At 40.2% G+C, this 487587-nt stretch overlaps 4 protein-coding genes across 10 annotated transcripts; all 4 read right to left on the bottom strand.

Annotated features, from left to right (window-relative positions):
- Positions 1–478: 478 nt before the first annotated feature.
- MTHFD1L (methylenetetrahydrofolate dehydrogenase (NADP+ dependent) 1 like) lies at positions 479–154890 on the bottom strand. Of its 6 annotated transcripts, none has more exons than XM_061471579.1 (28): positions 154622–154890; positions 153394–153478; positions 150447–150497; positions 150316–150369; positions 147767–147891; positions 146555–146655; positions 145500–145624; positions 139088–139199; positions 134199–134278; positions 133399–133496; positions 128887–129060; positions 119875–120011; positions 118559–118605; positions 116930–117037; positions 115932–116006; positions 114151–114253; positions 110765–110841; positions 107108–107248; positions 99095–99163; positions 93580–93691; positions 68449–68588; positions 66777–66818; positions 64528–64628; positions 63956–64133; positions 52146–52253; positions 50314–50466; positions 7438–7546; positions 479–3518 (listed from the first exon to the last, which is right to left on the bottom strand). In XM_061471579.1, exons 1-27 carry the CDS (start codon positions 154888–154890, stop codon positions 7457–7459), a joined length of 2955 nt encoding a protein of 984 aa, XP_061327563.1. In that variant the 3' UTR covers positions 479–3518; positions 7438–7456. The 6 variants fall into 6 exon arrangements, with proteins under 6 accessions (XP_061327563.1, XP_061327558.1, XP_061327559.1 ...); XM_061471574.1 differs by lacking the exon at positions 154622–154890 and adding an exon at positions 78661–78696 and having other exon boundaries at positions 153394–153494; XM_061471575.1 differs by lacking the exons at positions 119875–120011; positions 133399–133496; positions 134199–134278; ... (6 more) ...; positions 153394–153478; positions 154622–154890 and adding an exon at positions 78661–78696 and having other exon boundaries at positions 128887–128978.
- A 25-nt stretch (positions 154891–154915) lies between these two features.
- On the bottom strand, positions 154916–275946 carry PLEKHG1 (pleckstrin homology and RhoGEF domain containing G1). Of its 2 annotated transcripts, none has more exons than XM_061471573.1 (18): positions 275879–275946; positions 204857–205386; positions 186230–186330; positions 180245–180314; positions 173179–173225; positions 172761–172911; positions 171623–171754; positions 169149–169331; positions 168965–169060; positions 168764–168850; positions 167143–167176; positions 166023–166118; positions 164756–164794; positions 164256–164278; positions 163183–163401; positions 161575–161691; positions 159062–160736; positions 154916–158102 (listed from the first exon to the last, which is right to left on the bottom strand). In XM_061471573.1, exons 1-18 carry the CDS (start codon positions 275892–275894, stop codon positions 157000–157002), a joined length of 4719 nt encoding a protein of 1572 aa, XP_061327557.1. In that variant the 5' UTR covers positions 275895–275946; the 3' UTR covers positions 154916–156999. The 2 variants fall into 2 exon arrangements, with proteins under 2 accessions (XP_061327557.1, XP_061327556.1); XM_061471572.1 differs by lacking the exon at positions 275879–275946 and adding an exon at positions 252627–252732.
- Positions 275947–350809: 74863 nt separating this feature from the next.
- On the bottom strand, positions 350810–367024 carry IYD (iodotyrosine deiodinase). Its single transcript, XM_061471529.1, has 5 exons — positions 366762–367024; positions 357165–357359; positions 354451–354610; positions 353180–353336; positions 350810–351386 (listed from the first exon to the last, which is right to left on the bottom strand). The coding sequence occupies exons 1-5, from the start codon at positions 366940–366942 to the stop codon at positions 351204–351206; spliced, it is 876 nt and encodes a 291-aa protein (XP_061327513.1). The 5' UTR covers positions 366943–367024; the 3' UTR covers positions 350810–351203.
- A 51921-nt stretch (positions 367025–418945) lies between these two features.
- PPP1R14C (protein phosphatase 1 regulatory inhibitor subunit 14C) lies at positions 418946–473069 on the bottom strand. Its single transcript, XM_061471528.1, has 4 exons — positions 472703–473069; positions 431522–431605; positions 430287–430319; positions 418946–420254 (listed from the first exon to the last, which is right to left on the bottom strand). The coding sequence occupies exons 1-4, from the start codon at positions 472979–472981 to the stop codon at positions 420180–420182; spliced, it is 471 nt and encodes a 156-aa protein (XP_061327512.1). The 5' UTR covers positions 472982–473069; the 3' UTR covers positions 418946–420179.
- Between the last annotated feature and the right edge of the window lie 14518 nt (positions 473070–487587).

Below are 487587 nucleotides of genomic sequence, written 5' to 3'. Positions count from 1 at the left end.
CTCACAGATCTGTATTCCTGTACCTGATACGGCTTCATACAAATCCAGCTGCCAGTTGACAGGTGGAAAGTGTCCAACTGACCCTTGCATCTGATCCAGCCTTTTACACCAAGGGGCAAAGGCAACGGCAAGATACTTTGGGACCAGGACAGGATGTTAGCCTGGTGTGTCCTTCCCCAAACACAAACCAACTTCAAAAGGACTGTACTGATGAAGAGGATACTGTGGACAACCCTCTGGTGCATGGCCCTTTGTGGCAACAGCCAGGAACCAAAAGCATTCCTGGCTTCCTGGGAACTGGGAAAGAGCCCCAGGCCATGCTTGCATCTGGTACTCAACCAGGATGTGGCTGAGGTCTCCTCCTTTGTTGGCATAGTTGTGTTTAGCTGCAGACAGGGACATGACATGACTAAGTGGCTTATGAGGAATTAAAAAAAGTCACTATTTAAATAGACAAGATGGCAGATAGAGAACAATATTAAATAATGGACGTGCTTTATTAATGAATTCAGACTTGAGACAGGCACCGCTTGTGCAAATGGAACAACAGTACACACGTACCCTTTATTTTCATGTTCACGGCAACTGAAGGTCTGGGAGTTTGGATTTTAAAATACAAATGAAGAAACCCGTCCTCTGAAGTATTTCAATGTCATTACAGAAGTAGTTCAGCAGGAGCAATAACAAAGTATTCAGTCACTACAAAAAGCAGATCTTCTGACAATAAACAACCATACTGCACTTAACGTGCTTTAGCAAATGCAGGGATAAGCACAGCAAGCTGCCTTATAAAGCTGTGTGGTTCTGCCCTGTCACAAAATTGCTCAGAGTAGATGCAAAGGCAGGAGTTCCTCACTGCAATTGCATCCATGTAACAACAAATGACACAAATCGCACTAACACCTTAAAAAGTTTTAATTTCAAACCCTTCTTGATGGTGGCCTCAGAACTAGGGCAGGCCCACATACAGAGGCAGTTTCTGCAGCTCAGCTGATGGCCAAGAGCTTAATCCCTTTGGATCATGAGACAGAACCTGCACACCAGTGTGTATTATTTTTAACAACTATTCCATTAAAATGTAAAATTAAAGACCAAAAAACGCAGGAGCTCAAGAGACTTTGCAGATAGTTGGGGTAGGGGAAAAGCTAGGACAAAAGGAGAGAGGGTGATTCCAGCTTTCCTTGAATTATCGAAGCTATCAAAACACTGTAACAAATCCTGCGCAAATGACAGGAGAAAAATTACAGGATGTTTGTCAACTCTCAACTAATGGAGCTGGAACGGTCCATCACAGGGAGAGGCTGATGGGCCAGACAGATAAACAGCCCCACTGTGTGTGCGGCCTGAAGGGAAAATATGGAGACTATGCTATAGAAGGTGTGCGGGTATCAAGCAGCGGTTTGAAATTACTTATAAAACTTGTTGCTCAGACATCTGTATGCATATGGAAGCTTCAAAGGGGGACAGCAAGTGCCATGTTTTGTATCCCACACTGCATGGAGATGGGTTCAGCACACCTGCAGGGGAACCAGAATGACTACTTACTAAGGCACGGTTATGGTTTTCTGAATCTCTCTAGACAAAAAGGAGGGAAAACCTTACTTATTTTTCTTTTAAGGAAAAATAAGTACTAGGAAAAGTGTGGCTGGAAACCACACTTATTTTCTTCCAAAAGTCTTTGGCTATTTGTAGGCTAGATAGCTCAGTGTGTGCAAGACTAAATTACAACACCGCCATGTGTATGATATCATGGTGGTTTTCTGGGGCACAATATACTAGAAAGCATCAGAAATCTCTCTTCCCTGTAGCTGCACGAGCCATGCTTGAATCTTACTTTCCACTGATCTTGTTTTTCCTGCCCCAATGTAATTAACGCATCCACAGTGTAGGTCATTATAAGCTCTATTGTCTAATCATGCTAAAATATCAAATAGCTCTATTTTTTTATGTTTAAATTTATCATCACAGCAATCCCCATGGTGCTGGGGGACCACACTATGAATAGAACAGTTCTGAAATGCAGTCAACAGACATTTCCGTGCTACTGCAGGGAAGGCACAGATAATTAAGTGTCCCGTTTGCTCTTCTGTCCATAATTATGAGTTTATAAATAACAAAGCATAGTTTTAAAAACCAAAACAAACCCCTCAATTACAACACAGCTCCTGAGATAATTAAGTCTCCAAATGTGGCTGTGTAGAAGGGAACCAAAACTGCACTGCAGAAGCTCATAACATACAAATGTACGTAAGCAGAGCAAAGCGACAGGATGGAAAACGTCACCAGGAAAATAAACTCTCTCATCATTATTTCGCTGCTTTTTACCTAAAACAACAATGGCCTATTGTCTCAATTCACCCTATTGTTCTGTTGCATTTTTTGTTGTTGAAGGAACCGACAGTCAGGGTGCGTTTCCTGAGGAGCAGCAGCTTGAAAAGCTAAATGCAGTATCCTGTGCCTAATGCTTGTTTTACTGCAGTTTTAGTTAAAACCAGACAAGGTAAGTTGCTGAGATAACTCTTAAACCGTGTGCTCCAATTTAACTTGTTTGAATACCCCCTTCAAATAGAAACACTCCAGTTTTACAAGTATGGTGGTTAAATGCAGCAAAATGAAGCAGAACAAAGCTCTGCCCTGTTGCATCCTTGCTTGATGGACATTCCTCTCTTGTTACTGGGTGTTGTGTACTGCCAGGGACATGAGAAGAAAAACTCTAGGTCGGGAGCCAGCACAGCAGGAGGCTTCATTAGCCATGAACAGGAGCAAAACAGGGATTCAGGAGGAGCAGTGCCCTCTCTGAACAACCAGCTTCACCACAACAAGCACATAATCAGCTGGACAGCCTGTAATATAGGCTTTGGATAAAGACAGACCTATGGACGTGAGACAGCTATGGCTTAAGTGTTTCAAAAGATCTGTGCCTAGCAAGGAAACAAATTATATATTTAAAATCTTTTACAAAATACATGCTCTGTTCTTTCTCTGCTTAATATCTTCCTTGCTTGAAGGTTGGCTGTTGCCCAAATGAATCCAGAGCAACACTTAATGATAGCTCAGAAATGTGCAGTTAATCCGTGTGTAGTTTCAGCTCCTGAATGCCAGGAGCAAAAGTGTATTTTTCAGAGAGAAATAGGCTTGATCAGACAGTATAATCATGTTTACGCAAGTTTGTAGATGGCCAAGATAAGGGAATACTTCCATAAACTCCTCTGAGAAAAGGCGAAAACTCTAAGGTGAAAAATTTCTCTTTTTCAATGTCATTTTTATCTACAAACAAGCATAAGCCCCAGTAGAGAGCTTCCTGTGCTACAGCAAGAAAAACTAGCTTGCCTCTTTTTTATTTTTTTTAACCTTACAGCTATATTTCATCATAAAAACTAGTTTGAAGAAAGAGTAAACTTTTGCTCTTTGGTCTAGCTTGACATTCCTCCAGAGACACATAACAGGAATATTTCAGATTCATTTTTGTCTCCTACTTGCAGGAAGCAGGAAAGTTGCAGTTCTTAATTTCCAGGCCTCTGAAATGAGAAAGATAAAGAATTTATACATTGAAACAAGACATCTTTGCTTTCTTTAACGAGAAGAAACCCCAACTAAATAACATAGAACTATCACAACTTAAAAGCAATGTTTTACTGAAATTGCTTATTTCTGCCTTAACCATACTAAAAACATTTAGTTATGCCACATGCACCTCTCATTTATTATCTGTGTGACCCTACTAGGTGAGAAACAAAAAAGGGTACTCATATTCCAGTATGGTACAGACTTCGGACTGTACCTTGTTGTAGTAAACGTTCCTGATGAAATCCAATACTGTTGAATGCGACTTAAATAGGTCAGTTTATTGTTTAATAGGAACAGTTTTGTGGGTGCAAAGGAAAGGTCTTCAAACACCTTCTATCTGTATGTGAATGAATGAAGTTGAAAACATTTAGGGCATCAGTTTTGGCATCCTCCCCTCAGGAGCTTCTTTATGGCACTGAAGATGCTCACAGTCAGAGCCCTGGGGTTCCTCCCACATTCAGAAGAGCTCTGAGGGTGGTAAAACACCCGTGTTGTGTATTACAATCATTCTGGTGCTCTGCCAGTTCTGAAGAAGTGCAAGAATGAATCAGCAGCTGTGGGCAGCTATGGCCTTACTAAGCCACAACCAAGGGAGGAAAACTACTACCCCCCGCCATCAACCCAGACACCCAAAGCCAAACTGGCACAGCAGGAGCAGGCACCTGCTGCTGCTGTTTAAATCACAGGGATCCTTAAAGTTCACAAGGGTCCTTTACAGACTTGACTTTTGCAGAGTGGGTCAGGTTCATAAATTCACCTCACTGTGCAAATAGTACTTTTTAAAAACAAACAAATAAATACTTCTTCCTACTGGCAGACTTGTCTCCATGTAAATCTTTTTCTGATGGGTGATACATATATTTATATATAAAATATATACAGACAGCTGCTAAGGAAACAGTTTGAACCTTGTTAGTATATGAGCTGGACAGTACAATTTAAATAGGATAGTGGCCAGTGATGAAGAATTATCCAGATTCCTTCAGGTTCATTTCCAGGTATTAATGTTTCATTTTTAATAGAGCATGTTGCTCCTCCAGAGAGACTTTAACATTGTGTGTTCCGTGTATTAGCTATTTGTCAATAGAACCCCCCCCAAGTTGACTTTTCTGATTGATAGTTATTTTTGCTTTTATGACTTTTTAGAAGATATTCTAATGATCAGTATTTTCCAAATTTTGAGATAACTAGCATCTGCTTCATTAACACAGTGAAGTGGTAGAGAAAAATCAGAGGCTAATGACATCCGGTGTTTCAGCTCAGTAAGAGCCTCACAGAGTTACCCCTCGCAGCAGGAACTTTTGCCTGTATCTCTCTCACAAGCCTCACGAAGAGGACTGTATTGCAGGAGAGAATATAAACTGCACACTAAACCATTCTGAGCTTTGCATGCATGTTTATAATGAAACATCTGCAGCTCTTCCACAAATCTCTATTTTTCAATTACCATATCTGAAAGATTTGAATCAGTCCTAATGAGTTGCCACAATATCTATTACTAGAAATTTTACATTGTACACTGAAACCCTAAGAAAAGAATTCACATAAAGCAGAAAAAAAAAGTAATGCCTTGCTCTGTCATCACAGAAATAAACTCACAAATACGTCAAACCACAGTAACAGTGACAGTGTGGGTTCACTTCAGTGAATGGGTGAAAGCAAAGAGTAATATTAAACTTCTCTTCAGAAAGCTGGGAGTTAAGATTATATGGGAATATTGTTTATGAGAAATGTACAAATCTAGCCCATGAACTGGATGAATTTTAGGGCTGATGAACACTGACTACCTTGTGTGGTGTTCACTGGGTATTACAATACTCTCAAGGCATATATTTATATTGTTAAAGGTAGGAACACAGGTGAGTATGTGCCTACATTGATGAAAAAGACATATTATCAAGCTGTTTTGTCTTTAAAAGGCTTAATCTTAAGTGAAGTGAATCACTCATCTGTCTGATGCCAGCAATACCTCCATAATGAAATTAAAATAATTTATTAACAGTTGGATATATATTTCCTACCTATTATGTTTTTCTGACTTAGCGTTTCTTTTTACACCTGAGAAAACACCATCACTGACTAAAAGCCAAGTTTAACATTTTCATTTCCTGCACAACTTCAAATGAAAGGCTTTCACAGTTGGAATAGAGGATTTTATCTGCTTAATTACTGTTGTTCTTCAAAACTTGCCAGTCCATGGTTTGGACAGATTTGTATAAGACTAGGCAGTAAACACCCGATTAAGGAAACTATGTGAATCTGCATATAGATTTTACATCAGGATTCTACAGTCATTTCAAATGATTCAGAAGTAATTACATGACTGACACATGATGAATCGATATGTATGCAATGAAGCCATCAGACATAGAATGCGTATCAGTAACACGAATGGGATATATACCAAGAAGTGGCATGCTTAACACTATCTAGCAACAGAATAGTCGGTTGATGGTTTGCATATAAGGCAGCAATTACCTGTGCATGCAGGTCAACTTTCGGGCTAACTGCTTTTTACTTGTCTTGACTGGTACACACAAAATGGCAAAATCTGCTCTCACCAGATGTTATGTGAATGCTATGACGTTCAAGCGTGGACAAGTGAACAGTTAATTTGGTCTGAAGAGTAACCTCACTGGGTTGTGCAAACCTCCCCCCTCCTCCAAACAATCCATCAAAACACAGAAACAGAAAATGAAAGATGGTTCTCTCAAACCAGAGTAGCAAGGATTGCTAGAGCAAGGCTAAAGCACCTGGTTCCATCACAGTCCTATTAGCTCATGGTCATGTTGTTGTTCTGGTAAAAGTAACCGTTTTACTCTCCAGACTGATTTAGTGAGGGACGGGAGAGACTTAAGTGATAAGAATAAAGAGACTCATCGCAAACTGGTTTGTTTCAGTTAGGATGACATTGTCTCTTACTTCACTTATTATGTAACAAGGTTAAAATGGGGTAGCATGGAATATTTTCATAACTTGGATTTTAAAGTGAGGAATCATAGAATAGTTTGCATCGGAAGGGACATTAAAGCTCATCTGGTCCAATCCCCCAGTGCAAACACTACATCAGGTTGCTCAGAACCACATCCAGCCTGGCCAAGAATGTCTCCAGGGATGGGGCACCTACCACCTCTCTGGGCAACCTGTTCCCATGTTTCACCACCCACACTGTAAAAAATTTCTTCCTGACATCCAGCCATAATCTCCCCTCATGTGCTACACAAAATAAAAGCAAGACATCAAGAAGATTAAGTGTTCAGAGAAGGGGAGGAGGTAGCAGGCAGCTGCAACCTTTAAGGACAAGGGAGAGAACTCAACATGAAAAACAGGCTAAGAGGACAGATTTGTGTTTCTGAAATGCTTATTACCATTTGAGAGAGATGATGGCAATCAAAAAAGAAAAGAAAAAACAAAGCAAAGCTCGTAACAAAGCTGAAAAACATCTCCCCTGACATCTAGGTAATGACAGAAACACATCACCACATGAGTAATACCAAAGATGAGCTAGATTATTTCTTTTGAGGTAACAAGACATGATTTCTTCAGACTGACTTTTTCAATAGCCAAGAGCAGTACAATTGCAGACCCAGCTCTTCTTCATTCCAGACTGAGAGCGCTGGGAAATCCAAAAGGCCCCATCAATATGCAGCATCAGCGCACACCAGCAAAATGCCAGCCGCCATTCAGCAAATGGGAAACCCATACACTAAAGCACAAATTATGAAATATTCCCCTAAATCATCCCAAACTGTGTGGAGTCCTCAATGAAATCAGGACCTAGATAAACATCTGGCAACCTTTTTTGTATGCATACTAGAGACAAACATCCTCCTCCAAGCTGAAACAGGAAAACAAAGGCCATTGACTGACCTGAATTTGCATGTCACTCTCAAAACAACCCTTTCACTTGTTCTGTGATGGGATCAAGGTCAATGTCATAGAAGCATGGCCTCGTGGGCAGTCCTGGCATGGTGCTCATCTGTGGAAACAATAAAATGAAGTTACACTTCTGCACCTGTAAGCAGATAATCACTCCACCCATGTAAACCTTAGATTATGAGAAAGGCTGTATTGTTCATCGTGGTCTCAACTGCAGCTGTGATCTTCACCACATTTTTTTGTTTCTGTTAAAAATGTCAAGCTTGGTACTTTTTAGATTCAGTTTTAAGTATACATTTCTAAAAGACAGGAAAGAGAAAATAAAAGCCACAAAATGCAGGCTAGGAGAGCAACCTAAGAATAAATGCCTTAAGAAAATGAAGACACTCTAGGACTTGTTCCTCTGAATATTTATCCAGAACATGCATCCATTTATATCTACTGGAAAAAAATCACACAGGAAATGGCAAGGACATAACTGCCCAAATTCACCTGGTGACATGAATGTGTTGAACTGAGACCTCTCCCACAGAAAACCAGAACACAGGAGCAGAATTAATCATGACACTCATAATTGCTTATTTAAGATAAGGAACAAATTGAAATAGTTCAACTTAATATACATGGATAACAGTTGAATCCTAATTTAGTAGTTAGAATTAGCAGGTTGAGTTATGAAGCTAAAGCAACCCAATTATCTCAAACTATGCATAATTAAGATCCTGATCTAGCATAAGACTCTGGCATCTGCATACTTTAAAACATGTAAATAGTTTCATGAACTTAAATTACAGAGTTAACTACTTATACCAATATACCATTATTTACAATTGGCATTTTAGCAGCAGTTAAAGACGTGGGTCACATGGAAATCTTGAGGAGCTGGTCTGCAATAGCGTACGCCTCTTTAAATCAGAGTTACTGCAGCTTCTCACCTCCCCCACCTCAGTACTCCCTTCCTTCTCCCTTGCAAAGGAGATGTCTGGAGAGCAGGTTCAACGGAATAACGTTATTTTTCCATCTGCTTCACCTTTTGCTGTTTCAGCACCTCGAGCCAGGAAGGGCTTTCCCAGCACTGGAAAGGGTAAAGGCTGCTGCAACTGTGGGGCAGTTTTAAGGCAGGACCAGCTTGGACCAACCTGAACCACTCTGTATTCACAACCTAAGTCTTCCTAAGATGTCAGAGAGAAGCCCTGGAAATCTCACCAAGTTTCCACTAATTCACGGCACTCATTTGGGCTTAAAGACTCTGTAAACCCTTTTGATATCTTAACTTCAAGGGGTGGAGGATGGCCCTGCTATGTTAGGCCCTATATTAATACCTAAAGAGATGGAAGACTTTACAATCTCTGGAAATAAACCTGGAGTTCAGCTTAGCTCAGCTGTTTGTTGGCCAAGAGCCTTTATGCCTTAGAATTTATGTAATAGATGCCGGATTTTGAGGAACAAAATTTTAGCTGAGGCAAGTCAGCAAAACTCATTAAAGTTGGTGGTTGATCTGACACCAGGAGGTAACCTTCAAACATGGCTGTGTAGAAAAAAACATATTGACTTGAGTACCAGAACACTCCAAACACAATAAACTAAGGAAAGGGTCAGATTGGGGTATATTTTCACGATGTGAGCTGAAACCTGGTGCTGAAAGGAGACAGTTTCAACCTGTGAACCCCTGGGATGATCCTCCCTTGGAGTTGGCTAATAGCACTCATCTTACTGCAGCCAACCTCATTCAACACACTGAACTGATGAAAATACACATTTCTGTGGCCAGAGCTGGTTGGCTGATGAATTAAATCTGCATGACCAGATCAACACCTGGCCACTCGCTGCAGGGCAGAGGCCAGAGCATGCGGTAGCCAGCCATCACCTCCCAGTAGAGAGCATAGGGCTTGGCAGCATCCTCTCTCTGTCCTAATTCCTCAAGGGGAACTAGGGTACAACTCAGCTATGGTGTTTTCTCTGGCCAAAGGCAAGTTCTAAATTGCTAATTGGCCTCAAAAGAGGAAAAATAAATGACCACCAACCTAGCTCCTACAGAGAGCCAGACTTACAGCCCCCCTTTGGGCTGGAGCAGGTTGTATTTCTTTACGTTAGCCTGCTCTGCTGCATACAGAGTGATGGAGTTAGCATCTCTCATATGCTTTAGCTTCACTCCAAATGCTCATGTAATGTTTTTCCATTTTGGGAATACAAGGAAACTGTAAGATCTCTCCACCACAGTTTCATTTACTCCAGAGAGCTCTACTGCCATTTCAGAGGTTATTCCCAGGCTGGGAAGGGGAAAAGGAGCTCGGGGAGTACCAGTGCAGCCATCACCTCACTTGAGACCTAGGTCTGAAAAAAAAAATGCAACTAGTTTTTCTAGTGGACTTCTTAGTACATTTCCTCTGTTTTTAAATATAGTCTTTCCTGATCTTTTATTTCACACAGTAGGATTAAAAGACAAAACTGTCAGTTTGCATTGACCAAGCCCTGTCACTGATCGCATGACATCATTTTATTGGCTGACATTGCCTTGGCATCTTAGCTAAGTATTAAAACACCTTGTTAGTGTTCTGTATCTGCTGGCCATACTAGCTACATCATTAGGGTAATTGAATTATTTTCTGTCTCAGATTCATCCCACTTTCTGAGTTAGCGCTTGACAAGAAACTGCCTTAATGAACTAAATCTCACTGGGAGGGGAATGAGCAAATTGCCAAAGACAACTTTCTGGTTACTCTGTGCATGACAGTTCTACAGCCAAAAGCAAACTCCCAAATTCCAGGTCTCCTCCCCCCACCTTTTTTTCTAATATATCTACAAGCTTGGCCACTCTTCATTTTCCCTCTGTAATAAAAACTAGAATCACTTTATGGAAGAGTTGTTTTTTTTTTGTTGTTTTTTTTTTGTTTTTTTTTTTTTTTTTTTTTAAGAGAGCTTAAAAAAAGTCCTACATTTGTGTTTTGGATTTGGTTTTCTGTATTTTTTTTTTTTTTATAAGCCCAGTTCCACACCAGTGTAACTCCACTGTATTAAGTTATAGAAATCTATTACATCTATAAAATGTGAATATCAAACCAGTTTATTGCCAGTTCAGGGAATACAACTATTCTCATATTGAAAACCTAAGTCAACAAAAGGGAACAAGTTCATCTGAATTAAAATTACTGCTGTGTAAAATGAAGTACAAGGCAGAAAAACCTGCAGAGGAAACACTTTGGGACAAACACCTGTGTGAATTACAGAGTGAAAATAAAAAGCATCCTGCCCTTTTCCCCATGGCCAAGACTTCCAAACAGGCAAAGCCATGTAGATTTATGAACATTTCTCTCTGCTCTCATTATCTGGACACAGAGGTAACATGTAGAAGAATCTATCCCTTTTTCATTACATCAAGGTCAACAGGAGGAGATGGTTGGCTGATGGAGGAGATTACTACTGATTATTCCCTCTCCAGCCCTCCGTTTCTTTCCTGCAGCGAAGAAGGCAGGAGAGAAAAGAGGGCTCAGTCAGCTGAGAGGTTGAGGCTTCAGCTGACTGGCTTTCCACTTGGCTGCAGGCTCAGAATGATCCTCTTCCCTCTGTTTTCCATTATGCTGAAGGAAGGCATTAACAAAGGAGATCACAGACTGGCCTTAACCACAGCGGACACGACCCAGAAGCATTCCCTCTCCGTGCCCTAAGTAACTGGAGCTAGATTTCTGCACACAGAGCAGGGGAGATACTAACCTGCCCCCCCAGCTGCAGCACATGCCATACCTGCACAGTGGCTGGAAGACTACCTCCACCTCCCCAAGGGTTTCTGAGATAACTACTTACTAAAATGACTTGATTTCTAAAACTTCAATAAAGCAGAATGAACAGTGAAAGAGAAAATATGCCTGAAACATAAATCATGCTGGTAATTGACAGGTACGAACAGCATGGAAAAAAACCACAAATTTCCAGTCATAGAGCAACTTTGTAGGTATTTCCTACAATATACACCCCTTTTTATTGCATGGAGATTGCACAACTCTCCACTCTCTTATAACATCACACAGGGTGTCTGTGATAAAAGAGCAGGGCAAGAAGCAGTGAATAACAACACATTATCTACTTAAGACTGCAAACTTAACTTAGGTGTTCAAAATAATCAGCACTTAATTTGACCAGAACTGTTACTATCACACTACCCTGGGAGAAGGAATATATAACGCACAAACTTTGTATCCTAAGACTTAATGCAATTCATATGCATGCTTTATGTAGGGAAAAAAATAAAGAAGCTTTTTTTGAAGAACTCATGCAGCTGTTTCCCATAATATACCATATAGGAATTAATAGCAACTAGTTTAGTAGGAACTCACTGGAATCAACCATTTTCTCTGCAAACTGTGTAACTGTCTACAAGTCCATGAGAGCAAATCAAATATGGAAAGATTATGTGAAAAAATGCCTATTTATGTCTATGGCACTCTCTATGTTTAGGAGGCAAAAGCAGCAAGTCTTACAGTTATCCTGAGGATCATTTATGCTCCTGGAAATGCACAACTGGTGGAAAATAGAACACAGTTATGAAATCCTGAAGGCTACTGTTATTTATACTAGCCATTTATGATCTTCCAGAAGTTTACTTCCATGACTAAACAAACCCCCCCTCTTTCCCCAGAACATAAGGAGCTTCCTTATAAAAGCAGGATGACAATTATCTTTAAGTAAGCTATATGAATGTGCTGTTCCACACCCTCCCCAAGAACACATCCACTGTCACTGGAAGAGTGACTAAGTTGAGCTTCACTGGAGTTTCATTTAAAGCACAGATATGAGTTGACTTGTAATTTCAGTTAGCTGTAAGTTCTACATTAACAGTTGCACAGTCAAGGATTAAGACTCTGCTAGCCAGTTTTGCTATGGTCCCAAGAGGATCTATGCTGCTAAGCTTCCTTTGTTATCATACAAATACCTATCGGTGGTTGACATATCCTGCCTTTTACTGCAAGTGTATATCCATACATACTTCTCCCCCACTCCTCGCTTCATTTACCTGTATGAAAAATTCTAATAGGACATTTTAACTGGGTTAGCACAATGGCATGATTTGCAAAACAGATGGTCCTGAGGACTACATCCAACTCATGTTTAGTGTCTTTTTCATCTATAAGACAAGATGTGTCTGTTTTACAGGCATAGCATGGTTTCTAACTAGAGAAAGGAAACCAGAGGAATCTGTACTCACACAACATAGGAAAACCAGAAGATTAGAAGGTAACAATAAAACCCAGCAAACAGTTTATTGAGGAAACCTAACAATTCTGGGGTTTATGGAGTTAAATGTTGCATTTGGCAAGAAGTGCAAACAATTCACATTATCTAATTCTATCCTTTTGTTAATTAAACAAGTTAAGGCAACCCACAATCATCTCAAACGTTAAATACTGCAGAAAACAGATGTTGTTTCTCAAGAGAATCCAGCATACTCATGACTGCGGATAAGTCCTCAATAAAATCTGATGGGGTGAACTGCACATCCCACATTCCCTCAGCAAGAAACAATACAAGAGGAAACTCAAGAGATTTATAAATAGCGCTATAAACCTGCATGCATTATGTTCAATGTGCCAGAATTTGTTGGAATCCTGAGGTGCGGCACGGAGCTATGCTTCAGGGTTTCAATAACGTTTCCTAGTCTGACTTAGAGCTCTGAAAGACAGATCCATGATCAGAAATTTGCTCCCCTGCAGTGTATCTGTCATGTGAAGCTGAAAGGAAGAGCTTTCTGCCCTTCTGAAGAAACCCCTCCAGGTCTCCAACCTTGCCTGCCTTCAGGCACTCTATCAGTACCTTTATCAAAATCTTTGTCAGATTACAGCCACTGGTGCTGGAAACTGGCACCAGGAAAACTGTAATCCATGAAGTGGGAGAGGGAGATTAACAGACACCCCACTGCACTGCATGACTGGAGGAATGGGTGCAGATCTTTTTACTGGATGCCTTAAGGTCCCTGCAGTCTTCATTTTAGACCTGTACTAGGAAATTTTTCATGAGACTACCCATGCAATGATGGTAGCAGGTAGGACTATGGCACCCTGAAACATGAGACTGTGCAAACACTTCTAGTGAGTTGTCACTTAGTTCGTCTTCAAACTGGGCTGTCCTCCGCTGCACACAGGCACTCAGGGTGCACTTAAGAGGGAACTAGGGAAGCTAGGCAGCATATCCTAAGTATCTCCAGGATCAGGTTGCAGTTTATTCCACAGAACTGGAAAATTCCCCCACTCTGTAGAGCACTTCAGGGGTAGATCATGTTTTGAATGACAGAAGGAAAAAAAAATTACATGACAATGACAGAAAAGAATAATTAAGAGAACAGTCCTATTTGTCTTAATTAAAAGAAATTCAACAGAATGAATTGGCCAAAACAAAAGATGCACAATATAGCCTACAACCCTACACCCCGGCATTAGAGAGGGGAACACCACCATACTGAACTGACACTAAAGCGACCTTTCACCACCTCTTAAAATCACAGAAATCTCAAACTCTAAGAAAAGCAAATGCACAAAGGAGGCAAGTTGGGGCTTCCTGGAAAAAGTATCAACCTTTAAAAACTAATAAATTCAGCCTTGGAAATGGCAATAATTTCTAAAAACTCTCCTTTAATAGCTACATAATGCTTAAGAAAATATTATCTCGTTACTTTTCATTGCCTGAAAATAACAAGGATTTCTAAAAGCAGCTAAGCAACGATCTTTAGTCAGTGTTTAAATAACAGTTTACTTACAAGTTTTAATGAAAATTTGCCAAACCTGATGATAGCCAGAGGAGACAAGGAGAGTGAAGCTCATATTTCCTTCTCATGAAATCTTTAACAGAAAAGGATCTTGTTGCAATGCATAAGAACAATCACAGTAAAAAACTCAACATATTATCAGGCTTCAAAATGATCAAAATAATGTTTGAAAAGATGCTGATGTTACCCCAATGTATGCTATAGTATTCCTTGCTCTAAATGGCTCTGTTTCATGGGCATGCTGACTGATATCAGGTGCAGAAGTCCATCTGGCATCAATTATTCTATTCTAATTGTCTCTAACTTTAATGTTTCCACATTCTTGGCAACTCTTCGATTTTGTGAAAGGATTTACAGCAACAAAATGCATGGACATTGCTTTTCTGCTATCAGCATCTGGATGAAGTTATAAAAGCACAGAGTATTGATTATACAATCCTAACTGACCTTGCTGCCAGGTGCTCAAGTGAGGCAGAAGTAGCTTGTGCCCTGTTACATTCTTTGTGGGATTACCAGGACAATTTATTCATGTTGAATGGAAATAGTTCAAAAGTGATCTCCTGGGCATCCTAAGGAAAAATCCCAAACCCACACAACTGTCCACATCTGTTCAGGACAGGTTTTGGAGAGGCCTGTGGGTGCATATCCCAAAGGAAGCAGAAATGAGAAGAATCAGTGCTTGGCTGGCCAAGTTCTTAGTGAATAGGTCAGTGAAATACCACTGGAACTCAAATGTTGCTGGCAGTGATGTGCTGAAGCACTGAAGACCCAGAACTGGCATTTTGCTACTTACTACATAAAATATCTAGGCATAGATACAATCTGTAAAAGAATGAGCAATTTCCTGGATGAAGTAAAAACATTTAGGACACACATACATGACTTCAGTTTCTCTCAGCAGAGTTGTCTCAACTCATTTTCATCTTGGAATTTTTAAAACCATACTCGAAACAGGAGAAAATGTTCCCCATATTAACAGCACAATGGGATCAGTATTTTAAATTTACTTAAAAAAATACATCTCTCTCTCTGAGGGAGTACGATAGATGGTGTTCAGTGGGCTATTTTTTCATATCATCCACAATACAGCATGTTTTACAGGGTATTCAGAGCAGTTTTCTGCCTTAGATAGGTTAACTGATAAACAAAATACTACAAAAATGAGAGATACAAAATCCAAACAAACCCCCAAAATGAAACACCCCTCCCAAACAACTAACCACAGAGGAAATAAAGGGGGGGTGGGGGGGGTGGTGAGAAAAAACAGGTCTACAAATTCCAGGTGACTTGTTCCAAAACACTTCCCTCCATCCCAGCCCACTCAAATCCATTTCCAGGAGTAATTGCTCCCTTGGCCAAGACCTACATCCTGATTTTCCTTTCCCCCTTGGGTTTTCAACAGAATCCCTGGCAGAGGATTCTCGCTTGCTGCCTCTTGTACAAAATCACCTCCTCAGCCAGAAGAAATCCCTCCCTCTAGCTCACCCGATGTCAGACGCTTCCAGGGCTGTTCCCATTCTTGGTGATTGTCCAATATATCAGACAGTGCTGGAAACTTCTGAGGGAATAAATCCAGAGGATAAAGACATTCCTCTTATGCTGTTTCAGCAGCCAGAATATCTGAAGTATCTGATGTTCATGGGTACAAAATACTCCTGCTTGTCCAGTGCTTGGGTCTCCTGGTTAGGAAGAGGTGTCCAAGCTGTGCGAGCAGGTCAGGTTCTGCTGAAAGCAGAGCAGGTTTTGTGGTATTAGAAAAGGAGAGTCTCAGGTGGACCCGTCTCAACTGCCTTGCATTTGTTCAGGGACCGGGCACACATCATTTCCTCTGAAAACTGTTTATTTTGTACCGTTTCCCTAGAAGGGTCATTCCTCAAACACCAGGAGTATGTCCCCCTTTCTACTCTTGATCTTCACTATGCCATTTTGTTTCAAAAGCTTCATATCTTTCATATGAGACTTGCCTTGATGGTTAGACAGCCTGACATGTCATCACAGGAAAGCACAGAGCCTCAACTGCAGCCCAGAAACTGGAGATGGTGGCAGCAGCAGGCTATGTAAAACAAATACGTGTGCTCAGCGTGCAACAAACTTTACCCTTCCCAGTAAACTACAGTAGGAAGAGCATCGGGAGCATCATGCAGTCATTTCAATGACAAATTACAACATGGAGAAATCCCAAAAGATTGCATAACTATGGTGAGTAAAAACATATTTAACTGCTGCCACACTAGCTCTCTTGATTACAATTAACTAGATCCATTGATACCTGAGGTAAGTAAAGTTCCCTAAGAAGCATCATATCAGGCAAAGATGATTTGTGTGTGTGATATATGGGAAGAACAGCTTCTAAAGAACATAGAGGGATTATGGCAAAGGATGCCTTAAAATTAGTTCTTTTTAACTGTTAAATCTCCAAACTAGTCTTATCCAAACTTGGTCTTATCACTGTATTTAAACTATTTAAGTGCCAGTGGTGACCTTTATAACACCGAAGTGTACGAGAATTTTGGAAAACACCTGAAGCAACGGGACCTGAGAAAGGTGGAAAAGGAGGTGTTTATACTTTGCTAATCCCACCTGAGTTGACACAATCTAGTTTTCTGTACTGGGAAACAATAATGCCTAGGATATACACTTTACAGGCGCAGTCCAACTTTCTGGTCTGTAGTTATCACGGGAGATGTCAGAAAGAAGAGCCTTGGGGCTTGTCTCCAAAGAATGATCAAAACATGGTGTGCATCACCATGTTCAGTCACTATCACTGTACCATCATAACGCATCAACCTGTGATTATCTCTAATCTCATTAGTTCAAGCTTCTATATCTACTTTCTCCAGTCATTTGTTGCTTGAATAAATAGTTTAAATGATTTGCTCTTTGTAGTCCTTAGCACACATTATTTTGTGACAGACTGAAGCAAACAGGAAATAGACAATTACAAAAAAGCACCTTACATTCTAATTCTGGATGCAGCTGCTTTTTAACCATATGCAGTTTCGTACCATCTTTCTTCAGGCAAATTACTATTCTGACATGCTAAGTCAATGCTATCTTAGCTGCACTGAGGAATTAAAAAACTTTTCCTTTCTATTTGTTCCTAACCCATAAGATTCAGAATAGATCCACTGTGGCTGGATACGAGGATGTCAAATTGTTAAACTGTGTGCAAATCAGATATTCGCAGTCAGAAGTCCATCACATATCTCTGCCTCTAGCAGTATATCTCTTTCTATATATACATATCTAGTATTCAATGCAGTGTGTCCTCTAAAATCATATCAGAACGTACTGCAGGTCCCTTTGACAAGGAAGCAAATAAAAAATGAAGGATATTTCTTAGATCAGCAATTTTCATCTTATTGTGTATCAAACCACGATTTTAAGATGTCTCAAAAAGGCTGCTGGAGCTTTCATTTCTCCTAGAAAATGGAGAAGCATAGAAATGCTTTAAAAAGGCTGAGAGCCACTGACTTCTGATGAACTAGTGCCTTCAGAAGAGGCACCTTTTTGTTTTTGCAAGTTGCCTGAACTGCACTAATAACTGTAAGAAGAAAGGAAAAAAAACTACCTGTGAGTGCATGACTTAATTCTGTTACGGCAATATTGATTTTCAAAGTTTCTCTACTTAGGAGCATATTAACACCCTAATTTCTGGTCACTGAGAGAGAACCATGACTTAACAAACTGTCAGATAAACTTAACTGTCAAATGAAACCAGGCACAACGTTGTTAACTGACAGAGAGCACAATCTTTACCCTCCAAACAAGTATTCTTACATAACAAAGATTTATATTTTTATATTTATAAATAAAATTCTTCCCAAAGCACTTACAAATAGGAATTAAATATACGAAGTACATCTGGGAAATAAATGAAATAAGATCTTCATTTTAAAAGGTGAATGAGAAGAAGGCAGAAAAGGTTAAATGATTTGCCAAAAGGAGCTGATGTACTGCCAGGAGAATGGAACTTGAAATTGGTAACTCTGATTTTCATCTTAATCTCACATAACCAAACCTCAAGAATAACTATGCTAGTTATATTGCATGAAACATCCTTTTACATTACATATTGAAGCCTCTGTATCAGTGTTTTTAGATTAAATGCAACTTTCTCCATTTCTCACACTTTGATCAGTATGAACTTGCAGTAAGTCACTTCTCTAACCACAGTTTCTGTAATACAACAAAGGATAACAATATATTAATATAAGCAATAAAAATGATGTTAAACTCTTCAACTAAAATAAACCATGTTTGGAAACACACCTTTTTTTTCAGTCTGAAAAACAAACCAACCCCAAGCAGGTGTTTTGTGGGTGGCATTCAGTACTTTTCCCAGATGAAGCATATGAAAGGAAAAAAAGAAAAAAATATGGAAGGTAATAATAAATTTCTGCTTCCCAACAAAAAAAAAATGTTCATAGAACTCTGTGTTTTGACAAACATCTAGTACAGGAGTAATCTAAGGGAACTTCTTCTCAGGCATTAAAAATGTGTAAAAGTGCCATGTCATAGGAAGTTTATTTGTACACAGAGGAAATCATAAAAAGATTAAAGTAAAATGATAATATAGAAATTAAAAACCATTTAGAATATAAACTCCCTAATGCCAAAGTGAAGAAACTAGCAGACAATGTCAAAAGTTTCATTTACACTTATGGTATCATCCCCCGCCAGCTCCTCCTAATCAAAACAAGGCCAGTCTGTAATGAACTTTCATTTTTTGGCAAACCAACCATTTACAACTCTGCTGCTCAGCCGAAGGCATAAAAGATACAACCCACAACATTCAGCCTGCCTCTTTCCCTCTTAGTGACCCCACAAGTGAAGGCCCCCTGTGATGGCACATTGGCCTCTTCTGAAGAGCTCCAGGGCCCCAGCAGTGTGTTGCTACCCATGGGCCTGGGCATCCTCCTTGAAGAGAGGCTGCTGGTAAGCACAACTGCTCTCCCCTGGATACAGCCATGGATTGTGCTGCCATCTCATCATCAGCATCCCTGCCAGCAGTTGGAATTCCTTTAGTCAATTCCCATTTGAATATTACTTCTTGTTTATTTATGAGAAAGCTCTGCTTTATCTTTGCTTCCACATTACATTTCTCCTTTGTCATTGCTTAAATACTGTGAAGCTATTTTTAAATTGATTTTTGGTGAATGTTATTAAAAAATCCAGTTTTCAATTTTTCCCAGAGAAAAGTAAAGAGACAAAGAGCTTCACAAACTCAGAGGGAGCTTATTTGTGCTGTCACAAACATTCCTTGATCCCATTCTGGACAGATTACCTGCAGAGCACTTGGTTTCCTTGTCTACTCACTGCATCACATCTTTACTACAGATGCCAAATACCATGGCATTGAGTTCTTTACTACAGTCTGGATCAGAGTTTTACAGTCAGCATGGCTCATTCAGGGTCTCAGGCAAAAAAGCAAACCTGACATATGCAGTGCCAGCAGCACAAGGTTTCTCTCTGGGGCACAAAACAAAAGGCTTTCCACCCTGCGTGTTCTATCTCCCTTATGCTCCTGGTGCTTTGCTGCAACTGTGTGTGAGCCTGTAGGACAGTGCGGAGCAAGTGCCTGGACACAACATAGAAATACAGCAATGGGAAAAAGTCGTCAAAGGCAGATGAAGATGGGAAGTATTTGTATTTACTTTGCTGTATTTATTTGTGAAACATTGTATTTTACCTTCATTTCATGCAGTTTAGTAACAAAAGCTCCTATTGCCTTGCCTTCTACATGTACAGAGCAGCAGGGCATTGTGTACGCATGCATGGCACAGCATGATCAATTAATACAGAGTTACATGCTTTAAATCAGCTAGAAGGCAGACAGGGAGCGTGCTTTATCATGTCAGAGCAAATATGCGCGTCCCAGGGTTTTGTCTGTGACAGCGGCTGGTATCGGATGCTCTACAGAGAAAAGCTAAAACTATGGAGGCTGACAAAGGAATCTCTGTCCAACACTGGGAGCCGATAGCTGTAGACTGACCAAATCCTTGAACACTATGCTTAGCGCTTTTTCCAAATTACTTATATTAATTACAACACTGTGTATTGTTAATGGCTATAACCCTTTAGAAGCCTTGTTAAGTTCTTGGCCTCAGTGGCTTTCCTGTGTTAATGACTTCCACATTCTAACCACACGTGAGAAAGTATTTCCTTCTTTTATAGTGGTATTAATATAGATGCCTGGCAACGTCTCTTCACAGAGCAAAGACATATTCCAAAGAAAAACTGCCAAGATGATTCAGAGATAACAGCAGAGCTCAGATAACAGCAATTAGTTTTAAGTATACATTTTAAGTCGGCAAGCTTATACAAAATAGTACACATCATACTGTGTGCCAGCTGAGGCGTAAAACCAAATTCAGTATCATGTTTCAGAAGGGAAACATATTAATACGTGTGTATTCAGAAGGGATACGTATTAATGTGTGCCTGTATTACAGTCTTCTCCTTTTTGAGATTACTGTCTAGTCACTTGCCTGCTAATTAAATTTTAGCTGAAAAATATATTTTACATAAACGTTCCTTTTTGTGAAATCCAGGTTATAATGCAGAAGTAATCTGGATTATGTAGGTGTAACCAATGGAATAACCTTCCCAACTGAAAAAAAAATCTCTTCCTTGTGAATAGCATGGTTTTGTTCCTTCAGTTACAACTTTTTAGTTTCAAGAAGCCAGCTGAACTGGCTGCAATGGCACACGAATAAGCATCTTTACTTTTTTGCAGATCTGCTGGGATTACTGGGGAGGGCAATGAGAAGCCTGGCAGACACAGGAAAAACCAGCACAGGTCAGGAAGTCATTTCTGGGAGCAGATGTTTGTTCTAATTGCATTTACAGATGGATGCATACAAGGGGAAGCTGGCATTTAACAGGTACTGTACTCAGATCCATTTCACTGTCATTAAGGTTACTATTAAAAAAAAACCAAAACAAACCCTGAGAGAGAAGGGAAAATGATGACATACCCAGGGCATAACTCCATATAACCTAGGAGATGCTCTGTGACATAGAATCATAGAATAGTTAGGGTTGGAAAGGACCTTAAGATCACCAAGTTCCAATCCCCTGCCATGGGCAGGGACACCTCACACTAAACCGTATCACCCAAGGCCTCGTCCAACCTGGCCTTGAACACTGCCAGGGTTGGAGCATTCACAACCTCCCTGGGTAACCTATTTCAGTGCCTCACCACCCTAACAGGAAAGAATTTCCTCCTTATATCCAATCTAAATTTCCCCTGTTTAAGTTTTAACCCATTACCCCTTGTCCTATCACTACATCCTTACTACTCATTTCCTCTCCTTAGATTGTGACCCTTGCCTAGCTCATTCTGATATTTATTTAAGGCTTGCAGTGTCTTTGGTAGTGAAGACCCCTTAAAAAAACCACAGGAAGCAAAAGGCAGCCCTTCACACTACTCTCCCCTCAGAGAAGGCTGTGGCAGGCAGGGTGCAGGAGCCCAGGCTCCTCCCCAAGTCAGCAGAGATTTATAGCTTCCAGAGCACAGGCATCTGTATCCAAATTGCTGCAAAGAGGGGCATGGCTGCAACCCTGCCTGTCTGGCCATGGTCCAGTTCACCGAGGGCTGCATGAGATTTAGGACTCTGATTAACCAGCAAGAACAGCTGGGCTTAGAGCAAGATACAAGACAGACAGTCCTAACATCCCTCTCCCTCAGCTATTACTGCCCAAATATTTCAGTCACTACTCAGCCAGTTTCTGGACAATACTTTTTTTCTGAAGTAATACAAGGCAGAACAAAAATAATATGCTTTTCTACAAAACACTTAAACATAGTAAACTATAACTGCTGTGGAGCCGATACACAAGCAGAACACACGTCCCCGCACTTGGGGCACCACCATCCCTCAGAAAGGCAGGGACCGATACAACATCAGAAATATGATTTTCATTTGCAGACACATGTCCTTCAGAACCCTAAATCTCACATATTACCTTTGTGACTGATATTAAACATGTGTCTGGAAAAAATCAAAGGGCAGTCAGTTATCTTGAACCTAGGAAAATTTAAGAATATTTCTTATGCAAGTGTCAAAAAATATTAATGTAACTTTGTACTTTATAAAGTGGAAAGACTCCAATCCAGGCAGTGTTCCATGTATCCACAGTGATAAGTAGAAGAATGGTTAGCTATAATATAGACCTATTAAAAAAAACCAGCTCCCCTGTAGATTTCATTCCATCTGGGAGAATACTGCAATTCTTCATGAAGAATGCTGGCAGCAAACTGTCATGCAGCATTTTCCTTCCTCTATAGTATGTATCTGAGTTAGTCTCAGAGAACATCAGAACATCAGAACAGAAGCTTTTATTTGCCCCATAAAAAGAAGATGGCTTTATCCCCTTAAAGCTGACCTTTTATGAATATATCCCTGGAAAACAGTACGCCATGAAACCACTAGGCATTACACTGCAATTATCTGGGATCCATCTTGTATACTACTTTTTAAAAAAATGTTTTACATTTTTAAATTGTACTAGAAATCATGCCGAAAGGCCTGCAAGAACACAGTTTTGGATTATCATAGCCTTTGTATCTGGGAAACAGAATTCAGAACACATCTTTAATGAAATGGACCATTTGGCCTAAACAACCGAAAGAAAGAAAAAGTTGCTATTCATTAAAAAAATGCCATTTTAAAGTGTATCAAATGCTTTTCAGTTGCAAGCTATACATAGGCTTGGCTAACATTTCAGAGCAGATTCAGTTTAACCAGAAAAAAAGAAAAAGCACTTTTTTTCCTGGAATAAGAATGCTCACAGCCAGATGTGCTAGAACAGCCCTTCTGCTTAAATTTCAATGGTACCTCGTTCCAGCATGATATGTGTGCATGTGTGAATTGGGCATGTGGGCATTTGTGAATATATTCACCCATTCTCCCACCCTGGGTTTCTCTCTTTGGCTAGGGAGTAAAGCAAGTCCCCCGGTTGTGCCTATTTTATAAAGCACAAGTAAAGCACTAGGAAAAGACATTTAAAATATTTGAAATGACTGCTGACATTTCCTTTAGCAAAGGTGAAAGAATCCATTCTTACTATAGACTTCTGCAGCAGCATATTTATCAGGAATATAAAGAAATGTGGTCACTGACTGTCACAGCTTGCTCAGCTACTAGGGATTCATGTGTAGATGGCTTTCTACATTCAAATTAGGACACCCTGCTGGTGAAATACACTGAAATAATACCCTTAAAGCATACCTTTTAGTGAATATGGCCTGCCTTCAAGAGCTTCCATCCCTTGGCTTATTAGCTTGTTCATTCAAACTGGCAACTGGGGAATGGAAACAAAGCTCCAGCTTAGAAGAAACACGGTTATGGGACTTGATGATCCTTATGCAACATGGGCATTTTGCATTACTGACCAACCTAAGCTATTAGGAAGCCTTATTTGCTTGTGCAGACTTGTGGTCCCCACTTTTTTATGCCTTACCATGTAGAAAAGACAAGTAGGCATTTCAAAATGAGCTTCCTAGGGCTTTTAATTCCAGCTTGTCATACTGCTCCTGAGAGACTTCAGCTGGTAAAATACTGAGCTGCTTGCACAGTGCTTGTGCTTCTATTCAACCTGTTGTGGAATGCAAAACTTCACCACCTCTTAGGGATGCTGCTTGCAGGCTGAAACACCACTGTGGCTCTTTCCTTTACAACAATGGCCAAAGCACAGGCATTAGAATACTTGCGATTTCCTTTTTGATTGTCTCAGAGAGGGAAGACTAGCCACTGCACCTTGGGGGCACTCATGTGATTTGATGTCTTTGGGACTTTTTTATTCTTTTTTTCTTATACTGGCTTTGACCACTTCAATGAGCTTCAGTATAGCTTTCAGTATCTTTCGCCCTCTTACATATATAATCCTTTCCAGATTACGTGTCCTGTTCACCAGCAGGGGAATATTTGAAGTAATACATCTATTTGTATAGCTGTGCCAGACATTCTTCCTATGCTCTTCCTGTGCTGTGTTTGTAATTATATCTGTCTTTCAAAAATTCATTTAAGGGACAGTTAATGAAAATTAACTAAATTAGTCCTCTGACAACACAGAGCAGCACCACACAGATGATGCATTACAAGCTCATGATGGAGCAATGAGAAAGAAGCAGAAAAATATCTGTAAGTCTCTTCAGCTTATTGCTTGTTAGAAAGGATGGGATGTGATACACAATGTGAAACAGCTGCTGCCCTCTAAATGAGGCGAGAGGGAAGCTAAAAAAAGAGAAAGCAGAAAGGTAAAACAGATGAAAGTGTTGAATCCTGGATGTCTTCTCCCTTATTCCTAATGAAAAGAATATCTTGGCATTTTTTTGAGGAACAAGGGTGTAAAATATGTCATAATTATATAAATGATGGTAAAAAAGACTATGTTTTTGGATGAACACAGCCAAGAGAAGGTTCATATAAATAAGTCTGCAACATTTTATTAGAGAAATCATTCTCCTACTGTCCAAAATGTTTTGTTTTCCAGCAAAAATGTAAAAATCCTCAAACACATTATACTGTATATTGATGCAACTTTTGTATTTGAATCTATTCTGCATATCCAATATATTGTGGTGGGAGAAATGAGAAAAAAAGGAGAAGGAATGATGAAAAATACCCTAATGCTCAGGAAGGCAGCCACTATTAAGTATGACTCATTTACTAATAAAACTGAATGTGCAGATATGCACAGGAATTTTATCCCCATGAACTCTTACTAGTTGCTTCTCACTGTTGTCAAAGCATACATATTCTTGACAATGTAATCTAGTTGTAAATGTTTCTGAAATACGATTTAAATGTCTTAATTAATCCTGAAAATACAAATCCAGAACTGGTATCATCCTTACTTGTAATCTGCCACTAAGGGTGTGTAGGTGTGCAGGTAGGCAAGTATGTCCATATGTGTGGGTAGTTATTCCCACTATTTTGAGTGTCTAAGAAGGAAATGTTTTCTTGTCAAAACCAAACTATTTAAAAATAATTGTGTAGCGGTTTTTTATTTAAAATTTCCTCCAAAGTTTTCCCTGGGTGTGCACATAAGCTCTCAGTTCATGATTTGAAGTAATGAGACTTTTACTTTTTTCTTTCTTTAGGGTATCAGCAAAATGATGGGTGACAGGATGAGCTGACAAGGTCAACTATGTTGAAATGCTCCCACCACTTCTTAGTTTCTGGCTTGCTGTACCTGTGGTTCACAGTACATTAGTCACAGTGTGTGCTGCAGAACCTGTGTATGCCCCACCTCTAGGTTCCAGCATTATAAGTGGTATTTGTGGGTACAGCCCAACATCTTAAAACTTTCCCTCTAACATACAATGCAGCACTTTGTCTTGCTAGAACAGAAACGTTGGGCGAGCTTGCTCAGGCACTCTGCAGAGAGCTAGCTCTGAGAACAGAGCACGTGGGCTGAATTTGCCCTAGCTTGCCTTCTTGAGACAGAGTACAGCTATTTCAGCAGCCACATTTCCCTTTATGGCAGGGCCTTCCAGAGCATCCAACTGCAGTAACTGGACCTGCCTGCAAAGCAAGGCTGTGTCAAACACATCCTCCTCTCAAGAGAAGAAAATGACTTTATTTTACAGAATCAAAAGGAGAAAAATAAAATCACAATGGTTCCACACTTCTGTTTGTATGATCTATACAAACAAGAGGAAATTAATATGGAACATAAATGTGCCAAACCAGTTACAGTTGATCACACTTTTCACACAGGCACCATTCATAATTACCTACCATGTGAACCATCAGCCAAGACAGGCATGTTTCTTCTTCACTAGAGAATGGATTGTTCCAGCACAGCACCCATTCACACCAAGGGACATAAAGGTCTGGAAGCAACACTGCACTTTAAGCTAATGCTCTTCAGCGTCAGAGCAAGAGGAGATAACAAATATTGGGGGTGGGGAGTGAAAACCTCATAAATGAAGATTTCAAGAAAATTAGAATCAAATGATGCATTTAAACACAGTCCATCACAGGTTGTAAGCAACCAATTAACCTTCTCTCAAGTATCATAGGATCTAAGGACTCATTAAATCAAATAATAATATGATACTTTATGCTAGTTCATCAGGTGCAATTAGTAGCACACTGTTCTACCACAGTAACTCTTCCCACTTCACTATGAAACAATACTGAGTATCAACATTTTTGCTGTTTGGGTTAAAAACAGGAGTAAATGAAGTTGTAACTTCAGGTTACTAAAATCAACTAAAACTTAAAACTACAAAAAGACCTCAAACAAAACTGTTATAACCAAAGCAATTGTTACTAAAACTAACACTTCTTTTACAGCTGTTTTTACTCTGAACCACATTGGGTATAAACAGATAAGTTCATCTAACCTCCAATCACACAGCTGCAGCTTGTTGGTTTGCTGTGGGGGTAACCAGCAATAAATTTATATGATCAAACCCACTGAGGCACTACTGAGATCACTGGATTACGATATAGGAAAACAACTAACACAAATTTTATAGCTTTCAATAAGCCTGTGTGTTTCACAGGCCAGTCATATGAAATTAATAACTGATGATAAGACTGTTTATTAAGGAAGATTCTTGCCAAAGTGAAGGAAGATCTACTAACTCAGGAAACAATCATGGGGGAAAACCCCCCCACTAAACGCTTATTATGCCTGAGACAGGAAATAAATGAATTTAATAGCACAATGGGAAACCAGAAATATCCATTTAGCAGGTGGAGAGTATGAGCTGCCTTTTCAGCACCACAGCTAATATTCCCCAAAACCAGAGGGAAAACTTCTCCCTGCCTGCATGTGGGTCTAGGACTGCTGTCCTCCCTGCTCTTCAATTATGCCCTGTGTTGACATAGTACAGCTCAACATAATGTAAAGACAACAAAGCCCATTAGCAACACCATATCTTTGGAAGCAAAAGCTAGCTATACATTCAGATGGACATGCCACTGAACCAAAATTCATTCAGTCATAGCACCCTGCTAACTGCCAACACTGAAACTGTAGGTAGTCCTTGCCATGCCCACTGTGCCCTAATATATACCATCACAGATCTCCACACTACATGACACAGTGTGCAATGGGCTCCTCACACTCACACTTTACAGCCTAGGGAAGTGCTACCTTCAATGCTCCTCAAAAGCGCCAAAAAGTTAATTGTTGAAAAGAGTTAAGTAAGCATGAACACCGTTGGAGAAGTTTGTGTTTTAGCAGGAAGATTCTGGCTATCTCCTTTCAAAACATTAATGTCTCTCCCACTGAGGTATCATGATGCTAATTTGACATAATTTTTCTTTGATCCTGCATTTAAAAATCAAGTTACATCATAGTGGTGACTGTAATTCTCTTTTCCATTATCATATGTTTGCAGTCTTGTTTCATGGGCCTGGAAGACAAGAAACAAAACAGAAAACACTGTTTCATTGCCAGATTGGGAGGTCACTAGTAAACAAATTCCAGAAACCACCAACTTAAAAACAGATTTTCAAAACCTTGAAAGCTTTGGGTCAGTGACTAGGCTATAGATGCTAATCCAAAATTTCACTTGGCTTCTGAAGCAACAGAAATGTGTCCATCTCTATACAGACTTCCAGGACCACACTCTTTCCCTCATTCCCCCCAAAAAGGCACATATGCCTGCCCACTTTCATGTCAAATACCTTGGCCTCCTTCCCAGAGCAGTGTGTGATATCCTCCTTCCTCTCTTTAAAGACTTGATACAGAATCCAGCTGCAACTACACTGAGATTTGGCTACAAATACCATGTGCAGCCTATCAGTTCCTGGAAATTCCATTTTGACATTCAAAGCAGTATGTTATTATTGCTGAATAAATAAAAGATTACACGATAGCAAAACCAACCCACTTCCTTACAAAATATTGCAATTTTCAAATCAATGCTGCAAAGTACATTGTAAAGGAGAATGTAGGAGTCATAAGGAAAGAAAATGGACTGGGATTGTGATGATAGCACCATTTCCTTTGTCAAACCATCAATGGTTTTCAGAACTAAGAAAGAAGATCTGTTTTGGGAAGAAAAAGAAAAGTTCAATAATGAGAAGATTTTCAAGGCTTTGAAACATTCAGTTACCCATTTGCCCTTAAAAATAATATGACTTTTTTAGTCCATAATTCCAATATATCTTTGTAAAACCTCAATCTATGCAGCTCATTTACTAGAAACAGTTCACCTATGTTACTTCAGCAATTCCTGTTAACTTCATCAGACACTGAAGTTCCATGGAAAATATTTTAGCTGTTAAGAAGCCAAAGGAAATCTTCCTAAACTCTCAATGTCAGTAATATCACTAAACAAGATGCCAAAAGATTTGCTTCTTGACTGCACTAGCAATTCCTTCAACTGGCAGCTCTGTCCCCTTCACTCTCATTTCAGCCCATCCCAAGAGAAAAATTCATACTTTTCCTGAATCAATTGTCCCATGGCACTCACTGTCGGTTCAGCAGCAGCAGTATGTGCACAGCTGTAAAACATCTGGCATACAGGTGTACAAAACAGCATTTGCTTGCTGTCTGGCTAGTCACCACACATTTTTCGGAAGGATAACAAACAGTTATCATGTAGAAAGACAGATAGTACTATTATGCTTGCTGTTGTAAGTTACATTTATCTTCAGTGTTGTAATCTCCAGAGTAAGGTAGAAGAGTAAATGTTATGTTCATTTATTAAGAAAGAAAACATTTATGGAAGATAAGCATGGTCCTTCACTTTGGTACCAGTAACCTAGCTCAGATCCTGGTTTATTTCTGAGGAGTAAGAGGGTGGGGCTGCAAGGCACACTTTAAATAAATCCCTTTACATAATCTGAAATGGAAAGGAAGAAAATACTTTCATTCACCAGCTTGAACTTACAAGTTAATGCCAGCAACATTACAAACATTAATCTTAAATATAGCATCAAATTCAGACTAAACACAAAAATCTACAAAAGAAATAAGGCTTGTATAAAAGAAAAGTTGACATAGAAAAGGCAGCTTACATAAAGCACAGGAGAAAGCATGTTGTCTTCAGCACAAGACATTAGTTATTAGGAAAAAAAAGTAAGAAATTAAATCAGTGTCATACTTGCCAAAGGCTTTGATTAGACAAAATTGCTAATACCAAAGCTGTACTTAAAGTAGTAGAAGACAGACCTACATGGCAAAAATGAGGATGTAACTCACACCCAACCCCTACCACAATCATGGCAGGCATATGTGTGAGTTTTAACACAAGAGCTGCAACAGCAGCCATGAAGATTTCATCATGGACTAATAAGCCACATACACATTCAGAATCCTTCAACAGCTTGCATTGCAACTACTAGCTGGATCTTCATCACTACCATCACCTACATATTCATTTGCTTACTCACAGTTCAGACATCTTAGATTTCTGCATGTGTATCAGCAATGGACATAGTGTGGCTTGTGTTGTATGTGAATGAAAGCAGCATTTACTGTACGCCTGTCTCCAGTAACTCGTAAAAGAAACTTGATGAGACCGACAGCATTACGATTCTTGCTACCTGAAACAAGTTCTCCAGCAGCAGTTTAAGGAACAAATTTTCTGATTTACAGCCTATTAAATATATGACTTGGTCCATATGACAAGCCAATATGACAATCAGCTTGCAAACTCAATGTGCTTAGTGTTGCAAAACTCTGGATTTATTTTTTTTCCTGCCCTTTCCCTCTTCTTTCTGCTAAGAAAGAGCACACTCTACACCAATACAACACCAAATTCAAAATGTGGGCTATGTCCAGCAAAAACAACTGTGCAATCCAATCAAATTGTCCAAGCTATGCTGAAATCAGGAAACACTGACTGGTCTTTTGCATTCACTGATGACAAAATGCCTTACGTTAACTTTCGTCAGAAGTTTTCCTTCCTGAAAGAAAAGACTTGTCACTTTCCATCTCTCAAAAGCCTCTTGTTACTGAAATGAAACTGAACAAGAAGGAATGCTAAATGAATAGTCAGTGAACATAAGACAGTGAACATATGACAGTGATTTTGAAAGGAAGGGCAAGTCTTTACCATAAAGCAAACCTTTACAGATGTTTCCAGCACGACAATGGATTGACAGCATGAGGTGACAGGTGATTTGGCAGAGAGAAAACTGACAATATAAAATGAAATATGGGTAGGTTATTAAAACAGCAAGCTTTTCTGGCAACAGTGGTTTGCTGAAATTTTAATCGAGTTTCCAAACAGAATTCCTATTTGGAATTAAAAAGGAATGCCTCACCTATTGTCAGAAGCTTTGAGGCTCACTTAATTAGTCCTCAAAATAAATGGGTGCTAATATTTTCTTTATCCGATGTTATGCAAACACACACACATATTTCAGTTTACCTGTGTTTCTCCAAATTTCATACTTCTCTATCTCTGTTACAAAGGCAGCTGGATTCAGTTAGCAAATGTCTATCATTTTGATACTTACACAGCAATTCAACTGTATCTATAACTTTCATACAGGCTCTGTTTTCCATTGAGTCATCAGTACAGGACCAAGTCTTCTAAGCATGTTAGTGGCAGCTTTTTGATTCAAAAGTAAATGCAAGGAAGATTTACCAGGAGAAGTGAATCTACTTTACGTCCCCTAATACTCTATAGCTAGGATGGGAAAGGTGCCACTCCAAACACTTCCAAAACAGACAAAAAAACCCCAAAAAACCTTCCTTTTTGCTCAAGAAGGAAGAACAATATTCTGAGGTATTACATCCACTGCTGAATCAGCACCTACCTCTACCTTCTCCTCATCCATAAAGAACAATCTACAAAAGATGAAGACCTGAAAAGGAGCTAGTTTTTACGAAGTGGAAAGGAGTTGGGTGATGTTTCATTTAAAATAGTGAGTGAGCATCATTATGCCCTAATGCACCACCTACGATGTAGCAGTGTTTCATAAACTATTTCAAAACCAGGCTTTGCAGCTGCATGGCCTGGAGTTTACATCATGGGATGATTACTCAAAAGAAAAACCTCAGATGCTCTTAAAAATTTCTGATGGGACACACAAAGATTTTACTTTCAGTTTTGTTAAAAGATTAGCAGATCCCTCCAAGGGGTTGTAGAAAATAACTAAACTTCAAATTACAAACAATTTAAGGTGTGGTTTTTTTTTGTTTATTATTATGGGGTTGCTTGATTCTAGTTATCAGAAGTTATTATTTTATTAAAAAAAAAAAAAACAACAACTTACACCATTCCTAGTGCTTCAAAATTCAAGATGTGAACAGCAGGGAGCGGGGAGTGTTAACCTTGGTGTATTAACATAAGCAGGTTGGAAACCAGTACTAAAGAATAGATACTCAGTGCAAAAACCACAGCTCTGCATTCCTTGCTTTGCTCTCTTTCCTACCCTGTACTCAACTCTCCTCTCTGCCCAGACGCTGAAGACGGTCTCTGGAAGGAAAGTACTGCAGCTTGAAGAGGATGGGCTGCCTCATGACAAAGGCAGGTGTATTCACAGGAAGTCTGCAGCACCACCCTTGGGGAGAATTTCTCATTCGTGGCCAAGTGGCTGGTCCTGTAGACTGCAGGACCTCTGCTAGCTCTGTGTAAGCTAACTTGGCACAGGCAAATCTTTTGATAAGCTTGAATCTGCAGACACATCCAGGTCAGTAGCTTTCTAGTATCTTCACTTTTATGATGCCTCCCATATAATATGCGGGATCCTAAGCAGAAGAGATGTGCTAATCTGGCACTATGCTTAAGGAAATGTTTTTGAATAAACACAGCAAGCTTCAACATCTCAAAGGATTTCAAGACTCAGGTTGTACTATCACTCAAACAAGCAGAACCTACTATTGCTAATAGTACCAGCCTGATTTCCCTTGGTAATTTCCCAATTCTGTTGCTTTTGGTGGAAAATTTCCTTCTCATCTGAGTACAGGGATTGCACCTTATTTGCATTTCCTCTGCGACACTTCAGAAAGTTACAGATGAAAAACAGTATGTAAGACATGGTGTGTTACTGCAAATATATTATCTGATATCCCACCAAATGGGAAGGATAGCACTGTAAATTGATTTCAAATAGTACACTTGGGAGTTGCTAAGGATGCCCACAGTGCAGTAAACATCTACTGCCTGCCATCTTGTTTGTCTGCCCAATGCCAGCAGATTTGATATCAGTCAATGAATAGCTTTCACAATACACCTTTTGCACACTTTATCTAAAGGCATGTGAAGTACCTTGTGATATAAGCTAAATAAACTATTCAAAGTATGCACACACAAGCCTCACAGCCCCCCGATCCAGTCTCCTTATTGTAAGGTCATTTATGACCTTATTTATATTTCATGAATGCCTCAAGGCATAAAATAGGCACACTAAGAAATCTACAACCACTTTTACCATTAGGTAATTGAGTCTGCAAATTGCAGCAAATATCCACAGTTTCTGGCTATCGGCTAAAAGAATTATTCAGAGGAGACTCTTAATCCAAAGGGAATGCATGTGAAAGACTGAAAAAATAGCTAAATAGGAATGTGCCATGTGAATAAATACAAAATTTATTTCAGGACAGAATTAAGATATTGCTTGGAAAATGATTACTGATTTCAATTACTGGAGAGGTAAAGCAAAATTATTAAATAGAGGAATCAACGCATTTAAAGTCTATCAGGTGGAAGAAAAAAGAAGGAATTGAGAAGAACATGGCTTTGAAAAGAGGATATAAAATAATATGCCTCTATGAAATAGTACACAAAACAGGTTAGTAAGTCTCCCTTCACAGCAAGAGAAACAACTATAAGGCCTGAGAACACATATAGTTTCTAATGTGATACAAGCAACATCCATCCCAGTAGCCTTAACTTCAGGAACAATTCTGCCCTAATGCCTGTGAACTAGGTAGAATTCCCATTTTTTAGACCTCAGGCTTTAAATAGCTAAAGCAAACAAGGAAAAGGATATGAAGACATCGAGGGTTTCTGAGAAATACATGCTTAAAAAAAAGCAGTAAGGAACTCCTTATTAAGAATTTATCATATGCATCTTAAACCCCACTCTCCATGGAATTAGGAATCAATACGTCATTGCATCCAAAGCCAAATACTTTTAAATTTAATTAATCTTTTATTCCATGGAAATTTTATAGAGCTTTAAAACTCTGCAATGAAAATAACACTCTTTAGAGGCAGTGAAAAGGCAGAAACTTTTAGATCTAATGTCCTCCTTCTTTTTTTTTTTTTTTTTACTTTTTTGGAAACAGTTTTCTTCTATTATTTCTACAGATTTAAAAATTTCACCAGCTAGTTTCTTCTAGAAGTCCAGTCCCCCTACAGTTTCTTCTACAGCTGGGCTCAAGTACAGCATGAGATACATGAAACAGAAAAGGATAGGTCCAAAATGTTAGACAAGCATGTTCCTCCCCATTTCATCTTTAAACACCAAAAAAGCCAGTTGGATCTTGACTTGTTTTCCACAAAACTACAAAAATCCTTTGAGTTTTGTTGGTTTTCTGTTGGTTTATAATAGCTCCTGAAACTGTGTTAATTAAGAAAACTCCCCTTCTAGAGCACCTATTTTTAATAGTTTCTCAGTAGATTTATCTCCTTAAGTTCTCACTGCAGTAAACTGCATCAGACTTAATTTAATTCATGGAACAAAGCTAATATGAAGTACCTGGCAAAGCTTCCCCATGACTTGCATTAGTGATGAACACATTAGCTCATCTATTTAGAAAAGCAAACCTAATCACAACATAAAAAGGAGAACAGACTCAGATTGTCTTCCTCTGAATGCCTGGTGGTTTCTCCTGACTTTACAAATGAGCATTCCAATTTCAATGTAATATGATCCTGTAGGTAGTTTTACCTCATACAAAATGACACGTAACTCAACACAACCACCAGGTCAATCACAGCATTGGCCTATACTAGCTCTCTCTTTACAATTAAGTTAAAATGGTTTTAGGTGAAGGTTTTGATTAATTTTGCAATTAAAGCAAATGTATTTTATGCACTTATCAATCTTTTCTCCAAATTTACCCTTAATTTGTCACTTTTTTTCCCCTCTGAATTTACCTGTAATAAATTCTTTTGCCTTTTCACTTTCTGGGTTTTGTTTTGGTTTTGTTCTTGGTTTTCTGGTTTTCTGGTTGGTTTTGTGTTTTGTTTTGTTTTTTCCCTAGAAAACTACAGAATAAAGTTTACTGGAAGACAAAGTACCTTTTATCAAAACAATTTTAACACGCGGAAGCTCATTCTGTGGCAAGAGTTAAATTATATTTTCCAGGGTGGGTCTCATTTGGCAGGAGTCTAATACTACAGACTGCCATGATTGCTTGAGATTATGCCTGAAGTTAATAGAGAGTCAGTAACACCAGCCCATAAACCATAACACAAGACAGAAAAGAGAGCTAGGGCAGGAAGCTGAAGATCAGGAAGAGTTCAGTGCTTTTTGAGATCAGATTTAGGATGTAAGGGCTGCTTGCTGCTCAAGCAAGTAGCATGAAGAACACACCTTTCATTCAGTACATTCTCTGGCTCACTCCCCCTGGAAGATGCCAGAAGTTCCTCTAATTGAAATCCCTCCCCACCCTCTGTCCTTTTTGGCAAGCCTGAAGAACAAAATGTGGTGACAATAATGCAAAAGGATGTAACACTTCATAGTCAGGAAGTAAAGTGTGTATTTGAGTGACACAGAGATGGGGCCAGCAGACCTCCCCTTTACAACTGCAGAGGCACAAAAAAGGAGATAACTACACACATGCTTTGGGGGTATGCATACTTCTGCACAAGCACTGTAGGCACACGGAAACACCTACATACTTTGAATGAACTCAGGACAATTCAGTGGCATGCTCATTTTGAAATTTTGACCAAACAGAAAAAAAAAAGTGTTTGGATGCATATTTGTTTCAGTCCACAACTGAGTCCCCTAAGAGCATATATATGGTTATTGTTTTTTTTTTAATATACAACTTCCTCTTGGCTGTATCCCCAAAGTTGTAAGTTACACATTCTATTTTTAATATATGCTATAACCTGTTTTTCCATTTTGAGTCCATAAAATGTTAAGTTTTATGGTGCCAACAACATAGCTAAATTCTCTCCCTTTAAATAAAAAAAAGCCCTTAAATTGTAATTTTTTCTCATGTATATCCTGAGCTGGAACCAAAAGCTGTTTCTACTTGATGGACCAGAAAGCATACTCTTGATTTCGGTAATACAATGATAGAATTCTTTTTGCTCCACTAGCTTTTCTGCTTCCCAAACTGGACACATTCCATCCTTTATGTCAAATGTATCAAAATAAAAACTAACTCCAGCTGCCAAAACAGCTCAAAGGAGAAAAAAGGAGGAAAAAAAAAAAACACCACAAAAGGGAGGGAGGGAAAAAAAAAGGAGGGGAAAAAAAGGAGGGAAAAGGTTAGGTTCTTGACTGCTATCATGAACAACTGGTGGACATCTATGGAATTATATTTACTTGTAGCAAAACTGAACACAGCTAGGAGAAATAAAGCATGGTTTAATGCAATGGGTAAAAAAAATGCATGTTTCCAATGCAGTCCATAATCCAAACAAAACGGGGATAAACAACAGAATAATGACTCTTAACACTCAACAGTCAACAGAAATCTCTCTTGCTCAATTATTGAGAAATTTTCCATGAACACCTGATGACCCAACTAAATGCAACCTTCTATCAACAAATTCATTCTTGCAATTTACATTTCTCTGTACTTAGAAATAAATTCTTCTTACATCAAATGATGACTGCTCCACTAATAACATTATGAATCAAGTCAAACACGTATAAACTGATGGGCAGAAAACTGCCTTTTCAACATAAATACACAGAAATCTTTAAAACACTTTCAACAAGTGAGAGATATCACTCAAAATGCTGGTCAATGGCAAAGCAGAGTAGGAACTGAACTGTATAGCACACATACTTCCTCTGGATACTGATACGGTGCATAGAAGAGTCTGAATATTCAGTGCTAGGGCTGGATTTGGGTGGGCAATTAGAAAATTGTAAGAGAGAGGACACTAGAAACCCCATGAAGATGTTGCTTTCAAACACATCCTGCATAGTAGTAACAGCTGGAAAACTTTTGGCCCAGTTCCAACTTTTGGCATGAGGTGGATGGTGAGAAGAACCTGCAGGACAGCCTTCTGAACCACCCCTGGCTGAATGAAGCCTGGATATGCTTGCAAGCAAACTCCTCCGTGACCAGAGCAACGGGGTATTCATAATCTTGTAACGTAAACAGTACTGCCTGTAAGATACCAGCAATTTTTTCCAGCATAATAACCACAGACCTTTGTATTTTGGCTTATTTCATGGATCAAATAGAGGTAAAAGTCACAGCTTTTGTAGTACAGCTTTCTTGGCAAATTCCTGGATTAGCACTTCACTTATGAGTGCTGGCAGTTTCTGACAGTAGTGTAAATGCAGTAATTTCTGAGCAGCAAGAAGCAAGTGTTGCAAATGGAATTGGGGAAAAAGAACTCAGTGATACCACCTATGTGGTGTTATCACTTCTTTTTTTTTTTTGCACTACTGGGTGTGCATTTGCCACATTATGACATATATATTGCCTAAAACAAAAAAGCATAATATAAGATTTTCTTACACCATGTTATCAGCATTTATCAAAAAATCTGATAAATTAACACCACTGAGATTTAACACTGTAATTCTGTGAAGCACCTTTTAGGTCAGAATTTGAGTACAACAGCATCAGTGATGTCCCCAGGGACACTTCTCCAGCAGCACTCTTGCTCCTCACAGCAGACTGAAAATAAGGAGCCAAGCATGAACTTTAAGTGGTGTTGAATTTCATGCGGTTTTGTAGAGAAGAGAAATGAAGAGTAAAATGAGGTCAGGAGATTTATTTTCAGTTATCTAAGAGAAGCTTAAAAAAAAAGGCAGAAACAGTACAACAGGTTTCTATAGAAGACAAACTGTCACAATTCTTCTGGCCTCAGTATACTGATTGGTTTTATTAAGTAAGTAACAAAAAAAAAACAGATATCCTCAGCATAAGAGTTTACTGATGATTTACTAAAAGGTAAACACATTATCCACATTCCTCTGCTGCTTTCATTCACAGTATGTTTAGTTGATTGCAACACCGAAACTAGAAGGCTGCCTCAAAACACACCTAATATTCAGTATTGCAGGGTGTTAGCTTGCTAGGTGGCTTACTACATAAAAAAGGTTTGCCACCACTGTAAGAGGTATTGCTAGATACATTCATTCATTGGCAGTCCTTAGGTAATGGTTGGACTTGATGATCCTAAAGGTCTTTTCCAACCTAGTTGATTTTACAATTCCTTTAAATTGCATCAATGCAGCTTTCTCACTGACATATACTCAATGCTCCTTCATAGGCTGCTTTTGATTATTAAACCAGGACTTAAGAGAATTGGAAAAAGTTTTGTGAAGGTTGCAAGGGATATAAATGATATTTTTGTGATTATCACAAGCCTCCACAAATTTAATAAATGATGTGTTGGTTGGTTGAAGACAATTAAAGCACAGTATCTTTATGTTATTTTGTATATTTGTAGAAACAAGAATCCGTTGATTTGGACCCAACCATCTTTTTTATCTTGCTGCTAAAGACACGCAGTATCCACCTAGAAAAATCTAAGTAAAAGCCTGTAAAAGTGATATAAAAAAATTGCCCCTGATGAATTTAGGGCAGCTGCGCAGAAAAGGAAACCATGACCTGATTACCTAATTCTCACTCATTTTCCTGAAAGCACGTACTCTGAGGTTTAGACTTAAGAGCATTGTTATGCTTTAAGTGGGACAGCATGTGCAGATCCTTAACATTTTTAAAATACTTTTTTCCAATTGCAACATTCCTACACGACTGAATAGCTTATTCTTAAGTTCTTCATGACACTACCTTTTCTTAAGTCCAAAGCTCAGCTCCTTCTGTTGTCTAAAGAAACATGGTTATTAAAGAAAGATGCTCCAGGCAGGCACGCCAGCCTAAAATATCACTTAACTACAGGATTTTATCTTCAGAAAATCCTGACTCCCTGAAGAGAAACTGTTTAGCCCACAAATAGCTCCAAACTTTGACATGTTATTAAAAAAACATTATTAAAAATGTGAAACCAGTTAAATATGATGTTCTGTTTATATTAGGCATTTTTATATTAAACATTTTTATACTTCAAGCAAAAGCTGAATGTCCAGCTGCCAGGCACCAACCTGTACACAGTATCAAACACTGGCATAGCTAGTATGGGATTATCAGTCACCACACAGCCACAGAGGTAAGAGTTTAAAATGTTTTCAAAAAGCTAAATTTTCCCGTAAAAGAAAACACTTGCATCTTGTGCCCCATCCCACTCCTATTTCTTGCGGCTGTCCAGACTGCACCATTACTCAGTGCGTTTCATTGGGATCACCCAAATGAAAGAATGGGTCTTACATACAACCCTGCACATGACAAACCCACAAGCCAAGCCTGTCTTCACACAGCACCTTATACTGCACTTTGAGAACATCTAACTAACATACACCTTCCAAATACAGGAAAAACGTGCAGACCGTGGCTTGCGCTCTGCATCAGCCTAAGGCTTTTCATGCTGAGGTGGTTGTAACTGCTGTTGGGTTCTGGGGAAATTTTCATCTATGACAAAAATATACCATAATGCAGCTGCTGCATCACAGTCAGCAGTAAAGAATTTTCAATGGTGTTGGTAAGATACCTCATACTGATACACTTTCGTATGTAGCTGTCAAAAGTGGTAAGGACAGATACAGTTATTTTCTGGCTTACCTGTCCAGTTATTATTCCAGACTTGATCATATTTCTTCTTCACAGACCTATGAAAAGGCCCTTCTAAGAAGTCCAGCTCCAGGCCAAGAAATAATGTTCTTGGCTTTTACAATGTAAAAGAGAAGGAAGCACTAAACAGAATTTTCCCAAAAGCTGTGTGGAATAGGCATTAAACTGGAGAGGCCCAATCTTGATGTAAAACTGAATACATTGTTATCACCCAAAATATGAGGAGAAAATAGTAGGTATAAAAGATGAATAAAGCTGGCAGACTTATTCACCATGGAGAAATAGGTGTGAGAGAGTAAAGCACCATTCTGGACAAGTTGACAGGATGTCCAGAGTAGGATTGTAGTCTCAGACACAAATGCTGTCAACTACTGCAACATTATTTTTGCTCAGAAGCAGAATTTCCTCAAGCACACAAGGATAAACACCTTATTCTTCCTTTCCTTCTATTAAGGAAAATATAGAAGAAAATTATCTTTTGACACATGATGCTCGCCAGTGTACAGGAAAAGCTGACAAGGGAAGAGAGACAGAATCATAGAATCGTTTAGGTTGGAAAAAACCTTTAAGATCATCAAGTCCAACCATTAACCTAGCACTGCTAAGTCCACCCCTAAACCATGCCCCTAAGCACCACATCTACACATCTTTTCAGTAACTCCAGGGACAGTGACTCTGCCATGGCTCTGGGCAGCCTGTTCCAGTGCTTGACATTCCTTTTAGTGATTTTTTTTTTCCCTAATAGTCAGTCTAAACCTCCCCTGGCACAACTTGAGGCTGTTACCTCTTGTCCTATCACTTGTTACCTGGGAAAAAAGACCAACACCCACCTCACTACAACCTCTTTTTGGGTAGTTGTGTAGAGAGTGGTAAAGTCCCCCTTGAGCCTTCTCTTCTCCAAACCAAACACCAAACAACGCCAATTCCCTCAGCCCTTCCTCATCACACTTGTGCTCCAGACCCTTCACCAGCTGTGTTGCCCTTCTCTAAACCAGCTCTAACACCTCAATGTCTTTCTTGTAGTGAGGGGTCCAGAAGTGAACACAGGATTCAAAGTGCGGTCTCACCAATGCCGAGTACAGGGAGGCGATCACTTCCCTGGGTCTGCTGGACACATTATTTCTGATACAAGATGTCGCTGGCCTTCTTGGCTGCCTGGGCACAAACTGGCTCATGTACAGCCAGCTGTCAATCAACATCCCCAGGTCCTTTCCCCCTGGCAGCTTTTCCAGCCACTCCTCCCCGAGGCTATAGAGTTGCATGGGGTAAATGACAACAGTCACAGGGCAGCATCAAGCAGTCTCGCTGAGTACTAAAAATGCTGCATCTGTAGAAGCCTGTGGGCTACTTGTATCATGCTGAGAATACTGTTTTTAATGAACTTCCCCATCTGGGAGACGTTTCTTGAGTTATAGGCGTCTAACCCAATATCGAAGTGGTTTTATGCTATCCCCTTCTCAGTTATGGTCAAAAAGTAACACTCTATTCATGACATTTCAGAGTTTCAGAAGTGAAGAAAGACTGGTCTTTTCAAAGTAAACCCACTACCACTTATCAAAGGCAAAATACAGCAGGCCAGCATGTGTACCTTCTTTTTTTTTCTTTTTTTTTTAAATAAGGACACATGATGAATATCTCAGGAAATACTTCAGGATTTTTGGGTGGGTGGGTGGAGTAGAGGACTAGCAGCAGCATAACTATCTTTTAGCATTGTCCACAGAACGTAGGTCAGTCTACTACCATGGAAATACCCTAAGCTGACTCTTTACATTCATAGACATAAACATCTCATGATTTCGCAGTCCAGGAAAGAATGAATTTTATTCATTGTCAGGGGCACCTTACAGTTTGCATCGCTGGATTCCTTATTTTGGACGCTCACAGCCCAGAAAGCCAACCGTATCCTGGGCTGCATCAAGAGGAGCGTGACCAGCAGGTCGAAGGAGGGGATCCTGCCCCTCTACTCTGCTCTTGTGAGACCTCACCTGGAGTATATTGTGCAGTTCTGGTGCCCTCAGCATAAGAAGGACATGGAACTGTTGGAACAAGTCCAGAGGAGGGCCACGAGGATGATCAGGGGACTGGAGCACCTCCCGTATGAAGATAGGCTGAGAAAGTTGGGGCTGTTTAGCCTGGAGAAGAGAAGGCTGCGTGGAGACCTCATAGCAGCCTTCCAGTATCTGAAGGGGGCCTATAAGGATGCTGGGGAGGGACTCTTCATTAGGGACTGTAGTGACAGGACAAGAGGTAACAGGTTAAAACTTAAACAGGGTAAGTTTGATCGGATGTAAGGAGGAAATTCTTTCCTGTTAGGGTGGTGAGGCACTGGAATGGGTTGCCCACGGAGGCTGTGAATGCTCCATCCCTGGCAGCGTTCAAGACCAGGTTGGACGAAGCCTTGGGTGAGATGGTTTAGTGTGAGGTGTCCCTGCCCATGGCAGGGGGGTTGGAACTAGATGATCTAAAGGTCCTTTCCAACCCTAACCATTCTATGTTTCTATAATTCTATTCTAAAAACAGCATCAAAAATTTGCTTGTCTAGCAAACTACTAATACAAAGTGATATGCAGATGTTGAGTACTGGAATTTCTATAAAGCCCATGTCACAATGTAATAAATTAGAGGAGCTCAGTTTCCAATTTCTCAGTAATTGCTATTTGGTGAAGTATTTGCAGGATGCATGTGTTTCAATGTAAAACAGTCTGAAAAAGTCCCTTCCTTCCATATATAAGCTATTTGTTAACTAATATTAGATGTATATTTTACTATGTAAAAGTGTAACCTATTTTTAACCTCAATTTTTCATGCAAAGGTTATGGAGAAAATACTTGAAAACAGGAAATCAAAGTCTATTTCCTGTTTTAATAAGGATAATCCCTTGACCAGTAGGCATAAATATTCATTCTTCTTTCATGTCAATTAGCACACTGTTCATCCTATATTTCACAAATTAATGAAAGAAAGCAATTTGCTGGGAACATTATTAAGCTCAAAACACCTTTCACCTTATTTATCTGGAACTCAATAAAACTGTTCAGTCACAGACTTGCAGCCTCCAGCTAGGTTCCTGCTATTAGCCTTAAATCTCTTTTAGAGGCGCAATAACAGTTGCCAAACTCAAATACACAGTTATCTACATCTGCTAGATAGTTTGTCTTACTGGACAGTCTGGAAAAATATCAGTTATTTGACCCAAATGTTTTTTGCTGCCTACCAAGGAATCAATACTTTTTAAATCTGCAAATCATCATTTGAAAAATAGATGTGGAAGAATGTTGAAGGGACTTTTTTTTCTTTCAGTGAGCATGACACAGCCTCTCAGAAAACTACATATAGACAGGAGTTTAAAAAAGGTAACTATTGTTTCCTTAGTAGAATGGCTGAATCTCTGAATTTCCGATCTTGAGCCACAAGGTACTTTTTCAGAAGCTGAAGAAACTAAAGAAGTTTATCAGGCTGAACAAACAAAACCAGCATGAAACACAATTTCATTTCATCCCTATATGAAGGAACAGCAGAAAGCTGGAAGTGACAGAGCATGTCTACTGCTACCAAGATCCAACCTGAACCGACACAGGTAGCAGCGATACCCAGCCTGTCCCAAAACCACCAGACTCAGTGACCCCTGGGCCTGGCAGCACCAGCCTCTCCATGAAGCAAGTCATCCAAAGTATCATGAACGAGGAAAGTAAATATCTGTCTGCCCTCTCTAATGCTCAAGTCTGTATATCTTCTGTATAGATAGCATTATCCCTTAATGCTGCAGTTTCAAGATGTTCCACAGATCTATTGTAGACCTCTTCACATTTGATCAAAGTCCATATGAAGCTGATTAATTGAATGAGCTCTTAATCAAACCCATTTATTTGCTCTGAACCGGCACAAGTACACAGCAGTCAGAGCTATGGGTGAGGATCAGGGTGGGCAGGCAGCACTGCTGCGCCACGGAGTAGCTGCCATGAGCTGCATGATTCAGTCACCAGTCCCCCTCTTTGCCTTGGAGAACACCCAGCAAGGCTTTCACAAACTGCTCAAACCTACATTTCCACTGTAACGTCCATATTTCATGTCTGAAGTCACATGTAAAAACTAAGGGCAATGGTCCAAAATTGCTGCTGGCTTCTGTTCAAATTACACTTCCTACTTTCAGCTGATGTATCTTCGTTAATTGCAAGCCCCATGCAAATAGGTTAATGTACATAATTCAAAGAGTTCTTACCTCCATATGGAATATCAATCTCATGATTTTTTCCTTTCTTAACTGATGCAGTTATATCCATTCTTGCCTGGGATCACGTACTGCATATTAGAGGTAAGGGAATGAAACAGATAGAAAACATAACCATGCTCATGGTTAGGTCTTACTGGAACAGACAGCAAGGATCTTAATGACTCCCAGACTCTCTGAAGTTCTTGAGGAAACTATGGTTTCATAGAGGTGCCCCTTTGGCTGCATGCATGCTACAGGTGATTCTCATTTTATTTGCCTACACTAATAGCATTTGCAGCCTAAGACAGCTGCACTGAGGTCATTACACACAAATTCACAGGTCTGAAAAGGGCAAAACATTAACAACCATACTGAAGGAAACTGTTCCAGAGCATAACGAGTTATCTTTGTTCAGCATCACTTAAAATTGTCCACACTAGCCAGGCACTACTCTTGATCAATGAATCTATACCACCTAAACTGATGTGTCAAGTCAGCTAAATCTTAACTGAAAACATGTGCTAAAGCACTCGTGATCTAGGCATACCAGTTTCAAAAATTCCTCTGCAGCAGCCTCAACCTACCATACCTTCGATGATAGCATGATGGCTGATGATGTCCTGTGCTTCTTTGCATGCAAAGCAAAGGAGGTAAGGTAATATTTTCTCAAAGAATGGAAGGCTGCCAAAATGCATTTTCAGGGTATCACTTACTGACTAAAACGAAACATGAAAGTCACTTTTTGTACTTGTAAATAAACATCTGTTTTAAGGAACCTATTCAGATAAACTATTTTGAATTAACACCAACACATTTATTATTTAAGTCTAAGAGCTTGAACATAATGTTACGTTTCTATAGATGCATTTAATACAAATATCTTTGGAAAAGATGACCAAGTAAACCTGTCAGATAAAAGAAATAAACCAGGTTCTTTTTTGTAATTAAAAAGTTAATTTTCAAGTGGTTAGAGGCAAATTTAAACATTTGCACAAAAGAATTGTTCTCTGACAAGGCTTAAAATATGGTAAGATGGGAAAATAATATGGACACTCCAAACACAAAGAAATAATTTACAACAGTCATACTGAAATTGCTTATAATGGAGGTTGTATTGAGAAAAATCTCATCTAATCTAAACATTAAATAGCTTACCAAACCACAGAGTCTATTTTCTTCCGTGATATGCTGTCTAATGGTTTCATCCTGTCCCAAAGAAACTAGTCCTCCTCCAACTATTCAGTTTGCTGAAATAACACACATGCCTACATTTCTTTTTTCTTCTCAACAGAAAACAAAGCAAAACCATTCCTTTAGCTCTGCTGACTGCAAGTGCTAGCTCTTGAGGAATGTAAGGCTAGGTTGAAGGAAGCTGTAATAAGTTCCAAATTAATTCTGCTGATATGACCAGCAATTGGACCTGGTCTTTCATTCAGAAAAGGCAATACATTGTACTATATCGTAATGTAGGTTAAATGCTTATTTGCAGACAACTAGCAGTCAGGAGAGACATTATGAACAACACAGAAACTATATGCTTTGCCTCCATTATCTGTCAAGAGGAGGAAGAGAGGCGGTTTGGGTTTTTTTTGAGAGTGTAAGAGGATATCTTACTATATGTCTGTGTCACAGCTTATTGACTATGGCAGGGAGGTGCAATATTCTGAAGCAAAGTATATTTACTTAATTTCCAACAAGCACTGGCTTATCCACATCAGTTTAATATAATTGAAGTAAACAGCAAATGCTCAGAGCATATAAAAATTTCTGAACAATCATTTAAATTAGAATAATAGAATTATAGCATTCATCATTCTTTATGTACTTTCAAAAGTTACAGAAATGATAATACATTTTTTAAGTCAGCAAAACGCTTTTTTTCTCTTTGATTTAAAAAAATCCTTAGTCATCAGCAAGGCATGTTCTGTTCTCCTGTAACTATATCTGCCAATTACTCCCATGAGTTCTTCCTGGCCAGATCTTAGATCATGTCATTGTTTCAACTAATGCATTTGGAACATCTTCAAATCTCTTTTACCCTTGTCGCTTTTACTTCAGTGCCCCTTTCCAGTTCTCCATGTAGATCTTGGATGTGCCTTCAAATAATTTCACAAGTATCTCCTCCCACTGGTATAACTCAATTTAATTTCTTTTCCTTTCCAGTCAATCCTGTCTTTCCAATTCTTCTGTTCCCATCTCCTCATCACAAATGGCCACAGTAATCCTTGAATCTTAAATGCCTCTTAGTCCACATACCTGGGACATTTCCAAAGGCTGCCACATACCCCTTTCTCCTTAAAATCTACAACTTTATCATCATCCCTTCAGCTCAATCATTCACCTGGGTCTATTTTTGCTTCACCTACAGAGACCTTTTCTGGCCAACCCAATACTGCCACAACTGCATCATGAATCCACGAAGGAACACAGGTGGATTTGCTGTTGCTACACAAATCATCTCTTAGCATCTAGCTTTTAAACACAAAGAACTAAAGCTGACTGTCCTCACCTTCACTTCCAGCCATTGATCTTACTACTCACCCTCTGCCCTGTCAAGCCTACCCAGTCTTCCACCAAGTGTAACATCATTCAGCATCTCTGCATGTGCACCCTATGCCACTGTACAGGAACTATGTGCCCTGTGTAATTCAGAAAATATGTTTCCCTCCTTCCTGAGAGGAGTTACACCTACTGTAATAAATGCAAAGGCACATCATCTAACAGAGGAGAGCACAGGCTTTTCCTGTTAGCATTTTTCAATTAAGAACTGCACAATTGCTAGCCTACATTTCCCACGTGAGTTTAACTTCATCAATTTCCTCTTCTGCAATTTTTCCCACACTTACTGCAGTTATCTCAAAACCTGCCTGCGGAGTCTATGAGCACCCAGTATTTTTACAACCAGCTGTTTGGGAACTTCTGAGTACTGCTGCAACACAGCAATTAGAGAACACCAAAGGCAAGTGGCAAGTGCCGCATCATCAGGGCAATTTTTTTGACTGAAAGAGGTTGGAATACCTAGCAGAGCACTACTCCTTTGTAAACAATATAGAACTGCATTGTAAGCTAAATGTTTTATGAGGCAAATGTAAATGTCACCAACATTTAAGTTTTTGAAAAATTACGTTACATATGCTGTTAGGAAGAGTTGGGCAATCGACCAATAATTATTCAGCTATCCCATAAGAGAGCCTGAGGGAAGTGACAAAACGACAATGGGCCTCATGCATCACTGGGAAATGGCAATTTCACTTCATCTGGGCCTGGACTCCAGCTTGTGTTCAACAGATATCCTTAAAACTTGTTAAGCTCTTAACCACTATGAAGGAAGAAATTAATGCAACAGGGAACAATATTTTCCTTCTTAAAATATTCATAAAAATATTTACTTTCAAGGTCTTTTCCCCCTTACAATATTCAGGTAATATTTTACCAGGACAGTCCTGGCTCTCACCCACAAGTGAATTAGGGTTTTATTACTCCCATAAACTGATTTCAAACCACACTGGATTACCCCAAGAGTTCCTTCCCAGAGGATATAGTTTCAGAACTTCAGAACTTCCAGAGACTTGAACTGCTTTTTCTATCAGGAAAAAAAATAATATTTCTGTAACAGACCAACCCTTTCTCAGATATGTTGATATCTGAAGGATGTTTGCTGTGAGAATTTGGGAGATGATGTGGTTCCAAAGGCTTCCACATATTTTCAAAGGGACCTTGTCTGTATATTTAACCCACTGAAACAAAAGTGCATGGCTGGAAAATGGTAGTACGTATTTAAAAATCTCACTGTGATTCAAACACAGCTGTATTACCTGCACCAGTGATTTGGTACTGTCACTTCACAAAGACAAAAGACAACAGGCTTTACTTCTATGACCAGCCTGCATTCTTGCACACCACATGAAAGAGAACAATGGAAAAGTGGCTGAATGTGAGAAAGCACCAAACTGCATTGGCTTTTTGGGTGGGGGTGGACATACTACACATACTACAAAAATCTAATAATTCTCCACCCAAGCATTGCTAGTGAATGACCTCACTGGTTTCCTACATATACCCCAGCAGTCTTCCTGCCATCACTCTATTGAGCCAAGCAATGATGTCAACAGTCCACCTGTGAGAGTGATGTAGCCCTCTGGGTCATGGTCACAGAGAACTTGCATAAAAGCTCTGCCAGTGTTAATTAAATGCACCTCTTGTTTCACTGCTGATCTCCTCTGATAAGGTTCAGCTCATTTTTCCTGGAAAGACTTCCATGCTCTAAGGGAAGCAGAGCCAACCATAACACAAAACAAATATTGCTTAGAGAATATGAAGACAACATATTAAATACTTAGTTTAAAAAAAAAAAAAGAAAAAGAAAAAAAGAAAGGATCTCCTATGAGTGCTGGGGTAAATACAAATGTAATTAATTTACATGTCTTAATAACAAGGTTAAACTACAAATGCTAATTACTGCAGATGTTTTATTATCTTTCATCAGTACTTATCTCTTCCATTTGTATTGCTCTTCCCAATTAAACTGGAGTAGAATTCTAACAACCTGCTTTAACACTGATAAGTTCTGCCAGGTTAGAGTGTGAGGAACTTGTCCAATAAAAAATTTGCTCTGAGAATGGAGTTTGGTATTTAACTAACATCAGAAATATCATTACAACTTTAACAAAGATGTTGTCCAATAGCATTTTTCTGCCTTCAGAGGGGTCGTAGCTGTAAGAAGGCTCTAAACAGCTTAGATACGAAGAGTCCTTTTCCACGAATACAATTAGCCAGCGAGTAACAAAAAGAAAAAATACATACTGCTCCTTCTTTTCGTCCTATATAAAGAAATCTAATCCACTGTCATGACTGGATGCTTTCATCATACACTGTCACCAGGATTTCTGTAATTCTTTTCCTTGCAGCATCTGATCTCCAGCCACTGTAAACCTTCAGGACATGCCCTTTTATATTTGCTTTGACAAATTAGGCATTTTCAGATAGCTTTATTACTAAGAGAACTGTCAAAGGAAGACTTTCAGTTTTGGAACCTGACAACAAAAATATTCTTGCACAACTTAAAAAGTCCTAAGATTTAATTGCTAACAGCAACACACACAAAAAAACCTGAAGGTGGCAAAATAGAAAAGGGATCTCAAAAGCAGTGGTACAGCTCTTGCTTGTTTCCCAATGGTCACAACTGACAATTCTGAAAGGCAGCTAGCTGGATGTCTTGCCATAAATTTTATTACAGAGAAAGAATTGTATGGTAAGGATATTAGGAACACATTCATATTCATTCATTCATTTTGATTTGTGGCAATTGTGAAAGTTCCAAGGAGTGTTCTATCTTACATTCCTGAACATTAGCAATACTTTCCAAACAACCAATGATCGATGTCTATTTAGATTTTTAGTTCTTGGCAATCTTCTGTTTATATAGTACCTTGCCCTACAAACTCTCCTGGAATACACAACACTAAGAGTATACTGCCTACACTTCCTGATATGGGAAAAATTCCATGGCTATACTACCTCTCTTCAAAGTCAGTGTATAACTTGGGTGTATTTTTTACAATATCCCTCAGTAAGAAATCCCATAGAGAAAATGTCCTCCATAAGAACAGTGAGATTTTTTTCTGTTCTAGGCAGAAACTGAAAATGAGAGGTAATGCTTGAACTTGTTTGGTTTATACTGCTCCTATGGACAGTTCCTATGGATTTATGAGACTGAACTGCAGCTAGTTTGTATTGAAGCGTGCAATGTGTGACTCATTCAGAAGGCTCAACCCAAGAACATTTCGCTCTGACATCTTACAGAATATCTCCCTCATGGACTGGAATTAGTTGCTGCCCATCCTTCACGTTCATTCCTCACAACCTTATGACACACAACTTACAGTACAAACTTGAATCCAGGCCATGAAGGAGATACTAGAACTTCTGACAAATTTTATTCTGTCACCAGCAATTGGAATTTGGTCTTACGCAATTTAAACACACAGCTGTGCTTCACTTCTGGCGTATAATGTGGCCACGCAGAAAAGCATATCCTCAAGTCCAGTGAGTTAAGAGTGACACAGTTTCCTGAGCTCCAGGAACTCTCCGGGTCAGAAAGTACTTCCTTCCTTGTTTCAAACAGTTGATTGTTTCAGAGGGAATTCAAAACAAAAGATTAGAAACTTTCAACCTTTCCGAAGTGTACTGCTATGCAAGGAAATCAGGCCGTGCTCTGGAAAGATAAGATAACACTGGGAGAGTACTCTTTCCGGAAATGCAATGGCTTTTGCATCCCTTCTCTAGCATCATCCAATGATTCAGCTACATATAAGTAATACTTCATGCTATGAGAAGTCAGATGCAGTTCAACTACTGTTTGGAATAAGATGTGCATGACTGGCAAAAGGCATGAGCTAACTAGCTTCCCAGCAACTTTGATAAGGCATGTCAGGGAAGAAACTATCAGTAGCTTCCTAATCTATCTCTGTACTTTTATGAACAGGTAGGAAGAAAACATGACAATTACCTCTATTTACCACCTCATTGTTTAAATCTCTAAAAAAGGAGAAAGAATGTGCTACTACTTCTGCAGTTAGAAATCTATCCTTTTCCATCATCACTTACTTTTACAGAACCATGTTCACAAGGACTGGGAATAGATCAGGTTCATCAGCTAAAAAGCAATCATTTTAATTATACACTTCTTCCTAACAAAATTCCTTTCATCTAAATATGTTACAATGCTTTGTAATGACAGATGAAAAATCTGACATTTAGAATATGATCATATCACTACAGTTATTTACAGGCTGCAACTTGAATAAGGAAAGGCAACAGACATGTAAATTAATTTTTTCTGCAGCATTAGGGTGGCTAACTCTTCTAGACTAACTGAAAAACATCAGAAACAGAACCAATGGAAAGAGCCTTTGTCTCAGACCCTGTAATCAAAGATCTTATACAATATTACATTTTCCTAATTCTCTTTTCCTATCAATGTAGAGCTACAAAAAATGTGGGGATAAAATCTTTACAAAACCCCAAGAACTCACCTGATTCTACAAGTTATTTTTAGAGACAAACAGGAAATGCACTTCCCTGTCAAGCTGGGTCAAAGGAAGGGGAGTGATTGAGCTGAATACACTGCACTCACCGTTCCTACTAAAGGGTAGATGAATCCAGCTCCAATACTGGCTCGCACATCACTAATTGGCAAAATGAAACCAGTGGGAACGCCCTTCCTTTCAGGCTGATGGGAGAGGGATAGGTGAGTTTTTGCCATACAAATGGGAAGATTTCCAAATCCCTAACAGAAAAGGGAAAGAAAATAATCAACAAATGTTTTTAAGATTACAGTAAAGACATAATTTGTTTTCACTTTGTTATCAGTATTTTCCAGTAACCCAAAAATCCATATAGCAATAGTTAACCTCAGTTTCTTAACCGCTAATATTTCATAAAACAATAGAACACTATTTTGCATGCTATTCCCTCTCAGCTCAGGCCTCTATCTCCAGAGACTTGGCTGTACTGATATCCAGCTTCTAGAGTGGGTTCTCAATCTACAATTAGGTGCAAATTTGCCTATACAATGGCTAGTGTGCTATTGTCAGAAAGGGTGCACAACGGGCACCCGACTGAACAAGAAATGTACACCAACTCAATAAAACCCAGTACGGCACTTCCTTCTGGATTTTAATGACCTATTTGGATCTGAGAATAGGATTCATAGTCCAAAGCTCTCTAAGGGTACTAATGTCTTCTTGGAAGTAAATACAAAAGGCTAATAATACTTTGATTTGTTTTTAAACGAGACAAAAACTGTGTGAGGTGAGGGCACTCTCTCCACTAATGACTCAAAAAGTGGTAGAAAATCAGGAAAAGACCCTCAGCAGCTCCCCCAACACTATTTGTCCCCCAGGTTTTTGATTAACCTTGACTCAAGCATATTCTGCTCTTCTATTCAATTCCCTGACATACAGGGATGCAATTCACAAGGCCAGGAGGAGAGGCAGCACTACATGGAATTGCCTCTGCAGCCCACTGCTGACAACAACTCCTTAATGACAGTGTGAAATTCTTTCCTAAAATTACTAATGTTTAGACTAAAAAATGGATTAGAGAATCACAGAAGGAAAAGATAAAGAAAGATTATTTTGCTTCAAGTACACTAGGTAAGCTTCTTATCCATCTAGAAAATCAAATTAATTCTCAGGAGGCTTGTGTAAGAGAAGCCAGCTATATTTCTGTCTGTTTGACTAGGCTACTGAAGTATACTCAGGAATTTTTCCATGACACACCATCCATAGTTTCTATTTTCTGAAAGGAAGGCTCCAGCCACATTTACATGCAGAAGCTGTTCCATTACAGAAAATACATTCACCTCTCATCATGGTTTCAAAACTGTTTTCAAACTGTAACAAAGCCCATTCCCACATGCTTTAGGAATGGTGATCTATTTCACCTTTTAGCATCTATAACCCATTGAAAATAGTAGGAACGGAAGAAAACCCAAACATTTTACACATATTGGGAGCTTTGTTATCAACACACATAGCTGTGTGCAGATATTTTTATGTTTGCAAACTCATTTTTTGCTGGTACAAATGAACACTCATGCCCAAACTAGGCAAATTCACTAACTGCTATTTTTACAGATGTGCAGTTGTCACATTTAAGGCAGTAATCCAAAATTACCCCTCTGCATAGAAAGTATAGAGTGTCACCAATAACCTCTGAATGATTCCAAACACCATATATCTCTTGCAGAGGATGAGATAGCTTTCAAGTTTAAAACCATTTTATTCTATCTAATCTAATCTAAACCAATCCCCACTGACCTCCACAGTTCAGTACCATGGGTAAGCTCACGCCTGTTAGCAAAGCTTGACTAAACACCCCAATCGGAGAACCTTCTACACCCTGATGTTTCTTAAGACTCTCATCCAGCAGATACCTGACTGCGTAATTCACTCATGTTCTTACCTGCCGGGTGTAACGATCAATTTGTGACTGTGCAGCAGGAGCCAACTCTATATCCTGAGCTCCATACACCTTCTGAGCAATGATCCTTATTTTTTCAACAATAGGAAGCTGCAAAGACAAGGGCACAATACAAGGATGAACATAAACCAAGAGAAACTAGGATCTGATTTGCTAAGTGAGAAATCTGAATCTCTCATTTAAATTGATCTTTGTTAAACAGACTTGCTAAAGCATAAAAGCAAGTAAAGGGCACTGGTGATCAGTATGATATTCAGTGACAGGTACAGGAATTATGACCATCATTTAGGACCTGCACAATTCGTGCATTACAGAGTTGACAACATCAGCTTACATTCTGGCCTAAGTGAGGAAGAAAATTACTGCCATGTAGTTTTAAAGATCAAGAGTCAGCAAACACTGCAGACACAAGGAAGCAAGCTCCACTGGATTAACAGGGATCACTAGACAAATAAATTTCATTTCACAATAAAGATAATCTACACAGTGAGTGGACAAGGCAACGTAGTAGGCAGCCAGGGAAGGTTCTCCTGAGAAGCAAGAAACTGTAGCAGAATTTCTTGCTTCTCCTCACTGCCCCTTTGATCATAGTTTCTTTTTTTTTTTGATTCTCACCTCCTATCCTTCCTAAAATATGTATTTTGAATTGTAGCACTGATATTGTAAAACACTTTGGACACTTAAAAAAAATAAAAAGTAAAGCATTCTAGGTACACTTAAGACAAGACACTTAAATTCAACTCCTGCCTCTATGAGTATCCACATCCACATCATGTTACTCAGCTCAAACTGAACACGTGTTCTGCCTTTATGGCTTCTATTTGAAGGCAGATGTAGACTCCCACATTCAAGCCATTAGAAACTTTCCACAGATTTGCAGCAGACAGGGCATTTTTGTGGTCAGACCAGGCATTTATTTTTTTGTGCCTTCACTTCTGTTTATTTAGCATAAACAATGCTTTCCTCTTTCTCTCTTTTGGTTTTGAATGACCTTGGAGAGAGCAACTGTCACCCATATAGACTATTTTAAACAAGCAATCCTCTTTGACTTCTTTCAATAGCAACAGGAAGATGAAGGAAGGATCATTCCATCAGTCCAGCTACTTCAGTGCTGACCACAGTTGGCCAGAGATGCATGCAGTACTCTAAGGCACATCCTACCCCAATTGGTACTCTAGCATATTTAATTAACAATACATGTAGAAAAAGAGTTGAACAAAATCTAAAGAGATACCACTTGGGGAAGAAGACTTGATAATCTAAAGCAACACAAGATGCACAAGAACTCAAAATAGAAGCATTTCATTTTATTCCAACAAAAGCTAGGAACTGGTTTGTGAATAACAAACTCTATCTGGTGTATTTATAGGAAGTCCCACGGTTAATCACATTTTTGCAATGCCTGTCTAGAAGTAATGAGTTTTCTGCAAAGATGCATCAGTTGAAGGGCTTGTGTCAGATTGACCTTTTTTTGTATTTATGACTGAATTTTAGAAAAATTAAAGTTTAAAGTAGTCTGCCTTTACATTAATAAGGAAATCCAGTAACAGAGACATCACAAGAAAAGAAGCTTGCCAGACTTTCAAGTAACTTCAATATAAGACAGTTGAAAGCTACTAAGGCTCAAATAAAATCCCCCCTCAGACAGGAAACTTCGAAGTAAGGTTTAAAGATGTTCCACAAGACGCTTTGTGAACATACTGACTATATGTGTATTGCACCTCAATTGGGTGGAATGATGTCACATTCCTGACTTCAGGCTTTTTAAAGGAATCCAAGCAGTGCAAAAAAAATCTAATGAGGATTGGAGATAATGCATTGCAAATATCCTGGATATAATTCCTGGCAGCATTAAGTTGAATGGGTACGGATAGCTGTCACGAGATAAAACTTCTCTCAGGTTATTAAATATGTTCATAACCATGGCAGTTTTAAACACCACAGAAGATATGCAAAACGTCTGTTAACTTGCTTTTTGAGTGCTGTTTGCTTGATGTCCAGGACTAACAGCAAGAGCAAGGGCAAACTGAATACTGCTCTCTGTTGTCAGTAGGCTAACATCAAAACTAACAGCTTTCTGTTTAAACCTCAGTAAATTCATTGAGATGGAGATTTTCATTTAGATTCAACTTGCATTTGTGTCAAAATATTTCAAACTAATTTGACAGCAGCATAATAACTACACCCTCAGCTCTCTCACAGTGACCATAGCCGCAGTTTCCAAATGAAACCCAGCAGAGCTCTGGCTAACATCAGAGGAGACTGCTTTAATGACAGTGGTGGCATTCTGCTCCTCCTGGGCTTTGTGCAATACCTTTCAAGACTGAGTCAAGCTGGACAGTCAAACTGTCTCTCTACGGATATTTTTTTTTAACTAGCATTTCAGATACTTTTCAGACCAGTACCCACACCTCACAGTTTGCAAATGTAAACTCCAACGAATCACCAGCAGTTATGGGAGTGTGCATGGCAAACAAAAGTGGTTTTCTGAGATCATCACAAATTTTTGCAAGGCAGCCTCTTACAAACAGGTGAGGCTATGTGCACGGTGTTAGAGGAGAGTTTGAGCCTATTTAATCTCCCAACACAGGCAGATGAGTCCTCGCTAAGCCTAATTAGGAGAGAAATCAGCAGGGAGGCACAGATGCTCTATACATATTAAGACAGTCCATGCATGTGAGCACTCTCAGACACCCTTCCTTCCTGAAGTTTTGAGGATCAGGCTCAAGTAGGAGTTTGAGCACTACACCATGCTAATGATCCACCTGTTTCCTAGTATTTAGTGGGATTTTTAAGGGATTATCTATTTAGAATCACAGTGTAACAGCATTTCGAGCTAAAAAGTTTCCTGTATTTCAGTTATCTAGTAATACTGCTGGAAAACTTCATTTTAATTTAACTTAAAGAAGTATTTCTGAAAGAAAAGCCACCTCGTACTTTACATGAGAAATAAAAATTCATTTTGCTTGAAAATAACTTAATGGTATTTATCAGAAAAGAAGCCCTAGTAATTCAAGAGGCTTTTTACATATATGACATTCCAGAAGCCTGGATGTTTACAAGACGCTTGTAGGAACAATTCTTACTTTTTTTTATTTAGTCTTTAAAGGCAAGTTTAGCTTTAGGTTTTCAACAAAACTGTTGATTATTCAGCACTTCACTATGAAAAAAGTCCAACTAATGGGCACAGGCAGTCACCATATGTAGTAATGCTTCACAGTGCTAATTCATATCGAAAAGTGCTTAACTGAATTTGAAGGGGTTGAAAAATAGAGGCATATTGCACAAGTAACTAAATCATTAAGGGATTTTAAGTGGATTTTTTTCTCCAGCTGATACCAGACTCTTCTAAAAAAATCATGTGCACCACCTACTTGTACCTTAAACACCTTCATCAAATATTTGCCAGCAGAAACCATGTATCTTAGAGACTCAGAAAAAAGAAGTACTTTCACATCTGCCACTTTTTTTGTCTGAGAATTTTCTACAATGGCTTAGGGTATTCCTAAACCAACTGTTCATTCCCACTTGTGAACAACACAGCATCCTCAGTTGATGAACCTATCTGCAAGACATCAGTAAAACAGTCCTAATGAAAGAAGGATGAAAAGTCTCATTCGCATGGTGTCGATGCACCGGTATGAACAGCAGCTTCGTTTCACAGCACCTCTGCTATCTGAAAAGCTATGGTGATAGTGATATTTAAAAAATGTGCAGTATCAGAAGCATGAAAGATTTATGCTCAGCAATAAAAGCTCTTCCTCTTCTCATTTCCCTTATGTAAGGTTGTGAATGCTACACAACCAAGGACATTTAGGTGGAGAACAGGTGATAAGATACACAATAGGCAGTATGGATTTAGACAAAAACTGACTTCTGTGTGACTACGTATTAATACTAATGCTGAAGAAATTATGGCAGCTTCAGAGAATTCATTACAAATTCAATTTTAGCTTCTCAAAGAAATGATAGCATGAAATGCTGTACGTATATTTATACCAAATATGAGAAGGTGCTACAGGGCCATACAGTGTAAATATTTGCTGACGAGTAGCTTTGATGTTTCTCTCAGAAACAGCCAATCTCCCCAGCCCTGCCAGAGACAATGTGCATTTCTGAAATCTCACCCATTCAGAGCTACCAAAGCCATATGCTTCTTCTGAAGCAAACACAAACACACATGCTTGTTGAGGCTGCCAAGCACCCACACCATAAACAGGATTATCTCCTTGGCTAAAGCACAACAAGTGCTACACCATAACTGCACAAGCTGCTTTCACCAAATCAGTATCTGTGTAGCTATACATCTCATTACTTGATAGAGAACAATTAAGCTAAGAATCAGCACTGATAGCAAAGAGGCTGTCATTCCCAAGACTAAATTGATTATGCAGATGAAATCACACCAGTGCTGTCATCCAGCCACACTGCTACTTCCACCAGCCTTCTTGCTACTTCTTTCTTGCAATACTATCAAAGCAAGGTTGTAACCGAAACTTCATTTAATAACCGTTGAATTTCTGCTACCCTTTCCTCACATTTCCTTCACTCTTCATCTCTTCCTTCAACTATAATGTGAAGGACTGCAGATTATAATTTTTCCATGCAGTGCTTAGTGAGGGTTTCCATGGACAGCAGTCCAGCTTCAAGAAACTGTTCTTAATCCTCCCTTCCTCTGCTGCTCACACTCACCCATGTGTCAGTGCAATTGAGATGGCAGCACCGCTGTTTGTGTAGCTGCACATACCAGAAAAACTGGTAGTGGCTAAAATGTAATCCAGGTTAAAAAAAAACCTATTGTAACCCTGATTAGATCACATCCAGTTTACCATAAAGACAAAGCCAGTATAAATCAGAGACACAGAGATGGCTTAAATACTGTATCTACAGAAAGAATTACTCAAACTGTTCAAAAGTGATCACTGAAATGTACCAGCTGAAACAGTGAGCTGTGCAGGGACACACGGCTTGGGCTGGGATTCCTGAAATCAGTCTTGTTGCCTGAAGTCAGAATCATGTGAAATGAAACATGCAGATTACCCACGACCTGCCTTGAGACTGTTCTCAGGATTCCCATCTTTTGCATCCTAATCTCAATATCTGATTTTAAGCTGTTTGGCTACTGGAGAAAGGAGTTAATCTTTTTAACTCCCCATAGCCAATCCCTGAGACTGCTTAAAACAACCTGTTTCTTTCCTCCTCCCTTTCTTCTGCTTTTAAAAGTTTCAGCTGACTTCCTTACCAAAACAGAGGCCAACAGAAAACACCTCTGAAAAGCCAGAGTCGATAGCAGTTGCAGCTAAACCACACTATTATGAGAAGCACTGGTGTTAGCTAGCTTAAATTGAATACCTTAAGGGAATGCCTGTCAGTGCAGCACTGTCTGAAGGGATCTGTTTTGGATGTTATACAATTTAAATATTTAAAACTATTTATTCTCTGAGAAAACGTAAGATTCTGCTGATAAAACCTGCATTTAACCAGAAAATATACAAAAGCACCTATTAACTTGTAAAATTATTACATTTACTACTTCAAGATCTTTATACATTCACTTTAGTCTCAGTGCCTGTTTTTAACTATGAGATCACCATAGTTTAATTATGAGGTCACAACCCCTCAGTTTATTGCTATTGTTAAAATAAGCTGCTTGTTTGTAGTGAAATTCTTAAAATAGTTCAAAATCAAAGGCACTAGCTTTTTTTTTTTTTTTTTAAATTTTAACTTATGCATTCACTGAAAGCAATAAAAAAAAAAATTGCTGGTTGGCTAAGTGAAACAGTATGCAGACATCACTCATTCCTCTTCTTGGGAAGGTTGCCAAATGAAAACATATGATGAAAGTATGTCCGAAGGTGCTGGGGGGGTGACAGAGTGCAGTGCAAAAACAATAGCTGACTCTGCACATTCAAATTCCTACTTCTAGTTTTTACCCTGGATAAAATAAAACCATATTTATTGAAGTATCTGTGTATTCTGGTTACAGAAGATCTGTGGCTGACAGAAGGATTCCCAAGTCTTCAGCCCTCCCCTTCCTCTGTTGGCACAGGACAAGGTTTTGCTTTTTTAAAAAAGCATATTCAGTCAAGTTAAACAGTTTGTGAATCAACACCTAAGCCTGTGGCCTTAGAGATGTATTTTCCATTTCCCGAACTTTGAAACTCCAGCTGTGACCAAGAAAATTGCTTCACGCAAAGAACAGGAAAATAGTGAAAACAAACACAGAAGTGTAGTGCTGTCAAGAGCCTACAGCCTCAAAAAATAGGGATGGAGTGGAAGAAAGATAGCTTCCAACATGCAATTCAGAGGAAGAATTGTCCAGAATCCACCAAAATCTCTTTAATGGGAGTGGGAGGAGAGGCTGGTTCAGCCCTGTGGAATTCCTCTTTCACGTGTCTTCACTGCTAGGTAGCTTACTAGCAGTAGGGTGGGGGGAAATAGTTTAAAAACTAGCATACCCAGGAGGGCTGCACAGTCTGCATTTTGAGATGAGAAATGATCTCCATCATTTATTACGAAAAGTTTCAGTAAGGAGCATATATAATTTTATTTATTCTCACTCTGATAGTGCTGCAGGACCTTCCACTGGGTCCATACATTATTAAACTCAAGAAAGATGAAGAAGTTATTTGCCTCTTAGGCGAAAGAAAAGACCTTTGTTGGGCTGACGTGAGAGCAGACACACAATGGATAACTTTCATGGCTTAACAGACATGGTGTTAGTGTAGGAAAGAGAAAATACCCCTAGTACCTCTGACAGCACCCCCCATTCAATCACAGTGAGATTGAAAAGGTGACCAGTTCGATGACCAAACTGTGGATTTATTCTCCAGATTTGGAGAGGTTATAGCTAATTATATAAATATATATAATAGTATACATAAATAAAAAATATATTATTAATAAATATATAATAAATATTATAGCTGCCAAGGAGAGGTGCCATGCTTGACCTTGTGCTCACCACCAGGGATGGGCTGGTGGAGAATGTGATGCTCCAAGGCAGCCTTGGCTGCAGTGAACACAAGACGGTGGAGTTCAAGATCCTCAGGGCAATGAGAAGGGCATGCAGCACACTCATTGCCCTGGACTTCAAGAGAGCAGACTTTGGCCTCTTCAGGAACCTGCTCAGTAAGGTTCCATGGGATAAAGCACTGGAAAGCCCAAGACTGCTAGTTGATAATCAAGGATCACCTGATCCAAGCTCAGGAGCACTATATCCCAACAAGAAGGAAACGGGGCAAGAAGGCCAGGTGGCCTTCTATGATGGGGTTACAAAACTGAGAGATAGGGGCAAAGCAGCTGACGTCATCTACCTGGACTTGTGCAAAGTGTTCAACACTGTTCTGCACAACATCCTTGTCTCTAAACTGAAGAGACATCAATTTGATGGATGGACCACCCTATGGGTAAAGAATTGGCTGGATGGCCGCAAGCAAAGAGTTGTAGTCGACAGCTCAATGTCCAACGGGAGACGGGTAATGAGTGGTGTAACGAGGCCAGGTTGGACAGTCTTGGGTGACACGGTCTAGTGTGTGGTGTCCTTGCCCCTGGTAGGGGGGTTGGAATTAGATGATCTTAAGGTCTTTTCCAACCCTAACTATTCTATGATTATGCTCCTGGAAGGGGAAGAAAAACCCAGTGCTGAGGCTGCTAACTGCTTGAATGCCTCCCTGAGAAGTGCTGCTTCTCAACCTCATTCTCACTGGATGGCTCCAAGCTGAGAAAGCTCTCCTTTGTTCCTCAGTCTGGCCAGGCAATACACTACACTCAGCCAACGTAAGTGTGGACTCAACTTCCACAGTACAACCTGGAATTGTTTTCATTTGTCATGATGTTACCTAAAGGCAGAGCACTGGAAAAAAACAGATGTCATCTGACAAACTTGGAAGACTAGAACAATGCCTTCTCTCCTTTTTGTGACCTTTACATGCTTCAATTTCGTTTTCCAATGCTGTATAAATCATATCATTTGAAGCTTTTCTGTTGGGTTTTATCTGTCAGGTTACCATCTCAGTCTTTAAATGGGACAATACTAACTCACTGACTGGCCAGATATGCTAATCCTGCCTCATGCCATATGCCTGTCCTTCTGTCTCCTGGACTGTTAGTCCATTGTGCACCAGCTGTCTTGCAGGAAGGGGCAATGCACCTCTTAAAAACTTAATGCCTGCCTTTATTCAGACCTGTGTTTACTCCCCCAGGTTAAGGAGGGCTGCTGTAAGTCAAGGGAGAGTTCACCACAGGAAAAAAGAGGAGACCAGAATAGTGAAAGAAGGCAGATTACTCGACAGTCATGCATCAGTGAGCTTCCCCCCTGCCAAGAAGAGGCACTGAAGCCAGATAAATTTGGAAATGGGGTGTATACGTTTCCATTGTCTCCTATCCTCCCGCTAGCTATTTAAACTTACTTTTAATGGGTCAGTCAGCTTTATTTTGAGTAACAGCTTTCTGCTGCAACACTCATACTTCAATAAAAGTGAACCCAGAAGGGAAGTCAACAGTTATAAGACAGTTGATATTTTGATATTTTCCTTATGTAGCAAGAATATATACGATAATAAAAAACAAAAAAAACAAAACCCCAAAACCCAAAACCCAACACCACAGATTATTTCATAGAGTTCAGGAGGATTTTAAACCAAATCCATCCTCAAAACACTGAAGACAAATTCTTGGTAAGAAACAAATTCAACAGTAAAGTAAGAGGTTAGTGTGCAGTGGGGGCAAAAATCCATACTAAAACCACATGCTACCATAGTATTTGTTACAATTACTGCTAAGAACGAGGGATGGAACTACATCCTTTCACTTACATTGCCTCTAGGCACAATGACAGGGAGAAACCATCTGTCTGAATCCCATCTTACTACCTCTACTCTTTCTTAATTGTCTATTACCCCTAGCTATTACTCGAAATAAAGTTGACTGTTATCCTGTTAATCATAGTTACCCTTTTGAACAGAAGATATCAGTCCTCTAAACTGCTACATCAAAAAAATCCCATTAAAACCTTAATTAATATCTGGACAGGCTTATTTGGAAGAGGTGTCTTTCCTTCATGTCTCTCTGAGCCCAGTGACCAAATGACCTACCATACTGTACAAGCAATAGCATTGCTGTTTCACTCGGCTGCTTATAACTGCTTCAGTCCCTATCCTTTGCATAGCTAGAATGAAACAGAAGCCTGAACTTTACTGGTTTTCTTGGCCTAAATTTACTTCTTTTACAGAATTTTTAAATCCTTTCAACATATTTTTGAGGCTTATAATACTTAAGTTATGGGATATTAAGTTGATGTAAAGATGTGATTTATTCCCTTTGTGTTTAAGATCATGCTGCTTATGCAACACAGAACAGAATGCTGTGTCTGGGAAAGACATTAAAGTAGAAATCAATCTCATTTTCTTCCGTCATACTCCACCCTTACCAATCCTTTCTACTCATTCATACCACAAGACTGTAACCTACATGGAATACTGTAACACCAGAGCTTGGGACTCATCAAATGATAACGTACTATCTCTGTAACATAAGTGTCCTATAGGGAAAACTATTACAAGTATTTCTGAAAGATTATTTTTTGTTTCTATTTTATTATGCAAAACCCGAAAAATGATATCCTCTGTTTCCAAAGTATCTCATTAGAGACAAACTCAAAAAGGCAGATACATCATCCATTTTTTGGCTGTAAAAATGTTCTGTGGGAAAAATGGTTTGAATAGATGCTGCAGCACTCAAATTCTCAATTTCCCTCTATTCTGTGTAGGCAGTAGTTAATACCAATAGGAGTTGGCTGAATTACTGACATTTGGGAAAACAACGTGAGAGGTGGAAAGAAGAAATAAAATGGGTGCAACAGATATGGGGTACATATCAGGGAGGAGAGTGAAAGACAACACAGGGCATACCTACCTCAGGCTGAACTTTTTATTGGAGAGAAGAATCAAAACAGGAACTTTCAGCCATTTAAAAGAATGAAGCTGAGGTTCTGCTGTTAAAAAATACCATTCATGTATTTTGTAAAGAAAGTTAAGTAGCACTATCAACTGGGCAACAGGATCTGAAATTTGACAAGGGCTTCTTTGGTGCCAGAGAAGTCTGTTTTGCTGCCCAAATTTTAACCCACCCACATTTGGACAGTCAGAAATGTCCTGAGAAATCATTTGTATAACCTTCTCAGCAATAAAACCCTCCAAATGTTCTGCCTGCATGGAGGAACTCCAGCATAGTACTTTCAGGGGCCTGAGCAGCCCTTCCTTGCAAGCTGCTCCTCTTGGCAGTTCATGCTGCTGAGATGTTACTTTGCAGACAGACAACGGCAATAACATAGTCCCTGAGTCTTCAATCTCAGAACTGAAATTTGGACTACAATATCCTTTGTTAGGTTATCTGACTAACTGACTAAGCAAATTAAACACAAAACCCAAGCAAGGATCAGAGGAACAATGATAGGTGGAGGAACCCTAGTAACGTAATCAGTGGGAAAACCTAATCAGTGAAAATAAGAGCACATTGAATTGCTTGTTGCCTAAAACCATACAACGGGAAGGATGGGACCATTGTCCTTGGTGTGAAATGGAGAGTCAATGGAGAAACTCATCAGAAAACTTTGCAAATGAAAGGGTGTGACTGGCTACAGCAGCACAGGTTTGCTGTAGGAAGAAGAGCATTTTACATGAGTGTGAAACTCACGAGAGGATTTTTGAAGGGGACTATGGAAATGCATAAAGATTGTTAGGGCATGTTTAGTAGAAGGACCAAGGATGGGGAACAAACATAATCAAGATGGATTGAGGAGGAAGAAGTATGGGAAAAAAATACAGGGAAAAGGGGAAGATAGGGCCAGTTGAGTGTAAAGGTGTCTGGTTAGCAGCTTGTCTGACTGAAGTCTGAGCTTGAGGACTACAGTCTGTCCTCTGCTCTCATTAAATCTGATTTCTACCTTCTGTGTGGCTGTGCTTTCTACTCTAGATGAGTATGTATGAATGCTAAAGAGCAGGAGGAGAGGTATGATTACCAGCAGCTGGAGTGAGCTGTGAACCTCAGTGGATCCTGTTGCCAGCAACTGGAGCAGGACAGGGGTACTGCAGGCTGCTCCTGAAAAGACTGAGGATCTAAGGCTTACAGCAGCAGTGACCCATATATCACGTGTGTCATATTGTGCTAGAAGACTCCAATCTTTACTGGCAGGAGAGAAGGAGCAGGACTGGGCAACCTACGTTCCTCATGTTCATCTGACGGCTGTGGGTGTGTAAGTGGGTGCTGGTAAATGGAGTGCTTTCTCTCTGCATAGACCTGTCTTTCTGAGCAGATGTAGCATGAGTGTGTACTTGCTACCTTCTCATACAGAGACTGAATGCTTCAGAGAGCCACAACTTGGTGCAATGGCCATGACAGTGAAACAGTAACTATATTTCATTTTAGCTGATTGTCAGGACAAATATCACGTCTGTGAGGTCTTTGTGGAGAAGTCTCCCAGAATAATTTGTGAATGTTTCACCTACAGACATACTTTTATGTTAAACAAGAAAGTATCAGAATCATCATTCAATGCACTAAATAACCAGCATTACCAGCAAGTATCCTGCTCCTCTGATTAGATAAGCCACAGATTGTTTTGTTCTCTCCAGCTTTTGTGATTTTAAGCCGAGATAGCTTTGTTGCAATGTTCTTGTTTTAAATCCAACACTGATGCAGCATTCATTTATTAAAACAGAACAAAAAACAACCGTAAAAACCGCAAACAATGGACCAACCAGCCCTTCAGAAGACCAAATAAACCCTCCTACCTCCAAGCTGTAGAGATACTTGAAACTGGTTTTCTGCCTGGCTGCCTCTTCCACAGCTTGAGCTAATTTTACTGCTCCTCCACCACCAGCTGACCAGTGATTGCAGGGTACAGCATCAAATGCTCCAGACTGCTTTGCAATCTTACACACCAGATCAACCTCAGCAGCAGAGTCGGTTCTGCCAACCAAACAGTTCCATCTCATTATTTTTTGTTTAATTAGCTCTCTTTTATAACATTATATACTTAGCCTTATTCTACAATCAACAGTTGTAAAGCCAGTCTACACAGAAACGGTGCCATATACATAACGCAGTTATACACAGTATATGTATGTGTTATAGGCAATTTGCGTGTAAGATTAATAGTTCCATAACAGTATATACTTTTTTTAGTGGTTTTAAAACCTTAGAAACAAGTTAGGATTTAAAGGTCTTTATATTCATAATGGAAAAAGGAAATTCTTTAATAGCTTAACTGGTCCATGCCAAAATGGATTAATATAAAAATCAAGAACAGTGTGAAATTTTAACTGTGAATTTACTCACAAAAGTAATGAAAGACTAGACTTACTTGAAGATGTTTAGAGCAACCACAACAGGAACTCCAAAGAGCTGAGCAATCTGAATCTGTTTTTGTAGATTACAGCAGCCATCAGCTACCAGCTGGAGATTCTGTGCATTTAAAAAAAAATTAATGGAAATTGTAAGATACATGAAGTCTTCTCCAGCCAAAGAATTTTCCATAAATTAAACTGAACATAAACAGTGCTGATCATGACAGTTGCAGACAAGTAAAATGCTTCCAGACAAAAATATCTGACACTTATTAATTCACATTTCAGCTAATAAGCAACAGACATATTTAAGTAACTAAGCAGTCCCCAAAACTTGTACATGAATGTATTGCTGTATTCTAGGACAGAAGACGACAGTGCAGCTGATGACTTGTTGCCTGTCACAATTGTGAAAGGGCTGTTAGCCTCTAGAGGTGCTAGATGCATAGTCTAATCTATATATACATACATATCCCAGAAAAAAAACCATATTACTGGGTTTCCTTATTTATTCTGTTACCCCACACTTTGTAGGCCTTAATTGTAACAACACACATATCCCTTAGTCTGATAAAACCAAAAGACCATAATTTGTCTACAGTGAACAGACAGGAAAACAAACCTCTCAAACAAGAGAATACACTCTTGTTTGAAGAGTGACACCCAACACCAAATGTGAAGCACAAAGAGATTAAACCTGTTGTTTAATGAATAGGTTAAGCTATCATTAATTTCAGGGAGTGTTTTTGACCTCTGCACCACTCTGCTCTTGTGCTTCCTTAAACGACACTATGACGGACTGAAGAGCTGAGCAGCCTGACAATTCTGTGGGTCTGGAAAAACTACTGGTAAAAAGCTATTTTTCAGCCAGCTCAGTTTCTCAGTACAATCTACCATGCAGTCACACACAGCACACACAAGAGGGATAACACTAAGTGGCTGGGGGAAGATGACATGGCTTTACACAGTCTCCCACAGCATCCTCACGGCTAAAATGAGGAAGTGTGGACTGGATGATCAGGTAGTGAGGTGGACTGCGAACTGGCTGAAGGAGAGAAGCCAGAGAGTTGTAGTCTATGGGGCTGAGTCTAGTTGGAGGCCTGTGACTAGTGGAGTGCCTCAAGGGTCAGTACTGGGACCGGTATTATTTAATATATTCATCAATGATTTAGATGAGGGAATTGAGTGTACTATCAGCAAGTTTGCTGATGACACTAAGCTGGGAGGAGTGGCTGATACGCCAGAAGGCTGTGCTGCCATCCAGCGAGACCTGGATAGGCTGGAGAGTTGGGCAGGGAGTAACTTGATGAAATATAACAAGGGAAAGTGTAGAGTCCTGCATCTGGGCAGGAACAACCCCAGGTTCCAGTATAGGTTGGGGAACGACCTGTTAGAAAGCAGTGTAGGGGAGAGGGACCTGGGGGTCCTAGTGGACAACAGGATGACCATGAGCCAACACTGTGCCCTTGTGGCTAAGAAGGCCAATGGCATCCTGGGGTGTATTAGAAGGGCGGTGGTTAGTAGGTCGAGAGAGGTCCTCCTTCCCCTCTACTCTGCCCTGGTGAGACCGCATCTGGAGTATTGTGTCCAGTTCTGGGCCCCTCAGTTCAAGAAGGACAGGGAGCTGCTGGAGAGAGTCCAGCGCAGGGCAACAAAGATGATTAAGGGAGTGGAGCATCTCCCTTATGAGGAAAGACTGAGGGAGCTGGGTCTCTATAGTTTGGAGAAGAGGAGACTGAGGGGTGACCTTATCAGTGTCTATAAATATATAAAGGGGGAGTGTCACGAGGACGGAGCCAGGCTCTACTCAGTGGCAAACAATGATAGGACAAGGGGTAATGGGTACAAACTGGAACACAAGAGGTTCCACTTAAACTTGAGAAAAAACTTCTTCTCAGTGAGGGTGACGGAACACTGGAACAGGCTGCCCAGGGAGGTTGTGGAGTCTCCTTCCCTGGAGACATTCAAAACCCGCCTGGACGCATTCCTGTGTAACATTATCTAGGTGTTCCTGCTCTGGCAGGGGGATTGGACTAGATGATCTTTCGAGGTCCCTTCCAATCTCTAACATACTGTGATACTGTGATACTTGTTGGCAATGCCTGTTAAAGGTGTTCATTGAATGTCAGCGTTAGAGCATGCTATTGTCAAACATGAGGGTGCACACCATCCATCCAGAAGAACAAGTTCTGACTCTCCATACACCATGTTAGTATGTCCCTTTAAACAAAAACTTCTCCTGAAGTTTTATAATAGCTTCTCTTACCTCTTCTGTGTATTCTTTCTTCAAGGGGGCACCAGCAGTTACCTGGAATAATAAACAATCGAGATCATCACAGATTGACACTTGTCATAATCCTAATTGATCACAAGCGCGCTTTTGCTTACTTTTCATCCTGCCAGTCAGGCCATAACATTGCGTGCAACATCTCAGCTCAACTGTAGCTTCTGTTTTATTCCAATAAAACTAACACATGGAGAAAATCAACACTTCCTACTGTATTTGAATATCAAGATACAGGTAGTAATTCAGCAACTAGTTGTAAAAGACTTATTAGAGGGGAGGTAATTGGATCCCATGCTTAACAATGCACCAGCAGAGCAAAGACAATGAACAGCAACCTCCAACAGCTGGCTGAAGGAGTAACAGTTACACAGCTGTCTAGAAGAACATCATCTTTGGGTGTCCTGTAATTAGTGCCCATAACAAGGAGCTGAATGCAAATAATTTACCCTGCTGGAAAGCACAAAGGTACACAGATAAAGAGTACCATCAGAGTACTATTCTGAATCTACAAGGACCTCAATACATTGATCCCAGGTACTGGACTTAGTCACTTTGGTTTTGGTCCATTTCATAGCTAATCTCCCAGTGAAAATATCTGGTACTCTACATGCCCCTATGATACATTATGTAAAAAAATGAAAGCTTGATACTTCTAAAGATACAGATCAGACAGAAGTAGAAACAGTTATTAAGACATTTAAGTTCTATTTTTTGCTAGATTTAATGATACACACATGACAATACATCTGCATTGGTAGGTATGGAAGATTATCAGTAAAAATGAAGAAAACTTGCATTAAAACTGGACTAAAAATGTAAGAAGTTACATATCAAACTGAAACACTGAAAAAGGACAACTCAGCTTTAGCGCTAAGAAATGATTAGCTCTAAGGGAGACTATGCATTCCAAAATTTTGTGGCTGTGGAAACAGCTCTGGCATTTTCACCCAGTGAGACTGTTTCCCTGGTAGCATCACCTCTTGCATGCTGCTGGACAGATGAAAGTGTGTCTGTCTGCGTGACTGAGGAGTACTTCTACAATCAGTAATCTGTACAAGCCTCTTCATGGTTTAAATAGCAAAAACCAATATACTGGTGACTTTTGGTACACTGGGAAAACACTTGCAAAATTTTATCAGTTACCTCAGTATCCCTGAGGGAATTAAACTGAGCATATTGGAAGGACAGAAGGATTTCCATTATTGCAGTGAAACAAATCACAAAACCTTCCCTAAGAATGTTCACTACTTCTACGTGCATACTGCAACCCAAACCTTTCAAATTCCTCCTGAGCTGCCAACTTTTCCAGCCTTTGACTACTGGCTGGGAAAGTGCTGAGTTTGTAAGCTGAGTGTGCTTACAAACACTATTTCAAAAGGCAGGGAAAAGAATACATATACGTATTACAGCTTTTTATTTCATGCAAGCAAATTAGCAAGATTTAATACTTCTACAGAGTTCTTTCATCCCTCCTCTTTCACCTGTGTCTTCCCATTCCTGCATAGAGGTAACTTCTATATAATGAGGTAACTCAAGAAGGATATCTAAATACTGGCCCACAGGCTACCCCCAGTATTTCTTAAACCAAGATATTTCATTTATTTCAAACATCAGCAACAATTTTATTCTCTAAAAAGGTGCAAAAACTTACATTTGGCCCGCCTCCATGCATCTTCAAAGCCCTCACTGTAGCAACAAGTACAACCACACTGGGAACTAAGCCAGAAGCTCTGCATTTGATGTTGAAGAATTTCTCCATCCCAATGTCAGCACCAAAGCCAGCCTCAGTTACTGTTAAACATTACAAAAACAAAACAAAACCACACATAAAACATGCTTTCAGTTAAACACTGGGAGATATTTCTACTTCAGCATACAGTGCACTTAAATATACACTAGTACTCAGTTTTGAATGAACTTTCAAATAGAGGTCTATTTACATTACTGAGTCTGATTAAAAAACTATTCCCACCTCAGAAATAAATTACTTTATTCTTGATATACACAATATGTCATCAGAAGAAGTCACATGGGGGGAAAACCCCCAAGAAATCCAAAATAGTTTGAATCAAAGTATTTTAAAAACATCTAGTCCTCTACAATGGCTGTTTCTGTGTAATTACATTTATTTTAAATGTCTTACACAAGTAAGACTCCCTTATATTATTCCTCCTCTCTTGATTTCACTAATGATATGCTTCTATCACAACTAATGGGCCTAAATTCTCCTAGGTTTGCAGAACTTCTGATGATTTCTTGCTTTTGTGAAGAGGATGCTTAATTAAAACAGCAGCTACTGCCATGTCTCAGTGTTGAAGATACTATTAAATAGTGAATTTTATAGTGGAATTTTGCACCAAAGTCAGACATTAGTGTAATATGACCCAGGAGAAAAATGGGTACAGAATTAGGATACACCTGGCACAATATTTTTAGCGGATCTACAAATAAAAGAGAAGCTAATCTCTATTAAACCACATCAGTCTCTTCAATGACTTTTTTTAAATATCTATTATTTCAATTATCTCTTTCAAAATCCAAATTTCTTTTCATGAGACAAATTACAAGCACACAGTAATTTAAAAAAAGATAAAAAAATCACGGGATTAAGTCTTCTGTTGGTTGAAAATTTGCCAATGTAACTATTTCCCACCAGAACAAACTGAAAGAGGTGGGTTCAGCGTGTACTGCTGGAAGATTTGAAGGGATTTTCAGGCAGGGTGGGAAAACAGCTTGCTCCTGAGGCTTCTGGACCCGACTCTAAGCAGGGCTGGTAACATGCATTTATAATCCCAATCAGCTTGCAAAACTAGTAAATTTTCTTTTCTTTCTCGCACTCATGACAGCAGTTTTAACTCTCATGCTTAGGATCAGAGGGGACCACAAACAGCTGATTGAACATTTTGGGGCTGGAAATCTTCAGCAGGGTTGAGGAGGAGGAGGCACAGATCTGCTCTGCTGCTGTGGGAGGAAGTATCTTTCTGTTGGCAGCCAATGCGCTTTAGGAAGTTCCAGCCTTTGTACATTTGTCCTTGCCCCACTGGTCCCTTTCCACCTCTTCTTCGTTTTGCACACGCTGAAACAATTGCCTGTGTAGCTCTGCTCAGAAGGAGGAAACGGCTGGGGGGAGGAAGGAAGAAGTAGCAAACAAGGGGGTGGCTGCGCGAGAGCAGAGACCTCTTGAAATAGCAATATGGCGAGTGTCATGATTAACATTCTCCAAAATCATTGTAATAAGTATATTATCTTTTACTGAACAGCCCTGAGAAAGAGACATACCACACATGGAAACAAAAAAAAAGAGGTTAACACAAACACAATAATTCACAGGAACAAAGCTAATGCCAGGATAAGTCATATTAAAAGCAGAGCCAGGGATCACATGACTGCTTTCCAGTAACCCCCATTCTTCTCCTCTGGTCTCTTCTGTGGTACAGGGTGATTAATGAGACCTCTGAGTCACGAATATATAACCATGATCAATCTTTAATATAAACAATAGATAAACTACCAAGTACTTGAGAGGGTGGGAAAATAATTTGTCTCTTAGCAATTGCCAGCTTATACACATAGCAGTCTCCTAACATTTCCAAACAGAGTTTCCAGGGAGTTAATCTTTTTCATGCCAAGCCTTTTAGAATTATAGAATAGTTAGAGTTGGAAAGGACCTTAAGATCATCTAATTCCAACCCCCCTGCCATGGGCAGGGACACCTCACACTAAACCATGTCACCCAAGGCTCTGTCCAACCTTGAACACCACCAGGGATGAAGCATTCACAACTTCCCTGGGCAACACATTCCAGTGCCTCACCACCCTCACAGTAAACAACTTCTTCCTTACCTCCAGTCTAAACTTCCCCTGTTTAAGTTTGAACCCATTACCCCTTGTCCTATCACTACAGTCCCTAGTGAAGAGGCCCCCCCCAGCATCCCTATAGGCCCCCTTCAGATACTGGAAGGCTGCTATGAGGTCTCCACGCAGCCTTCTTTTCTCCAGGCTGAACAGCCCCAACTTTCTCAGCCTATCTTCATACAGGAGGTGCTCCAGTCCCCTGATCATCCTGGTGGCCCTCCTCTGGACTTGTTCCAACAGTTCCATGTCCTTTTTATGTTTAGGATACCAGAGCCGCACACAATACTCCAGGTGAGGTCTCACAAGAGCAGAGTAGAGGGGCAGGATCACCTCCTTTGACCTGCTGGTCACGCTCTTTTGATGCAGCCCAGGATATGGTTGGCCTTCTGGGCTGCGAGCGCACACTGAAGCTGGCTCATGCTCATTTTCTCATCGACCAACACCCCCAAGTCCTTCTCCACAGGGCTGCTCTGAATCTCTTCTCTGCCCAACCTGTAGCTGTGCCTAGGATTGCTCTGACCCAGGTGCAGGACCTTGCACTTGGCATGGTTAAACCTCATGAGGCTGGCATCAGCCCACCTCACAGGCGTGTCAAGGTCCCTCTGGATGGCATTCCTTCCCTCCAGCGTATCAACCGAACCACACAGATTGGTGTCATCGGCAAACTTGCTGAGGGCGCACTCAATCCCACTGTCCGTGTCAGCGACCAAGATGTTAAACAAGACCGGTCCCAACACAGATCCCTGAGGGACACCACTTGTTACTGGTCTCCAGCTGGACATTGAGCCATTGACCACAACTCTTTGCGTGCGGCCATCCAGCCAGTTCTTTATCCACCAAGTGGTCCATCCATCAAATTGATGTCTCTCCAATTTAGAGACAAGGATGTCATGCGGGACAGTGTGGAAGGCTTTGCACAAGTCCAGGCAGATGACGTCAACTGCTCTACCCCTGTCCATCAGTTCTGTAGCCCTACCATAGAAGGCCACCAAACTGGTCAGGCAGGATTTCCCCTTGGTGAAGCAAGGGGAAGTTGTTTGGGTTTTGAAGGGTCAGTTTTCCTCAGAGAAAGGTGGATTGCAAGTCTACCTTTTAGTGAGAGAAAAGTGAGATGCCAGCCTTCCAGGAAGCACAGCAACTGCTCACATAGCATTCACAGCTCTCACGAAGGTGTTAGCCACCCTTCAGACAGTCTAAACAGCCATGGAAAATGCTGAGAAAAATTGTGCAGTGCACTTACCTGAGTAGCTATGCGTATTTTTCTATTCTTTGCAATGATTTCCTTTGATGTAGAGGGAAAAATGCACATTTTCCAAAACAACCCAAATCACATCTCAATATCCAAAAAGCTAACAGAACACCGATGTTCACTGAGGAGAGTGCTGCAACATGGAGAATGGGATTTCTTCATTTGAAACAAAGGAAAGGGAGACCAACACCAGTGCTTTCTCCAGTGTGCGGAAGGAAACAGGATGTAGTAGAAAAGCTGCCTGGATGAAAGTTGCAACTACATTTTATCCCCTCCAAGGAATAGTGAGAAGATAGAGTAATATGCCAAGCTATTATACTTTAAAATCTTTGTGCTAAAACACTTAATACAATTACTTTCAGATTGTTTCCTGCTTTCAAATGGAAGAGTCAATGAAAAACAAATACAGACTACAAAAGGGAAGTTTCAAGCTAGTCAACATTTAGAGATTATGAGACAAAACAGCTAATAACTTTAAATGTAACAACAGAAATTTAAAGTGATACAAGCACTCACCTATTTCAGTTATTTCATTTACACAGTTTGCCAACAGAAGGTGATTAGAAATTACAGGTGAACTGATACAGATTTTTGGGAACAAATGTATACCTAGGCAGATGTGGTCTGTTGTACCTCAAGTGAAAGACAGTTTAACACAACCACTATTATCTGCCCACACAGTCTTTACCCAGCTTCAGTTCCCCTCCCCAAAAGCTCTTTATCCTGTCCCCTGCCAAGCAGCCATTTTGCAGCCCCATCAATCACTGCTACCTGGGCAGCTGCCCCACAAGCAGGTAAGAGGTTTGTAATAGATGTGATGATGTCAGCATGATGTTAACTGCTTTCTCTGATTTCCTGGCCACAAACCCAGCAGTTTTAAGGAAAGTAAAGACGTAATTTTTTTGCCTTCAGTAAGGTAACAGAAAACATACAGATATTTGCATTTCCAGCCTGAGAACACAATCCCATGACAACATATGCCAGCCCAGGATTTTTACAGTTCCAGGCCTTGCTTTGCATTCTGGATCCCATTCTTGCACTGACAAGGCTGGACAATGATCTGGACAAATATGAAAATATTATTTTCTGGATGTAATTTTCAGTGAGAAAAGCTCTCTTGACTCTCCTCCTGTGTAGTCATATAAAATGCAAACCCTAATTCTGCAAACGCTCTGTTGCTTGATTTTATGCTTCTATTTTACAACCTAAGTATCATAAGGAAGGTTAGAATGAGGATTAAAAATTAAAATTTCATGTATCAGCAGTGCACTACCATTACATTACTTTTAATAGCAGGCCATATGTCAAATCTTGCAATTAGTACATATATTACATTTTGCCGAGGTGAGTAGCTACAGAGAGGATACATTCAACACCAGAGCAAGGTGAAATACAGCATGCAGGAGCCTCAATTCTGAGGGCAAAGAGTTCACCAGAAAGGTCTGTGTCAGGCTGCCCAATCAGGAGGACTCTGTGGATGAAGCTCTCTATAAACAGACAGGAACAGCCTCACACTCGCAGGCCCTTGTTTTCATGGAGGACTTCAACCACCCCGATATCTGTTGGAGGGATGGTATGGCCCAGCACAAGCAATCCAGGAGGTTCCTCGATTGTGTGGAAGACAACTTCCTTCTGCAGGAAGGTGAGGTGCCGTGCTTGACCTTGTGCTCACCAACAGGGAAGGGCTCGTTGGAAATGTGACGCTCCAGGGCAGCCTTGGATGCAGCCATCATGAGATGGTCGAGTTTGAGATCCTCAGGACAGTGAGAACAGCGTGCAGCAAGCTCACTGCTCTGGACTTCAAAAGAGCAGACTTTGGCCTCTTCAGGAACCTGCTGCGCATGGTTCCGTGGGATACAGCCCTAGAGGGAAGGGGGGCCCAAGACTGTTGGTTGATATTCAAGGATCACCTGCTGCAAGCTCAGGAATGTTGCATCCCAACTAGAAGGAAGTGCAGCAGGAGGGCCAGGAGACCTCCACAGATGGATAAGGAGCTGCTGAGGAAACTTGGAGGGCAAAAAAGCAGCTTATAAAAGGTGGAAGCAAGGACAGGAGGCTTGGGAAGAATACAGGGATGTTGTCTGGGAAGCTAGGGACCAGGTCAGGAAAACTAAGGCCCAGTTAGAATTAAATCTGGCAAGGGATGTGAAAGATAACAGGAAGTGATTCTATAGGTATGTAGCAAACAAAAGACAGACTAGGGACAACATGGCCCTTCTCTGGACGCTATCGGGAGAACTGGCTACCCTGGGTTTGGAGAAGGCTGAGACTTCTTTGCCTCAGTCTTCACCAGCAAGGTCTCTGACCACACCACCCAAGTCTTGGAAGGCAGATGCGGGGACTGTGAGAATGAAGATCTTGGGCCCACTGTAGGAGAGGATCTGGTTCGAGGTTAATTTAGGAATCTGAATGTGCACAAGTCCATGGGCCCCGATGAAACCCATCCGTGGGTCCTGAAGGAGCTGGCAAATGAAGTTGCTAGGCCACTGTCCATCATATTTGAAAAATCATGGCAGTCAGGTGAAGTTCCTGATGACTGGAAAAAGGGGAAGATTCCCCATTTTCAAGAAGGGGAAAATGGATGACCCAGGGAATTACAGACCAGTCAGTCTCACCTCTGTGCCTGGCAAAATCTTGGAGCAGATTCTCAAGGCAAGCATGCTAAAAACAACCAGGTGCTTGTGGCAGCCAGCATGGCTTCACTAAAGGGAAATCCTGCTTGACCAATTTGGTGGCCTTCTATGATAGGGCTACAGAACTGATGGACAGGGGTAGAGCAGCTGATGTCATCTACCTGGACTTGTGCAAAGCGTTTGACACTGTCCCACATGACATCCTTGTCTCTAAATTGGAGAGACATCAATTTGATGGATGGACCACTTGGTGGATAAAGAACTGGCTGGATGGCTGCACACAAAGAGTTGTGGTCAATGGCTCAATGTCCAGCTGGAGACCAGTAACAGGTGGTTACTCCTCCTTCAGGGGTTGGTGTTGAGACAAATCTCATTCAACATCAGTCTCCAATTCCACTTTATTGTTCATGCAAATGAACAAATCACTGTGATGGTTTTGTTTCTTGTTTATAATTACCATAACCTCTTCATGGAATTACTGCCTTGCCAAGCACATCTGGGAATATTTTATCACCTACACATGACAATAGCTCAAATAGAGTGTCATGGTTTAAGCAGCTAATCAGATTTCATCATTATGTTTAATACGAAACATAATTTTTCTCCAACTAAAATTACATTTATCATGCTTTAGCTGCATAAAGTGGTTTCACATTAGCCTCATATTTACATATGTGTTAAAGCCTTAGAGAAAGTGATATTTAGGTTTTGGGTTTTTTTTAAAGATATTTCACCCACAAGTGATATAAACTGAGGGTAATTTCCAGTGAAAGTAGCTTCTCCCTAGTCAGCCCTTTTTATCAACAAATCAATGTCAAAATAAAACATTTGTACTATAAAGCGCCATGTCAGATGCATACACACGAGGCAAACCTTTAGGACACAAATTGTGAGCCTGGATTCCTGAACAATGTAAAAGGAAATGGAAACTCTGAGCTGCAAGCTGCCATTTACTCCCCACATGTAAACATATCTGCTCTGGTGCAGCTGTCTGCTGGTAAACTCAGGAAAAGAAGAGTTCAAAGTCACAGAAGCACATGAACTGTGAACCTGGAGCTGGAGGCATGCTAGCTGTAAAGTACTGATATGTTCATGTTTAAGTGAAAAATACCAAGGTGCACAACTGCCAAAATAAACTAGGATGATCAGTGATTTCTCTAACAGGATATCATATTTTTGTTAGTATAACTAAGGATGAATAAACCAGATGTTTGTTCATTCTGACTCTGGCAAATGTTTAATGTGAACTTCCATTATTATGACTGATTTTGGAATGTAACAGATACTTTTTTTCTCTTCTATTCCCCCCCCCCCCCCCCCCCAACAGAGGGAGTTTTCCTGTTCATTTTTCTTCCAGTGCATTCACAGATGGCACTCAATACAGGCACTCACTGCTACCACTGCTGGCCACAAAGTACAGCATCTTTCTGCTGAACATTTTTCATGGCATGAGGAAAACAATTTGCAGAGGCTAACAAAGTATTATGTTGTTATTGTTAGGCCTAGGAAAAAAGGTAATAGGAAAAATATTCGCCACTTAGTTAAGCAGAACAAAATCTCATTGGAGGTAACAGGCATTTTTCACTCTTTGCTAAAGAAAGATGCCAGGGCAGTATGTGTTCTGCAGAGGTACGGGCACTGCAGTTTTCTGAGTTTTGACCACCAATACACACTTTTGCCTGAACCAGAAGATACAGCAGTCCTGGATTCTTAAGCCAAAGGGATCACATTTTTAACAACTATTAATGGGATTTCTTCTGAAAGAGGTCATAAGCAAAATAAACTTTACTCTCAGAAAGCAGATTACATGAAGTTATGTTCAATAGTAAAAATACTATTCACTTCAGACTCTCTGTGTGGAATTCTCTCCAAACATAGACAGAAAAGCCCACCTGCATGAGCATACCCAGAGAGGCACGCTGTAAATGTCCAGTTTCTGGTTCTACTGGCGTACCTCCCAAGCTGCAGTACTCAAGTTCTAGCACTTGAGACCCCTCCTAATATAAATTTCTTTGGAGGGAAAAAAGTCTTGTTGAAATTTTCAACTTCTCCACATAAACAAAATGTCAACTGAAACAAAGATTTGCATTCAAGTACCCTGCCATCACACCCCATGACAGTAGCAGTTCCACTCATGCTGCCTTCCTTCAAAGGAGACCTGTTGCCGGTGGTTGACAGTCTCAGGACATCACTGCCTGCCTCCCGGCAGCCAGGGCTGCATGGCAAGCTCAGCTCCCAGGAATATACTTCATTTAAATGATGATTCCCCTTAACAAACTATTTCAACCTTTTGCTCAGAAACATTTATTTTTCCATAAGAGATGAACTTTACCATTTAAATGCAGAGCAGCTTTAAGTAAGAAACTAAAGGTTATAGCAAAACCTCTCACAGTTACTCACTTTAGATGCCAACCGCTGTTAACTCTCCAAAAGATTCCCGTACCTTAAACAAATGAATATGCACAATGACTCATACAGATTATTCCCAGACTACAGACAAGAAATGAAAAAAGAAAGTTCACTTTATTTGCTAGAAGGTGAAGATAGCCCTTCAATCTCAATTCTCTAACAATTAAGGATACAATTCCTCTTTGTGGTTTTAAATGCCTGCTTATATATATAGGCTGCACATGTTGGATTTGAAATTCAAGGGGGGAAATCAAACTGAAAAATCCAGGAGCTGACAGGAGCAAGACAGAAAGCATGCCCTGCACATCTCCACAGCTCTGCTTGCCTCCCCCTCTTGAAAATATGCAGAAGTGCAACTGCAGTGATTCCTTCCTGCAAAGCACCAATTTAGGGCATGGTTTTACACTGTGGCTTGATCAAATGAGCACCCTGCCTTGCTGAAAGGGGAATTCCTGTTCCCTCTTAAGTCTTCCAACATTTACCCCCTGCTCTCTCCCTTCCTCTATGCAGCCCAGACTTCCCACAGGTTTTGGCACTCATCTAATTGGAAGGCAAACTACTGGAATATGCTAACCAGAAAACAAACTGAAAAACACATATCAACTACAACAGAAAAATTTCCACTGAGTTAGATTTGAATCAACTCAAGTGAGACCAGACAAGGGTCTCAACATGGTCAAAAAAGCAGCAAAAGTAAAAAAGCAAAAGCAGAGGAAGGAAGGGAGATACTGATTTAAATGGTAGAAAACTCTTAATTCATCCCTAGCCACTTTGTCAAACCATACTCAGATATTTCAGATGTAAAACTTGACATGTTCCCACAACTCACTAATAATGAGCTTGTTATTTATATTTATTACTAGAGATTAAAAACCTGAAGACATCTTACAAACAATTCATTCTAATATAAATAAAATGAGCTGTATATGGCTTCATGGGCTACATGTTCCTCTGAATTCCTCTGCTAAGTCTGCTGGGTTTTAGTCACTTTCTCTTAACTCCTGTGTCCTATACTTACCTAAAGTCTCATAATTCTTAGGGTGTTGGCCCCTGACAGGAATTGTAATGCATAATGGAATACACAAAACAAATATACACAGTTTCCCCTTTTCTAACCTCCTTTTATTACTATATTAATTAGAAAAGTTCAAACAGAAGAATTGTGAATTTTAGGTTGCATCCTTTTACCATTCATAGCACGTTTCCTTTGAGGTAACAGAATATCATTTGCTCATAAGACAAATGACCATGTTTTTAAAGTGGAGCACAATTAATGACACAGGAATAAGGCAATTACGTCATCTCAAGTATCTCTGCTTAAGAGATCATCATGGCCTTTGGAAAAGAATTATTAGCCTTCTGGTAATTACAAAATGAAATCCTCACCACTTTTTTATTTGGAGCTGCATGGAAGGAATAAGTAACAGCAGCACAGATGGATCTTCATTTAATGCCATTCTTGTATAATTCCCCAACTGCAAAGAGTATATTAACTTATGGTACCCCCAGTATTGCCCTAAGTGTTTAAAATAAATTTCATCACATCTAAACCATGTCCATCTGCCTATCTCACTACCAGACTTTCATTTACTTTGACTTTTAAAAGATCCAGTTCTCTGAGGCTTCCACCACAAACTGAAGCTGAGACTGACAGCTCTATTGAGCTTTCAGGTTTTGGATCCTCCTACTCCCCTTGGAAGAGCTATAGAAAATGCACCTTGAACATGCTGTGAAGAAGTCATACTCCAAGCATCTGGAAAACACTGACTTCAAGAAGCAGACAGAGAGCCTGAAGATTTATTCCCTGGAAAAGATCTACCCATTTCACCAAATGGCCATGAAGTAACACCTGTGTTAGCACCAATATTGCCTTGAATCATGAAAAAGAAAAGACGGGATGCAAAGCACTTATTCTTGAGACAGAACACCACTTCAGCATACACTCTGGAAGATGACATAAGTTCTAAAGAGCAGCAGAAATACAATCAGGCAACAAGTGAGGATACGTGTTGCAAATGACAAGTATGTAATTATTTTGCAGCCATACAGGGTACCCTCAGAGCCTACCACAACTCAGAGACAAAATCCATTTAACCAGCCACCACCACTAGCTGCTGGTTTGTGGGTGCTCATGCACTCCTGCATGACTTCAGATAGGGATGGCCATGAGAGGTGGCAAGGCCAGGAAGTCACCTTGCCAGTCATACATGCTCCCCCTTGCTCTCATCACAAAACAAGAGTGCCTGCACACATGGATGGCAGGAGAGTGGTGCTGGCTGAGTCTGTGGTGGATGTCACACAACAAAGAGCCATCGCTGAATCAGGATGATCAATGCTCCTGTCACTTGGTGCAATCACCCGAGGCATACCAGGCATGGAGTCATCAATCACCGAAGTGTAAGCCTATCCCATAATGCATGCAACTATTCGCCTTGGGCTGCTGCCTTGTTAAAACTCCCCCAGCCGCTTCACCAAGGCACACATTTTGAGAAGTATCCACATTCTGCCCTTCTAAAAACCTGAGGAGTGCTTGCTTATTATGATAATAATTCCACCCATGACTTAGGAACTGTCTTTTCAGTATATGCATGTAGTGAATCCTACTCCTTTGTGACTGCCCTGAGAGGGGACACAACACCATTCTTGACAAAACTACTAAGCCATGTTTTAGAAATTCATGGCAAAGAGCATCTCCCGTTATGTATCCCCAAGAAGAAGAGTATTCCATGGCACTAGCAGTTTGTCTTGATAAAAAAAAAAAGCCCAGGGAAACATCTGATGCGAAGGCAAGTTACTATACAAGACTATCCCAAGAGCTTATCTTGGGGAGCTGAGCACTGGCAGAAATTCTACAGAGTGTAATGCATGTACCAAACACATACAGAATTTAAAATATCAATACACAGAAAGACTTTCCATGGAGAAAGCAAGCACCAGATACTGTTAGTAATATTTTAGGAAATGGGAAAAAATGCCTAGCAGCATACATGCGGCATAAGCCACAGAAGAGCAGATGAGGGTAAAAAAAATAAGCATGTAAAGCCCACTGTGCTGCACAGACTTTGTGAAATAGCCACATGCACGGAGAAAAGCAGCAAAGCAACTCTGGAAACCATGAAAGCTTTTGAGATGCAAGCCCTCCAATATGTTTTGAGGCAGGCATTAACTTGATTGTAATCATCTATGTACTTAAAATAAATTGTACAAACCCAGTATCTGAACCTCAACTCAAAGTGTAAGATTAATGGCTTCTGCCAAACTTATGAATATGTATTTACGGTTTTCTTTATAATTTTTGGATGAGGATAAAGGACTCAGATGGTTAAAACTGCTGTGGAAAATAACAATGTCTGTTGAACCATACGTGTGTGTATACATGTAATCTATCTTAGAGTAAGAATCACAAACTGAGGAGACTGAAGGTACTAAGGTCACACACCAGCAAATTCCACATGGAGAAGGAGTTTCCTACATGGATTTCTCAATTAAGAACATAACTGAAACTGAAATCAAACTATTATTCTGCTAGAGTACAAGACAAATCCATTCAACTGCTCATGGCTAAACCAATTCTATAATGCCTACTGTGAATTTATCCACTTAACCACAATTCAGGTAATTAAGGCAATAGAACTGCCATTGCAAACTACCCATTACCAGTTCTAAAATATCTGTACATTATTAGTGGATCTCCCTTTACTACAGATTTTAAATTATTATTCTTTTTTTAGTCTTCTTCATAATTGGCCATCATCTTGTCATCTCAGCTACTCTGTTGCCTTTAGCCCTCCCGCTCATTTTTGTGCTTTCTCACCCCTCATGCAGCAAAGGACCCCAAACGATATATTGAATTAATAATGGGTTGTAGAAAAAGCTGAACCTGCAATTCTTGATTTATGAAGCTGTTACTCAGCCTCCTGGGAGCTCTGTTTGAGATGCAGTAGATGGAGGCGGCAGATAGATGCAGCGTCCTCATGCATGTAAAACATCTGCTGTCCCTGAAGCTTCATTCCCACTCTGAGCTTTTAGTTAGGGCTAAGCTGAAGATACATTACAAGCATGTGCCTTATTACTGCAGGAAGCAAAGTTGAAGAGTTTGAGATTGTCAGCTTCAATAAAGCTGTCAGCATAGCAAATGAAGAATAAAGAGACCCACCATGTAAAAGACATATAGGCCACCCAAAATTTAAAAATAGTTGTAACCCACATTTTCTTACTGTATTTGAATCTAATCTGCTTTCTCAAGCAAATCAAATTAATTACACAGCGGTTTTATATAACTACAAAAATAAAATTACAAGGTCAGAGCAGCAAACTGACCCTGATATACCATTTAGGATATTAATCTTTTAATGTATTATTTTATAGAATCAAAGACCCTTCAAATATTGTCAACATCTGACCTTCAAAAGCACTCTGGCTTTCTGCCAAAGCAACACTCTTCCTATTAACAAATCATAGTGGCCATACATAACCTAGGATTATTTGCAATGTAATTAACATGTTTAGAAATGGAGAAATGGTTCTGAAACAAATTTATATCCCTAGTTATGGATTCTTGACATTTTTCTTTAAGGCTAATCGCACCAGGTTAAAAGATCAGATACGTAAGCAAACCTAATTTCTGTTTTCAAAGGGAAATACCTATTTTTCTGTTAAAACTATTTAGAAACTTCCAGCATGTAACAACACATCTGGTTTGTTGTTTGAAAACTCAAAAACTCCAACAATTTGAAGTCAGTGTACTTTCAGAGAAATCACATTTATTTTTCTTTATCATAGAGTACTTCATAAAGTTTATGAAGCAAAAAAAACACCTTCAAATAAAAATCTTAGGAACTGTCTTTATGTGCATTTTTCTTCCAAGAACATCTAAAGACATACCCTTAAACCTTTTCTGCAAACCATGACATTATTTCAATTGGGCTGGTGGGGAGGGTAGCACAGGCCAAGAAGTAAGTATTTTGGAGTCCTGATCCCAAAGAAAACAGCCTAGCTTTGAACAATTCTCCCTGAAATGCCTATTAACTGAGCTCAGTGTGCATGATGTTTATGGAATACCAGTGGAAAACAGCAAACCAGCTCTGCTAAATACAAACTTGTACTAGACTATATTAAAATTCTGCCAACTATAACCACCATAATAAAAAATGGAAATACACGCATTTATATTCTCATTACATTTCACATTTGTGCTGACTTCTCTGAGCACTGAAGATTTAAGACAACAGTTCACAAAGTAAACAAACATTGCACCATCCATACTTGCATATCATTAACAATTTTAATTATAAAAGCTTTCAGAAAACAAAGCACTCCTGTCTGCAAATTCAGAACACTGGCTCAGAAAATAAAAAGCAAAACCAGTTTCTCCAACATGACAGAAATGTCTGAACAAACTGAATACTTATGCAAGTACTCCATAAAAAGAACATTAGAATTCAATATCAAAAAGCAAGGAAAACAAAAAAATCTAATAAAGAGCTTTCATTTTCAAATGATATTAAAAATAAACCATCCACTAAAATTAAAATTCAGCCTTTGAAATGGAACTTGAACTCTTTATGCATACTCTGCCCTGCTGACCCTTGCTAAAGGGTGTAAGACAATATGAAATACAAATGGGGAGAGGATGATGGATTTTCTGCCAAATAACCCTAAGCAAAAGTAACACTGTTAGCTAGGGAGCCTGCTTTTATTTCCTTTGCCAAGTGATGAATTAAGTGAACTTCCTAGCATGTATGATGTTCTATTGTTTGCATTTTTTTAACCTCTAGTTCTTTTCTTTTCACAAATAAAAGCAATGCAACCAGTAGGTAACAAAAGAACAAAAGGAACTGTTTAGTTGCTTCTTATGAGTTGAGAGTTTTAAAACTAGGTAAGATTGCTAACTTGGGGAGGAAAGGGAACATAAACTGGACAGAAGTTGCAATGTCATCAGTTTCTACCCAGTAGAATGGTATTTTATTTATCAGGAACTGGGCAGTACCTCTACTTTCTGAATGACTGACAGATGCTTCCTATCTATTTTTACCTCTGGATAACTGTCCTGAGACTCCGAATAATGGATAGCCTTTAACAGTTGTACACTCCATACTTTTAATTTATGAATGTCATTGACAGAGGAACGAGTTGTGTTAAGCTCTAACATGTTGCAGAAGAGGTCAGCATACAGGGCATTAAAATACCATGTCAGCTTGTCAGTGAATTCCTGATGCATGTTTAAGTACCAGCAGCTGCCATGGCTTTACAAAAGACCCGTTGCCATAAAGTTCCTATTATTGTAGTGTTCACAACTCCCCATTTGCTATGGTGAGACAGTTCTTGCCTCCAAGAAAGTTTATAAACTGAATAGGCAAATTGGGAAGAATTGGATTACGTATGCAGGCATGGGGGCTGAAATTGCTTAAGGCCATGAAGCTAGTCAAGGATGAAGGTTGCCTCAGCCACGGAAAAGACCAGGAACTGTCAATCAGAGAATGTGTGCTGCTGGTGACAAGCTCTGGACTCAGCAGCATTGTCTTCTCACCTTTTACCAGGCAAGAAAGAAGAGAAAGAACAGGTCTCCTCAAGCCACCATCTCTTTCAGGAGCCAGCTAGCAGGAACATTCATGTTGCCCTTCCTGCCTCCCCAGCACCATCGTGGCAACCCCCCACCCCCCATACATTCCCAACCCAAACACTATCTCACTGCATCTCTCTTCTACTCTGAAAATCCATATGAGGAGAAGAAAGCATGGATTTCTCCAATAAGCTATGTATGTCCAGTTCTTTGCTTGCTTCTGACCCAGCCATCTCAGTTACAGTGTGCTTTTTCGTTCAGCACATGACAAACACACACATGTGCCACTTCGTAGCTCTTAGTCTGTGAAAAAAAACATTTAATTCCTTTGCCAGTGAGGCTCAGAGCAGCATCCATCCACCAGCACTGTTCCAAAAAAGCCCCCTGAAAACAACCATGCAAACCTATGCTCTTTCTTCATTATTTTCTATCATATCATCATTAGGTTTTAAATTGCTTTCCTCACACTAAAAATCACTTCACCTATGAAATCAAACTCCTCTAAATACACTAATTAAAATGCCTGGTCTTTCACATGACATCTGGCATGAGAACAGTAACTCCTGGTCACTAGAAAGAAACACAATCATATACAGAGCTTTGTTATTATGCAGGGTGGACTTTCTGAGCAGAAGACACTTAACTATTAATTCGTGAATAAGCTCTAAAAGAAAGGAAAAGACAGACGGAGTTACTACAATACAGAATGAGCGTCAGAGCCTGCAAAAGAAATTAAAACAAAGTGGTCTTCAACAGCACAAATTAAAAAGTAGAAGTTAATAAAATGAGAGCCTTATAAGATATTAAAGATGGAACTAAAAAACCAAAGTGCACAAAAGCTGAACGCACTACTCTTAACAAAGACTGAACCAGGAATTTAAAAATCCTGGAAGGAAAAAAACCCAACAAAACCAAACATAAATCTTTCATCAGCATTTTAAACAAGTTCCTTTTCTCTTGGTGCCTTGTACCTGAAAGTTTTAAAACCTGTATTTAAGTAATGTAAATGGAATGGGGGGAAATCTTAGCGACCACAGGCTTAATGGTTTCTAAACAGACTTTTAAGAGTAACTAAAAAAAAAAAAAAAAAAAAGAGAGAGGTAAGAAATACAACCTCTGTCTACAAAAGGCAGGCTATGTCAGATACAAACTTTCTCTGGTAATGAAAATGTGACAACATCTCATCAATATAGCCTTCAGGAAAAAACCTGCTTCGGCAATATGTACAAATGTGTTAGCAAGGCTAGAAGAAAATCATGATTACATGACTAAGAGAGAGGAGAATAGGCAGCCATGATAGGAGAACTGTGGGGCAGGAGAGAGATCCAGCCTGACCACTCTCATTTACTATTTGCTAAACAACCTCAGCAGAAAGCCTGAGGAAAACTGATGGAGTTCACTAGTGATGCCAAAAGTTTGAAAGCATCACCAGTGTGGAGAGGAACTAGGAACTAGGATATCACACAGGAAAAAGCGGAACTTCATACTTGCAAACCTCAGAGAAGAGTTTGGGAGTCTAGCAGTATTAAAGCAGTCACAGAATGAGTGATGTATGGAAAATGAGGGGGAAAAAAGGTGATCGATCTAAGGTTAAAGGCAAGAGTAATCTTGCAGAGCTCTGCGCATGCACCTATGCTGAAGAAAGTGAACATGGTAACAGATGTAGAAACTAATAAAGCAGATAAGGCTCTGTTACAGGAATGGCAAGCCTAGCATGAAGTATAAAAGATCCGAAAAGCTGTGCTTGTTTAGTTAGACAGACAGTATAAAAATTATCGACTAAGAAAGAGAAGAGTAAGCTGGAACACAGTATTACAGGACAAGAGCAAACTAGTCCAAATTGGCCATGGAAACCCAGCTAGCCCACCAGAAGAAGCAGCAGCAAGAGTTAAAGATCCTAGCAAGTTTCAAACTGGAGCTCAGTCAATTTATGAAGGAGATCATCTGATGTGCTTGTCAGATAAAGCAGAGAGCTTGGCTAAATGGCTTATGATTTATCATCAGATGTTCTTTTATGCCTGTAAATTGCCCCTCATCATTCTGGATATCAACAACAGATTTGGGAATGTACATTTACAAATACATTTTGTAGCAAGGAAATGCCAAGTCAATTTATAACACTTGCATTTTTTTTTAAAGGGAAGAAGGCAAAATCTCAATACAACATAGTCCATAATTTGGGAGCTTTTATTTTCAAAATAGCATCAACTCTCCTTATTGGGCAAAACAACGCTTTTTAATCTACTATTAGTTAGACATAATTCAGTAGTTCACCAGCAATATCAACTTCCAGTTTTGAGTCTAACTTTGCATAATTTACAAGCTCTTGAATTAATTCAATTTTGAAATAGTGACATATGATACCAAGATCAATGCCAGAATGTTTCCCAACACACAAGAACATCCAGGACACCTCTATTCTACCTAATCTTCCTTCTGAAAAGCTTTATTTTGCAACGTATGCTAAAGATCAGAACTGTCAGAAGAAAAAGCTACATGATACCTGCAGCGAAAATATGGAGTCACTCAGAACTTTCTCAAGGACACTGAATATACTCAGATGTAGGAAAAGTTTTGAGTCTCATTTGGCATAATAATTCATAAATTATTTAAAGACTGTTTTAAGCATTTCTGCAATACAAAGTAATTTAAATCATTGTTACCTGACTTTCAATGACAGTAATCTGTAAGCAAAGGAAGCATGATTTGCACCCAGATTATTTGTGACAGGGCAATAAGTTCAACTTTCAGGAACTCTGACTTCCGGTCAGTGAAGGAAAATGTGTTGCACTACATTCCTTGTCTCTGAAGAGTTTCCAGCTTACTGGTAAGAAAATTTGGTAAGATTTTAAAAGCAAAGTGGAACAGGAGATTTTTTTTTGTTTCCATTTTACAACATGTGAAAGAAATGGAACTACTTTTACTTCAGCAAATATGAAGAAAGTAATAAAAAGGGCACCTGAGGTATGAATGGCATCACCATTCACAAGGGAATGGCAAAGATTTGCAGATCTTCTAGCAGTAATGGTACCTTATTTTCAATGTGTGGTATGCTGCATCTTGCACTATTAGATCATGATTTTAAAGCCTTGCAACAATACTAGCACAGTATCACCTTCCTTCCCCCCACCCTACTGCCACAGTTGTGCTAAGTACAGCGGCTTGAACAGCTGCACCATGAATGGGATCACAGAAAATATTGTTAAAGCCTTGAACAACCCTTATCTAGTGTGTAGCACACGTTTCAGAGTAGGCCAGGAACACCTACGTAGATAATGCTGTCAACCACCTTGTACCATGAAACCTTAACCTTGCTTTAACTCCCTAAGCAAGAAAAAAAACACAAAAAATATCGGAACATAATCGCATTGCATTTTGTTTCTTGTGTGAATACAGAGTGAAGAAGTCAGAGATGAAATAACACAAGCTAGAAAGACAATGGACAGAATCTCAAGAACTAAAGCTCTCTGGAGGGGTTACCACATGGAACCCCTGTCTGGCGGTACCGAGCAACAAAAAAAAATAAAATTAAATCCTCAAAGTCAACATTTGAGTGTAGCAACGTTGTATGTACTACTGGTGCCAAAAGAATTTTAGCCAAAGTATTTGGGCTATATTTCCTTTTTAGAAAAAAGACTACTACTAAGAAAATAATGTCTTATGACAGAAAAAATTAAATCTGCTGCAGATTATTCACTTAGTGCATTAAACACATACAACTTTTATAAGGTGGTTTATAACCCTGTTATACAATATCTGCTCTGAGAGTATGTCAAATGGACACCTTTCAAAATACAACTTTGTGGGTACTAAACAGAGCAGCTAACACTATTAGTTTATTCTAACAAGAGCACCAGCACAATAAAAACAGTCAATTACTTAGCTTATAAAAATTTACTGATCTATTTAAGTTTATACCATTAAAAATGTGCAACAAATTCTTTCCAATTACACCAAGTCCACCAACTAAAGAAAGTAAATCTTTCTTAAGAAAGGCACCAACAGCTTGCAATAGGCCTCCTCTTGTCACCTGATACAATAACAGGAAATAAAAAGTCACACTCGACCTTGCCTAGCACACCCTGCTCTCAGCCTTGAACGGCACACAACTTATTAGGAATAGAAAAGAAAGCAATAGCCAAACTTATAGTCCAAGCCTGAAAAACAAACTTCAAAATTACTTTGGATTAGGATTCCAAAAACATATTCACGCTTTTCTTGTCTTCAGTTTACCACAATCCCTCTCCTCAGCTGAAACACCTTCAAGGGATTAAGGTGATAGATGGGGGAATCTGCTAAATTGTTTATTGCAATAATTTCTGACACACTGACAAATATGACTCAGGAAAACTTATTCCTCTTCCTTTTTCACCTTTTAAGCCTTCAAAACACCTCTTAGGCAGCCTGTATTCACTGAATACAAACCTGATAGTTTACCCTTTCTATTCACCTTAACAGGGTATTAAAGAAACAATCTGATGCAGGAAAAGAACTTGGAGTATTACAAGGCAAGTATTTTGCTGCATTAAGCCGAGGAGTAGGAATGAACACTGTCAGAGAAACAAATACAACAATTCTTTGTTCACTTAGGGTAATCACTCTAACCTGGACATCCAGAAACCTGGTTAATGTACTTGTTTGCAAAAACTGTCATGGCGCTTCTGAAACAATGAACATCTTCCTCAAAATAATGGTGGGAAGCTATGGAGGAAAGAAAGATGAGGTACAGGGACAATTTCAAAAGAAGACTTTCAGCAAATCAAAATGCACTCCCCTGAACGATGAAATCAGAATGCAAACACAAGGAGAAACGTGTTCAAAATAAAAGGTTTACAGAAGCAGCAACTTTATCTTCAGTGCTGCCAGTAAAAACTTCAGTTGTAATTTATACTAGGTGTGGCCTTCAGTATTAACCAGATTCTGCGGATACGCTACAAGAAGACAGCAATGAAGAACAAAATGGGAATGAAGCAGGTTAACACCACAAAACAAAACAAAACAACAAAAAACCCAGAAAGCAGAAATTGCCTAAATACAGAATAAGGTATGTTTCCCCACTCAGTCCTAGCATAGAACTCAGCTTAAATGTCAAGCTCATTTCCCTGCCACTGCTGAGATGTCAGCTGTCCTTGCTGCTTAAATATTACCGTGAACCAAAAGCAAGTGGTATAGAATTGAATAAGCAAGACATTTTAGGCAACCGTTATACAAAAGGAAAATTAAATGTCAGAAAAAGACTTAAAGCTGCTGCCAGAGGAGCTAAAGACGTGTGAGACCACAAAGCTCTGATAATAACTGTGAAGATCAGTATGTTCAGCATGACACACATGCCCCAGTGTATTACTTCCCAGACCATTGGCACAGCTGCCTGACACGGCCCAGCTGCTGTGCAGCACCCAAACCACGCACAGGGGCTGCCTGAGCTTCAAGGGGCCATGCTCGGTCACAGCAAGGATGGGGGGAATTTGCAGGGAAGCCAACAAGAAGCAGTAAAAGGCTGAGAAGATGAAGTGCAAGCCAGCCTATGCCTGCTGAGACAGACTGAGACCTCAAAATTAGAGCAAAAAGACTGAGTTGTGAGTACGTAGCAACATAGCTCAGGGAAAATGGAATTAACAAGCTGAGCCAAAAGGCTTAGGCTATCTCCACCTTAATGAGGGCCTGTGATTCACTTGGATACCTGAAACTGAAGCAGGGAATGCCTTCAATTAGGGAGAGTTCACAACAGGACTCAATGGTTAAACTTTGTTTAGAATTTTTTCTCAAACCAGACTGTCGACATGGTTGTAACTGACACTACTCAATAGGCGCAGCACACTGCAGTTCCAGCTGCAGAGCAGGCACAGAAACAGACAATGCAGGCCAGAGAGAGGAAGACAGCTTTACAAATGAAATGAAGAAGAAGAGGATCTTTTTTTTTTTTACCTTGGCCATGGCACACAGTCACACAAACAATGGGATCTACACAACAGATTGGTTTTTCACTACTCACCCTCCTTTGCACTAGCTGGGGTGTTTTTGTGACTCTGGGCTGAACTGCTTCTGTGTTAAGTCAGCAGAAAACTAAGCCAACAAAAAGGGCAATAGGTTTCTGCCGGGATGTCATGCAAAAACAGTTGAGCACAGGCTGAGAAAGGAGACAGGCTTAGCTGCTCTGTCAATGCAGGCTCAGATAAACTAGTGCATCCACAGTAGCTTTACTGGCACTTTAAAGCTCCAAATATTATAGCCAAATGAGGCTATCATATTATAAATATTTATTTCAGCAAACCCACCATCTTCTGTGGCATTATCTCACCTTCTCCCTGTCACACATATAACTGTTTGCCCAGGCACTGTCTGTGAGGGGAAGGAAAGGGATTTTTTTGTTGTTGTGGTTGTTTTCAGTCAAGACCAACTCTCCAGTTCATCATGTGGCTCTACGAACAGGTGTGCTGGACTGGAAACAGCAGCTGGAGGAAAGATGTTGCTTAAACAGGGACAAAAACCAAAAGATGCCTATATTTGTAAAATTTGTACAAATTCAGGCCATGCTATTCTCCTTAGTACTGTCTACACACTTAGCAGGAGGTTCTGCTCTAGAACAACTATGGCTTAAGTAAAAAATTAAAGAATAAATATATAAAATACATAAAACAATATAAATATATATATGTATTATGTATATCATCATCCCATCTCACAGTGAATGAGCTAGCATTAAGATACATTAAGATATTTATTCTACTATACAGGAAATCAATTTAAATGCTGGCTCTCTCACAGATTTCTTATGTTCCTGCTTTGTATTTAGCTACACAAGGCCGAGAGCCTATCTCACGAATTGGGCTCCCTAAAAGCCTTTTGTCAGTTCTGCCCATTACCTTACACTATTACCAGCACCTCCTGGACTCTTCATGATCTTATGCAACAAACCTATATGGCAAAACATGAACTCCAATCTCTTGCACAAGAACCTAATGAACGTCAGATGCAATGGGGGGAACGGATGAACTGCACAAGAACATTGGCAAATGAGAAATGTGAAGCAGTGAAAATGTTTACTTTGAGCAAGAGTAATTAAACTTGCTCAGCTAGTTACAGAACTGCAGTAGAGTTGCCTTGCACTCCTACTGTTTGAATTAAATACAGGATCAGCTTTCCTTCCTGTGTTTCAATGGCTGTATGGGGTTTAGGCACACAACACATGGAGCAAAATGCAGTGAAGTTTCTTCCTAACTGCTTTGCTGGGTAGCTTCACAAGGCACTGGGCTGTCTCCCTGTATGGGCATCTTGTCAATGCAGACTGGTACACACTTTGTAGCTGTCATTTTAGACTTCAGTTATGTAGGGTAGCATGGGCAGTATTTAGTAATACCAAATGCTACATGTAGTCTCTGCCCACGTGCTCTGACTGGTTACCAAAACCAACGTACCTTAAACCATAAAGCTTATGGTAATTACAAGCATTAGAACAAAAATTTACAGTTGTGACTACCTAAAAAGTTTATTTAAGTAGGCCACTCTAGGAACTGTGGCTTTTAATAATCTAACAATGATCTAAAAATCATACTGAAGTTCTTTGCTCATGAGAGCAAAGGCAGGCTCATTTTGAAGCCAGTTTCATCGGGATTTGTGGTCTGTAGAATAGAATTTGAAAACGAGCCTTTAGCTGGCAACACACAAAGGTTTTCTTCTATTGCAGCTACACTGCTTTATCTCCCAACAGAGAAACTGGGGCCAAAGACAAACAAAGCAAAAAAGAGTGTTAAAGACAAACAGGTGGATAAGACAAAAAAGCATGAAATGTAAGGATATGTTCTCAGTGCCTGAGGGAAGCACTGAATGGAAGGGAATCCAAACCCAAGGTGATACTTTTCAGTATCCAAAACCTGGATCAAGACCCAAGACTGCTGCCAAAATACTTCCATTCAGACAATACAAAACAGACTTCCCACTTGAAAAGATTGCTTACTGGAAAAACAAAGTCAATTCATTCAGCCTATGAAAAATGTTAGCTACTCTAAATGCTTTTGCTCTTCGTTCCACAAAGCCTTATAACAACAAGCATGGCATAATGAAACGCCAATTCTAGTTTCATTGAGTAAATGTATTCAGAATGCAAAATGTTCTTACTTTGAATGGATGTTTGATCATTTGAGGGAAATGAACAAACCCCTTAGCTGTACAACAGTAATATTGAAGAAAACAACCATTTTCCTTGACATGACCATCATGCATTTTAAAAAGGAAACACAAACACGTAACACATGCGCAGGCTACCTTGAAAACCCAACGTTTCACCACCTTAACTGCAATTCTGTATTTTCTTACACAGGTCATCACTTCCCTGGCTGCTACTGCCTAAAGCAAGAGCAGAATACTGAATCCAGTGTTTCCCAAGAATTCTCTTGCAATCAAAATATTATATGTTAATACGCAACAATCTTTGCAAACTATATTGAATCAGAAGGGCAGAAGTTAGGCAAAACTGACTCTAGGAATTAATGGTGTTAATGTCCTAACAAAGATCTAAAAATCATTGTGCGCAATTTGCTGCTCCATTTAAAAAATTAAATGACACCCCCCCCCCAAAAAAAAAAAACAACAAACCAAAGGATGGAGAACATTTCTTCTAGGCACAGAATGCTCAGGGAGATCAGAAACTTACTTCTATAAAGATGAGTATGTAAAAATAAGAAAAAAGAAAAATCAACAAATACTCTTTAAAAAGAAGCTCTCAAGATAATGGAATACAGGTAAATAGATTCTCTACTTGTTCAACCTTTATTTTTTATACAGAGAACACCAAAGGAACATATTTCTTCAGTTATTCCACCCCCCCCCCCCGCCACCCCCCCCCCCCAAGTCAGTATGATCTACAACAGGATTCAATCCTTTATTTTTATTAGTATTAATTTTTGGTATTTTTAAAGATTTCTGTAAGAAGATATTCCTCTACCTTCTTGTACACTAGTCAACTACTCTATATAAGAAACCTTTTCATTTTCTACCTGCAAGTATTTAAGTTGTTTCATAACATAACATAAAGCATACACATTCTGTAATGATGCAAAACACTTCTTCCATCCTTTCCACAATTACCAGTGACTTGCAACAAAAACAATACTTCCAGGTAGTTTGTTTTTCTATGTTATTTACAGCAATATATTGGTAAAACATAAGCATATACATATGTTTTTCTCTCCTAGTTTAAGGACGATAGCATAAGAAACCTCATGTTTCATGTTACTGCACCTCTTCAAGAGCATTGCTCCACAGGAACTCAAAGTTCAACTTTAGGATTAATGTAAGCCAACCTGGGTGTTCAGGAGACAGATGAGGATGGCTGCAGCAGTGCAAAGGCTGCTACCACAAAGCAGCAATGCCTCTTTCATTTTATTAATTCTAAAATTTAAACATGCACAATAATTCTTATAGAAAGTAGTTCACTATTCAGGCACAAGTTTATTTTGCCTGTAACTATAACAGTAAGTTCTAAATGTCTAGTGTTGCTTGTGCAGGACAAAGTCGCAATATGAAAAGAGCCCGCCCACTCACATGATTTCATGGGAACAGGAGGGCCTCACGGTGAGGTTTTACAATGCAGCTGAACCAACCTAATGGCGCACTGCCACCAGAACAAGGCAGTCTTACTCTTTCTTCTACCACCTTCCCTCTGCTGTTCTGCTGCGCTGGCTCAGGAACAGCTGACCCATGATTTGGCTGAGCTTGCTGAATTGGCAGAAAAATAATTCAGCAGGAAAAGGGAACGGGTTTTCGGTTTACGAAGACAGGTCAGATGAATACTAATACAAAGAATTACAGAACACCTCTTTCAATGCAGTCCAGACATTCAGCTGGTTCAGTCATCTTGTGGAATCTCAAACATGGTAACAGGAACACTTGAGACAAAGGGCAGGGTAACAGAAGAAGTGTTTTGGTTTTTTGTACATTCACTTTAAGATTATTACCAATACTAGCATAAAACAAAGGAGCATTCTTCTCTTTCATTGCTATTTTATCTGTTCATTTACATCACTGTTTACCAACTCACCAACACACCATAATATTATAAACAAAATAATCACTCACCTACAAATCCTTTCTCTCCAACTAATTTAAGGGCAATTTTATCTGCCAGAACAGAAGAATTTCCATGTGCAATGTTAGCAAAAGGTCCAGCGTGAACAAATACTGGTGTTCCCTGAATGATAAAAAAATACATATTATTAATTTAATGAATATGTGTTGTGGTTTAACCCCAGCCACTCGCTCACTCTCCTCCAGTGGCATGGGGGAGAGAATCAGAAGAGTAGAAGTAAGAAAACTCATGTGTTGTACATAAAGACAGTTTGCTAGGTAAAGCAAAAGCTGCACACACACAAGCAAAGCAAAACAAGCAATTCATTCACCATTTCCCATTGTCAGGCAGCTGTTCAGCCATCCCCTGGACAGCAGGGCTCCATCATGTGTAATGGTTACTTCAGAAGACAAACACCATCACTCCAAACATCGTCTCCCCCACTCCCCTTCTTTCTTCTTCCCTCAGCTTTATATGCTGAGCATGACACCATGTGGTGTGGGACACCCTTTTGGTCAGTTGGGGTCAACTGTCCTGGCTGTGTCCCCTCCAACTTCTACTGCTGCCATTTTCCTCATTGACTGTAATTGCCATTCCTATGCAGGCAAAGCAGCCAGCAGAAGCAATGAAGGACCAGAGTCGATGGTTAAGGAGCTGGAGACAGAGATGGCAAGGAACATGGTTGGGATGCAGTGGGGATACTGACATACAATGGAAAAAGCAGGCACCACTGCTACAGAGTGCCTGGGAACCCAGGTGCAGAACCAAATTCCCCTAAATAGACATTATACAAATATGTAAGGAAAACAGACTCTGCAGCATGGACCAATCTAAACCAGCAAAAAAATACGAGTAAGTAAATCAACTAGGTATAAGGAAATTTGTCAGACAGCAAGCAATTCTCAGCTTCCCTATTACCTTTTTTGGCAGGCATGCCAAGGAAAGAAAAAATGATAAAATTAGCATCTACAGAAAGGGATTAGGACTAGGCAAAATAATATAACTGCTATCTTTTTTTCAAGTCAGAATACACAGTCAGACAGAAGGATGTAATTTCAGCTCTCTTACTATAAAACATTCTGGCAAACAAATCCCATTGTTGTGTTAATGCTTTCAAAATGGCCAGATAGTTAAAGTAAAGGTAAGGAGGCAACTTCAGATTACCACCATCAATGTTCTTCACACATTCTGTATTAGGAGCTACTGCCAAGCTACAGGGCAATCTTCCTAAATTTTGACCAGAAACACCAATTAAGGAGGATTGTGTTCCATGGATCAGCTGCAGATCACATCCAACAGCCCCATGAAACACAACATGGAAACTATTAACCACAGAAGCTGGTTGTGTGTACCCCCCCCCCCATCTAGTGCTTAAGAAAACAATCTGCACAGATAAAAAAATGCCCATATTTTCCATAAAACACCAGAAAAATTTGATTACAGTCATGAAATACTTCTAACTCTAGAAAACAGATTTTTCTGTTTCAGTAATGCTGAATACAAATCACATGCAAAACATCAACAAGAAACATCTTGCTACTTCCTTTATATGTATATATTATATGTATATATATGTATATATTATATGTAACTAATTGTTTTGTTCAGACAAATAACTTTTTAGCTTCTGGCACATTAAACTTCAGGTTTGTTTTAACAAATTGGGTGCTGTTTTGTTCAGGTTTTTATGTTGGGTTTGTTTTGGTTTTTTAAATTAAGAGTGGAAAAGGGAGAATATGCATACATATGGGTATGGGATATTCTCCAAAACCTATGTAATTAAGCTACAACTCAAGAAAACTTTGCCTCATATATGTTAGAGAAGAAACAGGAGCAAAAAAAGTAAACAGACCAGAAATCATGCTCTGTAACAAGAGGAATGATGTAGACTGTTATCATGAGCAGATGCAACCACAGCCAGGGAGAAGGCAGCTCAGCCCATACTGTGACAACTGTGCAGAGAGACAGGACTAGAAGGATCTCCCAGAATGTTCCTGGTGCAACTGTGTTTCCAAGAGTTCATCCACACAACAGGGATAAGAAGGAAATTTTGACTGCGGGATCCAACATCCAGAACACTGGAAGTCAAGAGGCCCCTGCCACTAACTTGAAATCCAAACAAACTACTAAACCACCGGCATGGAAGATGCTCCTCTGGAGTTCTGAAATCAACCAAAAGAAAAGGAGTCATCTGAATGTTTGTTTGTTTGTTGTTGTTTTTGTTTTTTTTTTTTTGAAAGGCAATCCCAAAATAAATACAGTCTAAGTACTGAAGGGTGTGAACTCCAGTAGGACCTCAGGAGCCTCAAGCACACCTTGGAACAGGGACAACAATGCCTTCTTGGGCTAGCTTCAGTGACTCTCTGTCAGCCCATCCATCCCACTCTGCAGAGTACCACTTATTTTCGGTACACTCTTAATAAACTATATGGAGAAACAGTGGCACAGGGATGTATTCTGCTGAGTGCTTTCAGTACAGGAAATGTTATTATCTAAATTTTAGTAAAAGAAAATAAACCCAGAATGTCAATAAATATCTGAAGTTATCTGTCTGCGAGAAGGCTGTTTAAAACACTTATTACCATCCTCCCCTCATCTTTACTGAGTGGCACTTCAAATGTAACACGAGCAGGCTGTCCCAGAGCAGCCAGCCTGCAACTACAAAGAGCTGTCCCATAGAGCAGCTCCTCTGTTATGTGTGGTATAAATAAATGCTAACCATTAAGGGATCAGTTCACAAGGGAACAAATCTGTCATGATAAACACGGATAAACACTGTGAAATCATTATGTACATTCCAAAGTCATCTCAATTTTACAGCACTGGATATAAGTTCTACTGAAGCCTGCAGTTATTGAAGGTGGAGTGCACCATGTTTCCCATCCTGAGATTTTAGTGTCACTCCTGCATATAAAGTACTGTCAATCACATTACGCCTTGAGGCAGCATTTCTGGTGACAGAGTAGCAGATTTGTGATGGAAATCAACAAACCAAGAAACCTCTTTGAAAAACAGCAAATTAAAACACACACATCAATTCACATATGAAGAAAAGCACTGTCACAACTTGCCAGTTCAGTTCCATGCAGGACTGGCATTTGGTCATTTTTGATTTCTGACCTTGTGAACCTCTTTTACAGTGCACACAGATGCCCATGTAAAGCTAGCGCAAATCTAACGAGTAGATCAGTGTTCTCCCCTTTCACAAGCCCTTAGAAGCAAGTCCTCAGATCTCCACAGCTTAACACAATTCCCAGGCTCTTGGCCTGATCACAGAGGACAGCAGCTATCTCTGCAATGGATATCTCAGCTATCTCAGCTGCCGCTACTCACAGACACTATCACTTACAAATTATGCCAAATTGTCAGTATCAGCTGGAAGTAATCCAGAAGATCTCCTGCTCCACCTCCTCTGGAAGTCTTTTTGCCCCTTCTCAATACCAAAGTGATCCGGAAGACCTGCTTTGGTGAACAGTTTCATCCCTAGTTGCAGGATGTGCCCAGGGCAAAGTCTTAGCTGCTTCTGTTCTCTATAATCGTATTATTCTGCTCCTCCACCACCTGTGTGCTGTAGGATCATTTCTAATGTCACTGTTGTCAAATCATGGAGATGTTGCTTTATGTTTGTATAGCGAACTTGTTCTCACTGAAAGGATGAGGATTAAGTTGTCCAATTATTACTGGTAGCCTCTTTGGAAATTTACAAGATCCTTCTTGTGGATGATACTTATTAGGATTATTTCAAGTGCATTTTAGATTTCAGGTCTCCTCATTTCTGGTTTGTGAGAAGAAAGACACTCATCAGAAATATGTCATTCCCTACAGCAGATGAGACATTATTACATCCACCACATCAGTGTACAGTTGGATTAGTTTGCCTTAAAATCTATCATGCTGGAGGGCTCTAAACTCACAGGTGGATCACTATGCTGCACACAAATGTTCAGGGCAAAATAGCTTCCTTGTTTCTCTTTTGAAAAAAAAATAAGCTATTAAAATTAGCACCTCTTAAAGATATTTACATGAATAATTAATAACAACGAAATGTATTTATTCACAAACTGGGACATGACACAAGCTTGAGGCTCATGAACAGCAACAGCAGCATGGGCAGTTAACAGAGTAGGCCATTGCATCTCTACACAAGAACAATGACGCAGTCCAAGAAACATACATCAGCCAAAGCAAAGCACAATCTTGGAAAACATTTAGATAAACTGGAGTTTTCTGTTCTTGGCAGGTGACAGCCTGCAAACCAAGAGGTACTCAAAGGGTGACAAAAGTTTGCCTTCGAGTCTCAAATGGCAGGAGTAGAGCATGAAGCAGTCTTCTCAGCTGCTTTAGTTTGCTTTTTTTAAAAATAACTTTGTAAGAATTTTTTGGAAAAATATCCTCGGGTTCTGCGGTCGGGCTCCTTCTAGCAAGCTTTCTAGCTGTTTGATGAAACTTGGCAGATATTTCAGCCATAGCATAGATTAGACTAGAAAATACCACATAAAAGCTGGGAATTTAATCACAGAAATGTGAATATAAAGAAATGCAGTGCAAAAAAAAAAAAGAAAGCATGCAAGTCCCAGACCAAATGCCTATTGATCAAATGAAACTCTTCTGACACTTACAATTGTCTTTTAGAACACTACCACAAAACCACATTTTTTTCTAACAGATATAGAAAGTGCAAATAGAGTGACCCAGACTAAACACTAAGAATCAAAGCTACCTTGTCACTGATGCTTACTGCACACAATGTTATCCAAGTGGTGATTTAACACAGTTAAAGCTGTGACATTCATGACGCTATGTGACCTCCAGTTTCTGCTGCTATTAGACGGTATATTAAGCTCTGACACACACATACATTCTTCTTACTGCCACAGGAAAGAACAGATATTCTTTGCAGGAGAAAATAATTAAGATGGCTACAGTAAAATAACACAGACAAGTTCTATTTTTCTAATATTCCCTGAGAGTAGGAAGTTGTTCCCATCCAAACATAAAAGTAAAAAGGTAGCTGCCACCTTGACATGATGTAGAAAACTTTAACCAACCCAGGATTGCACTGATGTGTTTCTACATTATTCAGCTTTTCACAATATCAGGAATTGTTGTGAATTATTCCAGCTATGTAATTTTGATGGTCAAACTTTCAATCATATACATTATGTTTTTTCTCCAAATGCATTTATTTTCAAAACAGCTTCATCATTTCCCCATTTTGCTTCCTCCCTCTCCCCATGAACACTGTTCATCATTCAAATTACTATTGGAAAGGCAATACTAGACTGCCTAGACACAATGTTAGGTTGTACTAGTCCTGCGTTCTCTGAGCTGCTGGAAGAAAGCTCACTAGGGTATGTGTAAAATATTCCTCTCACAGGTCAATAAAGCTTCATTTAGTCCCTGAAGAAACTATAGCAAGAAGTGGTTTGAACCTTGAAAATTAAGCACAGTCACTGGAGAGAAGCATGACTAGCTCATATGGAACTTGAAAGCTGGAGGAGGGGAGGTATCATAAACCATACTCACCTCTAATGTCTGCATTAGTGTGGGTTTAATTGCATCTTTCATCAGAACTGCCAAAGCACCTGTTACTCCCTAAAAAACAAGAGAGTCCACATTTTAAGGAAGTCAACTCTAAGGTGCAACATTCCCAAGTTACACTTAAGCTTACAGTTAAAACAGGGAAAAGACCTTACTGCTCAAAGGAGAAAAATAAACTTTTTTCATAGACCATAACGGATAAGCAGGGCTACAATGTTGCACAAAGAATTTATTCAGACATTACCTCAAGACTTCTAACATACTCTGTCTACACAGTGTGCCAGAAATAGTAATTATTTTGTTCTGAATATACTTAAAAAGGCAGTAGGTAAATATTCTTCCTATTTCATGGACAGACCAGAAACAGAATTATTAAGTGATCAGCATAAGGGTGCTCATGGGAACACAAGATGAAGAGGAATCAAAGGCCATTTAGTCCTGAGAAAGCAAGAAGGCAATAACTTGCTAAAAATGCCTACAGAAAGTACATATTTTTTCCTTCATGACAGAATCAACAGCATGACTCAATAGCTAGCAACAACCAGAAGGGGTATTTTTCAAGACTTATACAAATATATACATAATAGACACAAGATGAAAGCAGCCACAGAGTTGACTAGGGGTAGATAATGAATACATCACAAGATTAGAAGTCAGAGGTGCCATACTGTGATAATGAAAGGAAAATAGGAGCTGAGCAAATTGTTGTATTACTTCTCCCTAAAAATTTTACTCGACATTAAGTATAAATTTCACACTGACTGAATTTAAAATAACGTCTCCCTATACCAAAATTCAATGCCAGTTTTAGAAAAAAATCCCTACAGTGTGCACATCAGTATCAGACTATATGTAGAGTGCTATCTAGAAACCACAAATATAGATTCCAGTTTACTCCTAAAATGCTTTGATTTTGAAATGTTTTGTTTTGAAATAGATCGATCGTCAATAGAAAATTAATGCAGTACTGTCTCGTAGACTTGCTAGAGAACAAAAATTTAATTTAATACACTGTTGTACTGAAAAGAACATTAAACCCAAATAAAAATACTAGCTGTTGCGAACTGTTCAAAATGAAGATTGAAAACCACAGCTCCATTATACAAGTAGCTTATTCAGAGCTAAACAGTAACTTTGAAATAAAGAACAGGCATGAAAAAAGCACCTGTATAATTCTCAACATGGCACCTGCCAACTAACCCCAAATTTGAACAGCCAAACTCTGTGTGAAAATTCTAATGTCAGACAGGTAAGACACATAAAAGTACACAGTGATTGTATATGAGCAGTATTTTATACAAATTCTAGTTTCCCCTTTCTAAGTATCACATCTGAACACAGACTTCAGAAGAAAATGAAGCATAATATCGGTCTCAGATAAAAATTAAACTAATGCATTTATTCCCTAAATACAAGTAAAAGGAAAAATGCATTAAAAAGTGAAATTAAATAATTGATGCTTTTCACTCCCACAGGCTCCTTAAGAGCTGAAGATTGTTTTGATTGGTAAGATTATAAACTAATTATTTTAGATAAAGAACTTAAAGCTGCAGAGCAAATCTCAACAGTGTTTCATAATGCTTCATTTAACCAGTATCCCCCAAAATTTTCTGCTACTGGAATAAAATGTAACTTCAATATTTTATTCATGCATCACTTTTCTTTTTAGGACCATGCAAAAATAACTGCCACTGCTATTGCCTTTGATTTCCTGTATTTCAGTAATTTGTAAAAGTCTTTCTAAAATGGGCATATTTCTTAGGATATTAATTTTTAAATCTGTTCAATATAACAATTTGTTTTATAAAACCTATTTAATTGATTTCCAGATCTGAAGCACTTACAAAAGAGAACAGTAAATAGAACAATCTCAGCTTGCAACAAATCTAAATCCTAGCAATTTATCCAGTAAAGGCTAGTTTTTAATCCTACTAATTTATATTAAAAAAAAATAAAAATAGTCCTTTTCCCATTGATCACAGTGCAAATTTTAATTCATAAAAAAAGAGAAAAAAGCCCCACAGTGTGCAATATACTTATTGAACACATCCATAAGCCTTTTCTTTTCTTCCTGTTTGATTGATTCAGCAGCCAACTGAGAAAGAACTTCTCAGACCAGAAGCACCATTCTTCTGCTCCCACCCCCCAGCTGAAGGAAATAATGCTCATCACTAGTTGCGAGCAACACAAAATATAACAGCTAGTTAAACTGTTCAACATCTGTCTCATGAAAAGCAGAACCATCTACACACACTAGTCAGGAGGTTACAGGTAACAGAAATATCTGACGGAAAAAGTTAGTTAATTTTACATTTTCTTCCTGTATCTCAGGTTTTCCACCATCATATAGCAAACATTGTTCATCGTTATGCTAAAACAGAAACAGCTGCCAAACATTTCTGACACATGAAAACTGAGATAGTTTACAGTCTTACCACATTAAAAGCCATTGTAATAGCTATTCAACTTTCTGGAGAAGAACAGTCAAATGGACAATTACATCAGATCTTCCAGCTGGCCAATGGTGACGTTAACCACCTGAACAGCCATGGATCAGTCCTAATGCTCTTCTTGGGAAAACTGCCTATGGACTGAGAAGTCCTAACTCATGCCAACTGTAGCCATCCATGTAGGGGGTTGTTTTCTACTTCATGCAGGACAAGACCATCAGCTCATTTAAAGTGACCATGTAAACACCTATGTGCGGACCCAAGCCATGCTGACTAGGAAAAAGACTAAAATAAAATCAGGACACTCCCCCCACAGCTAACAATGGCTCACATCCTGTCTCCTTTGCTTTCTGATAGTTCTTCACTAATCTGAAAAAAAAACAGCTAAGCAAAAAACCCAAATCCCATGTGTTTCAATGTTTTGGGGAAACTTCATCCACATTAGATATGTATCCTGGACACAACTCATTGTATCTGAAGCTGAAAGCAAAGAAAAAAGATGGAAAGACTCCAATTAGCACACATCGTATCTATCTGCCTTTCATAGTTCTTAAACAGATTTGGTGTCAACAACAGTCCTTAAAAGCTAAACAGACAATAAAGTTTTCATTTCTACCTGACATGATGCTGTCAGAATCAAGTTTTCATTCCTTCATGTCCCCAGTCCTCCAAGCAGCTAGTAAACAATTCCCACAGCTCACTGAAAATCCTGGATCTGATTCTCAAAGCTGTTTAAGGAATCAGCTTTCCATTTCCAATTCAGAAAAGGTAGATAAACTTTTTATAAAAGAATTAAAGCCTTAGACAGTTACACATCAATTAGGCATATGAGAGCCCAAGAATCATTAGCTTTGCAATAACTCGTTGTCAGGAGAAAGAAGCTAGGACTCCAAATCAAATGTATACAGACAACCGACTCTCCTGGGTTCCCCCCTGGAACTAATGCCAAGTATTTCTGAAAATAATACCCGTTCCATATAGCCATCAGCCATCAGGGCAAATACACTCCCCAAGACACCAAGATCATAGAGCATAAAATAAATTACACAGAAAAGGCAGACTTGGATAAAAAGTTGAAATATTTTCAAAGCAACTTCCAGTGGAGCAGTTTCTGAAGTCTATCAAGAGCATAAATGAAAGCTAGCATTAGATGACAAGGAAGATGATTGAGAGTAACTACTGTGAAATAAATAAGGGGTTACAAAGACTGAAGGGCAGAGAAAAGCCCTTTTCTTTCTAAGAAAAATAATGAAGTACTTGTAACTTCCCTTCATTTGAAACTACTGTCTCTAACAAAATGATAATATTTTTCTGCAATATCGGTTCTGTAAAAACCTAAACCCTAAACTGTAGGCTGAGGAGGGCAGCAACTACTTTTGTTTAAAGCAAAGTATGCACACAATGTTTCTGATGAACCAGAGAACAAAATATATTCGTTCAGCTGATAGATCATTTATAAAAGTAAATATGAAGCTATTTTCTTTTGGTCCTGGAATTACTGAAATCTAACTGTATGGCATAGAAAGTAAGCTGAAAAGAAGTCTTACTTAAAAAAAACAGTGACATTCAATATTTTTCATAGCTGTTGAAATACTGATCTAGGGCACATATACCCATTTTCACATAAAAATGTGTCCATCAAAACTCTACTACACTGTAAAAGCCAAAAAGCAATTCAGTCTTCAAAACTCCATACAATGAGCACCACATTTTGTCAAAGACTTCCATTACAGAGGACAGCTATTTAATCCATTATTCTTGTGGAAGGAGTCTTCTCAAATCATGAAATACTCAATTTATCTTTTTTCTATTACTCCTATCCTGCCTCTGCATCTGGTTTATATCTGCTAATGTGTGTTTTAGGTTTTTACTATTATATCATTATAAATATATTGCATATAAAGTCAAAATTAAGAGCAACTGTGTTTTTGTGAAGTATACTGTGTGTATATCTGGAAATAAATCCCGGGGAAGGGTTTAGTGGCTTTGGTTCATGTAGATTCCAACTAACTTAAGATTACTGTCAAACATTTAACTTTCATAATTTCAGTCCAGGTAGTATATATAGAACATGAACCCCAGAATTTTTTTAAGTGACAGGTAAGACTGACTACCACACATTATTCAGGTTGTGTGCTACTTCCCATGATAAAGCTGCCTTTCAAATTTCTTAGAACTATATGCAATTGCAGTTCTTTGTGCTAAAATGTTCCATGTCAAGTGGCTATGATAGATTCAATCTTTTAAACTTGATTTTTTTAAATGAAAATTTAATTCAAAATGATTTAACTGTCTTGGACTGAGAGCATTCAAAAGTTGGGCTTCCCATGTTCAGTTGACTTGAGGTCTTTCCTTTCTGAGCTATAAAGCTTTACCTCCTCTCTGACCCTGACTCAAAAAAGGATGAACATGTGGGAGGAGAATGGTTTCGCATAAAAGCTCTTACCACATCTGAAGATCTGCCTGAGATATAAACACTGGGAGAACAAAAACTGCAGCTCACAGATACTCATTAGTGAACACTTGCCTTGCCCCATCCTGCCCAGAAAGCATTAGTCTCAATGTGCCATGTACTTACAGCCTAGGTGTAACCACTACAGTTATCTACAGTACTGAACCAGGATGGACCAGCTCTGGGTCTGGACACCTGGACCACAAGCAAAGATCTCTTATCCTGGATCCCAGAGGAATCCTTTTCTAACACACACAAGAAAGAGATACAACTTGTGAAGTCCAAATAGAGGAGTAAAAGCTGCACTTTTGCAGAAGAATAGTAACAACATAGGCAGCACAAGGAGCAGGGGGAAGAGTAGATACAGTGTTTACAGTCTAGAAACAGCAGGCTTAGTTGTAAGCTGTTCAGAAAAACTGACCACCTGTAGGAAGAAACCAGGAACAGAGACGAAATGCCACCAGATAGAATTGAAATTTACCTTCTCTGTACATATGAATTATGACAGTGTGGTCTTTGATTATATATCTCTGGCTATTGTTTCCAGAGGATTCAGCTTTATACAGTCCACTTTCACAAGCCCAGTACAATTATTCATTAGCTCTCCACCTGTACAAAGTAGGCAGTATTTAATTTGATAAAGAAATCTTAGCAAGAAAACCGAATACTAATTTCCTTTTCTGACATTTCTTAAGTCCCAACACTATGCCATCCAACTTCTTCACCAATATTAACAAGCCCACAGAAATGAACAATTGTTCCTGCTTTCAGAAGACAAACCAGCACCAACAAGGATCAAACTCAAAAGTATTCACCAGTTCTGGATGCTCAGCCTAAGACCTAGCTCTAAGTTCTTGGTGGTGTTTCACTCTTTCTATAGATATCATCTGTTTAGCTCCCGGGTATCAATCCAGGTTGAAGAATGCATAACGCCTCATGTACTGTAAGAATCAGTTTGTATGGACACAGCATCACACATAAGCTCTGTGAATTAGAAGTTAATTCTCTAGAAAGGTATTTTTCTGCTTTAATCATGAAATCACCTTCCTATTTTTCCCAGAGTTCTCATCCTCATTTGCAACACACCCCACAACAAAGGAGGTAGGAGTTTTTGCACTTCACAATCATGACATGGACCCAAGTTTTCCCTGTGTATGGTACGAAGAAGGGGGCCTGCAGAAGAAAAAGTATGCAGCAGCATAGCTGCATATGGTCATATGTCCTTAACACTGGTGAATATTTTATTCTGGGCAGTTCTTCTATTGTACGATACAGAACACTGCTTTAAAGAAGAACTAGGAACACATGATCTGCACAAGTGACACTCTAAAATGATTGAGGCACTAAGCATGGGAAGTGTATTTAAATACAGGCCAAAGAAAACTTAAGTAGTACTATTTTGCTGAGGTCTACTTTTATTTTAGTGGAAAAAATTTAAAGTTCTTTGTGCACAGTTCATAAACTCAACCCTAACATCGTATTTCCACAGAGCAACTATAGCGGAAACAAACTACAGAAAAGCAAATGCTTTCATTTAGCAAACTGATTAGTATTAAGTGGATAAAGACAGGTTAAATATTTTGCAATATTAATATGCTGAATTGCCTTCATGCGAAAGTAGCATCAAGATTAAAATAATGTATTTTAAATGTAGCTTTAATTCTGACACTGAATGATTTTAAGGTTTTTGCATATGCATTACAAGGTAACTCATTCCCCACTCCCCTCCATTTAGCCAAGATAGTTATGCAACTGAAAGGGAAAATCAAAACTTCAACAGCTAGAATAGTAAATGTAGTTCTTCATTTCTCCTGCATAATTGGGAATAGTTGATTTACTTTGAATTTTAATGATGACTGTACTTAGAGATTTTGGTACCCTTAATTTCAATCTTAAATCCAGTCAAACTAGATATTATGTTTTCATTTCCTTATTAAACTGGAATCCATTAAGGCCATGTGAAGGTATTCCTGGCTTGTGGATTTGCTGACAATCCAAGATACTGGTTCCTTTACTTATTCTAAACATGCAGTAAGTTTGTGCAGGTGTCCACATAAAAGGGACAAACAGGAAAAAACACACAAAGTCTGTGTGTTACAGGCAGTCACTGCCAACAGCATGGCTCCAAGACATCACAGTTGCTAAATGGATATACTTAGATGACAAAAAAAAAAACCATAAAAGCAAAGCATTATCAAATTTATTGTATTTAAAGTGTGCTGTCAATCTGCAATATATGAATTTAATTTTGCAATTAGGCTTCAAAATTCAAGCAATGTAATGTTACAATAAACTACTTCCAATCACAGTGAGCCTATTCCTGGCATACAACTGGACTGCAAGAGTTAACTGGTAGCTTCTGGCTCCACCAGAACCTGCTATAGACAAATGTGTGAGTTTCCAACCCCTGTTTACTGACTCATAGCCTGGCTATAAGGGCTAGAGTTTGATATAAAGGAAGAGCATATTGACTTCTTTCAGAAGCTGAAGTAGGGAATGAGGAAACAGCAACTAATGAAGGTAAGGAAGAAAAATCTTAACAATGTGAAGAGATAACCCTGTGTCATTAGGCCTTCAATAGCACTGCACTAGCTACTAAGAAGTAGAAAAATAACTGTTACAGCTGAACCCAGGACACCCTGTCCCAAGCACTATCAGCAATATCAGAATTAAGAATAGCTTGTTTCCATTCTGATTTAGTGGCATAAGCATTCATGTGGTAACTATCATTGTAACATCTGAACACACTTTACAAGTACAGTAGCAAACATTACCAGCTCTCTCAAATAGCCCACACTCTGACTCCCTCTAGCACCAAATTTGTTTGCCTTAAGAATTGCAAAAAACTATCCAAGTACGTTATGGAGAACAGAGACTCCCAGAACCAGATGTTACCACAGAGCTGGAAGAATGAGCTCTACATCTTGTTCTCATTGCAAGCAAGTTTTGGCCCGGAAGATCTTTCTTTGATATCTGACTGCTGTTCAAAGCAAAATCCTTGGCATGCACCTGTCTTTTTAATGGTTCGAGCGGCAAAAAAAAAAAAAAAAGAAAGCATCAGAGGTTATTCACAGGTCTCTACAGCACTGAACATACCAAGTCCTCTGCTGTTACCGGTTCTCCTTTCTTGTCATTAGCCACTACCATTTTCCCCAGTCTCTCTTTCATATCTTGAAGGCTGGTGGTAAGTGCCAGGATGGCCATAATTTCACTTGCAACAGCAATATCAAACTGAGCCTGCAAAATAGAAGCGAGAATCATGAACCAAATCAAAGTCAGGTCAAATACTCACAGGGAATCATCAGGAATAATCTCGGGAAAGACCGATTTCACACTGGAATTCAAACGAGTTCTAAAGTGTAACCTGAAGCTTTTGAGATTGCTCAGACTACAGTAACTTTAAACACTTGGTCTATATTCCTTCATTAATGTTCTCTGTTACACTCCATTTACTTGGGGACCAGTTTGCAGAGTGCTTAGCCCCTTGGCTCGCATTATCCTTAGCAGAAGCTCCATGAAGAACCAAGAATTTTTTTTTCTGTAGCAAAAAATAATCACCAGATGTATTCTGTGCATTACTGGCATAAGCACAGCATTGTGCTGGTTTTTGTTTGTTTGTTTGTTTTTTCCTTTTTCTTTCCATAATGCTCGCCAAAAGTTTTTTACTCTGATTTCAAAGACATTCTTGCTACATTTGATCATTTTCTACATAAACTCAAAATTTAGAGCTTATACTGCTAGGTCTTGTGCTTGACCTATGATAATGTAAAATATATCTTGCCCTCCCCCCTCTTTTTTTTTAATGACCAAATACATAAGTTAAAAAAACCTCCAAGAACTACATGTGGCATCAGTCCTATTGCTCTTTTAGAAATACATCCATACTCGGCTGTATTTCAGAACAACATAAGCTGTGGTCCTTACTTTTCCTTAAAAGCTTGCAAGTATACATTAGCAGTACTTGTACTGATTTACTATTAGTAAAGCCCAGGCCACATGCTAACAGATGTAAACAGAGAAGGCAAAATCCCTAATACACTACGTGATAGGAATGCAATGTTGAGGCTGCATTCTTCTGCAGCTTCTTTAGTAACCTCTCTATGTCCAGCAGTTAAAGTCTGTGCAAAAACTTAGTAATCGACATCCAACTGCTATCTATGCAAAAAAGCCTCAGGGCTGTTTCTATGTCAGACCGCTACTAGATGTACCCCATACTGACTAATATGAGAGCAATCTGTTCAAACTGAAGGCTTTGCCCGTTTTTAAGAAGCTTCTACACAGAGAACTGTTCAACATGTACCTTACCAGTCCTATCCATTTGCCTACTACTGTAACAGCTTCTGTCCTTTTTTAACTTACATTTCTACTTTTACATTCTGTCTTGACAGGTACAGCCCAGAGCAGCCATATTCAGGCTGACCTGTATGTACCTGCACGTGTCAAAACTTCTGAAGACACTGAAGCACTTTTCTTCATTGGGCACAGAAAGGGAGAGATATATACAGAAGACAAAAAAAAATCCTGTAATTGAGATATTCAGCATAGGGATTCAAATGAAATGCTGAAACTACAAAGCAGATTTTCTGTATTCACTGGAAGTAGTTCTATATGTAACAGAATAGCTGGGTACACAGTGAACATTGCTGGTGCTATGATGATAAGGATGCTACTGTCTCTTCTGAAGTTACGAATGCCCCCGGTACATCATTGCAGCATATGTAAAACAGGAAATAAGCCTGAGAAATCTATGGCCAACCCACATACTAGAATATTATCTAACTTTATCAGGAGACCAAAAAAAAGGTTTTTATTATCACTGTTTCTATATAAACCCAAAAGGACAGGAAAAACAACCCCAGGTAGATGCTCAAAGAGTGACATAATATTTAATTGAAAAAACAGGCACAAAAGACTGTGGTAGCAGGTGCTGTTTTAACTCTAATAACCTTTATACACCTCTGAAGTGATGATAGAAGGCTCAGCTGTAAAGTCTGTTCTCTGTTGATGAAAGGATCCACCCACATGGATTCAATTGCAGGATCAAGGGCATCAGTCATGTAATACTCTTTAGAAACCACAGCATCCCTGTTCATTAAAATGCAGACTTTTGTGCCTGCTGTGCTCTGCCATTTTACACAGGTGTCATTGATTTTAAGAGTGCTAGAACATCACTCCAAATATTTATAAAATGCATCTGTTAACTGTGAAGTCCTGTTTTCTCTGGATCTCCGGCTAGGCTCTGAAATGAATTTTCCTGTTAGCTCAAGTCACTAAGTACATGTTAAAAGGCGAATGGGTATGCCTAAGTCCAACATATCGAAACCAAAAGCATCAAAGTAATTTCAGCCAAAACTTCAGTATAGAAGCAACATTTGACAGCCATATGTGAAGTAGTACTCTATAATAAAACAACCCACATTTAAATAAGCAGTAAAATTATGGTGGTAAAATGCTGCACAATAAGGCTGGCAGAACCTGGCTCAAAGCTAACACTCGCATTGAAACAAATCTAAACATAGGAAAACATCTCAAGTGTTGAAGAATCTTGTACCAAGTATAATATTTTGTAGTCCCAACCCATTATCAGAAATGAGTATTAGCCAATATTGAGCTTTATGTAAGTTACAGACAGAAAAGTGTCTACCCTGTGTGTGCAAAACCAAAACAAATGAGCACTTTTAGTGGAAGGCGTCCCCACCCATGGCGGGGGTGGAGGTGCTGGTGGTGGTGGAACTAGATGATCTTTAAGGTCCTTTCCTACCCTAATCATTCTATAATTCTATGATTTCTTTTCTAAGTTCTTCTCTTCAATTTGACTGGATTAACTGCTGAATTGAGCAAAAATACCAGCACTACTTTTCGGTCTCTTTATTTAGGCACAAAGCCTAGAAGAGACCTGAAATGCTACAGAAAAAGTAAGATACAATTTCCAAAACTAATGAAAGCAGTATTTCTACCGCAATAGCTATTCACCTCAAAACAGTCAGAACTTCAAGGTTTTCATGATCCAGAATGTTAGATTACAATATCTTCATCAAATTATATCCACATCATCACAATGATTTTGTTCCACCTGTTCCACACTGCACTGTTTCAGAAACTGATTTACCCTCACAACACCAGAAACACTTGTTCAAATAGTGCTGGAAAAGTCTGGCTTTCAATTTATCTTTAATTGACTTCTAGAAGCTCTCATACAGAAATGTAGGTTATCTTTTCTACACACATACTCGTTTTCTGAAGTATCACTTTAAGCCCACATACTAAAATTAAGCACATTCTCAAAGTTCTTACAGTTTAGATCCCAAAGCTGAGATGCATGAGAAGGAAATGAAAACTGAGCAAAAAGCTTACAGTCATTTCCAGTCCTCATCAATGGGACCAACAACACGTGACTTGCCCCTGCATAGATACTACTTAATTAGTTTCAGTGACTTAAAAAAGTAAGGAAAATCATACGGATTAACCTTATGAGGATGTAAGAGCACCTTTTATACTCATAGGACAACAATGTCTAACCCCTAACATGCATTTTTGTCAAGTGCTTTCAACACATTGTGTGATATGCATTAATTTCTAGGCTCTGAAACTTCAGACTCAGTTACTCCTTAACACAATCAGTTTCACTACAAGAATACTACACAAGACTAACAGATGTTAGCACTGCAATTCAAAGAATTATGCTGAAAGAACTGCAGAAATATCTCTCAGCCTCTGAAGTCTGTCCAGAACATTTTAACTGTCTTTACATACCTGACGGATAAATCCTCTCTCTGTATTTGCCTGCCCAATTGTTATTTTGCGCAGGAATCTATCATTTGTATCCACCACTGAAACAAGAGAATAGCAAAAACAAAACATGTTAGCAAAGACTCAGGTATCTGTTTTATTCCAGGCATACCTCTTGATCTACATGTAAGATTCAGCTGCTTGAACAGTGTAACCAGACAGCCGCACTCCTGCATTTTAGCATTAGCATTGACTCGGTTTCTCCCTTCTAATTGATACTATTAGGTGACAGGTTTAAAATAACTCACATACAATTTCTCTGAACAGCATTTCAAGCTAACAGATTCTTATATTCTGACATACAATTTAATATTTTTCCTACATAAGAGAAATCTGTCAGTAGATACAATGCACCTCAGATCTACTTCAAATCATCTGCTTCACCATTGACTTGTTAAGAATTGATCTTAAGACTGCATGATGTAGGTTAAACCTTGTCTGTTTCTCTTTTAAAGGATGATTATGTTGTCAGACCGGTTCTTCCAGACAAGCCACTTTCATGCACATTACAGTAACTAACTCCACATTCAGCTGCACAGCAGCTAAAGGAAGGTTTTTTTCAACTGCCAAGATCATCCATCTGCTATTTAACACAACTTCAATTTTAGACAATTTTATTTCTAACCTGGAAACACTTTTGGTATTGCAAGGGCATGTCCAAACCATCCTGTGGAATTACTAACTTCACTATCACTGCGAGTCAAATTCTCCAGTTCTGCACTGACAACACTCAATTTCTAACGTGCCTTTGTAGGAACAAGAGCTCTCTCACCTGCTGAAAACTGATTGGGATTTTTATTGGGAAGAAAGATCAGGAGGATACTTCTGCTTGTTAGAAAATGAGAGCAAACTCCAAGACCTCTCCTTCCCAGGAATGGCAATCCCCGCAGTATGTGAAAACGGGCTCCCCCTTTCTTAAGGGCTCTTTAGATCTACAAATGTTTTCATTTGCACTGACCATAAGAGTGGAAGATAGTCTAGATCAGTTCATGCAGTAGCTTGGCAATCAAGTCAGTATTACGTTAGGTGTATATCTGAGCCCTATTCACTTAGAAACAGAGAATCAAGAAAACTCTGGAGAAGTTCTCTGCACTGAAGGTCAGTGAAATCACCTTCTCACACTTTTCCTGCTGATTTTGGAGATTAAAAAATTTCAGAAAAGGACAATGTAACAACCCAAGAACAAGAGGGACTCTGAATCTCAATCCTACACAATCCTAGTTCGGGGTTGTGGTTGAGCTGAGAGAAAAGCAAGGTTTAAGCCACTTCCCCTACTTCGCCATTTCTTGTGGAAGCGTTGTAAACACCATATGTGCCTTCCAACTTCATAGTATTTACTCTTCCGACTACATGGGATTTAGGACCCTAATTTCTTCAGGAATTCCATTTAAGGGATGGTGCAACTATTTCTATTTATACACAGTCATACTCTAAAATACAGCACTGGCAGAAATTCCAGAACAGAGCCTGCTACATGGAAGCAGTAGCCTCATACCAAGCTGTGGTTAGCATATGCCACCATGAAGCCACAAGCAGACCTACATGTCTTTCCTGACTACTCAAACACTGCTGAGAGCAGGAACTAGCCTTCCCACCAGCCTGGACAGCCAGCGGGCAGCTTTTTATCTGGTCCTTCCTTGTGAAATCATACAACCTGAACACTCCCTACCATGAAATTATAACTAACCCTGGAACTCTTTCTGGTCACTGGGATACTCTGGCTTTTTTACCATAGTCAGAATTCATTCTCCAGGAGGATTCCAATAGCTGTGTTTAAAAGCAGTAAAATAAGAATTAACTGGTTTTGCCACTAAAGCAATTTTTCCTTTTCCAGATTCTTACTCTTCCTTACCCAAAGCAAACGTTTCAGGAAATTTTAGGTTCAACCAAGTGTTAGGTTTAATGTATCTACTTCCTTATCCTCTAGAGATATAAACAGGATCTGAATACCAGGGGAAGGGTAAGTGGGGGGAAGCTTTCCTTCTTTTCAGTATGTTGTACCTGCTGAAGTTAGTATATGATGGCAATGAACTTTAAGCTTGTGACACTTTTAAGGAAACAGGTCCTGACTAAAATTAATTTCCAGACAATCTGAAAGCTTTCTCTTCTGCCCTTCAAATTCCCTGGTACATAACAAGCTTCACATACATATGGATTGCACAAACAGTCCCAAATATAACATTTTCCAAGTTACCTAACCCCCTTTTTTTTTTCCTGAAATTTTTAAGACATGTACATCACACAGAGCTGTGTGGAATAGAAGGTTCACTAACACTGTTAGAGATTAATTAACTCACTTGAGGTTAACAGCTGTTGAGTAATGCTGCCTCCTCCCAAACCCGTGCTGATAAAAACGATGATTCATATTACACTAAATATTTATATTACTCCTTCATCCTAATACAGGTCTCTTCCAGACACACTGTATATAATAAAAAACATCTTATGCCACATCACCCACTATTACCTTGAGAAATACATTCCAAGTTTGAGATGACATGCACACAAAGGGCACAGTAAAGTATGCCCAAGAAGCCCCATTTCTCAACAGATTTGCCTTATTTCTCCGATCATCACAATACATTCAATTTTAAAATGATTTTGAACTATACAACTGCAGTGTTTGAGAACTTAGGAAGATCATAAAATCCAATGGAATTTAGTGCATAATTTTATGCAGGGTTTACTTCTTTAAAATGAAAAAGAGATACAGAAATTGAGGTAAACATTGAAATTTAACCCAGCACCAGAACTGGAAAATAACAGAGGGGAGTTGTCTAAGGGTGTGAGAGTGGACACTGATTTGCTTGGCACACATAGCTGAAACTGTACTACATCTTTCACCTCTTCTTCCTATCAAAGCAAACAGCTAGAAACACTTTAAAAACAGGAAAAACACATAATTCCAGATGCCTATTTAGTCTCTAAGCTACCCAGACTGCTGAGCTGGGGAGCATGAGGGCCCAAAGTCAAGTAGAGTAAGTACAAATAATCTAAAACGTAATAGACACAGTTAAGAAAAGAATGGATAATATTTGTAAATTGCGCAGAAAAGCAACTTTCATGTTTTGACGTATTATCTAATACGAAAGAGAAGGAATGTACTTAAACTGTCAGAATAACCTATCTTTCAGAATATGAGCAAAGTCTCTTGAGTTAATGCAGGTATTTGAACAAATTTAGAACAACATACAGCACCTGTATTTGTTACACACCCACATTTCCCACTTGCAAATAGGTCATTCTTACAGACAGAGCACAGAAACAGCTCTGATTCAGGTAAAGTTAAGTAAATTAGGAAATAAGTTATAATTAAATCCAAGCTGAAGTGAGGCTTTCTGACTACATACCTCTTTGCCACGTTATGGTAGATGGGTCAATATCAAGGCGAGCAAATCTGCTAACCTCCTCTTCCGCTAAAGTCCCAGGATCAGTCTTATATATTCCCAGTTTCTACAGAAAAACAAGTTAAAGAAATACATTGAAGTGACTTTTTTGCTTCAAAAGCTAGAGCTGCTCTGCCCTATCACCCCCGCTTTCAGCAAGCATTTTGGAAAGAAGCATCTCAGAACCAAAACTATTAAATAAAAAAAAATCACACAGGAAAACACCTGTAACTAAAATAGGGGCAAATGTAGATGGATAAATGAAACAAGAAAAGAGAAATACTCAAAGGCCTCTTTCTTACACAGGTGAACTTCTTAATGTAAACCAAAGATGAAATTCAACATTATCAGTTACCAATAAAAAGATAATTAAATGCCTGCTCTATTTCATGGAAATCTTTGAAAGACCCATGCATGGTCTTGTGTGAATCACCTTTGAATGAAATAAAAAAAGGTACTTTAAGAGCCCATCATCCATGAACTAAGTCACTTATAACAAATAAGCCTGTATCTCCCACGTTTTACAGATTCACTATTTCAGCAACATCAAACCTGGTTTTTGGGTGAATCTACACAAAGATAGATCAGAAAGCTGTGGAAACTTGTAGTCTTAAAAAAAATAAAATAAAATTAAAAAAAAATCTTAATTTTCTCTGGCATTAGAAAAGTGTTCCTCTGTGAATTAACCAACATGCTTACACTTCTTTATTAGTAAAAATAAAGCAAATATAGAAGTCTAAATATACCCAAAACACTCCCCCTCCTTCCCTACCTGTTACCCTGTAAACAGTGTAAACAAGGACAAATTGAAAATACTTCAAAATTGTTATGGAAAATTCTGAGATCTACTCTGCCATAGAGTGAAGCAGGCATCATCCCCAATTTAGTTTACTGGCATTCAAATGAGCAGCACAAATGCTTAAACTGTTATGAGAAACATTTTTTTTTCCCTTCTTCAAAACAAAATCTGGTATTACTTCTGTTCTCCTTTCCAGCCCCAATTCCAAGTGCACACTTGGCAGCTATCCATTGTCTCCTGATAACTCTGAAACAACACCGGTCAGGGCTCAAAAGCCAACAGCAAAAATGGAACTGGACACAGAAGACTGAAGCTGTCATTAAGGGACAATTCAAGGGGTTTATACTTTCTTTCCCCTATGCAAGTGCACCGTGTTGCCCTCTAAGTATTTATTAGAACAGCAGCCTCAAATCCAGATATATTATTCATACATGAATTGCACAGAAAGCTCTGCTGGAAGCATTTAGGAAGCAAGATGGGATGCAAAAGTATACTACGCACACAAATTTACTTCTACCCCTCAAAGGAAGATTGCCAAATTGACATCAATAAAACCCCAGAAGTATATGCCATAATACACTTTCAAACCCAGAAAATATTGCAAAACCAAAGAATGTGAGTTGTCGAATGTGACTTTACCATAATAGGAAAAGTATTTTAAATACTGTAACTTTAATATCTCATAAGGAAAGACACAGCATTTAAAAACATTATTGGTTTATTTCAAGAGAGAAACAAATGGCAAAAATGTCAGTTATGAAAATAACTAACTCAGATCCTATTACTTCAAGGATGATGCTTTCAGAAAAAAAGTCTGCACTCAAAAAATTCATGAGGGAGGTCTATATAAACTCAGTCCTGTACATCAATTTTAAACAAGTTGCATAAAAGAGTATGTTTTATGAAGAGATACTATCATTGAGGAGAGGCTACACTAACAACTTACTCTCAGACGGGCAAGCTGAATAGCAGAAAATCCTCTCACGCCATTAACTGCTGGAACCAGTCTATTATATAAAGCCTAGAAAAAACACATGAGAAGTTAATGAAAGAAAAAGTTACAACCAGGAAGTAGTTAAATAAAAGCTAATGTCTTCATTTCATTCAGAGTAATTTAATTAAAATTTCCCCTCCACATAAGCTGTGGACTTCTGTTTAGCGATTTAAAAAACAGTTCCGAGAAGGCGGTAGGCTTTTGAGCAATGCCTATGATTTAACAGTCTAAATCCAATTATAGAAATGATAGTGTTTCTATGCTTCACCAAACAAATACGTATTATTTTTGAAATTGAGAACCCTTTAAAACTTTAACCAAGGTCCAAAATTATTCAAACTGCGGCTATCATTTGCAAACTGACCTAAATGCACATTTGCATTATACCAAGTAAAGGGTTGTTTTAACTCAGTTTTGCTGAGTTTTAACACTGAGCCAAGAAAGAGAAGCTCCTTCCTTTACTTTCATTTTTCCCTTTAAAGACCCAAGTTATATTTTTGTTATGATCACAACATATTTAGAAGGAAGGGGATCTACTTTATTTTCCCCACAAATGCTTTTTCTTAAGGTATATTACAACCAACTATACATCAGAAATTAATTTTTAACTTTAGAAGGAGTACACAAATTATTAAAAAGAGTAAGATTATATATATCTTTTATTAGGTATATCAACATATTTTATTAGATTATTTAGTACAGTCTGAAACAGTTGATAATGTTCTGGGCATAAGATCCTTATCTCGAAGACTACCTAATGATAGCTATTTGCCAGAAGAACATATTCTATAAGCAAAATTTCCCAGGAGAACATAGAATGGCTTCAGCAATCATTTCTGTTCATACAGTGAAAATATAAAAAGATAATCAATTTATTTTGCTTTGAAATGCAGTTTACTGAAAAATAGGAAAGCAAAAAATGTCATAAGGTATCAGCAAATAACTCTCACCTTATCAGACTGAGTATTCTCATGCAGGATCCTAGCATCAATAGCAGCAGCCAGCAAATTATTTGCAGCAGTTATAGCATGAATATCGCCAGTCAAATGAAGATTGAACTAGGAGGTGAAAACAACAAAATCCTTTTGTAAGAAACCATTTAACTAAATTTATTAATTTCAGGCAGATTAGCAGCATCAATCATTGCTATCTTCTTGAGGCTGCATCTTTATTCCTTGCTAAATGATCCAAGAATGAAAAGCCTAGGGCTACAGTTCCACATCATTAATACTAAATCAATTAAATACTGTCAGTATTCACTAATTGAGCTGGAGCAGGGGTGCAGATTTCTGCTGAAGTCCCCAGAGCACACTGTGCATGCTGGGTTTCGGGGTGTATGTCAGCTTTCTGCCATGGGAAAACAGCCTGTGCCTTATCAGGCATGAACTTTGCTGATATAAATTTGCCCAGCAAAGTTTTGTGGACAAATCTGAAATCAGCAGTTTAGATTAGATTAGGACTTGATGAGTAGGTACTTTATTTTTTATATATCTCTGACAGAAGGAGGTGGGAGGTCAATTTCAGCTGCACTGCAGCACTGACTGCAGAGGGGCATCAACAGCAGCTGGCACAAGCCGTTGTGCTCACACTCACATGCAACACGGAATCAAAACTCTAACCAAGTGCTACATTAGGGCTCTGTTTGGACCAGCTGTGCACTTTCAAGGCAGTACTTCACCAGCTTAGGCTATCCAAGTGGTTTTGTTGAGCTCTAAATATGGCTCTTTTGGGGTGAAACCATCATGCATTTCCAAACAAGCACTGAATGTACGTGTAAGCTTAGCCATGCTACCCTTACATGTCCCACTGCTCAGAGATTTACTTGCATTTTATGCTCTGGAAAAACACAAAACCCTATTGTCAACTACAGCATCCTGAGCCCCGGGCATATGGCTAAGCCTGCTGCAGACAAAGGAGGGAGGTTAAAGAAGGCACCCAGCTTAGATGGCAGCAGCCAACTGACATTACATACAGTCTATGCTTCATCTCTGTCCTTGACCCAGCCTGTCCATAAAAACATGGACCATGTAGCTTTACACTGTGAATGTTGTGTTAGATAAGGGTGCATGCTTCAGAGCATCATTATTTTCACAGTGAAAGTATTTTGAAAGAGCTAGGGATGATGCCATCTTCTACAGAAACCCATTTACTTGTGAGTAGAGGACAGCTGCAGATTAATTTACAGGTAAGAAAATAATTCTCTCACTTTGACAATGCCAGAGCTCCAGAGCACCAGCACCCCTGACTGCTGCTGCCTGAACCCCTGGGGCTCCCCCACAGCCTCGTACCCCACATCAGTCCCAGTGCCATCAGCCTCTGCCCCAGCCATGCTGCAGCAGGGCTGGTCTCCAGCTGCTGCAGCCCTGCTGCAGCCATAGGCCTCACCAAGCCAGACACATCAGTTGCTCATGTCCCCGCCTGGCCTCAGCCCATCCCCACGGAGGCACCCAGTGTCTGGGCTGAGGCTGTCCCAATGCCCCTGGCTGCCTGTTCTGACAGACCATCACCACTGATCAAGTGCTGCAGCAGCAACCTCAGCCTGAGGGACAGGGACTCACTGCCCCCCACCACTGTCTCACCTCCTCCATGGGGATCACTTGGGCATATCCACCACCGGCTGCTCCACCTGTGCAGGAAAGCATATAGTCACATCTGACTCCAATCAGTATTAGAGAAAAACAACCACCCTTTAACACACAAAGCCAAACATACAGTGTTGACGACACATTTCTCAGCATTTCATTAGGGGATTAATGATGCACCCAAATGAACAAGATTTCCTTAAACCTTTCTGGCTTTTTCCAGCAGGAAGTAAAAGGGGAATCCTTGATCTGAAATGAAAGCCTACACATGACGGCTGGCCCAGACTTCGGCTATGTAATGGCTACCCTCTGCTCCTGCCCAGATTTAGGACATGGTCATGCACATGCAGCTGTTGGGTGGAAAGACACAGCAGTCACAAGCAAGCACTGCTTCTGAACAAAACCTTCACACCCTTGCCTGAGTGCTCCTTTCCCGCTGCCTCTCAGGGTACAGGCAAAGAAGTTCGCTGTAGCCTATGCACAAGTTGAGTGGAGGGATTAAAGCACTCACATTCACCAATCTTGGCTGAGAAGCACCAAGCACCAGGAGCCTTCCAGCTGAAATCAAACTTGTTAACTTAAACTTCAGCAAAGCAAAGTAGAGCAGATGGGGAGTGCTTGCCCAGTTAGGCATCAAACTCAGCTGAGAAATGGCAAAAAGAAGATTACATTACTTCCTATAAGCACTGAAGACAGGCTTGAACTTTGGCTGGCTCTTACCTGGCCCTCATGCTTTTAAAGACCTTCTAGGCAGAGAAGCTGTGATTAAGGGTGATAACTCAGAAAAACAGAAAGAAGAGGTTCAGACCTAGCCAAATTTATGATGCAGATGAGCTGAACCATACGCTTACCTGCCAACTTACTTAGATTGGATATTTTTAATCAATACGAGTGGATTTAGGACTCCTTCTCAAGGAATAATTAAACAATAACATTTAGAGACATTTTTAGACAGTCTCTGAGTAGAGGAGTTGCTGGAAGGGCAACTCTTTTTGAGTGTACTTGCACAAAACACCTCTTGGCTAACACAGCCCCATGCCTTTCACTATGTTTGGGCCTCATCTGCCTTATCAATACACATTAAATGCATGAACATAGATATGAACCTTGCATGGGAAGACGTGTGCAAGAAACATTTATCTACTAGTTATAAACTTTCAAAAAATCCAATATGCTACCATTCAGACAATTCACTGAGTGAAGTAACTAAAGAATTGAAATGAAAATTAAAAAAAAAAGGAGCAAAAGAAAGAAGTATTTGCTTTTAATCTTACAGAGGTCATAGAGTCTTCAAGTCTTCAAATATTATGTACCTTTAACTCCAAAAGTAGGTCCTTGAGAAGGTTGTCTCAGACAAGCAAAGGAATTAATGTTAAGGTGTGCAGTAAGCGCCTGAACGAGACCAATTGTGACTGTGCTTTTCCCCTCTCCTAGGGGTGTAGGGGTTATTCTAGCAAAACAAGAAAAAAGATTAATCAAATTCTTTGCTGATGTCAGCCTGGCTAAGGATATCAGAACTTAAAGCTTTTGATTTCAACGAAGAATATTTGTACAGCAAATTTCAATAAGATTACTTTATCTCCACAAAAATACTGCCACAGTGTTAGCCCCTAGCTCAAGTTGGAATGCTAATATACATGTGTCTTCGATTTAAGCAATTTACTATGATAGCAGAAAAAGAGAAGATTATTTTGGCAAAAGTTCTAAAAAGAATATATTGAATTTAGACATTTTTATTACAGCATAAGTCTCACCAGTTTCATTAACAAGCCATCCATCAAGATACTCCGAGCATGTATTAATACTTTTCTGTAGTAATGCACGAGATATTTTATTCCCACTGCTCAAAATTTGAATGAAATAACAGAATATTTTAAATTAAATAACCAACACTTCTGTTTGTAGAGCTCAACTCTCCCTTCTCCAGCTTCCATGTCATCACAGTCCTCAATAATGACAGATCAACTGCTTTTTGTTTAAAACAGGACACAAAAGTTGCTGTATTCAACTGAATATGATTTGTTTTACACTTACGTTTCATGATATTGTTGCAGATTTAATGGTGATGAGAGACAATTACAGTCATAGTCCAACCTCCCATACAAATGCTCAAAAGCCTCATGCTACAACTCCCACACCTAGAGCATGACTGAACCAGGCCAGAATATTAGAAGTATATCCAACCTTGAATCAGAGACTCTAACCTCCTCTCAAAGACTATTCTTGTACCTTTAATGAAGGGACAATGACAGCTGAATTTTTAGGTAGAAAACTTCATCAGCCTTCAGTGAATGAGAGACGCCTCAGTTTAAGTGATGTCTTCCCTACTTTCAAGGTCCATGTTAAAAGTGAGGGAGTTTTGGAGTTTTTCTCTCTTTTTCCTTTTCTTCCTTAAAGTAGGAACACACCTCATGTCTCCAAAATGCATTCAAATGGTTCAATTGAGGCACAGCATTTCTCCTTCTGACTGGCAAAAGAAGAAAGCCCCAGTCCTTCTCCCACTCACAGCGCTCTCACACAAGTCCCACTTTTTGGCAAAGCGTAACCTTTCATATCTTTTCTGTCTTCACTACTTGCAGAGAAGTACCTTAGTGAAGTTGACATTAAGAACTAATGTTCATTCCCAAGGAAATACAAGCATGCACACACATCCTAGTCAAAGAGGAACCCTTATTCTATGACCTCTTCAAAACTTGAGCTAAAACATCTAGCTCTAACTAGAAACACTTCCTTACCCAACCAGTAATTTTTTCCAAGTTATTGCTATCCTCAGAGCACAACTCAAATGCATTAAAACATCAGTAGAATTGTAAGATGCAGCTTAGTTCAGTCAGTTCACAAATTTACAAAAGCCCTTCTTTGTCCCATGAAATGTAAACACATGAAAAACATTAACTTGTCACAAATCTATCTTTTACTTCATCATTGGATCCGGGGCTTTTTGCTAGGAAAAAAGAAGCCTTTGTCTGGAAAAATTTGGGCAACAGGAGACAAGCCAAATTAACATCTTCTAGTGGGAGGTGTCCCTGCCCATGGTAGGGGGCATAGAACTAGATTATCTTAAGGTCCTTTCCAACCCTAACCATTCTGTGATTCTATGATTCTGTGCTGTTCTAGGAAACAATTTTTCTATTCCAAAAAGTGATATTTTAACTCAAATTTCAGTGAAATCAATGGAATTTAATACATCTGTAAGAGACTCCCTAAACTGAAACTCTTTCTAAATAGTATTTTGTCTACTGGCAGCTTTGAACTATTTTCATATGACCATGTAGCATATGGGTTACTTAATTTGGGCATTTGTTTTCAGTCATTTTTTCCTAAGTTTATAACATCAAGTTTGCCCACAATTCAATTCTTAAATATTTTCAGTAACTTACTACCCAGACTATTTTGGCATCCCAGCTTCCTAGAACAGCAGTCTCTTAACTTAAAAGGGAATTCACAGATTTTTAGCAAAATATCTATGTAGAGCCAACAAAAGGTGGGACATTTAGAGCATATCCTGAGAAGGATCCATTTTATCTACTCTCAAAAGCAGTTTTGGTCCCTGTCATCTTTTTAACCATACTATGCCTTCGTATTTCCTTCTGATCTACTGCAGGGGCACAAAATGCTTCATATTTGCAGCTCCTAGAAGAATTGAGACCTTTTAATCTCTACATTGTCATGACAGTGAGCCCTCCTGCTTTTACTACTGCTACAATGACAGCTTCTGTTTTCCCACCACTACTTCTGCAATCTCCATTTTGTCCTGGGATCCTTACTTTTGCACAAAGATGCTTCTTTCAGTGCACCAAGGCCAGATTAACCCATATGCACAACCAGTTTCACCCTCCTGACTACTGTCTTAAACACTGATTGCCCCAAGCCCATTGAAATAATTAGCATGGCTTCTCCCTGCCCTTTGTTCTGCTACTGTCTCATTCACTTTTGCCTATTGCCTTAATCTCATTTACTTGATCCTCTTATTCCTGTGCATGAAAGCCAGATTTAAAGAATATTGGAGTAATCTTGAGGTGTTACTGCACTCAGAGACATAACAAGATAATAACTTTAAGCTATTTAAAACACAACATTAACAAAACAAACAAAAATAAACCCACCAAAAAGTAAACCTGTAACAGTTTGCTGGAAGTTACCACTAAAGGGCTTGCCACAAACCCCCGGAGCTCAGTGCTCACAGTGGCTACGCTGCTAACAGAACAACTTGTATTTGCAGTTCTTCCTGTTGGTGGTTACCTCTGATTTTGAACATCAGACACACAAAGTTCACATCCTAGAGTTTTAAGAGACGCCATCACTACCTTATTTACTCAAGCGTCGCCCAACACATGGCAGAAGGCTAAGCTGGCATTCAGAGCAGCACAGGGACTCTGTAAGTCTTATGAAACAAACAAAAAATCAAAGATGCAGCTTACCATTTAGTAAAAGCAAGGAAATTGGAATTGACAAATGCATAAACAGAAGACATGATGGTGGTAACATGAAGAACAGTATCTACTTGTCACAGAAAATACACACAATCAAGAAGCACATTACTAAAATGCTCTGGTAACTAGGCTGGCACATTCTAAAATGACAATGTAAAATAAGTCAGAAAGCACTGGGAATTTTCTATGACAAAGACCCTTTTCCAAAGAACAAAAGAGAAACACTAGGAGGAACAGATTTTGCCTCTGCTGAATTTCCAATATACTGACATTCTGCACCAACCAAATCACAGAGATCCACATAGTGAGAATGTGGCGCTCTGGCAGAACCAGCCTCCACCAAAGTGGGGGTAATAACTACAGCAAGCTTATTTTCACTAGTGTACTCATGCAACACACAAGGGCTTGCAGCAGCAAACAAACGTGTTTGCAGACAGGACCTTGACTTCATCAAACTTGTTTGGCCTTAACAGCATGTATTTTCAACGTGTTCCTCACATCAGTTGGTTTTAATCTGTTCGTTCTGTTAAAACCTGCCATCCTTAACTTTCCTGCAACTAGAGTTATTCAGATGGACATCTAAAGGCTCAAAATGTCTAAAGATGGAGGAAGAAAACTAGCAACCAGACTTCCATAAATGGCCTACAGCATTTGAGTGCTGCTCATCCACAGCAGCAGGTAGGAATAGACAATAATAGCTGAGAAGTAAAAATTAGGAACCTGACTTTTCAGTCTCTTTTCACCTAAAAGCATGAACAAAATGTGAGGGATCTGACAATCACACTTTTCAGTGAAGGCAGATTGGTCTGGACAAGTCATTTACCTATCCTCGACTTCTCATCTCACATAAGACGCCTTGGCAGGACCTTTGATTCTCACAGGCTGAGTAACAGCCTGGAGACTACAGGATAAATCTTATGAGCTAAACAGTTATTTAAGAGTTTCAATAGTTAACCAGAACCCCAGCTTTAAATATTAGTTAGGGAAAAAAAAAAAAGAAGTCTAAAATTAAAAAATTTCTATTCCAATAATTTCCTTAGAAAACTTATTTTAAATACTTCCTTTTTGTACCTGGTCTACTTTGATCAGTTTTTATAAATAAAATAATCCACTTAAATGATTTTATGGACATTGAGATGTTTTTGCTGGCTACATTACTGAGCCTACAGTACTACAACTTAGGTCACTTGCCTGCTTGAGTATAAAATTACAACTGCTAATGGCTAACTTTAGCTCTATTGTGTAATGCTGTGTTTTCATCTTATGCAAATCTAGGGGAAAATCACCCCTCCCTTAAAATATAGTGCTTTTACCTCCATTTGCATTATTCTTCAATTTTCCTTAATATGTTTTCAATCTAAGCACAGAAACCTCACAATCACTTTCCTCCTTAAAACTTTGCCACCTACCAAGGAGTCACCAGCTTCTTGGCAAAGTTAAGTTTTCCATAACATTGGAAAGCCTTCTCTTTTTATGTATATCAAAACAAAGATAAGAATATGCAGACTTTTTGTTTGTTTGTTATACATCACATTAGCTTGCAGCAGAGCTGTTTCTGTGGGAAAGCTACATGAGGTCTCACAAAGAGAAAATAAACAGTGAGATGATACACTGCACCAGCTGTAACCTCCTCACAGCTACCCCAGCCGCTGTGACTCCAGCAAGAACTTTGCTGGATACGTGACAATTCTCTTTTTTCAAATTTTCTATCTTCAACTCATCAGTATCAGCAATATTCAAGATTTTAATGAGTTCACCATTCCTGTGATCCACCTGGAAGCCTGCAAAGCCGAGCAATGGGGGGCATGGGCAATTGAGCTCCCATAAATGAAAGCCTCACCTACACACATCTCCCATACAAAATTACAGCTGTCAGAAATGCGTTTCTGAGCACAGAAGTGTTGCAATTCCTAATTCGTGGAGGTGAGATTATGACAACATTGCAGTGGCATCCTCAAAATGGGACTTGAGCTTCCTGGTATGAAAGCACAGTGGTCACTGTGAAGCTAAAATGACTGAACAAAGCCAGAACAGACTAAGGAATCCACAGCTACAAACTCTTAAAAGCCGACAAACTCATCCAAGGCAATCCTAGTCAGGAGCTGTGCAATGACATATGGAATACACGACAAACTGTCTCAGCCATGACTTTGCTTTGGACTGTCACATTTTTCAGTGCACCAACACAGTGGTATTTTCCACTCCTATTCTTCCCTCTATTTTTCCTTTTCTTTTTTTTTTTCTTGATGTCTACCATTTTTCTTATAAGCACCTTGTGGCCCAAGAAATACAGTGAAAAGAAATCCAAACCAATCCATACCCATGAGAAGTAAATGCAATACCAAATCTGAAATTTCTGTCCCTAAAATATTTACCATCATACAACTTGCTCAAGCATTAAGTTAGTATTCATTACCTTCAATTTTTATCTAACCAACGGGGTAGTTCATCACAAAACAACCTATTAATGTTAGGTGAAAAGTAATGATTTTACATTTCCAGCATTCAAAATCCAACATGTTTCTTAGTAAAAGCAGCAGTATATTCCATATTTTTTCCACATTCTGTTATACTTCTGCTTGCATTTTTGAAGTGAACAAGTCAGAATTATCTGGTAAAACCCACAGCACTGAAGCATTTAAAAACAAACTGCTGGAACACACAGGGTCTAATACGTTTTAGAGGCAGTTTACTATTGTGCTTACAAATATGCCATCCACATACTTGAATGCATGATTAAGTTATTCTAAACTTAGCTACTGAACTTAGCTACTAGGTCATGTGCAAGCTTCATTCCTTTGCATGCTCTCAGCTTGCAGTGAATGGGAAGGCAGTTTAAGTTAATATATCCTGCAACATAATCCTTTTTTAGTACACTAAGAGCCTGAATACAGTCAGTGGATGCCCAAGAGCTAATTACTGCATGATAACTTGTGGCTCTTAGTTACCGGCTGGGCTAAAACCACAATACCCCAAGGTGACAGGAGCCCTGTAACAGGTCACACACACAAAACCCCAACTAAGAATGAAAAAAGTGAAAGAATGCTCTCCACACAGAGGAAAATTGAAGTCATGGAGAAATTAAGTCTTCATCCTATTTTCAGTACACCTATCCTTACAGATAAAAAGGTACATGTGGGTGCATCTTGCTATTCAGAACAAGTCTGGGCACATCAGGAATAAACTAGAAGCACATTTGAAGGAAGTATTTATCATTCCTAGACATCATGAAACATTAAAATCCAATTGTGGAATTACAGGCACAAATGTTACTGGCTGCATCATGGGCAGAGGTTAGAGATTTTGCAGCTTATTGAATACACACACATTTTTCACTACCTTCACTTACAAAAAGTACACATCATACATAATATATATATATATTTCCATCAGACCAAATACCCTGAAGTACAACCATGTATCTTAAATGTTTCCTCTGAAGCACTGGAAACTTATTCTGAAGCTTTATACCTCATCATTCTAAAAGAATTTCTAAGTACCTTTGGTTATTGTGAACAAACACCATAATCCTCCAAGTGGTAGACCAGAAGTTTTGGTTGACCTTGTCTTGTCAGGGAGAGGATGAGGAAGGCAACTGAGGATACTATTTCACTCCCCAGTTTCCACACTGGAGTGATACTCAGTTTTCATCATAATAAACATTTCCCCACCAGATGTAGCTCCCCACTTTTCTTGAAATCATTATCTGCTACAGTCATTTCAGCAAATGAGAACAGCTGAGAACACATAAATGCAAGTTCTACATGTACTTTATATGGGCAATAATTCAAACTCGAACTTTGAACTCTCTCAGAAGAGAATGTTCCCACCATTGTAACCACTTCACCCAGGCACTGCTTGTACAGCAGATGGGCTTCTTACGCACCCCACCAGATGCAATGACTTCTGTTACAAATAGCAACATACTGCATAATCAAGTAGTGTAGGTACCAAACCCAAACATTTGTGTAACACAGTTCACTCTCCATACATGTCATATAAACTTAACATACAGTTTTCTATTTGTTGACAGCTTTTCATCCTGCTAGTTAAAACTTCCCCATTTCTTCCACATGTATATAAACTTCTGCCTGTGCTAACAAAACAGCATTTGGACAATTGCTTGATGCTTTCCTTGGAAAGACTGGGAGAGAAAGAAATAGTGCATGCAATATGATACAACTAAAATCCAGCTGAATGGGGCTTTGCATCATGCTATCTTCCACCTCCAAACATTTTCGAATAAGCTGAGCTGTGTCCAGAGGAGGGCCACGAGGAGCACCTCCTGTATGAAGACAGGCTGAGAAAGTTGGGGCTGTTCAGCCTGGAGAAGAGAAGGCTCCGTGGAGACCTCACAGCAGTCTTCCAGTATCTGAAGGGGGCCTATAAGGATGCTGGGGAGGGACTTTTCACTGGGGACTGTAGTGATAGGACAAGGGGTAACGGGTTTAAACTTAAGCAGGGGAAGTTTAGACAGGATGTAAGGAAGAAGTTCTTTACTGTAAGAGTGGTGAAGCACTGAAATGGGTTGCCCAGGGAAGTTGTGAATGCTCCATCCCTGGCGGTGCTCAAGGCCAGGCTGGACAGAGCCTTGGGTGACATGGCTTAGTGTGAGGTGTCCCTGCCCATGGCAGGGGGGTTGGAACTAAATGATCTTAAGGACATTTCCAACCCTAACTATTCTATGACTGTATGATTCTGCTAGAGGGCTGGCACAGCCTGCAGCATGGTGGCCAATTGATGCCGTTGACAACATAAGCCGGAAAGCACACCGTAGCAACTTCTTTCAAACTCAGCCAAATGCTGAATCTGCTTTTCTTTCTCCAGAACAGCAAAACACAAAATAAAACTCTACTGAAGGAAACCAAGCTCAACCAGCTATTGTTTCTTTCTCTTAAAACAACTGCTCCAATGTCCTCCAGGAACATCTTTGTATGCACACTTCTATTACATAGCTTTGAAGACAGCTTCATAACTTGTCTGCCTCAGCTTTGTAACACCATGTCCCTCAGTCTACAACAGCTTCACCTCAGATACTGCCAGAAATCCAGGTTGTCCCTATAGGGAGGTAGTAAAGCAAACGGTTTTTGAAACACTACCCCAGCTGAGGTATTAGTAAATCAAGGCAGTTAAGAACAGCCTTCTGCATCAGCATAAAGTTGTATTTTAAACCTCATTGTTTTTACTTACAAGGAAACAACCGTATAAATTCAGAATATAAAGAACATATGCAATTTAAATACTAATGAAAACCTTCATGTTTGTGCACAATTAGAAGCTTCTACTTAGCAAACAAGGTGAATGAAAAAATGTTGTGTCACTGAATGCAGAAAAAAATATATATCTCTTCAGAAGAGAAGAGGATAATCCCTGCTGAGCATAGCATTTACCATAATCATGGGAACAGAGACCAGGATAAGCTTGCCTGGAGACATGTCTACATTTCAGAGGAAAAAAAAAGCCCTTTTAACTTTGTTCTCTGTTCTTCAATAAAAAAAGTATTTGTTGTTAATATCAACAGATTAGCATGCAGCTTCTGTTAAAGTGTGTTTATAAACAGCGACAATACACACAGACTTATATACTTGAGTTAAACATTTAAAATACTGATAAAACAGTAAGAAAACCTCCACACACCAATAGATAACATTTAAGATGCTTAGAACAAACTACCTTATATAAAATATACTTTACTTCAGTAATAACAGTTTGGAAGAAAAGTTGTGTTACTTCAAAGATTTTCAAAACTGCTCACTTTCAGAAGAGAGCAACATACAGCCAAAAACATTCAGGGTTCTTAGTTGTGCAGTGTATTCAAAAGATGTAAGCTGCATGTTTGTATTAATATGAATGGAAAGAGTGGATATTAATGACATAACTGTACATTCTTACCCAGCAACTAGAACATATTTTCCATCTGGTTGATCCTTTAACCTTTCCAGCAGGGACAAACGTACTTTGGCTTTGGTTTGGCCATAGATCTCAATTTCATCTGTAAGCAATCCTATCTCCTTGGCAAGTACATCAACAGCTTTTGGACTCTGTGCTCGGGAAATCTCAATATCACTGGAAAAGAAAACAAATAGGAGCCAGGAGATTTCTCTCAGCTTAGGTGGTCGACAACAGAGCACAAAACAACAGCAAATACTCCAACAATGGGGTTACTGTAATCAGTTTTTCAATCCTCTCTCACATTTTATTAACCAAACCTTAGTATTAGCTAACACCTAATATAACATTGAGAATCACATGCAGTGTTTGTTAATTGCTACAATTTCACAGAGTTCTCTTGTTTAATCAGATTCCAAATATTATGTAATGCTTACATGTCAAACTAGAGATGTGCCTGCTGGATGCTCAAGTGTGTCCTACCGGAATGGATGTTTCTGGTTTTGTTTTTCTTCTTCTCCCTCCCAGTATATTCAGCACATCCACTTTACTAAGAAGTGCATACGTTCCTTGGCCAACAGTCACATAAACACATTAGCTAAACCTGATGCTTGTGCATGTAACGCCTTTTATCAGCAGGTACTGCCAAGCAAACTAGGCCTTGCTACTCTCCCATGAGGGCACCAGAGGAAACAAGGCACTTGAAGATCAACTCATACACTTCTAAAACACAGCTAAAATGACAATGGCCACACAGGACGAGTTTAATGCACAGGGCTCAGGCCAGAAGTCCAGTGAGCTTAGAAACTATTTCCAGCAGGGTCTGAGTGGCAGCTGAGGTAAGAGAACAAGCGTAGTGCAAGCACACATGGTAGACTGCCGGAGGGGAGGTGGCTGTAGGCTGGGGATACTGTCGTATCTACAGTTCCTGACCTATACCACCTGGGGTCTTTGGATTTAATACTCCTTCATGGATTTTTCATCTGTGAGCTCAACCTAGTTGCCCCTTATGTCCACATAAGTGTTTAGCAGCTGTAAGCTCCCATGGCAGTAAAGTTCAGTACATGACACACAAGCTGCAAACAGTTGTCTCCTTTGGCTTTGAACTGCTCACATCACCAGAAAAGCAAGCAAAAAAATTACCAAGAGATTAATTACTTTCTGCCTAACCAAGCTAAATTCCTTCCTGCACTTTCAGTTGATTACAATATTTTTAAGATAGAATCTGGCAATGGAATCAAAGCTAATGTCCTGAACTTTCAAACAGTCTGCAAGACTTCAAATTCCCACGGATGGACACAGAACTACTGCCAGATTTCAACTCTATGTGTGGACCTCGGCTGTCCTCCATCTAGCAGCAAATAATCAGCTTCTGCCAACTTGATTGTTTGCCATTCTTTGAGGATATCCTAAACTGGGACCATTATTCAATTCTAATTCTCAAGTATCCCACTTTTGTAGCCTTCACCAGCTAAGTGAAACACGAACCATGACATAACCCAGTACTAGAGGACAAGGTTTCCAATCACAGCACTCACTGGTTGGGTGGATGACCATTTCATTGCATATGCTAATCTGGAATCTGCTTTCTTTCAAAGACATACTGAGCACATCCTCTTGCATACAAGACTTTCTTTAAATAAACCTTTTTTTAAAAAGAAACCTTTAGCATTACTTTAAATGTGACTAGCCATAAAAATGTATCAAGAACACAAGATAGAGGGGCTTACAAACATCACGTGGCAAAGAATATTTAGTTTTCATTCAAAACTCTCTCCATAAAAACAACCTGAGTCACAGAAAAATACTGGTTTGTTGATGACAGTATGGTAGAAAGTCAATCTGCCTTTTTTTTCCCCTTTCCTACTAATGTATCAGCCTCTTTACTAAAAGATAGAAACTATTATTTCAAATCTCAGCCCAGACTATCAAGACTTGCTGCAGCAACCTCAGTCCTTCCTATTTCCTTCATCCCTTGGGATAAAAATTCTTCCCCCTGAGAGCTCTGGAAGAAACAATGAAGCTTTTCTCATCCTGCAGGTACCACTACTGGCAAAAAGTGGAAGAAACTAACTAAGCTGTACACTTACAAATAAATTAAAAGGTAAAGCATTTCTAGATAAATAGGATTACAAATATTTTTAGAAGTAAATTTGCCAGAGAATTCCAATAGTTCCTGGTTGATAAAACCACTACTGTCCTCATTTTCCCATCTGAAATTCCTCCAAGGACCTTTAAAGCAAAGAGACTTTTAACAATTAAGAAAATCTTTAGTGACAGATTGCACACTGATGCCCACTATAAAGCGATAAAAGGCATAATTTCATAATGAATTTATGTTTATACCTTAACTACTACAGGCACTAAACAACACATGAAATGTTTATGTCTAGTCTATTATTTCTGGTAAAAGTATTTTCTAAAACAGGAAATTAAGGATTTGATTGTAACTAACATTTAGAAGTCTACACTTGTAGCTAGCTCTTTTAGTTTAACAATATAATTTCTATATTGGACGTAACAGCATTATTCAATAAGTTACATTATTCAATATTGCTGGAAATGTGCAACAGTGGTTTCACTGATACTGTAAGTGTCCACCACTGACAATGTAAGTGATAAAACACAGGAAAATTTTAAAGATGTGGTAAGGCTCTACCTCTGCTCTGCCTGTGTCCTTGGATTTTTTTTTATTGCGTATTTGCAAGAAAATCTTCTGTTCCATTTGCAGTATCTTTGGAAATACTTCAATTAACACCCAGATCTCACAGAAATCCAAAAGCAGATGTTCCTAGTTTTAGTGCTTAAGCAGCTTTGCCTCATTTTCAGTGAAAACTCCATCTGTTTCCACACAACACAGTGTATTACTGTAAGATTACACTTTATTGCAGGATACTTTCCACCTGACGAGTTACTTTACATTTAAAAGAAAAAAAGACATAAAGCTATTATCAAATAAATGGAATTCCTATTACTGGTTATATGCCACTATATATTTATTATGCAAATACTGATGTACTAAACACACAATGTCATAGAGAGGGTTGGGAATACTTTTTTGAGAGTTTTTTTTTACCATCATGCTCATGATGCCATATGCTTTACTCTACCTTTTAGCCGTATTATTTAAGGATAGATTTTTCAGGCTTTAATTCTAGAAACGTTACATGTTGGCCCAGGAAAAGCTCAAATATTTCTTCCCCCTTGTGCCTCCAGGTACAACAGAAAACTTGTTCTTTGCCATCTCTGTTTTAAATTACAATTGCCTCCATTCTCATTAAACTGTTGTTAAGAGACAGTGAAAACAGAATCAAAATGCTTAGAAAAGAAAACATTTTTCTACAGCTTTCCAAGAACACAGCAGTGGGATTCAGAATTACAGAATCACAGATTGGCTGAGGATGAAGAAGACCTCTGGAGGTCATCTGGTCCAGTCCTCCATCTAGAGCCAGTTAGTTGCCCTGGACCACATCCAGGTAGAGGTTGAATATTTGCAAGGATGGTGACACAGCAACCTCCCTGTGCAATCTGTGTCAGCGCTTGGTCACCCTCACAGCAAGAGTGTTTCTTGATGTTCAGCTGGAGCTTCCTGTATTTCAGTTTGTGCTCACTACCTCTGGTCCTGCCACTGGGCAGCAGTGGGAAAAGCCTGGCTTTGTACTCTTTGTATCCTTTTATTTGTATTCATTGTGTTTATACAGATTAATAAGATCTTCCTGAGCCTTCTCTTCTCCAGGATGAGCAGTCCCAGTTCTCTTTGCCTTTCGTCCTATAGGAGGTCCCTTCAGCAGCTGAATGGCTCAGAAGCAAGCACAGAAATAAGCACAAAAACACTTTCCATGCTTACCTACATGCTAGAGCCACACTTCAGGTGCTTGTTTCCTCCCTCTGTCCCCCAATACAACCAACATCCAGAAAAGCACTTCAGCACAGTGAAGAGCTCAGGCTCATCTAAACATCAGATATGTCAGCAACTGTGCCAAGGCAGATGTAAAATCCCTGAGGTCCAGACACTGGCCTTGGGAGGTAAGTGACAGGAACTGATTTAAAAGATTCTGGTTATGAGAATAAATATGCTTCCTGCTTTACACATCTACACAGGAATATAAAAGTCTAATGCAGGAGAAAGTACTTCTACTGAGGGAAGAAAATAAGTATAAGATCAAATGCCATTGAAACCACTGGGTCTCAACTAGATCCATAAACACCTTTCTACAGTAAGGCTTAGTGATTAGGAACTTCCTGCATTTGTATTTCTGTTGATGTTACACAAGGCTTCATCTCCCTCCCTCAATGAAACCTTCCAGCTTTAGGTCTTCATTAAATAAAGCTTGGCTCCAGTGTACATCATAAAGTAAAAATTGATAGGAAACAGAAGGACATGGTCACAATGAGGCATACAGCAAAACAGCACAACGTGAAGTCCACATAAGATGATTAAAAACTGATTAGACGTGGACCATTTTTAGGTTCATTGTCACATTTAACATTTGTCTACTCTTTTGCACTTATTACCTGGGCACTGGGGAGAGAGGCTGCAGTTTCAAGCAGCGGAGGTCCCACTTCCTGTACTGCTGGGACTGGATCCATCGCTCTGTGGTTTTTACCATGTTCTGTTTTTAAACAAGAAAACAGCACACACCAGCTGTATCGTAAATGCTAAACGCTAATTTCAAATGATCTCAAGAGTATGAGTATGTTGAAATAACTTCTACAGCAAAGCTAACAAAAAAAAAACAAACAAACAAAAAAACCAAATTCAAGATCTTTCCGTTTCATGGTTTTAGGAGGAAAGAAAAAACACGGCATTATAACTGTTCTGTTGTTTGTCAAAAATAAACAAGACCATTAACACATAAGTGGCAGAGAAAAGACTCTAGGCACTTGGAGATTTTATTCTGGTAAGATGTAGAGTTACTGTTCTTTTCTCATACCTTAAAAATAATGGAAGATATCAATTGTTCACTGATTTATGCTGCTTCCACATGAAACAACAAACTTTTGGACCCTCTATCCATCACACCACATAAATGTGTGCAGATACAATTAATCTTCACTGTTTTACCAGAATAAGTAACATTAGTCTATTGACACAGTGCTTCTGCCAAGCTTTACTGTAATCACCAGAAGGATCATGTCTAATATTTAATATTCTTTTCCCTAATTAAACGTAGCAGGCATGATTCACCCTGCTGAGTAACACTTGCTATTAAAGATGTTTAAAAGAGCAAAACAAAAATTAAAATCTAAGATGAGGAAGCAATTTCTGCAGTTTACAGAAAAAGCAACAAATTTACGTCTGAAGTTACACTAACCTGCATTCGCATTGCTATTGTGAGAGAACCAACAGCGTTTTCAGCAGTATGGTTGTCTTGCTGACCATAGTTGTGTTTCTCTGTAAAACAGAAGTATGGCATTAATAAATCACAAAGCTTTTGTGAGTGGGCGCATGTGTAGTTGAAAGCTATTTCGAGTCAAAAAATTTCTCAATGTTGACTTGAAATTTAACATCACTGACAAAATTGTAGGTGGCTTCTTTAATATTTCGAACAAAATCACCCAGGAGGATGGATATACAGTGAAAAATCAGGGAGTAACTGTATGCTCTGAAGCATATTACACAAACATACATGCATAATGTGCATATTACACATGTGCATATGATAAAGCATATGAATACCTCAAAAAGAAAAGAGGGAAACACTGAGATCAATTCCAGGATCCAAATTATTGCTTTTGAACCAAAACAACAAAAACAAAACAAACCAAACCAACCCAAAAACTAACAAAGCAAACAAACAAAATGCAAAAGGTGTGAGAAAAAGTGCAAGGCAGCTGTGAGGATTTAAAAAGCTATACATATTTATACAACAGAACACCTACAAGAGCATAGTAAAGCCTGTCTTCTTTTCCACACACCCATTACAACGAGAGAGGACAATGAAAGGGTCACAAAGTAATATATAGGATTATTATCCAATGGGATTTATAACTTGGAAACAGAATATGCAAGATTTTTTGAGCAGCAGGAATTATCTTCATGAATGTGACATTAAAAGTACATATTCTGAAGTCTACACAATTCAGACTTCAGCTTTAGACATAGTTAGAATTGTTTCTAGTGGCAATATATCATATAATAATCATATATTAGCTACCCTAAGTAAACATTATTTTGTCATTTTCTTGTAATGATTCTTCTGGCTTGTTCTGCTGTTGCTTATTGACTTTTATGTAGACACAATTTTGCCAAAATTCACATCTTAGTCTCTGTGGGCATATCAAGGCCCTAGCTGCATTCTGAAGGGCGTAGACATTACTGTAATAAAAAATAACAACTGTATGGTGACAGCTTTAACCTTTCCCCCACAGGGGAACTGAAGTGCAAACCATGACCTGGTCAAGCTCTCACTCTACTCATCCCATCTGTACATCATAAAACGCTCACATTGCCTTGCACAATTACCCCTCCCAACAAGGGTCCCAGTGGTGTCAGGCCACAGAAACCTTGGGCTGGAGCCTGAGTGGCATCTATACATCAGTGACAAAGCTAATGAGGCAGAAGGTGACAGTCCTAGCATTAAACTCTAATTAAGAATGTGCCTCAAAAATCCTTCTAAATTCAAAAAAGAAAAAAAAAAAAGCAAAGAACCTTCTGGAGATGCTCAGATTTAGACTCAGACAGAGGAGTTTTACTGGAACAGTCTATCACAGTCATAAGTTGACTGTTGTTGCTTTGAGACCAAGCTGGGAGAGCTGCCAAAGAGACAAATGAAGTAGGAAGAATGAAGTTTAAAATCCCCTTTCAGACAGCTGTGCTTTACAGAAACATATCAACTTTTTATGTTATTTGGCTTAATACAACTTCTTTATCAGGGCAGAGCTAGCATGTGTGTAAATGCATACCAGAATTAGACATTTCCCTTCAATAAACTACTTCTCTCAGGCTGCGTATGCTACACACTCACCCCACAAATGACTAACCAGGCTTTTACAGGGGTGAAGGGGAAGTTAAATGTGAAAGTCATGCACACATGAGCTTGCAAGACAATCACAGGATTGCAACAGCTCTCTTAGGATAAATTTTCCAGATGGAGACAGAATAGCACTCTGCTTTGGATTACGGCCAGAAGATCAGCTGAACTGCAGACATGGTGCTCCCCCCTCTGACTCACCCCAACAGAGGCCCATCCACCCATCTATTCATACCCTACCGTGCAGAGTTGCTGTCATGTGCTACCTGTCTGCTCAAGCAGTTTTGAATAGAGAAGAAGCAGGGAAATGGTTGAATTTCCCACTAATGTACTTAAATCATATGAGCATCAGCTTTCAAGTGACCCCAAAGGAGCTGGACATCAAAACCCAAATAATCTGGCACCCTTAAGTTTTATTCAGAAAATTATTTTCATTTCTATACATTTACATATAATGTATTTTCCTGCATAACACTATCAGCACTCATTTGATTCCAAAATCATTAGTGAAGCAGAAGGAGATTTTCCACTGCTAGAAATTGGAGAATGTTTTGAAATTGTGATAATTTAAAAATCTTTGATCAGGTTAAAAAGTCCTTGAAAAAATATCTGCCACTTTGGAGCAAGCTCTTTTAGCTTTTATTCTCCTGGCTGCCCAATTCAGCCATGTCCTTCCAAATTTTGAGGGCTTTTAAAACATTTGAGCGTGTTATACTACATGTATAACTATGAAAGATAGAAATCTAGCCATCATCTAGCTAGAATAAAAGTAATTTCATGGTCATTGTTGCTTTCAGGTTTCACTTAACTCCTGTAACCCCACAGATGTTAAGCTGGACATTTCTAAAGCAAGAAAAAATCCAGAGCAATTTCCAAGCACCTCAGCCAGATTCGACCACATATTGAAAGTGAAGAGTCAGTTGTAAGACTCAGTTTCTTCTCAAAGGTCATGAATATTCCACAATAGGCTTTTAATAAATATCTTGCAATTAAACTAAGTACATTCTTCCTGTCAAACATACACCCATGTTTCACTCTCCAGTAAGTCTTGAGGCCAGAATTTTTTAAGCTGCTAAAATGCATTTCTGCTATTCTTTCGGAGTTTCTCCAAGATTCTGACAATCTCAAAAGCATAACCATAAAGACAGATAGACACTTGGTAGACAGACACTTGGTAGATAAGCTCTATTCAAATTATCATGCTAAAAATCTCATGCTGCCTTTCCAAAGAAATACTTGGCATGGCCCACTGCTACAATTTGAAAAATGCAAAGAAATCTATATGCTTATGCCAAATCTCCTGCCTTAAAAATGAAGTGCTGTGGTACGTGAACACCACTCAAATGTTTTAATGCAGTTTTCCTAACAGCAATCTTTTAGGCAAGGGAAATACTAATATTATCTATAGTTCTATAGAGCAAATACTTAAGTGTTTTTATATATATGCGTATATATACTTACATATATATATATAATTCTTAAGTCTCAAGACATAGCATAGTTATACTGCTTAACTTTTAGGTCTCTGAAGACCCAGACTCTCTCTGCAACAGGGGAAAAGAACTAGGTATATGAAAGTGAGATTTGCACCAGACAGTACATAGAGCCGCAAGAGTTGCCATTATCAGTGCCACTCAGACTGCTAGGATTGGCTTACCCCCACCCTGCCTTCATAGACCTGCACCTCTACCCTGAGTCTAACACCTAAGAGGTTTCTGCTTAGAAGGATTCAAATGAGGAGGGACTATTTTTTTTCATTTATTTATTTATTTTTTTATAGGTGCTACCACCATACCACCATTCTCTCTTTTCTGTCCCTTTCCCTTTTTCCCCCATTCCTCCTTCATAAAAGAGTATGTTATACTAGTAGATTGGGTACCTGCTGGAGAGACCTGTGCTCCAAGCCCTGCCCTACAAATACTTAACAATTATATCCACCAATCCCTATGCAAAATAAGTGGTCATTAAATATGTGAGGAGTCTCCTAATCACTATGCTAGGAAAAAGAAAAAATTAATTACTTCTGGACAACTCACGCAGCATCAGCAAGGAACAAGGCTCAGTACCCAATCCTGTGATCTTCATTAGGATCAGAGCACTGTTCTGGGAGGTGGAAGATGAATGCCCAGATGTCTTCAGACAATTGAGTGAATTATAACACAGATCTCCCACATCCATAGCATGTGGTCAAGTCAAGAGGACAGCATGAAAGACAAGGAAAGGAATATCTATGGCCACACTTTGCATGGCAACAACAGCTGCTTTATTATGAGCCTGATCTTGCATTAGCTCTGCATAGACTGCTTAATTTGTCCATAGGGAATACCCCTAGTTTAAGAACCATACAATTAGTTTTTCTTGGCCTTGTTCCCGTTTCCCCAGTTTTGTATCAATAGATGTCAATAAGCACACTTGTAATAGATTTAGAAAAACACATTAACCAATCACACTACCCATGTACTTCTTTAGTTTCTCACACATTCACAGAATAATCCCATCTGGACAATGAACAGTCAAATCCATATACATATGAAAAAGCTACAAAATACCTAGGGATCGTCACAGGACTGCAAGGAATTTTACAGGAAATGCAATTCTAGCAATAGAATACAGTAACTTCTGGGAAACTTTCTTAGTTTTATTCCTAATACAATTCTATAGCATTTTTAAACTGAGAAATTAATGAACATACACCCTCTCTCCACACCAGTCAGGGAAGAGGGAGGATGGGAATCCAAACTTTTCTTGTAGGAGTAATTACTACAGGAGACATTCTTCCTGTTGTCAGCTACACATGATTTCTCTACTCTCCTAAAGAGCTTCACAGCACTTGGCAGGTGAATTTTTTAACCCTCTTTTCTCCATGTTCCAGATGAGTCCACAAAAGTCACTGGATAACACGCTGTATAAAACACCACTAAATAATAGCTCATCTGATGACCCAAACGTCTTCCCTCTGAATTCTTTGAATCCACGGTATCATAATTTATTTAAGAATCCTGGTACAAAGAATCTGTTCCAGCCTTTCTTCCTTCACACGATATCTATTTCCTATTTATATATCAGAGACATATGTATACATCCCCTGTACACAAACACCCACTTTTAAAAGCTCTTTCCCAAAGACATAGCTTTCAACTGTATTTCGTTGCCACCAGGGTGCCACACACTTAGCTCAAAGACTTGTCACACATCATTTTCAAAACATGTTGTCTTTTAACGCCTCTTACCTGACAGCAAATCATGAGAACAACTGATTATGGTGGTTCCAGGCTTTATCCAGCTCACAGGAACATCATCAGGTTTTGTACTGCAAACTACCACCACATCTGCATGATGAAGCTAGGGACAGCCCAAAACACCACCGAGAAACAAAACAAGAATATTAGAAATACATTCTTAAATATTCATCTTGTATTATTCACTTACACAGCAATAGTCTTTGAGCAAGGTATTTTCAGACAGCAACAACAAAAAAAAAATTCCAAATTGATGGCTTGATTCTAACCCCACACGAAATTTAAGAACATTTAAAATTAAGTCAAGTAAATAAACCATGAAATTGGGCAAGTGGATATTTAATATCCCCAATGATATTTAATGGGGATTACATATTTTCAAAGAAAAAGCCCTATCATTGTCCAAAGTCCTGTCCAACAAGATAACTTGGAGAGACTTAAAAAACAGAAGGGTTGAAAGACAATAAATAGGCAATTATACATTGTACAGTCAGATGATCTGACAGTAGAAAACCAGACCAGCTGACAGGAATGCAAGATGACTTGATCCACAAACATCAATGCCTTTGAAGAATACCAATTAAAGCGTTTTCCTCCTTCTCAGTTCATGTTTGCTAATCAGAGCCTCTGATTTAGTTCAACCTGACAGATGTTGGAGCAAAAATGGTTACTACAAAAATTCTTATAATCAAAGACATAAGTGCCTTCCTTTCCTCCCCCCTCTGAAACAAGGCCCTCTACCAATTATTGGAATCACCATGAGATAAGGGACAGGACCAGAAGCAAATGTATCAACATCCACCAAAAAAGCAAAATACAGGCACAGCATTGCCTCAGGCCTGAATGTAAAAATTATGTCAGAGATACAGTGATTTGGGGAACATTTTAAAAAATGTAAATTAATACCAAGTACCACAAACTCAGCAAGTCTCACTGAATTATTTGTGACTGACAAGTGTTCCAGCTTCTTTTTTGGCCAAAAGTGCTCTGACATAACCCTGCCCAAAACTCCTACCAAGACAGAAGAGCTACAAATCCTGTCAGGATAGCAGATTTTTGGCACAGCTAAGCATCCAGGAGAGGAGAAGAGAATAACTGTGGTGGAAACGGCAAAAAGCTAAAAAATCCATATTCTCTTCAGAGGACAAAAGGATGGCCTAACCCTCCTTAGAGATGCACACACAGAAACACAGCCAAAAGTGCAGGAGAAGATTTACTTACTTGACAAATGACTAACTCAATGAGCTGATTGAGGCTTCAGTCAGAAGTCCTGCAACACTCCTATTATTGCCTGCAAATGTACAGTCTCAACAGTCATTCAGCCTTATCCAAATTCTTTACACTCCTGCATCTGGTGTGAATATCAACTTACATGTCACTCCTAGAAGGCCACGTAAGTCATAATGCTTGACCAGTGCCAGGTCAAATCATACTGAGGAATCTGCAAGCAAATTTGGATAAAAGATGCTGCAATGACTGTGTACAGAGAACACTATGTTGAGGACAGGCTTTCCCCTGCAAAAGGAGGCAGTCTTTGCTGTTAACAGTCATCACAACACAAAAGAAAAAGTCATTATCCTCAGTTACATGAATCCAGCCTTTTTTTTTGTAAGAAAAAAATTATTCATATTCTAGCAGTTATAACTCGTATACTGAAAGTCAGGTATGTCTTCCCATGCAAAGCCTCTGGGACAAGGACTTTGCACAGCGCTTAGCATGCGGAAACTATGAACCAGTTGAGAACTCTATGCATCAAGTAATAATTTTGACAAATGTTCAGCCAACATACTCATGACAAAATTGATCCAATGTAACTATAATGCCAGAAAACAGCTGACCTGACCAAATATTCATCTCTATGACTACCAATCATAATGTTCAAAAATGTTCTTAACAGATGAAAACCATCATTTTTGTAGCCAATGTTAACACTAGTTTGGATGGCTAATGTCGCACATACCTATAAATGTATTGGAAAACCAGCTGAACCTTTCAGTTCATTGTCCTGCCCCACCTCCTCCATGAAAAAAAGTTGTATTACAGGGCAGTGAGCAGTTGTCCTACGGGTTGAAGACACATTCACCTCAGAGCCCTCCCCACCATTATTTCCTTATTTCACAAAGAAAGAAAATGTAAATGTAAAGGGAGAAATAAAAACACATACAATTGTAACTCTCTTGCTATAAGCAAGTATTGTATGTGCAACTATTGAAAAAGTTGATGGAAAGTCAATAAAGTAAATATCACAACTTACAGAATGTTATTCCCCTATGAGTTTTGGGGTGTTTTTTTTAAAAATACATCCAGAAACTTGTTTGACTGGGAGAGTGAGTCCACTGAAAGCAAAATAGCCGTTTACAGAATTTTGGGTGTCCTTAGAAGAGATTTATGTGATCTCCATCAGTGGATTTTTGGTTTAGTTGTGCCCATGTGTCCCCTGCTTTTTTCTTTCCCTCTCTTGCCATAACCTATTTTTTTGACATGCCCTGGGAGGCATGTGCAGACTTATCTCCTACATCAAAACCAAATCATAGGTGTTAGAGATGGAAAAGACCTATGAAATCATCATATCCAACCTCTTTAGCAAATGCACCACGCAGTCCCTAGACAGAGGACACATATGACAGGAACCAGATACTACAGGCAGCCATAGCCAGAAAGTCAAGGAGATAGCCACAAGGGGAAATGTGATCATAGGGTGACCGACAGCCCAATGCTCCCTGGGCAGCCAGGCTGTGTTCCATGAGGCAGGCTAGAGGAAGGAATGACAAGCATCATGCCAAATCATCCGTAACATACTAGGCAAAAGGCTGAAGACATAGAAAGGTAATACTCCAGTAGTATCCTGCCTTCTCACCAGTAAATATTTTTTCAGTTGGGAAGAGTTGTGCCAATAAATAATCTGAAACCTCATAACAAAATATGACTCTTTCCACGAAAATTTATGAAGAAGCAGATTAAGATGCACCACCCATTCCCAAGACAGAACACCAAATGTTAAAACAACAATACAGTCTTACCAGCCAAGTATTTAATGATAATAGTTCAAGTAGCTGTATATTCCAGATAAATGAAGACCCATTTTACCATGAAGCCTGCATAAAAATTTAATTTCCCCATAGGTAAAAATGACTGCTACAAAAGCCATTTTTAATTACATAAGAAAAAATATTTTAAATTAGTATTTTAAATGTAAAATATTACATTTACATTTTCTGGGTATGAAGTTAGGCTACCTAAAATTTAAGAGATGGGATGAGGAACAGGAACCTGATTCAAAGTTTTTTCATAACTCCCTTTACGAAAACAAATCATTTTACATATTCGTTTACAAATAAGGTTCCACTTCAATCACAGCAAGTTGAAGTGTTGACTCTAAGAAAAAGCAGACTGTGGCCAAAAGAGGTTCTTATGCAGCCTGAACAGGAACCTCCCATTCATGCACTCCAGCTGAACCACACTTCTACTTCTCAACCAGGATTTTACAAACAAATTTTCCATTCCTGATTATACCTAGATAAACCAATTTTCAGTTATTTTATGAAAAAAATTGTACAACCGCAGCTCTCTTAAAACAGACATGACGTGATTCATATGCAGACTGCATTTAAGATGTCTTGAAGTTGTGATTGACTGAATTTAGATGACTTAACCAGAATTAAATTTTCTCATAGGTACTAAGTATTACCCATGTTTCAGCGAGAAAGTAACCTGTATTTTTTCAATTTGAATCTATTTGATAACTTCTTTTCAAATTAGAAAGCCTAATTCTAACATAATAAAGGATTAAGCACATCAGTTCCCATTCTTCACCTGTAATGCTGAATCAATTTTTGGGTAGTCCCATTTTTAAATGACAAGAGAGATGCTCCTGAAAGTATGTCACTAGGTCAATCTTCTATTCCCCTTAACAAAATATGAAGCAGGGAGGGAAAATAACATGCAAAGTATGTCCATTATTCATTCAGGTCAAAGCAAGGAAATTAAAATGTACCATAGTTTATTTTATCCCCTTTTCCTTCCACAACTGAGCACACTAAGTCAGATGGTACTATGCTGTTTGTCAGCAGAGATACCTCTACATTGCTAGACTTTTCTAAGGTAGACTAATACATACCTTCCTTTTGACCATTTTCAACACATTGTTACAAAAGTACATGAGTAAAAGAAGCAGCAACAAGTCCACAGCAATACAAAACCTGATACAAAATCCCCTTACAACCTTAGTGTTGTGTGTATCATTTACATCAAAAGAATGTCTAAAGAAAACACTTGGTATGCAATGGATTAATACACGCAAGGTACACCCATCCTTAAGATCAATTTTTCCTTTCCTGGTATATATTGCAAAACAAATACACCCAAATGAAAAGTTCATACTCTTTGTAAGTTCACCCCTCACTTTGTAAATGAAGTTATTACGCTACCATAGGTTATACTTTCACTACAGCACTCAGACTGCTACTGTAAAGGTATCACATTCGGAAGAAGGACAAAAAGTGTACAAGCCATGTCTAAAGTTAGCGTTTTGTGCAGTAAAAACAGAACATGAACTGATTTTTCTTAGTCTTGGAAAAACCTTGACATCAACTAACATTTTCTAACTTGAAATTCCGATTAAAAAAATCAAGAGAAGAAACCCTGTGAGCCTTTAGACTGTTTTTACTTAATTGGGATTTAAAACAAACAAGAGAAAATAAATTTATAGCATCAGCTATAAACATATTATCTAACAATGTTATATTTCAAATACAGGTTGCCATAAGACAGCAGTGCCTTCTTGTCCACTAGGAAATCTGTGCTCAATTTCTGACTCTCGAGTTCTGGGAATATGAAACAGAATAGTTTTCCCTGCATATATTAGATTTTTATCTAGGAGCTAGAGTTAACAATAACAGAATTACATCCAGTCAGGTCCAGCAGCACTCTGGGGGTTACTGGTGACATGCTGCTCCAGGTTTACAGAAAAGGAAGAGGAAGGTAGGTTTCCCCCAAACTCTGCTGATTAGTCCCCCAGGCAAAGCAGAAACTTCTTTACTGCCAAAAGTCAAAATGAACTTAGGAAGACTGATGTGCAAAGCCTCAAGCTGCCTCCTGCTTAGGCCTCCTATTCTGTTTCCCATCAGTGACCTGCTGCAAGAAGTAAGCTACAGGGAAAGCTAAAAAACAAAGCATGATTATGGGAAAGCATCTGGATGGAAGGAAACGGATCTCTCTCCAGCATAGACAGCACTGCACAAGCAGCTCTGGCCTGGTCCAAGTCTTTTGCTGTGAACCCGTGGAAACACCTCTGACCACCCTGTCACCCACACCATCCAGCCCAAAGCAGTCCTCTAGCACAATCTAGCAATGAGAAATAATTAAAGAATGACACATGGGTAGTAGTATGTTCATAGTGCTCACATCTCCAAGAGAGGCATGTTTCCTAAGTGCCATCAGTCACTTAAAGCAGAGAGCTGAGACAGCCTCACAAAAACATCTGCAGCTGTGAAAACACAGGTTTGCCAGAGACCTTTCTAACTATCACAGCTGCTTAAACTTACTTCCTTCTCCTGCCCTTGCCTTCAAAACCCAGAGGTTTGATACCATCATTTTGCATTGGCTGCCACCTTGTGGAGTGTGCTGTCAAATCTAACACAAGAGCTGTTCCTTGCACCTCACCCCTTCAGCAACTTGCAAACAGCCTGAAGAGTAGGTGTACTACTTCTACAGATAACATCTGCACCTCTCCTCATATGCCCAAAGGACAGCACATTCCCAGTTGTATTATTCTACAAAATGTGGGACTAAGGACCAAACTGGGAAGTCTGAATGGAAGTCATTCCAACTTATAAGTTGTTCAAAGCTCTGCAAAAAGCAACAAAAGAAGACCACGTAAATTAGATACTTCAAGTTAAGGGTCCTGAATTTCTCTGAATGCTTTTACAATTCTCTTCAAAGATAAAGACTGTGATCCTCCTTGTCCCAAAAGAGGTAGCATCTGCAAAACTTTAAGACACAAATTCAAAGAAAGTAATTCCCTGCAGATGGCTATATACAGAAGAAGAAAGCAAGCATCTACCAACAAAAAGAAAAAGGAAGACTTAACGTGAGTTTTAAACCATACTCTGAATTCTTTCTCTTGCAGCTACTGGTGTAAAATAATGAAGTTATAGCAGCTGCTGTACGCAATATTTGGTAGAGTCCCCTGTTTGCCTGAGCACCACTTCTAAACAAGCAGGAAGAGCAAAGATCCTCACACTGGCTACTAGAGAGCTCCAGTGTAACCCATGACTGTAGCGATGTATCTCCCTCTCAGGAGTGGCAGTAAAGGGGAGCAGTGCCACATGGCAGCAAACAGGAATGCCTGGATGATGGGGATGCAGGATGACCCCCAGCACTGGGCAGACAGAAGAGTGCTCACCTTGGTCTGCAGCTGAGGGGCTTTCCACTGGCAGCTCACGGTCACAGCTCCCTCCCTTTGCAGCATGCACTGCAAGGCGGCACCCACTGCCCCACCGGCTCCCACCAGGAGCACCGTCTTTCCAACTGCATGACACAAGGCAAATTGTTCAGACACCCTCAGCTGCAAAGGTGCTAGCACCAGGCTCCACTATGCTGCAGAGTTTGAGCATCCACGTAAGCTCCCCTCCCTTCACTAGGTCCCCCCCCCCTCCAAATCCACATAGAAAAGGCAGGAAAGAGACTCATGACAAGACAGTGCCATGTGACTGCACAACCACAGTAGCTGTGGCATTACGGGCAACTCTTCTGGAGCCCATGCAGTAACACAGAACACAGGTTTTAAATTGTTTCTTGGCAGCCCTCTAAATCTAGTAAACAAATACCGCTCTTCTGGTTCTCTGGTACTTTATTTGCACAAATCCTTTCATTAACTTTTGTTACTAAGTACATTTCACCTCCTGCTTATAGTTCCATTTCAGAAATCCTTGCTTCAACAATTATGAATCACTACAAGAGAGACTACTTCTGACACACTGCCTTAAAGTGTCTTCACACACTGTAAAGCCACTTTTAAATCTAACATTTCAATGTCAGCATTTACATAATGCAATCAAAACCAAAAGATCTGCTCAGCAGTTATTTACAAGCAGACCTGGATTTCTCCAACTGTTCACACTACTCAAAATGGTAAATGAAATCCCTGAGTGATGTTTGTATTTCTGTGTTTGTAAAATCAGATGCCTCCAGTGGCTTCAGGGAGATTACAGCTGCTGGTGGCAGGTAATCTCTTCCTATTATCCAGAATCTGTAGGACTGAGATCAATTTCTGCAAATATTACATTCAGATCTCACTGAGGTTCCTCACAAGCAGGAGACAAATGTACATTGGGCAGGAAAACAACACAGACCAGAAAACACAACCAGGTGATATTATATTTGTCTCTCAGTCAGGACTAAACCTGAGAAAATCAGTTAGGCTGAAATTAATGTAATAATTATGATAGAAGGCCTCACCTAAATCTTCAAGAAGCTCCATCACAGCACATGCTGCAGGAGGAACCAGACAGTTGTAGGCATCGCCATGTACCAAACGTCCTAGATTCACACTGGACAATCTGCAGCGGAAAATATGTCATTTTTAAGAATTTGTGCAATATAAATTCTCAGTAACACTTGTAACACGGCTAACAGTTAATCCCAAGAGCAAATGTGTCCTGCAAAAGTAAATCCTTTAATATCCATATGCTGTGAGTGATTTGTATCATCACATATCCCACTTAGACAAACACTAAGCCTCAAGAGAGACCAGGAAAAGGATCTGTGAGTTATAACAAGTAATACAAGCCCACAATACACAGGCAACTCTCATCATGGTGAGCCACCCATGTCACATTGAGACACCTCAGTGGCTGCAAGGGAACCAGAGCAGTGCTGCTAGAGCCATACTTCTGGGCTCAGGCTGGCTTGCTGGGGAGAGCTTGAGTGTTTCTGCAGTGCACTGCATTCTCTTTCATACACTGAATAAGAATGCTCTGAATTTTCCATTTTCTGTCAATCTCTAGGACTCCAGATAATGGAAAGGTAACCAATTAGCCAAAATATCAAATTTCTTTTTTCCTGACATAAATAAAGCAGAAGAATAAAGTAAAACAAAATAAAATAAAATAAAAAATATAGGTAACAGCCTGCAGTTGAGAACAGGAAGGCTGCAAGAGCAGCAAAATGGTGAGCCAGACACCTAAATTATGCCAGTGTGCTTGCCAGAGAGCAGTGCAACTCTAGACTTATTAGAAAGTTGTGCTAATGGGTCCAAACTATTATAGCCTCCTCTCCCACCGCGAGAGTGCGCTGTAAGGTAGTTAAAACCTCTGCAACTTTTCCATCAATCCTTGCGAAAATTTTGGGGTTTGTGTTCAGTACTTGAGACTACCATTACTGAAGTACTGGAATAGCTTTAAGTGTTGTAAGTAAATCAGAACATAGTTTTTCCTTTCTTTGAAAAGACCATGTTCTGAATATACGGTATATAAAGATTAAAAAGATAATGATCAATATTACTTCAGCAAAAGATATCTCATTGATTCAGCAGCACCTTTTATCACTGCTCAAAAGCCCAGCTAGACATATTGTCTGAGGAATCCATTAATGAAAAGCACAGGGGAAAATTGATTTTACAGAGCCATCAGCCTTTTGCCTGCTAATCTTATTTCTCAGTGCTTTACTTACCCATCCACATCCTTCTCTGCTTTCACAGCGTTTAATACCTTACTGCTATATAAGCTTTCTGGGAGGTCAAGGGCAAGGCCCTGCACATTAGGATCCTCATTCAGTCTCAAGATTTCATTGACAATCTAGGAAGTTAATAAAAAGCATTAAAGATCAGAACACATACAAAAGAAAAATCTAATCAGAAGCGGATAAAGCCTATATTTAAAAACTAACTTTTCTACCCTCAAGTATTACTACAACTTCTAAATGAAAAAGCAATAACCCACTTGCTTTGTTTTATATTTCCACAGCTTATCAAATTAAGCCACCCTAACTCTTCTAAACATTTTGCAAAGCCAGTACATATTACATGACATTACGCTGCCAAAAGCATTTATTCTTTCACTGTTCCAAACTTCAGCAAAAGCTTGACACCCTAATGGCTTCAGATGTTTTTAGAAAAAGCCTTAGTTCAAAACAGGACTAGATCACATCCCAACACAGAACATGAACAAAAAAGGTGTAACACTGGAAAAAACAATTATACAAGAGAAGTTTTATTTTATCACACACTTGATGGCTTCATCACTAAAGTGCAATGCTGATCCATACTGATAAATGCTATTCTGTGACCACAAAGAATGCAGTGGAATACAACACACTGAAGTTTTCTGTGTGTGAGAAATGCCATGTAAGCATGTCTTTCTGTTATATAAATAAAATCAGTGTACAATCACCACAAAGCTGTATAATTTAAATGGATTAATATCCAACAGAAAATTCGGATAAGACTTTTTTTTCTTTACCTAATCGTATGCCTTCCTAAAATACTTTTCATCTAAACTATTCAACATAATTGTGAATTCTATTGCCCAAACACTTGATATACAATCAGTATTAAACTAGGGGAATTTGGTAGGTGTTAGGCTGTCTGCAGCTCTGAACCAAGAGAAGGTGCTACTTTCATGCTAGCAAAGATTATATAAGCATGTCATGGGTATAGAAATCCCTCTTCAATTTGCTGACTTCTGAGACAGAAACAGGCATATATAGTAAGACCCTGTGACTTGACAGGGTTGGTATACATTCTAATAGAAAGTAAGGATGAGTATACACCAGATTATGGATATGAAAACATCCACATTTTTCTTAAAACAATCCTGAGATGCTACAAACCCTACAAGACGACACTTAAAGGAAACATATTTCAGAAATAGCCTGAATCCAATGAACTTCAAACTGTATTTCTGCTTCCTGTGAAAATAATTCATTTTTTTCTTTTTTACTGCATTTATTTTAATTCAGCTTTTCATCACAATAACACTTAAAATGCTTACAACTCATACACAGTAAAGCAACCTTGTATTAGTACATTTTCTTGCACAGGCAGTCATGACAGAACAAAATGTGCACAGTACTGAATTCCCTCCCCCTTTCCCAAAAAAAGGGGAGGCAAACTAGCATGTGGATTTGAACCGATGAAAAAACCCCAACTTTGTCATTGTGAGTAAGCAGAAGAGTAAGGAAACTGTTATGAACCTTCAGCAAAGTAACTTTCTTCAAAGAACAAAAATACCCTGCTTTTCTCTTTATGTACATAGCTCAGCTATTTCCCAAGATACTACTTCAAAGTAACAGCAACTACTGTTGCATATTAGCTATATTTTACTTATTTCTTACTGTGTTACTCAACAAATAAAACAGCAAAGTGTATTTTTTGATCTTCATTTCAAAACCCCACCCTTCTTAAATGGGTAGCTGCCTATTAATCATTCACAAAACCTGACTCCTAAAATTCTTCACGGTAAATTCCTCTCAATATATCTGGAAGCTGTTCTTGAGATTACACTGCAAGCCAGTAACATTTTAAACAGTATACAAAACCCACAAGCCTGCAGGATCATCAAACTCTCCAGGCACAAGGAGACCAGCTGGCCAGTGTTCCTGGGAACACTGGCATCTTTCACTACACATTCCTTTACTGTTCTTACTTTCAAATGCCTCAGAACCATGTATATTAATATGGTTTGCTATATTTAAAACATATTTGAGACTAGTGCTGTGCTTCCAGCCGAACGCCTTTGACAAAGTAAGAGTTCATCCCTCTAGTGATTTGGAGTAGGTAATTTTGTTAATACATACCTGAAGCATTACAAGATCAATAAGCAGCCAAATAAATTCATAATCAATTAAACTTTAATCAATTAATCTTTAATCTCCCTGAATAACTTGGCCAAGAATCAGGTACAGTCACAAGAGCAACTGTGGAAGACAGGATACCGTGCTGGTATGAGGGGACGCTGCAGTTAAATATCAAACACAAAACCAAAAGATTACTCTGCTGATCCTGCCTCAGCTTACCAGGGGACAGCAGACAAGCCCACTACTTCCCTTTTTTCCCCACACTTGCCAATAGGGGGAAAATACTTGCTACTTGAACTAAGGCAGTCCCAACCCTAATTTGAGTTAACAGAGGTCAGGCAAAATGATAATGAATGTCAGCAATAAAAAAAGAAAAGTTTATAATGAAAACAAAAAAGAAAGAGTCTTTCAGGTACTGCAGTTACCTCCTCCTTGCTGCTGCCTTCAGGGAGACAGATGTGAATAACACGTAGACCAACCTGCCAAAAGAAAATACTTACAATTACCAAAAGCAAGTAGCTCATGATGAATAACAAGTGTATTGGCTAAGGCTTACCTCTTTGGCAAAGTTCTTGTTTGTATCTTGAATCAAGTGATCGTTATGTGCCTTGGGGAACGAAACAGAAACTAAGTTATAAAATGAAAATTACACTGAAGTGCACAGGTGTCCGAAAAGAACATAGTGAGGATGTTTGTGTCTACTAGTATTCAAACAAATAAAAAGCTTGGTAATTCTAAGAAAGAAGCAGAAGGCCATCCAGTAAATTTATTTTGGTTTAAGTGTGTGTTGATATTAAGCTCACTTTTACAGACATGAGTGGTCATTTCCTTAATGTAAGCTCACCATTTAAGAAAGGTACCAGTCTGTGTCTGAAGACACTTCTTCATCCAGCCACACAAGGGTGAAATAGGCAATAGCAGTACTAGCATTTCCTTCAGTGTCCCCATGTCACCTAACACTGGTCTGCCTTACTACCAAAAATAAGGCAAATCATTATTACCATATATTGCAGCGAGTTCTGTCAATACAGAAGTAAGAGAAGTTATCAGTTCCTCCCAGTTGCCAGCAGGCACTCACATTAGTATCTTCAGGGGAGATTTAACTGGGAGACCATCTCACTCAGGAATTCTCCTCCCTGAGGTCTCTACATCAGTATATGCTGTATATTATTACAATATCTAATCGGACTAATTACAATTGAATTTTACTCTTCAAGTTATTCTTGATTCTTAGGAAGCTCTTCAAATATTTTCATATACTCTAACAATAAAACTGAGAATTCAATATCCAGAACTAGAAACCTCTGTTTTCAGTGAGGGTTCCACCCTCAAAAATGTTCCACCTCATAACAAAATGAATAAAACACTTCTCACAGCTATGATTATAGATAAAACCTGTCTTCCAAGCCAGACAACAGGACTGAAATAAATAATTTTAAAAGGTTTTGTTACAATTTCATGAACACATTCTACATTCCATATGTCTCAGTGACAGTGACTTCCCATCAGAGCTGGGCCGCTCATTTTGTGGACAGCTGCCAGTGCTGCCTTCAACTGTCACTAGCATCACCCAAAATTATTTTGGTTCAAGCCCATAATAATTTACCAACCTGTTAATCGCAAATGATTCAAGACTGCTGACAATGCAAAAAAAATGCATTTAAAAGCACAGGTTCCATTTAGAGAGGCAGCTCCTGAGAGGGGATGAGGGCTTGCCCTCCATCCCTCAGCAACATCCCTGAGCATAGCACCACCTGCATCCCTGGAACTGCACTACCAGTCTCCCACTCCCCAGATCTGGCAGCTGTGGGTGAAGAGGCAGCACAGAGGTTTCTGCATTGAGAATGTATGCGGAGCTCACACTGAAGCAGGAGGAGAGACAGGACTACGGACAGCTCAGCAGGTGCTCCCTCATGCCAGTAAATGGGGAACTGTATCCCCACACTGACACGCAACAACATTTGTACCAACATTTTCTGCACACATTTAAAATGGTTAATTCTGCTTACAACCAGACTAGAGCTAGGGTGACTGGCAGCTGGAGAACATAGTTTGGGTGAATTTCATACAGAAGGATCTTGGCCACATGTTCCTTGGCCACTTCATGATGCAAAACAAGCAGGATAAACAGGGACAAGAAGGACGTTCATTTAAAGCACAACCATGATCAAAACTGAAACACCAATGTAGATGCATCTCAACTGATACTAAAGTGCACAGGAACCTCACCCTCCTCACTCCATCCTAACAATATCCTTTCCCTTGTGCCAGCATAAGACACTTATGTGGCTGTGTGGAAAACCAGACTTGGGGACTAAATGTGGCTGACACCCCCCCAGCCCAGGGTAGACCACTGTCCCAGTCCAGCTCACAGTGTAACTAGATGGAGACAAGACAGGAGTAAGAAACAACAGGTCACTGATAAGACAGATAACTGCTCTTCTAGCAGCGCTTAAACTTACAGCCTGAGACGGCTATTGGAAAACATTAACCGCAATTACCCAGGGAAGGAAAAAAATGGGAGCGCTTGTTCAGTCGGCCTCACTACAGGACCTACTGTAATAAAACTGGTGCTGCATTTCTTATATTAGTACTTTAAAAATATTTATAGTTAGGGTTTAGGATTAACACCTATAGGGTGAGAGATTCAGTGTGCATTGAATCAAAACCAACACCGCTGTTCTAGAAAATAGGACAAAACCAGTTTTGTCTGCATGGCCCTGGGTCCTACTCCGAATGACAAACATGCTTAGTTTCTTGTCTTTGGAACTTTTAAGAAATCTGGAGAAGAACATCTTCCACCTTTGCAGGGATAGCAATACTATTCTATGAGTTTGATTGCCTATCTCAAATATGGCAGTGCCAGTGGGATGGAAAGAAAAGCTCTTTGCAGTGTTAGTAGCTAGCTCTCAATTATTACAAGACCGCTTTACCTTAGAAAGTGCTGCTGTTTCTAAAGGATACTAATGTTTTACACAGAGCATTTATTTCACACAGGCCCTATTGAGCTGACTGGGACTTTTCAGTGTGATTTTCCTTTCCTTAGGACAGCAGTCATAAACTAGAGCTGCCCAAAGGCAACAAGGCTGGCAGGAAGCAGCAGGGTCTTTCCTTAATCCTGGCAATGTTATTTCAGGGGTGGGAGATAAAGGAAGGGTCACATTTGCAAGCACGTAAACACTTTTTTTGGGAATGCAATAAAAGCTTCAAGCTAAATAAAGGTCAAGAACAACTGCTTTGACTCAATATAGACAACCTGTGAGAAAAAGCAATCTATACTCACAATGGGAAAGACTCTTAGCAAAAGGAGGAAGGGATAAAATCGCTCCCTTCCTTTACAAACATTTCCCACAGGCTGAAGTTTGCTGTGCTATTTCGGGCCTGCAGAACAGCAGTCTACAGTCTGGTGGAAGTGCTTCCTTCTATCCCTCTCCTTGAAAAAAAAGTAATTTTCTGCATCCCATGGTTCTGAAGTTTCACACAAGCATACAGACATACTTTACCTGAATAATGGCAAGTGTTGGCTCAAGCCGAGGGTTCTCTCTCTTAAGAGAGGCCAAGGACTTCTTTGCCTTCTCCGTGATTTTGCTGCAACACAGTAACAACAAGCAAATTTTTGGCAAAACAAACCTTCCTCACATCAGTCAGCAGAAACCTATTAGTCAACAATACAGAACAAACGTTTAGGCACATATGCTTTTAATCACCAAAGTTACAGGGAGATGTAAATGTTGAAGGCTGGTGTTCAGCAGGCAGGTACAGAGAACCTTAATAGACCAGAATACCTTTGTTTTACAGCTACCTGTGTCATTGCTCCAACATGCCCAGCACTTAATAGCTAGCCTATGCTATTTCATGAGAAGGCTTGTCTAGCCACACCATGGGAAGTACAACAGGGTACCATCACCTCGAGCCCTTGGCTCAGGTGCATCCTTTGATCCCATAACTGAGGTCCAGGCAATGCCAGAACCTGAGGCCTTTACACCTGGGACTGCTACAGCTTAACACGCATCACCGGCCCTAAGAGCAGCAAACCTAAAAAGCAGCCACTCTCATGGATGCTATTCAAAACTGTGGGCAGAAGGGAGACAGAGGAGCGCTTTTTGCCATGCTGCCTCTTGGAAAAACTGGTGGCAGCCAGGCACTGGGAATGCTTTCTGGAAAAGTTTTCTGGAGAAGTGGTGGCCAGCTCTCCTCTGTTACCTTTTGTTCATGCAGATGATACTTATCCAGCAGAAAAGGACGAGAACCCCTGACAGCTGCCTGTCTGTCCCCCACAACAGGCAAGACTAACAGAGGAAAATACAGCCTAAGGACAGGGGTTTTGCTACCGCATAACCTCTCCCCCTCTCAGAGGCCAATGACCTATTCAGGTCAACGCCGTGGTAGACACTGTCCCAGCTGAAGCGAGGAGGGGGACGGGGGGGGGGGACGACGACACACGAGAAGGAAGACACAAATACAACACATTTTCCAGGCAGAAGTCCAGGCGCAGCCTCACCTGAACCACCACACAACTACTCCTCAAAATACCGCAACAGAAAAGCAACGGCAAAAAAATACCGGTGGCTGCGGCGGGGTGGAAAATTTTACCCACGGTATCACCTCCCCCTCGCACACCCCAAAAAACGCTACCCCCTGGCGAAATATCCTCCCAGCCCTAACTCTCTTTAACCTCCATCCCCCCCGGGTTGCATCAGCCGGTGCCACCACCCCACGTGTGCCTCTTACCGCGCTGCTGCTGCCGCCGCCGCGCCGCTACCGCCTCCCCACCGCAGCTGCCTCCCGCACAGCCCGCGGCTCGGCGGCGGGGCTGCAGGGAGCGCCGGGGCCACGCACCAACGCAACGCCGCACTCCGCATCCCTCCCGCGGGCTCCGGCAGCAGCGCCGTGGCCGGCAGCAGTGCAAGGGGGAGGGCGGCGCTCGGACGAGAACCGCCTTCCCCCTGACCGCCCTTCTCGGCGCTCATCCCCTTTCGCTTCCGCCCTCCAGGTCGCATCGGCCCAAAGAACAGAACCCAACGCTTTTGCGTACTCAATGTTTATTAAAAATAGTATGAAATGGTCCCTGGGAGAAGTTACACGCTAGTCAAAGTCCCTTCTCTCTGTTTAATTTTTTAGCTCCCTCCCAACTCCACTGATTGCGTGAGATGCAAGTTAACCAACGCTCCCCTAGCCATTTAAACAAATCTAAATGTGTGCGGGTAAAGCACAGATTTAACTTCTATTTGTATTTACAATACTTTACAAGCTATATTAAATAAATACAGGCTCTGCTACACCTCGGCATCTTAAATATGTACAACATTATTTCTCAGTCAGATTTTGCTAGATAAATGTGGGGCCTATCACAGCGGATGTGCCAACTGTAACAAATATCCCTGTGGTACAAGCTAGTGAGTACCATGGCCAAGCAGCAAAATTACAATTCCTAGCCAATGCAAGATATGTGTGGTAAATAATTTAACCCATTCTAACAAATTCAAGTCCTTAAATTTTAGTCTACAAGTAATTAGCGGTACGCTGATAACTGCAGTTTTTCCTCACGGTAACCAATGTAGTAAATAGTTGGCTGTTCTGGAAGTACAGTGCCCTGTGGCTGAGGGGAGTGATATATGATTAGTAAAAATAGTATCTCACTGGAACTCCTTTATTTGTAGGTATGTTAACTCGGTACTGGCTTTATCCACATAATCTGAAGAATTTAAGCACCAAAAGAGAACAAGAGTCACACAAGATGATCAGTGTAGACATGCCTAGGCTTTCCTTTAGGTACAAGGTTTTCAAGTAACAGAATCCAAAGCTGTGCAACAGAGATGACAAAGGGGAGTAAATATGCATCATATTGGAGAGCCTGTTCTTGTTCGGACTGGCAGCATTTAATCTACACGTTATTTGCAAAAGAATGGAATGTATTCTCATTTTTTTAAGCTACTTTTATTGTACAGAAGACTGAAATTGAGTTAGTCATGGCTGGTTTAGAAAATACATCTTCTACTTTTCTCTTCCAGGAAGGGTTACTTCCTACTATGAGAGATTAATTCCCTGGGGAAGGCAGCTTGTCACTCAACCAGCCGTATTGCTGAGCCACCCTAGGGGCCAAACATGCCCCATGATTAATGTTTCACCCAAGCAGCTGGCCAAGCCTCATCCTCTCTCAGGGTTACTGACTTCAGGACTTGAACAAATGCCCTAGAGGGCACTGTGTATAAAATACAGCTACTTTGCAAACACACACAGCAGATTTCAACTGCTGGGCTCTGAGCTACAAGATACTCAAATTTTGCCTGCGTGTTACAAGCACCATCATTACTGGAGGTACCAAACCTGGTCTAGCCACCTTGACAAGCAGCAGATCTTCTCTTCTACTGCCCAAAACATCCTCCAGGTAAGGACTGCATCACACCCACAGGTTCACGTAGAAAGCTGCCACTGCCCATCCTCTGCCTACTCTGAAGTTACAGAAGGTCAGAAGAGGCTTCAGACCCAGAGCTATCAGTCTGACACTCCTTGCAAGCACTAGGACTAGACTTTGTTTAAAACATAAGAAGGCTGTTCTAAAGTAATGTAGCATATGCATTGGTCCCACACACTTGAAATCTATCTGATGAAAAGTAATGTGCAGAAAGTGTGCAATTGCACATGTAGCATGTTGGTGTGATTACCAGAACCCTGCTCATAAATCTGCACAGTCACAGGAGTAGCTGCCCAGCTAAATTTTCCCATGTGAAACCAGAATAATTACATGGGTATTTTGGATGCAGAACACTGGTCACCAACTTGAAAGTCCAAATGCTAAGGTTTCCACACACTAAAATGGTTTGGAAATCAAAAGGCATCACACCTAACAAAGGAAGAGATACAAAGGGTGAATAGGAGATGAGAAGTCCACCTGCACTATGGAGCAAAACACCAGACAATGCACACTTCTTCACTTCCAGGATTCTAAACCATTTAAAAAAAAAAGATACATTTCACATCTATTTACAATATTACTGTGATACAATGCCTGATTGTGTCATACTATGGAAATACATGATGCCAGTACTGATTGTCCTAGTACATATTCTGTTGTGATAAGGCAGTACAGCTAGAAATTACTGAGAACATCAAGCAAAGCTACTTGAACTGAGACACTGAAACTTTTCCCTTAAAGACTGGACAATATTCTGCTGATTAGGAGAAGGTACTCTCCACAGGTAGTCATTCAGTTTATCCGAATCACTGTATGCAGTCAGATATGGAGTAAGCGTGTGTTTGCCACTGGAGGACTTCGCAGGAGTGCAGGAGACAGTTTTGCTGCAGAGCGTTTCAGAAGGAGCAGCATCTGTGTTACGCAGTTTGGGATCTGATCTCCTTGCTTCGTTCTGAGAAGTCTCCAAGTCAGATCCTTCATCATCAGACTTTATTTCAACATAGTCATCATCATCCCCTTCTCCTTCTTCAGTATCTTTGAAATTTGAAAAATAGCTCTGAGTAGCCAACTGTGCTGTCAAAGGGGAGGCCCTGTTAACTCTCAGTACCTTTTGGGAATCCTGCAGAATCATATCTGAACAGTTTTCAGGGATCTGCTTTCTCATGTCAGGCCCTGTGCATCCTGAAGCAATACCTGGTGCTTGATGGCTGTTGCTTTGGAAATTCCTGTTCAAATGGAGCTTTTTCCTGTCCATTTCATTAGGACATACAACTGATTCTTCAGACCTGTTGACCATAACTGAAGAAGACGACTGTGACCTGCTGTATGTCTGTGGTTTTACATTGCTTACTCTTCTCCCAAGGGAGTTATAGATGTGATCTTGATGTAAGTTTTCTTTGTTCGGTTGGCTTATAATAGCACTCCACCTCTGTGCTGGGACATGCAAACGGTTAGAAATCTGAAGGGAAGGCACGGATCCAGCTGATGGCAATTGTCTTGAATGGCTTTTTGTAACAGCTTCTGTATACAAGCTCTTGGACTTCGGGTCTTGCGATTCAGGCAACGGAGAAAAGTCAGCGAGCTCACCGTTACTGTACGTAGAATGCAAAAGCCAATCTTCTGCTCTTGAGCATTCACTGGCAGCCTGGGAATGGGGAGGAGATGCAGCCATGGGTGTAGAAAACCTCCCAGCTGACGGCTCCTGGGGAGTTGCCCAGGCTTCCTTTTGGACCTTAGGTGAGCTTTCTCTGAAGACAATTTGGTCATAAAGCTGGGAATATTCAGCTATTCTGGCACCTAGAAAGGAGAGAGAATTAACTTAGCAGAGGCAAGCAGTCCATTTGAATGAAAATTTCAGAATCTCAAAATGTTTTGTATTGGTCAAAAGAAAAGTTTACAGCTATGTTAATATCTTCAGCCTCAACAAAGTAACATGAAACAATGGAGGTTGGAAGAGTCGTGTGTTGCATTACATTTTAGTACACTGTATTGAGAAAAAGAAGCAAAAAATATCTTGCAACAGTGAACAGTCATGCAGGACACAATGTACCACATGGTTCCAGTAATATGCTGCTTGTTTCATGTTAAAATGGAAAAGGACATTCTGAAAATGGCCTGGTAAGTAAGATATTTAGGGACTTTTATAAATATCACAGAAGGCAAGAATGACACTCTAGTGCACAAAGTGTGCTGGCTCCATGTCTCCAATCTGTTTCAATTGACCACAGAGTAAAAGAATTCCAAAGCTGTTGCATATCCGTGACTGCACACTCATTAGATAGAGCAAGACCACCAGCTCTTTCTTATCTGACCTCATTCCTTATGCTTGCAGGCGTGATGTGGATGGTACCTTAGCAAACTGTACGACTTCTTAGAAGGTGAGTCTACCTGAAAATACACTTGTTTAGCCAAACTCTGAAGATCAGTTACTATTAAAGGAAGTAACTGCTTTTCTGTTAAGAAGCCAATAGTGCTTCGGGCGTAATTTCTATTTCCAGCCTCAGCTGAACTGACCTTTCCTGAAACTATCCCACTATTTCTTCCCAATTTTATCAAGTAACAACAAGAATTGAGATATAAAAGACTATTCATGTTAAAAGCAGTCATAGAAAACTCATTTCAGTGGTGACACAGAAGATACAATACTGATACTCAACTAACAAGGTGGTGAAAATTCATAATCTTCTGGACCAGTACACAAATTTCACTGGAAGTTACTAAAGAAATATATCTGTATAGAAAGAGTTTAAACATACCAATAGCAGGACCCCCTTGTTTTTTCTCCTCCAGAATAGCAGCAAGATCTTTGTGTTTCAGTTTCTGTTGTCTGCTAGCTGGCTGTTCCTGCTCTGGACTTTTAGCTTTCAAAAGTTGGTTAGCCTTCTTAATTTTTTGACTGTACTGCCTTGCCATCATAAAAACTCTGTTCTTTGTTTTATCCACAACAGCCAAGTCATTTTCCATACCCTCTGCATGCGCATTGGACAGAACACTTTTGGCAGATTCATATGGGCTATCTACAAAAGGCACCTCACTGGAGAAGGAAGATCTGTTCAGACTCATGAAAGAGTTTTCCTTGAACGGTGTAGTGTCTTCAGGCCTGAGATTAGCCTCACTTATGGTGGCAGCCCTGGGCTTCACAGTTTTAGGGAAAATAGGGGTTTCTGGCAGAGAAAGAGTAGACAGCGAGTATTCTACATCTTTACTCAGTTCAGGTGTACTACCAGCATGCAGCCTTTCCTGCATATCATCTTTACAAACAGGAAAAGCTGCAAGGAGACGATCTCTTGTCTTTTCCTCATTCTTCTTGATGTAGTTCTCCAGGTCATTCCAAATCTCATCTACTTCCTCTGAGAGTTTATCTGCTGCAGATTTATGGGACAGTGAATCTGAGTTGGAGGAACTATCTACGAAGCTCAAATAGTCATTGTCAATGGGAACACGATGGTAAGGACTTTCATCTTCACTGAACTGGAGACTTTCTTCAGAAACAAACTGCCGCAGACTGTCACAATATGTGAAGTCTTTCTCCAGGCCCAGTAAACTCCTCCTTTTAGAACATTTTAATGAGTCACATTTGAAATTCGATAGTGGTGTTTCTGAAAGCACTATGGTGTCATAGATGTTGTCTTCAACAATCCTGAGCTCATCCAAACTTGAAGTAGGTGCTTCTTTACTGAGTAGTATCTCATCCCTATTAGTACAAATGGAGGTCCTGTTTTGATTTGCTGTCCTCTTTTTGGAAGGTGACTCCAAGCTGCTTTTGTCTTCTGCCTCATAGAGAGAGTCTCTAGCAGACCTCTGGGGACCACGGTCTGTCTCCTCCCTTCTTGTCAGACCCATCAGCTTTAAGTCTTCATAGCTTATATTATCATAAACATGTTCGATATCATCAATGGTCAGCTCCTCTGAAGATTCAGGATATGCATTCATACCGCTCACTTCTGCTCTCTTCACTTCTCTCCGAGAGCCACGCTCCCCTACTTTATACCTTGCACTGGCAGGACACGTATTACTTTCACCAGCACTGCTGGCCCGCCTAACAATTTTGTGACGAATAGGGCTGGAATTCTCATTTTCATGCACTACTCCCAAGTGCCAGCTGCATGGGCGCCCAGAAGAACCTCTTCTTTCTCCACCAACAGCTGAACTAGTGCTGGATGCAGACATAGATGGTACAAACATCTGATAATCATCTTCATCGTCTTCATTCTCATAAGGGGGGTGCCGGCTGGGAAACAATGCCTGCCTGATCTGATGGTCAGTCCAGATGTTTCTGACAGAGGTACTTCCCCCCAGGATATTCATTATCAGCGAGTTGCTCTGGGGTGTGCTAAACTGTCTAGGCAACTGTGGCTGTCTAGCTGAGTGGGAAAACGGAAAATCGGTGTTCAACTGGGTTGACTCTTCATCTGAAGGGTCCTTGGAGCTCTGTAAGAGATTTGAAATACACAGGTAACATTAGCGTATTTCCTGCAATAGGGTACAAAGATTGCCTCCATTTACAGAACTGCCATAGCACCAGTGTGTCCCATAGCACAGAGCCAGGTGGAGCTGGGCAGGATGAGAAGGCTATTCACTAGAGAGCCAAGATGGCAATGCCAGACTACTTTGCCTCCAAATCCTTACCATGGCTCAGAGTTCACGCTTGGCTTTTAATAACATCTTACTTGAAGTACAAGACACTGGCTTATGTTAATCCATGAGTAATTAAAGGCAAATTTATTTGGCAGGAGTTAGATTAAACTTTTCATGCTAACTTTGCAGTTTCACAGTTGGGTTAAGCTAATCTGATGCTGGGCTTGTGCCAGAAGTTTTGTTCTCCTCCCTTTCCCTTTGCTTATAACCCTAGGAGAAAGGTATGTTACGCTGTCTAGCACATACCACTGAAAATTTCACTTTCTTTTTGGAGTAAGTTTTCATCCAGTTCCACTAACAAATCTTATCTACAGGAAGGCCACATGACTGCTAATGCTAACATAAAGGATGCTGTAGATGTTTCTGGCCAGAAGGTTGGGAAGGAAAGGGAAAGATAATTTGTTTGCCTGAAGTTAACACTGATTGGTTTGATTAGTCTTTTTGTTTGAGTTCTTTTTATTTCCTGCCCCTAAAAGAATAGTCTTTTGTCATGCAGATGAATATTTCAATGCTAGTCACATTAACATGACATAAACAGAAGATTACTTACCTGTCTATGTAGGAAAAACACCGATTTCATTGACATATCTATGATGCATAGAAAATAGAAGTTAAAAAATAATATATATACCTGTGTTTCACGCTTGCTGAGATTAACACTTCTTCGTTTTTCAACATTTTCCGCAGCTTGACTATTAAGTCTTTTTCTTCCACTTTTTGATTTCTGCAGTGAGTTTTGCTGCACTCCCTGTGATTTAAAAGAAAAGAGCAAGGGAGCGGTAATAAAATCTACAGTTGTTTGTACAGTCTTGTTCAGAAGCTAGAACAGGCCAGATATCCACACTGGGAAGACAAAATGCTCATGAGTAGTTAACGCACTGCCAAAAGAATGATTTAGAGCCTAGAAATCTTTACAATAACCAATTAAATTATATCAATCCATACAACTTCCCCAAAAGTAGTTGAAAACATAATCTGTGTATAAAAACATAGATGTAGAAGAATACATAGAAATTGGGCAAGTGAAAGGGCTTAATCTCACACCCAAATTTATAACAGAAGAAGATGATCACACAAAAATTCAAATTTCAGAGGTTTGGTATATAAAGGGGAGGGGATGGTCTTCTTATCATTTGCAGTCCTGAAAACCAGAAAGAGGTCTAAACTAAAAAATATGCTGTCATCTAATTTCCCAGAAACACGCCCCAACAAAACAACATAAGGCCACAATGTTACATGTTGCATAGTGTCCAAATTAATTCACAGTGAAGGGCACGTATGGTGGGAGCAGGGAAAATCTGAGAAGGTACTGTTGCCACACATAGGATTAAACACTAAGCTACTATTATACATATTTATAATGGTATTATTTTGCACTTACTCATTCTTTTGTACTTATTCATGTCAGGAAGAGGGAGAATTAACAAGACACTGCACTACACTGATACAAGATACTATTTTCTAAAAGATTTACAATCAAAATAGCATCATTTCAAAGAGGAAATCACAGTAAGCTTCAAGAAGAATCTCAATAATAGGTTTTGGATAATTCACAAAATAAATGGACACACAAGGACCTCAGCATCTACTGAAGAAAAAATTAAAATCTAGATTCTTTAACACAAGCACATTTCAAAGCTGGGGGTTTATTCTTTCAGAGGCACTACATACATGTGGAAACATCATGTGAGTGGGGAAAACTGCCACATGTGCAGTAGTAATAGGTAAAGATTATAATTTTCAGAAATCCTACTCGCAAGTCCTATGAAAATACGTATGTTCCCAGCTACTGCCAACAGCTCACAGATCAAGAAATATCGTATCACCCTTGGCAGTGCCTGAATCTTGATATTCAAGTCCTTAGTTTGGAGACCTGAAGGCACTGTCTCTGCATGTGGCCTGAAAAAGTTTCTTTCACGGCATCAACTGGACAAGCAAGGCAAAGTCAGCTGTGTGCAACAGGTAAAAGCAATAGCTTTCTGTCAGAACTAGACCTGAGGATTGCAAAGGTCTAATCTCTTTCAAGCAGTGGGGATCTTCCTCTGTAAAGGGGCTAATTTTCCAATTCTCTGTTAAAATACAAGTGAGTGCTGAAATCTAAATATAAATATTTCTAAGATGAGAAAGTTGTGAATACTTGTAACATGTTCCTGGCTCCTTGCAGTTTTAGAGATCATTTTAATACCTCATCCATCCTCCCCAGTAAAAAAGGATTTTATTTTTCCCCTTTTTTTCCTACCTGTTCAGCTTCTTCTTCATCATCAGCGTCAATCTGTTCTGTAGCAGAAGTCTGAAGATTTTCATCCTGATCACTGCTGTAGGCTGGCTCAATGGACTCTTGGAATTGGCTCTCCAGCCCACTGGGCTCCAGTGGAACCTTCTTCCTAGAATTCAGTAGGGCTTCATTTGATCCTAGTTTGGTGACCTGAGATAAGAGGGCTCCTTCAATACTGATACACTTCAAAAAAACACCACAAAATTTTGATTAGACGTTGCTAGAGGTTATGTATTTTCGTAAGACACTGTTTTATAGCAGACCTATAGGCAATATTTAAGCTACTGCGTGGAAATAAGCTTGATAAAGAAATAAGTAAAATGATCAGCATTTTTCCATAGACTATTTAGAACTGAAAAAATATATGTAAAAACCTCTACCCCAGTTGTAAGCTTCAGTGTTATGGCATTTCAGTGAAGTCATATCTAATGTACCCTGTTTGTAAATGTTCCACACACCCCCACTTTAAATTCCATCCCAACTAAAACCCTAGAACCTATAATTCAACATGAGATTTCCAAACTGCACGGAGAACTTCATTGCAAATTCTTAGAGAAAATGTGAAAATTAGAAATGCTCATTTTCATCTGCATAAGCTGTATCTGCTCTTTTTGGTCATATATTGTGATTTATGTATATATCAGAATAAGCTCAAACTTTCCAGTCTTATTTAATAAACACAAAGACAATACAAAGAATACAAATACAAAGAATAAACACTACATTTATACATTTATGTAAGCATTTCTGTTATTATAGTGGTAATTTAAATACTCTATAGCATTCATAATTATTTGTTCTGTATTATAAAGTACACCGATATATGGATCGGTCATATATTCTTCATTAGCTATTCCTGAAATAGCTGTATTTCTGTTGCTTTCATTCCAGTAATCTCACTAGAGATGTTAAATAATATTTATGGTTTTATTTCCATTCTTAAAATCAACACACCAAGAATATGCAGACTGTATGGTAAGTACTGTGCTCTAAGTCATCTAAAAGTGCTAAAACAAGAAATGTAAGAAACAGCTTACCTTCTGCATATCTGGACTTATATCTGAAAACAGAAATATATGCTTCATCGTAAGTAAATAATCAAACTAGTGTCAGTCTATGCCTATTTTAGTGCTACACTAATATCCCAATTATGAATTCCCAAAAGGGGGTTAAATGCGGCAGCAGGTAAGCAAACAGACTACAGGGACTGTGACAAAACAGATGGAACGAGTTTTATCACAGTTCCATTTGAGGTCCTGTATTTGCAACACAGATACAATATAAGCAACTACTCACAATGGCCAAGGCTGTGTGTGTTCAGTTGATAGTTGATAGGATGTTTACAGGACCAGAACCCAAGTGGGGACAAGCAGACATTTGATTTAAACACTAAAGTTTTGCTTTCTTTGTGTGATTCCTCCTCCACCCACCCTCCTCAATGTATTTAGGGAAAATTATAGGAGAAAAGGAACCATCTTTAATTGTTCTACAAAGTACAGAAGCACTGGGTCAATAAACAGTAGACAAAGTAGCTTACCATTTGACTTCAAAGCTTTATGGACTCTAGATGAAGGTTCTGAAAAAGACAACAATATGTTTAAGTACTCCACTATCCTGAAAACAGCCATGGGCATCCTGGCCAACTTTTTATAACACTGATACCAAAATTCAAGCTTCTGAGTCCACACAGGGAAGCCAAATCTTCAGTTCTTAATCACCCAGTTTCCTCACAAAAAACCATGTGTTTAAGTCACAAACCTACAGCTGTTACCAAGGAACATACATGCTGCTTAATGTAGTAGCAGCTACCATCCATGCAAGAACCACATCAATTTCTATCCCATGTTAAGATTCCTGCTTTCAAAAAACTTGGTAATCCCTGTTATTGCTCTTAAATTGCTGTAGGTTTCCTATTAGAAATATGTATGAGATACCAACAGCTTAACAGGGCTTTAAAATGTAAGTAGCTGAACATTACATAGGAGGCCATTAGATCAGCATTTTGTATTCTTCGTTTCACAGGCAAAGCAGAACCAATGAAATCATTCACCTTAGAAACAAAGGAAGACATCTGGAAAGTAATTAAAACTTGACTGTTTTTTCAGACACAAATGCTGCTCTATGATAAATCACTACATCAATACTCTCCTGAACCTTGTTTAAGTCATTCTTGATACACAATGTTACATACTCCAAATTGGAAAGGCTGAGGAGGACCACAGTGACTGCAATATGAAGTCACCCAACTAAACAGACACGGGAAATGACTTCAAGAGGAATTACGGGTGTATGTTTGAGCTAGGAGGAAAAAAACACAACAACCCAAAGTCAGCATAGCTACTTTTCAAATCTCTGTTATCCGTAAGGTGGACATTACACCAAGTAAAGATAGTAATCATGTTCTGAAATAACAACGCTATCATAATCAGGATGGAACCACTTCTGAGACTTAATTATTTTGGGGCAGGGGAGGGGAAATGTCAGATTTAAATTATGAGGCTGGCTTTCCTGCATATGTATTCTTTTATCCATTAGAAAGTGCCAACTGTTCTTTATGCATGCAACATTAGGAATGTATATCCATGAAATTAAATGCAAACAGTGGGTAAAAAATACATAAATAAATCACACAAACAACAGATGGTTAGTAGGATGGTCCACCTGTATCCGAGAGATACTGTGCAATGTTAAGTCTGCATGGAGTGCAGGTTACAGACCAATTCCACATGCCCATCCTCACCCCACTGTAAACAACCCTGCTTGTTTTTCCTTTTGTCATCTAGGTGGTAAAGGAGTTTATTCACCTGATTTCCTTCTCACTCTTTGAGGAGCAGTGCCTTCTTTAGGCTGATACAATGATTTTGTTTCTCCCTCAGGGCTATAGTGGAAGCCTGGGTGATCTGTGGAACAAGCAGACGCACAAGGAATAACTAAGAGTGACGTGTGTCAATTCACATTCCTCAGCAGCTCTCTTCAAAGGCATAAGTCCCTTTATGACTGATGCAGTGGCAACTTCATCAGAGCCTGAAGCAACACAAGCAGATATGCTGCTGCTGTGGGGTAGCCGTTAACTGCCCAGCCGTAACAACACTTTGCCCACTTAGTTGTGCCTTACTCCAGATGGCTAACCCAGCAACATTTATCCACCATAATGGGGGGGTGTTTGCCAGTTTCTCAGTCAGAGCTTTCCTGACCAAGTGTCTACAACAACCACCACATACATAAATAACAAGCCTGCTTTACTCCAAGACTTCCTCAGAATTTATATTGTAGGACTATTGTTCTCATTTTCTACACTGCTAGGGATCACTGGTAATGTGAAGAGCTAACACAGCTTGCACTAGCAAAGGCAGCAAGCAGAAGATGCAACAGCAGGGACCATGTAGATGGGATTGAATTCAGAGCACAGACAGCAGCATCACGTGTACTTTCTGATGCTGGCTTCTGGGACACACAGGTAAACTCTTCAGACATAAGCATAAGCCTCACTGTTCTCCAGCAGTAGGTTTGCCAGCATGAAGAAGTCATAACACTGCTACATAACAATAAGCTGCTTTTGCTTACTGCTAGCTCTTCAATAGGTACTAGCCAGGAGTTTATGCTACAACACAGATCATACATGGAGTAAGGATGTCAGCATGGAGTAGGGAAAAGAGAGTGTCCAGTGTTTACACAGGTGGTCTTATGTGCTTCTTTCCTTGTTCATTTTGAGACATAACTTGTTGATTGCAGACCAGTGCCTACAGAGCTGCACAGGATCTGCATCCAATTTTGGATTTTCCAGCAAGGTCATAATTTAAGGAAGATAAATAAGCCTTGTCTTCTGTCTCAGATGGAACCTACAGTTAAAGCCACACTTCTGAAGATGTTTTTATTCATTTAAAAAAAAAAAAGAAAAAAGAAAAAGAAACAGAACCAACTTACGTATGGCATCCATTTCTAGAATTGCCTGCTTGGCCTGAAAAAGTAACAAATGAAAAAGTTGAACTGTAAGCAGAAGGATAAATTATGTTGTGCATTACTGAGAGTAGTGAGTTTATATGTAAACAACAGCAAGCTTAATTTTTAACTAATAAATATGGTTAGCAGCATTATTTTCTGTCTTACTCTGCATTGGACACAATACATATGTGAAGAAGAATTTTGCTGGCAGGAGCTTATCTTTAAGGTTTCACACAAATCTTTGTTGTTCATGGACCTGGCAGCTCTGCCTTGAGTGCCCACCTCTGTTCTGGCAGCACAAAGGGAGCAGCATGTACCTACAGCACCTACCTATCTGCTGGTGAAAGGAATTGCTGGAGGATGTAGTGATGCCACATCTGACCACAAAAACTGCTTTGGCTTCAAAGATAGAGGCTGGGCTGTGCTGAGAGCATGCTGCACACACTGGCTCTCTTCCATGGAGACTCACATCTCCAGAGATCCCTGTTACCAACCTTGCTTCCTGTAAGTGTTTCCTTGAGGAGCAGCTATTAAAAAAGCTAAATCATCATTTGGTTGAAGTAAGATTGAACCAGGATAAAAAGCATCTCATGACTGCGTAAAGTTTGTCACTTTTTTTTTTTTTTAATAGGAATCTGGATGTTTTATCAAGCATGTGAGCTAATAAGAAAAACTAAAATACAATATCCTATGTAACCTACTTGCCCTTCTACAGGTGCAGTTCGATAGTTATCCACCAGGCGTCATACGTGGACTGCTACTAAATCGTTCAAAAAATGGGCAGAGAGCTCATAACGAGCTGCTACCGCTTTGTCAAAGGGAAAAAAAAAAATAAAAAAAAAAAGAAGGCAGAAAACCTCAGATTTCTTTGGTTCGAGTTTTCCCTTCTCAAGTGAAATTATTTCCCTGAGCATGGCGTCATATTTTTGGCACACTTCTTTCTGTCCACAGATTTTAAGAAAAATAATGCAACGATAAAGTATCTTGATACAAAAGCTGAGATCATGCTGTAGCATGTTTTTTTACAACCTAATAAACTACAGCAAGTATTTACAGTGTAAGTATAGATACCAGCATAAATATTATACCTTTGATAAACTCTGTCAACAAAAAGATAAGGGAAGAATTAATAATAGCAACTTCTGGGGCTTTTTTGCCCCATCATTCTTTCTGTTAAGCTGTTGAAAATGAGAGTTAGTGCAGCACCATGTACATAAGTCACAGGGAACATTCTTCAGCCATTACAGTGTGAAAGTCAGTGGAAGAAAAGAAAAAAGGAAACTGATCAATCAATCTTATACTTAGGAAAAACAAACAAACAAACAAGCAGTAAACTCAGTAGGGGGGAGTAGATGCTAAGTAGATGCTAAGCCATCTACTCCTGTACCAAGCCCTGTAGATGCTTATAGTGGAACTTTTCGATTAATTTTGAGGGACTTTTAAAGACATAAGGAAATAACATGTTAATTAATCTCTTGGAGTCTAAACTTTCTCTAAATTGCCATGCATCTTGCAGCTAAGATTGCTTTAAGTTTCTGCACACATACAAGGCAGTGTTTTCTGGTTTGAGGTATTTTTTTTTTTAATTTTTAGTAATTTTTACCTTGGCAGGAATTTTAGCAGGATGATTTTCTAGAATTAACCTCTTCAAGTGAAGAATCCAAAGGCGCTTTTCTTGCTGTGACTTTGCCTGATAAAAACATTGTAGCACCATGAGAAAATGCATCACTGTGTTAGGCAGGGCCAGGAAGAACATACAGTCATCAGTCAGGTTATCCAACAGGCAGGGAGGTTTCTGTCATACCTGGACAGTATGTTGTATCTTGGGATTTTTGTAGTGGAAGACACTAAAGCTAAGTGGTTCCTTTGGTATGACTTCAACAAGCATCAGGTTCCCACACTGCAATGAAGAGAGGCAATGATGTGAATCACAGAGGAGTTTTGGGGAGACCTGGAGACAGCACATTACCCCCTGATCTCCAACATACCAGTATGTGAGCTTTGTATACAAACATTTCATCTCTCTTTTTTGTAATTAGCAGCAGCTTATCAAAGAGGAACAACGTGCGTTCATTTTTGGCTCTCTGAATGCGAAATGTTCCTTCTAACACCAGCTCCCCGTAACTCGTGAGATCTGGCCCTTTCCAGTTAGTAAGCAAACTCTGAATCTCCTGCAAGAGATCAAGAAGAACAACCAACACTTATTTCAGAGATCTTACTGAAATGAAGACTCAAAGAATCTGCTAATGCCATTCCCACTCTGCTATATAACATTCAACAGCGGAAAGTCCACATACACCTAGGTTATGTGCTACATTGCAGCCAGGTGCTTGGAGGTCTATTGCTAAGCCCAGGCTAAAACACACCCTCCTGAGCACTGGTTGCTGCCTCTGCATGGACCCAGCAAAAAAGCCCTGAGACCCCTGGAACAGCCTGTAATGAAATAGCACAGTCTCATCTCCCCAGACTAGGGGATTAAAAATGGTCTGTAATTCAGTCATCAGCCTCTTTTGTACTTGCTTCCATCTCCCCTAACCAAACCCTCTTAATGTTTCCTTCTCACCCTGCGCATTGTCCTAAAGTTGTGTGGTCCCCCACTGAGTGAATTATAATGCTGTGTCTGTGTCCTGTAGCCCCATCACAGAAGGCACTTCTGTGAGGTATTCAGGTTGAAGAGGTGTTTCTCAGAAGACTAAAGGACCAGAAGTGATTTGGTCAGCTGACCATTTGAAGATAAAGATTTATTTGTATTTTTAATAATTTCATACATACCATAGCTATTTCTCAGCTTATTTATTACATAAGGAAAAAAAAAGGCTGGAGAAACTTCCAAGAACATCTTTGCAAGTCTGTGTCACTTAGCTTTGGCTATTCTCATTTCCTTGAGTTGCTTGTTTTTTCTGTCAGTGGCAATGACATAGGACGTAAGCACAAAACAGCAAATTCTAAAAGCAAACTAAAACTTAATTAGGGAAACCTTTAAAAAATATCCATTGGACTTCAAACCTGGCAGCATTATCAGAACAGGGATGGATTTCCTCACCCTAGGCTTGTCTCTCTATAGGACGTTATGCTTTAATACAGCATTCAGCTAGAAAACTTCTTAGTGTATTTGAAGCACAAATGCAGCCTAGAAGATTCATAGAAAGAAAACCCCAAAGCAGCACACTTTGGACTATAAAGAAAATAATTAAATTGCATTTTATCAGATTTCCAGGAACTTGCAAATAAGTCAGGGTACAGCACAGGGACCAAGTCTGCCACTGTTGAGGGTGACTGCAGGAAGTGCTGTTGCAGTACTCGCAACACAACAGATTGAAAAGCAGTGTGATAGCCCACAGAAGACCTGTCCTTATGGCTGCAGGAAGAGATTTTACTTTTTTAAAGGATAAATAGGAACATAAATGTTCTCCACAACCCCATACATTTGCCAGCTCAAAAAATAAATTAAAAAATATTTTTTAAAAAAAAGCTTTTTTCCCCAAAAGCATTTAACCTTTTTTTATTGCCAAATATTACTGGTTATCATTACTCAGATTTATGGCAGACTGTTGCTAGAAGTCATTAGCAAGCATTTCCAGCAATGTGTGGCAAAGGTTATTCTGCTGCAGGGAAGGTGTTACAAAATGTAGCCCTCTTCTCCCTACACACAAAAAAAAACAACAACAAAACCAAATAAACACACAAAAACATTACCAAAAAAAATCAAAAAGGGCAAATAATTGCATTTATGTTAAAAAAAAAAAGAAAAAAAAAGGACAAAGAATAACATGATGTAGATTTCTGGAATGATATAAACCTATTTCACCCCAGTTTTCTTAAAGCAATGTAAGTACTGCTGATGAAAACTTAATGTAAAATTGTGATTCACTGGGAAGCTTGAAACAGAATGAAAGGCCTGTAAAAAGTCTGCAAAGGAGCTTGTTCTCAATGCCAAAAGTAACTCAGGGCATAGCAAAGTTAACTTTTGAAGCAAAGTTAACTTTTTTCTAACTATCATATTTCTATGTTTATACTTTTCACAGAACAACTGATAATGAGTCTTCAAAAGTCCAAGAGGAAAGTATTTAAACAAGAAGCACAAGAAATGCCTCAAAACAAAATTAATCAGCACACGGGAGAAATCGCGAAACACAGGATTTCTGAACAAAGCCATGCCCTAGGGTTGTACAGCAGTGCTGTACAATTGAGGGAAAGGAAGAAAGGAAAGTTATCTTAAGTTCCACATTAGTGCAAAATAAATGCTTTACAGGATGCTGCTTGCAGGGTAGCGAGGTCTGAGATCTTCCTGCAGAAGCTATGACCATGTTTTCCAAGATCAAACAGCCACAGGCATACTCAATGGGAGTCTAAATTATGACTGTCAAAGATTAAAAGGAAAGATAAACTAAAAAATGTTAATGGCATGTATATTGACAAAAACAGCTCACAAACACCCATAAAATCTCTTTGGAAACCTCACTTGCAGCCTGATGGCATGTTCATGCTTCCTCTTCATGTCATTTATATGCCACGCCACCCTCTGCATTGTATCTATGGCATCCAGCACCACGTCATAGCCCTCAGTGTCCTTGTCAAGGTGGTTTTCTATTTCCTAAGACAGGGAAAAAAAAAAAAAGACCTCTTATTTCTAAATGAATTTTCCCAGCCAGACACAACACTATGTTTTTATCTGTACTACTTTGCCTTCACATTGTGATCGCTCAAATGCAACATTCCTGTCTTTGTTACCAGTACACAGTGTTATCAATTTGATTAACACAAGATGACTAACAAAGCCAAGCCTTTACGGTCAGTTTAGCAGCAACTATACTTGCAGCAGCTGATGTGAGCAAAGGGGCACAGAAAGAGATCACAGCACCCTGGTGGGAGACCTTTTAAGACGGTGTTTAATGGCTTTCTTAAAACACAGAACGTATCTACACACTTACAAAACCCTGATGGAATTACATTAGGCATTACTTTACAGTTGGAGAGCAGAAAAGCACCAGACATTTTAAATAAGATCAGTGTCTTCACACTTCACTAGAACATGACTCTCTAATAGAAAACATATGTGGAAAACGTTAACAATAAAGCAGGAATTTCCAAAGCTTGCTTAACTCAATTCACTGAAGATGGAAAGTGTTCCAATTTCCTCAGTTATTTCTCTCCACAAAACTCTTACCATTTGGGGTGTTTATATGTATTTAGTCCTCTTTCCATCACCCCCAGCATTTCAACATGTGGAAAAATGCTGGTTTTCATTGCAACAATAGATTTGGGTACAAAACTGTTTAATCATGACATGAATCTTCCACTTCAGAATTACAGAACAGTTTAAAAAAAAATGAAAACAAAACCGAAAGATCCAAACACGTAATTATTTGGATGCACAGACTGATTCAGTGTGTCTAAACCAGTTACCGTTAATTCCCCACTCCAAATATACGCATATGCTGTGAAGTGACAGAAAGTCTCCATCGGTAGAAATCAAACACCCCCAGAAGAAAGAACATTTAAGGAAACCCAGAACCTTTCTAATTATCAAATCTTGTACTAGAGCAGGAATTTCAGCATGCAGCAGCCATAAACTAAATACATTTATAATGGGTGCTCACGTGCAAAAGCAGGTGGTACTTGAGGATACGCTGGACAGGTTTCAAGAGATAGGAGCCCAGGGGCAGAGAATGCTGCAGTGCTTCTTGCCGCTCTCTGAAGAACTTGGCCAGTGCCTTGTTCCTCATGCACTCTGTCAATACAGCCACTGACCTGGAAACATCAGTGCATAGCTTTAAGACACATTGTAAGTCTGTAGGTAAAGTCAAGAATTGATATTTTAATTCCCTTCTAAAAGGGGGACAGCAGATTTCTAATCCAATCACTGCTCTGTGTTTTTGTAAGTTAAACTCCTTGACCATTCCTCCAATTTGTGAGGGGGAGAAGCTGATTTTTCATATTATTTTCTTTATATACTGTAACTTACATTATATAAACTGGCCAAGGGACAAATGAAGAAAGGGAATCCAGTATTCCTACCTTGGGTAGTTGGTGCAGTACTGTGTATATATGTGAAAATCTTCACTCTGCATGGGGAGGAAAGATTAACACATATTCAGATTTTGTCAAACTAACAGCTAACACAGGTGCAAGATAAAGATGATGATGTCAAGACAATGACTTCTCCTGTTTCTGATCACTGATTTCTCTACTTTCACTGTGATAGTCCTAACAATACCAGAGACTTATTAACTGAGTTCCAATTAGGAGGGGAGTGCAAGATTTTTCCTTTACTTGAAGGAAAAACCAAGGAAACCCATACAGAGATAACACAACTGGCTTTGTAACTAAGCCTCCAAGGTCCTTTCAACAACCTATGCATCTTAAAAGAAAGCTCACAAAACAAGACATCACCACTTCCACACCATCCCCTCCAAACAGCTGACTTGCACATACCTATATTTTTGTGGCACACACATGTTTGCTAGGAGAAGTAGATTTTGTAGGTTTGTTTGATACGCAATTTTTGAACAACTATAAATACTTTCACATTTGAGCATAGTTTACATGTGAAAATTATAAACCATGAAAGTGATTTTTTAATATTTTTTTAATAAAGTAATTTATGGCTCCATGAGAGCAGACAGTTATTACCCAGCTGTAACTAGATTTAGGTGGGTTTCCACACTTGCCTGTCACAGTGAAACTGCCTATGCTTAACGCTGACAAGCTTCTCAGAGCAAAAACTTGTTTCATTCCTTTCCTCTTTGCCTAAGTTGTATGGTTTTTTTTTTTCATTTAACTATGCAAGAACAGGCTCCCAGAAAGATTTTATGTGCTTTAAGTTCACACCTGCCTATCATCTTCTATCCCAAATAATAAGTAATTTCTGCAGCTTGCTGGAGTCCTAAAGACTACTGCAGAATGGCCAACTGCTCACATAATCACTTTTCTTTTCCTAGATGAATAAAAATCAATCCTCCTGTGGTAAATAAGACCCCAGTTTCCACTTGAAGCATCTTCAGAAGAGACTCTGGCCTTCTCAGCACAATAGCTTTGCTCCGTGAGGGGCGGTCACTGGTGAATGGCGAGACCAAGTATCTGCCTTCACAGAAGGCAACAGTGCTCTGAGGAGGAGAGGCCTGATAGATGCTGTGGCTTTTGTTTCTCCTTGTTTGGTTTGCATTTTTTTTGGCCATACATCAGAAAGAGCCAGCTCAGGCAGTACCCTTCACCCTTTTGCAACAGCACTGCTCCTTTCCCCCTCTCACAGGTGTTAAAGAAGGCTGTACCATCCATTTCTCTACTGGGCAGTAATTCATAAGGATGCCATGTAAAGATGCTAGTCCACATGAGTACAAGTTATTGCAATCCATTTCAGTGTTTCTTACTGGATATCAATATTAACTGTCTTGAAAAATTAACTCGAGCAAATTTCTAATAAACGTTTTTCTAGGGGATTGCAATCCCCATTTACTCACTAGTGGGCTGTAAGCTTATTAAACTGGTCTTCTCTTAAACCAACAAACCAAGTAAATATAGTCTTGATACAAATACAGTTAAATGGTTTAGCTTGGTTTTTTATGCTTGGACTAATTTCGTTGCAGCAAGTTTTCACAGCATGTACATACACCCCATGTCTACATCCAGAGGCAGTGAACTCATGTTCATGTCCATACCTGGGACCCCAGCCACAGCTCCAGCCCTCTTCTGTTCAAAACAAAGAGCACTGCAGACTTTACACTGTGCAATTTTCTACGGCAATTTCCACCAAACTAGCTAGCACTTATAATAAGTCAGGTTGCTTAAGAGAGAGCATTAGAATGAAATTCAGTATGATGAAAAAAGGTGATTTATTTTATATATGCACACGTTAATACAAGGTACTCATTTAGGGACTTTGGTATAAATTCAAATACATTCCCATGGCTATAATCACACAATAATATGATTTATGCAGAACTTTTTGTACCATTTTATATATATTTTTTCATATATATGTGTTCTGCTCATAAATACAGTCACATCCTTGTTGGCTTTTCAAATGAAAAGGAAAAAAAAATCTGTTGGTAAATTTTAACAAATGAAAATACTATCTGTGAAACAAACAAGGCCAAACATGTCAAAGGTTTCAGAGTGGACTGAGTGCACATTCTCCACAAAATCAAAAGCAAGTCTGAAATCCCCAGGAGCCTTTTCACACTTTCCCTCTTTGTTTTGGTTGTTGGTTTTTTGTTTTGTTTTTCACACAAGGTCAAAACTACTTTGAATTTTTTAAAACAATTTTAGTCTCACTGTTAAATGGAACAAACTTGTCTAAAATAAAAAAGGTAGTTTCTCAGGCCCTCAACACCTCAAAACACTTTAAGAATTGTTTCACAATCATTGCTGCTTCCTGATCAGACATGACACCAAAATTTATACTGCACTTACATGTGTACTCACTTCATTGCACCACAGCTCATTTCATCACATGAAACCATCAGAAAGCATTTGTTTTTACTGAGGTATGCAAGCATAATGCCAGTAGAAAGTCAATTACATGTGTTTTGCCTCCAGAATGAGATTGTTGATATGCATTCAGACTTACAAAGCTGGTGTGAATCAACATCATACACCTTGCCTAGGCGTCAAGCAGGAACACATTCGGAGCGTGGCCAAGAGAACCACTTCCAAGAGAGGCTCTTCCTCAGCCTGAGGAAGCCACACTACTCAGGAAGGCTGTGCTTCCACTGCCTGCCTGATTACATTTGCATGGTCAAAGAAGGGACTTCTAGTTCACACTTCCAGCTGGTCTTCTCTACTTCACAGCAGACTCCCCAGAGAAAACACTGTGTAACTGGGAGCATATCTGGGCACAAGCTGTGCAGGCTAAAGACAATGCTGTCAACTGTATTCAGAAGCAACAAAACAGTGGGACTAAAATGGATTTCATGTATTCCTATCAATACTTTCACACTGTAAGCAAAACCTCAGCTATGCTCATCAGAATTTCTCTAGACATTTTTAAACTTCCTCGGCTTGAAAGTTTTGTTCACCTCAGCTATCTTCAAACCAGAAAAAAAAAACCACCCAAAAGATCTCTGCGGGGAGACTGGAATCACTCCATGGATCATTTTAATCCTGGGTCCCAAACCTGTTATTTGGTAGAGGCTGAAAAATCTAAGACCCAAGCTGAGAGTTCATCTGGGCTGAGTACAGGTCACCCTCAAGAACAAAGCCAAGTGCAAGCAGATCCAAGCTGTACTTAACTTGTCCCCTGCTGCTGCATCAATTCACTGCAAGTCTCCTCCACATGAAGTGAGGTGCCAAGCACGTGGCTATGTCCCTGATCTTCTCTCAATGCTCTGTGCTTTTTTATAGCCATAAAAGGCACTTTAAAAGAAAATGGAGACTGAAAAAATGAGCTGAGTCAGAGTGTAAACTGAAGCCAATTGCCTGGATCTCCTCTTCATTAATGAGATGCTAGATTAGAGTAATTCTCCCTTTCCCCTTGGTTAAGCTGTTGGTGTGTCTCTCAGAAAACACATGTTCTGAATTTCTGAGGTGCTGAGTGAGAACTGCAATGTGCCAGAATTAAGATCTCCTTTACAACAACTCACTTAAATGTAAACGTGTAGAGTACTCGAGTCACTCTTCTAATTAACATTGGCATCATTACTATGAAAATGAAAGACTGAGTTGGCAAGAAAACTTATAAGCAATCTTTTATGCAAATAATTAAGCTATAGCTATGCTTGCAGTGGAACCTTTTTATCAGCCTCTGATTACAGTTAGCAAAAAATGTCTCCATGACATTTAATGTATTAGAGTTAATACAATTCTAGACAAAGAGGCAGGACCAGAGCTGGTAGAAACTCAACTAGTAAGTACATCATTACCCTCAGTGGCAGGTTATTTCCGTGCAGCAGCCATCCCACACTGTTTAAACAAATACCCACCCACACTATCTAAAGCTTGGGGCACAAAGGTAAAGCCAGCGATTCATGACTGGACAGCAGGTTTTAAAAAGCATGTCTTTCTGCATTTTTGCCTCTTTGCCTGTGAGGTATCAATCATAGAATGGTTAGGGTTGGAAAGGACCCTAAGAGGAAGCAGAGGAATTTAAAACAACATTGTAAGTTTTTATTAAATACTTATATTTATATTTAGTCATAGCTCTGCCTGGTTATTTTATTGGTGAGTTCTATGTTACTGGGTAGGTTATAAAACTTGCTGAAGTCTGGTAATGAATAAAAGCTGCCATTTTCAGAGCTATCTGCTTCAGGAACTCTGTACAACAAATGTTAAGATTCAAATCCACAATTATGAGATTTTGTTCATAGTGTACTAATGTGATTTGATAATCTTTACTCAGTTTCTCTTAAAAGTAAAAGTTACAGGGCTGTTTACTGCTCAAGCATGGAAGTTATACGCTGGAAGCACAGCAATGTATGATTGTGTGAGGGAAGTATAGCAAGCTGTACAATTTTTATTGAGCAAAACCAAATCACAAAGTTCAAAGAAACAGTTTATCAAATATCTGTCAGTCTAAAACTAGGCCTTAAAAAAATTAAACTCCCTAGATGTTTTTATGACTATAAAACATTTTAGTTCCAAAAAGCTCGAGTTACTTTAACCATAACTGTTTTGTTATACATGCAAACCGATTTCGTGTCATTTCAGATGAATCCTGAGGAAAGAAATGGCTATTACTTTATGCAGTTACTGAGCTTCATGAAATTAAAAAAGTAAACAAAGTACCTACAGTGAAAACTTGATTATACGTTTGAATTCCCAACAACTGTGGCATCCACAGCTGAACCAGTAGAGTGAAAAATAACACTAGATCCACAGCTTGTGTAACCTAAGCACAGTTCCACTGGAAGCATTAAAGAAGCTCCAGCAGAGCTACATCCATTAGCTAAGACTGTGAGCTATGACTTCAGTGTGATATTATCACTGTGTTTAACTCACAATGAAGATCCAGCACACTTGAAACAATCGAACAATAAATGGCCAAAGTCCTGTAAGACTTGAAGAACTGCATACTGCCAAAAAAGGCAGTTTTATTTCCACTACTCAATGCCGGGAAGATACAATCAACCAAGAAAGAATAACTGGAGCCTCTTAAGACGGTCGGCTGTTGCTGTAATGACATCTTCATGGCTAAAATCAGAACTGCGGGGTATTTTGGTATTGTTTGATTTTGCTTATAAGTATTTGCACTTGTCTGGATGAAGCTAAAAAATGCTTTTTAGAACTGCAATCTCTAGCAATTTCTGAGCCATCAGGCAGTTGCCTGCCAATAATACAAATGCTAAAAGCATTTGACAACGGAACAAAAAGCACGAGCAATGATATGCAGATGGATTTTGGAACTAGTGGCCAGAAAGTCTACCAGAAAACTCCTTTCAGCTGGCTAAATTGAATAAGAGCAGAACAGTTTCCTGGACTTATTACTGTCACTTGCACCACCTCTGTTTCATGTTCCAGCCAGAAGTAGTCCCAGTGGCCCAAGCTATAAGCAAGCAGTAAAATAAAAAGATCTACTAGCTCCAAACTGTGCTGTCTGTAAATATCCTGAAGGCCTCACAATTGGCCTTTTCTGCACAGGCACTCTGCTGACTTATACTCGGCTAATTGTCTGCCAGGACCCCAAATCCTTTTCTGCTAAGCTGTTTCCTAGTGAGCTGGATCCAGTGTGCACATGGGGTTGTTCCATTCCAGAAGCAGGACTTTGTGCTTGCCCTTGTCCCATTCACTCTCCTTCAATTCAGTATAGGCTATTTGGAGCAATAACAACATACCATGAACCGGTTGCAATGAGGAAGAACTACATCCTAATTTTGTACTAGTGGTACTGACACTAAGATCTTTCAGTGCTTACAAAGGATCAATTACTAGATAAGTAACAGCTTTCTCAATCTCAACTTAAGCAAATGATCTGGCAACAGCAGTGTTAAGCTGGCATTATTATTCCCCTTGTGTCACAACAGTACCAAACAAATTACTGGACCACCATGAAAGGGTGATCCAGTTAATCCTAAATCCTTGTGTTAGACCTATTACACTGAATGCTTGGTGCCGACAATACTGTTCAGGACAAGGTATAAAACAAGACAGGGTTTGACTTTTTGGTTTTGTTGAGTTTTGTGGGTGTTTTGTTTGTTTGGGTTTCTTTAAAGGAAACACACCTATAGAGGGATTATCCAAATTTAAACAACTGCATGCACCCTCTTCCACTCCTCTGTACCAAAGTTACCATGGCAATGGCATTATTTCTTAATACATTTGGACTTTACAGATTCAAGGCAAATGTAAATTCTCTGATGATGTCTGCAGTGAACTAGAGTAATCAGTAGCCCAAATTACTTAATGTCTTGTTGTCCTACCCATTGTAGCCATTCCCATTCTCCATGACTGGTGCTTTGGGTTTCCTACAATGAAGGACACTTTGGTTTCCTGTATTTCTCCTGCACCTAACAACTTCTCTTCCTCCGTATTTTTTTTCTTCAGAACTGCCCAACAGAATAAAGATGTTCAGATCAATGTTCAGAAAATTCAAAGCATGTCAGAGAGCATGAGATACGGATCTTAAAGCTAAACTTTCAACCACCCCCTTTAACAAAAGTAAAGGTATGGCTGCTGGGCTCAGGAAAAACGCATCTCAGAAAACACGGCCACATGTTAAGGTAAGGTTATTGCTTTTTTAAAAAGTGCAGCCAAGTTGTATTCTCTGGCTGTTGTTAAGCTGACAAGGTAAAACTGGAGCATCACTTGGTCACCTATGTTTAAAAAAATGAATCTCTGTAATACCCCACAAAACCATAAAAATCTAAAAATGAACTCTAGATCAACAGCTCCACCATTTCAGATACACTTACTGAAGAAAATAACACCTTTTCCTTGATTAAAAAAAAAAAAAAAAAAAATGCAAATCAGGGGCATCTCCCTATTACCTGCTAAGAGAAATTCCTTTCCTTTCCATAGATTTGCAAACTATTCTTGGTTGAAATCACACAAGCTGTCAGAATTAGGTTTCAAAAGCCAATAAATTAATCTTATTTCCCCATATCACTCTGCAACTGGTGTTATCATGCAGAATCCTGCAGTAGCCACTTACCTTGGAAACAAAACAGTCTGCTATAGCCACGGGATCATTTTCACAGTTTTCCAAATCTTGCAGAAGTTCACTAAAAGAAGGAACAGGAAAAGGAAAGACAATTATGGCACACCTTGGAATAGACACATATGTATATTCTGGGCCAGACAGTGCTTCATCATTCATGGCAGTGATGCCCAAAGCACTTAACGATGCAGGGAGTCCTAAAAAAGGGAATGAGAATCAGTTTCACGCTCCTCTTCCCCTTAGATGTATAGCCTCTGGTGTTTTTTGTTTGAAGGCAAGAGAACACCCTAAGAAAACATACTCAAAAATTCAAGTCATCACAATAACCATGGATTGCTGATCTCTTAAGCAAAGCTAAGCCTCTTCCTTCAGATTGACAGCTCTTCTATGATACTCACAGTGATACAATCAGTCCATTGTGTAAGCTTGTATAACAACTAACACAATTAAAAAACAACAAAACTGAAGTTATTGAAGCACATGTGCTGCCCTATAAAGATTTTGTATGTTCCATGAGCTTTACTTGATTGAGGGAGATGAGGAGCTGGTCTGAAAAACACAGATGAGAACCAGGGATGTATTACACATACAAGAAGAATGGCAATAAGTTCACTGAGAAAATTCATCTACCTTTAGTGGGTCTCTTCACTGAAGAAAAACGGTTAGCCTGCAAAAAGTTTCCTGGATGGGAACATATAAATTCTACATGCATAAAAATAAAACCTCACTGAGAGGATTTTACAATTTTGACATGCCAAGCAGGAAATGAATTCATTGTAACAGGAGCAAAGCAATAAGGGAGCATGTTCATTGTTGTATGAAACTCCATTCTCAAAAGCCAATTCAGTGAAAGAAGGAGTTCAAGCAGAAGAAGAAAACCTCAGAGGTCTGTCCTTGATCCAAGTAGTCTTTAGTCTTACTGAAGGAGGTACTCAGGAAAATGAGAGAAGAAACTGAGTTTTCTGCCAAATTGTCTTCTGATAGAACTCCCCCCTCATCAGATGATTTTCTGTTTAGGGCTACTTCATTCCCAGTTCACAGCTGGTTCCTTGAATGAGTTTTGCATAAGTGTTGCTACACCTTTATCTAGCGAACTACCCTTTTCCCCTCTAAGCAGACATAATTTCACCCCATGAGTAAGAAAAGGAGTAAACCAGGAAAGTTTCCTGACTTATTCTTTGCTTCTCTAATTACTGGTGGAAGGAAGGGAAGAAATCAGCAATCAGTCACAAGGAACAAAGACAGACAAAGAGCTTAGGTTCAGCGGTCACTAAGCCAGTCTGCACAGCAACACTTTAACCTCCACACTTCATCAAATGAGAACAAAAATATGACCTCTGTTTGATACCCCACACTCAAGAAGCTCCTTTACATCAGCAAAAGAAGTAGCAATGGTGACCATAACCATTAGTTATAATGATTGTGTTCCACCCATGAGTTTTGGAAATAGCCTCAGACACAATGAACAGGCTCAGAGTATTCCTGCTGTCTGGCAGGCAGACATTCTTTTGATGGCTTAAAGGTATATAGTTCCTTGATTGCCATTTTATTCCTATTGGTCCCATATAATAACATGTTATTCCTCCTACAGGACACAGCAGTGCAACACCTAAAGACTTCATATATTCATGCAATAAGTCCAGGTTTATGCAGTAAATGTGCTAGTGGCTTATGCCTTCAGCTCAAGCCCATAGTGCAAGGGCTATGCTTTTAAAGATTTTGTGCATCTATACTGCACTCCCTTCTGTTTCACCTTGCTGGTAAGAATGGGAGTGGCAAGAGCAGCCTGCTACTGTAAAAATAACAAATGTGTCATGCCCAGGAATCCTGTAAAACTTAAATAAATCCCTATACAACCAAGCTGACACGTGAAAAAGCAGGGCTATTATAGGCTACATCTAAGTACCCAGCAGAAGAAACAACAGAGAAAAGCATTAGTTCCCTTCACCTGAATATGCAGAGGTTTTATGCTGTTCACAGGTGGTACCACAGCTCTCAGCCTCTGTGACTCACTTGTGCCAACCACGAGGCAGGAAGGGAGCATGGGGGAGCATTGTTAGAGGAACTCCATGCTCTTGCAGCTGAATTGCTAACAAGATTCAGACTGAAGTACGCTGCAAGTGCCGGTGCCATTTAAGACCATGTACTGAGCTATACAGCTTGAGTTACTGTGGGCTGAAAAAATCTGAATCTAGGATCATCCTCAATAGCTTATGTTAACTCCTTTGGAATGAGAGACGTAAGCATAAAGAGACTATTTTACATGCAGTGGATTAGTTATCTTTTCAAGTCAAATGAATAAAAGTCTCATTACAATGTCTTTTTAGGATGCTTTGATTTTTTTGGAGTATGACTTATTTTCAAGACAATACATTTGTCTTCCCACCATGGGTGAAGACTTTCAGTAGGACAAAAGGCAGGTTAGTATCAAGCTGTTAGCTACAGGAGGTCAAGAGGAAAGAAATAAACACGTTTATAGGTCTGCAAATAATCACCATATTTGCACAAGCAATTCAGACAAGGCACTTCTAAAAATTTTTATTAATTTTATATCACCACCAAACCATTTTAAAATGAAACACAAGTATTTTTCTCCTCCACCTTGATCTAAATTGGAGCAAGTGAGAGATAGTAATAGGAGATGGGACATGAGACAGGCAATTTCGGTGGAATGTAAGGAATGCAAAGATGTAGGAAGAAAACAGCATGGTTTGTCCCGAACCTATGACAAAAAAAAAACAACCAACTTCTTGATGACCAAGCACTGTGCAGTATAGCCATAAATGCTAAAGTAACAGCATCTCTGAAAAACTTCTTTCTCTCAATGACTGATAGAATATAGCATTCAAAGAAAGAGTGGACATAGCAAGTCCGATCTGGTCTTCATAGTAGAATACTTTCACCATATAAAATTCTGGCAAATTAATCTGAAAAGTTCAGACTTTCAGTAAAAAGAAAAAAAAAATTAAAGAGAAATTTAGCCTTGATATAACTTCATTGTCACAAAAATCCTGTGGCCAATAATAATTTCTCTCCACTCAGAAAATCAAACCAAACCAACCTTTCCCTTAAAGGTGAGCTCTTACAGGTTTTATGAAGGCTCCTCCCAACAACAAGCCAGCCCGTACCACCAGGAAGCTCAGAGCAAGCAAATGCTGAATATGGCTGCTACAGAAAATGGCCCTGCACTGTATTTGTGTGCTTCAGGAGTCACTGCTGGACAAGGACCATGCAGGATGACCTGTGTCAGCAGCATGCATTTCAGCTTGGCTTCTCCTAAGAACATCTAATTGTTGGTACTAAACTTGAGCATGTTTCTCTGTAGTGTCCCCAGTTAAGAACTGAGTCATGGTATGAGTGGAGAATTTATCCTAAACTGACACTACAGGGAATCTCAAATAAGAGAGGCCAGGAAAGAAAGGCAGCAAATGCTGACTTTCAGAACACTTACACATTCTGAATAAATAAACTAATAGTAGGGGATCTTTTCCCAAGGGGCAGCACAGGACCAGTGGGCCAGTGTATAATCAGTGGTTCCATTATAAGAAATAGCTTTCCAAAAAGAGATTCTAGTCACAAGACTAGCAGCTGACATCCTAGCTAACTAGCATTCTGACCATCATTTCTGCCATTCAATGCAACACATAAAAATCATAAGTAGTTTAGCTGAAAGAAATTCCCAGTAACTGAAATATCTCATACAAAGTCAAAAAAAACCAACCCAAGACTAAAACCTTTGATCATTGGTTAAGGGTCAAACTCAAAGTTGAAAAAAAACAAGGTAATTCTTAAACTACAAAATCATGGCCACAAAAAGCATCTGAAGCTATAAACGCAGAACTGCCAAATGGACCTTTTACAAAAGTAAAAATAAATAAAAAGTCTTAAGAGTATGTTTAGGTCCCAGAAGCTACATGCCAAGTTTTACACAGGAGGAAGCTTAATCCTTGAAGCTATACTGAGGTCTACAATGTGTGTTCAGTCTTACAAGCTCACAATTTCCGTGTATAATTTTAAATCAAAAGGCCTGAAATAGATTAGTAACTCACTAGAGGCTTTGGACAACTTTCCAGCAAGTTTTAACCATTGTAACATATCTATCTCTAAAACTGCTTTTTTTTTTTTCTTTTTCTTTTTTCTTCATTTCAACCGCTATTTTTTTTTTTTTTTTTTGCAACTCAGTTATTCTGTATAATAACCTTTCACACTTGAGGATATTTTTGTTAGGTAATATTTGCAATGATGCTGGTATAATTATGTCCTTGCTTGTGAGGGATGAGAAAACATAATGGCCAGGACTGTTTTCTTCCATCGTGTCACCACTGGTAAGCTATAAGCTCACAATCATTGCCTTAAGGCTCCAAAACAGATGATCAGACTACGACTATGTATTTTCCATCATGTTAGACATTCAGTCAAATCAATTGTAGCTAAAGCAGGACACAGAAGCTTTCCAGTTTTTATTTTTATCCACGAGTTCTGAATAGATTCATCCCCGCTCTTCCCTTTGATACCAAAAAGTGACCCCAGCAGCAGAAATCATAGAATCATAGAATAGTTAGGGTTGGAAAGGACCTTAAGATCATCTAGTTCCAACCACCCTGCCATGGACAGGGACACCTCACACTAAACCATATCACCCAAGGCTCCTTCCAACCTGGTCTTGAACACTGCCAGGGATGGAGCATTCACAACTCCCCTGGGCAACCCATTCCAGTGCCTCACCACCCTCACAGTAAACAACTTCTTCCTCATATCCAATCTAAACTTCCCCTGTGTAAGTTTAAACCCATTACCCCTTGTCCTATCACTACAGTCCCAAATGAAGAGTCCCTCCCCAGCATCCCTATAGGCCCCCTTCAGATACTGGAAGGCTGCTATGAGGTCTCCATGCAGCCTTCTCTTCTCCAGGCTGAACAGCCCCAACTTCCTCAGCCTGTCTTCACACGGGAGGTGCTCCAGTCCCCTGATCATCCTCGTGGCCCTTCTGTGGACTTGTTCCAACAGTTCCATGTCCTTTTTATGTTTAGGATACCAGAACTGCACACAATACTCCATGTGAGGTACTTTAAAGTAGCCTCCCATGATGACAGAAAACCATTGAAGATGCTTTTTGACACAAGCCCTCCACTTCAGAATCCTTTTTTGATTCAATTAAATTATCTGTTGTTCTTCAAAGAACACAGTAGTTTGGGAGATGTTTTGCCAATTATAGCAAAGCTAAGAGAGCTTTTACAGGAATAATAGGATATAAAAGATGTGGGAATCTTATGCCAATACATTTCTTGCATTGGTTGCATATTCAGGTTTAACTTAAATGCTGAATAAGTTAAGTATTTTTATAGTAATGGAGGATTCAGACAAAAGCAGCAGTGGCATGCTCCTAAAACTGCAGATACTGCAGGTTCCACACGACATTGCACTAGCTATACAAGCAAGAAATTCAACATCATGCTCCCAATATATACTAGAATCCCATCTTCAGAGTTTTAGTGAAGGCTGTAAATATACGAAATGGAAGCCTTCAGTAAATGGAAGATACTTGAACATAGTTCAAGAAATTAATTCAGGGAGTCCCCCTGGCACTATAAAACACTAGAAAAGCCAGTCCTGGGTGATACATATGTGTACAGAAAAGGACCCAATACATTAGGAATAAAACAACATCCCTTTAATAAGGCAAGAATTTCAGTCACAGTGGTCTTGCACTAGGCTCAGTTAGAGCCTAACAGTGCAGGTTAGGCTTAAATTCAGCATGGAAACAAAAAAAGCAAATGAAGACCACACTGGATTTAAAAAATGAACAGTTAAAATAATCTGATCTCAGCAAATCAATCCTGCTAAGAATCAAAAATAGACCATTTCTCAATTTATGTATCTTTGCTCTATTAAAGTGATAAAAGACTATTTACTTGGTTTGCTCCCTCTCCATTAACTCAGGCTACTGAACTGTTTTCGTTTAGCTAAATATGAATTTACCTGTTGAAGCGGTAGATATCTCGTATGTTTCCAAACAGGGCTGATCGCTCTTCTGTCCCCAGGGAGAGTTTGGTCTGGTCAGTGATACAGTCAAGGTAATCCTGCAAGAGCAACGACAACAGACGTTTCCTCCTGTTCTAGATCAGTAGATGAAGATATGTTTTATTGTACAAGATAAGTGTCTTCATATCAGCTTCATCTTATTATTACAATAAATCCCTCAATAGCTCCTTGGTGAACAGTCCCTCTATTATGAAAAGTAACAATACTTATCTGTTCACTGAAACCAAGAAATTAACAAAAGACTGAACACTAAATTATAGCCCTTAGATGGGACAGCCAACATTTCTCTTGCTACTGATATACAAATATATTCAGATTTCATTTACAATGACAGTTTAATTGATCATTTTACTGGCTCAAAGTAAAAAGAACTTAAAGTGATGAAGAATATCTTTCATGTAATTTTAGTAACAGAAAACTTACATAATAAAGAGCAGAGAGGATACAAGCAACACAGGCTCAGAAAACCAACCAGTGCATTAATTTTTTATTTCTTTTTTTAGATCAGTTAAGAGAACAATGCAGAATTTGTAGAAGACAGATCTCGTTGTATATATGTGCACGCAATTTAGCTACACAGACAGTTACATTGCAAATTACATTGCTGCATAATCTCACAATGATTTCCTTTTGCATTCACAAGAGTGATAGTGTCTCATCCAGGGACTTCAACTGAATAGGAACAAGACAGCTAGAAAAACCTCAGATCAGCAGCATTCTGGGAGAACAACTTTCCCATCTCTTTGATAAGAGCTCAGCTCCCGAAGTGTCACCTTTCATTCTGTTGCTGCTAACAGTATTAAAATTTCTCAGATAAGGGCAAACAAATCCAGCAGCCTATTTAACTAACTATAACTCATAAGCCAAGAAACCCAATGTGCTGCCACATTCATGAAGAAATTCTGCGGGAGTACGGGTATAAAGTAAAAGTGAAAACAGCTGAAAGAATGTGAAGTAAAAATAAATAAAACCCCTTAGCCTGGGGCTAGACAATGTGGTGTGGCAACCTCCCAAAAGCAACACAGCATTCCATGGTGCTGCAAAGAAGGAGCCCTGCAAAATGCCAAGGAGACCATGAAAACTTCTGAGATATAACTGTGTTCCAGAGTCATAAATAAAAACGTACTATAGAACACATACACTGGCTAAGATTTATTCTCAGTGTAAATCTCTTGAAGACAAAGGGTTTGGATCAAGCATGGATCTGACTTTTGGATTTTAGATGCCCTCATAAGCAAGGCTGAGAATTGTAGTGCTCAAGCCTCTGTCCCCATATCCTTCTTTCCAACTGAAACAGTGTTAGCAGAGTCACAGACAAAACCAAGATTCATGTTTAGGTACCAGTAGGCTTTCCTGTCCCCTCCCCTTATCGCAATGCTCAATAACCTGCACTCTTCCATCACCTCCACTTAAAGATACCCCTCGTCACCCCCAAAACTCAGTATATTTTGCCGAGGGAAAACAAGCCTATTCCAAGGCAATCTCCATGTCTGTAAGAACTGGAAGTGTCAGTGGCCAGGCAAGCAGGCAGGTCCCTGGAGGGTCATTTCATCTCTTTTGTGATAGTATCTGACCCATACTCTATCTTCTCTCCTAGCTGACAGTAGTCTCATAGTCCAAACCTGTCTTTGAAACATATTTGTGCATTAAGTCATTGGAACTGCATCCCTGGGACTCCCTGAACTTGTTCTTGGCTTTTTATTCATACTCAGAAGCAGCAGAAGAGTAAAAGGTTCAAGATAGTGAGGCAGACACGACTGCAGGGAGCAGTATGCTAGGTCAAAGACAGAAGCAGATAATAGATTCAGGGCTACTCCAGTGATGGTAGTAAATAAATAGCCTTTTCTGCCCACTAATACAAATCAGCACATAAAAGCAAGGCACAGAAAAGCTCCAATGGAATTGTGACCCTCTGAAAACATTTTTAGCACTGCAGGAACACTACAGCACCCTGAGCTGGTATGAGGGGGTGGTCTGCAGAGGAGTGGAAATCATACAGTAAGTAACTCCACACAGCTAATTTATTAAATAAAGAGGAGCTCCTTTCAAAGTCATTCATTTCAGCATAGCTAGAGCTTGGGTTTCTTCAAAATAATGAACAGCCCTCAGTTATCTCCAGTATTGCAGACAGTGTTATGAACACAGCCTGGTTTGTGTTCCTTTTGTCCTCTTAACAGTTTTCCTCCACATACGCATACTCTTCTCAGTCCTTTACCAACTCTTTCCTAAGAAGGAGGGAACCAAGGACTTTCTAATGCTCCTGCCAAGCAGCAGGCTGCAAGTGCTTTGGCAATTTTCCAGCATCTCCAATAGCATATGCCAGTATAAGGTTATCTCACACACCTACAGCTTGTGCTCCCATTTGCTGCAAGTTCCTAAAGAGTGCACTTCAGGCCCCTCCTCCTCCTAGCATCAGATCAGAAACAATCCAGAAACTAATGCTTGGATTTATGCTTACCTAGAATAAAGGGAGATGCTTATTTGCTTAAAACTCTTGGGATTCAGAGGTATCTTGTAGCTTATCTCATACTGTTAATAAATCACACAGGATTTGGGAACTGCTTTCATGTTTTAGCTTTCTATTTTTGTTAATGTTGCTGAGCTAAGGCTTCTGCAAGTCCGACAGCTATAGACATGTTTACCTCGCTGTTACACATGTAAGCGGATACCTAATGTGGCTCAGACAGTAGGTCACAACAGCAAAAAGCTTTAGATATCCCTATTTACATGAAAAAGGTAGATGCTGAAAGGTCTTGGGCACTGGCCTGATGAGCCCCAGGCACAGTGCAGCAGCACACCTCTTGTGCTGACTCAGCAAGTCAGACACTTCTGGTTATACTGTTTTATAGAGGATCTGTACTCTCATAAAGACTTCATGAACCTATCCAGGAAACAGATGCAATATTGGCACATAATGTCTTCTGCAAGGATGCCACCACAGGCAGATCAAAGCAACCTAGACATTTTTTTTTCCTAATTATTTCTCAGCAAATGGTACTTTACCCCATGGTAGTCACTGAAACCTCCTGCAGGGTATCAACAGCTGTTATCATCTGAAGTCATAATGAAAGGTTTGGAACCACAAGATAACAGTGCAGACTACAACCGTAATAACACAGTGCAGAAATCAATGAAATTTATCAGAACAGAGTCCCGGCCTTATTCACTTTTATTTGTTTCTTGTCAGCATCTCTGAACCCCCTGTCGGCACTGAATGATTTGTTTACAACCTGTCTTTTATTGCCTCTCTGCAGTTATGGCAGAAACATTTACCTTACTTTACAGGAGGAAAAAAAAGCTTACAAATACCAATCTCCTTAGGCTGATTTATGGAGCAAGGTTTGCACTAATGATATTGCACAATTTTTCCATCCTATTTCCTTAAACTCTCCAAAAAGAGAAGCAAAAGAGTTCTAACTAGAAGAGTCTTGCCAGATTTCCCTGCCTTCCTTGCTGGGTTTGATGTTCACCACATTTGTCTTTCATCACACTGAATCCATAAAGAAGAAATGTCTGTTAGAAGCTACATGTCCTGACTACTGTCTCCTCCTTCATAATTACACAAGAAAGATCTCTAGAGGAACAGAATTATGACAACACTAACCTCAGAGGCTAAAAAAATAATCATATTGATTTGAAATGAGAGAAAACATTTGAGAAAAAGACAAAATGAAGAAAAACATTTTCAGATATCAATTAAACTAAAGTTTTCCATGACTAAACTTTAGAAACTAAACACAAACTAGTTGGACATTTTCATCCAGACACCCAGATTTTCCTTTGAAGAAAGACATACATTTACCTTTAATAATAGACTACAAGCTGAACAATAATAAGCAGTAAGTCAGCCATTAATGTGGCAATGTTAAAATTACACATTAAAATGAGTAATGGTAATGTTAACATGGTAATGCTAAAAATATGGGTAAAAGCCACACTGCCTTGTAAAACCAATTTTTACCCTGCCCTTCAAGTAACTTACATACTAGAGAAGTTCTTAGTAATCCCTTTACAGGGCAGGACTATACATATATGGATATTGCCAAAGCAAACGAGATTGTTGAAAAGAGCAGTGTTGTTGCACAGATACACCTTTACCAAGAGACAGGCACAGAAGACATTGAAAATCTCATTAAATATTGATAACAAAAAAAAAAAAAAGAAGAAAAAGAAACACACATACAAAAAAAAAGAAGAAAAAAAAAGAAGGCTTCTACCCACCAGGAAGCTTTGCTTTCCAATGCCTAAACACAGGCTGCAGGAGAAAAAGCTGCTGTATGTCTCTGGACTTCAGCAACACACTCTTTGGCTCAAGAACTGAGGACTCACATAGGAAAACTTGGTATCTGACCAAAACATGCTAAAAATCAGTTGCTTAACAAAACTCATAGGACTTCCAGTGTTGTAGCCTGAGGAGGAATATGTAATGTTAAATCAGTCAGGATCTAAACCAAGCAGTGCCATAACATCACTCAGACTCTCAGTTTTCTGATAGTTCCTAGATCTGTGCTACTAGTGTGGCAGGATTTACTCCTAGATGCTATATTATACACTTGAGCCTATTTTTACCTGACTCCCCTCTACCCAGCACAGATGCATGTGGCCCAGATCAGATGTTTCAGCAGCCTTGGCCACCTAAACACTACTTCCATAACACTTTGAGAAAAATGCAGCAGGCCAGAAGGAGAACATGCCACAAACTGGATCCTGTTTGTAGCCTGCTAGCTAGAGCCATGCTGGCCAAACTATCTAGACATTTGTAACCAAAGAGGAAGCTGGGCAACAGTTGTATGACAGAATAACCTCTATAACGTGCTCTGCATTGCTAATTCTGCCAGTTACATAGACCATTAAGTACCAATTCTCCTTTTGCCTATTGTGTTTTCCTTATTCTTTTTTCTTATTATTTATTTATTTATTAATTTATCCAACATGTACAGCAACATACTCTGAATGCTTTGTGGGTCAAAAAATAGCATACTATCCACAACAGGTGGGCAAGGATGCTGAATTCTGGTCAGAGCAGCTCACTGCAGCTCTTTTAAATTATTTAAAGTGCAGCTGTAGCCTGCATAGCAAAGCTGCAGTTGTAAACCCAGCATCAACTTCCCATATCAAAATTTTCTGTCTGGATTTCTCCTTTAAATATGCAATTGTCTTTGTTATTATCACCCTCTGTGGTGGAAGAAGTCAAGCCCACTATGTTGGTGCACATCTCCTGTAATCTGCACAGTGGTTTACTTGGAGACACCTGTAACAAAACATTTCATGCAGCCAGATTTAAACTTAATTTCTGACTGCTTTCCTCCCCATATCTCTCTCCCATATCCTTCCTCATCAGTCTCTGTAAGCAGTCAAACCTAGTCACGTATCTATGGGCAGCCTCATTTTGGCTGAAACCATCTTTTCCCACTGAGAGTGAAAATGCTTGCCCAATTGCCCTGAAACCATTTCCCACCTCCCATCTCATGTCAAAGCCCATGCCAGTTTCAGCCCTCCAGAGACAGCCTGCCACATTCCCACATGGCAGGCAGAAATCCATGCATGTCAAGGTAATTAGTGTCCTTAACCTTCCACTTCTGACACTTCTCTGTAGGAGAAGCAGAAGTGGTAGCAGCTGTGTTTCAATGTCTTACCTCACGTTGACAAAACCTCTTTGCCATGATGGTAGGAATTTGCAGTTATCTCCAGTTCCCACATGAGCTAAACAGCCACTAGCCCAGGCTTTAAGTAACAGTCACATTGTCATACAATAGGCCAATACAGCTAAATACTTCTATTTAACCAACAAGCATATTTTTAACTGCAGATACAGTTTGAGTGCCATAAAAAACTCAGAACCGTATTTTGTTTCTGCTACAGATGTAGAAAATTAATGATGCCAGTAAATCAAACCTCAAAAAATGCTTACAATGGCCACCACACAGCTTCTCTACCTGTAAAAACAGAACCTAAAACAAAGAAGGAAATTTCTGCAAGCATGTCTTTCCACTTCCTACTTTTAGTGGAATATGGGGAGGGGGAGATTGGGAGCAGTATTTGGTGGTGATTTTTTAAAGACATCTGAAGCTGGAAAACCGTCACATCAGCCAAGGGATGGACAGGTCCAAAAGATCAGCACCTGTCTGGGGCTATGCACCGCACAGCATGGTCCTGCCACCAACTGACAGCCAAAGCCAGGGTCTTTCTGAGGACAACCAGACTTGGAGATGTGGCCTCCTCTGCTCCCTTCAGCAAAAGAAGCAGAAAGCTCCTGGGTTCCATGCACTTCTTACCCCTCTTTTCCATTCACTTTATGTCCCTCAGTACCTTGACAATAAGACTGCCACTTGTCAGTGGTAGCAAAGCTCTGCCTTTTTGGGAAACAACTCCATTGGGCCTCTCAGGTGGGCTCCAAAGCACCCACCCACCTATACATTTGCAGAGTGCTGACCCTCCCATCAAGAGAGAAGGGCACAGAGAATACCTCTCACCACTGACAGCCAGCAAGCTTCCAAATGGGAATGGCCAAAGTAATCCTGCTACCATGTGTGGTGATTGACTTCTCTGCAATGTCTGTGCAAAGAGCAGAGTCTCTGAACCACAGGAGGCCACCTCGCTAGTGTCAGTCCTTTTCCCAAACCCCAGGTGGCGGAAGCCATACTACACTCACATGTGCTTATGACCAGCTTCCTCAGAACCCAATTTACACATGCAGTTGGCTCACACACAGCCTATGGGTAACAGCAATAAAGCGGGTGTTGTGACAGAGTAAGATGATACTCCACTGACTGCATGTAGAAAGGGCAAAGATTGATGGTGAGAGCAGTTGTGAGACCATGGTATGAAGAAAGACTAAAAATAGAGAAGCACATTTGAAGTTTTCTTTCCACTGTTTAACACTGCAGAGAGTAAGGTAGTGATGCGACTTCTCCCTATGCTTTCCACTGTTAAGGGATCTGCAAATAAGTTGAAAGTATCAACTCAAGTTTCACCTACAGAAGAGAAGGGGAAGAAAAATATTTTTTCCCATGTAGCTATTTCTGAGTGACAGATTTTTGCTAATCAATGTGACTTCCTCACCTATATGAAAGATATTAAAACACTGTCACATTTGCAGATACTAAGTACGTGTAGCAGTGACTCCTAGTATGCCCTCTTGGTTTCATCCACATACATGGAAAGCCACAAGGGGAGTATGTGTCAGCCAAAATTAGCAGTGAGGAATTCCTGAGTCCTAACACTATGCCTTGCACCTCTAAAACACACGCTTTGTTTGGTTTAAGCTGCCTTTGAATAGTTGTGCCCGTGTAGTCATGAGCACAAGTGGAGTTGTATACAGAGTCAGAAATTTCTAGGGCACATCAATGTCAGCAACATAACAGTCAGGAGATCCTGTGACAGAAATTCAAGCTGTTAGAGCACAGCTACTCCCAGGAACTGAACTGACGCATTTGCCCTGGAAAACTTTGTCAGGGAGAGGTCCCGCAAACTCTCTGGGTTGTTGCACTGAGTTCATCCAGAAGGTCCATGGGCTGAGGGACAAGACAGAAGCTTTGCCACTATGAATGGCTGGGAGATAGCAACCTAGTTTTCTGCAGCTGTGGGTTTCCCGTCACTACTTTAGAGCCTGAACCTCTAAAGCAAGCCCTCCATGCCCTCTCACCCCTGCCCCAATGGGGGAGGATGCCCATGTCAGATTACAGCACTGCCTCCACGGCTTCCTTCTAGGAAGGGGGTGGAAGGAGGCACATGTCCTGCAATGGTTACTCCAACTGTCCAAAGGGGTTTATGTCCCTTTCTTTTGCCTCAAGAAATTGTCTGCTTTCTTCTTGTGTTGTCTTTGTCCCATAAGCCATTTTAGAAGGAACACTGAGTCTTTCTGGAGGTCCAAAGCCTGCCAGCACCTGATCCAGTGTTCAGGCTGCTTGGATGGACTGCTTCCATGAATTTTTGCCTTCTTTGTTGAAGTGAATTTTTGCTCTAATGAAACACAATGAAAGCTCAAGACTATTCCCCTGCTCAACTGCTAAAATCTTCCACCTTCAAAAGGCACCATGGAAGGCAGGCTCTCAATTAAATTAAACTGAAATTTGATACAGATGCACTAAAAGCACTCCTAAACTGAAACTGGGATTCATGGATTGTACACAGACAAGTCCCCTAAATTACCAATCATCTGTAAAGACATGTAAAGACATCATAAAGATATGAATAAATTGCTGGGACTAGAAACTCACATGTAATCCCACTTAGACACTTCAGCGCAATAACTTATTGAAGTTGTAGCCTACGGATTAAAACCACCTCCTACTATCTTTAGGTATCAGCCAGCACCCACTGCTAAATCACAGCTATAGCAACTTTTCCCAGAAACTGGCACTCAGAATGGCTCCTCAGAGGTGCGGTAAGAGACAAGTTCAGATAGCAGATGGAGATCATGGGATGATAATAAATGCTATCAGTAGTTTACTGACATTTCATTAAAGAGCTATGTGAGGCCCCCATCTAACAGACTTCCTAAAGTTAAAAGGAAACACAGAAGAAAAACTACAGTGATGAGGACAGCAAAATGAAAACATTAAACAGCAACTGGGATGTCAAATAGTTTGAAGTTGCTAGTCAGATGAAGCAAGTGCTCTAAGGATTTCTAAATCTAAACCTGCAACTGACGCTTGACATCATTGATGTCAACTGTCATGATCAGTATCAACTATCATCATAATTCAATAGCCTCAAGCTTTTTTAAAAAGTACCAGCATAAAATTTTTAATTATTATAAATTATAAAGAAAATAATCTCAAAGTTAATCAGAACATCTACAAATTAGTTCTCATAACACAGCTCAGTTGGTCTGATTATAACCTTAGGGAACCACAGTCAAACAAAGCACAGAGGACTATTAAAGTACATTTAACCTTTGAATTTGTGAATCAGTCAGGAAAGGAACACTGTAGACCCTTGCCCTGTTAAATAAACTTTCCCCACTTGTAAGGTAAATGAATGTTAATATTTTTTAAAGGATATCTTAATATGCTTACAAGTTAAATGAGACATCCCAGAAGACAATTAGAACACAAGAAGGGAAACTGAAAGAGTCTGTTTTCCAAAGAACATAAATGCAAATCCAGCATAATGTAGAAAATCTGCACATATCCTAAACACACATTTATCTTAACCTTATTAACTACATGATTCCCAGAGACTTACAGATGACTTTTATTATTCATATACGAAAAAGAATGAAAAGGCAGCTTATAGTAGTGGGTGTTTTGCAAGTAAAAACTTTTTAGAAGTGTCTTGTTTGCAAAACGGTCTTCTCATAAAACCACAAAAAAAAGCAGCTACTTCCACACCTTAATCTGTGGGAGTGGTCAGAGTGGAAAAAGAGAGAGGCTGCTATGTGGTTTGTAAAGCCTTCAGGTATAAAGGTCATGGAGTACTAAAAGAACACTGTAAGCTGACAAGTAACATTTAATAACAATGATACAATAAATTTTATAATGGTTGAATATTTGTAGGGACCAAAATTGAAATGGCCATAATAAGCAAATAAAATTTCAGAAACAGTGGTCTGGCTGGAAATGCAGAAATTTGTTTGGCTTTAAGATTATGACCTTCAAATTTTGATTTTTTTTTCAGAAATCCTAATAATTCTGAAAATAAGTAAATGAATATACAAATAAATGTATCATCATCTTAAAACATTTAATTTTTTACCAAAAATTTCCTCTCTCCTGCCTCTCAGCCTTCAGACCTATTTCTCCCAGTTTTGCTGTCCACCCTCTAAAAACTTGCTGCTTTCCCAGAGCTGCTGGTCTGCCCTCTAGAGCTCCTCATCTGCTGCCAGTGAGTAAAAGCAAGCCAGAGACCAGATGTGAACTTTGTTACTTTCTGAACTCCAAAAGGGCTCTATGCATCCTCACTAACCAGGGACAAAACCTCCCTCTCCAGCTTCAGTACAGCCATGGGAGCAAAGTCTTATTCCTGGAGGCCCCGCTCACCACCAGTGCTCTTCAATAGTACATCTGTACTTAACTACATCTTCCCCTTGCCTTCTTCTTCCCAAAAGAATAAAGTTTTCTGGAACAGAAGATTAACTTTCACCCTTTTATCTACATTCGTATTTAGAAAGTGGGTAGAGGCTGTAAACAACACGGTTGAATGATTTATACTGTGCTGCAAGAAAAGGGAGGAGAAAAGCAGTGGCAGTTGGGCTATTCAGCAATCCTGGAGCTCCCTCTAAATGCAGCAGCCCTCCCTTATGTTTCCCACCCAGAGCTTGGGAAAAACTCACTGTACATTTATAGACAGCTTATTTATCACTGCAGTATAACTCAGCCTTTTGTGCTGTCCAAAGAGAGAGCTGACCTTAAAACACACACAAAGTCATAGCTACGTATTTGTGCTGTCTTAATGTATGCAGTCCCAGCCATAGGGTGAAGCTCTTCAGTTGCCTAACAAAGACAGTCCCTGCCCCAACAGGTTCCTACAATCTAGCTGTAAGCTAAGAACCGGATGCAAAGTACAGGTGAAGGAAACACAAGGCAATGATGACATTTTATTCCGTGTCTTTCAACTATTTGAAAATGTGCTGAATGAAAGAAATTTATTACCAGCAGAAATAAGACCAAAGTAGCGATCATGCAGATAAGAAAAAACTCGCATGAGTACATTTAATCCTAGCTTTGCCCATTTCCTGTGAGGTTAGTTTATAAACAGCTCCCTGCTCATGCCATAACATAAAGAGTTGCCTTTCACCACATACGTAGTTTGTTAGGCTACTTCTGGTTGTTCATAACACAATATATTCCCCTACTATACAGCTATAAAACATCTTTTTTTCAAAGCCCAGAATCCTTCTCATGTGCTCTGAAAAACAAGGTTTGTATTTTGTTTCTGCTTTTGTTTTGGTTTCATTAAAGGGTACTTATGATCAGAAGCTTAAAGCTTACATAGCAGGCAAAATATTTTTTTTAAGATCATAGAGTTTCAGAAACAACATTATCTAAAACTATTTAGGGCACAAACAGGAACAAGAGCTTGCGTATACTTCCATCACTTTAGGATGCTATAGGATGTTTCATATGGCTCACATCCAGGAAGCAAGAAGTCTGCAGGGAAAACTGAGTAGTCCTACTGCATCAGAAGAAAGAAGTCTGATTGACTTTACATGTTTGTTTCTGGGTAGCCAGAACAGCTGTTTACACCTGTTCGGTAACATCCTTACTGGTGTTCCTACATACCTCACCTCTCAACAGTCTTCACTGCAGATTATAGACCTGATTTTCAAACAGCAACTCCAGAAACTAAACATAACACTGACATTCTCCAGTACAGCTACTTGCAAATTTATTATGGGTTCTTCAAGTGGAACGTTTTCCTGCTCCAATTTTTACTGCTGTAACTCTGTTTAAACTTCACAGTCTTCAAGAAGGCCTCTTAGGTATGTCCTGAGATCCTCAAGCAAAACTTTGTTTTAGCTATCATGTCCCTAAGGAGGTCAATCAAAATTTGACACAGCTCTTCATTCACAGGTGAAAAAACAAGCAGTGAGAAAGTTCATCAGCTCAAAAGTACAGCAAATACTTTATATAACTATATATATACTTTATATATATAGTGTATATATAACAAGAACATAATATTTGTTTTGCAGGTAATTTAAATTGCTCATTCAAATTTTCTATAAGGATCCCCTAGTCAGAAAGAGTAACATCTGTGCTAATCTATTTTTAAATGTTTTTTAAAGTCATAGCAAGACAAATTTTGAAGAAGAAAGAATGAACCTCACTCTGAATATCACTATTTTGCTTTAAATCTGAACTGAATGCCTCTTCTGTGTGTATCACAGCCTCTGCAACTGGCTCCAGAGAGAGCCTGTTTCTAAATCACCACTCTGTTAACAAGAAAATTAAAAGCAAAGTGCCTAAAAATCATGCATCTGTCCCCTGCATTCTCTCGTTTGTGCTGGAAATTCAAGACAAATAAATTATGTCAGCAGTCTCTGTCACACAGACTAGACTTGCAAAACTACAGTGCCCGTACATGAAGCTGAGGTATTGCTCTATAGCATTAAAGTCACTGATACAGTACCCTAACTTCTGGCCTTAATGCGCTGAAGAAAAACATTATTTATGAGACCACACATCACTTCTGCTATACTAAGTGAAATAAAAGTGATGAGAAATCTCAGAAGAATGCCATCATTGCAGACTGACGATTACAGCAGTGCCATAAAATCCAGGATGCTTTTACAAGAGGGACTGGTACATCCTCATACGTCACAGTTAACTTCTCAGTCACATTTAATAAACTTTCCATTGAAGCACACTGTAAAGTTTCTTATCTACAAAATACTCAAAAAGAGCAGCTCTACTAATTAAACAATTTCTGTTTGGTGGGTGTCAAAATTTTGTACTGTGAAACAGAGGTACTCTTGCAGAGTAACATATTCACTTGTCATTTACATCAGCAATGTAATGGTACCTTCCTCAGGCATGTAGGCTAGCAGCTATAGAAAAAGAGGTTGAGAACAGAAATTAAGTATAATGTGGGAACAAACATTATGGGATGCCTTACCTATATTGGGGATTCTCATCTTATGAATCTAGGAGGAATTAACTTTCTCTAAGAGTTATGCTATCCAGCAACCCGATGCACAAACAGCTATGCTTTTACTAACGTATAACAAGTACTGACAATGCACATACACTGCAGTCTTCAGAAATGTCTTTTTAATTAATTGCCTAAAACAGACAGACCGCAACACCAGAAGGCAGGAAACTGGGAACAATAAAATTCCAATACTGACTTCCTCTTAGAAGGGCTTCCTTTAATCATTGGTGTCACAAGACATATCTACTGCAAAGGTCCAATATTTCCCCTTACAAGACTTCCCCCACTCCCCCAAGGAGTATATAACTTTGACAGGACAGACATGCTCACCTCAGATGAAACTTTCCATTCCAGAAACTTGCCTTCCTGCTGAGTTGTTTTAGAAGATTTCAACAAAGGCATTCCCCCAGGCTTTTTTGAGAAAGAATGCCCTTTTTCACTTGCGTTGACAAATTTTAGTGACTTTTCCTCTCAAGAAGAGAAGCCCTCTCAGGCTAACTAGCAGGGACAGGAACCGCACCCTCCAGGAAGAGCAGTAGCAGATAGGAACATAATGGTTTTTTGTTTCTGAGAATACATCTTTTGCTGGTTTTGTGCAAGTGTCCCTATATTTGACTATATCGGGGATAAGAAACTCCTCAAATACGCATATCCCCACCAGCAACTTTTAGCAATGGTCCTTTGCAAGTTTCAGGTCAGGCTTCAAAAGGTCATTAACCACAATTACCATTCTCAGATGCTACCAATTACAGTGGTTAAGATCTGCTCTTTTGGAGCAAGAGCAGGGAAAAGATAGCTCCTGAGTCTCAGTGATCCTCTGCAGACCTTACACAGTATGAAGAAGTAGGCTGTGCAGCTCCAGAGTAGACACAAAGGAATCCTACAGAAAGATGGGAAAAAAAAAAGCAGGAACAAAGCTTGGTGGACACCAGAAGATGGAGACTGAATGTTAGCACAGCTTAAGAAGCTGGAAAAATTATGAATGGCAATGAAAACGTCAGACCCACAAGAGAACAATGGAGAGAGACCTGGAGTCAACAGGGACAAAGAACATGAGAAAGACTAAAAAGTGAGGAAAGGAGACAATATGGACTGACAGGGGATGAGGATGGGATCTACTGAGAGAAGATTTAGGATGGGGGGGAAGACCATAGGCACAAGATTGAGCAGAGGAGAACGGAACTTTCTGAGTAAAAAGGCTTGAATGAGGAGCCTTAAATATAAAAAGAGGAGGCTAGGGGTACAAGTTCTAGAGAGGAGATAGGACAGACACTTCAACTAGCCCAGTAGGGGTGGTTTAAAGAGATGTCACATTTGGAGTGAAAGGGTAGAGGAACTCATTCATGTAAAACAAGTCACCCAGAATCTTGGAGTTCAAGCTTCCTGAAGTTCAGCCTCTGTCTGCATCAAGTATTTGTGAAATACACCGACAACATATGCCTCGCTTCCCTCTAGTTAATTTATATATGCCCATGACTTTTCACTGGTATTATTTTACTGATAGGAGTTCTTATATCAAATGGCTGAGATTCATCCAGTTCTCAATGGGCTAATACCACTATGAGTGTCTGTATAAGGTAACATGACAGACACATGCACTATAGCAGTGCATTTGCATTATTCCTTCATTTTGCAAAGCTGAAACACAAATGTGGATGTCTTTTTCTACACTTACAAGCATTTGTACAATTTACGAATAAGGGCTTCTGACTGCTATGGACCACAATATTGAAACATATTTTTATTATAAACTCATGGAAAAAACACAAAAAGTTATTTCAGTAATTGACTGCAATTGAAGTTCATGCTTATTCTAACTAAATTACTACTTGAAAAAGCCATGCTAGCTCCTGAAAAGGAGAAGATCTGCAGGTTCTGCCCTGGCCAGTACACCTGTCAGTATGACACAAGCAGGAAGCAGAGATATCCGATTTCTCATCACAAACTTGCCCAAAACACGCTTCGAGCTGTACTAATTCAAATTTTTAATTATGCTTAACAGATCATCTGATAAAGCATGCCAAACAATGGAAAAGTTTGCTCTATCTTTGTTACAATGCTTGCCTGAGCAAGAATCACAACAGCATGCCTCAAAACATTCATAATTCAACTGTTCTTCCAGGTCACAGAAAAAGTGGCTGTACTGGCTAGAAAAGCAGTTGTTTTTAAAGCTTAACCTCAGGCAAAGGGAGCCAAATAACGCCTGTACAGCCTCCTCTCACCCACCCTGAGCCCATTAAATACTTCTTATCAGCAGTTAAAAAGAAAGATGAAGAAACTCAGCAGATCTCCAGTATCACCTAAAGATCATATAAACCATATCCCAGAAGTTGATTTCTACCTCTGTCTACCAACTTGGCACTGTTAAGATCAAAGACCACCCAGATAGTCAAGGCATTATAAGTTATGCCTTTTTAGTTTTTTATTTACTTATTAATGCCCTAACAGCATTAGATCAATAAAGGCATAAAAAAGGGTGAAATCCTGTTTTCCCCCATTCTCTCCATAGTCCTTTATGCCAAGCATAACTCTACATATTCCATGGATAACAGGCTAAAAGGACACTGCCCAACACTGTACTATGCTAGGCTGACTATTAATTAGCTGTCTTAGGATAAGACGAATAGTACCAGGATGCTGCATTCAGTTTCACACCATTCATGTTACTGGGTCATTTGTGTACAGCTGTGTATGTTCTTTACATTTGTCTACAGCTAATTCTGGAACTTGTTCCAGGCACACAACGAACAAGCAGGTAATCAAGAATAGTGAGTATGGATTCACCAAAAGGAAGTTTACAGCATGATGACCTCTACAATAAAATGACTGGCTTGGCAGATGAGTAGAGACCAGTGGATATCGTCTACCTTGACTTCAGCAAGGCTTTTGTCTCCCATAAGATCCTTATAGACAAACTGATGAAGTATGGCTTGGATAAGTAGACAGTAAGGTTGATTGAAAACTGGCTGAACAGACAGGTCATGAGGGTGGTGATCAAAATCTAGTTTGGAGGCAAAATCTAGGCACAAAATCTAGTTGGAGGCAAGTTATCTAGTGGCATACCACAGGGAACAATGATGGGTCCAGTCTCATTTTATTCATTAATGATCTGGATGATGGGAAAGAGTGTGCATATATTAAAATAATTAAAAAAAAAACAAACAACAACCACCCCCCCCCCCCCAAAAAAAAAAGCCAAACCAAAACACACACAAAAGAAATAAACCAAAACCACATGACTGTGCATCACTGACAAACATGCTCTGCTTTACACTGGAAATTTAGAGTGGATTCATGAACATGAGTTTCAACACCCTCTCAGCTGAAGTTCTAGAACCTGTTTTAAAGTGCTAGAAACAATGAGAACGTGTTCTACACACATTTCCGTTGTCTACAGAGAAGGCAGCATCAGCAAATCCCCACTACCGGGGAAAAAAAAAGCGATAGACTAGATCTGTACTGATAGCTCTCAGTTGGGGGTAGAGAGTGATTAAAATAGTACCTATTAATTTCTCCCTTTCTGTTCTTATGATGTTTCTTCAGCTTTTAGCGCTTTGTACCTGGGTAGCTTTGTTTTCTTCCTTCCTCGCTCCCTCCACCAAAAAAACCCTCCCCAAAACAAAAAAAAAAACCACCTCCCTACTATTTTTAGTCTCTGTACATAAGCTACTGCATTGCAGTCAAATGCAAAACTCACTAGAGAGTTCCAGTTCCAACCAATTTTGTACTCCCTTTAATTTTCCACTTCCTGGGTTTTCTCTCATTTCCTCATATTGTTTTCCCTCTAATTATTTTCTCTCTCTGGTTCATTTGCTTATGCTTTCCTCCATCAGTTCTCCTCTTCATGTATCTCCTCAGTTCCCACACACTTCTGGGGCAGCAGTTGTCCTTCGACCTTTCCCCGGTTCCCCTTTTCCCATTCTCATCCCATTTCCTAACCAGCTGCCAAAATCTGACCCATGTTTATCTGGAAAATAAGACAGATCAAGCTGCTTCCCTTCATCTTAATTTGGCTCAGCACCAGCCTTCTGGCTGCCAAACTAAATGGCCTCAAGTCATAGAGGCCCAGATAATCAAATCCCATAAGGCTACAGCACAGCTACAGATGTGTGTGGAGTCTTTCCATTCTTCTCATAACCCCCACCCTGGGTTAGGTAAATCACTGCAGTATTGCTAAGGTAACTTGTAGAAAAAACAATACTGAGAAACATATAAAACGGGCTCCTCCCTAATGTGCTTCCAGTCACACCTCCCTTCCCTGAAGCCAAGCAAAAAACATACTACACAGGCTGAAGTAGCTGGTTCCACATTGTCCACAACCATCTGGAAAGGAGCTCCTTTGAAGCCCTTGGATCCTCAACACCTGCCTAAGAAAAGCACCACTGTCAACCATTCCATCTCTCAAATAGGCTGCCTAATGTCACACAAAGCTTTCAAGATTCATTATTTACTAGTTACTACATGAAATACGCTTGGGCATTTCACAAGTAAATTCCTCCAGTTCTTTCATAATCTCAAGTGCATTTGCCTCATTTAATCTACAAGTACGGTAGTGATGCCTAAGTTATTTCTAGTAAGCATTTATTGGCCTTCCTCATTGTAGACAGGATATCTGTTTTTAGGTCTTAATAATAGTTTTCAGGTTCTCAAGTTGTTCAGTTTACTGCATGGCAGGATGAGTAAGGGCTAAAATTTCTAAATCAGTGGAGGTCATACCTAGTGAGCAGTGACTATGCTCAGAAGCTGGCTTGCTTCTGTAGTATAGGGCAACCTTAAACACTCCAAAATGAAACTTAAGCAACAGCAGAATCTAGTGAAACAGCACCAGCTATAGAAACCAATGAAGTCTTGCAGAAAAAGCATTCTTTTTGAGAACTTTGGGGGGGGGGGGGGCATGGTGCTCATGTTTTGTCACAACATGCATTTTTGTTACCAAAGCCTGAGCACTTTTTCCCTGCTCATTGCTTGGGGGACCAGACAGGTTGGAGCTGCAGGTGGATAGATCATCTCCAATTGACTGATACTTTCTTTTGCAGACAACCTCATACAGCTACCTAAAGACATATATTCTATAAGCAACACATTAAACTTGTGCCTCCAAAGAAATCCTTCCTTTGTACATAGACTTCCTTTAAGTACATAGACTACAAACAACAGACAAGGGACTTAATTGTCATCTTCAAAAACACAAAAGAACATGACACTAATGGCACAGTTACAAGTACATGGAGTAAGAAGAACGACCCACAGAAGGACTCATCCATATTTTCCCCTGTACTAGGAAGGAGAAATGGAAAATACTGTTAGGCTGGGGATTGGACTAAAATCTCATTGCTGCTAATAAATGCTACACGCATTTAATACTAATTCTGAATTGGTGATCCTAATAAATAAAATATAATTCCTTCATATAAAAAATAATAGCATTTTCCAGCAAATATGCATGCCATATTCAATACTACCTGCCAAGGGCATGGAGCTAGCAGGCAGCAGCTGTGAGCTGCACGAAAGGGAGGGAGAAAAAGGCAGGAAAAAACTTGCAAAGCTAGGATTTGGGGGTGGGAGGGAAAGAATCAATAGAGTGAGACCCTTCAAATAAAGCATTTAAACAGGCAAAGAAGATGTCTCCTGTTTGCTTCTTGCTATACATTCTAGGAAACAGAAAACTGTACTTTTTTTTTTTGTTTGTAAATAAATGTTATTGCAAGGAGTTTAACACTCTGCTCAGTGCTGCTGTCAACTGTAGGACGGTTGGGTTTTTTATTTTGTTATTCATGAACACATAGTAACAGCTTAGATATACCTAATCAATTAAAAACTAGAAACACAAGAGAACAATGTTACACTAATTTATTAAGACCAGCAGGTGCCAATTCTATTTTCAGGTCCATTTTTCCTGCTGTGAAATCAAAGAATGTAAAAATATCATTCTGGAAGATTTAACACCATCCTAACCAAGACTCCTACCTTGACAATGCTTTTTAGATCCTGCACATACATCCTTTCCGTCTCCAGAATCTCCTGGACAACTCTGTCTACATAGAGGAGCTTGGGACTGGTGGGCTCTGTGACCAGGGACATTGCACAGTTTTTGCTTGCTCCTTTTGGCTCTGCTTTCCTTGGCATGCTTAGCCTTTTTTCAAGGCTTTCTTCAGGATCCTCTTGCTCTGCAGAGTTTTTGCGCAGTTTGGAAAATCGCCTGGCTGGGACCAGTTCTAGCTTGATGGCACCTGCTTCTTTATCCTGGTTGAACAAGCCCAAGTGACTGTTTGAAACCAAGGTCATTCTGCTTCCAAAGGAGCAGTGGCTGTCCCTGGAGGAAGCAGAGGAGGAAGTGGAACTAAAGCTGACGGGACGGTCACTGTCCGACAGGTCCATGGTTTTTTTTTCACAGTAGCGGAAAGGTCTGTTCTCCTTGTGCAAATCTTCCCCTTTTGTCTTGGCGTCAAGGGCCTCTGTCACAGCTGGTAAATCATCAAGAGGTAAGTGGAAGTCATCTAAAAAATAAAGAGAAGATGGGGGTTTACTGTTGCTGCCCCACATAACATGAAATTTGACAACAGATACTTCTAAGGCTTTTTGTGTGAAAACTGCCACAACCTTATTTTAACTTAAAGGCAACCAGAATAATGCAATTTGGGGGGCACTGTGGGTCTAATGATTTTTAGGTGGCGGGGAACCCCCACTGGGGGCTACAACAAAGGCACCACATGCCTCCTACTCATGTACGTCTCCGACATGTCCTTCTTGTGCCAGCGTGCTGGGCTTGGTGCTAGTGCATGCACTGCCCAGGCTCAACATAGGAGAGAACTAAGACTCGAAGATTTTTCCCTAAGGTTAAGAAAAAAACATCTGTCAGAAGCAGTCCCTGTTACTTCCAAACTGAGCATTAACCCTGGTTTGGAGGCTTTGGAAAACTCTGGAATCTCACAGTGACACCGGACAATGTCTTTGATTTTTAATACTGTAAGGATGACAGTTAAACTAAACCTAAAAGCAGTTGCCAATTACCAGCCCTGTGGCTTGTAGAAAAACACTAAAACTGGAATGATTTCCCAATGAAAATAATGTAGTTTCTGGGGAAAAAAAAAAAAAGTAAAAATAAAAAAAAAATAAAGAGTTCCCGCAGGAAGGAGCGTTGCCAGTATTTTCTACTGGGAAAATAAGTCATTCTAAAACTGTTCAGTTTGAGACAGAACATTACCTCCTGCTGAACTGACCCAAAGCTGTTTGTCAGATCAGTGCAACAACAAAATAAGATGTCTGTCTTCCTGTCGGCATTTCAATTCTACTTCTTTTTCATTGCCAAAATGCCCTACAGGACACTGTCCATGATGCAATGCAGATTTCTTTCTGGCCAAGTTGTGTGTGATGCACCATGAGAATGTGCAAAAGCAGCTGCAGGTAAATTCAATACTTCAAGGTCTCATGTCAGTAAGAACAGTCCACCCAAAACATCTTGCCTCAAACAGCTTGAAGAATTTAAAAATATCCCATGAAAAAGGGAAACCTGGGGCAATTTAGGAAGAAAAGCAACACTGAAACTACCCACACAGTGGTAGCTTAGTCCTTATTTTACTCCAGCGACAACCTCATTTTTCAAAAGTCATACTGGCAATTACAGCTCCAGACAGCAGTTTCGGTAAAGAAACCATAAAGCCAGTAAGCTCCAAATTGAACCCGCCCAGCCTTTAAGGTGGCCCTTCTTAACCTGAGGCAGACTTGCCATGCAATTACAAGCAGAAGCCTCCTGGCCCCTGCTCCTGCTGCAGTTGATCAGGATGGGGGAACATTTCATTCAAATCAGAAAGCCACATTCTCATTTTAAAAAATAAATCCAAAGCAAACAACAAAAAAAAAAAGTGTTTGATTTATTTGACTGTGCTGAATGCGTAAGATTTTATTTGCACATGGGTAATTAATATTGCTATTTCAGTGATGATAGTATTAGCTTTTTGTTAAAGGAAAGCATTGCCCTCAAGGTAACACATAGAATTACACTGAAAGTAATTTGCTCATTACATGGGTCAGAAATTGGCCATTAGATTAAAAATCTAATTGGGCACCTCTGTAACCCAAGTTTTACCTTTAAGTCTGAAAATCTATAGCCTTTCTTTGTGACAGTTTCTTCTGGTTTTGCAGTATAAAAGCAAATTTTCTTACCGTTCTGTAAAAAACTACATCATACACAACTCCAAAATAAAATATAAAGCAATAAATCAGGAAAATATTTAAAACTGGAGAGCACAGTGAAGCTCTCTCGTTTCTAAATGGGTACGGACAAAGATGTTTGCCTTTCTATTGTTCATGATAAGAAAGCATGCATTTTTGATAAGGAAGAATGTATTTTCGTTACCAGCTTTGGATCATTTTTCATGTTCAGTTAGAAAGCACAATGTTGCTGTGCAGATAGATGTAAACCCCCTTGAAAAAATGCACAGGATAAGCAAGATAACAGGGATATCCTTCCACTAACTCACTCCAAGATATTTTACTAAAATTACATGACAAAGAAACATCTGATTAGCCACATTTACGAGGGAAATAAAGAGTTCCTGTGACATTCCATTATTCCATGCTCCTTTCTCCCCACTCCACTGATATGCGGTCTGCCTCTTAGATAACCTGAAGGCATTGGTATGTAATGTTTGCTTCACAAACTTTGCCAGGTTCATTAATACAAAACCCAAACAAATCACAGTTCAGGTCACCTAAATTGGAGTCAGAATAAATGTTATAAGCAGATTTTTCATAAGACATACTTGTAGCCAGAAGCATTTAGAAATTTTTACATGTCTTAGAAAAATAAAACAAATGAAATCCCTTATTTTCTTGTTTAATAGCAATGTCACTGCTTACAAAAAAAACCCAATCAGGATTAGTTGTAATAGTTAAAATGGGTTTGGTCTTTAACACCTGTATTCCCTCTGACCTTGGTGAACCCCAGGCACCTGCCAGGCATGGTTAATTAATTGCATGCAACATGTTTAACTTAAGTTCCTCCATTTTTTATACAAATGACAATTCCTGTATGTTTCTACATAGACTACACCAAACAAACTATGGCTACTTGAAAAAGTCTTGGTCCTTTGTGCTCAAAGCTTCATCCTGATTGCTAGCCTCAAAAGTTACGTTTTGCTTCATTCTTATTTCTTCTTCAATTAGATGTAAATCAGTCATTTGGCTTCTCTGTGGAGAGTTTTTGCTAAAATTTTACCCACTGCATCTCCTACCAGCAAAACTAATTTTTTGAGGGTGCAAGCAGATGGCAGGCATTGCTCCTGCAGAGCAGCAGCAAGGCATCAACACAGCTGATGAACCCAGCAGAAAGGCAGGATGCGCATGGCAGGGGATGTCAGTGTGGCACGAAGCCAGGAAGCAGCTTCCTTTCCTCAGCTGGTGAGTCCTCTTACCAGCACTGTGCACCCTGCCCATGAATGTCAGGGCTTGGGGACCAGTCCTGGCTCTGCCTAGCTCTCAGTATCTGCCTCAGCTACAGATAGCTGTTGCAAACCTATAGCCCTTCCCAGTAATACAGGATCTTTGAATCTTCCAAGGCTTCACAGGTTATCTTCACAAACACCTCTAAGACTAGGCAGCATTACCCCTACTGTATTTTAGGGTGGGTATTTTAGATGATTTCTGCAGTCAAAAGTCTATCAGGACAGGCAGCAGCTGAATCCAGTTCATTGCTCCAGCCACGTGCTCATCTCCCTTGCTCTAGTCAGGGTCTGCATTTGGCTTTTCAGAGCTCCGGTGAATTTTTAGTGCAAAGTAACTTCACTCTCACACCATGCGCCTGAGGACTGTACCAACTGCCTGATGTAAAATTCACAAGTGAATTAATGAGAGTGAGGGGAGAGGAGAAAGAGACTCCCCCGAGACTGCTCTCCGTGTATCTTAAGTGATCCCATGCCTTTGCGAACCCTGTAACCTCTTAGAACCTGCTGCCTTTGATACAAACTTACTATGAAAAGGAAGTTCTTTTCTCCCATACTCTGTGGGACAAGCCCCCTCCACGCCAGCCCCAATTTCAGCAGCAGCACCACCAGCAGGTAGGTGCATTCACCCGAACTCAGGCTGCAAAACTGCGTGTAGCTGTAGGTACCCCTAGACCCTTGCAGAAGCAAACACTCTGAGCAAGTCTTGAATGCGCTGACCCACGCCTGGCCTGGTTCACTGCTTTTTTTGTTCGGCATTGTTTTGTTTACTGAGCCTTTTCAGTGATGAACCAAAATAACATCGAGAACTTTTGTGAGCTGTGAATAACGGTATTTAACTCAGTCGGGGGGGGAGGGGGGGGGATGGGGGGGGTGGAGACACCAACTTAAATTTGCATACTTTAATTAAGGAATAACAGTCATTATTTGTTAGTTCAGCACTGAAATGAGGATAATTACTACTTGTCCCTACTCACAAGGAAACACGCTCGCCAAACAAGGTCATTTCTTGTTTGTGCCTTTGCATGAATTCAGTCAGCCTTTTCTCCCCAGCCCCTACAAACATCCCTTCTCGCTCCTGCTTCCCATCACACACACACACACACACACGCACACGCTGGCATGGCACAACTCCAGAACGCTCCCCAGGAAGAACACCAACACATCCTTACTCCACACCGGTGCAAGGGCAAAAAACCCCCACATTTCACAACAGGCACCTAATACTAGTTGTAACATTGAAGGCACACACAAAGCAACTATCTTGGCTCCTGTTTCCTTTGTGCAATCATAAACAAGTTCTCACCAAAAAATGCATACGCTTCTTCTATCACTTGCTTTTCTTTAATACCTCCTTCCTGTAACTACATTTGTGGTAATGATAAATAGTTTTCCATTATCTCTGCAGCTTTGGCTACTCTAGAAGATTATCACACAATAAGAGATAAAGTGCTTTAAGTCAATTTTATATTTAAATACAAAGTTCCCCAAGCCCTATCTAAATATAGGTGCCTATTTCTCCAAGTTGTTTACTGCACATGACATTTTAAGACGTGCTGCATGACTAAAAACTCACAAATCAGTTTCTACTCCTAATTAGTATTGTTGTTGCCTTTCTCCTGGTATGAAAGGAGCACCTCAGATGTTATCTACAAAACATATGAGTAAGTCAACAAAGTCAGCCTTACCAGAAATTACAGGCTTCACATCCTCTGGAAGTTTAGCTACATGAAAATAATGAGACTACAAGAAATCTTTCCTGCATTTTCCTCGAGATATTTTCCTATTTCAAATAAAGCATTCATACTGGGAACAAAATTAAGCAAGACTGTTTAGAACAATTTCTACATTCAGTATCAAATTCAAATGTTATTCAGCTGCCTGAATGAGCAAGATTAAAATACATTTGCTACAAGAATCCCAACATCTGAAATACACTCCCCATGTCCTCTGCTCTGAATATCATCCAAGTGAAGGTCAGCAGATTGTTTTATTACTAAATCTTGCATATGAATGCATATAATTTCTAAAACGAACAGCCTCTGTGAACAAAACCATGTTAGAGAGCTACAGTATTTGCAGGATTAGATCTCTAGTTTGAGCTGTCACAAGCAATATGCTGCCAAGAACGTTAACTGAACTTTGAGCAACAAAAAATCCCATTTATTAGAAATCTTACAATGAGGGGAAAAAAGTCACCAATTAATGTGCCTCTGTCAAATTTCTGTCCCCCTGTGTTCCCTCCCTCCTCCCCCCCCCCCCCCCCCCCCCCCCATATTTAAAGCAGAATAGCCTCTGTCACAACCAAGCAGGCTAATGTACAAGAACATTATTACAAGGGAAAATCCTCTGCGACAGTATCTCACCACTGAGGAATGTCTCTGGCTCCTCACACCCAGGACGAACAAGTCCTCTCTATTTTTCCAGTCCTCTTCGAGCAACTCGCAACCTACCTGTGCGGCAGAGGAGAGGCGCAGGCTCTGCCTTCAGCTGTTCCCGAATTACCTCATTGGGCACTCAGGTAAAATGAGAAGCTCTTACTAGTCTGTACAGCTCCTTAGCCAGAAATATTGCATGAGTCAGCTTTTATCTATCAAAACCCTAAACACAAAGGCTTTACAGAAACCTGATTCACAACTTTCTCACCGCCTTTTTCCCAGTGCACGGACAGTCTTCGGCATCGCTAAGAGCCTTAAATGAAACATGACATCATGCAATTCAGGGACAGGACAATGGGCATCACTGTGGTAACTTTCAAATGCACGCTTCAATGAGTAACACCCACTAACTTCCATTTTTCCAGGCACAACATTGAGAAAACATCAAATAGAGCCCCCACTTCCACAGCATTTATTATGCTTTGTTCCTTGATTTGCAAACAATATGGATAAGCATGTAAAGCAAATAAATCACCTGCTGGTATTGTGAAATTGCTGTGTTTATGTTAGAAACTGCCATGAACCTGTAATGCAATAGGATGATCCTTGGCAATAGGACCAGTCTGGACTCTGTTCTGCCCTAACACAAACAGGATTAGGCTTTTGCAGGGTGCTTTCAAAGCTTCAGTATTTTGTTGTTGTTGTAGGGTTTTTTTAAGAGAGAGAAGAAAATGTGAAACCATCAAGTGCTCTGTGATAAATCACAGTGAAGCAAAGGAAAAGGAAAAAGAAAAAAGAGTGTTGTGGGGAAGGGGACAGAATAGAAAGAGAGAGAAGAGGAACAAAGATGAAGAAACAGAGAGAAGGAAAAAAATTAATATAGACTAACTGGTGGGAAAGCTGATGGCTCTCTTGGCCTATGGAGGGTGTGGTAGCATTTCTATCTTGGGGCTGGTAGGCAAAAGAGGTCAAAAGAGTTTGCAGCTGCTGACACCACCTTCCAGGTGGGCTCTCACAGCTGTGTCCTCAAACCTAGCACACAAAGAGATGCTCCATCTTTAAAATCGTACTTGAAATTCACTCCCTCTCCTTGCATGTAACATGGTCTCAGCTTCATTCTGAGTTTTCCTAAAGAGTTTAGTCCTTGAACAACACCTTTCAGCTGGAAACTGGATGCAGAAAAGGGAAGTGAAAACAGCCTTGAGACCATTCATAAAACTGTGAAACACTTTGATCTGAATGTCAAGGCTGTCAGGGTGAAAGTCCCTCTTACCCAGGCTAAAAGATCAGGTGTTTACAACCTGTTGCCATGCTGCCTTGTCTCAGATCATTGATATGTGCTCTTTCACATACATTCTCCAGTAATTTTTGAGGCTTGCTTTGTTTGGTTGTTTTTTTATACTTAGATAATTGTTAATACTTCAGACAGAGACACCATGTATCTGTAAGTCCTGGGTACACTCAGGCACAGCATGGCTGTTCCAGTGTCCTAGGTGTATAACACAGTGCAGCACTCAAGTACTCAATCAAAAAACCTGAATGTGACCAATGTACCATATATTTGCTATGCTCCACATTCACACATATTTCTGTCAGGAGCTAATGATTCATTCCCCTTGACCTCTACTTCCTCACACCTTGTGCCCACCTTGCTTACGGAGCTTTTATAACCTCTGAGAGAAGTTTTAACTAACTCCTGAGCAGACCTGTAGAGCATTAACCAGCCATAGGGCATTGCTTGTTCACTTCTGTGAAATCCTATGATACACAAATACTGCCATCAGTTTTGTCATTTAGAAATGACAAGCATTCTGAACTCTCAAATCCAGTCTGGTGTCTGACACAGGGGCAGCCAGTGGCAGAGAACTTCACACATCTGCTTCAGGAGGCTAGGTATAAAAGCAAGGGCTGCAGTGACGCATCATGAGCTTTAGCAGCTGGTGTGAACCAGCACAGTGAGCTTTCATGAGTATTGCTGTGGGTGGAGGGGAGAGGGGAACAGAGCTGAGCTCCTTGCTCTGCCTTGCTGTTCCATCATTGCACATCCACATTTGACCTCACTTCTCTCTTACATCCCCATGTATCGGCCAGTAGAAGTTTACCCCGTACATGAGGATTTCCCCAAGAACAATCCTTCACCCTCCATCACTTTAAGCATGCATAGCACTGAGAGTTGTCAGTACAGGGGTTTAGAAACTCAAGCATGTTTGTTTTACTGTCTAATGTGCATCGTCAATGAAACAATATACGCGTGCCAGAAAAGTCATGGGGTTGTCCTGTTTCTCATTTTCTAGCCTTTCACATCCCAAGTTTAGCTTTTGTTTATTTGCATTGTCTTTTAGGAGCTGCATCCCTCTATTTGCCCCATCCTCTGCTCCCTTCCCATTGTATGCACAGAGCCAATATGACCCCATTATTAATGCCTTAAGATTAGGAGTTCAGAGTGTGACCTGTTTTATTTTGGAATAAAGCCTGTATTTTTTTAAATTTGAAAAATAAGTGGAGTTTACAGAGGTTAGGAATTATGTTATTCTGTAATTCCCAACTGGCCGAGGATTTACTGAAGAAGTAAGTTTTCCTCAGCAAAATTTTTTAAAAAAAAGGGCAACAAAAAAACCCAACCCCTACCCCACTCCCCTCTCCCCCCTCCCCCCCCCAAAAAAAAAACAACAAACCCAAAACAAAACAAAAAAGAACAAAAAAAAAACCCAAAAAACAAAAAACCAAAACCAGAAAAACTATAAGTCAACCAACCACAGGGTACACTGAGACTTAAGGACACACTGACATCTTCACTGAAAGTGCAATGTAATGTATTAATAACTCTCTGCAATGCAGTAGCTATTTAATCTGTATACAGTACTGCAGAGACACCTAACAAAAGGAACAAGCCATCACATGCTGCTGATGTACTGCAACACAAATAGAGCATATGGATCTAGTGCTCCATTTATAGGCCTTTTAAAAGGATTGGTTTTCATCTCCTTGTGAATTTTGAAGGTTTGCTTCTCTCCTGTTTTAAGAAAGATGGCCTTATTCTGTTCTGTTCGCAATCAGAGCAAGGGAAAATTCAGCAAGGGCATGTTGATGTGAACACACATCAGAGGAATAATACCCTAGATAACAATGCAGTCAAAGATTTTACGCTCTTTTCTCCCCAGCCCATGTTGGCGTTTAGTGAAGAAGAATAAAAATAAGTGTTCAACATGATGCTGCTTGAATGTTTTAGTATTTTTACATTCAAACTTCAGTGCTGGCACTCAAATTAAATTCCACACAGAGTCTTCTTTCTGCCCAGCACTGTACAGAATCAGGTCTTGCTGCTGGCACACTACTAGTGTCTTTCCATCCTACACTACATCACTGTAAAAGTGCTTGGACATCAGGTCTGGTTTTTGCTTCTTCCTGGATTTGTCTACTGCTCCAAGCACGCATCCCATCATGCCAACATACTACTGCTAAGGCAAGTTTTCAGCTTCACCTAATCTGGCTAAAATTACTGCTGAAGCTTACAGCCTTTCAAAGCCCATTGCAGCAGAAGCACACTGAAGGTCTTGGCTAGGCATCTCCAACACAGTTCAAGATGCTTGCTGTTTTACAGGACATTAGGATCTTTTTAAGATTGAAAAATATTAATGGTCTCATAGCTATCAATGTAAAGTAGCAAAATAAACTTAGAGAGGGAAACATGTTTCAGTAGAGGGAAACATATCATCTAGGAATCATTCTTACCAGTTACAGTAATAAAACTTGTGTGACCACAAATAAGGTACCTTTGTACAACTAGTATCTTCCAATTTAAAAAGAATTTGTAGCTATAATATCTAGCACAAGGAGATTAATTCTTTTAAATTCATTTTAACAGTCTGTTGTTCACTTCTGCCACTGAATTTTCCATTGACTTTCAAACCTTCCCAGTGAAAATCCTGCCTGAAAAAAAAACACATTTTGTAAAAGCCAGTTCTCTGGAATAGCTGACTTTGTTGGATGCCAAATACAAGTGAGTTTCAGAAGTTCTAAAGAATTGATGTGTTATTTTAAATCCAGCTAAATGATTTCTCCTGCTTGCTTTTAAACTGGAGACACTTACTGGAACCTCCTCTGCACTTCAGGAAGTTTAGCAACTAGAATTTTGAAACAGAACTGAAATAGTAACACCAGACTCATACTACCAGATGTTAGCATTTAAAAGCTGCAGAAAGTAGTATTTACATCCTGGGGAGAAGAACCCTTCAGTTCTACCCAGGTTGGAACTAAGACATATTGATCATCTGGCTTCATCGCACACTGGCTCTGGCATTTCAAGTCATCATTCGTTTTCAGATGCCCACTCCACTAAAAGGGAATAGTAGGTGTTATTTTTAAGGTGGCATTATAACAGTAAGCTAACAACTCTTTCAGAATTCCAGTTCAATAGGAAGCTATTCAATAAGAGTTAAAGGACTCAGGACTTAGGAAATTACTGCAACAGATTTCTGCAGCATACAATAATTAGCGTTTTGAAATCTCACAGCACTTTGAATGAAAATAAGTAAAAAGAAGCCAAGCAGGTTTTCAAGTTTAAAGCAGTAAAATGTATCACAGCTCTTCTCAATGTGCTGTTTACATAGTGGAGTAGAGAATTTTACAAAAATACAGTCAAGACAACCAAGACTGCTAAATGGTGACAAAATGACTGGTCACAGCAAAAAATCAAGGAGTCTTATTGCTGCGAAATAAAATAGACGTGAAAAAAACAGTCATCCTAAATCTTCTTTTTTCATTTTCTATTGATGATTCTATCATTTCCCAGCTCCCATTTAACTTGATTTTGGTCTGTCTCTACCACTCCCTTCCCTTCCTTGTCATTAAGCTTTAAGGTATCTCTGTGAAAGCCACTCCAATAGAATCACATTTGTGATGAAGAAGTGGCTTCACAATGATTTCAGTTGCTTTAAGGCCATTCTGCAGTGTGTGCAATACTTCCTACTACTTTTAGCTGTTATTTCATGAAGACAAACCACTGAGAACAAAATTCCTGTCTCAAACAAGCAATGCTTTCCTTAGAGCTTCTGTAGGCAAGAAGCAAAGCAGGAACTGAGATTGAGATCACTGCCGTGTTTCTGTACAGAGAATTGTAGCCTCTGCACCCACAAACAGGTGGTGTTAATGCCTGCAACACTTATCAACAGACATATCGGTATTCCAAATTAACGGTGCCAAGAGTCACACTTCAGAAGCTACAGGGCAAGAAGCAAATAGATTAGAGGTTTGGACTTGCCTATGGTGAACATTTGGTGCATAATTCACAGCAACCGACTTCCTGAGTCATAAGCCTTTCTCTGCTCTTTCTTCTTATGTCATGGTTTAACCCTCAGCTAAAACCAGGACATCTTATAAGAATAATTACATGCTTAATTCAAACCAGAAGGACAGTCATTTTATCAAATCTCTATATATTGTTATATATATTGCAGAGCCCCTATGTCTTCTTTACCAACAGCTACAGAAAAATAACCCCATGGACTTAAAAATATTAAAATGCTCTACCATGCCCGTTCAGAGGTATTTTAATTTAATTTTATACACAAATGACACCCTAGAAATAGTCAGTGAAAAGGGATTTTCAAATTTCTACTGACCATTGGATGCATTATCCAATTTTTTGAAGTAAAAAAAATCCCAACAAACACAAACAAGTAAGGGGCATGAAAGCTCATTCGTATAAATATACCATTATATGTTTTACAGCAAGATACGAGAAAGATTAATACTCAGGAAAAACAGCAGATAACAACTGTGTGCTGCTATCCTTCTGCTTTTCTGACCTTTACAGTCAGTACCATATTACTTCTCTTTTGCAGCCTTCAAACGCTGTTACATTGGCCAGTTTTCAGACTGATTGTTAACTGTAATAAACAACAGCTAAATCCATTCATGTGGCCGAAACAAGCGCTGGTATTCAGTAAACAACTCAGATGAGCTTTCTCAGTGTTTAGATCAGAGACAGGAAAACAGAAACTTCGACCCTTATTTAAATCCTGTTAGTACAGCAAAGGGAGTTATTTTTCTTAGATTTTCTTTCATGCTGGGTCTTTCTTCCAGATAGGGACATTCAATCCCACCATTATTCTTGTTTGGGTTTTCCACTTGTTTTCTGTGAGAAAGGAGTAGCAAATCCCTCCTGATTTAAATATTAGAGCTGGGATCAAATCAAATTATCAAATCCAAAACATACAGCCTGGACTTAGAGAAACTTAGCCACAAAGTAAAATACTATGGTCAAATATGAGTGAAGGTGGGGGCTGAGGAGGGCAGGATGTATTAACTCTGTGGTGGAACTGCAGGGTTTTCCAAACAAGTCATGCTAGAAAACAACTCCTTTTGTTGTTCCTGTTTTTAGAGAGAACAACAGAGGTTTCTCAACTCCATACCCTACACACACCAGATCTTACAAGGTAATTTGGTGCATGGTTTAGCATTTAAGAGCCATTCTCACAACTTACCCAGAGTCTCGGTTTATTTTTAAGACACCTCACATACTAAACCATTTATTTTCTTTCAAAACCTGCAATCAAATTAAGAACATCAAGCTGTAAATCCTCAGCTAACTTGTCTTGTGTTATGCACATGGTTTTCCTTAAATTCAAATGTTGCCTTCCAGCTTCCCCCAGAGAAAGAGTTCCCTTAACATTCAACCATGAAACTCATCTGACAAAGAGGCGAGGGGAAAAAAAAATCCTTCCCCTCTCTTTTCTTCTCCCATGGGCACACTGCTGAGCTTTAAGATCCCTGCAGGGAATTCACCACCTACAAGCATGAAGCTGATACAGCAAAAGAGCAGGGTGGAATAGCTAACTGCCCCTAGGCTTCTTCTAGCCCTGTTACAAGGAGGCTATAAGCTGAAAATCAGTTTGCCTTGGTCTGCCCTGACATCCCAAGAGCTCCGGGACTTTTCACGGTTGAACAATGCTGCACATTCACTATTGAGCTCTGAGGCACAGAGACACACTGAGAGGCCATTACATTGGTATTATTCCACTACGTTCAGCCTGTTACCACAGCTATTAGCTGGCGTGCTCACTTTTCAAATCCCCATCTCTTTGGAAACCCTGACTACCATTATTTTATTACAAAGAGGCACAGGTTAAAAGATGCTTGGCTAGGCATTTTACTACTCTCCTACCTACAACGTATTAGTCGTGTAGGCAGACTTTCAGTAACAGGCATCTCACTTATACAGTTATATAGAAATTCTATTGCTATCGGAATGTTTTATTAACAAAGACTTTGGTAAAAGATCTGTGAAGTTTGTGTAATTTGAATCAGTAACAGAATGCAAACAGATGATCGGCCATAACTATTTAGTAAGATACTTGAACTGAATCAGGGCATGCAAATAATTTCATTAACTATATTCAGCAAAACAGAAGGGAGCTCTCTTTCATGTCATTTTTCTTCTTTTGCATCAATTTCTATATACAGCTTTAGATTACATCAGTTACACTTACTTCTACATCCAAGAGCATTTATTTCTCAACAGAGTAAGCTATAAGAATGGCTATATTCTTCCCCAGTACAAGTAACATGAGAAGAGCAAAACAGGTCACTTTTGCATTGATTGCTCAGCAATCACTTCATAGAGTACCAAAAGATATTAAAAGTTCCACTCCAATGATTTTTTCAGTGAAAAAAGTTCTTTATGAGATAAAACCAAAGGACTTGAAACATTTTAAATCTTTAAACTATGCACAGACTCTGCCAATTATAAATTCATTGCAAAATATTTTGAAGGTTAGAAAAACAATCTGGGAGAAACATTCCCCTTCTGATGAAATTAGAGCAAAGTTCCTTGAAAACAATGACAAAGGCTTATGTCACTGAAGGCCTGAACACCATTTAGCAAGAACAGTCAAATTGACTGTGGTGGTATTGCTGTCTTTTGCATGGCAATTACTGTAGCTGACCCATACTTAGAAAAATGCAACAGCAAAAGCTGGAAGAGATCCATTGCTAAACCATGATGTTCACATGTGCATTCATGGGCCAAAAAGAATGAGTATGGATAACAGATGACCACGGGTGAGAGAACTTCCACAGCAAAATTACCAGACATTGGAATCACAGCGGTAGTGATAGAAGCATCTCTCAACAAGCACAGCAGAGATGCAATGGAATTATCAGGAGGGGGCTTCAACATCAGTATTCCCTTTTGCCTTTTAAGGTACAATATAAAGCCATTTTTAGAACTTGATGAACAATCTGTGTTTCTAGAAATGAAACATTTAGCTTGACAGAGAATTGCACAAACTCTAATCCAGTTTAATCACTATGTTTAATGTATGTTGATTTTGTTGTATATGTGTTTTCCTTACAACTTATTCCTTCCTAGGGGAAGAGGGGTTACCTGTGTTAGAAGAATATTCAAGAGAAAGTCCTGGTGCTGCAGATAAATCATTAATATTTTTGCATCTGCTAATAACTCTGTCTTAGAAGAATGCTGGATGGAAAGAAAGGTAGAATGGAAGTCCTAGCCACTTAATATCTTAACCAGTCTCTACTGCCAATTCATAGGATTTTGAGCTGTGATCTTCCATTTGATTGATTTTCTTAGCAGTCCCATGCTACCATTGACATACAGGAATGGGATTAAAACAAATATCATCAGGATTTCTCAGATTTCTTATTGGAAGAAAAAGGGTTTTTTTGGTTGTTTTTTTTTCAGGTTCCACATAACTTGAAAATGACAGTTCTACTCCAAGTTAGTTCAAGATCCAAGATAGTTCAAACTCCAAGTCTAATTATGTCAGCACTCTGTCTCTTGCATCCAGAGTGGCAAGAAACATATTTAAGATAAAAGACCTGATTGTCACGATTAGCAAACAGGAAAACAATTATGGAGTATGCACTGAGTGTGTGACACTCGAGCCCACCATTTCCCCCCTCTATTGACATTCCTTTCTCTTATGTTTGCTTTTTTCTTTCTAAACTAACATAGTTGGTTTAGGAACATATCACTGATACTGGATCTGCTTTGAGCCTGTAATATTACTCTATACATAGTGATGTAGGAATTCTTCCTTAGCAGTCCCTCTTGTTCTTCCATTTATTCCCTTTGTTACAGAGATGAATGGGAGTGAGAATTGAGAGCTTATACTATTAGTTTAAACAAACTAAACATCTCCATATTCATTTTAAGAAAAATAAAAGAATAAATAAATAAAAAAGTCTTAAGACTTGCCAAAGTGGACCAGAAGGTATACGCATGTAGCACACCAGGGCTTCCAAATTTCCAAAGTGCTTAGCCATGGGCTTTTCTTATATGAGCTTTAAGGAAACATTTATTGAACTTATAAAGCAGACTAGCCATCCTACTAATATGTATATATTAAAAAAAACATACTTCTTATAACTAGGTATCAGTAGCCCAAGAGAAAATATTTTTTTACCCACTTAAAACACCAGCTGTTCTTTGTCACTGGGATGCACCACATTAATCACACAATAGGCCAAATAAAATGTTTGGTTGAGATTCCATTTATATTTACATCTAAAGCTTTAAAATTAAATAAACGGTTTCTGAAAAAGGAGCTATGTTTTAACCTGCAATAAAATTTAAATGGCTTTGGCATATTTTCTGTATGCATGTAAGTCCCGAGTCATTAATGTGAACGATTTATCCTCTACCATCCTCACAAGAAGCGAGTTGGTGCCTTACACTTGAGCTGATACCCTGAGGTCCATCTCATGCATTTGGTTAGATGAAAAAAAAGACAGAGTGAAGAAAAGTTCATAACAGTGAACAAAAGTTATGCTTCCCAAGACTATCTGATACCACAACTTATATGGGCTCTTGACTGGAAAATTGATAGCAGCCATATAGCTCATCAGCAATTCCCACTTGAAATGGAAGTGACTTAGTACATTTTAAGAAGCAGAAATAAAGCATCACAGTGAAGGCAGAGATCATACACAATAAAAATTTAGCAGTTTGCAGTTTGTCTGGTAACTTTGAGGTTCATCTCACAGAGCTTTATGTCACAGCAAGGGAATTAGACCACAGCCTTCAGAACAGCCTTTTGCTGAGGGTTTCCAGGTTTGTTGTCCTTTGTCAATGCTATGCACTCAGGGCTTGAGGCAAGGGGAAGCTGAAGGAGTATGGTAACTTTAGAAAGCAGGTCCTGGAGCTAGATATTTAGCTTGTGAAAAGAACCGTAACTCATTGAATTTAATAGCCAACAAAAAAAATTTTAATAGCTGCTTATTGCAGAGCTCAGTTTCCATCTGCTATGGCTCTTCATTTGCCATATTGGGAACAACACTAGGTTCTGCCCTGCTAGGCCCATCAGTCACACTGCACCTTCTGCCACAAATTCTGAGCTAGGGCATGGCTGGTTCTCCTCCAGCACAGCTACCTGGTCCCACTGGCAACAGAGGCCCCAGCTAGTGAGTCCATAGGATCAGGAACAGGATTGTGCGCATTTGGATACTTTTGCTGCAGTAGATAGACCCTTATCTGTTCTTAAGTTTAGTGTAGAAGCCATCTCACACGTGTTTATATGTCATGTAATCACCGCAGTGTCCTCTGTCACTGCAACATACTCAGAAATGTACTTTTTGTGCCATAAGAAGAGAGAAAAATCTTTCAACTTTGTGGATGTTTAAGCATTACACATACATAATATAATAATCATCTGTTGCCAGATGATACAGCTTATTTTGAGAGAGAAGGATGAAAACTTGACTTCTTGTCGTACCACACTCTTACAACCCTCCACTTTTATTAGGAAAGTACAGAAAAGGTTGAGTAGTTTTGCTGTAATGTTATGCCTTCCAAGTGTGATAAAAGTAGGATTGGTCTTAGGTTGCTGGAGCTTAAAGGTTTGATGGATATAATACCTCAAGTCAGAAAACAGATAAACCTACTCTTCAGCACACACATGCACGAGTGACTCAGGACACTCCTGAGCTTGGGGTCAGAGACAGTATGCCATCAAAAAACACTTAGCATGCAGATCCTGTAAACAGATTCCTTTCTGAATGTTTTAGACTCCCGCATTTCCCTGCTTGTCACAGTGGTAAGGGCATTTCAGGATCTTCACGCAGAGGTCAATGGTCTTGACTTTTCAAACCTGCCTCACTTGCTGCCACAAAGAGGAGGAAAGGATAGTCTTGACTTTGTTGAGCCTACTTTCATAGTGAAGAATCAGTGGTTGAACTAATTGCTAGTCAATTTTACAGTTGTATGTAAAAGATGTGTGAATAAAACTTTTAAAAATTAACCTTTTATTACTGCACATCACATTCAACAGGCAATCACATGAAAGAAGAAGAGGTTCTCTCTTTTATGTTTGGGGGTCTTTTTGAGTGTGTAAAAGTCTTTTATGTAAGTATACTCCCCCCTTGTTGCGTTAGGCCCAGTTTACACTGATCATAAAGAGATGTTTGCTTCTGTAGTTGTTACTCTATACTTCAATCCCCCATCTAAAACAACCGTGCTTGTAAAAACAGACATGTCAAAAGGTTAAGAAATGAACAAATAGATTTTCTCAAGCTGTAGAAAAGCAGCTGACAAACTCAACCCTCTAGATCACAGGAGAGAGGCATTACTAAAACAAATGTCTGGTATTGCTTTAAAATGGTAATAAAGAAGTGGATTAAATTAATATAACAAAGAAATAAACCACTGCATTAAAGAATAATTTCAATTTGAAAAACTGGGTGATCTCTAAGTAGGAAGAAAAGCGTCTTAACTGATACATGATTTAGTATATGCATTGCAAAGACAAAACAAAATCCATTATAATAAATACCCAATTTGAGTAAGCACTACCGAAACAGTAACTACAGCATATTAGAAATAATCATGTACCAAAATAAAGGTTGCTCAGATTGGACTACACTCATTTTATATATTGACATATTCATTTATAAGAGACGTGTATCGAATTTGTAATGCTCCTCTAACTATTCGATACTTTGCTTTCAACATTTGGCTTTTGTGAAGGATGCAAAATGATCTGTATTTTTTCCTCTGCTTGTACCGTTTAAACCAAACAAGACTTAAACAGAAAGTTACCTTCTTTGGCAGGGTGGGGAAAGGGATTTCCTAAGGCCTTTCTTTTCTCCTCTTTCCTCCCCACCCTTCACTGAATGAAATTAAAGGTCAGTAAGCATTCAATGAAGTGGAAAGCCCCAGGTTATAAAAATAAATGAATTAGAAAAGCTATCCAAGATTATAATAACTGAACAATCTCTAGACCACTCTTCAAAACCCAGACATGATTGTGGAAACACACTTGGTATCCTGACATTGCTAGCAAACATGATTAAAGTATATTTATATGCACTGTGAAAAAAACCAAACGCATCATACACAGGCAAAACATAGCTCCCCGTACAGTGCTTTTGTCATACCAAAGATTAATCCCTAAAGCAAAAATCATATAATGCATTTTCCATCTGCTGTTGTTCTTTTGCTCTCAGACACAGGAAAAATATTTTCTTACTCCTTTTGATAGGCTGTAATAAAAGAGTGATCTGGTTTATAGGCAAGTCAAAACCCTTGAAAGAAGATTAAATGCTAATATGAGAATATCATAGCCAGTGGGCAAAACATATTCAGGTTCTTAATCTTCAGACCAGTTCAGTCCCAGGGCACTCTTTCAGAGTCACTTTAAATCCCTGTAAAGCCCACCTGTGGGCTTGCCTCTCTCCTCTCAGTCTAGATCACATACTCTCAAGGCCCATTATTGCTCTCAACAGCAGTAATGGTCCTGTGGGCTCCCAGCTCAGCTTTCACCTGTACCAGGCTTCTGCTCAAGTTTGGCAGCTGCCTGCAACTGTTCATACCAAAGCAAGGGAGTGGCAGGAATACATGTCCAGGGGCTACAGGGGGAAGAGGGGTGTCCCCTCTCTTGCTGCACCAAAGTGTTCGTAAACCTTTGGGAGAAGAAAGGTACCTGCACTCTGGAGCTGCACAAACCATCAGCTGTACCCAAAACTGGACACCTGTTTTTTGCAGGTTAAATTAGAACACATGACTGTTTCCTTACCTATCGAAGGACCTTAGGGTAGGGGTTGCAATCTATAAAAAAGTACAAGAAAAGAGCTTGACAATAGACAGGCAGTCTGATGGACTATGGCCTCTTTTCATTCTCATTTAAATACAGGCTTAGCTTCAGGCATACAGTTTCATTGTTTTAACTGGATGTATAACATCTAACAACACATGTCTAAGTGCACACACAACACAACAGTTTCTTGGTAGATATTGCTTCCTATTGTCTGATTCAAGCAAAACAGAGTTGCAGTAAATCTCAGTGGCTTCAGAGGTACAGTTTGGGAAATTGCTCCTCCTGTTAGAGCTAGCTCCTTCGGGCAGTGCTAAATGCATTCTTCTCCTTTCTTCTCACTTTCTCCCACAAAAAGTATAGCTTCACTTCAATCGACTTTCTGCTGAGCATTTACATTGAGGCCAGGACATACAGGTGACTTATTTCAAACCATAGAAAGGTAATTAAGTGTTTTCCCCTGAAAGGCAGCCAGTTAAAGGGAAAATGCTTCTGCAAAGGTTTTTGTAAAATTAATCAATAACTGTTTATTTTCACAGTTAGCAATTTTTAGAGAGAGAAAATCTCCTGACACAAAAATGAAACCAGGCTTGTATGTGAGACTATGATCTGCCTGATCTTTGACTAAACGGCTACTTATGCTTTCACATGTCTCTGGGCAACACACTTCCACAAATAAATCACTAGAGATAAATCAACATTAATAGTAGCAGGAATAAGGTATTATACTGACACAAAAATAAAAAATACTTTGCACTTTTATGGTTTCTGAAAAAAATCAGCATAAAACTTCTCTGAAAAACAAACTCTACAGTTTCTCTTTGTATCTTCCTCTTACCCCTACCCCCACCTCAAAGAGAAATGGCAAATGAAATACCCAGGAATAACATACTTAGCTATAGAAGAATAAAAAGCTATGTTACAACACTATATCAACCCACACAAAACTGCAATATTTGCCACTCAAGTAGTGAACTGAAGATAGTTGGGTACATCACCGAGACGAACAAGCTGCAAGGGCCAAAGGGACAGATCATCTCAGCTATGATGGGATTCAACGAATACAGGAAAAACTCTCCTCAGAAAAATTTTGGCATGAAAATACAGGGTATCAGTATTTGACATTTTTCTTGCTACGTCATTCTTGGAAATTAAAGTTACCTTAGAAATTAAATGAAGTATCGCAGTAAACTTCCTATTTCAACTGACTCAACAGTCACTAATTGCTAACTGTAGTACATTATATCGCTGTCCCATGACAAAAAATGGTCTGGTTTTAGGATCTTACAGAAACTCCAAATATTGATGAAAACCTATGGAGGAAGCAGGCAAAAATGGGAGAGATGAAAAAGGTGAAAGAAAAAAAGAAAGGCTTACCCTTGCTTGTCCTACAGCAAATGCAGATTCGTTGTCACTGGAGGCATAACACTGTACACACCATACTTCCCATTCAGCCCAATAACAGATAATTAGCTACTGCTGGTTTCAAACATTCAAGAAATGCTCTTGTCCAGAAACATGCCTGCAGAGTAAGCCTCCCCACTCACCCCGTGATAACTTCTGCACTTGTGAATCTGTGTAACTGGTTAGTCTCTTGGAGACATTCAGCACAGGATTAACGAGAGGCTAAGAGCCATCCTTTCATTCCAGTTCTAAAACCGCAGCTTTGATACCACAGCTGGACAACTGCCATCACTGCAGGCCTCAAAGAGGAATATGGCTTAAAAAACAACAGAAAAGTGCCTTTTGGGAAAATTCTTCCTCCCCATCTGCTGCTCTGCAGCATCTTCAGCCTCCTCAGTGAGCTTGTTTATTCCACTGCCAATTTTGCATTCCAGTTCCAGAGCGCTGCAGGCACACCAAGGAGTATCTTTCATTTATTTAAGTTTGGGAACCCTCCAGAACTGCTTTCCATAAGCTGTCCGGGAAATGCTGCTTGGCAAATTTGCACTGTGGCTAGGACTCAAAATCCTTGTACAGACTACATAAAGGACTGATGGAAAAGATTTTCTTAAAATAGTAGCATCCTCACCACCACACGCACATACACACTGCATCACTAACCTACATTGACATAATCTGTCAAGTGAAACAAGAAGAAAACTTTTATTTTCTTGACTTTCTCCCATAAAAGAGAAAATTAATTGGTTGGATATTAAATGTTCTGTAGGAATTTAGAACAACAACAAAAAAAGAAACCTCTCAAACTTCAGTGCACATATTTACATATGAATCTTTCTTTATTCTCTCTTCTAGACACACACTTAAGTTACTGAAATTATTAAGGAGCATCAAAGCCACATACACGGACATCTCTAGTAAAAACAGAGTAAAATATACTAGTCTAACTTCTTTCCCAAAGGTGATATGAATACAATATTTTTTTTTTTTCCAGATACAGTTATGAATGGACAGAGATGTGTTTCCTGTGGTTTTGTTTAATTGTTTGGGTTTTTTTAATTAATATTCTTTTTAAAGTACTATTCTTTCTAATCCAAAACAAAGCTTGCAAACCTTTAGAAAGAACAGAAATTAGAGGAAAATAAAGAAAACATTACTGCCATGCAGCTGCATAAGTAAGAAAGAGTATTTTTCATTTTTAAATACGAGTCTCAAGCTGGAACAAAGAGTTAACAAAAGCAAGACCTAAATTAACTGAGAAAACTGCAGTGGTATACAGCATTCCTCTTTAGCAAAGACAAACTCATGTTTCTTGCATGAGATCAGTTTTACACATATATAATATCAATAAGCTAGAGGTAGGGAGCCACGCATAATAAAGAACCAGACACTGATGTTTGATTATCATGTGGTAATAATAAACATGTTCCCTATTAGTGGTGAACAATCCAATGCTTGGTGAATTCTGCTTCACAACGATAGGAAGTGGTTAAAGCCCTTCCCAGATCTTTGCTCCTGAAGCCAAGCCATCGATCAATAATAAACACTGACCTATTAAAAAGAATGTAAAACTTTGAAGAGTACAAGAGTTTAGGGTGTAGAAGCATAAATCAATGAGTAGGGCAATTAGCACATATTGTAAGACACCTCGCCATTGCTGGCCATGTTCTCTCTGGCTTCTAGTATCAGTAGTACAAAGCATACCTGAGTAAAGCATTCATAAAGAGTAAAAATATTACTTGAAATTATCCTAGCATTAAAAGATAAGTTCTAGCTGTATTGGAGGGCAATACATATACCGCCTAACCACTAAGCTGCATACCGACTCCAATTTATTGCTCCATCAGTGTTTGTCAAACAGCGGCAATATAGTTCTGTGCATGCCAAACAGTAAATTGAAAAGAAAGCTCCTGGAAAATACAGTGAAATAACTTCAGTAGTTATGAACATCACCAGCTACACACTGGGTCTGCTAAAAATACACCCCACAAACTTAAATACCTTATGGGTAGTGGCCAGCACCCTGTTCATTTAAGTTTCAAGGAGACTACCTATGCCTCCATTCATGCATTATGACCAAAGTTTGCAACAAGGAAGCTGCAAATGGCAAAATATTAGTTAATGCACACTTTTCATTAACTCTTTTTAAAATTCAGAGCTGTATTAATTAAAGATAAAGCAAGTTTACTCCCTAGAAATTATATTAAAATATGAACTGAATCAAGGCTCCTAGAGAGATAATGGAAATCATGTCTTCAGATAGGCTTTACAAAGCTCAATTTTAAATTGAAAAAAAAAAAAAAAAGCCCTGCCAAATCCTGAGGTTTAATTAGTTCTGGCAGGTCTGGACCACTGGGAGTATTTCCATAATTTCAATCATCAGAGTAATTATTGAAGGTTTTTAGGTTGGATGGCAAGGAAAGGAGATAGGACAGCAGAGGGGAAAGAGCAGAGGAGGCAGCTTGTTTCTCACTGTCAGCACAGCAATTTTTAACTTCTCAGTTCTGTACCTACTTTGATCAAAAAAGTAAACCAAACTTGACCCAGTAATAATACTCAAAGCCTATGTACAAAAAACCTGAAAACTAATTTAATCATCTTCCAGTTCTCTCCCCCAGGCAACCCTAAGCAAATGAGCTACATCTTCCTGAACAAAAATTCACAAGTAAATACAGGGTTTGTGTTTCCAGTTCCTTCCTGTGCGACCAGAAACAGATTTGTTCCTTTCATTACTGTAACCAGCATCCAAGAATTTGGAGATTTTATATTACACTTGTACAAAAATGCACTGACGTATTTCATGCACCTTTCTAATACACCTGAAGAATTTGGAGGAAGCAGGGTTTGAATTTCAGCTCTGCATATCAAAAAAGGAAACAACAGGTAATACCTGACCGAGTTCCAAGTTTCACCTATTTTTAACAGCCTTGGATTTGGCCACCACATTCAAATATCGATAGAGGCTCAGTTCAGCAAACAGCAATGCACACTTTTATCTTTATCACACATGCTTAACTTTGCTCTTAAGAGCAAAGAATGAAGGTCAGAACTATCTCACTTTTCTTCGTAAGCAGAGTTCCTCACTTAAATGTTAAACATATCCCACGAGTTTATTTAGAAGTTATATGTCCATTAATTGACTAACAACTCTGCATTTTTTTCCAGTTATAAGCTCTTCCATCGCAATTATTCAGCTCGCTCAGGCTGTGACAATACCACAGCTCTATTGTGGACTGTATTATCTTACAGAGAAATTTTGTTTGTTTTTAAGTATGCATTTTTACAGAGTAAAAATTGCAAAAGGGATTCCCCACAATAGACAGAAAGGCCAGAGACTAATATATAATAGACATACTGAGGAAAAGACAGGCAGGGTAGTGTGACAACTGTAGCTATTAATTTCTGAGCAGGCATTTACAACTTACAGATGCAACTGTAGCAGCGGAAGGACTAGCAGCTCTCATAACATTGCTCAGCTTACAGGAGGAGCAGCCACAGGACCATCAAGTCCATCATTGTTGGACTATGTTTAATGCTAATTTAAGCAAATACTGTCAGTATAGTCTAGATACAGAATATAACCATACAATCTTGATTCATACTATCAAAGTAGCAAAGAATACAAATCTTTTTACAGAAACTAGGATTAAATGCTAAACAACTTCTCTCTGGGCAAAAATCATAGGATAGTTTGGGTTGAAAGGGACTTTAAATGTCCTCTAGTTCAGCTTAGGGGCACTTTCCAGTTAAACCAGTTTGCTCAAAGCCCTGTCTAATCTGGCCTTGTACACTTCCGGGGATGGGGCATCTACAGTTTCTCTGGGCAACCTGTCCCAGTGTCCCACCACTCTCACCATAAAAACCTGCTTCCTACTATCTAATCTAAATCTACCCCTTTAGGTAGTGGAGGCTTTGCAGTTTTATTTTACTTGCTAGATTGATTAGAAACACCTTGTGTTGCCTCACAAGTTATTATTATTACAGCTCAAGTAAGTATAAATATATGGAAAAATAGAAGTTAAGCATGTGTCAGTCACTGTTTGCCTTATATAACCCAGAGGAGTGGAAACAAATAGAAACTACAGTAGATATATCCTTATGAACAATGTCTTTGCAATTTTAGATTAAGAACTAGTTCAGACTAATGACAGTAACATAAAATAAAACATATTACCTGACTTCCTCATAGCTTTTCTCTGCCAAAAGCAATTAACAGTACTGCACCTTTGAGGAGTCATGAGGAAGGGAGGGAATGCTTGATGAGATTAGGATGCTTTCTCTGATAAAATACAAAGACCTCTGACTCCATTCCAACAGAGAATGAATATGGAAAACTATCACACTTCTGATTTTCCCCTGGAATTGGTTCTTCTTAGAGCAAGACAAACCTTACATTCAGATCTGTGGATTGTTACAGCCTTAAAAAAAAAAAAAACAAAACAACAACAACAACAAAACATCCCACAACCAAAAAATAAAAAAAAAAAACAACAAAAAAACCCCACCAAACATAAAACTGTTGATCTCTCAAAATCTGAGTCATTTGGTTGAGTTCCTTCTTTGATCTCAATAAGTCAACCCTGAATGCTGAGTTCCATGCTTCTAAGCAGGCATATGCTGTATTACCATCACATGTTAAACTCACAGCAGAAATAACATTCATGAGCACTTGCTTTTATTGGGTATAAAGCAGCATTTTTCTTGAATTCTCCTGCCAGCTGGAGCCTCAGTGATCACTTTCAGTTAAAACATCTGTGTCCATGGCCGTGACACCTGCCTGAGGGTCTATTCCTACCAGTCATCCTAAAGCTCAAAAAAATGTCTTCAAATATGGGCATACATAATTCTTCCTTCAGACCCTCAGTGCAAGGAGTATTAGAGAAAAAAAGAGGCAATTATCCTCCATTTCAGAAGGGAGGGTCCAGGGAGACCTTATAGCAGCCTTCCAACACCTAAAAGAGGCCTACAAGAAATCTGGAGAGGAACTTATATTTATAAGAGCATGTAGATATAGGACAAGGGGTAATAGTTTTAAACTGAAACAGGGTAGATTGAGATTAGGGAGAAATTCTTCACTATGAGGGTGGTGAGACACTGGAGGTTACTCACAGGACCTGTGGTTGCCCCATGCCTGAAAGTGCTCAAGATGAGGCTTTGAGCAACCTGGTCTAGTGAAAGGTATTCCTGCCCATGGCAGAGCAGTTGGAACTAGATGATCTTTAAGGTCCTAAGCCAAACCATTCTATGATTTTATGATCTTAGTCGAGCCCAGTTTTCTCCACTGCACACTAACAGAAATATTGCTGCTGCTGAAGTATCTTGGATGAGAAAAATTATTTTTCTTCTTGTAGGCAAGGCATACACCATAGTCTAATCTGAAATGGCAAAACACCCAGCTCTTGTGAGGAGGAGAGGGGTGGGGGAGTGGGGTGAACAGGGATCGGGAAGGCAGCTTTTTCAGATATGATGCCTACAAGCCTCTTTTACTCTACAGGGTGACGTGAAACAAAAAATCATGATTTCTTTAATTCTGGATGATTCAACTTTCCATCACTGCTACCTTTGAAAAGTGTCAGACTGGACATTTTCTCTCAATATGGGAAAGAAAAAGCAGGAACTTCTGTCATACTCCTTGTTTTCCTCCTGTGACAGGACACTTTCAATTAACCAGTTGTCAGTGCAACCGTAAACCAGGAGCTTGAGAAATGAAATACAAGAGGTTTACAGATTTTCTTTGTCAGCCATCTCTATCAGGATTCTCTAGGATTACCTTTAATCCTGTAATCAGAAAGACCGTTTCACAATAGGGCTAAGAATTTACCAAAACCAAACTAAATGATATCTTTTTATGCCAAGGGCGTAAAGTGGAGTTAGATCCATCATCGTAAAATGGAAATAGGCTACTGTTTTGTTCATGTTGAATTGGAGAATACACTGTGATCTCAGCTTGCTTTAGAGGAATATATCTACCTGCCCACTAGGATTTCACATTGAGATTGCTATCACAAATTAGCTATTGTGGTTTAACATTTCCCTTCTTTTGAGCACTGAAACATAGCCTTGAACATTTGATTAACAAATTCAGTCTTCCCATGCATAAACACAAGAAAAGATTCCTTTGTACACCAAAAGGTAACAAACCATATCACAGGAATAAGCACGCTGCTGGCACTCCTGAGGTTAATCACAGGCATCCAACCTGCCACCAGTGAAAAGAAACTTATATTAATGTGTATTATTAATTTGCTTACCTGCAACCTCACTGTTTACCTGACAGACTGCTCACTTCCCATTTCTAGTGGGAGAGGCATTTCAAGGGAAATTCCAAAGCTCAACATAAATAAAGGATTAGCTGGTGGATACTATTTTCAAGATAAGGAGGTATATACTAGCAGTAAAGGCACCTGAGCTAATTAAGCCATTTAACCACAGAATGTTTACTTTGCACAAAAATTGGTTTCAAATGCATTCAATGAGACTGCTAGCTGCAGAACAGCCAACAAAAGTACTACCTGTTTGCACGAAGTCAAATGAAAATGGAATGACAAAAAAAAAAACCTTGTCTGGGTTTGAAACTCAAACTTGTTTGACTTCAGCATTAAGTTACTCAGTTATGAATGAGAGATGAAACAATGGTAGCCAGACAGAACATGCTCGAGTAAGCAAAAAAAACTTTTAAACAGGATTATACCAACCACTGAGCAAACATTGTTAAAAAAAAATATCCACCAAGAATACACCTTAAATTCAGAGCTCCTGTTTGCTCTGCTTCAAATAGAATAGGGATTTAGAGAGTACAGATCACAGCCACGGGCTTTATTTAATTATCATTGCATAAAGAATAACCTAGTCTGGGCACTGCATTCTAAACGCAATCAAATAATTACACCAAATCATTGGTAAATATAATCCCAGGGCTTCAACAAGCAGCACTTACTTCTGGAAAGGCCACATATTTATTATGTATTTTACAGGCAAATCCATTTCTCTACATCATTTCCCAATCCTTAAAGGAAGGGCAGAGTCTCCTTTCTTCCACCCTTTAGAAATGTAGTTTCAGAGGAGACCCCAGAAAATATTTCTTTTTTTTTTAGTCCTTGGTGTGTATTTGCACATTGACTTCTCCAGAATTGGACAGTTTAATCTGTCAACAAAATGACAGCTGCTTTTCTCCTGCTCGGGATACTGAAATTATAGTTTTTTGTTTTGTTTTTGTTTTTTTTTTAGACTGTATGCTTTATGCTTTCCATTTTGAATTGCAGTCTGCCTGCAGTACAGCAGATCCTCTTGAATTCTAGTACCACAGTGATATTTCCCTTTAATGCAAGTGGAAGAGACCTGTGAGGGATTGAGAAGCCGAGTGTGCAACTACCATTGTAAAAATATTTTTAAAGATTCTATTTGTATATAACAGAATACTGTATTTTGTAAATCCATAATCAAAGTAGCTGTCATTGTAATTTAATCTCTCAACCAAAACTGATAGCATTTTGACAAACTCACTGTCTTACAGCGTGAGTGAAGCTTCACCTGAAAAAGACCCAGCCACCTAGCCTCAGTTTTATGTCCTACTCAGAACTTACCTTTGTCCAGCTGCAACCAACCATCTCCTGTAATACCAGCAGTAGGCATTAAAGAGCCTGACAACAGTGGATAGTTACTACTTTGTAAAGATATTTGTAAAGAAACAACAGCTTCTTTAATGCCTCAGGGTAAGATCTGGAACGTTTAGAACAGAGAAGGGTGATGGACAGAGTGAAATATCATTAAGTACTAACCGTGGAAGAGGAAATTCCCCTAAGATGACAAGTTAAATTCTTCCCTATGAGTTGCCTAGAACACAATCAAGTTCCTATCAGGTTCCTTAGGCAAGGACTTGTTTACGTCTTACAAGCAAGGAAATAAACAGAGACAGATTTCAAAGACTCGTCCTGCAGCCAACGAAAAACGGCACTTCCCTCTGCAAGCTTTGCCTGTTGCTCTGTGTAAAGCTATCATTTACATCCTTTCCCAACTTGGCATTAAAAGTATCATATTGCCCTGGCTGGAAGAGAAACAGGCCCCATTTACTTCAGAGGCAAAGTATGTTTTTATTGCCCGAGTCCATAAATGCCATTATTTCATTAACACAGAGTTAACACAGAAGAGGGGAAATGAGCAACGGTCACTTCTTCAGCATGCATGAAGCAGAGCAGCTTACTACGTGCTGCATTCATCTTGAATTTAGCCTCTACATTGCACAAAGTTGAGCAAATCCACAAAGTATGATTTGCCCTGCAAAATATTCATAACCAACATGGGTGATTAACAGCAAGGCTCCATTGTAAATTGACACAGGGAGGGCTAAATAGTTCAGATACAAAAAAAACAGGGCAAACAACACACACAAAACCAAAAAGAAAATTACTTTCCTACTGGTCTTGCTCCTGAAACATCATGGTTTGCATGCTGGGTTAGAGCAAGCAGAGGTAGGTAAATACATAACTACAGAGAAGACTGTTCCTTCTTATACTAATGATAAATGTACTTAGCTGTACCATGAAATCATAGAATCATAGCATGGCTGGTTATAAGGGACCTTTTAGATCACCTGCTTCTAACCCTTCTGCCACAGGCAGGGACACCTTCCACTAGACCAGCTTGCTCAAAGTCCCATCCATGTCTTCTCCTGTAAGGTAGGAATTGAGGAATTGTAACACAAGGACTTAGCCATGAGCGTGTCAGCCTCTCTAAATTGATGAATCTTTCATTCATTTTAAGTTAATCACTTGTTTAAATGCCTTGTTCCAAGAACTTTGAAGTACCAAGTTCAAGTATGCTGATTTCGGTTGCAATAGCACTTTAAAATTGTATTTTCTCTATAACAACACTAAAATAGCTGCTATCAACAGCACAACTTACTGGTGGCATTTCAAATCTTTCTTTTTCTTTTTTTTTTTTTTTTTTTTAGCAAAGGCATCTACAGTACATGTAAGTTTTCTGGACATTCCATTCCCACATCTCATTTAAACACAAAATATTGCTATAACATCTTGACATGAAATAAAAGACACTGAATAAACTTCAGAAGACTGCTCTGTGATATCAGTCACAATTATCCGGTAGATATGAGGACAGAGCACAGTGATATTAAGCAATGTGCCAAGGTCACACAAGAAGGTGGCAGTAGCATTTGTGTGCCCAAACCAGCACATGAGCCTCCTGTGTGCCAGGGCTGTGATTTGGTACCAGCTCAGATGTCTCCTTGCCCATGATGGTACCTCTGCAAGATTCAGCTGAGCTACTGGAGTTTGTTACTGAATACATGAGGAGAGAAATACCATACGCAATTATGTAAGCTCTATACCAAATTTTAAGCAGTCCCCTACCCACTCCCTCCCCCAAACTTAAGCAGACGCACACCAGAAAACTTTCATTGCTCCACACAAAGCACCTTCACAGTCCTCTATGTAGTCTTAGGAAAATCACCTAAATAAGACTGCAAATAGAACACCGTCTGTATACGCATATGTAGGTGACCATTTTCAAATGTCTTACCAATTTGCTTAACCACCCTGTGGGTGATTAAGACATAAGACTGTTTCCACCCATTAATTTGGAGGTTAGGGCTTGGTAAGGAGTCAATGAGTTCAGAAACGTTGGCTGCAGGGACCTGAACTGACTATAGGCCCACCAAGTGTGACCCAAAATAGACCATAAACAGCTCCTTCCTGTGTGTGTGTTCGCCACGTATTAGTCCTTTGAAAGGGACACTTTAAAGGAGAAAATCAGAGTTTCACATAGTGTCCTTAGAACTTTTAACCAAAACCTGTATATCTGTATATTTACCACAGTGGTAAATAAAGCCAGTAAATCCCTGCATATTTCAACATTTATTAACACTAAACTGTTTCCAGTATCCAATATCAATAAGGAGTAATCTTGGCATTTTATCAAGAATAATCTCCTGGGAGAATCTGAAGAGATGACAAGAAAACTTCCAGCAACAGAAGTCATAATTAGGACTGAGCCAACAAGTACATTTATAAGCCATTATTTTAACATATTATTTTGATTATTAAGTCATAAGCACAAGTTTAATAGACATAATATGCAAACCCACACTTGAGTACTTTAAGAAGCAGCTAATACTATGTGTATATATATACACATATACACTTAGTTACTTAGAAAACAAAGTAACTATTCAACACTACAGAAGTGGTGTTCTTGCAAAAGCAAGAACAGAATGGAAAAAAAAACCCACAAAAAATAGCCCAAAATAAAAGACACCAAAAAAAAAAAGAAAAAAGAAAAAAAACCCACAAAACATAAAAATCAGGGCTGTTACACAGAGAAACTAAATATGTATTTCCCATTTGTTCAGTAAGTAGGCCATAGATTTTATTTTCTGAAACCCTTTCAACTTAAAAAATCTGAGCTCTTTTCAAACTTTGTTTTCAGTGGCATGTATACAAAACCATGCAAGGGCCATCTCTTGCACTGTTATTAATACCTGCAATACAATATATACAAAGAAAGAAAGGTAGACATCTAGATAAAGGACAGAGATCAGTCTCTCTCCTCCTCCCAGTCTACTTAAGCAAAACCTCTCAGCCAGGAGGCATTTCTTAGGTGGGGAACTACAAAAAAGCAAGGCAGAAACACTGAATCCTCTCTTTTCTAACTCTCAGCCGATCTGGGTTATCAGGGTTTTTAAGTACTCTGCCAAGGTACTGAGAAAAGATCACAGGACAAAGTCTAACAGTTACAACTGTGCGATTTAAGAATGAAAGTGACTTTAAGTCATGAGGTTCAGTACTGTTTCCTCTAATTATTGGGTCATTTCCTATCTGGACATTTATAATTTTCGATTATACAGCTGCTAAAAGACCTGTGATCACAAATGACTGCTATATTCAACAGCCTCCAAAGTTCAAGGTAACAAAGTAAGCTCAAAGTAGCTTTTATCTTCTTTTCCCCTTAACCTTTCAAACACCCTGAGATAGCTGTTATATAGTAATGCAAGATACTGTTTGTCTGCAAACTGCCAAGGAGGGGATAGGAGAGGTGGGGAACCCTAAAAAAAAACCCTTTGGATTTAAACCTTTTCTGTAAAAAGGGCTCTGTTATTTATCGGTTTTACTCTGTAACTTACATTCCATTCAAAACCTTTAGAAACACTTTGGACCAGCTCAGAGCTTTAAACAAGAGATTGTTTCCTTTTTCTTATCTAAGAGGAGAAAGAAAGAAAGAAAGAAAAAAAAAATAAAGAGGGGTGAAAAAGAAAAAAGAATGTGCATTAATTACAAGGTACTGACTGACCTGGATTAGCCTTTATTCCATGTCAGCAGAAAAGAATTCCTGACATCTGCATCAATTACAAGGACAGAATAGGCTGTTCCAAGTGGTTTTCTTGTGAGAAACAGAGAAAGAAAATCCACTTTTGACTGACTTGGGTGCCTAAGCGTAACACTGTGTAATCTATTAATAAGATCATACCTTTCTTATAAAGCCTTTCTAGTTATTTTAGGAACACAAATATTTAATCTCACGAAGTTTCTGCATGTGCTGTTTAACTCTAAATTGTTAGGAGGCAAGTTTTCCCTTTTTACTAATAATCCTAAGCATTTTAACCAAGTGGTAGAAAAGAAACAATGACTACTCCTAGACAAATAAGAAGAGGCGCATAATTCAAATACAATCCAGTCCTGGCACTTATATTTCAAGAAGGATACAAAAAAAAAAAATCATAAGAACCACAAAATTACACATGAGAATAATTTACTGTCAGAAACCCTACATTATACCAACAGACCAAAGAAGCTTGATCTATTCAGCTTATACAGCCCATAAATACTGTAAGTAAGGGTGACAACCATTTCTTCAAACAAAAGTTTAATGTTGGAATCTAAATGCACAGACATGTTCAGTCTAGAAACAGGACTGAACTGATGGCATAATTAGGGATAAAATCTCTTTGTCATGGTTCATTCCCCAACATAAGTTCTTGCTTTAAAGACTAAATCTCTAAGTACGATATACCAGAAACAAAACCTTTGCAGTTCAGGTTATTCAACTTCCAAAGACCCCATCATCATGCAGAGGATGGGCTTGAACACCTACTGCAGTCCTTACAGGCTTCAGAAATTTCTACTGACCTCTCCAATGGCACAGATGTAGTATTTACTCTTTCCATCAGGATATCCACATATTTTCCTGAGCTAAATCAGAATTTGTTTAAAACCAAAAATCTCCACTTTTATCCCCATGCTCCAGATCCAACAGGTAATACTCGTATTGACAGGCAGAACTACTGCTGTAGACAACAAAATATAGTCCTGGATTTGGAAGAAAGGCCAATTAACTTTTATAAACAAACCATACAGTTTTTATTAGTTTTACTTTTATCATCTTAAATTTTAGCTTTATATAAGGGATAAAAGTATAAATTCAAATGATCCTGTTCAGATACAGAATGTCTCATATGTAATGGTCTTGTAGATCTTCATAAAATTAAAGTTAAGAAATGAGGATGTCACCCCTTCAGGGAGAGACTGCATTAAAGTCAGATTAAACACTTTGAATCCAAGACCCGATAGATGCTGATTGGAAAAAAAGGTAGAAAAACGGTGACAACCTTTTGTTAATGACTTACCAAATCTTACTGTACATTGTGGAGTAGAAAGAGCACATATTCTGTAAAACCTTACATATTATAAAGTGTCTTATAGGAAATACATAGTAGCAGAACTTGATATTCAAGTGGAAAACCTACTTTCAGATACATAACATACTGTAAGAAAAATACCATATGTATACAGCGAAATATCAATTAGTTGTGCTTCTTGACAGACTGTAAAAACAGCTATAGGCTGAAATGTTTAAACTGGAATTTTCATGTATCTTTACTTAGTAACAAACTAAGTCTGCCAAATGCAGTGCTTGAATAGATCCAGACTTGAGGAAACTTGACAGAATGTCTAACTTGGCAGAAAAAAATTAAGCGGGATCTAGTCTGGTCAACAGGCAGTTATTTTCAGCTCTGCAAGATTCAGGGGTTTTGTGAGATTTTAAGCTCTACTCCCACTTTTTTAATTCACATTCAATTCTAGAAGAATTATAAAGGCTCAAACATGGAACCAAGGAGTCTCCTTGTATATCTCTAATTACAAACACATCTGTTGTTTTAGGTCAAAGCAACAAATTATGCCTTTAATAGTAAGCATTTAAATAATGTTTCTTTAAACTTAAAAGAAAAAAGAAAAAGCATAGAAGGAAAAGCAGTGTATTTTTCCACCATACATTACCTTCAGTATGATTTGACCCATCCCCTCAAGTCTCCTCCCTCCCTCCCCTCTGTATATTACATTAAAGATTTCCTGGTATGACATTATCAGTGTGGCCTTTCCAGCTCTTTTATTCGCATGCAGAGAAGGGTGTGGGTAGCTTATAAAAGTAGCTGTAAAGTAAATATGCTTATAAACTTTGACAATATTATAAAAGGCAGTTATGTTTTCATATTTAGAAGTGACAACAATACAGTGACATTTTCCCACCACAGATAAATGCAAGTTTCAGTCTGGGTATCGTATACTTCAGTCACAGCAGTAATTTCGCAGCTTTTAAATTTATGAACTTGAAAAGCTTGTACACTGATTTTTACTCTCAGAAAAACTTTGATTTCCCCACTTCTCAAGGAAGGGACCTACAGAAGCCACCTTACAGCTGTCTTTCAAAAACATGAAAATCTAAATATAGGCTAAGCATCCCTAAAGAGGAAGAGAAGTGAAAAATACAAAGAAAAGAAAACACACACACACAAAAAAATCATTTCTAAAAAGCACATTCTTAAACACCAAGAGAATGGAAAAAACTGAGTCAGATCCTCCCCAGGAGGGCTTGGGGTTAACACAAAATAACAATTAAACTTAAAAATCTAAAGCAATCAAACTGAGGGAGAGCACAGGCAGAAGAATTTACCTGTCACCCAAACAAAACCACCATCTACAGTCTGTTCTCAAAAAGGAGGGCTCAACACTTAAACATGCGTGGCAATTCTGGTGGGTTTGGCTCAGTCTCCCATGCCCTGGTTACACGAGCCCAGCTGGGGCTGAAACTGGCTCTGATAGGCTCGAACCATTCCTTTCCCTGTCCAGGACAGCTTAGCATAGCGCAAGGCACAGCAACGTGCTGGGACAGTTTGATTTGGAGCACAAAATCACTCCAAAGTCATTGTCTGAATCATATCCACATTTCTCCATCTGCCTGAAAGATGTGCCACAAAATGGACTGGAGCTGTATTAATAACGTGGATTCCAGCCAGGCCTGAAGTGATGAGCAAGTTGCGGTTTGTGATAAATGCACAGCATCCATATATATTACCAAAGTTGAAGTCACAGTAAAAGATCGCAGAGGCACAGCTGTATTTAGAAACAACTGCTCTCAGTGAGAAAGCTAGACTCAACCTAACAAGTTTCTGGAAGCAGTGTATGCAGCAATTTTCCCCAGAAGCACACGCCACCCTGAAGGATGCACTGTGAGTTCCCACTGCTGCTTTTCCAAACCAAATGAAGCTTGTCGTATCATCATGAACTTTTTTAGTTTTGGGTATAGGCCAGAAAATCAGTACTCTCAGAACACTTTCACATTGCCAACTCTTACCAACAGACAAACTCCATTGTTAGAAAACACTAGGCATAAACACAAGACCTGTTCAAAAGCCATCAGTCCCAGCTATTTTAGCCATAGCGAAGTCTTGCAGTTATTCTTGCAGAGGTGCAGAACTGTAACAGAACTCAAGCTCAATGTCATTAGACAACTTAGCCATATGAAAGGCAGGCATCATACTCCTTCTGCGGTTCTCTTACGAAAAACTTAAAATATTTCTGACCACTTCATTAAAAGCCCAACACTAACAAGAAATATGCAACCAGCCAAATAATTATATTTTATATCCCAAAATTATCATTTCAAGATGCAACCTAAAACCTCAGTCCTGCAACACAACTCAACCACATAGCTGCTTGCACCCACCCATTACTCCATAACTTCCAAAAGCCCACCTCCTTCCAGGCCTATAGCACAGCATTCTGTTAACACCACAGTCTGGAGAAGTGGGTTCCAGGCACACAAAAAGATGTGGGTGTGATTTTTTTTTCTTATGAGAGGGGATGGCAAACAGCAGAACTAAACAGTTACCTTTAACTACAAATGCAGTTTCATAAGGAAATTAGGACATTCTTTACAAATAATTCTGAGGGGAGAAGCAACAAGTTCATGGCAGACTTCACACTCAAGAAGAATCTTACTGCCATGTGGAAGGATTTTCTAGCTAGCAGTTATCAGTGGAACAAGTCTGTAAGTACTTTCCCTGTTTTAGCAGGTCACAAAATGTTTATGTGGTCAGGTTAAGTAGGGAAACTTTGGTTCACCTTCAATTTCATCCTCAAGTGCCTGCACCTCTATTTAATACTGACACATTTTAGAAAGTGGGGAGCCTATGAGTTCCAGAAACATCAGACAGTCTCTAAATAAAAATAATTTATTTTACTACTACTTTACTGGAGAAAAGAAAAAATACAAAGGATGTAAGACAGAAGAGGAAAAAGAAAAACAAAAACACAAAACCACTAAAAATCTGTTTAGACATATCTATTCTTACAGGCCAAAGAAGGCACACTGTCTTTCATTTGAAATGACTACAGAGCTCCTAGGCCTGGGATCTAACACTGTCTCACTGGTTAGGGATTCTAACTGGGAACAAACTTTGAAATGCAGCCATTTTCTTTCTGGGAGAATCATAGCAGAGTCATAGCTTTCTAAAGGATTTTCTGTTGCCTACAAACTGTATATTTAATTAAAGAAAACATTCAAGAGAGGATATCCCATCTTTAGAAACACTGGCTTGCTTTGGACATAACCAGACAGAACCATCTCCTGGCCAGACAACAGGCAAAATTCCATAACAATGAGCCTCATGCATAACTTGATTCTTCAAATATTGTTTTCCATTGTGAAAGATACACCCTCTCATGAGATAAGATTTAACCACCATCATGAATTTTTTAAACAGTGAAAAGTACAAATATATAAACTGATAACCATCCTTCTTCACAAACATAGATGCTGAGAGGAAGCATGTGATTCTTAACTATCTTTACAGAAACTAGACATAACAGAATCCAAATAACTTGGACTGCCTGGCTTTTCTCAAGCAGGAAAGTCCAGACTTGCTAGGAGAGAGGTTATATTCAACCTCTTACCACCTTAATTTCTTAGTGCTTCCATCATCTGAAGCAAAGACTACATTGTGTGCATATAGGAAGAAACCATATAGTGCACCTGGAAATTGTGTCCACTTTCAATTACTCTATAAAATACGTGTTGTGGGGACCACTGCCAAGATGTGTGTAATAGAATTTATATTAAGCCGTGTTCCACAAAACCGACAACTAACAGCTACTATATTCAAAGGATTTGGTAACTTTTAATGTCTTAAACTGCACAATCAGTTTTGCTGCAAGCTCTGACTAAAGTGGTTACCAGAACATAATTTGGCTTTAATTTAAAGAATAAAAGCCTACTGTATGCTAAATCCAACTTCTGTGAGGCTTTCCTGCCTGCATTGCTAATGGACCTGGATAGGGTGCAATAGATGCAGCCTCCCATCTTCTCCCCCCTTCACCTCCTGCTCTCCTCAGCTTTGCTGACTCTTCAAGAAGCTGACTTCAGTCGTTCAACATATTGCACTAAAACACATAGAAAGTTTCTATTAATATTTTATTGCTCATAAAACATTAAAGCTAGCTCCCCTTCTGGTTTATTAGCAAGCAGCAATTCCCCCCTTTTTTTTAAAGCTAAATTAAACTACGGGGAGCCAATTAGAAAAGCAAAACTTAACAACTAAGCTTTCCTCTGTATTAATCTCTCTAAATTTAGGATATATCAAGGCCTTTCAGCCCACTTCTTATGTCAGTGGCATAGTCTGAAATCACCGCTAGACATATAATCAAAGCCACTAAAAGAAAAGAGTAACAATCACACAAACGCTACAACTCTTAAGTGATAATACAATAGGCTTGGTTTTGCTAACTATATATATCTGTATGTGTATAAAACTGTAACTATTTGCTAGCTAGGTTCTTCAGAGTCAAGTGGTAAATAACTGGGAGGTACCTGTGCTGTCTTGGCAACTCAGAGGGTAAAAAGTAGTTTCATCTTTAGTTTTATCACCTGGGATCTCTTGGTTTTAAGGCTGTGGCCAGCCCAAGATGAAAGAATGTAACCTTGACAATCTAATTTATCTTAAGAGTTGTAGCTCACTTGAACTGTTGGTAAGTAATCAGTTTTTGCCTCTTATACTTCTATGTCCTTTAAGTTGTTTTGGAAGAAATATGGCTTGGGAGGAGGGAAAAAATCAATGAATCTGAAAACAGATTTCTGGCACGTCACTTGAACAAAGTAGCAAGATAAAATATGGGCAAAATTTCAAAAGTGGGGAAAGCACAGGTTTTGGGATGAAAGCAGATTTACATTTAAGAAAGTATTGACTTTGCAGAACTGAAATGTATTTTGCAACCTGGTAGTGTAAATAAAATCCAGTATTAACACTGACAAAAAGATTAACTGTTACTTTTGCTCACTTTCTGTATATTAACCCTGTGTGTTGTCAGCAGCCACTGTTGGTGTTTCCACACAACGATATAAGGAGCAGTAAAACCCCGAATATATGATAGTCAAAAAAAACCAAACAAACAAAAAAAAAAAGACAAGAAATTCCACCCCCCAAACCCTTGAAGAAACTGGCAAAGGAAACTATTTTAAATCAAGATTCCTAACATGACAAATTTCATGATAAGTGCATCTTTTTAGGATATTCCAAGTACGGCAGAACAGTAATTTAACACATAGTAGTTCTGTTTGGTGACAAAATCTTCCCATTAAAAAAAGATCAAAACAAAAACTCAAGAGAAGCAATGGCTATCATTCCCAACCTCGGAAGAACAGAAGTAAACTATACTGCTAACATTTGTAATCCCAGAATAGTACTTCTATGTTTTCACTCCAGGTGAATACAGCTAAAATTGCAGTATTACAGATGTCAGAATATATCCTAAGGCCAGAGCCTTCTCCAAGTATTATTATAGTGCTCAAATTATTTTTAAACAGGAAAAGAGAATTTAAACCTGCAACAGCTTCTTTAGGATCAGCAGCATATTTCCGAGATGATAAGTGAGACAGATGCTAAGCATAATACAAAAATAAAAAATGCTATTTATGGAGGAGCCCTCAATCAGTCATTTTCTTTCAAGTGTTTTATATACACGGCTAAGCTCAAAGTAATGAATTAGATGTGTTTATTCGTCCTGATGGACATCCACCATGAAAGGAAACATTCTCTTCTCCAATCCCAACATGGAGCACTAAGAAGAAGCCATCATTAGAAGAAAGTTGGGGCAGGAGCTGGGGAGGCGGGGGAGTACTGGGTATTTGCTCCCTGTCTTGCTTCACCATGCATCATTTAGACTCCATTGAAGCTGCCCTTTGCCTTCACTGACAGTTTCAAGCACAGCAAACAAACCACTAAAATTTTTGTTCCAATCAGTAATGCAAGCACTGGGAACTTGTTAATGGCATCACTGTTCTACTTTCAAGCTCTGTGGGTTATTTCTTACGTGAATGTGATGAAGTTGAGAATTGTATAGTTAAAAATTGCACTGGTGATATTTTACTCCAGATAAGCAAACTCAGCTTTAAGTCAGGCTAATGTCGAATTAAAGTTTGCAGCTTAAATGTAATCAATTTTTTAAAAAAGCTCACAGTTAAGAGAGGGCATTTTCAACCAGTTCTTAATAGCATCCAACTGGGAGGAATATTTACACTAGAATACACAGATAATTAGTACAACACTTGTTTCTTTGCTTCAACAAGCAACAGGAATGCTTGAATTGGTTAGATTTCTCTCGACTTTGAACACCAATTTAGAAATAAATTAGACCCTCAGCATTCAGAAGTGCTTTAAAGAAACTAGCTGATTCTCATAAGAACACATCCATTTGATTGCTTCATGCAAGGCACATTTAGTCTCCCCACTCTGTACTACTCATAATTGGTTATTTCATATGTGCACATTATTTACAAATCATTATACACATAATTTTGTATTGTGTACAATTTATTTATACAAAAGCAAAAAAGTGCATCAAACTCAAGTGCTACACTTCTTAATTGTTTGAGAACTAAGAATGAATTACCATTGAATCAGAAGAGCAAAAATAATTCTTTAGAAATGCGATCATCAATATAAAATTAAAAACCAAACCAAAACTAATCCATAGCTTTCCAAACCTCAAGATTAAGCATCTCAGGCCACATAAGCTTTCTACGACTTGCAGATGACTGGAACACTACTCTCCAGTGGGATATCAGCCAGCCAGGACACCAGGGAAAGTGCTTGGTATTTGAAGAACAAGTTATTCTACCTGTTAATAGCCCAGCCTTTGTAATCAATGACTGAACCACCATTACTTTACAGCAGTTGCATCTTCACTTCTGATGGAGAGCATGCTCTACAGTACTCAAACATTTCACAATGTCCAGAACAGTCTACCTTTCACTGCCCTAGATCAAGGGAACTACTACCACCTCTTCCTCTTCACTCCACTGAGCTGAGGAAGCTTAAAGCCCACCCAATTAACAGCCTATTGGCAACACAGACGGTGGGACCCAACCATCACGGCCTAGGGACTAACACAGTTCATCAAAATACTGTCAGGAAAAATGCAGATAGATTCAATGTTGTGATTTATTGCATCAGAACACTACCAGAGAATATGAGCTGCACTGCAGAATACAGGAGCTGAAAACAGTCTGGTTGCAGCAAAGCAAGTGCTGTGCAAATACTGCTCCACTGTATTTGCATGGCACAGTGGTTGCTTTGGCTGTTGCTAATACTGGTTGACTGGAGCTAGCCCAGATTTCTCAAGAGAGTTATGACAAGAGCCATTCTGCTTTATGACAACAGTCTACAACCAGTGTTTCAAAGAAAGATGTGCCAACCTCCCAGTTTTCACAGAGAGGGCAACAAGTTAGTGAAGAGTCAGAAACAGAATATCCAATTTCATCACCCTTCCGTTTTGCTTTTCACCAATTTCCAATCAGATTTCAAATCTGCTTTGGCTTCACCATCTTCTTCTATAAACACTAGGTTTAAAAATTTTATATCGTCTTTATACAGACACTTCCTCCTTCCTGAAGATATGACGGGGGGGGGGGGGATTAAAAAATAACCTAGCACAGGAAGATTTCATTAATGGTGACAGAGGGGACATAGCAATCATGTATTATATTTTTCCCCAGCATTCTTCTAGCTTCCAAACATTTTCTGTTTAAGAGATTTCCTTGGTTTGCAGTGGCTCATTCATTTGGAGCTGCCTTCTAGAAGTTTCCTTGGTCTTCCCTTCAACTCATGTGAATTTTTTACATTCACAATATCCTTTGTCAGGGAAATCCACAGTGTCTACCACCTTCTGCATAAATAGACAAGACCTTTTATACTGACTATAGGTCATAGAATCTAGAATTACAGAATCAATCTTTGTTAATGACATGCACAGTGGGATTGAGTGCGCCCTCAGCAAGTCTGCCGATGACACCAAGCTGTGTGGTTCAGTTGATACCCTGGAGGGAAGGAATGCCATCCAGAGGGACCTTGACACACTTGTGAGGTGGGCTGATGCCAACCTTATGAAGTTTAACCATGCCAAGTGCAAGGTCCTACACCTGGGTTGGAGCAATCCCAGGCACAGCTACAGGTTGGGCAGAGAAGAGATTCAGAGCAGCCCTGCGGAAAAGGACTTGGAGGTGTTGGTTGATGAGAAAATGAACATGAGCTGGCTTCAGTGTGTTCTCGCAGCCCACAAAGCCAACTATATCCTGGGCTGCATCAAAAGGAGCGTGACCAGCAGGTCGAAGGAGGTGATCCTGCCCCTCTACTCTGCTCTTGTGAGACCTCACCTGGAGTACTGTATGCAGTTCTGGTGTCCTCAGCATAAGAAGGACATGGAACTGTTGGAACAAGTCCAGAGGAGGGCCACGAGGATGATCAGGGGACTGGAGCACCTCCCGTATGAAGATAGGCTGAGAAAGTTGGGGCTGTTCAGCCTGGAGAAGGGAAGGCTGCGTGGAGACCTCATAGCAGCCTTCCAGTATCTGAAGGGGGCCTATAAGGATGCTGGGGATGGACTCTTCATTAGGGACTGTAGTGACAGGAAAAGGGGGAATGGGTTTAAACTTAAACAGGGGAAGATATAGCAGGGTTAGATACAAGGATAAAGTTCTTTACTGTAAGGGTGGTGAGGTACTGGAATGGATTGCCCAGGGGAGTTGTGAATGCTCCATCCCTGGCAGTGTTCAAAGCCAAGTTGGATAGAGCCTTGGGCAACATGGTTTAGTGTGAGGTGTCCCTGCCCATGGCAGGGGGGTTGGAACTAGATGACCTTAAGGTCCTTTCCAACCCTAACTATTATATGATTCTATGGCTCTCACCCATCCAGTGTTACCTGACAGCCACAAGTTCTTGTCCACAAAATAGTATAGTTGGTATACACTGCTTGTTCCAGACATCTCTTGTCTTCAGTTAGGCAGCAAGAAGCTGCACGAAACAGTGAATGGAGCAAGCTAAAATAAACTAGTTTCAAAGAACAGGAGCAAGTAGATGAAATATACAATCACCATCCTCCAGCACACAAATGTTTTTGTGCTCATTTCAGCCCAGTGATGTACCATTAAGCCTACGAGTGCACTATTACCATAGTTATCTGTGACTTCATGTGCACTTAAGATCTGAAAAAGCTTTAGAAAAGATGCTTCATATTCCATCTGCTTTTCCATTTCTTTAAAAGAGGTATAGTAATAATAAAGTGTAACAACAACTTTCTCCATAAAGATAGCACAAGGTGCTACATTGCTGAATGCCCACTGAAAGCCCCAAGGACTGTGCTGATGGCATCAGTTTACTAACCTCAATGACCATACCCTGGTAGCCCTGTCATGAAAAAAAATCAGTCTTAGCAAAATTTGGAGGTAGAAATCTGATTGGGCAGTATACAGATTTACATGGCTTCTTTTTGCTTGTTTTTCTTATGCAGTGTTGCATATTACGGCAGAAATAGCACACAAACATAAGTCATAGGAGTTAAACTAAATGAGTTACCACGAACAACAACAGTAACAGCTGGCAGACTCCCACTTGTGCCATCAAGTACACAATGCAAGGAAATACACTGCTGTTACTATAGGATATTTTACAATGACATAAGATGTTGCCCAATGGGATTTGTCAGTGGCTATTTATAAAGTCCAGGTGTAACATTTGTTTCTTTCATCATGCAAGTGTGAACCACAAAGCCAGTAAGGATGGATCCAGCTGGGGGAAGTCATGGCTCTTGCTTAAGGAAAGAAGATGGAGGGGAAGGGGGAAAGGAATAAGAGCCTGGGAGAGTTTAATTTCCTCACATCTTTCTCTTAAAAAATTGCTACTTTTAAGGCACAGGAAAACAACCAGTCAAGCTGACTGGAAAGACCTAATAAAGGTTCCCACACCCATATAGCTTTTCTAAGCATTTTGCATAAAAGTATTTGACTGATACCCCAAAAACTGAGTGGCAGCCTTCCAAATGTGTTCCAAGGCAGACATCATCTGGTTTCTTTGGAAGTAAGCCCAGCTGTTTTATGAACAGCTGGTCAAAGGGATCACAACAAAAAATTAATCAGCTCTCCACAGGATGAAGCACTTGCTTTTTATGAAAACCATTCAGTATTATCAAACCTTTCCTAAGCATCAAAAAAAGTTAATTCATAATGAAAATTTTACAATTATTTACCTAAGTTTTTGCAAATGAACAACTGCCTAGCTCCAGATACCAGCACAAGCAGTTGCTGTGAACCACAGCATCCTCTTTGCAAGTGAAAGGAGGAATTTATGCAGTAGGTGGGGTACCCCTGTCGGACCAATTTCCAGTGGTTTTTATATACTAGACTAGAAGTTTAAGAGTGACCTTTCAGCAAACATAAGCAGAACAAATGTTAATTCCTTTGGAAGCTAAAACAGAAATACACTCAATCCACTTCCTGGTATTGACATAGCACATTGTTCCAAATGTATCCAAAATGTATCCATTGTAAATAGAATATAATAGCTTTGCCTTAGGAAAACAGTTAAGAAACAGTTATAAGTGGATAGTGGTAGGGGCTGTGTTGTTTTTTTTTTTTGTTTGTTTTAATGTCTACCGTCCTCGATAGCTACACAAGCTTCTTGAAAAATATTTTTCACATGTGATGCACACACACTTCCACCTTTGCACAACTAAATCTGGGTTTTCCTCCTACAGCACAAAGCAAGAAACAATATTTATAAGTGGAACTGTTGACTCTAAAAAGTTTGACAGAAGAGGTGGCAGAAAAGCAGATACTCTGCCCGCTCACTGGAGACCCTTGAGTCAAGGACTAAGTTACAGTAACTTAATTACAGGAAACTCATTTCTCAATTGTCTGCTTCTGTGTGCTTCATGGCTGAACTCAAGTATATGGAACAGTGGGTCAGTGGGTGAGGGGCAGGGAGGGGTTTAACTGCCAGGTTAAAGCAACACTGACTTTTGAAAAGTTTCCAGGTAATCAGTTACCTTGCCAACACTTTGTTCAACCCAACTTGACCCTTATACATGAAAAGTTAATTGTTAGAAATTTGTAACCAACACACATTTTTCTTAAAAAAAAAGAAAAAAAGAAAAACACCAACCAAACAAAAACCAAGGACTAACAAATGATAGCAAGAATATTTCTCTGGAAATATTACAAGCAGCAATAAGACATCTGGAAAAATGAAGAAAGTTCACATAAACATTTATGCATGCAAGTAGCAGTGATATTTTAAGCATGAGAAATGAAACACTCACTTCTTAATTCTGACTCAGTCACACCAGTGAAATGTTTCTACATTCTAGTAAATTGTATAAACACGAAGTAAATAGAGATGCATGTGATCAAAGACTATGAAAGTTTATAAGTCAGTGCTAGAGCAACCCCTGGCATATGCCTGACGATTCTTTTTAGTAACAGTTATCATAACATTCTTTGAAAGTAAGAGTATTTACAAGAATAAAGTAACAAAACCCCTCAAAGTTCTAACTTCCTGCACTAATGATTTAGTATCATCAGAACACACTAGTATCATGTTTTGTCTTCAATAGAACATCTTCATCAGGATTTAAAAACAGGTCTCTAAGTGAAGATTCATTTTTATTCATTATTTCACCCTTTTTTTTTTAACATCTAAGAATTCATTCCAGAAGAGTGATTAAAAACAAAGCACCCAGGTTAAACCAAGTTTTGCTTTATTAAACATTTCATCTGTTAAAGTGTTTTTTTATATCAACTGCTCGAAGACCTTCATAAACTCTTATCACAACAGAATAATAACTGTAATCTGAAAATGAAGACTCAGCATTAGCTTATAACTTTAATTAGTTTTATTTTGTTGTATGCGTTTTTTACTTTATCAGCATCACTAGTGAACCATCTAAGTACCTAAAGATGCATTACTACAATCTAGAAACAAGTGTTTCAAGTTGGTAGCAATTTATTCAGTTTTTTCTTATGCTAGCAGCTTACAAAACAGAGCATCAAGAAAACCAATGCGCTACAACAGGTTTCACTGAAATTGCCTGTTGCACCTCAAAACCTACAAAGCTCATTTCCACAGCTGAGTAGTTTATATATTTTCCTCATACCCGAGTCAAAAACCTGAGGTATAAGGTTAGGGAGAGAGGGAAAATCAGTAATATCTGGAAACAGAAATGATGTGGAGAAGTTGAACTATTTCCAAAAAGCTCAGCATGCCAGAGAAGGCCCAGCCACTTCCTTGCCCCACTACCTTGGGAACCCTGAAATTGCAAATCCCAGGAGATAAGCACTCACCATGCCATCCATAGGAACAGTTCCCTTAGGATCTCATGGTTTAAGGCTATATATGTCTATACACATTACTATATATGTGTATATTGTATGTGTGAGAGAATACATAAACAGTTATGCAACCTTATATGAGCAGTTTCTTTATGACTCAGACAATCATGTGTCTTGTGTATATGGAAAATTTCAAGTCACAGAAATCTCTTCTGTTTTGAGGGGGAATTAGTACAGCAAAGCATACACAGAGAAGATTTTTAATTGTGGTGTCCCTAAACACTACATCCTAATTTGGTGTCTGAGCGTTTTCCAGTCCTAGCTTTCCTTGACAACACGCAGGACACTATATTATGCATCTGATTGATTAGACAGACATCAGAAGGTACTGAAAAGCACAAAATCTTTGAAGGTACTGAAAAAGATCCTCAGGGCAGCTTCTAGATCTCTGCTTAACTGCAAAAATGGTTTTGGAATGTTTTTTACCTGTTGGCAGTTCTGGTGAAATGAAACCACATTTACAGAAACAGAGACACTGAAGGTTTCATGAGCCTTCCAAAAATTAAATGAAACAAAGAGCTCCCAGCTTCCCTCTCCTGTACATTGACATGAGCACTCCTGTGTCCAGTTTCAGCCTTCTAATTTGGGGATGGAGCTAACAGGATAATGATTGGAAACTACAACCTGGGATGTCCTAACCTCAAAGACTATGGTCTTTCCAGTGTCTAGCAGATGCACACACTTGCTTTCAGTCCTCACCTATCCCACTTCACAGACATCAATCTCTGATAGCCAGTATGATGAGAATCAATCTTTCTTTGATGGCCACATGATGCTGTCAGTGACTCCATCATTAGATGCTCTGCAGGATTTGATTTTCTCCCCTTCCTTACCCAAGACCCCTGCTCTCAGCCCATCTACATATCTATGCTATCACAAGTCTTACCCACTCTAACTCCTAACGTGAAGCCAAAGAAAACCCTACAACTTGCTTACTGGAAGTTGCTTATGTGGTAAATTAAAATGCAGTAAGAGAAAATAAAGTTGCCTTTCACAGACAGAATGAGTTTTCTCCAGATTTGATGTGAAAGTTTTATATTATCCTTGTGTTTTGCTTTATTTACCAGAAATCCTCTCAGAGGGTAGAGAGCTGAGATGTGGCAGTACCTGCCACTGTTGCACACCCAGAAAAGAAATTCTATATAGAATATAGACACTTATAGACTATACAGAATATAGACATTATAACACACTTAAACTTCATTAATACCAAGGGCAGGCTTACTTTCAGAGAAGCAACCAGAATGAGCAGGACAATTTGTTCCATATCCTAACTCACGGTACAAATGCAGGCTTTGGTTCTAACAGCTTTATCACAGTGCTTTCAGCATAAGAATTTATATATAAAAGGGGCACACAACATGTGAATCAGAGAGGACTCAACCTTTGAACAACTAGCTGTAACTGCTTCTCCTCTTGTGGTTAGTCTCTTCATAGTGCATTAGGCTTCACAGGAAATTTAAAAAAGAAACTGATAGTAAGGCCTTTTGCAGTTAAGCATGGCTTAATACCTTTTACATGGAAAGAAATGTTTCTCTGCTGTTATTGATGCACTTTTTCAAGCTATTATTGAAACATATTCCTCGCCTTTCAAATATAAAAATTTAGGTTCAAATGCAACAAGAATACTTAAAACTAGATTTTTAGATGCATATCTTTAGGTTTAGAGAGAAAGCAGTATAAACCAGCCTGAGCTGCAACCTTCTTTCAAACTAAAACAGACATTTGAATGAATACAGCCCTTATGTGAGGATGGCAATGGTCTAGAAAGAAAGCATATAAAACAACTACTGCAAGTTTAGCCACAAAACTGTCAGAAACACCTCACAACCATCACATGAAACAGCAAACCAAATTTGTATAAAATATTTTAATGAAACATGCAGCAGTGATTCTAAGGAAGGACTGAAATTAGCAGGATTACAATAGTTTTTAAACAAAAGATTTTCCTTGAAAAGAAGTACCAAACTTTTAGATGTACTAATTTAAAGTTAATGGACCTTGAGAACAAAAAAAATGGTCTGATTTTCATAAAGACTGAGTATTTAATAACTCCACCGATTTTAGAGGAAATCATACATATTAAATCCTCCTTGTGTCAATCATCCCACATCTTAAATGTCCACTTTGGCTCTGTGAGACTTATGCATCCCTTATGAAAAAACTGGCCTCAGTCAACAAGATCTCTTTATCAAAAGAGGACAAACATCTTCTGTGAAGCTGAAATCCTAGCAGCTCACTGGTTCTCCTCCCTCATTATATACTTTAGTAATATCATGAATGATCGACTAGGGAGGGAAGGAATGGTTACACAAAAATAAGTCCCTGATATTTAGACGAACATGCACACATAAAAGTAATTCAGACTTGAAAAATCCTTCACAAAAATCACAATGCTTCTTTACTTCAATAATTAGTAAATTAAAAAAAAAAAAATAAGGAAACAAAGAAAACTACTAACCTTCACTTCTGGGGTTGGGTTCTGTACCACCTGGTGTTTTATCTGGCATCTCTGCAGACACCGGGTTAGGAAAACCTAATGGACCCAAAGCAAAGAAAATGTTCTCCATCAAAACCAGTACATTTCAGTAGGACAATTCCCCTGGCCCGTGACCCCCACAAGTATGGATTTTCCATCTTCATCATTTCCATGTTTGCAGGTAAGGTACACAAACAAAACTCCCTAGAGATTAACTGCAACACCATTAACAGAGTGCCCATGCTCAGCCCTCTCTATGGAGCATAACCTATCATCCCCAGCACAAAACTTCAAATGGGTGTTAAATGGGTGTTAAATGATCTTGGCATTTTTAATAATGAAAAGGTAAATTGGATCATTCGATTGCTGCACACGAACCAGGATATTTATTGAACAGATTCAGAATTTCCACAGCTACAGAAGCAATCTGTTTCAAGAATTCATTTGGATAACCCTAAGCAACTTAAAGACTACTGTCCCACTAATGGCTTTGCAGATTTACTGATTTAAGAAGCTCTGAATTAAAAAGCCTCTGTGCTTAGAACAGCGCATCTTCAGAACGTTATCTAGAAACACCATTCTCTCTAATGGTTTTCAGTAATGAAAGAATCAGTCTGTGAAATGTGTTGCTGTTTCCTAGCTTTTTCTAAATTGCACGGAGGATTAATAGTACCAGAGCAGTTCAATCAGGTGTAAAAATGACAACACCCGTACAGAGCCTTCAACATTTTCCTGTAGCATTGTCAATTTTAAAAATTATACCTGAAAGCTGAGGTCCAGTTATTGTCACTGACTAGTATCTTCAGTGACTTCTTTAAAAAACATGGAAGCACATATATTTTAAAATCTAAAGAGTATGCTTCTCCCCATCTCTCTCATAAATGCAAATCAGTTCCACATTGTTGCTAATAATTGCAGAAAATGCTAAACAACTAAAAAAAAAAAAGCACTTTTTTAAATAAAAAAGCCTATTATCACTCCTAGTCATATCACCAACTAATGAAGATTTCTTTTCATGTAACCCTGATAAACTTAATTCTTATAAGATTCGGTTTGCTTTTCTTCTCTGAGAGTTATAACAAAGCTAGTGGAAGGAAGAAAGATCTAAAGAAAGGAAATACAGAGCTCTTCATTTCTTTAACATACCAAGTTTTGAAGTACTTAAAAAAACAATTCAAAGTTTAGCATTCCTTTGTTTATTTATTTATAAATTTCCTAGTTCTAATCTAGGAAGGAAATCTCCAACAAATATTATTCATCACACTGGGAAGGTAAATCTCCCTCTCTGTGTAGTACAGCCAATCAGGACTCATGTAAAATCCATCAGAGAAGCATCATGTAGCTATTAATTCACTGGTAAGATGTAAAAAAAAAAAAAAAAAAAAATCTTGCTTGCTTTCTGTACAAATAATCTCCATCCAGCAAAACAATCTTAGTGCAAAATTTGTGATACTACTACCTAAAATTTCAAGATCAACCTTGAAATAAGGTATAAGGTTCTGTATAAGGTGCAATTTACAGTACCTTATAAAAACAGCCCTGTTAGACCCTTCCAAATACTTTTGCAATACAGTTATTGATACAGCTTTGTCTCTGCATCTTAGGCATAGCTATTCCCATAGTCCCTTCGTATTTCTGAACTCATCACTCAATGCTGTTAACTGTTGCTTACTCCTCTGACCACTTTTTCACAGAACATCCCAGTAAGCCAACTTGAAATACATATGCATTCATAATTTATGAATAAACACAGCCATACTGTTTACATTTCTCAATTAAGCAAAACTCTTTAACAGTAACCAAAAACGTTCAGATGTATGACCATGCATTTTCACAGGTCGTAATTAGCCACGGCCACCCAAACAGGCATACTGGGAGGTCCTAGTTCAAGAAATTTTTTGTTCCTTTTAGTAGATTGGTTTGCCTTTAAAATTCTGAGCTGCTAAAAATTCCAGATCAGCTTTAACATTATGAAAAAATAAGATCTCAGTTCCTTTAAACACAGGAACTAAATTAATAGCATGGTACGGTTGAATTCATTCAACATTCAAACATGAAAACATTTGAACTTATAGCACAAAGACAAAAAGGTACTTTAAAAAAGCTTGCTCAGGAAAAATATGGATTACCTGAATTTCACAGACATATATAGTCCTTGTCTCCTAAGTTAACTGTACTTGACAAAGAAAATATTAAGGGTTTCCAATTATTCAAAATAACTATTAATTGAAGAATCATAATTTTGAATTTTAAAGTTTTATGGAAAAATTTTAATTGAAGACTTTTGTGTCATTTTTGTTCTCTCAGCAATGTATTGCTGTACTCTAAAAAAGCATAAAGCAGCTTGAAAGAAACTTTTGTTTATCATAGGATTGTTTACAGCTGTAACTATGGAATTCAACTATGTATTTATGTTGAACAATGACAATTGCTAACTGAAATCTAACCTGAACCTCCTTCTTTGTGTCAAATCCCTGGCCCTCAGTCTGCATCTGTTCTAGCTGGGAGTAATCATACTTTAGAAAGTTGGTTGGATGTTTTCAGAAACTTTTCAAATACAGTGCCTTAGACTGACACTGTATTTCTTTCCCATTTTCCAGAGGAGCAATCAGCATCAATATGAAGGTTCTGCTGTGGCCGCTTTATCCACAATAAACATACATGTTCCTTTAAAATATTGCATTTCATTTTTAAATGCAGCTTTTGAGATATAAAGGAGTCAGTGCTTTCTGCATACAAATCAACACATATAAAGCAGCTGTAGCCCTGAAGTTCCACATTACACACTGTGCTGTTAACAGTAAAGCCATCTGCTGGTTTGTTTTTAAACAATATTTAGATAGATGAGTTCTCAAAAAAAAAAAAAAGTGTGTAAGAATGCCTGGCATGTAAATGGATATTAGGAGGGGTTTTAATATTAAACATTTTGAAAACAATCAAGGACACTTAGATGCCCATACACACCCTGGACAGAAGGATACACTTCTCAGGTGAACAGTATTGGATGTTGCATTTCTGAATGCAGAACCACTCACAGAATGCCCAAACCAGCACTTAGAATGCCCCACGTTGCAGGACATACTGCAGACTCCAAGGAAGGCTACAGTAAAATTCCCACACACATTAACATGACCAGGATTTGACATTCGGCTGTTAAATACTGCATATAACTTTGTTATAGAATAAGGACATCCATCCCGGATCTAGGTTTTGCCATTTGTTTGCCTATAAAATCCCTTCTGGGGCAGAAGCATTGCTGCTCTGAACCCCACAAGAATAGCTTTGATCCCAGGTCACATAAACCATAAAAGCAAGTTTATATGCTAACACTAACACACTTCTTTCACATGAACCAAGAACTGACACTGAAAGAAACTCTAAATAACAGACAGAAAGAAGATATGAGGACACAAACCACTGTATGCCATCAAGACTTATTCCTGCTTCTATTTACCACCACCCCCCATCCATACCAAGTAACATAGCAATATCTGTTTAAGATTAAAGTGTTATTTCAAGTTAACATTTATTCCCTCAAAATTGCAGAGAATTCTAATGGCTTTTTGCATTCCCTTCCTTTAGAGCTCTGGATGTGGGCATGAGCTTCCATTCTCTAACAGTCCTCTCCTTCAAAGTCCTACAAAAGCATCCCAGCTTTTTTTTTCCCCTGCACATCAACACAGACCAAAATTTTCCAAATCTAGGATATATTTTGGTGGTTAATTTTTGGTGGTGATGGTGGTTGTTTTTTTTGTTAAGATGCTACACGTTTTGCTGATTTTCCCAAACTAGGTCACCCTCGCACCTTCTTTTCCACAGAAAGGCCAGTTAACAGAGGCACTTAGACACAACTGCACCAAGAGATGTGCAGGTCCAAACAAGACCTTCTGATGCCAAGAAGGAGCAAAACCTCCTTTGCACATTGTTTACCCCATGGATGAAAGTCAGAGTAACATCACTCTCTCCTGCCTTCTTCTTCAAACCAGCAGAAAGCTACAGCATCCTCTGCCTAGTTTCTGGAACTAATCATCCATATTGCAGCTGCAATCCAAAAACACCTAACTTTTTCCCCCTGAAGCAAAGACCAAATCACAGAATGCCTTTGTCATTTTCATTCTGCTTTACTGTAATTCAGTGTGTTTGAATGTGAAAAACACCACAAAAGTTCTAGTATAAGGAATGAGCTGTCTGGCTTCTCTGTGGTTTAACTGCTATGCATACATCTTCTCCCTCCTCCAGACCCTCCAGAAGCTTTGAATCCATTCCCAGTGCTATTCCAAGGCTTTGGTCATAGTTTTCCAAACCCACTAAAAGATCAAGTTCAGCAGCTAATTACTGTGTTTCAGTCTGAAAGTTAAGACAGCTTATTTTTCACAAAGTAACACATAATATGAGGTCTAGGAGAGAATGTGACATGGTATCTTCTTCAAACTTTGGATAGAATGAACTTCTTGAAAAGATGAGACATACTCAACATTTGGTCAGTGTCCAACCACATTGCACGACTCCTTGCTTAACAACATATGCTGCTACCATGCCAAGTGAAACAAGGAGGAAACCTTCCCCACGGGGTCTTCTGGGAGGAGGAAGAGGGATCAAAACCTTGACTGACACTCCCCAAATACCTTTGTGAAACATAAATTCAAAGCCTAAGCAGAAAGATGTTAGTTTTAATTGGTGAAATGCGCGTATCTACTTCTGATGCATTAACTCTGTGTTGATCACAGCAATTTCTGAACTCAGAACAAGCAATGGCTTTTAGACTCAAGTCGTTTCAGTGCAGGTTGTATGAAATTACTCTTTAATTAATCGCTGTTATTTTTCTTTCTGTAAAAATGAATTGTAAATGAGGAGCTTTGAAAATATCTTCTTCTATACACACAACTTTGCTCAAGGTCAGCCCCACATTGCATATAGTCACGCTATAGTGCAGAAAGCTGATAGAAATCAACCCAACACCTCTCCTGTGGTGCTGTGAAATCCTGTCTGCACTTTCCCATGATGATGCATATCTGGAGTACAAAAGCACCCATTCCAGCAAGGCTCCCGCAGGTGGCACTAGCTGCTCCTCAGTGCCACACAGGGCTCACCACATAGTGCTTGCAGCAGAAACTGCCTCTCACTTCTGGCCAGCATGCCAAGCAGAAGCTATAAATCCGTCTAGAGTTCAGATACCCTGCTCATCCTGCTTACAGCTCAAGTCTGGATTTGGTCAACCCGACAGCTAAGCCACTGTATCAACCTTTTGCTTACTTCAAAACTTCCTACCATCAGAACGAACCACAGTTCTTTTCTACGGCACTAGGCATTTTTCAAATTAGATACACATGTATCACTTCTCTCATGCCTTTGTACATGCTTCCCCCAGAAGCCCTCCCAGGCCTTCACAAAAGTTAAAAACACACACACACAAACAAGAAAAAAAAACAAACAAACAAACAAAAAAAATCCATCAAAAGATTGTGTTTTGCTCACACACAGTAGGTCACTCACTTCAGACACTCTCTTTTGAATCTAAGCTTGAGAAAATAGATGGACTCCAGTACTGTGGCTCAGCACAGATCATGCCTGGCATGTGCTCTGATGAAAAACGAGGAAGACCAGGAAAAGTAGCAAGATATTTAGGGACTTAGAGGCAAGTCCCAGCACAGAATGCACGAGTACAGCCATAGCAAGTCATAGCTGCTAAGTACAACTATCGTATCACAAAATACTGCTGTCATCTACTCAAAGAAAACTGCTACTCAACAAGAAAGTGTATTCTACACAAACCATTTTCAGAGCAATTTAAGCAATAAGACCATTGTAGTGTATTACACCTAGTTACTCCACAAAACCCAACCAAGAGCATAGTTTTCATTACTGAAATTTATAAATACAGAGATTAAATATTTTAATTGAGTTACCATGACATTGTTTTCTGATTTAATTTTTTAGGTAACAATAGTTCTACTGTTAAGTGCTAGTTAGGGCTACCAAAAAAAAAGTGAATTTGAAACAAACTCATTTAAAAAGAAAACAAATGCCTCAGGCACAGAGAAGAACATGCAGTTCAACATCTTCTTTACTAGAAGAGTTTATATCAAGTACCATTAAATTGTAGCTCTTCAGTAATGCACATATCAAGTGCTGAAATAGCACAAAAAAGCATTATGCACATACACCTCCTACACTGCTAATGAGTCTAAAGGATTTTAGGGTACAAGTCTTCCTATTGCAAGAATAGCCAAATCCATAGCCAAAACCATGACATATGCTGTGACCTTTTCCTTGACAGATTCTCTAGTAGTGTAAGAACTTACACAGCCATTTTATCATGTCACCTGAGGGAGCACAGCCCTTACAAGTTTTAAAAAAAAAAAACACAAAAACCACAAAAAACTGTAAGGTTTTAGTTGATATTTTCACTGCTCACTTCCATCGCCTCTTACAAGATGTTTCTCATGAGAAATACAACTGCAGATGCACTAGGTCACTGTTTTGAATAGACTAAATTCTAGTGAGGTGCGCAGCATAAACCCCGCTACTGGGACAAAAGTTCTGGTTTAATAAATTTACAAAAAAGCATTCCACAGCTGGATATGAAGCTGTCAAACCTCAGCAGTAACAAAAATTGTTTTACAGCGCAGGTGGTTAAGGAAAGGAAACTGAAGAGGAAAGCATTTCAGCAGTGTTGATCTCAGAATTATCCAAGCTCCTTTCCAAAGTTCTGAACTTTTCTGCAATTAGGAGAGATGCTGATTTGGCTGCTAAACAGTCATGCAGATGCACACATGTAAAGTTTCCCTCTTTAGTCTTTTCCACATCCAAGTCTTTGGTGCTCAGCAGCTGCAGCTTTAAATTCCTGATTGAGGGCAAGGGCTGCTGCTGCATTGATAAAAAAAAAATAATCCCCAAAACAATTAAAAAGCCAATCAAAGAAACAAACAAGGGCAATAACCCAGCTAGCATCCTAACGGTCATTTTGTAATCCCATTTTCTGTTAGACAGGAAAAAACAAACGAAACCAAAATAACTCCACACTTGTACCTGGCATACATAGTAAAAAGCCCCTGATGCATACTTTCATAGGCTTAATGTCTCCTCCAAATTGCTTTTCTATTACAGATATTGTGTGGTAGCACTTAAAATAGTTCTTTTTTTTGCCTGATGCCTGTGCTTAGGATATCACTACACACTGCCTTGGAAAAAGGCCACTGTTGTGCAAATTCATCAGTTCACCACAGGCTCAAGTAGTGAAGGAAATCAAATCAAAACGGGCTGTGAGGAAGCAAAGCTGTTAGAACACAAAGAATCCAATCAGTGCAAACAAATCAAATCACAGTGAAAGTAAATTATAATATGCAAAGCCTTAAATTAATTTTAATCCAGTTCTATGTGATGGATAAATTTTAGTGATGAATAACACCAATGGATTCCAATATATCTGAAGAATTTTGTTACTATGGGAGAAACATACATATGGGAGAAACGTTTCTGTTCACATTTCACCTCCTGGCACTTCCTTTTTGCGTTTCCATTTCTGTTACTGGAAATTTCTTGACACTAAGCTGAGTGTCACACTTATTTTACAGAAAAAGGAAAATAACCTTGCCCTCCCTCCACTTAGTAAGGCCATCAGGCTGCGTATATTATGTATGGTAGTGTCTCCTGAAATCACAACACTGTGATAATAATGAAGGTTTTTCTGGGGTTTGTTTTGTTTTAAATGAAAGCTTTATAACCCTCAAAGAGAAACTTTTGATATTTTAAGGTCAGTAGAAAAGCTAATATCTATGGGACAAACAAAATTCATACGTGTTTTAACTTCATGTAGGGACAGAGTCAAGACGCTGAGACAAGGAACATCATCTTCTTAAATTCATAACCAGTACGTAATGTAAGCCTTGAAACCACGTTCATGGACAACTTGACAAAGAGATAAGGTACATCCAAAAGTAAATACTTAAAGACTACAGAACAACTCAATACTTCTTAAGAATATAGACAAGTCCATTTTAGAGTCAGCTGGTATTTCTTCTCTCTGCTTAAATACATGTTTCTGAAAGCTCCCTATAAAGAAAAGAAAAAGGACAAGACAAACACAAAATGCAGCTCTGCACCAAATCAAAATCAGAGGTTTATATCTCTCACGTGCACATTTTTCAAAGCATCACTACTTTGGTTTTTTCCCAATTTCACTAACAACATAGCAATGAGAATGCATCAAGTCCAGCCAAGCTGTTTTACCTCTTCTATAAAATGCTTGTAATATGTTTGGCTTCATTATATATTTTCAATATATATTTTATATATATCTTTTATATATATTTTACATGTTTTATATATTCTTATATTTTTTATATATTTTTATATATTTTATATTTCAATATATATTTTTCAATATATATTTGGCTTCATTATATATTTTTCAATATATATTTGGTTTCATTATATATTTTCAAAGAAATAACTTTAGATCTCATTATATTTAAAAAAAAAAACACAAAAGGTCATACTGACAAAAGACTAAAATGTCAGAGCTGTCCAAAAGGTCTATTTACTTTGATAAAAATTTTCCTAAACAACGTTAATTCCAAGGAAACAAGAGAGAAAGATATTTTCCCCCTCAACTGTAAACTCCTTTGGAGAGCTACAGAGATGGAGGATAAAAAAAAAAATAAAAATGATACAAAGGAATGTTTGGCTTGGCATTGCTGACATGTGTTCATGAAGGGTAAGCCTACTTAAACCAGGATAATCATTTTACATGTGTATCCTTTACTACGTTTCTTTCCATAAAACACAGTCACTCTGATATATTTTGCAAGAAAAGGAATGGGCACAGATTCACCCTCAGCAGAAGGGCTCCTACAAAAACCATTTATCCTTTTAATTTTTTTTCCCTCAACTGCAATTGCCCGAACATGGTATTTCTGCTGAAATTAGAGGTTTAGACTTGGGCTTGGTAATTAATAAACAAGTAATAGTCAGTTGGCTTTTCCAGAAACTGTCATTTGGATGGCTGGCCAACATAGAGCCATGCATAACAAAGTTACTTACATATACCCTGTGAAACATGTTTTTTACCCACAGCCATAAGAAAAAGTTTAAATAACTTTTTGACTACAGTAAAGTGTAATTAATGAAAGTTTCTGGGGTTTTGTTTTCATCACAGAGCATATAACATTAGGCAACAACACAGAAAATAGCGGTTAAAGTTTTCTGAGCCTTGACATGTTCCAGTTGCCCGAACGCCTAGCCTGGCTGGCCCCCAGTTCTGGCTCAGTCAGCTGATGGCAGGACCACTTCATGCTCCTCCAGCTTTTCCTTCTCCCTGCTTTGAGAATACATACATCTGTGTGTATGTATATATATATACACACACATACATGTTTATATACACACTGCACACACATGGAAAAAAAGGAAATTAATAACAGACAAATTAACAGTGCTGTGCACATTCACTTTGTCCAAATGAATGGCCTCATAACTCAGACTGGGACATTTCCTGTAAAAACACTCCATTATTTATTAAGGCACTCTAGAGTGCAACTGTTGAAGCACGGCTTGCAGCCAACATATTTTCTAGAGCCAAAGCTTGCAGTTATCTACAGGACACTGAACAGTTATGATAGAGAAACCAGGACCTTCTCACTGTATGTTAGTTTTAAATAATGTGTCCACAATTCAGCAGAGCTCTGTAACTGCAAGCTTAGTCCTATTCATTTTTTGTGGCATTGAAATGCACATGCATACTGCAGAGTACAGAGAAACTCTGCAGTTTCAAATAATGCTCATGCTTAATCTCTGACAAACCACAGATGTGTATATATGTATATACATATATACATATAAATACATGCATATATTCTTTTCATAAGAATGAATATGGAATATAAAATTAAATATGACTAAAAAGAGAGGAAGTTCTTTCACTCACCAATGATAAACACAAGTAGAGAGCCTAGAAGGCTAAAAGTGTTAAAAGGGAAATCACACACAGTAACAATCTTTAACCTGCTAAAATTTCCAAAGGAATTTGAATTACCTTCTTGAGAGAAGCAGCTGACGAACTGCTAAATAAACATTTCTTTTGGGTTAAAATGGAGTATTCTCTAGACAAGGAAACTCCCTCTATAATGTCATAAACATACAAAGCTTCTTATCTCTAACATGCTTTCTTCAAAAAGATGGATTTATTACTAAATGTTGCATCGCCAAATGAAGACCTCCACTGGCCCCAGATGAGAACACTAGCTCCATTCAGAAAAGATACATGGGGAAAAAATAACTTACAAATGTTATAGTTGGAAAGGTGATTTCCTTCAGCTGAATGTTTTTCTCCTTTCTCCATCTAAGTGACATGGTTTGAACAAATCACGTTGTTTGTAAGTAATTCTCCAAGTCCACATTCTCGTCTTTTCACCTTCTTGCATCAGTGATGAAGGTCACCTTTCCATTTTAATCGCACTGAAGAGTGAAGCTTTTTCTCCTTCTACATAGTTAGTAGGGAATCAGAAACAAATCATACATTCAGCATCCAGCTTTCCTTGATCCAGCTGGGATGCCAGAATTACTGTTAGAGGGATGTCTCTATCCCCACCAAGTAAAATTTTACTAGATGGATCACATGTAATTCAACAACACTAGAAGGCAGCATAAAGGGTAATAAAGTATTTCATTTCTACCTTGAGAAGATTATGAAAAAGAGCAAACAGCTACATAAAGGAATTCACTTCTTCGTCATAAAGAAAGTTAAAACTAATATAATATTCCAATTACGTCAAGAAGTTTCAAAGGACATGTAATGATTATGCACTGTAGAAGAAGTGTGGTGGGATACTAAGACAACTTCACAACTCATTGTACCTTAAATCCTATAGTAAAACTGTACATGAAATCTAATAGCAATAAGAAACCATCGGAAACATTTGTTTCTTTTTCATAATGTATATAATCAACAATGTGGTTCCAAATCCAACTAAAATTCACAAGTTACAGTGTTTTCCCACTGGCAATGCAATACCACTCTGCAGTACAATAGAGATGAATGTGTCTTCCCAGCTATGCCAATTTGTGTAAACACAGAACAAATTCAGGCTACAGGAATATATTTATTTATTTTTTAATGAAGCAAAGCTTTGTATTCTATTGGTCATTTAATCTAGTACTGGAAATCAATACAAATAAGGGCAGGGTTGGCATCTCTAAATAGGTCTGACTAAAGTAAATATTCAAGGGGATATTAGTCAAATTGGTACCAAGAGCTTTAGCCGGATTCCAAAGCCTTTTGAATTCTTATAGTGAAGCCCGGTGAATTCAGATGAAAGTTCCTTTTCTTCCACTTTTAAGGGAAGACATAACTTAAGTGAACCTTCTGCAAAACAGCCTCCCAAGTTTAGTAATTGGGGAACAGACCTAAAGCACTGCCAAGTCACACAACTCAGCATTTATAAACCTTAATGGTTTATTCAAATATTAAGTACTGATGTACTGAACCAAAAAACACAGAGGTATTCCAGTAATGCTGTTTCAAGTTATGTAATTCCATCCTTGGTACATAAAAATCCCAGTTCCTCCATTCTTGCTGCCTAGCCCACATTTTGTACTCTGAGGGACACAGGCACATGGGGTGCATACTAACGACACCGAGTTCCTGCTCGATCTGATGAAAAGCACAGCCAGGCAAGATCACCACCTGGCCCTGCCTTGGCTCCGAGATGATGTCAGCCTATTCAGCAGGGCAACAGAGGAAAGAAAAAATGTCCCTGCTCTATTTCAAACACACACAAAGGGCCAAGTATATTACCACAAAAAGCAGGAAACCACTCCATTTCATCAACAAATGATGATTCTGCAGCCTCTGAGCCTTACTGCATTTAGGCAAAAGAAGTAAGTAGAGGGAGAAGCATTTGCTCCCTTTAGATTTTGTGACAGTTATTTCCATCTCTCTCACCCTAACCCTGTCACTGTCCCCACACCCCATGCGGAATTCCCAAGGGTATCACCAACCCACTATCGCTTTTTGCCTCACAGTTGCCTCTACGTGCTGACCCACCAGGATATGTCAATTTAGCCAGTTCTGAATTATTCTGTTTTCGTTATATATATATCAAAGTATATATCACACCCAAATCATAACAGCAAATATGACAATCTTCTACCAGGCCTGGCAACATTCTTAGACACATCTGAATTTAATGCTGTAGAATTGCTACTTCAGGTCACCTATAGAATCATAGAATTGTTAGGGCTGGAAAAGACCTTAAGATCATCTAGTTCCAACCCCCCTGCCATGGGCAGGGCCACTTCATACTAGACTATGCCACCCAAGGCCCTCTCCAATCTGTCCTTGAACACTGCCAGGGATGGAGCATTCACAACTTCCTTGGGCATACTGTTCCAGTGCCTCACCATCTTCACAGTAAGGAACTTCTTCCTTATATATAACCTGAACTTCCCCTGTTCCAGTTTAAACCCATTAATCCATGTCCTTCTTATGCTGAGGACACTAGAACTGCACACAGTACTTTAAGTGGGATCTCACAAGAGCAGAGTAGAGGGGCAGGATCACCTCCTTTGACCTGCTGGTCACATTCTTTTTGATGCAGTCCAGGACATGGTTGGCTTTCTGGGCTGCAAGCGCACACTGCCAGCTCATGTCGAGTTTCTTGTCACAAACTTTGCAAAAATTCTTTGAGCATTTTTCTCTTCAATTTTTCTTGAATTTCACTTCAAACTCCAAAGTTTTAAAGAACTCTGAATGAAGAGCCAGAGACAGATGCACACATTACAAAAACCAGAACAGGCAGGAGATAAAAATAGACAGCCATACTCTCTGGAGAGCAGAAAACATAATTACATTCAATTGAACTATTCTTCCCTTATACATATTCTACCAGCAGTGGCAGGGTACACTTCTACATTTCAGTCGTGAACTCTAAAATGGATCAGGTAAAAATCTTTCAAAAAGTATAACTTTCTGCCTCTATACCTGTGGACACCTTGCTCTGCAACATCTCAGTTCCTGTGTAGCACAACAAATGGTGGATGCCTCCTTTCCCCGTGTCGGAGTGAAAGATGTTCCACAAGAAGAGTTCAGAGGCAGCTGCCCAGCTTTCCTGTAGGAAGCAATATGGTCTCATGGCTGTTCCAGAGACAAGTCTGAAGTTTGAGAATCCCTGTGATACCAGCAAGCTAATGCCAGCATGAATTATGAAGCAGAGCCTTAATGGAAGAGAGTTTTTTTGTAGTCTGGGGGCTTTTGAGGGGCTCAGTTTTTAAATCAAATTCCAGTACAGTTTAAGCAAAAGCCATTAAAGTCTGGGGAAAAGCTGCAATGAATCATAACTATTAAAAAACAAAGGCCAAATATTTCAGAACTGGTTAGTCATTTACCCTAATTTGTTGTAAATGGGAACCCAGCATACTTAAAAAAAATAACTACAATGTAGGTTGAAGTAACTACCAAACTCAGAATTATCTGTTCATTTTGTTTTGAGAGTCTTACACCTAAGTGTAAGAAAAGTTCAATCTATTTTAAACCGTGTGCCCATGTGGTCCTTCTGTCAAATGATTTTTATTATTTGGCTTTATTTGCAAAACAGATGTGGGGGGGGAACAACCACAAACAAAATCAAAGAATGAGGTTTGGATTATGTAAGCCCTGGAGGGCTAAATTAACATAACTTTTATAATGTGTCTAGAATAATTTTGTCTTTTTCCAAATTTAGCTGCCAGCAAAATTTACAAACTCATCTATTAAATTCATTTGTTATAAAAATTACTAGTTAAAACAGATTACCTGTAACTACCAGCTTCATATCTCTGAAGCTGAAGATTCAGCATATTTCTCTAAGGAAGTAAGTGAACTGCTCCACTTTTCAGAGAAGCAATTACAAAACCATAATTTTCCTTTTCCAATTTAAGCATGTATTAAAACTGAAATAGTAAAGTCTGCTTCAACCACATGCATGTTTTGTGGGCTTTTACTGCAGTTTTGCTCTTTTTTCTGCCCTGCAAGTACTCTATCAAAGATCTACTTTAACTGATGCAGCAGAGTGCTTATTGGGCAAGATTATAAAACACCAAGAGCAATAAAGGCTTTCAACCTTTTAACTAAAATAAATGAAAAAAACATGCATTAGAAAGGACACTAAAATGCCCTACAGATTCAGAACTGGAAGGAGATGGCACACAGGTTCCACAGTGCCTGATTACCTGGCAGTGTTTTACATCCCACTTTTCCTCCGGGCTGCTTGTGCCTGCCCCCCAGGAGGGCTGTGCTCAGCTTTGGAATAAGTGTGAGCCTGCTATTGTAGACCACAGTGAAAACCCTACTCCAAACAGCATGAATTAAGTACTGACACTTTGAAATACATTTTGAAAGCCTTCGACCCTTTCGTTCATCCTATCATAGCAAAAGGCCATGGACACTGGCATCTTCAAGACATCTACCATGAACAGCGCCTTTGCAATCCTAGATTAGCATATAAGAATCATCAAGGCAAAATGATTTGTTTACTTTTAGTGACATAGATCAATGTCAGGAAGTACAATACTATAGAGATATTAAAATATTTGTGTTACAACTATTTATAAATAAAAGCATGTTTACATTATGCTTTCCACACACATGAAATGAAGTTCAGAGAGAGAACTCATATATCTGTACTGCCAATTCATTTTAAGGAAACGCCCAGCTACTAATCTTACTTCCAGCAAGCATGCAGCAGACTTGTGTCCCTCATCTTGAGAGCCAATATCCAAGCAAGTAGGCTCATGCAGGTGAATTTCATGCCTCTGTCATTTATAGTTATTTACACTACAGAATGTACTCAAGTATCAATATCCTTACATCTGATAAAGGTACAGATAAGACAAACTATGATTTGACAATCTCAAGAAACATACCTTACTTTCAGTGTTGAAAAGTTGTAAAACAGCTTTATGAGAATTATTGTTTCAGGCATCTAAACTACATCTTGGGTTACAACATAGGTACATGGAATGAATAGCAAGAGGGACAATGAGCTGTGAACTCATCTCATTATCTCACATGCCCTGTTGCACCACAGCAGATGAAGAACAATGGCACTTGTGTGTGGCTCCTCCACTCCACAGAGTGAAAAGTGCTTAGGGTTTTCGCTTGTCATCTCTTTTCTTAAGTGTGGGAATCAAATCAAAGCTGTTCTCAGGTATGGAAAACAGATAACAACATTGAATGGTAAGTTTGGTTGGTAGTGATTTTTAAAATTCGTTTGTCCTGAGCATCCCACTCCACTGGACAAGCAGTAAACCTCCACCCCAGAAGATAGTCCTAACACACACACACACACACACACACACACACACACACACAAAATTACATGTATTTTATAGTTTCATCCAGCATGTTACCGCAGGCATGGCTGTGTCTGTTGAAGGCTGCTGGACATTAACAACCCAGCAGATGGTCATTACTCCAAACTCCCCACCCTCCATCATCATTAATTCAGTTGCAAACTCATTACAAGGGGCTATCCCCAATTCATAAAGAACTCATTGTCCTGGCGAAATTAATATCTTTAGATCTTGTACTACCAGGTGTGCCTCAGAGAGACAGTAACATTTTAAATTATAATGTGCTGCTTAAAGTCCACTTCAATGTCATTTCTCATAAAACTATGTACATATTCCCAAAAATAAACACAGAAAACTCTGTATTTTTGGTTTATATTCTAGACAGATTTGGAACAAGTGTCCTCAGTTATCCTGCAACCCACTTGATCAAAGGCTCTTTACTCTGAGACTAAAAGTGGCACATAGTCTTTTGAAAAGTTTCACTTCAGCCTGAAAATGAATACAACCTCAACACAGATGTATCCAATAGAGACAGGCAGTTATGGTGCCCATTACATAAGCAACACAATTTAGACTAATAGTAATAATAATAAAGAGGACAAATCAAATTTGCAAGAATTGGAGTAGATCAACTTCATTGATAAGACAGCAGTAAAAGTTTTAATACACATCAAACGGGGAACAAAAAGAGAGTGAATAATTTGGCGTAACTTGAGCTGTGTCATGGCTGACATTCGTAACCCTAATTAAAATAAATAAAAAATAAAAACCACCACAACAACCAAAACCAAACAGAGACAGAACTTTCCAGAGACAATATTCACTTCAGACTTTAATTATATTGCTCTTTTTCCATGGAACTAAACCGTATTTTCTTAAAATCATGTATCTCAGAAACTTCTCTTGCTGATCATTTCATTGAAAACTGTTTGTGTGAAATGCTCTGTTTCCAATAAATGCCAACAAAATATTTTGGCTGAAAAATTCCCAACTGGTTTCACTTTTTAAACCATTCCCCAGGTGAAATATTTCATAAAGTCAAAGGCCTTTCCATTCTTAAAATGTTACACTGTATATTTTAAAAGATACACGCTCACCCTCCTACTGGTACAAACCAAGGAACATCAGTGTTCAAACCTGTACGTATGGAGGGTACTTTTCCTATTTCCACATGGAAGAAACATACATAACAATCATGATTTAAAGGTCTTTCCTAGTCTACCTTGAAAACAGGATTAGAAACTAAACTTCCAACAGCCTTTAACCTTCAGCTGAGCACAGAAAACTCAAATACAAAGTATACAACTATGTTTACAAACTAACTTCACACATCTAAATTACAGAGGCATTCAAGGCCATGTGGTTCTGGGCTGCCTGACCTAGTTGATGTCCCTGCTCAGTGCAGGGGGGTTGAACTAGATGACCTCTGAAGGTCCCTTCCAACCCAAACTATTCTATGATTCTATGCAGTAAACAAATATACTTCAGGCTGGATTTACCCTTGAAGTACAGTTTACAGCCATTACTAAAGGAAAGCAGAGCTCAAATGTCTGCGGGGGTGGCAAACACGCTTGGGAGGCAACAAGGGAGCAAGGGAGAAAGGGGAATATTTAATTTTTTTTAAAGGAAAACAAGGAAAGAAAGGAAAAATCACAGTCATGTCTCCTGTCAAATTCCATAGTAGTACATTTTTTAATTACAGAAGAAACTCACAAATCAAGAACAAAGCATCATTTGATGTACTGGACTTATGTGACCAAAGGCAAGTATGCAAAGATGGGTAGATGGGTTAAGGTTGTTTATTTTTTTTTCATGTATTAAATATTTGTTAAATTCCTGCATAACATAACTAATAAAAATAATTACTTTTACAAAGGGTCAAGTGGACAGAACATAATTCTCCCAGAAGGAAGCCAGATGTTTAGTATCTTCAAAGGAATATCCATACTGATTAAAGCAGTAGCTAATCTTTATTTTAGAGGTAGAAAAGTTTATTTTACTGAACAGCTATGTACCATGCTTTAATACCTGCCTCAACAGAACAGGTATTTTTAATAGGATTTTGGGTTGCGTGTATAGTTATCAATGCTCCAATACTCAAGGAGTCGTTTTTCAAAATTATGTAAAACAATCTATAGTCCTGCTCTATGTCACGTATTGCATCTTCACCTCAGGATGAAAGAAGTCACATCTGTTCCCAAAGCCAGGCTTCCATAATAAAAACAGTTTAGCAAACTTCTTTGTAGCAATTTGAATGCATCAAGTCAAATAGATATTCAAGTGTTTCATGTGAGTCACACAAGAGGTGCATCAATGTAGTACTTAGAATTGCAAATATCTCAAATTAACAGTTGATTTTCTTTCTTAAAATTTACCATAATGCGTTAAGAGATCCATAAAAAGGAATTTGCAAAGACTTGAGCAAATAGATTTGAACTGATTCTGTGGGGTTTTCCCGTATTACTTTGTTGGTGCCATGACTAATATTTAGCTACAACACAGTGCTTGCCAACAGATGTAAGATAAGCCTGAAATCCTATGGGGATACGCTAAATGTTTAAAAGGCTTTGGAAGCATGAACAGGGTCTCTGTGTATCTCACTCAGAAAGCAAAAGGATTATTCAGTTGCTTAAATTACCCTTACACACACAAAAGAAGAGCAACTTTACCACTAGAAAGAAGGGGGGAAACCACCCAATTTAAAATGGGTTTTCTGGCACATGTTTTCGCATTTTCTGGAGTTTGATCTGATCAGGGAAAAGCAGCAATTACAGAAGTTTACACCTTATCTGTGCTGGATAATTATGTAGTTGATTACTCCACATTGTCTAAAAATTTGAAGTGAGGGTGAAATTCAGATCAAAGAAAGGGTCACAGTTTTGATGTCCATTTTGCCAACACCATGCATCACTAGGGCATTAATTGCAGAATAATCCATTTATGGTATCATGAATTTTGTATTCAGCTATGTCAATATTCACCTACAGCACAGTACATTCTTGTTTGCTTTTCCCATCTCTAGTAGAGATTTTGAAAAAACTGTTTAGCTTCCAGCTAAATGGCATCTTATGGGTATCAAGTTGTTCACCTCAGTACCTCCTATGTTAAGTGAGAGAGATCCTCTCTTAAGAGGGCAGGGAAAGAGCAGCTCTTGGGATACCAAGTGACAAGAAAGAGCTGAAAAAACCCTGTCAATTTTATCGAACACATATCAGAAACCACCAAGATAGGTGGCAGCACTTCACAGGTTGCTTACTTCATTTAACCAGTTTCATCCAATCTCAACATAAGCACTATGGGTTTAATTACCAAAATATTTAGCCTGCGCAAAAAGCAGAGTACTGGCACCTTGCTTACAAGAAACGCCACAATTAAATAAGATAAAAATAACTAACAAAGGACAACAAAGTTAAGTGATAAGGATTCAGATTTACATAGCTCTTAAAGTTGACTGTTTTTAAAGCATTTTGTGTGGCAAGAGAGAACAAAACACACTTGGTTTGCACAGAGCACATCCCATTTTCACTTGCTTCTTTAGAACACAGGAATCAGAAAGAAAAAAAATGTGGAAAAATTGTGGCTGTTGTGCTGCAGAGGACCAGCTGTGATACACTCCACTTCTATCCAATACCTACTTCACCCAGATGCTCCAGCAGCCTCTCTTATTCATTTCCCCAGTCATCTGTGTTCCTCACCTTCAAGTCCCCTTCTCTCAGCCCAACCCTCTCCTATATTTCATCATTCATCTGACCCCAAAATTTCACTCTCTGAAGTCTGTAAAGCCATGTAAGTAGACTCCCTTGGGTTCATCCCTACCCCCTCTCCCACGGGGCAGAAGCACACCATGAAACCCCCCAGCCAGATCCTCAGCACTCCCAGGAGTTATGCTGCAACACATCAAGCAAAAGATGTTCGAGCAGGAGATGGACAAGGATATAACAGACTTAGAAACTGCATCCTAGAAACTGTCATGAAACCTGTGTGAATGCCTAAGTTTTGGGGTCTTTGGTATGAGTGCTATTTCATTTCACCTCTTCCCCAGAAGAACTGGTTTTCACTGTGATTTTGGAGTGTTACACCTACAATGCAGTGACTATAATACAAAGACACCACTCATTACCTACAACATGAAATCAAAACGTAGACCATTCCAGAAGTCTTTGTAAGATTTTGGTTGGGTGGGTTTTGTGTGTGTGTAAAATACACTTATTTGGAAAAAATATATAAACAAGTCTTTCTATTCCAGCATGCAACTTGTTTTCTGCTCTGGCAACGCCTGTGACAAAGGAACAAAACTGTCACATGTCACCCATACACACTTTAACTATTCCTGAACATGACAGAAAAAAAAAGTAGTCTTCAAGACAGTTTCACTGCTGTACAGGATGCTCAGCAGAAAACAACAGATGTGCTATAATCACTACTGCCCATTCATTTCCTTTCTGTTAGAAGGAAAGCAGCAGTCATCAATTAAGAAACCCTATCTACTGGACGCAAAAGGAAGTATACACTTTTCCTTGGTCATTTGACCGTAACAATAGAAGATGGCAGTGGGAAAGGACCGACTGCTCTCAGCAAGCATGGGGGGAAGATGAAGTGAGTGAGGATTCTGGGATTATTATTTTTTTTTATATATTTATTCAGTTCCTTAAGATACACAGGTTTAAAAAATAAATCACTCTTTAAATAAATGACAGATTATACAAAATCCTAATCATATTATTCCTTAAATACTTCAGACAATTCATTTAATGTTTTTCACAGTGGAAAATCTCAAGCATATGAACTGAGAAGCAGCATTTAGAAAAGTCATTATAAACTAACAAAGCTTTTTTTTTTCAAATAATTATCACAATTTCCATAAAACCATTAGTCTAAATGTACTAAGTATTTAGACTTTTAATATGTCACTGGCATAAGTTATTTGGATTAATATTTTTAAGAAATCTAGTCACATCCTTGGATTCTGCTGTTAAAGTTTACCTTCATTGGTCAGCTTCATTACTCTGAACTAGAATGACAGCTTTCATAAAACTACCAATAACAGAAAACCCTAGAGATGCACTTTATATTATGTGTGTTTCAGTCTGACTACACAAAGGGTTTTGAGGAAACTTATTAAAAGTTGCTAGCTTTAATTAAGGTATTAGGCCCTAATTTAACATGATAAATTAAAACCCAAATATCCCATGGATACTAATGCAACAACTCTAAGAACCTGGTATCTGCTTCCCATAACAGGAAAGCTTTATAAAGCCTTCACATTGCAACTGAACCCCTATTTCTGCCCTGTACCTCTGCTCCATTGCACACCAAAAATAGAACCGATTTAGAGAAAAGCTCACACGTGGGCACACATCATTCTTCTCCACCCCCACACAGCTTTGCAAGCCCTCATGCCACGAAAGACATGGCCTAAACAAAGCACTCAGTGATGTGCAGATGCTCGGGGAATTCTTTTTTGTGTAGTGATTTTCAGTGTAAACACGCTGCATATTAAAACTCATCCTGAATTGTTAGAACAAAGTATATTGATCTGATGTTTTCTTCTCTGATACAACACAGCATGATTGTAAGAACTGCCAAAGACCATTTTCATTCTTTTCAATGATTAGCATATTCTAAATACAAACATATTGAAACAATTAAAAATAAACAATAGTGTTATAGAACTCAAATAGTTAATAGCAAAATATAAACATATTTCATAAAATGTCTCCTGCACCACCTCCAAAAGTTTTTCAGAATGAAAATATTCTTAGAACCTCCAGATTTAATTCTGGCACATGAAGCAGATTTGGCAAAATTACTGGCGGTTATCTGGTACAGATTTTATATTCGTCCCCCAAAGCTGCATCTGCCCAAACCGTTCTGCTATTGTTTTTACAGAACACCACTCCTCATATTTTAGGTTTCTTCCTTTTTCCCATGGTACTAATTCCTTACTAAATGTACTTCATCTAGTCCTTGAATGCCTTATCCTGTTAGTTGATACATTCCCACACACTCCAGTTTTGTTGATACAACAATTTTCTGAAGCACTTCACAGTGAACGCTTGTCTGCCATGGATCCCAGAGAGTCTTAGGAAATCCTCTGCCTCTCAGGACACATGCACAAGCCATGTTATCTCAGCTTTCAATTATAAAAAAAGGTTACTCAAGTCAGATGGTCTGGTTTAGCTTTTCTCTTCATCATGAAAACACATTAAAATTACTGCAACTCAAAACCAAGGCCAAGCAGCACATTTGAAATTAAATGGAAATCAGACAGGGAGGGGAGAGTTTGTGCAAATAGTTCACTTTTTAAGGCCACTAGGCAAATACTCCACATGCATTTGGATATGCACAAATCTCCAGCTAAATAACTGAATTGATTTGCTGTGTGGAACCTAGGAATATACAACTCTCAACATCTGTGGAACAAAAAAATTTCTAGCAATTAAATATCAGCAAATAACAGACAATTAGTGTCCTGAATTTAGGTCATGCCGATTATTTTTCCCTGGTGCATGTTAAAACATGCAGCCTTATTCAAATCTTGCTATTCTTAGCAAATCCTGAAGAGGAATTTCTGGTCTTTCTTCTCTCAGTCTCTGCAAAATGCTTTCCTACTTACAGAGACTCTTCTCCCTTGAATTCAAAGGAAAGTAAGACCTGGCTAATGTTTGTCAGATGTAAGCTTCAGCTGAATGTTATACAGTTCTGCTAGTGTGTATCTATTAAAGCTATGCAATCTCAAAGCATTGGATCTGACACAAAGTTGCCACTCTCCTAAAATTTTATAAACATTTAAACACAACTGGATCATTAATACATACTACAAAATTATTTACAAGCCCCACTATCAGTAGGGTAAAATAATAAGTATTACCAATTAGTAGTCTAATCTAGCATATCAGTATTACCTCTGCAGGTCACAGAAGCCAGAGTGGCAATTAACATAATGCACTTTTAAAAATCATTTTATTTTAAACTAACCCATGCTGTGCTTGTTTCAGCATTAGCACTAGAAGGAGTGAAGTAGGTTATTTATAAGTCACTGAGTTTCTCCACAAAGCAGTGTCTGTGCTGCCACCTACAAAGCCCATTACTGAACGTCTGCTTTCTTCAGACTCCTCTGGGTTGGTACAAGGACTGAGGAGTAAAGGATGGAGAAAAGAACCTTGCCTAACACCCTCTTCTTCTTTAAAATCTCCTGTGGAATCTCCTGACAGCCCTACGGTGATTTCTGGAATGTCAACTTGTTTCAGATAATCAAATGAGTGAAATAAGTTATTACAATCAAGTTACATTTCCATGGCATCTAAACCTGATTTTCCCATGCTTTCAGGTTTCCAGGTCCCCCAAGACTTCCAGATAGTAACAGTACATAAACTAAACTAAACCCTAAAAAAAATAAACTATGAAAGATCAGTTTCCTCTCAAAATGACATATAGTAACATAGGAAGTATCAGGAGACCATAGAAGTTCAAAATTGCCCAAGCCCCATGGAAGGACCCTTGTTTCTCCATGAAAGTGGCTCTTCTGCTTCCAAAAAGAATCAAGCAACAAAACTAAAAGCTACAGACTTTTATCAAAACTTCCATTACAGAAACAGTGCTGAAGCTGAAGACATAACCTCCCCTACCTGCTTAGATCCCCAAAAAAATCTGATTTAATTAGCATAAAAACCCACTAGCATGCACAGCGAGAAAACCCACTATCTTGCCTGGCCAACATTTCAGGCCTATACAGTATGGTGACCTGTGGATTTGCATCCTAAGCAGCCTCATGGTCAACTTGGGTATGTTCACTGAACATCAGCAATAATCAGTAATCACTTCAGCCAGAAGCACAAACACCATCTCCTATTAAAAATCAATACATAAAAAATAAAACTTTAAAATAATAATTAAAAAAATTGTACCTGGTAGAGCTCTCATCAACTAAATCACTCTTAAATTTGGCAAAATGGGGTCACTTTTCCTCTCCTTTGTTGAATTTGTGGCATTTTGGAAGAAGAGTAGAAACTATGGAATTAGAGAAAGGAGCACAACTCACTGGGGGGCTGCATTCACCCTAGTATATAGCCTCAGAGCCACGTTCCTTGTACTGCCAACCCGTTCTGCCTTAAAGAGTAGCTGCATAAAATGTAGCACAAGCTAAATCTGGTTCAGACAGGCTAGAGGGTCAGATTTTGAATAGGAATTAGACACTAATATGATTCTGAAAATCCCATTAAGAGTTTTACCACCTCTGCAAGTGCCTACCTACATATCATTAAAAATCAGGATCAGACTGTTTGTGGTTATGTTGTCTGTGTCAGAGTAGGGAAGCGCTGCTGGGTTCCCAAGCTCTAAACCCTGAAAGCTTCAGGCTATGCTCCTTCTGGAAATTGTTAGCACTGATTTTAAACTTAATTACATTAGTGCATGGAAACCTCTATCCAAATGAACCCTCACTTTCCTGGTGAGCAACAGGATGCATCTCTAGCCGTTAAAGCAAATCAGAGCCAAGGGTCACTTTCTGAAATCTGTCTTGTTTCTTCTGCCACTTCACAAAAAGCAGCTAGTTGGATACAAGTGTGGTGCAGCTTTTTCTAGAAAAAATCTATTAACTTATCTTGAAGCCTAAAAAACCAAAGGATTCTTGATTTAATGATGGAAAGAACTCAGTTCCTTTGTTAAATTTGTAACCCTTTCCAACTTCAGAACATCAACTGAAACATAAAGCAAGAATTGAACAATCATTTTCATTTCTCTAAGCCATTGCTTTATATTTGGCTGTTCTTGAGGACACTAAGATTAATTTACTCCTCCTTCTTAGCCATTTCTGTGCTAGGGACTCAGCTAACGGTGTCAGTGGAGAATCCACTGACAGAAACCAAGCATCAAATGTTCCTTGCCCTGAACTTCCAAGAAGCTACTGAATGCAAGACTGGATTTTTTCTTTTTTTAATATCACCATAAGGCCTGTTTATATACTTGGAATGGAAACAGTGCACATTCAGCTGCAATTGATTTCCTGTATGGCAAAATACCTCAAGCATTCAGCTGGCTGGGAACTCTGCAGAGGCCTCTTACCATCACCAGTTTTTTGAGACCAGGAAGCTCTGCCCTATGCTTGTTCTTATGCCAGAATAAATAGAGTCACTGCTGAGCATCCAAGTTAATTTGGTCTAGGGGAACCAAATCATAAACAGGCAAAATTTAATGTTTTAAAAATCCATTTAAAAATATCAGTCTACTTGCAGCTTCAACAGTAATACAAGCAATTCAATCTTGCTAATATAGCATAATGTTCATCTACAGATGTTTTCTAAATACGAAACTACTCCATCTGAGAGATGCATGGGGGGGGGGGGGGGGGGGATGAAAAATCAATACATCTTCCTCCAGTTGCTATATTTAAAGTAATAAATGAACACTACAATGCAATTTCACAGATCAAAAGACTATACTTTTTCCCTTTTGGTATCAATGAGTGACAATTATAATAACAATTTACTGTATTCAGGTTTTTTCTGTTCATAACTGAACACATAGAATAGCCTCCACTAATACAGCTATGAATCTGATGAAGGAAATACACGAGTAGTTTTACCAGGATCCTGTGATTAGACTGTAAAAGTTGTACCATTCAAATGCCCAACCGCCTGACTGTATCTCAGCTTGTAAATTAAGCAAAATGAAAATACGAAGTGAGCTGTAATTACCATCCCACTTTCCATGTAGTCCATGCAAGTTTCCTTAGCCTCAAATCCTCCAGAGGCAAAGGACTCCATTTCAACTGCTAAAGGCTTTTCTTTAAGAACCCTAGAAAGACACAGACTGGCAACACAACCAAAACCATTGAAATATACACACTTACATATCTACGCATATGCATGCATGTGTGTATTTATCTATATAAATAAATGAAAAATCAGGAAAACAGGCAAACCTGAAGAAGCCAAAACTGTTTATAGGGATACTCTTGTTTTATTTAAGTTTCATCAATAACAGCTTCTCAGTTCCAGAGTAAAATTATTGGCCTAAAGCTGGCAGGTATTTGCTAACTTCCCGAGGGCACAACAGCTTTTCAAAGGGATTGATGACTTCAGACAGGGTCCTTCAGCCACATCAAATTCAATCAAAGTACAGCTATTGGATACTGTAGGGTACTCTTCTATCAACCTTTGACTTTTTCAAGAAGGTTTACTACAGATCTTGGTATTGTCATATTATGTAACAGAACAATCTGTAAGGAAAATTTATTTTTCATCTTGTGAAATTTTGAACCAATTTATCTGAAAAAATGGTTTATTTCTCAAACATTAACATAAGAATATTGCATACTTTCGCACTAGAAACACTACCACAAAGAAAACATACGCATGCCCATCTAAATTGAATATACTGTCATACCTGTTCTTACCTAGTGCCCAACCATAGTAAATCACATCTTGCATCCAGACAACTCCACCATTCCAACTCATATTGTGTATTTAACATAATAAAATGGTGACAACATACACTGTATTATTTTAAAACAAATACTCTTGCCAAACAATACCACATACTGATCCTCTGAGAAAAGTTGAGAAAAGTTATTTTTAGAATTCCCATGTGGAAGATGGCAAACCACTGTGCAGGTCTAATCACCAGTGATGAGGACTAAAGTAAGAATTTATTTGATGTGATTTTTACCGAGTTATGTGCCAGTACTTATATCCCAACTTTTCAGGCCAAGGAAAGCAGCTTGCCCATTAAACCGTCAAGGGAAGGCCACATATTGCAGCACCTTATCATTGCACGATGTAACTGTGATGAACGGACAGATGTGCGCATTCCAAGGAAATGGATTTATTCCATATGCAATCAGCTGAGCACTTTCCCAAACATATTACGCTAATTTCATGGGCTAGGTACATGCAGCACTCCTAGAGTTTTCTCTACCCATTCACAGCAGTGAACAACATAAAGACTGAGTTGCATGAGAAGGTCAACAGCTAAAGAGCGAATCGCAGCCTGAACTCCTCCAAACCATCCCTGGTATGACCTCAAACTGTCCCCAGGAAAGAAGTCAGTGTTGGGCAAGTATGGGCATAGACAAGTAACTCTGACCCATGTACCAGAACAAATCACCTCCTGATATGACTCAACATTTACAAGTCACAAGTAACAGAAACCAACCCAGTACATTCTTATGAAATTGTCAGAAGATGGGCACCACCAATCTTCCATTAAAAACAAAAGGACTCTTCATGCAGCACAGGCATTGAAAAAAAAGAGCAGAAGGAAAAAGATGACCATAGAGTAGGCAGATTTCCTCATCACTACAAGACAGAGGCAATGAAGAGGCATTCAGACAGCCTGGCACCCATATCCCCCCGGAAGCTTGAATAGCTGCATGATGCATACAGCCAAGGTGAGCAGACCAATTTGTCAGGTAGGTACAGAAGCACTGTTCTCTAGAGGTGAAAGAGACTAGAAAGCAACAAACCTTCACTGCCAGAGGCTGATGACCAGCTTTTCTTCTGAAGACAGCAAACCACAGTTGGGATTGTTTTTCTGGAATTCTTCCTTGAAAAGCAGACACAAATCCTCTCCTATCCAAACAGCATGCAGTGGTGTGTGGGAGAAATTCCTTCTCCTCCATACTCAACATGTGCATATCATAGATCCCATCACATCAAAGCTTCACCAATGAAGAGCAGATGAAAAACGCCTATTCTGCTTTGCTTTGACCTTGTGGGAATGAGAGTCAGTACTTACGCTGCACTTTGGGTGAATAAACCACTTTGGAGGGGCCTCAGGGGCACAGGAGCTGAATCTGTTGGGTGCCTTTGACAATAGAAGTGGTTTACTGGCAGGACTTTTCTGCTGCAGAGTTACAAGAAGAACCTCTTCAATGTGGTTTCTTTTGGATCTGTGCTGTGCACAAGAGCAGCAGGATGGCTTAGCTGTGGGACTGAGGAACTCGAGGGATGTTGTTGGCATGTACAGCCGTGACCAGGGGAGCATGGCTGTGTCAGTAACAGGACACGCTACCGGAAGAGAGTGACACTGCAGATAAAGTGGCAAAGGGCAAGCTGCAGTAGTAGACATCACCAGGCTGAGTCACCCAGCAGGAGATCAGCCCTTAAACTCTGCTCAACATGGCTCATGCCTTGGCAAACCACTCTGTCCTTCATGCAGAAAGAATAATAGGGTTTTCCTGATGCTCTATTCCACATTTCCCAGTGGCAGACTTTATGGAAGAGGAAAGCGATTCCTAAACAGAAGGTCTGCAGAAAGCCAGGTTCTTTTCAACTAAAAAATTTGCCAGGCACTGACTCTACTAAGCATACAGACATCTCTGAAACCAGTTTAGGAACAATGTTGTCTAAAGCAATGGAGAAATAGAAGTATTGCCCTATAAATCAGAAAGAAACCTTGGAGATTGAAAGGTTATTGATGCCCTCAGGAATTGTTACTGTCTTTCATTTAATAACAGATCACCAAATTCTGCAGTGGCTTACTAAAAAGCCTACACTGTGCCTGATACTTGCTACTGTAGGCAGATGTTCAGAAGAAAAGTTAATGGCTTTTCCTGGGAAATCTAGGAAAAATTCACAGGTTAAATGAGTTCAAGCTCAGGAGAACGAGATACTACAAATGCTACCCTCCTACCACAAGACAAAGAGACTTCATAGCATAAGCAACCTAACAAGGAAAGGATTGTAAAATGCCACATCCAGCATGGAGTGTGGGAAGTGGACCTCTCTGTCTGCAGGACAGAGACAGCAACCTCCTCAAGGCAGCAAGAACACAAAATAACCAAGATGGATCAAATCAGAGATGACTTCAGACTCACCTTGCATGACAGAGGCTGACAATTACCAGAGAAGGCTGACAGAAAGGAGAGATTACAGAATTCATATGCTGGCAGTACATGAAGGAAGGAAAGACGTCTCTCCAAATTCAATAATGAATCATTGTTGAATACATCTTTATCTACTATTCAAATAGCCCAAGACTGCTGATTCTTCAGAGAAATTAGTGTTTTTGCAACAGGCTGAAGTCTCTGATGACATCACTCAGACACTAAAGCATAACAGCTCTCTGAGCAACCACATAAGGTATGTTATCAGGATAATGAGAAGGAATTGGAAAGTAAACAGTGTCAAAGCTTCACAAACACTTCAGTGTGAAGCATGCTAATCTCAGCAGCATCAAGCCTGTTTGCAAGCTAAAATGATGTTTCTACTGATATTAACTTAGTTGCAGTTTAAACAGCAAGTGGAAAGCTTTGTGCATACTGAAGTGATAAAGAAGATTACAGACTTGCCTAGTAAGTAGTTCATTTCACCCATCTCTTTTCAAAATTCCTTACAAAGAATGAACTATATTTTTTTCTTCATATCAAGTATCAAGGACTCAAAGGACACTCTATCCCTGGTGGTGTTCAAGACCAGGTTGGACAGAGCCTTGGGTGACATGGTTTAGTGAGGTGTCCCTGCCCATGGCAGGGGGATTGGAACTAGATGACCTCAAGGTCGTTTTCAACCCTAACTGTTCTATGATTCTATGTTACTTTAGATTGAAGTACCACAAATCAGTGGAAGTAGCAGAAAGCAAGTAGTTCTGCCACTGTACTTCTGAAATACATCAAGACCTCAACTATGAGCTGGACTCACTAGAAACAGCGCACAAATACACACACACACACACACACACACAGAAAAAAAGGAAAAAAAGAATACAGCAAGTTGATACTGGAATGTAGAAATCACAACAAAGCTGCAGCAGACTATCTAATCTTAGGGGACATGCAGGGGGGAAACCAACTGGTAAATATTTTAACAAAGAAGAGTTTACAGGAGGCTAGTGAGGAAAACTTGTCTGTGTTTACAGATAACTCCACCTAACCCAAGCAAAAGTATGGGAGAAAGTACAAGCACTAGAGCCTATGCATTATGGCTGGAGATAGAGACTGCTCATGTAGGCTGATTAAAAGTTAGAAGCTGACCTTGAAGCCTCCACCCAGATGACAATGATGAAAGATGTCAACTGTGACCATGAAAGGAAGCTGGCTATTCCACTGTCCCTGACGGTGCTCCTTAGGGCAATCCAAACAGCCTTCTATTTCCCGAGCCTAGGCATCAAGGTTTTATCTACAACAGCTCTGAGTAGGCAACTGAGCAGGTGATCCGCTGTTCCCACAACACCCTTTTTACCTCTGGCTCAGTACTTCCAGTGAGAGGACGCATTCATCCAATCAGCACAAAATATCAGCTGCAAGATACAAACACCTGGGGCATGATCTTGAAATGCCTGAACGGATATGAATGTTCAAATAGTTCAATGTTAACATTCATTAAGTTAGGTTTTAAAACATCTGGGCAGGGCTCACATGCAAGTTAACATACTTAACAGGAAGAAGCTTGGCACCACTTGGAGCCTCAATGACAGAGCAGGAAAGCAAGACTTATAGGATTTAAAGATAATTAGCACTACTAGAGCCAAGTTTGCATGGGAAACAGCAAGTTATACCTGTTCACTGCACTTATAAAACACACATGCAACTTCCACTACAATAACCACCCATGGTCCCATAGAGGACTAGGAAACAGGACAAGTAGAGCTCATGCTGAGAATGGAAGGAAGAAAGAAAACAAGTCAAATGCATCAAGTCCCTTTTCTAGATAAATTTTTAAGCCAACATCTTGCTCTATGCTTTCACAGCAAAGCTCTGCATCATGATTAGCAATAACACAGGCAGTGCATACCCCCATATTCAGGTCCTTCAGAAGGCACCCCAGTCAGCAGCTGACAGTGGTTTTAAGCAGCTCGTGTTTTTGCTTGGACAGCTGCTTCTTTCAGGCTTCCTCAGTAAGCATCAGTAGCTTTTCCTTCATTTCCTTCCCCAGTCCATCCTGAGTAGGCCCCTTTCTTTTCCTCCACTTGTAATCAAATTTGCAGTTAAGCATAATTTAGACCAAGTTCATATAAACTTGACTTTCAGTGAACTAGACTAGACAAACCTATCTGATACAAAACCCACATATAAATACTATTTATATCCTTAAAGTGATTTGGAAAACTTTTAACACTACAAAATTGCATTTGGAAATTGAATTAGCATAAATAGGCTTTGCTGATACTTTATTATTTAATCAGTTCACATTTATCTCTTGTATTCATAGCCATATATATAAAAGACTCCCATATTTCCAATCACTTCCAATCCACCACTACACTGGTGATATGCCTAAGACTGTCAGCCTCTTCACTCACTTTGCTCCTGTTGCCCCCTTGTTTCTGTGACTCTGATGCGTGATGCTTTTCCAAAGCCCCAGGTCTTAGACCCACGGCATATCATGGAAGTCTCAGCTCTTCCTTCAAAAAAGAAGCTTCTGTGCATTACAGTTACAACAAGAGCAGGAAAATATTTCTTTAATAGCCTTAAAAATGAAAGGAACTGAAAAATATCACAAGATTAATGGTTAACATTCTCACTCAAACACACAAGCCTGGGAAGTCTGAGCCATTATTGTGGTAGGGAAGACACTGTTTGGGATTGGTAATGCAGCACAACACTTTAGGTAGTTTTGGTTAGTCTCCCAGAATGAGAAGCTTAATGAACTATTAAATAAGCAACCATTAGAAATGCTTTGAAAAGCACCCCTAAGAAATAAAGGAGGGAGCAAAAGGGAAGGAAGGGGAAGCGTGGTGAAACTATGGGTTCCATGTTCTCTGCATTCCAACTTTACAAGCATAATGCTTTCTTCACTTTTTTCCTCATTTTCAGTTCTTCAAACTAGAACTGTGTAACGACAGTTAATGAAAGTTCTCAAAACTAACCATTTAGTTAGCACCTCTGCAAGTCCTTCTGCCACTCCAGACTTTGCTGAGGGCTGCACCAATTATTTTTTCCCTCTTAACAGTACAAAAGCAAAATGCTGTTTAGAGTAAGTAGTGGTAAGGCATCTCCATTGCCCCCACAAGCAAAAAATTCCAGCTCATTATGACTGCCATATATAGCCACAACTACTTCAAATGTCTTCAGTACACATTGTACTACTGAACTGCATTTTTTCATATGCCATTATTCAATCTTCTATTATATATTCTAGGTAAAAATTTGTGCGCTATACTGTGCCTCTAAGAAATTTATGGCAAAGTAACTTAAAGCCATAACTAATACAATGTTTCAATAAATTATGTTTCTGTAACACAGCAATCATCCTTCTCAAAACACAGCTGAATACATCAGATTAATTCCTTTGTACTAATTTATAGCTGCCGTGGCTTTATAGATGTCTAATCCAAGAAACACTTCTAATCAATGTTCTGCAAACAGCTCCCTTAATCATCAGATTGGATGTTTCAATTATTTCTTGACCCAGCGCATCTGACCCTGTGGACATGGGGTATGTGACAGCGCCATGCTGAGCATTATCTCCAGCTGCCACCCAGCAACGTGGTGCCTCTCCTCTTTATGACCCCATGCTCCAAAAACCAGTAACTGCAGCTCTGGCTTAGCTGGGAAGAGACTTAGTAGTGCCCAGAAATTGCTGGAATGGCAGCTGAGATGAGGGAAACAAACAAACAAAAACCAAGAGTCAAATGAGTCTTTGGCATACTTTAATGTATCATACTTTAATGTGCAAAGTATCTGTTAAAGATTGATGTTTGGGACTTTAAAAAAAATAATTAAGAAATAAACCAAAAAAAACTGTCCATTTTGAATTCATGTAATCTGTAGTAACCTTACCTAGGAATTGCTTTGGTGGGGGTTGTTCTTTTTAAAATACTATTACAAAGGGCACACTTAAATTTTAAAGATCATACCTCTGTTCAAAGACTTCTTTTCGAATAGCAGGATCTCAGCCTAATCTGTGGAACTATTCTTCAAAATAACAGCAGATTTTGTAACTTTGTTCTTGTTAGCCCTGTCTCTGGGTTGATTTCAAAGGCTACAAGTTGCATGGGTGATGCTATCACATAGCTTTGGCTATCCCTGGTACCAATAATCTTTTCAGTAAGGTAAAATGATAGAAGCCACAATCACAATAACAGTTCTGTTCGTGTTATATGGTTACAGAGAACAGATCAGCTTTGCACTGCAGAGTTTATAGTCAAAGATAATAAAGCACTAGTTCAAGTATGTGCCTTCAGCAGTTGCTACAGCCCTATCTAGTGGGCTGGGCTTAAAAAGCCTTTCCTGAATTGGAGCCAAGAAATCGCATGCATGGGAAAGGCAGAGGATGACAGGTATATGGCAACCCAAACAAATGCATGGGAAGAAGCTTTCAAACATGCACACTGTTCCAAATGACTCAGCAAAAATACTAATACTGGTGCCACATGAAAAATTGCGTCAGTGAAAAGTTCAACCACACCAACCTATGCAAATAACAGCAGCAAAAAGTACCACAAACTGACTTATCTAAATTACTTATTAAACAAGTAAGAAGATATTTTCACTTCCCTTCTAGCTTTAGCCTTTTAGGTCAGAACAAAGGTTTAAAATAAAATAATAATACACAAAACACAAGCCCATAAAAAACCCCAGACAAATAAAAGCACCACCAAATGAAAACACCCCAAACAACACACTGCAGAGGAAGGTACCAATTGCTCAGTAAGCTCAAAACCTTTTCTACTGGGAACAGTTTAGACCAAGGGCTTGCAATGGACCATTTTAGGCCCAAAGTATGCTTTTGGACAGTTAACATGTATTCTCACATCCTGCCCAAGGAAGAAGGAGAACACATTAGCAGATGTCCTGAAATCTTGAGAGCTGCCAACAAACTAATTTCCCTACTTGAAGATTTCCAAAACTGTGCATTCTTAACATCCACCCCTACTTAAAAATCAAGTCAATGCTGTCTTTACAGGATGTTATCAAGTAGGACTATTACAAACCAATTGGACTACAAACTTATTTTTTCTTTTTTTTTTCTTTTTTGAAAATCATAAGCAAAACAGGCAAAATTACACATTGACACCTAGAATTTGAATCATAATGTGTCTTTGCACGGATGCACTCAGTTGTATGGCCACAGATCAATGTTGTATACCTAGAGTTCTCTGCATCTGTGAGGAAAAGCCAGCATTCCCGCAAGTTAACACATTTAAAACTGAACCTTTTAGAGTACTCTGCATCTTTTCTAGTTTGCCAATCGAGAACAGAGGAGAAGCAGAAAGTCAAAGTTTAATGGCTAAGCATCTGCACAGACCTGAGAACAATACCAATATTCATTAAGAGGCCGATCTCAAACTGCCATCTCATGTTTTCAAGACAAGCGCCCTATTAATACATTTTCTAACCTTAGCATAACTCTTATGGTTTCATCTCAAAGCACCCACACACAGTGGTAAAGAGAGTTCCCAAAATTATGACAGCTACGTGCCACACACACTAAAAAAAAAAAAAAAGAAAAGAAAAAAAAAAGTATTTAAAAATAAATCTCAAGGAAGCCATACATTGTGCCTTGCCAACCACAGTGAATTGCACAGCCAGGAGTTGCTGCAGCCAGATTTAGCTTTGTCAAGCTAACAGGATTCCTTTGTAAATTTAGCTAGAGGCATGGGCAACAACGCTTGCGGAAATTTGAACCGCAACTCTCCAGCAGGAAAGATCGCTCCCTCCAAGAATGAAACAGTAGCAAAAGAAGACTATTAGTAGGCTCTTATTACACAGCTTTCAAAACACCTATAAGTCATCAGGTTCTCCAGGCAGCATTATTAAATTGCTGAAGTACCAGCAAACATTAAAAGAAAAAGCAAGGACACAGCTCTTTCTGAGCGTGCCAATTAATTATTAAAGGGGCAAAAAGGCCAACTAAAGTGAGACCGTATTAGAAGCCAGCTGACTGTACAGCTAAGTTTGCTTCAGGTCCTTTGCCTCATACTTGGACCACTGTGGCTGGTGAAGAAAGAAGGAAATGAGTGCCCCTGGTCTGTCTAGGCTAAGCGACGGATGAAATCGGAAAGGGTTCTCGTTCAACAAGAGGGACAAGGACTGGGACATGAAACTCACAAAGCGGGGAAGAGGCAAGGGCAAAAGATGGAGAGGTGCTCTCAGGGTCCCACAGGACAGCAGGACACTGCTTTCAGGGTCCCACAGGACACTGATCTGCCTCATCGCCTCTCCCTCTTCTTCCCTCCTTAGGATAAACGTTCCTGCACTTAACGACTTAACGACAACTTTAATCATATTTTAAACCCTCTTATCCCAATCCTATTAGCGATACTGCAAAACACCAAAAAGTGAAGCTTTTTTGGAACAGAGTTTCCCAGCAGACAGGTTTGCTAAAGCATCTACACAAAGCCTGAAATACCGCGCGGCTTTACCGTATGTTAACAGGAACAGCACTTTCCTTCCCGAAAATCCTCGCACCTCAGTTAAGCCTTTCTCTCCGCCGGCCGGCAGGACACAAAGCTCTGCCGTGGGCAAAGCGAGCAGGGGGCGACTGCTGCCGGAGCCCGGCGCCCGCTACCGCCGAACGAGCTGGGTCTCGCACAAAGGCTGCGGACGCAGAACGCCCGCTCCCCTTCAGACGCCCTGGGGAGGGAAGCTGGGGCCGCCGTGCCCAGCACCGCACCGCCCGGGCGGTTTCAGGGGCTGCAGAGCACCGGGTACCGCACCGACCGGCCCGGGCCAAGCCGACAGCCGCCGCCCCCTCCGCGATGAGCCCCGCACGAACAAAGCCCCAGCGCTCACCGGCAGCAGCAGCAGCAGCAGCCACCTCCGCCTCCTCTCCCCGTCGTCTGTGCTCGCACACCCGCTGCTCCTCCTGTTTAAAATCCAGACGCAGGGTGCGGAAGGTTATTCCCCTTCCCTCCGACCCGTAACTCACTCAGCGACGGCACCGGGGGTCCCTCTCACAGCGCCCGCAGCCTCGCCCCGGCTTCTCTCCGTGCGCCCGGGCTCCGAGCAGCGCCTTAATCTCCAAACTTCCTCCTCCTCCTCCCGGCCGGGCTGTGTAGTCTGCGAAACTCCCCTCCTCCACGCCTTTCCCGCAGCCGAGCCGCTGCCTCAGCCCCTCCCCAGGGAGGCCCGGCCCGGCCCGGCCCCGGACTGCAGCTAACTCGGCTCGGCTCCGCTCCGCTCCCCTTCCCCTTCTTCTCCCCCTCCTCCTCCTCACTTGGAGGCTGGGAAAAGGGGGGAAGAGACATTAACCACTCGGACTTGTCTCTGGAGCCGAGCCAAAGAGAGCAGTCGGATTACAGCCCCGGGAAGAAGAAGAGAGGAAAAGAAAGACAGAAAAAAAAAAATAATAATAAACCATAAATCAGCTACTGTTCTCATGCCGGGAGCGAGCACTCGGCTCCCCTCCCCTGCCCTGCCGCTGCTGCCGCCTCTCCACCCGGCCGGGAGCCCCATCCCCGCCTCGCAGATGGGCATAGGGTTTAAATTCAATGATCTAACACACAGCATCGGTATTAAACGGTGAGAGCTTCTGTAAACCCGAATTACCAAAATGCAAAGTCAGCCCTGAAACACAGTCCGTAGAAGCAAATTCAAAGAGGTTTTAAAGAGTACACCTGCCTCCTGGCAGTCTGCCTGGCCATCTTCTTTGGAACGGTGAGTTTAAAGTTACTTTTTCATTTATTTTTTTTTAATATTGTGTGAGATACACACGAAGACAGAAACTGCTGAAATAAAGCCTGAATTCCTTGCACACATTCAGTGGTCCTTTTTCTTCTGAGCCCTAACAAAACCCTTGGTTTCCTGTGGAACTTTGCTCCATACTCCCCATTCAGTAAAGCTCCGTAGCTTTTGTTCTCTAACCTAGTTTCTCCCTCTACTCGTGCTAGCATACAGCACGTGGAATATGAGGAAATTTGAGAGGTTAGACTCACTCAAGTTTTAAGATGTCAAAACAAGTAATTACAGCAGTAATTCAGAAAAGCAGGAAGTTTCAGTGCTTGCCCTCTTCTTACCTGTTCTCACTGGAATCCTTAAAAAAAAAAAAAAAAAAAAGAAGAGCAAGCTCTGGCAGGGTGTGTTTCTGTATCATTAATTCAAAAGCCCGGAGCTCTTCAGTGTGCATGCCCAACATGCATACTGAATATGTTTCAGACCAGTGCTGAATTTTAAGAGATGAACAGATTTATCAATTAATTGTGGCCACATTTCAAACCGAAGGTTTGCAGTTAATATGTGGGACTATATTAGCTTCTCAACTCAAGTGAAAAATGAACCTCAAGACTTTTAAGGACAGCCATTCTTATGCAGAACATTTATACACATTGCAGAATTATAGTTATTATCAAGGGGCAAACCTCTCTCCACCCCTCCTTCCTTTCGAGCCCTCACTGTCCTATCTGCCTAAAGGCAGATCACAAAAGGCTGAACTCCATGGTTAATATTCTGGAATGGCACTCTACAAAGTTGCTCAACAGGACAAATGAGAAAAGGGCAACTGATTTTAGATGTGGCTAGTAGCTGCACTAAACCCAGCCCACTGGTCATGATCTCCTGCACTGCATAGCTACTCCATGTCTGAATTCAGGATCATCCTTGCCTCAACACACTACACTTTGGCCTTGTTCTGGGGACACAAATCTGGCCTTTGTTTGTAAACCAATTAAAAACAAAAAGAGGCAGCAAAGCCTAATGAAACTACTCGGAGATAAGCATTTATAACTCTTTCCCATACTCCTTTATGAGTAGATCTTTCAAAGTTGATAATATAGCAAACTACTGGTTGATGCATTTAACTCAAGCCAAATTAAAACACATGAAAATGCATGCACGTCCCCAAATGGGAAATATAAGAACAAAACCCCCAAACCACAGAGTATACCAGATTCTTTAAAGAAACTGTACAGTCTCTGCAAATATGTTTTAATGGCTTGACATGATCTGTTCCATATGGAGTTCATTTTTCCTCAGTGCTGTGACTAACAGGAAAAATCTTCAAGAGGAGAAGTTTCTTCCTCTCTCTACATCCCTACCTCCCTTTCCCCAAAGGCCTGATCATGAGCTAGTCTGGTTTCTGTTTGCTCATGCTAAAAATAGTGCTCCAGTGGACTAACCAAATACCTCCAGTTTTATGTTGACTGACTGATCAAGTATGGTCATTGTTGCAGAAAGAATGATAGAGGTTTAAAGGTCAAATTTTACAACACTGTAATACAAAACAGTAGATCTGAAGAACCACCCATTTTTTGAGGAATTAGATAGATGGACATATCGTGGGAACTCTTATCTCCAAAGGTAATCAAGGTGACTATTGGTAAAAGGGCATGAGTGACAAAGGAGACTGTAGGCAGGCCAACCTTTTGCCTGTGCACCAGAAGGCTGGTGGCACAGACAAGAGCACTGGGTATTGTGGGGGTTCCCCAAAAGCTTGCTTAGCCACCCCCAGCAGCACTCTTTTATACAGGCAAGAGACAAGCCTCTGCTTCCTCCACCTCCCTCTTTTTTGGCACCCATCTTTTTCTACTCTCTCTTACAACATTCTCATACCCTCACACAGTAGGGCCTCTGCCTTCTCCTAACACATAAGATGCGATCCAACTCCATTCATCAGCTCCTCACTTCTATCCCTCCTGCTGCCCACACAGCCAGGAACTTGCATCACTGATGAGTTTGTATCTGCCACACCAATGGTCAGAATTTGCCTTCATATACCACTTGAAAGTGGTTTGCTTATTACAGTTGGGAATCTGTAACCTTACATTATCTTCCTTTCTTCTAACAAGTCAGCTTATATAAACAAGTCTACTAATAGGTTTGTACATATACATGTGATCTCAAATATCATAACGTTTCCTTATATCACTAGGACTGAATTGCACCAGTCATCGTGTTAATGTTTTTCTCATTTTGGCTGTGACTCAGCAAAACTGTAAGCAATGCTTTTAAATATAGAGAAATTTGTGTCACTTCAGTTTTGCTGATGTTTACAGCATTCACTCAAGAAGAAGCATAAGTTTATCTGTTCTGAGTTAGAATGCAAAGGAAAAAAAAACCTGTCCCTAAAATAGCAGAAAGCTGCTATTTGTAAAGTCATCCCCCAAACACTTAAAAGACAAAAAAAACACACATCTGAGATTTGACTGACTGGGAACCAGGGTGGTATGTAGAAGCAAGAAGCCGCCTCCCTGCCTTGCACAGGGTGCAAGGCAGGGAAAATGGATGTGATCTTAAGCTGGGCACTCCACAGTCAGCCCAAATAAAAAGAAACAAAACAAACCAAAACCCAAATCTGCTGTGTGATCCTTTCCTAGCATCCAAATTTATTATTCCACCCACAATACAATTTAGTTGGCAGCCACAGATCTACTCATTTGCTTTGCAAAGCAATATTAATAAGTGGGGTTTTTTTTAGAGCTATGTCCCTGTTTAATAGAACATACTCTTTCATGTAAACTAGTGCCAAGGAGTACACAACCATTGCATTAATTACCTGTTCCAGTAAAATCATTAATATCAAATAAAATGCTATGATACCTACTTTATGCCTGAGTCCTGCAGGTATTCAATTACCTCCAAGTTAATACATGTGTGAAAAAAAATGGAAGCATATTTAAGTTTTGACAAAAACGGCCATTAAAACTTTTAATCACAAAGTTCAAAACATCTTACTGCAAACCTTACTGCAAAGTTTAATTGCAAGAACTTTAAATACAAGGTGACTTTACATGCCACTTGCCTTGGGAAACAAAAGGTGCACGTAAGGAATGGGAATAAGATTATTGGCTACAAGAATGAAGACTGTCAACATAAGAAGAAGATATTGTACAGAAGGAATTGAATGAATTTAATCTTTCTAGAGGGAGGGTTTGATTCCTTCTTTGTCTGGGAACGTTTCCATGCAGAAGTAAACATCCTTGCTTTTCCACATATCAGCACTGCTTGGATCCTCCTTGAATACAACTGTATTTCATAAAAAAAGCACACAGACCAGATGCAGTCTTCACAAAATAGACTTCTGGCAAATTCAAAAGCTAGCACAATTATATTGTCAACTCAGGTCCCAGATTCCTTAAGTCTTGGTCCTTAAGCACAACCTCCACTTCATCATGTTTTCTTAAGCATTTTGATAAATAATATCCTTCTGCGTTTGCCATTCATTCTCCTCCAGAATAATTTTCTACTGGCTTGCTGCTGAAAATATTTGCATCTACATCCTTGCAAACAAAAAACATGTTTCAATCTTACAAGGCAGTGTCTTCCCAGTGAAATCTTCTTTGGAATGTTTTAGGTTGTAGTGCTAGAACTAAACAGTTCATTTCAACCTTGCATACAAAGACAACCTTCAACCACCCCCATCTAGAAGAGATTCACCATTAGGTTTTATACTCCTTATATCAAAGCCACCAGGTAAGAATGAACCATTGCAACCCCTCTAGAATACTTACCTCTCTTTACAAGACATTGAAAAGCACTGAAATTAAAGCTGGAGCAGGATCCCAACTGTTCCTTGTTCTCTATTCAGTTGCTCAAACAACACAAAGGCTTACTGGGCACACCAGAGGTGCTAGTTTCTCTTTTTCTCAGCTAGTTTCAGCTGTCTCTTTTTAGCTTAAATTGATTATTCAGATAAAGAGTATTAAGACATGTCAGAAGAAGGCTTTTGATTTGTCTATTTGATTTAGGGGTTGCAAGATCATGCCCTTTAAAAAGTAGAAGGTTTTTTGTTTGTTTTGTGCTTTGTGGTGAGTTACATGCACAAAAAAGATGATCGAATCTGACATCTTAAGAGCACAATGAAGAGTACACTTGAGTTGCTTTAATCAGCAACTAAGAGTTGCTTTTCAACACTGCTAATACAGGTTGCTCAGATGATGGATGAGCTCATCTGATTACAGTAATACACTTCAACTTAAAGGAAACTCTTTCAAACATACAACCACTGTTTTCTGCTAGCTCATTTAGGTTATTAAAAGAACTTTTACTACTTACATGAAAATCTTGCGGTTCTCTGCTTTCAGCTGTGCCATTTAAAGCACAGTGCTCCGCGATAATTAGACTAATTGTTATAAACTACCATCTGAGTAATGAGTAATACCCATGCTTTTTTTTTAGGTAATAAACTAACTTCAGCCCCTAGCTAACTGCTCTGGTATCACCAACTGGTCTCTGGAGTTTTTTTCTCGAGTACCACTGGCCCAAGATTCTCCCCTGCATTTAGTCTGGTTTGGTGCCATCAGAGAGAGATGACCTGAGAGGAGATGGTTTGCAAAGGCAGTCCTCTAGGCATGGATTGAGAGGATCCTGAGGGGCATATTCGCAAGAGAGAGCTGAGAGCTGTAATCTTCTTTGCTGTATCCCTGCCTAATGCAGCACGCATTCCAGATCAGATAACTGCTGTGCCACCATTCAGCCACCCCAATCCTCATCAAAGCTGCATCCCATGCTGTCCTAAGCTACTAGTGCAGCAAAAAGCTGTCTTGAGGAAAGACTTTCCTGTCTCTTAGTAAACTCTAGGAGTGGCAGAAGTAAACCGGGTCATGGGCAGCAGGCATAATTCATCACAGCCCTCAGGCAAATTTAAATAACACTGAACAGCTCATGCTCAGCCACTGCAGACTGGTCAGGGAAAGGTGATATATCAGATGCTATCAAGCCAGAACAAAGATTTAACAAACCTGCTCTGGTTTCATTCTGTACATATCTACATGAGTGCAGACAAGGCAGTGGAAAAGGAAGTTCCAAAGCTTTATCAGAAGTTATAACTACTAAGGCTGTTAAGGCCCAAATAGGAGCTTGTGTTGACCTCAGTCCATACCCATCCAGCAGAAGGATATAAGCTCTAAAAAGAAGACCTGTCACTGAAAAAAGACAGAGAATCTCTTATATTTTTTAAATATTTTTCTACCTACAGTACAGGTAGATGCTTTTGATTCTTCAATAGTTGCATATAGCAAAGTGAAAATGCAAAGTACAGAAGGGAGGAAGGAGGAGTTATCTCAGCCTCAGACATGGTGGGTTAAGTGAAGAGACACTTCAGTGAGATAATGACATAAGGGAGAAAAATAGAATAAGAAAGTGAAAAAAAACCCACCAAAAACCCCAAGCCCCAAAACCCCAAAACAACAACAAAAACCCTAAAGTGATATGAGCGGTGCTTTGTTATGATAGGTGAAGTTAATTCCTTTTATTTAATGTAGGTTAGCATAGAAGGCTGGTTCAGAGCAACCCAAAATTACAACCAGAAACAATATCATTTAGAAAAGGCAATGTATCGTAGCATCTCATAAACACTTGTTTATATGACATGGCCTATATTGGTTAATCTATCCCTGGGCAAAAAGCAATTATCTATTTGAAAGAGCATGAAATTTGAACGTTAATGTAACAGAAACAGTTCCTGATAATTCTGAGGCATAACTGAGTATCAGTTTTCAACATTTTGAAAGAATTCCACCACTCAAGCAGCCAGCACACTGTCTTATTATTACAGATGCAAGAATTACCAAACAAAGTCACATCAAAAATTGGAGTCATTGCAAATAGCAGATCAGACACTCCCAGAGTTTTCCAAGTATCCCAGAGACAACAGTGCCCACTTTTCAACTTTCACTTAATATTCTTACTAGATTACTGGGCTATCTCAAGATACGGCAGATAAAATCACCTTCAGAGTTATCTTTTTTTCCTAGCTGCAGACAAAGCAACTGATGCAAGAAAGAGACAAACGTCTGTTCCATTTCCTCAAGTCTTCAACTTTGTGATAGTTGTTGGCCCACGACAGTGTCCCACTACATCGCTTTGAACAAAAAAGCCCACACTTACATCTGTTAACTGCCTGTAAATCTAAGCAGCTGTGTTGTGAGTCATTTCAGGACTGGCTAATAATTGAATAAACAATTGTGATTGTGCTCCATGAAACTCCCAAGTTTCCTTTCAGTCTTGGCATCTCCTCTTATGAAAGCTATACAAGTTAGGGTGCAACCACACAAATTCAGTCAGCTATGACAATGTTTACCTCTAGTCTACCAACCATCATGAAGCACATGGCAACTAATGGTAATAATTACCAAATATTCCAAATCCAGTGATCAGAAACTTACATCCAGAGTGATATTTCTTAAGGCCCTCAGACAACATTGCATCTATTACTTATACTGAAATAATGCTCATAAGGCACAGTCATCAATGCACTTGAATGCAGCACTTGTAGACAATGATCCCTGCACCAGAGAATTTACAATGTAAGTGGTGTTGAGTGTGTCCTGAAACTTTGAGTAAAAGCAGTTTAAATTTTAACTGAAAAGGTGGTCTTTTTTACTCAACCAGTGGTCTTCAACCTATGGTCTACTTTTAGGAGACCTTGAAAGATAACTGCTTTGGTAGACTCAGATTTACTTTACAGGGGTACACAAATTTGAAACAGATTGAAAATACCAGTCTAGATGGATTTGTAAATGATGCCATGGAATTGTATTCTTTTCCAATTATTTGATGGTATTATAACTACATGACTGGCTAAACAGGAGAGAGTCACACTGGGAAGTATCTCGAGAGAGACACTGAAAGGGAGAAATACTACTTAGCCCCACTGACTTCTGCTGCCTTCCAGTGTGAGGTGTCCCTGCCCATGGCAGGGGGATTGGAACTTGATGATCTTAAGGTCCTTTCCAACCCTAACTATTCTATGATTCTATGAAAGGACCACAGACTTGTCCATGCAGACTAAACAGTTAATAACAGCAATTGGAAAAAAGGTAAGAGAAAAGGGCTTAGGAGCCAGAAGATCTCACCTTGGTTCTGCAAAGTGTTGGAAAAGTAGAACCAAGCTCTAGGGACTGTAAAAATCTGTAGCTTTTACTACTAGGTAAAGCAATTCCTGTTAAACCTCATGTGCCTTATAGGAAAAATCTCTAATGTGAAGATCCTCTCCTGGTGAACAGTTTTGCTGCTGTGACTAATTCAGCCTATGATAGCTTTGCAAAGGCTAAGAAAGTTTCAGGGTGTTTTATTGACACAAATACTGCTGGACAAAGCTCCAACACTCCTCCAGCTTCACATTTCTTTTCACCTACAAGACACTGTTATAGGTTTCACAAGACTTCTTAGTTTATCTAGGCACAAAAAGCAAGAGTGTTTGTGCCTGGAGGCTAAATTTGCTTTGATACTGAATAACTATCTGGTTCACTGTTCCTGGAGGAGCGTCCTTGCAGCTGTGCTTCCCAAGACATAACTGCATCAGTGTTGCACACTGCTGGCACAAAGCTCCCCTTAATAAGAGTGTATATTAATAAGGTTAGGAGATACCTTGATGGAGAAAGAAGTCCAAAAGTGTAGGGACAGCCTAGGCCAAAACAGAGAATCCCAGAGCTGACAAAATAAGAAAAAGCTCAACAAGGATGGCAAGCCTGTAAATTTGGGGTTTACCTGCAGAGTGAAGGCTTAACTACAACATGTTGTTATGGCCAGCAGATACTGGAATTATTTTTCTGAATCTTATGGACTGTTACAACATAAAATTGATACACTGGAAAGCAAAACCTATAGATACCCACACTGTTATTTGCTTCTTTGTATAAAAATAGTGAGTCACAGCAATATTTCTTTGTCTACCAGACAGCTGATGTGCATGGTAGACAAAGGAACATTTTTTCAGCATGTGTCTCAGAATGAGGTCTTTTTTGACAATAGATAACAAGCAAATTAACATCTTTATTTAAATTCACATTAGAGGCAGAACAGTTGTCTTTTCCACCTTAATCATTTCAACTATGTAAAGTAATCCCTTTTTCTACCTTTTCTTCTTTTCATGAAAAAGAAAAAATCCACTTTTATGACATACTTCTTTAGGCTCAGAGCCATGTGTTTTGACTGGCTGAGTCTGTGGGGCTACTATATTCTTCCACCAAAAAAAACCAAAACAAACAAGACAAATGCTTGTTAAAGTCAGATGTTTCTGTCTAGGGAAAAAGATCTAACACCCATTAAAAAAGAGGAGGATTGTCCCGCAACACCAAGTATCTTGAGCCACCTCTCTCACTCTACAACCTACACTTTTGCCACATTTCTCATTTTCTGAGTTCTTTGTGGGGATTTCAAATTGATTATGGCTATTCTCTCACTGCATTAATTGATGCCTTGGGCCAAGTTTGCTTGCATAAGAGCAGAAGTTCAGAAGTAACCATGAAAATGAAATAAACATTCCCAGAAAGAAAGAGACCTCAGATTTTATCTTATATTACCCATCTTGTTTCTTTTGCATATTAGCAAACATGTAGCACAACATACTATAAGGATAAAATACTGAGTCTAGAAAACACTGTGCTGCAAGCTGGTTATACTGCAAGCTGGCTTTTCATGTAAAACATGCTTAATGCACAAAGGAAGAGACTTAAGTGTTATAGCAGGAAGGTACTAACAGAATAGAAACAGGCTAAGAAAAGGGAGGGAAAAAACCATCATTTCTGTTCTGCCCCATATCCCTTTCTGGAAGACTGGTGTTTCCATGGAGGAAGATACTCCAAAGCAGAAAAAGTAGCATATAAAAAATACTCTCAAAAGGGCAATCAGAGAGAGAATGCATACACACATCCTTCCTTTTGAATAGACTTCCCTGAATATTGCCTCAGCTGTCTGCTGAGCCCTCATGGAAGGACTTTCCTTTTTATTAAAACAAGTAATAGAAACCTTCCTCTTCATATTTTTGAGCCAGCAACATTCATCTGTGAGAGCCATTTCCAAACCTTTTATCGTGCAAGCCCCTCCCTACTTTATGCTAACTTTGCACTGAGATCTGCTTTTGTTTCATGGCACTGAATCATCCAGGCCACTGAGCATCATGCAGCACTGCAGATGCTCATGTACTGCATCCTACCCATTTGCTACCCAACATGACCCCTTCCAGGACTCAACTCCATGAAGGCTATATTCCCACCTTAGCTGGGATCTTACAGAAAACAGCTCAGGCAGTGCCTTTCTACCTACAGCAGATCAGTAATTAATTAATGAGCAGTCACTCCCCAAATCAACCGCTGCCTGAAGAGTTTTCAGCAGCTCCAGGCTAAAGGGGGATATATACTCATTGTAGATGCTCTGCACATGTTTGCTGCAGTAGGCTAGTGCTAAATTACAGGCATATATAGAATGAGGTTAATTAGAGGAAAATTCATATTCTTTCATTTGAAGAACAATGTGTTTTCAGACAATGCTGCTAAAACAAGCAGTAAAAGGAAATTAAAATTAGCCCTGGATATTTCTCTCAAGAAAAAAGTTCCTTCCAAAATTCCAGTGAAAATTGGCTTTGACCTGGCAGATTTATGAGGCTTTGAAATTTTCAGTTGGAGCCCAAGCAATAGTTTGTTTTGTGTTTAGAATAATAATACTCCTTAACTGAGGCAAAGAAGGGTGGTAACACCACTATTTATGGCTTGCTGTCCCTCTCAGTTTCTGCACAGGGAATGCAGCTGGACTGGTTGTTGCTTTTACAATTACTGCAAACTTTTTGTATTAACAACCCTCACGTATTAAAAAACCACGAAACTGCTCCTCCAGAACAGAGGATTAATTAAAATCAAGAGCTTTCTGAAAACTGTGTTTTCAGTTGCTGTTGCTTGTCTTCTTGTTTAAGCCATTTGTGTGTGTTTGTTCCAGGTTTCCACATTTTCCCCCAAGACCATGAATACAAGAAACTTCCAAGCCAAAGCTGAGACCTTCCTACATTTTAAGGTTCTGTCATCTGAGACCTATGAAAAGTGCTAAATATCACAGTATTAGCAATAAATTGCCAGTCATCAGCATAGAAACTTGGCAGAGCTCTTTCGTCTTTTCAAATAGCTTTCTAAATGAAGCATAGAAAGCTGAAAATATAACAAAAAGCTTGTGCAACATTTTGACAGGTGAGCATACAAATATAGTTTAAAATTTAGTGTTCCTAGATTCATAGAATAGTTTGGGCTAGAAAGAACCTTCAAAGGTCGTCTAGTTCAAAGCCCTGCAATGAGCAGTGGTGTTCTTGCCTTTCTTTTATAATTGCTCAAAGTTTGTAAAACTCTAACCTGAGGTTTTCCTAATGTGCTGAAAGTACTTCTGTCTGGATAGCCTCCTAAGAATTGGCTCAGTAATGCACGTTGCCTTTTTAAAGTGGAGATAGTGAATTTATTTTTTTTTCCTATTGAAAAAGCAATTAGCATTGTTTCTACTTTTGTACAAGAATTCAAGAGCTGCAGAATCAATAGGCTGTTTCATATCCCATCATCAGCAGATACTGGGCTGAAAGCCAGTTTCATCGCAATTGCTTTGTTTAACCTGCAGTTTTGGTTGTACTGTAATTCTAGTTAATTGATTGCCAGTTGTTAGCACAATTGAAAATGGTAACGTAGACATCCAAGAAATATTTGGGGCACAACAGTCCATTAATCAAAGTTTCAGCATTGTCCAAACTTTAAACCAGACCAGGTTAGGCTGGATATAACCCCTCCCACCTCTCTCCCACCTGGCATTCAGGAACTCCACACCTTCCTTTCCTCTGCTGCACTGATGGAAAGCAGCTCTCATCAGGACCTAGGGTGTGGTACACCAGTCTTTTGATTGCAGATGAAAGCAAACAGAAACCCTGCAGACAAAGCAAACCCTCCACCAAGTTCCCAGCACTAAAGGAAGACAGAATGATGCACTCACTAAAAGAGCAAAAGCAGATGCTCTCAAACATCTCACCCTCATTACCACAGACAGCTGAAGAAGCAAAGGTTACTGCAACTAAACCTTTTCTTTCACCTCTACTTTACATCTCAGTGTGAAAGAAGCTTTTGTTTTCTGTCATTTTACATGTAATGGCCACAGCTTAGTCATGGATGGTTTTTCATGAAGGACAGAACTGTGGAAAACAGAACCATTTTTCTACCAACAAAAATATCAAAAAAATGTGAACAGACTCATAAAATTACATTTATGCACCTGAATGAAGAAGAATGATGTGAACGTAATAAGCCAAAATGTTAGATTTTTTTTTTTAGCAGTACCCTTTAAAAAACAGTGGATACAAAAAAGCATAACGGATCTGGACACTGACTGCAGCATTTTGGTCTGATGTAGTAGGTGAAGAAATGGTACTGTTCTTAATGAAACGCGTCCTTTAAACTGTAAGGGGACTTGCAAGTCAGGATCCCATGGTATAGTTGCAGTCTCACTCGTGAACACTGTAACATAGGTAGGCTTAGGATGCATTTACTATTCCATTGTCTGACTTTATCCCTGTTTAGCTTTCACCACCCACAGAAGAGATTTAATGACAGAAAATTGTAACTTTGAATTTCACAGTGTTTATAATAGCCAAGCTGGAATCTGAGCACTGGTCCCTTGACTGCTAGTTACGTGTTTTAACCTGAGAACTACCTGTTCCCCACTGGTGAGCTTACATACTATCTTGCACGGGTGTTAAAGGGCATGAACTTCACGAAAAAGTTGCATCTGACTTCAGAAGACAGATAATACTGTACAGACCATTCCTGGAGAGTGGATGTCAGACCTCTCTCTTCTACTTATCTCTCTGGAATGGTTATGGCAGCAGCTTGCTGCAAATGGTTTGAGAGAATTTAAATTTCTTATCTTCCTCTTATACATGTCAGTAAAAACTTCAATGTATTTACAATGGCCTGAGCTCAAAACAGAGCTGGTCCCTGCTCCCAAGGCTTTGCCCACCATAGAGAGCCATAAGCAGTTTTCAAAGTGCAGAATGATTAATGACATCTCAGCACGGGGATAGCTGAGAGACTGAGACTCGTGACTGATGTATGTGAAAAGACTGTGAACAGGGGGTGGTCAGGTCTGAGAAAACAAAACCTATCACTGAAATCAGTGAAAGCTGCTGACAATTGTTTTTGCACACAGAGGCTATTTCTAAACATGAGAAAACTTACTGCTACTAACTGTTCTTCTGTGTTTCCTCTCCTCCTCTTGTCACAACCACAATCTTCCTGCCATAGTTAAAAAGGAAATCTGGAAATAGGAAACAAGTCAAGAGGCAACCCCACCTTTATGTATGGAGAATTCTATGTTCCATGAAAGTGTCATTTTTAAAATAAGGAGAGGAGACTGTTTCTACTTTTAATATCTTTTACTAATAAATTGAACTTCACCAGTCAACCATTATATTTATCAATTTATTACATTTTATCTATTTGACCTCTTTGTCAACATCCCAAGATTAGATGATAGATGTGACTCCTAAGAGTTTATCTACATGAGAGGACAGAGAGAACAGATAGCTAGAGGTGAGATTAAAGAAGCAATTATACCCTAAAGCTGAAGGTTTTAGACTGTTTGTCCGTTATTCTACTGTCTTCTTTATTTCTATCTCACAGGTGCCTCTCCCTGGAGTACAACAAAGAATATACCAAAAGCAAAGAGACAAATCCAGTGCTCTAACAGGAGCTAAATAAAGTTAATGCTCTTATAACCCTTTCCCATAGGAACCCCAGCCTCAAATCATTTGATGCTTTCCTCTTTTTCTTTTTTTTATTTTCTTTATTTTTTTAAAAGCTAATGTTAGAAGGGAGTACCTTGATTGATACAGCTTCCTTGATAGATCAGACACTTGGAAACAAGGAAAACAAAGGAATAATGGCTCCATATCAGACACTATACTCACTAATCAAGTTAAATAGATCACTCCATACTTTTACAGTATAATAACAAAACTGCATGAATTGTATACTGCCCTAAAGAAAAGACCATGCAGAAGACCAAGACACTGCTAGGTAAGTGAGGTGGTAATTCTGACTCTCAGGTTCACAGTTCACATGCCTTCAACAAGGGTTCAGTCCCATTTTCAATGAGGGCCTTTTAACTTTCTTGTTCCTGGCATATGCCAGGAATTTCCCTTGTATTCATGGAAGCCACAATGGCCCAGTACCCCAGATACTCTGAGAAGAGCATGTACTGTAAATGGGACATAAAAAAAAAATCACCTTGTGTGGGAGCCAGCACAGCATACCACTTGAAACAATGGTCAGTGGCCCAGCCAAATGTATGTAGCATGGATGGGAAATCCCAGCCCTGAGACAGCCTTCCTGACCATCGCTCACCCATGAGAGTGAAGCTTCTGTTCCACTGTGTTTGGCAGTGCTTTGTCCTTCATCTTTAAATCACTTCAAGAAAAAACAGATTAGCAAGAAACATATGTTAAGCCTGTTTGAGAAAGACCCTCTCCTTATTAGAAGGTGCTACAAGGAGGGATCCTCATTATATGCTTTGGAAATCATTATTATCCCTTTGAAGCTTCAGTTAATAGCATTGTTTCTGTTACATAGTGGAAGAAGTGTTGTCTGTTGAAAGAACACAGAACTCAACAGCAAAGTTAAATATAGTAGATTTTTTTCAGGAACATTTACAGAAGTGGTTTTAATTCAGTGAAATCCAGGTAATTTTGTGTGCAAGCAAGGGCTGAATATAAGAATTACAAAGTTATCCTAAAAGAAAACATTCATAGTCTTGATAACATTTAAGTAATTCTTTTTAAATAATAGTTAAAATACCACGTATCAAGACGAGTGGAATTTTCCTAGTGGAGACTCTAAAATTGTTTCCTCCTAACAAAACTTCAGAATCCTTTTGTCAGCACATATCACTTCCTGTGCTCCTTGCTGTATACCAAATACCAAAATACGCATCCTATTGTAACAAAACTCCCGGTTTACCAAGAAAAGCAAACAAGCAAACAGATCTGTATGGTGTCAGTACTGCAGACACCTTTTTGTATTTGTAGGGATATATCGGGGACAGAATATTTGAACTAAAGCCTCTAGTAAAAGCTGTAAGTGGACAGACTGCAAGGATCGAGGCAGAAATTGAGCCAGCCTAGAGTTTTAGAAGCATCTAGGCTCCAGTTCCAAGAAACATACAATCATAGAATACTAATTTATAGAATAAGAACCATAGAACATGAATACTTTATTAGACATAATTTGATATAATAGTTTATTCAGCTGTGATTCCATGGGCAACCAAGCAAAACTGGTGTCCTATGGTGGCCAACAAACAGAATGTCTCAGCTTCCCTGGTCTTTCTTGTTCCCTGCCCTGCTACATGCTTAACATCTGGACTCTTCTGAATACTGCCCCTACCTAGAAGAAAACTGACCAGCTCTTCTGCAGTGTAATTTCCTGCTGGGCTAGTGGGTTAACCTCCCCTCAGCTGCTAAAAAGGGCACTTGCCACTGACTTAACAGTTTGATCTTACTAATTCCATTAAAACTACAAAGTTGGTAAAGATGTCCTGCAGGCAACTTTAGGAAATCCCTGTCTTACTTGGTTTGCAGCAGGGAATTTTAGTATCAGACATCCAGGAGAGAAGGAGGACTGCACTGTACTAGGCTACAAATACGCAACAAAAACTTCCTTCTGTAAGTACATTACAGCTGAGCAAATCACTTAAAATCAGAAGTAAAAAATAACCACATCTATACTACAAGTTGACAGCAATATCAGAACTCAAAACCAGGTTCCTTGAGGCCCTCCTGTCTCATTGTCTGCTACATCTCTTCCATTTTTGCAACAACTTGTACCTAGTAAGAGCTCTGCTAGCTTATGTTTTAGTATCTGTAACTCTTCCCAGTCAAAAGTCAAATCATCAAGGCTGCAGAAGAAACCATTCAAGTGACCTGAAAATGCACACCAGATATTGGGTTTAACAAAGAGCTTTGGTTCAATGACAATTTTGATTCCAGTGATGCAGTGTTTTCCCATAATTTTCGATTGCTAGAAAGACCTGTGGGGTTTGCCATTTTGCTTATTTATGTTTTGTTACAGATGTGTACAGGACTGAATGGACAATGGTTGTCTGCTACTGAGTTAAAAATATGGAGAATAGTCATGCTTTCAACAAAGTAAGGCTACTCTAGAAGGCAATTCACATCTTAACTGCCTAAATAGTACACCCAGAGTTATTATCAACTTAGGTACCTTACTTAGATGTCCATTGACATCTAAGAATAGTTGCATCTATTCTGCTAGAGCAGACTGTATTCTACTGAAGCCTTCCAAACTCCTACTTTTGTTTGTGGCTTGCAGACCACACAAATATCACAGAATAAGGAGAACCTCCAACACATTTTAATTTATGAAACACGTGCAGCCCATATGAGAAGTGTATCCCAGAGGAATGAAAAATTATAATATGCGCAATGTGTGGATAAGGAGCAACTGTGTTGAGAGCAACTGAATTCTGGCACTGACTAATTTCAACCAAAGATGTGCAGTAATTAATCCATACAGTGTTCCTGTGGAAAAAAAAAATGCAGAAAGGTTTAAGATTGAGGGCTTGCCGATGGATGAAAATGGATATATAATAGGATAAGGAAAAAATTTTAAATGGACAGCTGCTTCAGCTTGCCTATAAGAGTGGACATTCCTATTCTGGAGCAAGCTCTAGCTTGCATAGTCCAAATGCAAAGCAGCTTGAACTCATTTAGAAAGAGACAAGAAAAAAAACCACTCATTTCTACTCCAGAAAAACTATCCAAACTCCCAAATTAGTTACTCATTCAATCTATAGACAAGTCTCAAAACCTATTATTTTATGTCTTGGAGTCCCTGCATATTTTTCACATCTGACAAGTGTGCCGGTATAATTCTGATTACTCTCCCTCTAAAAGGATACAGTAGGACTAGGAGTATGCTGAAGGGGGACAAGGATAATACTAAGTATGGATGACACTCAGCATCTGCCCATACAAAGGCAAAACAGGCTGGCTTTCTTCAGCTCCGGATGGCCTGTGTGTGTGGCAGGAAGAGGAGGCTTACAAAATCATAACTAGGACAGAGAAGATGAATAAGGAACAATTGTTCATTATTTCTCACCATATAAACAAATTAATTTATCCAATGGCAGGTTTAAAAACAGATTAAAACAAAGGGGTGTTTTCCACACAACAAGAAATTGAGCTGTATGACTCGCCGCTAAATGAGTTTGGATGCAAAAAAGTATTAACAGGTTCAAAATGGGATGAGGCAAGTCAGTGGCAGAAAGGTCTATCAAGGATGACTAAACAATGGCCCTAATGTAATATCAAGTGGAGGAAATGCCTGCAGCACTGATCACTAGAAGAGAGGAAAGAGGAATGGAACATTATTCTGTTTCTTAAGCTTTTTCCCTAAACTGTTGATATTGGCCATTGTCTGAGACAAGCTAATGGGATTGTCAAGTAGCGTGGGACTTGTTAAGCTGGTGGTTTTATGAGTTGACAGTGACAATATCTATGCTTAAATGGATATCAACATTACATTCAAAAGAAATAACAGTAACATATAACAGGAGAGTGCAGGGCACCAGAACTGGGTTTGGATCTTGCTTTGGATCCGGCAATTTCACGTCTCTTCTTTTTAGCAGCAACTATGATGACCCAGGTCATGTAATTTCCATGTATTTCCTAGCTAAGGAGTTCTGCAGCCATATGGGAGGGATGGTGAGCACTATCACTATGAAATAAGAAGGTAACTATAAATAAATCAGTTCCTTCCATGGCCTATATTTATTGGACCAAGAAAAGAAAATAAATCTCTTGATGCAATAAACCAGAGGAGTAAATGATTTCTTTATGAGGGTCTTGACATTTCAGTCATATCTGATTAATTGAATGTTATGTTCGTTGTTCCACAGTCTGTATATAGAGAATGAATTTGTCTTGTAACTATCTGGCTCTAAAACTTCATTGAAATACACAACAGAGTCTTTATGGCCTTTCTGGGCTCTGCCAATTCTACAGTTACCAAAAACAAAATGACAAGAAACTCCTCTTGCTTCTTTGTTTATTTCCATATTTCACTGCGCTTCTTTCACTTGATAATGCATTCTACAGATGAAAACCCTCTCCAGCCTATTTTCTGACCGAGTGCTATTAATGTAGGTATTAAAAAGATGTTTTTGGTTAAGGATGGGCAAATTCATTTTGCCTAATTTTGACCTCACAAAAAAAAAAATCAGAAGTTCAGTTTGACCTTTTCATGTTATCCTTTATGCTTACTAAAGAGAGAAGAGCCAATGAAATATAGAAAAGAATTCAGAAGACAGAACAAATAATGAGGAAATGAATACTAAGTTCTCCCACATATGCTGGGCCTGTTTCTGTGGGATGGTGGAGAGTCTGCCACACAAGGTTCAATCTAAAAATGACATACCTGAGTGTCATGCATTTGTTGGAAACCCACCAAAACAAGAAGATTGAAATAAAGCTAAGGAATCATTTGCTGCACTGAAATAAACACCTTGGGATTCTACTCAAGAGTTCAAATTCTACATGAGCAACTTTCAGAAATCATCTAAAATTAAGAAAGAATTTATTTTTTTTTATTCCATGGACAGTAAAGCCAACTGAATGTATTGTTGAATATAGCAACAAAAGGAGAGGATGAAGGAAAGTTTCTTGGTTTTCTCAGAAAGCCAGACTTAGATAATCATATTTCCCATTGCCAAACATTTTGGGGTCTATAAAAGCATCCAATTTGAAGATGAACATAGGCTAAAAGTCTCAAAGATAATTATAAACCCCCCATGCTTTGTTAAATTATAGGTTGTGTAGAGATATGAGACCAAATAAATGCTTTCATGTGGTAAAGGCATGCAGGAATAAACTGTTCGAGATTCGCATTCCAGGTCTCCCATTCAACACTTACCTGGCTGCAAACCAGCCAGGGAATATTACAGTAGCAGGCTACTGCACATTAACTGATCTGAGGATGCAAACCTTCCTTCTAGATACTGAAAATCTCAGCCCAGTTCCCTCCTCTGCTTGAGACACCTTGGAGTTGTATTTCTAACTTTCAAGAAAATGCTCAGGTCACAGATGTATATGGCACAGTTGTCTGAATTTTCAGTCTAGACTATTCTTTGGTCTATCTATCCAAAGTAGGAAGTGCAACTGAAACTTTCCAGACCTGCTTCCCGAGGGAGTGGGCAAAGGCTCAGATACTTCTTGCTCACACACCAACAGGGCAGTTTAGGCAAGCGGGACCCAGGAGTTAGCTACAGCTTGCGAAGAAGTCTCATCTCTAAAACATTAGGAGGGGATGGCATCTCTGGGGAGGTATGACTCAAATCCCTTCAGCAGGAGGAGAAACATGAATTCACATCCCAGGAGAGTATTCCAGCAGATGAGCTCTTAGATAAACAGGCAATCCATCTGACGGACTTAAAGCCCAACTTTCTATTTCTCCCCTGCTTTTCTCTGCTTTCTTCTACCACTTCCTAAAAGAAAATATTCCAACAGTGAAGAGCTTATCCTACATTGAACACAGCAACTCTCTTCCCTCTTTCCCTCACAGTCTGCATCTAAGATGAGAGCTGGAGTTTTTGTGTCTGATACACACAATGATGAACACATGTGCACACAAATCTGCATGAATAACAGTGGTCTGAGAAATATACTACTAAAACTAGGGATGCCCAAATCTCTTTTCCCCCATTGTTTCTTCAATCAATGAAGAAATACAGAGAAGAAAAAAAGAGATAGCATTAATTTATGTCTCTGACTGCTTTACACACACCCACATATCTCAGCAGGACTTCTAGAAATAATGCAAAGCCTCTCCAGGGCTTAAGATGCAGCACCTCCAAATACAACAGAAAATCTCTACAGCCAATAAGCCGGAAAATTGCATATAAATTGAAACTAGCTTATCTTACCATAAAGAAAACATTCTGTATCTGGCAAACAGTATGAGCCCAAATTTGCATACATTTCTTTGCAAACAGTACCACAGGCACTGTCAGATGCATTCTGCTGCTACTATGAAAAAAGCAGACAGCATTTAGCTCAACTGCTAGGTATTGTTCAGTGAATGGGTTGGTTTTGGACATACCTCAACAAAAAACATCTATTCTGTGCAAATGTTTTTAGGCATAAACATGTGCAAGGTATTATAAGCAAAAAAGGTTTTTGTCAACATGTTTTTCCAGTTGCTCATCAGCTTCTTGATTTTTCTGTGGAATGGCAAAACAAAGCCATGCTATGTTCTCAGCAGGGCTATTTTCACAGTGGAATAAGTTTCAGATTAGCGACTTGGTATTCTTCCACTATTAAAAACATAAAAATAAAATACTGATTCTGTGTCCTGCCTTCAAAGAGCTGGAAGACAGAATTTCCAGTGATATTCATGGTATCTCTGTAAGGGAAAAAACAACAGCAAAAATTTAGTGTATATAACAGAGAAAGGAAGAGCCAATGAAAGCAATGCTTGTGTTTATTTTCTGCAGTGCATGCGCTCAACTGTCACTGACTTCAATGCAAATGCTATTTTCCACAACATCTATAGTATGAGACTGACACTGTAGGAGCCATACCCTAAAGTAGGAAGTACATTATAAAATTAGCTAGGCCAAAGACCAACAGTCTCCTTGGAAGCTACCGCAGTGTGGGATAGCCCAATCTGCCTTACTAGGAGTTTTCCCATATTCTCTTCTGCTTTCATTTTGTCTTTAAATAAAAGAAAAAGCAGTAGGAAAGCAGTAAGTCCCCTGGCTACAGTAAACACAGGTGGACAGAAGAGATTAAAAGTTCACTTGTTATGATCTTATATTCAAAGAAAATAAAAATCTCATGCTGTGACTTGGTGTGGTGTTTTGGAACACAGTTTGCTTTCCCAGCTTACTTGTCTGACCTCTGTACTGAATACCAGAAACTATCAATACAATACGCAGAAATTATGTCAGCCCTTTGATATGGAGGGTGAGGAATGGCTCATTTGGAATATTTATTTTAATGATATCACAATCACACACTGTGTGGTTTGAATTAAATAGATGCTTTTAAGCTTAAAAAACTCTATTGATCTGTCAAAATACTCTTTTATTTTATGTTGGGTACTTTACTATGCTCTCTAGCACTACTGCAATCAAATGACTTCACAGCTAATGCAGTAAAAACATTCAAAGATATGAACACCTTGGGTTTCTTTTAAAATTGGAACAAATATAACTATCTTTGTGTCAAAATGCAACTAAGAATTAAAAATCAGATTTTGACAAGTGCAATGGAAAGCCAGAAGTGGCATGTGCAACATCACTATGAATCAGACTCATATGGAATTAGATCTGTCAATAGGGATCATTTGCCTCACAAAAACTGCATCTCCAAAAAATAATTTCCCAGTTTATAAAAACAAATGTGATGCAAACAACTGCCTGTAGCTTGCATGCACTGAACTGAACAGCCACTGACATCAGCGTGAATTCCACTTCCCAAAGACTTTAAAAGTTGGTGCCGATGTTGCAGGATACAGCTAATGGGAGCTAGACATGGAAATAAAATTTGAATTAATACATTATGCTAAAATATATTACTATAAATTATGATCTCAAACTAAATTTTATGATCTCAATATACTTATCAAATATATTATTGATGATCTCAATATACTTATCAAATAAGTCAATATATTATCAAATATAAATTTGATGATCTCAAATACTACACTTACTTTAGTAATAGTTTAGCATCCCTATTTTCAAATTCACAAAGATAAGATCTACACTAAAACTAAATTTTTGGTTTGAAACTGACTGCAAAACCACAAGTATTTTCTGAACTATTTTCTTTCTCTCTTCCTTCTCCCCAGGCCCCAACTGAATTTCTTTTACATACTTCAACTATCCCAGACTTTTTTCCATGTACTGTGATAAAATGCAGCAGGGACAGGACTACAATTGATGCTGAAACTGATGTTATAAGCAACTGGAGAAAAAGAGCAATGCCAAAAGCATGAGGTGGCTTGATCGTTTTCAGGTAACAGTTCTAGTGTTCTGCATAGTTGTGAGTCAGGAAGGAACCAAAACCTTGTCATGTCCCATTTTCTCTAACTGCTTTTCCGTGAAGATGAACTTAAATGTAGCCTATACAGAGTCTCAAGGCTTTGTATTTGCAAGTTATCATTTGAGAAGGACATTAATAAAGATCCAAAAGGCATTGCTAGAAACTTATCAAAGATACTAGTAGCCCCCAGATTTTTCCAGCTTCCTTGATTTACTCTGAATGCCAGCCACCAATGTTCTAAATCACCAGTTCAGGACGTACTTGTTCTGAAAAGTATTAAAGAAAAAGATGAACACAGATCACCAGTACTCATTGAATCAACACACAAAGAAATAAGAACTTAGTCTATTCCCACAATACAGAATAAGTTGAAATAAACACTTTCTTTTTAAAGTCAGCCTCTTTGTGAAGGAAACTACAGGAAAATCTAGCATGGTTGATACCTGGCATAGTTTTGTTACAAATAGACTGTTCTAACAGTGTTATTCAGCACCTGCCCTACTCCAAGTTGGTATATGTATGTGAATTTGCACCTTTATTTTGGTTTCTGTTGGTTTGCTCATTCAAGTTGATATGCTTAGACAACATAATTTTCTGAACGTGAAACTTATTTTTATGTTAACTCTGCTGTATTAACTGTGATCTTGAGTACTGCAACAACACCTGCAGTATCCTGTCGAGTTAGTCTGGATCTAGATAGTGCACTGAGAAATATTTTTTCATAATAGTTACATCTAATTCATATAACTGTCATTTGGTTCCAAAACTACAGCTTGATAACAGCAGTTCTTAATTTAAACTAAACTGCTCTCTACACATGTCAATAAGGATGTCATTATGGTAGCAAAACACCTGGGATAAACTCCTGGGCCATGGAAAAAATCAGTTTTGACACTGACTTCAAGAGGACTAGTATTTAGTTTTCTGCCATACAGAACACCAGATAACCAGGCTTTTGTTAAATGCTCTGGCCTACCTCTGCTCTGTTACGGATGCTTTCCCTGGTGAATTTGACACCTGTGTCAGAAAAAAAATAAGCTTATTGTTACCAAAATAAAAGACAAGACCCTATATCTTTACACCACATGTTTCCTTTAAAAGAACATAATGCATTTACCATATCTGTGCTTCCTCATCTTGCTTGGACTTCACCACCTTGGCTTGTCTCCCATGCAACTTGGTGTTTGCAAGTTCAGTAGTTTACACCAAAACCCAATGTAGTCAAAGTATTTTCTTCATTGCACGGACAGAACTCCACATGTGCTCTGCACTGATGTCTTTTCCTGCAACCAGAAACAAGGATGTATAAACTCAAATCCTTTGGCACTCCACTGGTATAAAAATATACTGTCCCACTTTTGAAAAACAGTTTGGTCAATTTTCTGAATGAGTTTCACATGAACAAGAGCTTGTGTTCCCAATGTAAAACCCAGATGTAAAAGGCATTCCTCACTGATGAGAATGCAACGCTAGCCAAAGTCTAAACCTTAGGGAGAACAGTGCTGTGTAAAACATGGACAAATAATACAGGATTACCGTAACAATATTAATGTTAGAATATTACTAGGTTCTTATGCCAGACACGCACAAAAAACACTTGTAGAACTTAGGAGATTCATAAACACTGGGCCTAAAACCTAAGCAGCTATTTAAGCTTCGGACTTATTACTGTTGTTAGTAAACACACTGTTTCTAATTATTAAATCACTAAAAGCATGCTCTTCGCAGCAAAATAAATGCAAAGAAACAGAACCTTTTCATGTTACACACCTGCTCTCTGTATTCGGAGTACTCATGCTTTCTATAGGTAATTGTTTCAAAACCCCAAAGTGAATACAGCTAGGTTCTGTTTCTCATACATCATCAAAACGTCAATTCTGTCTCACAGGTGCCAAACTCCCATTACTCCAACATGGGATAAAACTGCTCAAATTCATATTACTTAGGAGTGATCTACCACAGGTGGAAGTGGTCAGCCTGAGGAGATAAGTTATGGCAATCATGACTTGCAGATTTTTTGGCAGTTATTAGCTGCTCAGTTGTCCCCCAGTATCCGTATTGTCCTGCAGAATGTGCCTTACAAGACATGAGAGACCAACCTTTCTGTCTTCTCTTAACCTTAATAGAGGGTTGATAGCTTAAATGCACTAGGTGCTTAAAGGGTAATAAACACACACAGCTATCTCATCCCACTGCAGTCCTCTTTGCATATTAGTAATGATTATTATCATCTTTCAGCATTTTATAAGCAAATGGCACTCTCATTCCAGCTGTCTCCTGAATTACTACTACTTCCATCATTACTAGGACAATGATGCTGGTTTCCAAAGCAGCTCCTGACTTAGACTGCCTCCTGTTCAGGAGCAGGTATTTCCTGTAATTGTTGCAAATTAAAACTCGAGGTCCAGCACTCAGCCCATCCAAAAGTCATATCCCAGACATCTCCAGCTAGAGATTACTTTGGTGTATGTGAATTGTCAGTAAATCCTGTAGCAAAGCTACAAGCATAAACCTTTTCTCTCTAAGGGGGTAAAAGGAGAAAAGGGTCAATAATTTTTCATTTTTATTTTGTTTTTCTCTTGTGACTGCAGGAAAGACCAGACTTTACAGTTGTCCTAACCAAGTTATTCTTAATTTTTTTGTGGGGTATTATTTTTTTTTTGGACTAATTGTTCATCATCGTTCTCATTTCTGTAAGCTTTACACTAATGGCTGTTCCTCAATTAGCAAAGGACAGAACCTGAGTGAATCCATCCCATAGATCCACTAATACTAACCTTTGGTTGTTGCAGGCAGTTGGGATTTGCAGTTGCAGAGCATGCACAGAAAGCATAAAATACTCAGCTAGGTGTGAGAAGCTAAGACATCCAAGAAGTACAACAAAAATTCTTACAGTCAAATATTACAAATTCTATGTAGAAACTTGTAGACTCATTGAGGAACAGGAGGAAAAGAATGCTACTCAGACAACAGAAAGAGAGGATTGCCTTGACAGGAATTTTCTTTTTTAGTGGCTGTCAAAAAGCTACAATTGGCAGAGAGCTACCATGATACAAAAGAACCAAACCTTTATGCTACTACTTTGGAAAAACTCCAACAACTTCAGAAAAACTAAAAAAAAAACAAAACAAAAGCTTATGCCAATCTTCATTTGCAGTTTTATGAGCTTATGTATTTTTCCTAGAATACTAATCTCTATTTTATTTATTCGCATTAGAGCAGTTTCAAAAATTCCTCCTCAGCCATGTCTCATCATGTCATAATTATTCACCTTCATGAAATCTCCTAACAGCCTCTGGTTACAACACCATGATGTTTTCCAATAAATTACAAAGTGAAAGGATAGTTTTGTCTCCATAGCCAATTAATCTTTGGCTTCTTAGCAAAGCTTAGTTCCAAAATATAATGCATCCACTAGTCTAGAGGGAGCTGGACTCCAACAATCAGTTCACTTTACTCTTTCCATGGAAATAATCAACATATCTCAATGTTGTCCAGTTCCAAACAAACATTAAAGCCTTAAATAACATCTGTAAAGGAAATCTGAAGTAGATTCTTTGAACATTCTGGTCTTTTTCAATGGGAGAGCAGAACAAGGAATGAACATCTTGAAATGGAGACAAAGGAAAGATTGTAATGACATGCCACAGGCTTATTTGGAGCAGAATCTCATGCATTTTCCATAGACCATTGGCTAACATTTCCTGAGATTATTTGAAATAGTCCATTGACTTCATGGCTATTAATGTGTATACTAAGGACAGGAGGCACCATGTTTATATATAAAGAGGGGCAATCAACATAAGCTTTTGGACTTGTAATCAACTTGACAGCTTTTGAATTGTGGGTAGATGAGCACCAGGAGTAAGTATTCTTAAGAAAAATCCAGGTTGTGGAGCCCAGTTTGATCTGAATCAGCCTTTTACAAGAGTAAATACTGGGGGTTTGTTCATTTGAGTTCAAGTGTCTGCAGTATCTGCAAACGTGTTCTGCCTTATGCAAATAAGGTCAGTGAGATGTCTTAGGTGTCAAGGGGGAAAGTTCTCACATTTCTGGAATGGTAGAGGGAAGATTTATAAAGTTTTTACTGGCCTGAAGGAAAGAAAGAAAGCAAGCAACAACATCTGCCAGAGTCATGAGTGGATCGTTGGCTAAACTCATTCAGCAAAGGAGTCTGAAATAGATCATCTCTGCCTTCAGCAGTAGGCGTTAGTGGAGTCATCAAAAATAATTACTACAGGGGAGTCCAGGACATACCTACAGGGAAAGAAAACTAATCTGAAACTGTAAATTAATTCCAAAAAGTATGGATAGAGAAGCCAGCAGTTCTTAACACTCCCGGGCTCACACAATGTACTAAGCTTTTATGAAACACGAAGAGAAATACTTTGTATTTGAATCTGGAATAGTACTTATGAACACACCATTAAAAGAAGGAAAATCACAGGCGACAGAGGTTTCTACAGATACACCTATGATCACACTACCCAGAGCTTTTTTGGTAAAATGTCCACCCAAAGATACGAGCATGGATTTCAAACATTGAAACTGCCTACAATGTTTCTAATGTGCTCTAGAAACTCACCGGTGCTGAGAGAAGTAAACATAAAAGGGGTGGGAGAAAAGGTTCAAACAGTTGAATAGCATAGTAGTGACAGTAGTACAAATGTAAACAACTCTCTCCCTTTTAGGTTTTGAACAAGATCAAAAGGAGGCTCTGCAGTTCCCGAGATGCGCCATTGCAAGTGTGTTTGTGCTTGCTACTTGGCAGTATCTTATAAACAAGGTACAGAACACCATAGGAACAGTGATGTGGACATTTCCCACAGCAGCCCTTTCCCTCTCCTCATAAACAAAGCCAAGGCAGTGTGTATTCTTTATAGCTGCTGCCGCCTCTCCTCAGGAGCTCACATGAAAGCGTTTGACTGCGTTTTGCATTAGCAAGCTTCCAGTGCCAAACAGCCTGCAGACTCCCGAAGCACATACCACAAGCCCCTGCTCTGGGAGGCGAGCCAGCAGGGTCGCATGCAGCCCACAGCCTGGGGCTCTCCTATGCCTCTGCGGGCCAGTGGCACAGAGCCCAAACCCTTGGGCTGTCTGTTGGGGCAGGGAAGACCCTTCTCCAGCTGCATTGTCAATGGCAAGCCCTCATCAGGGCGCACTTTGCAAGGGAATGCTGACAGGGTCCAGCATTATCCCAGTATGTTCCTTACCCCAGCCTTTGGGCAGCCTGAGCACCTGGAATGGCATCACTTGCAACCATCCAGAGCTGCCTGTTTGAGTCTGCGTGTTACAGCTCTGCCCTTCCCTCTGCACCAGTAAGTTTCTATGGTTGAACTGGTCAGGCCCCAGGCACATGTAATTCATCTAGGCTGTTGAAAATTTATTAATTCCATTTTGGCAGTCATCAAAGTCTTGAATTAAATGTTATAAGGAAATTATTTCTGTCTTTTCTGAGGGGCTGCTCCTACACTGCCCTTCTGTTGCTCCTACTGCAGGCAACTGTGACCCTGAAGCAGACGGGCAGTGCAGATAGGGCTTGTACAAAGGGAGTTTGAAAGGTATTCAGAACTATGTTTCTCAGCCTGTGCCTCCTTTCTCCCCAGAGGGGAGGCCAACTATAAGCATATGAAAGGCAAGGATAATCAGCATGTAAAAGAAACAATAAAAAAAAAAAATAGGCCACAAGTTAACCCTACCAATTATTGCAAAATAAAACTTATGTGGCAATTCTACCAACATGTATCCTGGTTTTCCTCATCCGATATTGGCAAAATATCCCACTTTGCCCTTCTTCTTTGAAGAATAGTACTTTTCCCTAGAGGCCTAATGCCATGTTGCATAATTTATATGCTTTCATAGGTTAGGCAAAAAGATGACCACGTAAGAGCTGAATAACCTTAACAAGCCTGGTGCCACCCCATAGTTTAGCTTTGTAGGGAAAATTAGGCATATTTCTAAGTCAAAAATCTTTCTAATCTACTAGTCCATAGTCTTCCAATTGAGTCTTCTAGCATGGGGACTTCTTTGGGCCTCTGAACATGTGAAGGTGTGCCTCATGCCCAGGTGGTTTGTCAGGAAACTAGAGTTGTAAAAGCACACTTTCTTCACTTTATTTACAGATAATTATTTGATAAAATATGAATTTAAAGGGCAGAGTAAGTGCTAAGCTACTGTCCATCCAGACTTCTTCCAGGAAAACAGCCATATAAGAAGTTTCACATGTGGGACAAGAGAACTTAACTGTCTGAGAGGAAACTGGGAAGAAAACAGTTAAGACAATGACTGTTTCTAGCTCACACCACATGTCTGCCTTTAACAAATACTCACCTCAGACCTGGATCTACTGGAAAATTTCCACACGTTTGATAAAAACGGGATTTGAAACTCTGCTGCGGTGAGAATATGATAAAAATGTTACTTTGCTTTTTTCTTCTATTTTTTTTTTTTTTTTTAAAGAGCCATCAGATTCATTTCCCTTCTGGCTTGAGCTAAAGCTTGGGTGTGGAGGAGAGAAAAAAAATCAGCTCCTGTAATTGAGCTCTTCAGAGTAGGACTTGAAACTATGCCCTGCCTACTCACAGTGGCCGGGTAGGACAAGTTTTCATTGCCCCACAGGGAAAGGAATAGGAATGTTCAGGAAGTCAGAAAGCATCCTGAACTAAAGAAAAGTTGTTTTGGGGTGGGGCATGGAGGACAAGGGAAGAAACAAACTGCTTGGCCAGGTTGAGAGAAACGCCCAGCATATGGAGGATGGAAAACCACTGCTGTCACCAGAAAAATTAAAAAATACTTTAAAAAAAGATAAAAATAAAAATCGAGGATTTGAGAAAGGAAAAGGGTTAAATCACAAAGGGTAACCAACTTTAGCAGGAAGGAGATCTCAAAGACAAGTCTCTCCATCAGAGTGTAGGTAGATAGATGTCAAAAGCAGACTAGGTTGTGTAGTGTGCTTCAGACACACAGACATCATCTGCAGGGTGGTGATGAAAAAAAAAAAGCTGGTAAAAATTTAGGGAATGGAAAGTAGCCTGTGGATGTCAGGGAGGAACAGGTCAATTCATTAAGGTTGTCTTAATCTTTGCTAGTCACAGTTATGAAGAGACACTTTCCACACTGATGTCAATTTCTAGGTCTCAGCTTTCTATTCCTCCTTCCTGAAGATTAGCTCCAAACAGAAAACCATTACAAAATAATCTATGCTCATATCATCCAACATAAATGCACAAATACTCCTGTGTTAATAAACTAGCAAGGTGGCATGAAAAGCTATTCTAAATATGCATGTCTAATATGTGGGAAAAACACAGCTGTTGTTAACTCTTTATGTAAAACTGAGAGCCAAATGCCATGCCTCTGACCTGGGCTTCCTACTAGAAGGGATGCTGAAAGCTTGCTCTGCAGGCTAAAAATTCCATTCAGATGAAGAAGTGAATCTCTTTGGAGATGCACAATTCCAGGAGGACCCCTACATACTAAATAGGGAGCAAAGGATACTCTGAGATCTCTCCCTTGACAAACCAGGGAAAAAAGTCTATTAAATAAGTGCAAGGCACACAGGGCTTTTCTGCATTACAACAGGTAACTCCAGAAGGTTAGGTCAATAAACCTGAAGCACGTCAATAAGCCACTTTACATTTTAACAGCCCTAACCCAAACAAGACTATTTCATTTGGATAGTTTGCTATCAGATGGCCAATAGTTTAATTGCATCACTTAAACAGCAACCCAATTAAACTTACTTCAGCACTGCACAGATACTGTTCAAATAACTCTCCCAGCAACATAAATGGTCTTAAAACAACACCCTTTACAATCTCAGAAGAGATCCTTGGGTGACCACCAGAAAGATGAAAGGTGAAAAGACACAGCCTTTTACCCACAAAGTCTCCTTCCTTGCCCTTCAAAATGCAATTGTATTACTTTTAATGCTTTGGTATGTTCTCAGGGCTTTTTCTCCTGGCTCTGCAGTGAGATCAGGCTACAGGAAGAAAAGCACTATGTTAACACCACAGTGTTTTAAGGACTATTTTTGTTGTTCCTGATTTATTTCTGACCTCACTTTTTTTTTTTTCTGCTTGACCTTTTACATGAAGACAAAGAAAACAGTACATTTCATCTGCCAGTTCAGTGCATTTTCTTTTCTTCACTAGCAGAATTATAGGGTTTTAAGTGAACGTCAGCTATTCTGCCCGCAGGCTTTCACTTCACAGCAGTATACCTGGCCTTTTCTTTCTTCACTGGTAATAGCTTTTGTTAAGTAAGGCAATGTTTATCAAGCAAAACTAGCACAACCTCTCAGAGTTGTGCTGATTGACAATGTTTTGGAAGTCAGTTTCCCCTGGGAATCAGAATTGGTGACATGTAGTCAGCTATTTTCTTAGCGCAATTGGCTTGTTTACCAAACCTGCACATTTCCCATCACAGTTCCTTTGAACCATGATAATGGACAGCACACAAGTGCCTTCCTAATCATGGGTTGTCTTCTGCCCAGAAATTGCTGTTTTCTTTCACCTTCCTTCACCATCAATTCACTCTCATCTCTAAGTGTATGGTCCCAAGGTAAACGCAGATACTTGTGTTCTGAACATACTCATGCACTAAACCAGAGAGAGACAAAAAAATATTAAGGTCTGAGAACCCCATCACTGTATTAGCACCAGGGCTGTGTTAGAAACCTTGCATTTAGGGAAGCTGAGAACATGTCACCCTACCCTCTCCTCCTCTTTCCTTCCAGTTTCCTAAACTGTCAGCCCTCAACCTGGTCTTGTCCCCAGTTCTCCTGCTTCTTATACTTGCACACAGAGCATTTGGAACAACAAGGGGAAGGGGGCAGCAAGGTGTTTATTCAGGTCTCAGGCAACAGGCATAGAGAGCTCTAGCACCTCAGGAAAACCTCCCTGGCTTCTTTTTCCCTAGCTGATTCATAGCATGGACATAGATATTTAATAACCTGTCTTAGAAACTTGCTGTCTGCAGTTTGCCCTTGTCCTGCTGACCAGCCTGGAGGCAAACTCACTCTGACAACAACTGCATGGGTAAGGCCTTATCTGCCACTTCTCTGGTTTGCATCACAGCAGTGGGTCCAAGAAAGTTAGTCTGAGCAGCTGTCCTCTTCATCCTCTACTTGTGCTCAACAAACGACCTGTAGCTCATTAACTATCAGAGAAAGGATAATATCTTGCTTCATCCTAGTTATACTCTTATTAAAATGACTCCTCTGTGAGCAACTTCAAGTTTCTTCCAGCCTGACGCCTGTGGTGTGCAAACCATTAGGACCTCCTGCCAAAATGATAACATTTCCAGTCAGTCTTCAGAAACAGCAGAATCATTTTCCTATTCACACAACTGTGACAACAGGAAATGAAGCCTCAGTTAAACTAACTTAGCTGATATCTACAGACTAACAAAAATTCCCTTATAACAAATGTGAATGTCTCCAGTTTTCCCCACATATTCAAAATGCAAAGTTTTTCTTTACTCAGAACAAGTTGTCGAATGCTCAAAGTGGCAATTCTGCCTAAGAGGTATTCTTTGTCATACGGACTTTAAACATAAGTTTTATTTTGTTATTAAAGATTTTACTTAAAAATATTTCTCACTACATTTCTGCTTTTAGAGTGTAGGAGGGACCGTTGTTTCAGCCCATTGCTCTATTCCCATCCCATGTGCTGCTACTGAAATGCTTCTTTCAGCCTCATCCACAAAGAAAAACTAGATCCTTTTAAGAACAGTTAAAACAATAGGAGATAGCTCCATCTTCTCCATGCATAGATGCAGTAGTACTGGTACAAATGTGCCATTTAACAGCATGATTACAAGCATGAAAATAGCCACAGTGGATTACAAAATTACAATTAACACAATGTTCTGCACTTGACAGTGACCAGCATGGATACCAGAGAGGAGTAAAACAGCATGGAAAGTTCAGACTGACATTCTGCCAGATTTCATACCCAGTTTCCAGGGATTTGTGTATGACAGACACCTTGAACTGCAGCAGGTATCTTTATACCTGTTAACTCTCCAAGACATTTTGCATCCATGAACCTTCACAGCCCATGTCTGAAGATGTGAGAACTTCTGGATCCCAAAACATGCTGTGGCTAAGGATTGCATTGCTTAAACAAGCAACAGCCTGTCAAGACGTTATCTCCTGTTTGTTTTGAACCTGCCACTTGATGGCTTCATGGCACACTTGTCTGCTTTGGTAATGGAAGCCACAGAGAAAAAAATTCACGTTGACTTTTTCTTTCCTACTCTGAATTCTATTGATATTGATTATAGCCTTCATCGTTCATCTTCTTCCACACTCAAAATCATACCCTACTGCTTCTGGTAAAGAAGTTGCATAAGGAAGGGAAGAAGCACCTTTCTATCAAGATAGCACTGAAAAATACGCTGTTAATTCTTTCACCAGAAAAAGTCAAATTTCTCAGGTTATAAGTAGTAGTGTGTTAGTGCCAGATACTTTGCATTAACTGCTTATTTACATGCCACTTCTCTGTGGTAAAAACAAGGTACATTATCCTTCAGGAAGAGTGAATCATCACTGAAACAGAGATAAAATTTATCATGTAGTAAGAACACGTATCCAGGCAGGTACTAAGGAGCAGCTGACACCCACACAGTAAATTCATATCTTACTTTACTCATCAATACTCCAATCTTTTCCAGCTGAAGAGACCTTGCTTAGAGATGCTGTCTGGTCAAACAGCCTACTAACATCCCAACCACCAAAACCACTTCTGCCCCTGCTGCTTCTTCTCCCCTAAGATGTGGAACCAACATCCAGACTGGCAGGCAGTGCTTTCCTCCCCACTGCTCACACCTCCCAAATCCCTGCCCTCCTCTGCCAGAGCGTGGTGTTCACCTGCATCCCAAAGCAGATCCTACTGAAACACCAGAACTGCCTGCCTGTTGCTATAAATTCTGTGTGAATTACAGAGGCTAAGGTTTTAACATTAATGGTTGGTTTGCCACTACATCAGCTACTGCAGTCTGCTCCTGGTGAAATGAAAGTGCTGGCACAGAGACGGTAGTACGGGGTATCACCCATACTAGTGTGGTCTATTCTATTATGAAGTGACAGAAATGACAGCAAAACTCATTATACTTGTAACTTCTACCAACATAACTCTTTCAGTGATATCAGTCCCTTAAATGGGATAGAAAATCTGGTACATGGGGACATATGCAAAGAAAATCTGCATTCACAGTTAGAAAGGCAGGCTAACATGCTGACAGTGTTCTGGTCAGAAGGAGAAAGGGAATATGGTGGAGTTTGCTTAAGAAAAGGGTAAGCCAGGTTTCCTAAAATAAACAAAAATTTATCAGGTATCACACAGTCTGGTTCACCAGCAACCAAGGCTATGGAAATGGCAGTTTGGAACTATCTATTGAAACCTTGATTGAGACTGGCTGAAACCTTTCCTTCCAATATCAGTCTTCATGCAATAGTGGAGTAAACAGTTGCAAGATAACTGCATGGCAAACAAAATTCACTATCCATTTTGCAGACTGCACCTCTTTCTACTGAAATACAGATCTTTGCACAAAGAAATTAATTGCCCACAGGGTTTAATTAATTTGTAACAAATCACTGATCACTAGCCCTCCTGTTATATGCCTTTCAATTTATCATCAGTACATCTAGCTAAAACCTGTCCTGCTTATTTTCTGTTCACTACACTGGCCTGACCATTCACTTTCTTCTTCTGCCACTACCTACTCTTCTTCACAGGATGCTGAAGCAAACCAATTGTAGAGTCATCTACAACATTACAGAAGAAAGAGCATTACTGAATGAAGGTCACCTAATGCCAGGAAACTCACGGTAGGAGATAAACCCATATGATCTTTGATTTTGGCCCATTTCCTCAGAGTAAGGCACATACCCTACTCCTTTTTCTGTCCTGATGAACAGAAAACTCAGTGCTTTCATCAGTAACAAACCTCAGAAAGCACTTTTCTTGCTAATTGTAAATAAAGTGGACTTCATCAGTCAACCCAAGAGAAAGGATTCCTTATGTCAGTCTTGTATGTTTTCTGAGGTTCTAATAACCTCCACCAAGCAGCTCCTTCTTTGAAGCTATCTTTTTGAAGGTTTACTTAATGATTTACTGCAACTATTAAAAGGTTAAGGTAGATGATCCAGCAATGTTTTACCGCGTGGTCATGAGTCATTAGGTCATGTGGTAAATCAGACCGAGCAATTCTCGTAGGAATATACCTGTGTGCTAATTTTAAAATGGGGTCTATGTAGTTCCCAGTTTATGAACCTATGAGACTTTTCCCACACATGCTTTGTTAGCACAGCTTACCCACTGGATTGCTCAGTATGGATCAGTACTAGGTAACTGTAAAGAAATGATGTGCTGAAAGCAACTTAGGAAATATGATTACCAGTGCACACCAGAAGCTAGCTGAATTTCTCTCATCTTCCTCATTTTAAGGGGTGAGACAGGATATCACCTGCTAAGCCAGTAGAGAGCCATACAGTTTAGTATCACAGAAGCACAGCAAGGAAGGGACTTTGAGAGATTGTACAGATCAGGCTCCTACATAGAAGGAGGATCAATTTTATTTAGACTGTCCCAATTGATAAAAACCCTTCTGAGGGTTTTGCCAAGCTTGTTCTTGACCCCAAGGGATCTAGATACGTCAAGATGATGTTCCTACTCATCTCATTTTGCTGTCTTCTGAATAATACTTACATTACAGTACTGGCAATGCTTACTTAATTGTCCAAATCTTCTGTAATCTATACAAGCTTGTAGAATGCTTCAGCCCTTCCTAGGGAATTCAGGACCAGTCTATTCTACATTTCTTTAAAGCAACTACTTTAAGTTCTTTGGAAATACTGACGTCACTGTAGATAGATCAATCAGAGACACTGGAATAAGGAGAGCCATTGAAGGAACTGGAAGAGGAATATCCTGCATTTGCCTTTGAGGCCACAAAAACAGCAGCGGGAAGGAAGAGTATCACATGTAAGCACGTCTCCTCCAGACAGCATCTATCCAGATGACAAAAGAAATCTAAAATAAATGTTTATGCCACAGGAAACAACAGGAAAACAGGAACTCTCCTGCACAGTGTCAGGGAAGCAAATGCACGTTTCAGAAGAAGGCTTTAATTACAGCTTTTTAGCTATTTGAAGTCTCCTTAGCCTTGCAATGTTTCAGAAGCAGAAGAGGACATAATTGTCAGTCCAAAACACACATTGCCTCTAGGCTTTTCCTTTTTTGCCTTCCTTGCTTCTTCTTTAGATTCTGCAAACAGCTGCCCAACATATCTGCAAGTAGTGTCTCCTGGCACCCTTATCCAGGTTAAGCATTCTGAGTGGCTTTCAGGTGTGTAACTTAGATGTGCTTTAAGTGACAACAACCATGGCCATACCCCAACCTTTTGTTGCTTCTTTATCAAATATGCTTATTTTTTTTTTTAATATTATCTTTGTCAACACAGTATCTGAATAGGCTATTTATTTCAATGCCCCCCCCCCAAATTAATCAATCATAGCCCTTTTTATGGTATTTAGGCGCTTGGAAAGCACCCCAGGGTTTAACTCCCACCAAAATGAATTCAAAGTAGGCACCCATGTCTAGACAGCTTAATTGCCAGTGTATTGTTTCCTATAAATTAAGCTTTTCTAAAGGCCTACAGACAGAAAATATTCCTGAGGCATCTCCTTCTTTGCCTGTTCACTTCAGCTTTAACCATTGGTTTCCACCAACAGGTCCATCATTCCAGCAAGCCATAACTGCTGGGAGTTGTGACAGGCTGGGATGAGACAGTCTGGTAAGTGTGACCAATTCTACTGATGCCAAATCTACAAAGAAAATAATTTAAAAAGAAATCTTCTTTATGCTGCTACAACCAAGCCAGGTTTAGATTAATTTTTTTTAAAGGTTTTTCACCTGGTCACAACTAGCTGTCAAGGAAGAAGACCAAGAGGATGCAGACCAAAAATGTACAGACAGATACTGCTTTGAACAACCATTTCTGAAGTTTTGCCACTGAGCCAGCTTCTCTTCATGTGGACTGAAATAGTGCAAAGGCTGGCAGGAGACAATGCTACTTCTCCTGCAAGCATACAAAGCTGGGTGTCACCTTCATACCCCTGCCATTTTGAGTCCATGACAGCTTATGATTTCCTCTTCTAAGTCACCAGGGATGCCAAACAGGATGCAAGAGTCTTGCTCTGTGCAGTCAGGGACATCCCAATTGTGTACACCTGGAGTGTATACTGCTCTGCAAATCAAACTGCTTCTGTCAGCACATATTCAAAGTGAACAGATGAATCTCTGTGCATCAGTATTTTATCCACCAAGGCAGGAAGCAGGAAATTCTGCCTCAGAAGTAGATCTATCAATATTTCCTGAAAACTTTGGCTATAATGAAGTCTTGTACATGTTCTGGTTTTTCAGAGGCCACTCGTAATTTGTCCCTTTAAACTAAAAAGAAGGCAAGAATTACACTGTTAGACTTTAAATAGATTTTTTTTCTGTTTGTTCTTTGAAAGCTTGTTACAGAACCTCTCTCTTTTTACCATCTGACTGATAGGAAATCAAAGGATTCTAGAATGGAAAAACATCTGATTGTAGTAATGAAGTAACTAGTTGGCAACAATAACAACAGCATATTATAACTTGACAAAACCATGTCTGCAACCTAGGATCCTTAAATAGAATGATGCAAAAACATGTGCACCAGGGCTAAGATCCACGCCAGCTGAATGGGAGAAAGCAGTGGCAAACTAACTGATACTAGCTTTACTCACTGCACTAGTTTAACATATTTGCTCTTTGCCCTTGGAGAATTTTATTGCATATAATAATTACATCATAAATAAACACTTAAAAAGCATTTTAAAAAAAATCAAATAATCAGGTAAAGTAACTGCTGTGTCTATTAAGTTTAATGTTCCTGTACTCATTTAATGATACTGCATAGCTAGGAGGCCACCCTGTCTTGCACATAAAATATAAATATACATAATAATATAAATGTTATTGCTGGGGCATAGAACATGCTAAATATCTTTCAACAAATAAACTATTAGAAGCCATTAAAATGAATTTTGAGAAACACTGTTAGTGATTCACTTAATCAAACAGTTTGAAATTATGTCAGGGAGATCATCAGAGTTCAGGCTGTTTTAAAGACTCCTGTGGCAACAGTCAGTGAGGTGGCTCTGGGCTTCATTTCTCCTCTGCACAGAGCTGCCTAGTTCCAGTTGGAGTCATTGCTGCAAAAAAAGCAACAAAGCCTTGCCATGGTGACTCTCATAAGTCTCTGGATAACTCGTAAGTCTCTGGATAAGTCTTATTTATCTTTCATGTAGGAATTAGGCTACAAAATTGTCAGAAGCCAACAATCAAAATTGTGTTTTGGTTGGAATTGTTTTTCAGCTGCCAGGAGTTTATGAGTTCGTACGCAACAGTAATAAAACAGCAATAAGAGCTCTGCAGTAAAGTCACTTTCCTTAGAAAACCAGGAAGAAATAACAGCGTGGCCTTGGTCTTTGATGTTTGAATAAAAACACCAAGAGCAATCCCTCTGGCCATATTAAGTGGCCCTGGTATAATCAAGGCCCAAGAATATCAGTTTGCTTAACCTACATTATGCAAGATCTCCATGTGACTGGCAGAAATGTGCCAGCTTGCTCAGCTGAATTCATTATTGGAAATAAGCAGCAAAAGACCTGAAGGTTATTCTTAAACATACAGGGAAAGTGTAGGAGAAAGAGAGAAGATAATTTGATTCTTTGCCTTGATACAGCATCACTTACTGCATAGGTTTTTTTCTCATCTAATCTAGTACATCTCTGTTTCTCTAATGGAATAACTCAGGGCTCTCTCCTGCCACAAGGCAGGGGATAACAAGTTTCTGCTCTATCACCTGTCACTCTAGAATATATAATAATGTGATATATGAATATAATTGTAAATAATAACTTACAGTGGAATATATATAGACATAAAATGGAAGTTTTCAGTCCTGTTTCATTATGACCTCATGCAAATTACTTGAGTGAGACCATTTTCCTGGGCACCAAGGACAACCCATTCTCTCCCCCGCCTAACAACTTCCTCTCAGCTTGCCCTTGGTTTGTCTCTTCAAACTTGGCAGAGGTTGGCTGGCTCTTTTCCTTCAGACCAGCTTTCACCCTAGGCTCTCTCACCCTCTGAAAGAGGAAGGGCTGGGAATGCAACAGACAAAGCTGGGCCAGACCCCTCCCGTTGCCTAGGGTATTTGTAGGGGTGTGCACCAAAGGCAGCAGCTGTAGGAAAGGAAAAGGAAGAGAAAGGTGCTGAGGAAAGGGAGAGATAAGGAGAAGCTGTTGTGCAATGGTTCACAGGGTGTAAACATGCAGGTGTGCTAACTACTAAGACAAAATGCTGGAAGGCAAGAGGACTAATAGGAGGCATCAGGATAAAACTGGGCTGAGTGTCATCTCTACACAAAGAGACTTAACTGAACAGCTCTGTATAAAAATAACAACATGCCTTGCCAGCCACATTCTCCCTTTGGCCCCCAGCTGTTTCCACTTCCTTAACATATGCTGAACCAAATAAAGTGTTTACTAATTTCCCATCCAACTTTAAAAAAAATAAAAAATACAAGAGCACGCACTGCCAAGGCTGGAAGAAGGTGAAAAAAGAGCAGGAGAGAAGAACAGTAGAAGATAACTAAAGCATTTAATCAGTACATTTCTTCTGGGTTTTCTGCAGGTTTCACTTAACTGCTTCATTACCAGAGCTGGAATCAAGATGAACCTCTGCAGTTACCAGTCTTGTGGAAGCCAAGTGGATGTTCAGGGCAAAATGTATCAGACTGGGATCTGTTCCCTCAACAGGGGAGCCAGCAGTACTTTTTGGCAAGCTAGCAATGACCGTGACAAAAAATACTAACTGCAGCACATCTGTCATTCACTCTCAAGAGGAGGTGCCATGAACTGCAGTCCCATGCACAGTCCAGAGTCAGACAGGAGAACCATTATTTTTTTCAAGCTTTTCTCCTTTTAGCAATACTATTAATAATAAAACAATAGTCAAAAGCTGTTGGTTTATTTGCTCCTTCTCTATCATTCTTTCATCAGCAGAGCTCAAGGGTAATTAGAGCATAACTCCCTGCAACTAGTCAATCTGCTTATTCATGAACCCACGTTAACAACCCAAACCAGTAATCCCAAACTGCCAATTCTCAGCCACTTGTATCACATAAACAGCAATGATGTAGATTTATTCATTCACCAAAGAGAGAAGGAAAGAACTGAGACCAAAGTGAAAGCCTTGTTCATATTCAAAAGCTCTGCTGCTGAATGTGGTGCAGCTGTGCAGAGCTGGTGTGCCCCTCTGCATGCTTCATGTTAGTGCAGCTAGCTGCAAGAACACACTGTACCTGTAAGTGCACCTCTGTATCTTCATAAGGGTCTTCAAATCCTAGTCTGTTCAGATGTAACTGAGTCTGTAGCCAATGCTTTCACAGGACACTTAAACCAGTGAGAGAGCTCTAGGCAGCAGCTGCACCACACCCTGAGACCACAGAAACAAATCTCTCTTGGTTGCTTCTCTTACGCTTTTCCCTGTGATCATGACTTTGATAAAACAACAGGTAGCAGAACCAATGAGTTAAAAACTGCAATTAAAAAGTAATCCATATTTAATGAGTCCAAATCCTTGTAGTTTTATTGAAGTAAAAACCTGGAAGAGTAGCATGTGTCTCCAGTCAAGGAGAGGTTTGTTGGGGGTTGAAGCTTCAGCATTTGTTATAACTGCTTGCTTCATACTATTCCCTGCACTTAACTATGATTCAGTTAGTGAGGGAGAAGAGAGCCTTATGTTCTATCACTTGTTCTCATCAGATTCCCAGTCAGCATGCAGCAACCATAAGGCAGAACAGGGAAGAATTATTTTTCATTGTAAAAGTGAGGATCTTTGCTGCTCTCACATCTGCCAAGCAAGGGAGAGAAAGGTATTCTCATTCAAAATCTCTGTCAGTGTCATTCTGAGTCTGCCATATCTGGGTAGGTTACCTCCATCCACTGGGACACAAGGGCGTATGTTGTCATTTCTGTCAGTCAGTCAGGTGGTTGCTGCTTACGAAGAGCCCTACCTCTCTGCTCTGGCATGCTTCCTAAGGTCAGATTCCCTGGAACCGGAGGAAACCCCAAGCAAAAGCAGTCATACTGGACTTTTTCCTTCCTCTTTCCAGCTACTGCACTTTCACAGTGACTTCAGAACTGCAGACTGTGTTAAGTGAGAAGAACATGGGTAAAGGAAGCTTTCAGCATCCTTATCCTTCTGTTTCCTGGTATCATTCAAAGCAGACTTGACTTCCAGTGCATGCAAAGCAGTTTCATGCATTATCAGCTAGAACAGAACACATCTCAGCTGTGACCTCTCCGTTCTTCTCCTGGCACTGTGGCTTTACAGGCATAGCAGAGTTTCATTAGGCAGAGGATATGCCCTGAGGCCTTCTTCAGTACCTCTTGTTCCTTCTTGAGTGTGCTAAAGGAACCTGGATAATAAGCCCCAAAGAATTAATTCACAGTAGCTTGCTACAAGAAGGCAGAGCAATTAAAAAGGACTGAAAAGCTTACACAGCAGCTGCCAGCCCAGCAAATAGAAATGTTCTCCATACTGAAAAAAGTGGAGCACAGGTTTTAGAGCTCCTTGACAACACAGCCCTCTATGGAATATAATGAAACAAAAATACTGCAAATATGAGCTAGTCCACTGCTGTAATGAAGACACTTCCTGCAGCAGAGGCAAAGGTGAAATTACTCAAAAAAAAAAAAAAAAAAGTAAAAAAAAAATAAGAGTGTGTGCTATGGAAGAGTGAACTACAGATCCCTGGTCACTAGACATCACGGTTATCTGCTCCCATTTAGCCCGGATAAGTTCAGTCTCCATCTTTCCCCTGATGACCACAGCCTATCGTACTGGACCTTCTTCAACTCTTAACCTGGTCACAAAACTCTCCCCAGGAAACGGGGTAAAGGAATACTGTATTCCCTACCTTACTTGACTCAGAGTAAGTCACTCACCAGTTGCACTTCTGATGTGGTTTATTTTTAATCAGGCTGACATCCCTTTGATTTTGCTTCTGCACCTGCCTGATCTTGTACCGGCTTGCCCTCCTGTGGCATTGGTCTTAAAGCTGCAGCCTTCAATGTCTTTTTAATTTATACGCTGTTAAGTTGTTCTGAAAACATCTGCAGTGAAGCAAAGGTGCTCTCTCTAAATCACCTAGGCTTACAGTCAAGAACTCTTCTTAAGGTCTGGCATGAGTCTCAATGGCTGCAGTTTTGGCCCCTTTTTTAATTATCTGGTTTCTACTGGAGAAGTTGGAGAAGGAAAGCAAGATGACTTAACAGAGGCAGGAAAACAAGTGCTATTACTTAATTTGCTCCAGCTTGGCAATGCCATAACAGAGTTGTGTCAAGTTCACTGTGTTATAGGAGCAGCCTAAGGCTGTAAAACAATTTGCTTCCGTTTCAGAGCAGATCAGCTCCATGTCAGATGAGAAGCACACAGAGTGCTAATGGTTGATGAACTCTGAGCCTTCTCTCTCTAACAAGGGCTGGCACCACCTCTGCTTTCAGATGCAGCTGCTTTTTTGCATTCCATCAAGGACAAGTAGTACTGCTGCGGGGGGTACACCCCTTCCATTTGTGAACTGCCCTCCCTCATTTCATCTCCAGCTTCTTTTTCTCAGGCAGATGTCACTCACCCATTTTTTTCTTTATATTTTTCATAATTCCCTCTTCTCATCATCCATTTCTGCCGCCTTCTTTGCTTCATTTACCTGTTCAGATGAACTCCATTTTCTTTTAGACAACTCAGTGCATTCTTTCCCAGGAGCTGCACAGATTGTAACAGAACTGCACTACTTCCCAAACAGTTTACATTTCTACAGTGCCTTTTAGCTGTATATCGCAAAGTTCACCAAAAAAGATGAGCTAAATCAGCCACACTGCATTTCTGAAGACAGGCGTACCAGCCACTTTCCAGCTAAGTGAAATTTGGTACAGAGTAACAAACTGACATCTGCAAAATAGGCAATGCAATTTCATGGTCAGGCTTGCTCTGCAACCTACATTTTTTATATTTATCAGCCTTGCTGGTTTCCTGTACTCTGCTCAAAAACCTCCTTTCACTCTGCTTTAGACTATTTCTGTGATTCCATATTTTATTTAATTTCTATAATGTCATATAGTTCCCTTTTAGAGCCACTGAGACCCACTTTCTGTGCAATTGTCAGCCCAGGAGTGTTGCAGTGTTTCACAAACAACACAGGGTTCTGTAGAGATACCGGAAAACGGGAATCTTTTGAGAAAATTTTACTTGAAAAAAATACTCCTACAGGTAAAAATTAGCAGAAATCACCTAGAGTATGAAAACCCCCAACCCTGTAGCCACTGTAGTGGCTCGTCCAAAGGGAAGAGAAACACTGAAGTTATTGTAGTACACCATGTACTTGCAGCTTTTTTGCTGGGAAGACAGGTGACCTAAGTGTTTCATAGCAGCAGCATGCTAATTCCCCAAGGGGAAGGAAGTTAGTCATTCCTCATTTCTCAGCTGACTTATGACTACCTTGGCAGTGATGTAAGTGAGGAAGCTTGTCAAGCAGCAGGGGAAGAGAAAAGAGGATAGGGTGGCTAAGGGGGGAAACATGAAGAAAAGTAAATTGTATTGCAGGTACAAGCTGCTGTCCAGACAGCACTGCCAGAGAGTAACCGTTTATCCACGAATCCTGCTACGACAAGGCTCTTAAGATTTTCACATATCCTTATAGCCATTAAAAGACTTTTAACTGCGCATCATACTAATGAAAGCTCCCGCTACACTATCAATCACATTGCTCTTATGTCCCAAAATCTCTTCCACGGTAATTGCCCTATTTTCTTAGTATCTCGTGTTCTCCACCCTCGCCCTGACTTTCACAATACTTCAATTTCCCTGCCATACACATTACCTGTTTGACTGGGCAAAAGGCTGCATAGGTCACAACTAATTTAGAACATAAATGCTGACAATCACATTTGCAAATAGTACAGGTAAGGTAAGGACTGAACTCAAACTTTGTCTTCTTTCTCACAAAGAATTTTCATATTTTTATGGACTTACTGTCTTTTAAACTTCTACTTTTGATGAATTTGTTTAAAATTTAAAATGTATTGGTGAAATTACAGAGATTGATGGGCAACACATAAGATTCATGTTCAGAGGAAATTGTCTGTTTCAGTACCTCTTTTGTATCTTACATTGATCCTAGAAAAGTGATCTTTTACCTGTTTCTTTTTATAACATGAACAGGAAACAGCCAAACAGAAAATAGAAGGCAGAAAAAAGAAGGTGGGGTAAAAGAAAAGCATCCAGTTCGCATATCAGTTTTCAGCAATTTTGGCAGCCCATTAATTATTGTTTAGTCTCATTTCCTGACACTTAGGAATGCCACTGATGTCAACATATAGTATGCAGTTACGGCAGGTCAGATATAGACACCTTCTAAATGACAAAACCAAAGCCAGTCGTGGAATGAGCCCTAAGACTCAAGACCTGTTCAGTCATCAGTGTTTTTTCTTCCAGAGATTTTGCAAGTTATTGGGTCTGGTAGCTAATAACATTTTGAAAAGGTGAAAATCTGTAATTTCATTAGCATTCAATTACAGGAAAACTGATGCTTTCCTTCCTTCCACATTCTCTTAGGCTTGAAAGTCAATAGTTGCATAGTAACATCAAGGTTACTGCTCAGGCCTGCATTTTGCAGCTAGCCTGTAATTAATTAAGCAATAGGATCTTCCGCAGATTTTCCAGAGTTTTACTTAACCCCCCCAAATTTTAAAATCCTTTTTCTTAACTCAGATCTCTTCAGTCCTGAAAGATGCATACCTCAAAATACAGAACAAAGAGGTTATTTTAAATTTATTCTGTAAAATAGTGACTCTTACTGTTATTCTAGCTATAAATCCTCACCTTCTTCCTATTGTCCTATTTTCACAGCTTGAAAATACAAAGCTGTCTAAAAGAGTACAACTAACTTGATGACAACCAGTTTGCTGTAACCTTGTGAGGACAAAGGGGAGACTGTTAATAGTAGAGAAGTCACTGAGAGACCTTATAACCTCTTGATTCTTATGAAGACAACAAAAATTGCTCATGAACAATGTCACCCAAGGAGCTTGCTTTCTTCCTGACTGTCTTTAGCCCAGAGATATACCTGTCATCAAGGAGGTGATGAGCTATAACAGAGAATTTCTGGACTGTTTCTTCAAATAAGACTGCTGTCTGTTTCAGTGTAACATGTTTTTTCTTTTCCATGGAGAAGTTCGAAATATTACTTCTCAGTACAGAACAGCCTTTTCACTTAATAATGTTCTGAAAAAAAATGCATTTTTCCTAGAAACTGTAAGGAAACCTTATAAATTCTCCTGTCATTCCCGTTTAACCTGTCCTGTTGTCTCACTCTTTTACACCATGAAATGTGCTGTACTGCAAGTAGCTTTCAGGCCAATATCCTGAGGTTTAATACTCACAGAGAGGTTTGTTTTTATGTAATAGATGTTTCCCTGGTATGCCCCAGAATTAGCCCTATAGACTCCACTTATTGCCAGTTTGATGGTGGGTTTGGTGTACATTGCATCCAGCTGTTTCTCTCCATCAGTGACCATGCTGCTGCTAGAACACAACTACATACTCACTGGTTGTTTACATTCACCAACTGCACATTCACCTTTTAACAGGATAAAAAAATTAAACCTCTTCAGCCTGATTTCTACTCAGAACTGATGAACTTTATTTTCTGCCACATTACAAGTCAATCATGAAGCTTTAGGTATTTGCTATTCAGATGTATTCCAAAAATATCTACTTTTATGGAGTCAGAACAGATACTTGAGATCCAAGCTGTAGTGCTCCAGTGTCACTGGCCACATAAGTTTAGTTTCCTGCTCTTCATTTTCACCCCTGATTTGGTGAATATGTAAGCCCTTCCAAAGCAAATGCTTTGTGCATGCAGCTGTTATTTTTTGCCTGAAATAATTATGTGGGAGCATGTAAAACGTGTTTTTTGATAACCAGGCGCAACAGAAAGCACTGGATAATATTCCTAGTAGGCAGACACAAAATGAGCAAATCTTTAGAACCAGTGATGTGGTTTAAGAAGAGAAATTAATATTCAGATGTGGGGTTTTTGTATTATTCAGCCACGTGTTAGTAACGTGTCTGGGAAGACATAACTGAGGAAGCTGAGGTGACCTGTCAAGCAGACCTTGAGGTCTATGACAGGCTACTAAAGGAAGGTTATTGTATGTCACAGAAAAGAAACTTTTTTTGAAGAGCTATTTTTATGTTTCATTCTGTGCACGTGTAAATGATAATTTGCGATCAGCTTGCTTTGTTCACTCAGTGCTGCCAAAGAAAATCCCATGTAATAAGCTTGGCAAAATCCTCAATTAAATCAGGTCAAAGGAGGTCAGGGCCCAGCAATCTTTCCAGAAAATCATGCCAGAATACTTTGCCCTACCAAACTAAAGATAACCCACATATTGCTCTCAAAGAGGTGAAAGGCTCCCATTTCCCATAGGCACAAAGCTGTCCATTGCCTCCACGCACCTCCACTGAAGTCATAAGAGGGAGCAGAGAACCCCTGGGAGCCACAGGCATCTCCCTAAAGGCACAGCAGCTCCCATGTTTTGACCCTGCCCAAACCGTGCTGAGTCAGAAGGCACCTGCGATTTCAGATTTCTGGAATAAAGAATCGTAAGGACAACTCCTGTAGCAGAAATCACATAGCTTCCAAATGTAGCCTGTGCATTGAGATCAGCAGTTCCCAGGCAGGAGCAAAAACGGGGATCCTGGCCAGCTTCTGCTGCCCTGAGCAGAATGTCTTCTACTGACTCCAAAGCCCACATTCAGATGCCTACTTCTGCACATCACAGTTGTGCTTCAAATTCACAGTACTCTGCTATCATGTCCCTCATGCAAGACAAGTTTAAACCTACAGTGTGGAAGAGCATAATCCCTTAAGGCTAGACTGGCAATGATTAATTCCATCCAACTAAACAAGATGCTTTCAGAGAAGAAAACTACCCTTCAGTGAACATCTAGGGACAGAGCAAAAGCCTTCTATCACCATTCCATCACATGCCTTTGTCAGTGTGAGACACTTCCTATAGAGTCCTCTAGGGAACAGAGAAAAGGAGGTCTGAATATCATTGTACTTCTGGAAAATTCTGCCTCATTTGGTTTTATTATGAACCCCTGTTCCTTATGCCTTCTGCTTTTCATGTCCTCTTGGTCCTTACATCAGTGCTCAATGGAAACTGCTAGCACAGTCCTCAGAAGAAGCACATTTGACTTTCTTCACAATCTGCAGCAGTGAGCTTCAAGTACCCGTGAACAGCTTCTATCTCATTCTAAAACCTTTAACTCATTCATTCACCCAGCAATAGCATAGTAAAACCAGGTGAGCTGAAACAAGTTTATTGAACGTAACAGTATTAGAGCATTTTTCCAGAATGACAAATTATAAAAAAGTCAGAGACATATTCAGATGGCAATGGAAAGAGGGGTAGAGCCAGTACTTTAGAACTAAATTACATGATGCAAGAAAATGGGAATTGTTCCTGACGTTATATGCAGTATTCAGTACTTCGAAACTGAATGCACCCAGCTAAAACCTCAGTTTCTGGTTTAGTGTACAAACTGGACCCACAGAAGAGATCGCATTGTGAATGATTTAAATTATAGTATATTGTGCTAGAACAATACAACTTCATTCCCAAGTAAATGTTATCTCCTGCCAATACTAAACTTGACCAAGATATACTTCCTTTCACTAGACTGGAAAAGAAGATTGTATCTCTAGCATCCCATGCCAGAAAAGATACAGCTCAGACAGGAAAAGAGCTGTCTGCTACCCCAAAATTCTCTGATGTTTGCTGAAATCCAATGGCTGCTTAAAGTAAAGAACCACTTGAACCCCATCTTTGGGACACTTCAGTCCCTCCACTACAGAGCCAGATTAACCTCAGGAGATCAGAACCAACTGCCTTGCATGGACTTGGACAGTGTACATTCTAGGAAGGATGCTTCCAGTAATCCTATAGGAAATGCTATAGATACTGATTATCTCCTAGCTCATAATCCTTATCAGAATGAACTTCAGCATGGTACTGACAGCTATGCCACAACACATGGGAACCACGATCACTGGTCCAAGTAAGATTTGTTCTTTAAAACATATTTTTCCTAAAAATGATTCTCAGAATTTCTGAAATTATATGCATTGGTCCCACCTAAGAAAATGTCTGTGACTTGTTGCACTGATTGGATTCAGTAACACAACAGGACAAATACCACAAAGACTATTTCTATCAACAGGCAGGGAAATTCAAACCAGTGTGTCCTTTCCTGTGTGCACTTCACTGACAGTCCAGTCAAATGCTGCCTGACTGACTGCTTTACACATTATTTGCAGATATTATGCATTAAGTGTACATTAAAAAGCTTACACATACCACCAAATAGGCCTAGAACAACGTGGTTTACCTGGCCCACTGCCACTCAACAAGAACTAAGCATTGTGCTCAAAATATGGTTTTAATTCCAAGAAAAGCATTTGCCCTCAAAGAGGACACACAGTAATTATTGAATATATTAAACTAACAATGAGGTTCATGGAAATTAAATTAGTTTGCCAAAGTAGCTTCCCATTCATTGTAGTGTTCATTAGGATGTATTTATTCTGCCTTGTTCAGGCAATCAGAACAAATTTTAAATACAAAAAAGGAAGAAAGCTTTATGGAGAATAAACCAAAAAGCTGTGAACCGTTGAAAAAGCACTTAGATGGGTCACAACATTATCCTGTGGCACATGCCTGCAAGTAACACACAGCTGGCTGCTTCACACTACATTTCTTTTTATGCTTACAAAGAAAAAAAATGGAAAAAGAATGACAGAAACATGTCTTAGACTGGTGAAAGATTTTAATGTAACTGTATCCCATGCAATTTGGATTTGTTCAACAGAACTATGTGGATATCCTGAAGTCATTCTGTTTGAAGCCGATTGCTGGCTTGATGACAGCCAGTGGTCTTATAAATTACATAATACAGAAGGCCTCCTCATGGCTTTGTCAGAGACCAAATACGTTCTCCTCTTCCCCAAGAGGGCCAAGCATTCAAACATAATCCCAGGAAATCCTGTTGTGTTTACAAAAGATGCTGTCATCCCGTCTTGCACTTCACAGCTCCCCCAGGTGTGGCTGGACACTCCTAAATGAAGTCACTGGAAGCACAGGCATGCCTGCAGAGTTGCTAAGTGTCTGATATTAAACATCCAGAGGTAAAAACAGTACATGGTTCTTATGCTCAACAACTCATAGTAAGCAACCAGCTCTTTGAGAGCTACCTGCTAGTATTACTGAATCCTGTATTTGCCTGCCTTGCTGGAATGCTCCCAACTTGCACCCAATGAAGCATAAACCATGAAAGGCTGAGAACTGTGGCAGCTACATTACACAGACATGCCAAGTTCCTCACCCTGAGCATAAGCTTCCCATACTGTGCTGCCTCACACTATTGAAGAGGGTTTAGACAGCCCCACTGCTGGTTTTGGCTCTGAGACCCCCTGTGACAAAAGTGTTGCATCTTTAAATCTAGAGGTTACCAGTATCTGGTGCCAGGGAGTGGAAAGGGGTGGAGGCTGTAGCTCTGCAGCCTATCCCAGAGACCTAGCCTAGATCTGTGATAAAGCCTGGGATTTAGGGGAAGTGGTTTGCATGAAGACAAAGGAGGGAACTCCCCTTCTACTGAAGCAAATCTTTCCCACACAGCGTCCCAGCTCCTGCCCACACACAGCATTGGTCTCTTGAAGCCTCAGATCTGGAGGGATCTGCCTTTCTCTATCTCTTCAGACCTCCAGAAGATTTCCTCCCCCACTTTTGGCACTCATCCCAAAATGCAGCTGTTCCACAGTAATGCAACGGCTCCTTTTTCCCTGCTCCTCCTTTAGTTCAGGCTGACACCAGGCATCAGCATGTGGATCCCTTCCCAGGAGGAACAACCAGAGTAATTAAGTTCTAGTTCTGCTTGCAGGGATTCCAGCTCCAAAGGGAGATGGTTCAGCTATGCAGACACCAGCAGCCTACATGACTGAAGGCATGTACTCCACCAGTGGGTGCAAACAGTGATAATTAGAGTCCCCTTCTGCACTCAGTGTATCCAGTCCAGACTATACAGCCTAAATCTGGGTCAGTCTGATAATTCCCATATTTCTGTGAAAACAACTGGCCTTTTCCCTTTCATCTCTCCTGCTTCTTCCGCCTTTAAAAGCCAAGGCTTCCCCTTAGGCATACATAACCCCAAGGACATCTGTGACAGATTTGGAATGTCTGTAATTGTATATATAATCTTTTAAATTCTTGTTGAATTACTGGAAGGCAATTTACTGTATAAAAAACATGGGTTTAAACTGAAAAATGGGCTGTCAGACCGAAATATACATTTGAATTTCATACAGCTCAGCCATTTACCTACCCCTTCAGGAGAGGGTTTTCACACTTAGGACCACAGGAGCTTCAGGAGGCACTTCAGAAGCTCTGGAGGGGTCTCAGCTCTCAGATTATAAAGTAAGTGGAGGAATATTCTAGGATAAGAAACATTTTCACGCAATTGTACAAGGCTTCCTGAAGTCAGGCTAATCTGTTGTAAAAACTTGCAGAGGAAAGACCACCTCAGTAGGTTTAAAGGAACATTTCCTAAAGTATCCAGAAGGACTTAAGAGAGACAGGCTCAAGTCCACCTTTCCTCCATTCACAGTTGGGGGTCCCAGTAGTCCTTCACTTCTGAGCTGGTAGGCTTCTAAAGTCAACAGGTCTGTACATGGATTATCTGCTTTTATGTGTCTTCAGTTTCTCCCCCGGACAAAGTTTAGGTCTTAGGAAATACATAGTGTTGGTTTATGTGCAAGCCTCCTCTTCTAGCCTCAGAGATGCTAAGGCTGAGGACCTGTAGAGCAATGCAAAAGTAGGGCATGGTACCAGGTCTAAAATCATGTAGTCTTCTGGGAAAGACTGTCACCTAACAGATTTTCTTCTGTAAATGGCTGCAACCTAAAGAATTAAACAGAAGGGCAGAAGAGAGACTCAGAGTACATCAGACCATAATTCATAGTCTCTGAAGGCACCTCTCATATTCATGTCCTTGCTCCACATAAAAAGATCGAGCTTCTGTTGCCACAACACCTGGCTGAAGATCCAGCTGCCCTGCCAAATACCTTCTCTCTCTGGGGCAAGCATACTCTCCCAGCCTTCTTTTTCTTCTGTTTGAGAGATAAGTCATGCAGCAGAGCCAGGAAATTAGTAAAACCTAGTGGGCAAAGGGCAATTTTGAATAATACCCTGTCCTGCCCAACCATCTATGCCATCCCGCAGTGGCCAGACTGCTTTGAACAATGTTTAAACATGTGCTTGAAAAGGGAAGGTTAGACAGCACCTGGTTCAGTGTGGATGAATGCCCCAGCAGCTGTGCAGCATCTTGTTTGCTCCAGCATGACAGGACTGCTTCTCATAGCCTGGATGCCTGGGAGAAAGCAGGGGGAACTACAGCAGTGCTGAGCAAAAGTAATGGGCCCAGAGAGCTTACAAAAAGGAGAAAACATCCTCCCACTCTGTCCTCAGCTCTTCAGGACACTTAGACATATCAGCACCACTGCATGCTGGAAGAGCGAGTGGTGAGAGGAGGCTGGAACATCTTGCCCCAGGATGATAAACAACCCCCAGAGGCTATCCTGGGGATTAACAGCAAGAAATCACCATAAGAGTAACTAATAAGGCAAAAGCATTGACAGGAAAGAGTGACTCCATCACTAACTGAGACCACTTCAGCTCTCCAAGTGCAGCTTTTACCTCCTCCATGTTTCCCCCTGCCATACGCACACTTTTTATTTCACATCAGGATGCAGGTGTGATGGAAAGGAAAGTGCTGCAGGAGAATTCTGCTCTGCTCCTAACAATGGTTTAATCTAGTTGATGAGCCCTCCCCCTAGGCTCTCCCCTGCTAAAAATAATCAAGGCTTCAGCCTTTCATGGGAGTTTAGCTTTAAGGCTGTGGGATAAGTGCTTTATTTCCTCCTTTAGCCAAATACTTTTCTTTCTTCATGTGGGAGAATCCATTCCTTCTGGCTTGCACCACCACAGGCTTTGATAGTGTGCCTGATACCTGGCACACTCAAGCTCATTAAGAGCCACAGGCTAGTCTGGATGAGGTGGCTGGTGGCCAGCCCTGCAGTCCTCAGCATGGCTCTGATTTGGCCTCTTTCATTTTAACCACTTCAAGCATAGCCATGCTAGCGAAGGTGCACTTGTTCCCCAACTCCAGGTTCAGTCAGCAAGGAGGAGGGGGGCAGCAACCAAGGGGGCTGCCCCAAGGGCACTGCAGATGCAGGTTCTTGGCTCCAGCCACAAGGGAACACTCTGGGTGTTTCCACGATGCCCAGGTTGCTGCAGCACACAGGCACTAGCTGGTGTGAACACACCCAGGCCCCTGTGATCCCAGTGCATTCAAGGCTACTGAACTGCAGACTTAAAAGTTATTCATGGGGAGCTTCTGCACTGGGGTCATGCAGCTAATAATTTCATGTTGCTGTGATTTACAAAAATGCTGAATAACCAGCAAGATTGCAGTGGAACTGTTTGTTTTCAGTAATGCTGATCTGCAAAACAGTAACTGCTCTCTGCCGCATACACCATGAATTCATAAGACCCTTTCGTTGTCTAATTCTCAGTGCTCCCTCTGCTCCAAGTTTTTTTCCTTTAGGAACCCTTTAAAAATAAAAATGAAAGGTGTTTTACTCTTTGTGTAAGTCTACAACTTCTCCATCAACTGCTCTGTATTGCCTCTAGTGACAGAAGTGCAGAAGAGTGTACATTATGTTACACAGCAAGGTACAAATTAATCACATTAATGGGACAAACTTCAGTCATATTTATCTAAGCATTATACAGACATTGTAAGCAGACTTTCATTAAACAGGTATTAATCTATCTTTTAAAAAACCCCACCATGTATTCCATCTAGTGCCCAGCCTTTGTAAGAAGTTATTTTCTTCTTTGTGAGTACAGGAGCACAGAACACAGACAGAAAACCCTGCCTGGAAACACTTTCTATTTTCAAGTAGACACCTGGCATCGTCCTCAGGGAGAAATGAAATGCTGAAAGCAGCAGCCAAGACAGATTTGAAGTTCAGGCCTACATTCTTTGCTTCCCCAAAGTGCACAAAGCTCAAAGTGCACAAAGTGAGAAACACTGCAGCCGGTCTGTCCAGTGTTAAATTATTTCTGCAGCATTTGTCTGTTCTTTCTCAGTCTTCTACTTTCCTGGTATCCTTTCAGAATCCGTAACATTTATGGGAAGAATACATTCATGATTAATGATCAGATACAGAAAAGGTTTAGTCACAGATAAGCTAAATAGGAAATCTGAAAAATTTATGTAGGCAGCAAATTTGAGATTGTAAGGTCAAAGCTATCATGGGCTGCTTCCTTTCCTTTGTAGACTATCATCACAAATCACACTGTTAATGCATTGACAGATAAAGAGAAAAAAAACATATTAAGTGATTCGTCCAATATTATAGGGGCAGGAGTGCCAGTCTTGTGCCTTAACTACCTGGCTGAATCTTCACTAAGAGGAATGCACCACATGCTCCTTCATTTGATGCTGGCACCTGACTTGCTCCTTGGGCAACCAAGTAACTCTTCTGCACCTCCAGGCAAACCCAAGCCTACCTTGCCCCAGTATGCAATTTGTTTGTTGGAACACAACAGACCTAGTCTGAACACAACATTACAGACATGCCTTCAAATCTGTGTTTCACTCCCAGGACTTTTTGCCCTTCTATGCTCCCAATGGGTTTCTAAGGCCACCACAGTCCATATTATAAGCTGACCTGTATTTACTTCCCAAATTATTTAAAGCCCCAGGCTTAATTCTCACACTGCTTGTGGAAACAAAGAGAGTTTTAGTTTTCATACACAGCTCATTCCAAATTCCTTAAGTGGAGAGTAAATTAATATTTACTTCAGAAACAAGATGGGGGAAGAAGGAGGGAGAGCTTTTTCTCCTCAGCCCTTCTCAGTCTTGTGTTGCATGATTCGCTCATGATTTAGCAATATCTGAAGAGAAAGAAAGAGAGTGAGCTCCCTCTTCTCTCAGGCAAAAAAGCAGAAATCCTACACCCACATGTCTTATCCAGAGGGCAAATCATGCTTCATAAGAGCAATAAGAGCCACTGAGAAGAACGAAGTGGGATCTGCTCTTTGGGAGAAAATTGCCTGCATGCCATACCTTAGCTGCTGGCTAGTGGGGATTGCAGAGGCCTGGATGCAGGTATGAAGAACCACAAGTGAGGAAGGGAAATATATGGGGAATTAATTCAGTGAAAGGAAATGGCTGGAAATTAGTGACCATTTTCTTATTTAAAGACACCTGGTGAACATGACAGTTTGCTGGATGACTCACATTAAACTGGTTCTGTATCACTACAAAGCTGTATGTGACTGGGTGACTAGGTAAATCTGGGTCCCTTCTACAGTGAAGAAAAAGCCTGCCTGTCTAAGCTTATTAGAGCTCATATGAGGGGATTCTCACCTTTTACATTTATTATCAATTCTTAAGCTCATACCAAATTTTGACTTTCTGTGCCATCACAGGCAAAACTCTAGGTTTTAGTTCTCAGACGCATATTTCTAGATTCGTAGTTTGGATAACTGAATATGGTTAAAGGTAAGAGGAGTAAGAGGACTTAACGGGCCAACTCCGACCAAGGCAAAAATCTTCTGTTCCTACACTGTGTTCTTGTGCCATCTAGTGGTCCACAGAAAATGGCAGTAAATACAATGGAGCACTTCATGCTTATTTTCTTGCCAACTAGAAGCAGCTGGAGATAAAAAGATTAGCGTATCTACAAAAGGTCAAGGGAAAGCCCATTCCACATGAATAGACTTATTCTGAGAAGCTAAACAATGCAATAAAAAAAATTGCATTTATATATCTAGGTCTTGGAGAGCATAACAGAAGTGCCAGGGTAGTTACGCAGTTCATAAACCAATTGTAGAAAGATTATTTGAAACATTTACTTTTTTCTTACAAAAGGTGTTTTAATTCTGGGCAGGGGTACTGGTCTGCAAGCAACACAGTCTCCTATTATATCAGTGGGCTCTGAATAATCCATGCAGAAAAAGTATTTCCCCATTCAGCTGCTCACAGGAGGACTCTGCTTTTTTGTATCTAAAAGGCAGAAGGGAAATAATCCCTCTCACAGGACAGGTCTGCTGCATGATTATGCAGATGAAAATACTTGACTTGATGGTCTTGCAGGTCTCTTCCAACCTGGCTGATTCTATGATTCATGCTCCGAAGGAACATCCCACAGATAAATACAGTGTTTTCCACCCTTCATAATTACTCTCTGTGCCAATTTCCATACACCAACCACATTTAGACCACTCTTCTCTGACCCCCAAGTGAGATGTGAATCCATGAAGTGGGAACCCACAGGTATCTGACACAGCACAGAGTTAGAAGCAAATGAATTCTGAGGCAATTTTTGACCCAGACCTGGTTGCAAGTCTTCCGTGCTTAATTCCTGCAGGTGAACATGTAGTCTCCTGTTACAAGCTGCATTGCTGTGTATTCTGGCTGAATAATTGGGTCTACCCAAATTTATACCACTGAAGACTCATCTGAGTGAGCACTGTGCTAGCTAATTACAGCATCAATTACAAACTGTTTTCAGCTGCTAATCAAATGATCCACAGAATATCAATTATGTGCTAAAGAAATTCACTACTAATTCTGAATAATTACATTCTTTGCAGTTTGTTCATCAACAATTTACTAAATGAAATGGGAAGGTAATATTCACAGAGGGTTACTCACTTTGATTTGCAGGAAAGGAGGCATCTACCAGATTTCCTGTTGGCAGTCAAAATAGACAACAGTTAACAGCAGTTTGCTGTAACCTTTGCTTATTACCTCATTCCTGCTTCTACTTGTCTTCTGTCATCTAATTAATATAATTAATATAAACAGATAATATAACAAATTCAGCTGAAAGGAAAACACAGACTTTGGAGTGAAGATGGTTTTTTGTTACATATCTGAATGGAGTTCAGACGGTCTATCGACATAAGAAAAATATCTCAGTAAAAAAAGCACACAGAAATTGCTGCTGACCTGTGCTTGCTGTTTTCCTAGCTCTTCTGCTAGCTCAACACACTTTGTGTAGTACTCATGCTTCTTTCTGTCAAATATTTCTGTATATGTGTATCAGGTGTAAAGTTACATACATTTTAAAAAGAAATAAGTCACATGTGGGAAACTCTCAGCTTACCAGTCTTGTTAATGGAGCTGATATATCCAGAAATGGCTTATACCTTAGTGCTATTAAGTACAGGAAGGCTGTCATTTACCTCAGTAGGCTGACCATAGCCTTGAAGAGTTGCTACTTCTACTCTATTAAAACCACACGTCAGACTGCTGCATAGTGAAGGCAGATAAGGCATGAAGTGCTACTGTATGTAATCTAAAAGGGTTAGACCTGTGTCCAGAACCCATGCACAAAACCTGAGAATTGTGCTATAGCTCTGGTCCTCTTCACGATAAATCAGGTATTGTTTGATATTACAAAACATTGGCTGTATAGAGACACAGGCTTGAAGATTAGAATGAAAACAGCTGTATTGCTTACATGTCAGGTCTTGATCGGAATCCAGTCAGTAACAAGAAAACATGATCTTCAGACAGGGAAAAATCAGGCCTGTAAGTGTACAAACAACATGGATGCAGCAAGATGAAGTTACTCACTTTGGGGTGCCGACTTGAAATCTAATTTTGCCACTCTTCACTCATGATGAATGCATTCAAGGTGTACCAGGTAGCAGGGAGAAGCAGCAGTTAAAGGTGATCTTATGTGAAACATTCCTACCTTGTGATAAGAAGCAAGACACTTATATAGAGTCCTTCTTCCCTTGAAGCTTTTTTCCAAGACTCAATTGCATACCTTCAGAAACCAGCAATGTTTGGTATTTGCTAAGATGTCTTTCCTTGGAAAGTGGCAAAACTACAGCCACTTATGAAGCCCCAATCTAATAACACACGGGGCAAAAATTATTACTGCGCCACATTCTTCACCTATGCTTTATATGTGTACATACAGCTTTTATACATACACATTTAAACACAATTGAGCAGCTGGAGTTAGCAGTCACAGCAGAAAATCTCCGTGCCTGGTACCACGCACTGAGCACTTTTCATTTATGATTCTATTGTAGCAAAGTGAGATGTTCGAGACATAACGTATTTAAAAAGTTTGTGCATCATGTTTGTCTCGCAGATCTCACTGAGCTACAGAAATGAGCTACCAAGCCTTGTTCAAATCATACCGTTAAGCTGAAATACAGTCTGAAATCCTACGTACAGATGATCAGTTGTTGCCTTAACATCTTAGCTGGCAGGCGGCTTAAAAGTACAGTTTATCATTTCAAGGGCAGTCTGAAATACAGTTCAGCATGAAAGAGATCCTAACTCTTTCAAGTGATTACACTTGTGTACGCTGCTTTGGTCTCCAAAGCAGTAAAAAGAAATAATCACTATTCTTTCAATGATGTTCAAAAGCATGAAAAAATGCAGTTAATCAAAATGATTCAGTATCTCCAGTAGGTTTTGATTTTTAAATAGATAGTGTATTTATAAATATTTCAATGCTTCAGTTTGAAGTTTTTCTTCCTTTTGTAGGACCAGCTAATACTAAAGTTAATCGATAATTCACCCTAGTTTAAATTTGAGGATGTTCTTACTTCATGTCATTCTGCAAAACTGCGTAAAATACACAATTACTTAATGCTTATGTTTATAAAGCCATGTATAACTGCCGAACACTCTGCTTATTGGTTATAGCACCTTTATACTTAGACCAGTATTTATATTTCACTGAATTTAAAATTATTCTTCTCCCACCATGTGCCTCATTTCCATTTTCCAGCAAAAAGGGAAATGGAGACCAAAATTAGAGAATGAGCTGCTGTATTGTATTAAGCCTAAAAAGCACTTTGAGAAATAAAAGGCCCTATACATCCTGCTTGGAGGCAGCTAAGTCATCACATACAAAGGTAGTAACCTTTATACATGATCTCGGGAGTGACACAGATTTTTCAATAGCCACATAATTTCCTCGAATTAAATTGGCTGTAAATTTAATGTATCCCAGCTCATAAACAGGAACAAACAGAAAGGCCGATCCCCAACCTACACGACTATGGCAGTGCAGGAAACTCTTCTTCCCCTCAACTCTTTCACCCCTTGGTGTGGGCACTTAAGCGTTGCCTCGTAGATGCAGCTTGTCTTGCTGTTTCTTTTTTCTTGGTCATAAAACCCAAAGAAGAAGTTTACTGGTACACACAGATTATGCTATTACTTGAAGTGGCCTAAAATCTTCAGATTGAAAAAGAGGGATGATCACAATGGTCTTGGGTGTTACTGTAATTAGTAACATGCTATGATGCCAAAACTACCCTTGCTAAAACCTTTCAGACCCCTACCCCAAAACTGCTTTCTACCACACAGTCTTTCACACTGAAGCCATTAGGCCCTCATTAACTTCATGCAGGCAGGTACTGTGTATCGTCAATCCTGGCTAGCCCTTGGGATTGCAGCAAAGCATGTAAATCTGTTGCAGGGACAGTATTCTCAGAGGCACTTGCAGTTTTAACAAAACATAATTCACTATTTTTTTTAGTCCTTCTCTTCTTTTTTTTTTTTCCTGGCTTCCAGTCTGTAGTTCTGTCTTTCTAAAGCTATTCTTTTAGGTCACCATGTCAGAGAAGCAGCAGCTCACCTGCAAATCAAGTATGTTGCTTATATAAAGCCAGAAGTCACAACAGCCTTACTTATTATCTCACATCTCCCACAACAGCTGCTGCATGAGACTTACATCGTATCTCATACTTATTTGTCCCTGGAAGGCAAAACTGGAAAGTTTTTGTTACCCCTTCCACATGGTGATACTGCTTTCATAAAGATGTCTTTCACAGCAAGCAACTAGGGAATATATTTCTCTGTACCAAAGAGTGGTCCCACAGAGGCTTGGCTATGACAGCCTTCTGCAAGCTGCATGAACTCTTGCCATCCTATGGGTGAACTAAAGGAATAGTTTGAAAATGTTAAAAGCCTTGCAATATTTGGACTATTTGCACTACAAAAACAACACAAAATCTTCACTAAAACCGAGCACACAATCTACAAACCAGTGACCCTATTGCATATCCAATGGAAAATAAGTCAGTTTGTTAAAGCATATCCTCTCTTGGAAGCACATCTGTGATTGTCATGCATCTCCACAGCTGTGCTTGTGTCTATCCTACCCTCAATATACATACTTGGAACATGGTGTTTGCAAGAGGAGTTCCTTAGGACAGCTCCACCAACATTCACATCCTAGGGCAAAACTGTCTGACTGGTCTCACCCTTTCAAGCTAAGACCAGTGATCTCAGTTACAAGATCCTACCCTCATATAAAAGACAAGAACTTTCCCTCAGGCTCAGGACAGCTCCTCATAAATAAGTCCAAGTACTTCACAGTTCTGCACTTAAAAATTCTTCAAACACCTCCTCTTTTGATGCTGTGTATCAAAAAATACTTGTTAACTGATGCCTTGACACTCTGGTCATCGCTCATCTCACTGACCAGCATTGTTTTCCCATGTCTTAGACTGTGTTACCCGAGTCTTGGACTGCCTTCATTGTGCTTCAATCAGAACTAGTCCAATACAGTTGCAGGTTTGTAGCTAAGGTTTTTAAGTGTAAGTTATTACACATACGCACAACCTGGAACAGGGTGTGGTTTTTGACTGGTGTCTTGATGCTGTGCTGATTCGAGCTTTAAGGACTCTCTTCCATCTTAAATTTGAATGGGCTTCTTGCCCAGCTTTCATGCCACTAAGTGTTCTCATTGTTTACACTCCACAAGCACAGTGCAGGGTCCCATCTATATGGGCAAAGACTTGACTGAGAGGTTAGAGCTCTCTAGGATGTCTGTTACAAGGAATGTTAGCCAAAGACATAATGAAATGCCTTGAGAGTTCTGAGTCATTAATGAAATGTCTGTTCTGCAAAAGCACTATGGATGACTAAGCTCAAGTGGGCGGAACCCTTCAAAAAGAACACAACTGTCGACCTCTTCCTAATGATATCCACAGAAGTCTGAGCAGTGACAGCAACATGAAGCCAAGGCTGATCCCCTCTGGAACAAAAAAAGCTTCCTAGCACTTGTATGTTCTGGTAGGACCAGCTTTTAAGTTTTCATTTCTTTCAAGTGCTTTTCTGGGAGCAGCGGATTAGTGCTGCATAATCATATTCTGTCAGTACCTGGCATTCAGGCACAGCTGATCCTGCCTTGGAGCATGAGCTAGATGCTTTCTTAAGATTCATTTTCCATTAATCCATGAGATCTACGTAGCAATAAAATAAATAAACCAATCAGATGCTGACTGCATGTCTACTTGCTAAAAAGTCTTTGAGGTGCTGCAGCTTAGAGCAAAACCACAACCTGAGGTTATGGCTTGCATTCTTCTGTTCATGCAGGATACACAGCAACATGTTAAGATGCCCTTACATGCAGAATTTGCTTTGCTTTTATTGTACTAGCATAAATTCATTTGGTAAGAAGTGCTGATAAAATACAGTTTAATACATCCCTGTACACCAGCTCAGACTCAGTAGCTGTTCTTGGGCACAGTTATCTCCATCAGATGCAAGACAGCAGCACTGTGCTTTAACTTATTTGCGAAGAAGATAAATGCCAACAACCTGCTATTTTCTTCAAGCCAAGAGCAGTGCATTTATATCGTTACTGCAGCCCTGGTAGTTTATAGGAAGCTCAGGTGAGTTCTAAGCTGTAGTGGAGATAGGCATATATACCAGCACAACAGAGACCTCAGACCTTACACTCTGAATCACTAAGAAAAAGAAAATCACTTTCTAGCAGAACCAGTTGGGTTCTGGTTCACCTGGCTGGAATGGAAGATGATGGAGTGGGTAAGATACTGCTGCTCCAGGAGTAGCAGCAGAAGTGCTTCCCTGCCTCAGTTTGTGGTCAGCTGTTTTGCAAATGAACCAGGTAAACTGCAATAGCTTAAAGGTCTGCATTCAAGAGCATACCAAAAGCAATGTTTAGCCAGCCACACAGTGGAAGGTGACAGGCAGTTTCCCATGGTTTCAGGATCCAACAACACGTGATACTCATTCTTTTAATTATCATGGTAGTGATGCTGGGTACCATGTTGCACCTCATTTCAAGTCCATTTTTTTTCACAAACGTCAAACAGTGAGGGTCCTTAAATGTGCACAGATTTATCCACGCAGTTCAAGAAAGAAAGATCCTAGAAATATTATTCAGTGTTAGCAGCTTTCCCTTCCCAAAAAAACACCCATGTTTTCACAAGGTGGCATCCAACTGTTGATTATGAGCAAGGGAAATAACCGGCTATAAGGAACAGTCATGCTTTTACAAAAGGGCACAAGAGTTACTAGAGACACGATCTGAAACATGAAGAACTCCACTTAAATAGCAGAAAAACATTTTTTCACTATGGAATTGAAAAAAAATACCATGCAAGTTTCCTTAAGACGTTATGGACTTTCCATCCTTAGAGTTCTTCAGATTTGTCTGGACAAGACCTTGAGTGATCTGATCTAAATAGACCTGCTTTGAGCAGAGTTTTGGAGAGGATGGATAAGTCCCTTCCAACCTTAATTATTCTGTGATTCTAGAAAACTAGTATTTAGAGCTAAGTTTTCTAAAGGGCTCAGTTACCATCTGAGTGTACAGTCATTTTCTAGAAGTAAGTAAACTGAGCCCAGAGTCTTTCAGACATGTGGCCATAAGGTATCACGAAGACAGACACCAAATTCCAGCATCTTTTGCTGATCTCCTCAAGTCTTTTAATCTTGGTTTCAAACAGAACAAGAAGAAGAATATAAAAATCAAATCCCTACTGGTTGTGTGGGAGACGTTCCTCCCAGAATGTTCTCTTCCTGAAAAAACATTTTTCACCCAAATAAAGGAAAAATCCCTAGTAAAACAATTTAAATGCTAACCTTAATTTTACTTACAAATCTTCTGCATGGAAAAGATATTCTTATTTAATTTGTGTTTAAAGACAGCACACTTATTAGAGAACAGTGGCAATTCTAAGTAGGCTTGTCACAACAGGAGCACTAATATGATTTATATGAGACTGCAGTATAATCAGCAATTGTAATACTACTGGAGTATTTGCATTTGAATAAGCATTTGTATGGGAGAAAAAAAAAAATAACCCTTCTTTTACTTACACTGTGATTCCAGAAGTGCCTTCCTGGATAGAATCTTTCCCATCTAGTAGGTGTGAGGGCTTTGTTTTTCCAGCTACTATGTATATATTAGTTTTTGGAATGAACACATGGGGGAAAAAGCCACCATTAATCTTCTTTGGTGCAAAGATGTACATTGTTATATACCAGTGTTTGTAATTGTGATGATTTTTTGTATATTTTCAAAGAAGTGGTTTAGTTCTTTGGTTTTTAATTATGAAACCATACTAGAAACAGTCTTATATATGCAAACTCCTGCTGTTTGAAACTGAATTCATCTGAAAAAGTGTCTGTGAATGCTGTCATGGAATAAACATGCCATCTATTTTGCACACCAAGTCCGGGCAGCAGCAATTTATTTCTGTAGCTATAAAGAGATTGCAAAGCAATAGAGATTCAGTTCTCGATTGATGTGAACTCTGAGTGAAACTGAACAAACTTAAAATAACATGGCTTATATACATGTACAGCAGGTATGAACTGTTCTTTGAAATGGCGTGGTATGACAAACGTCTGCACAGAGGGACAGCTTGCTACAGCAGCTTTAATATGTATTCCTGATAACTGGAGACCTGCAGCTTGTCAGGCTTGGCTTGGTTCAGCTCATCCCTCTCTCCCTGACTAGCTTTTAGACCTTGCAAGCATGTATGCATAGGTCTTTTTTTTTTTTTTACTTTACTGTAGTTATAAAAGCTCATTTCAGACTAGGTCTGCACAGGAAACTCTTCCTGCCATTGCTGTACTGCTGAGGATTTGAAATGGGTCTAGTAAAACAGGTGAACACATGGTCATGCCTACTAAGTACCAGCAAAATGTTCTGCCGAAGAGAACAGTTTTTCTCATTGTGTGACAGAGGCATTGACACCCCTGTACCTCTGCAAATTATCCCCTCCACTTGCTCAACAGACAGCAGGTCACGTTGAATAGGACTGACTTCAGACAAGACACAGCAAGTTAACTCAAGCAGCACCCAAAGAAAGCTGAAGCCAATCTGACCAAATTTGCCTGACGTTACATGCAGCAGAGAACAGGGTGGGAAAGGATTTCACAGAACAGAGACAGCTTCAGGGTCTGGCATCTCTGATTTCAGTGTTCTCATCTTGCGCCGCAGGCAGAGCCGGCAGGAACCACAACCCCACGAGGGGGCTCTGCCAGCGCAGGCATCGGCAGCGTCCATCCTTCCAGTGAGCAATTCGCGCTAGTGCCCAGCCACATCCTGCGTGTAGACAGGGCTTTCAATAGGGAGCATTGCCTTTATAGGAAGCGGTCTTAAACCTAAATACACCTGATTTGGTGTGACGTGAAAGCATCTCTCATGTGTCAGGGTCTCTAAAGCCATTTAAAATCCAGGGTATTAAACTGGTATAGTTGTATGTATAAACAGGATATTTAGAGTAGTAGTTTTCTCTGGGCTGCTTCCAGCAGAAGTAGCAAATATAGGGAGCACATTAGATAGCTGCCATATGATCTAACAGTGCGTGGAACATGTATAAATAAATGGTAACGAGGAAATTACTTGGACATCTTGATCCTACTAGATCTCCCCCAGAAAAAGACTCCTGTACTAGTAATAGTTTAAGCCTGGTGTAGGCAAGGTTTTTTTAGATCAGTCAAGCAGGGAAAATGCTACTATATACAAGCAAAATGGCTTCCTCCTATGCAGAACTGAACACAGTGAAGGGGAAGGGGAGCACAGTAAATAGCACACACTGATCAAGATAAGACAGCAAAGTTTGACCTTTCATATCTTTTAATACAACCTCCATTAAAATTCTGAAGTGAAAATAGCTGGGTAATCATGAAAGTATAAGGAAAATATATGTTCAAGTAAAGATTAATCCCTACAATGCATAAGAATAATCAAGTGATGAAGGTCATTTAAATCCCATTGTATATGTCTCCTGGAACAACTGCCTGGTCTCACTGATAATAGCACCTGCCAAAGGCACAGTGCGTGACTGTTCAATGCTATTGGTAGACTACTAGCACTAAGAGGAATACAGGTGTAAACTGCCAGAACAGCAGTGATATAGGAGGACGATACACAGAAACAGCAGTGACAACTTCAGTGGGCTGCTGCTTACAAGCTATCAGTAGGAATGTGCTTCTTCCTAGTGGCACTGGGCTCACATGACTACCATGATGTCTTCCAGCGGCTTTCGAGTCAGTGCAGGCACAGTAGCATCTTTCCTGGGATAGCCAACAGGGAGCAACAACAGTAGCTTCTCGTTTGCCGGGCGCTGGAGCAGCACCCGGAGTTGGGGGCCACAGTTGAGAGGAGTTGAGGTCACTGTGTACAGACCCACGTTCTGCAGCAAGACAGACAGCAATAGAATGAGACAGAGATCTGCACTCTGTATTTGTATCCATTATTTCATACAGGACCATTACACATTCTCCTATTGATTAGCCCAGAAATGCTGCTGTGTTAGACTCTGCTGCAGGCTTTAGAACATCTGATTTACTAATAGCCTCAACAGTACCACAAAAAGATGCCTGTTTTGCTTACAGAGAAGTACAACAAACACAAATTCTGCCGGAAATGTTTATGTGCTGTACAGCAGGGTCTGCCTGCAGTGCTCACTGTAATGGGAGACCCATGGCTACAGGCTTTGAGATACAAAAGTCAGCCAGGGAGAAGTGCTCAGGCAATGGGCTTCTCATGTTAAGTAATCTCTACAATCTTCTGAAAAGAAGAGCTAATAGTGGTGATGCTGAATATCACGAGTCCATGGCACTATATCTTTTCACAGAATCAGAGTTCTTAAATTTGGAAGTGACCTCTGGAGATCATCTAGGCCGACCCCCAAAACAGGTTTTTACAATTTACCATACCAAACACCCATGATGTAGTCTCAAACTGTAATTTAGAAAATGAGGCTGCACATGGAGCCACTCAACAATCTACTGTCTCGGAAATAGTCTTTTTTTTTCCTGGTACTCTGTCCAACTTCTTATATATCTGCCTTGTACTAAAAGTCTTAAGGATCTGTTTGTTTCCCTGGCAGATACATCATTCTACTTTCACTTACACTAGTGGTGTCAGTTAATTTCTAGGAGTTGGGAAAGAGGCAGCACTAAGGAGCCTATCAGTTCATAGGGAGCCTCAGAAATTCCACCTAATGATGGGATGACTCTCCTTGTCAGTCCTACTGTTTCTGACTAAGGCACTAGTGACATAGTGTTAGTTCTGCCCCATTCCGTATGCACTCCCTTTGCTCCCAGCTCCATGGAGGGACAATACAGAGCACTGTGCAGCTGCAGAGCAGCAACACCACAGCAATATGCTTCTTCACTGCTTGCTCACTTCTCAGATTTCCCGTATCTGAAGAACCCTGAAGGAGCAGCAATGAGGGAAGGGAAGCGTCACTCAAAACAGAATGGAGGAGAAATGTCAGTTCCCGGCACGAAATAGGTCTGACATAAGAGGTGGCGCCTTGCTGTTATCCTCCTGACAGGCCAAGTTAACTATCGGAAGAGCTTCACTATTTAAACACTTGTGTGAGTACATCAGATACAACATGCAGAACTGAACATGGAGAAACCACTGAGAAAATCCACTGACTGGTGTCAAACATGCTGAGCTTTAGAAATCAGTTCACTTTTGGAAACGCCTCAGAAAGACTGATTGAAATAGTGCAGCTTCTTCTGTGAAATATGTCCCTGATTTTTTTTCAGCACTATGAACTGAAAATGATTTGGGGTCAAGCCATTTTTTTAGGAGTTACTGAAAAGAAGGGGACAGTGTGGCACTGCACAGCTGTGCTAGGGTAGTCTGCAGACCCTGGCAGCCCTGTTAGCACAAGACAGAAACCACAGGAGCTAAAGCTTGTGCCAGAAGCAGAGTGACAACTCTGGAAGTAAGCTTCATTATGTTTTTATTCCTGTTAACCAGAGAATAGGAATCACCCTCTCAGACATAAACATGTGCAGAATAACTTTAAAACTCAAAACTAAGATGTAGTTTCAGGAATTGGAGTAATACAGAAGACTGATAATGTTAAAATCTAAATTGGGCTCCACCCTCATTTGGGTAAAATAGTCTTAGTATGTAATCCAAACCAATATACTGATTCCCAGTATGTCTGTTCTGTCAGCATACCTGCAGTGCAGCAAGCAGGATACCACAGGCAATAGAAACACTGATTTCATTGTAGTAGTGGGTCTTCTTTTTGCCATTGGGAAGCCACCCATATACCTGCTTGAAAATGAGGATCAGATATGGAGCAGTGTCCAAGTACTCTTTGATCCAGTTTGTTCTGCAAAAGAGTAGTGCTTAAGACATTTATTTTGCAACCTTTTCACTTTCCTGTAAGTCACATTTACTGTCTACAAAGGGACACTAAAGGCATGGGACATTTATGGCAGTAAACTAAAGCTTAGAACACTTATTATGAAGGATTAAGTATTATCAGCTTAAATAGAAACATTTCTGACCAAAAAAAAGCTTGAACAAAGTTCTCTGTTTCAAAAGATTCAGCCGAGCAGTTGATGCGCTCACTCTCAAGAGTGAAATTGCATAAAAATAGAAGGTAGGACTTGACCTCTTATTTATGAACTGGCCTTACAAGCATTTGCCCTTGAAATTGTTTAATTCCTGGGATTTTGCAGACTTGCAGGTTCACCTGTTACCAGCAGTGCCAACTTTTTCATGATTTTAGGGAAAACTGCTAGTAGAAAAATCCAAAACTTCTTGGTCTAAGGTGTAAACCTAAATATAGTTTCAAGCTTTATGCACATCTTTCATTTGACAAGCCAAGGCTCAGAAGACATCTTCCCATTGTGTGAAGTTAAGCAAATCAGACTTTGGAACAATGAAATATTGCATAATTCAGCACTTGTACAGAGGCAAGTTGTGGGGTTACCTTAGCCGGCAGCAAGGATCCCGACAACTTAGGGAGCTTCATTTTTTGGAGACCAGCAGAAAAAAACTGGGATAAGCATTGTGACAGTAGAGGTTACATATGAAAAAAAAATAACAATGGAGCCAAATGCTTGGAAGAGTTTCAAGATGGAGAGCGTATAATCCCTTTTACTGGAGGCATTTTACGCACCAGCCACGAAGGCAGGATTCTACATGTATTTTTAAGTTTTTCTTTCCAACATGAATCTTAGAAATATATTAAAAGTGAGAGGGAGGAAGAAATGGGAAAGGATACTAGGAGAATTCAAGATAAGCTTCTTTTATCACTTCATCACAAGCAAAGGTTTTAAAAAATAAGCTGGATATTTTTCAACTTTGCTATTTCCCCCCCCCCCCCGAAATTAAGTTGGGATGGAGAGGGAAAGTCTGCCTAAAACTTCCCAATATAGTTTTTCCTAGACTAAAACACAGCTCCCCTCAAACGGCTTAGCTCACTGAATTTTTCATACCTCAGTCTTTTCAGGTCATTAACCCATCTGTCTCCCATCCTTTTTTTGTAGTTGATTTCTTCTTCTTCTTCTACAATCTCACGAATCTTATGTTTTAAATATGGATCTTGCACTACCACAAAGGTCCAGGGCTCAGTGTGTGCTCCACTGGGTGAAGTACCTTCATACAAAACAAGCAAAGATGAAAACCCAGGAAGGAGGGTGCGCAGTGAGAGGTATCAGCTTTTCCTCATGGTCTTTCAGGCTGAGCAATGGCAAAGCAAGTGGATGAATCAATGAAAAAAAAAGGACTGAGATAAATTTTGGCAGTCAATCCTGTCAATTTCTTTCTCAAAGACTGTGAAGTCCCAGTTCAACAACAGAGGTTGGTACTTTCTTACAGCCATCTTACAGGAAACCAAGGTCAGGGATGTATAAATTCCTTTGTGGTTGTTGTGATGAGGTAGCATTATGGTGCAATATATGCACACAGTAATGATATTGCAAAGTGTTATAACAAAAGCAACACACTGTCTGACTATGCATCCGACTCTGAGACACAATTTTAGCTGAAGGGCAAAGCTAATGGCTTTCAGGGAAACAAGGCTAAGTGACCACCCCAGGAATCTGTTGCTGACTGACAAAGATGAGGAGCTGCACAATGCTGACATCTGCCATATAGCATACAGGTTTGAGTTTGTTGTCCCAGGGATAGCTGGTGTATGTAGGTGTGCACATATTAGAATCATAGAATCGTTAGGGTTGGAAAGGACCTTAAGATCATCTAGTTCCAACCCCCCTGCCGCAGGCAGGGACACCTTACACTAAATCATATCACCCAAGGCTTCGTCCAACCTGGTCTTGAACACTGCCAGGGATGGAGCATTCACCACCTCCCTGGGCAACCCATTCCAGTGCCTCACCACCCTAACAGGAAGGAATTTCCTTCTTATATCCAACCTAAACTTCCCCTGTTTAAGTTTTAACCCGTTACCCCTTGTTCTGTCACTACAGTCTCTAATGAAGAGTCCCTCTCCAGCATCCCTATAGGCCCCCTTCAGATACTGGAAGGCTGCTATGAGGTCTCCACGCAGCCTTCTCTTCTCCAGGCTGAACAGCCCCAACTTCCTCAGCCTGTCTTCATACAGGAGGTGCTCCAGTCCCCTGATCATCCTCGTGGCCCTCCTCTGGACTTGTTCCAACAGTTCCATGTCCTTTTTATGTTGAGGACACCAGAACTGCACACAATACTCCAAGTGAGGTCTCACAAGAGCAGAGTAGAGGGGCAGGATCACCTCCTTCGACCTGCTGGTCATGCTCTTCTTGATGCAGCCCAGGATACGGTTGGCTTTTCGGGCTGCAAGCGCACACTGCAGCCGGCTCATGTTCATTTTCTCATTGACCAACACCCCCAAGTCCTTCTCTACAGGGCTGCTCTGAATCTCTTCTCTGCCCAACCTGTAGCTGTGCCTGGGATTGCTCTGACCCAGGTGTAGGACCTTGCACTTGGCATGGTTAAACTTCATGAGGTTGGCATCAAATTATTAAATCTGCACTTGCTCATTCAGCTCTTCTTGTTACACATCAACATCATTGGAGAATATTTTAACAGCCTAGAGGATGAAAGCCAGAAACTGAAAGGTATAGTTATCTCTGCAGGCTGACAGATAAGGAATCTATTTAGATCTCTCTAGCCCCTCATACACATATCAAAAATATTTGAAGGTCTTGAACACATACAATGTTTGCTTACCTAAGCACTGATTTCAGTTTGAGAAATACTGAATAAGCAGCTTGAACTACCTTTTATATTAAAATGTGTTTATATTGTGACCCTTGAATCTTCTCAGGTTTCCCCAAGAACTGATGACATTTATGCTTTGCTTTGTTTTCTTTTTCTCTACACAGCCCAAAGCTTTCAGGATTACTAAATACTTCATCTGCACTCCAGGCTTGTTCGCTATGCTGCATTTGCCAAAACATGCTCAGTGTTCTAATGACTCCCAGCTAATTAGAGGAAGATGGAGACTCGTTACAGTGCAGTAACAAAGCTGCTTACAGTTTTTAATGGGAAAACAACGCACCTCAAATGCTAAAAATGTCTGTATTGTTAATCCTGCTAGAGGCTACTGAACATTTCTCTGAATTTTTCTACATAGTTTCTCTAATACTTTCTATATTAGCAGTAGCTGGTTCATAGAGTAAGAGAAATAGTAAGGGTCAAAACCACTCCTGGCTGAAGTCTGTGTTACTAAAGCAGAGATGAGATTAGTCCAGGACATGACAGTAATGATTTGAAACCCATGAATTCTCAAAAAATAAAAAAAAATCAAAAATTTATTTCTGACATTCAGTTAAATAACCTCCATTAGGGTCCTCATCGTAACACTTCGGCTATATGCAAGAGGGGCCTGGAACTGATTTGAAAGGACGGGAAAAGTTTTTTCTTCTAGACTGAAACTTCTTTCCCATAGTAAACCCTAACCATTTATGTCAACCACTTATGGCTGAGACAATTTCACTGATTTGTCTGGAAAAAAAACAAACCAAACATAGTTGTTCAAATTGAGTAATTTCCGATCAATCAACGGGTGCTCACGCATTATGGCTACAGGTGAAACTAGGAAAACTGTAAGCCAAATGCCGATTCCCTTGGCTTTTCCGCATCACATTTACACTGTTGAACAGCAATGCTGATCCTCTTTTTTCAGACCTTGAACCACTTGGTACCATACCTGCTGTTCTGATGACATTATCGATAACTTCCCTGGGGACCGGCTCATCACTAAGAAACCTGACAGACCGCCTCTTATTAAGAAGCTCATAAAACAACTTTGACCTTTTAATCATTTCGGCCTCAGTGTAGTGCTCCACAGAGAAGGGGACATGGGCAACGTTTTCCTCAGGTCCTTGCCACTCTTCATCCACCTCTGCGAGAAAACAAAAGTGGTTAGGAATTCTTTTGTTTACCTCTAGAGAATGCTATTTATATCTTTGGCATTCACAACCATAATGCACTTTGGCCTGCACTGGCATGCATTCCACTTCTATACCACTATAAAGACAAAGTCTGAGGTTCCAGTTGACACAATTCATTGATCCCTGGCCTCAGCTACTGAATAAGCACCTTGTTTAAATACCAAGAGGGAAGCGGGTCCTGGGTGGCTGTAGCAAGTGTGATCCACAAAGAAGATATAGTCCTCTCCACTTCAGTCTGCAGGACAGCCTGTAAAAACGGGTTACAGGCTGAAACAGTGGTGAAAATGTGGCCAAACCTTCAGCCCAGTTTTCTCAATCAGTAAATGCAAACGTGTGTCCCTTTCTGAGCAGTCTAATCAGAAAAAAATTAAATTACTGACATTAAAAAGAGGACTTAACAATCAATAGATGTAAAATCTCCCCTGAAGAGCTGAATGTCAGCTTTTTCCATATTCATGGTTCATAGCAGAAGCACAAGTTTAGGCTCTGCAAATGTGACTTTGTGGTTAAGTTCTTCAGTTTCATGATACTTTCAGCATAAGGGGAAATGGATGACAGGCATCTATACTTAGGATAACAACATATCAAATGTAGGGTATTATGTTTCTTCTCTTTCATTTAAGAACTCAAAATGGTTCCTCATTTCACTGAAAACTGTCTCTTTGGGTTTTTTTTAATACCACTTCTGTTGCCTCCGAGATCTCCTCTTTCTCCCCTACATTCCTAGAAACAGCAGTGATAGCATTTTTTGCAACTATGATGCGGAAGTTAAAGCCATTTAAGCTTTGCATTTTGACCAGTCAATAGTATTGAGCAATCTGCCACAGAGGGCTGAGTCAGGAAAAAATATTCCAGTTCTTTTTCAGTTACTGTTAGGCTATTATTCTGGAATCATAGCAATCTCCAGTGCAAATTCAAACAGCAATTATTTCTGTGTTTTAGTAGCATGCAGTTGCTTAGAAACCAAGCTGATTTTTTGTTCATTTTACAAACAGCAGTGAAATATTCACAAGTGTGGCTCAGCATGTGAAAGAGACTGCAATACATCCAGTGTCATATGTTGAGTCTAAACAGAATTATTCTGGTCCCTAAATAACATACATTTCATTTTGCATACAAAGAAGTCACCCAGAAAATCTGTTTTGTTTAGCATTTCATGCCCGCATTAAGCACTCTCAGTCACAGTCTGCAAGGACCTGACACCAGGGTAATGGGAAGCAGTGACCCATTGTAAAAATTATTTTTGTGGCTGTCTTGCACACTCAAATGAAAAAGGAAAAGGATGCCTCTTCCTAGTGTTCCCTTTGTGGTTTTGACTTAGTAAAGCAGATTATTTACACTTCAGTGGCAACTGGCTGTCTAAGATTTGCCCCTTTGCTAGGATTCTGGTGATATTCTCTTTCAGAAACTTTCACACCCCTATTTCTTTTTGCTCTTCCTCCTCCACACTCACTGAAAGGAATACCACAGGGGTAAAAGGCTATGTTTACACTAGCAAGTAGTGTGGTGCAATAGGATGCTGAGAGAAAGAGCTGTTGCTGGGGACCCAGTGTTCAACATCCTACATGTTTTGGAGTGATAGGGTAGCTGGAGAGGTAAGGTAGGGAGATGTTTAAAGCTGCATTTTTTTCACCCATTCCATGCTGTGCATGTTACTATATGATGCCATTTTCAAGCACCACTAAGTTAAGCTGGTAAAAGCCAGTATGCAAAATCTTCCACAGGCAGAATCCAAGACAGTAATAACTGGCAGCCAAAGTATTTCAGAGAAAAAGTGGTGACCCACAAAAGTATAAAACCCGAAGGGAAAAAATAAGGACTAGGGAGACAGCAACTCATCAACCCTTTCTGACTTGGCTGAGAAATGTCTGGCCAGTAGAGAAATTCAGAAGGTGTCCACTGACACAGATAAGATGGAAAATCAGCAAGCTTTGGGACATAGCCTCTCCTGCAATCTCCTCGCAAAGGACTTACAAGTCTGGAAGCTAGCTGGCCTCCTGCAACTGTCATTACTGGTCCAATAAAACTAATTCTCCCTCCCAGACCATCTTGTATAGCAGTACTGAAACTACAGCAAAGATATTCATTGCTGAACTTAATTGAGATTTAGTTACACAGAATGATACACATGTTAATTTTCTCCATATGTACTCATGTGAGAGTAGTTTCTAAATGGGAGACATATTTTCCTTATGACAACAAAAAAACTTCCTGAAATCAGCTGAGGTTGTGTATTGTCTATTGGAAAGCAGAACCTGACCAGAAAACTATACTGAAAGTAGGTATTGTATTAGTGTCCTGGTGAAAAATTCAGGTCAGACTATACTATTTGTGCTTATATCAATGTGCCAAGATGATCATCCCTACATATTTCACAAGTTTACAGTGTTGAGTGTCCTGGGAAATAGACTATTTCTAGCCTAGAAACAGTCAATTAAAACTCACTTCAGGTCCCAAGAGTTTTTATGTGCTCTCACTATTTACTTTCTTGTGATGAGGTTTTTATCAAAGTTCAAAAAGAAGGAAATAATTTCAAGTTAGAGATTGTGTGATATGATTTAGCGTTAAGGTGTCCCTGCCCATGGCAGGGGGGTTGGAACTAGCTGATCTTAAGGTCCTTTCCATCCCTAACGATTCTATGATTCTATGAAGACTAGTCTATAAAATACTGAAAATCTTTAGAAAGAAGATTTGTCAAATCAGAACAAAGATAGATGAAATTTGTGTAATCTCTGTACCTGGTTTTGAAACACAAGGAGAGGAAAGTCAAGTAGGTGATAAACCATCAATACGTACATGAAAGTTGAAGAAGAGAATGAAGAAGTACAAGATTAAATTACTTATATGGATGAGAACAGTAGTCAGAGAACTCCCTCAAATGATGTGCTTAATCCAGAGAAGATGTTGCTTGTTGCCAGTTCAGTGCAGAGGCCTTAGGTAGCACACTGGATGAGCTATAAGTGCCTGTACAGGACAAAACATGACAGGGAGGGAAGAATGAAGATGCAATAACAATAGCAGTACCTGCTTTGACTTGTGCAGGAAGCATATCAATTAAAAAATAAGAAATTATGGATGTTGTGGTAGACTGTAAAGAAGTAAAAAGTAGCATGTTGTCGTGGTTTAAGCCCAGCTGGTAACTCAGAACCATGCAGCCGCTTGCTTACTCCACCCCACTTCCTCCCCCTGCTCCCAGAGGGATGGGGAGCAGAATTGAAAGAATGTAGCTCCCATGGGTTGAGATAAGAACAGTCCAGTAACTAAGGTATAACACAAATCACTGCTGCTACCAACAAGAATAATAATGGTAAGGGAAATAACAAGGGAAGAGAATACAACTGCTCACCACTCACTGACCGACACCCAGCCCAACCGAGCAGTGATCTACCCCTTCCAGGTAACTGCCCCCAGTTTACATACTGGGCATGACGTGCTGTGGTATGGAATAGCTCTTTGGCTGGTTTGGGTCAGGTGTCCTGTCTCTGCTTCCTCCCGGCTTCCCCTCCTCCCTGGCAGAGCATGAGACTCACAAAGTCCTTGGTCAGAGTAAACATTACTGAGCAACAACTAAAAACATCAGTGTTATCAGTGTTGTTCTCAGGCTGAAAGTCAAAACCACAGCACTGCACCAGCTACTAAGAAGGAGAAAAATGACTGCTACTGCTGGACCCAGGAAACGTATAAACAAAGGCTTGTTTTTTGAGATACACTTTTTTTATAGCGTGAAGCCTGTAGAGGCCCCCAAGGTCACATCTAGGTCAGGACACACCTTTAATAGAGACATATTGCCTCAACCACATCATTGTTATTAAATATCAGTCAGAAGCATAATTTTCTAGGTACAGAATGAAGAAGAAATATTAAGAAACCAGGCTTCCTAGCTGAAGCATCCCATACCTTAATCAAACAACCTGTTCTTCTCTTGGTGCAGTGAATCTCTTCACTTTGGTTTCAGTGAGAAGGGAGGACATTACAAAAAAAAACCAAAAAGGCACCACTAAATTGAGATTATCAGTTGATTCAATTTAATTGACAAACTCAAAGGCTGAGGAAAAGTAAGCATATAACTGTGACTTTCAATTTTTAAGGGAACAAACTTGGGGAAAAAAAGGGATTAAGGGAAATTAAGCTAGATAACTCAGACTGAAGAATTCAGGGATCAGGAAGCAGAGAAATTTCCATTTCTTTAAATCAAGAGGTATAAAAATAATCTCAAATGTAATTGGTTGAATAAACATCTCACTTAAATGATCTATAGGCAACTAGGAATGGAAGAAAGGGATTAGTTAACACAGCACCTCCTAGGACAGGAAGTATAAAACTTGCAGTATTACCCAAGGTAAAGCCAAGTTAAATTTTCAGAGGTTTGTTCGCTTCTTTTGCATTGTTTGGTTTTCGGGTTTTTTTTCCCCCTTCATGTAAATAGAAGAGAAGAGAAGACGTGAAAAGTGAAACTGCTTTGTGGTCAGGATGGTTCAACTTAACAACATGGTGAAAAAAGGAATCTGCTTTCAAAGATTCTGAACATGGGACAAAGTTGAGGTGACTAGAGAGAATCAAAGTGTGAGAATCACTATATCTAAGCTTAAGTTTTGTGAACAAAACTTTAAAAACCTTAATGCACTCAGAAGTGGGAATATTGGCTGAGGCAGGAGAGCCCAGAAGTGAGAGAACTGACACACAAAGCCAAAACTCTCCTGACAATTTAATTATTTTTTTAATAAATTAAGCTATTATTTATTCTCTGACACCATGTGTCGACCATTCATTCTTAGCAGTTAACATTATCCATATGTTAAGCTAAAATCATTATCAGCACCATCTGTTTAGTGCATATTCTCTATATCTTTAATTGCTGTGTTTAGACATATTCCTGCTTGTATGGTCACATTATACAATACTACAAATGTCTTGTTTACATCACATGTGTTGCATCATTTGATGGACAACAGACATCCTGCTAGTCAGTCTATTACCTTCCAATATTCCAAAGATTGCCATGAACTCTGTTGTACATTTACAATAATCATCAGTCTTCCTGCTTTTTAAGCAAACCTGGAAAGGTTTTGGCTCAGACATCCCAAGTGAAATCTCACTTTAAAAGTATTTTTTCTTTAACTCTATCAGAAACTCCTCTCTGGATACATTTTAAGGTTATGTTTGTGCTCTTCTCAGCAGTTCGTATGGGAAGTTATAATGAGCCTTCAAATGGTGTAATAATTTATCTCAATGTGTAGCAAAAATTCTTATAATTAATATCAAATAACATACACTCAGAACAATGACTTGTCGTTTAATTTCTATCAGCCACTTATATATACTGACACTTCCCTTTGTTGTTGGCTCCCAGTTACAAGTCATTAAGAAATTTCACTTGTCCATCTCTTGGTTTTATGGAAAGACCACTTGATAGTATAATACTATCAGATGATACTGAATCTGATCCTTGAGAAGCCCCAGTTGAAACCTCAGTCAAGACCAATGTGTTTGCTTTCCAAACCAGCTCTTCCAATTTCTTCTCTAAGGAACTGCTTTCTAAGCATAGAATTCCTCTCCAATCTTCTTTTCCAGTGTAAAGACACAATGCATAGAAAAACAATTAAATGCACATAATGACAGCTTTCAGATCTTTGGACTTAAAATGCTGGGCAACTGGTCTTGTCTTTTATTGCTTGATTAATGGCAGACTACTACATAATCTGCCACTACAGAAATCCCAGTCCTGAATACAATCCTGAACTGACTGCACGGCTAAAAGAGATGGAGTGCCTTACTAGTGAGTTATAAATAGTGGTTAGCAGCCTGATCCTGAAAACCTCAAGAGTTAATCAGGGATCCTAAGCAGAAGAAGTATCAAGAGGCAGACCCTGGAAAAAAAAAAAAAAGCCAGCGCAAAAATATTGTGAAAATTGCCTCAAACTGGAATATAGTTGCAGAAGGTTTCTTAAGATCTTCAGGGGAATGGAGCAGCTGTTTTATAAAGAGATTTGCTGGTTTATGTAGCAAAAGGAAAGCTGAGTGGTAATCTGTTTGCTGTCTATAAACCACAGGAGGATATACACCAGGGCTGGAAAATAATGCAATAATGCATCATCTCCACATAAATCCTGTGTTCCTAAATGACACAAAGCATGAAGTGTCATCAAATTGGAAAATTCAATGCTACTGCCTCATTTATGTCAGTAGTAGTATTAAAAGAATCTTTTGAACTTGCAGAGAGAAGTCCTTTAAGTGGGAGATATCTATTCTAAGAAGTATCATAAGCAATGAGCAGGGCACTTTCAGAAGAGATGGAACTTTCAGGCCTTTGTACATTGCTTTCTAGTCCTTGAGTGCATCACCAAAGTCCCCGCAACTACATACACAGCAATAAAATGCCTTTGCTATTAATCTTTATAACTGATCCCCAGGGTAACAAGGATACAAATGAAATTCAACCTCATCCTCCACAGCACTGTAAATTCTGTGTTTACCTTATCTGTCAATTGTACTGATCTGAATATACAACCAAGAAAGTGACCACTATACAATAAGCTCCCTGAGCTAAAGACTGAACTTGTCTTTGCAACAATCCAGATCTTATTGTGTAAACCTGAAGCAGTGAGAGATGAGGCATTACCACTTTGGGATTAGATGCCCACCACTAGAAGACAAACCTTGTGATTCATCATTCAAGACAAGGCTGAAGAAACATCTTTTTCATCCGTATCTAACTGATAACCACACATGTTCTAATGCAAGACACAGCCAGATAAACATACACACAGCCCATTCTTGCCAATCCACAGAACAACAGTCTCTCATTCTGGATCTCATAAATGAAGGAAAAAGTTCCAGGACAGATGGGTATGCAAACAAATCTGAAGTACTGCCAGTTAAAGCATTGAACAAATTGACTGAGTGAATGCTTTCCACTTAACCAAAGAACTGGGTTTCTGGCTGCTCTGAAAAACATCCTTCTCTTCAGCTACTGAAACGATAACACAGACAAGCTTGGGAGCACTTGGCCCTCCCCTTCAACCTTTCACTGTCAATAAGTGACTCTACTGAATCTGTCCAAGCAGTTCATCTGCTTACATTCAGTGCTTTGCTGCTTGAAGGTATGCCCCTCTCAGGGGCAGCATCCCTGCTGGTGCCACTTCAGGGAATGTTCACAGGGCTGAGGTTGGCTGAGGAAGTTCAGTGTTTTTCTTACCAACCACTTCACTCTCTTGGCAAAGCACTCTCACCTTGGTCATGTAAACATACTGAAAGACTTGGTCTTCAGCCACCCCTTCCTGTCAGGGGGCTGTTCAAAATTCAACTCATTCACCTACAGCAGCCCTAGATTCTAGCTTCAGACCTTAAAAATGTTTGATCTCACCTAATTCAAATGCTTTTCAAAGGAACTTTATCTTTAAACACAAGCCAGCTTGAGACATTAAATAGAAATGAGCTTTTCTGATAAAGTAAGATCCTTAGTACAGTAGCAGAATTTACACAGCAGGTAAAATATTCTTTTCTACAAAAAAAAAAAAAATCTCTATTTAAATCCATGTTTCTGTTTCAGCATCTAGTGCAGTCAGTGAAAATTTTAACCCTGACAAAGTGAATATGTTTTGATCATTAATTACAGCATTAGCAGAGTAGCAAATCCTTACCATAGTCTCTTCTCACTTAGTCTGGGCTTTCCACTACTGAAGAAAAACTTCCTTAAGCATGATGTAATTATTTTAATTTGTCTAGAAACAAAAGACATGCCTATATGCAAAGATGTTGGTTTGAATCACACACCATTAAGGGAAAGGTGATTCTTTGTTGTTGAAAACAACATAGCAAGAAAACTTAATTTCATGTTGGATGTCATGATAACTTGAGAGAGGTCTTATTTAAAAATAAATACATCTCGTTTAAGTAATAGCAAACAAGCACAGTTTGGAATTTAGCACCTGAATAAAAGGGAAACCAGCTAAGACCTAAAAGAATAATATTTTATATATGGAGCTGTGGCAGTGAGACTCCTTACTAAGAGTTACTAGGTTTGTTTATCTAGAGGATCTAAATTTTTTAACTGATAGAAACAGCTGTAGTCAAAGATGTGTGTCAGTGATAATTCATAGATTATAACTTGATCTATCCACAGGAATTTTAGTTTGCGGCAATTTAAATGAACAAGTAAGCTATTAGTGAGAAAAGAAATATGGAGTAATTTTATAGAGAATCTATTTTGCTTTGAACAAAGAAGGATACAACATATGAAGTAATCTTTAAAGACATTTTGAATACTTGGGAAATAGTCAATGTGGTTTAAAATGTTCCAAATATCAACTATTTCTGGAAACTGATAAAGAAAACTAACACAAAGTACACTAAACACTGAGAAATAAAGAGAAAGAACAGTCCTTAGAAACAGGTCTATGTGCAGAAAATCAATATAAGTTTCAAGATTTCTAGAAGCAGACAGAGAATGTGTCATTACAGGACAAAAAAATGCACAAAAAGCCTTTGAAACTAGCTTTAAAAGAAAAAAAAATCCTACATTATCTGCAAGATAAAAGTCTACAAAGTTCTTTTCCTATGAAGTTTTTAATTTCACAAAGAAATAAATGGAGCTTATGGAGAATAGTCAGGGAGCAAAAAGAAGGAAGGATAGATTTTGTGCTCAGACTTTTGTTCAAGCTGTGCATCAGAAATCACTCCAGAAAAAAAAAGAGGCATTCTATACAGGTTCAAATATGCAGTTGGGTAAACAGATTAGCACCATTACCATATTTTGTTCTTAAATATTTGATCAACTCAGCTCCCAAAAGATCCCACTTCCAATACAGCTAAAACTCTCATGGACATCCTCAGAAGTCACAGATGAAAGACTTCTGTAAGAAGTTTAAAAAACCCATTTCCAACTTTTCTAGGGGTGCTGAGACCAAATATGTAGCACTGGATGGTAAAGTGAAATGAGACTACAAAATCAGCTTTCAGATAGAAACTCTCTGTTCGGGTCTACACTTTGCTCACAATAGTGAGACCTGGGAAAAAGCTGGGGGGACTTCATCAGTATCTCTTTTCTTTCCCTACATTGTCCCTCATATATCTGATATTTGCTGTGCAAAGTGACAGACAGAAGCCTTGGAAAAATGATTTTCCTTTTGCATTCTGACACGCCAGATCTGGGGGAAATTGAGATTTTCATCAAGGGTGTCATAACATGGGGACAGCCTCCTTCCAGGGAGCTGAGAAGCTCAGGACACAGCACCACTGTAGCACTATGTGTTGCTATCACTGCAGAGAAGTCCAGAAGATCACATCTCCCTTATTCATATCAGCAGATAGACTTCAAACAACAAAAGTGCTCAGATGCATAAGTTTTTCCTTACCTTCTTCCTCTAAGTGGTGGTCTGTGCCATCTTTTAAATCTTCATCCACCCCTGGATGAGATAGAGGCTTGCTTTTAGTCTCATATTTTTCCTTCTCTCCATCAATCTTCTCTAGTATTACCCAAATCAAAATACATATAATGGCTATAAAGACTGGGGTTAGTGAAGAAAAGAGTGCCATGATTATGGAACAGTGGAGTCTTCCTACCAAGTTCAGTAGTTTCCTCTGAAAAGGGAAGAGCAGAACGGCAGTAAGCAGAAAGGGGTGGACCCAAGGTTCAGTCCTTGACCCTATCCAGCTTTTATTTTTTGGCCACCACCCCCACAATCTCATCTGTGATGTGCTCTGGCTCTTAAGCAGACCCAGGTTTATATGTTTTCAGGGAAGAAACTGCTAATAAACAGTGGAGAGGCACAGACCATTTACAAATGCATAAATGCTGTAGAGTGCAATATGAAAAACAAATCATCCAAAACACCAGACTAAGGCCAAAGACTTCTCCCCTATATTTTTATTGTTACTGGGATCCCAGTAATCTTCCATGTAACAACGATTATGAGAAAGAACTGAGGGGGAATGTGACTTGTAAAAACTGATGGGATCTCTTCAATGTTTAACTCTTAAAATCAGTCGTAGTGCAGGTATTCCAGGAAATCAAAATACCACCAATTGACAGTCAGCTTGCAGCTCCACCCTTGGCTATATGTAAACAGGTCAATAAAACAGATAAGCAGCAGTGTTACCTGTGTATGAAGCATGAATGAGATGATTCACAGAGCCCTGTATTTGTCCTGGATGTTCTGGAGGAATTAAAAAGAAGAATACAGGGAGTCAAAGTAAGACATTTTTAAGGGCCAAATACCTAGGCTGCAGTGAACTTTAAAACTGTGATCCAGCTATTTTATCAGTGGAAAGATTAGAAAGTGACAGTATCCCGGTCTAATCCAAGAATGGTCAGTGTGTAAATGTTTAACCCATTTTTTACCTCAGCCAGCTGCTTGGGAACTGAACCAGCAGAGAAGCACTGAATTAATGCATTTCTCTGGGATTTTTGGAACATACTGAACAATGAAATGCCAGATGGCAGTGGGTTCTGAGGGTTATACTGGAGAGCAGGGTACAGGGGTACTGAGTGCATACAGGTCCCAGCACCCAGCTAAACAACAGCCTTGTCAAGCTGTGATGCTACATAAGGCTAGCTCTGAAGTCTCATTAAGAGACTCAAATATATATTAACCATGGCAAGTTAATACGCATTATGCGTAAGCTCACCCAGGGTAAGTGGGAGCAGTCATAGCTGTAACCATTCCAGATGACATGCCCCACGGCCCTGGCACATTATGCACCGCAACCATCACCTGCTGGGGAGCACTGCAGGTCCTGCCTAAGGCACCCCCCATTTCCTTAATGTGGAAACCAGGGCATACAGGGGGAGAGAAGCTGGTGTATGCAGGCTCCATCTGGACAGGTTCTCAGTTCATACCCTAGTCACTCACATCTCTCACCTCACTGGTTCTGCTGCACTGGACACCCTTACTAGTCCCATTTGACACTGCTGCTCCAAAGGCTCCCATGCCTGAGCAAATACTACCTGGATGAAGCACCCATTAATGACCAGGTCACTGCACAGGACGAGGGATGTGTGGCCACAGTGGCTGGGTGGCAAGATGATAGACGCAGAATAAATATTTCACTGCTCTTGGTGCATCCTATCCCAACATAGAGTCCCCAGGTCCCAGAAGAGCCTGGTCATTCCAGGCACTGTGTGGGAATCTGTGTAAGAAGGGTACCCCCAGAACCAGCAAATGCCTGCATAAGTCCATCAGAAATTAAATAAAGAGGATATGCAAAAGTTGTACTTAAGTATCTAATCTAATAAAACTGGCAATGATCAGGCACCTATCTCTGGCTAAGAAGGCAACTTGATTGAAAACCCAAGCCATGAATCTTTTCTTCCCTCCTCTCCAGTCAAGTTGTAACATGGGATCATTGATCATGGACCGCATGTACAAAAAACTCCACAACCAGTACACTGTACAGGAATGGAAAGGACAGCAATTATCATGTGGGAAAAAGAGTTGAATTTATTCTCAATTTACAGTAGATATTTAAACTCATTTACCCTGCCTGTTGGCCATCCATTCATGGGGAGAGATACTTCACCTAACCCCAATTAGAAACATTAGATTTGTTCATGAGTAGAATAGAAACCTGCAGTTTCAATCAGACAAATTTTCAATAGCCTCCTCTATGGCAAGGAAGGAAAAAAGAATGTGGTCTGAATTGCACTGACTGTTTCTCCCACAGGGAGTATATTTTTGCTAACCTTGAATAATCACATACACATACATTGGGATCTGGATGATTCTCAGCAGCTGAGAATCCATCCTGCAGACATTCAGGGCTGTGCTGAAAGACTGAGAGAAGCAATACAGAAGGTTGAATGCTATTGTTTAAAACAACTACCTCTACTTGCAATGCTGGGAACATTGTAATCTCTCACTTTTCTGGAATAACTTTGACTTTCTTAGAGATGATGAGCTTCATTTTTCTCTTGTAGAGCAAAAAAGGAAAGCAAGCTAAATAAAAGTCCCTTTGGTATTAACTTAAGCAAAATCTGTATTTGGTGTTACATATTCAAGACTGCTAGGTTGAACTTCAGCCCCACAGAAATCCCTCAATACCTTGTTTTATTGAAACCTGATTTAGTTTCAATACCATATCACAGTCATTCAAAATATAAACACAGTGATGCTCTCAGGAACTGTGGAGAGGAGCAGGTAGAAGCAGTCAATTTTTACATGGTAGATTTTAATCAGCTTTTTGTGGGATTTGGAGTTTTTGTTTTTTTTTCTTTTTTTCAATCCAAGCTTTATAGAAATGTAATTATTCTTCTCATGATAAATTCAAGCAGATTTATTACCATTATGTCTTCTGTTCCACTGTAAAACCTAGCAACTGGATTTTTTGTTTGTTTGTTTGTTTGGTTTGTTTCAGAAAAGTCAGGAGAAACATGACAAATAACCCTACTAGGAATTAATGAAGCTTTTCCGACAGATGTGAAAAGAAGCTAGAAAATTTTCATAGAAATACAGCTATTTAGAATACTAAAGTACTAAGTATTACTGCATGAAATCCATGTAAATACTTAAAAGATGCAGACGATCATACTAAAAGCTTATAGACCAAAAGTTCTTTCTTCATTATTTCCCATTAAATTCTGTGTGTAGTTGTTGTTCTGAAGAAAGAAAATGTACTCAAGTATCAAATATAGCCCTTTATTTTTCTCATTTATAGGATACAAGGACATATCTAGATGGTACCATGCAGTGTGCTAGCTCTGCACTAAGATCATGTGAGACTGCTGCTGAGGGTTGTGAGATCAATTTGCTACCTCTTCTGTTTCACCATCCTACCATTGATGAGCTGTGTGAAAGCAAAGCCACTTTTCAGTACCAAGCTGTGAGCTTTAAGTTATGTAGCTCCATTTCTGCTTTGGATATTCCCTGCTGGTCCTTCCCATCATCCTTGTGACCTCAGCATACCCCTCTCATCCTGCTTGGAGGATTATGGCATTATTATGAGATTGTCTCATGGTTAGGCTGGGGCAGACCTCTAGGTGAGTTCTTACATGCGTATGCGATCTAACAGAAGAGTTGCACAGAAGATGTAAATGATAGGAGGGTCTCCATATGCACAGATTATCAGTGAAAATTTTATCTGTATAGGATGAATGTGAGCTTCATAAATGCACAGAAGTAGAAGAGAAAGAGGCTGTGAATGGCTAGGCAGAGCCAAAATCATCAGTCCCCACAGTTTCTCCTACCAATGTTTTTCTATTAGTACTTTACTGAAGAACTCTTAAGACTTCTTACTGGATGTATCAGAAACCAGTAATATTTATCTAGACATTCAAAAAAGGATTCAAAACTTCTATTCAGATTGGAATAGCTATCAAGTGATATCAAACTATCAAATTCACAGTATGGTAGTTAAAACACCTAATTTAGGAAGTCTCTGAGACTTGGAAAGATATATAAAAGGAGGGACGCTTTCATGCAGTCCTTAGCTTTCTCGGTTTTCCTAATCATCTACCCCTGGCCATGTACAGACACAGGCTATAGCACTAGATGGCCTCAGATGGCTAGGACTTGGTATAAGAATTGTTACTTTAGTCAAAAGCAGATCTGTATAAAGGAGAGCAGAAGCAGAAAAAGAGAAATGCTAACAAGGAATGTACAAAGAAGCAGAGCAGGATGAAGGAGATAATTGCAATAAATATAGCACAAGTCTGTGAGAGAAAACAGTTTTGGATGCCAACTACAGTTACAATTGCACGTCTCATACTGAGCATTATCAATTATGTACCTACAAGGAGCACATTCACTATTTCTCCTACTACCCAGAGCATAAGCCACTGTCAGGACCCTCAAGGGGTAAACGAGTATGCAGTGATGAAAGTGTCCACACCGAAAACTTGCTGCATTTGTAGTTAGAAGCAGGAAAACGTCGCCACAGGGTATTGTCTAGAGATGCAATAAAATATTACGCTGACATCAGGAACAGAAGGGAGTTTCAGACTGGAGTAAGTGTTTATTGAAAAACAAAAAAAAAGGGTATTCCAATGCCATCTGTGATCAGCCTCCAACCAAGTATGTCTGCTATGGGCAAGGCAGAAGCACACGTGAACTACTCAATCAACACATAGAGACAAATGTCTGGGATCAGATGAAACTTATACATCATCAGGTATTGGCATTACTAAAAATATCATTAGCTTGATAAGCTTCTTCATCTCAGCAATACATCTAGCACATACCCTCCTGCCTCTGTCAGTGAGCAACACACATTGCTGCTGAGCAAGGTGACCCTCACTTTTCTGCTGTCTGCTGTCTCTTCTGTGCTCCATATATACAACTGCCTCCTTCTCTTCCCCGAGTCAGATGTATGATCTCTTTATGACCCCTGGAGATATCCAATATCTTGCCCTGTAGCATTAGATTTTATTATCTTTTTCATTAACTTAGCTCAGATTGCCACAAATGTTATTACTGCTTATGAACTAGCCTTTTGAAATCTATCAGTACAGTGGGTAATACAATTACATCCCATAGCAACGAAAGCATGAGGCAATGCACCATGCAGTAGAGGAATTCTTTCTATTTGCCCTCAATATAATGCCCTTCAGTTGCAAGCTCCTTATATTTATATATTACAGGGCAGAAGAAATGACCTAGCAATATAGACAACATGGTTCATTAATATCTTTCTAAATAGAATAATCCATTATTAAGATTTGTGGTACCAGATAAACCATTACTCATGCTCAATGGCAAAATTGTGGTCCTGAAGGTATTTCTGATTTCAGAAAATAGCCTAAATTTTAACCCAGAAATTAATGTACCCCCAGTTTCATACCAGAAGGAGCAATTTGCTATTGCTGTGACAATGTTACCACCATGAACATGTGGGAGTAAGGCAGGAGTCTGGTAGATATTAACAGTGCTACTCATTGAAGTAAAGTTGCACAGGTGAGTTTTCAGGAACTCAGTAAGACTTTAGCTCTCTAAGCTGAAGAGCTAAGAGATCCTGAAAACATCACTGTATCTACAAGAAAAAACACCAATGGTCTGCAGACAACATGGACTTTGAAAGACATTTGTCCCAACTGTGGGGATAAATAAGTACATAAAGACAAAACATTATTTTTCCATAATCACTTTTAGGCATAGACTCATAACAGCCTATGTTAAAATCTGTTTCGTTCTGTGAGTTACCTTTGAAACAAGCCCATGTGAAAAAGTATGCATAATGGGACATTTCTATCCCACCAACCACATGGTAGGTGGGATAGCACAGCCTAAGAAGTTCTTACAACCTCTTCAGAGCAGGCGTGCTTAGGGAAGAGGAAGGAAGAGTAGCAATACCCCCTCCCAATATCCCCTCACCAGCAAGTTGAGAGTAGGTTCTCACAGATAAATTATTACAGCAAATTAACTCTCTGTATATCAGGCCAAAGAGGGGAAGATGGAGCAAAATGCAGACAGACATTCAAAAGGCAGATTCTATGTGTCCATAATGCCCTAGGTGTGAGGCTGAAGCATGTGTGTGTAGGTAGACCAGAATCAGCTCCATTATCAGAGCCACATAGTTATCATAATGCCCAAAGCACGAGGTGCCAGCTTATCCACAGCCCTAGGCAAGTGTTCAAGCAGCAACCCATGCTGGGACCCGTGAAGCTGCAGCTCTCCAGCCTTCATTCACTGGTACACAGAGCCTGTATGGGCTCTGCCTGGGCTTCTGATTACAGCACAAACATCATCTCAGATCTCTTTTCCCCATAAGTTTACAGTGTAGGAAAATGAGTGCTTACAGTGCATTTACAGCAGTGCCCCATATGATCAGACTTCTCAAATCATGATGTGAAGTCAAATAACAGCAGTAGATAAATGATAACTCGATAACCTTTGTAGCTGATGTAAGAAACATCGCTATTGTCTTTTTGATGCAAAGAGAAGAATTACTGAGGGAAAACAAAAGAACAAAAAATAAAAGGTAAAAAAAACCAAACCAAATTAAACTTCCTACTTCTCAGAGGTGGAATTCTGTTTCCAATTGCTGTAATACCTTTTTTTTGGTGTGTACTTACAGAGAGGTAAATTGTCTTTCTTTCCATACTGTTATGACAGGACAGCTGAATGGCAGCATGCAGCATTTAAAATCAGCATTTCAAAGCCTCAGCTATTCCTGGAATAGCTATTCCTATTACTTCACTTCTTATTTGCACCAAATCAAAACACCACTATTTTATTTGAAGAGTTTCTTAGCTGATTACATCTGAGCCTCCAAAAACTTCATCTAAGAAAACAGTTTCCAACTATGAACATGAAGGAGGCCTTGAATTCCTACGTAATCATAAACAGCAATGTTCAAAGACTTTGGTTTTTTTTGTGGGCTTTTTTTCTTCTTCTTTATGTACTTTGGATGAGTTTCATCTTCCAGCCTCCTGACAGAAACCATCACGAGGCTGAAGCCTTGTCCTTATGATGAAGGGCATCCACAGCCTTCTCTTTTCCATGGGTCAGGTCTGCCCATCTGTCCAACCCCCTTCCAACTTCTCTCCTTCACAGGGCCTGCCTGCAGTCTATCTCAGTATCCAGGGAGGGTGGCATAGCTGGATAGTCAGGTTGGCATGCTCCACGGAGGCCCTCAAGCTGGAAAGCCACATGCCAATGGACCCAGGATTACAGATCTACTTCCCATTTTGATTCACCTTTTTTAGAATCAATCCCAAGCACACAAAGAATTTAAAGGACCACCACAAAGAACTGACAAAGATATTTTCACCCTTTTCTCTAAGTTCAGAATAGAAAATGTTTGCCTCCAAATCACCAATCTAAGACCTCAGGAGACACAGCTCTCTTGCTCTACTGTCACTTTTACCCCACGTGAAAATATTTATTTCATAACCTGTCACATCAGCTAATCAGCAAATAAGTCCTCTTGGGTTGCAGTACACCAAGTGACAGGTTGCCAACAAGTGATTAACATTCACCATCTTCCCTCCTAGAGAAAGAAGCAGCAGTTTTCCCTGGCTGCTCAGCCAAAAGGCAGCATTTCTCACAATGACACTTAGTTCAAAATCCCAGCGCTGTTCAAACAATTCACTTTACTCAGCTAACAGTTCCTTACAGACAGTCATTCTCTGTAATGAAACTGGATGTTAGTGGACTGTTTGAAAAATACAGCTATGTGGTTCAGCTAAATTGTTTGAAGTTTGCTACTCCACCAGCCAGTGGACTTTACGTGTGGTTTCTTCAGAGGACTTGGATCAGATTTAAGCATACACAGCTTGGAAATGTGCTCAGCTGAAATTTTTTCCTTGGGATCTTCGGGACCTAGAGTCTTTGAAATGTTCAGACTAATTACATGGGCAAAAACCACTCTGCATCCCACTGTGAAACTCTTTCCTTTGTTGTCTCATTAAAACAATATAAAAAGCTCAGGCCATGACAGCCATTTGAAAAGATCTAATTTTTACTGAAAGAGTAAAAAATATTCTCTTACTCCTAAAATAGGAACATGATCCTTGACACCAGAGGAAAAGTTTACAAAGGGGAATAATGAAAAGCATTATCTGAATGATCTTGAGGATCTTATGTTGCCCCACCACAAACTGGCGTGAGGAAGAGGAGGCACATACTCCACAGAGGTTACTTTACTCAAAATTTATGAATGGATTTTTCTAAAAGGTACAGTGCTCACCGTGACTGAGTAAACTCGGAAATCCAGGCATTCTGCCAGCATCCTTACCCTCACCTTGCCATGTCACCAATACAGTGACAGAACAGGCTGCTGGTCTCCCTGATGCTCCCAGATTATCTTCCTGCAACAACAGAGTCCCTGTTTACTGTTCATTACATTCACTTTGAGACAGCTCTGTATGTATGGCTGACACTCTTAAAGATCACCAAGGTGCTGCCCCAAGACCAAATCAATTCCCTCCAGCAACCAATCATATCTTATCTTGCAATCAGTGTGCTGCAGTCCATTACAGTTAATCAATGCTGGAGCATCTTCTGTATCCAAAAAGATAAGTAAGCTCATTTTTCAACATTAACTGTTTTCTTTTCAGTGTGATTTCACTCCAAAATTAAAAAAAAACTATTAGGACTATATACTGCTTTCTCTGTGATTCTCCCTTTCTCTGCTGACAGGGAGGTAGTCTGTCATTGTGTAACATGCTTTGCCTCAGTTACATGCAGAGAGGATCCCACTTTAGAGGTTTGCCAGTGGCTTTTTTTTTTATTTTAGCTTAAGAACCCAATTGCTCATTTTAGTCAGGTTCATCACAGTAAATGAAAAAGTAGCAGAGCTTTATCTATGACAGCATACAGGGGGCCTGTCCTAGCCTTGCTGTTAATTGAGGTGACTCCTGAGTAGCTTTGCCTCATACCCAGTGTCAGCTGCCTTTGAGGTTGTGCTGACAGCAAAAATAGAGCTGGTATGTGACCAGCACTTGGATATTTCCCCTTCCTCAGCCAATGCCTGATTATACAAGGCTCTGAGGGATGTGGCTGTACAGCTAACAATCTGTGAAAGCATATTTCCCCAGCGGTTCCTTCCAAGCAGCACAAAAGTGTCAGATGAGGATAGAAGATGGCATTATGCTACTGGCATGACTGAATCACAACAGGAGCTCTGTTGTTAACCATTTAACAGTCTAAGCATATTGTACAGCACTGTCCTGCCTGGTTTCTGCCCAGCATTATTCCTATTATATTCAAAACCAGGTCCTTTCCTGGCTGTGGTCTCCGCAGACAACTGTGATCTCTGAAAATTCATCAGTCTGCCCTTCAGAAGGTGAAGGGTTGAATTACCACAACCCTTTCATTGTTGAGCTTCTTGTGCTAGTAAGTGGCATAAGAAAAGGTTTCTTTTCCACACCGTTCATTACACTTGTATCAAACCCTCCTGGGGTTATGCTGACAACATAGTGACACAAGCTGACAACAGCTGTCATAGCCCAGGGGTAGGCAGTAAGTTCAGGCCTCCCAGAGACAAGTTTCTCTTCCCCAGTGTCATGTTCTGGGACCTGCTTGGCAGCTCCACTCATTTAATGTCTGCCTGCTCATCTGCTGTGCCCCTCTATGCTATTCTGCTTCTCTGTCTTCCTCTTGTTTCAATCCGTTGCCTGTCCCCTCTCCTTTTGTTCTTTGCTGTCCAACTCCATAACACATTTTCCTTACAGCCTCCATCACACATCCAGATACTCTCTAACAGCACAAATATTGCCTTTCCTTCCACTTAGGACATTAAAGACAGTGAAATCCTAAACTGAGATGTCTGGGTGCTGGTAGAAGAGCTCACCTTCAGCAGTCACCACCCATACCACGAACACCCTCCAGGAAGCACTGCAGGTTCTCCATAGTTGCACTGCCTGGCAAGAGAGCTCCTCAGGGCAAAAGAAGGAAAACACTAATGAAATGCCTCACCTGTCATCAGTTCTCCATTAAATCCATCCCATAACTTGATAGGGTAAATTAACTGTGACATTCAGGAAGAGATGAGGCAAATTTAAGGCAAATTCTCTTGTCATTGTTAATTTGGAGACCTCTGTTGGTTTCAGGAGGGATTATTCTATCATTCTGCCAGTAAATACGACAAGAAACATGTCATGCTCTCCTTTTTCCAGCCCCACCCCAGTTTACAATTATATTGGTCTCATTATTTCCACGTTATTACTGCTTAGTGCATTGCATTACCTCCAGCCACAGCAAGATTAAAGGTAGCAAGAATCTTTCTGTTCAAGACAGAGTATTGCTATAGTTTTGATATAATACAGGAAAACAAGTTGCACTTTTATTATTCCTTTTAACCAATCCATTCCTTTATAGGCAGCAGATAGTAGAATTAATGTCTGTTCTCATAATATTTCATGATCTTGAGCATCAAATATTCCTTGGTCACTGAATCAATCAGGATTCATTGACTCTTATTAACAGTTAACAGGGCACAGTGTTCTTCAAGCAGACATTCATAATGAGGCTTTGACTCTGTGAAATGATGCTAGATAGCCAGGAAGTCATTTAACTTACATGCAAGATGCGGTTTGCAGGAACTATGAAACATTAATACATTTATTTTCTTCAATGCACTGATGTGGAATATCAGCCAAAGTGCCCATAGCACATAACTTTCAAATATGATGTCCTAGCTCCATCACTTTCGTACAATCCCTTTCATTATATGGCTGTGTTTCAGGTAGATAGAAAGACAGATAAACTCTCTGATCATCCTCTGACACAAGGCATGAGGAAATTTAGGGCCTGTAAATTTCGAAGAATATTTTTAGAAAACACAATTCTCTAGGTGGAACATTCCCATTGTCAATTTAAGTGGATTCTATATGTGATAACAGGGGCATCTTCATATACAGTTATATGCACAGTTGCACATATGCAGCCTATTGTGAGAAGCCCTGAACAACCTCACTGGAAACTTTAAAAACAAAGAACTGCTCTGTATAGAAGCCCATGCAACCGTTATTGAAACGTGACACTAATATAGGACATTTCAAACATATTTTATGTTCTTCTACTCATAAAGTTTAAGCAGCAAATTAATTGATCTCACTTGTGAGAGCAGCATCACCAGCTCCAGTGGTAGTTAGCAGCATACAGCAAGTAAGTTTAGGATTCCTGCATGCGCTATGCATCTCAGAAGATGCATTTCAGAAATAATTGCTCTCTTGAAATAGTTAAGAGCCTCTGTCCCTTTCTAAATGCAGCTCAGTAAAAACATTGCTCGCTCTCTCACTAACAAGTATGGTTCAGGAATTGCAAAGTCATTTTAAATTCTAATTCAAAGTAATTTGATTTGCAGGAAATAGCAGTTATTTATTCATGCAAATGCCTCTGTTAGGTGTGGCTGGACTAACGCACAATCCAGAAAGTAGGCAAGAGCACACCCTTCAGTAAGCCTCAGCCAGTCTCTGAGCTCTTTCGTGACACTGAGGAAAACAATTTATCTTTTTTTTCTGCAAATCACTACCCACTGGAAGTAATTTTCATGTAGAATTTTAAATCCAAGCTGTAGCTCAACTTAATGAATAACATTACTCCAGCCAGTTCAACTACTGTTTACAGACTTACAGCCGACATGCACACTGTGATAGTCCAGACTTGCTGCTCTGTGTTTCACAAGGCCTGGCTCTTCCTGTCATCTCAGTTTAACCTCCAGACCATGAAGGGCACTTCCTTCTGATCACTGACATGTCTGAAGGCATGGATTTATGGACCTCAGGGCCCAAAAGTTCATATACAAAGGATCAAGTCAGACAAAAATCGCCCTGTTTGAGATGTCCTGCCTAGAGCAGTGTTTTGACAAGTGAAACCAGTGCCTTTTCCATGAGGAGAGGCTGTCCCTGCTGAGCTCAGGCAGGCTTTCCAACTCTTTCCCCACAACACATTCCTTTGTGTTAGCCCTCACTCCATCACACAAGGTTAGTGATGCTTCACTGGCGCTGTATGTATACTCTCCCACTTAATTTTGGCCCTACTATGGCACCAATTGCAGTAGTAAATAAGGTCCTCACTGTTTGCAGTCAATTTATCTAACCCTAACCCTGTGAGCTAGGAAAATATCACTACACCCATAGCACACATAGGCAAGACAGGCAGAGCAAGACTAAGCTGCGTAACAGTAGGGGCTGTACACCTCCCCTCCCATGTGAGCACGCTGCCTGTCTGTACTTCAAGATAGAAGATTCTGCACAATGTGCCTGTAAAGCCCTTCCCTCTGAGCACATAGTCTTTCAGTTAAAACAGTGTGATTTGTTCCCATAAACAGGCCAGAGAAGGGGCCAGGACACCAGCATGGTCCTGGGCTCCTGGAGACCACCTCTTCAGCTTCAGGATGCATCGCAACACTCCTACACTCATAGAACGGTTTGGATTGAAAGGGACCTTAAAGATTACCTGGTTCCAACCCCCCCCCCCCCCCCGCCATTTACAGGAACACCTTCCACTAGAACAGGTTGCTGAAGGCCAGCCTGGCCTTGAACACTACCAGGGATTCAGTCACGACTATGGGTGTAAAAGTGACACCAATTTTTAGAAAAGCACTGGAAGAGATCTAGGAAAGGCAGCCTGACCTTTGAACCAGGACAATTAGGGGAAGTTGTAATAAAGACCAAAATTAGTGGGCACCTAGAGAAGTACAATGTACTTGGGATGATCACACCAGAAGAGTTAGTATGGCTTTTACAATTAGAAGGTCTGCCTTGCTCACCCTGAAGATCTGCAAAGAGATCAACAAACCTGTGGATAAGGGTGACTGGGTTGACACAGGCTGCCTTGATTTTGAAAATCTTCTGCCTAAGGGTGAAAAGAAACCAAGCATCCATGGAACGTTCTGGCACAGTTGGGAAAACAGTAGCAATATTTTCTCAATAAAGAATAAGCAACAGTTCGAGAGGGGTCTATGCTGTTCAGTGCATTTATAGGCAATGTATAAAAGGGTGAAGTGAGAAATCTCACCAAGAATACAAAGTTATTCAGGGTAGCAAGGACTAGCACCAACCATGAAGAATTGCAGAGGAATCATACGTGACCAAGCAAGAAAATCCCTCAAAAGGTTTATAGCAGAACTGACAAACATTCGGGGGAAAGCAGGGCAGAAGATCAAAGGCAGAGAAAGCTGCTGTACAAGGAACAAACCAGCGAGGTAGAACATAGCAGTCTGGGAAAGAGGTGACTCCTGGATATACAAAAAAAGTCTACAAAACTGTGGCTGGGTGTAGAGAGGGTGGGTAAAAACTGATTGTCCACTTCTATAACAGTAACAGTACTAGGGGAGCACCAACTGAAGTGCCCATGAGCCAAGCTCAAAACAACAAAAACAGGGTAGTGGGAATGCCTCAACACAGGACACTGCAGATGATAACAGTTTCTGTGGCTTCAAGGGAAGACTGGAAGTGTTCTCACAGAAGGGAACTGCCCAGGGACCACATCTAACCACGAAGTATCTGAGCTTGAAAGTGAAGCCTGGGAGAGCATCAAGTACATACTTGTCTCACTCAGTCTTCTGTAGGTCTTCAGCTATGGACACTTAGAAACAGCAGTCTGGACTAGGTCAACTTTGGGTCAGGCTCCACATCACCAATGTTATCTTCTAAAAGCATTAAAATCTCTCCTATAGTGAGCTTTCATCATCTTTATGGATTAACTCACCCCTGGGGTTCTGTGTTAAATCTGTCCTTTTCCTTGGATCTTTCCCCAAACATTTTATAATTCTGTCTGAACTGCACATTTTGGAAGAGCTCATAGCTCTTTTCACAGCAGAGGCAAGCTTGGCTGCACCTCCCAGGTTCAGAAATGACAGCACAAACAATTCTAGCTTAATTCACAACTTCCAGGCTGCTCTCCTGATGATTTTAAGGCCTGGCAGCAGCAATAAAGCTCTATGCACTGTTCAAACAAAAAAAAGCCTTGCAACTGTAAAATCTTGGCCCTGTGATATGCTGTCTCAGTGAGGCAAAAATGCCCTGAAGACGAACTGTGTGGCACGCATAAGGATAAGGAAGATCTCTAAGATGTCCAAGAGATGATTTGTGAGTTCTAGGCATTCTGGCTAGCCAAATCATTCTCCTTGGCTAAAGGTTGAAAAGAGGAAGAAACAGTGTTGGATGTGACAGTGTTTTACACAAGAAGTGTTTTATGATCTGGGATTAAAAAAAAAAGACATGAAGTGGGAGTCCAATCATGATATAGTGCTGAGCAAGGCCTGCTTGTATGTAATGATTTTTTTTTTCCATTGAATTGCTGCCTGGGTTCTGCAGCAAATCAGCATGCCAGGCAGGGGAGAAATCACACTGCAGCAAGAAAAGAAGAAAAGGAAAAGGCGGCTGTCATTTTCTATTTGCACATTTCTGATGCAAAAGGAGAGATGCCATAGAGGTTATCCTTTAAAGCAGAGCACACTTGGTATTTTTTGTCCCTTTCTCACAGCCTTCACAGAGAGGATAACAAACAGAACAGCACCAGGCAGAGCTTCTGCAGGAGCAGCTATAATTGGAAGTCATCTTGTTTCTGCTGAACATCAGTAGCCCACCTTCTTCCCATTAAAAATCCTGAGACTGTTATAGATCATGACTGTGGGACCAGGTGGTCCCTGTAACCAGACAACAACTGTGGTGGTAGCCACAGGGCCAGCATGGTGCAGGCACAGTGTCCAAGGAGCATTGCACTGAGATGCAGGAGAACTACAGTGGTCAGACCTTCCCAGGGTGCCACCTGCAAAGTCCAGTCATGCCTCTCCAGCCCTGCCTGCTCTAAGGGCCCTATTTCTTTCTCATGCACTTTATTAGCAGAACCAGGGGAAGGGGCTGAGGGAGGCTGAAGCATTATTTTGCATTCCCAAGTGTTGAACCACACATCAGAATTGCCCACATAGAGACACAGATTCCTTCCCCATCTCCCTTCCTTCCCACAGCATTGACAAGTTATCCTATTCCCAACAGATTCAGGAAGCTAGTTTCCTGCTGGCTGATGTCCTGCAGTCCTAGAGACCTCCTGGTCCAGTGCACTACCTCCAACCTCTGGTTCCCTTACAACAGAGGTACCACGGAGCCTTCATTCCTCCCCTCTGACCGACCACCTTCACAAAACTTGGAACAACTCCATGTCTTCTGAAACACGGAGCTTCCATCAGATTTGCTCAAGTGACCAGTGAGCTTAAAAATTACACTGGGAGAGGGGGGACACAGGCAGCCTAGGGAGTTAGTGTAGCTGTTTCCTTTGAGAAGTCTGGCTAATGTTCCCACACTCTAGGCCTGGAGATTTCATTCAGCTAATCATCCAATATTTAGTACTCTGAATTTTGTAAGGCTGTTATTCCACAAACTTGAGTACTTTCTCCTTTCCTGGTGCTTGAGTATACTCTGACTGCTGAGTTCAGGTAAGGTTAGATTTTGGTAAGCAAGAGGAAATACAATAATTCTCCCCATTTTCCCATGTATTTCATTTTTAGAATCCCAGTAAAAGTAGAATTCCCTTAAGGAGGCTTCAAGAAATACTTGAGGTCCTTTATAGTGAATTGAAAGAACCTACAGAAAAAATGGGAGACATTTTTCATTTAGAAAAATGGGACTTCCAGAAAGAACATGCAAAGCTCTAAATAATCAAGCCACATGCCCAGAGGGCCATGATTACACAGCACCTAACTTCAGCTGAAGGCCACTTTACTGGGATGTCTGATTTACTTCAATGACTACTGCTTGACTTGAGTTCTATTAGTAGAAGCCCCATGTGTTGGGGACACATTTAGCTGGAGCCAATGGACTGTATATTTAACCAAGTATTAAGCAAGTGATGAAGCATAATATCTTTTTGATTGATAAAGGAAGCAAAGATCCACAAAATAAGTACAGGCAAAATGCAATTAATTTCACTTTTACTCTTGGTTTCGTTTAAACTCATTCATATTATTTTCATGACCTTCAGGCTTACTTTATAGGAGTAAGCCTGAAGTGTAGGAGGTCAGACTACATGGGCAGGTCAAGTCCTTTTGAAACTGAAGCCTGCATAATCCCAGGAGACATGATTTTCACCACAGCCAGGAAGCGGTGGGAAGGGTTTGCATGTGTATGCACCTTGGAGAACAGGCTGGAATGCCCACCCTCCAGCACCTGCCACCTTCACCAGGAACCAGGGGCTTGTTTTGAAAAACCAGAACCCCAGGTCAGCGCCTATGTCCCACAGATCCTCAATAGTGGCTAAGCAGATAATTGCTCTTACACCTCAGAAGTGCCCAGTGCCCTCTGTATCCTAAAGCAGCTGATTTGTGAGCTTGGGTAGATCAACAACAAAAGCAGGGACAAAACTCTGAGTGTAGGGAGTAGAATGAGTTAAACCCAGCAGAGGTATAAACATGTTATCTAATCACTTACAGACAGTGTAACCAGTAGCTATATTCAGTGCAAGAAATCAGAAAGTCACTACACATTAAAAGCACAGCTTGCTTCAGCCCAGCTTTGGAGAGGGAGAGAAAACACCTTGTGTTTCTCCCTTTTTGTAGAAACCTTCTCTTCCAGCCTAGCTTCCAGTCAGCTAGAGAGCATTCATGTCCACATCCCCCTCTTCTGGAACTGCTCCCTCCTGGTGCAATTCCATCCTCAGAAGAGCAGGGCCCACGGCCATTCCTGCTGGCTGCAGACAAGCACCAACCCCCACAGCATAGCCTGCAGCGGGCAGGTAGGAAACGCCTCTGACTCTGTGTTGAAATGGAGAACGCAACAAGCAGTATCAAAGAAAAAGAAAATTTACTATGAAATAGAGAAGCATCATTTCCAGAGTGCGCTTGTCTGGGCTACTGCAGTAAATGGGAACAGGATGGTAATGCCAGGAGCTAGAGATGTAGAGGAAAATAGGGTCCAGAAGGCAGAATTACCTCTATTACCAGACACTTAGAGTTACCCTGGGTAGTGCAGCAGTCCTCATCCACTGGGGAGAGAAAATACAGAATTTACTGAACACGGTGCAGAAACCTGTTGGTTTCATCAGAGTTGGGACAAAGTAGAAGAGAAAGTTTCCCACTCCCAGGGGTTTAGCACATCTCTGCTCTGATAAATACAGGATTTAAAGAGCTCTAAACAGTACCTGAGAGCAAGGACTGCTACCTGAGTCGCCTTCATCCCTAAATGGGTAAATACACTCTTGCGTCCAAAACCTGGAGATTTGACATCAAACCATGTGCAGTTAGGGCAATTATGAATTTTAAAACACAGTCAAAACAATTTGTTTCCAAACCCATACAGAATGAAAACAGGTCTCAAAAGGTACCTTGAAACTAATTGTTGCTGCCCAGCCAGCCCTAGTAGTACTGAGGAGCAGCAAACCATCTCACAGGAACCCGTGGAAAATTTGGCAGGGAAAGATGGGTGCTGTGGAGGTGTCCACAAGTTATTGTTGTAAGTAACTTTTTCAGGGATGGCTGATGTAGGAAGGAGGGAGTTAGTCCTTTGCTAGTTTTTTTTAATGTTTCCTGTCTCAGCTGATGTTTTATTTCACATTGGATTCACTCTTTTAGTGCCTGAATTTTAAGATTTATCTTTTCTAATTATTTTTTCAGCTTGTTTCTGCTCTTCTTTGTCAGGTGTACACACAGCTGCATATCTACAAGCCTTGCTTTCCTCCAGCATTTCACTTCAGCTTCTCTTAAGCTTTCAGTCCGTTTGTTTCTCTTGCTCCATCTCTTCTTCCCAGTTTCTTTCCTTCTTTGTTCCAGTCCTCTCCTTTGACTGATTATTTTCCTTTTCTCTCCACTCACTGTTATTTTCTTGCAGCTTATGAGCTTAATTTGGTTTCCTTTTAATTTCCTAACCTTTCCTGCCTTAATTTTTCCACTTCCCACCCCCACCATCACACTTAGAGCACCACAGGAACAGCTTTCATGCTGATGGGCTCCCTCATGATAAAAACTTGCAAGGTTTGGACCGACTCAATTCACGATGTGTCTTTCTGAAGCAAGAGAGAGGTAGGGTTTTTGCTGCAAAATAATAATTTAAAAACTCATTGCTCCTCCATTGTGCTCAGCCTTATCATCCATCAAAGCAATCAGCCCTTTACAAAACAAGCCATGAGAGGAGTTTGTTGGCAGGGAATCTGCTCTGGCTGGGAAGATGCCAAAGGCTGCAAAAGGACTGACAAACATCACAGGAGAGAGAGAGAGAGAGGGGAGGAAGCTGTGCCCAGTATCTCAGAAATGGGTTAGTATTAAAAAAAGGGAAAGAGATGTTTCAGAAAGAGTCAGTGTCTCTAGTGCAAAGCCATCACATTTTAGAAAATGAGTGATTGAGAAACAATTGCTTTTCTCAGTAGTTCCCAATGCAGAGCTTACTTTGGTCCTCTCCGCTCCTTCCAGCCTCAAATATAAGCAGCAGCTGCTGTTCTAATCCCCATGACGTTGACAAGAGCAAGAACTCAGCATCAACCAAATTCTCTCCACTTGGAAAACACCCTTCTGTCAATATGTGTTTGCAAAAACAGATGCAAAGAGTCTTCCGAAGGTAACTAAACTGTAGCATTTAACTCCCTCTAAGTCCTTTTATACAAAATTTCACCTGAGTGTCCATCCAATGTGCCACATGCTGACATCCAGGGAAAAAGTGAGTAAGGCAAATTAGAGAGGTGGTGTTTGTATGCAAGTACTACAGATTGTTCAGAGCCTCTTAGTTACATTTGCTTCTGGCCTACAAGCATACATCTATTCCCACGGCTACTTTTTCCATTCGTGCTTCTCCTTTCTTTTCAGTAATTTGCTCTGTCCATTCATAGTATCTTGGCTTCATTACATTATAAATAATTTGGCATCTGCTGCCCAGCACCTGGCAAACTGGGACTTTATCACTGACACAAGCCTGGGGTGCTGTAACTATAGATAACTACTTAAATAGTACAACATTTATGAGTGAAAAAGATGTATTGAAAAAAGTAGAACCTGAATGTAGAACAGCATTTAGCCCCACACCCTTTCTTTTTTCTTTCCCTTCAGCAGCGTGAAGAAAGAGGCTTGAGTGAAGCACATGTATAATCCGCAGCCTAAGAGCTGTCTGCACTCTTTACCCCAGCATCAAATCAGTGTGAAGTGGTTATCAGTCAAAATGGTCTGCTCATTACCACTAGCAGTAGCAGCTGCAAGTCACTTTGCCCCAGAGGGATTGCATAAGATGAAGGTGGAGACACTTAGTGGAAAGAAGGCTCATAGTAAATTTAGGGTTTTCAGCTTATCAGGGAGCTGGTTTGAACAAGCTCAGCATCCACAGAGGCTACCCAAAGGACCCTAGACTGATCTGACTTTGAATAGGAGCAACCTAAAGGGTGATTTGAAAGGCAGTAGGATTTGAGCTTACTTTCCTCTACAAATAAACTCAAGAATTCTCCACACATGTGCAAAACAAAATAGGAGAAATTTCCAGGCCTTCTCCTCCAAGAGTTCACAGAGATAACACCATCATGTCACTCAGCCTCAGAGCCCTGAAACAGAGCACTAGCTAGGGCAGCACCTCAGGTAGGGACCTCTGGGCTGGCTGATGACTAATTACCAGGAGGCTCCTGCAACATATAAAGATGGTCCGTTAGTAAATTGATGTGTCACATTCCTGTGGTGCTAAATATTTTCCCTTTCAGATTTGACGGTTAAAAGTCAAAACTCACTATGTCATCTCTATCAGGTCTCACTGTGGTTGTGGAGCCTCTAGCCAAAGACAACAACGTGAAGAACTGCAACAGTCAAGTACTGAGTACGTGTCCATTTGAATCCCAGACTTGGACATTTCACTCAGTTGTGCTCCTTGTTATGGCATAGTTATGTATTACTGGTCATATGGTGTTTCTTTCTATCCCATAGCTATTCACAAATGATCCTTAATTTCCTGAAAATTGTCATGCTTCAGTACTGACCACCCTCTTCGGGCAAACGCTTCTTCAGCATGGGGACTGCTCTCCAAGTTTAATAACCTACTTTCAATTTCTTAATGGCAAGTCCCTAGCCACTTAACTCAGGAATAGGGTTTCTGCCCTTTTATAAAACATGATGCATCTTTCTAACATGTTCTAACATAATTTTCTGGACAAGCAACTCATGACACACTCTAACAATCTATCTTTACTACAAACACTAAAATTCATGCTGATTTGTATAACAAAGTCTGAAAACTTAGTCTAAACACTAAAAGTTAGTGTTCCTCTATACATGAATAATTCATAATGCAGCCTAATTTTTAGCACCATAAAGTCAGCCTATTAATTTGCAAATCCATTTTTTGCATTATTCATTTTCTTCTAATTGCTGAAACCCTTAAATAAAGTAGGGAAACACTGCAGTGCTAGAAATTCTCAGAAGTTAGAAACAAATATTTTTCATTTAGAACTAAACCAAGAACTCTTTTTCCAATCTGTGATATTTGGCCTCAGAGCTAAACACAGCTTGATCTTTTTAGCCTATTTTTCTTGCGGAAACACAGCTAGTGCAATCACGCTGTGTGTGTGTGCTAAGGGTTTCTTAAACCCGCAGGCCAAATTCAACCAAATTTGACCACAGAGCAAAATGCCCTTTAACAAGCTCAGTAATTTTCAGCTATTTCAAGTTGCCTGAAAACAGCCATAATAAACAACAAAAAAGAAAAGAGGCATTGTCTAGTTCTAGCTGAATATACATTTGATTAGAAACTAGGTAAGCCCTATGGAAAGGGTTAAAAAATGCCCCACTTACAAAAAAGCTCTTACAGCTTTCTTTTTAATTACAAATGTTGCTGTCTACATGAGGAAGGAATATGCATATTGGCAAACATCAACTTTGAAATATATTCACAAGGATCTGGCTTTGTGCTACAATACATCCATATTCTCTGGAATAGGGAAAGCTACTACATGTCAGGGTAATGCCGATGACAGAGACTTATCCTAATGATCCTCACCCTGATTTTCATTGCAAGTACATGGAGACCAGTCAGGCAGTTCATACCATTCCTCCTCCAGTGTCCTGATCCACTAAAGCTGGATGTCCCAGACAACTGCTGCTGAAGGGAATCAAAGAATGGTTTGGGTTGGAAGGGACATTAAAGGTCACCTAGTTGCAACCCCCTGCCATGGGCAAGGACACTTCCACTTGACCAGGCTGCTCCAGGCCCAGTCCAACCTGGCCTTGAGCACTGCCAGGGATGGGGCATCCACAGCTTCTCTGGGCAATCTGTGCAAGTGCCTCACCAATCTCACAGTGAAGAATTTCTTCCTAGTATCCAACCTAAATCTACCTTCTTTTAGTTTAAAGCCATTCCCCTTGTCCTGTCACTACATGCCCTCGTAAAAAGTCCCTCCAAATTTCTTGCAGGCCCCCTTCAGATGCTGGAAGGCTGCTCTAAGGTCTCCTCTGAGCCTTCTCTTCTCCAGGCTGAACAACCCCAACTCTTTCACCCTGTCTTCATAGGAGAGGTGCTCCAGCCCTCAGATCATCTCCCTGGCTCTCTTCTGGACTTGTTGGAACAGATCCACATCCTTCTTGTGGACAGAGCTGGACACAGTACTCCAGGTGGGGTCTCACAAGAGCAAAGGGGGAAAATCATTTCCCTCAACCTGCTGGTCGTGCTTGTTTTGAAGCAGCCCCGCATACTGTTGGCTTTCTGGCCTGTGAGCACATACTGCTGGCTCATGTTGAGCTTTTCATCAACCAACACCCCCAACTCCTTCTTCACAGGACTGCTCTGAATCCATACTCCACCCAGCCTGTATTTGTTCTTGGTCAATGTACATCAAGCTCTGAATATGCATCAGTCTTCATGCAAAGTCACTGACTGTCCCTGTTTCCTAAACATCCACACAAATGAGCACTCACATCCCTTCTGGATGCCAGCAGTGGCTTGCTGCTTGCCCAAGAGCTCTCCTTTACAGCACAGGCTGAGCCCCATACCTTGCAGCAGCCCCCTTCTCTCTCAAGATTGAAATCTGAACCCTGACCCCTGGTTCCTCTCTAAAACAGACAGAAGCAAGCTTTGCATAGGAGCACATCTGGTCAAACCAGACATGATGGCATTAATAGTAGGAGGGATTGCGCCTGGAACTGCAATGGTTCACCAAGAAGAGAGTGTTGCAAAGTGCCAGTCTGGTGGTTTTATGAATGCAACCCACAGAGTCCCCCGACTTCTTGCTTTTTCTAAGGCATGCTGTAAATCACTGCCATCTAGTTCAATGCACACTCTGAAAGAAAAAAATCCATTTCTTTCTTACAGCACTGCCTGAGCAGTATGAAAGTCCCGAGGGCTAAAGGGAGACATAATGCATTCAAGCATAGAAGTATTGTAATGGGCGCTAATCAAAGCAAGAGCACAGAGTGGGGGCACTTGCTTGCCTGAAATCATTGAATGAGCATCTTGTTATAGCACATGAATAACCTGGGGTATTTCCCCTCTCAAAAAAAAAAGTGAGAGAGAAACAGGGTTTCCTCAAGACAATTTAAATTGTATTTAATGATGAATGTCAAGGGAAAAATGCCTTGACATGTCCCTTGTATGGTAAACTTAAAAAGCCATCTATAAGAGAACACATGTTCATTGAGAGATAGGGTTATGTGTAGGGAAATACCTTATGTTAAAATGATGCTGTTCAAAGTGGGAGGCAAGGGTCCTCTCTGTTTTTCCGAGGTAAGGAAGCAAACTCCCTGCTGTAAAGAACTAAGCAACTCAGAAATAATTTTCATTTCCTCAGGCTCAGACGTTTTGATGCCATTTGTGATCACTGTAAGAATTTCAGCCGCAGAATTCATGTCAAATGCGACTTTGCTATCCCAAGATGCTGTAATTTAATTTCTGCTGCCTTTGACTGCCATCCCACCCCAACCCCCACCCTGAGCCAGACAGAAGAGCCAACTCATGGAAAAGAAATGCTCAAAAATCCCCATCTCTCCACAAGTGATTGTACCCCTGTACTCCCATCTTAAGAGTGCAATCAACATACTTACCCCATCTTGACCCCACACCACAGTTCCCCATCCCCACCACCAGCAACCTGGGTGCTCATGTTTCTCTCAACAGCCTGTTTTCTGCACACCCTGGGGTGCAAGGGTACAAGTCCTTCCCTTTGGTACTTATCTGTTAGTTTGCCTTTGGATAAGGAATACAATTGACTTGCATTTATCAAGGAAAATAAAGGTCACTACCCATCGAAGTCTATTATCTGTCATACTTTGCTCTACAGCAGAATCTTAATAGGTAAGCGCCAATTTCTCCTTTATTACTGAAATCATTGATCAAAACTAGTAATAAGGAAAGCATCAGTGTTAACGCTCTCTCCAAGACAACAGCATCTGCTGATTTGGTTCATACTCCCTGATGAACATTACCGCTGCAGCGTGAAGACTAAACAGATGCAACCATACATCTACAATCAGAGCCCTTTCTCCATTCAAAGCCACTCTGCTGAACCTTTTGTTGGCCTGCCTTCTGTGTAGCTGCTCAACAAACAGAACAAGCAGAGAATAAAACCCCTTTCCAGCCCACATGCACCTTTATGAAAAGCTGCCTTACCAGGACAGCAAATGGCAAGTCTGACCAGCCACTCCAAACCCAAGGATGAAGGCTGCCTGCAATGGCCCCAGCAGGATTTACCAGTGACCAGGCTACTATCTGGTGAATTTAACACTCAGGACACAGGCAAGATTTTCCATGGCCTTCGACAGTTCAACAATTGCTTCTGGCTATTTTACACCCAGCTGTCTGCTTGTGCTCCCCTGTAGCTGCCACCCCTGTGCTGGGGACTGCAGGGGGCATGAGATAACTTAAACCTTTAGAACTATTATCTTTTCATCTGCCCTTCAGAAAACTTATTTTATCTTCTGTAGTCTTCATCAGCAGAGGTGTAGCTGCAGTTGGCCATCCCAGGGCTGCCAAAGTGACCAGAGATGCTGGCATCTCAGGTCTTCTCACCCACAATCTGCAACACCTGCATAAGCTATCCAGGCATGTAGCTGTGGTGGCTTAGGTGCAGATGTGGGTTTGCCTCCTGTTGCAGGGTGCTGACTGCCTGTGCTTTCTGCTCACGGGCAGTCCTGACCCATATTTCATCCTTTAGTTGAAACACCCTGTCCAAATGGTCAGACACCCTCCTATGGCTTTTTTACAATCTACTTTAAACAGGTGGCCCTAGCACAAGTTCCCTGTGTCTTACAGATGAAAACTTTTTCCATAAGCAGAACCAAATGGCTGGACAGATTTGAATGTAGTTTTTCCAGAAAAACTTCCAGGTTATGGTGGTGGAAAGAGCTACAGGTGCTTCACCACACTATCTCATGGCAGAAAGCCTTGGGGAAAGCTAAACAGTTACCCACAGAAGACAAACATGTTGACTCACTGCTGCATTTGCTTCCAATAAGAGGGGCAGGAAGAGTGGACGGTTAACAAAGGAAAACTATTACCTTGAGAATAAAGCAATGCACACAGGAGGCCAGGCAGCAGCTTTTTATCAACCCAACTGTCCTTCTGCTCAGACACAAATATGGCAAATGCCTAAAAAAGTCCCAGTTACCAATGATATAAAGACCTCTTCACTAAGTAATTAGATGAGGTTTCTCCATTACCTAGCCTGAGTAAAATGAGTGAAGCAGTATGCTTACAGAGAGATAACAGGACTATGCAAGTACAAGAAATACCTTGCTAATAAACTTACTGGCTTTGGAAAATAGAATAAAACAGAAGGAGGTAGAAGAGATGAAGAATAAAATACCGAAGTGTAGAATCCCAGTAAAGCCAAGGGGTCCTTGGAAAACAAACTCCAAAAAGTGTTCCTAATTCCTGGTCTTCATAGAAGCAATTGTGCTCCTCAGTGATTATTGCATCAATATTAGATTGTTTTTGTAGACTAGAAATAAAAGTGCCATGCAAACAATTCTAAGATTTTGAATTGGGTAAAACAGATGAGCAGAAAAGTATCATTAGCACTATCAAAAGAAAGTATCACATCAAAAAGAACACAAAATAGAGCACAGAAGGGAAAGCAGTTCAGAAAAGGTTTTGAATTTGAAAATACTAAATCAGAACAATATAGGATAGTAAGAACATGGAGTCTTAGAATCATTTTATCCCACAGCTGAATCACCTTATACCTCTTTTTCCAGGACAGATTTGGATAACCTGTACTAAACATTTCCAGTGATGAAGCATCACCAGTTGTGCCACTCTGGAATTCATTGCTATATTTCTAATGCTTATACTTATCGTCCTTTGCTATACTTGTTTTAGAAATATTTTCCTAATGTCTATTTTGAATCATCTCTGTGCACTTCCAGCAGAGTCAAACCCACTACCTCTTACCCTAGCTGCCATAACTGTGAAAATATTGTATTCTCCTCCTCCTTGCAAGAACCTTTCATATATTCAAAGACTGCTCCCTTGTTCCCCTCCATCCTCCTGCTTCACATTAACTGATCTCATTCTTTCATCCCAGCAGGTGTTGTTTTCTAGCCCTATAATCATTCTCACAGTTTCCTCTCATTCATCCTCCCAGGCAGTCCTAATTTTTCTTTAACCTTACTGCCCAAAATGAGGTGCAAATCCCTAGCACTGGCCTGGCCTATTCAGAAAAAGCAGCAGGTATCCGATACCTGGCGTTTCACCTTCCTTCCCCCACCAGCTGCAACGCTGGCTTTCTTCACATGGAGCTGCTGATCCTGTTCAGCCTGTGCTCTTCTGTGAGCCCCAGAACCTCTTTTGGCAGGCTGCTAACTTGGCACTCTCATCCCTTCTCATCCCTGCATCGACTACTGCGTGTGCTGACTGACTGCCTCAGGGCAAATATTGACTGCTTCCACTTATTAACTACCTCTGGGTAGTACCTTGCACTTGTTTCTATTGAACTGTCTCCTTTTATTTCCCAGCATTTTCTTCAATTTACCGAATGCTTTTGGGTCCTAAAAGGAAGAAAACCCAGTATGAATTACCTAAATCCCCGCTTGATCTGTCCTTCCACTTTGACTACAAACCTTTGACACCACCTGAGAAAATGGGTACTCACTAAGTCTTGATCCCACACTACAACAATTTCATTTTGACAATTTTTCCATAGCTTACCTATAGGGACATGTGAAACACCGTCAAATGCCAGCTCCTGGTGATTCTTTCCTACCTGTAAGATGTGCTACCATACTGTAAAAATAATTTAGACTGGCTTAACACACTTTGCTCTTGACAGATTCATAATGGATACTACTTAGTTTGTTGAGATATCTCAAGGCTGCCTACAAAATACCACATAACTGTTTCAGAATTTTTCAGAAAACTGAAGAGATTGGTTAAAAAGAATTCACCAGCTTCCCCTTTTTTTAATTATCAGTATCACACGTCATTTTCCAGTTGTCCAGGACCCCAAGTGTCCTGTCACCATTTCTTGTCTTCAAGAGGACCATGGACTGATCACAATCACATAAACTGTTCTCCAACATTAAGTCCTAAACTCTTCCTACAAGTAAGAAATAAATCTTTAGGTACTTTCTCTCCCAGGTGTTTTCACCACCAAAACTCTCCACCAGCACGCTAAAAGCTGGAAGAACCATCTGTTGTCTTTTGTTTTCAACAAATGTCTGGGTAATTAAACCCCCATTAGCAACACATCCTGCTTTGAAGGATCCTGTGAGTTAATTTTTGCTGGGACACCTCAGCAGAAGCAAATTACACTTGGTGAGCTTCTCTGGTACCGCGCACTGAGTGCACAGTTGCACAAGGAGCATCTTTGGCCAGCAAGTGATTCCACCAGTTCCATGTCTGGCTTCCAAATTCTGCTGCATTTGAAGAACTCGTCACTAGCAGCTCCAGCACCGTTTGCAAGGCTGTCCAAGTTCTAGGGGTATTTTTAGTCCTCCTAATTGCCTATGTACCTATCAATTTATGAGCTCTCTTCACTTGTGCAATTTTCCCATTTTTTTAATATTAATCCTTTCCTTCTCATAGTCTCAATTTCTCTATTAAGCCTTGAAGGGATTTTGCTGGATTTATGTTTTCTTTTTAATTGCAATGCAACATTTACCTAAACTTCTAATACAGTAAATTTGAGAAGCCTTGTTTTTCCTCACTTCCTAGCCTGCTATTTTCAAGGTTGTTTTATTTTATTTTTTGACAAATTGCTTCATTTTCACAGCTTCCTTCTTGAAATTGAATATTCATGTTCTGAATTTATTTGGCTTGCTCTTGCTGAAACCTCGATCATGTTGAGACAGCTACCTCTTGAAGTAGGTCTCATGCACCACTTGGGACCAAACACAGATCAGCATCTTCTCCTGCAGGTTATTCTAAGGAGCAGTTACACAGCATGCCAAAATTTTTTACCTCTACACCTCACCCTGACAAGGTATCAATCCATTCTGTAGAGGGACACTACACTTACCCCCTGTACTGCCTGTCTTGCAACTGCAGCTTCTCATCTCATGTAGCACTGCCTGGTCGCACTGCAATGACCAGTCCCCATTCCAAGCAGGGGATTGTCAGTACGATCCTACCACAACACCTTGTTAATAGGGGTTCTGCTGCACACCACTTTTCCTTGAGCACTTTTATGCCATTATGCTTCCTATTATCCTTCAAACACAGTGTCACTCCCCCGCCAATACGTACTGCTTTCTCTTCCTGCAAGGTTGGTAGCCTGGCAACACTGTATTCCATTGATTATCCTACTCCCACCACATCCCTGGGATGACTGCTCCACCAGGGCTGTCATTTGAGCCCAGGAATTCTCATTCTCCCATCCCATTTTTTAAACACTGACTGTTGCTGTGAAAGCACTGGTATACTTTGCCCTAACTCTGTTGCTGAGCATTGCAGGTAGTCTCATTCCCCTTGCTCATTACTGTTGGGCTGTTTATTTCCTTCCCAACCTTTTCGGAGATGCAGAACATGACCTCATTTTAACCATGGCATAGCCTTACAGCCTGCACAGACCCCTGTTGTCCCAGAAGCTTCCTCATTTCCCAAAATGCTTTAATCCTATCTTTCTGTCCCATCACCTCCTCCGTGCAGGCTTTTTGCCTGCCTCCTGAGCCCTATTTATGGCCCCAGCAGTACTTCATACAGTGCTATTGAAGGATTCTGGGATACCAGTCTCCCACCTGCCAGCCTGAAGACAGCCCCCAGAGCATCCCTTTATGGGTACCAATAGGGATGACAACCACTACCTTCTGCCAGCATCCCCAGGTGAACAATTCAAGCCTCTCATGAGGTCCCCTACCTTGTGCTCAGCAGGCAGGTTACAAAACATTTCACTCAGACATCACAGATCCAGATGACATTTTGCTTAATACTACAGTCTCCCTTTCCTGCCTCTTCCTAGCCTTGAAGGCATCTTGGGTTTCAGGAGCATCCTTGGTACAGGAGCATGTGGTTCCAGCCACAGGGCTGGTCTCCTCTACAGGGTTAGGCATCAGCTGGGAAGGTCCTCATTGCTCCCAGCTGCTCCAACCCAGAGTTAGGGAGAGAAAGTTGATTTCCTAGGGCCAAGGCTGCCACACTAACAAGAGCTGCCTCAGGAGGTGATCACCATAGTGCAACCTGTGCAATCTCATGGGAAGCCACCATTCTCTTTCTGTCCTTATTCCTGCACCTTGAGCAGAAAGGTCTGTTTGGTTTTGTATGCTTATAGGAATATAGCTTCTCTCTTTTGATTAATGCACTCTCCCTATACCTTACCATATCCAAAGTAAGATAGATAGCAACAGGCAAAATAGATCCAACTGAGTATGAGGGACCATGCTAACCTGAGAAACTCAAAACTGAGCCCTCACCAGTGTCAACTGCCTTACTCACTGCCCCCCTCAGCTGCTTGGCTATTGGCTTTATTCTCTCTGGGCCCAGGTGCTGCCTCCTTTTTTCGGTTGGATACACCAGAATAGGGAGGGTCCAGTTCTCCTGTCTAAACATAGGAGCCTCAGACCTTCTGCGATACCCAAGAGTACACCAGCCGGCTACATATGCCCCTTTGTAAGTTATGGGCCACTGGTGGGCTCCATGTCCCATCTGCTGATGCTGCAAGACCTGTCAGAAACCCCAAGGCACTCAAACAGTACTAGATGGCTGGTTTTTAGGCAACTAAAAGCTGCTTAGGAATGTGAGATTTGCCTTGGAACAGCAGAGAAAGGATCCCAAACTGGAAATGCAGAGATGCTTTGGTATGGTCAGTTACAGTATACAATAGATGGTACTTCCTCTGTGGAAAGTGAGGAAGAATAAGGGAGAGTTAGACACTTTGTGTCAGAGCAGAGATACTCAACTTGATCAATTTGATTCAAGACACGGCTGCTAAAAAAAGAAAGCATACAAAACAAATACTACAAATATACAACATAAATACTACAATAGTAGTGAAAAGGAAAGTAGCAATGAAAAAGCAGCCAAAGTTTACAGTCTTGATGCCCTTTTTTTGGCTATAACCAGCACAAACCTCCTTGCAGGAATCAGCTTTTCTAGGTAAGGCAGCAGAGAGTGGGGAAAAGTCCTCAGACTCTGGGTGAATCCTAGAATGCTCTAGGGCTTGACATCAAAGTTTTTATGATCCCTTTATGTAAGGTTTTATATCCCTGAGATTAAGGATGTCATATGCTACACATTTTGTTGTTAGCCACAAATTCTTTGCCGTGGGGCTTGTAGTCACTTTTGCATTATTTCAGCCTTTTGTCTCCTGAGAAATTATTCCTGATCAACATCAATTAAATAAATAAAGAATCCAGCCAAGGGTAGGCCCTATATTATACAAGAAAAAATGTAGCAAAGAATAGTTTCAACAAATGAACTCTAGCCTAGATTGGAGGCTGCAGCAGTAGTTATCCCATTTAAACACATATTTAGGCACTGGACTATTAGAGGTGTCCAGGAAATTTCATTTTTGCCCTAATCCAGCACCCAAAGAAGTCACTGGATGTTTTTTCATCAGTCCTTCATTTCACATTTTCATCAGCAAGGACAAATTAATCTCAGGTACTGCAAAAAAAACCTCCCTAGCATTAATGGTTTAGCAGCAACCTTCCCTCCGCATCTGTGCTGACCTAAAGCCATGACACTTGGCCAGGAAGATCTCTTGTTCATTATTCTCCGTGCTGCAAGAAGTTAACCCTAGTGCCTTGGGAAAACTGCAATTTGAGTTATTAACATTCAGACCACACAAATCCTCACTGTCGTTACGCTTGGGCATTGTCCTCCCTTCACCGTATCCCATAAACTACTGAGCAATACTGCAGCACACTGTTGAGCACTGGCCACATCCCTGTGAAAAAAACAGTTATATTCAATGGCAGATGAAACAATTATCTAATATTAATCTTCAGCACAAAAATATCATTTTGACCTTTCCAGAGCAAAGATGCATGGGATAGCAGTAAGTGAAAGCAAAGCTGACCAGCTAAAAGTCAGAGGCATTGGACTAGGTTTTACTTCTTGCTACGCAAACCAAAATAAACCTATTTTAGCTCTTAGGGACACTTTCTTACTATTTTTAAATGCTTGTTTCCAAACCAAAAGCTAAATAAATCTTAATTCCAAGCCAACAAGGTGGTTTTGTTTTTAATCAAGCACAAAGGAGAAAAAGAGAGTTGTGGGGTATTTTTTTCTAAGTTACATGAAATGTGGTAACCAGGAGCTGCACAATGTGAGACTAGGAAACCATATGAAGTGGTGAAAGTATGTATATAAAACTCCATTTTGCACAGCCACACCAGGATAAAATTGCTATTTCAGTGGAAGATATTATTAGAATTTGTAATGCTCTTGCCATGGAAATAGCTGTCATGTCACCCACCAGGATTATGGCCAGGTGGACAAATAAGACGAGCAGATGATACATGAATGCAGTAGAGATGGAAGCATTTTTCAGAATTAGACAGCAACGACAAGGGAAATGAAAATGACACCTAAAGTCTAATTGGAATTCCTTCAGTCACTTGGAAAGAATATTAAAAAGCCTTTCTCAAAAACATTCTTATCAACATTTTCCTCAGGAATTAGACTACAGCGTAATTTAGTCAGCACATAAGCATATTAATTTTTCATTCTGCAAGCAGGTGTCAGCTTGCAAAAATTAGCTGCAGCCCACGAGCTCTCGTTTGAGCCACAGCAGACAGCAAAGCTGGGGAGCAGCAGTGCACTGCCCCCATACCCAGCTTCCTGGGACACCATCCTGCCACAGGTCATTCACAGCCATGACCTTGACACACAGGCTCTCCAGCCTAATAATGCTCAGGATCATAAGACCAGGGCTCACCAGCAACATGCCGTGGAACACAACTGGGAGGCTGAGCTGGGGACAAGGAAGAGACACACCATGAACAGAGTACTTGGATTTCACTTGTGCTTTTCCATGTCGTTCAACAAACCGTGCAGAAAGCAGCCAAAAGAAGTATTCAAGATAGAATGATGTGTCTACTGTCTTTGAACAACCAATTGATCCCCCACACAGAGTCCCTCACTTCCAAGACAAACCTACCCTTGTAAACAGTGGCCACCACAACAGCAAGGGAGGCTGGTAATAAATGACCCCCAGCGGGGCAAAAGCAGGCTTTTCCAACCCAGTACGAAGTTTCACCTACAGTCCCCATACTGGTCAGCTTCTCTGGAAGACAGCAAGACTCAGAAGTTATGTCTACAGGGGAAGATACTCTCAAGGCAATCAGAGAAAACATGCAAGACAGTCTGGATCCAGTCAGGGCTCTCCTTCCACCCAAAGGCTGGGCAAAGACTAGCTCTCATGGACAGGAAAAGCTCCTAATTTTCCTCAGCTCCATACAGTGCAGTTGGGATTTAGTCTTACCCAATCGCTTCTATGGCGGGACAGGCCAAGCGTCAGAAATGCTTTGCTTGTAGCACATATTTGCCATTGTCTCTGCCTGCACAGGCAAGCAGCTTAAGTGTCCTTTTATCCCAACGTCTTGCATGAACTGCCAACATCACAGCCCCAGTGAGAAGCAGGTAATGTGAGTGGATATGAGAAAAAGAATCTGAGCTTGCAAGATTCATTACATCTTTACAACCTTGACCAAGGCACAGTGATCCATACAGTGATCATTGCACTGGGATTAGTCTACAGCTGAGCACTGAAAGAGGAACTGCACAAAGCAGCTGCTAAATCACAAACAGGCCCTGACCAACCTGATCTGACATTGAGCTTAACTCTGCTTTTGGCAAGTAGTTAGATTAAATGACCTCCAAGTATTCCTTCCAATACAGCTATTCAACTCTATTCTTGCAATAACTCATTGCGCCTGACTGTTTCTAGCTGTTCTGCATGAACTGTACGTCCATCACAAAAACTTAACTGGAGATCCTCACTCTTTTCTAAGCTCATCCTGAGCTACAACCTCATCCCAAGGTCAGTTCTCACCTGCATTGCCCTTATTGCAATTAACAGGAATCCTGACAATCTTTGGGATGAGATGAACTAGAGCAGGGACTACTGAGTTTCCCATCACAGTGGTTACTGTAGGACTCAAGTTGTTTCTTCGCACAGTGCAAAATTGGCCTGTTTTGACAGAGGAACAACTTCTTCTCCATATCAAAGGATAATTGATAGCACATACTGGCAGAAGAAACCCCTCCTGTATTAGTCCTCCCCGTTCTCATTCTGAAATGAGGGAATGACCAAAATGCTGAGCGTACTCATCATCTACCCCCCCCCCCCCCCCCCAAAAAAGCCTTAGAAACAGTCTAATGAAGGTCAGAGCAGAAAGTCATGCTTTACCAAAGCTAATACTTGCTGTAAGAGTACCATACTTGCTGCCTACATAACACTGGAATGAGGGCCAGGCAGCTTGACTTGTCGTGAAATGAGTGTTCAATGCAGATGTTCTTTTAGGAGAGTCAGGAACATTTAGAGCTAGTTAAGACATTTTAAAATAGCAATTTAAAATATAACAGTGAAAGTACTTAACAAAATACATTAACCAATTTGTTGGTTTGTATGAGAAATTTGTACACTCCACTGAGACGGCAAGTGGAAACAGCCCTAGGGTCTGTCTTTTGAACCGCTCTCTCCAGAAGATAAGATCAGACCAACTGCATCAGACCAACAGCCACTTGGCCCAGGAACCCCTCTTCAAGCAGTCACCATAAGCAAAAATAGGAATAAGACAACCTTGTATGATTCTTTTCCCTAAGACTGTTCTACCTTTTCCCTCGTTTCAGCCAAGGCTTGTCCTGAATCAGACATGTATGAGAATTATGAGAAGTTATCTTTCTGCAGTAACTAATGACCTTCTCTTCCTACTAATCATTCAGTCTCCCATGAGCTTTTGGCACCCACAATACCCTGTGGCAAAGACTTGGCTCTTCAGGTCAGCCACTTGCTTAGAGAACTGCATGATTTTCTTCTGAATCCGGGTTTATCATCTTTATTTGATGCCTCTCAGTTCTGTCCCTATCTACCCTCCTTACAATTTTGTAAACTTCTAGCCTACCCACCATCATACACCTCTTCTCACAGACTAGGGACAATGTAGGCCCTTCTCAGGAAGCTCTCGGGAGAACTGGCTACACAGGATTTGGAGAAGTCTGAGGTTCTTAATGACTTCTTTGCCTCGGCCTTCACTGGCAAATGCTCTGACCACACCACCCAAGTCTTGGAAGGCAGACACAGGGACTGTGAGAATGAAGACCCTGGGCCCACTGTAGGAGAGGATCTGGTTCAAGACCATCTTAAGAACCTGAACATTCACAAGTCCATGGGTCCTGATGAAATCCATCCATGGGTCCTGAAGGAGCTGGGAAATGAGGTTGCTAGGCCACTGTCCGTCATATTTGAAAAATCATGGCAGTCAGGTGATGTTCCCAATGACTGGAAAAACAGTAATATAACCCCCATTTTCAAGAAGGGGAAAATGGATGACCCGGGGAATTACAGACCAGTCAGTCTCACCTCTGTGCCTGGGAAAACCTTGGAGCAGATTCTCCTGGAAGGCAAGCTAAGGCACATGAAAAAAACAAGGTGCTTGGTGACAGCCAGCATAGCTTCACTAAGGGGAAATCCTGCCTGACCAATTTGGTGGCCTTCTGTGATGGGGCTACAGAACTGACAGACAGGGGGAGAGCAGTTGATGTCATCTACCTGGACTTGTGTAAAGCGTTCGACACTGTCCCACACAACATTCTTGTCTTTAAATTGGAGAGACATCAATTTGATGGATGGACCACTCAGTGGCCACTGGCTGGATGGCCGCACACAAAGAGTTGTGGTCAATGGCTCAGTGTGCAGCTGGAGACCAGTAACGAGAATTGTCCTTCAGGGATCGGTGTTGGGACCAGTCTTGTTAAACGTCTTCGTCGCTGACACGGACAGTGGGATTGAGTGCGCCCTCAGCAAGTTTGCCAATGACACCAAGCTGTGTGGTTTGGTTAATATGCTGGAGGGAAGGGATGCCATCCAGAGGGACCTTGACACACTTGTGAGGTGGGCTGATGCCAACCTCATGAAGTTTAACCATGCCAAGTGCAAGGTCCTACACCTGGGTCGGAGCAATCCCAGGCACAGCTACAGGTTGGGCAGAGAAGGACTTGGGGGTGTTGGTCGATGAGAAAATGAACATGAGCTGGCTTCAGTGTGCGCTCGCAGCCCAGAAAATCAACCATATCCTGGGCTGCATCAAAAGGAGCATGACCAGCAGGTCGAAGGAGGTGATCCTGCCCCTCTACTCTGCTCTCGTGAGACCTCACTTAGAGCATTGTGTGCAGTTCTGGTGTCCTCAACATAAAAAGGACATGGAACTGTTGGAACAAGTCCAGAGGAGGGCCATGAGGATGATCGGGGACTGCAGCACCTCCCCTATGAAGATAGGCTGAGAAAGTTGGGGCTGTTCAGCCTGGAGAAGAGAAGGCTGTGTGGAGACCTCATAGCAGCCTTCCAGTATCTGAAGGGGGCTTATAAGAATGCTGGGGATGGACTATTCTTTAGGGACTATAGTGATAGGACAAGGGGTAATGGGTTCAAACTTAAACAGGGGAAGTTTAGATTGGATATAAGGAAGAAGTTCTTTACTGTAAGTGCGGTGAGGCACTGGAATGGGTTGCCCAGGGGAGTTGTGAATGCTCCATCGCTGGTGGTGTTCAAGGCCAAGTTGGACAGAGCCTTCAGCAACGCGGTCTAGTGTGAGGTGTCCCTGCCCATGGCAGGGGGCTTGGAACTTGATGATCTTAAGGTCCCTTCCAACCCTAACTATTCTGTGATTCTGTGATTCACTAGTCTTGCATCTTCCTTCCTGCAGAAAAAGCTTGCCACACCTTGAATCACCCCTGTTGCTCCTTTTTTAAAGCTTTTCCAGGTCTACCTGGGCTATTATTTTATACGTGGCATTACAACTGGTTTGTTCTTATGTGCACCCCTTAACATTCATCTGTATTGAATTTAACAGGTAATGTTTTTGCTCTGTTACTCGGACTTATAAGGTTTGTCTACATATCCTCACAGCTGGTCCTGCTCCTTACTAATTTGAACAATTTAATGCCATCAGCAGATTTTGGCAGCTCACAGCTGACCCCCTTTTTCAGGTCATGTAGAAATCTGCTAAACTGCACCAGCTCCCCAAGAGCTCCTCTGGTGATTGTTCTCTGCTGCAAGAACTGCACATTTTCTCCTGCCCTAGTTTCTGAATTTAAACCCACATAAGGATTTTTCCTCCTGTGGGATGGCCAGGAGTGATATTTGGGAGGCAGCAAGTGAACATCCCCTACTCTGTGCTAAGCTTCAGGTCCCCAGCTTGTTCAGATGGGCTCCGGGTCTCTCATTCATTACATTCAAAACCACTGAATCCCTGTAACCACATCGGTAATGTTTCTACCCCACAGACAGGAGATACACAGGTACATTGCCTGTTTGTCTATACCCATTCCTCATGCACCTCATGCCTGCTAAATTAAAAGGGGATCTACAAATACACCAGTGCAGTTTTAGCAAGATGCTATTCTCCTGGTTTCAGGGCAACCTAGAGCCTTGTGCGAAAGACTGCTAGAGAGATCTTTTCTGCTTAAACCTGACTGCCTGACACCAAACACTTCATGGGTTATCGAGATCTAAGGAAAAATAGACATTGCTTCTGGCAGTTATTTTCACTAACTATACAGTCTTTATGATGTGACCACAGCTTTTTTTCCTCACAGGAATTCTCCCTCATTTACTGCACAGAATAGTTGGATTATTCACAGTTACTCAATATTCTGTTTTCCTCTTTGATTTTTCTGCATGAGGCACTATCTAATCCCAGCTCTGGAAAAAGAATTAGTCTCTTTCTCCAGTGTTTTTCAAGGCTGTCATCGCTATCAGATACCCAGGCATGTCAGAAACATTCAGATGTCAAATGGGGAGAAATATGTGCAAACCCTGCCAGAGCTTAGACATGCAGCTAACTGCTGCCACCCGAAAGAGAAGCACAACTGAAAGCCAGACCTGGTTTGCCTCTTTTGTCACCTGCAGCACCAGGGAAGATAGGACATTTTGCCCCAGGCTTTCCCACGTGCCTCATGACAGCCGAGTATAAAAGAAAAACTTGGGTTGTCATTATGGGCTTAGAAGTAAAGGCTGCTCTGGTGGACAGTGCTTTGGGTCCTCTATCCATGACCTAAAATCTGACCTCTTTTGCCTCTCAAAGCTAAAATACAGAGACACCAAAGTTTCCCAAATAAAAAGTCAAAGGACATATTTACAGCATAATCACAGCAACTTTTTCCACTGCAGCATCACAGCACCAAGGAGATGCTGGCTGGGAGGCGGTCCAGCCCCCACTCACAGCAGGGCTAGCAGCAAAGCCACATCAGGCCACCTGCAGCTTTGTCCAGCTCTGTCCTGAAAACCTCCAGATCCACTCTGGGTATCTTTTCCCATGCAGCACCATCCCTCCTTCTTCCTCAGGCCCAGCAGTCCATGGTGCAGACTGTGGGCATTGCCCCTTGATACACTGCCTGGCACTACTGGAGGCATTTGGGTCCTTTATCTTTGCAGCTATTTTTCAAGTACTTGAGCACCTCAGCCAACCATTGCTAGACTGCCTGCCCCATCTGTCAGATCAACATTTACCCTGAATTTCTTTTAGCAGCTAGGATACCTGCAGGATTCCTCCTTGTTACCCTTAAAGTCCGTCTCAAGTCTTTGTTCCAGCTGGGCTTTTGTCTACTTTATTTTGTCCTCAGGCACATGAGTGATGCTTTTATACTTCTTTATTCTTCTATATTCTTTATTCTCCTATTATCTGTCCCAAATTCCACCTCCTGCATGCCTCCAGTCTGTCCCAGTTGTCTTGAAATGCTGTTTTTCAAAGACATTCAGCCTGAGGCAGACAGCTGGTGTGGAAAATTACAGCCCAGTCATAGCTTCTTAGAGTTCAACTAACTGAAACAAGGACCTTATAATGAGCAGGGTCAGGAAATCTTAATAATTAGTAACTCTAGCTTTCCCATCAATAATTATTTACTGTCACCTACTACAGCCAGTTCTGGCCAGAGCCATATAATCTGTTTATGCAACCCTGAAGTGTATTTGTGTCACCCAAATAAATATAGCATTGATCTATCTTAGTAAATGAGTGCTAGTGCTTACTCTGTTTAGTGTTATTGTATTATCTTCCAGTATTTCTGCAGCCCCACTCATTTTTACTTTATTTCCATTATTTTAATATTCTTTTCTCCCAGCCACGCTTCATTTTATGCTCCCTAACCCTTACTGAGTTTTCCATTTGGATTTTTATTACATTGAATATCACTTGCTAGTACCCTGCTCCACTTCTCATTTGACCTCAAGCTGTTCTCTGCCTCTCAAGATCCTTCTCCCTTTACTCTCCCCCTCTACCTCACACACATGCTGATCCCCTACATCTCTCTCACACACAATCAGTTCCTATCTTCATCTTCCTTCTCAGATACAGCTCTTCTGGCTTGACACAAGCTCTTGTCCATAACCATGCTACTCCACCACAATCCAGTGTCACGTATCATCTTCCTTCCTGCTGCAAGGAGAGACCAGGCTCAAGTATAGCATTTCCCCCATGGATATTCACTCCCTTGCCCTCTGCACTAACCTCACCTCCCATCCCATGGCCGGTAGCTGTCCTTACCAACACAAATTTGACAGCCCAGCCCCACATGCAGACATGTCCTCAGTCCACCCCCAGAGCCACCACAGTCTTTCAAGGCTCTGTGAAGCTATTCCTTTCCCTTGGCTTTGATAGATGGGAAATGCTCTAAGCAGATCTGGTCGTGGTTTGAGCTGGGTGTTGGGTTGCTGTTAGGTTTGTTTTCTTCTTCTCAGCAGGGACCCAAGATTACTGTTCTACCTGTTACAGAAATCATCAGCCTTTCCTGTAGGACTGAGGTCTGTTTATCATACCCACTCCTCCCACCCAGCTGCTGTAAAGCAGTGCAGACATCTACCCCTTGCTGTTTCTGGATGCCAACAGCAATAGTGGGAGGGACATCATGCTGAGCTCCTACAGCAGCAACCAGGAGAAACAATAAATCCAGCAAACTCAGAGAAAAAGCCCCCACACCCCATATTTTTGCATGATCTTGGGCAAGTTGCTTCGCAAGCTCTAGCAAAAGCAGCTCTTTCCTGAACCTACTTAGCCTCCCACCGGCCCATGAGATACCCTGAAAATACGTACAGCACCATGAATATTGATAAGATAAACAGGACTTAGGAATGAGGAACCAAGAAAGCTGCTGGGGAATGTTTTCTATTTTCTTTGCCTGGGGGAAGCACGATCGCTATCCATTCGCTTTGGCAACATGCACCCACACAGAAGGGAAAATAGAGGGAAGCTGGCAGAGTGAGAGCTCCAGTGCAAGTCTACAAGGACATACCGCAGCGAGATTTGCCCACATCACATGTATCTTAAGAGGCAAGGTGCACAGTTCCCATGGTGGCTGACATAAAATAATATATCCAGGAGCTGTCAGGCAGCTGAGGCTACAGGATCACTGTCCTAACAACATCATCCACTGAACTGATCAGTGAGCCCCCCAGACATCTCGATCAGCCAGATGGTCTCCTATCGCCATGCAGGCTGCTCAGTACGAAGCATATGGCCTTTGTGCGCCTGTCTTCTGAAGTGTCACCTAATTTGTTTTTAACTGTTTAAAAACCAAGTGCACCCTCAACCCTTATCTACTCGTTTGTTTGCTTCATTCTGTTAGTAAGTAATGAATATTTCAAAAGGTCTTATGAGGCACTGTCTAACAACATACTCAGTAGTTGCTGTGCTGCACGTTAATAATTTAACACGCACACCCTGGAATAAAAATGAAGCCTGGAATAGCATATTGGTATAACCTTTATATTACACCTATGAGTGCAGGCACACAGGAGGCTACAGCAAGGGGCTTCTGAGACTGCAGCAAGATGGCTCAATGCATAAGGACCTCCCCGTTCACACCTCCTTCCTCTCCCTCTCATACTTTTCCACCCCAGTGACTCTGAACAGCAGCTGCTCCCTTTTCTTCCTCCAGCTCTTCCCCTTCCCAATTTGCTCCACGCACCTGGAAAGGCTGCTTGTCACTCCAGGAACACAGCAGCAGTCAGGGAGTCGTGCCACCGCTAGGTAAGTGATGCTTTATCACGGTGTCACAGGCTGACAGTCATGGATGTGTGGACGTCTCCGGGCACATCGAAGGGGTAAGGGATAGAGCCACTGCAGAGGACAAGCTGCACCTTGACCTTCAACATCCCTGCAGAAAAATCCCTTTCTTTCAGGGGAATTCTCATGAATGTATGCTACTGCTAATAACTGCCTTGTTTGCTCATTCAGCAGCCCTCCTTCCACAAGCACCCTCACAGTTATCAGTATGGATTGCCAGAGCCCTTCCAAGGGAGCCAGGTTTCGCAGACAGGCATGCAAAAGGGAGCTTTGTGCCTGTAACTATTTTACCTGTCAGCTTGCCTGTACATGTTGAGTGGTATCTGCACATACAAACTGACTAGGAAAGCACTGAGCCACCAGGCAAATAAGGAGCCACTTTGTTCACCCACAACTAAGGTCACAAAGGCAGGAGGAGGGTGCTGGACTCAGCAAATACAACTCTGAATATTTGAACCAGACAACAAAAGCTCTGCCAGATTCAAGTTTCTGACTACAAGATTTTATTTTTAATGTATGAGAGCATAAGACTACAATGGAGGGAGGGGGGAGGGGAGAGAAAGCAGAAAATTAACACAGGCTTAAATGGAAACACCAGCTTCACCTCAAGTAACCTGGCATCAGGAGGCACTGCTGGGTAACAAGGCTGCAAACACAGGCCAAACTTTAAAAATAGTAACACGGGAATTACTAGCATACCTGCTTGCTATTCCCTTCAGCTCTGTAACTCAAGAGGGCTCTGCTTCTGTTAAGCAAAATGCAAGGCACATACTGTGGGTAGCATTAGCCTTGTGAGTACAGCACTTCCCTCACTGTTAAAAATAACCCTTCTTGTCTCTGTACACTGGACTTTGTAATTGGTTTTGGTTTTCTCTTTAAAACATCAATACATTTTCATGGCAAGCTAAGAAAATCTGCTTCACCACAGTGAAACTATGTAGGTAGTTATACACCCTGTCTACTGCATTCGATCCAAGACAGTGGCTCTTGTCACCACAATGTTTTCCTGCCTCAGCTTCATTTATCCTGACAATACACGCGTGACAAAAACAGCCCTGGACCATTACTGCAAGGGGAGCTGATACACAGAAGCGACTTTCTTATGGCCACACAGGAGGCTGCTGGCAATACAGCAAGCTTAAATTCCAGTTTGCAGAGCTGAGAAGATCCCTTATTGACTGCTCTCTTTCCTTCATTGCAGCCAAGCTCATTTGTATTGCAATTGCCTCCGTTCCAAACAGGTGAAATCCACACATCACCCTGGTACTTCACAGAAGCAATAGCTTGGGAAATCCCTGTAATTTCTCACAGGGTGATGCTGTGCAGCTTCTTGGCTGCGAGCACCATCCCTCAGCTCAACCAGAAACCTGCACATCTTCCTCGCACTGTTGAACACCACTGAGATGCTGCAGCTGAATGGAGCCCTGGCCGGGGAAGGAGGAGGTTTGGAGGCAGTTCAAGCTGCCCTCCCCTGCAGAGCAAAGGATTGCCAAAGCAGGAGGGGTTGATGTGCTGGCAAGGGAGTGAAAGGACAGACTGACCAGAGCCTGGGGCCCATGGCATCAGGCACAGTAGAGCACCCCAAGGAAGCAAGCACAGCAGAAACAGTGTGAGGCTTGCTCTGTAAAGGTTTAGGAATATTTTATTTGGCCTTTCTACTGAGCTGGATCAAGCTCTGGTCCAGCATAGGCTGGCAACATCTGTAAGCAGGCATGTCAAGGCTGCATTATGTGGCCAGAACAGCCAGTTTAAAAAAGTACATGAAACTAAAAATGGATTAAACACACAAGAAATCCCTCTATGTGTTACTTCCTTCCCAGAGCAGCTGTAGTGTTTTAATAGTGCATTTGAATCATCCAGCTCTTTTCAGGCTGCCCACTGGGTTGGAAACCTTGCAGTCAGGCACTCGGGTTTCTTCTTCCCTACCAGCTGGGTCAGAAAGAGCCCCCCAAGGCTTTCTGCCATCTCCCAGCCAGGCAAAACCAAGAGCTAATGGCTTCATACATGAAGCCTTTTAACAACACTCAGGATCCAATGTTTCTTGTTTTATTTAAGTCCATTAAAGCCAGCTCACACAGCAGCTCCGCTACTGCACTTGTCAGCAAACACTGGTTGAAGCTGACCTTCACTCAGGCCACAGCATCCTGAGATCTGATAACAACTCAGGCGTCCTCCAAGCCTCACCCCAAGCTCAGAAATGCACCATTTGTCTTAAGGATTTCAAGCTCTGTTTGCTGACAGTGAATATTGCATACCTGAGCCCTTTATTCTTTACTCTTAGCTAGTTAACGGTGACTGCCTTTCCTTGGTTCATTGATTTATTCCCTCCTTTAGCCTGCTGTGGATGACCTTGCTCTGATCCACATACCAGGAAGGCCACGCTCTGCAGCAAAGAATCACATATGCCCTGAATTGAGGCACACAAATAACACCAAAATGCCTCTCCTCACTTTAAATAGCAGAAAGGGCTGCATACACATTACAAAGGATGAAGCAGTTGTTAAACACACATTTTATATAATGTTATCTGCTGCATTTTAAAAGGAGTTGTTGGAGTAACAGAAGGTGGTTTAGGAGGTTTGTTTTGGTTTTTTGTTTCATTGGTTTTAATTTAGCCCATTATTTTTAAAGGACAAAAAAACCCTGCTACACAAATCAGATGTTAACATCATCCTGTAAGAAAAAGGCAGTTTATGTTATCATAAAGCCTGGATTTTTGTTGTTTTTTATTTACTGCTATAGCATCTAGCAGTCTCAAGCATGACTTAAATAGGCGCACACCATTCATCCTGTCTACACCCAGAAGATTTGCAAGAATGGCCAGCGAGTTGGGAGCCTCAAATTCATAGTGCTCCGGGTGAAAAATATTGTGAAGAGTGTAATACTTTTTTAAATAAAGGTCTTTTCAAAGTGCCCCATGCTGGAACACCAATAAATCAACACCCTTCAAATCAGTAGTTAATTATGAATATCTCAGCTACTGACCTCAACAAACTTGCAGCAGAATAAATAGCATGTGTTGCTAGTAAGAAAAGATCCTCAGGCTGGGCAAGCTTCAAGGTAGACTATTCAGACTACAAGAACTTTGTATTTGCCAATAGAGTATTCCTCTCTGGCATAAGAAATGGTGTTTATCTACTGCTCTGGAGAGATAAAGGTTATTTTCCCATTAATAATAATAAACGCCTTATTCCTATTTGAACTTTTGAACTATAACCAAATAACAATAGTCCTTCTGTAGGATTCCTAGTTGTTACATCTGCCATAGCTTGCCCTCACAAGTGATCTTATACTACACAGTTCACATAAGCTATTCTAATTTTTTCAAAGCTATTTTAAAAACACTACATTATTTATTACTTCAGCTGGTGAGCAACTGAGAGGTGATGGAGGAGAGAAAGAGATAGAGAAACACGAGCAAGGCTCCTCAGCATTCATCTACGTGTTTGCCTTACACAGTGAAATGCATTAATCCTCAGAAATTAAAGAGGTCAGTGTGCTGCTTCTGCCTCTGATGTATTCAGCTTAGACAGGACCATTTGCTGCCTGGTAGCAGGTCCAGCTGGGAGGGAAAAATGTTAGAAAGCCACTGAATCAGCCAAGAGACTCCCTGCAGATCTGCTTCGTTTTTCCAAGTCACTGCCAGCTTCCTGTAGTCTCCTCCTGGATGTTTTTAACATGTCAGCTGCTAAAATGACCGACTCCACTTCTTTAGGAAACTAGGAATCGGGGAATAAGGAAACTGCTGTCCTGAGAAGCTCTGCTGTCAAAGCTATGAGGGGTACCGGGACTTGAGATGGAGACTTTTGCTGTCATCACCACAATAACCAAAACCTGTTTTGATAATGTGACCTAATGTTAGATGCAGCAGAGTTCACGTTTGCTTTTCTACAAGCAACTAACTGTCTAGTAGACAAAGCTTTGGGTACATTGACTGTTATGAGCCCTGTGAAGAGGCGCTGCTCCTTACTTTTCGACACTGCTGTTAACTGGTGATATGCCCACCTGAGACGTGTACAAGGAGGAAGCACAACCAATGTCTGAGCTTTCGGCTATGGGACTTGCTGACACCACTTCAGGCAGCCACTGCATGAGCACATGAAGATCTGCTTTACATGAGTCCCAGTAGGAACAAGTAGGCAGGCTGCACTCGCTGAAGCGCTTCTCTTTCCCCAGGCGTGGATGGATAGGCACACTGCCATGATCCAAGTAGTGATAGCGCAAGAAGTAGGAATTAACAGCCAGTTTCCATCATGGCAGTGGATTAATGCAAAGTGCTGGCTTATACCTTCTTGCGGAAAGCATTCCTCCAAGATTTGCAAATCAGAAGACAGTCAGGCAACAAAACCACAGACAAGAGAGATTTAGGTCAGAACAGGATGGATAGGACAGAAATATCAGGATGCAACAAGCTGAGTGGGCACCAGAACAACAGATAAAGTAGAGAACTCAATCTGTTTAGTTAATGCCAACAAATAGGGGGAAAATATTTTGTGGTATTTACTTTGAATATAAAGGTTCACTGATTTGATATCCTTAAGAAAATAACTTCAAGTCTTCTCTGTGCTCTCATGGAAATTAGTTTCAAGCACTTACCTCTGCTCAGCTTCCAGTTGCCTGACACATGACAAACAGGTTGGGATTGCCTGCCTTTCCAGCACAGCCCCATTCCTTCCCTGGGAACCCTCCTGATACCCTGTGCTGGGGGAGGAGGGTGGTCCCATGAACTGGAGAATAAGATACTGTTTACTTCAAATAACTCCCAGCAGCACTCACACACTTCTTTTATGAAATAAGGCCTGTCCAAAGCTCTGCAGAGAAAGCAACCCCTGGTTATGTGTCTTTCCCGTCAGCAGTATAACAGTCCCAGATTGTGTGGGAAAGATGTGTGGGTAGCTGAGCCACACACCTAATCTGTCATTTACAGAAAAAGGATATCATGAAAATGTTGTCATTTTGGTTTGCTCCCCCTAACCTACAAACACGTGGCATAGAAAACTGTGGATTCATCCCCCAAATGCCACTGCACAGCGTCAAAAACTTCTGCCAAATCTTGAGCATCAACAACCATTCATTTATTAGAGTTGTTTGCTCTCAGTAAGTGACCCTTTTAACAATGGGAAGAACTCAAAGACTTCCATGATTTGAAGACAGCCCAGCATTTGACAGCCTTTTCCTGTCCCCAAAGGGCAAAATTTGGAAGTATAATTGCTTGGAGTGTTAGCTAGGCTGCACTGCAACACACTTCCAATCCAAACGCATTTCGAAAGCCAGCTTGCTTCTCTCTGTCCTCAACTATTCATACAAAATTTGTTTCTAGCACCCATCAAGAACTGTTTTTTCCAGTAGGCTCCCTCTGTACTGTAGCAAAGCATGGAAGCTATACATGAAAGCCCCATCAACTAACCCAATTTAAAGGAAGGTTTCTTTCCAGTTAAGGAAACGAGTAGCCTGTATTTAAAAGGATAGAAGGTAAACTACATGAGGTCTAAACCCAACAAGAGTCAGCATATTTTATCTAGCTTGTCTACTTCATGGGTTTCTGTGCACAAGCAGACTTGGGGTGCTACCAGCATCAGGGGAGCTCCACATGATGCAAAGGATGCACCAAGGTCAGTGTAGCAGAACAGGAACACGGTCAGCTCCAGCATCTACAAATGTTATTCTCCTGATTGCCCCGACCTTAACGCTTTTTATGACAAGCCAAGGATGCTTCCAAGGCTTTTCTGTTCCTGAAATTGCTGGAGGCAGGAAAGGAAGTTTCAGTTCTTGATCGACAGAGTGAACAACTAACAAGTGACCCGAGAAAGCATCTGAAGAAACCATCAAACAATCCAATACGCATTATAAAAGATTCAGGACTCCATAGCCTCGGAGTGCCTACATTTCTTACCTTATGATTTTTGAGCATTTGAGACCAGCAAAGTTCAGACAGGGAGGAAACATTGAAAGTGGAAGGTCAGCATACACCTGTACCATACCTGCTGTTTGATCTGACAGCTGCTCCTCGATTTCTAGTTAACAAGAGTCAGTGGTTGGATGCAAAGGCTCTGAACAGTCCTAATGTTATTTCTTAAAAAAAGCTAACCTCACACATGGGCCTGATCTGAAATATTTGAACAAACTCCCAGAGTTTTAAGCACTTTCTTTCAGGTGCTCCCTACCTAGAAAAATAAACCCACCCTCCTAAGGAAGAATCTGCTTTTATGAAAAGACAAGAGGCATGGTAGCCTAACTTTCTTCAGCAAAGAAAACACAGCACTATGTGGGTTAATCCGATTTATTTGCCGTCTTTTGAATGTTTATCTTTGCTGATGGTGCAGAGGTGGCATAATTTTGACATACTTAAATTTCTGTTGCAAAAGGGATGAGAGCACTAGAGAGGAATTCTGAGGGAGGGGAAACAGTTGTTAGAGGAGATACCAACCGCAGCCATAAATAAAAACTGTAAGAAATACAAGTACCAAATGAATTAGGAAGCAGCTAATGAGACCACAACTGAAAAAGTCATACTGATTTTAGGAAGTGCTCATATTTTCAGATTTGAAAGGTAACCAGAAGGGGACGAGGTAAACAATTATCACATCACTCATCCTGGTATCAAACTTCTAATTTTTTTGAAGAGTTGACATATTTTTTAAACATATTGTCCTTGTGCCAAGGACGGAAAACCCAGCCTCAGAGTGATAAAGTGCTGAGCTGAATGCACAGCTTCATAGATGAAGAAATAATCAATACGTTAAGTGGTAGCTCTTGACCAAGGCACATCAGAGGACAAAAGAAAGAGCAGGCACTTGAGGTAGACTATTGGAATTCCAAGGATTTACCATTATAAAATATGCACTACTGTGGTGCATTGTTGATATGGAAACAGAAATACCTCTGAAATAAGTACAAAGAGGGGAATCTTGCAAACAAGTTATAGTTTACATAGCCTTTTCCAACATGGGATCATTTTATTCTTGTTTTAAGTCTAAACCAGCACCAGAAAAAATCCCCAAAGAAATACATTAAAGTATTCCTGATGACTGTGAAAGATCTATTAAAAGGACAGCTGGAGTTTAGGAGGCATGGGTCCAGATAAAAGAACTTTAAACAGTTTAATTCTCTCTCAAAAACAGACACTGTCTGTAATAGCATATATACACCTATATTTATTTGAAAGACTTGCTTTTCAGGTACATATAGCAGAGTTATTTTTGAGTTGACAACATGCTCCTGTCCCTCCCAAACAAAAGAGCTCCATGCTGTTTCAAAGCTGAAAAGCTGCAGTATTCCTTACTGGCAGTAGCAGCAGAGACTACGCACACCACAACCACTGCAAAATGGAAAAGGGTGATGACACATCCTACCAATGCTCTACCAGTGCTTGACACACTGGCTTATTAGCAGCCCAAACACTGGATTTGGGGTTGAGCAAGTAAGCTGTGATTACACAAAATCCTGTATCTGCATTACTCCTGAAGAACCAGTACTCATCTCTTTGCAGGGCCACTTGCCTGGACCCTGCACAAAGCCCAGTGGAGTTAATCTCTGAAAAGCACTGAGCTCAGGAGACATGGATGTTTTTTTTTTTCAAAAGGACACAAAGAAGGGCTCCATTCGGTGAGTTTGCATGTCTGCCACCAGTTATCCCTTGTTTTGTTACTTGTGTTAAACCCTCAGGTTACTCAGCAAGAACATTTCTGCAGCCCTGCAAATGCTGCTGGAGTGTCCTCCAGATACGTGGGGAAAAACCTAAAGGCCACGTTTCTCCCCACCCCTCCCAAATTTAAGAGAAATTGCTGGGTTAGGTCTAGAGCTTTGTTCTCTCCGTATATTATGTGGTTGACTTGCATTAGCACACTGAGGAAGACTTGGGAAAGTGAAGAAATCAGACAAAAAATGAGTAAGCTTCAGCCGTATGAGGCCATAATTCAGAAGACACTAAAAATTACAGCATCCTTTCTAGTCTTTGGATTCATTTGCTATTGGCAGCAGAGCCTCTGTGGCAGAAATAGCACCAGATGACACATTCACATTTCCACTGAGTAGTAAAAAGTCCTTAAGAGAAATAATCAAGCTGTTAAATTTGAAGGAATGGGGAAAATTAATGCAGACTGCGAACAAATGCACCATGACAGTACTGGAGGCAGCGGATGCTAAAAGCAATTTAATAACTACTGCTTTGGTAGGCTTGAAATTAAGACTGGAGACACACAACAGAAAACATGCAGTTCACTGAGGATTATCAGTTGCAAGAACTAGGTACAAAACTGCCTGAGGTCCCAGGCACAGGTTGAGATCAAGTATGGTACAGTAGACAAACAAGACACACGAGCCTTTACATTCCTGCATAGGGTCTGCACAACCACCACTGTCACAAATTGGCTTCTTTTGCTAGGTGACAGGGACCTTTCAATGTATTATCACTATTGGGATTCCCTCTTTGCTGTAGATCAGTGTATTAAATAAAGGCTATTTCTGATTCTGCCTCAGGACAAGCAACACAAAGGGAAACACCAATCTTGAGCACAATCCTGTCCTAGACCTGCATGCTCCAGTACTTAATATATCTGGCAGTACTCACTGCTCCAGTTACCACAAGCTCCAATATGACTATGGGTTACACAAGGGAACAAAGACCCATCCACAAAGCCAAGGCAAGAGTTAAGGCTTTCCTGACACTAATGTAGGATCCTCCTTTCAGAAGCAGGAAAGCTTCTTATGCTCTTGTCCCACTCTGCTCCCTAGAAGGGGTGGTCAGACAAGTCTCTGTCCTGGAAATGGATCAGCTCCTACTTTCTTTTTTTTAATAGTTAGTTATCAAAGTCCAACCCAGTATTATACAGTCAGAGCAAAACCTCTTCTAAGGGCTATCCTGGGATGCTTTTTATTTTGAATTTAAGACATCCAAGTTTACTACTTAACAAACCTGTTAACTGCACCTCCAGAAGAAGTTTCAGGCTTAGATATATTTTCAGAAGTTCTCAAATTGCTCAGTTTCTTTAATTTTGAACAACTTATTCCAATTTTTGTTGGAAACCAGAGAAGTCTGTAAGTACTGCAAGCTAATAGCTCAGAGAATTTGGTCATTAGTTCCACCCCAAAAAAAGGGGCAAATAAAATCCCATCACACTAGATAAAACTTTGTAAGTATCAACTTCAACATTTCAGAAATACTCTGTGTTTATGCTGACGGCAGAACCCTACAGTGGAAAGAATAATTTTTTGCAGCACTAGGTACTTTCTAGGCACATTTCTCCAATCTCTCTCTAGCTTTTAATAACAATTTTAATTATACTTACTATTTGCTTACTGCCAGAAAAAAATAGTAGTAACATGGAAGTAAACAGTGGAGTTGTATACATGTAGCTGGTACTGGTAATCTGATTTGACCACTACATAAGCATGTACTGACATGACAGCAATACATAAATATACAAATCAGTATATATATATAAAAATATTTTTTATTTATTTATAAAAATTGAAGCAGATATCAAGATTTTTAAGGCCTTTTGTTATCTTGACTAAAACAATCTAATGGGAACTTATCTCGAAAAAAGCATGCCATTTCAATCTGGGGACACTAATAGATCTCACCTATTCCCTCTAGCAAGCTCAAAGGGCTCCTTGCCTGAGCACTGAGGTGCTCTACCTTCTTCCATCCTTCAGGTTTCCTTCCTTTATCATCCAGGCATTCCTCCTTCCTATGCTTTTCTCCAGTACACAAAAAAATCCCTTACATCTTTAAGGTCCTTTCCAAACCGAACCATTCTATGATCTTTCCTTTTCTTCCCATACAGAAATACATGCTGCAGAGCAAATCTCAGAAGAGTTTTCTTAATGGGCAACACAAAACAGGTAATTTTCTTTGTGTTTTTTTCCCCTACAATTCCGAGTACTTCTGACTCTCCCAACATCCTTTAAACATATGTGCACAATGCTGGCAATTACAAACCTTACGTAGCCAAGAAGCAATTAATTCTTTTGTTACAGCACTTCACGAAGAGGTTTAAGTTCAACTGTTTGTTTAGAATGAGACCTGTATCTTCTAGTTTCCAACCAAGAGGCTCTCTGTTGAAGTGGCCCACATGATTTTTTTACCCTGGAGGTGCATATTTACATTAAGGCTGTCTTAAACCATGAAAACCATCATAGAAATAGATTGCTGAGTAATTCCAATTTAATATACACTAGTACACCAACCAGGGTAAAGTGCTAATTACTCTTACCATAATGACTCATCGTCAAAGAAATCTGAAGTGCACCGAAGGAGCAGATATTTTGCCCTCCTGCTCTTTTTGGTCATGTTCTCTTAGAATAGGGAATGTTTTCTTCCCACATTTTCTCCAGATGTTTCCTGCATGAATGGCAACTTTAAGAGTAAAACCCACTATTGGGAATAATGGGGGGAAGGGGTTAAAACCAGGCTGGCAGAAGAGTGGCTCATCATTCCCCTGTGCCAGAGGAATAACCTATTCTGTCTACTGCTGCCTCACAAGGCTCAGTAAATACGATTACAAACACTTCCCTCTTCTTTCTAAGCCAACTAGAAGAGCAACCATGGGATACACCACACTGTTAACTCCTGCTGTAAAACATGCAAAGGCTAATTATGCCATGAAGCAGACCCCAGAAACACACACTCTTGCAAGCAATCTTTGTACACTGGAGAGGCACCTCAATAGCAAAACAAAAACCTCAGCTTCACTATGTATTTATAAGAAGGAAATTCAATTCTTTTCACTAGCTGCTTAAAAAGCTCAGAGGATGCTCTCATCGCAGCCAGACTGGGCACTTCTCAAGAAAGCTGTCCAGCCAAGGCAGTGAAGAGCCTGGGATGTAAGATTTAATTTCTAGTTGTTTCAGTAACACTGCGCTATTGACATGCCCCTTGAATACTAGCAGAGCCAAGAACACCCACACAGCATAAAGACATAAAGCACAACGAAATCTCCAGTGAATGGGTCGATTCTACCCTCATGTACACCAACGCCAAGAGTATCTCCATTAAATAAAAAGTAGCAAGAGTAAGACCCTGTAAGTCTCTAGTAAAATCAGGCCAGCTGCAGACAAAAGCTATTTAAAGTTTAGTTTTGCTCACTGACACTAGTAAGACAGCAAAACATGTACAGCTGGAAGACAGGAAACCCTTCATGGAAGTGACTGCCCCATCCACACAAGACAAGAAAATAGTAAGGACTGTCCCAGCTCGTCACAGAAGGGGCAGAGTGCTACTTTCTGCAGCTACTTCAGTGCAAGACAAATAGGATACATAACTGTAATTATAAAGGACAAAAAAAACTTTTTGACATCATAAGTGAAGTCACAAAATGCATCTGTAGACATGAAAATTATTAGAACCTTTAATGTTTCAGTGTTTCTAAATATCACCTCAGAGTATTGCTCTCAGTTGTTTCAGCCCATATGTTAAATAAATCTGAGCTAGGGAACAGTAACCATGCTCAAACACTAACTCAAAACTAAATATTGCTAACAAGTCTCAAATCAAAAGGGCTGGTTTCGTTTTTACCATTTTAGACATCATAAACATGGTGTTCACAAAAGGCTCTCAGTAGCTTACAAACCAACAGGCTTTCTGGAAAAAGGCCTATGAAAATACCTGCACAATCAAACACCAGAATTTTGCTATTAACTAAGACTTGTTTTCTAACACCATTTATTTCTGCCTCCAGAGTTAACTGAAAAATCTAACAAAAGGCTCCTTACCTCAGGAATTAAGGAAGCTTTTCCTGTAACTCTCTCTCCTTCAAGAGATGATATTGGTACAAACTTGGTCATTTAGATCTAGCTACTTCAGATCCTCTGCAAGAAGCACAGACCAAGGAGCAACAATCTCTTTGTGGCAAGACAGGTCATTCACACAGACCTTTCAGAACCAGACATCCCTCTGATGATGCTGACAACAACAGCGGGCAATCCCAACAAATACAGATGAAATCACAAGCTCCCCTCAATCTCCCTGGAGCAGAGATTTTACTTCACAATTTTAAAACAGTTTGCTGGAAGACCCCTGAGGAAACCAGAGCTGAATTACAACTTCAGCAAGGTACAAGCTTTAAATTTAAGATGCTGCAGGCAAACTGACCAACCCTTTTCTCAGGGCTGCTGGAATGTTTTGAGATTCAGAGAGGTACAGGAGGAGAGAAAGGCAGAGTGCCTGATAGACCCCCTTCTGCCACACCTTCAGCAGAGAACTGAGTCACCCAGTGTAAGCCCTCCCTTACACTCACGTCTTGTGGAAGGAAAAAAAGGAAGCAGCAGCATTTATCTGAAATAATTCCCAAGACTTCATTTTCCTTTTTTTTTTTTTTTCCTTTTTTAACCCACCAGGGCACAGGGAAGGAAGGCCTCATCTGCAGAAGACTTTAAAAAGTGAAGATGTGCACCAGATTACAGGAGTATGACTGAGTGATACTGGCATATTGAAGCCAATTAAGGTCTCTACATCTGGATTTCCATGTACTTACCACCTCACAGGCTTCTCTTTTTGAAGAGCAAATCCATTTATCAATCTACTCAGCAACAGTAGTCTTGTGAAGTGTACATGTAACAAGTCACAAGTTGTTCCATTTATTTGAGTAAATATCTGGTAAATAAAATCATCAGTAAACATTACAAAATTAAATACATTAAAAAAGCTTGCCAGTATACATAAAATTCACAAACATGTACTTCTTTTGAAAAATAAAATATGTTCAGAGCACCCTTGATATAAAATGCCTGACTAGTGTCACCTACCAGTATATGGTAGCTTATTGAACATTTTCATGGGCATTTTCCAGGAGGGAGCAGGGATCTCTTTTCTGTTCTCTTTTACAAGTAACAGAGCCCAAGTTAAGAAGTCTCCCCACTTCTCAGGGCAAAGCCATAAACAAAGACTGAAATATACTTTGCCCACTTTAACAGGAAAGGAAACTGCATTTAACTAAGACCACATCACTAAATACAAGCAGTGCTTGTAATTAATTTTGGTAGCACTGCCTTTCCTCCATGTGAAGCAGCTTTTAAATGGTGATAGACATTTCTCTGGATATCACTGCAGGCCCTTACTCAGTATAGGTTAGCACAGTTCCAATACACCATGAGGTGGAGAAGAAATGATCTGGCAAAGCATCAATCAAATAATTCTTAAGTCTACAAATTAAGCCCTTAAATTTCCCAATTCTCATATGCTGCAGTCTAAATAAGAAGATATGATGAAATTCTTCACTGGGCTGCTTTAAGAGTATTTAGAAAAATGGCAGCACGCATTTTAGTAATCTTAATTGGTACCTTCTGGTAGCAAATTTGCAAGAACCACCACTTAAATAATTTACTGTAACAAACTTCCTTCCATCCATGTGAAACAGTATTCACAACCCACTTTATAATTTATGTACAGACAAGCACAAGAAACTTGACATCCATGAGTCAAATGTACAACCAACTTAAATGTTATCCAACTTGTTGCAAGGAGAAGTCTCCTAGCTCTGTAAATTTATAAGATCTTCTGGTTCACCAAGCAGGCTTGCTGCTCCTCATCGCTAACTCTTGGATTCTTCACTTGCTTCAGTAATCCTCAAGTGAAAGTTGAGCAGCATCCAAATTGTTGATATTCTTGATGAAAAAAATTTTGACACTTAAAAAAGAACCCTTAAAACACACAAAAGAAATTCCTTGAGTCAAAACTGAATGAAATCAAAAAAACTGTGAAGAAAGACAATTATTTTAATAGAGGTCTTGTATTCAAAGTCCCATTTCCCTTGCCATGTCTTTTACAGAGTGCTACTACTTCGAGTTATTTATATACTCTTCTTTTGAGGGGGACTGAGTTTCCTCATTCCTCTTATCCGAGTTAGCAGCTCTTTGATAAATTCCTACGAAAAAAAAATTAGAAAACATGAGTAACTTTTATGATCCCGTAATGCCATGATTTTGGGTTTAAAAGAAAAAAAAAAAACATCAAGGGAAGTGATACATTTTTATCTAAGCTTTTACTGCTAAGCTGGAATTTCTCTGGCCTGATCTCCAAGAATCTTATATGCATACTCTCATCACACAGTGGAGGTGTGAATAACTAGCTTTTCCTCTCAATGAGTGAGTGTTCAGGCTAAGTTACTAGCCACCTTTCAGGCTTTTACTACACAGGCCCTTCTACCAACTGCTGAATCAAGCAAAATCTATGGCTGGATACAATGCAAATAATCAAGGATGACTTTCACAGTTTAAGCCTGCACAGAAATCCACACTCCTGCCAACAGAAGTGTTTCTCTCGCCACTCTCAATTCTGGCACCAGCCTTTTGGTTGGCTGCATACTCAGCTGGAACAGAAAGCTGATCCAGCTAAAATCTCGACTGTTTTTCCTCGTGCCCTGTTACTTTCAAAGCTGGTTCAGCTCTCCAGTGAGGCTCACCACACAGCCCCACACCAGCACTTGTGCCAGTCTGAGCCAAGGCAGGAACAGAGCCAGAGGCAGCACCACTGGGTTATTGTGAGTGAAACTCGTTGTGGAGTTCAGTAAATGACACTATTCAGAAATAAAGTATTAATGGGCCAGGTCTTTATTCACAGTGGCATTTTCCCCAGTTTCAGGAGATTTTCTCCTTTAAATTGTGGGAGAACAGAAGCTTACAATTGCACCATTATCTGAAATCCTTTTGGTATATAATTTCTCATAGCAATTGCAGATGCATTAGAAGCTAAATCACCCCCTTACTGTCACATTGGGAGAATAAGGTTTATCTTACAGTACTACATATACACCTACAAAGAGGTTCTGATCATGAAATCATTTAGCTATAAACATGGAATGCAATTACGGATTTAGTCAGCCAGGTTGATGTGAAAGGCCATGCTGGATGGGACTTTGAGCAACCTGATCTAGTGGAAGGTGTCCCTGCTCATGGAAGCAGGGCTAGAACTAGATGATCTTTAAGGTCCCTTCAAACTAAAACCATTCTATGATTCTATGAGGACAAAAAGCATGACTTCCTAGCCAAATGCTTGAGGCTAAAAATTCCAACAAACAAGGTTACCACCTAAATGGCAATACAGTACCTTTCAGAAAAGTCACATTGAATCATTACCCAAGTGCTACACTGTGCATAAGAAAATCCTCTGTAAACGTGTATTTTAATTTGAGAAAGAGGTCAGCTTTTTGTGGTGGCACCACAATCCTGGCAGGTATCACGCCAACAGAGCAATTTCATTTTCTGACAGTTTATGGACATTTATACTGTACTGCATGTACTGTTGCATCATGGCTATTGTTGCACCAACACTAGCTGTGGCTTCAACTAATAGCAGCAAAGGCAGAGAGCAGCATACACGTCAGTGTGAACTACAAACGCTCATTAAGAACCTTTCATATTCTAGCCTCCACTCCTGAACTAACTACATCAAGGCCAGTACACAATACACCTAGCGCTTACCAGTACTGCACTTGCCACGTGAACAGACAGCCTAAAGATATAATCAGAGAAGTAGATTTCTCTCCCTTCATCTACTAAAATCTGTCTTTTTTTCCATATAGCCACAAGCCACTGCAACAATACCCACCCTAAACTTGTCAGAGTACAGTACTCTTCTATTCAGAGGTCAGGAAAAGGAAGGAGACAGGTTTACTTTAAAACTTCACAGCTTTCAATGCACTATGCATTGGTTCTGTGTTAGCCTTTCATCATTGTAAAGACCGGCTACATAATGCAAAACTAATGTGGCATGGTGCTGTTTGAAACATATAAACGCACTTTAAGGTTTTTTACTACCAAAATTAAATGAAGCCCTGCAGTAAAATCCTTATAGAAATAAACTCTCTAAAGTTACCTTAAAAGATTTTTACTTCAGATTAATGCAATGAGTATTGCCTTCAACAGCTCTTGCCTTAAAAAGCTATTTTCCCTTGTGAAACATCAGATTAAGAGGCACCTTTGGGAAGGAGTGAGCTGAAGTTCAGTTTTCCCCTTTGGAAGACTTTATTGTCATCTGTTAAAGCCACAGATAATCTCTACCACCTTCATTTACCACCAAGGTGGCAACAAGACACTACAACTGGGAAATACCCAACTGGTTCATAGAAGTTGAAAGTAAGAGCATTACAGGAAGGGACACGTGCAGAGTGGACAGGGAAATCCATTGTACTCTGACTGTATACATTTGGGATATCCCTGTTTGAGAGGCACCTCTGCCATCCCTCTGTCCATTTTCCCCCACAACTCAGAAGAGTTTGGAGCAAGTTTCCCTTGGATATGAAACAGGGTCAGTTGTTTTTCAGTATGACAAAGGGAGGGGAGCTCCCCTGACACTCTGAAGCAGTACCACAAGCACCTTCTTTTGCAAAAGAACATATTTGATTGAACTTTTCAAGCAATTTTCACACTAAACTTCTTAGTGCTGCCAAAATAAAGCAAACTGTAGGGTAACCCCCTAAGCAGATCTGAGGCAATTGAGGCTATTTGTAATGAAGGGGAAGGGAGCTGTATTCATTTGAAGTAGTACATACAATAAGTGAAAATGCTTTATGCCCTCAGGAACTATGTTTCTTGAAATAAAGGTTTGCAATAAAACCCAACAAGAGCATTTTTTATGTGGCAGACATTCTACATAACCCAGTAGGGCTGTTGTGCACATCCCATGGGTGTGCAAACCACAGTATTCGTTCAGTACATTACTGGTTTAGGTATCATTTGCATCTGACACTTGTATGGAGCTGGCTGCCATCAACACAGCTGTGCTCCAGTGCTTGTGCCTTTCTTGTCTGGCAGCTCCCCATCAAGAAAAGGCAGCATTCTAGAAGAGATGCACATTTTCCTTCTTGGAGGCAGGAAAGGAGATTCACAGCATTTCAGTGAGCCTTCCCTTTATAATTAACCAACTCATCTTTATGACAGTAATACGCATCTGTTTTCTTTAAACATCACTCAAAAACTGGGGGTTTATTCCTTGTGGACATTCAAGTCAAGGCATAATAGAAGGCCTAATATCCACATCTATCTCAACCTCATACACAAAAATCATTTTACACAGCGCATTTTATTGAAATCCCCCTCTAGGAGATATGCCAAAGCTTAGCATCATGCATTTGAATGCTGATCATGTACCCATCTATGTTTAAAATAGTTCTGTAACACAGGTTGGATTATCTACTTACATATACTTATATAATACTTCATTATTCATAGAGTTTGAAAACCCTACCAGTAATTCAGCTTAAGACTCAAGAATTTATGAATTATTCCTTGGAGGGCTACAGCCAGAAATACACAGGCCACATCTACCTTTAACAGAAGAAAAATCTTGTACCAGCACTTTGGGGCTTGGTAAAAGGGGAGGAGGAAAAAAAAAAAAAAAGGAAAAAAAAACAAACAACAAAAATCACATCACCAAAAAAGATAACCACAAAAATATCCACAAACTCGGTTTAAATTCTCTTTACAGATTTTCTGTGAGACCACCTTTACATACAGTTTTGTTGAAAGTATTGAGAATCCTGTTAATTTATAATACAAAATCATTGTTTCTTGAAGACATCTTTCCAATCTCAAAGGCAAATTTAAATGAGACAGACTAAATCTATAGTTCATTTGAACTCATCTATAATTGGCCATAGGCACTTTCCTTCTGCAAAGCTTTCCCTTGAATTAAAGACATTTGCTTCAGCAAAGCATTAATCTAATGAAGAATTTAAAAAAAAAAACAAAAAACAAAACTAAAGACAACAAAGGAAGGTGAAATGATAATTCAGAAAAGGGGAGGAAATCACTTCACCTTGCTGCTTTGGAGGTGTGATTCATTGTTTTAATGAAGTCATTTGCTAGACAATGAATTCCATGCTTCCTATTCAAAGTCTTCTAATTAATTCTGGAGAATAATTAGACTTTGTCTCTCCAGATTTCTCTTCCACAAACAGTACGCATGTTCTAGGACTAGTTCTTAAACCAAAATTTAGGGTTTCTAGTCCTCTGCTTCACTAGAGCACAAAGTGAATCCTAAACCAGCTTTCCTCCACAGCTTTATTTCCCTGCAGCAAAGTTAAAAAAATGATGATTTCCTTGACTGTTTGCCCAAGGCTATTTCCTGGAGAGAGCCTGATTAGTTGGATGTAAAAAGTAAAGTCAGCCAGAAGAGCAATCTCCATAGCTACTTGGGCAACAAACTAAACAATAGCTCAAAAATGGCATCTGAATGGAAATTAGAAAGAAAAAAGGAAAAAGGGACCCCTATTGCCAAACACCTTCACTTCCACACAGGCACAAACCTGAAGGGAACTAACAAGGCACATATTTGGGAGAGCGAGGCTAGAAGCTGCGTTGTATTAGCAAGAACTGGTGCAGCAGAATCTCTGTAGCCTTACTGAACAATCCCATCAGCACGGCCTCTCCAGTGAGACCTCAGCACCATCAGTGCCCAGAGGAGGAGAATATGCATCAATTAAGCTTCTTGGTGAGCTAAAACAGTAAAAGGCACTGATTACATACCAGAAAACTTAGCTGCAGTCCAGCTGTTCTCCAATTTGGCAGCATGTAAACAAGCCCACCTTATTCTTGTCAAATCAACATGCTTATAATAGTCATAGAACCGTAGAAAGATTTGTGTTGGAAGGGATCTTAAAGCTCATCCAGTTCCAACCCCCTGCCATGGGCAGGGCTATCTTCCACTAGACCAGGTTGCTCAAAGCCCCATCCAACCAGGTCTTGAGACACTGCCAGGGATGAAGCAGCCACAGCTTCTCTTGGCAACCTGCTCCAGTGTCTCACCACCCTCACAGTGAAGAATTTTTTCCTAATATCTAACCTAAATCTACCCTCTTTCAGGTATTTTTTTGCTTAATATTGCTATAGGTATTTTAAGTTATATTCACGAGCACTTGCAGAAATGAAAACATGCAAGCTTAATTGCCTCCAACGCTGTAGTACAATGTAGGGCAGATCTCAGCAGGCACATAAACAGTTTCAGTTCAGTGAATTCAGAGTAGTTAAATGGATGATCAAGAAATCATGTTTTTCTAGAAATGCCTCTGTCTGCACTACTTTTAAATATGCTTCCTTCTTAACTTTTTCTCTACAAATTGTCCTATTTGATTTCAAATAATATGGACACTTAATACAGTTACAGTGGCTTAATAACTTACCACTCATCAGCTAAGCTGCATTAAATGTCTATGAGCTCTTAGGTTCACCCAGATCTAAATCAGTACACTGCACTGAGGCTTTTGGACACATCTTTAGTTAGTATTGCTACAAAAATGTACTTTTTAATCTAATCATAAGGCAGTGTATTGCTGCCTTATATTTATATTAAGAAAAAACAGAACACAACAACAAAAAAGGACCAAAACCAAATAGTGATATTAACTTGAAATAATTTGTAACATAGTAGGGCCAAAAAAATATATTATCCATCAAAAGTTTAGAGATTCTATTTCAGCAGGGTTGAGCTTTTTATTCATGTCTATATATTAAATACACATTATCTGAAGGCATAACCAAAATAGTCACAATCCTGTTATTTGTTCCAACTACGAATTAAGCTTAGGGAAGCATATAGTTAAATGCTCTCTACCTTTCTCAAAATTAAGCGTTAAAAGCTGCTGAAATAGTTTGGCCACTGAAGTAACTATCAGTGACATAAATCTCTGTCCAAATTCTCCAGAGAATATGCACAACAATTTCACATTTTTTGTTTGGAAATCATAAGGGAAATTGTTATTAATTACAAGTTACCAGCAAAACAACTTTCTTCAAGGATGCAATTTCATCTACTTTTTCTCCCATTTTGCACTAAATAAAAAAATTATACTAACAAAATGGTTTAGATAGATTTAATCCTGCCTGAGTGGGAGAGATCTCCAGCCTATTTGCCTGAAGCTTTGTGTATTTCTATGAGGAAAGACCGAAACAAAGGAACTCCAAATCTAATTTATCTCATTCTCATCAAATATTAGTTATGTGCAGGCATTGTGTAGCTCAGCTGCATCTTTTAGAGTCAGTAAACATAAAAATTGCCCATTCACTGGATTTCTCTCCCATAGCAGTTTAACAGGCTATTATCCATTTTTCCTGTGGTAACTTTGGCAGCCCCACTATCAGGAGTTTTAATTCACATCAGACACTAATACTTCAGATTTTCTCCAAAGCCCAGTCCATATGGGTGGTCTTGCTGCTACCAATAGCAGAGATACAATAACATAAATTTAGCTTTCTTCAAAGTATGCATCTTGACAAAACCTCATTGATTTCATGGCCACAATGGCCTTCCTATTCTAAATAGAGAGTCTGTTGTCAAGTATCAATACCCTATCATCAGGATTACAGATTAAATTTGTTACCTTCACTGCTAACATGAGACTTAAAATTCCCTGTAACCTACATTAAGATTCTTCATCAGTTAGAACCAAGGCAGAAACTTGACAAAGGTCTGAGTGGGATTTTCCACAGGCAAAACATGGCACTGAGCGAAGCAGTGGCACCTCTGGCATATGGGTGATGCAGAAGGATGCTGCTGCTCCCTGCTCCTTTTTAACCACAAAAATTCAGATCCAGAATTTCGTTATGGCACTAATTCTTCAGACAGAACACCCTTTAAGTTGTGCACTCCTAAAATGAACTTCTCTCACATCAAGCGTTACCTTATGTCAAGCCTACATGACATGTACCATTTTTGAAGTAGAAATGTAGTTACAGAAGAGAGAAGGGGAAGCATAGTGAGTGTAAACTGTCCGAAGAATACCGCTAGCACTGTTTCATTTTGCACGGTAGGAAGACGACCATCACATGTCAAATCATTGCTCACATTTGAGATCCCAAAGCCTATGCCTCAAGTCAGGCAGAAACTCAACTTCTCTTCAACAAGCACAACTCAACCACACAAAAAAAGGAGGTTATGGCTGAAGTAAAATGATGTCAAAAATAAGTACAAGTCACATATTACAGTAATTAACACCAATAAACACACTGGGTTTGTGTGGTTTTGTTTGGGGTTCTTTTTGGGGTGTTGGAGGGCTTTTTAATTATTACATTTGTAGAAACAGCCAAGTTGGCAAATGTGCCAAGAAATTATTTTTAGTCTCTGGCACATTTTACAAAACTAATTTTTAATGACTGAATGATGCATCAGTTGCACTGCATATAAATCTTGATTAGGAAATCAACATTTTAATTTAAGAATCATTCATGTAAACTTAAACAGCACCCGAAAAACATACCAACTGTGCATGCTTTCCTGAATAACCTTTAGTTGCCTTATTTGGGCAAGCTACATGACTCTTTACAATAAGATTCCCACATTAAGCATATTTCCATACAAAGTGAAATAACAGCCATAACTGCTACGTTAAAAAAAAATGCTTTTAACATTTTAGAGCACATTTAACAGCCTATTTATCTTCCCTCAGAAGAAAGACTTCGTAGCAGTTTCTCATACATTACTGACAGCTATCGTCTTTGGCCAGTTTATTAGACAATGAGAATTCCTTCCACCTTTCAAGTGACCTGAATAACTCTGCTTCTTCTGATGAAAAGTCAATCCAGAATACATGCAAAAATCCCTCAGTCTTTCCTTAACCATTATGCTAAGTGGAAGGCAGTAAGCAAAACTTATTTACAACACACATTAGGATTTTTAGAGGGTTGTTTGGGGTTTGCTTTGGTTTTTGTTGTTTTTTTCAGGGTTTTTTTTTTGGTTTGCTTTGTTTCATGTTTTTGTTTGCTTGCTTTTAAACAGATGAGGTCAGAGCTTCAAGTTATTAAGCTTTCTACCTGCTGTACTATTTTTCCTTATGTTCTGAAGAGCAGAGATGACATATTACATTCTTCTCCAGTTAGGGATTACTGCCATTTGCAAACTGTGTAACTCTCAATGCTAAAATCCCTAGTGTACTTGGTTGATTGCATTTGACTGGTCAGGAGAAATTCCATCAGCTCACATTCATCCACCACAAATCTTCCAGAAAGCCCTTCACAAACCAATTACCTCAATAGTTTTGAATGGTCTGAAAATACAAAAGGATTTCAGATTTTCCAGACAAGGTGCAGATCCTCATATAGCAAGCTTGAGCTAACTTAAGGCTCTTCTTAGTCCACATATGGCAAATAAAAAAAAAAAAAAAATCACTATTTTGAAGTGGCCTAAATCACTAGTCATGCAGTATTAGTGGGCTTATCATAGTACAGATGAAGAAGAAAAGCTGCTGTTGTGAAAATAATCCTGGGAAATTACTCCCCTTTTGGTAACTATCGTCTCAGAAGAGTGGATTAAATACTCTACTTAACTTGGCTATCTCAAAAGATTGTCAAGGAAGATGGATATGCTTCCAGGTAAAGGAGCTGCCTCCATCCCATCAGCAGAGGACTGAACAGACAAGTCACAAGTTCAGTATTAAAATGTCACTCTGATCCAATTGCCTTCAGGGCGGTAAACTACACGTGTCCGGGATGTTGTTTCCTGTGAGCTGCCATGCCAACTTAATTACCAGCACAGCATTTCCTGCAGTTCTATGACCAAGGTTTCCAGTGGAACACTCACTGACATCTATCATGCACCCATGTCACAGCTTGAAATTTATCCTTGCATTAAGTGTCCAGCTTCAGAGCTAAGAAAAATAATTCATATTACATTTTCAGAGGCTGAAAGGGGTCATCTGTAGTGCAGCATTACAACAGTGAGACAACTGAAGACTTGATTTTTTGGCCTGTCATCATGATGGAGGTAACGTGTGTTACCTGCTGTGAAGAAATCAAGGTACAACACAGACCAAGATATAGAAGCATTACCATGCTAGTCTTTCTGGGTCACTTCCCTGCACTGTCAAAAAGTTAGTGCCAACAACTGTAATAGCAATTCTGGAGAATTTTCCCAGTCTACCACAAAAAAAAATTAAAAAAAAAAAAATGGAAAAGCCCTGAAGAAAGTCTCTGATAAACAGAGAAGTGTCTATTTAACCATACCAGTGGTTCCAACAGCCTGACTACCCTAAGCCCCAATAGTTTAAGTAGCTACAGCTGTAGATGTTACAAAGGAAGCAAGCTATGTGCAGCCTTGTTTCAAAAAGACAAATGCCTAGCTTCTAAGTCATGCAGAGCTGAAAGGTTCCTAACTAGAAAAATCCTGTAAGCCAATCACACCAAGTACTATACAAAAGCCACAGGTGGAAAAGCGCTGACTCTATAAATCGAACCAAGAAAATGTCGCACAACCTAGGGGTTGATTTTATTGGGGTTTTTAGTTTGTTGGTTGGTTTTTACAATGATTCCAAGCTTTTCTTACAATATTTCCAACCCAAACGATTTTATAATTCTATGATTTACTCCTCCTAGTAAGCACACATTACTATATAAGAAGTAAGCTATACTGGCACTGGACACATTACTGAATATTCAAGTTGAAAATGGAGTGCTCAAATCCTGCTAGTTCATGTTATCCCACAACTGTATTCAAGTCTATTCACAAAAACAATTAGCTGAGCTTCATACCTATGTAACAGTTCCCAGAACAACCAATTTTACCATCAGAGATAAAATTTAATGGCTTCACATTGAAGAGCACACAGTCCATCTCTCAAGTTGATGTTTCATGCAAATATAGTAGGGTTTTAACCATGTGATAAGAACTGTGTTTAGTACTCTTGTAATATGACAACTTTCAGTGTGGGTAAAGTAAAATCAAGAACATTACGGAAGACAATAGCTACTTCAGCTGGAATGATCAGGAGCTCCTCCACAGGGCCCAATCCTGTTCCTACTGTAGTGAAGTGACAAGAATAAACATTCCCAGGATCAAAACCCCAAGCCCATCAGTTCTCTATTAATATTCCTGTATTTACTTTATCATCAGTATAAGAAAAAAAGTTACTTTAGCTTGAACATTGCTACACTTTCCAAATATAAGTAGTATTTAAGAAAAGTCTTTTTACCTCTGTTGGTTTGTAGCAATCTACAAGAGTTTCCTAGAAGCAAAACATGAAAGTGTCAGTTCCAATACAGAATAACAGTGAACATAAACAACTCTACAGTATAAAAACTGGCAAGGGAATGGGGAAAGAAGAGGAGAAGGAACCAGGAATCACTGGACTATGAAACTACTGAAAACCTAGCATTATAGCAAGTCACCTTCACTCCCTACCTAGATGGATCAGAATAATTTGCAACATGAGAGAAATGATGGCTTCTTTCTCCAGGCTGGAAGTTATAAAACCCCCCTGTTGAAGAAAAATGAATGAGAATCCAAGAACATTTCTTCCAGGAATACACATGTGAAAGGCAGCTTTCTGTGAGCGCACCACAGTCTTTGTGATGCAGAAATACAGACCTATAGGCCTTTGCTAGTTTGTAAGCTAGGTCAGGTGTTCCTGGCAGCCCAGCTGCAGCAGCTTGTTTAGGCAGAAGCAGCAAAGTTATTTATGAATGCTGAGTAAATAGAGTAGAGCCATGTGTCTGGGCAGTGGGCACTGAGAAAAGGGTGCCAACAGGCACTGCAAATCAGATGCGGTGCATTTAAGCACCACAGTAATCACCTCCCAGAAGTGAGCCGAGGGCAAACCACGCACAGGTTTCCTTCCTTCAATGCATCTGAAAAGATTATAAACAGAGACCCTCATAATCGTTTTCTATCTTGAATTAGATATATGTATCTCTATTAAGACAATGATGTTTCCTCCCTCATTCTTCCCTTCATAAACTTTTACCTCAAGCAGAATTCAGAGAATTGGAGAGTTGGTTTGAAGGGTTTAATTTCAGCTGACAGTTTCTGAATTTCTCTACTAATACCTGCATCTGACCACCTTATCCTTTCCTCAAGCTTTTAGGCAAGTTACCCCAAGATAACTCAATGGGCTCCAAATCCTAGCTGGTATAGACAGAGAAATAATTTCCAGTTTTTCATTTCATATACTTGTAAAAAGTTGAATGAATCTAATCTGTCTCAGCATATCTCCCTATATTACTGGATTCTTTGAACTCTTATTTACTCCTGTTATCACCTACCTTCCAGACCATTTTTAGCCTAAAGGATTTTGATTACCTTTTTACAGTCCAGTAAATTATGCTAAACTCAGATCTAGGAACCTCTCAGTTCTAATCAAACACAAGATATGGACCCAGATGCATTAATTCAGCAACATTCTGATTTGAAATTAGGATATAATATTACCTGTAATTTGAGAGCCCTCTCCTCTTCATTGGCTGCATCAAGAAGGTCATCAATGTCAATTTCTACATCTGGCATCTCTTCTTCCTGAAAAGCAAAAATTCCCACATAGTCGATAGAAATATATATCCTTTAACTAACTTCAAAAGCAGCCTAGTGATAGCACACATAACCCCATCTGCCTGCAGCCAGGCAAGAAGGAAATCAGTAAGGGAAGGTGGCTTGATTCTTTGCTCCAGGGCCAGCAGAAAACCAAGCCCTGACCACACAGGAGGTGACAGCTCTTAAGCAATCCTTCCATCATAGCCAGGGGTTGTGTTACTGACCCATGCCCAGCAGCACAAAGTCATGCTATTCTCACAGTACTGGGCAAGAGGATGAAAGAGAGCTACTGGAAGAAGGAGATAAAAGCTGCAGCAATCCATAAACTTGCTTTGAAATCATTCTTGATTGGACTGTTTATTTTGTTTGAAGGAAGATCTCCCTTGCTCAAAGTTGGCTTACAAAGATGACATACATCCTTGTAAGCCACATACATTCCACTAGAAGAGCTCAGATTTCCAGTGAAGTGCAAAATCTAAAGCATAGAATATTTCAGATAATTTTTTAATCTCCACTACCCATACATTTCTGCTTCTGCATCACCATCACATCAGACACATTGTTCCCCGAGTTAGAGCAGCAGTCCACATATTTTGAAGGATCCCTGAGCTCTGGAATCCCAAAAAGAATTCATCCACAGGTATCACCATTCATTGCATTCACAGTCTGTTGGCCATTATTTGCATTTTCACAACATAAAATGCACTTCAAAATGGTAAAAGCGGCACCTCACTATGCATACAAAACACTCTGGTCTCAGGCTCTCCCCTTGTCACACAAAGTCCCACCCTCACAGCGGCCTCAGTGCCACAGCCACATGGCTCCTCTGCTTCCCCTGCTCCATCCAAGCCAATGCATGGGCACTGTGAGTCTGCCCTCTCACAAGTACACTGTCATCGATCAGCTCACCGGCGTTGTATCACCTTAGCACTTCCTGAATGAAAACAGGGACCTGAAAAAAAGCCTCCAAAAGGAAGGCTGGATTTGAGAGCCAGGGTTAAGCAACAAGACCAATATCCCCAGCAGCAGCTATTTAATTGTACCTCAACAACATTTTTCAAGATCCTTTAAAGAAGCATTTTGACAAAAATGTGATGGGCCCAGCAATCTGCAAAATTTTAACAATAGTGAAATCATTTAACATCTCCAACAGCAACTGCCACCAAAATCACTTTTCTACTGGATAAGAGTTCAAACATTAGCAAGGAAGGTAACAAATTAGCCCAAGTTAATCTAGCAAAAGTTAAGTATCAAAGTGCCAAATACTTGTATCAGCAGCTCCAGCTAAAATTCCAACTGTTCAACATTTATTTGGATATGAGGAGGAAAGAGAAAAGTTATGATGATTAAGGTCCCCATTTCCCACCTCTGAAGGAAAGCGTACAGAAATGTGATAAAGCAGCCATGCAGGCCAATGAATAAAAGTACACAAAGCACATCCTTTGCCCAAAGCAGGTTCACTCTTTGTCAGCATGCATTTTAGCCAGAAAGGAAGTGTGAGCATTTGCTGAGATGAATCATAAAAATACTAGCTACTGTAACATAATCTGGCAATAAGGCAGCTCCTAACCTAATGCTATAGGCTCATTAGCAATTTCTACATGAGGGGAAGAGTAGAGAAGTCTTCCACAGACTATAGAGATACTCAGTAAAAGCCACTAGATTGGAAAGGATAAATATTAATCCCTAGCAGTGGTACCCTTAGCTTACTATCCCGATGCTACTAATTAGCATATCACACTAAGAACCAGAAATTCCCCAAATAAAACAGTAAACCTCCTGAACATTTTATCTAAGCAGCTCCTTAAAAATACTATTGAGATAGGGTGCCTGGACTTACCACCGTTAATACTGGAAATACATTAAAAGACACATCCATGGACCTGCCTTTGTGTGCTGAGAAGTGTTGTTCTGCACATCAAATATTTTGTCAAGATACACGTTTTGAATTCTTGCCTGTCAGAATGGCATTCTGGCAAACTGAAATGATGTTGAAAGGCAACAGTGGGGGGGAATTCCCTAGAAGGTATATAATGCCTTTTTTGTGATCATGCTTTGTTGAAGCTGAAAACTCCTGAAAGGTTAGTTTTACCCTGATTGGTGTGAGTCATGTGGGAGAAATTCTTGCTTCTATCCCTCCTCATTCTTACCTCCTTCACATCAACTTTCTCTTACATCTTCAAAGTTCATACTGCCATTAGTCCAGAGGGCAACTATGCCAGTAATTCACTTAAGCTTTGGTATAAGAGGTAATATACCACCTCTACTTCAAGGAAAGCCATAACAAAAAATAAGTTAGGGATACTTCAAAAACAAGGGAGCTTGCTGTGCCTGACATACTGGCCTTTAAGTTACATTTTCTGCAAAAGATCACATGTATTTTCACCACTTCACAGCAAATTTGAACTCTGACAGACAACACAAATGGAGCAGTGGACGCTCAAAAAGGTAACACTTGCTCTTATTTTTGGCTGAATGAAAGAACATAATCAAAGCATTTTTCCCCATCTGAACTATTATGCCTGCATGATCTCAAGAGTTTTATGTTACGTATGAAAAACATGTGCTTAGGTCAGGAGCCTGACCAACCCACACCACCTGTAATGACTCTTTCTTCCTTCCCTCTCTCATGTCTTCTGTTTGCCTCATTGGCAAGATAAGTGTGGTTGATCCTACTACAATTGAGCAGTTAGATCCAGAGTAGGCTGGAGCAAGCCTGAAAGGGGCTGTGCATAGCAGAAAGGTCATATTTTAAGAGTCTTGTTCATGCCGTTAGGCTGTGCAGGGAAACCAAAGCACTGCCATGTTCTGATCCAGTGAGAGGAAGACAACGTGCTGCAAATAGCAGACAATGGGAGGGGAAGAGGGGGGAGAGCGTGCTGACAGAGAGCAGCCCCCAGAGAAGCTAAAATAGAAGAGTTCTGGGGGTTGTGAGTGCAAACACCCATCAATTGAAACAAAGGAAGGAAGGATGGACATCCTTTCTAAGCACTCTTTCCACTTTGCATTAACAATATAGGCAAGACATGAACCGTTTTACGCTTGAGTATTCAGAAGTCCAAGAATATCACCAGCGTTAGCTTCCATGCTATTTAATGCAATTGAACTCAACATCATATTAGAAGACAGCCCTGTGGTTATTTAAGTTGCACGAATTCTTTGCAGGCTACTGGCAAAATGCCTTGGGGCACAAACATGCATTAAGTAATAAATAGCTGTAGTAGTTTAAGACATTACAACTTCTCCAACTGTTTTCTACTTAGCCTTTGGCAGAGGTGATCACAGCCCCAGCAGTGAACAGAACAGTAACAGGTGAGCATCCCTTAATGAAAAAAGGGAAAAGCCTCTGAAATCACTTTCCACAGCAGATTAAGCCAAAGGGAAGGATTTTGTAGGGCACCTGAAGAACTCTTGCACACCCTAGTCTATTGACTATTGAGGATAGCACCTCCAGCACAGCAAGAATGGGTCTGACATTGTTACAGGTATTTACCAATTAAGCATTTATCTGAGACTTTAAAACTTAAAGGGTGATAGCTGCCCTATGGATAACTTGCCACTATAAAGCCAACTTTCAAATTAGCCTGCTACCTGTCATCCTTACTGCCAGTTCACTGTGCATCATCTTACCATGCTGAGAAATAATGAAATGGGTTTGGTTGGGTTTTACTTTAAATTTTAAGTCTGGGAGAGAAAGGAGAAGCTAAAGCCATCATTTGTATAGTGAGTTTAGAAACAACCTGAAAGGACAGAAAGAGGAAGATGAAGAAAAGGGAAGGAAAGGACCATACATTTCAGAGGTATGAAAGTTTAAGACTGTATGAGTTGGGGATTTCTCTCAAAGTCCTGGAAGATGGCCAAAGCTAACTAGAAAACAGGACCAGTCCTTCTAGAAGTATCACTATATAAAAAGATTTAATTTAAAAATAAGAAACACCTTCTGGACATCTAATACAGTTAGCTTTAAAAAAGTTAATCTGCAGATATGGACAGCACTGCCCCAATGCAAGGTAATTAAGACTCAAGATGATACATAAAAGTGCCATAAACTACGAGTACTAGAAGACATTTGGTTGCATATGTGACCTGGTGCGATTATGAATGGATTGCACTTAGTACAGGTAAAAGAATACTACCAAGTAGTCATTTGTATGGAACACAAAGGAAAAACCCATGCGTTCCTCATTTCAAAGTATTCCATTATTTTGGGGGACACATGAGTCAGGGCAAAAGTAGACAAAAATGAGAATAAAAACAACAGTTTAAGTGGTCAAAAAATTATGACTCCAGAATCAAAAAAAAAGCTCTTTCTGATGTAAAGCTAATCCTACTTAAGTGGAGAGTCAAAATACAAAAGCTAAAATAAAGCTGCTGGCAGCACAGAAAGGCTGCTAGAGTCTACTGATTGGTATGAGGAGCAACAGATTAGGAAATATGTTGAAGAGAGCAAGAGGAAACTCAGAAGTGCCAGGTTTGGGGACATTTACAATAGGAATAAGAATCCTTAGTGCTACAACCCAATTACTAAATGATAGAATGTTTTCTCCAATTCTCAACTACTAACAGCAGTAATGCTGTAGCAGCCATGATGATCCAGTGTTAAACATGAAAAAATAATTCTCTCATTTCTGTTGGTCCAGATGAAGTGGTTCAAGCAACACATGCAACAGTTTGCACAGCTAATAATCAGTTAACACGTTTAGGATGCTGCTCCCACTACAATACAATCCTTACCATGCAGTTACATATTATTTTCTCCTACATCAGACACTTACCTCATTAGTCAATTGAATGTGCAATCTCAAAGGCAACTCAGAGTGCAATGCCCCACACCCCTGAGTGCATGCCACTCAGTCTTGGTTCCAACTAAGAGTTAGAAAAGCCTGTGTTGCCTGTGTTAGAACCAAGGCTGTTCTAACCAGAACAGCAGCCCCTTTCACCACGACCTGATTGGTGAAAGGGGTTCCTTTCTTCAACACTCTTGTCCATTAAGTAAATGTGAAGAGACATTACAGGCAAAGCTAACAGATTTGTTGACTCATTTTGGGTTGCTGATCCCACTGTTCCTGAATAATCATAATTAGCTGCAGCATTGTGGCTGTTTAACAGAAATCTTCTGTGCTGAGCCTGTCTTCAAAACTGACCTCACATGGATCCTGAAAGGGAAGGACACTAAGTGTCCACCTGTCAGCAGAATGGCTTATGCAAGGTACCCAGTATCTCACAGGAGCACCTAGTGCATCTGCAGGTACATAACACGGTATGAATAGCTGAATAGAAGTCAAGGATGCTGTGTTTTATATGATCTACCCTTACCATTGGGGCTAGCAGGGGACTGTGCCCATTACCTTGTACACACACCACTAGAGGGAGGTAACACTTTACAAACCCAGCAAGGGCCCCTGAAGCTGCTGGTAGAGCATGGAAGAATCTTCCCTAGAGTCAGTTCTCAGGTCTGGGGAATGGCAGTTTAACTTTTGCCCTCGAGCACTCACTTCCCTCTGCTCCTGTTCTTAAAAATTTAGTCCTCAGCTTTTATTACCATGGCTTGGTTCCTGCAAAATCCCACCACCTCTGCTCTACCTTTTGGGGGTATTGCTTCTACCTCCTTCTTATGTACCCTTCCTCATCAGTCAAAGGCCAGAGGAAGGACCACTGCAAGCAGAGAAAGAGGCAACTCTCAGCTCCCAGGCAGTGTAGTCAGGGCTCCCTATCAACATGAACTGCAAGAGTCCAGCCCCTCCTAATTCTCTATAAAGGTAATTTATTCACCTAAGAATCTTTGAGCTTATTGCCAATATTTAACAAGTTTGGACACATGACAAGCACAACTGAAAGAGGAGAGGAGGTCCTTGATAAAACTGAGAACACATTCATCAACTGGCAACAGGCATCTCCACCACAAAGCAAGTCTTCTCACTCCTAAATTTCCAAGGTTAGCCATACTAGAGTTTAAACTAAGCTGCTAAAAGTTCTCATGCAATCTGAAGAAACATTTTTCCCCTCCTGATTTTAGTCTCAACATAGAAATAACTGAATTCTTACCTAAAAATCTTCCCAAGGTATTCCAGTTGAGACAGGCATCTACTGAAAATCTCCTCAGCTCAGATTTTTTCAACTTGGACAAATACGACAAATACGAAAAGTGCATTTTCCAGTTGTTAAATCAAGAGTAGTGCCAAGAGTAATGCTTATGCAGCTCTGCATGAAGGAATACACACCTTGGTGTGAGGCAGAGGGGGAGCTTACCTAGAAATCATCGGTACCTGGCAATTAAGAGAATTGACAAAGCTGTGGGAAAAGGTTATTAAGCTAGATGGGAAAGACAGACACACAATCATAGTGTCTACACAGGCAAGTACAGCTGGACCTCAGCCAGTGTGCAAACATTTGCGATGCTTCACATCATATCTGTTCTGAGTTACCAGCTGGGCTTAAACCACGACAGTGGTCCAGAAACTATAGCTGCATAACTGCAACTTTCAGACCAAGAGAATAAACCCCATTGGCAAAGCATTTACATTCAGGTGCCACAGTTTATTAACACAGCCATCAGATTTCCAGACCAAAGCTTATCCACGTTCTTCTGGCTCAGAGAAGAAAGAGCTAGCTAAAGCCTGTCTGCATCTGACAATTCACCCTATGTTGATTAGTAGAGAAGTGGGCAAATAGCCTGAAGCTTGTATTATGAAGAGCACATCTTACTCCAGGGAAACCCCAAAGAGAAGATCTGTTGAAGATGCATGTTTGAACCCAGGGAACAGGGAGCACTCTCAAGCTCCCAGGCCTAAAGATCCACTCTCAAGATATGTATCAGTACACACATTAGGTGTGTGTTGCCCCAGCGAGTGACACGCCATGAGAAAAACACAGGATTACATGATAAGAAGGATACCACCATGCTCCTTGAACAATCGGAAGAGTATGACCATCCTGTCACTTAGCCAGCCTTCACTGAAACAGTGTGGTTAGGAATTCTTCCTTCTCCTTTCTCCCCTTATCCGAGCATGAGCAAACACACCCTTCTAACACATCCACTTCAAAATACAGAGGCTGATTTGCAGAAATAACCTTAATCCAAATTAAGTCAGTAAAGTCCAGAAGGACCACACTAACAGAGTAAAGGATATGACAGTGACTAGACCCTTTTGCATTTTCCAGGCTAGTACTTACTGCGTAAGACATACATTTAATAACATATCTGAATGTCCATACACATCACTTTAAGCAGCTGATCAACAAGTGACTCACAAAAAATAAGTCCTATGAGCTGAAGCTTCAAAAAGCAAGGACCTCACTTCTGAGCACCAACGAGCAAGGAAAAAGAGAAGACAGAACTTCTCTAGCTTTAGATCAACATCTCATTCATTATTCCTAAGAACTACATAGCTTATACAGTACTGTCAACTGTAAGTTTCTGAAAAAAGCACATAGGGCTGCAAAACTGAACTGTCAAAAGGTGACAGTAACCTGCTGGTCTAACACACTCATCTAGATGAACAAACCAGACAGAGTATGCTCTCCAGCAGACAGCAGTAAAGGAGTCAAAGGGAAAATGCGACTAAGGGTGAGAAGGGCTTTTACTCGCATTTCCTACAGGCCATTTACAAGTGTTAATGTCAAAAATACAGTTCCTTTTTATGCACTTGATAAGATGTCCTAAAGTTACTGCTAGTTAAAAAACAAAATAAAACACACTAGCATGTCTGAAGCAAATTATTTCTTTCCTTGACCAAATGCAAAAAAACAGGCAGAGGAGAGGGATCCTGTGAGAATGTCTCCTTAATGGCTGGGACTTCTATGAGTTTTGAATACTCAGGATCATTTATTCCTTTCTGAGGACTATGAAAGGGGGCAAAGTTAGCCACCTGGAAAGCATAAATCATGAGGGTTACAGGCTTGAATGTTTGGTTTTGATGAGAGAAGGGAGGAATGGATTCAGGACAAAATGATGCCAAGCAGGACAATCCCTGTGTAAGGATATCACCCTAGACAAACTGGGATACTAAACCTGTATGTTCGTGTTAGTTATCAATACCCAAGAACAAATCAAACTTCCTTACTTGGAAATTAGTATTAAAAAAAAACATGGTTCAAAACAAATTTAAAACAACTACTAGGAGTCACTTAAGTATAAGGGTATCTTAATGTCTATGCACGTGCCAGGAGTTAGGTACAGCTGTAGCTTCAGAATTCAAATGGAAATGAAAAATACACTAACAGGGCAATGACTAAACAGCACACACAAACACTTAAAATTCTAGTTATGAACCTCATTAAAGCCATTAACAGCAACTGATATTTCTAATGAGCAGGGGAGGAGCACCCACTCAAGCCAAGCTCTTCCAGCTCATTACCCAAGCTGGCTCTTTCTCTTCCCTCAGTTACTATAGACTACTGTTGTTTGTTTCAAGCTGGCACAGCCACAGATCAGCCTCTCCTCTTGGCTCTCACACAACTCTAGAGCAGATGAAGTGGACAGATGCTATTCCAATTGCAAGTTCCATTCAAAAAGTCAGCTCCTCTAAAGAAGTCAACACAACACAAACTTTCATTATAAAATAGCACACAAGTACATCAAAATAGCAACCACACAACTGATGCAAATAGAAGCTACTCTGTTGTGCCCTTACTTCAGTTGGGGTGCTTCTGTCAGCATGGAGTGATCAGGGTTACGAGCAGAAATAAGAACATCATCCCTCAATGTAATTGCTGTGAAAGCTCCCTTTATGGGCAAAAAGGGAAGAGGATAGCGAGAGGACCTCCACATCCAGAGAAAGAGTCCCGACTCAGCTTCCCTAAATATCTTCACCCTTCCCCAGAACACAAGCCTGCCTGCACTGACACTCAACACAGAGGCAGCTGCTTGTTTTTGCAGATGCCACTGCAGTTTTGCCTTTCCTTCAATTAGAAGGCTATAGGGCAGAAAGATAATAGCAACACACCATTATTTCCTCTGGACAAACTCCTTACAGCTACAGTCTGCCCAAACCCTAAACTTAAGTCAGCTGCTTAGGTCCTACATCAGAACATGGTTAGCACGTATGGCATTTTACCCCATTTAGGGGTGGGGGAAAAGTAAAACAGCCAACTGTGTCAAAAGTTAGCTGGAAGACAGGAAAGGGAAGGTTAAGTTAAAGCACAGCGAGACAGGTTCAAGTACTGCCAAACCATTCACTGAAGTGAAGTTACTCAGGGAAGGGGAGGCAGGGCCAATTTCAGAGGACAATTCTATATATAATGGCTATGCAACTAAACATTTACGGAATTGGAGCAATAAAAAAATCCAGACCAACCTCCTGCTTCTGTGTTCTGCTGCACTACAGACTGATGCTTCACATCACATCTAAATTGCCTTAGTGCCACAGAGTTATGCCAAAACGGGACTTCAAATAAATCATACAACAAAAAAATCAAGTAGTTGAAAAAACATTGATATATTTATTTGACACTAGCAAATTATAAAGTTAGTAGCTTGTAATAAGCAAAGCATCAAAATTCCCCAAACTAACTGTTTCTATGTACATTCTGGCTTACCTACACCCAAGAGTGATGGCAACAGGAGTTTCAAATGGAGGGCAAGGGCTCTCTAATCAGTAAAGGCTGACCAGCCATTAAAATTCATTGTATATTTCTGCATGAACGTGACCACTGCTGTCAGATTCCTCTATGTTTATACAGACCATAGAAGAATGTAATGATGATGACCTCAGCTAAATACTCTAAAGATGTCTCTGTAGAAGAAGCCACCTTGATCCTTTCTTTCCACAGTTCTCTGTTCTGCTTGTTAGCAGGGCCACAAAGCTGCTATTGAAAGAATGATGTGTTAGGAGAGCTAAACTAGAGTTTTATCGCACTTCAAACTCTGCCAACTCAATTGAAGCTAGGCTTGCCCAGCAGACACACTGCCTACTGTTGGTCACCAACACACCCTTCAAGTTTTCTTGGCTGGAAGGAAGGCTGTGTTCTTTCAGAAGGCCATGCCTTTTTATTTACACACCCTTGGAGCCAGAATGGGCTGGCTGCCACACTTCACTGACTGCATTCTCCCATCAGAAGCAGGGAGGTAACTCCCTATGTATGGATACAGCCTGCAACTCCATAAACAGCCATGGAGGCATGTGCAGGCACCTCGGTCAGTAAACTGAGAGCTAAGGAAGTAATTCCCAAAGAATCAACAGGAGAAGGTCTCCTGTGATTAGCTGCTAAATGGGCTTTTCTAAGAGTTAAAAAAAAAATGCATACACTATTTAGGGGTTGGGGCTGGGGGAAGGTTAGCAAATTAATTTCTTGGCATCCTGTGTTTTAACAAGTTTTCAAAAGAGCTTATTATGTAGGTGACTGGAAATACTTACCCTGGGCCCTGAACTTGCTATTTTTAGTTTGGTATTTATCTGTTGCTTGAATGGGTGACTGAAACACTAGTCAGAGGTCACACACTTGCAGTGCTGACTCCATTCTGTCCATACACAGTAGTTCTTGTATAAGCAGCTGTTTAGGAAGCACTTGCTCAGATCTCCTGCCATAAAACATCCAACAGTGAGAAACCAAAATAGGCTCTGACTTGGAACAGAACAGCTTCTAGGAATACCACACTGGCCAAAACCCACAGTTTGGCATGCCTTGCTTGGTTTGTGGCCCCATCATTCATTTAAATATTTCCCTTGGGAATATTTCATTTGGGAAATAGAAGTTGAGCATCAGTTGCAATTTGTTATTTGCTCTTATTTTACCATGAGTATTCTATAACTTCAGAAAAATGTGACAGCCCTCAAAAATCAGATGATTTTAACCATGACACTGATGCAGCTGCCCAGTACAACAGAAACATGGCCACTTCTCTTGAACAGGCAGAATATCTCTTTGTGCTTTCCTCTCCTGGCTGAGAAATCCTTGCATAGTCTACAAGGAAAAGTAATCATGATGCCAATGCAGATGAAGGTGCTAAATTAGAAAAAGGCGCCTTTCCCCAACACTTCTCAACAGACAAAATAGCATAAGCCAGTAAGAAATACACACGGAAAGCTCCATTTCTCAACTACTTGACAATTTAATAGATGTCTCATCTGAAAAGTTCGTATCAGTGCAAGACAGAACAGAGTGATAGAAGGTGAAAGCTAAACATAAAGTTCAGATTATCTTCTCTGTCATTGGTATGGGCATATTAATTCCTTTCAAAATGGGGATTTTCAATGGAAGCATTCAGTTCTTTCTTACATCGAAGCATTTTCTTCCCATCCCAGCAGGTGTGTTAACTGGAATTTCTGTCTTGCAGCATCACCCCTCCTTCTCACTTGCAAAAGCACCATTTAACTACCTGATATAGGTGCTCATAGATTCTATATGTCATCTCTTCCCATTTTAGTTAATATCTAATTGCCATTTTTAACAACTCTTTCCCAAAATCCTTTTATTATATCCAAATGTAGCACATTTGAAAGGAATTTAGGCTTTAGACTTCATTTAAGGATACTTCCATTTAAAAGCTCTAAGAAGTCTGGCAAAAACATCTTCCCATTCATTTAGTTTCAAGTATACTCATTCATTCACTCTTGCCTGAGAGTCTCTGAAAAACAGGTTGTAAAAAGGCACTGTACTTCCAAGTTAAGAGTACATCCTTTCAACTGGACCACTGAATGCAAGTGAAGGGCTCACTGCAAAGTCCAAAGCACCAGTAAAAGAAAAGCTTCCATCAAACCCTTCTGACTCCCATCTCCTCCTTCACTCTTCCACTCATTCCACTACAAAGCCACCTATGTCCCTATGTGCCCATTTACCTATCCTGAGAAGCAAACCTTTGCCCACTGCCAAAGAATTGCACTCTAAACTGCCAGCCAACCTTACAAATGGTGACGCCTCCTTGAAAAAGCAAACTGAGCAAGTATCATTTGACAGAGCCTGCAGATGATCTGCAACAACCGTTTTAAGAACAGATACCAGCCTGTCTTCTGAGGTAGCCTGCAGCATCAGGACCTCTTCTTACAGCTCCCAAGATCCCTAAACAGGGCACTTTTTCAACTGAACTCTCACTTTGTGTAGTCAGCCTAAAATTTGTTCTTCTTCTCCTGCTTCAACTTCAAGATTTATCTTTCTTAAGCAAATGTCATAAACATGTCAAAATACTTTCCTCCATTTTTCCCCACACAAACTTGCAAGTCAGCACTTGTCAGCAGTCTCTAATCGTCTACATTGTTTAAATGGTCACAGCCTGAATTAAAATGTGCATTTCTCTTGCCAGTGGCATTTCAGAAGAATTAAGAGTTATGGATGATAAGGATATATTTTTCTTTTTTAAGGAATAAAAGCTCTGTGGTTCCATAACCACAGCCTGAAGAGTTATTTAAGGCATACTGAAGGAGAAAACCAGAACATAAGACAAAACACTTGTTGTTTTGGCTTGGTATAAAGTAAAAAAAAAAAAAAAAGAATAAAAATAACGAAATGAAGTCAATCTGAAGCATCTAATTTACTCACAGCTTCACTTTTTAAATGCCAAAGAGCCCATCATCTTCCAGGACATGCTATCTTGCTGGCAGAAAGCATGTGGCAGACCTTTTCACATCGGATAATGAAAATTTGTGATGGGCTACATGATCATGACAGTGTTAGCAAGCCCAAAACAAAATGGGGCCAGAGCACTCAGATGTCCTTATGCTCCTTGGATAAACAAACAGGCAATATTTCCCGGCACAACCATGAAAGTTCCAGATGCTCGTGCAACAGCTGCAAGCCCTCGCAAATCACTGTAGCTGAAAGATGATGCAGGCAAACAGAGCATGGGCCGATGAGGGCCCCTGAATGACATGAACTTACAGACTGGCAAGTGACTCTGATTGTCAGTCAAGACAGAAACTGCAATTGGTCTGAACTAAAGGGAAAGAACCCCAACAGGCTGCCAAAGGATGAACACTGTTTTTCCCCCTCCTTCTCAACAGCACAACTCCTATGTACATGCTAAAGAAAACAGCTGCTTAAACTGTTTCTTATGACTGAAATACAGCTCCAGGCAAGGACTACTTTTTAAAAGCTGTATCAAGCCTAGCCCTTCATTCATCACTAGGTTGGAGCCCAAGCAGAAGGGCTATAATCCTCACCTTTTCAAGTTAACAAAAGGGTGACAGACTATTCTTAAATATGTTAATTAACACAGTAGGAGAAAAAAAGGGGGGGGGGGAGGGGGGAAGTGAGAAGGAGAAGATTTTAAGGGAAGTGTAATTTTCTCAAGTATCCCTTAAATGCCAGAAGGAGCCATCTTCAGGAATATTAAAGCTTCCCAGAAAGGAGAGAACTTGCACATGTACTCAAGATGTCGTTTCTTAAACAGTTTCCTGGTTCTGCAGGACACCACACCCCAGGACTACCTGGGATCCAAAGCACTTAGATGTAAATCAGAGATCCTCTGTAACTCCTAAAAGTCCAGAACACAATCAGAGAATGTTTCTAGTTAGCATTGAGTTTTCAGAGGCCAAAACAAGGAGGTAGCACGGGCTTTCTCTGCAGCAGACTAGACAGCTTTTCAGAGAACCCAAATGAGTACAGCTGTCCCAGTTTTCTCCTGAAGTTATTTACCTACTAGACAAACCATTTCCAGCAGCGTAGGTATATTTAAAATACAGCCAAATAGAAGCTGCATTCAGATTTACGTTATACTGAGTTGCAATACTATGTCATGTTACACCATCCAACAGTATACTACTATATACACAGTGTATACACATATATAGACACTAACCCTTCAGAAGCATGTTAACAGACCACAAATATGCAGCTACAACACATATGTATGAACAGTTACCTGTTGTTACAGAAAGTTACCAGAAGAAAAAGAATCTGTACACAGATTTCTGCAATGAAAGTGTAGGTAGCAAGGCCTTGAAGAAGCACAGCTTGCTGTAGCACAGCAGAGCATATTAACAAGCCATCTGTTCATTATAACAAGCTCAACAGGATTCAGCTTCTAGCTGCAGAGATGCTACCTACAGCATGTCCCTTCATCAAGCAGTCAGTTGTTGGATATTGCCAAAGCCTTGCCACATCCCTTTCAGAGAACATGTTCTATGTCTCTGAATCCAGCACAGTCTGGATTTAAAAACTGCTTTCCCAGGGGGCTGTGCCTTCAAGCAGGATTAGTCACACTAAGAAGCAGCCCACAGTCAGGTTCCTCCAGCTAGAGATATGCAGACACAACCAATGCTATTTGCTTAAAGCTCTCAACTTCTGCTCTCACCTCAGAGAAGGATGCCTTGTATTTCCAGGAACACGAACACTGAAGAAAGTGAAAGCTGTTCTCAGAAGAGAAATTGGCTTTTGAAAACAAGAGACATGAACAATGTCTCTCTCTAGTCCTTTGCAAGCAAGATGTCTAGTCTTTCAGTCTCTTGCCCCTCCCCATGCTATGTTTCTCCCTCCCTTCAAACAGAGGAATTATGAAACAGCTGTTGCTTTTGCCAGCTTTGTGAGAGGCAGGGAGCAGCAGTCAGAAGTAGCAGCAGGGGGACAAAACTGTAATATACTCTGGGTCCCATCTGTTGAGAATGGTAACAGAAGACAGAGGGCAAGGAGGTAAATAGGGACTCTAATGCACAGTTGAACAGCTCCCTTCTCACCACCTTTCTTACGTTCTTTGGCTCGATATCCAGCTCAATATTTGGCAGAGCCAAAGAACTGCAGCAGAGGAAAGGACAAAACTCTTCAAGTTAAATATACAACATCAATCTATTTCGTACCTTCATAGTGTTCACAAGCAAGTTGTTTAATTAATACAGTGTGCAGCCAGTATTTTGGCTTAGTTGTTACTCTGCCATGTGGCAAACTAGACAAAGCAGATGGTCAATAAGCTCTGTTAAACTGTCAGGGTCAGCTATTATGAAGAGACATAAAACAGCCCTCCGCTAGTTCCAATATTTTTAATCTAAGTCTCTGTGACCTCCATTCAGTTCCTCCTAGAAAAGCTGGCATCAAAAGAATCAAGGTTATACTAGTAACTTTCCCAAGGCTCCAATCCTGAGGTTTAAGATCATGCCAGGCCCCATGCTAAAAGATGCTCAAGTTCATTAAAAGGTGCAGAAATGTGAGAATATCAACTGCACTACACTAAGAAACCACTGACTCATGAAAGCAGCTGGTTTGCATCTGAAAAAAAATAGTAAGTGTAGAACTTAAGTCAGGAGGGCTAGGATTGAAATCAGACATTAATTCCTCAGTTTCTGAATTCCAACCAGGGAAACCAGCAGAGCATAAGTCTCACTTAAAAGGATGAATTGGTTAACAAGTCAAATTTCAAAATACTTTATGGTCTTCAATAAAAAAGTTGTTGTCACACTTAAAACTCTGAAACAATCTCAGACACTTTACCTTGCATCTACCTCCAGATCATTCTTTGATCCTCACAACACACACAGACACTCTAAATGAACAACCAAGCAGAATTGAAGTCTGGTTCAACAAACAGCACAAGACTTGCCATGTTAGAGGAGAGGATCTGGTTCAAGACCATCTTAAGAACCTGAACGTACACAAGCCCATGAGACCTGATGAAACCCATCCACAGGTCCTGAAGGAGCTGGGAAATTAAGTTGCTAAGCCATTGTCCATCATATTGGAAAAAACACGTCAGTGAGGTGAAGTTCCCGATGACTGGAAAAACGGTAATATAACCCTCATTTTCAAGAAGGGGAAAATGGATGACCCGGGGAATTACAGACCAGTCAGTCTCACCTCTGCGACTGGCAAAATCTTGGAGCAGATTCTCCTGGAAAGCATGCTAAGGCACATGAAAAACAACAAGGTGCTTGGTGACAGCCAGAATAGCTTCACTAAGGGGAAATCCTGCCTGCCCGATTTGATGGCCTTCTATGATGGGGCTACAGAACTGATGGACAGGGGTAGAGCAGCTGATGTCATCTACCTGGACTTGTGCAAAGCGTTCGACACTGTCCCACATGACATCCTTGTCTTTAAATTGGAGAGACATCAATTTGATGGATGGACCACTTGGTGGATAAAGAACTGGCTGGATGGCCACACACAAAGAGTTGTGGTCAATGGCTCAGTGTGCAGCTGGAGACCAGTAACGAGTGGTGTCCCTCAGGGATCGGTGTTGGGACCAGTCTTGTTCAACAGCTTTGTCGCTGACACGGACAGTGGGATTGAGTGCACCCTCAGCAAGTTTGCCCATGACACCAAGCTGTGTGGTTCGGTTGATACGCTGGAGGGAAGGAATGCCATCTAGAGGGACCTTGACACGCCTGTGAGATGGGCTGATGCCAACCTCATGAAGTTTAACCATGCCAAGTGCAAGGTCCTACACCTGGGTCGGAGCAATCCCAGGCACAGCTACAGGTTGGGCAGAGATGAGATTCAGAGCAGCCCTGCGGAGAAGGACTTGGGGGTGTTGGTCAATGAGAAAATGAACATGAGCTGGCTTCAGTGTGCGCTTGCAGCCCAGAAAGCCAACCGTATCCTGGGCTGCATCAAAAGGAGCATGACCAGCAGGTCGAAGGAGGTGATCCTGCCCCTCTACTCTGCTCTTATGAAACCTCACTTAGAGTATTGTGTGCAGTTCTGGTGTCCTCAACATAAAAAGGACATGGAACTGTTGGAGCAAGTCCAGAGGAGGGCCATGAGGATGATCAAGGGACTGGAGCACCTCCCCTATGAAGATAGGCTGAGAAAGTTGGGGCTGTTCAGCCTGGAGAAGAGACGGCTGCATGGAGACCTCATAGCAGCCTTCCAGTATCTGAAGGGGGCCTATAGGGATGCTGGGGAGGGACTCTTCATTAGGGACTGTAGTGACAGGACAAGGGGTAATGGGTTCAAACTTAAACAGGGGAAGTTTAGATTGGACATAAGGAAGAAGTTCTTTACTGTAAGAGCGGTGAGGCACTGGAATGGGTTGCCCAGGGGAGTTGTGAATGCTCCATAGCTGGTGGTGTTCAAGGCCAGGTTGGACAGAGCCTTGGGTGAGATGGTTTAGTGTGAGGTGTCCCTGCCCATGGCAGGGGAGTTGGCACTAGATGACCTTAAGGTCCCTTCCAACCCTAACTATTCTATGATTCTATGTGTACCACTCCGTGACCATATAATGACTAAGCACAAGACATGCCTTCTGCTTTAGCACTATATCTACCTAAAGTAGCTAAAGTTTGCTTAGGATTTCAGTTTTGAGCCCAGTTCTCTGTAAACCCCATGAGGAAAGAAGCTTAAACATGTTTTCCAGGCCCCATAAAACATGGAATAGCATCACAAAAATACTGTAGTTAGAAGTTGTTTTGACGATGCCATTTCTTAAAGCATTTTAACATTTATATTTACCGTAATTGAAAGTCTCTCTTAACAATCTGAAAAGCTTCACTAGATCTTGAGAGGGTGTCCAGTGAGCTCACACTCCTGCCTCTGCAAGCTCATGAAAGGCAAGTTCTTGAATTCCTAGAAAGCCACCTTTGTGTTCACAAGTGAAATATTGTTAGTCAAAACTTCTGCCACCCAGAACCTTTTCTGGGTCAAAAATGGCCCTCATCTTTAGCATGGATGGATCCCACGCCAGCTCACTTGGGTGCATTACAATCACCATCACTGGACACCTCAGCACCGTATTTTTCAAGCAGTACTATCTCTCATTTGTGTTTGTAACTAAGTGCCTATCACAGAAGGGCTCTAATTTTAAGTTGCTTGCTCTTACAAAAGCTCCTGCAACAGCCAAAGTTATTTTGATCATAAGTTCACTGCCATCATTCAGAAGCTGCTGGCAAGAGAAGCTGAGGAGCTGAGAGGGATCAGCTTTGTCTAAATTATCTCAAGATTTGTGTAACATGGACTCAGAATTTCACTATCTTGAACACAGCTAATAATATATTTATAGCGAGGAGCCACACCAGCTTGAGCAAGCATCAGGTGAGGCTGTAACAGCATGGGTTGTCCTTCTGGACAACACTGGCTAGTTTCTAGCTTCTAGAAGACTTTCAAGGAACCATTCAAGGATTTACCTGTTTCACCTTTCAGCTACTCATTCCTGTGAGTTTCACTTCCCTTCCACTATCTTGCATCTCGGAAGTACTTGGAAGTTAGTGTTTTCCTTTCGTCATCTTCCCTGCTCTCAAACAAACATGCTGATCACATGCACATGAAGTTACTTAGTATGGAAACACTCATACAACTCAACTTTCTAACTCAAGAGCTGCCATCTTCCAGAATGAAACCTTTATCTGACCAGAACTGTTTGTGTTGGGCAACACTTTAAAGCAAAGATACAAAAGTGATTTTTTGATCACAAAGATACAAAAGTTTTGTTTTTTCTACCAAGTTGGAATTTTCTATGTCTATTACCCATCTGCAGTAAACAACAGGAGACTAAAGGAAGCATCAAGCAATTACAGCACAGAGGTCTGTCTGTCTCAAGGCAAATTAATCTTACTAATGGTATCTATTATCTGCACAGAAGACCTGTACCCTCCTGTTATAGCTGAAGTTCACTGCTGCTGTTTTTGATCCTGAAGGCAACATAGAGCATTATCATGGTCCAGGAGAGCTGAAGCCAATGCCTTCTTGAGATCTAGATAAAGTTAACCAGTATACCTTAGCAAAGGTTGAGTCAGGACATGAGACTAAGGACAGACTGTCTTAAAGCCTGGCTGATTGTGTTACTCACACTGCTCTGCCAAAAGAGACATGATACAAATCACAATTAATGTCATTTCATTTTTCCATCTGTTACACTGTAAGACCAAACTTTTTATGCCAGACCAAATGAAACACATCAAAAGTTCTAAATATGGGCACTATCAACCAGCCACTTTGACCACCCAATAAATGTAATTTACTAAAAAAAAAAAAATCAAACCCAAAATCGAAAAAAAAACCAAACCTAGCCTGCCTCAAGTTAAACATTTAACTTGGACAGGTTTTAATCTGTTTACTCAATATAGTTCCGTAGTGCTTTTTTTGTAGAAATTTTCTACTTCCAGATACCAAGAAAAGGAAGTAATACAATCTGAGTATAAATTAGCTTTTTCCCATTAGCACACCTTAGTCAAAGAGCTGACTATTTTGCATTCTTCTCACATTACTTCTGAAATCAAAGAGAGGATTGGAAATGCAGGAAAAGAAAATTTCAAGCATTTCAAATGTTACAACTCAAAGTTGTAGTATGTAAAGGACAGCAGTGTTCTCACTGACACACTGTACTTAGCATATACATTCAAATTGAGAGTCTTTCGGTGACAGTGAAGAATGTGTAAGAAACATAACATCATTATCCCATAACCACAGATGAGGAACTAACTCCAAGGAATCCAAAATAAAGTCCTTCAGTGGAGCTCCTTCTCAGATGACCAAGGCATGCAGAACACCTGCATATAAACCAAATCTTTTCAGCAGCCTACTTCCATTCTAGGGACAAAAAGCTCTATTGAGGCTAATCTCACAGTCACAGTACAGCACTGACACCATCAAAATTAATCCAGAAGCACTCCTGCACATCTTTAGTCTGTCTATAACAGAGAACAGCCAGTTCAAAGGAACTTTGAAATCAAAGTACAATATTGTGTTAACCAATCAAGTTATTTTTAACTGACTACCTACAAACATCCAAAGTCTAAGATTTGAGCTCCTTGCAAGAGATCAGCCTGGACAAAAAAATGTTCACGAGGAAAATTCCTACAATCTCTACTCTTCCATATTCTCACAGGCCTGTTTTCATTTCCACCTACAGATTTTCTCAAATGGAAGATATTCCAGGAACACCAGAGACTATAATCAAGTTGTCAGACATGAAACTGCATGAACATGCATGCAGAAGCAGGTGGAAGGAAGGGAACAAGATCAAAGTCGGGCACTCCCTTTCCCTCCCTGGGAAAAAAAGATAAGAGACAAAGCTCCATGCTGCTCCCGTTTCGTATCTCTGCTGTTTCCCCGCTTTAAAAGATTTCAGTCATCAAAATAGCTTACAGCACAAACCATATCCAATACATCCCAAAAGAGCTGACTTCCACAAGATTTCTTGTAGATAGGAACAAGTGTTCACCTAGCTCCCACAATAACATACAGGGCCACTGTGGTCTGGGGGTGTATTTTGAGGTGGATTGCTTTGCTCTTTTGTTCGTTATTTTACACAGTGGCACACAAAGTGTCAGTGACACCCTTTGCTAAGGAAATGGCACACCAACAGAGTAGATTCAGGGGATGACTAATAGCTTGAAAATAAGTTTCACATCAAAGTCCGACTTATTGCTAACTACTATATTTCTTTAGGACAACATCCACTTCAAAGTGAACACCCTCTCCCATAAACTAAAAAGACAAAAAAAAGAAAAGATGATGCTATGACCTGCTATGACTAGCATCTTGCCTGTTGGAGATCAACACAGAAGACACTCAAAAGAGGGCTACCTACCACATTCGTGGTTGGATTCCTCATGTATGCTCTTACACAGAGCAGAAACAATGACACAAGTTACAGAGCACTATCGCTAAGGAAACACAGGTTTCCTGTAATTCATGTCTTGACTCTCAGGTGCCTAGATACAGTTCTTCCCTTACTAAGAATATACAGGATGCTATAACAGCTTACCTGTGTAGATTCACTACCATCTAATAAAGGATGAAGGCCTTTCCTTCGATGAAGATACTCAGGGGGTCTCTAAGGTTTGTGAAAATAGGCAGTTAAATTCTACAGTTACTGTCATGCTACAACATCATTATCCCCCTGGCCAATTTCAAGCTAGTGTTATACAAGTTAGCACAGCAGAAGACACACACATACCAATTTTCTGCAAAACACTTTTAGTTTTCCATTTTAGCTTCAAAATATAAACAAATACACTCGCTGCCTTTAAAATACAACCAACCCCTTTCCAGTGGCAGTCCAACCTGGTACTGTCCAGAGAAGCAGCTTTCAGGATTTGTATTTGGATGGTTCAGCAAGCTGTTCTGAGCTTGGAAAAAGTGTTTATGCCCATAAACACTCAGCTTTTAAGTACCTTGTAGCACAGGCCAGAAGACTTTCTGCATTAGAAAAGGACCCTCTTAAAACCAGTAGTGGTGAATCAGTGCGCAGGTAGCCCCCAAACCTTTTTTTTTTCACCCAAATTAAAGGCTTGAGCTTTAGAAGACTTCCCATGCAGCATCACAATTGCATGCAATTGCCCTTTGTCCAACCTATGCTACCAGGTTTCTTTAAAATGCTCTTTTTTTTTTTATAATCTAAAAACACATTAGCATACCACATTAGCCACAAGCTGCACAGAATGCACATTTATTTATTATTTTCTCTTATCAACAGACAAGGAAGCAAAACAAGAAAAGAGTCAGTATAATCAAAGCAACAGGTGGATTCTGAAAATCACTTCAGGCTACAGCTAATAATAAAATACCCACTTTCAAATTTAAAGTTTAGATGAGTAGTCTGACACCCTCAAATGCTAAAGAAATACTAGTGTTTTTCCAAGAGCTGGTCAAGGAGAGTGAGCATGCCTGAATCCAACCTCCTGAACTGACTTTTTCTTCCAACTAAGGGGAGCTGGCCTGCACGCATATGTAATCTCCAAAGTCAAGCTTTGCTCCAGCAAACCAAGCCAAAGCATTCTCAGCCTATCTCAGAAGAGGCACTGGCTGGCACAGGGTCATACCAGTCCACTCAAGGTGGTGTCATCTGCTCCTTCCCACTGGTCTTCACTTGGTGCTAGCTTTCTTAATCATTCAAATGGCCAGTGAAAGCAGAGTTTGAGATTCACCTCACCACTTTCAGAACATCTCCAGAATGAGCACATGATTAGACGTTACAAATTCCACCAGGAACAGCAGCAACCACACTTTCCACCCCTGCATGACCCTCTTTACCGAACTTCACTGTCAGAGCAACAGTTTAAGAAATGTCTGACTCCCTTCTGTAACAGAGACCTTGGATGCCATTTAAGAGGTCTCTAATCTGGTAGCTCAAAAACAACTTAAAGGACTGGGGGAAGAAGAAGTATCTTCTGAAAACAAAGAAGAACATTGAGATGTTTCTAAAGTAGTTACATCCAGACACTGTTTAAGGATCCCACTTTTTCATTATTGCCCAAAGCTACCAAATAGTTACTTTTAATCCTCCTCAAATTCTTTCAAACCCAGATGGTTTGTAAGAGGAGACTGAGTAATCCCCTCAAAACCATCTTCACAGCTTGTAGAAGGTACGTGTGAAGCACACTGTACCCATATTCCTCCCACGGGCAAGCAGCTTAGATAAAGCATAAAGGGTCCAGTTCTGCACATTTGGTGTCAAACACAGGAGTCAGGACCCTAGTAATCCTACCTTCATAATAGGCAGTGACACCTTCCTAATGAGTTCACAGGATAAAGTCTACTGAATATGAAACAGGCACAGCAGCCATTACCTGGTCATTTCAGCACAGCAGAATACAGGAATCCAGAGAGCTTTTATGACCAGGAAAGAGTCTAACCCAAGCTTTTTAACTGGTCTGTGGGATAGAGACTTAAAAGGAGGCAGAAGCCACTGACACTCACTAAAAGTTAACATATCCAATATTCCTTTAAAATCCCCATTACCTACAGCTGTAAGCTGGAGATGAGCTGTGCCAAGAGTACTCTTAAGTGCATTCCACTTTAAAGTGCTGGAGATCCTTCATATAATGCCTTTGGCATCTACCACTGAATAAAGACAAGCCAAGTCACAAGATTCTATGTAAAACAAAAATATTCAAAACCAAAATACACAAACTTGCAAAACCATTTTCCAATCCAAAGGAATTAAACAATTATGCACTTAATTAGAAGAATTAGGATATACATTTCACCTAGTTTCTACACAGACCAGAACTCATTTCCTGCTGTGGTTTTAGATGTAGCTCTGGATCGCTACTTACAAAGACAGTAAGGAAAGCAGGTTAACTTTTAGGTCACTACTTGTTGCTGTTCTTGACAAACAAAAAGTACACACAGAAAAAAAAAATGAACTATTTTTTAGAATTGAAGAGAATCCATAATGTATGCACTCAAATAGGGAACATTCACATGAAATCCTGAAATATTTCAGATAGTGCCACAGGAGAAATAACAGCTGGGTGAGCTTCCAATCTACAAGGAGAACTCAGAGGAACAAGCCAAGAGGGTAAATTTAAGTTACTCATCCCTTGGTAAACAGAGCTTGGTGGCTTATGCTGTACACATGTTCAACCTGGCAATCTAGCTCAGGTGATAAGAGTTCTTTTGAGCACTGGGCCAAAGTTCTACATCAAAGCATCTTCATATTGCTCCAGCAGCCAAGGCAATGGTATCTGTCTTATTTGATTTTTTTCTTTTCTTTTATTATTATTCATAAGAAGATAGTCTGGTCTTCTTTTAGCACTTTGTTTAGTAGCAAGGCAGACTTGGCCTTTACTCATGCATTGCTGCTAATGAGCTTCTACCCACACAAGTAGTCCACCATGCACTCAAGAACTCCACTCTCAGCCACCCTGGTCTATTTGGAGCTACAGGCAAAAACCCCACCACTGCTTACTTGTGGGCTGGTTCTCTTCCACCTTTTGATGATTTGATCTTCCACTGTTTGATTGCAGCCCTAAAGCAATTTCATTCATTTGATGCTTTCCCACAATATCTTCCTCCCTTCCCCCTCAAAACATGCTCCAGGGACAGACAAGGCCCCACAATTCATCGGGAAATCAAGAGCAGCTCAGTTTACTGCAGCAAAGAAACTACGGCAATAAGACACCAGCAGTCCTAGCAACAGACATATGGGACCAAAGTGCCTAGGTACACAGTGATGCATGCTGCTTAGAGAGCAGGTCTGGGAGCCCAGGTTATCCAGGTGTAGAGCAGGTGGACTGTGTTTTACATGACAGGCTACCTAGCACACAGAAGAAACATGACAGCTGAACACCAAACTCATTTGTACACTACAAGACTGCTACCCAGGGCTTTCAGAAGTTTACAGTTCACAAGGAAGTCTGCTCTTGAAACAAGTGAAGAGAGCCATATTTAGGAAACAGGAATTACAGACAGCGAATGAAGATAATCCTGCAGTTAAACTAGATGAATGAGTCCAACAGTCTTGGAGTAAGATCTTGCTGTGAAGTATGCGTGTGACGTTGGGAAGTCATAAAGGGATTGTTTCCATTTCTGACGTGGAAGAAATACTTAGCTAGCCCTTAGCTCTGAAGCTTTGCCCATTAACCTTTGAGCACTTGAGACTGACTGTGCTTCAGAATTAAAACAATGTAAATATTTATCTGGGAAATGGGAAGAATAAAATTATGCGAGAGTCAAATTAAAACTAACCTCACTTTTAAAAATCTGACCTCCAGGTGCTTTGCTGTCTTGAATAACACAGCCTCAATATTACATTAACAGGCTTCTCCCTTTTTAATTGCATATAACTTTTCTTGAGGTGTGCTTAATAATGGCAGTTAAATGGATCATTAGGATTGGAAATGTTTATCTTTTTGGAGATGAACAGGATGAGCAGCACAAGTTTCTGTTTTCATAGCTGCCATTAGGCTGCGGATAGTTTTAAGGCAACCATTAACACAACAGCAGCCAAGACCGGCTGCTGCAAAGAAACTATTATCCAATGAGTTTAATCATTTTTCCCTTAGCTACATGAATTTTTGCAGAAGCCTCTGCAGGTCAGGCAATACTCTGAACACTATGAAGATGCAATCAGAAAAGTCACCAGCTCCTGTACTTCCTTTCATCATGTGTTATCTGACACTGCACTTCCATGACAAAGTGATAGGAGGGGAGTTTGAACTGCCAACTTCCGTAGCAATAATGGATAAGAAACAGTACTCAGGCTCTTACCATCTTTCCTCCTTCTGACACTTCCAGCCAGCCCCAAGCTTCCAACAGGACTGCAGTCCCTACACAGAGTGTTTGTGGGTCTGGGTTTAACCTGCTCCTCCTCTCCCTTCTCTGATCTGCCTTGTACGGCTATTTCATCCTCAGCACCTAGCGTCTGTGGCAAGCAGAATCTTTCAGCATATCAAACTGCTGTAATATAAGGAAATTAAGATAAGAAATGTCGCTCAAGAAGTTGACATTTAACTGGTTTTCATGGCTGAACAAAGGTGCTTCAAAAATGAGTCTTCACATAAAAACTGAGTTAACAGTATGACACATACCTTATCATGGTCCACATGGCCACTCTGGTTATGACAACACAGCTGGGTCTGCAGCCACATCTTCACTCAGACTCCGACACACGCATCAGCACAACTCCACCACCCCCCCCCCCACCCCCATTACAGCCTATTTTCCAGACCTGTAGCTCTCCCCACAAGGTGAAAACTCCCCTGAAAGCTTTAAGAAATGCCCAGGATTAAAGGCTTTTAGAAGAATGTATCTTAAAATAAGCTTTGCTTACGGGTGAGCCAGTCCCAAAATCAGACTCACTTGAGTGCCAGGGCTGAGAGGCCTGGCCCACTACCTCATGTAAGCCCCCCCACAGCCACCAATCCCTGCCCCAGTGATGCCACAGCAGGGCCAGTCTCCAGCTCCCCACAGCCCTGCCTGGACATGGGTTTGGCTTAGCTGAGCCCACATCTCAGCCTGGCTCTGGCCAGTGCCTGGGAATATTCCCAGGGCTGGGCTGCCCCTGTGCTCCTGGGCCTGCTCTCAGCATCCCAAGTGGGAAAGAACCTGGCTGCCAGGCGCTGCCCAGGCAACTCGCATGACAGAGGTGCAACAGCAGCACATTGTGCCTGAGCCCTGCACAGCACTGCGAGACACTGCATAAAACAGACACTGAAAAGCAGCATCTCTCTCCAAATACTATTTTTGCAGACAGCAGCAGAGGCATCCCCAGCTGACCTCAAGCAAGAAATACATCCTGCACAGCAACAGCATCCTGGCCTGTATCAAAAATAGTGGCCAGCAGGGCCAGGGCAGTGATCATCCCCCAGTACTCAACATGGTGAGGCCACAGCTCAAATACTGTGTTCAGCTCTGGGGCCCTCCCTGGAGGTATTCAAAATAAGACATGCAGATGTGGTGCTTATGGACATGGTTTAGTGGTGGACTTGGCAGTGCTGAGTTAATGGTTGGGCTCTGATCTTAAAAGTCTTTTCCAACCTAAACAATTCTATGATTCTGTGAACTTCCTCCTTTCTGAAGGATGCTTGGGTTTTCCCTCCTTTGCTGCTGTCCAGCCTCATCAGCAGTATCAATGGTCTACAGCCATATTTTGATCAGAAGTCTGCTTCAGCACCACTACTGCTCCACACTGAGCATTACAAGATTTAAGAGGGGAGGGTTCATAAATTAGAAAAGAGCAGAGAAGAGATCATGATCCCTTTTCCCCCAACTTCCACTCCATGCTTTATTACCTGCAGCATCTCACAGATTAAGGCAGAGTAATGCCAAATGGGCATATCTCTGCATATGTTAATTCCCCTCCTATAACACACAGACTCTGCTTGCTGCATGGTAAGGAGAAGGGAAGAGCAACAGCAAGCAAAGACTTCATCTACAGCAGCAGATCTGAGAGCTAACAGCCCTGCATACAGCTCCTCTGTGAGCCAGCCTTTGCTAGCTCACGGATGGCATCCCTTCTTGTCTGTGTATTTTGTCTTTTGGGGCAAGAAATTCCCAGGCTAAGTTTAAGTTTTAATGTGACTTTACTCATACCGATTTGACAACTGACTGCTTGAAAAGGAAAAAATAAATAAAAAATAAAAAAAATAAAAAAAAAAAAAATAAAATAAAATAAAATAAAATAAAATAAAATAAAATAAAATAAAATAAAATAAAATAAAAACCTGGATTCCCTAAAAGAAACAGTCATACAGGATGCAGTCAACATGAAAAACAAGCCAGTGTGGGAGGACAGAGTCAGACATACTCTACCTTCACCGCTTTTATGCTTAACACTGCAGCTGTGAAAATGAGAAGGGAAGCAACATGCTTTTTCAAGGCACTGCCTGCCAGTCTCCTGCAGTGTTTCGGAAGCACAGCCCTAGAGCTCCTGTTCAGCACTGTGGAAATAATTGCATGTATAGCTCAGGTTTTGGCTTTTTGTAAAGATTTTCTTTCTTTTTCAGTCAGAAGGATGAGAAAATAGAGGTAGTCTGGAATAACAGCAAATGCCATTGACAGGGTGAACAGGTCAAAAAAATTGATGGTCTTTCAACATTAGTCTCAAACACCGTTTGTACCATAGCTGGACTACTAAAATTAGCTAAGTGTTAAACCAGGCTCAGTGAGTAGAAAATTGCTCCTATTAAAAATGTGTCATATAACATGCCTCTAAGAGGCACAAAGAGCAAATCATCAGCTCAATACTGTCTATTATTTCATTTTTTCTGTAGCCTGTACCTCAGACATTTGCACCTGGTAGCTCCTGTTGCATGAGAAACTCCTTGTGGCTGTAAACAATGTGTCTTACAAGATAACTGTCAGCCCAGGAAAGTCTAAGGAAAAGCCATTTACAATCACCCACTGACGATAGGCTTGAGCGAGATGGCAACTACACAAGTGCCCCTGAAGACACTTGCCCAGATACAGTGCACAAGTTACTATAAACACTGGACAAGGTCTTTAGAAACTTTTGAAACATTTGGGACAGAAAGGCACAAGCTGGATCAGGAACTTGTGGGCACAGGAAGAAAGCAGACTACTGACTAATTACTTACATTTATCAAACTGGCATCTTCTACTGCCCATATTCCTGCTGCTGAAGCAAGCCAGCAGAGTTTAGGCAAGGAGACATGTACACACATACCTAGATAAAAAGTACACACTAATGAAAGACATAACACGGAAAAACAGAGACAAACAGGCAACATACCATAAGCTCTGTGTACATGCATTCTATCATCTCTACCTTACTTCTGCCTCTCCAGGTCCACTCACTTTCCATTTTCCCCTTCCCACCTGGCCCTAATGACCCAACACTTCCCATTGGTTCAGAACCAGTGGATACCCTTCTACCACCTACTATAGAGATGGACAGAAGCAAGCTCTAGAGAGGAGGAGCATTTGTTCTCCACTAGTTAAAGACACAGTGTTTAAGACAGTACAGAACTTGATCTCCACTTGCTGCCAGTGGAGAAGTAAGCGGAGGAAGGGTGCGAAAATTCCTACCTCCTGAGAGCCCTATTAACAACTGCAACTTTTGCATTTTCTAGGACAAGGGTTTCCAAAAGTTCCCAACTACTCCATCCTCTCAAGCACTGAAATTCCAGAGCAGTTCTCAAGGCAGGAGATGTGTCTTGTGGTATGCATCCTAACAGGGTAAATTACCATAGAGCCACAGGCAGTAGAACAGGGATGCAGCCAGCAGGTGGAGGTGTGGGCAAGACCCAAGGTAGAGCAGCAGGTTTTCTGGGATTTATGCCATTGCTACTAGATCATGGAAAACAAGCACCACAAGAAATACAAGACTAAATTCCACGAGATTCTGAATTTTGATAACTCCACACCTCATGGTGTCATTAACTTTGATAATAAAAGTCAATCCCCTGTAACGATGGCCACAGCTTTCTATTGTCTTTATCACACCATAGAATAAAATCAATTGGTGATAAGATACAATTAAAAGGAAAATATTTTAGGACATCAAAGCACTCGTTTCCTCAAAAAGAACTGCCAGTAATACAGCACATCAGGCACTCCATTCAGCCATAATGTTAATTAAAAAAAATGAACACCTCTGCTTATTATCCAGAGAAAGGAAAGAATCTTGCAGTCTGCAACTGCAGGGTCATTAGTAAGCACAGAGTTCAGCCAGACTAAGGTTTAGACTTCATTTAGCCTTCTTTAGGACTAACATTGGGATTTTATTGTTTATAAAACTGAACTGTCAAAATAACTTCAGCTCATCCAAAAATATCCATAACATGCTGGTTAAGGAATTGTTGTGTAATTTGTGCATCTCTACAAAAGCCTAAAGGATTCACTAGAGTGTGAAATTGCTAAGTGAAGAAGAGGCATTGATCACAAGCTACACTGAGCAGAAGAAGAGAGAAGCATTCAGTACTTCCTAACCATACCCATGACATGGATCCAACCTCAGCAAGACATTTGTTAAAAATCAAGTGCTATCTCCAAAGCAAATGCCTTGTATTCTCAACATAAAAATAGGACACGCTAAGTCCATGCTTGGTTGTCACTTCTGTTAAACGAAACACTCCAAGCAGATAGGAAGGACACATCATGGTTTTTGTCATCACCCACTTTCACACAGGGCAGAAATAGCTTGGTATTAGCAAATACATGTTGTACACTAAATCACCGTTACACAGTCATCCTTGAGAGGCACAGAAGTTAAGCCACCAGGTACTTTGAGGATTACATCAGTGGAATGACTTTCCACAGCAGTCACAGGACATCCCTAGTGCAGGCTGCACTACATGGAAGCAAAGTTTGACTGCGCTCTGAACTTCACAGTTAAGACAACATGGGAGGAACTAACAGGGCATTTTCTGCAGTTATAGATTACCACATCTTATCCCTGCATTTCCACGTCAATTCAGCTTTACGTGGAAAGCACATATGCTTGGAATTGACTTTCTGGCCTCTGGAAAGATTATTCTTTACTGAAAGGGAAACGGAAACTTATACAACACTAGCTTAAGATCTTAAGTGCCAATCTAGCACCTCAGAAGAGCCCTGAGATTCATCAGCAGTTTTCTCCTTCACTCACACCATGATGGTGCCACACACTCCTATCATGACCCTGATCACTAAGGACACTCCATGCTAGGTCGAATTCGACAGATTGATTGCTTTCTTTTAGTAGTGGAGGTAAAAAAGACTCAAGGAACGCACTTTAAGGAAACATTTTGACCAAACAGGATCAACACTAGGCCCTCTGCACTCTGGGAATTTAGGCTAAACAGCAGCACAATTAAGTAGGCTTGCCTCCTGGGGCACTTCAAGGATTAATTACTCTATCAGATCCCTTGAAAGAACACAAGGAAAGAGCACATGCTATAGTGAGGCCTCTAAATGGCTCTCAGCTTCAGCAGCCCTGTAAAAATAATCAGTTACTCTCCAGTATTGATTTTTCTATGCTGAGAAGCTGTGTGTAAATTGATGTCCGCAATAAAAGTCCTACAGTATGGGTACATCAAGCATCTGATACACTCACGGTCTTCTCACTGCATTTTTGCCTTACCAGCCAATTAGCGGGTTATTGGTTGGAATATGAGACAGTTTTCAAATGCCAATATTTCTTTAGTCAGAAGTATCAGGTCCTGTCAGATTTGACATGGGAGACAAGAAGTCTGCCTTCTGGGGGTGGCAGGGAATGTTTTATTCAGTAGTACCAAAACAAATACCCTTGCATCCTGCAGAATCTAAGAGCAATGTAATAAACTTGTTGAAGAAACTCAGTCTGTAAAAGACCTGCAAAGCTTCCCATGGTTTGTAGTAACTCATTTCTTCAAGTGGTGCCTGGGCATAAGCAGTGTGCTCTACACAGTGTTAACAGTGTTCACTCCTAGCCCTCTCCCTCCCCAAAACACTAATTTTGAGCAGCAGGCAGGCCAGGGACTGGCAGTCAATGCATTTTGGCTCTGTTCCACTGGTGTCAAGAAACATCAGCAGGAGTTCTAACACGCTTTAAAGCGGACACTCCTCTTCCCCAGGGGCCAGCGACACCACTTCGCTCCCCAGGCAAGCCCCTGGACTCTGAAAGATAGAAGAGTGCCTGAAGGATCTTTAAAATTAATTCAACAAACAGCTCCAGGTGTACGAAGTGGGATAATCTGCTGTGACTACCCCACCAAGGTCAACAAACCATGGAAGAAGGGAGCTAAAGACTGTATGGGACCCTGTTTGATTCCAGTCCTGCTTCTGTCAAATTCCCGAAAGCATACTTTGGTTCACAGTCCTGCCTCCTTCCACTTGCTACATTCAAGTGCACTGCAAACTGCTAACCCAGAGTAAGACCTAACAATTGTAATATCAATTACAGCACCTATTTTAAGGTGAAGTTTCATATAAGCTTTAAAAAAAAAAAAACAACAAAGGACCTGGAAAAAACTGTTCAGAGACCGACTGAAAAAGACAACAAAAGGGAGAGGTTGTTTAAGTGTTTACTTTCACAGAAGTAGCCCAAGACAAGCAGCCCGAGACAAGCAACCCGAGACAAGACAGCCTCCAGATTATGAAGTGCAGGACTACTATCTTGCTTCCTTGTACAAGTACATTCTTTGGTTATCAAAATAAATTCAAGACACTAAAGCAAATCTTCTAAGAGTTTGGTCTTGATAAGCAAATAGCAGCTGAATACCTATAAGCAAGTCAATTAAGTCTTTAGCTAAGCAGACTAGTAAACTATCACAACGATGACAGGTGAAGTAAGAGGAGAGATGTTTCTGACTGCCAGTGAGTTAGCTCCCACAAGCGCTCCTCCCCACACTTGTTTCTCCACTCAGAGGGGAATCAGCTCTCAATGTTAAGAGGAGAAATTCAACCATAATCCAAATTTAGGGAGTTTTATTAACTTTCTTAGAAATAAGACTAACCAGTTTTACCTCAGTGCGCCTGAAACAAGAATACAAATTTTGACAGTAAGCCCAAAATGGCGTAACTACCAGGGTAACAAAAACAGAGAGACGCAAGAATTTATTCCAGAACATATGGATTTCCTTTCTGACAAAAAATGCAGTATGCTTCATGTATTATCTTTTAAAATGTAAAGCATTCTTTATGTTTAAAGTAAATGTGTCAGTGACATATCAGTCACCTAAAGTAGAACAAATAATTTGTACTACAGTAGAGTTAATTTATATATGTACCTCAAAGAAGTTATCATTCAAGGGCTAAAAGAAGTTAGATTCAGACATCTGACAGCAGCTAACATTATATTTTCCAAGGACTGATAAATTACTTCCATGAAATATTAGTGAGCATATTTCTCCCAGAGTCTGGAGACATCTACTCAAAAGACAGGTAATAAGTGACCTGCAGCAGAATCGCTGTCTTGATACTTCTGCCTCTCTACTGTGGTCATCACTTGAGCCCGACGGTGCCCAGAGTAAGGACAGGCAGTAAAGTACACTTACAATCTATTTAATGTCCATTCCAAGGTGCAAATCCAGACAATTCCATCCCAAGCAAACATTAGTCTTTTGTCTATGTCTTCATATATTTTATGAAGGGGGTGGAAAAGAGCCTAGTGTCTAAAAGATTTAAAAGGTATATTTAAATCTATAAAATAATGTGGAAAGAAACATCATATAACTGAGTTACCCCATTAAAAATCAAAATTATATCAAACGCAAAGAGCTTATCTGCAAATGAGAAAGCAGGCCCTATGACCTAGGAGATTCTTCCCAAATCTGTATTCTGGAAATTAATCCTATTAAGACAGTCTGGTAAGATGATATTCATTAGGCATTGATTGTGCCATCATTTGCATTTATGAAGTCCAACACACAGGACTGACATGTGTGATCCTCTTGTTGGCAGCACACTCAGAATGGTGAGCTCTTCTCAGTCGCCACTGGAAGCGTGACCTTCCACTGCAGCAGACTCATGCCACTGCACAAGCTTACGTACTTACTTACTCCTTACCATTAGGCCACTAAGTTAATGCTATCTTTTGTACCAGCTTTGCTCTACATGCTGAACAGTATTACACTGCATTAAGCTACCAGCATTCTAATTATTAAAGACCTACAGTACATCTTATGATTTTTGTCTCAGGTTAGATCCACTGGATTTGTGCTACTGATAAATACTGAAAAGATACAAGATGCCTTCTGGGGCTGTGCTCTGGGTGTTCCATGAAAACAGTTTAAGGTACCATGTTGAACTCGTTCCTAGAATAGGTATCATGCTCCCTAAGGGGGGGGGAAAAAAAAAAAAGGAGTAACAGTTCTGCTAGGATCCTCAGAATTAAATACTTATCACTTCAAAGAAGATTTGATTTGTTTCAGTGCGTATCTCTACCCAAATGATTCCTTGTTCCAAGAAAAAGATCTTTAACAGACTAAATTTATTCTACCTTTGAAATAGTCATATTGCTGCTGCATGGACTGCATACAATTAAGATTTTATCCCCCCTTCTCCAACATTAGTAACTTCTAGAAATCTTGACTTCCATAACTCCATGTGTCACATGAGGGGACAGCAAAAGGAATTGCCAATGTTTTATGACAGGCAGCCAAACGTTGAGGTGACACAGATGGATGGCCATGTCTAACCTACTCAATTTCTGCTGTCAAATAGAAGTTTCTGGACTTAGATGTAGGGAAGGGAAATAAAAAGGGAAGGGAAAAATGAGAACTTGGCTTTCTTATACTGCAGGCAAGACACAGGGCTGCTGGAAGAATGGATTGATGTTGCTGCCACTGTTTTATCACTTGTGGTGACAAGAGACAAGGTGAGCATAATTCAGACTGAATCAGGTTAGAGATGGGATAGCTTATTTTTTTCATCAGCATCTCCTGTACTCTCAGACAACCGCTTTACACACAACAAAATTGTTCAGGGTTTTGTTCGGGGTTTTTTTGTTGGATCTGGGGCCAAGTAAAATACCTTTCAAGTGGCCAGACATAAGCTAATCTAAAATGAGAACTACAAGAATGCAATCAGTTCAGCAACCCGTTGCAAGGCATGAATGAATAGAAAAATAGTTTAAGGTTGTCATGAGACTAAACTATCACACTACTTGTAAAATAAAGTCTTACTTCATGTAGAACATATTTAGAAACAATACCTATTTAGAAACATCCCCTATGCCTTTTAAGAACAGGCAGGTGTGCCATGAAATACGTATTTTCCTCATTTAAACAGGGCTATTTTTGTTTCAGGCATTTGCTTCTATAGCAGAGTTTAGATCAGCTAATGCAAAGCTACAAAGATAATGGGAGAGATCCCACTCTGTCAGAACACAGGGAACAAGGGACTAGCAGTGCACGTCAGCCCAGCATCTTCAACAAAGCACAATATAACCAGCTCCCAGCTCTCCGTGGATAGATCATCCATGTTGTAGTTTAATTGTACTACGAGTACAGACACATCCAAGCTAGATTCAAGTCCAAAAGCAATGTAGATGAGTTTGTGTGATGAACTTGAGTGGGGAAAAAGGGGCAGATTAATTACCGATTCCCCCTCTTCCTCCTTCAGCTGTGTATTCACTGCATGATTTGCAGCATAGTTTACAACTGATTTGTATTATCCTGTGGTTTTTTCCCCCACTGTGTCCATGCTCTCTCTTCCACCCCCTCCCCTCCCTTGTTACTCTGGATAATCAAGCACTGACTCCAAGTAAAGCAATTTGCCTAAAGGCAGAAGAGCCTTTGCAGCCACAACGGTTGGAAGCTACTGTTTATAAGAAGTACAATTATAAAAATCTAAGTGATGTAAGCAATCAATTATTTCTTTGCCTTGTTATAAAACAACCACACCTACCGCTTTAGCGGAGACCAGTTGAATCTTGAATGGAGGGGGAAAGGACAAAAGATTTGCTATGGAATAGCTGACGGAAAATAAAGATTTATGCTGCAAAGCTTCTAAGTTACCAGTCAAGAATATTGCTGCTACTTAATACAGAAAAACCAAGCACAACCAGTGCAGAGATTATGTCCAGGCCATACAAAACTCAAGTAAGAAAAAAATAATTTTCTTAGAATAACAGAATGGTTTGGGTTGGAAGGCGTCTTAAAGACTATTCAGCTCCAACCACTCCCACGAGCAGGACCAGACTGCGGCTCAAAGCCCCACATCCAACCTGGCCTTGAACACTTCTAGGGACTGGGCAGCCACAACCTGTTCCAGTGCCTCACAACCCTCACACTAAACAATTTTTTCCAAATATCTAATCTAAATCTGCCCTTTTTCAGCTTGAAGCAATTCCCCCTTGTCCTGTCACAACACACCCTTGTAAAAAGATCCTCTCTAGCTTTCTTGTAGTCCCCCTTTACGTACTGGAAGCCTTCTCTTCTCCAGGCTGAACAAGCCCAGCTCTCAGCCCGTCTCCATAGTAGAGGTGCTCCAACCCTCTGACCATCTTTATGGCCCTCTTCTGAACTCACTCCAACAGGTCTACATCCCTCTTGTGCTCAAGGCTCGAGCTGAATGAAGTACTACTGCAGGAGCAGAGTAAAGCAGGAGAATCACCTCCCTCAACCTGCTGGTCACTACTTTTGATGCAGATCAGCATTCAGATGGCTTTCTGGGCTGCAAGCACACACTCATGTTGAGCTTCTAGTCAACAAACACCTGCAAGCCCTTCTCCTCAGGGCTGCTCTTCAGCCTTTCTCTGCCCAGCCTGTATTCACCTGAGACTGCTCTGATCCATGTGCAGGACCTTGCACTTGGCCTTGCTGAATTTCTTTTTAATTCCTTTGAGATGTAGTGCAAATTTTGCATTTAAAAAAGGAGGAAAACAGCTGAATGGCAGTACATTTCCTACTAGATTAGGATCTTTAGAATCTAAGATAAGAGTTTAAGCAGCACACTTAGAGACAAAAGGCTCTGGCCTCACCGCCATCGGGTGCTTGGCACCCTCGCAAGTACCTAAACCTACTCCTTCTGTGAAAATAACAGCATGCATTTTACATGCCGTTTTGGGCTTCCTATTTGCTGCTTCTGGGATTCAGATGCTTTATTGTGATTGCTACGTGATATAAAAAGCCTTTGCTACACCAGTGTTGCCCGTGTCCTTTGTAGGGTCTCTGATCAGAGCAACCCTTCAACTGGGTATATTACACTGCCTTCAAGCAAATACTCCAAAGTTCATGCTGTGCAGCACGGAGATCTGACATCTGTAATAGTTGTTCAAAAGAAATGATCCACATACATTTCTAATCAATTTAATGGACCTCCAAGTACTTCACTCCAATGGATCTAGAATATAACAGACAATTTCCGGAAGAAGGAAATCCTTTATTACATTTCCTACTGACCTGCATCCTTTTAAGGAGTGTCACTTTCTAATTCTCAGACCCCTCTCACTCTCTTTCCACTTTTAATCCATTTAGAAAGGAGGCCGTGTGCAACTGTCATTGTTAGATCTTAGCCCAAGTTAGAGGAAGTCTATTCAAAGAGTCAGACAGTCAGCAAAAGTTTGTTTTGGTAGCATTTTACTCAGTGGATCTCCTTACCAAAGGCCTTTCTGAGAAATGAATAACGAATTTCAAGCATTACCTCACCTTCGCCTGAGGAATAAGCAGTACCTGATCATACCATCAGGTCCACATCACTTTGTGGCATGCTGACCAGGCTGTTTTGGAAAGGCTGGGATGTGTGGGGTGCGGGGAGGAAGCATTTGGCCCTGAAGTCCTTGCACCATTTTATTCAGCATTATTCCAATACCCAGAGCAAACCAGATCACTGGTAACCATGGCAACTGCCTCAGATAGACAGGCTCTGTGGGGCATGCAGAACCACTGACCCCTGCACTGGTGCGGTGCAGAAGGTGGCCCATACGGCATGGAAGGTCAGTGCCCCATATAAATACAGTCCCAAACAGCAGGGAGAGAAACAGCTGCAACTGAGTGTACCAAGTCACAAGACATGCCTGTTTGGACGCAAATGCAGAGAGGAACCAAGGTGCTGTGCAGCCATTATTCAGCATGTGCAGCACTGCTCTTGGTAGACCACCAATACACATCAGTCTGCGGCGAAGACTCAGCATTGGAAAAATACTTTGAAAATACAGTCAAGGCAGCTACCCTTGGGCTTTAAACACAGTGACTAGAACTCCTCTAGCAAAACCCCATCCTTCTCAAAAAGCCTGACAAAAACAGACAGCTCACCTTCCCCACAACTCTCCGACCATCTTTTACACCTTCCCACTAGCTTTACCACTGCAGCCAAAACATTTGTGCAGCAGGAGGGGAAAGCTAGGAAGTTTTACTTTAGTGTTCTCTTCCTCCAGCCTAGATTAGAGCCTTCCTTTTGCCTTCTCCTGTCTAGCACCAGCCAGTTCAAACTGAAGTGCATACAGACCAACAGACTCTCTGATGCTGTATTAGGGACCAGCTGTCAGTGCTAGCATATCCCAGCAGCTTCAGGAAGATGGCCAAAGAGAAGGTTCTCCAGCACTGCGGTCACAGAGCACCCAGGGAACGGGAGCTCAATCCATGCAGGATCAAGTCAAATCGCTCCCCTCGCTCCCATAACCCACCATACCTTTTTTGATTTTTGAAACTAATGGCCAAAGATTGGCCCTGCCACCATTAAATCCTTTATCCATTTCAGACCTTCATGCCACTCAGGAGGTGGAAGAGACACAAGACATCTCTCAGTCTGCCATGGCTTTCTACTCTAAGAGGAAATGCTTGAGGGGCTTTTATGGGCAGCTCTTCTAGCTGTATTTCCTTGTATGCTGAATTTTGGAACAGAATTGCAGGGTATTTTGCACTGGAATGGAAGAGAGATAAGCTTGAACATAATGCCCTGTTACTGCCAGATCAACATCGTATCCTTTGCCAAGTACAGATTTCCACACATGAGTAGACACACTCTAATAAAATAGCTGATTACTCAACTAAGCTCAGCAGTATCTCCTATTAAAGCTAAGTCTTATACTCAACTTTTGGAGTGCAAAGCCTAAGGGTTCATTTGATTTGTACATGCAAGTCTCCATGTTGAAAAACACTCATCAAACCCATTGCAGAAGCAAAAATCTTTCTTCCTTGTTTACTAATGCTGTGCAAAAATCTGTCTGCTCTCAATGTACTCATTCCATCAGCATTCTGCCAGTTATAGCAAATGCTGTAATTGCGAGCAGACAGGACCCCTGAGCACAGTAATTCACCTCCGAGGGTGAATGGTTTCTGGGGACAAATGCACTGGCCTCTTTTTGTCCTATACAAAGTTGTTCGATTTTGGCAGGTGCACACAACACAGATCATACATCTGGAAAACTAGACTGTCATCACTTTCATGCTGAACTACAAGTTGCAAACCATTAGGGAATGAATAGTGATGATGTAAGTTGTTCTGTGCAGCATTATTTAGCAATTCTTAACCAATAATGGACTTAGACCAAAACATGAAGCATCTGTGGAAAAACTGCTTTTTAGAAACAAGATACCTAGCAAAGGTCAACACCAAAGTTGGGTCAAGTCCTGCAATTAAGGCACTGCATTTCCAATAAACCAACTGGTGACCACAATTTCAGTTCCAGCATTCATAGAAACCAGAAAAAGAAAAGCAGGTTATAAACTTTATTTTTTAAATAAAGCAGCTCCAGGAGTAAAGAGCCAGACTGACACTCACCTGAAGCACTTGACCCAAGTACATCAGCCTGACCCATTCTGGTGCCAAACAAATTCTACTTAAGTGTCTCTGGTTCTACTAAAGTTTTCCATCTCAGAAACCCTTTACCATTCAGGCTTGTTTTTATCCCTGAAGTCTGCACCATGTGAAAACAACCTTTCTAATGCTGATCTTTGTAGTGCAGATCTGCGGTCAGCATTAAAAATAGTCTCAAAGAGCTCCTTCTAAATGACTTCCCCACCATTATTATCCTGCTTGGTGTCCAATTTTTAAAACTAAAAGTGTACTGCTAAAGACAAGATCCACTAGAAAATAAACACAATCCAACCTGTCTGTGTATTTCCCAACCTTGTCATCAAGCCAAAACAGGCTTATAGCTGACCTAACTTGCAAGCACATAACAGGCTATGAATACATGTTTAGATGTGGATAAAGGGAATCTTTCTGCAAGTACCCACTTACTGATGAACCTTAGCATAATTTAATAGAAAACATAGTTTAAATGGAAAACAGTGAGCAAGCACTACTTTTATGCAGTTCCACAAGGAAACACCCAGGTCTTCTTGCAGACTTTCAATGTACCGCACTGCAAATGCCCTCTATTTATTCCTGCTCTTCCCAGGAATGAAGCAAGTTGCTCCTTAGAAACAGAGCTCCAAATGAGAACAGCAATGAAACACTAACACTAGTTAGCTCTTCCAGAATTAGCAATTTGATGGCCATTTCTGACATTCTGGAAGATTTCAGATTGTTTCAGAACTTAAGTGGCATCGTATCAAGAAGCTGTGGCAGATCTCCCATGGAAATCAAAGCAAGCAATTCTCAACACACACACACCCCCCAACCTGCCTTCAGACAAGGTTATTAACTGTCTGCATAGGTGATTAAGTTTCAGGCTGAGAGCTACATCTGTAAGCCTAAATGTAATTCAAGCAGATTGAAGCAAAGCATCTTGCATTAAACTGCTATTGTCTCTAATCACTACACTCATCATGCACCTTCAACTTTATTCTGATAGCATATGAATTGCTTGACCTTTTCACTACTGTCATCCATGCTGACACTGGATAGAGTTCATGCATAACAGCAATGAAGACTTACACATTTTGCCCTCAACCTTCAAAGCCAGAAACATTTTAATCTGACATGTCAAACCATTTCCCCCCTAAAAGTCACCTCAGAAACCAAACTGTCTTTTTATGCAGCCATATAAGGTCCCCATCTTAATAGGGTGGCATCCTTCTATTTCAGTTGGACGTGGCAACCACAGTAAGGCAAAAACTGAAAGGATTTTTTCCTCCAGCGAGACAGTTATTTGAATCCCATGAAGAACAGCAATAGCTCCTCTGAACCTCAGTTTGGTCCCATGTATTACATTATTCTGTAAACCAAGAGCACCCAGCACACACCCCAAACAGGCCTGGTGATTTTGAACAACGGGAGTCAAGTGAGAGGCAACAGATCCAGTAGGCCAGATACTAACCACATTATCAGCTTGTGCAGACACAAAACCATCAGTTCATGCAAACAGCCACAAGTACTTCTGATCTTAGAGAAAACCTTGCAGCCTATGGGCTACATGGACTAAGTAATCATGAGGCTGGGGAGGAAAGAGACCAAGAGTAACAACTGCTTATTTTTAACCAGTTTCCATTTGTATCTTTCCTTCCTTTGGTTGATGGATGTGAATAGTTAAAGGAGGTTTAACTTATCACATGCACATTTTTTATGTGTCCCTCTAACAAGCTTCTGATAAACTGGTTTTGACATAAGTTTCTTTAAGCATTTGTATTATGTATGTGTTAGATATTCAGGCCTGATTATTTAGGCCCTCAGATCCACACCTCCGGGACTGTCAAGCTCTTGCCTTCCCAGCTCCGGAGCAGCTGGGCACCCTGGGGTGAGATGCTGGCTCCGGAGATACTCCCTGCAAAATGCACACTCACTTCAAAAGTCATTAATAAAAGCAAATTAGGCTACTGATGGGAAAAACTACCGGTGAACCCCAGTTTAGATGCTTTGATCCTTTATAACTGTAAATACTCGAGGTAGGATCCCCTGGAAACTAGAAGGTCTGCATTTCTAATGAAGCTTTAACAAAGTACTGGTACTCCCTCTACTTTACAACACTGTCATGTCTATATAGAACAGTTACTGTGCCTTCGAATAAACTTGAAAAATCCTCCGGTTCAACTGGAAACGCTTTTTTTTGCCCAGAGTGAAGAAAAACAGGCTTGATACCTACAAATTAAACACACAGACCCCCAGTGTTTTCCATTTTCATCCTCAAACTGTAATTTCCTGGCTACTACCCACCCCGCTTCTGGGGCCGAGGGTAACACAGAACCACGATATAACGGTGGCCGTACCCGCACCGGGGTCCATCCTTCGCAGCAGCCGCCGCCGCTTCGCGGCTGCCTCCTCCTCCACCTTCCCTCGCCTTGTTCCCCGCACCCCGCTCTCCCCCCTGGCCCGGCGCAGGGCCAGCTCGCTGCTAACGGGGATCGACCGCTCCCATCCCAGGGAAGGAGCCGCCGCGCCCCTGCCCGCCCTGCCGGGGGCCCGCGGCTCCCGCCCAAGCACCACCCCCGGAGCCCGGCACCGCCTGCACCCCCGGCCCTGCCGCAGCCGGCCCTCAAGGGCGGTCCCGTCCCGTTCACCTCGGGGGTGACGGGGTCACCCTTTCTGCCGGACAGGGAACACGTTCCCCCGTTGGGCACGGCGGAGGCGAGGGGCGGCGGCTCGAGAATGTCATTTGGAGGTGGCAGCGGCAGCCCTCCCCTGCCCGCGGCCGAAGCGCGGCCCGAGGCGGCAGGAGGATGCCGGGGACAAGGGGTGCAGCGGCGGGCAGGGCGGGCTGTGGGAGCAGCAGCCGCGCTGGCGACCGGCTACTCTATCTCTGCCCCGCACCTCGCAGCCGTAGAGCTGCCCCAGCTGCTCCACGATCCACTCCTCCAGCACCAGCCGCTTCCGCAGCTCTTTCCGATCGTATTTCACCGTGACTTTCCCCTGCTGGTGGCGCCGCTGCTGGACCTGCACCACCGCCGACACCGAGTCCTCCCGGGAGGAGCCACCGGAGGAGCCGCCGCTCCCGCCGCCGCCGCGGGGGCTCTGGAAGAAAACGCGGTTCCCGCCGCCGCCGCCCGCTGCTGCTGCCGCCGTCTCGCTGCCCCCGGTCGCCACCGACATGCTCCGCTTCGCCGCGGCTCCCGCCGAGCCGAAAGGCGCCCTACCGCCGGGCCGCTGCAGCCGCCGCTTGCGCCTCTGCTTCTCTCCCCCGCACCTGCCGTTTAAAGCCTCGCATGGCACAGCGGCGCAGCCCGCCCCGCCGCCGGGAGGGCTGGGCTCAGACCGGCAGAGGGCGGGGACAGCTGAGGGGCGGCACGGCACGGCACGGCTCGGCTCGGTTCGGTTCCACGCTGCACTGCACGGCCCGCCCCTCAACACCGGCAGAGCGGCTCCGAGTGTGTGGTACCCCGGGGGAGCCGCGGTGCCGGCAGCGGAGCCACTGGGCACCCCGGTGCGGCTGCTCCGCTGCTGTAGGAGCTGCATGTGCCCTCGGCAGGGCGGTCCCCGGGAGCTGCCCAGGGACGCCGGCGTTCTGGGTGGCTGATGGTTTTTTTCTCGTTAATGAAGGGTGGTATTGCCTCATCATCACGGCATTTATAAATATTGTATATCTGCAGCGTTAAAGAGAGGAATGCGATCGTTTTCTTCTGTTAGGAGGAGGGGGGCGAATGATTTCAGGGAGGTGAAGCCAAATAGAAAGCAAGTATTTCGTACTGTCAGCAGTTAGTGCAACAATTAGCCATTTGGAGATGGCTGCGCTTCTAAGACGCACCAGTTAGCGCTAGTGTTTTCAGCAGCCTTGTGTCCCTCAGGAGGCACTGACTGATATCACCAGCAGTCCATCACAGTCACCAAAATATGCCTATGACTGCAAATAACCAGCCAGCATCACACAGATGCTGGTTTGGGGACTGGAACCGTCCCTGTTAGTAAATAGTTTGCCTGTGAGAAGTGGCAGAAGCCATGCGAATGCACATCTGCAACTGGAAGTGCCCAGTATCCCAAATGGAAGTGCCTGGTGTCCCAAAGCTTGGGTACAGCTGTGGAGACCATCACCTGCACGCACTGACTGGTCAAAGATGTCTTAAGACAGCAAAGGGCAGAGAAGGTGAAGGGGGCATGGATCACGAACAATAATTACCTGAGCATACCTATTTTGGTCAAATCTGTGCTGCTGTTTGGTATGCTTGTGTGGCTGTGGTGGCAGTTCAGACTTCTCAGCTCTCTGCATTTGACACATGGCTGGACAAGAGGCTAGCATGAGTCATTGAAGCCTCATCAAGCTGTTTAGGTAAAGCTCAGCTTGTGCCACCAAAGATGTCATCATGTAATATGATCAAGAAATTAAATCTTATTATTGGTCTTAAATGCTATGACAGCTTTTAGATTTTCACCTAAAAAAGCACCAGTTCTTCAAAGCAAAGCATACTAAGTTGAGCTCGTTATATGTGTGTAGGGATCACATGATTTTCAGAGACACCGAGTAACTGCAATTAGGCATCAGTGTAGGTCACACTCGAAGCTCGGGATGCCGGCAAAGCTTGAGAGAACATCACAGGGTACAAGTCTTGAGTTTCTGCAAGGAGCCTTTCTTACCCACTGGACAGCCTTCTCCACCAGTACCCAAGCAAATCTCACTTCTAGCTGCAGCTGAGTAATGTTGCCTGCCTGGCTTTTATAAATCCAGGCTAGTGTAAGTACAGTAGGGAAATACCATCATCAGCAGCTTGTTCTTAGGGAAACCAAAAAGATGCAGAGGAGTTTTTGAAAGAGGGGAGCAGCTCTTTCAAACTTTTCAGTTTGGAGTGGCCTATAATTTGGGTCTTCAGCTCTGCACGTCATGCTGGAAGTCTGGTGCTGACATTCTCAACCACAAAACTTGAAACTTTCCTGTTCAGAGCAGGAACATTTTCATCTTTACAGACTGGTTTTGGTTGCTGAGAAAAGAACATGGATTAATGCAAAAGAAGGTAAATACTACCTGAGACACTTTTTAAAGCCACACTAAGCATCACACTTGCTGCTCTGTGGGATATAAAGCGGGAATACTCAAATTGTCATCACAATAGGATATTTTCTGGAGCCAAAAGAACCCTAAGGGGTTCCACACTGGACCTAAGTTGGCTGGAAACACAGAGCTTTGTTCCCTGCTGTAGTAAATATCAGGTGTACAGATGACTAAAATACTCTTATTGACTCCAAGTATGAGAATGCAGACAGTCTCAGCTGAAGAACTTTTTCAGTACTGTTATTAATTGTATATTAAAACCACTGCACACATTTAAAAGCTGGCACCCGCTTTTCAAATGGCACTTCTGCGATACTCTTAGAGTAGAAAATGAGGTAGTGGAGGTTAAAAAGCATGTCCTCAGAGGTTATCATTTCAAAGTTACAATTCTAACATAATGCGTAGTGGTTGGTAATCATAGGCGGATGAGAAACTGGTAGAACTGCCAGCACTGTCATAAGGCAGCTTTATGTGCCATTGGTTTTTTCATTCAGTTTCTAAAGCAAGTGCATTCCTCAGGAAGCCAGGGCAAAAAGTGCTGCCAAGAATCTTTCCTGCAATGATTTTGCTTCATTTGAAAGAAAGATCTAGTTGTTTAAAAGTCAAAGTTGAGCAAAAATGTTTAGATCTGCTAATATCCTGGGAACGAGCAATGCAGCTCTGTGTGGGCACAATCTCTACTTTGCTCCTGAGTGGCTGGAGGCGTATGAGAGCATTTCCTGGAGCAAGAAGTTTCCTCGCAAATACTTTTCTATGCCACAAGGGAACTGTTAATGGTTACACCCATAACAAAGACAAGAGTTAACATGGCAGAGGGAGGAACAATCCTTCCCAACCCTTCAGCCCCAGTTTCAGACCTACCTTGAGGGATTAATTCAGGACACAAGAGATCAGGCTTCATAGGCGAGGGGTCTTCCAGCCGCTAAATCAAAATCACAGTGCTGCACTTCATCTAAAACTAAAGGTTGATCAATACAACCACAGGGGAGATAAAATACAACAACACTAATATTGTGCTCTCTGAGTGGTCTCTCTAACAAGAACATTGTATCTGGTTACAGGATAAGGAAATCAAGAAACGCCAAAGGCAGAGATCACTTGCATCATCTGTACTTTCCTATGTTTCTTTCCCAAAGAGTGGATGTGAGGATCTCTCCTGAATGTAACAATGTGAAGCTGTATCCACTTCCCATGCGCATGTTGCATGGTCCTAACCTGTTTTCCAGTCAAAGAAAACACTGGAGAGCATCTGGAGTAATTTTTCAGGAGGCTTATGCAGTGGCCTTGCAGGTTCAAGGCACTGAGCACTACTTGTCTATTCACCTTCAGTTACCCTGTTTGACAGCAGGTATATTCTCTTCCTAAACAACTGACCTTCTGTCACTGCTGGCCACAATGTTAGTGTGGACTCATTTCTGTGGCTAACGGTTGTTATCTAGGCAAGCTTGCTATTTAGGAAACAAAGTTTAGGCTTGTTATTGTCAGCAATAACCTAAATCCCCATTTTCCTATGCTGTCAAATACTAAAGTGGCCAAAACCAAGACCCTTTTTATGCTGCTCTCCACAAGATTTCATTTCCCAGAGGCTACTCAAAGGAAGGATCCCTGCAGCTTGCCTCTTCTCCATGGCTTTCCACTCTTAGTTGTTTCCATGTTCTCTTCTGAACAACTTTGGAAATAAGAAGTTACAGGTCTCTGAAACAATCCAGTATGTGTCATGAAGTCTCATTCAGTTTCCTATCTGTTACTTACCCAAGACGTTTTCTCTTTAAGGGATTCATGTGTATGTAGTTTTGGTGATTTCCACTTCACACATCAATGTGTTCAGGAAGAAATTAGTTGAATGGAAGACTCATAGCTGCAGATTTTCAGCAGCACAAAATTGTTTTAACCTGCTTAGTTCACATCAGTTGGTGATTTTATTTCCTTATTGAAATGCACATGAGACTTTACATGCTCTCAGAATCACAGGAGTTGTTTCATGCTTGTATTCCTTGGCTTGCTAACAAAATACCTGAGTTAGGAGTTGCCAGGGAATCTCTGGTGTGGGTAATGGTAGACTCCATTATTTTTGCAGCGCTAGACAGTCTTTGTCTACCGTCTGCCCCGCCATTTAAGAGCTCTGCACGGCATCTTGTTGGTGAGCCGTGAGACTTTGCCACAGGCACAACAGCAAAATTCATTGTCACAGGGCTTCTCTTTTGCACGATTACCGGAAACTTCCACCAACCAGATTGTCTGCCATGTGCCTGGTGACTGCATCTGAGGAGTCTGGAGACACTGTGTTGAGTTATTTAATAGTACTTTTGTGGGACAAGAGTGTCTCATCAATGAGCCTTGACAGCCCACTCAGCTTGGAGAAGGTTCCACCCCTCTGGTGTGGGTACTCCAGGCCTATGCATTGCCTTGCTTAGATCAGTGTGGCCATCCTCCCCATCAATAAGCAAAAGCAGTTCAGGGGGGTTACTGCCATAGTTCATGAACCACTGCAGAACTAAGCTCTGCTTTCATCACAGCAGTAGTGGGTGCGTGTCAGACAGTGTAGAAGTGCCATTTTTGTGTCTCCTATTTAAATTTAGCTTGGGGCGATGAGCTGTTAATGGGTTCTATGTCTCTAAATGATTTTCTACTTTGCATGTCCTAATTAATGCCCCTCCCTCTGACTGGTAACTTCCTTGTCTCCCCAGACACATTACAATTTTGTTTTCATTTTCAATCCCTTTTCATCTGTTTGTGATATTGATGTTCCATCCTCCAAAGACACTGTGTCTGTGTCAACCCATCATTCTCAGTACTGCTGACTTTCTGTTCTTCCAGACATCCTTTTGATGCTCCAAACCCCCACTTTTTTAATTTGTTTTGCCTTTACTAAAAAGCTCCTCAGAGTATGGTTTTCGGAAATGTTTGTTACCTAGGGCTGCTTTTTCCTATTTGTCCTTTCTTGTAAAGGAGAAATGACTGGTTCACTGCTCACCTCCTCTCCCCCCACTGTAATACCTGTGGTCAAAACAGTAATTCTGATACTAGTTATATAAAATAATGAGACAAAGCAAATATTTGCTATGTCGGAGTGTTTGCTTTGGTCCTTCTTGCTTGTGATATAATCTGTGTATAGCCTGAGACACTCTGATAAGGAAATTTTGGAAGACTTGCGTTTCAAGAGGAGATTGTTGCGTACTCATGAGTTTCACAGGCCAAGCTACAATCAGGTACAAGGTAACTGCTTCAGGAGAGGGATTAAAAAATAGAAGGAAAAATAAATTTGTATGATTTCATACAAAGTAAGCATGCACAATGACAACCTCTTCCTGTCTTAGAGCAGAGATCCAGGTATGGCATGTGGCTGTAGCCACATTTCTGCAGTAGTTGCTGTGGTGCATTGAAGTCTGTCAGCGGTGGCCACATTCCTGTTTGGTGGAATTTCTCTGAGCTCTCACCTTACACACATAGAGTAGAACCACATGATACATTTATGTAGCTGCTCCCAGAGAAGAAGGCTAATTAGGACCCATGTGTATAAGCTGTCCATAGGAACCTCCTCTCCTTTCCTAAGTCCTTCCTATGGCTGTCCAGCTGGTGTCCTCAGGGATAAACCTGCCCTTTGGGCTCCTCCTGCATGCACATCTCGACAGTCTGCATGGGACCCAGGCACCATTCGTTTTCATCTCTCTCAGCTGCTTTTGCAGCCTCAGTGGTGTGAAAGGATGCCAGGCCCTTTAGTCTCTGTGGAATAGGTGGTCTATATGGCCACTATTGCATCTCAGAAAGCAGTGAGAAATTCAGAGTGCTCCCAAGTACCAAGTACAACATCCCTGAGCATCTCTTGTGTTCTGTCATGTTGGGATACACAGGCTGTGCTGTCATACTACTTTGTGTTGAGGATAGATAGCAACTAAAGAAGTAGTGATCAGTAGGTAACCTCTGTTTACTTGCACTTGCCCTCAATAACATCAGCAATTCTTGGTACAAATAACCTATGATTGCTCATCTGAGCTCTACCACCCAAGCTGTCACTTTTATTTAGAAAGACGTGGACAGCCTTCCCTTTTTTCTGGGAGGGATTAGTAGGGAGGTAGGGGAATCAATAAAGGAAAAGATTTGAAAAGAAAAACAACAAACCAAACAACAAACCAAAAGCAAAACAAAGCATGAAGCAGGGCTGAACAATTAACATCCCACAGCCTCTAGTAATATTGATTGTTGTTTTGCCCTTGAATCCCACTCTGCTTACACAGAAGTATTAACCCCTTGGTTTAATACAAAAGGAGAAAATGAGTGACACAGATAAAGTATTTGTATTAGTCCATAAAAAGAGACAAACAAAAATAGCAAAAGAAAGCATTGGTTAGAGAGTGAGACACTAGATTAATATTCTGTACCAGTTGTCTCCCAGACTGGTACCTGTCACCTCTGCTACACACTCCATTTCACTTGCACTCAAGAAATAATGAAGAATGATAATAAGTTATTCTGCATATCTTGGCTAGCCTGTACAGGAGGGACAGAATGTGTGTTACCCATTTTGCTTGGCAATTAGTGATGAGTGATGGCACTCAGGTGCTTGCATCTGGGGGGGGGGGGGGGGAAGTGAAAAAAAGAGCAAGCTAGACAGAAAACAATCACTTGGCATTTTGGGTGCCAATAGTCCTGCTTTGCCTCACATCCCTTCAGCCCTGCACCTCAAAGCAATCTGCAGAAAGATATATGCAGAGTGAGCTCAGGACTGTTTAAAAGTTGGCATGGATGTGCAGCTAAAACCTGATGCTGTTGTACAAGAAAGATATGCTAAACTTCCTAAGATGTTAGTTACCTCCTTTGGGAAAGCAGGAAAGATACTGGGCTGTTTAGCATGGAAAGAGTCTGTGGTCTCTCTGGCTATAACAAGGGATGTCAAGAGCACAGAATTGTTAAAAGCATTAAGTAATTGATGCTATCCCAGTGCATGTTCTTCCAAGATAAAAGCTACTTTGACAGAGGCCGCATAAACAATCAAGAGGGCTAGCTGGTGAAAGCTATCAGCTGCGGTTTGAACAGTGAACAAAATGAGGAGCAAAAGTAAAGAAAGCTCTACTGCTCAGGTGACTTTCTGGATGATCTTCACAAGACTGCTGAACATACTTTTCAAACCTTAAGTATATGCCAAGTTGCCACTCAAAATCTAGTAAATGAAAACCATGGAAGATTGGAAGATGCAGGCATTGAAGAAAGATCAGCAAAACGTAGATCATCAGCAAAAATGTTTAATCAGTTTTATATGTATATCACAGGATGTGATTCAATAAAAGAAATGCAAACGCTCCACATTCTTTTGGAGTAGTCAGCTGCTTAAATACATTATTGGAAAATGTGAATTTGACAGCAGTTCAACCAACAAGGACCAATGGGATCTGAATCACAGGCTGAGAATAAGTCAAAAGCATGCCATGGTGAAGAAAAACTACATCATAGTGGGATGAATCAAGAAGAATGTCATGCATATGTGACACAAAGTTTTTCTACTGTGCAAGATTCTGTGGGTAAGGCACCTGTTAGGAGTGTGAGACTCCAGAAGAGATTGGACCAACTTGGCAAAAATTGGAGGGAAGCAACTGGAATGATTGGAGGTCTAAAAGACATGCCATTTCTGTAATAACCTACAGGGACAGACTAAAGGAACCAGAAATATTTCATTTACAAAATGCAGAAGTGACAATAAAGCTGAGGGAAATAATGTTCTCTCAATCTCATGCGGTATGCACTGGGAATAATGAGCTTAAACTGAAGCAAAGTAGATTTTGATTAAACGTGGTGAAAGTACTTCCAACAATAGGGATAGAGAAATGGCAAAATACATAGAGAAATGGTTAGGAAGGCTGTGGAATCCTCTGGAGATGTTTGTTTATTCCCAGCCCTAAGGCAAGGCGATGAACCAGGAGCCTCCCAGCCTACACCTATCCCCCTATGCTCTCCAGCACTGGCAGCAGGCTCAAGCACTGGTACCAAACTACTAGCTAAGCTACCAGTAACATCCCCACTGGAGCTCAGTCCTGCACTGGTCACTGTCCTGGGGACCTAATCTCCAAAGATTCTGCCACTCCAAAAAACTCCAGCACTCTGGTTGTTACATTCAGGAGGGAAAGTATTCAACTACAACATGGTATTTGCACTCAGGATGAAGGAAGAGGTCATGGCCCTGTTTCTTGTAAAGACATAGTCTAGAAGTGCCCTCCAGTCCTAATTTCTGTGGCTATTTCTGTACTAAACTGTTTTTTAACAGGGAAATCCAAAAGCCCTCTCTAAACATGTGCAATTTAAATGAACAAGCTTTTATGTGTAGAACAGCCATCTAGCTCTGGGGCATTCATGCAGTTTTGCTGCACTTAGCAGCTTTGTCTAAATAACGTATGAAAAGAAATATTCTATGTTCAAGTATAAGATATTCATAAATACAACATATTTATAATAATTCATTGCAATATTACTAAGATGAAAGTCCCATTATCTGAAGCACTTTTACAAATCTGTAGTAGGAGACACTCCCCCTCCCAAACTTTGTGCATTATGGTTTGACACAACAGAGCAGAGGTTAAAAACACATTGTCATGTGTGTACAAAAATTACATTTTTTTAAGTGTAAAAATGAGATTATCCATAGTAATTTTCAGTATAAGGCACAATTTAGCACCTCCTCCCCACTGAGGCTTAAGTCATTTTCCAGGAGGTTCAGCTCAGCAAGGTTTATACAGCGATAAGACTGCTGCAGAATTTAATTTGCTTGGGCAAATATGCATATTGGTTAATCTGTTGAATGCCTGGCTAGATTGCCTCCATTTAACAAGCTTCAAAGAAATGGATAGTTCACAGATGATTTAGGAGCTTTTACCTACAGGTCTTGTCCTATATTTAACTTTCTAATTGTAATGGGAGGTGAGCAGAGCACTGTCAGGTTCAATAAACACAGGTTACTCTTTAACTGCAGTCAGCTTTAAAGCTATTCTGCCATTCTGGCCTTGCTCATTTCTCAGCACCACGAGAGCCTGAGTATCAGCACTTCATGAAACTGTTTCCTAAAGTCAAATTCAGAGAAATGTTGCAAAATGGGGCCATATGTTTCTTGCAATAGTGAAAATACCATCCACATCTGGGTTTTATTTTCTTTTCCTTTCAAACTACCATAAGGAAAACACCACAAGCATCAGCTAGTTAGTAACCTCTTAGTGCACTGACCTGTTTGATATTCATAGGAGGGTTAGTCAATATATCAGCCTTAGATAGGGTACCATTAGTAATTTATGCATGAATTTTATTACATAGCTCAATTTTCATCTGCCCCACAGCCTGAAAATGCCCCTCCATCACACATTACTATGTAAATGTGATATATTAATTAATAATTAATTTCATATAAATAAAAAATTATTAATTCTATTATATTATATATTTTGGCCCTATGCAATGTGCAAGGTATGGTATTGAGGAATATTACTTGTAATACAAGTAATATTTTGCATTTCAAAAGTGGAAGTATGATACTACTTTTAAATATGGCATCCTAGCTAATGTTAAATTAATCATTAATCATTTAGGGCATTTGTAATGATTCTTATTCCTAAGCCCCTCTGTATTGATTCTCAAAAACTCACCAGACTGACCTCAGAAAGAACCTTTGGCATTAGAAGAAATGATGTGCAGCTATATACTACCTTCTGTGGGTCAGTACATTAGTAATTAATCTTTAAAGAACAGACAATAAAAAGCCAAGGGTATGTTGTAAATGGGAGAAGATTGCAATCTGCCATGGATCATCCTGAGAATGGAAGAAGTAGCTTCATGAATCCAAGGAAAAACAGGCAAAAATTGAGTTTCATAAGATACACCTGCTAAATTATGTGCTTTGTGGTGATGAGGCTGGATCTAAAGCAGCTGCTCTAGAAAACACAAGGTGACTGAAAAAATTTAGAGAGGCAGAGCATGTGAAAAAGTCTGCACCAATATTTGGTGCTATGTGTAAACGGTCCTTCAGCTCAGGTATGCTGTTGTTGAAGTATCTATCCATGGATATTTTTTGATACATAAGTGCACTTCACACTCATATTTTTTTCTAGCAGCAATGCATTTATATTCATCCATCTACATTATCCCTGGAATGATACATAGTACAGCTCTGTAGCAGTAGGAAATGAGGCAATTATAGGTAAAGTTAATAAATCCACTTTGACTGCCCTCCCTTTTCAGAGCTGAATCCCAAGCCCGTGGTTAGGCAGCCACATTTTCTATACAGTGCCGCCTCAGGCACCTCAGAAAAGCAGTCAAAAAATGTTGACGCGGGAGTCACGGACAACGCAGAGACGATCAATGTGATCAAGTCATTGCCAAATTTATTACGAAGCCTTAACTCCTTATATACTATTTCTTACACACACTTTCAGTGATTTGGCATATTATGATTGGATACATGTCTTGAAGACCCTTAGTGACTAACATATAATTGGTTAAGCACAGGTGTGAGAACCTGACCTCGAAAGCTTGCCGACAGTCCACAGTTCCCATTAACTCAGTGAATTCCAGCTTCTTTTTATCTTGCTTGCTTAAGCTTCTTCGGGCCTCTCATGGCCTTGCTGTATCTTTCAGGATTATTCAGAGTTTATGTACTAATTATGCATTCTCCCATGAGAACACTGCCTCCACATCTCCCCCTTTTTGTTTTAGATATGTTTTGGATGACCCTACTTGAGCAGGGGATTTGGGCTAGATTATATCTCCAACATATGCCAACTACAGGCTGCTGGGCCTGCCCCTTTTTTCTGCTGTATGGCTCTCTGATAACAGGGGAGGCCATCCTTCACATCAAGGTCTGGCATGGCATGTGTCCCCATCGCTCCAAGCCTGCTGGGTTGCAGCCAACAGCGGAGCTAAAGGTTCTTCTTGGTGGCAAACACAGAGGCCAGCCCAGTCTTGCCCTTGACTGTGGTAGCAGGCATTTTGTCAGCCTCAGTCCTTGCACCTTGTTGTCAATGCAGAGTTTCACCTGCTTCATCCAGTAACAAGTCGCTACTACAGCAAGGCACACACAAATTTACACTAGCAGAGTAACTATTACAGGGTGCAGCAGCATGTTGAAGATGCTGATGGCAGCGAGGGACTGGCCAAAGAAATTTCTTACCAGTGGAATTCTCCCACCCTCTTAATTTGTTCCATCACCTGCTTTATAACACTACCATTGTATTAGAATCTTTCCAGCTTTTGCCTTAGCATTTTCTAGCAGCTACTGCAAATTTCCGTACTCTAACATCTCTTTTACAAGTGACAAATCCATACAATACAAGGTGTAGTTCCTTATTAGCAACTGGCTAGTAAATACAGGTGTTTTTATACACAAAATCACAGCCTCTAATAATAGCTACTTTACAAGCACACATATTCAGGATGTTACTTTTCAGTTGCCCCCAAGTGATGTTTTGCAGTCATTCATTTTTCTCTATCTCATTCTGCTTGGGGTGTTCACGGTCAGCTCCTGTAGCTGAGGCACCAGGTTTTCCATTCGTCTGTCCAGCTCATGGCAAGGCTTGACAAACTTTGCAGGCAGTCGCCATGGACCTGTAGGCAGGAGGACACAAATATATCCCCTCCCCCAGGTTATCAGTTCTTGAGAAGTAGACAGGTTAAACTGCACATTGTTAACTGTCCAGGAGTTTCCTGCATCATTGCCTCTTTTTTTCTGCCACCCTGATGCTGCTTAGGTGACGGCTCATAAAGCTTGTGGTTGCACTACCCCTCTCGCTTTTTCAGTTAGTGGTTCTTATTTCAACCGATCTATCTATTCCTCCAAGTCTTGGATTCACCCCCAGATTACCTTAAACATAAGCAAGGCTCCTACCATGCACCCACTGTGTTGCAGGTGCTCTTTAGGCTTTGTCTGTGGTGTCTCTGTGGTGTCTCTACAAACTGCCTCAATACCTCAATAGATTGAGAGGTTGGGGTTTGTTGGTTTTTTGTTTGTTTGTTTGTTTTGTTGGTTTGGGGTTCTTTTGGTTTTTTTTCCTTCACTCCTCGGCTCTGGCGTCCATCCTGGCCGTTCCGCTGGTGGCGCACCGGGAGCTGAATCAGAGGTCAGCTTTTTTGTTTTTTTTTTGTTTGTTTGTTTTGTTTGCTTGTTTGTTTGCTTGTTTTTCCCAAAAGTCGCTCACCCTGCTTTGCACAGCTACAAACCGGCCTGCTCGGCAGCAGCTATAAAAGCCTGCCTGCTCGGCAGCAGCTACAGCTGCCTGCCTGCTTCAGCAGCAGCCATAAATACCTGCCGGCAACCACACTTTTGCATTAACCCGTTCTTGCCCGAAATGTTAAACTGCTACTGGTTAAAAAACTTTTACATGAACCCAACAACAAAAAATACACAGGACACTGTCTGCCCTCAACACACACACACACACGCATGGGATCCCACAAGCACACGCCACACAACTACAATATCTGAAGCACAAAATCCAGACAATCATTACTCCGCTACCGTCCCATGTACAGAACTTGGCACAAGGACCCTGTGGAGACTAAAAGGAAACCAGCTCCGAGAAGCATCATCGCAGTGCGAGGTGGCAGGCTCATCCTTAGCAGGCGAACCCGCAGAGGCTCTGCCACCCCCACAGCGCATGAGGCTTGGGCTTTTATACTGACCAAAATGCACACTCATTCTGACACAGGTGGCCGGCCTATGTTGGAAGAAGTGGCCAGCAAAATCTATAAAGGTCTCCAAAGGTCGACAGAAACGTGGACATACTTATATTTACCAACTTCTAGTACATGAGTATCACAGAGAGACTATCAAATGAGTTGTATAAGGGATCCCAAGTCCACGGTCCGTCACAGTATGCCCAATACCCCTGATAAGAGCATAAAAGAGACCTTCCCACCACCAGAAAATCATACAATACGTCTGTATCCCATGCTGATCTCGCTTCCCTGGAGGTTTGGGGGAGGGGGGCATGGGGGTGGGTGGTGTTTTTTTTTGGGTTTTGGTTTTTTGTTTGTTTGTTTGTTTAATGTAAAAAAGGTTGCTCCCTTCCCTTTAAGAAGGACTGAAAACATCCATAAAATGGATGTCCTAAGCTCAAATTTCAATTCATTCAATCACTGACAAGGGGGGTGTCCTGGAGCGGTGCTGACTCTTTCCAGGGCTTCACCCATTGAGCTGGCACCCACTGCAAACCGGAATCTGTAATTTACACACATATAACCTCAACCTGTCAGTTTTACTTCCGCAGGACCTTTCCAAATGCCGGGTTCCAAATCCTTGTACTGGACCAGAATACCTGGAGTTTTAGTCATATAACCTGAACCTAATGCCTGACCATGTATTATAGCAGGGGGGTCATTAAAGTCTCCTGTCAATAGCACAAAAAATCATAACATATACAGCTTGAGTATAAGAGGATTTTAACCCATATGTGGTCACCGCTTGTCGGGCCTCCTTAACTATTTTGAGATCAAGAGCTTCCCACTCTTTACCCCCTGCTGTGTAGTAAACACAGGACATGCAGAAAGGCCCACTGCAGAAAATTCACCTGTAATAATCGCATCTTTGATTAACCCGCGCCAACAGTGCGCAGGATTTGTGCACCCCGATACCTCTCCCACCCCCTCCCCCTGTTTGCCTTCTTTAAGGAAGGGTTTTTACGGAGGATAAGGTGGTGGCACCGATAGAGATGTCTCAATCCGAGTTTCGAGGGCTTCAAGTTTTTTCATCAATTGTTGCAGCTGAGCGTCTCCAAGGCCAGTGAGTAGTTGCTGATGAGCTGAGCAGACCGACCCGGGAGACGAAGAGTCAGAGTCTGGAAGCAGAGGATATAAATCTGGCTCAGATTCAGGGGACTCGGAGTCTGATCCTGGGTCGAACTCAGGGTCTCCGTTGTTCGCAGCTATGTCCTTCTTGTCAGGTGTCTCTCGTTCGGTATGTGGCCATCTGCGGACCTGGCTCTTGCTTTCATCGGCTTGAGGCGTTGATTTTTTCAGCGCAGTTCCAGGTACCACAGGAGGTGCAAAAGTCATAGCTGCAGCACTATGAAGGGGGTTAGGGGAGACAGCCCCTTCTGGAGCTGTGGCGGCAAATACAGAAGCTGCCGCCGCCCTTTCCAATTTTGTCTCTGTCAAAGTCTCAAACACCAGTCTCCAAAGTGTACAGTGTTTCTGTGCATCTTTGGTCCCTTTACTAACCTCGTGATCACGGGACCACTTCAACAGCCTCTGTAAGGCAGCACTATCATATTGCAGTCCTCTCTTAGAGAGAATGTGTTGGAGGAGCTTCACCACTGCCTGTTCCTCTTTGGATAGCAAGTGCCCCATCTCCTCCCCGGCCGCTCACCTGATCAGGGCGAGATTCCCAAAGTTTTGCAGATGTCTGACTTCCCAGCGCCGGGGCAGTGCTGAATTTCAGCTGGCTCTCTGCCCCCTCCTTTTCATCAGACCTTCAAACTCGTCTTCATCGAGTTACCGATCGGAGGGTCCCTGTTCGGGCGCCACTTGTTGATGCAGGAGTCACGGACAACGCAGAGACGATCAATGTGATCAAGTCATTGCCAAATTTATTACAAAGCCTTAACTCCTTATATACTATTTCTTACATGCACTTTCAGTGATTTGGCATATTGTGATTGGATACATGTCTTGAAGACCCTTAGTGACTAACATATAATTGGTTAAGCACAGGTGTGAGAACTTGACCTCAAAAGCTTGCCAACAGTCCACA

This window comes from Pezoporus flaviventris, unplaced genomic scaffold, assembly GCF_033815535.1.
Source record: "Pezoporus flaviventris isolate CSIRO_AGI_PZ_B2104156 unplaced genomic scaffold, CSIRO_AGI_Pfla_v1 ptg000066l, whole genome shotgun sequence".
NCBI classification, from domain to species: Eukaryota; Metazoa; Chordata; class Aves; order Psittaciformes; family Psittacidae; genus Pezoporus; species Pezoporus flaviventris.
Note: the sequence above shows the minus strand (reverse complement) of the source record. Positions and strands in the feature narration are given on the sequence as shown.

Coding starts and splice junctions, on each gene's coding strand:
- PLEKHG1 (XM_061471572.1), bottom strand. CDS start 252,675: ATGCCAGATAAAACACCAGGTGGTACAGAACCCAACCCCAGAAGTGAA. Junction 205,387..252,626: donor ACCCAACCCCAGAAGTGAAG/GTTAGTAGTTTT, acceptor TTTATTTTTTAG/ATGACTTCCACTTACCTCTT. Junction 172,912..173,178: donor TACTGCACCAACTACCCAAG/GTAGGAATACTG, acceptor TGATGTTTCCAG/GTCAGTGGCTGTATTGACAG.
- IYD (XM_061471529.1), bottom strand. CDS start 366,942: ATGGCACTCTTTTCTTCACTAACCCCAGTCTTTATAGCCATTATATGT. Junction 357,360..366,761: donor CCACCACTTAGAGGAAGAAG/GTAAGGAAAAAC, acceptor GTTTTCTCGCAG/AGGTGGATGAAGAGTGGCAA. Junction 354,611..357,164: donor TAATGTCATCAGAACAGCAG/GTATGGTACCAA, acceptor TTTTGTATGAAG/GTACTTCACCCAGTGGAGCA.
- PPP1R14C (XM_061471528.1), bottom strand. CDS start 472,981: ATGTCGGTGGCGACCGGGGGCAGCGAGACGGCGGCAGCAGCAGCGGGC. Junction 431,606..472,702: donor GGCAGCTCTACGGCTGCGAG/GTGCGGGGCAGA, acceptor TTTGCTTTTCAG/GAAGAAGAGATGCCAGATGT. Junction 420,255..430,286: donor ATTGCTACAAACCAACAGAG/GTAAAAAGACTT, acceptor TTTTTTTCGTAG/GAATTTATCAAAGAGCTGCT.
- MTHFD1L (XM_061471579.1), bottom strand. CDS start 154,890: ATGCGACCTGGAGGGCGGAAGCGAAAGGGGATGAGCGCCGAGAAGGGC. Junction 68,589..93,579: donor TGGAGAGAAAGGATTTGTAG/GTGAGTGATTAT, acceptor AATGTTTAACAG/TAACTGAGGCTGGCTTTGGT. Junction 64,134..64,527: donor GTTGCTCTAAACATCTTCAA/GTAAGTCTAGTC, acceptor TTTGGTTGGCAG/AACCGACTCTGCTGCTGAGG.